Source organism: Camponotus floridanus, unplaced genomic scaffold, assembly GCF_003227725.1.
Source record: "Camponotus floridanus strain SB8 unplaced genomic scaffold, Cflo_v7.5 scaffold6, whole genome shotgun sequence".
NCBI lineage: Eukaryota > Metazoa > Arthropoda > Insecta > Hymenoptera > Formicidae > Camponotus > Camponotus floridanus.
The window spans coordinates 3,577,287-4,055,799 of NW_020229769.1; the positions used below are offsets into that span (position 1 = coordinate 3,577,287).

The following is a 478,513-nucleotide window of genomic DNA, read 5'->3' on the forward strand; positions in this document are numbered from 1 at the left end:
ACAATCTACAATCTACAATTTATATATACATCCACATCTACAATCTCTACGAATCTGTTACTTTAAAGTAAAAAGTTTTTGTTCACTCACCGGCACTGATGCGCAACAGCGGAGTTGTTATCGAAGCTCGTTGTCTGTAACATACAAATTTATAATTCATTTATAACAATACTCAAAATCGATATTTCAAAAAAATATTATTATGTGGAATTTCATATCCGGTGTAAAATAATAAGCAGTTGTAAACATGTATGGAAAAATTTTATAAATTCTGAAACATCTTTTAAATATATAGAAACATTTATATAATTTTTATAAAAATCTTTCTAATTTTCCTTTAATTCATTTAAATAATAAAACCGTATTATTGTGTGTACGATTTTTAACAATAGATATATAAATAATTAATATTCACCATCAGGTTGTTCCGCTGGTGCAGGATGCCTCTCCTAGGCCTGCTCCTCCTCTCAAATCATCAGGGTTGTTGCATCGATCTAGAACATACAAAAGAAGGCTCTAATATAGCAGCGTTCAAAATAATTAATATTTCAAAAATTATTGTATATATTGAATTTTGTATCCGATGCATATAATAATAGTAGATTAATAAAATAATTCTATAAATTTTAAAAAACATTACTAATAATTCTCTTATAACTTTATAAAAGCTTACACCTTTACAAGATTATAGCTTTAATTTAAAAATCTTTTTCTTTAATTCTCTCTTATTTAAATATAAATAAAAAATATAAATAAAAATATAAAATTAATTATTGCGATTAATTGTTTAATTGTTTAATTTAAATTATACTAAATATATTTAATATTTAATATATAATTACAAGTAAATAAATTGCTTACCAGAAGGTTGCTTTGCCGGAGCCCGATGCCTCTCCTAGGCCTCCTCCTCCTCTTACAATTAGTCTTAAACGCGCGATACTTTTAGCGGCACTCCCGCACTCACGTGCGATATTTTTATATCGCTATTTTCGTTAGTTTACGCGCGATACTGAACGGCACTCCCGCACTATTTCGATACGATTAAAAATTTTACATTTGATCGCGCGATGTATATACTTAATATGTATATACCTTTAACGGCACTCCCTAATATGTATATATAACTAACGCGACGCGTTGACGAAACGCTTGCCATCCGCCATCCGTTGACGGCTCCGACGACGCGAAAGGGTACTTGGCTTCCCATTCAGGCACCTTAAGATTTATCATAAATTGAAAAATTTAAGATAAACCTCAAGGCACCGTCCAGGTACTAAGCCCTCCCACCGCGACAAGGTGTACCCCATGGGAAGGTTATATTATATTATATATAATTTTATATATAATATAATATATAATTAATTTTGTAATATACTATATAAATTTTAATTTGCAAATATAAACGATAAATAAAAATATAAAGAGATAAGAGATAATCTATTATATGAAGCAATGTTCAAAATAATTGTTAGAGAAAGAATTTGATAATATATGGAATGTCTCACATCACTACCTCACTGTTCAAAGGCCACTGAGGGAATGATCGTAGGTCAGAAACATTACCGCGGTACTGTTTATATCGCCAAGATTGACTATGTAGAGAGAGAGAATTTGATAATATAAACGTCACTACTTTATTGTTCAAGGTAACTGTGCGAATGTTCGTAAGTCATAAAACGTCGTTGAAATATTCTGTGAATGATTGTCGATTAAGAAAATTTAAAGCATTGGTCGAAATTTATTCAATTTTAATAAGTATCATTAGAGAAATTATTATAATAAGCATCAATAATCGAAAGATCATAATCAAATTAATTTCTTTATCCCCTTTTATGTTCCCTTTTTCAAGCGAATTATATTTCAATACTAATCGCGATCGCGTTTAGGAAAAGAATTCAATAATACGAAGCGTTTTGTATCACTACTTTGCCGTTGGAATCGTGTGAATAATACAAGATCGTCTATGTATTTATAATTTTTGCCTCTTTTGTTTCAATTTTTATTTAGAATAACGAAGGATCGCGTTTCGATGTATCATCGCCATATAGTTTCATGTTATTCATTAAGAGTTAATTAATTGTTAATTGTAATAGTCGTAGCGAATTATATTTCGATATTAATCGCGATCACACTGTTAGAAAAAGAATTCAATAATACGAAGTGTTCCGTATCACTACTTTACTATTGGAATGTCGCCGTGCGAATGATACAAGGTCTTCGCCTATATAAACAATACACGTCATCGCTACGTCACGCGCTACGTCACGCACTAGGTCAAGGCCGAACGTCGTGTTATTGACTTCGCTGCCGAAATATTTTACGCGTACTATGACGTACATATACGAAAATTGAATTTATATACAAGTATATTTTTAAAGTTACACACACATGTACACACAGATTAATTATTTATTAAACGATTAATATATATCACAAGGCTTTCCATTACGATAATTATTCGATTTTGCCATTCGATCGGTTTACTGCGCGTTCTCAGACGAATTATATATATTTAAATCATCACATAATTATATGATAAAGCATCGGACGAAATATTCTTAATTATAAATATTAAAAAAAGAATAATTATTGTTCCTAAGGATTGCGACAAAATGATAATTTATAATTTTGATTCCGGTCACACACATCGATTCTTAATTGCATTCGATTCTTTTTAATTGCTTAATTAAATGAACGCATCACGCAAAATACGTGTTTCCAAATTATATTCTAATTATATTCCAATCGTATAATCGAGTATTTCGAATAATGGAAAGAGCAATAGTCAAATCAACTATTTATTAATAATAAAATTGTAACTTACGAATGTATTCCGTTTATTCCGTACGTTAACATCGCGGCAATAATGAATAAACATTTAAAATAAATAATCAATATATCGAAACAGTTTTGCCGATTTAAATACTGATATAAAAACCGATCAATTGACCAGTTGGTGAAACGGTTTCAATATACTGGTTATTTTCGTAAAAGAATTGTTATATGACGAATTGATATATTATATTTACGGGCGTCACGCATTCGAACTCAATTTTGACTTCTCGCGGGAAGACTCGAATCGTTCGTCGAGAATCGATCCTTCAAAACGCGATTGTTCTGTATAATTTTTACAATTAATGATTATTAATTTGTACGATTTTTATTTACACAGCGAGTGGCGCGTTTTGATTTTGATTTTAATTAATGTCGAATGAGTCATAACTTTTTGAGATATATTGCATTATCACGTAGCAAAATGACAAAAGGCATGGTGTAAGTCGTGAGTAATTTATAATTTATTTTATTTTATTATATTTATTATTTGTGGAATTAATTATTTGCTTTTATCTTTAATAATAATTTATTTCACCAATGTGAAATATTAAAATATTCTATATGTATATATATTATAAATATATTATATATGTATATATAAACTTTAAATTATATACAATATTAAATGATATTAATATACATAAATATAAATAAATATATATATATATATATATATATATATATATATATATATATATATATATATATATATATGAAAGCGTCCCTTTTGACCACGTCCCGATTGATCACAGCCAGTTATATCGACCTGTGCCTAGGGTAACCAGCAACGATTAACCAATCAGAGAGTCCTATTTTAAATTGGTCATTTGGCGACGTGGTCAAACGAATCTCGTATATGTTACCCTCTGAGAATATTCATGGACATCGGCTTTGTAGTTCATGTTCACGTTTTTAATGTTTATAGAGGGAGTATCGCTTCCAGGGATCACCTAAAAGCGGATCGTGATGTCGCTCATTCTTCTCTGCCATTAGAGAATGAGAGGGTTTTTATCTATCACCATTCTCCGTAGTGACACATGAAATATGTGTTCAAAGTTCATATATATATCTCTCTTTTTTTGCGAATGACAAATTAAACATGAATGATATAACTGTGATGTGTGGTTAAAATATATATAACAATAAACCAACTGTCGTATAGGTGAATGCTCTTTAAAAGCCTAAGCAGTCATTTGGAATAAGAAGAAATAACAATAAATCTTTTAAACATTAATTTTGCAACAGATTAAAGATTTAACTGAATTCGCACATGTATTATTAATTACGCCATTATTCAATTAAAATTTGTTACAAAATGAACATTAAACGACAAGAAGAAACTTTGATGGGTTGGAGCATTATGTGGTGGTTGTTTAAATTATTCGGACTTCCAATAACTATTCCTTGGCTGATATATCACTTTCTTGATATTATGCAGCAAAAACGCAAAAGAGCAGCTCTTAGCAGTAAGGTAATATATATTTTACTTTAAATCTTCTTCCATTTCTTTTTGAAGAGAATAAAAAATATAATTTTATGACGTGACGATATCTCTTGAAATATATGTTCAGCGATTTAAATATTTTTATAATTTTGAATATATAATTTAGGTGATAATGATAACTGGTGCTAGTTCTGGCTTAGGAGAAGCTTTAGCTCATACCTTCTATCGTTGGGGTTGTAGACTCATCTTGGTATCTCGTAGAAAAGAAGAATTGGAGAGAGTAAAAAATGATTTGATGAATACCTATCAAGTGCGTTGTACAATATTTATTTTAACAAATAAATATATAGCATATCAATAATTTCTTGATCTTTTCAGACAATTCCAACTCATCCACCCATTGTTTTGCCATTAGATTTAACTGACATTAATAATATGAAAGATGAAGTGTCAAAGGCTATAATGGTACATGGCAGAATTGATATTTTAATAAATAATGCTGGTATTACATATAGAGGCGAAGTTATTAATACAAGTGTTGATGTAGACTTAAAAGTCATGATGTCAAATTATTTCTCTCAAGTTGCTTTAAGTAAAAGTAAGTGTATCATAAAAAAAATTTAATGTAACAAACTCATTATTCATTATTGATTTGCAGTTGTTCTTCCATTCATGATAGAACAAAAATCTGGCCATATAGTTGGTATAAGTAGTGTACAAGGGAGAATTGCTATTCCATTTAGGTAAGTATTTAATTATTATCAATATATCGATCATCTTAAGATTACCTTTATACAAGATTACTTATATACAATGTTTGCAAATTCTTAGATCTGCATATGCTGCATCTAAGCATGCGTTACAAGCGTGGTATGATACCACTAGAGCAGAATTGTTTGATAAAAATATTAAGATTACAGTTATTAGTCCAGGCTACATTAAAACGTCTCTTTCTCTTAATGCTTTAACGGAAAATGGACAAGTATATGGATGTTAGTAATTTAAATATTTTAAATGCTAGATACTTAATACTTTATATTTTTTATATAATTCTCTGATATTATTTCATTATATAGTAATGGACAAAACCACTGAGAATGGTTATCAACCAGAGTTTGTAGCCGAATGCATCTTAAAGTCTGTATTGAAGCAAGAGAAAGAAGTTACTATTGCACCATTTTCCCCAAAGGTTGCTATAGTGCTTAGAACTTTATTTCCTTCGCTCTTCTTCTGGATTATGCAAAAACGTGCAAAAAATAAGTAATATTAAACTAATTGTGAATACTACTTAATTTAAATAGGATAATTATTTTTTAATTGTAAAGTAGATTTACATATAATATATAATACATATAACATATAACATGTATATGATATACATCTTTTGTATAAAAGAAAAAATTAGAATATTAAAAATTTTAATTTAATTTGGTATATTAATAAAGAATGTATACAATTTTGAATAACAATGAATAAACTATAAAAGGGAATAACAGTTCAGATACACTATTCAAAACTAGATTTTATTTGTCATAGTCATTTTTTCTGGCTAGTAGAATATCTTTACATTATATACACATATTTCATTGTTAGAAAACTAATTTAAATTGACAATGAGATATTTAGACAAATGTGTTATCCATCTTTTGATATCAATTTATAAAAATTTCATTTCAAAATTTTAAGCATTGTATATAAATAAAGAAACAATTTTATAAAGTACTTTAATGATTCTTTGTTTTATAATGTTATTTTTAATATTAAAACTTAGTTTTTTATAGATTATTCAAAAAGAATAGCATATATATTTAATATAAATATTATATATTTTAAATGATGAAGAGTGACAGAGAGAGGGAGATAGCACATCCATATGTATTTAAGAGAGATATATTATCTAATATATTATTAAAATAATTATTTACTTTATTGTTGACACTTCATTAAAAATTTTCTCTATATAAACTTACTTAAAATATAATAATAGATTTAATAATCTCTGAAAAGAATATCAACTATAATAAAATCTAGAATCTATTGTCATGAGGCAAATGTATCCATTTTTATTTGTAAAATCCTGTATATATATTGATCACATGTTTGTATGACTTTTTTCGCTTTAAGTAATTAATGAAATAGAAAAAAAGTACATATAATAAAAATTTATATTAATTCAAAGATAATTAAATTTAATGTTGAAATTAACATGAAATGATTATTATATATACTTCCATTAAAAATTACAATGTTTATATATATGTCGATGGTGATATATAGCTGCATTATATATTATATAAATGTACACATTTGAAAAGTTCTATATATTTTAAAGTGGTTACATTCTCTGTTTTAAATAATAATAGCTTATGCAATGGATTTTCTTTTTTCTAATATTGTAATTTATTAATTTAGTATATGGAGAATGGTTATATGGAGAAATAATATCTTTAAGATAGAAATATAGGTTCCCTATGCTTCGTGTATAAGATAGAACTTTTCAGAACAAAATCTACATGATTTTTGGTTGATCTTGTTTCTCAGATTTTTGTGCTATATTCATTAACATAACAATATTTTAAAATATTGATTTAAAATATTGATAATCATTTTAAAATTAATTTCTAATACTTAATGTTAAAACAATAACTATGTATATTGTTCATACTTCTCCTATCAATACACATATAAATGAGGACAGTTTCTTATTCATATGATAGTGAAGTATTTTATATTATGTGAAAAAAGTTCACATATTATATAATGTACAGGATTTTAGCTTTTATTTTCATTAAACATTTACAGGAATGTTTGTGACATTAACTTCCATTTAATAGGACTAATATAAACGATAAAAAGTTTTATACGCGCGATTGTGATGAAAAAAATATATATCTTACTCTACATATTTATGGTTAATAAAATAATCAAAGCCTAAAAAAATACATTAAGTTTTTATACTTATAGTCAACTTATTCTTTTGATATTTCAATGTAGATCGTTCTGTTGGGTGAGAAAATCTAGGCAACATATCCTTGATATCATACATACTGTGTGTGTTTCTTTTTATTCTCTCTCTACCTATTTTATATTTACAATCTAAAAATACATGCTAAATCCATATGTACTGTTGCAAATTTCATAATTCTAAGAACACTTATGTCAATATCTTTTTTCTCCAGTTTTAGAAATTGCATACATGCGCGCGCGCGCACACACACACACGCCACACACATATATACATATTCATACATACATACATATATATATATATATATATATATATATATATATATAAATGTATGTATGTATGTATATATGGTTTTTGCAACTTTTGTAATACAATTATCTTTTACAATTTTTCCCAGATGGAGATTAAAGAATATAACAATGTAAAATCTTAAGGAAATGACATGCCAATGTAAAAACTTGAATAAAATCTGGCTTTTACTTGCATTTATGTAGTTTAGTCAGATCACATAAGCAGTATTTACCTATGAAGAAATACGGAAGAATATGAGTCAAAATAAGAAATATAAATAGAGTTTCATTCTTATTAGTGTTAAGAAGTTGTGTTCTATTATAAATCTACTATTGCATAAGATATGACAGATATAATATATGATTCACCTTATTGTTTTGTTCTGGCTTAAGACAAAATCAATGCCAGTAATAACTTTCTCATTTAAACGCCTGATACACTCTCCAGGCAGTAATGCTGAGAGCTGCCAATGTAATAGTCGTGTGAAGAATTCGTCTCCTTGTATCATCTTTCCTTACTAGAAATGTGGGAGACGAAGGACCTAGAACAGCTAACAGCTCTACATGTGGTAATTTGCAAGTATCAGTCTCTACTTGATATTGGCAACAAGGATCAAATTGCCAAGAGACTGTATATAATCCACAAGATATGACTGCTATAAAACCTAGTGGCCCACAAATGTATGGCCGATCGCCCCAGAGTATTCCTGAAAAAAATATGTACAAGCATTGTAAGATATATTATTTATTTCACTCATTATATGCAAATAATTCTTACATAAATTAAACAAACCTGTAATGATTGCGGTAAGACCTGACAACGCAGCGGTCTTGTGAAGACAATTTCCCACTGCTATCCATCTAGAGGTTTCGTCACCTAATTTCGATGGTTCGATAACAATTAAACTGCATTCTGATTCTAACGCTCTTTCTAGCTCATATTCAAATGTCTCATGAGCATTTTCACTGTCGTATACTTCTCTGATAATGGCAACACTAAAGGACTCATCTCTAGAAAGGAGGAATATTAATATGCAAATTATTATTTTTACTATTATTTTAATATTTCATAACTATCATATTACACTTTGCAATGCGATTGTGCACGCAAAATTTATGTAATTCTCATGTCGACGTGCCAAAACTATGCATACTTATAGTTATAAAATTTTTTTATAACAAGGTCGAAAAATTCCTGTCGTAATAGAAAGGTTAAGAGGATGCCGGAGTCGGTCCGTTTCGTTTTTCGATTATCACGTACGAATATATATTAAATAAATGCATCATCAAATACTGAATAATAAGCAATATATTAGAAATCGCAATGCTTTCCGGAATTTCTTTCATTTACATGTTATGTAAGACATCGATCAAGTTAATCAATGCTACACTTGTTTTAGTCGCGCAAGATGCGTTTCTGAAACCGGTGAGAGATCGGGGCCAGCGTATTTTCGTTTCGGCATCGTGATTCGATAGCGATTAAATATCACAATAATAAAAAGTAGCATATATATATGTACGTATATATGTATATACGTATAAAGCTTGAGAACGACGGCGAAAGTGACAGCAGTTTACACGAGCCGCTCTAACGATGCGTGGGTTCAAGTCGCGACTAAAGAATGACGTTTCCTGCATTTCATGGTATCATCTCGGCCGTAAATTCATGGATTTAACACTCGCTCAAGTACCTAGGATCGGACACGGCAAGAGATTTATTGTTATGAGAGATAAATCTGCCTTACGCGATACCGCACTGACTTTGAGGTTAATGTGGTTTCGACGGCGATGGATATCGCGTCGCGACGATGCGTCCCGGCGACGTTTCCCTCGCCGAAGAGGCATCGGATCTCGCGAACGGTGCGGAGAATAATTCGGCCTACGAACCTGTCACCAGCTTCATCTACCATCTTCGCCGTCGATCCCGCAGATACTGAAACGGCGGTCTGTTCGGACCGGAAGAAAAAACATGACTCGTCGAACCGGACGCAAAAATCAGCTGATAGAGCGCCCGCGCGCGCGATACTCGCGTGACTCGAGTAGTCGTCGAGGTTTTAAATTTTCTCTTGAAAGCGGTGGTATCTGAAAGCGCCTTCCAAGTTTTGATGCAAATTCGAGTAACGCGAGAAGGTAAGTGGATCGTTTCTTTGTCATTTTTCGGGCGAATGACGCCTTCTGAATGTCTTTTGGATGCATATTGTATGGGATGATATATTTTTAATTTAAGCTAATTGAAATTTATTTTTATATTAAATTGTTAATAACTGTAGCGAAATATAATTATTGTATTATAGATTTCTGAAATTGATTTTAAAGGTTAATATATTCAATTTTAAAGAATATGAGCAGAATCTCAATTCGATGAATGGAGAATAAAGTTGAATCTTGTTTTTCTCGATAGTTTGAATCATAACGTAATAAAAAGTGGTTGTGCCATCATTATAACGATGAATAATGGTGGTATCTCATTTTACGATGGAACATCTTATCTATTTATACGCCATGTTTAACTATCCAAATTTAACGTGATTGTCGAGTGCGCGTCGTCTGTATCTAAAGATCAAATTTGAAAGGTATTTTACGATTTGTTTTACAGAATTACATCAGTAAAGAAGCATGTGAGTCGATTTCTTTCCCTAGACTTTTTGGATTTAGAATTGAATAAATATTTCCGTAAGGAAAGAAAGAAAAAGGCGAAGCGTAGAAAGGGCGAGTAAAGCCAAGAGACATTTCGATAACATCTCGAAAATCGATTTATCTGCTTTAACTGCATCTTTTGCATCATTTGTATCGCTCAAAATGCATATATCATCGAAAATGAAAACAATTTTTAATATATAATCTTTGATACGAGCTTGAACGAGCATCAACAAGCGATATATTCTGATCCTCGTAATTTGCGCGCGAAATTCAAATCATCATCAGCTAGATTTTCCAAATTCTTTTATGTTACATTTACTTAATTAACAATAAATATGAAAGATAATTAAATAATATAAGAGTATTTAGAAAAACGTAGCGGATAATAACTTGAATTGAAGCTTTTTTAAAGACAATTTATACAAATGAAATATTATATAAAATATATATTATACATTATATATTATATATAATATATTATATATATTATATAATATATAATATATATTGCATAATAAAATATATATTATACATTATATATTATATAAAAATGTAGAAATCTTGCAAATTTTCAGGGCTCGGCCGAGGAGGAATGAAGGTGCGCGCGAAATCGCGAGTTCGGGCGGTCGCGTCGCGATGGCGCGCGCGTAGGCGAGGGACTATATTCGCGACGGCGCGTAGTGACGCGAAGTATAGTGCGTTGCGCGGTCGGCCGGGTGAGAGTCAGAGCGGAGCGCAAGTCGGAGCGCGCAGATAGAGTTAAACGGGACCAGATCGCAGATGGACGTCCGCGCGAGCGTACTGTCACTGTGGACGGCAGCGCGACGCGCCGTGCCGTCGTCGTAATAAGTGTGCGTGTCGTGTCGTTTCGCGTTATGTCGCATCGTGCTGCGTCGGGGGTCATCGCGTAATCGTCGCCGCGCGCGCGCGCGCGCGCGTTCCTCTTATCCCGGGATTAGGATTACGCGTTCGGATTCCTCCCTCCTCGCGGTGACATTCGGCCGGGAGTGAACGAACGTTGCGCGAAACCGACTTGTATTCCCTCTTACCGCGATATATTCGGCGGATTCGTGCACGCGTTCGACGAATCGGTCTTTTCGCGAACGCCTTGAAGTGCGCTCCGAAGATCACGTCCGTCAATAACGTGAACATCGCGCACGTGCGTCGAGCGAACACCGTCCCCCGGTGCAGCTGTCGGGTCTCTCCTGACACTCGATAACGCGAAAGCGGGATTCTCTCTCGTTAATCCACGTGCTTTCTCGGGAGTGTCGGAGATATTGCGCCGCATCGATCGAAGTCGGGATACGTACATATGTGCGGAGGAAACGCGCGAGTGTGTGCACGCGCCGAGTGAGACGAAGCGAGTGTTCGGATCGTATTGACAGTTGATGAATAGTGTGTTGTACGAACGGAACGGTCGTGCATACGCATCGCTCGTTGGGCAGTGCCGATTGTAAACACGCGCGATTGTAAACACGTGACGCTCGGAATTCCACGTCAATTGAGATCGAGGAACTGGAATCCGCATCCGCGAATGAAAGATTCCTTCCGTACAGGGATCGGGAACTGTCAAAATAGCGATTTTCTCCGGCGTGTTTTTCGAACGAGGGTTTCCGAGACAAGTTTCCCTCGCTCGAAATTGGACGAAAAACCGATCGAGAGTCGACGTTACCGCGTCGCCGAGAACAGCTGGCGGTGAATCTCGCGGAAGATTCCCGGCGCGATCGACGTCAACGACCTCGGCGTTCGCGATCCCGTAAGAGGGCTTCCGTCAGGAGCGGGGCGTGCGTTATCGCGCTAAACGAGATTTCTACATCGACGGAGGAGAGCTCACCCGAGAGACTCTGTGCGACGTGAAAGTGACATTTTCGTGACAACTTTCGAGTGCGAAAAAGGCAACTTCTTCTCCGAGAGGAACCGGAGCGGCGCTGGAACAGAAGCTGGACGGAAGGACGGATCGAAGGGCGACCAAGAGGACGAAGGAAGGCGATGCTGTGTCTCGGTAACGATCGCGACTAATTCGCACGTGTCGCGATGTCGGGTGGCACGACGGGCGGCGTTCGCGGCACCGGCGCCGAGTGCAGGAAGTTCGCGCCGAACATATTCAACAAGAGCAAGTGCAGCAGCTGCTTCAAGCAGAAGGAGGAGCACAGCGCGGAGGCTCTGGAATGCAACAGGGTGAGTTTTGCTTGATGGACTTCTACCGTCTCCGTCTTCCCTGGAACCCTCTTCCTCGTTCTCTTTTCGGCTCCTCCTCTTTCGCTACCGCGCGCCTTCTGCCTTCTCCCCCTTCCCTCCCCTCCCCTTCTTTCTTCCTTCTCTATTTTCGCTTGCATAAATATATGAGTATATGGAGTGTGGTTATTGAGCATTTAGATTGATACGAAAGATTTACGAAGAGTACGTGGCACGGATAGCACGTTGATAAAATTACTCGCACGAGAAGAAATTTTTATTAAGCAAGTTAATTATGCATTTCATTAGTTGAAACGTTTTCGCATGTGTCTTTTTTTAAATCCTTTTTTTCTTTCTGAAGTGTAGTCTATTATTCTATCTGAAATAAAATTTCGTACAAAGAGAGAAATTTAATAACGAGTTATTATAAATTCGCACATGTTATATGACAATAGCAAAGCGACGTATAATTCAATCTTTTTTCCTATTTTTTTAGTAACGTTATGTAGAATGTCAAAATTGTTCCAAATTATGTCTTTGTAATGACAAATTTTAGAATGAAATTTTTCGACGAAACAAATAAGGCATTAATAATTTTATAAATTAAAATTGATTGTCAACGGTTTTTCTGACGAATCAAAATTTGAGAGAATATAATAAAATTACATTCTTCAGTTAATTTTCAGTAGAGTATTTTTGCAGAAATTTTGACAGTATTTAAAGTTTTATTATGAAGACACATGCGAAAAATTGAAAATTTGCAATAAATAACGGTCTGTCTCAACATTTTTTCTACAAAAAAATCAATTCGATATTCAAATAATATGTTATTAGAAAAAACATTTAATCATTTAGAATCTTATATATCTTATATTTTATTCATATATATTATTTTTTATTTCACATATAATTCGTATGACACGTACTCTTTTTTGGCTTTTAAACAGAGAGGAAGAAAGAAAGAGAGAAAATTTTTTTATTCTAAGATAATATTAAATGGTTCATTTTTGTTCCTCTCTCTTATCTTTCTCGTGATATGATCTCTATCCATCTTCTTTTCTCTCTCTCTCTCTCTCTCTCTCTCTCTCTCTCTCTCTCTCTCTCTCTCTCTCTCTCTCTCTCTCTCTTATACTCGAGCGTCTGACTCAACTCCGTTTCTTCTCACTCATGCTCGAATTCCTTCCCGAGTTGGAGAACGAGCAAAGAGAAGGAACGAAGGACCTGTTACTCGGAACATTGATGTTATGTAAGTTCCGCCGCAGCCGTCGTTTGCAGACCCATCGCCGCGACCTACGTACGACGTTTCGTTTACCCCTCGCGTATGTCCTTCAAGGTGACATCCGATCTTCCGGCTTAGTTACACCACGATAGTCGCGGTTCATTAACTTTAGCCGCGCAACATTCTAGATCGATGTAAGTAAGAATGAGGGTTTATTCGACGGACGTTAATGCTTCGACTGCATCGCGCGGGTCGTTTAAATTATTACATAATTCACACGAGTGTCGCGTATACGTATAAAGTGTGAAACGGGCAGTTCCGGCATACGGAAAATAGGCAGAAATATCGTAGAATAGCGAGATTTTTTTTTTTTCGTAGAATAATAACGATTCGCGAGACGACGCATAAGTTTGCATACAGGATGGATATTACCGCTGTATTATGCTGAGAGTCATGTTGTTGCGCAGTCGCTTGCCACATGGCATACGCTTCTTTTTTTCGCGGCAATTTGACGTTTAGGTTGCTTTCGATCTCGCTGCTTTGTAAGCGCGCATTTTTTTCCTTTTTTTTTGGATAATCATACGCGCAGAATGAGCAACAATTACGCGGCAATTTAAGCATGTCTCAAGAGAGCGTATTATAAAATCTGGCGCGTTAAAAGAAATTGCTTGGTAGTAAAAGAATATTTTGGAAAACCGGCTTGCACCTTAACATCATACATATACTGCATGCACGATTTTAGTACATATATATATGAAAAAAAGTTCCTTTTTTAATCGTGTTGTACGAACAATAAACACAAGTCGATGTTGAATATAATGCAAGTTTGGAAGCAAATCTTGAAATTTGGGAAAATAAGAACTGATATTGTTTATCGTGTATTATTATATTAATTAAACGTAAAATTGCTTCCTATCGATAAGAATAGAATAACGATGCTTAATAAGCTCTTGCTTCTTTAAAGTGCGTGCGAGATATCGCCACGTCACGATCGGGGATATAAATACAGCTTCTGGTGCGCGTATACATCAGAACGAGAAAGGAATCTTTATAGTTCTGCTTTTTTTCGTCTCGTATGATTTTTATTTACGGCCAAGTCTTTTCGCTGATGAGTGAATGGCCTCGTAAAAATCAAGGAGAGAGGAAAGAGAGGGGACAGAAACGTAATAAAAACGTTAAAAATTAATTCATGTTATACGGTACCGAGGACAGAAAAAAGGAAACGTGTAATAGCGGAATCGTTGTCACTTTGTAGATGCGTATTTTTTTTTTGCACGCGAAAAAACCGTCTCTTTAGCCGTCTGTTCGGTTGTCATTTTACCGTTTGTTTTAATACTTCATTAATTGCCGAAATTGATTATGCTATCTTTTAACTCCATCTTCATCCCACTTTACAACGAATTGGTTTTTGCACAAATATCTTCGGTATCTGTGCGAAATATGTAAATAAGATCTTAGATACATCATTTATCTCTCTTTTATTATCTTAAGAATTAATTCTGCATTCATGTACATGCAAAAAAAATATAAATCAGCAAAAATTTAATATAAATGTTAGAGTAAAAGAAGCTTCTTTCAATTTTCAATATTTGAATCTTTTTCCAGCTTTGCGCAAATTTGTATTATCCTTACGATATATTTAAATTGAAAATTGAATAAGTATCAATTACGTTACATATCTGTATTTTTGTCCCTTTATACAGATCAATGTGATATTTTGATATAAAATTAAAGGATAAAGACTCAAGGTATTATTTTCTGTTCGTATTTATTCATATCCCGGAAGCTTTTCGCGTTTCTGTACTGGCAAAAAAATTTTAGTTCAATTTCAACATATAAATGGAAGTTTAATAAAAATTATTATTATATATTAATTCTTTTATATATCGATGGATTATTATTTCGCGTATTTCGAAGAACACTGACGGATTAAAACGGGATGATTGCGAAAGTTGGTTCGCGCGCGTTCAATGTTCGCCAATGTTCGCGGCTGTTTTTTTCCTGGTCCTCGCGCCGTTGCAAATTTCGGAATGTCGGCAGCCTTGCGACCTGTTCTCGGTGCATTCCAGCCATCTCCTCCAGCACCCCTACGAGAGAAGAAGGCCCCCTCCGAGAGTTGTTGGCCTGTCGACTTTCGCATGGATGCGGTATCTCCGTATCGGTTTATTCTCTCCGTCTCGCTTCTTCGCGCGGGATGATCTCCGTCTCTCCCATATGACCGCAAATAACGTATGCATATGTGCGACGCAATGTTTCCTTACCCGTTAGCTGTTGTATCGGTCCTTTCGTAAATTCGGTCGCGCGATAAGATAGCAGGCAAAAAATTTGACGTCAATTCGTCAATCGATTTTGTTGCCTCTCGAGAGAGATCGCGCGTTATTTTTCGAGGAAAGGTGGCCGGTATTATGTTGTTAACTCCCTAGAAATCTGTAAATTATATCTATAAATCGGTCCGTGAGATTTTGTACCTTAGCGGGGGGAAACAAATGGGAAAAGAATTGATTTTCATTTACCTTTCATGGAGGTATTTCCAGACTTACATATCTCATTCGTATATCACAAGATCTAATTTCAGCGGGCGCACCGCGAGAATATACAATCGTACTTGGTACGATAGAAAATACGATTAACAAAAGAAATCGGTCTTATTACGCGCATATGTACGTTCTTGTTCTTGACTAAAGAGACCCTTGGGCCATACTCGCTCGTGACCGGCCATTATCGGCGTGCAGCTTGGTATTTTCAGAGTCCGATTACTTCTTCGTGAGCGCCTTTGTAAGTGCCTTCGAGAAATAATTTCCTGGGGTGAGAGGGCTCAAGACGCTGTCGGGACGTACCTTAAATTTTGATCCGGTGAAACGATTCCGAGATGTCTTACGGTACCTCGGGCTTCCTCCCGGCTTTCGCCAATATATATATATCTTCTTTTCCTATCAATTTCCGGATTTTTCAACGAAAATGCCCGTTTTTTATAATACTGCAATCTTTAATTAAATCTTATATTAATTATAAGGAGAAAATTATGATCTATTCAGAAGGCTCTTGATTTTAAATTCGATGAATCTTTATTAATTTTTGTAATATATATGTGCATATGTCGCAAAATGACTGAGCATCTAGAGATAATTAATTTAATAATATTGTTAGAAATAATTTAATAATCCCTTTATGCAATGAAAATTATACACATATATAATACGCACATACAATTCTTATTTTAGTGGTACCAGTGTTTATAAATTGATCGATGCGTACGATACTTAATTAATAGGAAAATTTCGGATTCGACGGATGATAATTAACGCGCACTATTACACAATTGACGTCGGTGTGTTGGCAATTTTTTCATTCTCGCCTTTATCCGCTTTGTCTCGTTGATGGGATCTCGTGGCAATCGAATAACAATCTATCGCTCAGAATGGAATTTCACTTTCTAATGAAATTGGATGCCTGCTCGTTTTGCGATTAGCGCGCGGAGATAACCCTTGCGTTGGAAACACTGATGAAATGTGGAAAAACCATTAATTACTGTCAATCGAGTCACGGACATTATCGGCATAACGGACACAACGTACATTTTTTTTCCATTGCATCGGTTAATGTATATTGTGAAAAAGCTTGCATCGTGATTAAAAGTAAATGAGTAAATATTATATTCATCAATTATACGAGTAAAGCGAAAAATTTGAAAATGTGATCGAAAAGATAAACACGGGACGTATTTTTAAGACAGTACACAAACATATCCTGTACCGTATCATAGCGGAATGTTGTTTCATATAACATCCTTTTTATCTCGCGTTTATTGCGAAACTTTATTACAAAAACTCCTCTTCTTCGAGCGACGCGAACAAGGTAAAGAAGGTTACGCGAATTAACATTCCAGTAGCGGCCGAGCTAGTTCTTGGTTTATTGTTCGTGTATTTTTACGATAACGCGCCAGATACGCAATCAGGTTTTCATTTCGGTCCGAGAGAGACGTATTTTTTCCTCAGCCGGGGAATAATTTTCGTTGTCAGGGTCGTTTTTTTTTCGCGTGTCCGATGGATAATTAGTAATTAAATGCACACGGAAAAAAACTCTTTACGACATTTTAATTAATATTGTTAGGGGGATATACATTGGTGGTCTTAATTAAAGTAATACTGCACCGGTTATTGCCGATCTTTGCGAAAACCATAAGGTACTAAAGAAAAGGTACGGCAAGGCTATAAAATTGGAGGCTGTTTATTTCAGTTTGTTCACGCGCGAGTTCTGCACGATTATAATAACGGTTACACGAAAACGGCCGTCATTCGATAACAATTTATCCTCCGATGAACGGAGATGATCACTATCAGTTGCATGCGCAGATACACGACCTTCTTGAGATACAGCAATCTACAAATTCTTGAGATACGCAATCTACGAATTGTTAAGGTGATCTACGTCAATTTCGCGCATCATTCCTATAAATATTGTTTTTTCTTAAATTTTTAATTTTTATTTTCATTAATTAACTTGTTGAATTTTTACCTGAAAATTAAGCGCTATATTTATTTACTATGAATATTTTTAAAATAATATATATATATATATATATATATATATATATATGTGTGTGTTTATAAAATTATTGCTTGTGTGGTACAGGTAGAAAATAATAGCTATTGAGAGACGATAAGTTTACAACATACACGATTGTAAATTGAGTAAGCGAGATGTTCAGTGATTCGACATGACTCGAAACATTCCCTCTGATATTTACGATTTCGTGATTATATCTACGTACACACGTATAATATACGCACAATATGAGATAGCGCGGATATCCGCGTGCTTGCGGAATATAAATTTCTGTTCAAACGCATCTGCTGCTTTTGTCACGGCCACCAGAAATTATTAATACAGATGATAAAGATCACTATGTCGTATTTTCTTACAAAAAGTATCGTACAGAGTTGAGAAAAAATGTCGTTAAATAATGAACATATGTCTTGAATATCTAATTATTTTAAGTAATTTCTTTAACATGCACACATAATATGGTATGAAAAATCTTTATTTACACTAGTTAAAAATTTCTGGAATAGGCATAAACTGCCGAATATTTAACAGAAATCTTTGAGTTCGCGACGATCTTTATTTATCGTAGACATGGATCAAAGCTTGCGACGAAAATTTTCTGCGAGGAATTGCTAAAATTTGTAAACGTTGATAACTTGGGTATCACACATACATTCAGAAAAATGTGTCATCGTAATCGAAACGCGTAGTAATATTAAATTACTCGGCGCCATGCGCATATAATAGTCGTCGCCACGAATTTATATGTTAAAATCACATGGCTTTATACTTTGAAGCGCACATCAATATGCAGGAGATCATCATCGTAAAAATGTTGGGCTTGTCATCGACGCATGGAAAACTTTTGACAGAAAATTCACATTTTAGCTCCGAAATTAAGGTAGACTTCAAATAATGATTTTGAATGCGAGATACGAGCTCTCGTACTAAATTTGTTCGTAAAACTGTTTCCCTTCACAGAAACTTGTCCGAAAAATTTTATTTCTATCATTTAATAAACGATTTTTGTACATTTTTTACACGACTTATTAAAGATGACATGATTTATGTTTATTTGAATAATGAAAAATTTCACAGACGAAATATTAAGCGCGTGTTATAGAGAAAAAATTGATAATAATATTACATAAAATTAAAATATAAGAAAAGAAAATAAAATATGTAAAAATCTCTTTATTAGCAGTCCATTTAAAAAATAGGTGCAGAGAATTCTTATTTAATTTAATTTAAATAAGAAAGACGATATTGTTTTTTTTTCTTCATTTTACGGTTAGTACGGTATTTGCAATTTATGGGACCGCGACTAGTTTGTAGTTTATTCCGGTCTTGCGTGCCGGTTGGTCGAAACTTCATCCGTTCCACATGCATAACCTGCCCATTGTTAGTCGCATATTTAGTTGGGATACGACGTCAGCCATAAGCAAAGTACTGTTATGTCCGGTGGTATGTATGTATGTATATATGGTGTATCGTTTGCTCGATCTCGATACGTATTTGTTTCGTGCCTTCGGGAGCGCGAGCTTTGAGGACTGTCACTTCAATTACAAGTTTGAAACACACTGTGATAAAGCGAATATCTCTATGTACGCAAGCTCATTTTACATCGGGATGAAAGGGCATAATAAATCGCTATTAGATGCTAGAGCTGCTCCATCGCTCTCTTCTCTCCGCAAGCTGCGTTTGTGACACGTTTATTCGCTACTTCTCGTGTTCCTTTGACGAATGTATATGTGTAACACACTAACACATTTTCTCAGTGTCGCGTAATAATAAGTTAAATAGCGGATTAGACATATATAAACATATAGATCAATTAATTAAATTAGATTTTGATATATAAACATATAGATGGACCTTTCAAAATTTGCATTTTTGCTGACATAATTACTCAAATTTTTAATTCGATACATTGGTTAGAAATTAGGAGATCGAAATTGAAGATGGCATAAATACATAAATCACGACGAAGAAATTAATTAAATGATCCATTGATATTCCATCGTGATGCGAATGAAGCATCTCGCGATCCGTAATGACGATCGACGACGAGTAGAGAGTGACCATCCCTAATGCGTTGTTACAAAAAGACAGAAAGTTACTGAAAGGCGGGCAGCCAGTCGTAACGGTACGTGTAGGAAAAAGAAGAGAGAGAGAGAAAGAGGGAGGGAGAGAGAGAGATAAAAGCCGGGTTGACGATGACGCTAAATGAAACCGCCTGTAGATTGTTCCTAGTGAATGGAGGTAGCGACGATGAGGTGGGCCGTCGTCTTACGGTGCATTCATCCTCGATCGAATAGCCCCCGGCCGATTAATCGAGCCAGTAGAAAGCAGGAGCGAGAGAGAAAGAGAAAAGACGTATATATATTCTTCTCTTTTCCGTCGAATCGAAGCTTTTTCTTCGCGCAACCTTCGTCCATAGAAGCCGTTGTACGCGCGGCTCTCTACCTTTATAAGGGCTTCATTGAAAACTTGGTCGATTTGCGCGGGATCTCAGGGATCTTTCTTTAGGCCAAAGACTTATTGTTAATGTCTTGTCTGGGTAATTTTTATTTGACTGGAATATATGTGTGTGGGATAAATTTCTTTCCGGAAGTTAAAAAGCCCGTGAAATTTCTTTGGTCTCTTATCTAAAGCTCAATGAATTCAAAAGTAATGAACGGAAAATATTGAAAGATTGAAAATAATTGTCGTCCTCTTATTTTTTTCATTTGTAATTCTTTGTAATCTTTAATGAATCGATACTTGTGATCGATTGGGTGTTTTTTAGACACCGTGTATATTTAATAAGCGTGCTGTAAACAATTACTCCGAGATCTCACCGGCATAATCACCTGTCAGGACGTAAGAAAAATGCGCCACTATCGTCGACGAGACCACGTCGAGTATCATTAATTTCAATGAGCGATAAAGCCTTCGCCGCTCTTATTGAGCTCCGTTCGAGCGTTATCGCGCTTGAAAGCCACCCATATTCGCTCGTAGACCATTTAACCAGGAGTTGATGAATTGAATCCAATTTCATCGGCCGCTTGCGAACTAAATGTGCCTATAAGAGATATAAGAGGCACAATTATAAAACTTTGCGCGCAAAAAATCTTGTATTTTTTTAAATATTTGCGAACATTTTTAACATTGAAAAGCATTCCAGTAAAATAGATTTTTTTTTCTTTTATTCGGCTGTAATTTTCACTTTCTTACAAAATTAAAAAATCTTTCGATTATTTGTCAATGTCAAAAAATTGCCAATTATCAATTTCATTATCATTGCTGAGTAAAAATGTTCGAATAATTTAGCATATATTTATAAAACTTTGCGCGAAAAATCTTGTATTTTTTAAAATATTTGCGAACATTTTTAACATTGAAAAGCATTCCGGTAAAATAGATTTTTTTTTCTTTTATTTGGCTGTAATTTTCACTTTCTTACAAAATTTAAAGATCTTTCGATTATTTGTCAACGTCAAAAAATTGTCAATTATCAATTTTACTATCATTGATTAAAAATGTTGGAATAGTTTAGCATGTATTTTCTACTATCTTTTTCTCGTAACCTTAGGTTCGAAGATTAGAAAAAGATTGAGAAAAAGAGCCACGTTTCTCTCTATGGATTCTCGAGAGTTCCGGGAAAATTCGTGTATCCACTTGAATGAGCGATCTCCTGCGCCGGTCGGACTTTACATTTACGGAGTTTCTCTTAACGAGAAATTCTCGTTCTCGGTAGTGCGCGATTTCCGCGTATTTACGTCTTCGGGGATATAGCGGGGATATTCACCTGAGCATCCCGCGAAGAGATGGCTTTCTTCTCCGCTCCATCCGTGAAATCCCCCTCCCTCTCTCTCTCTTTCTCTGATTTCCGGTCGACCCGGAGTATTCTTCTTTCAAATTACAGATCTTTATGCGGGCGATACTCGATCGTTTTTCCGCAACGGGTCGCCGCTTAAGATTATAGAAAAGATATGCACGTGTCTGCGTTACTAGAAGGAACGAGAAAGCGGCCGAGAGTACTTTTTGCGGACGCCAATGACATCAAATTAGTCTCTAACTTTCTATCTCGCGCCGTCTCGTTGCCGATGTCACGACGATTCCGCGCGACGATGATCTTTCGAGCGGCTTATTTTGAAAAGTGTGCCGCGCTTTCCCGCAATTTGTTTGCGCAAAAAACGCATTTCGACGATTCGCGCTCTTTATACATGAACCGTCCTCCCTGAATTTATTTTTACACAGAGATTGAGAGCGATAATAAATAATTATTCGGGCGTAAACTTATTCGTGATACACTCTAAAAATTGAAAAGAAATTTCGTGCGGAATTAATCTCCTCTTTTTTCGCGGCAACTTCCGCTCACGATTCTTTCTCGCGGCTGCGATACGCATTGCGCAACGCGTAGAAAAAGTATTAGAAGATACAAAAACTTAATACCCTTCGTCATCCATCTTTTCGATGGAGCTTATAAGCGAACGTCCCGCGTTCAGGATCGCGCGCCAAGGCGTCCTTTAAAGAGAGAGAGAGAGAGAAGGAGGGGAGGGAGGGACTTAGGATGATGGATGGTGAAGCCGTGAACAAAATGAAGCGGCCGAGAAGCTGTTTACCGCTCTTCAGGCGACATCCTCCGCGGGATCAGCACGATATTTTGTCTTCTCATTCGCATCGTCGTCACCACTACCATCGCCCCAACATCACCGAACCATTTATCCTTTCCCAACATTCTTTCTCGTGCTGACCACCTCGTGCAATTAGCCTCACGGTCACGACAAGGACATCCACTTCGTGATAGGCTAAACACAAGTCGGCTGCTCTATGAGATATTGCTTACGGATCTGAGAGGGTAATCCGTCGGGATGTATGCTTGCTGGAATCGGGTGGATAATTTGCGATCGTTATAGGACCGACATTAGGTCGCTGTCGCACCGCACCTCGTTTCGACAGGGAACATTAATCTGATTAAAAAAATCTCGATCTCTCGTATAATCAAGTTATCATACTTATTTTTTATTTTGATGTTAGACCGCAACATTTGAATTTATTGTGATTCTTTGAAAATTACAGCCATACATTTTTAGATATAAATGCCAAGATATTTGAATCGAATGGAATATCATTGGATTTATTCCTTAAATCGATATTTTAAAAATATTTTCTATTTAAAGATATTAATATATTTCTTTCTTTCTTTTTCTCTATCCCTCTTAAATAAAAAAAAATGCAACACCATTTTTATTTTATCATTCTTTATCGTTGTCATTACATAATGACATTGTTCAAGACAACGATAAAGAATGATAAAATAAAAATGGTGTTGCATATTTTTTTTTTTATTTAAGAGGGATAGAGAAAAAGAAAGAAAGAAGTATATTAATATCTTTAAATAGAGAATATTTTTAAAATATCGATTCAATCAATGCATTTAAGGAATAAATCAAATGATATTCCATTCGATTAAAATATCTTGGCATTTATATCTCGACTCGAGATGTCGCATAATAGAAAAATATTCTTATTGAATGATAATATTCTGCTTCTGATTTAAAAAAATGCACATCTCTCTCTTTAATTGTAACTTGCATTCTCGACTTTTAATTCTAACTCGAATTATCCATGGTATTTGGCAAATACTCTTTACAGTCGGTGCAATTCCTTGCATTTCTTCAATCGATGTAGCACCCGCGGGCTGCCTCGTATAATCGTATGTTTATGCCTGGTACGATTGGATAACTCATCTCGTCAGGCAAGAGTCGTCGTATGTAAGCGCTGTATACGAACACCGATTTATAAGTCGATCAAGTTCGATGCGGTGCAATGCGCGGAGGATGATTATCTGCAATCGAGTCGGCATAACATACCGCCGCAGAGAAAGAGAAAGAGAGAGAGAGAGAGAGCTTGTTGTCCCGATGCTTCCTCTTTCTCTTTCTTTCTGTCATTCCTCTTCCATGATACTCCATCACGATGATACATCGCCGCCATATTTTACACGTATGCAACGAATGTTTGTAACGTCTAATATAACATATCATTTTTCTAAACTCTTATATATAATGTTTTTAATTATCTGATTGATTTAAAAGTACCTTCGAAGCGTCTCTCGACTCGCGTCCGACTTCTCTTGTACAAATCCCTTCGCGTTTTCGACCTCGTTCCTAAAGCTTTCTCGTTTATCGTCGGCGACCTGGAGAAGGCTCGACTTGACGATAGGTCACTCGGCAAAGATTGTAATACCCTCATAAGAGAGCCCCGCGCATACGTTACACCGAGCGTAACTCTCTTTCTTTCTCTCTTTCGCTCTCGGCAAACCTTAGATCTTATCTGACCTTGCCGTTGGTACATAAGCGATTTATAAATAATGTATGGACCGTATATTTATATGGGCTTGCACACACACGCACACGTGCGATGCGTAGTCCTATCGAAGTGGGCTGTGGAAGGAACGTAGGAATAAAAAGGGAGTGAGCAAAGAGGAAGAAGGAGGAGGCGTGTGTGGCATATAACCGATATTTCTCGTATCGATCCCTCGCCATTCATTCGGACAATCTCTTTCTCTTTCCCCTCCCTCCCCTCTCGATGGTCATTGACGTAATGTACAGCCGATTATCGTTCTCGGCACGACAATATCAGACGGCGCGTCTCGCTGTTCTCCGTGTACCGTAATGCAAGCAAGAAAGCGCACGGAAAGGCTCCGGGATTTGTTACTCTCCGATTTATGATGCGACTAACGCGACTGAAATCGCCAATGAAGCTCTCGACTCAATTCGCTGGTCCTTTTATGTAACTGTGAAAAAAGATACCGGGAAACAGAAGAGTCAGTTCATTCTGACATCTTGAAACAAACCCGAAAAAAACTCGTACACTCATCGTCAATCGATATATTTGATGAACAAAAAAAAGGAGTCGGAAATGTATTCTTTATATCTTATTAGCGATAATGATTTTTGAAAGGTTCCCAAAATTATTCGTTATTTAAACAATTGTTGCGAATATAATTGCAGCAAAGTTTCCTTAAAATCTGTAATTTAGATTTTGTTTTTTTAATTGTTACTTTAAATATATATTGCGTGTGTAAAATAATATATACTTTAATCAAAAATTTTCTATTGATATTTAACATAATGAAAAATTATTTTATTTGAAAGGATAATCTCTTTCATATAATAATTATATGTATATTTTTCGTATAATAGTAATATATAATTATATTGGTGGCTATATATATTTTAACAATAAATGATACATGCTTAAAATAATTAAACTCAGTAGTGCAAGTATTATTAGAAGTACGAATATATAACGCATTTTTAATTCTATAAAATAAGCGTAGAATTCAATTAAAATTGGAATTGAAAATATGGAATGCGAAGTAGATCGAACAGTATTGAAATGAAAGGCTGAATTATATAGATGAGAAGATGGATTTCTAACGGGTATCGATGATAGGATCTTTTTTTGAAAGCTGGACAAAAAGTATCTGTTCGATGGTAAACAGTTTTCGATTCTTTAAAATATCCCGTTTGTTGATGCGCACCGTTTTTAATTATAGTCTACTCATTTATCTTTCTTTGAACGTAGTTTTTGTATTCATAAAAACTTAATAAGTAATACACACTGCATATATACGCGCGCTCTATATCTTTGCTCTATAAAAATGCAGATAAAATATTACTTATTTCTTCTATTAATCAAACTGTTTTATTACAAGTGGCATGAATCAACCCGTTATGGGGTTATATATCGCGTAGAAAATAAAAATATATGTAAATAATCAAATATTTAAATTATTTTTCGCAAAAAATGCATTCTAAAACTAAAAATTCATAAGAGAGATCATTAGAAAATTGTAAAATATCAGATTATATGGAAATATATATGTGTCAAGTTTAATCATGCAAAAATTAATTATTAATTTTAAATTCAAAATTTACATTTTTTTTTAAATTGTATGTACATGAAAATTTTTTTGATCTCTTAAAGAGTTAAAAACATATTTTATTACTACGTGTTTCGAGAAGTCAATGCTACCATTATGATCAGAGACCATTCCCACGTTCTCCTTAACCGTCTTCGACGCTAATGTCCACGAATGTATAACAATATACTAATTTTAATCCTTCGACAGCCAAGCTGAATCTCTGCCATCCTAATCTCTGCTGTTCGAATCTTTCTTTTCAAACATGATCAAACTATCAAACTATCGCGGGTGTTACGTGCGAGCCTTCCACCTGTCCCCGATCTTATCCGACTCGACGGTGATGTCGGCGCATAGCGTACACATGCAAACCTCTCGATGCACGTGCATCGCCTTGAATGATCGTGCGGCGCGTACCTCAAAGCGTACCGACTATCACGAACTGACTTCGAAAGTAGTTCTACATTTTGATACTTTGTGGGACTAGGGCTTCTAAGGATCTTCTTTCGCTGCCTTTGTGCAGAATTGCGATCTTTAAACGCTCTTTCAAGTGCTTTCGAGCTTTGAAATGATCTGTCAAATATACGATTGGCAATTTCAGATGCAAATTGTACGAACATTTATTAAATATAACGTTATTGCGATATAATAATACATCGATTACATACAATTGTTCCTGCCTTAAAATCAGGTACACATGTTATTTTGCCTTTACATGTGTGATTTTAAGTCAGGAACATATATATATATATATATATATATATATTTTTTTTTGTTTTTTTTTTTTGTGTGTGTGTTTTATTGATTCAAATTGATTACTTTGCATGCAAAATATGTGTTCTATTCCGTGTAATATTTCTCGTTCTGCATGCATTTTACATGCTCTCTCATTTGCAAATTACATTCACATCTGTTTATACTACAATTAATGATACCATCTACATGTACATACTTATTTACTCACATTTCACATGTATACAGATACACATATTCATACTTTATGTGTTTGATGCGCTTGAGGAGTTCCAGAGTGCTCTAAATATACGCTTTCTCCCTCTCTCCCTCTCTTTCTTTTTCTCTCCTTCTCTTCTTGTGCCATATCTTTGGTAAGGATTGACAGCAAAATTTCATTTTAAATTTCGGCATAATTAGTGATTTACATTTCATTTATAATTATAATATTAATTTAAAATCTCGCATGTGAAATTTGATATCATAATTTCATTAATATATTAAAACGAGTTTTGTCTTCCGTCAATTGAGAGTCGCTTCTTGACGATGAATCTAATCGGGAAATGCATAAAATTTTCGGGAAACATATGTTTTCACGACATGTATATCCCCAACAAACGCGGGGAAAGATTTATAACAGTCGCGCGGTTAGAGTTGGAGTTTGGCGGGCGCTGCTTTTCGTTCCCGTATGATTTACGGACACGGGGGGGTGCCCTGTGCCGGTTCGGAAACGCGGTCGTAACGCGATTGTGTTTGCGCGAAACTTTCCACCTGTGTTCCCGGCATACGGGTTATCTCACGTGGTGAAACGTGATGCACGTGTGCATCCGATAGCGCGGATGGAGACGCGCACATGTGCGCAAGATTAATTAATATCGCAATATATCGGGCCGGCGTCGTCGCCGCGTCGATGACAAATTGGAGAAAGTGTGCGCGGCCCTGCAGAGAGTACACTGTTGCGGGCCCCGTCATCGTGATAAAGGTAGCGTAAGGAGATTATGCCCCGTCGGGAACCTTGAACGCGTCTCTGTTACGAGGTCGATGTCTTTTCTCCTCGTCCGGTCCCAAAGAACCTGAAAGTCCGCTTCGATCGCCGACCGAGTGAAAAACTTTGACTCTCGTGTGGTCTTCCGCGCGTAAGCCGTTCTTTATAGAAAAAAAATTGGGTTTCTCTTTGTTCGAACCGCTTAATATTAGGGAGAGGAAAGAATGCAGCTTCACGAAACTATATTTTGGGAAAATTCAACAGAAATGTTCTTGTATTCAGGAGTGGGAAGCTTAGCTTGCGAAAAATTTCAAGTAGAATTATAATATAAAATTACTTGTTTATTTTTAAAATTTCATCGAATTCTATTTCCTTTCTAAACAATTTTCATTTTCTTTTTAAAAAATAAGTTCTGCGATATTAGAGACTGAAACTAAACGTCTATGATTTGCATAGTACGGAGTTTTCATAAAACCAATTTGCAGGTAATACTTAGGTATCTCTCTTGTGGCGATTTCCCAAGTCAGATATGATCGGTAAATACGGGTTTACCGTATCTTCTTACCGATGCAGAAGAGACACGCAATGCGTTCGCCTACCTCACGGGTTCCCACGTGATTTGACGCACACGCACATTGTGTAATGCGAGAAGGAGTCTAGTTTCTTCTTTTGTTATACGTGACATCGGGTTGTCATACTCATTGTTTGCACAATCGGAGTCGCGTAGGCACAGTGTCGAATGATGATGTCGAATGAAAACGGATCATGCGATTTTTTTTCTTCTTCTCTTTCCTACGATGCGTAGAAACGCGGCGTATATCTCTCTAACCTTGTGAATTCTTTATCAGCCGATTCATTAGCTCATCATCATATTAACTTTATTAGGGAATTTAAATTGACTCGTTACAAATTTATTTACATTCGGCATAACTGTTACCGTAATTAATTATTGCGATAAAATTACTCAATCTTACTCTTTGTTCCAGCGAAATTTTCGACATGTAAATCGTACGAGAGAGAAAATGATGTAACATCAAAAAATGACTATATTTCTCACGAGAGAATATTCACTTGAAATTGGAGTAAATTTAGCTGAAATTTACGATTTTCACTAAAATCCTTTCACTACTTGTTCGCACAAATTTCAATATTGCAAATTTGAATTTAATCGAAACTTGGTGTGATCGCGAATATTTCTCTTATCGAAATTGCGCGTGGAATAAAGAAAGAAAGCGCGATCAATCGTGTTTCGAGATGGGGTCAGTCTTTTCGCACAGACGAAAGCAATAAGGAGCGAACCGGTAATCTAGACGCACTCTAGACACGATTTTAGCAACGAACAGAAAATTGTAGACCATTGCAGTGCAGGAAACTGTCAGATAAACGGTTCTCAGGCTTCGCGAAGGCACTTCCTGCTCCACTTCATCGCCTCGCGACTTAAATGGAGACAAGAGAAAGGCGTGGAGATTTCTTCGGAAATTATTAAGACCGACTCTCTTGCGAACGATCGATGTAGCCCCCTTATCTCGAATTGCGAAAACGACTTCCGACCGAAAGTAAGAGCGATTGTGTGTCTCCGTTACGATTGTTCGGTGCCGGATAGCGACCTGTAATTATTCGCGATCACTGACCGCGAGAGAGTTTCTTGCAAGTGTCTTTCATTGTTTTAACATGTTATTAATTCTCAATTAAATTGAAATATGTATCTGCAAAATTTAACAATAATTTTAACTTTTTATGTTAATTGTTCATATTGATAGCGCACTCAAAAACTTTAATGAAGAATATCGACTTGGATTTATCTCGCGGAAATGATTTGGCGAATATTTGAGAGCAGAGAGGTCTTATTTAATAAATGGCGCAGAACGCGATGGCATCTTTGTTGCTTTCACGCTACCGTTAATACCGCATAAATTCGCATGGCAATCTTATCGGCCGCTTTACGAAGCAGCGATACTGGAAAAGAAGGCTCTGAATGAAACGGGGTACCGACTCACGTGACCGACATATCCCTTTCACATTTTGACGTTGTAGACCGCTCGCGAAATCATCTTCGGACCGGTATCGTAACGAATGCCTGCAGGCCTGCCACCTGTCGCTGATAAATTAAGAAAGATGAGCGGTTCGCGCTGATAATCGCGACGAGTCACGCGACCGAAATGGTGGCTCGTAAAAAAAAAAAAAAAATACCTTTCGTCTTTCTCTGCTTCTCTTTCTTTTTTCCGCTTCTCTCTTTCCTTCTATCCGTCTCTCTCTTTCTCTCTCTTTTTTTTTCTTTTCAACGACACTCAGTTTACGAGTGCACCTTTACGATGATCATGATACGCGCACGTCGCTTCCTCCTGGCTAGTTGCAGTTACATAATCGTTGCGTTTCGAGTGCTGACGCTGCCGTCGCGGCGAATTAGCTTGTGCAAAAATCATCGCGTAAATTAGCGACCGTCTGACTTTTATTAGCTCCCATAGCTGTCGTCGAGGTGTTCATAGTATTACAAGAGTAAATTGAGACTCTAGAGGTACTCGTTAGATCTATAATGAACGATACTACGATCTAATACTGTCATTAAGACACGTATATCGTTTCTTTGCCGATTGTGAAATTACGCGTGGAATTGCCAAGGAATTGTTCAAGGTTCTATTCGTTTTATTATTTGCGCTTTATGGAAATTCTGCAGTGACATTTCAACGATAACGCGAGACATGTTTTCGTTTGCCTTTAAATTTTAAAGAAATTCTCGATGAAAACGAGGATGTGATGTAACGTGTTTCGCAATTATTGCACATTATAATTAGACGATCTTTCGTGGCTTTACTTTTTTTTTCATTGCTCAATTTACGTGTTTACCGCTTCTCTTTATTATATATGACGCGTGAATCATGCTCGAGCTACTGTTTGTGTGCATGCATTTATTTTCCGTGATACAACGATTCTATTGTAAATATAGTATTTTATCGTCGAAATGCAGGATTCGGCGTGATTTCTACGCGATCGTACCGATTTCGGACGATAGCCTAATCGCTCGTTTGCGGCGATTGCGGCCGTGAAGGGCACGGGCCTCGGCCGCAATCGTTGGAGAATAAACGCCAACAATTGAGGCAGAACCAATCGCGAAACTGGGCATTGTTTCACAAGCGATTGCCTCCGTTTATCTCCGCTCGCCCTCTCTCTTCCGGTATATCCGCTTTCTCGTTCGGGATTACGTCGCGAGACGAACGATGGTCGTTTGACACCGCGATCAACTACCGTTCGCGATCCAGCCGAGTGTGGACGATGATTAACGTTAATTAATTCATTCCCTGCGACATACCGTCGATTGACGCGGCTCTTCAAATCCGGTTTCAGTTCGCGTTTCGTCATCTCGCACGAACATACTTATCTCTTAATTTTTCTAATCCCGCGTAATGCTGAGAAACGGCATAATGACGGGGAGAAAAAAAAACTGTTGAAAAATATTTTACGATTAAACGATATGAAGGATCTTGAAGGATCTTTAATTTTAATTGCGAGGTATCTCGCATGTCATTCACGTATCGGCAAATACCAGATGCTTGAGCGCTTCCGGTGCTTCGCTTTTAATCAGAAATAACGTCGCTCCTTCGAGCGAGAATTATCAGAACGATCGGCGCCGAGGATTAGGTAATAACGCGCAATCGTAACGGACATTAAATCGCGATTCCCGATGGGGAACCATACTAATTGCGTCGTGAATTTTCCAGGTTCCGCGTTTGACGTTATCAAGTCTAAGCTGCCCATCTTCATGAGCGGCAAGGCGTTTTCTATCTTTCCCCTATCTTTGCTGCGTTCGCGGTAGATACGAGTGCGTCCAATGTGCGTCCCGGTAGTTTCCCCTCTTTCTCCCCCCTTTCCCCCCCTCTTTCCCCGATGGCTCACCTGGAATAGTAATAGGAGTTAAGCGACTGTCTTGCTGTATGCCGCTCGCTACCTGCAAAAACGTGCCGCGTGTAACGAATGTAAAATGACAAGTTTGTTTTGCACCTCCTCCTGCGGCTCTCCTCGACGCGTCGTCGTTTCTCTGGCGATGAATCGCGAAAGAGGAACAGCGGAGCGAATATAAAAAATCCAGTAACTTTCTTTTCCTGAAACGATTCGTCAGATTCTAAATGTGTCTTTCACTTTTTAAGCGATTTTAGTTTATGCTGTGTGTTGACCGACGTAAGATACGATTTCTTCTTATGTGACAAAACAGTTAAACAGTTATATACTCTAGATTTGAGAATCAAATTGTGACAACTTGTTATATTTATTGCGCTTTTTTCATCTTTAAAAAATATTTTGATATTTATAAAGATAAGGAATTAAAAAACATTTATATTGTCGAGGATACATATAATGTTTTAATTAATTGATGAATTTTTTTAAATTAATATTGATGAATAATTAATATTAATTATTATTGATGCATTTTTCATATATCATTTAATTATCGTTTATATCAGAGATTTATATCTATAAAAAAAATAATCAAAGTGAGCACAGAATATTTTTTTAGAGGTCACTGATCACGTCAGAGATCACGCAAGAAGGAGCGTTAATGCCCGCAAAAATATTTCTGGCGCCATATTGTCATCGCTTAATAATGTTTACGAAGAAATGTTGCGGCGAAAAATATTTCTGCAATGATTCAGTCAGCTCGCGTAGATTGGAATGTCCAGCACTGAATTTCAAGTGTCGTGACTCGAGAGCGCATCTCGTTGACAATCGCCCGTCGACGGAATACGGAATCCCCGCGTGCATTCGGCATTCTATAAATATATCCGTTATTGCCAAGATGGCAGTCGAAAAACATTAAAATGAACATTACAGCGTGCCGCGCGCGACATTATAATCTTATAATCAAACGTCTATCTCGATCGTGATCTCGACCGTTTTCTCGATGCTAGCGAAAAGTCATCAAGATCGCTGGTTGTTTGACCAGATATTGGAATCGTAATTCATAATTAGATAAGTTGTTTTGATTCCAAGTGTCTTTCGACATATGATTTCCGAATCGCGAATACTAAAGAGCTGAATTTAAGAGAATGATAATGATTTTTGGCACATCGATCTTTCTCAATTAATAAGCAATTAAAAAGCGAAGGATTTTTAAGCTATTACAGATAGATAGTAGATTTTTATTTTCAAATTAAAATTCTTAATTTTAAATGGATTTAATATCATTAGAATTTTAATTAAATGCTGAATTATTGAGATATTAAATGTTGTAAATTTAATTTTTCACAAAAGATTGAATTTGTATCAAAAAATGCAAGGAGGCATATGTAATTTTTGTACGAGATATTTTTTATATCATGCTTTTATCGTCTTAAAAAAAATCATAAATTCGAAAAAGAAGATAAAATAAGTCTCATTAATAATGCTCTCTACCTTCGACTGTCTTCACTTAATTTCCATGTGACGTATTCAAATAGAATCACGACTGACGATCAATCGGTTTCCTTGAATCAACCAAAGCGCAATGAATTATCTGATAGTAGTCGAATAAATTTGTAAAGCTAATCGCGACACCTACCTTTTTCTCATCCTTGGATGAACAAATCTTGTAGGACGAATATTGCTTGCAGAGTTAATCCTCTCTCGCGGTATGGTGTCTTTTCCCTACAAGTAATGTAATATGTACATCGATACCGGATCGAATCCGTAATCGATACGTTGGATCCGCAACGCATCCCTGCTCGAAATACATGATAGCCCGCGATGCGAACAAAAGCGCGATGTGACTCGTACATCTATCATTTTTCATCAAGTACAAATAATGGGATTACCTCGTGTGACGCGTGTCATTTCTCACATCGTCGATTATTACCGTGCAAAGTGCAAGTAGTGATACATTGCATTTAGTCCTTACATCAATAACATAGTTAACACAACCTAACGCGTATCACTTTAATAAATAAATAAATCTTGAGCACTATAAATAAAATATCGAACAAAAAGTCAAGAAATTAATGACTGTATACAATAATATATTTGCACAATATACAATGACATGTACAATTTTGTTAGATGTAAAGTGCAATTTTTTCAAAAAGAGAAACGTCTTGTTTGTTTTAATTTAATTAAATTGAAAAGATGGATGGAGGCATCTACGGAAATATATAATCTCTTTGCATACTTTTTACATTTTTAATGATGGTAAATTTTAGTTAGAGAAACACGCGACGTAGACTAGTCACAGAAACGTCCTCCCGGTTTCTTCATCGCGCATCAAGTAAGGACGTGTGGTGGGAGAAAAATAATCTTTGAGTAATACGAGGTAGTAGATTGTGCTATGACGTGTCCACGCACGGCAGATGAGCAGTAGAAAAGGACGACGAAGGAACGACCGGCAGAAGAGGGAAAGAGTGAAGAAGGCAGATGATCACACGGGGCAGGAAGGGTGGGAGGATACAGAGGGTGGTGAAGGGCCGGGGAGAGGAAGAGCGAGGCACGAGGTGGAGCCAGCGAGATAGAAGGCGTCCTTGATGGACAGGATGCCCCTGCCTGCTGGTTCATACCGTATAATCTTCTCTCTCATCTCATTCGGCTCCTTGTACGGGGTGTCGGGCAACGATTTGCACCCATGGCGCGTCGGGGGCAACAGCGTGGGGCGGCTGCGTGTTACTGAGATCTCGCATCGTGCACGGCAAAACGATACCGAACAATTCGCCGCCGCTGTCTCATCAGCGATTTATCCCGTCTGTCCCGCCAGGCGTTAAAACAGCGCGAGATCTACATATATAGATCATATTATAATTTAAAAATGTGACAGTTTGCATAAAAAATATGCCGAATATTTAGACTGAATTTTTTTCATCGAATCTTCGTTTTCGAGAAAGTTTTAATCTTGAAAATTAGGAGCTCAATAAGATCTCTTCTCTTCTCTGTTTTAATGATTTTATATGAAATTGCATTTTATTTGTCTCATTGCAGACTAGGATTGATTTATGATTGATAGAAAATAAAATATTTTTTAATAAAATATTAAAATAATTTAAATCATGTTTAATATAAACGATCGGAAAATATTTTTTTTACTGGATTCCATAGCTAAATTAAATTTCTTAAATGAAAAACTTGTACCTTCTTTAGAATATTACTCTCTATAATATTTATTACAAATATCTAATCATAAATATATTTCTCGTCGAGTTGGAATTTATTTCTGTTTTATTGTATAAATGTTTTTTCCCGCTTACGGCCAATTTCCAACTTTTAAAGTTCTTTTTCTTTCCTCCGGGTCTCGTCAGCTCTACCTGCCTGCGCTTTTTACGTTTAACGAATGTATTGCGATTACGGCATCGTTACCGTTATTAATGTTGTCGACGAATCACGTATTAAATTCTAGTCGTACATATTCGACGGATGCAAAACCTGTCTCTTTTTCTCTCGCGTTATGTATCGTAGAATAATGAAGTTTTATCAGCTATATGCACGATCGACGATCGCAGTGATTGCCGGGATCTATATCTTCCGTCGAGGTAATCGGAGGTAGAGGAAAATCGGCCGTTATTTACAGTCATATAATGCAAAATAACGTTTGAGATGAATACCATGTGTACATGTGTTATAATGAACAAGCAACCCGAGCGACTGGTTCAATCGATCGAAATTGCATAATCTTTCTAGCCATTTGTAAACATATTCTTCGGTCAGAAATAGAAATCGTGTTACAGATTATGATGACAGAGATAAGGCGCTTTAACTCGATATTCATCTTTCATGGTTATACTTGAACATATCTTTATAGAGTATCATTGCCACAAAAGATACAAGATTCTTAGTATTGCGATTTTTATTTAGCTTGATGCATTTTAGGAATATTATCTGTCTTTTTCTTTTTATTTGAAATAGTTTTACATACATGTTTTACAACATGTTTAGATATAATTTATTGTTATATTATGGAAAATATTTAAATAAAAAGACATGATTTTGCATGCATTAGAAAGCTTTATAACTTTATTTAATGTAAAGTTTATGCATGTTAAATAATTTATATAGGCTATAAAATTTGTAATCTTGAAGCATTGCTAAAAATGATAATATTTAGAACGATATCAGGTATCTAAGAAAAGAAAAAAAAATAGATTCAATATTTAATATCATATACAATTGCACAACTTTCACGCAGGAAATGGAAAAATATGTTGAATAGAGTAGAATTTTATTAAAACGTGAATGTGTGTGGACTGTAATTCACGTAAAAGATTATTTCGCGATAGTCTTATTATACGGATTTGACAAATAGATGTCGAAATGCGCTCTCTCGCGCACTCGACACTGCGCGTTGGTTGACTTTGAGACCACGTATTAATCTAGAACGATGTAAAGAACGGTAGGCAGTAGTAGGTAGATACGTATAGGATCGCATAATCTGGTTCCGGCGATCGCGCTGCCATGGTCGGTGATGGGTGATCGATCGTTACATAGCGTGCATAGGAATGATCTTGCTTCCTTCGGTTTGCGATCTCACTCCCTTCTTCACGTGTTTTTCTATTTAGTCTCTATCTTTCTCTCAGTACTGTAACTAGATTGCAACGTTTGGGTGTGCCTCGGTCGAGAAATCATATTTCTTCTTTACGATATTCCATATTAGCTGTGTTATCGCAAGAATATGATGTAAAATATAGTAAACTGTCTTTCTCATAGATTTAATAAAATGCAATTGTGTAAAATTATTTGGAGAAAAATAACTAATAACGTTAATTAATATTGTAGCATTAAGTGTAAATTTTTTATTGAATCGTAAAAAAATAATTCAATATAAAATTAATGTTTAGAAAATTAGAAGAAAACTGTTCTACTCAGAAGTGAAAGATTTTTTTTTATGAAAACCAAAGTATATTAACTTATATCAATTTTCATATATGAATTACATCAATTATCGAAAATATATGTTTCACGACAAATAAAATAGCAATTTTTTGGAATAACACCGAGGGCGATTTAAAAACGTAACACTCGCAATGTCTACAATCTTGTAAGAGCCATCGATTTTCAATGTACGTGGAAAAATGACGTAGTTATACGAGATTCGCGTGGTTATAATCTGCCAGGTACTCGTACGTAGCAGCGTATATTGCAATCTGAGGCTTCTCGCGGAGCAGAGCATGTCACTCGGATGTTCGCGGCTACCAAGGGCTATAGTTATCCTATCGTTGGCTACCATCCTCTGCTTTCGCGCGCGGGCGCGCATCTGCGGAATACAGTGCCGTGAATCAGCAGCCACCCGATCTCGTAGATCGCGCCGATCGATAGATCCTTCGGCGCTCGGTAGCGCAGATCACTATAATATCGGTCCCGATCGCCGCATTCTGAGTAGGAGGTGAAGGACGGATAGCCGCGCGAAGAGGCGGTTTCTGCCCTTAGGACGTAGCGAGCTCTCTATCTCCGTTCAATCGCTCGATCCTGTCTAGGATTATCCACATATACTTGGCGAATAAAATACTCCAATCATAGTTCTTGGAAAAGGGAGAGAGAGAGAGGGAGAGGCGTTTTGTTAGCGCGAGCAAATGCGCGATTTCGATTCAAATTTTCACGAACTCTAGATTAATTACTGAATTCGTTGAAATATAGTGTGATATATGCGAACTTGTATTTTATGAGGAATATTTTTAAAAATTACTATTTTCCTCAAAAAATGTACAGGGTATTTCTTAAGTGCGAAAATTTTTAGGAGATGATTCTTCGTTGAAAATTAAGGGGGATTTTTCATATAAACATTAAAAAGTTGTAATAAAAAATTAGAATAGAGGTTGCTAATTTCATCCTCTTATAACAATACGGAAGGCTGAAAAATATATTAATAAATAACCTTTTTACTAGTGGAAAATATCCACCTAATTTCATTTTTTTAACTTGTTCCAAATTTGAGAAAAAAATAACCTAATCCTTTCCCCCATTTTTGGAAGAATGTAACTCCACAGGGAGGGATGTAGGAGTATATGTTTATGAAATATGTTAATAAATTTTTCGCATTTATTAAGAAACACCCTGTGTATCACTTTATAATATTTTTTATTGAGTATGAATACACGAGAGCGTTTGAAACTTGAAACGCGAAAGTTGCGTACTTTACTTGGTGGAAATCGTGTAGTCAGTTATCCTATAAATAGCGATTCCGTTCGCGAGGACATCGTCGGTTAATACTCGATCTATAAAACGATCCATTTCGACATGTTTACACTCGGCCATTTTCGCGCTCTAGTACTCTCTCTCTCTCGAGGTTCTCTTCTGCGTTTCTCAATTGGCAGTAAACAGTGGCGAAAAGCCAATCGGGGAACAAAGGGGAACTGCGAAACGATCGAATGGCGAGATATATCTCGAATAGATCGTGCCATTGTCGTGGGAATTTTTCTTTTCTCAATTGCAGGATACGCGGCCGATTATCGCGCCGTTGCATCGAGGAGGCATCGTCTCGTAACGTCACCGAGAAGATTAGAGGTAGGAGGTCGTAGAGACGCTACAACCTCTTAAACGAGATTACATTTCTTAGATGCGTGGTCTCTCTTAGAGCACCCACGCCTCGCGCGGGGGAGATCGATCAAAGACTCTCCAAGTGCCAGATAAGCTAAAGCGTCGTCGGAACTTGTAAGATTGTAAAGAAGCGTTCCTCGTAGGATTGTCTTTAAGAAGCTTACATCCAAAGTCATAGAATATACCTTGTATACAGTCGCATCGAAGCCGCCTCTTTGCAAACAATAATAATAATAGTAATAGACAATGTTATAATTAACGTTAATACCTGTCCATCTAATGACGAAATTATTATGACATTAGAAAGAAAGTTTTCTTCACGTTGCGATTAAGTATGATTATTAATTAACGTAGAATACGACTTTAAATTACAGCAAAAAGAAATTTATTTCTATTTTTTTTTTACAAAAATTAAATATTAGAATCTTTACGTGCTATTTTTTTTAATCACGCATAATCTGTGAAAATTTTTTTCAGCGTTTACTTTGACCGTTCTTAATCAATTAAATGCGTGAAATTTTGATGCGCGTTAATCTTTTTATCGCACGTACATTATATAAACACTAATAAAATATTGGAATACACGTATGCATAATCCATTAGCCATGAGAGCGTTACAGTTATTAATATCGATCTATTCTAGTTAGGATAAGCGTCACGAATGCGACCGGGAAACGCACAGCGGAGACGAGGACGGTTAGTGATCATTGTAGACTGTCGGCGAAGGGGGAGGGGAAGGGGGGGGGGTTTCCAATCGAGTTTCAATGCGGCGAGTCGCATTGTGCGCCGCTTAATCCTACCATCAATCGCAATCAGTCGACCCGAGTCGAACGACGAGCGAAAGCAAAACCGACTCGGTCCTTTCTCTCGTAGCGTCGCTTCTACGATTCACTTTCGTGCGTGTCTCAAAGTGCATTCCTTCGCCTTTGCTCTACGCAGCGGAGAGTCAATAGGCAGATTTCAATTATAGAAATGGCAATAAATTTTCTCCGCTGTCGGGATTACACACGGAATCGCGCTACAATATAACATTCTATTATATACACAAGGCTATTACAATGTGCAATCGCATCACGGCGATGAGTTTAATTGCGTGGCATGAGAATGCACGTCGGCTCGTCAATCTATCGATCGACGAACAATCCATCGTTTCTTTTTCTCTCTCTCTCTCTCTTTCTATCTCTCTCTCTCTCTCTCCCCGAGGCATTTGTTAGATAAGAAAAGACGGATTCCCCTCGAGCAATGCGTTTTATCATCGCACGATGATTGCAATCACTCGATCATATCCACAATACAGTTTTAATATAGTTCGCTCTGGATCGTAATAAAAGCCTTATCTCTCTCGGTCCTTTTTCCGCTGATTTATTCTTCCGGATAAATTCGACGATTATCTTGTTATAATAGTAGACATGTTAATGAAGTCAGTGTTTGTTTACGATTGTTTACGCTAACATTAGTCAAAAAGACGAGCACTAGAAATCTTAACTTTTAACCCTTATGATCGCATTGTGTTTCAATGATCGAAAGTGACAGGACGAATATATGTTTACTATATGAAATCAAGCACTATCGGCTGCTATTAATGTTTGGGGAGTATCGATTTTAATAATATTGAAAAGATTTATTAGCATCGCAGCGACTCCGGGAACTCTTACTCTGAATGCATTTTAGGCAAAAGGTGACCTTAAAATAAAGTTATTTGTTTGTTGTATGAAATTGAACTAAAAAATATACGAGATTATTTTGGCTAATTTAGTGATTATAATATAGTATAATATTATGTGATTAATATTAATGGTTAATTAAAGATTAATCTATTTTAACAAGATTTTATACAAAATTGTACATGTTGCGAATTGAGAAAGGATGCGTTTATTGTTACCGTCGATATCTAATCTCAACCTTTTTAACCGGTGTGACGATGCACTCGCGATTGTCCCATGAAGAACGGTGAAGTATCGCTTATCATGTTCCTTGTAGCCTTCAGATATATCGTCCGACAGTAAAGAGTCATTTTCACGTCGTATTGTGCGGCGTTATTGCTGTCATGACGGCGAACATTGCAGCGCAAGTCACCATGAAAACTGACTATCTCAACAAAATACTAGAAATTGAAATTTATGACGAGAAGGTTATAAGAAATTCTTTGAAAACTTTAGCACAAGTATATATACACATGCCAAGAAGTAAATCAAGTTTAGATAGAAATATAAAAAGTAGAAATCAAATAAATTAATTTGGTGCACTGAGAGAAAAACTTTCTTGAAATAAAAGAATTTTATTTAATTCGAAAAAGCTATTTATTCGATGGGTAATCACATATTTATTTGTATTCAAAGCGTCTGTTTGCTTAAGTACTTATTTACATATATTTAAAAAATGTATATGCTTAAGAAAATATAATTTTTAACTATTTTTATATTTTAATTTTACAAATTACTTATTAAAATGTATTTTTTACTTGGAAAAATTTTGAATTTTTTAGTTTTAAAAAACTATATTTAATTTAATAAATTATAGTATGTATTTTGTGAAAATAGTATTTAAAAAATGTAAATAAAAAATAATGTACTCGATATAATATGCATATGCATATTTAATTAAAATTAAATGCCTTTGCTTAAATGAAATAAATTCTCCCTTTCATTCAAAGCAAAAGTTTTAAAAAAACAACAAATTTACTTGACTTAAAATAATTTTTCCCTCAGTGTGTGAGTCTCGAATTGAATATAAATATCGATAAGTTGAGATCAAATAATTTTATAATCATCATTAATTATTTCTGTCTGCAGCTATGGATATAGCTATAATTATAACAAAAGAATCGGGGATCGTTCAACTCCTAATAAAGAATTGATTTATCAATAAAGATAAATGGAATACACGTCATTTATACTAATGAGTGTAAATGGATCTTGATTTTTAATATCACACACACGATGATGGATCTTTATCGATGACATTTAATCTCAGTTACTTGAATGCCGTATCGTATCCCTTTGACAGTAATGAACGTTTTACGCGATGGATGGAGGCGTAACAATAGCGACGTGCATTGTAAATCGCGTGCTTCCTGCGAATTCACTTTGAGGCCACGGAATGTTAACGGGAATCATATTTCATCGAAAATCGATGCGTATTCGATGGGTTAACCACCGTAAACTGTGATTGATTTATCGCTCTCGGCGGCGGTATTTCTACGACCAGCCATAAAGCACCGCGGGGGATGATCTGTCACACTTCACGCCATATTTTTGAATTGTGTTGTTTGACACTTTTAATCAGATCGAAATTTAGTGCCACATATCTTCATAATAATATACAGTGTATTGTACTGGCTGTAATAAGCATAAGTCAATATATTAAATATTACGGTGTGAATCATGCATCAATCATATTCATTTAAAACAGTCACAAAATTTGACTGATTTAATTTAAAAAGTTTGAAAAATAATTTATAAAAGGATTTATAAAAATAAATGTGAAAGAATAAATTCAATAAGTATGATTCATCAAATTATGCGTTTTTTTATTTTCTTCGAAAATGTTGGCTTGCGTTAACTTTTCCTTTTAAAGTAATCGTTTCGAGTAATTAACTAGAGAAAACATCGTCTCGCACAATAACGCCTTTTAAAGACAATGAGTCGGAATCTTATCTAACGTAATCCGACATAATCTGTACGAGCCGTTTATCAGATTATTTATAAGTTTTGACGATTCAGAAAATCTTCCAACGAGGCCTATCTCCAATTATTAGAAATTATCAGGATAATCCCATATTATTCGTCTGTAATTTCCAAGATAAACATTTTTATATATCTCTCTTATGCCGACACACGCGTGTGTCGCGATGAACCGCGATGAACCGCGGTGAAATTTCTTCGATAAGCGCGATAAATCATGTTAGGTGCGCTTGCAATCACGACACGTGCACCGATCTTTCTCGCGCGTCGACAGGGCGGGGGGGAGGGCGATTTTTTTTCCAAAGAAGCGGTTCGTTACCCGGCTTAGAATCTCATGCGATAAAGAGTGATCGATGTCTTACTTTCGCCGGACAGGACACGCAACTGCTGCCGGCGACGCAATTGCGTTTGCGGTCGCGCGCGCAGATGCGACGAAGCGGCGCAGCGCGTCTAAGCCGATCGCCGGACCGAGCCTTGCTATTCCTGTACCTTCTATACTAGACAGAGCGGCACACGGGGCAATGACACCCGGGCCTCGTCCCGAGAGACTGGCTGCGCCGCAGCCGCTCGCAGGTGCGTCGTTGCGTGCTTGCGTGCGGCGCGGAGCATCTCTAATTTAATCAATCTAGCAAACGAGCGAGAGCTCTCTTCCGAAAGAAAGTCCGACTAGAATTCATTTGGTTTGATTTTTTCGTGCGCCAATTTAGAATTTTGATGTCACTTATCTTTCGTCGTTTATATTTATTTAATCTTCGAGATGTATGTGAAAGTTTATCTCAAGAGTAGATGACATTTGCATAGCTTTTTATAGGTCGTTTTGATATCTCCGATGCGATTTTTGTAAATTCTACAGTAGGGAAATAAAAATAGAAGAAAATAAGGAAATAAATAATAAGAAAAGTATTCTGTTTATTAAAATTGTATGTAAGTAATGTTATCGTATGTTGTAAATTGTCTTCATATACATATGTATTTATTTATTTTACATATAACTTAGTACATATAAAATAAATAATTTAAACAAATGTTTTTAAAAAATCGTTATATATATGTCAAATATAACTTATGATGTAAAGTATTTGATTTATCGCCATATGTCACCTTTTATCTTAATAATCGACTAGTTAAAAAGTCGTATCGTAAACAAATGGAAGATCCATAAGAAAGATTTTCATATATTTTTCAGAAAGAGACACCGAAAGTTACAGAGATAAAGGATAAGCTCAGATTTTTGGCATGTCATAATGACAAATTTTTTGATAAATTTTTCCTCGTACATCGATTTGCCTCGAATACGAATGCAATAACAATTTCGTCATTAATTTTACGCTTTATCTTCGCATTTGCTTGTATTCATCGCATCGGATTCGGGTTATTCGCCGAGCCTAGCAGTAAACGGTTCGTCTCGGACGACTCGTTCTTCCGGTTTCTCTCTTTCTTACTCTCTCGCTCGCGCCTTCGCGAGCTGCGAAAATTAATTCCGCGCGGTGATATGACGGCACGTAGTTGTAGGTACGATCTCTTCCGGCTTATGTGCGCGAGGAGTTATTAACCGTGACAACCTTATGCGTCTAATATACAAAATATTGGATATGGCATAGCCATAATTAAATCTCGTAATACTAGAGACGCGCGTTAACATGTGCATCGCCATGGGAAACCAAATTCATTTTATATTTATTAGACAAAAATTAAAAATGAGATAATTCTAATAATATTTAAGCGCACAAATAATAATTGCGTACAAATTTATATTTTAAAAGGTCAGAAATAAAATAACTTTCGGCAGATTAAATGTGCAAGTTTATTGTATCTAATAATAATAATGTCTGATATTCGATATCTCTGTCTGTCTTATAAGTTGAATATAATAAATATTTTTTATAAAATATTAATTTGCATTTTGATCGATTCTACTTACAGATTTTTAGTACCTTCGTAAACAAAAAAATGTCAAATGGTCAGACTTGTATTTAAACATCTCGGATTTATGAGACGGCGCGGTTTTTAACTCTGCGTCGCAGTTTTCTAAATACATCTCCGACGTAAGTCGAGAGGCAGTCTTCGCCCCGGCATTTTCGTCGGATTGACACGAATTTCTTTTTTTCCGACTGCCGCTCCAAAAATACATTTACAATGAGAGAAAGACAAAGAGAGGAGAAACGGACGAGAAGGAGAGACGGAAAGAACCGTCCGGGAAAACCAACGTGTCAACCAAGCTCTCCCCCTCTTCAGGGACGCGCACGTGGGTGGGTGTCGCTTTAGCCTTAGCGCGCGTTTATACTTAGTTTCGTCATTTAGGTCGTGCTAAATTACGGTGCGACCGAAAAGTGCAACCGCGGCCGCAATTGCGCGCGCGGGCCTTTGCGGGAGACGTGTTTTTTGCATCATTACGCGCCGTGCGCGCTGCGCAATATTGCACGCGCGCCGTCCGCTTCTTTCGCGAAGCGGCCGACCTTTTTTCTCCCTTTCGCCGCATCTTCTCGCTTTTACGACACTTCCTCCGGGTGATCTTAATTTGGGCCACTTGCATTTCAGCCGTCATTCAATCGAATCCTTGACGCATAAATGAGAAATTGTCCCGATCGAGACGCTGTGCAAATGTCATTAAACAAGTAACCGAGTGATATATGGATGTAATTAAACCAGATTGCATATACATCATTAGCCGCGTATTAGTTGAACGCCGCTTTTTTTTTTTGCTATCGCGGTCACTTAATGATAACTCTGTTTATTGCTCTAACAGTATCTAACGAGAAAAGATGAATAGCATTGTGCAGAAAAATATGTTATTACGACAAGAAATCGTGTGAAGTTATTTATAATTCTTGATTACTTCTGTGATTAGTTATGAAATAATGCTATCTATTATTTTTCTATCTTGCGATGCAGAGAGCGACCATACTTCTTTCGTTATTCGCTACAATTTTTCTGTAATTTATCTTATGTTAGTTAATCGCACTTGTATAGCGCGATAAATTATTGTGATATCGTTATATTCTTTATTGTATGACAGTCACTGAATTAGAAGCTAATCTTGTTTTTGCAAAAAATTGGGATAATGAATCGCTTCAGAATCTTTATCAGATTTATTATTGAAAATGAACATTTATAAGTCTGTTTTTTATTCAACACATTTTTAATACGTTGCATTCGGAATCGTTATATCGCGATTAATTAAAGATTAAAGAATCACAAATTTACATACATAAATAGCAAATGGAAATATTTTGGAAAGAGAGGGATAAAAGAAGTGGGAAAAGGATAGAGGAGGAGAGAAAATGATGAGAAGAAGATGAGAGAGAACAATCATATCTATTCATACTTGATACGATATATTGTACATCATATGTTGCAAACGAAATGGAACGAAAAACACTTTATCTCTTTTCTGTTTACATAGGAGTACAAATAGCGCGCGTTACGTCATAATGGAATATTACTGTAAGATAGAATATCTCGCTAAAGTAGCGCGCTATTTTCGCATCGCGTGGCTCCTAGAAACGCCTTTGTCTTGCATCGGATATGAGAAAAAAATATTGATGCGACGTTCTCTTACTTTAAATCCCACGCGACCTTCGATTTCAATGTCAGCCGGTATGAAATCGCTCGCGCGATAACTATCGATACGTGTCGGCACGATAATTTTCGATCACTTTTCTCGTTGCCTCGATAAGTATAACGATACAACGTTAAGAGCGATGGCGAGATATTAGGGGTCAATATTTGAGATTGTACGAGGAGGGATCTATATAATAATTATTAAATTTTGATATAAAGAAAATTAACGTTCTTGTTTTTATGCAATAGATTTCCCTTCTTTTTGCTATTTCTATTTATAATTTAAGCTCCGACAATGCTATTCTATCTTATCTTATGGTGTGTGATATAATTTTAGTCTCTTATCTTATAATGACATCTCTCCAGACGACTTTCTTTAGCGCACACTTAAAGTGAAACCGAAGCAGCGTCTCATAATTTTCACGACTGATAATTTCTATGCGTGACTTATATGAAAGAGTTACTCGGACTTATCTGACTAAAAATGTTAAACAGTTATAATGAATCATAAACCTTGCCGTTTACCGAGAGAAGTGACAAATCATCGCACATGATAAGTACATCTATAAATCCATGTTTCTCTCGCGCGTAAGCTAATTCGGTAACATTATTTAGTGCGACCGTTAATAAGGCTTGTCTCGAGGATTTCGAGGACTTAATCCCCAGGTTAAGTAATCCCGGGAGTTACGCAAGCGAGCACTTGAATCGAGCCCCGACGTAATTCGTCTAAATCTCTCGATGTTGATAGCGCTGCAACCGCGGAAGGTTACTCAACGACGAGGTATTTGTCGCATACGTTTATTTCGTCATGTTTAATATACGTCGTTGCGGAATACACGTTTCATTTTCTTCCTGGTGCGTTTCGTGCAACATCGCGGAATGCTCGCTTCGCGCGAACTCGTTCTCACGTTGCCGCCAAAACGCGGGGTCTTTATTATGTCATTGTATCACGTTGCGACTATCGTAAAATTTGATATTATAATCCGCGAAATAGAAAGGCGAATAGAAAACGACGCACGCGAGAGAGAATTATTGCGCGAGCCTCGCACCTCTAGAGCTCTAATTTATTTCGCGTTTCGAAATTTCGACGAATAATTGTCCTATGATATATCTCTGGTCGATTTCCACGATGGCAGAATTTTCGTTCGCGATCTGGGAAAACGTGTCAATTATTCCGCAAATCGTATTTTCTCGCGGACTAATGTTTCCTCACTCCGGTAATACCCGTAAAGTCGGCGTTTTTCTTTCATCGACGTCTCCAGTATCCGCGGATCGTGAATGGTCGCTGTGTTTAGTGACGAAAGCGGGAGATATGGTATTAGACAAGAATCCGTGTGCGCGTTTCGAGGCCCGCGTCTTTCCCGAGTGAAAGGTCTCGGAGAGAACCGCGGCTCCGAGATCAACGAAGTTGCCCAATGCATGCCGATACTGAAATCGAAATTCGAGAAATCCACGTGAGAAACTAGCGATTCGATCGACACGAAAGTCGCAATATGATTTAACCACTATTTGAACAATCGTTCGAATCAATCTTAATAGATCTTAAGCATTTTACGATCTCTATTATCGTTAAAAGGCAAATAGCCGTAATTAAATTTAGATTGAGAAATTCTTGCCAATTATGCGATATTAATTAGGACGCAATCAGAGAATAATTCTTTAATGCAAAACAATTGAATAAATTTCTGGAGCATTGAATACTTAATGAAATATATATAAAATAGTCATTCGATTAATTAAAATATTATTAGATTAAAAAATACAACAAATATTATTTGTAGAACATTTTTCTCTAAACGTTTTTTTTTTTAATTATTAAACATTATATATGGAATGTTATATTTAATATTATTTTGAAGATATCTTTTGCTGGCGTCGAATATAATAAAACAGTACTATTCTTTTACAAGCGAGCTAACTTTTTATGCTCCAGTTGGGAATTGAAAAATGTGCAATGTCTGCAGGAGCGCCCTTGTCTCACGACAATCGTATCGTTCTGGAAAATTGGATTCGACCCGATTCGTTGACCCGCATGACCCGTCACGACCCGTCGCGACACTGTTAACCGGTTAACGGTCAGCATTAAGTACCGCGGAATTAAAGTTTAAACGATTCTATTGTTGCCTCTTTGGCTACGCGATCGGTCGTGCCTGACGTGCTGACATGCAAGCGTTCCCTCATCACATTCATCGTCACGTCACGTTGTTAACATTAAAAATGTACAGCGTATATAACGCCAAGTACCGTTTCTAATTCCGATCGCGGAGACACAGCGAGAAATCATGTCGTAATGCTTTTAATGCTTTTATCGATAACGTTGCTGGATCTGAAACGGATTAAAATGAGAGCGCGAAAAAAAGAAAGAAAAAATAAAATCTCGCAAATTCAATCGAATACCTTTCATTGACATTTTGATGGCGGGAATTTGATCTTCGCTCGCATAAGATACGCTTTCAGGTCGGGCCGGAAACTTGGATTTATCTCGTCGCTTGAGCAAATCCGACTGCAGTTTTGCTGGAGTTTCGCGAGCCATCTTTGGCGACCGAAATATCTTGGAGAACACGCGCGATTTCTTTTCAGGGTTAACCTAATTTGACGTGTACTTAATTACGAATTTCTGTCTCGTTGGAGAACCCGGTTATCGTTGACACGAGCTTTCCTTTCGGCATCGTCGACGGCCCGCTTAACAACCGCCCACGTGCCGGGTAAGCGTGCCTTTACGTGCCTGCGGCTGCTCGATCGAATAAAGATCGATATTAATTATACATAACGGGTCGCGACGTTTCATTGGCCACGTTGGTGCAAAGCACAATCGGCATTGCGCACATACAATCGTTACTCAAACGCTCGAATGGTATAAATATCGCTTAAACGTATAATTTATGTAAACGTATAATTAATTGATATCGCAACATGTCGTTATAATTAATCTTTTGGTAAATGAAATATCTTATCGCTCAAACAATTGTTAGAAATGCGTGAATCAAGCAACACAATCGAAAGAATAATTACACACGCGCAATTGTGAATATTAATAACTTCATATAATGCAATTGTTTGATCGAAATTATTATACATTACTTTGTTGTAAATTATTATACACTATTTTGTGAATTTATTGCTATGCCGTTTTTAATCTGGACGCTCTTAAAGCAAGGATGATTCATTTGCGCTGTGATGATTTAACAAACGCGAATTTAATGAGAGCCTCGGGATCCGAGAACGAGATTCGCTCCATCGGTCGATTTATCTCCCAGTTTCCTGGAAACTTTTCTATTTATCTAAAAGGGAGATCCCAGTGTCACATTATTCGTAGTCTGCATCGCTAACGAACCGAACGATCCGACATTCTATGCATATGTAACATTTCTAACGGTATATTGTAATTCTCGCGTATGCACTTGTTGGAGATATCGGCTGAATTATTTCCATACCGATTCGTATTTTCTACTACTCTTACATTAATAACAATGTAGCATAAAGCACGTTTGATTGTGTGCAACAATGCATTTGCCTGCGGCGTAGAAAATTAAGAAGTTGGCATCCTAAAATTAAGATCTTGCCATGTATTATCTGCTACATTTACATAAAAAAATCTCTTTTACAAACGAATAAAATTGGCACAACGTTAAATGGGTTAATGAACTTTATTCGCAAATATGTAATTACGAGATGAAACTAAAGAGAAATTTCTCGCTTAGAAATTTCATTACTTATTTTAAATTTAATTGAGAGATTTGTTAAAGTAGTGGGTATTTGGTCCGTAATAAATACGATTGCATTGCAAAATATAAAATAAATTATACGTTTAGAAATTTTGTTAGTTACACTTATTCTTAATTCATGAGAGATGTGTTAAAGCGTTGTTTGACTTGAGATACGATTGCATTTGTTTGCATTGCAAAATGTGAAATACGATTTAATTTAGTTGCATTCGTTGCATTTATAAGTGCAATTGTGCGAATAACTAATGAGGCAAGTGTAGGTCCGGAGTTTACGATGAGTAAATAACTCATTAGCATTCCTTTTCGTGCTTGGCTGTGAAATCCAGATTACTTGGCCGAAAGTCAAAGAAAGTAGCAGGCGTCGCACGGAATTGGCAACACGACGTGAATTATTTTCACCCCATTTTTATTTTGACGGCAAACTATTTACTATTCGGGTTTCGTTGGGCAAAAGAGGAAGAAAACACTTTCTCGATCGTGCAAACTCTCGATTTTCTTGTTTCTTTAAAAGTGTGACTGTCGCATGTTTATTCTCGAGAATAACAGATTGCGGATATATTTAAAAAAAACACTTTTAAAATGCATGACTTCTCGTTAAAAGAAATATTTATATTAATTGTGTTATAAATTATAAACATAATAATTTTTTAATTACGCTATTTGACAAAAATATCTTCTACAGATTATTTATAATGATATGATACAATAGATTTTTATTATTATATTTTTATACATGTATATTTTCACAATAATTTTTCAAACTTCTAAATTTTTTATTTTGTTTTAAGCAATTTTGGGCAATTTTATTTACAAAAGCTCAGTGTAGAAAAAAATTGATATCAATCTATTTTTAATTATCATTCTTTAAAATAAAAAATGATAATTTATATTTATTCATATTTATTTATCACGAAATAAAATATCAAATTTTGTTGCGTAGTATTTAAATTTAAAACCTAAAAATAATAATTATAAAAAATCTGCGAGGTTTAAGCTTATACATGTACCTTGATAACGTTTTAAAATGTGTAACGATATTAGTACATGTATCATTTGAAAGATTTCAATCTGAAAAATATGTATTCTTAATAGAATCATATTTTACCTCTGTGTCGTTCGTTTTCTCTACTCGCATAAGGCGCAAGGACGTCGCTGTTAAGCTGGATTGAGCGGTCAACGATTATGTGTGTGTAACAAAGTGTCTCCTGCTATCGCGGGCGACACGACGCCGACGGATCCGCGAAGGTTTCACTACGAATCGGGCGAGCGAAATCATGCTACACCGGTCGGTGCGGTTGCATATTATACATGTCATTGCCCGGGGCAACCACGAGCTCTCGAGAGGCTTGGCCAGTCATTGCCGACAAGTGTGCATCACGACATTGGTCTACCTTATATCCACCTACGTGCCGCGCATCCACCCACGTTTTCTACCTTATTCACCTTAACCTGCGCCCCCTCCCCCGCTTTCGGGGTCTCCCACAATGGCCTATCGGTTAATCGGAATCGTCTGCGAGACGTGCCGATTATTTATGATAAAGGAAATTTCATCAGTTTTCCATCTCATTCTTGCGCTTTATATTTTTTTAAAAAGCGGAATTATTGTGGGTTAACGCAATAGATGTGCTCTAGGTTTTGAGGATTCGAATTTTTTACGTATAATTTTAGGATAATCTCAGAATTATTTGAAAGAAGGAGAGAGAGAAAGATAAATATATTAACAAATTTTCGTGGGAAAAAGAAAGATATATCCTTCTTTAAAAAGATATATCTTCCTTTACAAAAATTAACTTGCTCCATATGCTTTATACATATTCCGCTCGGCGAGAGAAATTTTTCCTTCTATTTTTCCCAGAGCCGCAACAACGTATTCTCACCTTCTCCGCGCGCCAACAGCTCGTTAATGATTTGCGTGGCAACAATGGCCGATAGTAGGCTGAGTAATTATTCCGTACTCACATACACGTGTCTCAATCTTTTTGTCTCTCTCTCTCTTTTTTTCTCGCCTCTCCCTCGCGTTTCCCCTCCTCGCCGCTCTTTCTCCGTGCGTGTAATTCTCCGTTCTGCTGCTGTGCCGGCAAAACAAGTTGTTCGATCCCACGTCTTCGACCTCCAACGCGCGTCTCTCGGATAATTCTTTCTCCGAGCGGCCCGGGTAATCGAGTAGGCTGTTTGCATGCACCCGTATGCGCAGCTGCATTGTTGTTGCAAAACAACACGTGGCAATCGACACGTACATCCGTAACTAGAGTTGGGCGGGCGAGAGCGGAGGACGGGTTAATCTTGCGTAACGGAACGGGCGAGTCAACGAGAGGACCTTACTTAGCCGTTGCTTATAGTTTGATCATTGGCTGCGCCCAGAAGAAAAAGCTGCTTTGCAACTGTTGTAAAATTCGTGAATCTGATTGGTGCATACTTTTAGATTTTAGCCAAAATTAAGAGTATACACCAGATTCACAAATTTTACAACAGTCGCAAAGCAGCTTTTTCTCCTGAACGCAGTCATCGACTAGTAACAGCGAACCACATAGCGAACACTGCGTGATGATAATAATAATGATACTAATTTTATACATGCCTTAATTGTACTATTATTTCATTTTAATGCATTGATTCGCTAATAATTTGTCACCAGACATTTTCGAGCGCGATAAGAAACTATGGAAGCTAGATAATATTTTGTAACAATTATTTTTAATTTTTTTCTCTCAATAATATGCGTATGATTTATGAAATAATTACATGCAGCTGTAACTGTGTTATTTACGTTTTCTTTGGCGTTAAAAAATATCTCCTCTTATATGTAGCTTGCGGAATAATTTTGTGTTAATTTTATTTGTCTTTGCGATAATAAATTTCGTTCCTTATCTGAACAAAATTAACGCGGATATCACAAAGATTGATGCTTCTCCGTGAAGTAACGCCATTTGTTTGCCTCGACCTTTTGCACTGTAAATGTATAGTCATTATTAACGACTTAACATTCCTCCGTACTCGGTTTAACACCGAGCGAGTAAATCATTTTTCCGTTTACACGACGTTGGAATTCATAACCGCCAGGTTTGGTTAAAATGCGCGGCTGTTTTTCCCGTATAGAAGTTTAATGACCACTTAATTGCAGAACTTGCAATACGTATGCGGTCCGCTAGTTAATTGTAGGTCGCACCAGAATGATAAGCGCTTGACCATGAGAAGTAAAACGTACGGAAAATATAAGATAAGATCATCATACGTGTGTGTTGCATAGTCTATTTTTAAAAAATTAAAATGACATTCGAGATAGAATGAGAAGCTTAATAATTAACATCAGAGAATTATTAACAAAAAAAGGTTCTATATTACATAAAAAAATATGTTTATTACATATTTATTATTTATACATGTGTGCATATCAAATATAATACTTACTATTCTTTTATTATCAATTATAATTTGTTACAATAAAAGAACACAATCATATTTTTCAATCATATTTGATTTATGAGTGATCGATGAAAAATTTCAGAGTACGCGCTTTAAATTTACAAGTCAGTTTTTTCTTCATATAAATCACATATGTATATTCGAAAATAAGTAACTTTATTCACTTATTCAATTAATTTTTCGAGAAGAAAACTAGTTAAAAATTATAATATATTTTATCTGTGTCTTATCTAATTGCACATTTAATAGAGACAAGATAGACTTTCTCTAATATGTACTACATAATTAGTTTCATGATCTGAAAGAGATCGCGTGATGATTATAGTTTTGTTAATTTCAATATTCGGTCTATATACATATAAAAAATATCTACTTATAAATTCAATATATAATCATACACAGTCTCGACTTCAAATTACCGATCGATAAATTGCATTGAATTCATATGAAAGTTGTGCGTGCGCGAAATGATTTCAATTATGCGAGAAAATATACACATAAAGTAACGTATTGATAAATTGAGTGAATAGGATATAACGGTATCTCCTATAATCGCAAATCAATGTAAATAGTTAAAATATGCTTTATTAATATTTAGACGGTTGCAATTAACGCAGAGTGGAATTACACCGGGAAGAAACTTACCGTTAATTTTCGAATCTTTTCTGAGGCTCAATGAATGCTCGCGAGGCATAATGATCTCTAATTTTCAATGATAGCGCTTAATTTTATAAACATACTTATACATAATTATCATGTACTTTCAGATCATGGAAATATATGGTATTAGGCATCATATTTTTTGTTTAAACAATAAGATAAGATGCAAATGATTTTTTTTTTAAATTAATCGAATAAGTAAATTTATGCTTGTTCAAATGTACACACACACACAAACATATGTATATAATAGTACGGAGCTCGTACATGAAAATAACGGTTTCAAATGTAAACATTGTCTATTTACAACGTCACAAGCGTACAAGGTCGCTGAAGTAGGAATTGAATTGTCCTACGTAAAAAAGCTTGTAGTTTTCATTCAGTCTATCGCGAACCTCTGGCTGAGCGAAACGAACATCACACTACGGAAAGGAATGCAAATATTACGAGAAGTGTATCGTAAGTACTTTATAATACGAACACCTGTGCGTCTAACGGCTCATATTTGGTCTTGACATCTTTGCTTAGACAGATAAAATACTTTTATACTCCTACGTTATTGTGTGTCCGCATAATTTAATTCCATCGGGACTTCCTGAATCGTAATTGACGCGGAGTTCAGGGCGTGTCAGTCGGGTATCCTTTAACCGCGACGAGATTTCTAGGCGAGGAATTCGCAGGCGTAATTTCTTGAGGTTTCCCGTGATAGTAACGCGGTTGCAAAGCTAATTGAGTAGAAAGCCACGTGGAAATTTGCCGGCTTCTCTTTGTCGATCGTAAATATTTCCATGTAATATTAGAAAGAAGTCAGAAGGAGCAATTTTATATTTGTCTGAGAAAAGAAACTTTATTGAAAGTATAATTCTTTGAATAAAAATTATTAAAAAAACGTGCATATAATTATAAAGTCGATTTAATTATGAGCAATCGTGTCATGTTTCTCGAAGTTTTCTAGCAATAGCAGTAATTTATATATAAAGAATTACACAGAAAAAAAAGTATCAAATCAAAACTTGTGTACTTGAACTAAGACGTTCGTTGTTTCGTGTATACGTAACAATTTATAATCTTCTTATAGAAGAATTTAATAATTTTAAATTTTAACAATATTATAGTTTTATTTTAATATTGTAATTGTCATCCCAAGAATATATAATTATTTAATTCTATTTTAAGAAAATTATAATCTTTGATTTAAAAATGTCATTTTCTAACATTGTTTCCTTTTCATTCAAGAAAATTAAATCTTAAGTCATAAGAATGTATTTTTCTTGATTGACCTATATAAAATGGCTTCATTCAAGTAAGCAATTATTCAAACAATTATATTTTTCTTTTAATTAACGCAATATAATCTCATTTCAAGATTTTCATGTTAAAACTAAATATATTTTCAAAACAAGAATGTACTTTTTTTTCTGTGTATAGAAAAATATTGCGTACATTGTACGGAGTGTAATATATATTAATTTCCTAATGAAACGAATGACAATATAATTAGAATAATAACGGCGATTCGCATCATTTCACGGCCAGGTATATAATTTATCTTTAAATGGAGAGGAAAGAGAGGATGAAACGATGTATTTCCGATGGAATCGATGTTACATCGTCGCGGTATCGATCGTTTCGCTTGATAAATTTCCTGTACAATAATGCGTAAAGAGAAAGAGGGAGGAAAGAGAAGAGAAACCTTAGAATCATATCCGCCGACTATATAGACCGAGACGCGTGAAACGACGTGATACGAGAAGACACGTTCATCCTGTCAAGTGACGTGCGTGCGTGTTTGTTTGTCCTGTCCTTCAAACAGCGTTTTTCCACAGCGGGGCGCACGTCGTTATCGTGAAAGTGCGTGCAATCGTGCGACGATAATCACGCGACGCCTTGACGTAGAAAACGTGTCGATAATGCCCAATGTCGAGTGGAAATGATCGATGCAGGGGAAACGGAGAAAACTCTGCATCATGTTCAGGAAAAGTAAGCGTTTCGAGAAATCGATGATATCGATTTTTTTTTGCAAGAATGGAACAGGACAGAGAGAGATGTTTACGACGCACACATCGTTTCCTTTAGATAATATCTTGGATATTATAAATAATTAAAATACTTAGAATTTAATGCAATTAAATTAAAAAAGTGGATTAAAAAAAATATATAAAGTAAAAGGAAAAATGTTATATAAAGATACGAAGATGTTGTCTAGAAGAGATAAGGCAAAGTTTAACTAGAACTTTTCTGTGATTATGAATATCAGTTAATTAAGTTCATTCAAAAAGCTCTCTCTTAGAGATGTTTACAACACACACATCATTTCCTTTAGATAATATTTTCGATATTAAATAATTAAAATACTCAGAATTTAATGCAATTAAAGTAGATTAAAAATAAAAATATAAAATAAAAAGAAAAATGTTATATAATGATACGAGAATGTTATCTAGAAGAGATAAGGTAAAGTACAGCTATAGAGCTTTTCTGTGATAAACAACAGTTAATTAATTTATCGAAAAAGTTCCCTCTTTTCTTTATGAGTTTATTAATTGTTTACTTTTATAGCGAATTAGAGAAATAGATTTACACGTTTCTGCTTTATTTTTTCTTCGATTTTATTTTTTTTCGACTTCACGCGAATTTTTTCTCTATCGAGAATTACGCGTACGCAGTATCGCCGACTTGCGTGAATGTTGAACGAATAATTAAGAGAACGGGGATTTGCGTGCGAATGCTGGTAAAAGCGTATTTTTTCGATCGATTTGCGATATCGCGCGTGAGGCAAAAAATAGACTCTCGTTATCGAAGTCGCGTGTATCGCAATTAAAGGTGTTTCGATTGGCGAATAGAGGCAGGATGTTCTTTCGAACTTCTCGAATACCCCCCGCCCCTCACCCCCTCCTCTCTCTCTCTCTTTCTCTCTCTCTCTCTCTCTCTCTCTCCCTCTCTCCCTCTCTCTCTCTCTCTATCCTCCTACGATCGGCAGATCGCATCGTGCGATAACTGTCGAGATGGGGACGGGTTTCCAGTACACACGGGGATTCGTTCGATCCACGGGCACCGGATGTGGGATATGCTGGCGACGAGACGCGTGGGATTCCTCTCCGCCGCGGTAGACGACCGGACGACGAGGGAACTTTCCCACTGAGTGGAGAACGAAGTTTTCGGAAGACTATCGGGTCTGAAAAATTACGGCAATCCCTAACGAGGCTCTCTCTCTTTTTTCAGATGTCGAAAATTATTTAATTAGATTGGTGGAATAAAAAAATGCATGCTTCGAGTCTTCCTTTCAAGATCTACGTACGTTAAATGTTTCATTCTTTTTATTTTAAAATCAATGGGACAAAATTACGCACGTACATTTTTGTAAAAACTTGTAACATTATGTGCCTCATATTTCTGGTTTTATTAGAGAAAACTCGTTTTTATGTCGCAGCGAAATACATACGTATCAATGTAATTTCTATTTTCGAATTTACCGATCTCTTCGTTTTGTTTTATTTTACACGAACGATTATAATTATAGTCGGGGAGAACTAGTTTAGTTTCTAATTAGTGAAGATCACAGGCATAAGTAGAAATTTATTACTTTCTAGTTATATCAATTTATAATCCGTTAAAAGTCTGTGGAAAGAGAGTCTCGGGAAATGGCGGGGGATTTTTCAATTCTATTCGCGTGGCGATTTTAATATTTCCGGGAACGAGGAGGGAGGACAAGTTCTCAAGGGTCGTATTCAAGGAAACATACATTTCCGGCAGAAATCCCATAGCCACTGCCTACGAGCGATGCTTTCCGCATTTCAAGTCCGCGAAAGAATCAAATGCCACGCACGGCGGCGGCGAATTAATGCTCGCAACGGGATCTTCTTATTGGGCAGGCATCGCTCGCGACACGCTCTGTTTGGCTAACGAGGCGGCGGACGTGGCAGCGGACCTTTAATTGCTTTAATAAAGTATAGCTCGGAGCGCCGCTTGCAATTCTCGTCTCGGAGAGGCCGAGGAGAAACACGAGAACGCGGCACCTACGTCGCCGTTAGTAACGCGACGTGGAGGCACGTTTACGTCTCGGCCTTATTAGATATTAGAGGCGTAGCGGGACCCAGGCGGGATCTAGGTCGCGTCGTTTGGAGCTTAAGGACTGGCAAGGACTCCGGTCCGCGAAGCGTGCCAAGGACGACCAGAAGGAAGCGGTCCACCCGAGCCGACTCGCTGTCCAATTATTGTCAATTGTGAGACAAGTGTCTCCGATTGCATAACGTCGCGATAGGCGCATTCGAGTCGAGAAAGAGAGAAGGAGAGAGAACACTCTTGAATTATCCTTAATGAACCGTTTGAAGAAGTACGATGTTTTTACCGAGCGTGAAAAAATCCGATGATTGCCATGACAGATCCGAGTTGTTGAAAACCGCATCGCGAATTAGCGTGATAAATGGTAATGCGGGTACAATTTCCGTATCTTGAAATTAATAGCGTAAACTGTGTTCTCCCTTTTAACTACAGATTTATTGCCTAGATTATACGCTTAGATTGAACAAGTGATTTGAATCGAATTTTATGAAGATATCATTTTCACCCAAATGTAATTTATTAGAATTATCAATATTTTAATTACTACACAGAGAAAAATATCATTCTACTGCCAAGAAAAGCGATTACTTTATTTTTCTTTTTTTAAGTAATAGTTTTCTTCAACAAAGAATATATTCTTGAAAATAGTCTTAAAATATACTCGTCACAAGTGTTAGAAAATCTCATTATTATGTACTCAAAAGAAGAATTTATTTTCTCTTCAAGAATATTGTAAAGTTGTATCAAAGAAAAATCAAACTTACTTTACGTCAACTCTTGTAGCAAGCAAATCAAATTTTTGTTTTAATTTAATATTCTTGATCAAAATACTGCACTTACTAAAATTCAGAATATATAGTATTCAATTAAATTTAATGCTTGTGATGAACTTATGATATATTTGCGGATATACAAACTTATGATATACTTAAAATAAATAATATTTACTTGAATACAGTATACATTTTTCTCTGTGTATATTGAAAAAGCGTGTTTCTTCAATTTTACCTGGTGATTGCGGGAAATTTCATTCATTCATACTTTAAAACTTTATTCGTGAAAAAATTACAAAATTACAAAAAAATTGCGTTAGCTTACTTATATTGAATGGTCTTCGTAGGATATTATTTCATATAATGATATCTTATCGATGTATTTTAATGACTGACGATACGCTATAATAGGATGGTTTATGGTTCGCTACATTCGTGCTGTCAGTACATGACAATCAACACGCCGGAAGTTAATTGTGAATGTGCGACGAGCGACAGGAAATCGTGCAAACCGGACGGAAAGCGGTTAAACAGAGCGTACTCCGGGTTCATCGGGATCGATTCAGTCGACGCGAAAACGTGGAATTTTATCGATGATTCGCAAAATATCTCGCGTTATTAATGTACCAATCATTAGGCGACTTTCGATTAGCCTTGCGCTTTTCAGCAAATATTTTTTCGATATAAGCAACAGTGATCACGGTCGACGAGATAACTGGACCGTGAATCCGGCGTTTGACATTCTTATACATGAAATAGCATAGAAAGTTTCTCTGGCTTTTATTTACTTGTGATATTTGCGAATCGAGAAGATCCGTTTAGTCGCGTTTCACGGACATTTTTTCCAACTTTCTTAGATGAAGTATTTAATCCAAGAATGAAAGATATTTCTGCAATAATTTTTTTTTTTATTTTAATTTAATTTTAATTTAATTTTATTTGAATTTTATTTTATTTTATTTTAAAATCAAATTTATTTCTTATTTTAATTTTAAAATCATGTCTCACGTAAAATCAATATAAAAAATATGCTTCCAGAGTTTTGAATCTTATCAAGCAGAATCGCTTCGTATCTAACCAGCTATTTATTTTACTTTGATATGGAAATCATCTAGATAAGCGATTCGATTTTTTTCAAGAGTTTTATGTACATTGAAAATTAAGTTGTACTCCCTCTTCTCTTCTAATCACACATGTTCTCCTTCATCTATGCGCTTGTTTATCTCGCGTACGATGATCCGGGCTCGCTCGTTCGTTGACTTCGGCATGTGTTTGCTGTTTAGATATCGAGTGTTTTTGTCGCGGATGCCCGACGCTCTCTTTCGTTTCATCCGTACAACGAAGCGCCATAATTTTCCCGAAGGGGAGAGACCGCGGAACGCCTCTCGTAGAGCAGCTTGCCTTTATTTCTCCATAAAGCCGAGCGAATTCTCGTTCTTGCCGCGATCCTTTCGCGAGAGATGATCGCATCGTTTCGAGATTGCCGCGCAATGGGAGACGACGTATTACTTCTTCGCACGAGAGAGCGGCCTTTTTGCCAGTTTGGCCACGCCGGCCATGCCGCTTCATCGCGTAACCGCGGCGCGATGACCATTATCTACGGTATTATCTCCTACGAGGTTATAACGAGTGTCAAATTATTGCGCACTGATTGCCGCACGTAAGCGCGCGAGTGCGACTTCGCACGTCGGATAAGCCTTTGAACGCTCCAGAAAGACGTAGATTTATTTAAGTTGATGTTGCGCTCGTTACACTCTAGTTGCAACTTTACGCAATTGTACGATGGCATTTTATTAGATTAAGCGCATCAGATATGAATTTGATTGCTAGCGGATATATAGTAATTTTTCGAGAACAGAAGCTAATAATTTTTTCCAATGCGGACGCACCTTAGTAAACTGTGAAAAGTTTTAGAACTTTCTGTTTTAATAAGTCATTTTTAATCAAACTGTCTACGAGATTTTCATCTCATATTTATTAGGGTGAAACGTTTTCGGAAAGTTTGCGAATAATGCGGTAATTTTTGTGGTTGATGATCAGTAAACTCATTACACTTGATAAATGTCTAATGCTTTAAGATTCTTTAGAGAGTTTACTGTCGTTTCTTCTTGATTCTTTTTTTATCTCTTTATTTCATTCTATTTCTGGCATAATTTTCAGACATATATCGTACTTTTTTATCTTAGAAAATTGTTATATATATTATTCCCTCCATCAATTTTTTCAATTAGGAAATTTTTGATCAATTTGAAATCAATTATTCTCTCTAAATTATTAACATATATTTTTCCGTTTAAGGATGTTTTGTATCTATTTTCAAAATATTGAGAATTTAATGGAAATTGTACAGAATGTCCTTACGTATGTTTAGAATCTTCAGTACAATTTTTAAATTGATTCACTAAAGCGTTCACGAGTTATAAGGATTTTAATTTGCACCGAATTAACATGTGTTCTTATAGGAAACATATAACCACGTCGATTCAAATGACAAAAACACATGGAAATAATATTCAGAATTTGTTGAAAATTTGCAAAAGTTTAGATACAGAGAAAATATTTGGTCAAATAATATTATACAAGTATTAACTGGTTAAAAAGATATTAAATATAATTCAATGAAGTTAGCTATATATCTGTCACAAGGCGAAATTCTCTGCCAAAAGTTAATCATTTCGATTAACAAAATTTGGAATATTTCAATAAAAATGTAATAAATATTAAGAAATACATCTCAGCTAAGAAAATTGTAATATTCCACACAATTTCTCTTACTCAAAATACTACGTTTTGTACATACAAAACATCCTTAAAAATCAATTTCAAGCTATCTTATAAAACAATAATATATAACCAAATATATTTATAAATCAATTGTTTCTTGTTTCAGGCTACAAGGAAGATTTCCAAATGTGGATACCTGTTCGTCGCGCCTGGATGGGACTTTTCAAACCCCCTGAACCGGACAAAAGTGAGTTTTTCTTCATCCTTTGACTAAGAAAGACTATCTTTTTTCAATTTATAGACGTTCATTGAATTACACGATAGGGGCAGTAGAAAAAATTGTTGATTGCCGGATCGCGCCGCGATCGATTCCATCGATCACTTCCGTTTTGATGCTCAGGGCTACACTATCGGCCGATCGCGTCTATCGATCGCGGGAGATCGCGCCGCGAGATGTAGATCGAGCCGCGCAATTTGCTCATTATCGAGAAAGTGAGGATAAGCGGGATTGCCATTTCTTCTCCTGGTGATATCCTTAGCTCGCCGGAAAGACCCGCGCGATACGTTTTTTTCACGGTCTTGTGATGAGATTCGCGCACGCGGTTCGCACCGCGAAAACGTGACTACGAGAAACACGTATATAAACGAAGTTGTTCCGGCTTTATTTTACATTTATGGCGGCGCGTGCACGCGCGCACGAATGTTGTTCCTTTCTAAACTTTCTCCGACGTGAAACGGTCGTTAACACTTTATATGAATACGCTTTTTTTTTTTTTCATTTCGACCTATCGGTCGCGCTGGTGAATCGCAATTTTTCCGAAGACGTTTTCGACGTTAGTCGCGGTTGGATTCGCCAAGAGATGCAGAAAGACGAATGCCGGCTCGTCAAGGTGTCGGTTGTATGATTTATGCCCGTTTAATGAGACCGCCGATAAACAGTTTCCTTCGGCCGTTGCAATTTTCTCTGTCAAAGATCGTCGCGACATGTGCTATTTGATTGACGTGTCGAGAATCCGGGGACAGTACCGTTAATTGAAAACGTGATGTCGAGGGGAATGATTGACCTTAAGGTAAAAATTATAATAATTCATAGAGTCGCTAACGTTGTTACATACGGTAACCTTTAAAAACAACCGGTGAGGTTCTGATTATAATACGTATAGAAGAGAGATTGCTTATTAATTAAGAAAAAGTGACGGTGCCGCGATATTCTTGAATTATGGAAGGAAATGTCAAGCGAGATATATTGTTGAATCGTTGCTATCAAAGATCAACAATAACCTTTAGTTGTTGCGAAGCTGCGTTTGTTTATCACCGTATTACGAGAGTTTCGTATAATTTTTTTTCTTTAGAAAATATTGCATGTAATTATCATCAATAGTATATATTTATGAATTAAATTATTCGCGGGTAAATGCCAAGGAACGTAATTTCCTCGCGCGTTTGACGTTGATGTCTCGAAAGAGTGAGTGTATTCTTGATTATAGATTAGAGATTCTTACAAGATCGATAATTATCGACATGTATCGAGAGTATTCGTACCGCTTGCGAGACGCGTGAGTAGAAAGCGGTCTTATGGTGACCGTCTCTGGCCTTGATCTTGGTCTCTCGCTCGCTAATCTCACGTGTGATGTTCCATGACAGGCCGACCGCTTCGATTTTTATTACGATTTTTCAATTTATCCCTAATCAAGAGCGCTTTCACGGAGTATCCGATAGCGATTCTCTCCGACGAAAGCAAAGTTTCATTCGCGCGTTGTAACTTTATTTTTTATTATTTTATAATTTTATAATTTCTTTATTTTTCGTTATTTTATAATTTTATAATTTTTTATTATTTTATTATTTTATAATTTTTTATTATTTTATAATTTTATTATTTTTTAATTTTTCATTATTTTATAATTATGGTCATGTTTTTTATTCTGCATATACTGTTAGTTTGACATTTGTTTCCCACGATGCGAGTCTCTTTGCAGTGTAGTATTTGTGCATTCTTAATTCTTAAAAAACTTGAGGGCAGCGATAAACGTTTTCTATCATTAACTGGTACTTCGAGCTTCTGCATAAACCGCGCTTGTCATAAAAAGAGGAAGTTATTCGGTGAATGACTTCTCGGAGACCGTCTCGATTCCCTGCGACTATCTCGGTTAACTGTCGTCTCCGCGGTCGAAGGTATCATCGGGAGATTACGTGGACCGCGACGCGAATCCGTAAATCTCGGTCGTTGTGCTGCGGAGAAAGTGAATAATTAGAAGCCGCTTTAAGAACGTCTTAAAGGTCTGGGAGCCCGAGCAACGCAGCGGTGCGTAACAGTCATTAATGCGTGGTTACCGACTCTTTAATTAAGTGGACCCCGCTAATTCGTAAACGAGGGTTTTCTCTCGTCCTCCCACTCGAGGACACGTTTCATTACCACGTTCAACAGTTTATTAAGCATTTCGACATTGTATCGATTAACATTATTTTATCGTCCGACACTGGTACTCGAGAGACTCGGATTCTTGAAAGATTGTTACTTAATATCTTATCGCATTCCTATCCTATCGGATTCTCTGCTCTTCGATGCACAAATATTCACATCGGTTGGCAAACGTTCTATTTATGATTTTTTGTTTCATAGGTTTAGATCTGTCATTATTTTCATATCAAAGATTTATAATTAACCTCGGCTAACTTTAATATAAAAATCTGAATTTTTTCGGAAATATTAATATCTACCTAAATTTATCTATCTCAAAAATACAAATCTAACAAAAAATACTATGAATTGTGTTAAATATATATATTTTTTATTTATTTATCGTTCATATTTAATTGAAATTTAATAGAATTGTCCATGACGTTTGATCAAAATACTCGCAATTTACGTTTTATTTGATCAACTAGATAAGTTTGCGTTATTTGTCTATTTGATATATCGTTTTTATCGAACCGATCGTGATCGTCACGATAAGAGAATTCCCGGATTTGTTTGCGATTGATGGAAATTGAACGGTGCATAGTCGGTCCGTTTGCTTGGTATTTCGCACGTTTCAAATTTCACGATGGAATCATAATACAACTCATCGCAATATAATAAAGCGACGCCTCTATTTTCACTCCGGTAGTACCTCGAGGCACATCGAAGAGAAGTCGAATAGTGGTAGGAATCTCTCATAGGTCGTGAGATCGAAGAGGATCGATGGATCTCCATTGCAATATTGCGGTTAGAGAAATACTTTCGCGAGCATGCGACTATTTGTGCGGCTGAAAATTACATTTATTCCATTCTCCTCTCGATTTCCCTCCGAAGTTGAAAGTCTTTCCTTGTTTAAAAAAGAAGGGGATACTTAATTTTTATTCAGACGAATTTCACACATACAATCGAAATGTATATAATGATGGGATATTTTATAGATCGGTTAAAGAGCATTTTAGCATCTGTTTCTTTTATCTGTTATCTACCAAAGGAGAGAACTCAATTTGCAATATTAATTCCCAGCAGGCATCGTAAATTCTGTTAAGCTTTTTTTGATGTCATGTACAGTTTATATAATTTCATTTAAAGAGATCTTATACGGAAAAAATTAACAGGATTAAAAAAATTCACAAGAAAATAATTTTTTAATTGTATAATCTTATGAGATTGATATAACTGCATTTTTTAAACAATATTTTTTTATATCGTAATGCTGAGAATTAATATATATGTATACGTGTGAATTCTCAGTACTGGGATTTAACAAACCGTTGCACTTTGAATGCACAGTAAAAGCGCGAAAAAAATGGAAAACAATGAAAATCATTCGAAACTATCGCTAGAGTAAACGCGTCATTGCAAGATGACGTACTTACATGCGACAGTAAAACGCTCCGTTTCACATTCACGATGTGTTTGCGTCGTTTTAACGACACCGTAAAACGATAAAGGTGCAACAACTCTGGCCATAACGCGCGGGCACTTCTTTTATCGCGCAAAAGTATCGGTGAAAATAAACAACCTTCATATTACTCGTAAAAAGGTGAACTCTATCAGCCAACCGTGGTTATTGCTTCTTCGTGGTTCTTGTTACGCAAAGAGATTGCACGGTAACTTTGCCAAAGGAGCGCAAAATAATCCGCGATATGTAAATAATGTAAACAGGCCGAGGCACGTATGTCGTGTTGCTGAAAATGCACACGGATTAATTTTAACGGAACGCGAACATGCGCCAATTGATAACAGCTATAATCAAAGTGACAGCGAAAGATAATACAACGACGGCCAATTCGGTGAATTGCTCCAATAATTAAATCAATCGCGATATTATTTTTCTTACAGAGATATTTTTTTTTATAGACGAGTCCCTCGACTTCGATTAATTTATGGATTCGGTAATAACCGATAGCTTATGAGGCAGAAATTTATTTGCAACGCATCCGTTGTGCACAGTCAGCTAATATTGATGTCGTATTTATGTCGCCACAGCGTTTTACACATGTTTCGTTAGCTTTTACGCAAAACAATACGCGTACGTTACGCAACAATTCGCTTCCGCGACACGATTTATTCGTAATTTTATCGTATAAATATCGTATAATAAGCGCTATTATCGTCGTGAATAAGAAAGCGATGCTTTCTTTCAAGAATATCCTCCCGTTTTTCCTTGTACGTTCTATTGTCCCGATAGATACATATTCATGAAGTGACGACGCTTTGTTGCATAATCCATGTGTATTTTGTTGCGACACACCTATGACACCTGCTCGTTGTCACATTTGGCGCTAATCTGAAAGGTAAACACTCTTATCGCACAGAAAAGGCACGGAGAACTCGTGTCTTTTCGTTCTCGCGTTGACTGACTTCATTCTCGAGTGTTCATTGAAAGCAAAACGTCATATCTATTTTTTTATCGCGCAATTGTAAGAAACATATATCGTCTCAGCGTGTTAAGTCAAATTTATAGGAATTGCCTTGGAATCAATTCCGATTTTCCGTACTTTTCGTATATATATAAAACAAAATGTCAGCGATTTCATAAAAAATATTTGATAATAAATTGCATGACGGATTTCAAGTTAATATGAAATATTGATAAGATGTGTGTGTGTGCGTGTTAAGAGTGGAGAAAAAAAATTTTCTCTGAAATATTTATCGAAGAAAAACGCAACTCGAGATTTGTCAAAGCATTCGTCGCAAAAGTATTTTATGACATCAGCGAGGTATTCTGTATATAAGCGATAAAACGCAATATGACACGCGTCAAAATAATATAACTCGATAAAATATCATTGATAAGAATTGTCAGTCGGAACGTCAAACTAGTCGAGCGATTCTTCGGGACAATAATGATATCTTACCTCGCAAAAAAAAATAAATTCAATTACGAACGATCGAGCCTAATTCCAGCACGTCACACTTACATCGCCCTCCTTTATCTAATTAATGCGGCTCACCTCGATTCATCGCGCTCGCCGCGAACGAGACTATCGGGATCCAGGGAATTCGCGAGATATTTTCCCAACGATGAGCGAGATGCAGATGGGACGATGAAACTAGCGCGCGGCGCATTCTAATGAATGGCAGAGGAAGCGCGAAAAAAGATCGAGGTCGGATGCGCGCGCGAAACATTCCCAGTGTCGCAGATTTACATTGTACGCACGGCGCGTTTCCTTTCAATGTTTTTCTTTTCGGTCCCGCTGCGAAAGTGTGTAAGTTGTTGCTCGCATTATTTCCAACATTCCTGACATGTGTACGTTCCACGGTCTCAAAGATCGGCCGGCGTTAAGGTGCGCCGCGTATCACGTCTCGCACGATGAACGAGCCTCGTAAATCGCGACGTTAATCACAGCCGCACGAAATTGTTTACACGGCGTTTCTAATGGACGTTTAACGACTCCATTCCGCGATTACATTTGTCGGAGCCGAGAATGAGAAATTAATTCTTCACCACGCATCAAAAGCGAAAAAACTCGCGTTTGATAAAAATGTACACTGAGAAAAAAATCTGATTGCATTAATTAGAATTCCGGTAGATTCAATCAGTATGTCTGTTGGAAAATGGACGAATCAGAATTCTTGTAGGAATTACCAGATGAATCTGATTAATTCCTTCCTGTTGAATTTACCAAATTTTCTGGTTAATAATATTAGACTCGCCAGTCGTCTAAAATTTTTTCCATCTAATCTTAAAAAAATTTGTTTAATATTTTGAATTTCAACAAGATTATTGGATAAATTCAATCCAGATTATTGAATAAATTATTTTAAATTCAGTTTGTTAGAAATTAAACTGATAAACACTGATGCAAGAAGAGGATGCAGCTCAAACACACACAATCAGAGAGCTAGCGTCCTCTTTCTGGCACTACTACTCGTAAGAGAAAAAAAATATTCTTTGAATTTAACGTTAATACTGGTTTTTTATATACATCTCATGGCAAATATTTAATACGAGTTAAATTAAGAGGCAAGCAAAGAAATTAATGTAACAAGAAATTTTATAGATGCAACCAGAAAATACTAAGCAAATCCTTATAGTAAAATCTATTAAACGTTCTAGTTATAAAAAATCGAGTTTTATCATGATAACTAGAAATTCTTGTTTGATTTAACCAAAATATCTTCAATCATATACGTCTTGTTGATACAATCAAGCGATTTTTCTCAATGTAGACACACGAAACATATATCAACAATTAAATTTTTATTGATCAGAAACCATTGATAAAAATCGCGAGTTTTAATTGAACTACCTGTAATCTTGTTTTTTCATTATTTTTTGGAGATTATTTGCTCCGAGAGAAAAAATTGAATAGCACTGGAGGAATAATTTACGACTTTAATTAATTAGATTGTTAAAATTTTATCCGCGCGATTTGATACAGTTTTATTATTTCGTTACGACAGAGTAGAATTTATTTCCGATGCGCGTTTCCGCGCGATAAAACAATTTAATCGGGCGCATTCGCGTTTCTATGCGCAGTCTTAATGAGCATGTTCCTGCTTGCAACGATGCAGTCGTCGCGTCGACCTGCACGCGGCTTAAGGCTGCAAAATGCATTTGCTTACAGCTGGCTCACGTACGTTCATATAAAACATCGCATTATTCGCGAGTTATGCCCCGTATGCACGTCGATGCTTCTCTTTTTTCGCTCTTCCCCCTCTTTGCGCTGCCTCTTAAGGCCTTCGAGCAGCCCTTAGCGCACACATGCGCGCCGTCGCCCTTTGCTTTCCTTTTTTCCACCGCGACGAATGCAAATGTATCTTCGATCCATCCAAATCCGACGAAATATATCAGACGCGCGATTTTTGTAAGTGAAAAAAGAAAAAATTGCGACCGATCGGGATTGCAATAAACGGCCCTCAGGAATCCGATGATATATAATAAGCCGAAATATATTTTCGCCTCTGTGAATCGCGCTTACCATCTGCTCCGACTTGCAAAAGTCCGCGACTCACTGTCGTTTCATCGCGCGGTGCTTTGCAACGTTTACGAGCGACGTATATCAGCGGTTTTCAACGCACCGCGCCTGCATCTCGGAAATGTTACTTATAGGAGGATTAGTTGCAGTAGTTATGGCGTTAGCCCCCAGCCTCGGAGCTTTTTCCTACATTCGCGCTGCAACTGGATGACTTTGAATGGGACACCCGGAGAATCTCGGTAACTAGAATTTAGTAAAGCGCAACTGATTCTCGATTCTACGATTACAATTGACGAGAAAGCAAGTGAACGTGATTGCGCGAAATTGCCACGTGAATCTCTCACGTACGAGGTATCTCTCGATCGAGAAAAATTGATGAAACGTTTATGAAATCGAAGATCATCCGCGACGAACTCGCATTCGCCTCGCTTTCCATCAAAGATAGGTGGAAAGAAAAACGTTTGTACGCCACATTTGTTTCTTTGAATGCGTTTTTCAAGTGCGATTTATATACTACATCAATTGTATTATGTTAGCATTGTAAATATGAAACACATATTCAGAATTCGGATCGTAGAAGCAGGAACTTCTGGGAAACGGATAGAGAGAAAGATCGTAACAATATCGATAAGCAAAGGTTACTGGGCGAATCAATAAATCGCCGTACAATTTAGCATTCGTGATTCTTTATAGCCATTTATCATGCACCTGCATAAATCATATGCGCATGATAAAAAGGCGCCCAAAGACTCGCTCGTTCGGTCTCCCGAGGCTCTTTGTGCGCTCCTTACGCGCGTTTCGAAAGTAGCGAGGCGAGGCGAGGTTCGTAGGGATCGGAAAGCGAAACAAAAGGTCCGGCACGCTTGTCGTGCTAAGCTAATTATCGATAAGGCAATCAATCTCTAGAACGCGCCGCGCTCTGGGTCACTAATGCCAACCTTCGGGCCAAGAGAGAAAGCAGTTTTGATTGGAATCATGTACCATCTGTCCCGCGATATTGCCGATATTAGTGTTGTACGATACGTATAATCTCGCCATTTTTCAACACGTACGTATAATCTTGCGCACACGCGGTATCTCTCGTTACTATGGCATTTTGCATACTTTGACAACCTGAACTTTACGCAAAATCGATTCGCGAAGCTTGTAAAGTAGATGGGGAATTTCCAACTAATTTTATATAATCTATGTACATAAGTGAAATATAAAATTCTGAACGTGTCGGATTAATCAAGGAAAGAAGAATCATAATTATGGCGAATTTTATTTCATTGTCTATTTGAAATCTCGTTTTGTGGAAACGAGATGAAATTCCATGCAAATTTTACAGCGACACATATGTATTAGTCGACGCTTTTTAATCGCGACGCCGATCTCATAAATTATATAGACCTCGATGCGCTTAATATGGATGTCGCTGTCACGAGGCGCCTCGAGAAAGACCGTGTTTAATCAAGTCTTTCATCAAGATTGTGTCAACCGCGAGGTCATCGGTGCCGATACGGGACACCGCCTATGTGTTTAAAGTCGACGTTACAATCTTGTGGAACTCGTTAAAACGCCTCAGTTTGGCGTAACCAAAGTACCCGCCGCCGTGTACACGAGTATGTCGTGACTTCATCGTCTAGCACCTCAGAACTGTCTATTGTTCTATGAATAGAGCTCCGTTCCTTCCTAGCATTTTCGCTACACTTCGTCAATCTCTCACCGTTTTATACCGGAATGACTAAAATACATTAAATATGTCCACTGAAATTGGAATATAGAAATTTTAAAGCAGAAATTTTTCTTACATTAGGCTATTAATATATCGAAATGAAATATTCTTTATTCTCGAATAATCTCTTTATCTGGCTTAAAATTATAAAAATAATATAATTATTATAAAAATAATTATATTATAAAAATAATATATTATTATAAAAATATTATTATAAAAATAATTCTAAAAATAATTCAAAATAATCTTATTATAAAAATAATTTCATCTTTTGACAATAAGGAAGAACGATCATATCTTGTCGTTTGTTTAATGCAAACATTTTATGTTTTTTTGTCAATTTTCTTCAAATCAAAATGACACTTTCTTGAATAACAATGAAATTAACATAACAGGAGATGATCGAAAACTTATTGTATACGAAAATCGTATCTTAAGAAAAAAATCTTAAGAAAGATATCATACGTTAATATCATACGTTTACAGCCGAGTATTTTTCATTGTTCGGTATATTTGCGTCATAAGTCTGCGACAGAATGTTTTCTTTCAATCGTTTCTTCCATTTGTCTGCGGATTTCTGTTTGAAACGGAACAATAACAAGAAGGAGAAGAGAAGCGGAAAGAACGCACGCAAAGTTACGCAAGCGGTTGCTCTTCGACTGCCCCGCGCGTTACGCATCGACGAAGAAAAATGAAGCGAGTCAGCTTTGAAGAACCGTTCTGTTTTTTATATCGTACCGCGTCAGCTTGTTGCAAAAAAAGGTACAGTGCATCTGTAGTACAACCGGGAATATTTTCTTTGTCGGGAGACGTGAAATTAGGCATTACGTAACATGACAGCGGGTCTTTTCATTTTTTTCATATAACATTTTTTTAACAAAAATAACATTTTATAATTAATTTACATATAATATTTTTCTTTTAATAGAGGGAAAAATTACAGCAAGAAGCTTAATATTTAGAGAAATATTATTTATTTCTGTCTTTACAAAGTTTCCTGTACAAGCTGTTTGTCTATTATATAAAAATGTTACAATTTCCATTTAATAAGAAAAAGTTTGATATCTGTTAACCATATAAAGAAATCTGATTTCACTGAGAGAATCGAGGAAGTCGATTCCTTCTAAATTGGTGTGGCGAGTTTCTCGCTGTTTAGTTCGATCGGCGATTCGAGTCGAGAGAGAAGGTGGGAAGACGCGGAAGAACACGAAGAAATCTTTGAAACATAGAACAGTGAGTTCATCTCCTCGGTGAATAGTACACTATACTTATTATGCAGCATGCGTGTACATTTAACTTTTACTAACATTTAGCATTTACTTTGTTTAAGGCTTGACCTAAACCGTACGTGAAAATGAAAGCTGACGTTGAAAATTCCAATTAAGTTATTTATTTCTCTAATTTTTTTAAGGAAACAATATTGAATTTTCTTATATCTTGTATATGCATATATATCTTCTTAAATTTGCTAAAAAATTTATGATGGAATTGTTTGAACTTCTTTAAGGATGTTTTGTACGTACAATCCCAGCAAAAAGTAGTTGAAAATCAATATTGACGAATATATCCACTTTTGGTATATTTTGAATATGAGAAATTGTGTGGAATATTGCAATTTGATCTCAGCTACAGTGTAGAGATGTATTTTTTAATTTTTATTGTGTTTTTCCTGAAATATTTCGAATTTTGTTAATCGAAATGATTAACTTTTGGCAGAGAATTTCGCCTTGTGATAGATACATGGCTAACTTCATTGAATTATATTTAATATCTTTTTATCAGTTAGTACTTGTATAATATTATTTGACCAAATATTTCTTCTGTATCTAAACTTTACAAATTTTCAACAAATTCTGAATATTATTTCCATGTGTTTTATCATTTGAATCGTGATTATACGTTTCCCATAAGAACACATGTTAATTCGGTGCGAATTAAAATCCTTATAACTTGTGAACGCTTTAGTGAATCGATTTAAAAATTGTACTGAAGATTCTAAACATACGTAAGGACATTCTGTACAATTTTCATTCAATTCTCAATATTTTGAAAATAGATACAAAACATCCTTAATTAGAAGAAATTGAAATAGTTTCGATCTTCTTTTAATAAATTATAAACATGAAAATATATATATCGTAAATGTATGAACACATTTCGAGCGATTAAGGACGACGAAAGAGGGCAATCACACGGGTTGCCGAGTCTCCCGAGGCATTGCTAGAGAAAAAGGGCGAGAGCTGAGAGCGTGCGAAAGCGATTCCCGCTGCGCGTGGAATTATTGTCCGCGTAGTTTAATCGTCGATAACGAGCGACCGCACGAGACGATACTTATTCTCTCGTCGTATAAGTGTGTGTACGACCGTGGCCGTGGAAAGACAATAAAACGGAATCGACAAGGGAAATGCGGTGTATCTGAGAAAAGAGAGAGACAGAGAGAGAGAAGCCTGGCTTGATAGGCGTAATTGTCCTTCTTCTCGTATTATCAGCGCAGGCCGATCTCACGAGCGGGCGCCGTTTTCCAGCGACGATAATACGTCGTCCTTTTTCGATGCACCGATCGATCGAGGTCTCTCCTGCTCGTTTGCGGATTTACGAACTCAACCGTACGCGAACCGTAAGGAAACCGTTGGAAAGCCTTTCCCGTGAGAGTCGAGAGGATCGAGTCGGACGAGTTCCTCGACCTGCCTCTCGCTCCTCGCGGAATCTCACAGATGCGTAAACGATGCATCGAGAGGAATTTTTTTCTCCGACACGAGGGAAATGGAAACGAAAGCAAACACATAAGCTTTTAGGTACGACTCTGATGCGGTTGCTGCTGCACGTTTCATGATTTAACGTTATAAGAGCTATTATCTCGGTATAATTGGTAAGGTGTGGTTTATATACGTGTCTGTGTGCGTACTTTCTATTAATATAATTGCCCCAAGCTATCCCCATGCAATATAAATTTTGAATTAATATCCTCATCCCGAGGTTAATAATGTACGCATGTAAAACGATTTACTTGTAAGTGTGAAGCTCCGCTATTAGAATAAAATCTCACAGAAAATAATAAACGTGTGTCCTATCAAATATTTCGATAATCCAAAGTTAGCATTCGGCGTTATTTTCCGAATGCTCACCTGTGATTTATAAGCAATTTAATTTTTATTCTCATAAATAAATGCTTTCTTTTTCTTTTTCATTAAGGAAAATATGCTCGTTGCACTTTGTTAAAACTATAGAAAATTTTGCGTGAGATATAAATATTATTTTTAAAGAATCTACATTTTTTTAGGTCGTTTATATGTGAAATAAATTCTTCAATTCTCTCCCCTTGTCTCTTTATCGCTTATCGAGCACTAAGGCAAGGATGAGGACGTCGCCATCGGTGAGAAGAATTGAAACGTGAAATTTCATTTGCTCGCGTTCCTTTCCCCCTCCCCCTTGTTCTGCTAGCCGTGGGACAGCCAGCGTATCCGCGAGGGATCTACGAGAGCAAACACGGTGCGCTAATTAGATTTCCACCTGCCAACCGCGCGGCTCAAGGCGAGCGCACTCGATGTTGCGCAGCGCAAAAAAAAAGCACTGTGCGCGGAAACGGCCGGTTAACCGGCTGTTTGATTTCAGTCGACAGTCACTGATTACGAGCGACGATGAAACCATATGGTGACGATCGAGCGGGTTGCTAGAAACTTGCGGTGGTGGCGACCATCTGCGAGAAGAATTAACGCGTCGATTGGTAACGGCTGATTTTGCTTATGTAATTGGTCGATCCGTTTATTATCGAGAATCACTCAATCAAGTGGAAAGTTCTTCTAATGTAATAATACGGGGGAGAGATTATGAGTGCGAAAGAGGATTGCTTTAATATTAGATAATCACAAATAACAATGCAATATATTTTAACATGAAAAACATTTGAAAATATATAATTTTTTAAGTACTTATTTTCAATTGTTAAATAATATATAGGTTTTTTAAAGAATCTTAATCTTAAATCTTTATCTTGAAAATGGGCGGGGGAGGAGGAAATAGGTGGGAATGATAAAAAAATTTCAAGACTATTTAATGATTATTTAATAAAATATTTATTAATTATTTTAATATTACGATACTACTGATATATATTTGTTTATCATTAATTAAATTATTTATTGATATAATACTTTATACTTGTTAGTATTAAACTTTTTATTATATGACACATTCTGACGAATACTTATAACTTATTTGATTACACAGTTTACAGCTGATATTTAATGCTCGATTGTGAAGATTCCTTTTCTGCGGGAAGGTCTTCAAATAAGAAATGATCAGGTTTTTTCAATACTCACGCCTCGTATACATTATTGAGAATTTATTGCGTGGGATTACACGAGAACGTTTGCTACTTATGACAAAAGCAGGTAGGCAGACAATCGCATGTCATCGAGTGCAAATTAAGATTGGCGGTCTTTACGACATGGAGAACTCGATTTTAAAATTCACTTTCATCACAATCGTTCTCGAGTGATACATCGAGTGTAGCAGTAGAATATTAATGAAGATCAATAGATTAAATTAGAAAAAATATTATGAATAGATTGCACAAAAAATTCTCGTCAGCTTTCATTTGTAATGCCATACATTGAAATAATATATCTCTAATCGTGTGAATCTCACCAAATTAAGCCAGAGATTAATTTCATGTACGTACATCATAACATTTTGGATGAAAGAATATTCAGGAATTATCTTAAAATATTTAATTCATGACGAAAAATCAGGTGCGTGTGTTTTAACGGAGTTAAAACGGTCAAGTCGGACTCGATAAATTGCTCTACTTTTCTAGTTCACGTTGCTCCGCCTCGGAGAGATTTATCTACAGGTATAACTAATCTGCGTCTCAGGTGCTTCCATCGCGCGTCAATGGATTGGCTTCTCGAGACTGCTCGATCGAAGCTCTATTAATGACAAGAGTACATTCGATCGATATTTATCTGATCTAATGCGCCATTCGTGACTGAGTGTATCATGGACAAGTCGATGGCTCGACCAATCCGATTACTCGATCGAACCGAAGATAAAGCGCAGTTATATATCTGTGGCAATGTCATGCAACATGCGCTAATTAGATGTCGATGTTTTATTCCTTAATAACGTAGGGTGTTGCACGGGTATCAATTTTGCAAAATTCCAAATAAAAAGTATACGTTTATTAATAAGATAAATTTCTTACATATATTTATTTCACTTAAGAAAGATTAGAGTTTGATATTAGCGATATAAATAAATATAAATCTTTAAATGCAATTGAGATGCTTCTGGAAAAAAAATGAGACAAATTTTCTGCAAATGAGACACGTCAGAATCATCCATCATCGCCTTCGCATTTAACATGTTGACTGATAAAGAATGATTAAAGTGCCGGACGGTAAAGAAAGCAAACGGCATGTCCGAGGAATCGCGAACAGCGAAATTGAAATATCGAACAAGTACGTGTTGCTGGGCTCGAAATTAATTCGGATCAAGTAACGGTAGAAACTAAGAGGAAGAAGACACTCTTTCCGACAAGCCAATCAATTCACATTTATAACTTCGCGTGCGAGTTTAACGCGATATAGACACGTGTAGGATCCCTAACGAAGCGTAATTAATTTATATCAACTCGTTGCCACGGTTGGGAATATTTATTTCCGTCGCTAACGGATTAAATTCCGGTTGTTACGTAGTGGCGAGGAGAAAACGAACGCGTCGTATACTTGGCACGGAGATTCTTTTCGCTTATTTATCTTTTTTCGCATTTGTTGATCCAGCTGCTCCTAATCCTGTGTGTGTATAGAGTTACTATTCGTGTAACGCGATTACGATCATAATTCATGACTGTCGCGATTGCGTCACCTCTGATACATCATCGGTGAGATGCAGGAAGTTCTCTCGACGCTGCCGTTCTCGTGAATAATTATTCGAATAATGATATTGTGTTTCTTGCAATTTTATAATTTTGCCGTGTACACTGAGAAAAAAATCTGGTTGCATTAATTAGAATTCTGGTAAGAATTACCAGATGAACCTGATTAATTTCTTCCTGTTAAATTTACCAAATTTTCTGGTTAATAATACTAAACTCGCCAGCACCAAGTCGTCTCAAATTTTGTCCATCTAATCTCAAAAGTCTGTTTAATATTTTAAATTTCAACAAGATTATTGGATAAATTCAATCCAGATTATTGAATAAATTATTTTAAATTTAGTTTGTTAGAAATTAAACTGATAAACAGTGATGCAAGAAGAAGATGCAGCTCAAACACACACAATTAGACAGCTAGCGTTCTCTTTCTGGCACTACTGCTCATAAGAGAAAAAAATATACTTTGAATTTAATGTTAATACTAGTACTTTATATACATTTCATAGCAAATATTGAATATGAGTTAAGTTAAGAGTGGCTCACCGCTAGTGGCAAGCAAAAAATTAATGTAACAAGAAATTTTATAGATTCAACCAGAAAATACTAATCAAATCCTTATAGTAAATTCTATTAAACGTTCTAGTTATAAAAAATCGAGTCTTATCACGATAACTAGAAATTCTTGTTTGATTTAACCAAAATGTCTTCAATCATATTCGTCTTGTTGGTACAATCAAACGATTTTTCTTAGTGTACTATTGTGCTTGATAAAATGACCCGCTTGAAAATATAACAGCTCCAATAAAAAATAAATATTACTATGATTTAATTTATAAACCTCTGCGTAAACTTTTTTAGAGAGAAATTTTCGTGTTGGAAAAAAGAAGAGCCTCCTACGGAATATTGTTGAGAACGCTGGCGTGCATAAAAAGATGCGAGCAAAAATAGCTGAAGCGCAAAATTTTCTTTACCTCGACAATCGATGAAATTCGCGATATACATTTTCATGAAGTTAACGAAATCGAATTTCGAGCGCGGCGCTCTTAACCTGGAATGTGAAGGATCGCGAGCGAATCACCGCTCTCCGGGGCTCGTCAAGGTGGTTCGGATGACAGGGACTGAGTCATTCCCTCGATCGGTCGGTCGGTCCAACGACTACATTCCGCTTCGGTGAGATATACGTTTTCGCGAAAAAAAAACGCACTCACCGACGAATATCCTCGGTGAGAGAGCGTGACCGCGAAATTCCGTTGCTCTCGTTTTAATATCGAGCCGCGAAGGACGATGTCGTCTCGTCGTCATCCGTTCTCGAGACATCTTGAATTTTTCAGTCGACCTATAACGCAACGGGAATAACAAGAAGGATCCGGGGTACTATTATCCGCTATTCACCAGGCGTTCCGGGTGCGAGAGGTGATCCTCGAGATCGGTAGGCGAGGTAATCCTCGATATACACCGACTATCAAGTAGTGCTCTCGTTCACGGGCCAAATATGGACTACACCTTGAGTTTGATCGCGTGTCGCCGAGAGGGGGAGAGGGGGAGAGAAGAAGGAAAAAAATCGTAACACGCACGCACACCGCTGTCGCGAATTATGATGTACAGTCGCCTTAGCCGGACGACGTTATTTACTGTGAGTCGTTCTTTTTACCATGCCCCGTGCGCTATAAATAGCGATCTCTCTCGACGACGCTGAATTGCGTAACGCACAAAAAATCACGCCGGAGATTCGCGTGATCGCGCGCGAGGGAGATTAATGCGGAAAAACTTCGATCGTCATTTCGGAGTGAAAATGAGAGGTACCGCGAGTCGAACCTCCTTGAAAAGGTCGCGAGGAGATGCGAGTCGCGACGCTGAGGTTTCACCGGTTTCGCGTAGATGAGGAGAATGATAATGATGAGAGGGGAATAGGAGGAGGGAGGACTTTGCCGAACGGTGAAAGCGATTCTCCACTAATGCTCTTCCTTGCCGAGGACTTTGCTATTCATACGCGTGCTCGAGTCTCGCGGACTTCCGGTCATCTCGGCACCTCGGACGTGTACCTGTCTTTGCGAAAAATTTTAACGGACTTCCATGATCATAAAGAATAGCGTACGTGCTGTGAAACGCGAATCATTACTTGTTTAACAATTGATAATCGTTTTCATTGCGATGAGGGAGGTGAAAATAATGGAATAAATCAATGAGAGAGGAGTAAATTCAGTAATAATTAATAGCGATTTTTTAATGGAAAGTTTATTCGAGAAATCTAACATTTCCAACACTATTTGATAATTTTTCCTTCATCTGTTTAATTGTGTATATGAATACGTAATGCATTTATTCATCGAATTAATCTCGATCAGCCGAGTAATTTCGCGTTCTCTGCAGGACGTTGCATTTCTCGCGCCTTCGTCGCTTATTTGTAAACAGGATCGGAAATTAGGTAGGACAACACAGCCAAGATACATTAGAGAATCCGTTGGAGATTCTGTTGAACGACGAGAGCCGCAGGTTGTAATCGTGATCCTTTGAGGCGGTCTTATCTGTATAACTGTACCTCGTTCACAGCAGTTTACCATCATCGCCGTCGCCGTCATCGCCAACGATGACGGCGACGGCGACGACGATGACGATGATGACCCTATCTGGAGAAATCTCCGCTCCTCGATCGTCGGGTCGATCGTCGGGTGCGCGCCTTTTTTCCGCGGCAACTTTGATTTTTGTTGACTATCCGATTAGTCTTAGCTGGCTTATATAACGAGCGCATACGTAATCCACTTCCGTTACGTCAAGTGATTACGCCAGTCCTTGAGCGTGACATTGGCGATTTCTGAGAGATGTAGTATTAGAAGGAAATTACATACGTCTAAGATATATGCATTCTTTTCTCTTTTAATATTAACTTGTCGGAATCTATTATAATAAGATCGTGGAAAAGATTTTGTAATACTTTATTTGCTGTATGAAACTGTGTTTGATAGAAATGTATTATTAATAGTGTAATATGTGTGGAACATTCGACATATTTCATTACAGCAAAATCGATGGATAAACAATATTTAATTATTAATTAATTAATTAATTATTAATATTAATTAATTAATATTTAATTAAATATACCGAAATAAATAATAACATTTATAATAATGTTTATAATTATATGTCCTCCTACTTTCTTTTGCATATCTTTTGCAGAGATTGAAACTGGATAGATTTTTTTATTTCAGTCTGAAGATTGATGATCAAAGTAATTCCATTTCGCGTCACCTTGTGACAAATCTACGTTACATTTATATTTACGTGATGCGTTTTTACTTCCGTGGAGAATAAGTAAGAGTGAGGAATACGTAAGGAATCTCCAAAAAAAGTGCAGATCGCGCACGTGCTATAAAGACGTGACCGTAATCCTTCGAGGTGGTCTTATCCCCGTAACTGTACCTGCCGACAGCGGTCCACCGACGAGTGCCCATCGCGGCTACTATTAGCGATTCTCCCGTTAGGATAAATACGTGCCAGGCGCCACGCAGGATCTCGGCGATTAACGGCCGATTAACCGTGGCGCGCCAGCCATTTCGAGATTTTATGGAAAGTAGCTGTTGGAATTTATATATATATATATATATATATATATATATATATATTCTTCCCCTCTCCCTTCTCTCTTTCTCTCTCTAACCGCATTGTGTCGTTACTCGTATGCGAACGTGCGAATTGAGAATTGTCAACTTGTAGCATTCGTTCTCATGTTTCTCCCATCGATTCATTTTCTGCTTTTTTTTCTCTAGACCTCTCGATGATTTCTGCAGTAATTTTCATACTATATACATGTACTATTTTTTTTAATGGAGTCTCATATTTGCCAATTATAAATTAAATTTTGTAATTATTGTTATTTGAATTAAATTTATTTGTAAAAATTGAATCGAGGTCACGCGTGCAATTGTTCAGTCAGTTGTAGGAAATTCCTAGTTAATTTTGATTGACTATTAATTGACGTGAGAAAAGAGGTCGGAAGTCGATTGCGAGGAGCGTGATATTAACTCGAGAGGGTCCGCATTTATAACGACTATAATGTGCGCCCGAGCCCTTACTCGGATAATTAAAAACTCTGATCATTAATAAATATGCCCATCCAGGTAACTTCCGCCTAATGAGAAATGTTGATGAGGTAAAATTTAAAGTCCAGTTATAGGGAAAGGAACTTGAGCATTTTTTTACAACAGATAAATTTGTAGAATGGTACAAGTAAAAATACATGACATATATACAGGGTGTTCCAAAATTCATAATCAATTTTTCAAAGACAGATTTCTGGGATCATTTGGAGACGATTTTTTCTCAGCGAAAATGTCGATGAAGGCCATCATTTTTTGCATGTTTCCAATTTTTGTCATCATATATCTTTGTAATTAAGCCTTAAATTAAAACTCAATTAAAGTAAACTCTATTTAAAATCAATCGAAGAATGTGGTTTTGTTAATATTTTATTTCTACAAAGCTTAGTTTACGAAAAACCCCTTTCTTCCAATCACTTATGATTCGAAAATTATTAGTGCCTCGACATTTTCGTTGAGGAAAAATCGTCTCCAGATGATCCCAGGAATTTGTCTTTGAAGATTGATTATGAGTTTTGGGATACCCTGTATATATATTAACAGACGTATAATTTTATAAACATGTAAATTAAAAAATAGTCCGCACATATAATATTGCTTTAAAAACTATTTAAAAAATGTAATCTAAATTTCACCCTTTTGCCGAAGAGTTAATAGAGAATCGATCAATAGTTCTTATCAACTTTAATCAAGATGCGACAATCGCTCTCAAGATTCTAAAGCCTCCCTATAGCTCATCCACTGTGCTAATCCGTAACGACACGCGTTTCACAATTGCCTCGATCGATCGATCCCTCGATCGACGGATCCCTCCCGATCTCAGGCTCGTTATCGCGTCTCGAATCTACGATCCCCGTTGTCGCCGGTGCGGATCGCGACACATCGGGGCGCGACAGCAGGTGACTCAGCGCGAGGCGGTCGCGAGGAGACGGGAGGATGCTGCGCTGAATGCTCAGCTGGCTTTTTTCCCTCCTTCGGGAGGGTTGTGCACGCGGTGCACGCCGCGATGCGATGGCACGGCGCTCTCGCAGGTGCAGGTTACGCTCACGTCGCGCGGCGACTCGGTGCCGTTTGTCGGCGGTGACGTCGTTCCTCGTCGTGATGGTGCCCGGCTCTGATGGTGGTGTTACGGTAGGTTATGCCTCGCATTCCTGCCGAGGTCGACGAACCGAGACGAGACGATCCGCCGCCGCCGCAGCCGCGTTGCTCGCCACTGTCCGGCCTGCCTTGCCCTTTCCTTTCCCTTCCCCTTCCCACCCCGCCTCTTTCTCTCTCTCCCTCTTTCTTTTCCCTTTCTTTTCGTCCTTTCATCCCGCTCTCGCCGACGACGACGGCCACGGTCACGGCGAGTTTCGCGTAGCCGTTTCGCGACAAACACTTCCTCGTGCTACTCCTCCCACACTCTCCGGGACGTTCCCTACGTGCGACGGGACACTTCCGTCTGTTTCTGTCCCGCGACGGCGAAATCAAGGGTCTCGTGCGTTACGCTTAATTATCCGCCGGCGGTCCGCCTTGAGGAACACCGGTGAGAGTCTAATTAAGGAATATGTTGCGTGAGACTAGGACGTATGAAGAAACGTACATGGCTGTACTACTGCCTTCGCTGTAATAAGCAATTCGCGGTGTATGTCTCTTTTAGATCCCCGTCTATTTTCTAGAGACCCCGTGCACGGTATAAATAATTCATGAATTGTGGGTAATTCTGTTCTTATACTTATGCGCCAGTTTAGAATGCATTAAATTTTATTTATTCTTGAGAAAAAAATGTCGCGTAAATGAAAGTTCTTGTCTGCGATTGCGAACGTAATTTTGAATAAAAAAAATCAATTGTTTCAAACGAGCTATTTTCTATTATTTTAATACGTGTATAATATTTAAAAATGAAATTTGATCTCGTTGTTATTTCTTATTCATTTTTTATTGATCAGGATTTTTCGAGAAGATGCAAAACAGAATAAATAACATTTATTTCTTAAGGAGAATGTATGGAGAAATGCCGCAAATACGACATGTACTTTTTCGTGGAGAAAGTACGATTTCCATTACCTTATATGCTTAATAAAGTATCATGACCTCTCTTTATACTTTGACTTCTTTCAAAGAGAATGCTGAGAATACTGAAAATAAACGGCTTCTCATCATCTATTAATTAGTTACCTCAATGTATATGTGTGTAAGATTATCTCTCTCTCCCTCTTTTTTAAAAATATATTTGTACATACATTTGTCTATACATTTTCATATTTTTCTTATATTTACTTGATTTTATTCTGATACGAGAAAGTAACATAAATTATAAAACGTGACATTTTTTGCCTATAGAAATTTTAGAAAAATGTTTATTCTAGATCCCTAGAATCAATCTTTAAAATTCGCTCTTTTCGAAATGTATTGTTCTACGACGCGTGATGATATTATAATTTGCTCTTAATTATTTTAATTAAGTGACAGTTCTATAGCAATCGATGATACGCTGCTTTGTGGCATTCTGCGCTTTCGACAGTTGGATCGCGTCCGTTTGTCGGCTCTCGGCTTCGACTCGGCGCAATTAATTGGACGGCCGAGGGAACGATAAAAGGAAATGCCATTACCTTTTCCGGACGGTCCAACAAAGGGTTATCTAATGGAGCGCGCGCGCGCGCGTCTGCGAGAGAGACAAGAAGAGGGAGAGGGAGATAGAACCCGCTGCAGGCGGAGCGCAATAATTAATTCCGCGCGATCGTTTCTCTCAATTGTTATCGGCGTCGGCCGTGGCCGGGCCTCTCTCGACGGGCGTGCGTATTCTCGTTATTATTTATCGTTTTCGCCGGTGCCCCTCGTACACGGTCTCGCCATTCGCGAATCGCAACCAAGGACGCGGACGCGATAAAACGCGAATTACACGCGTAGAAATCGCCACGGCGATTTGTTTCTACCTATCCGGCGTGTTTGTAGAGTGCGAGCGCGAGCGTACGATGTCGAATTACAGTTGATTGCTATCACTTGTTCGCGGTCGACGCTGACGCCGCCGCCCTGGGGATGTAATGAGGGTTTTATTTATCGTTACGATAATTTATTGTGGAATAAATAAACATATATATATACATAAAAGTATGTACGCGCGTAGATATGCGGCGGCGGCGGGAGATGAAATTCTTTTCGGGACGCGCGCGAGAATAGATCGGCGGGGGAGGGGGCGCGCCGCGGACTTTTCTTTCTTCCCCCCGGGAATAATTTATCGTCAGGTGTGCGGTGTTTACTCGTTAATAAAATCGTGAAAGTTGGAGCGCGGATGAAGATAAACCGCGCGCGAATGCGTACGCGCGACCTTGGTAGTCGCGAGATTTAACTCCTCCTTGGACGTTACGGAATCGGGAGGGGAAACGCGCGGAGTTTGTGAAATATTTCCTCGGCTAAATCACAGTTATCGACGGCGGCGGCGGTGCTTGAGAACATTATTACGCGTCTGTAAAAAGCGTCATTATAATCGGTCTTGATCGCGCATAAGTCAGGGGGGGCTCGGGCGATAAATGTTCACGCTGAGATCGAAAGATTTAATGAGAAAACGAATGTGTACAAATTAATTATCGATGCGAAAGAGAAGGAGAATCTCACTTATTGTTTGGTGAAAAGAGAGAGAGAGAGAGAGAGAAGAAAACAGTCAAGATAACGAAGCGAGAAATATTCGAGGTCCAGCGGACCGTACATTACAATTGTCACGTGGAAAGGACATCTCGCATACGCGTAGAGGCACAAAAGAAATGCAATGTTTATGCGATGCCATGTGCATACGTACGCCGAATATAACAAATACGAGGGTGAGGTAAAGGAATTATCTTTTTTTGCATTTCTATGCAAGCTGATATTCTTTTGTCTATTATTTTTGTCCGCGCGGAAGATAATGAGCGGTCTGGACGTGCGCTCGTTTCGAATCAATGGCACCCTCGCGGCGAGCGACCGACATTCTCTTCTCCGTCGACGCGCTCGCACGTGCCGATGGCAGTAACCTCGGAGACAATGATATGCCGACGACGACGACGAGCTCCACATGTAAATGTAACCTTTTGTAAAAGCCGTGTGTATGTGTGTTTATGGAGGATGCTTGGCCGCTACGAGTGAAAGGTGCGACGCTCGCCTCTTTCGCGATTCCGCCGCAATATATACTCTTCTGCGCGAAGATTAGGAAATGTCAGCAGCCGGCGGCTGTTTGCGAAAAGTGGCGTGTGAGATGCTTCGTAATTGATTCGCGCGCGATGACGTAATCAGGGAAAATCTCAGATTCTCAGGTGACGTTCGCGTTATTACTTCGTAAATAGGTCGATGAAACGTAAATATAGTTATTGTGCGCGATGGAAGATGCCTGGCTCGCAATAAAGGTGTCGATTTATGCTTCCACTTTTACTGGTAAATATAGAGTCTCTGATTTTATGACTGAAAATTGAGGGGTGTGTGCATCAAAAAATATTTGAAAATTCTATTACATATACAGGATAAAGGTGAGCAATTTTTCTACTAATGCATCTTTCTCGAGATATTTATCTTTGAAATTTGCGAAAATTTGCGAAACATTTTTCTTAAATAACTTTTATATCATTCTTTAGATTTTAATCATTTATAATACTCATTTTTATTAAGGTCTTTAGAATAGTGTGACAGATTTTATGATATCATGTTGGAGAGTCGGAAACGAATTACCTATAATTATCTATAATTAACTTATAAAATGTTGAAGTCAGTAAGTTTTTTTTATTTTCATATATATTTTTTTAAATTTTCTACAACTTTTAAAAAAAAGATATTCAATTTTATTTTATTAAAATTAATTATTCTTGAAAAAAAAACGCATTTAATCAACAGAAAGTAAATGATAATAAAATCATGAAGGATGGAGAAAAAAATTTATGGAAACTTATGGGTTATTTTTAGCTGCTCTACATGTCCATCTTTATTGTATTAGCATATCAATATACGTAATGATACATTAAAAAAGAGAATAATATATAATGCGATTTTATAGAACCGACAACACACTCGGAGATCGCTGTATCATCGCGCGAGAGGAAATCTTCCGCGGGGCTTCGCACAGATATAAGGTAGTCATATACACCGTTGCTCGTGAGGAATCGAACAAAACGAGCGTTATATTATGTCGCCATTCACCGCGTTCTCTCGCGAACAGCCGCGTGGTGTGCAAAGAGTATATAACCTTCGATCTTCTCCCGCATCCTTCTCTGCAAAGCATTCTGCGAGGGAGGAGAATCCACTCTCGAGATTCTTCTTTCGAGGCTTATTATGCAATAACGCGATTCTATTCGACGGCGGACCGTTAATTTAATTCGCGCTTTCCGGCTAATTAATCCCAATTACGTGCGTATCAAAGGGGACCCACGTTCCCCTCGTTCGCGAGTCTAGAATCGGGCCTCCCTTTAATCCCGCGTAAACATCTGGGACCTCCGGCGAGGCGCGCATTAACGCGGTAAATTAACGGACGGACGTGGAATCGTGGAGTACACGTCGATTAATGATTGCGGGTTAACGACTACAGTATCGCGAACTACGAAATGTTAACTGCTTAATGCGGTAATTACAACGATAGCGAATACGACTTTGCGGCGCTTCGTCCTATTCGATTGCCGTACGAACGTTAAGGAAGGATGATTATCAGTTAATGTAATACCTCTCGTAAAGTGAGTGAAAAACGCCAACTATTAATGTTATTAATTTTGTCATTAAAATTATCGACACTTATTGTGGTCGTAATCATAATTATTCCGACATTTTGATGTAAAAATAATTGGTGTAAAATAAAATAACGAGATCCAAAGCAAAATTTGATGAAAAAATTCAGAAACTTATTATAGAGAGAAATGAAATGAAAGAGAAATTATATAATTCCTGAAATAATTCTTTTAGTAATTAATTTTAAAATTCTAAAAGAAATTTACAAACGTCATATATTCTTCATATAAATTATGTCTTGCTTAATTTTTATTCATATAATTTATATATGTTTAAAAGAATTTTTAAAATTATAAGCATAACATTTTTTATATCGAACTTACAAATTTTTTTTTTCATAGATAAACATACCTAAAAAAATTCGTTACATAATACATATATAATTGTTATACGCGTTTGAATTAAAAAATATACCCTCTCGAAAAATATATCAGACGAAATCATCGAGAAATGTGATTTGAGAATCTTCCGATGTGCTTGTGGTGGGATTATTTGCGTTACGTCTTGATGCGACTGCACTTGTGTCAGATTTTACGCGGCCCTGGGACAATTTGTTTAAAAGTCGCCTGTCTGGTTTCCGCTACGGCAAGTGTAACGCAATCGTAATTCCCACCTGAGGCAGCATTGGATTTACATTCTGCACGCAAGCGGACGGGACAAGTCCCCGAGATCCGGACAATTAATCGGTCCGCCATGAGCTTAAAGGACTGTTATTTCGCAGCATGTAACCGCATTTAAATGAGGTTACGTGTCAACGTAGCCGCTCAAATCCCTTCTTTTCACGATAAGACCCTCTCTTTTTTTCCTCTTTTCTCTGAACGGCTTTTCTTTCCTCTCCGAGAGCTACGATTCTTTTTTTTTCCTTTTCTCTCTTTATCTCTGAAATTTCTTTGTGAGGTAGTATTATTCCCTCCATCTCTGCAGATTTTCTTTTAGCATTTTATCGAAATTATTTTCGTTCTACCATTGTACGATGTAGAGTGCGTGTTTGAGCAATATTATCATTCTACGATGAAATAATTTTTTATTTCATTTTATTTACTGTTTTCAACGTTGACTAATTAATTTTAATTAATGTACAAGAACGGAAAAGTTAGCAAATATTTTGATATTAATTAATTTTTTACTAACAGAGAGATAAGAAAACTCATTATTCATGGTTTTCTTTCGTTCCTTTTCTTTCTCCGACATTTGTCACGTTCTCCTTTAGCTCTCGCACGCCGTCGAATTTTATCGCATGGCCTTAATTACGGATTTCTGTGTCACGCGCAACTTTTCGTACACGCTTTTCATTACGCGTCGTTGAAAAAAGTAAAGCAAAAAAAAACCACGGTCACGAATATTATTCTTTCAATTTACTTACTTTTCTGATGTTTGCGACATTTTTTTCAATGTTCCTGAAACTGCTTGCAAGACGAAAGAAATATCAAAAACAAGATAAAACTATTAAGGATGTTTTGTACTTATTTTCAAAATATTGAGAGTTTAATGAAAATTGTAAAGAATGGTCCTTACATATGTTTAGAATCTTCAGTATAATTTTTAAATCGATTCACTAAAGCGTTCACAAGTTACAAGGATTTTAATTCATTGAATTAACATGTATTTCTTATGGGAAACGTATAACCACGTCGAATCAAATGACAAAAACAAATGGAAATAATATTCAGAATTTGTTGAAAATTTACAAAAGTTTAGATACAGAGGAAATATTTGGTCAAATAATATTACACAAGTACTAACTGGTTAAAAAGATATTAAATATAATTCAATAAAGTTAGCCATGTATCTCTCACAAAGAAATTCTCCGCCAAAAGTTAATCATTTCGATTAACAAAATTCGGAATATTTCAGTAAAAACACAATAAATATTAAAAAATACATCTCTGCACTGTAGCTAAGATCAAATTATAATATTCCACACAATTTCTCATACTCAAAATACATCAAAAGTGGATATATTCATCAATATTGATTTTACTTTTTGCTGGGATTGTACATACAAAACATCCTTAAGAACACATGTTAATTCGGTGCAAATTAAAATCCTTATAACTTGAACACTTTAGTGAATCGATTTAAAAATTGTACTGAAGATTCTAAACATATGTAAGGGCATTCTGTACAATTTTTATTAAATTCTCAATATTTTGAAAATAGGTACAAAGCATCCTTAAATCTGTATAATTATTATATCTTGCAGAATTTGATTCTGCAAGATTATTTCTGAATAAAAAGATTATGTTGAATCCGCTTATGTGCGAATCGCCAATGGGAGAATCGATATTTTCTATCGGAAATCTCGATGATCTTTCGGACAAGAGCGGTTTTTCCGATTTTCCTCTGCTCCGCGGGATGCCTCCTATTGCGACGTAGCAAACGCGACCTTATTTAGCGCGCCGGGAATTCCAGGCTCCCCTTTTCTCCTCGGGAAGAGTCGCCGGCGCGGCATCGTGGAATTCGTGCGCGCGAATTCCACGGGAATTCATTTGCGGGGAGGAGCCGCCGCCAGCGCGTTGGACACGCAAGCCGCGATGCTTCGCCAGAAGATATGGAATGTTGTTGCGCGATATTAACTTTAACCCCTCATAAACCAGAATAGCTTCCGAGTAACATACCGCGCGTTCGTCCGTATGTCTCGCGAAACGTGATGTATGTCCGTGTTTAACCTTTAACTCTGCTCGCTCGGAAGCTGACAGACGCCACATTTGTTCGATGTACGTATACTTATATATGCTGTCGCTTCTTTTTTTGCATTTTTGATTTATTAAGGATTGCCTGTTGATGATTGCGCGATTATCTGTGCGAAATTAAGACGTAAGTTTCGAGATTTAATAGTGAAATGTAAGAGCGCTTAGGGATATTTATGGTTTAATATTCGCAAAAATGTGAATTTTTTACGTCATAAATTCCGATGCGTGTTGAATTGCAATTGGATAACCGACACCGCTTACGCAACGTGATCTATATCTTGATTTTATTTGCGCGAGCTATATTTTTTAATACCGGTCTCGTAGTAGGAACGCAAGAATTGAGCGATACAGACTCCTAAGAAGCATGAGCAGCGATGATAAAACCTCTCGTAAAGATCCGAGTCTTGTTACGATGAGGTAATGCAAAGTAATGTAGTTTCGCTCCATAAAAACCGCACACATAAGGAATAAATATTGCGCGCTGTTCTTAGATGGTTTGTTGCAAAGCGAAGATATACCGAGATACAGGAATGACGAAGCTACCATGGTTATATATTTTGCGGTGCACGGTTAGTCGGAGAGTTCGAGAGGAGAAAATATTCTTCGTTTAAATGAGCGTTTCGCGAAGTTAGTTGGTACAAAGAGAGACGAGTAGGATTTTAATTTATTTACAATGAAAGCGTATATGTGGCGAATCCCGTTATGACACGGATACAACGTGAGTGTTCTATAGGCATTAGCAGTCTCGAGTACGCTGCTCGTTATCGAATAGTCGCGATGCCATGGTAGAAAATATCGACGTATTATTTACGCATTAATTTCGAAATTCAAATAGAACGCCAAAGTGTTAATTTTGAAATTTTTCGACACACTTGCTGCATGTTTACAACTTTTTTTATTTTGTTTACATTTATCTTGCAATATAAATGAATTTTAAATATTGTTATAAAATATATTTAATATATTAATTTAATATATTATAATTTATTAAATATATTATAATTTAAATTTTAGAAATTATATTGGAAATAAAAAGATTGTTATCTTGGTGCTATTTCATTTCAAGGATCTCGATACCGCGCAAACACAAGGAACAAAGTCTACTTGAATTTTCGTAGCGAAAGGTCATGTCGTATCGCGAATCTTCCGTCGTGCAATAATTCATTGCGTAATCGCGGCTCCTCGTTGTTTCGTCGTCGCCTTTGTCGTGATATTTTCTTACATCCTAGATCTCCGAGAGAGTCCTTCAACACGCGCGAGCGAGATTTGACATAACGATCGAATTCCTCTTTCGTTTCTCGCTATTCGAGATGAGAGGCGTAAATCAGCTGATCGAGCAGATTGAAATCGTAAAGTCGCATGAAATCGGATACTCGTGTATCACTTTTCATGTGATTCCCGGTAACAGATATATATGTTAGATGCGTGTTCTTGCAAACGACGGAATATTCGCTGATATAAAGTGTAGCCGTGTTATAAATATACTGCATCGGCCGTTCACGATATGATATATTATATTATATTATTAATTATTCGGAATCAATTTTTTGGAGCAAAGATTTACACGAGTAGTTATCATTTATAACAAGCTTTTAACACACAGCATTTATTTATTATCAGTAATTATAATTATTTTGGAGAATTTAGTTGCATAAATGTTTATTATCATAATTTTTCTATTTTTATATAGATATTGATATTTTCTTGACACAACAAAATTTTATTAAGAACATGATTATGATATTTAGTAATTCATTTTAAGAACTTTGATATTTCGGAAGGCGTTAAAGTATAATAATTAGAGAGCAGTCTTACGATATTTTTTCGATGCGAATGATTCTCTTTCTCCAATTATATTAGCGTAAAAATATGCAAGAACATGACATTTCTCATCTTATCGGCGACTTCACGGAAGGCTTTCTCTTAACAAACGAGATAACCATTGTGCCTATCGACCTATCGTTGTCGGCGATACATACGTATATCGTCGAAACGATAGTTTAACACGGCTTACATACTTTGCTACTTATTCCGATGTCCTCTCGTGGGACATCCTGCCCGATAAGGATCCCTCGTCTCTTTGGCATGCGCGCCGAGATAAGGCTACTTTTCACCGTCATGGATTGTGGCCGCTAGTTCTAGTACTTGTTCCTAAGAACACGCTTAACGAAGCTTAATGTACTTAGTTTAATGCCTCTTTTATTTTAATACAATAGCGCTGAGCTCTAGTTCTTTTCGATAATAGCGTCTTGTCATTATAATTAAATGATACACTTATTTATTACTTTTATAAATTATCTTAATATCGCTAATCAATTAATCAAAGGTTCGTTGGAAATGATATAATCGACCAAAACGAGCCAAAAAATTTTTAGTTTATTTGTTACGACGTTTCGACCATATCGATCTTATATACTTGAAAAGGACCACAACCATTATTTCCAACGAATCTTATTTATTACTCTTATTCAAAATTATGAATAATTATTATTTTTTTCCATTGTCGATTCGAGAAATTTTTCGACGCGGATCTAGTGCTTTCCCGTTTACCCTCGATCGTAATTTTTACCTCTCGCTCGAGAAAGATCGTGAAAGAAAATACGGTGTCGTTTGGCCCGGCGTTGATTTTTCGTTTAAAGTATCAGTCGTAAAAGACGAACGCGGTAGGCGGATGGTAACCTCGTTGCAAGCTCGTTGCAACGACGAGCAATAATCGTGTCGCATACGACCGAGTCGTTGTCGATCCGCGCGAAACGGTACACCTGACCGCTATCCGGACTTTCTGTCTCTTTCCGTTGCAAACGTGGGACACCAGCATCATATCGCGGCGCCTGTCAGCGGGATAAAGTCACAAGATCGATCCGAAAAAAAATCATCAGGTATCATTAAGCGATGCGGATCTCTGGCACGTTCCTGCTCTCGCGGTATCCTCGATTGCGCGCCCGCGCAATTTATCGATCACGTAAAATCGCGAACTCGATGGGACGAGTCGTTGATTCAGATACGCGTCGATCGATTTTTTTTCTTCACCGACTCGTTACATCGAGAGAAATTTTAGGGAATGGCTCAAAAAGGTGATGATTCTCTTGAAATTTTCTTCTATTTAAAAAAAAATTTGATAATAAGAAGAGTGCAGGTGTGTCTTGTGTCTTTTTTACGGTGTAACACTTTTTTTCGAATAATGTTTATCCAAATTATTGTGATCATTCAAGCAGTAATATTTTATATCGAAAATGTTAAAAAGCCGTGGTATGTGTGTATCCATTTGCTTTGTGGAACGGATCTTACGACTGGTATGACATTGTGTTTGCAGTTCTTTCGAAACGTCGTTGACCGTCACTCGCGTAAAAGCAATCGCGACAGACTGGCGATCTGCATAAACGGTTTTTACCCGCGACATGAGGAAGCGGAGAGAATCTTATTCAATTAACGGTACCTGCTTTCTTCTTTCCTCAACTAAAAAGTTTTTAATTTAACGTTTATACAATTTAACATTTAATATTTAACGTTTCTGCTCGCACTGCTCTATTATAGTAAGCGTGACTAGATTTTCTCACATGCCAATGAAAAAAAAATATGCACATACTTATAAAGAGATAGAGAGAGATTTTTTTTTCAAAAAGCAATATAGAAACGTCAGCAACAAGTCGCGAGTCTGGATTCGCAACGCGTGAAACGAACTGGCCGTAAATCCAAAGATATTAATCTAATTACGATAACCCCAAGACGATCGCCGTACTTGTTCCCAGCAGTGCGATAAATCCGGGATTTCCTCTCCACTCCCAGACATCCGTATTAATTGCAAATATATATGGTACAAGAAACGAAAGATAAAATGTAAAAAAATCGAGACGCACAACTGTGTGAAAACTAAATCGTTCCAGCGTGATACGTCATCTTGATATCTAATCCGGATACAGAGATCTTGTGAAAAGTGTTATATTCTCCTTGTACATAGATTGAAGATGGCATTTCACGCAATATAAATTTTACTGCATCATGTTAGACCATGTCGTATAATTTTATAGCATATTCTATGTCGGATAGACCGATTGTAATTTAATTTTGAGGCGTAGAGCTTAAATTTCATGTATATTGTTATTTTATTTTTAATTTTAATATGTTATTTTTGCACAACATTTCTTATTTTTTTCAAGTCTTTTTATAATCATTGATATACAATTTTTAGTACAAATAAATTTTGCGATAAAAAATTATATTAAGCTTGCATTTAATAATTTGTGTTTGAAATTTTATGTTAAAAATTTTAAATGCAGATTATATTATAAATTTATACTTTGCAATATTTATTTTAATTTTTGTGATTTCGAATTGATATTATATGAACACTGAGAAAAAAATAGTTGCATTAATTAAAAATTTAGTAGATTCAATAAATATGTCTGTTGAAAAATGGACGAATCAGAATTCTTTTAGGAATTACCAGACAAGTATAATTAATTTCTTTCTGTTAAAATTTATCAAATTTTCTTGAGAATAATAAATTTAAAAAAATGACATCACTGTGTCTATGTTTAGTTAATGTAACAAAAAGTTTTATAGATCCAACTAGAAAATACTAATAATATCCTTATAGTAAAGTCTATTAAACGTCTTAATTATAAAAAATCGAGTCTTATCGTGATAACTAGAAATTCTTGTTTGATTTAACCAAAATGTTTTCTATCATATACCTCTTGTTGGTCAAACGATTTTTCTCAGTGTACAGATTTCAGGATAAATTATCCACTTCTTCATGGTTGATATCGCATCGCGATACTCGCGATATCTCTCGCCCATGGCCGCGTTTTGCAGGAAGCAAGCGGCCCGATCGCGAGTAGATGCAAGTTGCGCAAGTCAGCATTAGGAAGCTGTCGACGCCAGCCAGGGCCGTGATAGAGACGGGGATAAATGTGTCTGTGCACGCACGTTTCTCGTTTTCCTCCTCGTATGCTTTGGCCTTGTCCCTAGTCGCCGCACCGGATTCTTTTTGCGTCTTGCTTCTTCATCATTTTTCCCCTCGCAATGAGAGTTCGAAAGAAAGATGAAGAAAGAGAATGAACGACTGCGAGTTCCTAGCAAAGAAAGAGATCGGGGAAGAGAAGCTGAAGTCTAATCCCAGTTTCACTGAAGCACGACCGCATAAATTGCAGGATTATAAGATTGCCTATACGACATGATTAAGACGACAAGATTTCTAGTTGGAATATCCCTATCAGTTGTAAGATTTGGATCGGATTTTATTAAAGACCAGAGATATTTATTACGTTAAATTGGAAACTTTAGAAATCGGAGGGAGGAGAGGGAAAGAGTAGTATTATTTTATAAAATAATAAGTTATATATATACATCAGTTTTTTATTTTATTATTGTAGACTAAATGATATTGATTTAATGCATTTAAATATTTAAATATTATTTAAGTATTATTAATTTTTTTCCATGGGAAAATAGATTTCGAATGAATTAAAAAATTCAATCCCGAAATAAATTCTGTGTAATACATGTTCATCTTAACAGAAATAAAAAAATTGCTTCTTTCCGACCACACATGGGTACATATCTAGTTTTATTCTGCATAGGGGACTAGATTGGAGATGATTTGTTCGTCTATGAGGCTACTTTGGCGAGGGTCGATCCTTTGCGGCGAGATTAGCATTGCCGTTTAAACTTTTTTCAGGGAAAATACAACCGCGCGATAAATAAGCGATTAAGCGATTCGCTCGTCCATCTTGATTCTCGAATGCTATATCTTCGCGCTAGTTTATTTAGATTCTACACGGTGTGAATAGTGCGAAATCTCGCACCGAATCTACGTCGTTCCCACGACCACGGTTATCCAATCCTTTAGCTAGCTAATAATCCTCCCTTGTTTTTCGTGACTAACTTTCGTAAAAAAAATAAAAGCTGAATAAAAAAGAAGGAATATACGATCGCGATATGACAGATTGACACATTGCTATTTGTTTTCCTAAATAACTTTAATTTCTCAGTCGCGTCGATGTATAAACTAATCATTTCTGAAAAAATATTATTAGTAGTTTCTCGTTATATAATACAATTATGTATTCAATACAATAATTTATGATTCGATGATGCTATTTTCAGGACGTGAATTTATTTCTTTCCTCATTTATCACGATGGCGTTTGAAATGAGATTAACTTATACGCGACCGTGGTGTCTTGCCTTTCTCGTTTTACTCTCGTGCAACTCTCGTGCGTGCGTGAGGCACGTAGCGCGTTTAACATTGTAGACCGCGTTATTTATAACGGTACAATATGTCACAAAGTTTATGGCAGAGTGCAAATTACGACGCGGGATCTCTTTTTTTTTTTTTTTTTCCTCTTCTCGTCTCCGATCGCGCTTTCGTTCTGGGCTCGTAAATCTGACGTATCAGGCGCAGATAAATTACGAAGTGACTGGAAGGTTAGTGCCACGTGGGTGGAAAGTCGCCTTGGCGAAATTCCGATTTGCGTTTGCGACGAGGAAGGAGGAAGAGAAAGAGAGAGGAGGGCGGGACGGGGGGGGGGGGGACAACGCGAAGGATGAGGCTCGGGGATTTCTTCCGTACGAGTTATAGAAATATGGGGCACTCGATTTTCTCACGGTCGCCGCGATCTCGCGTTTCAGGGCTGCTCCGTTTCACAAATACACGCGTATTTCTCTCGATGCGCTTTTCTCGATGCAATTTGATTCGCCTTCAAGCGTACCCCTCGACTTCGGTCGAGGTTCGCACGTTAAGCGATTAAAGTTTTGCGCCTCGATTATCTCTTTCCTGGAGCAAAAATTGAATATTCTGAGAAAAATTTACTCAGATACATAATACAGTGTGTGCAATTTTTAAAATTACATTTTATATGAAAGTATGATTGTCTAAGACTGATGACATCATCGATCGATTGAATTAATTGAATTTAAAAAAAAATTAATTCAATTAATTACGAGAAATCAAGCGAAAAATTACATCCTTCTACAATCTATATCATATTTATATTTTACAATTTAAAAACTAAAGTATATCTCACACTGATAATTCAAAAAATAATCGAGGTCAGAAATGACCTCAGCATAATAGTTGGGATTACACAAGACACGTTTGCAGCGTGCCATTTGTCTTTACATTTACTTAAGAACGGGAACTAAATGCCGGCTGTGTGTGATCGTATCGCGTTTTAATCCAGGAATGCGAAACGATAGCGGTAGCACATCGATGGTCGATTCTTCTTGCGGGCGTGGCCGATCGCATGGTCTCTAGTTGGACGAATTACCGCGGCGCATGGTTGGCAGAGCATGAAGGCAAAAATCAACCGGGTTTCGTGTCGAGGCGAAACGTTCATCATCGTTCCCTCGCCTTGGGTGACTTGGCCGAGTGGCTGTTGGTCGCGCGCGCGCGCGAAAAGCGATGACCCGCGACGTGCCTCCTCGTCGTTTCGCTCGACATAAGCAGATTCGTATCGCTCTCTCGTTTACAACGTGACCCTGGAAACACAGTTTGCACCTCGCGGAAACGTTCCCGTCCGTTGTAAAACGTTGATCAATTATAGTATATCGATAGGATCGCGCCGGCCTGAGAACTGTTTCCTTTTGTTTCGTCGAGGAACGTTATCGATCTTTCTGCTATTTGTCGAGTCTAACACGCTTCAACTGTCAGATTACGTCAAGTATCGCGGCATGCGAATTGTTGTATCGGTCGATAACGATTTTTGCGACTCTGTATTTCAGAGTAAAAAGTTTCACTGTGGAATTGTTCCATCGTTATGTAATCGTAGCCCGGAGGATAAGAGGCTCGCTTTTTCGCGAGGCAAAAACACATCATTATTTTAATACGCGCTAGATTTCTTCTCTAAAGTTGTCACTCGCCGAAGCGAGCGATGGTCACTTTCATCAAGGTCGGGATTTCTCTTTTTCTCCCTCTGCAATTGCTGATAACGAGAACGGGCCGCGAGCGACGTCGACCGAAACGATCGAGCGATCGATCGATCGATCGATGGACCGTTTTTGCAGGGGTTTATCGTCGTCGCGCGCGATGTAGCAGAACTGATTTCTCCGGTTGTACCTGATTGGAAGGATCGCGGAACCTTTCTCCAGCATTCGAACATAAGAAAACGACGCAACGTCGATGTAATGTCGCGATTACGCAGAAAATTTAAAATTGATATATACGCGGGGAATTTTTAAGCATTATTAACCCACATTCGCGTAGAATATTTTCGTCCTCGTAAATAATTAGGCGAATTCTTTCACGCTGGACGGTTCGTTTATTTGGGACGTGCCAATTAACCGGACAAACCGCTCGAACAAACGATCGTTCTTCGTGCTATTCGTCGACCGTCGTACGGTGTTACTTCGACTTTCACTCCGTCTGGCTACCATCTCATCGCCATTACATACTTTCCCCGATGCACCTGTGCGTCTAACGTTCGATAATTAAATGAGCTGCGGACTCATCATATCGCGCTGGACATTGTTGACTCGTTTAATTGATAGCAATTGACACGATCTTCGCTCTGTTTAAATAACGATAGAGAGTTTGAGATCGTATCGCAGTAACAAGGCTAATAATTGCACGTTTAGTTAAGCTTGCTGACAATATAATCGCGAGCGACTAATAACTGCGCTCCAATTGTAGTTTCCATCATTTACGCGAGAGAGTTGCATTTAATTAAAACATCAAAAATAAAAAATAGAGAAAAAGCAGTGTAAAAGTTCCGCACGAAAGCAGCCTGAGCAATTTGAGTAATAATCAATTACTTAATGATTTGTCAAAAATAAATTCATGAAAGTCGATTCGACAAAACGTCGAGAGTTGCATTGAATTAAAATGCGTAGCAAAACACAAAAAATAAAAAATGGAGGAAAAGCAATGTAAAAGTTCCGCACGAAAGTAGCCTGAGCAATTTGGATAATAATCGATCACTTAAGGATTTGTGAAATATAAATTGATGAAAGTCGATTCGACAAAACGTGGAGAGTTGCATTTAATTAAAATGCGTAGCAAAATACTAAAAATAAAAAATGGAGAAAAAGCAGTGTAAAAGTTCCGCACGAAAGTAGCCTGAGCAATTTGAGTAATAATCAATTACTTAATGATTTGTCAAAAATAAATTCATGAAAGTCGATTCGATAAAACGTCGAGAGTTACATTGAATTAAAATGCGTAACAAAACACTAAAAATAAAAAATGGAGGAAAAGCAGTGTAAAAGTTCCGCACGAAAGCAGCCTGAGCAATTTGGATAATAATCGATCACTTAATGATTTGTGAAAAATAAATCGATGAAAGTCAATTCGACAAAACGTCGAGAGTTGCATTTAATTAAAATGCATAGCAAAATACTAAAAATAAAAAATGGAGGAAAAGCAATGTAAAAGTTCCGCACGAAAGTAGCCTGAGCAATTTGGATAATAATCGATCACTTAATGATTTGTGAAAAATAAATCGATGAAAGTCGATTCGACAAAACGTCGAGAGTTGCATTTAATCAAAATGCGTAGCAAAATACTAAAAATAAAAAATGGAGGAAAAGCAATGTAAAAGTTCCACACGAAAGCAGCCTGAGCAATTTGAATAATAATCAATTACTTAATAATTTGTGAAAAATAAATTCATGAAAGTCGATTCGACAAAACGTCGAGAGTTGCATTTAATCAAAATGCGTAGCAAAATACTAAAAATAAAAAATGGAGGAAAAGCAATGTAAAAGTTCCACACGAAAGCAGCCTGAGCAATTTGAATAATAATCAATTACTTAATAATTTGTGAAAAATAAATTCATGAAAGTCGATTCGACAAAACGTCGAGAGTTGCATTTAATTAAAATGCGTAGCAAAATACTAAAAATAAAAAATGGAGGAAAAGCAGTGTAAAAGTTCCGCACGAAAGCAGCCCGAGCAATTTGAATATTAATCAATTACTTAATGATTTGTGAAAAATAAATTCATGAAAGTCGATTCGACAAAACGTCGAGAGTTGCATTTAATTAAAATGCGTAGCAAAATACTAAAAATAAAAAATGGAGGAAAAGCAGTGTAAAAGTTCCGCACGAAAGCAGCCCGAGCAATTTGAATATTAATCAATTACTTAATGATTTGTGAAAAATATATTGATGAAAGTCGATTCGACAAAATATCGAGATGACTGGAAATGATTTCCATTTGATTGCGGCCACTTTCGAAACTATGTTGTCCGTGGCCAACACGCGGGATGTGAGCTTATTTCGTGTCAATAAAGCAGACTCAGAATGTCCGCGCGAAAGTATTAGTCACGCTATTGCGAGCGTGACTTTTCATGCTATCCGTGCCGTTACTAGCGTGTCTCTTTTCGTGCGGCGGAGGATTAAACGACGTTACAGGAGAGCGATTTACAATCCGGGTACCACGACTGCATCGTAACTTTGCCGAGCGAGACATGTAGCGAAGTCATTGAAGAGCAATGTGAAACATTTGATCGTTTTATCAAAGCCGTACATTACTTCAAAGAAATAAAGAGAAATCGTGACGTAATAAATTTACAAAAGAATAGTGATTAAGCCTAATTGATTAGAAACGTGAGCCTTTCTAGGCTGGTAATATTCTTCGAGACTGGCCTACATTTCGCAGATATATAATAATTTAATTTATCATTGTCGTGCATATATATTGCTAGTAGTCTACATTTGCTATCGTGATCGCTTTTTTAATTAACGCAAATATTTGGTTACTGTCTGGTATCGTCCTCTTGCTATTCAGCTAGAGAATATAAGAATGTCGACGTTGTACCCGGTACGGTACCAAGACGATACCGCGAATCCTTAAGAAGGATCCGCTATATTTCTTTTCGCCGACCAGGAGATCGGGCGGAGTCGCGGGAAATAGGATCGACGGAATCGGGATTCTGTCGATGGAGGATCGCCGAGGGAATAGCGTCAGGTCACGTTACCGTTGTGGTCGGAGATCGGTGGTCGGTAGGGCCTTCGGCAACCACGGCAACGACGGTATTCGCATAGGTAGCATGCTAGCTAGCACGTTAACAGCCATGCCAACAGACTCGTGAGGCGAAACACAAATAGCGAGCCGATGACGAGGATACCAAGCCCGATCGATGGATGATCGGGAAGTAAGAGAAAATCGAGATACCGAGTTATGAAAATTGTAATGAATATCTCGCAGCGTTTTTCCAAATTCATCTACATGGTAAATCAAAAGAGAATAGAAAAATCGTCCTTTTTATTTGGAGGAAGAAAACTTCGGGGTATTTGACAGATGCGTTTATTATACGGGATGTATATTTTTTTGAATTTTTTTATTTTCCTTGATGAGTACAATTAAAAAAACATAATAGAAACGTAATGGCTTTACACAGAAAATCGAGATATTCGATATACCGAGTTATGAAGATTGTAATGAATATCTCGCAGCGTTTTTCCAAATTCATCTACATGGTAAATCGTAAATCAAAAGAGAATAGAAAATCGTCCTTTTTATTTGGAGAAAAAAAACTTCGGGGTATTTGAGAGAGATTACAGATGCGTTTATTACACGGGATGTATATTTTTTTGAATTTTTTATTTTCCTTGATGAGTATAATTAAAAAACATAATAGAAACGTAATGGTTTTACACAGTTAATTATGTTACACGAGTTGCACGTTTGATCTAAGGATTAACACGCGTGAGAATGAAGATGCAATTCGTCATAATGCACACTCTCGCGATAAAATCAGTCAAAAAACATGAATCTTATGATAGTTACAAAATGTGCATTTATTATATCCGTAGTAATTGCCACTTATATTCGTTGTAAATTAAAAAAAATAAATATGTAATAATAATTTATATACATATATTTAAAAAAAAAACATTTTAATACGTTAACTCTATTATAATTATTTATCTCGTAATCTCTCCTCACGCATATACAAATATTAAGTCGTTAGAGGCAAATAAATCATTTTATGCATTTTAAACAATCCACGTATGTTTTCCAGATTTCATATCTAATTTATATTAGATTTATATTAAATTCTTTATACAAGAAAATATACGTTTTGTATCAATAAACAAAGCAATCTAGTTTAAGCACATGAGTTGTATAAAAACTCATATAAATATATAATATTAAATATTAAAACAATGTATTATATAAAAATTAACAGTATATTATCTCTATATTATATTTATCTTCAAAGAAGTAAATAAACTCAAAGAACTTGACTTATGCTAAGAAACTGTTCTCGCAAATCATAACATATTTTAATTAATTAGTGAAATATCCAGCTATTAATAATATATTTTTATAACGTTAATTAATATGTTTGTCTGAAATGGCTGCGTAAAATTATTTTCTTACATTAAACTTTTCTTATTTTTAATTAATTACTTTTTCATCGATAATCATTAAAATTCTTGGGGAAAATTATTCAGAAAAATTATCTTGTACGTAGATTTCGCAATTATATATTTGCAATATACAATTAATCATGTTGTTCGACTTTAGGAATTTCGATGACTGCTCCGGATGTTCGAAACTGGTCGAACCAGAAAGACCCGAGTCCGTAGGCGGTATTAACGGCCGCCTATAAACCAGAAAGATGCGGTAGGTCAGGATTACGCGAGTCCTTCAAATATGCGAAATTACGACGTGCACTCTAAAGAATGTTTGATCTTTAATGAGCTCTGCAAACATCTCAAAGTCCTTTGATGATTATAAAACGAGACGAAATTTATTTGCATTTATTTTGAAATACGCTTTAATATTGCTCCTGCGTTTACGATGATAATATCTTTGATGATATGATGACACAATGATAAAATTCATTATATATATATACACACATGCTGAACAATAATTAATAATCTTTATATTATAATTAATAATCTTCTTCTCAAATCTAAAAGTCATTAATATAATGCATTTTCTAAATTGAGGATGCCAATAGTTTATTCTGAAATAGCACGAATAAAATGGAAAAATATCGCTTTTATAATCGAGTCTCAAAGTCGAGAGGCTTTCCAAGTCCATCGACACGTTTTAAAATATTCATTGGCTCTTATAGTACGCGTTATATGAGGAAGAGATTACGTGTACCAGCGAGAAGAGTTCCTTGCTTTCTCTCTTTCTCTCGTATGATCTCAATCCTCTCGCGTATTGTTCGGTCCGGCATCGAGAGCCTCGCTTCTTTTTCATCTTCTTCCTCCTCTTCCTTCGTGAGAGATCTTCCCACGCACGTGTCGGAGTGCACGTACGGCACGGATCTTTATCTTCCTCTCTCTCTCTTTCTCTTTTCTCTTTTCCGCAAAGTCTCCCTAGTGAATAATTACCAGATGAAGATACCGCCGCCTTGTGTAGGTTGAAATCTGTTCACCTCGGCCATCTCGTCCCTAGCGATTTTACAACGGTATCCTACGCGCCTATTCTATCTCCCCATTCTTCTTCCCCCCCTTCCCCACATCCTACGACGGGACGATGACATACAACGTGTCCCTTTGCGGATAATAGCAATACAATGCGGGATTCGACCCGACCGCGTCGCGCCATGCTATAAAAATTGGCTCCTTCGACCGCAAACCCGCATTCGTATTATTTAAATAGCACATTTTAATACATTTCCTGTCATGTATATTTCCTGTCACAGCTATATGTAAACGGTACTGATATTTCCATTACAGTCGCATCAAAAGTGTATGAATTCTTTTCCGTCTCTCGCATATGAATGACTATTCATGAAAATTCAATAGGAGTATGCATTATAGCAAAAAATAATTTACGAAAAAATAGAAATAAAAATTCTTACAAATAGAAACTTTATAAGAGATATATCCACTTGATTTCTTTTTTAGAAAGAGTGGCGATTAATATTAACGCTAAAAATTTAGAAAATTTGTGCATCGCGAAAAGAAATTTTACTCGATGGAACTTTAGAAGACTTCTTTCTTAAATATGCCAGAGGAGAGATTTAGTTTTGCGCCTTTTCATATCTTTCTTACGTCAAAAGTTTTTTGGGATGATAAAAATCGAAAGAGGCGCGTTAATTAATTATTTCATTAGCATTTATTAATTTAATTTCCTGCAATTTATAATATTATTTAAACACAGCTCGCCGCATATTTTTCTGCTTACGAGGGCTTGATTGGAATAGCGTTTCGCGTTTTCTGTGTCAACGCGCGTTCAGCCGCGGGACATCGCGCCCACCGCTGCGGTAGACAAGGAGGTTAAGCGATATGGCCGAAGGTATCGCATAACTGCATATAACTGTGCCTGCGGTCGGACACAAACTTTACACTTTGTGTGCATTTGCATACAATCGTAGTGCGTGAAGCTCGCGCGCACGTCTTGTGCAGGCATCGAAGATTCTTTCAATTTGCGTCTATCAAATTCGCGACTGTTACCACGATGCGTAGCGAATCTCGAGATATATCACTGTCGTGATAATACGCGGTGAAAGCGCCTTTTTTAACCGCGAGAAATTTAGAAACAATGCGTGGGATACGACATCACGTGCACAGAGAAAAATGTGTACTGTATTCGAGTAAATATTATTTATTTCAAGTATATTATAAGTTTGTATATCCGCAAATATATCATAAGTTTACCACAAGCATTTAATTTAATTGAATATATTCTGAATTTTAGTAAGTGCAGTATTTTAGTCAAGAATATTATAAGTTTGATTTTTCTTTGATACAACTTTATATTCTTGAATGAAAACTTTATATTCTTGAATATTCTTGAAGAGAAAATAAATTCTTCTTTTGAGTACACGATAATGAGATTTTCCAACACTTGTGACGAGTATATTTGAAGATTATTATCAAGAATATATTCTTTGTTGAAGAAAACTATTACTTAAAAAAAGAAAAATAAAGTAATCGCTTTTCTTGGCAGTAGAATGATATTTTTCTCTGTGTACCTTTATTCATTTGTCCCGCTCATATAATTGGAAAATTGTTTTTCATTATTGAAACAAAATATCTCTTTATGATGAATTTTTTAAGAGCTTTTTAAGCTTTTTAAAGTCGTATGTTGAATTGAACGCGAAAGTGCGAAAGAATTTCTTTAGAAACGCGCGAAAGGTGGTCCGAAGCGACTCGGATAAGTTTTTCGCAATATCGCTCGCAGGTGGCAACGAAAGAGAAATCGTGACGATCCGTTGCTGGCTGCTGCACCCGCTGGCTGCGCTTCTTCTTTCTTGTTCCTCTCCGCCGACTTTGTTTCTAATTAACGGCTGCCGCGTGCTAATTGTCCAGCTGACGTAGAGCGGGAGGCCTTAGAGAGATTCTTTAAGACGAATTGAACAGGTTCAACCTTGAGTCGCGCGAAATTGTTTTCTCTCGGCGTAAGAGAATACGTTTCTGCGAAAATTGCAAAGTGGAAAGTTTTATCCGTGCTTTCCCCATCCGCACTTGTCTCTATTCAGTCTAATAAAAAGCAACGATTTAAAAAACCGCGAATGTTAAAAAAATTTCGTTATTTTATTCTAATGATAAAAATAGCGAATGAATAATTTTTAGAACTATTTAATTATTGCTGCTGCAGAAAAATTTATTATTTATAATAAAATAAAATATTTATTATTTATAATGGAAGAAACATTATCTGTATAAATGATTTTCTTGGCAATTTATTAATGTAAAACTTGCAGTTTTAAATCTCTTCTAACAAAATCGATTTTTATGTTGCAGAGATGGCAAAGGAGATGGTTCGTTCTCTACGACGATGGGGAGCTGACGTACTCGGTGGACGAACACGTGAGTGAGATTATTAATTCGTAATTTGATTGAAATGCGAATTCGTTAAATCAAATCCCTTTAACACACTATGTATGCTTCCATCGCGCGTAAAAAGCAGCTTTATCACCGATAAATTCATTTAGTGTAATGATATGGATTCTCATTTCTTCTATTACTGTTAGAATATGATGTAGTTTACCATAGAAATATTCTATATTTTTTAAACTGTATTATTTTATATAAATCTTTCATTTTCTCGCAATAGGTTTTTTTTTATTTTGGCAACACGAAAAAAATTTTAATTCACTTTCCATTATTTTAAATAAAAAATAATACTTTTAATTGATATTAAAATTTGAAAACTATTTGAAAACTACATTAGAAACTTTAATTAAATAAAATATTTTTCGTGAAATGCCTAGTAATCAATTGCGTCGCATGCTTTACATAACAAATTAATTCTCGTCTACAAAAGATCATAGATAAGAATACGAAAAGAAAAAAGGAAAGAAAAATCAGTAACGATCTAATCGTGAGTAATAGAGCGGCAATGATACGAAAATATGACGCGAGTCGCGTGGTTCGAGTATCGTTCGCTATCAGAAGAATCCAAACATTATGTTAGATGATGAGATGCGAGAAACGGTTTTTTATCGGAGATAACGCGCGCGGCAGGCAGTATGTCGGGAGATCGAAGTCAATTGTACTGTACGATGGCCTGCCGAGCATGCATTAGTTGGCATCAGTCTACCCATCTACCCAGCCACCGACATCGCATTGGCAACATCAGCGTCGCGCGAATACGTAGAATGTTGCTATAAATGACCCTCCCTACCTTTCGATACCGTTACATCTCGAGTTTCCGCTTCCTGGTGTCGATGCATACGCGGAAACTCTTTCGAGCCGTCAGAATTGATTTACGTAGGAACGAACGGTCAGAATAGAATTCATTACTGTCCCTCAGGAACGCCGACAGGATGATGCGTCCTAAAAGTGCGCTTGAATTGACGCAAATAATCCCTCGATCGTGAATATCTCTCAAATTGAAAGCGATTTTTCCCAAGTAAAATTTTCATTATTTTTTCGACGGCGCGAAATTATATTTTGTTAAAAAAAAAAATAAATACAATAGAGCAATAATCTTCTTTTCGCGCCTTAAATTCGCAGCTTAAAAGTGGGCGCGATAGTTGTATGTGTCTTGTTTCGGCCGACTCGGCGTTTGAATCAGCCGGTACAGCGTCCCGAGGAGCAGTTTCCACTTTTGATTAATGCGTAAGTTTATCTCGTTCTTATACACTCGACGGCTTGGCGCGTAAAATGGAGAAAAAAAGGGAAAGGGTTATATATCGGGTCCGCGCGCATAAATTGAACAGAATTGCCGTCAGCCTTGAAGTGTCCTTTACCCTTTATTTAAATCACTCTCGTGAGAGAGGAGCGATTGCGGAGATGGCATACGCGGCCGCGCTAAGGTCTTTGTAGGCGCAGCCTCTGCGCGGCCGCGGCATTATTCCCCGCCCGGCCATCCTCGAACTCAAATTAATGATCCGGTCTGGAGGTTTAAGAGGGTCATTCGTTTCGAGAATAATCTCGGCCGAAAAATGCGAAAAGATAATAACCGGTATACGCGTGCGGTGGACGCGGTGGACGCGACGTCTCTACCCCCGGTGACTGCTGAACAGAACAGAAGTCGTTCTGGTCGTCCTTGGCGCGGAAATGAGAAATTAGGCTAACGGGTCGAAATAAGTCAGTCCGAAAGCAAACCCACGCTGTATTTCCGTTTGATTCGAATCATAATCTTGCGATTTTTTTTCGCTTGGATTTTCGTCCACGTTTCCTCTCTTTCTCAAGAACTAAAGGATGTATTCATATTCATGGAAGAAGTCGATGTAAATTATGGACAATATATAGTTAGCGATAGCTGACTTTAAATAGCTCGAAAATTCTGAATAAACAATCAAAACGCTCAAACAATCATCATGAATTATTTCTTGCTTTGAGTCATCGTAAGCTCGTTCGAATAAAAGTAGAATTAAATTTTTTTTATTTCAATAAATGATAATGTATATATCGATAATTGACAATAACGATCTAGAACAATTTTACTTGTTACTTATTAGTCTATAATTAAGTTTATGTGATTTTTTTAACGTAATTAAAATTTTGAATTGAAAATCGAGAGAAATTATACGTTTGAATTAGATTAGATTATTACTTTGTGCGATACGCCGTATCGGATTTAGACGATGCTTTTTAAGGATGTTTTGTATGTACAATCCCAGCAAAACGTAGTATTTTGAGTATGAGAAATTGTGTAGAATATTAAAATTTGATCTTAGCTACAGTGCAGAGATGTATTTTTTATTGCGTTTTTTACTGAAATATTCCGAATTTTGTTAATCGAAATGATTAACTTTTGGCAGAGAATTTCGCCTTGTGAGAGATACATGGCTTTATTGAATTATATTTAATATCTTTTTAACCAGTTAGTACTTGTATAATATTATTTGACCAAATATTTCCTCTGTATCTAAACTTTGCAAATTTTCAACAAATTCTGAATATTATTTCCATGTGTTTTATCATTTGAATCGACGTGGTTATACGTTTCTCATAAGAACACATGTTAATTCGGTGCGAATTAAAATCCTTATAACTTGTGAACGCTTTAGTGAATCGATTTAAAAATTGTACCGAAGATTCGAAACATATGTAAGGACATTCTATACAATTTTCATTAAATTCTCAATATTTTGAAAATAAATACAAAACATCTTTGAAGCGATCCCTGGTGTCCTTGCGACGATTAAGAGATCGGGCTAACATTCCGTGAATAATCGGCGGCGCGGCGACTCCGCCGTTGCATTTAGCATCGATACATCATCATCGGCCGAAATTATGGCCGCCATTAATTTGCGACTCACGACTCCGTATTGCGCGCGCTGTCCCGGGACAGCCGCGAACGAGCCGCCGTTCGATGGTCTTTTTCTGCCGATCTGTAATTTGTTCTGTCATGAATCGTCGGCGGCGTCAGGCCCGGCGCGGTCGTGGGAGACCCGACGGAAGACCGATTGCTTTCGAAACAAAGCCTACTCTTACCTTCGTCTTCGGTCTACGTAGTGGACTACGAACGGGCTCGCGCGAGCAAAACCGAGACATTATACGCCTCCGCCCTGCGCCTTCCGCCGCGCGGAATTGAATCCGAGATAACCGACCGCCGCGCGTTCGCGAGGTTAAAAAGTAATGGAAAGGGAGACGCGCCGCGGAGTTTCCCTTTGGCAGAGTAACCCCGGCGTAATTGCTTTCGGGATAAGACCCACGGCCGGCGAATCATGTAAATGAAGGAGTCTCGTATCAAAGCCCGGGGTTATCCCGATAGGTGGATTATTGTTGTCTCCCGTTTCCCTCGCGCATTCTTACGGGAATTGAAACATTCCTCGCGGATAAGTCGTTGGGGAACAACAGCGTTTTGATACTCGAGATCAAGCTCTTACGCGCTCGAGAAAATGAAAAACGGATCGTATCTCTCAACCTGTGCGTGACTTTGAGACGAGTCGTTTATCCCGTGAAACATTCCCGACGTGCTCCTCGCGGCCGCTCTTATTTCGCCAGCTCGGCCGTGTAGCTAATTCGTTTAATTACACCGGCGTAAATCAGCTACTCTCTCGCTCGTAATCGGCCGCGGCCATCGGAAATTCTCGAATCATTCGCGAGTCCGGCCCCCGGTCGACTCGCCTCCTCTCGATGCGAAAGTGAAATGGACTTTCGCGGGGTACGATCGACGGGAGGGAAGGGGAGAGGAGAGGAAAGGATTATTAATGGCGTATCTCAGGATCACAGGATCGGAAGATCCAATTTTCTGATCGCCGGCCCCGTCCTTGAAGGTCGATTATACGCTGGAAATAATTGAAACGATTTATTCCGCGATTCGCGCAAACCCCGCTCTAATCCTGATCTGTTCGATGCGATAGTTCTCTCCCTTCCCCCCCCCCCCCGCCACGTCTCTCCCCATTGCATTTACATAATTGATGTTTGATGAGACGAAAGAGCGGTATCGCTGATGCAGGACTCGGAAATGCTTGGTTCGAGATGTAATTCCAAGATACTCCTCGAGCAATTATCGATTATTACGGTCGCACGAGGATTCCATCTGCGAAACGTCGCAGGAAATTACTATGAGACAGCGTATTTGTCATTACGTTCATCGCATCGTCGTCGTTCATCATGATAATTTGAATTTGTAAACACCAGCGATTTCTTCAATCATCGCTCTCGTATCGAACACGACGCTTTCCACAGTGTCCGACGTAACGATCGTGCCACGTCGCTATCCACCATCATAGTTATGCACCTATCGTAATGATATCCTTCGTGTTCCTGTCACACGACTTTGAATCAATTGACGTATCATTTAACAGATATATGCGTAACTGTTTTAACTTATCTATTAACAGCATCACAACATTGTTAAATTATAAAGATACTTATACTAGTCGTAGGGAATAAAAATATCACAAGTATATTAAGAAAAAAAATATATTTTTCTTATTTTCAATATTCATACAAATTTTGCATTATTTATTAATTATTTCAAGAAAATGTTATTTTGATTGAAATTATCTAACTTTATCTTAACGGTAATCTTATGTTAGAAATTGAAATTCCAACAGTTGAAAAAATTGCAATTGTGTTGGCAAATAAACCGTTATTAATTAAACTGCAAAATTGCCTATTGTTATTGAACATTCTTCTATTGAAGTATTCATCGGAAAAAATGGACTCTGCTTCATTAAGTGTCCGTTTCTCGAATAACCTTATTCAATTGTGTTCTAAGCATTGCGACGTGAGGCGCGGCATATCGCCGACCTACTAATGATCGCGATGACGATGATCGACGATGATCGAAGCGATGATGAAGCGGGTGACCCTCTTTCTGCCGACTATGTATATTCCAAGTTAAACGTAAGTTAATCGGCTGACCCCAATTAAACGATAGTCATCGAACAGACCGAGCGAGACAACAGATGCTTTACCGATAAATGTTAATGAACCGTAATAATGGCGTCGTTATTAGCGAGCAAACCCTCATTAATTAGGGAATCCTTTGTTCCACCTACATTTTCGCGATTTTTACGTGTTGACTGTTTCCATTTAGAAGAACCTCTCTTGTTGTCTATGTTCATAATTGACTATAAATTTCTTTAAAAGACAAAGAGACTAAATAGAAGGCAATAATGAGGTTCTATATACACTAGGAAGAAGAATATATTTGCATCGCATATAATTATGGTTTTTATAAGAATGATTATTACTGACAAGAGATTCAATGGGGTTGTTATATTTGAGAAATCAAGCTTTAATCAAAGTTGTCTATTCAACGATAAATTCGATGGTAATTGATACCATTTAATACTTTTTTATAATAGCATGAATTTTCACAATTTTTTGTCCTTTAATTTTAATCAGAAAATAATAGCACTTTTCGACAGTAATTTTTGTAAAATAGGAATCTGCATTATTTTTAATACATCAAATTTTATTATAGCTTAGTTATTGAAATCGTAGATTTTCGCGATGAAGAATATACAATTCATATATGAAATATATGCATATGCGGAGAGGTCTTCGCACTGAGAAAAAAATCTGGTTGCATTAATTAGAATTCTGGTAGATTCAACTAGTATGTCTGTTAGAAAATGAACGAACCAGAATTCTTGTAGGAATTACCAGATGAATCTGATTAATTTCTTCCTGTTAAATTTATCAAATTTTCTGGTTAATAATACTAAACTTCACTAGCATCAAGTCGTCTAAAATTTTTTCCATTTAATCTCAAAAGTCTGTTTAATGTTTTGAATTTCAACACGATTATTGCATAAATTCAATCCAGATTATTGAATACATTATTATATAAGTTCAGTTTGTTAGAAATTAAACTGATAAACAGTGATGCAAGAAGAGGATGCAGCTCAAACACACACAATCAGAGAGCTAGTGTTCTCTTTCTGGCACTACTGCTCGTAAGAGAAAAAAAATATACTTTGGATTTAATGTTAATACTAGTTCTTTATATACATTTCATGGCAAATATTTAATACGAGTAAAGTTAAGAGTGGCCTAGCGGCAAGCAAAGAAGTTAATGCAACAAGAAATTTTATATATTCAACCAGAAAATACTAAGCAAATCCTTATAGTAAAATCTATTAAACGTTCTAGTTATAAAAAATCGAGTCTTATCATGATAACTAAAAATTCTTATTTGATTTAACCAAAATGCCTTCAATCATATACGTCTTGTTGATACAATCAAACGATTTTTCTCAGTGCGCTCTTATTAGTTAATTTATTAAATCGCTACCGAACCGTTCCGTTGTTCCATTTCGCCGGAATGCAGTTTCATTAATTCCCATTAATCGAAAGGATCCATAAAGGAAATCGAAACCCATATGGAGTGTATCAAGAGCGATCACGTATACACGACGTTTTAACGAAACAAATTACGGTACGGGAGATCCGTCTCGCTGCGACTACATCACCATAGCAAGAGAGAGAGAGAGAGAAGAGAGAGAGAGAGAGAGAGAGAGAGAGAGAGAGAGAGAGAAGAGAGAGAGAGAGAGAGAGAGAGCTCCCCGGCAATCACGATCCGGCATCATCGGTCAGATCCGTTTGTTCATCTCGCGCTATGTCAAGCATGCACACATGCGCACACAAACACAAATATATACACATAGTCTGATTATCGTTTTCGTCCCCTTGTTCCTTTTGCACGATGTTGCTGCTGCCGCTGCTGCCTACATTCGATATTAATACCGATACGCGTGTACGGATTTGCATGCTCGCAGGCCTGAATGCACACATCGGGGCGCCGCGTGGATGCACATTTGAATGCATACACAGGCACACATACACACGTCTACGTATGCGCGCGCGCGCGGACGCTCGATCCGTGCAGGTCGTGTACGTCTTACGTAATGCTCGTCCCGTGTCAACCGTGGCTTAGCGATAACGATGCAGAGGACGAGGAAGAGGAAGCCGATGGGAGCAATGTACATTAAGGAAAGGGGTGGGGGAGGGGGAAAAGAGCGAAACGAAAGGGGTCCCGTACCGCGATGTTTTATCTCACGAGGAAGTCACCGTTTAGGTCTCGCGAGGACATATGCGTGTACATCGTGCGTTTAGGAGATATATATATATATATATATAATATATATATATATATATATATATATAAGATGATGTAACGCTTCATCGTAGATTATGACCGTCACGCGATCTCCAAGTTTTTCGCAGAAAATCTTCGTGCATGCTACCGACGAAGAGAAAACGTTATTCTTTTAGCTATGCTTGCGAGCGTCGAAAGTATCATGAAGTGAATTTCGATAAAGCAACTCTCACTCGCCACGCAAATTTCTCTCATGACGTGCTATTAAGTAAATATTTCATTTATTTAAATTTTATCAATTTTGTCACTCGCAGCTGCAGTGAATTAATCAAGCAGCTCTTGGATAGAAATACATTCTTAAATATTTAACTATGTATTTCTATCGAGTGTTATATCAGTTATCTTGAGTATACTTTGAAAAATGTTTGACTACGACCTCCTTGCTAATAAAAATCACGCAGCATTTCAGGGTTAATGCGAATGGTTCGCATCTTCACAATATGGGAAGAAGCTGCGCTTGGGATTAATGATACCGTCAAAGATGAATGCGGGATTTCTATGGTTGAAATATACTTCTTGTACACTCTGTCGTTTACCGTGTGACACGTATAAATTTTTAGCGCGCGGAATTGCCTTTGCAAGAATCCCAAGTGCTGTCCGGTGTATGAAATTTTGCATTATTGCGCTTCTTGATAACAGTCATTTTCGCATCCGTGTAATTTTATTATATAATTTTTACACGAATCCTTCACCCCTAACAGTCTATTCTCGAGACGAAATATACGGTTTGTATAATTTCATTATTAGAAATTAAAATTAAAATCTCTCTCGCCGAGGGTGAGTTTTCTCGTGTTTTTAAAATATTTTACAAATAAATTACGCGACGTATTTAATACAAATATGGCATGAAAGTTATTTAATTATTTAATACTGAGATTTTCACGCGTTGCATTGTAATCGATTATTCTACGTTGACCTTATGTAACGGATACATGTAGTTGAATACTCCGAGCTTAATCTGTCGACGGATACTTAAGACGTTGAATTCTTTATTAATGATGGTATTAATCAAAATCAGCTGGAAACTACGCGGGCACACAATACGCCATATTAATCCCTTTAAATTAATGACATTGGTAGCTCACTGACGTCTGCTCCAAAAACACTGAGCATACATCTACCTGCATACTTGCATCGAGCGTGGCGCTTGGCAGCCACGCAAGAAAAAAAGTGAACATGAAAAAGGACGAGGCGCCTCGTAGGATCCTAATGGCGTTTCTTCGCATGTCAGCGACGTAAATCAATCACGGAGAAAGAAGAAAGAGAGAGATAGGGGTCGGCAATAAAATATTACGAAAGGAGTTTTGGTCTGAAAATGGCATAATGCACTGCGAGCAGCAAATTTAAATTTTATTGCGACATTTCTTTCTGAAGAATATTACTGTCAATTTTACCATAATTTCGTGGTATCTACGTGAAATGCAATCAACACGACGATTATTATAAATGTCCTCGTTTAAAATTTTACAGAGAAATCGGCGAACGTTCAAAAACCATGCCACATTGTTGCAAATCGCTGGCATAGCGCGCTACATGTTTCCTATTTCGCCGCGTGCTAATAGTCAGAAAGCAAACGACGAGATACTATATTCGTGAGGTAATATTTGCTTAATTAGCTCGGAGGAATGCTTAGGGCTTAGCTGAATAACTCTCGCAGAGACACTCACCTGAGAAAGGCTTAGGGTTCGTTCACATCGCAGCGGAAGAGCGCCGACCGAATGAGGGAGTGATCGACCCCGATAATCGATCCGCCCAGCCAATAAATCCCGTCGCGTTGGTTTTAATTTTACCTCGCGCAATCGTAATCTCACATCTGATCACTTAGTTAGGGAGTCAATAGTAATTCGTATAATTGTCAATTTCTGCCTCTCCTGCAACCGGAGAATATTATACATGTTCTGATTTATTTCTCTCTCGTCACGTCGAGAGTGCGTAAATTGAAAAATATAAATCGATAAAACAAATAAAAATAGATGTATAAATTGAACGCCAGGGTGAAGGATGTTTTGTACTTATTTTTAAAATATTGAGAATTTAATGAAAATTGTACAGAATGTCCTTACATATGTTTCGAATCTTCGGTACAATTTTTAAATCGATTCTCTAAAGCGTTTCAAGTTATAAGGACTTTAATTCATCGAATTAACATGTTCTTATGGGAAACGTATAACCACGTCGATTCAAATGACAAAGCACATGGAAATAATATTCAGAATTTGTTGAAAATTTGCAAAAGTTTAGATACAGAGGAAATATTTGGTCAAATAATATTATGCAAGTATTAACTAAAAAGATATTAAATATAATTTAATGAAATTAGCCATGTATCTGTCACAAGGCGAAATTCTCAGCCAAAAGTTAATCATTTCGATTAACAAAATTCGGAATATTTCAGCAAAAACATAATAAATATTAAAAAATACATCTCTGCACTGTAGCTAAAATCAAATTATAATATTCCACACAATTTCTCATGCTTAAAATACACCAAAAGTGGATATATTCGTCAATATTGATTTTCAGCTACTTTTTACTGGGATTGTACATACAAAACATCCTTAATGTAACTCGTCATGTAAAAAGGAATTCTGCCTTCCGCAATTTTCCTCAGATCAGACTGCATCTTGCCGCGCCGAAAGCGATGAGGAACAGAAGCATGCTCTTGATCAGCCGCGCTTGACGGTATCAGGGAACTCTAACGATCGTGTCTCGGCGTGTTTACACCTGGCACCTGGCATGGTACGTTCCAGCAATCTAATTCCTGGATCGCCATTCCGGCTGCCCTTCTAAGGCACGGCGGTGCTCGTCCTTTATAGCTATCTTCATCGCGCGAGCAAACCGAATCCATGAAAATGCGTCGGAATCTGAAGACAGCACGTGGTCGCCGGGGAACTGACCTTGTTGAATTCTCTCTTCTCTCTTTCTCTCGCTCTTTCCGCATCGTTTGACGGCAAGTCCCGAGGCGTGGCGCGTTCGGAATCGTCATCGTATTGCACGATCCAGATTATAAAAGTCCTAACGGTTGATAATGGCGCGGAATTCCTTTCCTGATTTTCACAGATCTCGTTGCAAACGATATTATCTAGAATACGGAGATCATCGCATTGCACTGTAAGAAACGTTACGGAATTATACAAATAATATGGAATAATTATGTATAATAAAAAGTGTAACTTTTCTATTATTTATTATATAATTTTACACTTATTATTCGCGTAATTTTTCTCTTTTTTATTGCTCCACTACATCGCGACGCAACTTCCGCAAAATTTTATATGAAACTCTCTCTAAAATATTTGATATAGAAACTTTGAAAATGTGTTACAATAAACAAACAAAAATATCAATATTCGCAGATACTTAGCTTCTAGAATGTGTACGCAGATGTGAATGTTATCCGAGTGTTGCAATCTGTTCTATTTCGATCGATCTCACGCAAGACCGCGTTACAGGCCTCAAGATTCGATTAAATTAACGATAGACTATATTTTATCCTTTGAAAATCCGGTAGTGTGTTACCCCACACAATATCCTGAGGATTTTCTAAGAAAGAAGTCTGCTAAGCCATTTTTCAATCTACGGGTTCTTTGATTTGAAAGATTAGATTTTTTTCCGAAAAAGATGCAATGCGTTAATCCCAAGTTATACTTTGAACGAAATGAATTGAAGGATTTTCACGAGAATTAAATCTTAGCAGTTTTAAAAATTATATAAAATTTTATTTCTCTCTCTTTGTAAAATTTAATTTTCAATGAATTTTATTTTATACAAAAGTTCTAAGCCTTAAACTACATCAGATGACTATGCTTAATCGGCGCAGACATAAAGAGGAGATACGCTATTATATATATTATATTTCTTAAATTGCGAGATTGGCAGATCGAATAGTTGTCAACCTGTCAAGCTTCGTGAAATGGGTCACTCGTTTCTTGCTACTTCTAAGGTCTCCCCGTCTCCGCCCATCTGTCTATCGTACATTACCGCTATGCTTAACGGTTAGCCGGAACACGGAAGCTTGGCTTTTACGGTTCAATGAAACATAATCTGGAACGGATCGCGCCATGCGATCGCGACGCGATTCTGCTGAAATCGAGTTTGAGACCGCGACCTGTTCGCGAGTTGCATCGCGATAAGCGGTTGCATTTGCAATTAGGCGCGAATACAGAAAGAAGATAACGTTAAGTAGGTTGATAGAGATCCTTATTATGCATTTTTTCGAGAATAGTTGCCCGATGGTCATCGAGATTAGACGCAGGCAGACGCATGAGAAGCAAAAATCGTTTCTCCTCGGCGCGATAAGCGGAAATTACAGGTTGACAACTACTAAAAGATCCACGTAAAATGCAAAATAGGGAGTGGCCGAAATATATTACGGCCTCATAAAAGGTACGCTAAAAGCATTCTCTGCTGCTGCTGCGCGACGATCTCTCTATTCGCGCTAATTAATCCTTCTTAGAATAACATGAAAAGAATCTATAAAATAACATGAAAAGAATCTATAAAATTTTGCAAAGCTTGTTAAAATTGCAAACAATATTCTCGTACGTCATTTCTTTTAAGGATATTTTGTACAATCCCAGCAAAAAGTAGCTGAAAATCAATATTGACGAATATATTCACTTTTGGTGTATTTTGAATATGAGAAATTGTGTGGAATATTACAATTTGATTTCAGCTACAGTGCAGAGATGTATTTTTTAATATTTATTACGTTTTTACTCAAATATTCCGAATTTTGTTAATCGAAATGATTAACTTTTGGCAGAGAATTTCGCCTTGTGACAGATACATGGCTAATTTCATTGAATTATATTTAATATCTTTTTAACCAGTTAGTTACTTGTGTAATATTTGGTCAATATTATTTGACCAAATATTTCTTCTGTATCTAAACTTTTGCAAATTTTCAACAAATTCTGAATATTATTTCCATGTGTTTTTGTCATTTGAATCGACGTGGTTATACGTTTCCCATAAGAACACATGTTAATTCGGTGCAAATTAAAATCCTTATAACTTGTAAACGCTTTAGTGAATTAAAAATTGTAAATTTAAAAATTGTACTGAAGATTCTAAACACATGTAAGGACATTCTGTACAATTTTCATTAAATTCTCATTATTTTGAAAATAGATACAAAACATCCTTAAATGACATGCTTATAATGATTTCATAACGAAATATAGCGTGCCTAATGCCGTTTTTAGACATTTTACAGATAATACTGGAATTTCGAAACTCGGTCTATTATAGTTTTCTTTTCTCGGACGATGGTCGGCCCGATTTTTTTCATCAATCTACCTTTTGAGAGGAAGAGAGAAAAATGCGATTATTTCCTTTTACAACGCGTGCTTTACCGGGGATAGAAAAACTTATCGGCGCCAATGCCATGGGCAGACCATCGTCTGGACCAATCCTGCGGCGGCGGAGCGGGGCTGAAACTCATTTCGAAAATTCCTGAGGGAGAAGTATGTAATTATCTGGGAATAATGGACACCCTAGGCGGCCCGGGTAACTTTCGTCCGCACTTAGACGCGCGTCTCGGTCCAGTCGAGAATGTTGGCCGGCGGATTTATCGTTCGTGCCGACAGCGGCGACGTATAAATTATAATTTCTTTTCCTGCGGAGCCCCCCCCTCGCACTCTGGCCGATCACCATCGTTAGGTATGAATTCGAAATGCACGAAACTCTGACGATTGTACGTGATAATGCACGACTTTGCGCCCTCGAAAAACCGCATCCTCGTATCTTTTTACTCGTCGAGTCGCTCCGACGTGTTTATAATTTCGGGTTTATTAATTAAGCTGTGTACGGAGCTGTGGAAGGCGTAGTTGAGGATACAATGGAAAGAGTTGAGGATAAATTATAGGTTGGAGAATATAGCGCGAGATTTCGCCGACGATACTGCGTTATTAATTGTTCGGTTAATTTCTCAATGGTATAGGGAACCTGCTATTACAACAGAATTTTTCGTAGGCGCTAAAGACATACTTTACCACGCGCGTGAAATATACAAGTACTCGCTATAGGCTTATACAGGATTGTTACTTTATATCATAATCAAGATCTTATTCTTGCACGTATGTACAATGCTATATTAAAAATTCTATATGAAATTATATACTGTTTTATTCTTTCGATCGTTATAAGACTAGAAGACACATAAATTTTGCTAAAAAAAAATAATTGTAAGTAGTAGTAAAAGAAAAATAATTGAAATAATTTATAAGACATTTCTAAGAAAAAATAGATATTACATAACTCCAGATATTTTTTATTTACCTAAAAAAACTTGGGAAACTTGGAATTTTTGTCGAGGTGTGAATAAACACTTTGTAATTTTATTTATTATTTGTTACATTTTTAAGTCGGAATCCTTGCAAGGAATTAGATTTCAAAATTATAAACAGCCTTTGCTGTAAGTGTTTCATGTGTGAATTTCTCACCTTATAAAGATATACTCAAGGACCCCACGATGCTTAACCGAATAGCATCTCTCAGAAACTTCGATCTGGGACCCACGATTAGACGATTTATCGCAAGCAAGAGATTGAGAAATAAATTATGATTACTTTTTTTTTCGGATGGCCAGTAGAAGTTTGTTAAGTGGAATCTAACGAAACGAATGCGCAGCATGAGATTATTACGTCGGTATCGTTTGTTCTTTCGTTCTTTCTTCCTTCTACAGAAAGAGAAGAATGAGAGTATTATTGACGTATGTTGATTAGATTGTCAGAGTTTCGCTCAATTATCTCATCGATGGATGTAAGGTAGCAAAAAGAGAATTAATAAAAGAACGGTACCACATAGATCCTTTTCTTTCAATTATTTTATACATCCGTTCGTAATTTTAGACTTCAAGGATATAACATTTTTTAAAAAGATCTCTTTCGAATTTTTTCTCATCGGAAAAAACTTTGGTCGCTCTTTCCTACTTATTTCTTCTTCTCCCGCAGATATCCTGTTGTCGCATCGCTCTCTATGTCTAGTTGCGGCATACGATATAAGGATGAGAGCACAGGACACGCGAGGATGAGATCCGATTCTCTCGGATAGAACAAGGTGTTAGTCGGCCGCAATTATCAGTAATGATAGCTTCGCCGGGGCCTGTCCGCAACATTCTAGCAATGACAGTTATTCGCTAGCTATATCGATAGCCAGTCGCGCATGAACGGATGTACGTGACCCTTCAGGATCATTGAATAGCTGCAGGATTCTAGAATTCCGTTACCTCTATCTTTCTCTTTCTGTCTTTTTTTTCTATGTTGCTTTCGGATATAGCGATGATGGTTGGGAATTTTGAGCTTAGCGTGAATTATCGCCATTTTTTAAGTACTCTGTTTTTTTTAAGTCACTGCTATCATTTTGATGCGATTATTTTTTATATTTTTTTATTTTATACTTTTCAAATTTGTTACTCTTTTTCACAAAAATTATTTTCTATATAATTCTTATTTTGAAAAGATTATTTTTATTCAACGTTAATTATTTTAATGAACAGTATCTTTATCCGAAGAAAAATTGAAGAATAGATAAAAGTTGATTTATATATAAGAATCTTTTAAATTGCAATTTATTAGCATTTCACTTACAAAATTACGAATATAAAATTTTTGAGATACATATAGTACACACCCAGTAATTTATATTATATTCAAATTCACGAATCTTTTCTACTCGTTTGAAAAGAAATATTCTGTGAAGAGATAAGGTATATTTATTATTTTTTTTTCTTCTTGCGATTCATCTTTTATTTGATGGTCCAGCTTTTCTCTCGACTGTTTGGGTGTTTCTTTCTATCTCTCCTTTTAACTTCTTGTCTGGACCAGATGCACGAAATCGTTTCGTATTGGCGAAAGGTTCCCTCTTGGTGTCCAAACGAGTTTTAAATTGCTTTGCCGAGGGTATTTGAATGCGAAAGCACGCGACGATGTAAAACTGACTGCCTAAACGCACCTGTTCGTCGATTCTAAACTCTCTGCCTTGTCCTTGAGGTTTAATGCGTTGTACCAGATCATTATTACTGCGCTATTGGGCTTTAAGTATCAGAATCAATGTATTTTGACAAGTAAAATATTAATAAAAAACTAAACTGTAGATTAAAAAGAATTGAATTCTGCTTTCAGTTTTACAAAGATGAGTCGATCCTTGAATGATCAGATTCACTATTATATTTAAATATTTATTTTAGTCAATATAAAAACGGAATAGCATTAAAAATACAAAATTCATAGAATTTTAAGCATTATAAATTTATAAATTTATAATGCAACTATGAGAAGAAAAATAATTGTACACAACTAGTACTATTTAAAATTTTATATACATGTATAAAATTTTTATGTACATTTTAAACTATGTAATAATGTATAATAATACAATAATAGGTTATAAATAGAAAATTGTTACGAATGTTTTTAGAATATAATACAATTATTCAAAAAAATTGATATTGAAATTTAATAGTCTCGAGTTTCATTTGGTTTATCGTCGTGAAGGAAGAATCTTGTAAAAAAGTTTCGTAAACTCTGCAAGTTCTTTTTAAACTCATACATTCCATGAGAAAAGACAAGACTTAGCTCAGAAATTATGCGACAGGTGGTTGAGTGATGTGCTTACGTATAGTTTTATAATCTGAGTTATGATCTTACATAAATTCCGAATCTGAAAACATTCATTTTAAATGTCTCGATGAACTTTTATTTATTCTGTTTTATTTTTTCCCGTAAACTAAAGTCGTAGTTGGAAACACCAACATTTTGATTCTTTATATTTGTCATATTTATACGTTAAATCGAGATAACGTCAAAAACATATGGTGCTTTATAAATTGTGTATGTAAACTGTACATTACAAACATTTATAAAGTAGAATAATTGTTTATATTGAATTACGTACTGAGTATTAAAAATAATTTCTCCAAATTTGTGTTTATATATAATTTTTCATCTTGTTTGACTTAAAAGATTCCATATTTTCGATAAAATGTAGTTTTCTTTTATTGATATATTATCTTGTACAAATTAAAAATCATTTCGTTCTTACTTACAAGTGTGTCGCATTAAATAATATATCCAATTATTTAAAATCTAAAAATATGCAGATCGAGGAAAACAGATTTATGCGATATATATTTATGTACATAAAATTTTTATGTATTACGTTTGCATTATGCGAACACTCACAAGTTTATAGACTTATACAAAAAGAAGCATTATAAATATAAAAGCGCTTCTGACGATAAAGAAGCCCGCATCCATTTCATATCCGACCGTGATCTCGCGTATCATGTGGAAACAGTCCTTCTATGATCCGACCAATCGAATCGAGCGCGGCTTGCCGTCTGAAAAAAAGATTCAATTTAGCGGCTGTCCAGGTTGACGAGGATAAGCCGAGTGCGGAGAAAATCTCGCGATCGAGAGGCTTGGATTCGCTACCGTGGCCAGATCATCCTAGATAAGGGAGAGGTACATTCTTCAGGATAATGTTAGGTCTTTCATTCGCGAAAGCGGGATACATTCAAGGTGCTTTGTGTATGTCAGACACGGCTTGTCAGACATAGCGTCGCAAAACGACTAATGTTCCCGACGATTGCTTCGTATTTCGTAATTCATGTTCCGTCATGGAATTGTAGGGGAACGTGCGCAAAGATTTGTCTACTTATTTATCTCGAAGTTAAAAAAAAAGTTAGCGATATTCTTCACATAGTATTTTACAGATAAAATTACAAAAAATCACTTATTTTGCAGAGATTATTTTAGTCATTTTTAATTTATTTTTGTTGTCATTTTTTTATTTTCTTATTATTATAATATTGATATATATAAAATATTAATATTTCAATACATTAAATATAAATATACAAATAACTTACCTCTCTTCTTCTAAAACAAAATTATTTAAATTTTTCTTTCGATATTTATAATTAAAGAAAAGATGAAAAAAACTTAAATTTATTTTTCGAATATACGGAACAAATTCTACAAGCGCGTGATATGGAGGAGATAATTGGAGTTATGTATTCTAGAACTATTCTTCAAAAAAAATATATGTATATGCTAATGATAGTGTGCAATTGCAATAATTCAGCCTGCATACTCAGAGGCCGAACTGTCGAGCTAACCTGCCATCAAGTAGCTCAATGGGCAATCAAAGGTACAAATTGCATATCGGCGCGCACTGGAAGAGAGCTCTCTTTGTGGAAGACTTAGTTTTTGTGCATCGGCCTACGGTCGATTTTTCATCGGGGCGAAGCGCTCGTAGAGAGAATAACCTCTTACCCTCGAATCTTTTGATCCTCGTTACTACCACCATCATCATCGGTGCGCTCAAAGGACGACAGTGGGGAAGGATTCAGCATCCTCGGTTTCGCGAGGCACCGCGCCAAATTAGCAGCTCCTTTGTGCTGCCATTCGCTCGCTGTCAGCTGATGAATTCAGTTTGCCTTGGCCGCCGCGCAGACAAGTATACAGATACACGTTACAGATACACGTGCATCTCAGAACTCTCCTCTCCACAAGTCGCATATTTCGATCCTGGGATCCGCTCGTTGTTTCCTTCCCGGAAGGCGTCCTTCGGGTGATGTTGGAGCAGCTGAGAAGGGACGGAAAAATGAGGAGCACGCTGAAGAGCAAAGTAATTCGGGCCAATGTTCGCGACGTCAAACCGACCTCACTGACGAGGCTAGGCTATCTCGACCTTTCTCGCGGATCGTTATTAACCTTTAACGGTCCGATTTTATGCCGTCCGGGTGGCGTTGAGCTCGACACTTTAAATTAATTGCCTTTTGTCACGTAGCGGTAAAAACTGTAGCGATATTACGCTTGTCGTTTTCAAATGCGAGACGACTCGACTGAAGAAACGTGGCGAGATTTCTTTTTTTTTCTTTGCCGGGATGTCATAAATCTATGCATACTGATATCACGTAGATCAGCGTCGTAATTTTGATGGACTTTCTTCATTTATGCTAATAATTCAGCAGCGCATGGAAATAATTGGAAATAAATTTAGCGGAATTTCGGAGAATTAGCTTTCTATTAATAAATGTAGAAGACTCGAAAGTTTAGTGGTTAATAATCACGCATATATCTTTTAATCTTGAGAGGAGAAAAATTTAAATCATTTAAATTCTCACTTTACGACATCGAGAGAGTTAAAGTTGCTAAACGCGTTGAAATATTGAGGAAATATTGTGAGATTTAAAAGAGCCGAGTCTTCCACAAATCTTTGATGCTGAAGATAGCGCAGACTAAACACGACAAGATGTTTACTGAAAGTTGTATATTTCGGAATATACAACTTTCGTGTTTCGCACAAGATGCAGAAAATAAGATCCGATCTACACATCTAATCAAGGTCATTCATTTTTGCCGTTTTTGTACTCGATTGATCTCCCTCGATCATACGTCTGATGCTGTGATTTACAGCCGCCTATTCATCACCTACGAAGATCTGACAGGAATCTTCCTGAAGATTGTATAGAAGCTTCTAATTTTAATACAGAAGCGTTTTTTCGCCTGGATCCGCAGAAGTCGGAGAATTTAATAGATTCTTATCCCGAAAAACTTAATTTTTTATTTTCTCATTCTTGTTGAATCAATTAATTTTAAGCGAAATATGTTATAAATGAAAGCATCCACCTTATGATTAAACTATTACCTTTTCGTGATTTAACTTTTAAAATAGATTAGATGCTCGTTTTCTTAGAAAGGGTTCTTATGAATTTAGGGCTGAACATAATTTCTTTTGCAAAAAAGTTGATTGAATTACAAGAGCGGAGGAGATAGACGTTAATTGATTTACATTGGTACATAATCGACTGTCTAATGAACCGGCCTAAGGGCTGCAAATGAAGGGTATAGAGGGAACATTTGAAACGAGTTGGAACGGCCGTGACTTCGCGAGGGAACAAGCCTGTCTGTATGTTAATATCGGCTTTAATCAACACTACCGTGAGCTTTAAATTACCGTTCGTCCCAGATTTATTCCGACTCGCGGCGCGATCGTTCGGTTTACCTCGCCCTTCGAGATTCCTCGTAATTTGTGCCAGGAGCTGATCAGTCGCCGTTCGATTAATTGCCACGACTAGGCCGCGCTAAGAATTCCGGGGATTATTAAAACCCCCGCGCGTCCTTTCGCATTATGACTTCTGTCGGTCGTTAAAATCGAACCGCGGCCGATTGACTGTAATTATCGGCTCTCTAATCGAAATTGGCTCTATGCTCAAATTATCGTTCGCGCAGACAACATTATTCAGCAGGTATATTCTTCTCCCTCTCCCTTTAAATACGACGCGAGCTGATCGTATCTATCGACGGGGAACGATGATCGTTAGCATTTACATTATATGATTATCGAATTGGAGGGGGGGGCTTAATGTATTCTCACGATTTCTTCGATTATAACGGCGAGACTCGTTCGTTGAGTTATCGTTATTACCGTGACTCTAAAAATGTTCGCATGTTTAAAAGAACAGTTCGGCTTCCATTTCTTCCTGTTTTTTTTTTTTTTTTTACGCGGACCTTTTATTAAATCATATTCGACGGATTTTTCGCGCGATAAGCGTTCGTAGAATACATCCGTGTTTAATGGATTTAATTGGCGATGCCGAGCATTTACGACTCGCGCGATTATTACGCGAGAGGAGAGACCTGATAACGCGCCGCGGCTTGGTAATTGCGGATATTGAAAATACCTCCGTGGCACTTAATCCTCACACATACGAGCGAAACCGTTATAGTCGGATTAGCAGCCCGGTTACGCCATTTTCTCACATCCTCCATTTATACGAGGTATAAATTCTCTATTCATGCGCATCCTCTCTTTCTCTCTCTCTTTCTGTCTCTTCGTTTACACGACGTCAAGAGTTAAGTGCGCAACGAAGTATGCAGAGTCGGCTGGTGATTATGTAATTACGTAATTACGTAACGGACGAGAAGCCCAGAAGAATTTCTCATCGCGCGTCCGCGATTTTAATTACGTTTTCATAACAAAAATAGTACCCTTAAAAAATATTATCTCTCTTTTTATCAGTATATTATGCACAGAAAAAAAGTAAGTGTCAAATCAAAACTTATATACTTGAACTAACGCGTTCATTGTTTCGTATATGCGCAACAATTTATAATCTTCTTAGAAGAATTTAATAATTTTAAATTTCAATGATATTATAGTTTTATTTTATAATATAATATTGTAATTGTCACCTCAAGAATATATAATTATTTAATTCTACTTTAAGAAAATTATAATCTTTGATTTAAAAATGTTATTTTCTATCTAACATTGTTTCTTTTCCATTCAAGAAAATTAAATCTTAAATCGTAAGAATATATTTTTCTTGATTAAACTATATAAAATGGCTTCATTCAAGTGAGCAATTATTCAATCAATTATATTTTTCTTTAATTAACGCAATATAATCTCATTTCAAGATTTCCATGTTAAAATTAAATATATTTTCAAAACAAGAATGTCCTTTTTTTCTGTGTACGTGATAAAAAGTATACAAGATTTTTTTGTTAATATATATTTATGTTGTTAATATATATTAATGTGCTGTGTGCAATGGTATAATAATTATTACTGCTTCATTATAACAATCAAATTTTAATAACGCATTGATTTGTATCGTGTGCGATATATTGTGCTGTTACATGCGACGTTAGCTCATCGAAGATTAGAATAAAAAACACATCGTGTGCCAATCAGATGAACAATTGGCACCAATGTGACTCTTGTTCTCCTTGTATTCTCCTCTAATTAGATTAGAAGTCGACTGCATGTCGTTGTCACTTTGACGACTAATCTGCACGACTACTGTTAATCATGTTAACAAACAGATCTCTTGATCTTCATATTAGAATATCGCATGATCATGACGCGTGTATTTTTTAATCTTTTCGCTTGTAATTATTCTTTAAATATATAAAAACAAATTGTTCATATTTAGACTTGAAACGCGAAAATTCCTTTTAAATGCGTACACAAGATTAAGAAAATTATTATCCAAAATGAGAATTTTAATTAAATATAATTAAATGTAATGAAATATAATTTCGTATAAAATTCTTTTGACAAAAAAAAGAATTATTCGCATGGAACGATTGTTTCATACGAAGCAATCCGAGATTACGATAGAAGCCAGTAATGTCTATTCTTAGCGTGAGGTTTGAGCTCGCGAGAGGTGCGATATTTCCACACTTCACTTGTGTTACGTCTCTGTGCCGTCTGCGACCTTTTTGATCATAGAGTGTATTCTATAATCTCCACGCATGCGGCCAGCACTATGGTCCAGCGGCTTCGCACGCATTCGCCTCGCTATGTTGTCGGACTTCATTAAGAGGATCGTATAGCACTCCATCCGAAGAAGGTCGAAAAAGAGAGAACGACGAGGCGGCGCTCGCACGTTTCGTACGTGCAAACGCGCGCGAGGGCTAGAAGAGGGAACGGCAGAGGCTGCAGGAAGTTTACCGGGTGTTGTATATCTTGTCATTCAATATTTTAGCACGTCGGAGGTATTACGCGCAATATTATGTTAACCGGAAAGCTGGCTCGCTCTTCGCGAGTTCCTATTACGCGAAATTATTGCTGCACCAAGCGAACAGAATTTATGGCTTTTTTTATTATTAAAATTTATTTAATTTAGAAATCGGCGGTTCTCGCCTGGAATTTCGATGAATATACGTGGATTATTTTATACCTTAACGTATAGAGTCTGGAGTATCGTTTCTTTCTCATTTACCACGTGTCGATGAAGTTTACAGTAAATTTTCGGTGAATAATGGATCGCGCATTGTGTACGTTATACATCTATTGTTCTCGGATTCTGGGTGGTCAGAATTCTTCGGCGAGCTTGAGAAAAATTCTCGCGGACGCGTTACAGGCTTTTTCGTTCGAGCGACGATCGAACGAAACAACAGACCCGAGGTTGAAGTATTTACGGTCTCTTTGAAACAATGCTTACGCGCCGCGTACCATGTTCCTGACGTCGCTCCCTCAACTTTTTCTCGCTACGAGAAGGTGTACGACAGGAAGGGAAAAAAAAGGATGGTTTCCGGTTACCATTTGTGGAAAAATATCAACTTTCAACAAGCTTTACCAGCGATATTCGTCGCATTAGCATTATTATAATCGCACACTGAGAAAAAAATCTGGTTGCATTAATTAGAATTCTGGTAGATTCAACCAGTATGTCTGTTGGAAAATGGACGAACCAGAATTCTTGTAGGAATTACCAGATGAATCGGATTAATTTCTTCCTGTTAAATTTACTGGTTAATAATAATAAACTCACCAGCATCAAGTCGTCTAAAATTTTTTCCATCTAATCTCAAAAGTCTGTTTAATATTCTGAATTCCAACACGATTATTGCATAAATTCAATCCAGATTATTGAATAAATTATTTTAAGTTCAGTTTGTTAGAAATTAAACTGATAAACAGTGACGCAAGAAGAGAATGCAGCTCAAACACACAAAATCAGAGACTTAGCGTCCTTTTTCTGGCACTACTGCTAAGAGAAAAAAAAATACTTTGGATTTAATGTTAATACTAGTTCTTTATATACATTTCATGGCAAATATTGAATAGGAATTAAGTTAAGAAGCAAGGAAAGAAATTAATGTAACAAGAAATTTTATAGGAAATACTAATCAAATCCTTATAGTAAAATCTATTAAATGTTCTAGTTATAAAAAATTGAGTCTTATCATGATAACTAGAAATTCTTGTTTGATTTAACCAAAATGCCTTCAATCATATACGTCTTGTTGGTGCAATCAAACGATTTTTCTCAGTGCAATATATATCTGGCACTTGGAATAGATCCCACGCGAATAGTTAAGAATGTCGTCATCGAGAAAATTATTGACGTATTTTTTCAAATGAATATTCAATGCACTCGTTGCGAAAGTAACGAGGTTTTTCGGTATCGTTCCATTTCTACGCGTAAGGATGTGGAAAATGCCGGCGAAGCGGCAATAAGGTAAGGCCGCTGGCGGATGGAGCGCCTGGGGAAGAACCAGAAGGCCATTACCTGGTGTACCAACCATTCAACCGACCAAGCCCATTACCATTTATCCTGGCAGCCGCGTGCCGGAATCGGAATTCGTACTTTTGCGGGTCGAGCGTATCACGAGCGAATTTATAATAACAAGGATCTCCTTGTTGCGTAGCCCGTAATCGGCATCCTAGATTGCGGAGGATGCCGATCGTTCGTTGACTGGTTTGGAGATGAATCCTCTCCGGTGAAAGCTGACGGACGGATGGAGTCGGAAATGTCTGTCCGTCTTAATTAACCTCGGAGTCGCGAACCGCAAAAGAGAGAGAGTTCGAGAGTTCTAGCCAAACGACGGCGCGCGATTTGATCGGAAATTTCGAAACTAAATGTCACACGATCTTTTCGTGTAAAATTCAGAATAACATTATGCATACATATTTATATAAACTTTCAAAGAGGTGAAATGCAAGAAATCTCTACGCGAGAATTTTATTTGAAATTCATCAATAATATACTTCCCGATCCGTGGACTGCGATAATTAATCATTAGCTTTTTTCAAGCCCGTAACGTTTTATCTCGAGATCGAGAGAAACGGCACGATCGACCGTGACGATCGTCGAGCGTAGCGCTTCCATTTCCAGGACAGGGGCTTCGAATCGCGTCTAATCATTCCGTAAAATTGATAAACGGTACACCGTGATCTATGGTCGCGCGCGATAGCAGGTCACGTCTGGCCGGCAAAGAGCACGATGGCGACCGAGGCGGATCGGCGCTAGATAATTAGCAATGGGATCCGTTGCTGGGCGGCGATTTCTTACCGCGCTTTTTCCTCCTAGCGGAATTATTCGGCTTGCGATGCGGATAATCGCTGCTCTCCCTCCGATCGTTCGATCTTCGAGAGCGGGCAATATTATCGGCAGACACGCCATGAGAAGTAAGAAGGGAAAGGAGAAAGAGAGAGAGAGAGGGAGAAAGGTAGAGAGACTGGGAAGAAAGGATCGGCGAAGAAAGCCGACGAGCGGAATTTATTATGGGGATCGTATGTCCCGCAAGAGCAGCCGTGAAAGTGCACCGCGCCTGCAACCGAGAAAACTGCATCGCGCGGTTCTCTCCTTTACGATTCCACCGCCACTCGACATTCCGGCTCTCTGCTACGCGCATATGATTAGTTAGCGGTAGATCATAGCCGCGTATGAATTATCGGCTAATCGCGCGCCACCACCGGCGAATATCTCTCTTTCTTTCTCGAACGACTTTTACGAGACAAGTCTTGGCGAGTGAAACGGCAATGCGCGAAAGAACGCGGGATTCTCTCTCTCTCTCTCTCTCCCCCTCTGTCACTGTCTCTGTCTCTCTCTTCGTAAGATTCGCGTTCCCGCAATGCAATTACGAAATTACAACCTCGCCGCGAAATGCTTTTGGCCTCTCGAATCGCTCCTGCTCCGCGAAATATTCTATTCGTTTGAAGAGCGAATAACTAATTTGCGGCATTAATTAGTTTGAACTCGAGCGATCGCGACAAAAATGCTTTGATAGAAAGCAGGAAAGAATAAAAAGTCTCTTGGGTTTTTTCAAGCTATGTTGAATATTCGAAAAAAGAAGACCGATACCGTTATATTAAAACGGCGATCTTACGTAATATCCAAGTTCGAACGTCATTCCGCGATTTACTCCGACATCACGAACGACACGCTTCTTGCAACTTCTTTCCTATCCGTCGATACGCCTTTACTTATCCTTGCATAGCTATTGCCGCTCATCAACGACGTTTCCGCGAGTGCATCCGCAAAAAATTCAGGCGCGATAGATCAGGTGGAATTTACTATCGCAATTATCGTTTGATCATTTCGCGTTGGATTGTCAACGTTCAACTGCATATCGAAGGTTTTTTTTCATTTATCTCGAAATATTCTCTATCCTTCAAAAATGGAATTCTAAAATCTTTGGACATTCCTTCAACATATTTTTTTATAACATGAATTTTATGTACGACAAATCAATTTCGAGCCAAAGAATCTTAATGAAGATACAGTTGTAATAAAAACAACATATTTAATTTTAATTAAATTTTGCATACAACTCTCTCAGTGATTCATTATTAAATATTGCACGATATGCCTTTTTGCCTTTATCGTTTGCGTTTATTGCTCAAAAGATAATAGTTACTTGTGCTCTGTCACTAATTATAATATTTTTCTGTTTTAGGTAAGTTTCTACATACTTGGGTATTTTTGCTTGGCTTAATAAACGTTGTGCACTCTCGAGAATGAGGTAAGTGCAGTTGCAAATGCGAGATTCAATTAAAGCGCGCGCGGTTGCAAAAGTACGCGAAATAATTTGTGTCAAGGCTTAGTTTATTTCGGATTATGCATGATGTAAGGTGACCGACTTTTGAAAGAAGAAAAACATTTCAAAAAAAAGTCTGTTATGTTTAACATATATCAAAATTATAGGATACGCAGAAATAAATTGATGAAAAAAGAAATGAGACAAAACTCAAGATATTCAAGATATTTAAGGCGAGACATATCTCAAGTAACGTTAATACCTTTACGAAAGTAAATAATAATACGATAAACAACAGCGGACCATGCACATGTATCAATGCGATGATCTAATCGACGTAATTAGAACACGCGCTGAGACTCGAGCCTAACGGACTCTAGCGAATTTATAAATAGGCTTTGTCAGTGACATTTAAGATTAAGAATGTTTGTCGAATGCGCCACTGTGTGGTTGCTAGGAATCATGAATTATGCATATTTTTGTAAATTACAATCAGGGCCGCACTCATTATGCGACACCTGCCTCAACCGCAGAAGCGATTTTCTAGCGCGCGCGATCGATTCCTGAAACGTCATTAAACGCGGCATTCCTTTCGAGCTCTAGTCACGTGCTCTGACACGAGGAAGCAGGTACACAATAGATAGAGAGGATCGATTCGACTGCTTTCGTTAGTTCCTTGGCCCACCGCTATGCGGCGTTTAAACTAATCCTCAACTCGTATTTAAGTTTATCCAAACAGTGTATATAAGGCGTGCGAAAGGAGCCAGGGGTATCGCTTCTCGGCTCTTTGAGCTAAGATCAAAAGTGTAGTATCTGTTCTTATCAGCTTAATATCTGATACAATCCCCATAGGGGATTCAGAATATTAAACTGCTTTTTGAAACCAGGCAGATTTGTGGAGCTTGCTCCGATTCTGCCACGGGTCGACCCGGCATTGCAGTAAAGCTGGGACCGGCCTAATAAATTATTCTAAAAATAAAAAATTTCTTTTCCAGAAAAATTACGCGAAGAAAAATTATTTTTCTCTAAGGTAACTTGTATTAGGCTATACATGTGTTTCTCGAGAGAAATTATTTTCTAAAATAATTTGTGTCGTATATGTAGTTCTCGAGAAAAATTATTTTCTAAAACCATTTGTATTAGGCTTATATATATGTTTTTCGAGAGAAATTATTTTCTAAAGTAATTTGTGCTAGCTTATATATTTCTCGAGAAAAATTACTTATTTTCTAAAACAGCTTGTGTTAGACTTATATATGTTTTTCGAGAAAAATTACGCGTTTTCTCTAGACCGACTTGGATTAAGCTATACATATGTTTTTCGAGAGAAATTATTTTCTAAAGAAACTTGTGTTAGTTTATATATTTCTCGGGAAAAATTATTTATTCTTTAAAACAACTTGTGTTAGACTTGTATGTTTTTCGAGAATAATTACGCGTTTCCTCTAGACCGACTTTTATTAGGCTACACATGTGTTTTTCGAGAGAAATTATTTTCTAAAATAACTTGTGTTATGTTATATATTTCTCGAGAAAAATTATTTATTCTTTAAAACAATTTGTGTTAAGATTTATATATATGTTTTTCGAAAAAATTATTTATTCTCTAAAACAACTTCTGTTACATATGCATATATCCCAATACAAGTTGTTTCAAGAGAATAAATAATTTCTCTGGAAAAAATATATATTTAAGTCTAACACAAATTGTTTTAGAGAAAAAGTAGAAATAATTAAAGATATAATTTTTATTTTTATAATAATTTATTAAACTAGTTTTAAATTTTACTGCAACGTCAAGTCGATTCATGACAGAGACGAAACAAGTTCCACAAATCCTTTTCAAAAATCAGTTTAATATTCTAAATATATACGTAGGTTTATTATATGTATCTCTGTCGAGTGCAGAAAAGATGCCCATCGTCTTCGATACTTTTCGGCACGTCGCCTTGCGGTCGCCATTGTACATCAATCAGGCATGCTTTTTCTCTGCATCTTTATTTTTGCAATCTCAACGGATCCGAAGTACATGATCGACACGAGCGCAAAAAGCGTCCCTTATATATACCGCAATCTCACTAAAAAAGAGACGTTTTCAACCGCTAAAACACACTTCCGAGCGATAAAACATTTTTATAGTTCAGCCTAGTTATTTTCACTCGCGAAAAATCGCAGAGTATATAAATTGGAAGATCTCAATGCCAAGCGATAAACTAAAAATTTTTTATTATAATTGTTTTATCTTTTTTGATCTCTAAATGTTATAAAATAATGCTAAATGTTTACAACTTGTACATTTCAAACAATTTAATAGCACAGAAATTTAATTTTTCTTTTTATTATTAATCAAGATGTAAATGCATTTTAAAAATATCTTCAATTATTTTCATCATCTATTAATTTTCTTAATATCTAATGATTGTAAAGGTGCATTTGCATGATCATAAATTTGCACTTTTATTTTTCCGATTTGATTTTTGAAAATAATGTTTACTAATATAATTATAATCGAGGTGTAGTAAGGAACATCTGTAAGTATTTAAACTTCATCACGCGCGTTATTATCATTGTAATCTCGACTCGACACGTGAATGCGCGTCGTCGTGATTGTCTCGCGAGCGGAACGAATTCAATATCGAGACCCTGTCCTTAATGATAATCGGTAACTATGAGGAATGATCCCCCGGGTACGACTCCATTACGGAAATTAATCGCTCCGCCGGAGCGAACGGTGCAAATCGTTTCAGTAATCAGTAATCACGGAGATGTGCAGCCGCTGCTCGTCCTCTCTTTACGAGGCCTTCGTTCCCTCTTCCCTCTTTCGTTTCTTCCCCTCGCCCCTCCTTTCCCGGCCCTCCTCCCTCCGGATACGAAGCGATTCTTCGCTCTCCCTTTCGTTCTCCCTTCGAGAGAGAATACGTGTAGATCAGTGCCTCCCAACCTTTTTGCACGCGAGATTTTCTTACGGGTGGTCTCCCTCGCGGAAGCGCATCTTGACACGTGACCCGCCACGTCGGATCATGTGCAAGCGCGATTTTTATCGTTGCTGACTTTTGACTTGTATAAATCTGAAATATGCTCCTCGGATCTGCTTAAATTTGCCCGTAATATTCCGCTGCTGTTGCTAATATAGGACAAGCAGCAACTGCTCCGATCGGAATAAATTTTTTTGAACATTGTTAAATTATTTAATTTAAAGCCGCAATGTTCTCTTCTCGAATTTCAATATTTGCAAATAATTTATTATATATTCAGTAATGAAACCGAAATAAAAACGGGGACAGAAAATTCATTAATGTCGTCGTGCAAAATAATTCGTTGGAGAAACGCTGCTAAATTTGTTCTCTGTTTGATTCGCGTTCTAACATTACAATCGTCGGCGATGCTTTAACGACACTCTAACGATGTTTTAACGCACCGTATTTCCGACCGTTCTCAGGGGAGGGAAATATCTATTACTCACGTTAATAGTCGGCTTCTCTTGAAATATTATGAGCGCGATTATTATGATGTATTCTATTCGCATATCGTTTTATCGGAACGCGGCACGCACGCCTGATGCATACAAGTGGGAATTTTACAGGTGATACGGAAATTAATTGGTTGGTTAATGAGTCGATAGTTCGTTACGAGGGGACATAATCGCGCGGCGCGACATAAAATTAATCGAACGGCGGTAAAAACGCGATCCAGCTGCGATGCACACCGAGACGGTAAATATGAAAAACGGGAGGTCGGGAGGGAAGGGAGAAAACGGGCGGGAAAAACGCGCGGAATGAGATTAACGAAGACCGCGAGAAGAAGGACGGGAAAAACATAACTAAGTTAAATCAAGTCGCAGGTTTAATTTAACGTTATATGACTCGCTATTCATTCCGTCTCCTATCCCGTCCCATCGATCGTCCATATTATGAGTCAAATGCTCGACTATCCTTTTTATAGATGATAAAGTTAAAATTATCCAGCGCTCATACATATATACAAGAATCCTCATAAACGTTATAGAATGCTTCATGACGTTCAACGATCATACGCGAGTATAATTTCTTTAGCTCTGTATCTTTCTTAATATTTTTAGCGAACTGCAATGTCAGGAAGCATACTTAATATTCAATGAAAACGCTAGTTGAGCGTAGATATTAATTAATTAATTATTATTTCTCATATAATCCCACTTAATTTATTCACAGTCAAGGTCGCGTATTCGAGGTTCGCGAACGCTAACGATTATTAGCACGCAAGATGAAATTTCTTGTCGTTTTATATCATACAACTTTTTGTTCCTGCTCTGTTTTTTTTTCATTTTCAAGCGTGATTGACCTCGTCCAGCTCAATGTACACTAATTAGTGCGTTCGCTGCGTCGCGATATTTTACTGTCCGGTACTTAATATCTCGTTTGCTAGTCATTCAGCAACGGCGGTGTATCTGGATCGCTCGTATCATCTTGAAAACATATTTTTGTGCATTGCACTTCCAGCAATTATGATGAAAAATTACATTATAATAACTTTTAATACGAGCTTATTAATCTCCTCTTGTAATATCTTTTCCCTTTTTATATGAGTACTTTCATACACACATACACATCTATGAATTGTGTTTAAAATTATCTTAAATATATTAAAAAAAATTATTTTACATTAATTAATTACAATAAAAAACTATTTAAAATAAAATGTACATTATTAAATATTGAAAACAAGTTTTCTGATACAATTTTGATAAACAAGACTTTAATGTATAATTTTTATTTATTTTTTTAAACAGAGCTGTGTGTTTTTCTCTCTAAATAATATCTATTTTAACAATGTACAAATTTATATCTCATTAAATTTCATTCTTGGTATTTACAAAAGTCGTCGTTTATTATATTTTTCGCGATTTCGTTCGCGCGCATCGATCTTGGCACGCAATCTTTTCTTTATTATTTAATTTACCGCTAATCAAATGTTCTTCAAGCGGAAAATAGAAGGCGCTGCCTGAAAACGAGAACGTTTATCCATCGCGTGGAAGGGCACTCTCTCGCGTGTTCGTGTTAACCCTTTAATTGATCGCCCGAGGCGAGCCCTGTCTGCCTGGCGGCTGCGAAAAGCCTCGATTCATTCTTGTTTTCTTTTACGATGCAAGTAGTAATTTCTGATTAAATAAAATTGTTTTTTTACGTAATACATATCACGTATGTTTGTATTTCAAAAAATATTCTCATATTATTGTCATACAATATTTTCACGATGACTTAAGAATTTAATTAATTTAATTAAGGTAATCGTAAAAATATAATTACCGATACTTGTGAGGTTTTTGCAAAATTCAGTAATATTCGCGATTTTTATCACGAAGCGGTTCTATCGTGCATTTGTCATCTTTAAATGTCGCTTTACGTCTTCGCTTGATGATACATTCCGTCAGTTTTCCTTGCGAAACTCAGCATGATACCGGCTTCAGGTTTTGCACGAGATATTCGTGATTTTCAAGCCAACTTTCTCGCGCGAAAATGGAGATGCGATTTCGCTTAAAGAGAAGTGCGTGAGTAAATTGTTCGTTCGGACAGCTATCGTCGACTGAAAGAGAAGAAAGTTTCCGATTGACTAAGTACGGCTATACGATTGAAGTCGGCCACCGAGATTGCGCGTTCTATGATCGGTGGTGAAGTCGCTTAGCGAGAGGTAAAAGAGTCGACAAGCCGACGAGTCTTCGCGCGAAGTGACAGGGTCCGCTGGACCGGAAAATTCTTCAACAACGAAGAATGTAGAATAGAGAACTTCAACATGCCGTGAACATTCCGCTTAATCTTTCGCGCGAATTGTCTCTCTTGTAATCGCTGACAAGCTGGCAAGATTGAGCAGACACTGCAAAGTCGATCGAGATTATTTGATAAAATTTAAAAATTTTTTATCGTAGAAAATTTAATTCATCTTCCTTTTTTCTCCTTTTATAAAAGCAAAAAGTGAAACAATTTTGTTTCCTAAAAAAATCGAAGAAATAATAATTAAAATATATATCGCATACATTTATAAGATGCTACTTTCTTCTGTTATTTTAACAATAATATTCGCTGATGCAAAGTATGTATCTTCTTTGGATCATCCTTCGCTTTCCTGGCGGCGTGCGTTTTATCGTTCGCGATCATGTCTCACTTATGAAAGCCAAGCCGCAGAATCGGTGCAGTCAATTCTTTAGATACGCATCTCGCGAATCTCACCCGTAGAAGAAGATTCGACCGATTGAAAGGAATTGTTTCTTGACAAATGAGAATAAAATCGCGAACGAAGCGGTCGATTTCTCTCTCTTTCTCTCTTGACGATCTGGAAGGAAGGAAGAGTTCCTTCGCTTCCAGACTCGCGTTCGCGAGAAATCCTTTCCTTCCTTCGGCTTCTTCTGGCCGTCGTTGCTCGCTCTTGCAGCGACAGGATAAGTAAGGGTAACTACGTCTCAATAGCCTCCATCGTGGTAAACCGAGGAGCACGACTCCTAATATGGAATTGCTTCCAACAACCACCACCACCATCATCACTATCAGCAACAGCACCCAAGCGAACGAAGAAGAACGGCAATAGGGGTGAGGATCGGGAGGAGAGGGCAAAGCGAAGGGAGAGATGCTAGAGAGAGAAGGGCAAAGAGTACTGTAAATTATTATTGCCGCTAGTTTTCTTGCTCGGGAAGAGCAAGGTAGTCGCTGGATAGTCTGCCTACTGCCACGTCGTACGCGTTACTGCGCTACTTATTCTCGTATCTACCTACCCGCGGCAAGAGTCTTCCTCTTTCTCGTCCTCTCCATCTTTTTCTCTTCGTATTCTCTCTTCTCGCCGTCCTCGACAAAGTTCCGCAGCAAACCTCGTTGCTGTTCGCGACCGGCGATCGCTCTTCTTTCTGCCTACGATTGTTCCGGTTTGTCGGAGAAGTTGTTGAGAAGTACGTTCGATAAGAAACGAGAGTCTCTTGGATGGTCATTGCGCTCGCGGGACCAAGTCTTTTTTATTCAATTTCGCAACTCACTCTCTTGCACGGCTGTCTTCACCTGTCAATAGTTATGGAAGTTTATTAGGACTAACATCGCTACACGAATTGATTTATTCGTCATCTCGATCAAATCGAAAACTGACTCGCTTGCTTTTATTCTTTCGTTGGACAGACGTCGAACAAGTGTTTTTCAAATGTCCGTTTAGCAAAATATTAAATATTTAAATATTAAATATTAAATATTTAAATATTTAATATTTAATATTTTCAAAGAAAGAACATTAGACATTACTTTGTCAATTTTAATTTAATGACACATGTGTGAAAAACAATAACATGCATGTAAAATAATACTATAAAGCTAAGTATTTTATTTTTACGTCATATTTGCATTTATTAAAGAAAGCGCATTTATTAAAGAATGGCTTTTTTCTATTTGAAGAGAACTGCTTTTATATACTCTTTGTCTTTTGTAGAACTATGTCACGATTTCAATACTTACACAATAACGTAACAATGTCAAGAACATTCTTACGATAGGACAAGTCCGCGACCTGTCTTCGTATTTGCTCTCGAGGCAAATATTTTACCGCTCCCTCTCGCGATTCGTCAAACCATTGTTCTCGGTGTTTGCGAGGAGAAAGTTTGGTGCGCGAGATGACGAGGAATCTCTTACATTCGGTACTGTAGTCATTAATCTTCAGCCAAAGGAACGTTCTTGCCGACTTGTCGTCTAATCGAAACTTCACAGTGTCTGACGTTGCCGTCAATACACGAAAGATAGCAGAATTTATCGGCCAATCATCGAAAGTTGCTAGGCGTCGCTGTAGCTATCGAAAAGCGGAGATCATGACAGAGTAAAAGGCACGATTACAACACCTCCACGACGATCGTTATCTTTAAGTGGCGAGGGAGCCCATTCATGAGAGTGTGGATTTGCCGTAAACCGACGTGAAACCCAAGTTTCATTCTCCAGTGAATGACAACATAGAGAGAATGCCCATTATAGAAAAGAAAATTCATTCAATATACGAGAGAGGAGATGAAAAATGTTACCTGGATACACAGAAAAAAGGACATTCTTGTTTTGAAAATATATTTAGTTTTAACATGGAAATCTTGAAATGAGATTATATTGCGTTAATTAAAGTAAAATATAATTGCTTGAATAATTACTTACTTGAATGAAGCCATTTTATATAGTTCAATCAAGAAAAATATATTCTTACGATTTAAGATTTAATTTTTTTGAATGGAAAAGAAATAATGTTTATAAAAAGATTATAACTTTCTTAGAGTAGAATTAAATAATTATATATTCTTGAGGTGACAATTACAATATTAAAATAAGACTATAATATTGTTAAAATTTAAAATTCTTCTATAAAAAGATTAGAAATTGTTGCGTATATACGAAACAATGAACGCGTTTAATTTAAGTATATAAGCTTTGATTTGACACTTGTTTCTTTTCTGTGTATACAGGGTGTCCCATTTTAATGCCCCACCCCAAATAACTTTCTTATTTTTAATTTTAGAAAAAGATGTTTCAGACAAAAGTTGTATGGTTTCGAGGGGGACATAAGATGGTACCATTAATTTGATCTTGAAGAGTCACATGAAGGTTACGTGAAGATCATTTTCAATTTCTTAAATGGAACACCCTATATATTTTTGCATATTCTTGTAGCTTATCTCGAGAGCTTTCCAAAACACTATAAATAAACATTTTTTCATCAAGTACGTTTCGAGTAATGAGGCTTGAAATCATTTCTTAATTTTATATAAACCATAAAATATCTTGTAAAATATTCATTTTTTGATTATCTTACCTTAATACTTTTATGTACAAAATAATGAGAGAAATCCATTGGTGCAAAGAAAACATACAGTTGTTTTTAAGAAAAAATATGGAATTGTTAATTGCAAATTACATATTTTTTTCTTAAAAACAACTGTATGTTTTCTTTGCACCAATGGATTTCTCTCATTATTTTGTACATAAAAGTATTAAGGTAAGATAATCAAAAAATGAATATTTTACAAGATATTTTATGGTTTATATAAAATTAAGAAATGATTTTAAGCCTCATTACTCGAAACGTACTTGATGAAAAAATGTTTATTTATAGTGTTTTGGAAAGCTCTCGAGATAAGCTACAAGAATATGCAAAAATATATAGGGTGTTCCATTTAAGAAATTGAAAATGATCTTCACGTAACCTTCATGTGACTCTTCAAGATCAAATTAATGGTACCATCTTATGTCCCCCTCGAAACCATACAACTTTTGTCTGAAACATCTTTTTCTAAAATTAAAAATAAGAAAGTTATTTGGGGTGGGGCATTAAAATGGGACACCCTGTATAGGAACATTCTTCGCGTTCTTTTCTATTTAATTTTAGGTGAATCAATCTGAAATTCTAATTCAAAAGATTAAGAAATTATTTTTGACAATTTTAGAAAAATATAAATTTTTTGTCTGAGTGGAAAATATAATTTTTTACTCAAACCTATAATTATATATTGCTACGAAACTGACCGGTTTGCAGTTTCACTTGTATCTCGCAGGAATTTCAGTGCATACGACACCCACTTACAACCAGAGGCGTTTTCGCGAACCGCGGCATGCGAGATAAGATTAGTCATGCGGTCTAGAAATAATACCTGGAACGATAATTACTTTAATTGATGATAGATTCGTGTTGCTTTGGTTGGTCTACGAGCTGGTGTGGCAGTTGTAGCATTTTTTCGCCTCTATAGCGCACTCGCGGCGACAAAAATAAAATTGCGGAATTCCGCGTGTTACGGTAGCGATTATGAAGAATGTCGTTCACTTCAGGTATCTCATGCGAGATATCAAAGCGGTGATTGTTTGCACCTGCACCGCGGAGAAAGGTGATTGCGACTGGTATCTATTAATGATACGACAAGTCGTATACTTAGCCAAAATTACCTTACGAGATTTTTTTACGCATTTTGATTTCTCTCCTGCAACGTTATTGTAAGGACGCGCATTTGCTTGGAATAATTATTTTTAAGTATACCCTTTTCATCCTTCTATCCGCTCGACATACTTTGATTATTAATGTGAATTTCAGAGAACTAAAGTGTGCGTAACATGCATGTAGGCGTATAAGTTCGCGAACATTATTAATTTCGATGGTCATATTTAGCTAATCTTCATTACGACGCTTACGTAACTCCAACTACCTTTTATTGTGCCTTACCATTGGTATCTGCTCTCACTGATATGTGCCTTACGCCCACTTATCTGCTCATTTTGCCGTTATCGCCTTTCACCTTCTCTCCTTTACGCAGTCGTCGCCGCACGCTTCATCAATCCCCGCTCGTTTTCGCGCCGCAGCGCGAATCGGTTAAATAGCAGTCCATTTATATTTCATTCGCTTTTTTTATATTCTCGTATCGCTGACAGCCGTTTCAGGCGATATCGTAATCATGAAGATGTTATTCAAGTCACTTAACGTTTTGCTAGGCGTACTTCATGCCTGTTTGTAATTTCACCTTCGAGATTGGTCGGAGAATGAGAAATAATATCTTATTAAAATTATATAACTGAAAAAAAAAATAATTATTATACGTGCAAAAAAAAGACAGAAGTTGTATTCCGCGTAACGTGTCACGTTTCATAACATTTCAAGTAAATGATTTGCCTGCTTAATTGAATTAAATCACACGCAGTTATACGTCTAATCGTATAGATATAAAGTATCCATTAGTCTAGCTAATCAGAATATTATTTAAACAAAGATATGTACACATTTCGACATAAGCGATCTCGTAAGAAGGGAACTTAGGATAATTGCAGAGATTTCCTTTCATAATTATATAATTACGAAAAAGTATAAATGATTATAACTCTAGAGTCAATTTTTTAATTTATGGTTTAATTGGTTTTTGACAAAACCAATCATCTTATCTCGTGTATCGCTCAGATTTACTAGATATTCAAAGACCCTAACAAGGATCACTCACAGAATAAGTGTCAGTCGACTCGTAAATTCGCCGAGCGACGCGAATCGTGTAATTGACAATCGGTCAGTAAATAGCGTCTTTTTGTACCGAGAGGAATTGCCTCGTCGACGTTCGAGGACGATTTATCCGAACCCCGGCGACGAGAGCACCTGCAGCAAGGACTTTCCTCTCTCCATCGCTAGATCGTGACACGCGGGGAGTCCTCCGTTTTCACCATTACGCAATCAAAGATGATCGTTACCGACCTCCTCGAGGTAGCTCCGACTAAAGCGGCGTCTTCTCTTCCTGGCCGACCCGGCCGATCAGCATCGGAGCAAATGTCGTGCGAATCGCGCCGCGCGTGTTTTCATCCTCCTCTTACGTAGCCCGCCGCGTTGCGTCACCTCACGCTCGTAATCGTCGGCTGGGAAATCAGATCGGAAATATTGAATCGGTCGTTATTAGCGCTAATGACCGCCGCGATCATTATACAATCGCGTTTCCCGGGAAACGACGGTGCGCGTGGGGACGATTAAAAAAATCTCACTTTGTCCCGCGCATTTTATTCGCATTATCGTTCAGTTTAGCAACGGCACAACCGGTTTGTATAACGCAAGCGGGAGGGAATTAAAAATTTTCTTCAAACAACTCGACACATTTCCTCGGACAGTCCGCCGTCGTGATGAGATTAAACTCAGATTGCAGCGCCTGGAGGTAATATTCGTTGATTAACCCGGCCACAATGAAGCGTCTCGTTGCGAAACTCCGATATTAGCTCGCGATAAAAATTACGGCCTAATACGTGCGCGCACTTTCTAATAGCGGGGCCTTTGTAAACCGGCACGTTGGGCCGATCGCGCGAGTGACAAGTGAGGATAGGGTTAAATGTGAACGGCATTATATCCCCCTCGGCCTTGGTGTATCCGCGATTAGGAAGAGCGCGAGCCGCGTAAGGTGAAGATCGCTTGTCATTAAGATTGATGATGTTTCGCGCGTAATTTGAGAGATTAAAAAAAAAACAGTTACGTTCGCTCGCGCGCGACGTAACTGTTCGTAACGTCTAAATGTTCTCTCGCGCGTAGCAATTACAGAAAACTCGTTACCGTAAATTGCGTGAAAATTGAAATTAATGAATTTTTATTCGAAACGAGGTGAGCGCGTTTTTGCAAAATTATTTGCATAACGGTGTCGTCAATTTTCATCGTCTTTGGCATAAGTAAAGGATCCTTATCTATCGAGAACGCCTTTCGTCCTTATATCCTAACGCATTTTCCAATTGACGCGGCGTGAAATTCAATCCGGGCGTGAAATTATCGAAAGGTGAAATCTCGAATCGCTCCGCTTTTATCATTATTCTCTCTCAATGCCCGACCTTTCGAGCGGAATCTCCATCGCGTTGGACAAATGTGGCGTTTTTTTTTATCGCCCTCGGAAATCGCTCGGGGTGTGTCTGCGAGATCTCGCGAGTGCTTTTGATTCGCGTCGCGTTATTGTACATAAATCGTGAGGGGAATAACTTGGCGAGAGAGAAGCACGGCCGAGTCGACGACCGCGTCTGGTTTTGCGCGATGCTTTTCTCGAGCGTGCGAGAATGGGAATGCGAAGAGCACGAGAGCTTCTCCTCTCCGGGCGAGAGGAAAGAAAGCGAGAAAGAAAGGTACATAGAGGTGGCGCGGGAAAGAAAAAAAAAATGCGAGAAGGAAGAAGAGGAGCCCCGGAGCGGAGAGGGAAGGCGTGACAACGGCTGCACTTAGCATAACAATATTTACTACTAGAAGAAACTTAAGAGAGACTTGAATATTCTATGCAGTGGCCTCGCCCAGGCCTTGCACAACCGCTCTCTCGCTCACGCTCGGCTCCTCGGCTGTATAATTATGCACGGGGATGGGACAGCACGTGAGTGTCCTGCGTGTACGTATCTGCGTGCTGCGCAGACTTCAGCTCGTCGGAAAGAATGCGCTGGATTGAAGCTAATACATGTTCTCGAGACAACGTGATTTTCACCTTCAACTTGCGCCATAATACCCAAGAGCCGTTGATCTCCCAGCGCCAGCGTCAACTCTGGATTTAAGTAATTACACGAGCACACGTCACATTTCCCGACTGCCGGTGAATCAGGCGTCCCTTTATGCGAATTTTTGCACGGGATCTCGACGTGACGTTTCAAATGAATTATTATTGAATTATTCGAAAAATTCTTCAATTGTTTATCAAAGTTGGACTGTTTGTTTGACAAGCGAGTGCTTTTATCTAAGGGCACCGGAAAAAAATAAGCGTCAAATCAAAACTTATATACTTAAACTAACGCGTTCATTGTTTCTTATATATACGCAACAATTTATAATCTTCTTAGAAGAATAATAATTAAATAGTAATAATAATAATAATTGAATAATTTTAAATTTCAACAATATTATAGTCTTATTTTAATATTGTAATTATCACCTCATGAATATATAATTATTTAATTCTATTTTAAGAAAATTATAATCTTTGATTTAAAAATGTGATTTTCTATCTAACATTGTTTCTTTTCCATTCAAGAAAATTAAATCTTAAATCGTAAGAAAGATTTTCTTGATTGAACTGTACAAAATGGCTTCATTCAAGTAAGCAATTATTCAAGGAAGTATATTTTTCTTTAATTAACGCAATATAATCTCATTTCAAGATTTCCATGTTAAAACTAAATATATTTTCAAAACAAGAATGTCCTTTTTTTCTGCGGGTGTTTTTAGAAAACGTAATTAAGAAAAAAAATTAAAATGCAATATTTTATAAAACAAAATATGTTCTTCTCTATCTTTTTTTGTAGAAAATTGAGCAGTTTCATCGCGCTAAAATGCAATTCAAAAAAGGGAGCAGTGAAACTAGAAAATTATCCTAGAAACGTCTGTAAACTATCGCGACGATAGAACAAGAGATACGCGGCTTCGACAAAGCGGCAAAATTTCGCATCTCGAGCCGCATCCCGCGAATACGGGACAATTGAGTGAAAGGCGAATTGTGGTCGCGGTATCATCAGCGTGTTTGCGCTTGTCGTGCGCGATATCGCGCTAAGAACATCGTCGACGAGGCAACGGAGAGAATAGGAAATTGAAAAGCGTTATCTAGGAAAGCGGCGACGATCGAGTTATAGTCGGAATGAGAAGAGAGAGGAGAGGACATTTGCACGTTTAGTCGCACGGCAGTTCGCGCTCGGTACTTATCTAGATATTTGGTGAGTGAAAGTTTCGCGGCTACGATCCCGAGGCGACCGCTACTGCGTCGTAATCACCATTGAAAAAGTTGTACTCGTGCAAAAACACGCCGCAAACGTAAAAAAGCGTTTTGTGTGCGTGCTCGAGTGAGCAAACTTTTTCTCTCTTTTTTTTTGGGGGATTTTATAATAATTATTTTTGAATTTATATATCTCGTCCCGAGCATCTCTTTTAGAGATCTTCGAATTATCGTAATTAAAAAAAAAAATCTCAACTTATCTCTGATAATAATAAACTGACGTGAAATAACATGCGAATAATGACAACATGATTGACGATTTCTCGAAACTTTCCTCGCGGAGGTCTCAATCCCGAGTTGGACAAACATACACTTTCATTAAGCGAAAGTAGCGAAGGGGTTAAGTATCGACTTGCCGTGCACCATCATACAACCGGTGATTGACCTCTCTATTCTCTCCAGACGAGCGGAATACGCGGTTAAAGGATGATCGTCGTTACGTCATGTTACATGTTATGCGGTTTGCCTTAACGCGTTTCTCTGGCATTTATTTTATTCGCGTTTAAAACGCGCAATTGCGATCCGCTAATCGCGGTATCTGTCCAAGCAAACGCTGGGATTTATAGCGGAAAGCAGCTGAGAGAGCGAATAGACTAATCTTCGCGGTCGTAACGTTCACACCACTTCTCCCTCTTTTTCGCTCTTGTCGAGTTCATTGACGGGAATTGAAATGAATTTCAGAGCGATAAAGCGACAGACCGTTAATTATCAAGGCGTATAATCGTAATTTACATCGTCAACATCGTAAATCGACCCGCGCACTTTACTTTCCTCTTAGAAACTTCACTTTCGATCCATCACGCTGTTGGCGTTTCGATCACACCCAGACTATCTCAGGAATTTTTCAATAATTCCCTCAATTTTGATGAATGATTATTATTGCGTGCTTTTACCTGTATAATTTAGCGCGAGGCAATCCTCGCATCTATTACAGATTTGTAAAACGTGGGAGAGATTAGATTATTAGTACGATCATTAGCAATAAATAAGGCAAATAATCGGAGCTGATCATAAGCGGAACGTTTCGATAGCGAGACTTTATGTATGAGATTGCACGGCCGTGTAATAAACTCGTTTACATATCGCACGTGAAATATCGCATTTTCGCAAGTGACGTCTAACGTATACTGTTTATTATCAGTGTCGTCGATATACATACTACCATTTGTTATCTATCATCATTTATTATCATTACAAAGAAACGACAACTTCCACCATTTATATTCCTAGCGTTCGAGTTGCATAAGCAACAAGGAGCAGACATTATCAATCGTTATCACGCGGAGGTATTTGCATATCGAGTTTACATTTCGATTACCGAGATATTCGCCCGTGGCTATCGTCCGACGCTATCGCGCGATCGCGTCAGCGAACGTGCGTCCGGGAGCGTTAATTATACCTTGTACGGGGGGGGGGGGGGGATCGCGACGGCAGGTTCTTGCCGAAACCCGGAAAATCGGGTCGCCGGGTCTAACGCTCGGCTTCCGGCCCGATCAAGCGTACAATCAGGCTCGCGACGACGCGAATTCCAGCGGGACTCGATTGCTAGCCGCGGGCCACGAGTCGCTTTCTCTCGCCGCCGCCGTCTCGTTTGCCGGCTCTCGTCTTATCTAACGCGCGACGCTTTACGATCCTTCATTATCGGAGCACAAATTTTAATCCGCAAATAACGTTTGGCGTTTATAGTACCGGTACGCACGCACACGAGCCGAGACGATCGTCTCCTCGTGAACGCGAACACAATGCACGCCGTCCCACGCTGGCGTGCGCGCTCTTTAAACATGTGTCCGCAGAAACGATCGTGTATAACGTGTCTAAGGAATCTAATTTATTGGCACGACGCTCGCGCTCTTACCCGGTGTGCGAGAGAGAGAGAGAGAGACGGAGCGGGAGAGAGGAACGAAAGCGATGGCGAGAGAGAAAAAGAGCGAGAGGGAAAAGGGGGTTGCGCGGAAAGAAAGAGAGAGAACGCCTAGACAATCGACGAGAAATTTAAGTACCGGCCGCGGTTTCGTGGGCGTAATTGCCGCGACATGCACCGGGCACGATTGCGAATCGACAGGCCGTTCCTCGAGAATGCGCCCGCGGGTTTGTTTCTGCGGGACCGAGAATTCTTTATTAACACGTTACGCGAATTTCTCTCGATTAACCCCGCGAAAGTTCAGATAAAGATCATGTAATAGATTTATTCGTTCGCGGCGAGAAGGGAGCGGTGGAAATTTCGCGTTTAAGGAGGTTTTGTATGTACGCACAGAAAAAAAAGAAGTGTCAAATTAAAACTTATATACTTAAACTAACGTGTTCATTATGCTTCGTATATACGTAACAATTTATAATCTTCTTAGAAGAATTGAATAATTTCAAATTTCAATAATATTATAGTCTTATGTTAATAATGTAATTGTCACCTTAAGAATATATAATTATTTCATTCTACTTTAAGAAAATTATAATCTTTGATTTAAAAATGTTATTTTCTGTCTAACATTGTTTCTTTTCCATTCAAGAAAATTAAATCTTAAATCGTAAGAATATATTTTCTTGATTGAACTGTACAAAATGGCTTCATTCAAGTAAGCAATTATACAAGCAACTATATTTTTCTTTAATTAACGCAATATAATCTCATTTCAAGATTTCCATGTTAAAACTAAATATATTTTTAAAACAAGAATGTCTTTTTTTCTGTGCAATCCCAGCAAAAAGTAGCTGAAAATCAATATTGACGAATATCCACTTTTCGTGTATTTTGAATAAGAAATTGTGTGGAATACTAAAATTGTATTACAATTTGATCTTAGCTACAGTGCAGAGATGTATTTTTTATTTATTGCGTTTTTACTGAAATATTCTGAATTTTTTAATCGAAATGATTAACTTTTGGCAGAGAATTTCGCCTTGTGACAGATACATGGATAATTTCATTGAATTATATTTAATATCTTTTTAATCAGTTAGTACTTGTATAATATTATTTGACCAAATATTTCCACTGTATCTAAACTTTTGCAAATTTTCAACAAATTCTGAATATTATTTCCATGTGTTTTTATCATTTGAATCGACGTGGTTATACGTTTCCCATAAGTACACATGTTAATTCGGTGCAAATTAAAATCCTTATAACTTGTGAACGCTTTAGGGAATCGATTTAAAAATTGTACTGAAGATTCTAAATATATGTAAGGACATTCTGTACAATTTTCATTAAATTCTCAATATTTTGAAAATGGATACAAAACATCCTTAAGGTATCTCCGCATACGAACAGTATTTCCAATCTTATTAACGTGCGCATTTAAAATACACACTGATATTTTATGTGATTAAATACACGGAGAAGATTAAATATCATTCATATACGTATAAAATAATTTATACGTTGCCCGATGCGAAAAATATAAGGAAAGAAGGAAGTCACGTCGCACTCGGCGACGTTTATATATTGTCCCTTCGACGATAATTCGTGACAATTTAGCCGGAAAAAAAACGCATGTCCCCGCCGACGCATTTGCAATTCAGATGCAGCGCGAATCCGAATATGCTAAGGACGTCACAGCGGTGGGTATTATGTCTCCCCCGATGAAAATTATAGATAGCGAAATTCATTAGGCACAATGATCAACCGGTCCTGACGCGATCTTCCGGCCAGTCAGTTGGATCGTGAAATTTTAATTGACCTGCTTTAAACGTCGCACGATTATATCGCTGATAGTGTGTCATTTTTCTGATCGCGAAGGCCTCTTATGATTATCGACATTGGAAATGAAATATCAGTGCCTGACACGATTCAAAAATATGACATGTACTTTAATATCTTTTAATATCGTGTCATGTACAATTTTATTATGCGTTGAGAAAGACCACCGGTTCGTAAATAATTTATGAAGTATTAATGATCGAAACACTCGCTGAAATTTATTCACGTTCCCATCCTTCCACGTTGCTCGGAGATAAATATCCGAGTGAAAGACGCTAATGGGATTCGAAATATTCATCAATTAAATATTCTATTTTAGATGAAAGCTTGTCGAATTTTGCAAATTATACGTCACGGGAATTATACTTTGGAATTTCTAGCATACTATTTTCGATTCGATGACACGTCGTGCGTTTTACAAATTAGATTTTACGTGTACTCTTCATGAGAGAGCAGCTTGAAGGAACAATGCACGGCCCACGCTGTTTCTGACACGCGATCTCTAAACATGTCGTTGCTCTCGTAAAAGTCCTCGATGAATTCAAGTATATATGACATCGGATAATTCTCCGTGTGTTTAGAATTTAACTTCATCCTACGGACCATCCATATATCGCATCTCGTTTCTATTGTGTTTTGTGATCGTATAAAATCGTTAGCTAAAAATCTAAACAATTTATTTTTAGATATAAAATGAAATTATATAATATTATATGAGATATATTGTATATGAAAGATATATATATATATATTTTTTTTTTTTAATTTGTTGATATTTTTGTTAGATACAATATATTTGAGATTAACCTCTCTAGTAAATTAATGAGAGAAGCTTTATCTTATATTTATAACATACAATTATAAGAAATATTAAAAAATGAGTAGTGTGCAATAATAGAACTCAATTTTTTATCACTAAATCATTTGAAAATTGTATGTACGTACCTGTATATTGTGCAAAATAATTATAAATGTTAAAAGTTTTGATAAACAAATTACTCATTCTAATATTTTATTACTAAAAACATATATAATCGCCAACTCATTTTTTTCTCGCGTTACCTGAGAGGAAATTATAAGGTCCGACGATTTCTATCTCGAAGGGGAAGACGATCGCGGTGGGAAACGGCTCTTACGTAATCGCAGTTTGTTTGCGGAAACATCGCACATTATCGCGGATGTAATTAGCGCCAACAGTGTAATTAAATCTGCTGTCGTTGAGGCGCCAGCGTGATACCGCATTCGCTTAAAGCGCGTTTGAACTTCCCGACGATTAGTAATTTAAGTAACATTGCATCGAATGTCTCGGAGAGTGACGTCTCTTTCCTGTCGTAAAACGAGCAGCAGGGTTCCGTCTCGGATTTTCACCGTAATCGCTTTTCCGCCGTTAATACAACATTAGAATCTGCCGTAAAAGTCGGGAAACGTCGTTTAATTTTATCGAACAAGATATCAACGATGAAAGATAAACCATACAATCTTTAGATGAAGTCTTTTCTACTCCTGTTATTTATTTCTTGTCTAATTCCTCTAATTTTCTTTCATATATTTATTTTATGCAATATTTTATATTATTAAATATTTATTAAATATTTATATTTAATAAATATTTAATAATATATTTTTCTTGCAATAATATTTTTTTTTCAAGATAACATTTATCCTTCAAAAAATTAGCGACAATTATATAGTAATGTCCATTATCTCATTCCATTATATAGTAATGCCATTATCTAATTCTACGAGATTCGAATATTAATTATAAAGAGATCGGCGGATCTAATCTCGATCGGAGATCAGGACGGATTTCCGAATAAGCGGCGGATAACCACATTGTTTATCGTTTCTGAAAGAATTTAAAATGCGATCGATAAGTATCGGGCATTTATTCGACTCGTTCGGGCGTGAAATCAACTTCTGCACCGCACTCGGTTAAACATAAAGTGTGTTTGTATTTATACGCGCTTTCTGGGATTTATAGAGAGAAACGCCATAGTGACGTAGTGTCGCAATTAACTGCTTCTACGGAAGCCTCGCGTATATAAGGGAAAGACCTTTTAGTTTCCTATTAAAATATCATTTGGCCGAGCGCGCGCAAGGTGAAGCATTAATTCGCTGACACATTGATAACCGAGGATATTTAATGGCAGGTAGCTATTCTCTTTCTCTTCTTTTGAATGGAATATTAAGCGATACGTCTCTCAGTTTGCGTACGAAACATATAATTTATCTATTAATAAATAACATAGTAGATATAATATATATGAAACGTGATAATAGTTGTGGACGAAACGCGCGATTAATTATAAGTGTTATGAAAATATTTGAAAATCTCTCAGTCTTACATTAGTATTTATGGAATTTTAATTATATGTTTATAAATTTTTTTAGATATTTCAGATATTTCGATTTTTTAATATTCAAATTGAAAATTATTTACATACATGTTGAATACATGTGTTAAAGATAAATTATCATAATTTGTCGAATATCTATTTATACGTTAATTACACGTTTTTTAAATCACAGTCGTTAACGGAATAGAATGAATTAAAAATAGTCCGTTCGGATTAAGAGAGCCTTTTGCAGCGGACACGATCGATTCCAGCTTTGGTTGCCGCAATTCTCCGATCGCTTGGCGATCGATCATCGATAAATATCGCCTTGCTTCATCATGTCGGTTCATTGGTCATGTAACGGCGTACAAATATTGAAATTTACGATTCGTGCATGCAGACACGTGGTGCTCGCATATTCCGGACACGTGTATGTGTCGGCGCGTGATCGTGCAGCGATATATGGTGCCCCATTAATTTATATATGTGCTTTACGAAAACATTTGGTGCGTGCAATTATTTATAAAATTGCTTTGTTTCAATGTAACATGATTAGAACGAGAAATTAACACTTTTATTTTTTACTAGGATATGTTTGAGAGAGAGAAAAAAATTATAATTTCGTATAAATTTTATCATATATTGGTATATTAATTATGATAATGTGTATATTAATATTAATTGGTGTATTAATTAATTGTGATATATTGGCATATTAAGCATATATTATGACTCTTTATGAATTTTACAAGCAATTTATCTTAAGAATGCTTAATGAGAGTAACTTCATTATGTGAATATGCAAAGAACTGAATAATGAAAGCATTTGCAAAATATTCAAACTACTTAGACGCATCGTGATCTTAGAAATTATTAATAAGTATGCACATATTAATTTCAATTTTAATAAATATAATGTTAATATCGCAATACTCAAACTATTTAGATTACAGTTTTAGAAATTATTAATAAGTATTAATTTTAATCTTGATAGACATACTATTTGCTGCAATCGAAACTGTTGCTTTCATATCTGAACATGAACGTTAACATGACCTATTAAGAATCATTTGCGCTTTGCACTTTGCGGTATTTATGCTATTGTAATTGCATGTGCGACTTATACGTGAGAAAATTAAGTTTGAGAAATGTTTGTAATTTTGAAATTATGATTATACGTTATACGATATTTCTGACAACTCTCCTCTATTGCTGAGCGATACTTTGATATGTACGTCATCAAACTTAAGCAAGTGATCTTTGCGCATTTAACAGGATATATCTATCGCAAGTTTAATGAGTCTCTTATAATTTATACCGCCTCTTTGCTGTACCAACGTAATCATTTCGCAGCATGATGCATACGCAAGCAATTAGAAAAATTGGCGTGAAAGGGAAAAGCGTAATAGCGTTGTGTCTCGCGTGCATTGTGCATTATAGTTGCATTTTAACGGATGTTACTTGTGTGTCGACGACCTCGTGTTATTATTCGGCTATATAACGTTCCCGACTATTATAGCAAGGCTCTAATGCCATACGTCAATTCAAAAGTGGATTTTATCATCTTGGGATGTTTCTAATAAACGTTTAACTGATTGCGTAACCTCACGATATACATATAAAAAAATTTATTTTTGTCTCATTATTATTATTACTTATTATCTATTATTTTAAATTAACCGATGTTTTTTTCTAACGAGTCACGACTCTCGTAGGCATTAAACTTTACGAAGTTTATTTGCTTTTCATAAACTTCTTTTACCGTAACGTAAGAGTTTCTGCAAGTGACAAGCAATTCTCCTCTACTTAACATTTTTTTTTCACGTTGGATCGTGGGTTTCAGAATTATCGTCTTTCTCGCATCATGTACTTCGCGTCATCCTTCACACTGTCTCGAAGTTTAACAACGGTCGTTACGTATTATGTATCGACGCAATCATACATTCGCATAAAACATGAGATGTCGTTTGTCCGGAACACGATCGTACTCGTAATGGCATGCCGACATACCGATATACAGTTATACAAGATATTGTACGAGAGAGAGACAGAAAGAGACAGAAAAAGAAAGAGAGAGAAAGAAGACGCGACATATGCTTACGTTCACCGTTTGCCCAAAAGAAGCATGCTTAACGAACGACTCGAGGGAAAAATCACGCTACGTGTAAGGTATTAATTAAACGACATAACGGCATGAATTACAATGATCCTCCGACGAGTGTGGTTCCCAAAAATCACGATTATTACGTCTGGTTTTATCCGGACGTTGAAGAAAAAACCAGTCGACATTTATCGCAGGGAATAAACATATTCCAAAATATATATCTTTATAGTTTGAGATTTTCTCTGAAATCTCTTCTTTTACATCACTTCAACTTGCTTTTGCATTCCTTTTTTTTTAAATTTATTTATTTTTATATATTTATATATTTTTATATATATTTTTTTTTTATTTTTTTTTAGTGAAAGACGAGATTTTTGCGATAGCCTGCGTTCGAATGACGGAATCTTTTCTATAGATTTTTTCTTGCCGCGCACAGAATCTGGTCTCAGGTGCAACGATCCCGCAATGTTGTTTAGAAATACGATTCAAGCAAGTCATACATCGGTATACATACATATATGTATAGACCAGACCGTGCGGCTCGTTAAAATACACCTGATTACCGAACATTACTGTGCCGAGAGGATAATGATTGTTGCACTTGCACGTAATAGAAATCGTTTCTCGACCGGTCGCGAGAGCGAGAAGAGAGTGGCTCGCGTGTCGAAGATCGCCCGCATCTTAACAGCTGATCCGCGCGCTCGCGCGCATCGTCGCGTCAAAATTTTTATCTCTCGCGCTATCAGATGGTCACACGCGAATACTACAGACTAGAAACATCGCGTGAAAGCTGCGAAAATATTTTCAAGTTCGTCCGTGTATGTATCAAGTATGATCGATAACTTTCTTGTTTCTTTCAATAAGTAGCATTGAAAGAAGAAAAATATGTGTGTTGAGTTAAATGTCAACCTGAAAATTGCCATTATAAGTCTCTCTATTGAATTTTTAATTTGGAATTATATATAATTCTATTAATTCGTAATGTATTAAATATGAAAATGCGTGACTTAAAAATTGCGAATAATTTTTTGGAGAAATTGACGCGAGAATGTTGTTAAATTGGAATTATCTAAAGTATTTAGTTTTTTTCACATGCGTAATGTATAAGAATAGGAGCTCGGTTGAACGAGAGAATCATGTGTTAGTGCTTTGCATGGCGAGCGGTTAAGATAATTTCAACTCTTTCTTATTACCGTACTATCGATCGCTTCATCGCAATTGGATTCGCTTGACTTTCGTGTACGATCTCGTGTTACCCGTTACCCGTGCGGCTAAAGTAGTCATTAAAACACGTCTTATTACCGAGCATTACCCCGCCAAGAGAGTAACGATCGCTAAGCTCGCGTATAATACAAATGGCCTGAACTATGTGAGAAATGCGTGATTTTCTCGCATGTCAGAAGATCATGGTTTCGTGCCAGTTTGCTCTTTTATTTCGACCGTGGCTTTCACGCGAATCGACGCGAATCGCGAGGAATTACTTGAAACAACATTAATGGCAGCCAAAGTATAATCAATCCGATATTATTACACGTACCAAGGATTCCCTTTGCAATTATCTCTCGACTTGGAAGAGTTTAAGCGAAACGCACATTATATTTTACTAACAAAATTTATTTTTACGCGATTGTACCTCTTCTCTGTTTTATACATTATGTTAAAATATATGCTGTAAATAAGGAAGCCACTCAACTATAGTGATTGAGAATAATTGGTTTCTTTTCCTCTCCAGACTAAATCATTGCACGAGCGAGATTGCATATGTGGTGCAATTAGTCTAACATCGAACGGCAAATAGTTATTGCCGGTATAATTATTGACCGTTTCTTTAGGCATGTTGATTAGAGGCAAGTACGTAAATCTGATTTGAAAAAATTTTCATCGAACTGCGGATATCATCATTTTGGGGGGGGGGGGGGTTCCATTCCGGAACGCTTTAACCGCGCTCTGCTCGTGCGTTAATTTCGCGATCGAGATTATGGCGCGTCCCTCATCCCCCCTGGCCAACCCCCAACTAGAATAGAGAAGTTATAACCGATGTCAAAATTAAATGCCTCGCCTGCGATATCGATGTGCGTTGTATGCTCGCGATTACGACACGCCCAGCCCACGAAGAGTAACCAGGAAACGAACATACGTATCATACATATATATGAGCGCACGTATCATACATATACATATATGAGCACGTGTACCACATACGGGTACCTATCATATACGTAACGTATTTATGTAGCCCCGCGTACTACGTGTGTATGTACTACTTGAGCAACGAGCCTGCATTTGGCTCTCGTGCATCGTGCACTATCCGGTATATCGCATATTGGACATTGTTGGCATTCCATCACATAATTATACTCCTGTGTACATGTGTATGTGTGTATATCTTTAATGAGCCCGTAATATTTTAATCATCTATTATAAGTAAGTGTAAAAATTTTTGTATAAAATGTTTTTCTTTCTCTTTAGTAGAATAATTTTTAATTGATAATTTTCTCACAGTTGTGCCTTCTAAGTTAACATTTTCAAAAAGAGAAGAATTTTAATGTGATAGGGAAGATAGAGTTTCGTTATTTCGATATCGTAATTGTAAATGCGTGGATGAAACACACGAGATGTGCACGTGCGCTATCTTCGGGCTTTCGTCAGTTTCCATTCGGGCGAGGCAATGAAAATCTTTAACAGTCAACGTTTATCGGCCGCGCGGACGGAAAGGCCAGAAGAGAGCCTCTCTGGAGATCGTTAGCTCGTTAAAACCGCAACGAAACGGTTGGAATCCCTCGTAGTCGTGCATCTCTTGCGGTGCATACCGTTTGGAATTACGTATGTCGCACGTGCGCGTCTTTCTTCCGGGATTCGTGGGCACGCATGCAGGCGCGCCTATAATTGCAAACGTTGCACATGCCACATTAATCTTACGGTCATTTTTCACAATCCATTTTTTTCTTATAACGAAACAATAAGAGAGGAAGGAGATATATACAAAAAGATGTCCGCATCGTATAAGTGACATGATATTGAATGTTAATAATAATTTTTTTCAAATTGAAAGTGATGTTTTCTCGAGGAAGAGAGAGAGAGAGGGAACTGCGGATTCCTCAGTCGTTTAATAATTCCCTTTCAAATTAAGAAAATAAGTGAAATTGTAAAAGAGTAATAGAAATCTAAAATTAAGAGAAATTTAATTAGAAATGTAAAAGAGAGAAATTTTTTCCTTTAATATAAATTAACATTTTCTTGCAATAGAATTTTCAATTAATTTAAAAAAGAGACAGCAATAATGTTAACGTATTTTGAAATGTTTATTAAGTGCAGACAAATTTTCTTCGATTTGTAGAATTAAATAAAAAATAGATTATGGATTTATAATTATATATTTTTTTATTTTAAAAATATATTTACTGTAATATTTCATAAAACAATTTATTTATATCGCACTACCGTGATAAAATATCACGAATTGAAAGAAGAAGGTATGTGAATAATTTATTTCGCCAAGTGGTTTCACATTAATTTGGATGGTTCAATTGCATTGATGAATGGATGGTTCGATTATCGAGCGGAAATAACTTCTACCATGGGATGCAAACGATTAGTTGATATTACCGCGATATTATTGCGATAGAGTACCTTGTATATTGCAGTAATGTACGTTATGTAACAAGATTGTAAGTCCGTGCTGGGACTCGCGAGCAATTCCGGACGTCAACTGATGACCAATCCGCGACGTAATTGAGACTCGCATGCGTCATATCTATTGCTGAATCCGTGATCTCTTATTCTTATTATCATTACCAGTTTCGAGTCGCGTCGCGGCTACACGGCTCATCAACTACGACTGCGTAGCAAAGAGAATGCGGGACATATGATAATATCACGAGATATATTGATTACATGCATTAACATCACGGAGAGAAAGCTAGTTACATGGTATTATATCTCGGCTCCGATAGATTTTATACCGAAGTATATCCGAGTGTTTTCGAAAGGCTTGGTTTTTGTATCAAATATACATACAAAATTGCGTGATTTATAAGCCATCATGTGCGTGATACAAGATATATTTTAACGGAAGAGATTATCTTAAACTATATGAAAAGTATAAAAATTGAGAAATGACCGTGATTAATAATATCTATCTGTTTACTACACGAATATTATTCATTTAAACATTCATTTAAATAATTTAATCTACTAGAAACTTTTGGTATAGAACTTCTGTAAAATTAAAGAGTGGAAACATTGTTTCACGTGTTGTGATAGCTTCGGACATTCATAATTTTGAAAAGTACAGCGAAATATATAATGAAATAACGAAGAGGGTGGGAAAAAGAAGGCGAGCCGCAATATTTGCAGGCTCGGCGGCACGCAACACGTACACATGGTACAAATGTATGAAATCAATTTCCTTGGATCCATTGGAACACGGCACTGCGCCGCAGCCGCAGGCACCGGATGTTACGTTACGAGCGACCAATAAGGAAAGCAATTACGGACATCTGTTACCGAGGTATGATTGTTTATCATCTAGATCCGGATTTAGATCTATCTCTATTTTATTTGCACGCGCCGAGCACGCCAAGAATCGCTGTTGCACAAAGATTCCGATGTTTCTTGCAGCACGAATACGCATCATCAAGGAAGATGCAGTCGCAGTATAAGGCATAACTTTTCCCTTTCATGCGACTAATAAGAAAATTGAAAATAAAAGTCTTGGCACACGACAGTTAAAAGTACTCATCAATATTATATTATATTATTTTAATTTTAAATTACAATATAATGATAAAATTTAATTTTGCAATTTAAGAAGGATTTTTTGAGAATATTTAGCGTCGAAAGGACGAGCCGAAATAAATGAGAAAATGCAATTGTTAAAAAAATGTTAAGTAATATAAAAATGTTTATTTTTCATAACAGGAAGTACATATGCAAGAGAATTGGAATGTATACAAGATTGTAATGCGTTACGTACGTTTTCGCTCGACGATTTGCCAGATCGAAGAGTATCTCCCAGCTGTCGTAATCACTTGATTCAGAGTCGTCGTGCCGATGGCGGTGCCACGCGATAATTCATAAGGCCCTTTCCTCTCGCGGCGACCTTCGCCGTTCCGCGAGATCGAATCGAATCTCTCGAAGGACCTTCGATCTTCTCAGCGAGATCGATTCTTCGATCCCGTTACTCCTTTCGTACCCCTAAGGGGAAGTCATCCGCGCGGAATGCATCGAGCGAACGCGCGAGGAGGCGACATTATATATGTTGCACGTGCGTATGTGTGTGTGTTTTCGCGATACAAGCGAGTGTATGTGTGTGTGTTTTCGCGCGTCGCGTGCACTACGCTCTACCTGGAAGATGATCTCAAAGGTTAACGATGTTCCACGCTTCGAACGGACCTCTCCCTGGAAAAGGTGACTGGCCGATCTTACCGTGATGATCGACCTCCTTCCATCATCGTCCGCGGATCTGAAGGAAATGAATCGATAAACGGGATTGGGACGGGGGGGGATAGTCTCTGAATTTAAGCGGATATTTTTATACCTCGGATGTTAACATTTTTATTTCTGGCAATCACTAACCGTGATTCTCTTGATATTTTGAAGGTATTTCCTACATGAGCTTTAATACATTTTGTGAATTATGTTGTGGCTGTTACATCTTATACATGTTGAAATATTTTACTTCAAGATTTCCTCCGATTTAATTTACTAACAATTGAAAAATAGTACAAAACTTGAGAATTTTATATTTAAATAGTTTAATTCAAACTTAGTTATGTTATATAATTTATGAACAGCGATAATTATTATACAATACATTGTTGATACTTTGTTTGTTATTTTATCTTCTCAATATACCATTGATTCTTCCTCTATTATTTTCGCGATGCATGAGAATAAATGGCCAGTCAAGAAGAGTAATTATTAGTGTTTAGACATCGTTGTAACGGCATTAATCATAATCGCAAATTAGTTGCCAACATAATCGACAAATCAATCCGGGTTCCTGAAATTCTGGAAGGCTTCGGGAAAGAACCCGATTTTTCCACCGTTATCATTACTTACTTAATTACGTCCGTTTAATTAACTTAAGCACTGACATTTCGACGGTGCGTTCTGTTCGAGCATGCGACTAATAGTCGCGAGATTATTTCATAATCCTCTGGCGGTGGCACGCTATTATTGCTAGCGAACGTTATTAACTTAAGCGTCTACGGCACCTACGGCACCTCTACTCTCGAGTCGTGCATTAATCTCCCCGCTGCGGAGATAAGCGAATGTTCGTGTCACTTTGAACGATTATCGTCATGCTATTTGCGTTCCGAGTAAATCTTCAGATGTAACATTAGCGCGACATTCGTGATAGAATCGTCAGACGCGATATGTCAGCTTACGCTTGCGCTTTCGGAGGTAGCTTATCATAGATCCATTTATCCCCGTCCTGAAATGTGTGTATACTCGTTAGATATAATATATAGAATTATTTAAAGATGTTTTGTATTTATTTTCAAAATATTGAGAATTTAATGAAAATTGTATACAGAATGTCCTTACATATGTTTAGAATCTTCAATACAATTTTTAAATCGATTCACTAAAGCGTTCACAAGTTTTAATTTGCACCGAATTAACATGTGTTCTTATGGAAAACGTATACTGGAAACGTAACCACGTCGATTCAAATGACAAAAACACACGGATATAATATTCAGAATTTGTTGAAAATTTGCAAAAGTTTAGATACAGAGGAAATATTTGGTCAAATAATATTATACAAGTACTAGCTGGTTAAAAAGATATTAAATATAATTCAATAAAGTTAGCCATGTATCTGTCACAAGGCGAAATTCTCTGCCAAAAGTTAATCATTTCGATTAACAAAATTTGGAATATTTCAATAAAAATGCAATAAATATTAAGAAATACATCTTAGCTAAGATCAAATTGTAATATTCCGTACAATTTCTTACTCAAAAATACACGAAAAGTGGATATATTCGTCAATATTGATTTTCAGCTACTTTTTGCTGGGATTGTACACACAAAACATCCTTAAAGTATTCAAATAATTATTTGAACAATGGACAAGATATATGATAAAATGAGAAACTAATGCGATATTAGAATAAATTTAATTAGTGACACAAATAAAAAAGATTGAGAATTATTCGGACGTTGATGTTCTGACGTCCATTATTCACGACTTTTGAATTTATATTAAAATTTATTTTGCTTCGTCTTATTTGACACTGTTGATAACAAGTGTTTTACTATCAGTTTATCTGTACACCAGAGAGATAATTGCGGATTATAATGGAGTATAAGCGTGGATGTTGCAACGAGTAGAACAGAAAGGCTGCAATTCAAGGACAATGTTACGCGTTTCATTCAGTCCATAGAGCGGAAAGAGCGGCAGCACCAATCTGACATTCCAAGTGAGATTATTCGAAGCGATGCGAGTTTACGGTTATCCATAATGGTTACTCGTTTTAATTAAACACAGCGATCGAGAAGAGGAGCAGGAAAACGCGAAATTGCTACTCGTGACGCAATCACGACCAACCGACGAGACATTTATAGGTAGGAAGCGAACTTTCGAGCCCCGATTCTCATGTATTACTCGGCTCTTTCAATCGCGTCCCCCATGGTCCCCATCACCGCGTTCCCTCGTCGTCCCAGATTAGTCAAAGGGGTACTTAATCGAGGCGGTGATGGTTAATGCCGACCTTTCGCAGCCTCCGCGCCGTCCGGTAATGAAAGCAGCCACCGCGCGACCGGCCACGATAATGGCCGCAATCTGTAACCGGGGCGAGGTCAATTAATAAAGACATCAGGCCATTAATTTAATTGCGAACGCTGCGTCGCGCTGCGCGAGTGTCGCCGCAAAGCTCGTCGTCGTCGAGAGAATCTCTCGCGCATCTCTCTCTTTGCCTTCTCCCGCCGTCCTTTACCTCCCGGACGCCTCGATTTATTAATCCGCGCCATAATTTATTAATTGCGAAATCCTCGTCGTCGCGCAAGTCAATAAGAAAGGTCGCGGCCATTAAAGATCCACGCGAGGTCGACAAGGTGCCGATCACCGCGATGCGAATTATCGCTCCATCTCGGCGATGAAAACACGCGCGCGCGATGCTAAGTAATCGATCGATCTATCGAGGATGATGAGAGCTGGCGCTCGCTCCTCCGTGAAAATTATGGTGCAAGTTACAGCAGACTTGAAAAATCATGCGAGCGTCGACTTTTCAATCACAGGGCTTACTTCGATCACACGGCAATATTTTTAAACCGAGCCTGTGCGTATGAATACTTGGAGAAATGGGTATCTCAGACAAGAGAAGGTACCGTGGATTATCTCCGACGAACGAAGCTGGGGATAAATTGATGGATAGATGTTAATGCGATCCGGGACACGTCGCCTGAAGCGATCAGCAGGGAATAATGACAGATACATATAACTCAGGGAACATACGAAAGAATATTGCAGCAATGGCTTACCGAGGCGAACCTAATAGTCGCATAAAATCAATAAACATACCATCATTAAATAATTCATTGCGCAGGTTAAGTGTTTGTTGCGTTTCTGCAGCGGTTAGTTACGCAAGTAATTTTTTCCTTGAACGGAATAAAATGTAAATACGTGTAATATGTACGTACTATCGTATAACTGAACTCGATTGGATCTTTCTATGGTTTAGATATATATATTTTTTCAATACAATTCTATATTTTATATAATAATATTCTATACGTGTATATATTTCATCTTATTATGTATAAAAAATGATTTTATTTAAAATACACATGCAATTATTTTCGAAAACATCGTATTGTTTCGGAAGAAATACAAACTAATGTGTATCTCCCTCTTTGTACGACGAAAAAAAAAGTTCTTCATTTAAACTTTAATTACTTGACACGCGAGACGCTATCGCGTTTCTTGATAATTGCCGCATTTAATTCTACACAAGAGTTAGAGTCTCTGCATCAATTACAGTTCGAGCGTAGCGGCACTTTCAAATAAATAAACTATTGATATCCAATCAATGCCGCTCAAGAGGATATCAAGGCGACCTCAATCTACGAAACATAATAAATCGGTCGTTAAGGATAGAAAGCCGCCACTCTTCTTTTTACCCGGAATAGCCGACGTACCCCCTCGAGAACGGCATTCGAGGCACTGTGGCGGCTTTGTTATCGGCGTCCGCGAGTTTCAATTGCGAATCATGGTAGGTAATCAACTCGCCGAGTTATTAGCTAAGGTGCCTTTCACGGCGCGGCGCGTCCGACCACGCTCCTCGTCTCTTGTATAATTCAGCCCGGATATCAACGAGCGGAAGAGAAACAATGAGACAGAGAGTTATTGTGAGAGGTCCGCGGATCGTGCGTTATCGAGATATTTCGCGTCGGGAGCCAACTAACGGCCGCGATTGCCTTCTTTCATCTTCCCTATTTCTTTTCCCCTTCATCATCCTCGTCTCCCCTTCGTTTTCTCCGTCGTCGCATTTTTCTTTCTCTCTCTCTCTCTCTCAGTCGCCTCGCGATTTCTTCGGATGCTCTTTCCTCTCCTCTTCCGATCCCGCTGCGCGTCCCTCGCTGCTCGCGTTGTCGGTAATCATCGAGAAATCGTATTCCCGGTTGATGACTGGCGGGTGATTACACGGCGGTCGACCGCTCGCGCGCGCGAGTTTGCGGATCACCCATACGACAGCTAATTGAAAGCGGACGTTGAATCGGTACAGACGGACGAGCCTCACCGCCAACTGATCGTAGATAGTCTTGCTCCGCTGGTACTCCGCCTTTAGGATGTTCCCTTAAACGACCGCTGTTTCTAAACGATGTTCTTATTTCTCCCGACAACGAATTAATCGTCATTCTCTCTTTTTTTTTTTCGTGAGTCTTTATTTTTTCCAGACGGGAGAAATGACGAGTTTTCAGCGCGATAATTGTATAAAGGATGTCGTAAGATAATTGAAGTTATCTTTATTACGGTTTATTGTATCAGAAGCTATGATTGATATAGTTTGATCGAATTGGTGAAAGAATGTTTTAAGAATGTTTTGTACCTATTTTCAAAATATTGAGAATTTAATGAAAATTGTACAGAATGTCCTTACATGTTTAGAATCTTCAGTACAATTTTTAAATCGATTCATTAAAGCGTTCACAAGTTATAAGGATTTTAATTTGCACCGAATTAACATGTGTTCTTATGGGAAACGTATAACCACGTCGATTCAAATGACAAGAACACATGGAAATAATATTCAGAATTTGTTGAAAATTTGCAAAAGTTTAGATACAGAGAAAATATTTGGTCAAATAATATTAATAATTCCATACAATTTCTCATACTCAAAATACACCAAAAGTGGATATTCGTCAATATTGATTTTCAACTACTTTTTGCTGAGATTGTACATATAAAACATCCTTAAGAAGAGATGTTTCGATTTCTCTGTTATATATTAAAAAAAAATTATTTCCACATCGTATTTAGAGAAACATGCATATTTCGATATAAATTTTTCTTTCTTTCGACCGCTACCAATCGTAGATTGGAAAAAAGTGGAAAGATTATGGCATTTTTTTAATATTATATAAATATATATATTATTTATATTATATTTATATAATATATATTATTTAAAACGTTTAGAAATAATTTTTTATTTAATTTGTTAAAATGTCTCTCAATCTCACTTGATGCTTACATTAAGTAAACGAATTTAAAATCACACGGCTACGTTAAATATTTTACAAAAAGAAAAAAAATTTAATTTTCTCTTATACGCGTATACATTCTGCCATGCGAGCTTCAATTTGAAGATTCCTTCAAAAAGGGAGAAATGAATCGCCTTCTCTCTCGTCTACATATGATACCCAACACATCGTGCGTTGATATGCAGAGAATATAAGATCCACCTCATACGCATTCTCATGCATTCCATCACGTCGTCGTTGGCAGAAGAATCATCATGCAAGGAAAGAGAGTCCGATGATATTTCTAATCATTCTTCTAGCCTCCACTCTTCACTCGATTCTTCGAGAAAAAAATTGCAACAACCATTTTTCTTTTTAAAGCAATTTAAAGATGTCAATTCGCTGATGTTGATTTATAATTGTTCTTATGCGCTCGAATTTAGTCGCCATAATTTTAAAGATTGATGAGCCTTTAGTAACGCATAAATATTGCGACACATATAATGATCGTCATTATATTATTTTAGCAACAATAGTAGGACCATGTTGAACATTTAGCTCCTTTAAATACCCGTCAGGCGGTAACTTCCCATGCAGTCTGACGGCTTTCAGTTTTATCGATCTTTTCCGTTTGTAATACGAGCACTGTCAAGATACATAGGTGCACTAGTAGGACCTGTTTCCCGCCGTTGAAAAGTTACCGGATCGTTCCGTGTCTCCTGACGACGAGACTCCTGTTGATTTTCCAGACTAGTCTAGTCTCGAGAGAAAGAGAAGAGGGAAGAGGATGGCGGATAAGATCAAGGGCCGAGAATAACCACGCGAACATCGACGGTCGACAAATTAATGCCTCAAGGTATACACTTTGCGGATGGAGCAATTAACGAGGCTTCGGCAATTATACACATATAAATATGTACCTCCTTACGCGGATTAAACACGCACGCGGGTATCGCTGGTCGATATTCCAATAAACACTTTTGCCTTTCGACCAGTTTTCGATCGAGAGTTTTGGAGCGGAATGTGCAAAGTCATATCAAGTTCAAAGTTTTTATCTATTTTACGAAAAATTGATATAATATTCGACTAAAACGAAGAAGAATTATTCCCTTAGTTATCACTCTTTACATAATATTTCAATATAATAATATAATAATTGTGTGACGTAAGCACGAATTAATTTTGATTGTAACAAATCTCGTGCCAAATAAAAAACTTTATTTAAAATTCTTATTTTCCGCGATATTTCTAAAAATAGATATCTCGGATAAATTTTTTTCGAACTCACCCTATTTTAATCGTACCACATTCCAATCACATTGTCAATATTTTGACGTTGCACCTGGCAGGTGTCTCGTCCATTCTTGGGACGATAGGAGGAATCAAAAACGGCAAAAACGAGGAACGAGCTGCCGTTAATGCCACTTGGAGGATTATTAATGACAAAGCTTAACGCTCAGCTGATACTGTCAGGCGGATTCGAAATTTCCATCCTGTCTTTAACGACGGCTGCGTCGAGATTTACACCGATGTCGTCGAAGAGAGTGAGCGGGCGCAATCATCGTCCTCGAGAAATTCTCACGTTGGTCCCACGACGTCGACGTGAATTCGGCATCGATGATGAAAAAAATCATGAGCTAGTCGAAGGTCTCAAGGTGAAAGCTTGGCTTGTCTCCCTTAATGAGCGATGGACGTAGATAGTAATAGTCATGTTCATGTTTAATTAATATGAATTATAATCGCGTTTGCAGACGATTCTATTTATATTCTGCGGTTGTCGTACGTTCAATTATCCCAATGTCATACGAGGATACATTCGATATAATCTGATAAGCAAACGTCTCTTATTAAATTGCTGAAGCCAGATTTTCTCGAGTGGCACTTGACGTTTTTATACCATTTTTTATATAATTGTTTTATTCCAAAAAAAGATTATTCACAGAATTTACATATATATAAAGAGAAAGAATTTTATAAGCATGTATTAAAATAGAAGAAAAATAAGATAAAGAATTGAACAATTTTTTTCAATGACCAATCATTCAATGTTTAACACATTTCATGTACGATTTTTTAATTTGTTACATTTATCCTAGTCAGATTGAAAAAATTGCATTGAGAAATTATAAAATTTTCCCGGATTATGAATGTGTAAATCGATCAATAACGTTGTTAAGAATTACTATAAATATATCATGATTTGATCATATCGCATAAAATGCATAAAGTTAATAAAGAAGCGAAGCACACAGGAGTCTGGGAAATGCTTATGTCATCCCGAGCGATCCAGACGCCCATCAGAAACGACCTTGAAGAGATTGTACGGTACTGAAGACGAGGTCTTCTCAGTTTGGCAAAGTCCTGCGGCTATGTTTGCATGGCACGTCGCAAAGAAGAAGATCAAAGGCGAAGATTTACTCTTGCACAGAGAAATAAAAGGAGATGAGAAAGATTACGGTGCGAAAAAGACGAATGTGTAGACAGGAAAGGAAGCTTGAAAAGAAAAAGCGTCGTGAAAGACGAAAGGATCTCCGCGACAACCAGATCACGAAGGACCCATGTAACCGATGAGGACCAGATTTCGCGAATCACAAGCTACCTCCTTTATTTTCTTGTCTCCTCCGTTTCTTTCCTAGACTTTTCTTCACTTGCGTTGCTACCAATCGATACCGTGTTTTATATTCATTTTTTGTTTTCGACTATCATGCGTTTTTCTGAAAATATAGGAAAAGATTAGATGGAGAATTTAATTAATGTTATATAATAAAAAATAAGTGAAAAACCATCTCATTTACTTTAAAACCAATTTTAAATCAAGCGATAAACATGAACGAATATCATAGTGAGCGAGTGAAAAAATATTAATTATTAATATTTATTTGTTTTAATTATTAATTAAATAATGCTTCTTCAATCTAATATTTATTCATTTAGTTTGTGCATCTGATTTATTGTTATCTTATAATTAAGTTATTATAAAATAACAATAATAACAATAATAATTCATTATAATATAATAACAACAACATAACATAATAATTATAACATAATAACAACATTAATAATTTTCGCAATATTGCTTTTTAAAAAAATTTTAAGAAAATTTACCACAGCTCGTACTAATGTTAAGAATTAGCTCGACACGTATGCAAAATTGTAGAAGTAATTTCATGTGATACAATCCATTCTCTCTTTAATAAACAGACGGAAAGCCGACCAAAAGAACCGACCCACTTCTTGCCAATAAACACGTCCGGCGAACAAAAACCATGAGTAGGGCGGTCTTGTGTATGTAACGGCCGACATCGGCCGTGATGTATCGCCCCGTTGGACGCATCCCTTCGTCTGTTCCCAGCATAATCCGAGGGCATATGTGGTAGCGGCGCTGCCTTAATAGAGGCTCGTGCCGCGCTGCGGACTTAATGCGTCACGGATTTTCTTTCACACTTGTCCATTCTACGCGAGCATAACCGCCTTACGCATACCTTGGTCTTAACGCGAAATGCGTAACCCAAAGAAAAGAATTACCTAATTTTTTTTCGCGTCGAATGATGGGCATACAAATCATCGCGAATCGGAGTAATCGTGATTTTAATTCCATAATTTGTAATATTAATAAACGTTGTTTCGAAAAATGTATATTAATCTGATAGATATGGTATCTATCAAAGTCTTTCATATTTCGTTGACAGACAAGTACGTGAAAGCAGTGAACATTCTTTTTCGAGCGTTTGTTCTTCGCACGTCTTTTCTGCGATAATCCAGTTCTTTGATCTTTGAAATGCAGATGACAGATGCATCACGAGGGGTGTATAATGAAGGGTTCATTCGCTTATGCGATGCAGAAAAATTGATTTTTTAAGGAAGAAGAAGAAGAGTTTAGTTAAATAAAAAATTAATTATTTATCGTCGTTCTATTGCGAACTTTTCGCGTTTATAAATTTTTTCTCAACGTTCCCAAGCTTTTACCCTCTCTCATCCTTCGCGATTAATTAAGCGGGTTTCAAGCGGAGGAATTTTTCGTATGCAAATTTTTGTATTATTCCGACACGAGGGGCGATCAGTGGGGGCAAGAGAACGGCAAAGGGAGAATATATGTAGGCGCGGCAAAACGCCAAGCGTAAGATGTGCTGCTGCAAATGAACCTCTCGCGTTTCAAGAATAATGTCGCTGCTCGAGCCTAAGAAAAATTGCAGCGGAACGCGTTTTTTTTATTATTATTATGCGCTGTTTCGCGTGCATACTGCGTACACAACTGACGTTATGAATATCCTTTCTTTTTTTAGACAGGCATGATATGGTTGAATTTATTATTCTGAGAGATTATTCTAATCGTTAAATAAATACATCTAAGTCTCTTAAAAAACAACATTCAAGAACTATTTAAATAATATGCATTATTATATTTTTTAGCATTAACATTTTTAAAGCAGTATTTTCAAAAATATGTTTTTGTGATACATAAATAATTTTGTATTCAAATTACAATGGCGACTATTATGCATAACAAAAGCAAAATGACTCATTTCCTTTCTTTATTGTACAATTTATTACTAAAAACTTAATCATTAGTCTTTATTGCTTGTTTTATAGCTCGAGTATTACTCAATCTCCGGCGCGAGAGCGATCTGTCCGCAGGTAAATAGGCTCGTTCCCGTAAAGTACCGACGATTGCATTGCGGTGACATTCCCGCGGTACATTTTGCGCGGTAAAATGCCCGCAGCAGTCACACAGAACGGTTGTGCTTTGATCAGCGTGCAACTCATCTCTCGTTCCCTTCGCGATATCCCTTTCGCCCGCTAGTGTCCCGTGCTCCCCTCCCCTCAAATTGGCAGCAATTGCGCGATCACACCGATGGGACTCACTTTCGTTTTACGAGGAGCGAAGTGGAATAGCAATAAGGCGTCATTCCTGCCGTCCGCGGACTGCCGCTTTTACGGCCTGGGTAAAATACGCGGTTGGCTGCTGCGACCGGTTGCTCTCACACCTATCGTGCTGAAATGATACGTTTCCGGTACAGCGAGCCCCGTGTAACCCAATCAACCAAATGCGAGTGTAATGCACGTGCAATTTCGCGAAATGACCGATGAAAGAAAAAAGAGAGAGGGAGACCAAGTGTGATAAAAATGTCGTCGCGATGCACCGCTGTCGATGATTGCCACCACCGTCCCCTCTCGTTACGGAGCTTAATAAGCGCGAGGACACACAGATGACACGTAATCGCTTCCAGCATGTACACTTTCGCTCATAGACTTCTGTTTCGTGTTTACAATGTGCGCGATGTCGGGTATCTTATTACGTCGATTTGTTTAATTTGACAGTTAATTACGTCAGTTCGCCGTAATCTTCACTGTGCGAGGTAGAAAGCTTCTCTCCTGTAATAAATTGCCCAACATTACACTTCTTTTCTCTTATCGTTGCAGCCCGAGACGGTGCCACAGGCGAGGATCGATATGACCCGCGTCCTGGAGGTGGCCGCCGCCGAGGACGTCACCGGGCATCCTTACAGCCTTGCCGTGACATCGCCGGAGGGTGTGACCTTCGTCAAAGGAACATGCCGCGAGGAAACCAGGTGGTGGACGGACGTTCTCCAGGTGTATTCGCGAAACAAGGTTGGTCCAGCTCAACGTATAATAACTTTTTTCATTTCCGGTTTTTTTGAAAGATATTGCGTTATTATTTATTAAAATAATTCCAAATTAGTACATCAGAAAATTTCGATATAATAAATATAAAGACCGTACATTTCTCTCCTTCTTAAATTGCAGTATTTCTCGTGTTTAATGAAATGCAGCCGGAAACCGTTATGAAATGTGAGAGGCGCGATCCAATTCCTGCATTAAATTATGATATATCGATTGGAGAAGATGACTCGATAGCCGGTCGAAGGAACCCGTGCGTCTTACCTAATGTACACTTGCGATATAGAATGGCATCTTACGTGTATCATTAGGGAATTTAATTTTCCGTCGATTACGGAGGATACGCAGCGGCGAAGCTGCATCGATACCGTATTATACGTCTCTTTGAAAGGGGCATCGCGCGAGAAGAACGGAGTCACGCGAATGGTAGAAACGCGCAGAATGTTGCCTGATTGCGCGTGCTCTCGCATAATCATTACGTGCCATAATACATCCTTTCCTGCGTCATGCTCGTTACGCGCACAAGAATGATTCTTCGCTTGTGACGTCTTTTCGCGTCCACAGGATTAGCTCTAATAGGGCTTCAGCATGCTAGCAGAAACCTATTCGATGTAACAAGAGAGTTATGAGAGAGCTCCGAAGAATATCGCGATTATTTCAACGCTTTTAAGTTCTAATGTCTACGTCAAATGTGTCGAAATTATAATATTAATCTTCTATTGATTGTTTTGTTTTTTTTTCATATGGAATATTATCTAAAATTTAAATCTGAATAGTTTTAAAAAATATTTATTTTCTGATATAATTTTTTCTTTTATTTTAATACGGAATAAATTTTATAACAAACATGTGGTTAAAAAATTATTATATAATTATATAATTAATTTTAAATATATATATATTCTTCATTTCTTTTCACAATCACAATTGGAGACAGAGTTTAGGAGAGAAAAAATTAAAAACTAGAATTAAAATTACACATATTTTCTTGTTATTTCTTAAACAATGGCTAAGCAAAAATATTACCGATGTCTCCTGTTATATAAAAGTGACCATTGTATGTCGCAGAATCGAGGATTAGCGGCGATGTAGGACAGAACGCGACGTAAAAATGCGTCGAGTTCATAAACGGGGCGGGCAAACGCTTTCGCGTGATGAAGCGGTTATTGAGTGTGATTGTGCCTGTCGCTTGTGCTTGAAAGGCCTTGAAAAAAATAGCGTAAGCTACAGTGAAACTGCCGACGTTGCCTCGCATAATCGCCGATGCATACCGCGGCGCTCATTACGTCGACAATAACGCCAGTAGACTTGCGCCGCGACTTGTCACTTGGACTTGCGCGTCTCGGGGGTTGTCAGTCGAGCCGATTGGCCGCTTCCTGCGATTCATTCGTCTTTTCGCGATCTCTAAAGGCCTCTCTGTTTTCTCTTTTCACCGTCGGTTAACTTCTTTGCCGGGGCGTCATTATTCAGCTGACGACGAAAAGCGTTTGGTGACAAATGGAGCATCGTTTCACTCGTCGCTAAGCGATTGGAAATCTGGCGAACCAAGGTTGAGGACGAACTCTCCTCCATTTCGTAAAAGTTACCTTAACTCTGTTAATTAATGGCACGTCAATATGGTAACATTATGTTATAATAATTAAACAATTGAATACGCTGAATTCATATAAATCATCTTTTACATTAATATCTCATCGAGATTATAATTGAGATCTTATAGCAATATTTATTTATATTTTATTTATTAATAATTACAAGAACTTGACTTATTAAAATACATGAAAGATAAACGATATTTGCAATTTTAAACATTCCATGCAGCGGCACGACAAAGCAATTATAAATTTGCAACGTTTCGTGCACGTCATGAATTGTAAAGCAGTTGTTAGAGTGCTCTGCGTGTCGATGATTTAAGGCTTACAGCGTCAAACACAAGTGTTTATGTCACGTGTATATGTGCGTGTATTTGTTGCGTAACGTAGAGTCGCGGACGACTTGTCGAGATGAAATTTGGACCGTATCAACGTTTCGCGCTATAATTATTTAGCCTTCGATTGTCGACTAAATAGGTGTCCGTTCGCGCGAACCTTCCAATCAATCAGACACCATAAATCGAACCGCTCAAAAGCTGTTCGTTACGCTGCTCGGAACTTTGTACCAATATCGCGAATTGCTCGGCCGCGAAATTACCTAAGACATGATCGATCGGCAAGCGGAGAAATATCTCTTCATTCGGTGCTTCTGGTACAAAATGCGAAACATTTATTGCATCGTGACACGTGCGATATAACACACTATTGTATCGACGTCCTTCAAGAATAGATCTCATGGAAGGTATTTTATTTGTGAGATACATATGACATTTAAAAATCTATCCTCGAAATTCCATATACGTTACGACGTATCCCAATTTCCTTTCTTTTGTTTTTTCGTTGCAATATTTTTATTTGAATTAAATTTTTATTTAAATTACTTGTCGAAAATGTAGGAAAAATATTCTTCGAATTATTACAATCGAATTTTCTCAAGAAAATTAAAAGACATTAAAAAATATATATATATATATATATGATTTTGTAAAGTCATGTGTTGTGAATTATAATAAATTGTTACAACGCTCGTGCGTGTTAAAGATCATGTAATTCTCTTGCAAAAAGCATTCTTCTTCGTACTCAATCCTTTTTGCGCACATCCAAGAGGCAATAGCTCGATAATTATCTCTTCAGAGAACAGAATGGAGTGTTTTCTGCGCTTACGGGTTTCGCGTCGGCCACAATCGATCAATCGTCCTCGCGCGAATCGTTTAGGATCCCATCGCAGTCTCGCATTGTCCGTACGAGATTACATGGCTACGCGCTCACGTTAATTCCGTTACGCAAGCAATGATCGATCGGCAAACAGCTACACCTCGTCGTCGTCGTCGTGGACCTGCTGGTGTAAACGAACGATTACATTACGAGGCCAAGGCAAGATGCATACGTGCATACGCGCGACATTTAACGCGGTGAACGTGGAGGAAACGTTGCTCCCGCGTTATTTTCCACATTTTTTTGCAATTACTTCCCCTCCCTCTCCAACCCCATTCTCTCCACTATCCTTGGAATCGCCACGTTGTTTGCGTAAAGAGGGCTCGATTGCTTTGCACTTCGAGATGGCTTCGCGAAGTCGTACAGTCGTCGCAACTTCTTTTAATTGAAGATACGAGACGGTGCATAAAAACAATATTGTAATGCTAATTAAATAAATAAAAGGTATAACATTTATTTTATACGTATAATTGATTATAATTGATTAACACTGAGTATCTCTTGATTAAATTTGATTAAATATTTTTCACGAGATACATTCGTTTGCGAATCGTGATGTTTTTACGATTATGAAAGATAAGCGTAATTATTCGCGCGATCGCTTTCCAGATCGATTATCCAATCAGCTGAGATCGTTACCGGCGAAAAGGAACGCTCGAGGATTTTAATAATAGAATCTGTGGAAATATTCCCAATTTCTCTCTTGACGATTTGCGTTCTGTGGTTTTCAGGGTCGGCATAAGCGAAATGCAACCTTCCCCGGCGGACAGACGACGATTCTGCAAGTTACGCCGACGATTCGAAGTGAGTATGTCTACTGCTCATGTTATGCAAATTTTACAGTAATATGCATGTATACGTAGATATGTCCACGCCAGTAGTTAACGATGGCGTAATTACTACCTCGCTTAGTCATTTCGCTCCGTGGAAAAGTAATATTGCACAGACAAGGGTCTTTTACGCAAGCAATTTGATGTAACGAGATGCGAAATGTGCAACAATTTAGCCAGGCGTAGTAAACATGAGATGCGTGTGACAGAAGTGGATATAAATAATAAGCAGATAACGTTGGCGCGCGAAGGAGAAAGCAAATATCTTTTCATAATATATGTACTGTCTTTTACCGTCTACTTATTATCACCATCATCTTGTTATCTTTCAACAATGAAGTTTTCATTCCCTCTAATTACCTAATTAAGTCTATCTCAATTATATATTTTTTTCTGAGAAATTACAACAATTTAACTCGAGTCGAGTCACATGCAATCCACAGTCATATTACTTCAGTATGAATATTTTTATATGAATTTTATATGAATATTTTTTATGTGTATTATATATTAAATTTTTTTTCAAGTTTAGTGAAAAACTTTTTTAGAAAGAAAAATTGCTTAAGGATGTTTTGTACCTATTTTCAAAATATTGAGAATTTAATTAAAATTGTACAGAATGTCCTTATATATGTTTAGAATCTTCGGTACAATTTTTAAATCGATTCATTAAAGCCTTCACAAGTTATAAGGATTTTAATTTGCACCGAATTAACATGTGTTCTTATGGAAAACGTATAATCACGTCGATTCAAATGACAAAAACACATGGAAATAATATTCAGAATTTGTTGAAAATTTGCAAAAGTTTAGATACAGAGGAAACATTTGGTCAAATAATATTATGCAAGTACTAACTTGTTAAAAAGATATTAAATATAATTCGATAAAGTTAGCCATGTATCTGTCACAAGGCGAAATTCTCTGCCAAAAGTCAATCATTTCGATTAACAAAATTCGGAATATTTCAGTAAAAACGCAATAAATATTAAAAAATACATGTCTGCACTGTAGCTAAGATCAAATTATAATATTCCACACAATTTCTCATACACAAAATACACCAAAAGTGGATATTCAATATTGATTTTCAGCTACTTTTTGCTGGGATTGTACATACAAAACATCCTTAATTTTTTTCATTCGGAGATTTTACTCGCATTGCATTTGATCATATAAATTCTTACAGAAAATCAAATTCTTAAAAAATTGAACTTGATGATCGCAGGTAACACGCCAAATCCACCGCGACCGCGCTTCAATAGCTGTCAATCAGAGCCGCGCAGCAGCGGGTGGATCCCGGAGACCGGTAACGGAACGTCAGATCTGTGCTCTTCCGTCTTCTCGTCGACGCCGTCCTTGGTAACAACCAGCGTCTGCACCACTACTAGCAATAGCGTGCTGACCAACGGTAACACGGAGAGCGTCCCCGAGGTCAGGAGCAACTTGTCCTGCAGCAACTCGCCCTTGCATACTGTGGCGTCCCTCGAGAATGGCACCAGCGGAAGCTATCTGACAACCGCGACAACGACGACAACGGCATCGTTGAACGGCAGCATTTGCAGCACCGTTTATTCGACCACTTCGACAACCATCTCGAGCAGTGTCGCCTCGTTGGCCGACAAGCCGCCGATGATTCCCAACGACGGCGCGAGATCAACGAGCTATCGGGATCAACCTGCCAGCAGCGCGTCACCACCGACCCGAGACAAGCTCCGTGCTGAGGACAAGGCCAGGCGCAGGATGAATCAGCAGGGCGAACGAACCGCCGACACGACCGGCACGGCCTCCGGTGAGAAACTAGGTCGGTAGTATTCGACGAGACACAATTTCTTCGTGTATCCGGTGCCTTTGACAGATAAAACTGTCATTTGTACTTTGACATTTCATTCACTCCGATTACACACGACGTACACTAAGAAAAAAATAATGTTGAACCGACAACATCAGTAATTGGAATTTATTTTATTAATTCAATAACATTTTTAATCAAATTGATACACCGTGTATTGATTTGATTAGTAATGATATTGAATTAATAAAATAAATTCCAATTACACTGATGTTGTTAATTCAATATTACTTTTTTTCAGTGTATATACTCGATATTCTTGTGGTTTTTGTTACGCGAAAGATTTTTGTTTACATTTCTCTGAATTTATTTATAAAATTATTTTTCGATTCGCACTTCTAGAATTTAAATTGTGAAATTAACATTTGATAAAATCTTAATAAGGTTAAACTGTTAATGACAATCATTTTCAATCGTTCGTGATTTACTTTTCCGATTATATTGCTTTGTCAATTAAACTGGATATTCTTTAATGACATTATAATTAGAAATCTGATGATGTAAAAAGGTATATTACTGTGTTTGATCGTCCCATTTGGACTGATTTGCTTTGTGCTGTCGAGATTATTGAAATTGGAACATGGATGATTGATGATAAATAATTTATAAATAATATTAGGTATATATATCTATTTCTCGTTTCTGTTTCAAGATAACATGAAAGTTACATTAGAAGTAATAACTTTCAAGACGTTCGTCTCGCTTTGTCACGATTTACGTCAAAAGTTTTTCTGATTCTTAATAGTCGGATAAAACTAGTTTAGATACGGATGGAAACTAGGACGCTGCATTTTGCATTCTCAATGACGATGATTTGTAATCCGTAAAGAAGCAGCTGACGTATTAAATATGGCTGACCTATTTTTTTTTATTCTATATAATTGATTATAAACGCAATAATTTAAATAAATGTTAATTCTTATATAAAAAAACTATATTAATGAAATTAGATACTTTCTAGGAAAATTAATGATACAGCAAATTTCGAGATACATATCATTTAAGGAAGAGTAATTTATTTGCGTATATATCATTTAAAAAAAATAATATACTCGCAACACATGACAATCATGCAAAGTGGTTTTTTGTCGAGGAAAACCAGTTCCGCAACTACGCCTTTTCCCACGATTTTTAGACTCGAACCTTCGACTATCGTTTTTTTCTCGATAAAATATCGGAAGTCCCAGGATATCGAGGCCCGATAGTATCCGGCGTAGTTGCGTAATTGCGTGCGCGTAATCGCGTAGGAAATCTGCGGTCGTTCGGCCGCGGTGCATTGCACCGCGATTCATAGATTTCATTTAGATTGACGCCGACCGAACGACGGGATACTTTAGAAACTGCGTCGCGAAAAATCCGATCCAGGCATGCGAAATCCGCGGAATAGTCTCGCTAACGATTTACAGCGAACGCGGATTATTGAAACGCGTGTGTCTTATCGGAACGTCGGAATCACCAGGAGATTTCAACCGCAGATCGTCGATTAAAGCCTTAGTCGGCTTTAATCGCATTCGATGAAAAATTTTAATGTAGAATTTATCTACGCGATTTATTAGCCACATCATTTTCTCATGAAAGTTCTCAAAAGAAAAATCCTCTTATTTTACTAATTTTAATTATTTAATTATAATTAAATATTTAATTATACTTAATTTAGTATAATTAACATTGCTAATGCAGTTTTATATTTTCTTAAACTTTGATATAATTTAATGGTTAATTGATTTGAGTTACATACTTTATTTCTCTTAATTTTTTAGTAATTTAATATATCTCTTTCATAGAGATAAATTGTGATAATTTTTATACTCACAGCCATTAATATAACGATGACGTGTTTGATTTTGATATATTGCTAAGGTAAACAAAGAAGAAAGCGCGCAAGATAGTCTTTCACTTCTCTGATGCTTCCTGCAGCAAGAAGCAACCAGGTTATTAATTAGTCGGCAGTCAATTAATGTGGAGTGGTCGTTTGTCCGTGCCGGCGTCAGCGTGTTGGACGAAGGGCGCTCTTATAAGCGGAAAAGAAATTAATTAGTTAACTCGCCGACGTACCGAGGCGAATGTTTTGATAACGACAAACACAGGAAGACGGCATAATAATTTCATGTGCGATGCTTGTTCTGTCCATGGAGAATTCTAAGTATTATAATTATAATTCATTCTGAACTACCGATATTAGATACGTGAGAAACGATGGAATAAATAAATAAATAATTAGGTAAATTACGTTTTTAATATATTTTTTATATATTATACAGACGATGATGCGTGCCGGAGGATACTTTTGGAGCACGAGCGGGAAAGAGAAGGGAAGCTGCGAGATATAGCAGCGTCGTTAACTCAACCACGAGTGAGGAGAATCAAACCAAGAACTTCGGAGCCAACTAGAGACGTCGTGGACGCGGTCAATGCGGCTCATCAAGATAAGCTTGTATGTAATGAAAAGAGATTTGGAAAATATTCATTAATCGTTATACATCTTTTATTTTAACAGCCAATTAATCATTGCATTATTTACAATATATTTATTTTCGGTTTTATAAGAATGCTTTATTTGATTTGCACTTTTTAATCTAACATCTTAAAAATGTTAATTAAAATAATAATAAATAATATTAATATAATAATAATTAAAATTTGATAAGAATAAAAACGCGACATTTCTATGGATAATCATTAACAATTGTACTAGTTTAAAATAAAAATATGATAATTGTGTTATGTTATGCGTTTCATAGATCAGAGGTGATCCCGATGGTTGCGGCCTAGATATTTCTGGCATCAGATACTCTCCCACTTTCGAGCTGAGAGTTGATCTGCCGGCAGAGGACTTGTTGAACATCAAAAAGGGTTGGCTGATGAAGCAGGGATTGAATAAGGTGTGTCTCGTGTCTTCGCGAACGTAATCTCTCCTGTGCATTTCTTAAGAAATTTATTCTTCTGTCTAGGAATGGAACAAGCACTGGTTTGTTCTAAGAGGCTGCGGACTAATGTATTATAGAGATCCCTGTGCAGAAGACAAAGGCATCATGGATGGTGTTATAGACCTCAACACTGTCACCGCGGTTACACCTTTACAGGTCGCGCGAAATTATGGATTTCAAACTGTCGTGAGTAATCATATTATAATTAAAATACAATAATCGTGTTTGCGAAAATATCAACATTTTCCAAAAATAACCGTGCTTGTAATCTGCTTTACAATATTATATAATTTTATATTAAATTATTTATATTATTATATATATTATTATAATCTAATGTACTAACTTTCTTTTTGAAAAATTGAGAAAATTAATCTCAAAACAGAAAGAATATTTTGAAATTAAATTTATATAATCTTTTTTTTAAATTAAAAAATTAATTAAACGTGTTCTTTACTCAAAATAAAATTACATATTTATTGCTTTGGTTTTCGATAGGCTTGGGATGATAGGGGCAATACAGTGTTATCAGCAGTGACTGCCGGTATCAGGTCCAGTTGGATGTCGGCTATCAAAAGAGCGGCCAATCTACCTGATCCTGATAGTAACATGGATTCTCTTACCGTTTGTTCAGATACTCAGCAAGAAACAAATCCGCAATCGCCTACTACGTGAGTACTATTACAGAATTTTTTAATATCTAACTTATATAGCAATATCAATCGAATGAAATGCCTTAGATCAATAAAATTAAAAATTAAAAATATTAAAAATAGAATCACATTTTAGGGTATGATTATAAAATAAAGGTCTTCTATTAACAATTTTTTTTTAAATAACACTCATATACATACAATATATTGTATCTGTCTTATATTGTAGATCCATCGTGGATCGTGAAAGAGACTCTGTCGTTCCTTCGACATCCATCACGCCTAGATCGGTTCTGTTTTCATCTGACGAGGAATATAGAACTGCTTCCGAGGGTGGACGAAGAGAATCTGGAGATTGGTCGGAGATGCCAGTATCGCCACCACTCATGAGGAACGGCGATTGGCCTATTGCGCTCAAAGGTTCTAGTTGGTCGGATTCGGCAAACCATGAATGGTCGGAACTGCCACCATCGCCACCGTTAACGAGAACCGCGTTATCCAGGGTGAAAGCTCGATCTAGGTCGAGTTCTAGATCGAGAGTCTACAAGAGAAGTCGAAGTTCGCCTCCAAGTTCGCGGAGAAGCACTCTAGATAGTGTGAGGTCGGAAGATTTAATGATGGCTTGTTGCGAACTTGGCGAAGATGAGGAACAAAATAATGGTCACTTGCAGAGTAACAGTTGCCTTTCAAGTGCTAACGACAGTCCTTTGATTGTCGAGCTTCTGGAGAATCAGGTATCGCTTCTGCGTGATCAGCTGGATCAGAATCAGTCCCATCCGAATACGTTACTAGTCATTGTCGAACGTCAAGAAAATGAAATCGAGAGTTTGAAGTCGCAATTAAACGCGGCGCGAACAGATATCGCAAACGCAGAAAAAGAACTATCTAGACTAAGACAGCAAAAGGCCGAGGCGTCCATTAGAGAGAAACAAGTAGAAGAACTGTTGAATACGATACAGAGGACCGAGCAGCAAAGAAATAAGGATTTGGACGACTTGGAAAAGATGAAAAAAATGTATAATAGGGACAAGGAAGTTTTAGAATGCAAACTATTGGAGACAGAAGCTATCTTGAGGGAGACGACAGAGAGATGCGAAATGCTTACGAACGAATTGACATCGAGTCATAGAACTGTCGAGCATTTGCAGGCCGAAATAACATCTCTCAGCGATAGATTATCTCAAGGTAAATATATATTTACAAGATTCACAATGAATCTACAATATATTTACTTTTTTTAAAATAAATTTAATTTCATTTACTTCAAGAATTTAAATAATTATTGATTGATACATTATTTTATAAATATTTATTACTCTCTAGGTATTGAAGAAAATGAACGGCTTTACAATAGAGTAAGGGAAATGGAAGAAAAAAATGGATTTTCCGTTTCGAGAGAACGTGGGAGAAGCTTTGACTCGCTTAGCGATTTAACCAATATCGAGTTGGATTTAGATTTGACTGCATTGGATAAAGAAAGGTAAATACATGTAGTAAAATAGTAATGTATTATAATTAACCATATTTATGATTATATATTTTTGTGATAGGGTTATGGAAGAGTATGACGAGTTACGAAGCCGTTTTGAGAAGGCTGTCATGGAAATTCGAGCTATGAGAAAAGAGCTGCGAGAAGCTCACGCTACGCAGGATGATTTGGAATTAGAAATCTTTGCTCATAAACAAGATGCAATTAGCGTCAGTGAGAGCAATCAGGCGCAGATTCAGCTAATGGCAGCGAGAATTCAGGATCTGACTAACAAGTTAGCCGCTAGTGAAAAGCAAGTTAGAACATTAAGGCAGAAGCTGACAAAAGCTGAAAGTAGAGACAAGAGAAGATCGCTCTCTCTCAAAGGAAGAGAATCTTTCCAGATTTCTCAGGAGGTAGAGGATAAATTATTGGATCTAGAAAATAAGATCTGTGCTATAGAGAAGGGTAAGAGTATCAGCGCTCCCGTTTCGGTAAGCAATAGCTCGAAGGAATCGAGTCCTAATCTGAAAAAGGAAAAGAAACGAGAAAGCAAGAATTTGGATCGTACTAAACTGCGAAGAAAATCTTTAGATAGCGCGACAAGCTCTGAACCAATGAAAGTATTGATTAGATTGAGTACTTTAGAAACAAAAATAGCAAACGTCGCTGAGACTATGGTCAGCGATGCGGAAAAAGATTCCAGTGAATGCAGCGAGGTCAGCGGATCTTCCGAGATATCTTTGGAGGTGCTGGCAAGGTTGAAGAAACTGGAGAGAGTAGTATCGAAATCAAAGCGACGATTAGAAAAATGTCTCGGTTCAACACAAGCGGAAGATAAAGCCGAGAAATGTTTACGCGATGTGAATGAAATATTGGACTCGTGCTTAGAATGTAAGAAGAACCAAGCTAGCGCTCAAGTCATCGAGTCAGTAGGAGTAGTGGTATCTAGGCTAGAAATTATACTTAAGGATAAACTGAGCGAACTCACGAAGAGACGGCAGTCGCTGGCGCAGGAAGGTCGATTGGACGAGAGAGAAAAAATGAAACTCTTTGCCGAGAGAATAGCATTCGAGTCCGTCATCCTGCGACAGATAAAGTGCGCGTTGAGTCGCACAACAGATAAAAGCGCCGTTCTGAGTGAATTGGTCGAAACTAGTCAGCTTGCCTCAAGCTTAAAGCGTAAGATTCAAGGAACTAAGCCCAAAACGTACCAAAATACGAATTATATTCAGTATCTTACTAAGGTGTTAGCTAATAAGTTAGTATTGGTAGGACATGTTTCTACATTGACGGAAACATCGAAGGAGATTAATGCGGCTCGTAGCGAAAGTTTGAATTTTTTACTGCAGAAGCAGCGGGAAATCAACGAGATTATGCGAAAATACAAAGACACAAAGCTACAACAACTTGCGGAAGTTCTTGCTATTGAAACGTTGAGTCTGTCTGAACAAGAGGATCTCGCGGGCAAACAAATTAGCGGGTCAAATAAAAAATTGCTCGAGGATAGACGTATTCGCGAAGCATGGGCTTTAGCGCAAGAGACGGTGAGTAAGGAGCTTGTGCAAGCCGAAGTATCTCATGTTATTATGCGTTACGGTCAATTGTACGAGCAAAATATTACTTCGATCACAGATACTTGTCTTAGCTTTGACAGCACGGACAATATCAGATTAGAATCGTGGGTAGACGCGGCGCAAGCGCGACTGCGTCAAGAAATGGAAGTTTCTATCCACGAGTTATCGGAAGCTTATGAAGAATGTTTACGTACGTTGAAGAAGAACAAGTTGACGGTGATTGATTCTAAACATGAATCCCGTCAACTGCTAACAGACTACGCTGACGTGATTGCGCACAAAGCTTTAATAGACTCCAGAATCGCCCTTCTCCAGGAAACTACGCGGCAATCAATCACGACATTACCTGGAGAGACTTTCGTATCTAGTCTTATTCGAAATGAAGAGGTCATTTCCTGTTTAACGAATGACGAAGGATGCGACTTCCAAAGTAATCCGATCCTTGATGCGGAGTATAGTTACCTTTATCAGCGATTGACTAAGGAATGTGAGGAAAAAATATCCGGGAAAAAAGAGTCGAAGGATCAGCTCAAGAATATCAGTCAGTCGTTGTTTTATTTGGAAGAGGATCTAGCCGAACTCAGCAAATGCGTAAGAGACAAAGCGGGAGTGAATATTGACAATATTGTTTGGCCCAGATCGGCAAGCAACACCACGGATTGGTCTAGCGTTTGCGAGAAGTGCTTGCATTTACGGGAACAAATAAGGAAGCTGGGTGATTACATAAATAACATGTCGTGTCAGACATGTAATCAACTGCAGGAAACTCTTCAAAAAATAACTACTGAGCACAATAAAGAACTGGAGATGCTCAAGCGCAATCAGGAAAAAGATTTAATGGATATCAAGGGCGAATTAGATAGTCAACGACAATCTTTGACGACCCAATATGAACATGAGGCAGCTAGTTTACGCGAGAGAGCCAGAAAACTGGAGCATCGTCTCAATGCGATGGATTCGGAACATTCGGCTCATGTAAACGAATTAAGAGCCGCCTATCAACGATCGATAAGCGCCGAATTGGACACCGACGCCGAGACGCGAAAGCGGTACAAGGAGGAGATCAAGCAATTACGGGCGTTATGCGAGAAGGGTTTATTAGCTATGGAGAATTCGCATAGACGTATCATCGCCGAGATGGAGGAAAAGCATCGACAAGAGTTGGAGAGTCTGAGAATCGAGAAAGAACAAGCTCTCTCCGAAGAGACGCAAGCGACTCTGGCTGCATTGGACGCCATGAGAAAAGCGCACGAACACGAAGTGCAAAAGGAAATCGCCAAATTCAAGCAGGAATTTATCAAGCAAGTGCAAGCGCGTGAAGATATCGGAGTGCTACACAAGGAACACGAGTATGGAAAAATATCAATTCAACGCTAATCACTGCAAATAAATTTATGGTAAAGATAATTTATTGTTTATTTTTTACAGGGAAGAAATGGAAGAGATAAAACAAGAAATTCTTTCCTTGTCGGCCAAGTATTCGTCAAAGTGCGTGGAATCTGCCGCATTGGAGGAGAAAGTGGGCAATCTATCCAAACAACTCGCCCAGGCCCAACAACACATTATGCAACTGGATGCGAGAAATAAACAATTAAGAGCACATCTAGTACTGGAGACAAATGACAGCGGTATCAATGATACCATACAAATTCTGAGAGGTAGGGACAAGGAGATCACTGAACCGAGGGAAGAGATACATCGATTGCAACAACAATTTAAGGTACGACGGTTCCGTGGCTAGAAAAAGTTTATCATTTAGGAAAAGTATATGTGATTAACACACTTATGTATACTACTTAATTGATTAACTCTTTGCTGCAATTACATATTATGGTGTTTTGCCTGACGAGCTTGTCGCGCTTTGACGAAATTTTTGTATCAGTATCTTAATCGATCAAATAAAATCCCTGCGCTTCTCATTAATCTTACCCCTGATTGTTTCTATTTGTTCGAATTTATTTAGTTTGCACATAATATCAGATCGTGTTTGATAAATATCCGATTTGAATCCGACTATCATAAATACCATAACTGATGTAATTGTAATTCAGTAAGATACAATTTAAGCGATTTGACTTAGTATTTAACCACATTCCCCCTCCCCCCACGCTCACCCATTAGCCGCATTGACGCATATTTTCGATATTTCACTAACAGCATGGGGACACCCCTCGTGAATCGTCCGGCGTGCCATCGAAAGCCGCTCTATCGCTAGATTACTCGCCCGCCTACTCGCCGCAACGCCTCAGAGATAGTCAAAGTGGCGATGAACAGAAATTAATGAGCGAACGAAATCTAAAAGGGGCGAACACCTTATCCAACGTGTTACAAAAACGATCCGTGTCGATGGATCGGCCTCAGAGTGCATTCTCATACAAACTCGAGCGCGTAAAGTCGGTTTCGTTGCCGTATTCGAGTAGTTTGATAACCAGGCCGGCGAGTAGTGCCAGCGTTTCCGGCTCACATTTTGATGGAAAAGAGCCGGTGAGCTTAGAGCAAAAGGGTCAGGAACGTAACGTTCGTCTGGGTTCGCCATTATGGGACAGCTTGAGACCGAGGAGCGGCCTGCCTCATCAATATCAAGGTACAGGAGAGAGATGAATACTAACAAGAGAAAGAGAGAGAAGGAAAGAGGGCGAAATCTGCGGTGATGGAATGCGTTATCGGTCGAGTGGGAAATATGGCTTTTGTAAAATATTATATATTGATGGAATCGTAATGTTATTGTCGATGATGTCATTATTATTTTATAACGCATTTTACACAGCACTCGATTCGGAGATTTTTACTTGAAACAATTTTCAGTATATAACTAAAAAAGCCACATTATTTTTTGATATAATAACAAAATAGAGCGCAAGAATCAAACAAGGCTTTTTCCACGTTCGATTGTTACTAGCTTGCGGAGGCAAAATATGAGATTAACATGTGCTTTATGCAAATTAACCGCGCTTTTAAGATATTAACATAATTAGGATCTTATTAACTGACGTAAAGACTGCGAATATATCTCCTCCTTAGTAACATAAATATATAGCTGTGCAATATTTATCAAAAAATGCGATAATTGTTAATTTGTAACTTAGATTGTTAATTTGAGAGCTTATTCGTATATGGCATGTATTTATATATAAATTTAAGTCCTTTTATTGCGACAATATTGTTATTTATTATACTAATTTCTTTGAGAGAAAGATAGACAAAATTAGCGATTAATTAACCTTAATTCGTCATTTATAATTTATACTGACGTCAAAAATGTGCCTATACTAATTAACTGGTATGAATTGTATACGATTATGCTATGCTTATCTAACACTAGTTATTTGCTAACACAAACTATGTCTATGTGCAATAATCTGCGATATAAACTTGTCTTACCATGGTAACGCTATATGCTATAAATGTCTACTTTATTATATAGAAATAATAATTAGCTATGTATCGTATATATAACATGCTAAAGATATACAGGTGTTGTGCAAGTTATATGTGATGTGAAAATTGTCATGTTTGCATATCATAATTTTTACGAAGTTCAACGATCTTAATAATTAAAATATGTAATTAATTGCTACTTTCAATTACAAATTTAATTATTAACGCATCTTCAACTAAAAATATTATGATGTACATTGGTCTAATTATAACATAATTATTTGAATGATGAAGTTAAACAGCGAATTTAATTAATAATTTGAAATTTTTTTATAATCTTAACATTCGGGAAGAAAAATATATATACATATATTTTTTTCAAAATAATATATATATATATATATATATATATATATATATTTGGGAAAACGCAGACATCTAAATTAAGTTCAAAAAAAGATCTAGTAAATCTGAAGAAGGTATTAGTAAGAATTATAATAAATCCTTTACACACGGTTCCAGAAATAATCAAAAATATTAGACACAAAAGTATTACACGATATATTTTGTAGCGATTGAGAACTCGCAGTTTTAATGCTTCTCACTATATTTTCGTAACAATATGATACTCGATATTGTCTATGCGAAAGACACGGATACATACAACGACGATATACGACAATATACATAAACTGTAACAATATCTCGACAATTATTTGGAATGCAAGGTGGCACAACAACAGAGATGCGAGTCGGCAGTGGCTCCTGGCAGGAGAGTAAACAGAATGAAAAGCAACAACACCAACCGGAGACATACACCCTCCGTGCCGACGCTCGTAACACATCCCGCCTCACCCCGGAACCCGCAGCTCTCTCCGTTGCAGGTCCGTTTTGCGTTCTTTGTTGCTTTGTTACCCTAATCGTATCGTTTTGTTCGCTCTTTGCTTTTGCGTTTATCGCATCTTTACATTTTGTACGAATCGCATTTTGTCTGCTAGTTCGTATGCGACACTTATTAATTTTTGTGTTTACATACGCTTTATATCCTTGAAAGATCATTATAATTATGAATAATATATAGCGCAAATCATTGTCATATATGTATATGTTATAGAGTTGATGAGGTCTCCAGCAATGAGGTGGTCCAGCAGAAGTTGTCGCAGTCTGCCTCCGACACCCACACCGAGTTACCATCATCCACTTCACCCTCCTCTACCCGCCGTAGGCATGGTTGCCGAGAGAAAGAAGCGTTTCGAGCTTTAATTCTGATTTCTTCGTTTTTTGTATACTTTGAAAGTAACAAAATTAGAAACGATTGACTTTTCCCGAATATTGCACATACAGAAATAATCAAAATGATTATTCTTGATATATCTAGAGGAAACAAAATTGAAGCAAACCGAACAATAAAATATATTGCCACTATTTATAATATTAAAAAAGAAGAAAATTTTGTGCAGTATGCACTTTTTGGCTTTGAAATTGCAAGAGTGAGTATTTTGATATCACTCCATTCATGGACCAATAAAAATAATATCTTTAAAATCGTTCCACACGAAAGACCATTTGGACAATACCATATCTATGATCCACGAAGCGTGTGAATCGTAGTTCCACCACTGCCATAGAATCATGTAAAGCTCAAAAGATTTTTGATGGACCAAAGTCGAAATGCCGGTCGTGCTCGTCGTGTTAATATTGAGCATGTTTATCAGGTAAACATGATTCAATAGCCGAAACGAGTTCCGATTATTAGGAGAGGGTAGATTCTATTCCCCCTCTTTCCCTTTCACAATATGAAAAGGCGTAATGTTGAGAGTTCATCACGGACCTATCGATCGCGATAGGTCGTTTTTGACAGAATTTTTCCCGAGAAAAAATTTTGCTAAACGTGTTTACTCACGCCGCGCCGTTTTGCGAGCGGCTGTTCTTTGATATGCATTTAGATTTTGATAAAGGATTTTTTTTACCGTAGGTTGCGAGTAGTCCTTTTGCTACGATTGACTTTTCACGAATATCGACTTTAAAATGCATATTTTGGGGCATTATTTATCGCAAAACGCTTTACGCGCGAAACTTTCCGCATATATACCCTTTGGTGCTAAAAATAAACGTATGAATTACGAGAAAAAAACGTGTATTACGAATCATGTATACAATCATTATAATAGCCTATTATAATATAGCGTAGAAAATCATCACGTAAAACTGTGTAAGATTAAGAGTAAATTTATCAGGTTCTCTCGATTTTCGTGAAATTTGCAAAATTGATCAAGCACTTTATAATATAACGTCAAATTAATCCTACTTTGCACTTATTATTAAAGAAGATTAAATGTTAAGAGTATTAATATTTAAATGTTTAAATATTGCATATTATTACATTCTCGTAATTCTGAAAGTAATTTGTTGAATATGTTTGCTAAGTTAAACAAAAATATTCGATTTTATACTGGTTAAATTTGACTCTATTTATGTACGCCTGTTTCCAAAAGAAATCCCGTTGAATTTGTTATCTTTTGAGACGTAAATAGTTTATGTTATACAATTCTGATTATTAAGGAAAAGATATTTTTCAAATACATCTCAGTTGAAACAATATAAAAGAAAGGGGAAAGATTTTTTGTTTGTTATTCGAGAACACACACACACAAAGAGATCGTTTCTTGTTTCTCACTCTTGTTATGTATAGATTTTGCACATAATACGGCGTTATGGCATTGCACTGTGTATTATCGCATTTTCTCATTATGTAAATGTTTTCAGATTGTAATCATTTGATGTTAATATTGTATAGTTTATGATGTTTTATTATGGATTAAGAAAATATAAATAGAAAATAATTCCTCTCTTCCCCTCTTCCCTATATTATATATATATATATATATATATATATATATATATATATATGAATTGTTTATATATATATATATTATTATTGTATTCTATTATATTATATATTATTGCGATTCGTTCCAGTGATTCGCTTGATATTAAGATGAATATTAAAAACTTCGATTTTCTCTTATGTAGAGTAATTACTCAGGATTGTTTAACATTTATAATATATTATGCTATTGTATTTGTATGATAATTTATAACACGTTTGAAATAAAACACAATAACCATGAACATTCATTAGACAATGTGAATTATTTTATTTCTTAAATTCTATATCTACAAACATCAATTAAATATATTGATTTGATATTTTGCTTCTTTTGATTTAAAAATTCACATTATATTGAATTTGATCTTCTTTCACTAGAAAATTTCTAAGAAAGTACCTATAAAAATTAGTATAAGATTTTAGATTTTGATAAGCTTTGTCATATTGTTATAATTCTTATATTTTTTTAAATATGTCTAAATTTTAAAAAAATATACTTTAAAAAGCGATGCATTTAAAATCTTTGTAGATTTTGTACACAATTTATAATATATATAGATTATTACATATAATATATTAATAATCGATAAATTTCTTTGTGATACATCAATAACTTTACAATACATGTATACATGTCTTTATTATCAACTACATAAAATATAGAATAAATATGAGAAGCGAAAATTTTCATGTATCTATGTGTAATTCTTATTAATGATATTTATTTTTACATTATCTAATTCACTCTCATAGAAAAGAATATGCTTATATGATGGATGGATTGCTATCTTGTCAGAAATTTGCTGCTCAGATGATATTATTATAGCATCAAAAATATTGATTTTATATATTATATTTTTATATATCGAAAGAAAAGTAATTCATAATCGTTTTCAATTAATTTTAGTGATGAGAAACATTTCTTTGTATCGCTTTTATATTGCTAAATATTTATTAGTTAGAAATGTTTTTAGAAATGTTTTATTTAGATAGTGTAAGAACAGACAGAAATCTCTCTAAAAATACATTTGTCTCTAATTCTGGTCCTGATTTTCTGTAGGATAGTACAGATTCATTCTAGTATATTATAAAGCTCATTGAGCCAGACAACTCATTCATTCATATACAAGCTGAATAATAAAAATCGTTGGTTTCGGTATAATTCTATAATTTATGCAATTTATGCATAAGTATAAATATGAAATATATAAAATATATAATAATATATAAACATTATGTCTGTAAATTAAAAATTTAAATTTACATGTCTAGGGATATACGTGATGAATATTCGAATACAATAAAAATTGATGCAACTTCATTGCATTCTTGGCATCTAGCTCATCTCACTTGCAATTATCTATTTCGTCACTTGTATAACGAATAATTAATTAAATATAATGGAATCATTGTTTAACTTACACACCCTATTGCCGCAAATGAAGACCAAGTTAATGTCGGGAACGAAAAGTGCACAGGTATTGTAATAATATTCATCTTTATATTGTAAATTAACTTGATTCTCATGTTTCACATTTACGTCGAACGCTATTTTTATATCAATCAGATTGCATGAAGATAAGTACGTAATTAAAATAATTAAAATAAATATATAATTAAAAATAAATAAAGAGAAATATGTATGTATGCAAAATCATCACACAAAACAAATAGGACAGATTTGTATAATATACAAAGGCAAACAATTTTGATCTTATTTGTAATTATCATAATTTTGCAATTATAATTTTATTATTCTTTGCTGCCATGGAAATAGATATGGGTTGCGGAGCAAATGTTAAAGTACTTGCAAGAAACAATCGAATCAAAGAAAGAAACCCTTATAAAGGAATTCGTTAAATGTGATATAATCTCTACCATGTGTGATACAATGCAAACGATTTATTCTTCAGATGAAAATTTCATAAAGTATGTATACATCTGTTTTTTATATTATAATCTCAATGTTTATTTGTGTGTTAAATTTATTTTCTTACATCGTCATTTAAATTACAAATAAAAAATGTTTATGGTGATTCTTTTTGTATGCAGAATCCTTCTCGAGTGTCTTGATATTATGAGTGTTTATAAAGAGTTCTACAAAAATCATACGGCCATGAGTGCTATAACATCAATGTTAAGAATTAGTTACTGTGTGTACACACCACTTAAAGACACGATATTGCTTGAGCAGATTGTGCAAGGCGTCTGTAATATTCTTGTTAGGTATATTTTTCGTTACAAAATGTATAAACATACATAAAGCAAAACTTATTACATATATATTCTATATACGAGTATATTTGATTATTTATTTATTATTTACATTGCATACAATTATATCTATATTATATATGCAAACATCAATAATATGATTAATTATTACGTAATCTTTACCCCAACAATAGCAACATCACGCGTAATTGACGTTACGCATAGCATTGTATATTTAGGAAGCCATTAATTATATTCAACTTTTATAGATCATTAAAATTAGCTATAGATTTCGACACTGTCTGTGTTCCACAACAGATTATATTTTTCATAAAGCACCTGGATATTCAAAATTCGCGCAATGATAAAATGAAATTTATAATTATCGCGATATTAAGTGTTGTTCTGCAACAAGTAATTATCGATGAAATCGACGATGTAGAAGTAATGATTGACGTCTCTTGCGAAGCATTAAAATCAATGATAGAAATTGTCAAGTACGGCGACGATGATAACACGATCTTAGGCGGTACTGTTTTATTATGCAGTACTTGTGCCGGTGGTTCTCGGTAAAGAAAAGATATTCATATAAAGTTATTTTTTTCTTAACATTAATATTCAGTCTATTTTATACTACTAATAAACTCTTTGCTTGGTAGGCTTTGTTTTGAACAAAAAAATCAAAAGTCTGATATTGCCCAAAAGAAGAAGAATTTGTTAATTTGCATTTATGATACTATAATGAATATAATTATACCATATGTCAAAGTACGTATATATTAAAAGTGATGCTTTCTATTGATACATATATTAGAAATGAATTATATGAGTATTATTATTTTGAATTGTATTACTTGATTTATACTATTATATTTTTTTCGGCAGGATACAGACTTGTCTCGCGTAGATTCAAACGAGTTTCACAAGAACTTCATCTTCTGTTTAAACAATCTGTATCAATTAGAAAAGTGTCATCATGATAATCTGTCGAATCATTTGGTTGCTAATGGTTATCTGAAATACTTCTTGCTTTTGACTCTTGAGTTTCCGTAAGTTGCGTCGGTTTTTAATGTTGCATGATTGATAAGACTAAAAATTTATAAAGAAACGCAATTGTGTACATGAGCATAAATTAAATGCAATTATTATAAATATATTTAATTTAAAAAATATTTGAAATTAATTTGATGTTTTTATTTTTTTATAAATTATATTTTATTTTTTTATAAATTATATTTTCTCTTGTGCATCGCATTATTGAAAATTTTCTAAGTGAAAAATATACATAAAGAAAGTTATTTTATTTTTGCATTTTTATATAACGTTTTAATACAAAATTTTGTACTTATCAAATTCTGCAATAGAAGAGATACAATGTAATACTATGAGATCTGTTGTATGTGTTGTATATTATTGTGAAAATTGAATTTTATGTGTGTATATATATGAATTATTGTGCAATAAATATGCAGGAAGCAATGTTCTACATTATAGGAAAAATTTGCAAAGAAACATTTGCGTATTACTATCGCAGATCTTGAGTATTCTTAGTAAAAAAGGATTTTCAATCAAAGACAAGAATGAGTTTGCATATAGTTTACGCAAAGATTTTCTTGACTTAATATCGAAAGATTTGACGAAAGAGCAATGGAACGATGCTGTAGCATCGTATCGTAGAAATGATGGAACAGCTTTGCTGATTTTATTATATTACCATTTTCTAGGCACTGGAAAGTACGAGACTTTATTTTATATATTATAAATTGTTATTTATACTTTACTCACGAATATTATACATTCCATATTGCTTTTAGAAACGATATGATATCTTTGGAATCATTAATTGCCAGAATCATGCATTTTTCAATAGTTAAGCATGTCTCAATTTTGGTTTTAAAACCTTTATGGTTCCTATTTGCTGTAAGTATATTTATCTTTTGCATCATTCGCTAAATATTAATCGCGCTCGAATTTGCAGGTGACAGCTATGTCTCACCAGACCCTTAATTCGATATGTAATTATGAAAATGCAGTTATTAAATTAGCAAATATCCTGCAAAAATTAGAGATCAGCAAGTTTTATACCCATCACATCGATCTTTTACATTATTGTCTTAAATGCCCAAACATTTCGCAGAGTTTATTGAGTGAAGTTTTAAATTTATGGTTGATAGAATCTGATGGTGATATCATGCCATTATTATCAATCAATTGTGACATAGTGGTTCGCCATTTATTGGTGAGCACAAGATTTATTTCCTACAATATCAGAGAGAACAGGAAATTAATATCCTCGATTATATATATTGCTTTTTTGATTATATATTAATATAAAATGAACAATTTGAAGCATTATGTTTTAGTTAAATCATATGTTTTTACTGGTTTTATTAAAAGACCTTTTTTTATATATATAAGAGATTTTCAATCTTCAATGTTTGCGAATAGGTTGTGATACGAAATGGTTATCCCAAACATGTTGTTAATGTAGCTATGAAAGGACTCCGTCATCTAATTCAAATTGATAAAAAAGACAAACATATTGTAGAACAAATTGCGGAAACTGTGTGGCATGTGCTACCCAACATACTTTCATCATATCATTCAGATACTGGTTTGTCAAAACAATTCCATAAACTTCTCAATACATAAATATTAGATTTTAAAAAAGATATATTTCAAGGCAATATTGAACTTAAAAATATATTTATTTTGTTATTTGAAGAGAATCAATATTATGACTGTTTTAGATATCGCAATTAATATTTTATCAATTTATATTTGCAGTTGCACATATAGAGGCAGCTTTGGAATTAGCCAATATTACTCAACCATACATAATACCGATTGATGTTATAATGCGCAGCGCTTATAATATTGTTGATATTATATTAAAGAAGAATACAAATTCAAAATTTATGACTTTAGTTATAACGCAAGCACATGTTTTGCTGGTTTCCGCTATATCACACAAGTCATTTAAAGGTAAAAATAAATATTTGTAAAAATAAATAATTATTAATAATAACAGCAATAAAAACATATAAATATATATATTTACCACGAAAATATATTTCAAAATAATATTTGTTCAAAAATTCGATTGCAGTGCTTCAAATATATATACAAGAAGCGATGTTATTAAAAGAATTGTACGATTATGGATTTTCAGAAGAAAGATCGGAATTGTCCATGATTACTATAAAATTGCTCACGTTTATTATTCATTGCCAAGAAAAATCATCGATAGAGGTATACATAATAATTATCTAAATTACATATGTAAACAAAATATCTAAACAAAATTCTTTAATACTTTCAAATATATTTATTTATCAGTGCGAACAGCCACTCAAGATTCACATAAAAAGTTTAGTTGATCTCCTATCATATGCGAGAAAATCGTCAAATTATATAATATATGAAATGCTATTTATATGCGAACTTTTAAAACAAAATATTGATAAAGCGGCTATTGTTTTGCAAAAAATTTCTGATAATGATATAAATATGGTTATTTATCTCTACGAACTTTTCCATATCATTCATGCAATGGTCAGTATATTTAAAATTATAAAAAGAAATACTCGAAAATATCCTTTATTGTATTACATTATAATTTTTCTATAATAAAGTGTATTAATGATTATTAAAATTAGATAGGAAACAACGAGAGTTTATATCATAATTAATTATTATCTTTTTATAGAAACATGAGCCACAACGAAACACGACATATCAAAGTTTAGTGGTTTTATTACATTTTTGTAAAACTAAAGTAACCACTAATAAACCGCTACTACCTCATATTTGTAACGTAATGAGTAATTATAATCTCATTCTTAATGTCACAAGGATGCAATATGCATCGTGTCAGTTTGTCGAATTCGTTACTACATGGCTTCATTATCGCAAAGCAACTTGCAACGATGTATTGTGGAATTCTAGATCGCTGTGTAAAACACCTTTTGATCATGTTTTGGATCATCTTAAGGAATATTCTGTGATGTTATATAACAAAGGATTCAAAGATGCTCATCAGAGTCTTCAATGTGTAGTAAGAGGGTTTTAAAACTTCTAAAATAAACTACATATTATAAGAATTATCAATATTTTGTCACTTTTATATATTTTTTGTTCTTACATTTTATATTTTTGTCTTAGCTGTCACAGTTCCAATGAATAATATACAATTATATCACAGTACAATTAATTCATAAGGAAGAAGTTATAAAGAGTTTATACATATTTTATAAGAGATTTTGTGAATTTCCTATCTTAAAGTAATTACATTTTATTTTATTAAAGATTTTATAACTATATCCTATATTTTGAGAGAATAATGTCAAATATAGAATAAAATTAAAAGTTTCATATTTTTCGAATTAAGAATAGAAGGTTCTATATTTTAAGAATTTCTGTATTTTAATAATATAACATGTAATAGTATATATGTAGAATATATGTAGAATATACAAGATTTTAAAATATGCAATTTTCTTTATACTCCCTTATACAAAATTGCATTATCGTGTATAAGAATCGAGTATACATTATTTCAAGAATAGAAGTAACATATATAAAGATAGTAACTGGAATCGTGCTATATTGGTGCAGCCAACAGTTTGTTCAATTATATTGTGCAATATCGTTATCATCTTTACGATAACGTCATAAGTAACACGTATGTATAAAAAGTAGAAAAAGATTGTACTTGAATAATAATCTAATTCTTCGATGTACATTTCTCTCCTTCTTCTGGTGCAAAACTTCATGTTATACATGTTTGCTATTTTCGATGCATGATATGCATTTAAATCCATTTCATGTGCTTTTCCAAATATCCAAGCATGCACATCATGCAGGAATCATGTTATCGATTTAATCCTTTCGAGATAGCAAGTTCTAAACAAGAGAGAAGCATTACTGTTACACAACTATAATATAATCGCCGCACAGAAGACGCGTTGCTCTCTCTTTCTCTTTTTCTTTGTTGCACGATATATAATTAATTCCGGAGGGATTAAACGGTATATCGACAGTTCTCCGCGTTAATCGTTCATTTTCAGATTAAAAGTTTTTTTCTACTTGCGTCTCTTTTCATGAGTTTCTTCTTCTTACTTTCGCGGTCGACCGTTTCGCTGCATGAAACAACCTTTGAAGGAATTTAATCTCACGTCAATCTCACCTTCCTCCAACTGAAAATTATTTATCGTTCGTATATTACGTCGCATATTATGTAGTCTGCGTATAGTGAAGGAAATAGTACATCGGATAGAATAGTATATCGGATATGTACTAATAGATATATACGACGCATAGCGATATATAGCAACCGAACGCAATTAATGGAATTGGTATTCCGCGTATATACGTACTTGATCGAATAAATAAATCTCCTTGTAACAAGACGGCGACACGCATTCCCGGATGCATCGTGTTTTCGCAACATCACCGCTCCTATGCTGCGATTGCATTTTGCAGGCTCCGCTCTCCTCGCAAGTCTGCTCAAATTGTCTAAAGAGAAGCTCCTACGGCAGTATATATTTATCAATCATAAATACAATACATCGGTTTGATATTATTTCTTCAATATTAATTTTGTCGTTTATTTAATGACAATAAACTGGATGCGTTTTCAAATATTTCACTTTATTTTTGCTACATATGAATTATTAATTATTTTGTCATAAAACATCTCTAAACAGTTGTCGCAATCAAATATGTCCCGGGATATGAATATTTATTGTAATAATAATCTGGAGAAAATTATTCTGTTACAATTTATATGCGGTATTAATAAAACAAACGCTTGCAGATATTCTGCCCGGGATAAAGTGGAATGCAACAATTGATTCGCGCATGTCGAAAGATTAACCCCAATTAAAATCAATGTGACTTCCTGCACGATATATACACGCCTCTAATTTTCGTCGCAAATAGCTCTGTAGTCTGTCTTTCACCGCGTAAATATAAGCATTATCGCGATAGATCTTTGAAAGAATATTTGTCGAGCATCATTTCGGGAAGCTGTACGTAGTTTTCTCTTATCTTGTTTAATGCCGGAAAATACGTATATGTTCTATGTTTCTGATAAACTTCACATCTAAAACTTCGGATGAAAGATCATCATCCGTAAAATCCCTGATGATACTTTAATACGATTTTCGTTTTTTTTTTTATTGAGAACGTCGCGGGAATATCGCAAACATGAATTATTTTTAATTTTTAAAGGTAACATCCCCTCTGTACTTCTCTACGACGCATAATCGCGTTATATATACTTCTTCGTACTTCTCTGATCACAAAGAAACTCACCATCGCGACTTGTTACGATCTAAATTTAATTTTCACGATCTACTTTTCGCCGAACAAGTTCGATGAAAGAGAATTCTTTCTTATCGCTACACGAATCGCAATGAATTTGAATCAAAACTTTCGAACACAAATATTCGCACGTTATTTTCGAGCAGTTCGTGTACACTTTGACCTTTAGTCGAATATTCTTGAATTAATGGCAAATCGATCGCGGTTCCTTTATTAAATTGTTATCTCAATTTGATCCTATTTTCTTGATTATAAGCGACAATCATTTCTGATACAAGTATAGTCTTAATAATGATTCCGAACTTTTTCACTAATATTTTTTTTCTTCTCAAACAAAAAATATTTTTTAATCATTTTTAATTTTTTAATAACTTATTATTTTTTTATAAATTTCGATTTTTTTCATCAAACCGTACGGATCTTTGATTTACGCAAACATTAAAATAAAGATATTTTATAATTAGTGTTTATACATATAAGAATGACTTGAGATTTATATATATATATATATATATATATATATATATATATATATATATATATATATATATATATACACGCCGTTTAAAAGTCGGAGTCGGATTAGCGTCAACGTTGCCGTCCCCGCTGTCGTAAAAGCGCCACCCCCTCGAATGAGGGTTGCTCGCCATAACCTGTACCAGCGTTCAAGCACGTACCACTCGTCAAAGATAAATCCGACGAATTGTATGACCGACTTACATTCTTGGTGGTTTCCTTGTATTGATACTCGGGAAATGTGAAGGTCTTGGCGAGGGATCCTGGTCCTTCCTGGAGGTGGCCGATGACGAGGATCAAGCTGAGCACGAACGCCACCCCTAGTGCCATGTTGAGCGGAGCCAGTGACCGATCAATAGATGGGGATGGCGCTCCGTCTGCTTCCTCCACCATGTTTCTACTGGTGGAAAATAGGAAACTTTTAGGCTTAATGAATTATGATCGTTGACTTGTTGTCAATATTTCTTTATCAAACCGTGTAATTTTCAAATGCGCAAGTAAATTCAAGTTAACGTTGAACATGCTTTATTTTTATCCGCACATTATTACTCTTATAGTGGATTATTCAATTTTTTATTTTCTTTTTAATTCTAACACGACTTTGCATTTGTATCACAAAAAGTAATTAAATTTCCTTATACATAATTCGAATTATGTAAAATTATTTCAATATTTACTATATTTAATCATGCTGAAACTTAATTTCAACGATATTGACAAAATATAAATATATATATATATATATATATATATATATATATAAGAATTTGCAGTCATTAAAATCCATGACTCATTTTTATTTAAATAATATTATCCTATTTTACAAAATTGTATGTAATATTAAGCTTTATATTTTAATATCTGCATACATCTATTATTAAATAGATATATTCAGTATATAAAATAATGATCTTTTTACATAAGCTGTGAAATGATATTAGATATTATTATTTAAAAATTCAATCGACTCTTAATATATTGAAATAATTTTATCTAATTTTCATATACAATTATTCAATCGTAAAGTTATGATTTCCTCTTTCATCGTCTTCTTTCTTTAAATAGTCATTTATTTATATAATCATTTGAATATATTTAAATATTAATAATAAAATCAAATTTTGTCGTGTTTGTAGTGACGCTATAAGAATAATTAAGAAAACCACGAAAAATTGAAAAAAAAACGCAAAGAACGCCGACGAGTGAAACTTTCTTCGTAATTTAGAATTTCATAAAATTCTCTCCAGAAAACTTTTCTTAAGAAGAACAGCTAGAAAACAAGAGCCTCTAATGCAAGTAGCGCGACCGAAATTCGCGAGGATTAATGGCTGTAATATCTTACTTTTCGAGAGAAAGGAAATAACGCGTGAATCTTAATCCTCTGAATTATTAATCTGCTGGATCTTCGCTTGCTTAAAAATTTCATTCCTCCTGCTTTAATTAAAGTACTGAGCTTCTTTTATTTATATTACATATTCGGGAAGAGAGATAACTCAGGTAACTCAGATCTTTGTTCGCCTTTGTGTATGACTCTAAATCAGACAATGAAAATTTATATTTGAATAAAAATGTTATGCACATAATTACTATGTATGATACAGACTTACAAAATTGTATGCCAATTATGTATTTTCCTACACTTTCATTTATGTTAAAAATACGTTCATTCTTAGCTCTTTAAATATTACTGAATGTTATATATTCATTTATATAATACAAGTATACGTGCAATGTCTTTAATGCAAGATACATTACGTCTCATAAAGTCTTTTTGTGAAATTGTAACATCATAATTCTATAGTCTAAATAATATTTGATTCTTCAACTATTTCTTTCTCTTTTTCTAACATAGATCATTATTCATTCTTTAATCTAACGATACTTTTAAGCGGTAGACTTTTAAATGCTAATATGTTTATATTTTAACAAGCGTTAACAATTCTTGTTTTATGAAACGCATGTCGACTTACGCGTTTATAACAGTGACTCTCACAAACTTTGCACCTTCGACGCCACTGTGACAGTGACATGCGTGAATTCACCGATAACTCCATATAGTCGACGCAGCTGCGATATTTGCATAAAACGTATCGAGGCACATGCACCAGAGCGCACTAGCATTTATCGTTTCGGTGTGTATGCGAGCGGCAGACGAGACACGAGGAACGTTTTTGCCGAGTTAGGCGTTGCGCACCACCAATCCCGAATTCCGCGCGCGGCTTTCGTGCCATTAATTCGAGATTTCGGCGGCGATTAGCAGCAGTTCCGACCCGCCCGATATGTTTCTCTTCTGTCCCTCGCGTGATGCAACATTCTGCCGGTCGCGCAGACAACCCCCTGTGCAACAACGCGAAGAAGTATCGCATTCACATATAAATAAACTCGTTCTTCGTTCCAAGTATAAAATTCGTCCAGTTGCTCCTGTAGTTCTGCAATTCTATCCATATTACATATAATTATCATCTGTAACTTATTAATTCTTCTTGATAATTCAAGTCAATTTTGTAACGAGATACAACTGAATCGATCAATGTTGACGAAAACGATTTCACAAATTTTCAAACTCTAAAAATTTTTCTAGGAAAAATTTTCTAATAAAATATATAATCTTTAAAAATTCTTTAAATATTTTCATCCCGTTAACAATAACCGATTCAATTGTGATATAATTGTGATAAAATTGAAAATTGAAATACACTCCTCTCATCAATTTTCTAAAATTACGTCACCGGAGTGCTGTAATATACAATTAACCGAATGGGTTTCTAAATATAATGTGAAATATATTTAGATGAAATAATGGAGAGAAAAGCAGAACTAATTTGGAACATATAAACCATTTCATCTCTGATATAAAAGTTATCCAATTTGGGAGAAATGAAAATTCCCGTTTAGTTGAATTTAACTAAACGACTGAATTAAACAAAATTTCACTACATTTTATAAAATCTATTTCCAGTGACATTATTCGTAAAAAATGCATGTTACTGAAAATAAGGCGAATATGTTAATGGAAAAAAAGGAAAATATAAAACGTTTTAATTGTGCAAATTTAAACATAATAAAGCGCACATTATTATTTTACATAAATTTATTTAAATCTGAGAATATTAACCTGTCATATTTTCAAAATTTATACCTCCGTTATTATTAATAATAATATAATAATTTTTGTTTGTATTATAATGTAATACAATCTACTTGACTGATATTCGCCTGTTTGTTCGCGATCTAATTACCGTATTGATTGTTTCAGAGGATTATAATTACGCAGATGTTGAGCTCGGATACAGGCTATTTTTTTGTCTCGTCATAATTATCTTCTCACGCTCGATTGAAATTCATAATTAAACTGTTGGATATACACTTGACATAACTTGTTGCCCACTGCTTCGCGTCGAAGATTAATTGAAGATCTTGATAGATTAATCACTTTCCTATTTACTTTTATGTAATGTAAAAGATGTAAAAAATTTCAATTTCATTAGAAACCTATTTTCCACTTTTAAATAGTTTTATATTTTAATAATCTACAATAGTTATATATTATATTTGCGATACTTTTATTTACAATCTATCACTCACATATACTTTCTTTAAGAGAATTAAAAATTATTTATTATTTCGTCGTTATAATAAATCTTTTAGAATATCTATAATCAGGAAAACTTGTGTTTAACAAAATAATGAATTGAGTCTTTGCACAATGAATTATGCTTTGTTGGTACAAACATAATTAACGTCGTTGCATAGCTATATAATCCTCTCCGAAGAGACAGAATAAGCGTAGTTCTCTCGGGTGACGTATTTCATAGTTAGTATGTCACGATAAGAAACAATGAAATACGGCGGATGATCACAAAATACGAGAATCCTTTGTCGCATATCTTGCGAAGATTCATGATTGTAATACACGATAGGTCCAAGTTATTCCCAGGAGGTAGAGAGCTAAATAAATACGCAATTAGTGGATGATCAATATATTAATTGTAAAATAAGAGATACAAATATTCTCAAAATAACGACAAATTATGCAATTATTTTAAGTGCTCCAGAAACCTACATATTAAATGCCATAAATAGGACGACTTATAACTCGCTTATGTCATATTAAATTTTGATACACATAAATTGCAGAGTGAATAATGTCTTATTAAAATTATGCCGCTCAAAACTTGTATGCAGCGGTACATTTAAATTTCTTGTAAAGCCATGCCGTAACATATAAACGAGGAAAGTAAAACAAAATTGTTACAAATATAATTCATCAAATAATAATATATAATAATAATATTCAATGTATATAATATAATAATAATATTCAATGTATATAAATTTTAGCCGTAAATATTCATAAGATATGTAAAAAAATAAATCATTTAATTATATTCTGTCAAATAGCGCAAATATCTTGTAAGCCTGAAGCTTCTTTCACTTTTAAATCTAATGCTAAATGTACTTCCATACATATCTACTACAGAGAAATTTATTTTCAAACAATTGATATTTTACGCGACGTTATATTTATCTCAATATTTTTAAAAGCAACAATGCAAAAGTAATCTCAAAAACAGGGCACAGTAATAAAAGCTGATTTAATTGCAGTGTAATTAAGTTCAGATAGCAGTGTGGTTAATCTAATTACTACGATTAAGATGCTTGTACCAGCGAGATAAATATTCGCAGTCGAATTACTTAGGAAATTTTAATTCCTTCTGTTCGTGCGCGCGTACATAATTAACATTCTGAAACAATATTAATACAAGAAAAAGAAATAAGATTCGATAGAAAATAATTACGTTTATTTTTTATATTAAAATAACAAACATTCAATTAGCAATAAATTGTTTGATCACAAATCGAATTTAAATAACATTAACATTATTATAGTAATAATGGTATTGTAATAGTTTTATATATATAAATAATTAATTAATTAATCGAACGATTGCATTCCGATTCATCTTTTCGTTCGGTATATATAAGTATTTAATCAATTAATCGAACGATTACATTCGGCATGCCATTTTACTCGCCGCGTTACAGTGAATATCGCGCGAGAGAGGCAGGCAACATGGCGCGGCGTCGTGCACGATTTCGACCGTCCGCGCGCAGACGAAAAACGGCCAATTTATATCTCGACTTCCGGATGCGATAGCGATTTCATTCTTTTTGCATAAAATTCTACACCATTTCGCGGCACTACCGTTTAAATCTCGTCCCGATCGCCCGAGGAGCGGCTGACTTACAGTGAATATCCGAAATCTGCTTCTTGGACTCACGCTTAAGTGTAATATTTATATATATCGAATAAAAAAGCGAGTCGGAACGCAATCAGTCGAATAGTGAATTAAATATTTATATATACCAAACGAACGCGGTTAAATATTTGTATAATAGTACATTCTATTTGCAATTTATTTCCATTATAATTATATATATATATATATATATTTCATTAGATTAGAAGACATACATTAATCGCGTCTTCTGTCATCCTAGAACAAATATTTATCGTAGCACAATACGCGTAATTGCGCTCATATTGGCGCGGCCGCCATAATTGTTAACTCAAACTCAATTTACCGAAGCTCTTGACCGTGTTATCGCGTTTCACGCGGACCATCATACGAAGGAGGAAATGAAAGCCGCGAGAATTGCATTCCACTGTTAACGGAATTGCATGCCGCGAAATTTTGTATCGGATCGTTTTCTATCTCTCTCTCTGTTTCTCTCTCTCTCTCTCTCTCTCCCCCTTGGAAGGTAGATTCGCGTACTATTGCGAACTGGAACGGCAATACACATTCGTGTCGTCAGTGCCTCTGATTTATCGGTGTACCTCGAACGAGCCCCCTTGCTACAACGAGAGATGGTCCCCTTGGCATCGAATATAACGCAAATCCTCTCCGATTCCCAATAGCAGGGAAAAGGGACGACAGTAGATTTCCTCACGTTTGTCCGTTATTGACCATGCAAATAAGGATCGACTATAATAGGTATCGTTGATACGCGGGTAAACAGATCTATCCCATTCCTCGAATGCGTGCTCGCGACGCGAGGTTGTATATATGTGTTCGCGAATCAATTGTCGACGTGAATTTCCAGAGTATTGAGTATTATATACCTAGCGAATATAGCGTATGGGAACGTGGCAGTGGTTAATAATAGGAGACATATCGAATGACCGAGACTTGACATGCTTGATTAAATCTCGCGAATTTCCGAGAGTTGTCGGAGAACGTTTTTCTTATATTCGACGAGATGACATTTTGCATGAGATATATTCAATCATCATTTGATAATTAAATATTTTTTATTATTAAATTCGTTTCAAATCGTTCTTCAAATATATTTTTCATCAAGTTCGTTTCAAATCGCTTTTCATTATCTTCAGTTTTTATGAAAGACATCTGTGACATGTGCCTATGTATATCTATTAAAACAATTTACCATATGTGCCCCTATTAAAAACAATTTACCACGTTGCAGAGGATCAATTATAAATGTAAACCTTTCTTAATTAGCGTTTGTGCGTAACCGCGATTTGTGTAATGGTAGCTTCCACTGTTGTGTTTAAGGATCGTTAATTACGGAGCTTCGAGTTGGAGCTTAATGACGCTTAAACGTCAGTACGAGCATGCTCACGCGTAAACTTCGCAACCCTATTCTAATTCGCATTGTCACGCGAGACCACTAGGTCGATCGTTAATTTAGCTTTTAATTAAACGCGTTACTTATTTATGCATCGCTATGCGTCATATATTTCGAATGCTAATGATGCATAACTCGATGCGTTCGATCTGTTATTCGATTAAGCAAAACGCATAATCTGTTATTCGATTAAGCAAAAAGTATAATTAGTTCATAGATTAAAATTTGACAAATTTTTGAAAAGCAAAACGCGATCACAATATTACATAATTTGTTTCTATATTTTGTTTCCTCTATAACTGCTTCGTATGCTTGAATCAACAAAAATATGTAGTTTATAAACATAGAATTAAATATGCTGCACATATATATATTTTTTTCGATGGACTTAGAACTGGGTTTGCGATGAAAACTTTTATGACGAAGAAATCGATGCGGCAATTCCGGTAGATTCCACGTGGAATTAGAGAGAGATGACGTATGCCGTATTACGGCGTCATTTGTCAAGGGTTTGGCAAGACGCCAAAACCAGAACCGTGTGCATCTGACCCCCAAGTGCAACAAGTATAATTAGGGAAAGCAGAACTTACGTGAACTGACCTGCGCACAGTCCAATCCGTGTAATCGATATACGACGAACGACGCGCGTACCAAAATTCCGCTGACCAGAATCAAAGGAACCGCTTGTTTCCGTCCAACCAGATCTTGTCGAAGCGAACTTGTAAGTTGAAATCGGATTATCCGAGTACGCTATTATTTGAGTACGATTTAATTTAATTTAATTACCTTGTTAATCGCAATCTGTGAACATAACAATTGAAATATGAAATTTGCAAAATAAAAAATGTACTACGATTTTATTAAATTTATTTATTCATTTAATTAATTTTTTGAACTCGAGATTAACAAAAATTTTATTAAATATATAACGCGTATATATTATAATTATTTAATATGATTCAATATATTAGAGATTTAATATATTATATAATTATTTAATATGATTTAATATATTTATACGCAAATTAATTATAATTATTTAATTTATTATTTATACGCTAACATTATTTATTTATACAATTATTATTTAATTCGGATATAAATTGTAATTTTAGTGTAAGTTTTGGTGTAAGAAAAACCGCTTATCGGAAGAATATTCCAAGTTTGCGATATAAAAATTTAGTATTGTGAGTAGTATTGAGTATAGACTAGTAATAATATACAGACTGTAGCCGGAAAGCGGTTTAATATTTATCGGATCAAGGGAATGAATAAAATAATATATCGTAGTCTGCATATTAACGTCGGATGCGAGCGAGCATTAATAAATATAATAATTACTGAATTCGAAATAGATGCCTTCCAGGACATGCGTGCGCGACACGATGAATAGGCAAGAGTTCTCTCCCGTACTATATTTATTTTCCATATAACCCCATATGGTAACGTTATGCGTGCGCGCACGTACATATTGCGGCATAAATTACGCAGACGTTACGCACGATTTTACCGCGCTACCGTGTAACCTGCATATTGTGACTTGTTCGTGATTCACGCTTGTATAGCATCAGAGCGAAATGGCAAAAGGGCGAAAAAAAAGAAACACACTGCGAAGAAAAATATGCGCAGAAAAATATGATAAATAATTCATTTTTTCAGCAACTTCCGGCAACACCTTAGTACCACCATCAATTTTATCTGATTAATAAATTATATATATATATATATATATATATATATATCGCAATCCCCTGTTATTGTTACAAATATATCACTCGTGTCCCAGAATTATAATAATTGTATATTATTATAGGACTAGGATATATCGGGAAAAAGACAAGAGCGAAATTATTAGACGGTATTTTATGTCATACGCAATATGTCTCGTTATACAGGATATTCAATTATACTAGCAATATTTCGTCACGATCGGGAGGCATTAATTGGAAATGAAATACACGTGTCGCGCGCGAAGAGTTGCATGGATTTATCGTCGGCCAAGTTTCTAGACCTGTATTTATCACGGGAACGTCGCCGCCGCCCACGCGTCAATTGTACCTCCTGCACCATCCTCTCTTAGTGAATCTCATTACCTAAACGCGTCGACCAATGGCGGGCGAGTGTCATATAAATTTGCAACACAATATCACTTTATCATTGCATGACATCCGCGATATGAATTATGGAATGAGGCGCACGTCAGACTTTGTAGCGTAAGCCACCGCGCCGGTGGCTACAACACATCCGAGCAGAAAGTGATATCAACGAGAATGATGCTCGTTCAGGTAGCAGCTTACGGAATTATAATGCGCCGCAATACGCGCGCAGCAATCCGCCTCGAAGCGTATTCCGGTATATTAAATTACTCCGCTAACAATAAGGATAACAGAGACGCTAACAGGGTGTAAGTGTATAGGAATGTTTACGGTACATAATAATCAATCACGAAATAACAGGTGCTTTCTAAGACGCATTCTTCGAAACAACAGACGAACAACAAGGGAGAACTTTCGCAAAGCTACCTGTACTATTTTTAGAATTTCGCCGTAAGCTTGTGATATAGAGTTCTGCGTCTCTTCCGAAGAGTTTTGGAGTTCTTAATGCGTTTCAAAAAGCTCGAACTCTTCGTTCCGAATATAATATAGAAAATGGTAAAGTTTCCTCGCAAATTTCTGTATTTTTGCGAGAAAAAAATTTGCCATTTGTATAAAGTTTATTATAATATTATCGCAATATCTTCTCTCCTTATTTATTTTCTCGCATAGGCTCAGCAAACTAGGATACAATGTAACGAATAAGCGGATCTTTTAAGCATTTTTTAATTATACGATCATTAATATGTCAAGCGCCTGTCGGATAAAAATACCGGCGCAAAACAATCCTACTGTGAAATTGGCCGGACAAGCCGACTTTTTTTGTTATTTCGCGACTAACATTAGGCATATTATTGCGGTTGTTTGGACAAAATTACGTCCGCCAGTTTTAAGTTAATTCGCGATATACATTTTCATTCGGCATCGTATATTGCCTCGGATGGTAGACGAGACTTCGTTAACCGATGGCATTTTGCAATTGTGATGACCGGAAAGGGTAAACGATTTTATACCCGTAGTTCGTGCCGCGTAATAATAAAAAGCGGAATTATTTTGCAATTCACCGCGTTCGTCGAGTTAATTAATGTATCGTCCCGTTCCCCGCGGAGAGAGGCCGTTTCTACCTCTCTCCCTTCTTCCCCCTTCCTCGACGTTGCAACACCGTTGGGGCCGTTGGGTGAATTCGAAACTCGAAATAAAAAATTCAAGTCGCGTCGATTACTATCGGAGTGTAGAATCGCGGCCTGTGCAAAAATAATTCCGGACCGCGCGCTTCCCACTTTTACGAGGTAATTTATAAACCGTACGCCAACACTGTACATCATGTACCTGTTATAATTGCCCTCGCTTCGTGTGTACGTATTACATTAATATCGCATGTATGCTTTCCTTAAACAGACATATTTAAAGTAAATTCAATTTGCGTCTAAATTTTTTTAATTGGATATTTAATTGTTATTATATATTCTTTAGATAATTTTACTTTTAATTGGATATTTAATTGTTATTATATATTCTTTAGATAATTTTACTGAAAGAAAGCGAGAGTATATTAATAGAATTAGTAGAGTATCAAAATAGAATTCGATAACACTCGTACTCGCATAATATCAATAAAAGATAATATCGATTATTAATTCATATTGTTAATTATTATAATGTGTATACTGATTTAATTAATAAAGTGTATATAAATAAATATACAAATTTACTACAATATGGAGTTATATTATAATCCTATTAAAGAATTAAATTATGTAAACGCGTTAAAGGAATTAATTGGGAACGATATTTTCAGAGATATTTAGAATACAATTGTTATTTCTTGTGTTAGAGACGTCAATTTCCAAGCTGTCAAACATCTCTCTGTCAAAGGCCTGTTGATATTTTCTTTGATTATATAGCATCTGCGATGCGTCCATCCCGAAAACGCGTGTGTGGAAAAGCAGGAGGCATTCATGATTCACGTCAAGTGTATATGTATACAGGTGTATGTGTGCGCGCAACACAATGAGGCTCCACGGTGGTGCGTATATCGATTTTGACGTAGGTATCCTGGTCAGGCCAATTTCATTTACGGACCATACGTCCACGCGGCAGCGGTTTTCCGTGACACCGCGAATATGATTATGCGCGCGCGGACATTACCGAAAACAATATATCGGCGCGCATACACACACATTTGCCGCGCAATCTATGCGATTTCGGTAACAATAATCGTAAACGAATGCCTATACGAATGCGAATGAGACGGCGCGATCGGTAATCATATAAAACCTGACAATTGGCACGAATATACGGGATCGCGTACAAGCGGTAATTAAAGGGACGCTAAAACACGAGAGAGAGGCATTCAAATTCGAAGCGAAAAAAAGAATCGACTCGCTGAGAGATGGACGCTTATCGACACCGTCGTGATAAAAGCCTAGGAGATCGTGCGCGCTCGAACGCGCAAACTGCATAACTGGGTAAGGCCGATCCGATAGCTTTTGTACAAGCGAGCTTTGATTGATGATAAAAGAGTTTATTGACTTGCGCCGAGCGCAGATGCAATATTTTTTTTGTCTGAATACGAAGTTTGATTGATAGCACGCGCGCACTTCGCTGATATCAGCCGCGATGATAAGAGCTTTTTCGGCGAACAGTAGAATTGTGTAAAGCTATATAAATTGTTTCTCTCTCTTTTTACATATATTTCCTCATATTTTATATTAAACATGTGTTCTATTACAATATGTAGATTGCAATGTATGTACATTTATTATTAGAGATTATATTTTGTGAATATTTATTATATATTACTGTTATTAAAATTGTGAATATTAATATTGTATAGTTAGTTACGAGTTTTCGAGTTTTAATCTCTATTCAACACATTTCAGCAAAAAAAAATATAAGTATATTAAAAATATTAAAAAGTATATTTTAAAAATTTCATATTTTGCACGCCAGATTATATATATTACATTTGATATTCTTGATGCATATCCTCCGGATTTAATTTTGTCCGATCGCGCATCATTAAAAGTACTGCAAAAACATTTGCGCTTTGCATCTCATAAACAAATATTCAAATAATACACCTACGCATGCGCGTATATTAAGCAAATTTTCACTCGTCGTAATTAAAGCCAACATTTACACTTCTCTGTCAAATTTAAAATTAACATAGTCAGAAATTCGAGTAAGCTTTATACGATACTATTGAATATAACAACTAATAATTGTACAATAATATTTATTAAATAAAAAACATGTTTGGAATAATGTATAAAATTTGTTTGACATCTTTTGACGATACATTTTAAAAATAGACAAATTTTGAGGAAAAATATATACGTATTAATAATAAATCATAATCTGTCTGAGGATTTTAATTTATAAATTTATAAGATTATCTCTGTATTAATTTGTTGCATCAACTTGGAAAAGTTATTTATTTTGTATTTAATAATATTAATTATTTAATATTATTTATCAATTATTATTTAACAATATTTAGAGTTACGGTCGCGTGGAATTTACTTGACGAAATTATCGTACATTTTTATTAATAAAGCGATATACTATATTTACGCATAATTCAATACTCACTTGTGTGATATTGTTTTCAATTATTCTGATATAGTTATTCATGATATTTAACTTCTTGATCATTTTTATTGACACTTTAATTAGAACTAGTTATATGAATTCACAATGCTATGTATTTATGCCACGCGATATGCCGTATTTATCGTAATATGACGATCGATATTTGATGCTTTTCTTCGGCATAGCTCGACAGTATATGTTCACTTGTACGCAATATTTATTCTGAAAAACTTAAAATCGTCTCACGATGCTCGCGATTGAATTTGCACCACGAACATCTCGACGTGACCGCGCGCGCTATACATTATTAAACCCCTCAACTTGCAATTCTGTTAGAACACTGTGGTCCGATTCCGGGATTCCGAGTTTGTACACACGGGGGTTAGAAATACCTTAACGCGTGAATTTGCATGCGTCAAGGCATATTTGGCGTATTTCGTCTCTAAATATTCCTATATTCATGACTGTTTAGTTATTCAAGAAGTCATAACTTTATCTCAAAGTAGAATAAAATTATTATTTAGAAGATTTAGTTTTTTATTAATTTTATTATTATATTATTTCTTTATTAATTCTTATTTATTAATATATTATTGTTATTAATAAAAATATTATTTATTTGTCGAATAATCAACAATAATACACATAATGCGCGAATATTTAGAGACAAATTTGAATATTCAGACACGCGTTATTCTATAGATTCCATAATAAATGTAATGTTATATTTAATTTACTACATATAGTAATTTTTATACATATACTAATTATTAACATATATCCTATATGTACGTATTATAGAGAATTTTATAAAAGTATGTGTCAAATTTTATCAAATAATATATTTGCATATTAATTTGTATATTTATAATAAGAAAATAAAGTCTTTTGTTTCTCAAGCATATATATGTGATACAATAATAAATTTAATAACTTTAATAACCAAATATAATTTTTGATCGCAGGAACATAAATCTGAGACACGCCGTAAATATAATATACCGCTCTCTCTCTTTATATTATATATTTCTCGAAACTGTACGCTTGTTTCAATTTCCGTAGAAATGTTCGTGCTCGATGTAATATTATATTATGTCGACGTGCGTCTAAACAGATTAGGTGGCTGCACTTGCTCTGCCGCGTATCGTAAACAAAACACGACCGGACTCGCTTCCGAGAATCCCTTCCCCCACTCAACATGGTTTTTGACATAGCTTCTCTCGATGTTAGTACCGTTTTAACCTTCGCGAGAGTTGGGTGAAATTTGTCGTGATTCTCGCTCATGTATTCGGACTACGCGTTACTCAATTTACGCATTTAAGAATGAAAAACTACTAATGAATGTTGTCTCAATATAGTGCGTTAATAATTAGTGATAAAAATTACATAGCATTCATCTCGATACTTCATTACATAGCATTAATCTCGATACTTCATGCTCGATATGCAAGTGTTTAACAGAAACTAAAAATCGAAAAGATTTGCGAGCCATATTTGATTGCAACGTAAACTCGGACTGTCGGAATCGGACCGCAACATCCTGCCTCGGAATTGCGAGAATTTAGTCGTCAGTCGCGGTCACTCGCAATGTGACGATGCGTGTGACACAAGTGTAATACGTGATGGGAGGCATCGTGAATATCGAAAGGACGCGAAATCAGGCAATCGCCGTAATTGATATTGTGATCGGAATACATTATCACATCTTTTCCAATTGTAATACATCCTCGGAGACATAGGTACAAAATATATATCACGTGGGGCGTCTTATCTGAAGGTAAGAAGGCTCTCCGAGCGAAGAAGACGGAACGAAGAGGGGAAGGGGACGCGGCGGGCGGAGGGGGGCGCTGATTCGCCGGCTCGAGTACCGACACCGGCGCGAAGTTGCGCGCGCCACAGGGTCGACGCGCGCTGATCGCGGCCGCGTCGTGAGCGGCAGAATCGCGCGAGCTACCGCATCAGTTGGACGGTCCCGCGTCGCGTTCACTTTACGCGTCATTGAAAATCGGCAGCGAATCGCGTCTGCATCGGTCGCGCGTGTTGGCAGAGTGTGTGTTTCGCCGTCAATTCCACGGCAGCGTCCGTCGTTCGTTCGTTACGTCACGTGTACATCGGTCACGTATCTGTGCCGTTGTTCGATAAACTGTAATTCGCGAGTGCGTTGCCCGCCTTGGTCTCTCCTGTTGCTGTTATTCGGTGGTGACATTCGCGCAGAGAAGGAAAGGACCTCTTCTCCCCGAGTGATTGGTGATTTAGTGTGTTATCGCGCGAGTGTTCGACCTGAACTCGACGTCAACGACGTGAAGGGAGCAGAGGAGTGAACGTTGTCGCAGAGCTCAGGACACGCAACCGGACTTCCGTCAACCGTTCTAAACGACTTCTGTCAACGAAAACGGTGAGTGTATGTTATACGTTTATTATATACGTTTGTTTACATTCGCAATTTGGCAATGAAATTGTGACGTATTACGTAGACGCGTGATGTACGATGTATTATTTTTTTTTTACTTTTATTATTTTTTTTTTGCGATTTGGAATAAAACTAAATTGTAATTTCGATCATCGATAAATGATTTATGCGTTTCGATATCATGATTGATTGTGCATCTCTGCGTACTTTTTCTACACGTTTAATAGTAAATTACTATAATGAATATACGTTTGATTGATTTTCATCATGGCGGTTAAGTCGGATCGCTTTTATTAGATTTTCATAAATTGAGACTTGGATTGATCGTTAATAATTCGATATTTGTGATTTCGCGCGATTATCGTACTAAATTTAAATTATACAAAAATGCACATTATTAAATAAATATAATTTAAAATCGAATTTTAACATTAGCAATATATTTCTTGTGTTCATACAAGAAAATCATTTTATATTATTGAATTATACTATTGAATTATGATTGTGCAAGTCGCGCGCGAGTTATAATCATGATATTAAGTAAGGTTTAGAATTGACCTTTACTTTTAATAATGTATACCTGTCAGATTTATGTTTTTAATACGATGTTAGTGACAGAGATTAAACGTTCGTATTTTTTCGCACAGAAAAGCTATATATTTCTAACATCTACATTTGCTTATGTCAGCTGATTCTTTTCGTATCTCTTAAATAATCAATTTAATTATTTATACTCGATTATTTGGCGTGGAATTGAATATACATGAGTATTTAAAATGCAAAGAATAATTTGAAAATCATTATGGTCGATTGAAAAGTGAATAGAGTTTAAATGTTAGAGTTTCCATAAATATTTAGTGCTAATGTTTCTTTAAAATTTCTTTAAAGTCAACGGTTTGATATTCGACGATTCGTGCAAAGGCAAAATAACGGTAAATACTTTATTATTTTCTATCGAAATTGTTATTCGATTAGTCGATAATCAAAAAAATTGATCGATTACCAGCAACAGTTTTCAATGAATTACAAAAAACAGCTATTTTTTATCTCTTCATTTCAATCCATTTTTAAAGGGAATATGTTTTATATTGTCGAATTTTTTTTCAATATATATTTTGACTTTGTTGTCATTGCATAATCATCGCGTTGAGATTAGTCATAATGTTTCAAATAATCCGATTTTACCGCATATCAGATTAATCGAAAATCAAGTAAATTGTAATCCGATAATTTGGTTTTGATATGCTGCCATTATTACGCTTATTATTATTGCGCTTAGAATGTATGAATGCAATTTTAAAAATAAACCCGAGCATAATAAATAAATCATTTCCCGTATTTTGAAAATCATAAATCCAGGGAGAGATTTATTTATGATCCATATATCTCTAATCATAAAGATAAACGTTCATGAAAAATTTTATTAAAATAAACGATTATTACATCTTTCGGACAATGCGCATGATGAATTATTATTACTGTATATTACAACTTGTCGAATCTTTCAACTGTCAATTACAATTCCGTGAAAGTAACGCAAAACGCGACAGTCCTATTCTATTTCGGTCTCCGTGTCTCACATATCCATGCATCGACAGCAATTGACATCCGATGTACCCGATCTCTGTTGATCCGAACAGTGGATTGAGACCATTTCGCGTTTTCGTGGTTTGCGAAAGTCGGCGCAAAATTTATTTTCCGCTCGAAAATACACTTTGGAGCGGCGCCGCGCATATTTCACGACATAGACGTTTAGGAGCGCGAAATAAATGGCGAGAGCGCGAGCAAAGATCCATTTGCATACAAACGCAAGTGCCCTGAGTTACCTCGATTATGTGCGGAGTGGTTACGTATGTAAATAAAAAACGGTCGCCGAGCGTGATTCTTTCGCGAGTCGTCGCGACGTTTTTCAGTCGCGACGTTTTTCAGTCGTGGCGGCGCGCGACACGTGCGTGCGCTAACGTCAACTCTTTCCGTTATCGAAGTGCGTACGCTGGAAACTGAACGCCTCGAAATAACGAGCAGCACGAAAGAATAGAAAGCGGAAGACCAATAGAAGCGATAACGCGAATCTCTCCGCGTACGCAGGCGTCCCCCGGTTTGTTCCCTGTCCCGGGTTTCATCGAGTGTATTATTTCTGCTACGCACGAGTGAGCATCGGGATCAAGTGAAATATATGAGGAAAGTATATATCACGGTGAAATATAGGAGAGAGAAGAGTATCGAGTATAAAAATGTTGGCTCATAAATAAAAATTTTGATATGCATCTGTAGATGTAAGAAATACCCTTTACCTTGTTTATAACTAATGACAATTTCGCGACATACCTTTTGACATAACTCTGTGCTACCTTTTTGTGCTTTTTAATATATGCATGAAGCACTCGAGCTTTGTTTTATTCTGTCTTTTGATTAGTTGCTTCTTATCTCAGGAAATATCAGTAATATTATGCGCTCGCTTATATGTGACCTTTTATTCTCGTATTTCCTTGCGACTTGAATCTTATTCAATGTTTATCACGTATCGTATTTACGGTGGTTAATTCGACGAAAACGTGATTGCGGCAAAACATTTCGCAAGATACCAATAGCGCGCATATAATATCATCGGAACACACGCTGTGATTTGCCTGGCAATATTAATATTAATAATTTTAAATTGGACGAGCATGTTGAAGTAATAGATAAAAATGCTGAACGATTTCACGCGTTATTCGTCGCAAAAATTAATTATCGAATTCATTAATTATAAAATCACAATTAACTCGTGTAACTGTATTACATTTTAATGAATACATTCGTAACGCGTTATTGCTATTTATACATTTTTATTTTTCATAGGAAGCGAAGAATCTTGTTTATCTATCCTATTAGATTTTTATTTTCCACATATTCTATCTAAATATTTGAAAAATGTTTTTATTGGTCGATAAAATTTTATCGCCAGCGGCGTCCTGAAATCATGTTAGAAAATCACAGTGGCAGAATCGATTGAAGGACAATTCGCATGACGATTCCGATCGATTCGGGCAAGTTGATTGACTGGCACGATCGTTTCTTTTGTTGTCGCGCGGATCACGTTTGACCGGATTTCTGAAGGACTGTTCGTTAATGCCGCCTGGCCATCGGACCGATATAGTGTATTATCTAGTTGTTTGCACGTTATTTGCATTCTCTAATTTCAGTCCTCTGACTGACGTCAACTTGTGCTTACGAATGGGAAAGCGACTGCATTTTGCCGCGACGTTCAATATCTCATTGTCAGTCGCAGCCAAAGTTCGGAAAGTACCGACAATTTATTTTGAAAGTTAAATTTCCGCGGCTCTCTAGGTAAGATTGCTATGGGTGATAAGTAATCGCGTTTCGCGTGAATAAAATTGTGTTTACGGTAGTATAACACAAGTTGAATACAATATTGGCAAATTTTTTCGAGCTTTATTTTTCGAGCTTGCTGACGCATCAAACGCAAAAATATTTCTCTTCTCGCATTCCCACATGTATCTCTTTCTCTCGTTCTCCCTTTCTCTCTTTCTGTTTGCTGCAATAAACGAACAGAAAATTATTCAGCATTAGCAGAGTACGATAAATTAAACTTTGGAAAATTACGAATCACGCTTTAGCGGTCATATCGCTGTAATATCATTTGGTATCCGGTTAAAGGAACGCACAAACACGTATATCGCGGCACGCATATCGCTGAAGATTCGTTTGCCATCGATCCAATAATGTTTTCAATATCATCGAGCAGCGATATCCCGTTTTCGTTCCGTCACATGATGTATAATAATCGCAGTTGCGCTCTACTAATCACGTGGATATGTAATCAGTATTCGAGCCATATTTTTCGTTGGAAAACGCGCAATAAGCTAGAGCGGATGGGGGGGACGGAAGGGAGAGGGAAATGCACAGTCTGCATCGGATTCGCATCGCGTTAATCGCGTTATTAATGAATTGCCAATAATACAATTTTTGTGCCCACGCGCATCCGGATTACGGAAAGATTGAAATCTGGTAGCGATCGTACATCACGATGTTCGTGCATTCCTACGTTTTTTTCGGGGGCTTTGACGCGGATGAATTTTTTGACCTCGGGTTCGGGAAAATAGTTGAGGGAGAAATCCATCGTAAATCCATCTCTTTCGCGAAAAACTTAGTTCCAGAGCGTCGAGCTGAAAGTCAGCTTAAGGCATGAAGGAAGAGAGAAAGCTCGATTCGTTCGTTTCTCATTCGCGTACACGGAATGTTTCCGAAAAATGCAGAGAGCGATTGGAAATGATGCGTATCTTTCGAGCGCGATTTTAAAGTTGATTCTTGCTCAACAATTTCATTGCCATTTTAATTAATTAGATAGCTATATATTGAAAAGTAAAGATTTGTGGAATTATGTAAACACAGTTTAACGAGCCCTTTAATTTACTCGAATTGAAGTTTAATTCAATCAAAATGTAATTAATGAGACATATTGAAATATTTTTAATGAGACATATTGAAAGATTTTAAAAATAATGGAATCAAATTCTTTAAATTTTCTCTGGGAAAGGAGAATTTGCCACGTTCGTTAAAACGAACCGCAATCCAACTGTCATTTTTGCTAAACATAGGTAAAGCCCCTTGTAAAGCCAATAAATCTTTGCTTTAGTAAAGGAGCTTAATTCATTAATTCCAACAGCGCAATTGTCGATTTTACGGCTCCCAATAACTCGTATATCTCATTTGTATATCTCTCTGTTAATCATCTCATTCTCTTTGTTCCATCCGTACAGTGTGTTTTACACATATTGCATTTACGAAAATCTAATTATAATTATTTCTGTAATCTAGAATAAAGGGAAAATCTATTATTCAGATGTAAAAAGTAGAATGGTAATTAATTTTGTGCTGTATATGAATTATTTCGAGCAACTTTGCGCTTCCCCACGAGACGCAACATGACGTTTGGTTTGATTTAATCGAATAAATATATACGTGCTCCGACATATGCGTCATCGCGGCTTCGTACGATCGGCATATCGAGCATACGTGCACGTGGGCATCCGATTGTCGAGAAGCAGCGTCTATAAGAAACGATGTGTACACACATCGATACCTTTTGAGACTCGAGCTGAGTCGTAGAGGCATCTGGAATTTAGCTCTCTCATTCGCGCGCGAATCTTATTAACGTCGATGGAGAAGTCCCTGCGCGAGCAATTTTCATCTCGAATGTCGCTTTCTCTCCATAACGATATCTATCTGCTCGCGTCAATCATTTAAGTACGATGAAGACTAGTAATCTCGAAAACTTGGGAAGATAAGGGCTATTTTCAAAGGGAGAATTGGGGTAAATAAACATCGCGTAACTAAAATGTATGTAGGAGGTATAAAGGAGGCGAAAGCTCTCTATTACCTTGTACATGGTATTTATAATCGATTTGATTAATATTCATGAGAGGAGCATATCGAGAGAAGTGATTTATGCTCAAACAAAACTTGCTATGTACACGTACTTAATTCTGAAGAGTATAAAGCTGCACGTACATGTATCTTATAATTTTATAGATTTAATTAGCATTAATCATTTAGAATATAAAAGATGAACGACCTGTTAAATTTAATATACACAATATACAGAATTCAAATACTTATGAACAGGAATGGTAATAACATTTCCGGGGGATACTAGATGTTGCAAACTTCTTGTTACCTCTAGCATCTATTGCTCGTATGTACTCGAAATCCTGAAGGTATAAATTCTGTTTAACTCTGAGATTATCGTAAATACATTGCGGCATCCATGTAAATTTATAGTTTTCGAGTAATACATACCAGCAGCAATTTATTAGTTTCGATTCTAAGGTGTAATTTTTCAATTTTAAAGGAATGATTAATCGTTTTTAATAGATCGTTCAAATAGATTATTTGCTTTACGATATAAAATTCACACATTATTATTATTACTTATTATTATTTAATAATAATTTTTTAGCCAAAAAAAATTAACGTAATAATTTATGTTAATTTTTTTGGCTTATATAAAAAAAAAAAGAAAGAGACAAGAGGCTGTAAAGAAATTTGATGCACGTTTCCGCTCAAATTTATCGCAAGCGGCAAAAAGAGCTGTCAAGTTTTTGAAAATTCACGCAAAACGTTCTGTTTTTCCAGACGATTCATGTGAACACACGTTACGAATTATTCGTTTGTAGCAGCGGTTTTGAAGTAGAACTCTGAATATTCATGGTAAATAGTCGCGACTTCTTTCAAAACGAATGTATTTCGCGTTTTAACAGCTCCCGAGAGCGTTCTTTTCGATCCATTTATTTATACGTCGTCTCTATCCGCACTTAACAATTGATAGTATTTGGCACCATCGTCCATCGCGTTCGTGGCGATTGTAACGTGCTCATCGGTGTGTCTGTGCTTTGTAACCTGTCGCCTAGTAATTTCCACCTCGAATTTACTTGATCGATTTCTCGATTTCTCCCTTATTTACTCTTGCCTGACCTATTTTGCCATTCGCTATTTACGTCATTTATTTCATCGTTTATTTCATCGTGCACCGCTCCTACCTTTCCCCCTCTCCCTTTCCCTTCTCTCTCAGTTCCACCTCGTAAAAGCGATCGGGTAATTCGAGAATGCAAGCGACGCCAATAACTATACCGATCCGGCCATCTCGCTGCAACGTACGGCGGAATGTCACCAGAATGGAGTTTCGAAATTGCCTCCGAACTTGTCGGAAGCAGAAGTGCCAGTCCCAGGTGATCGGTAACCGAAGGATACGTGACCTTACGACGAACGCTCTATTGCATTAATGTTTCGGGATTGTGAAGGAATATAATGTTTTTTTTAATAGAGAAAATTGCTCTCTGAATATAAAATCTCTGATAAAAACATTTTACACAATTGGAGAATTCTCTCCATTTATAATTTTACATGTGTAATGCGAAAGACATTTCAGAAAAAAATCAGAATACACACACATGATTCGTAAACAAATGACAAATAAAATGGTTTATTCCGAGTTTCATTTTAAATAATAAATTGTCGAAAATTTATTAATATCGAATTTATTAATATCGAATTTATAAATAACGAAATAGGTATTTCTCAAAACACAGACTACGCTGTTTCGAAAAGCCAGATATTATTCATGACAAAATAATATTTTATACATTTATTTGAAATGTTTGTAAAAAATATTATGATAGAACTGTATTTAAAACATTCCTCGATTTCTGTCATGAGCAGGTACTATGTAGATCGCTGCAGCTGCGACATCGAATTTCATTTGAACTTTGAAATATGTGCGTCGGCAAAAGGTAGTCGTCGTGTCAGGAAAACGCTGTCAGACTTTTCTCATTTCGAACAGCGTAACGATCGATGATCAAAGCAAGAAACGTGCAAACCGTTCGAGGCGTCGTCTCAAACTGTCGAAGAAACTCCTTCGTGGCATCGAGAAGGCTTCGGGAAGAAACGGCGGGGAAAACTTTAGAGTAAGGGTTTCGTGGAAATAATTAATCGAACGTCGCAAGTTGTGAAAGCGATAGGTCGGAGGTTGTCGTCCTCACCGCCATTGTTACGCGATTTTCTTCTTTCTTGTTCAACGTTGTAAGAATTCTCACCGCGTGTTCTATTTCGCGTAAAAGCCCGACGACCGCCGCTGTTTTGCAGTTTTCATTCTGGAGAAACTGGATATACTCTCGGTTGGGAAGTGTCGGATGTAAGAAATGGAAAAGTGCGTTGTCTCGTTCGCTACAGTTCGCAAGAGAGAGAGAGAGAGAAAGAGAGAGAGAGAGAGAGAGAGAGAGAGAGAAAAAGAGAGAGAGAGAGAGAGAGAGAGAGAGAGAGAGAGAGAGAGAGAGACATGGTATATCGAAAGTGTATTAAAACAGTAGTATCTATTGAGTCTTATTATTAGTTTAATTAATTCATAGTTTCTGTTAATTAATTATTTAATGAAGGATTAAGCAGTTATGCATGCATTATATATTTTTATATTTTTGTGTTTAGTCTTTTTTCTATTTTATATCCTTCTCTCTTTCTCTTTACATATGTGTATAATATACATATATATTTAACAAGATTCTAAATCATAAACTTGTTTGTTCGAATAATATTTCGGTAAACCACATTATTGCCATCGTGCATTCAAAGCTCATCTTTTATGCATCTTGCATAATAAGTAATATACGTGTTTTAAGGAAGTTATAATACATGTATATAATAATGTAAGTTTACATCCATTTATATTTTTCTTAGTCACATGTTATATAAATTTTACTGTAATATAATCTCTATTCTTTTATAATCCACGATTTTTTAACGAAAGATATTCAAACTTTCGAAAACATATTCATCCAATATTTGCAATTTGTGATTGTGTAATATCGCGAGTATATTCTTTGTCCGCTTTTACATCCCCATTAGCGCGGATTTCGACCGTTTTGGAGAGATTACAAATATTTAAAGGCATTTGCATACTAATCGACGGTGCCCAGCCAAAATGTCGACGTGCCCGGGTATTTTCTCTGAAAAATATTCATCTTTCGCATTATAAATTTTCAAATCACGCAATAATATCGTCTTTGATTTATTACGCGGATTTCGGATTTTCGTATATAAAATGCATGCTTTATTTCACGTCGATTCATACGTGTCTGCACGTGCGTATTTGTCGAGAAATCGGGTTTCGAGCTATTGAGAGCCTTAGTTTGTTAGTCTTCGGCCTTCCATCATGTTCCAAGTTTCCTATCTCGTTGACGCAGTCAAGCCAAGTTTTCTCGTAAATATATCGATCATCTCGCGAGACGAGGATCAGAGTTGCTCGAGAAATTTAATTCAAAGACCACAGGTTTCGCTTACGCATCGAAATGGAATGACGTAGAACACCATTAAAATTATCACGTATATTTTACTTTTATCTGCCTTCCTGAAAATATTTGCTATTCAAAAAGCACCCGTTAAAAATTGGCTTAGTTGTCGACATTTAAATTGTTTCAATTGGAATTATTTGCATTGTGAATTGCAAAATAGTTTGTTGGTCGTTCATTGATTTAAAAAAATATGTATATACGTATATACATACATATAGATGAAGAGAGAGAGGGAGAAAATATTCCGCAATATAAAGGTAAAAAATTCTCGCGTGCAACGTCAAGTAGAAAGAATGAAAATAAATGACACGGTAGATTGTCAATCCATCGACGAGAAGTCGCTTTTTATGGCTTGCTACATAAAGTGATATCGTTGGTACTCTCGATTCTTCCGTGCGCTTCGTGTCATTTGCATGACGATATTGCATAAAAATCTGATGAAAAATGCATGAAATATGCAACATTGCAGACGCCGGTGTCAACATTTGAAAGGCGTAAACGCTAAGATGGGCTGTTATGCAAACTTATCGTTCTTTTCGGTGCCTTTCGGACAAATTTGAGCGGAAGAATTGTAACAAAAAATAAAAATCAGAAGCATATTCAGTAGAGCATTCAATTGTTGCAATTTGTACAGATATGCATTTTATCGCTCGATTATTTCTATTTAAAAAATATGTTTAACATTATTTAATTTGAATTTTGTATAAGTTATATATCATTATTTGTAGTAAGAGACACACTTTATTGATATAGATTTTATTTTAAAAATGTGTGAATAAAAAATATGGAATAAGTGGATTAGAAACGAGAAAAAAAGATTTATTTTAGAAAAATTTAAACACATGATTCCCCTAGAAAATGCAGATAAATCTTGCAAAGATATTGTAATACATCATGGATTTCTGCAGGATAGATTTTTTTCTATTTTATATCTCGAACGCGCGCGATATTCAATGTGAGAACTTAAGAAACTAGGTTTACTTTTCAAGAAGTTTTATCGAAAGTTACTGAAGCAGGATTATCGCGCTCTAAAGTATTGCAGATAAATGACCGAAAAGGAGAGATAGGATTTTACACTGAATTACCATAACTTCGATCACAATAGAAAACTATCGGAAAACAGCTGGCTGCTCCTCTCGCGCGTGTTTTTAAATGCAACGACTGCCTACATCGATCATCCTTGGCGTTTACGCAATAAAAGATACGTTAAATAGTTACGCATAGCTACGTTACTGGCATTGTTATACAAAACATCGAAATTACATGCCAATCATGCACATCGTCCGTTGGCACGTCGAATTGTAATTCTTTGCCTTGTCAGAAACTAGATAGCGGATCCTTTCTGTGTTACCGGTATTAGTTCAATTATCGTAAAGTTACGAGGGAGATAGCGTTGTGCGTGCGATTTATGCGCGAATCAAACTTATCGGTAATTGAATATAAATTCACGTTAAAATAAACTGTCGGTAAATTTATCGTAATTATTCGAACGCTTGCAATGTACCATCGTCAATAAAATCTGGTACGGTAATTGAAAATTCGTTTAAAAGCTTTTGCTTTGCATGATCCACAAAATTATGCTATCTGTAATACTGATATGAAATACAGTAGAATCGTACTTTGATTATTATGGACATAATGATAATATTATATGGTAACATATTCTATTTAATGTATAATATCGGAACAAATATTCTATTTATATGTATATATATATTATAGTAACAAATATTCCATTTAATATATATAAATCGGAAACTTGAAGCAGAAATCATATTTGAATATTTATGCTAATCAATGCAAAATTTATACTAATCTATTGCTTCATAAACTAGAACATATTTAATATATATTAATAATAATATATTACTAATAATATATTAATATATATAATATCAGAAATTTTTGACTGAGAAATCATATTTGAATATTGCAAGATTTATATTAATCCATTGCTGCATAAAACTAGAACGAATTTTAGATATTCATATTTTTTGAAAGTATATGCATCACGCGATATACAAAAGAGGATGTTTTTTATCGTAAAAAAAAATTATAGATCACTGTAAAACGGATTTAAACGAGAAGGAATAGCATGTATAATTTCATACAGTGCAAACGGTAGAAATGAACAAGCTACATTTATATTATTAATCCAGATATAAAATTCAATATTGCTGTGCCATTTTCAGCCGCGAATACTGGACACTGTTGGTTATCGGATGAAAATAGATTTATTTAAGCATTAAGTGTACATATGCGACATCCTACGAACGCAAAATCGCGCGTGCGTGCGCCGACATGCGATTATATTCACGCGGATGATAATCGTGAGCGTGTTACGTCTCGAGTGCTGCAACCCTTATCGGCGTCATGCACACATGTGCGCACATACATGCGCGCTGCGTTGATGATAAGCGCAACAAAACATGTCCCTCTCTTTCTCTCTCATTCTCCCTTTGTCCGTGTCTCTGTGTCTCTCTCATGAAACGAGTACACCACGATCCGAGAGCTTCGTTCGCCTAATCACCGCTCGTACTGAAAGCTACGTCATTGCTGTTGACAGCGGCATGCACTTGACACTCGCAGCAGGTTAAGTGTGTAATGCGTATAAATGGACGACGTTACATCTTGGCACACTCTCGCAAATTATAAACTAAAAGCAGACAATATGCAATCATTGTGATAGATTATTTAGGAATCATACAGTTGGAGAAAAAGAGTATTTTTTTACAATTTATTAAAATCAAAATCAAAATTTTTTAGCTTCACTTGAAGACTAAGAGATAATTATATATCAAATATATCCAGGAAGGAAAATTAATACTGCGAAAAAATTAATTTTTAATGTTGTTTGTAATGAGTTTGAGAATTTTAGTATATTTATGGATAGTTTGAGCGTGTTTGCGCAATGTTTACAAACGTGACAGTGCTCGGAAGCAAAGACGATAGTTTTAACAGGATGGGAAATTTAATTAAATCTAACGCGAAATGCGTACGTGAAGAGAGCACGTCATTATTCACATTGCAAACCATTTCGCTCGCTTAATTCTACAGGTGCTTTATCACTGCCACGTGCAAAATACCAGAAGCGATGCTGTATGGAGAATGGCTGGCTATTAAAATGATTTTTTAATCTTGCTCTGACTGTATATATTTATTTTACTAGGATATAGAGCGCGATGCTCAGTAACTGCGCGATGTCGGAAATTTTTTAAATAAATATTGCAATATAAGAATAGCTTTTTTTCTATTTAAGGCTAATTCTTTCTCTTTCTTTTGTTGTTTTCTAAAAATATTAAAAGATTTGATTAATAAAATTCTTTTTATTTATTATAAATATTAAAAAACATGTCGTATATTACAATAAAAATAAATATTAAGCTCAGAGAAATATACATGTTTTCAAAAAATATGAAGAATTATGCGAAAACAATGTAACTGCAGAATTGATTAAAAATATCAGTTTGCGAGGAATATATAGTTTCACAAGATTAACGCGAAAAACTGCTGTAACTGTGGCGAATCGTTTATATGAACCTAACGAATCGTATCCGCTAATAGAGAGGGAAATATTGACAATTGACCTCATCGACTTCGATGTGCGCCATTTAGAGAATAAAGAGAAAAATAGAGATATAGAAAGAGATTGCATTCTCGCGATGTAGCATTGTGCAGTTGTGTATTGCGTCTTTTAAATTTGCTTAAATTATTGTCACAGAATTTTTTTTTAGTTTTTATGACTACATTTTATAGATGCTACTTTTATATTGTATATTGTCAAGTTACGTTATTACATTTTTCTATTTCAATGGTTTTTTGTTAGATTATTGAGCATCTCTTTTGAAAAATTGAAATAAATAATAATAAATTAATCGCAATATAATAAATTAGTAATAAATCAATCCGCCGATGGATACTGTATCTTTCACGAACATTTTAAAAAACTCATGCATCGAAATAAATATTTTATACGTGTATTAAACAGAAATATCACTAATTTTTATTTTAACAGTATTTTTCTTATTCTATTGATTATTACTAGTATTTTTCAAAAGAATAATATATTTGTAAGAAAATATTAAATATTAAATATATATACATATATATATATATATATATATATATATATATATATAATTCTATTATACAATTTTATTCTGCGATATAAGAAATTTTATAATGGATAACTGCATATCATATTATATTATAATTGATTCAGCTGCCATGCGAGGATTAAAATATGATTATATCTTTTTTTTTCGGGACATTTCTTAGAAAAACAGAATTTACCACATGAAGTTTTTATATTTTAAATTATAAATTTAATACGCTTTCTACTTTTTAAATTAAAAAAGACTCTCTTGTTCTTAATTAGAAATTAAATTTTTTTTCTGTGTAATTATTGCTTGCGATGTGTTTGAACTTTCCTCCCGATCAATTTGCAAGCGCAGCGCGCAAAATATCACGGTATCGCGCAATGCAGGATTACGCACGAAACAAACGTCGGGCAGTTTGACTTGTTACACCTGCGCCTAATCTAGGGACTCGTGCGGCGAAACACTCTGCGGCGACTAATTCGCAGGGTGGCTTCCGCTGTTGTTACTCATTGCGAGCCAGCGTTAACAATGCACTTGTCTCTTCCGACGGGGCCTGTATTGGTACACCATGGTTTAATGCTGATGCACGAGCTGTACATTAACGATCAAGTCGAAACTGCACGCTGCAACCGCTCGTAAATGCACGTAAAATATCATGCTGTGCTAGTTTCGAAAGGACAATGCAACGTAAATTTTGAGCGAATCCTTTTCTTTCTCTCCTACATGAGAGAATACAAAACAAATGCATGAATAACTTCGTGCAATTTTTTTCGCTTATCGTCGTAACAAGTACATATATTCCATACATTTTATATATTATTATTTTTCTTTTCTAAAATCTATCTTAAATTATTCGGAACTGATTTTTTTATCATTTTAATTATACATATAATTTTAATTACATGTCAAATATGGTTATGGATTTTTTGTACAAGTTAAAAATTGCTAATTAGAAAGAACTCTTATTTCTCTTCAATTCGTTATTTTACGGTTCGTAATTTACGTTATACCAAGTGAATTATGCGGCAATTAAATTGCAAGCAGGAGAGTAAATAATATAATATTAACGATATAAATGTACGTAAAGGAGCTCTTATATTTTATTAAATCACAATGGTTTCCCATTATTAGAAATAAATTTGTTACATCTCGCGTTTATGAGAGGATTGATTGCGAATTGAATCGCCTTGCAATCTCTTTCTCTGCTTCCATAAACGCAGATACATATCGACAAGTTTATAAATTGATAGAAAAGTCTTACAAGAAATGTTTAATGATATCGAATAATATAAAAGATGATATAAAAGATAATTTGCGTCTTTTAAACAAACGTTTTAGAGATGTACATTAAGAAGAGAAATGTCTTTTAGTTGAAAAATAAAAGAAAACCGCGTTCGAGGGTAGTTTATGTAAGAACTTACGATATCGACTTGTCTCAGAGTCACAATCACTTTCGCTCTTTCTAGGAGAAACTTTCTACCTATGTATTTACAACGTATGTACCATTGCGGGTCGGATGATGCATTATGGCTGTAATTTCTTTTCTTGAACCGCAAATATTTCATTTTAACGCTTTCGTCAACTCCATTCTTCCCTCCAGACCCGAACCTTGCGGTCTCCTCGTAGAATCGAAAGGAGTTGCGGAGAGCGAGATGCGAATTACTAAACATCTGTATAACTTTGACAACTATTGTGAGTAAATTTCACTCAAATACACATTGTGTGGTGAAATTGTATATTCATAACGAAGATAGTTAATGCTAACAATTAGGATTAAATTTAGTAATAAATGTATTGCATTGTATTGTATATATAACATCACATTTTATTTATTATATAGTTCTTAGATGTCATATGACATCAGAGAAAAGAGTAGCGGAAAATAAATTATCGCTTGTAAATGATCCACATTATATCAAACAACTTTTTTTATAAATATATATTATTATTTAATGAATATTAGTATTAGATTATATTTAGTAATATAATACTTAATTGAAATTTGTTTATTAAAATATATTCACACAAAATAGATAGTATATGTTTATAGATAATTTTTTTTACAAGAAAACTATAAAAAGATTCGATAAAAAATAAAAGAAAAATAGTTGAAAATTCTGAAAAATACACGTGAAACTACATTTCTTTAATCATTTTTCTAAAAAATGTAATAAATCACGAAGATTCGACAATTATTTATCGCAGTGTCATATTAGTACCTGTTTCCGTCTAAAGTTAGTGTGAAACACTATTACAGTATCTGTATGGACCAATCGCATTTAAAATCAGATATTCCATTCACAGGTGCGCCATATTCACATATGCTATACATATACGTACCATTCGCTGCATTTACCGAACACTTGCGTCTGATAGTTCATTCACATGTATTGCATAAACAGGCGCGAATGTAACTCTTGTATCGGTTTGCCATAATAGGTGTTGCATTGCTATAGCATATATTGAAAAATGCATTCTCACTTAAGAAGAGATTAAATAATTAATAAATTTGAAATATATATATTTTTATCTTTCCAGCTTACAACCAAAATTACGTCATCTTAAATATCCTTCTTTTCGTTTAAAACGCTTTTTATTATTATTAAAAATAAAAGAACTAGAGAAAATTTAGGCGGCTTGTTTTAATTGCTTCATATCCTTTGCTCTATAGAGCAAAGTATATTGATTTAGATATGACAATGAAGCATTCAATTATCGTGATTAATTCAGTCCATTAAATATTACTTGTAATGTAATAGAGTTTGAATTAAACAATAATTATTTTTTATTTTCTCAAGATATTAGATTAATACTACTATAATTATCATAGTTTATCTGCATTACTTTGTAAATTAATATAATCTGGGACTTCACAAAAAAATGCATACATTCTTTTTTATAAATAATTATATTTTTTTCAAATATGAATGGATTAAATTATGTATCAAATCATAGTATTGTTTAATTCATAAACATCGATAACTGTCTTATTTCATTTCGAAATTTATGATATTTAAATCTATTTCATTCTGTTTTATTGGATTTCCACGTTTTATTACGATATATTTTTTTATGTTTATTTTTGTCATGTTTAATAGGCAACTTTTCATCGTGGTCACATATTGTTTGCGTTTTATTAGTAACAAAAATTATCTGGTGTGAATATATAAATAGTTAGTTAAATATATCGGTAGACAGTTGCATTCTGCGGCGTAAAGGTAACAATAGCAAGAGTAAATAAAGCTCAGCTGGCTAAAGGTACCACACTGTACACAACGAACTTTTTGTTAACAGTTTTCGCGAAGAGTTGTATTTCGCGTACGCGTACGAAATGTGTATTCTGCGTCGATTGTGGTTTGCCAAAAATACGTTCAAATGGAAATTCGAAGCGGTACACAGCATGCAATCTGGACGGATGCAAAATATCCCGCAGTTGATTACTATACGTCACATTGTTATTTCATTTACAATGGAAAAACTTAATTTTATAAATTAATCATATTGACCTCTTTCTTTGTTACATCAGAAAATAATTACAATATACGTAAAGTTATTACAATATGCGGAAATATATATATTAATATATATCTTTAACGTTTTGCATTGAATTAAATATAAAAAAATTATTACTATACGTACGTATATAATTATATATATATATATATATATATATATATATATATATGTATGTATGTATGTATGTATATGTATGTATGTATGTATGTATAAAATTATTGTCCTACAAAATTCTATGTATGTGTAGTGATGAATTTTTTGTATTTTATTCGATGAAAAAAATTCAGAAAATTTATTATACATGCGCAAAATTTTCTAGGACAATAACTTTGTACACGTACATATTGTTTTTTTACATGCTACGCTCTCGTATAAAGACAATCGCGGGTATTATTAGCGGTTAGGTAATTTCTCATCGCGATCGGCAGCGACTCTACGCGACATGCAGTCGTAAAATTGCCCCGTATTTCGTGGTTTAGACCGCAATCGGACAGCAGTTTGGCAGATTAATAAATCTCGCCGGTTATTAGAGCTCCATTCAATTAATTTAAAGCAGTAACGAGGAGGAGAAACCGAACGACCGACTACGATATGCGAGATGTTGGCGGGATCGATGGCCGCCGCCCACACGTGTCGTCGCCGCGCAACTATACGAATGCGCGACGTGGAATTGCATGCGGATGATTTCATTTCGTTTTACGTGAGTTTGCATACGTCCAAGGCCGTCGAGCGTATCTACTGGCACGTATCGGTCCGCTGATGTGTTGTCCGCAGCTCTGACCAAGGCGTGGTAAACGCAAACGGCGGGCCTTGCGCCCGCAAAGCGAAACTTCGATGCGGGTTTTTGTGTCGAGGAATGCATATACTGTGTACAAGAGGCTATGGGGTATCGGGAATTGCGATTAACTCTATCGACCACGTCCAAATGTAAAAGTCTGCACATGTCTGAGAATGTTAAGACGTATTTTTGAATTCGAAAAACAGGTTGTCTCTGAGAATTCATGTATTTATTCGTCGAGTTTATCTGTGACAGGAATATATTTGATTGAAAAATCTAAAATCTAAATTTTTTTATACGCAGATACTGTCGTATAACAGAACTTTGCTGTATGTAATAGCGGAAATAAAACAGGAAAAAAATTGAATATTTCTATTTGATTTTTTTTTTAACATAGTCACGACAGTGATTTTTTTAAAGCGCGCATATGTAGACGCCATTTATTCGTCCCGAATTAACGGGAAGCATTTTGCGGCGATCGATCGTTGTATAACGATCGAAATTGCCGTGCGCGCATTTATTTCTTCCGCGATACATCGGCTCGTGCACTATTGTGTTGCACGATCACGTGAAACGGAATTAATCGCGATGCATCGCTATCACGCGAGTTTTTCCGCTATCGCGCCCATCAGCGTCGCGTCGAAAATGTAATAGAGGTTTGTAGAGTGGGTACAAAATGAAAAATTAGGCCGTATTTTACAATCGAGGTCCAATAAAAAAAAAACGTATAATTTTATATTTAGCTGTAAGTTAAGAAATGTACAAGTAATTATAAAAAAAATTAAAAAAAAAGATCAAAGTAACACGATGATCAAACTTGATTCAGGAATTTACTTCTTAAGATAGTTACGCACAAGTTATTATAAATTTTTTTTATATTAGAGAATTAGAAGAGAATTATCTTAATAAAAACTAAAAAAATTTTTGCTAATTTTTCCAGCTGCTTTGAAGGGAAAGTTACTTTAATATAATTTTAATTATTTTCATAATTATTATATAATGATTAAAGTTTTCCCATTTTTGTCCCAGTAAAAAGAGAATATATTTATCTATATCTATAATTAATAACTATACATTGCATTTATTATTCACTGTACTTAATAACTCATTTGATTAATATATCATCATCAAATACGACATTATTGAATGCACAAAAAACGGATTTAACCGATCTCAGTATTATTCTGTGTTCTTCCCCCGTTGTGTATGCAAGAATCATCGCCAACAAGAAGATCATTAAATAACAGTGGAAAGAATCCAATGGGCGGGCGATCGTTAATCTCGATAGATCATGTCGAACGCATCGATAGCGATGAATCATCCCTCCGGAGCACAGTCGAGGCAATCCATCATCGGTCGGTAGTAACGAACTGGGTTAATAATGGCGTAACCGTTGCCGGGATGAATGTGTAAAAGGGAACGAATCGTCCTATGCTCGCGGACCATTAGCGAATTGAACGCAATATGCAATTATATCCCTTGCACAACATTGTACGCAGTTATTGATATCGTTTCCGTTCGTTGCTTCTCTCGCTCGGGTTCGTCGATTTTTCACGATTTTTTATTCTTCCGCTGTGGTGTGAGAACATCCGATGATATGACGCGAAAGAGAAACGCGATGATGCGGCGAGATGTAAGGGTCGCTTTTATTAAGAATATAAAAGCCACTTTGGGCGCGTGTAGCCTCGTTTACGCGATATTCCTCAAAGCCATCTCTCAGGATGAGATACGTCTCGAATATCCTTCCTAGAGAATTCATGGCGATATCGCGGAAAAAATAAGGAAAAAGTTTTAGTCCAGATATTTTATGAGAATCATACTTTGTCATATATGTGATGTAATGATTTTGAATAAATTGCGTTACGGTATTTTTCCATAGCGTGAATTTTTGATCTAAATAAATCGGCCCTTGTAATTATTGACAGAAGACTAATGCAGTTATAAGTTGCTTCATATTTGTATCATATATACGACAACGATTGATTTGTGAAAAAAGTTTTAGTCGAGATATTTTATGAGAATCATACTTTGTCATATATGTAATGTAATAATTTTGAACAAATTGCGTTACGGTATTTTCCAAAGCGTGAATTTTTGATTTAAATAAATCGATCCTTGTAATTATTGACGGACTAATACAGTTATAAGTTGCTTCATATTTGTATCATATATAATACGACAACGATTGATTTGTGAAAAAAATTTTAGTCGAGATATTTTATGAGAATCATACTTCGTCATATATGTAATGTAATAATTTTGAACAAATTGCATTACGGTATTTTCCATAGCGTGAATTTTTGATTTAAATAAATCGGCCCTTGTAATTATTGACGGACTAATACAGTTATAAGTTGCTTCATATTTGTATCATATATAATACGACAACGATTGATTTGTGAAAAAAGTTTTAGTCGAGATATTTTATGAGAATCATACTTCGTCATATATGTAATGTAATAATTTTGAACAAATTGCGTTACGGTACTTTCCATAGCGTGAATTTTTGATCTAAATAAATCGATCCTTGTAATTATTGACAGACTAATGCAGTTATAAGTTGCTTCATATTTGTATCATTTGCTTCATATTTGTATCATATACGACAACGATTGATTTGTGAAAAAAGGGAGATTTGTAAATGTTAACGCACACACACGAATGCACGTATATACATGTATATGTATATGACCGGAGGCGTATACAGGAGTTAACAATTAACCATCTCGAAATGAATTATCTCATGGACGAGAGCAAAAACGCGAACGATAATGAACCTGTTTCGCAACTCCGCGTTTTCTGAAAATAATAACTCTGGGAATTGATATTCCCGTCGTGTTAACAATCAATAAATAGACAGTTTATTATCGGGAGTGCGTTGCGCGCGCGCGCACGAAATTCTGTTAAAATAGTTGGTGTGTGTTACGTTGAGTTGACACGGGAGAATTCAGAGCGGCTATTCTCACGGGACAAAACTGTGTTAATGCATCGAGAGTTCGCCCACGTGTTTATCATGTGTCGTATTGCCCGCGGCAGATTGCGTACAATGCAGTTAGAATGCATATTGCATTGGCTTCGAGGTACCAATATTCTGACGAGAGTGCACCCGACGAAAGTTACGGCAAAATCTAATAACGAATAATGAACAAGAAACATTTAATTTCGATCCGGAAAAATTTGACGAATGCTCGGAAAAAATGCTGATATCCTTTTAATATAAATGCTTCTTTAATCAAATCTGGGATCCCGGCAAACGCAGCATTTATTAATTCGGCCGTCTTTTAATAATCTTAATTTATTTCTCGCGGATCTTTATTAATATCAATTTCATTAACGCGCGTATTTCTAACAAAGTAATATACATAAATTATCCATGATTTAATTAAACTTGAATCTTCTTGTGTACGTGAGTAAAAATAGCAATACGGTTTTCTATATCACGTTTTTCATGTGTATATCCCTCTTTTTTTCTTTTTTATATTATGTTATAATATTTTATTGCGCGTAGAAATCGATTCTCGAGTCACGTTTTCATTTCCAAACCGAGATATTGTTTGCCTAAATATTTGAGTGGGATATTTTAAATAAACCCTTGAATGTTTTATGTTTATTTTCAAACCGAGACAGCAACCAAATATATCGGATACTCGATAATGTTTGAAAATATAAAGTCATATGAAAAAAAAGTAGCGCGATGAACAGCGCGTTCATTTGGAAACGCGGAATACTCTCGCCACGGATTGAAAAATTAAAAGCACGTTCTCACGGGATTGTGGAGCTAACGAATCGCGAATATCGAACGAGTGCAACATGTATAGCCGAGAAACTATTTTGTAAGTAAATTATCGATTTTTATCCGAATATACAAATGGAAAGTATTAATAACATTAATGAAACTTTAATGATAATTATTATGAAAATAAATGAAAATTTACCGATAATTATTGTTAAAATATTATTATTAATTAATATTATTAAAATTATTAATTAATATTATTAAAATTATTAATAAATATTATCAAGGCTTTAATAATAATCATTAAAATTTTGACGAAAAACTTTTCTACTTTGGAGTGAAAATGAGAAAATTTATGTATACAATGTATTATAATATTTTTTATTATTATATTTGAATTATTTTGAAATTGTAAAGTAATTAAACGAATAAATTAATAATTAAATTAAATGAAAAATATTTAAGAACTCTCGTATTAAGTGTGTCTCGATATCGCGATTTTAATCGTGATTCGCGATTAGCTAACTGAACTCTGTGCAATTGTTTACTACCCAGAGTGGAGGGCTGGAATTTGTGGTTCATCCCCGCTGGGCAAAACTGTGTTAACGCATCGTATTCGCTATCATATTAGCCGCGCATATTACCCACAATGCAGTTAGAATCTATGCGTCTAGCTACCACAATGGGACAGTGACGTGCCCCGGGAACAGTCAGGGAAACGAGCAATTACCATTCGGCCTGGAGGGGGCTGCTGGAATTTATGGATAGATCCCCCTTAAGCAACCTTTTCAGCGCAAGATCCTTGCTGGAATTTCCCGAAAGACGAAGAGATTCCTTGTCCTTATGGGGCTACGGACACGAGAAGCATCCTTCTCGATGCACTTTATTGTACTCGGCGGACTCATCCGCGTATTAATTTAATTAATGATTTTCGAATTAGAGGGAGCTTGAGAGACCTTAATTACTTGAAATTTGAATAATATTTTCTACTGAATTATAATATTCTAGAAAGACTCTCTGAAAGTTTTGTTGAAATGCAAAATATTAATGTTTTGTTTCATATTCTTTAACTTTCAAGAGACGTAATTATACAATTTGATACATTTACATAATTCATATAATAAATATAAATAAATATATATTCTCTCGATTATATTTATATCCTTAAATTAAATGAGAAACTTTTAAAATTGCAATATATTTACCTCAATTAATTTATTAAAATCCTTGAGCGTAATGTCTTATTTAAAATATTAACTACGCACGATGGTTATTTTGGTAAAACGTTTTAAACAGATCTTCTATCTCTGTTTCGCGCGACACGCGACAGGTAACAGTCAGTCAGGTAGGTGTCTGAAAAACTATATAGTTTTTACTGCGTTGGCGGATCTGCCAGCGGCAACAAGATGTATGCAATCACAAAGTTTCACGACGCTTTTTTTCCCGCATCCGACGTCGGCATCGCTACTTGTCGCAATTTATTTCTGCTTTTTTTCGCGACTGCGTGCAAATATTTTACACATTTCCGTCGTGCGCGCATCTGACCCGAATGCATATTCGCCCTAGATGCATGACGCAGTCCTCATTCGATGCAGAATGCTCTAAAGCGACGGGTTATGATTCTACGGGAGTTATGACGATACTATCGAGCGCTATTTGCTTGCGAATGCGCAATATTCTATCTTCGAATGCGGATTAAGATTTCGTGCTGGAATCGGATACGGAATTTGCTTTGTGTACCGCTGTACCTTATGAAATGCAATCTATTATTAATTACGACGCGCAAGTAAATGTTCATCTCTAGCAGAGCGTTGATAGAGTCGGTATTTCAATTGAGATACCCCCATCTGTAAATAACGTTGACTGGTAATATATTGTTTATTACTAGTTACAGTTTATTTACCTCAAAAAATAAAAGGGAAAGAGAAAAGAAAGAGATGATATCGATAGTTTAGATATTTACCTCAAAAAATAAAAGGGAAAGCGAAAAGAAAGAGATGATATTGATTTTTAATGTTATATTAAATAATTGTAAAAATTATAATTAAATAAAATTATAATTTTTTTCTCATATGCGTAAATTAGATTTAATACTTTGATTTGATACTTTATTATTATTTATTTTATTTGATATATTATTATTTTCATTTGTCGGGTAAAAAAATAATTAAATTTGCGATTAATTATTGGAAATATTTATAAAAATTAAATACATTTAAATTAACTAAATTCGATTGCCTTCGATTCGATATACTCAGTTTCATCTGAGATCGTAAACTTTTTGCGAGTATTTTGATGGTTTGTGGATACTCTCTTGTGGCTTTCTTCGGTTTACGGATCAATCGTATCAGTCATCTTGTTTCGTGTCTGTAATTCTCGTAGAGTTCTGTCTCGCTAGAACATGAACTTGAGTTTTGATAAGGAAGAATATGCTATTTGATTGCATGTTGTCTTATACTTAATATTGCTATTATCTTAATATGTATATATACCTGCTGTTTTATAATGTCTTATATTTAATATGCACGCGTGCAACATGTGCTTAATTGAAATGCTTTGTATATATAACGCATATTTGCATGTATCGTACATTAATCCGTATCTCTTCTGCATTAAGTATTGTCGACAGATATATAAATCGAGCATCGTGAGACGTCTTAACCGGGGACAATTTAAGTCAACGACTGACATTTTTCAACAGAAAAATCTTTGAGTTGTAGTTATACATTAAGTAGAAACTGTCATCTGTTGGCTCGCAGAAATCTACCTTCTCTAAAAGACATTATACATTTAACATCCCGCAAGAAAAAAATGTAGAAGTTACTGGTTGAACATTTATAAAAGCAATTCGAGAAAAAAAATTAAAAAAGCTTTTGAAATAATAACTTTTTTCTGTATATTATAGTAATAATTTATTATAATTATTACAATGTGAAGCTTAAGAGACTAATTAACAGATCAACTATTGTGTTTGAAGAAAAATATTACTATTATATTAATAATATTTTAATGCAAAAGGTAAATCATACATTTTGTAATACATGCAATCCGCATATCATAATCTTTCTCCTGCATTAAAATACTATTGCGTGTATCTAACAATAATTTCTACATAGGAGAAAAACAAGAATGTGCAAAAATCGACTTCTATCTCGACGATCGCAGTATCGCGTGATGCGAGAGCTCGAAAAGAACTTTAAGAAGATTGCTGGACGACTGTTGGTGGAGCGGACTACTTATCTTAAATCGCTCGGTATAGATCACATTGAAGATACAGATCTCCTAAAAGGGGGACACATGTCCCTCCGGGAACTCGGTAGAAAGCTGTTCGTGATGTAGTGTTCCGTAATTGGAAAGGCGAGTGACGATTTTTCCTCTAGACGCTGATACGTTTGTCCTCTTTTCTTGCTTGCCACCTCGGCGCTGAACGGCTCTCCTCGACGGATCGACTGCAATATTGCAGACGTTGCAGTCGAAATATTGCGGGATTCTACCGGTTTTATGTCACTTAAAGTTTATATAGCGAAAAAGGCAAAACGTTTCGAACGAATACAATTCTACATGCATACAATGTCCAATCTTGAGCAATTTTTACGAACACGAGTGTACAAATGTCAAATGCAGCAAATACAAATCTGTGAAAGTTGCAATATTATATAAATTTAAATATCAGTTTTTTGTTATTTAATTTAAATTGAATGTTTCTTTTATTTTAGTTGGAAATAAGAAATATTTTTATGCAATTGTTTATCAGTAGATAACGTATTGAGATAATTTATAGTTAGTTCGCGATGGATAATAAAAAATTATGCTCATATAACTAGTTGATTTCAGAGCTGATATTTTTTCATGTGATGTATAAGAACGTACACGCGTTGAAGAGATTACGGATATATTTAAATGCCAAATATAATAAAATTTAATTGAGAACATAAATCATTACTCGGAAATATGTTATGATTCAAAATAATTTTCATCGTTCAAATAATAAATTGTTCGCACTAATATTGAGAATTGAAAAATTTCACGTTCATGACAGAATATTCTGAAATTAAAAAAAAAGAAATATATACATATATAAATATTTATCATTCTCTTTTTAATAAAAACCTTAAAAGTATAAGTATAAGCTTAATTACTAACGATTAAATAATCATCCTTTCAAAATCGATAAGGAGAAATATATATATGTAATCTCGAAATTAAATATGTATAATCGATAATATTTAAATCAAGGGCATAAAATATGTATATATAGACGCAGAGACATTGGCATATTTTATTTAAATAACTAAATGCGTCTCTTTTAGAAATTATAGTATAATTATGTACACATCTCGCGAATTTCACGTTAAAGCGAAACGGATTTCCGATTGATTATCGACCACCCGTGTAATATCACTGAACAGTAAGAAGGGTAGATGAAGTCAAGTACCGCGTTATATGTTCTCTTTCGTATCTTTCTTAGCTTCTTCTTCTCTTTCTTGCCACTATTCTACTTTCTTGTTGACTCTCTTTTTGTTGTGTCTCGTGATTACAAACTCCAGTTCTACCTTACTGTCAGTGCTCTTACAAGCACTTTGTCCGGGTGTTTGACGAGAAAGGAGAGGTTCTCTCTAATAAGTGCAGATTGAACAGACTTTATCCAATCTCTAAAGTTTTCTGTCTCGCGGAGCAGCCACTCGAGATTGCGTTGATTCGTTTGCTTCTTCTTCGCAAACTTAGATTCTCGATGTACCTCTTTATTTTCGGCATCTAATTCGCCGCCCGTTTATCTGTTTTGAACGATTATCATCAATTTTGTTATCCATAACGTAACTTTATTAAATTGTTAATAAAAAATTTTATTTATAACAACTTCAATTATAAATTTGATTCATTTAGAGAAGAAGATTTTCTCTAAGAAATTTTTGGTATTGTCTGAAATGATTTTTTTTTTTTAAATTTAAAGGAATTTTTAATAAGAATTATTCATTGTCGCATTATTAGTTCATTTAAATTCAATAATTTTTATATCTTTGATGTATTGCATTTGGTTTATAATTTTTTATTAAAATTATTGTACACATCGCATGAAAATGTAAGGGGATATTTATATAAATTATCAGATTCTAAGCTTTAAAAATAATATGACATTTGTAAGATTTTCTCTCTTCCAATTGTCCTTCTTCACTTCGGTTTATCGGTTCCTACTCACACTACGAAAATACTTGGAAGTCTCTTTTCAAAGTATGCGGGTCAATACGATCAACAAAAGTATATAGCGAGCCTCCAGAGTGAAGATGGAACGAACTCCCCTTGACGTGCAACTTTTTCATCCTGCAGACGAGATCCTTTTGCAAGCAGTTAGGGCAGAAAACTATCGACTGGCTTTCCTTGTCGATAGTTGGCGATCCGTAATTCTCGGACGCTCTTACATCACGGAACTCACGATAGATACATAGATGGATTCGTATATTTGAGTGCACTTTGTCGTATATCTTCGCTATAAGATCAATATTGTCCGTATCGGCCCAACGGAAATGAGAAAGTTATTATGACTTTAATTTAAGTTACTTTTTATTTCTTGCGTGTACTTGACGTAACAAACTCCTTTGATAGTTGAAAGATTTGTCATTTAGATATGTATATTAAAATTTTGACATACATAATTTTCAGATACATAATTCTCGGGTAACACTAATACTTGAATGGCGACAAGGATACATTAGCTGTCGCGAATATCGTTCGAGAACCGATGATTCTTCAGACTGTCCCTCGGGCGAGATTCATTTCCATTAAAAAGGGGAACAACCGCGCGTCATCCCTCGCTATCGCAGATATTAATGGTGTGTGAGATAATGAGATTTTCGTAATAATTGACACGCGCGCGAGGAGGGCCGACGAACTTGGAAATTAAATTTCTCTGGCGATCAGGAAAGGGCTGCCGCAATCGAGCGTCGCGTCGATGTGAATGATAAGGGCCGACGGTTTCACGCCCTTGCAGCACTTACGTTATTACGGTAAAATCGGTTTTGGTAGTTTCACCTAACCGGCTTATCATTTTCCTTAATTTTCCACCGGTTGAGAAGTTAAAGTATCTCTGTGAAGTTGGCTCCCTAATTTTTAAATATGAAGAAAAATACTAGAGCTCTGAGCGCTCCCTCCGAAGAATCCATTTTGAAAAGTGTTCTGACATTTAAAGTAATGAAAATATTATTTGAAAAATCGAGGGACACTCGGAACTTTAATAATTTTTTTCATATGAAAAAAAATGGAAGCTAATTTCACAAAAATAGTTAATGTGATAAATGGAGAAGGATATGAATATATATTATCTCATCAGCGCGAATGTCAAACTAATTCTTTTATGCTTGAAAGTGAATATAAAATAAATCAGTTTGTAACTATACGTATGCAATGTTACTCTAAAAACAACTAATTATTAAAGCATTAATAAAACTGATATGCATGCAATTTGCCCATTATTTTTGTTAACAAAAATTAGCAATTTTTAGCGTAAATATTTAGAATTGAAAAATGTATCGAGAATATCATATATGAAGTTTTATTCTCGTTGAATAAAAAAAATATCATCAGTATCATATCTCAATTATTCGATATCGCGTAATCTCTTTCTCTTTTGTATATATAAGATGGTAGCATAATACGAGTGTTTTTTATGATTAATACTCTATATGTGATCAGTAGTTTTGTGCAGTTTTTCGCAAAACGTTCATTATTACGTGCCAAGTAATGTAAATCGTGAATGTCATTTCACGAATCGTTTATAGATATGTCGTTAGACACTTCGACAAGCTTTTATCGTTCGATCCGGTTTTATCGCTGACATTTCCTTGGCTGCTGCCGCCGGTTAATGAAAGTGCAATTTAATGATTATAGTCCCATTAACAGAGAGATAAAGAAAGAGAGAGAGCCAGACAGACAGACGGAGAAAGAATCGTTAGACGTTGCAGAAAAGTCTGCATCTTCTGGTCCGGTATCGTTGAACGGAGCAAAGCGGATAGAAGATTCCTCGCTCGGAAATTTATTGCTCGCATACGACCGATACTCACCGGCCGGTGAGAGGAATTATACAGACTTCGATAAAATGGCATCTTCCCGATTGTGGTGATAATCGAACTGCAGCTGCACCAATGATATTAGTTGTCAGAACGTAAACTCGGTGAGTTAATGAGATTTGAGTTATTGAGATTCTTGATATTCTTGATATGGAATTATTAAATATACCGTACGTGTGCTTGGCAAAATATTCGAAATAATGAAAATACAGATATATATATCTTGGATGAAATAAGAGAAGAAGAAAATTCTTTTATTACACAAAACTTTTATTACGATATTATGCAACTATCTAGTATATTAATGTATTTGCCTCTGCGACTAATTTTTTATATGTTGTAAATTATTACTTCATTTATAATGCATTATTAGATTTCTGCAATTAATTTCATTATAACTTATAATCAAAGTTAATAAAAGCACGAATGTTATTGTATTTTTCTCGGTGAGAAATTTATATAAATCGGAGATATTTTGCTTTCTTTTTTTCTAACGTAAAAAATTACCTTTTCAGCGAAACTTATATCTGCGAATTATAAAAAATAAATTAAATTTTTGTACGTAAGCGCTATTTTTTCATGTTTTACTTTTTACAATTATTTAGAGTAACCATCATTTATTTCATAGGGGTGTTTAAGATGTGTAATGGGGTGTATGTTACACAGTGTAATAGATCCTTAAAACAAAGTGCTTTTTTCCTCTTCGTGTTAACTGGTTTGTGCAGGTATAGACAAGTGAAAATAAATCCTTTGAGTTCTTCCTCACGTAGCTCCTTCTTTTTTCTCTCTCTCTCTTTTCCTCTCTCAAACGAGATTAATTGAACTCTCATGAATTGGTTCAATTTCCTGTTCAGAACATATCGATAAAATAAGTCGCGAGTTGTCAGTTATATTGTATAGTCATTCATTTCTTCGTTTATTCGTTTCGTGATGCATTGACAATTTTTCAAATTTTACTCGTCACTCGAGAGGAATATTTATACCAAATATTTAAGCCAAAATATAACGTTGTCAATGTAATGATAAATCAAAATGAAATGGAATTTTTCATATCGCGCATTTCCATTTTTATTTTCTCACTTATTAGCCAATAGCCATGTGTGATCCTATTATCTTGAGTTGAATGTGTTCGGAAGATTAAAATAACTCACATTTTACATAATATTTTTTATTCTCATATATTTTCGTTATTAAGAGCAATATTATTATCATTGGGAATAAGCGGCAATTTGCGAGATATTTTCCTCAGAAAAAAAACTGACTTTAGAAAAATCTTGACGTTTCATATGTCATATTATTGCAAACGAGAAACGATAGATCGACACGAATCTCGGCAAAATATGACGAAACTGAGGCTGTCGAGGCGAACTTATTCTGAATTTAACATTTTCGTGAATCCAACATCGACAGTGTAATGGTACATACGCGAGTCATCCTTAATACAGGAGCAAGCTCGCTCATCTTTAATAAACGACGCGAACGGAAATCCTGCGCTGAAAGGTGTACTTTTTCCGTCCAAGCGATTGCAAGCGCGGTGCAGCTCCAATACGATGCGAAGAGACTACTCTCGTAAATCTTTCCCTCTGACGGATTCGAAATAATATTCTCAGGATCGGGGGGAGGGGGGGGGGGTTCGTTCAGACCCGCCGACAAGCGAGACCGACGGATGGAAGGAAACCTCATCTCGGGGCCCGAGCCTCCGCACGGCCCTGCTCGACGATCTGTCGGTCTGTCGGTCTGTCGTGAGCGCGATGCATAATACCACGATGTCTGAAAGCACAGAGAACGCCTCTATTCCCACTCGACAGAGGCGGCTTTGTGCATTCCCTTAACTCACCCCCGCGCCTGTATGTTTCTCTCTTGACGACTACTCTCGCCGTCTCGGCCTCCGTATTGTACGTAAGCAAGGCTTCGTGCTTCGCATAAATCGCGATTCGCGAATGGTCGACTCGATAAAAATAATCTGACGTTATCGGTCGAGGAGCTCGTCCAGGTGCAAGACATCCAGCGATTTATCCGCGCCCACGCATTCCGTCGAGATTCCGCTATTCTTTCCCTTTTAAGCGGACGGTTGGAATTTACAGGCATCCGAATGATTCCTAGAAGTATCGGATAAAGTGATGACTTGGATTTAAAGCTAAACGTTCCGTCAGTTGGAGAGATCTCTGTGTTTTCCGTTCTCGTGTATGATTCAAGAAATAACTTTTTATTTAAAGAGCGCTTTCCTCTCCTTCGCACGCGACTCGATTTAAGGATGTTTTGCATCTATTTTCAAAATATTGAGAATTTAAAATTGTACAGAATGTTCTTACATGTGTTTAGAATCTTCGGTACAATTTTTAAATCGATTCACTAAAGTGTTCACAAGTTGTAAGGATTTTAATTCGCACCGAATTAACATGTGTTCTTATGGGAAATGTATAACCACGTCGAAATAATATTCAGAATTTGTTGAAAATTTGCACAAAGTTTAGATACGGAGGAAATATTTGATCAAATAATATTATACAAGTACTAACTGATTAAAAAGATATTAAATATAATTTAATTCTGTCACAAGGCGAAATTCTCTGCCAAAAGTTAATCATTTCGATTAACAAAATTCGGAATAATTCAGTAAAAACGCAATAAATATTAAAAAATACATCTCTGCGCTGTAACTAAGATCAAATTGTAATATTCCACACAATTTTTCATATTCAAAATACACCAAAAGTGGATATATTCGTGAATATTGATTTTCAGCTACTTTTTGCTGTACATACATCTTTAAATCGCCGTATCAATTCTTTAAGTCATAAATTCTTTATATCAGCGAGCGACGAATTATGATTCGATATTTTTCTAAAAGAGGCACAATTATTTCTAGCTTTGATTGATAAAAATTTGTTGATTCCGCTTGATTCTACTTCTCGTGAAAATTGCCGACAAATAGAGTGGTTTACATTCCTGCAACGATCAGATCTAAGGTTTTTTTCCGCGGTAACATACGAATTGAAAAATCACATTATAAGCTTATTTGCGCTAATCGAAAGGATTGCCCGGCGCGGTTATACTTTTTTCGAGTACAATGCAGATAAGCGTTCGTTAATTCGAACAAAGAGTCGGACGTTGTTAACGATACTCGGGTTTTGCAGGTAGGAATTTAATATGCGTACGCGACGGACATTTCCGCCACGAGTTGTTTTATCCGCCCGCATAACGCCAGCACATGAATTTTGCAGCAACGTAATTATTTTTGCTTCTCTTCCAAATTACCGTCGATCTAGACGAGCGTGCGTGTCGACAAAAATATTTTTAAAAGCGAGACGAGAATGCAATTGGCTTTTTCGAATTCCGTGTTTTGTGTGATAAACATGATATTCCGTAGAGATATTCCGTATCGTTCAACAGATTTTGACGTGCAGTATCACTCATACGAGACAAAGCTTTTGTTAGCCATATCAATATCACAATTATTGCGAACAAATGTATTGTGAACAAAACATTGATCCATTTAGTAAATCTTAGTTATTTCCTTTGTTGATCTAATCAATTTGCATGAGAGATATCTGCCACAATCGCTGATAATATTTGTAAACTGTCAAATCGAGCAACATCTCTAATTAATCAGCGTAGAAATTATGTTTGAAAAAAAAGTATATCATTATTACGTGAAATGTTAAATATAAAAAAAATATTATTCGGTGATGTATAATGAATATCGTGCAAGCAGGTAATTAAAGAACGCATTTCATCTAGCAAAATACTAAAAAAGTACTAAAAATGAATTGGATTTAATGTTAAAATATTTGAAAACATGGTGCATGCGATAATGGTATTTTACGATGCAAAAGAATTAACGCTTGAATAAAATAGTATTAGTTAAATAAAGTATATTTTGGAGCGTATAATGTGAATTCAAATTTTATATATATATATATATATATATATATATATAAAATTTGAATTAGGTAATATATATAGAGAGAGTAATTGGAAATTTTAATTGATCGTATGACATTAATCAGTTGGTGATATTTCATCTCTTTCAGACCGGATGTGATATGATAATTAGCATTCAACCGCATCAATCTCGAATTGTAGTTTAATTCGCCGATCAGATTGGTGTACATTCGTATATGCAAAATGTATCGTGCAATCTAACGTTCCGCTGTATACTTGCAATATCTTGTTTCAAGAGCATAATTGGAAATGAATACTTGATCGTTTAGATCGCGAAGTTTGGAACCGCGCCGTATTTCGACGAGAAGATTGAATTTCCGCCAAACTTGACGCTTTCCCTTCCTTGGAGATCTTTCGAGCTCGCGAAGATTATGAAGTCGCGATCGACTTCTCAAGATTTTCATCGGAGCTTACATTTATACATTTTGAAGTCTGTCAAGAATGAGAATTTTCGTTAATGTCATCGGTAATATAACCATTATCGCTCAAGCATAACTGTACTTTTTCCAGTATTCCTCGTCATGACAACATTATGAATCATTCGATATTATGTTTTATCGCGATTATCATTGTCGAGACATTATCCTCGTAGTAATCTTTTACGTTCCACATCAGTCTTACTGTATTTTTATTATTATCAGATCCATTATGTGCGCCTTCCGTGTTTCATTTTTCCGGAAATTAACGATACGATGTGTTATAGCCAACGGGAAAGAGTAGTTTTATCGCCGGACCTAAATAATGTGATTTTTGTGAGATAACATATAGAAGAGAATACATGATTTTATCATATGCGCATTTTTTCCTTGTGTCATTTTGGAAAAAAACCTAATATAACGTACAACGCGAACGTACAACAAAAAGCGATTAATTTTCCTGATTGTTTTTACACTGAAAGAAAGCCAAATATAATTACAAAAAATTATAGTTGAGATTTCTATTTCTATAGTTATTTTACTATAATGTTGATAATAATAACTTTGTACGTAATAATGATAACTTTAAATGTAATTGCCGCAAAAAATAATTATATATTTACCATAATTGCAACTATTCTTCTTTATCAGTTTATAAAATAATGTTAATATAATGGAATTCGTGAAAGATATACTCGTAAAATTCACATCAATAATACAAATTTTAGTATTTAACTAAGAATTTTATTATTATTTATTTTTTTGATGTTAATTTATAGAGAAATAAATATAGATTTATTTTTCTTCAAATATAATTTGCTACGTGCAATTTATTTTAATTAAAAATAATGTTAACCTCGTTATTAAACAAGTATCAGTATAAATTTTCGATAATTCCTAGCTTGGATCGAATGAGGAGAAAATGGTGCATCCCCTCATTGTTCCGGCCCAAATCGATTGCAGGGCAATTCACAATGCAGTTGGTTAAATTCAATTTACAGAGTACTTGGAGTTTGAAAGAGGCAGGTGCTATTATCCGCTTCGCCCTTGACTTCCTTTGTTTCCTCTTCTTCTTGTATTGTGCCCAGGATAGTTTATGACGTTGTAAAAATTCGATGATTACTTTCGGGTCAAAAATGCAATTACTCATGGCTATTTTGACATAAAATAATGTAGATTATACTCACAACGACATTTATTAAGATGCATATACATTAATTGCAATGCAATGTCAAAACGAATCTAGAAACTAGAAACGCAAATAGCATATTTTTGTAGGTGTGGTATAATGGAATTTAATTGCATCGTACTTAACATGAAAAGAAAGAAGAAAGAAATTAAAAGAGACTCTACATTACCGATTAAATTAATCAATGACAAACAGTAATTCTGCGCGAAGAGTAGAAACTAACAAATTACTTTCTTAAATGTGAGAGAGAGAGAGAGAGAGAGAGAGAGAGAGAGAGAGAGAGAGAGAAATTGTACATCGAAATTAATTTAATATTGCAAATTTATTTCATCCGTAGTAATAATATCACTCATTTTCCTAATAGCATGTGTTAATTATCTTCATTCATTATTTGCATATTAATTATAAGTGCTTTTTGTTAGTCATATCACGCTCCCTTGCGTGCCAAGTTAATCGTCGCTTCGCGGAAAAGGTTGTTCGAATTCTCGCGTATTGTTCCGTCAAACGCAGCTTCATTACGTTCCCTTAACATGATCGCGGAAGCAAAAGGACGCTTCGCTGCAGTTGGCGGAAGGAAAAATCTGGCCTTCGCGAGTGGCGAATCCGTTCGCATCGCAAAAGACATCTCAGAGGGTCCATTAACCCTCCTGTCGGCGGAGTAAACGGCAGAAGGGAAAAATAAACAGACGAGAGTCTCCAGGATGAAAGGGAAGGGAAAGAAAGGTAGGGGGTAGGAGGGAGAGGGTGGAGGGAGGAGAGGGAAACGGAGGGAGGAGGGGGAATCGAGGGTGGTGATGGCGTGTCTGGATATCGATCCCGGCTTCCGGGACGTTACCACCGTGCCCCAGCTTTCTACCCCATATACACTCGCTCTGTGCACGTATCTATAAACACTCGGCGCACACATATGCGCGCATCAGCACAGGTATGTTAGGAGGTAGGTGGAAAAGCCGCGCACGCACACATCCCCGCGTTGAAAGACGCGCGGAGAACGTCTACGTGCAACGTATGTGTCTGTGGTCTACGAACGTGCGGCATTACCGGAGAGCTTCTGGGAAAAGTCATTCCCTTTTTTAGGCATCCTAGACATCCTCCTATCGCGTCCGTGAATTTTGCCGGAGCGTTGCGATCGAGTGAACTTTTCGATTATCGCGTGTTCTCGCGCGTCATAAATCGCTTAATCGATTTTTGCAAGGCCGTAATTCGTTCTTTATTGCCGCAATTTTTTTTCGCAACACATATAAATGCAAATTGCAATAATATTTAAATAGCAGCATCATGAATATCGTGCGCACGCATAATCGATAATGGCGAAAGCGTATCTACGTTGAAATTTTTTATTTTATTTTTATTACGTTTTGATGTCGGTTCTTTAATTATAATAAATCACGCGTGTGTGTATATAATTATTAAGAAATTCAAACACTTGTGCATGTTGCTCGCTATCATCGCTGGTCACGTGGTGCACCTCGTAAAGTAACATGTCACTTTGACTATTTCGTACTCGTCTCAAAAACAGACTTTGAACATTCGCTACCACGTTTAACAAGTTGTACATACCGGTGACAGGCGGTAGAGTCTTGTCATCCTACCAACGTTAGTTACTGCTCGACTGTTTCCTGACTGGAACTTCTATCGGGTTACTCGTCCGTGACACGGTTAAACGAAGTTTAACTCTGAAGATGCTTTTCCGTGAATGCTTAATGCTAATTGCCCTCTGAGAAATTCTAGTCGAGTCGAACAACGAAGATCAGGTACCGGTCTCTCGCGATATTGTTTTCTTAATCGTATGCCCCAACTGTCTTGTCCGATCCTTGACAAGCGATAATTTGAAATTCAAGGATCCCTGTGTCGCATCCGTAAGCAGGGGACTCCCCTGTGCGATGGAAAGAAAACTTGATACGTTCGACAAATATACAAATTACGACTAACTTTGTCAGAAGTGCGCGAGCTTGGCAGTTTCGCAGTTATAATTATTTTTATAAAATAAAATACTTTGCGAGTCTCTGGAAAAAAAATTAATAACGACCACGCTTATAAAATATTTATATATTTGATATATCTGATATAAACGATCCTTTCTCCAAATGCAATTAGTTTTATATTTCACCATTTGTGTAAAGAGAATATTTTTATCAAGGCAGGTGTTTCGTACATTTTATTTTTATAGAAAATATCGGACTGTATCGACACTTTCAGGAAATGTAATATCGGCAAATACTTATCATAGATTTGAGAGAATCGTTCAGAATGATAGGAAAACTTCATGTGTTCGACGCTCTGATTCGCTAGAAGAAATCGTTTTCTGACAGAAACAAAGAGAGAGAGAGAGAGGGAGAGAGAGAAAGAGAGAATGAGCGAGAGAGAGAGAGAGAGAGGGAGAGAGAGAGAAAGAGAAACGGTAGCATCGATTTGGCACTTCGCCAAAGGAGTGTACTTTAATATCGCGTGACACTGAACGCAGATCTATATGTGAGCCAGGAAGAGGGAGGAGAATATCAGAGGAATACGTTGTCGCCGCGACGAGAGAACTTCTCATAGGCACAGACCGCGAGCATATCCCGTTCAAATATTACGTTTGCTATCGGCGATGCGCATTGACACTTGTTCGATCAATCGATGAAGCTGTCGTCGACGAATCACGGTTACTCGTAGAATATATTACTCGAAACGCGAGGATGTTGAAAACTGCAAGTGCCAGATGCATCGATACGCGAGCGTTTGCTTAAAGCGACTCTCTATGACGTGTTTTATAGAAAGGTGTCAACAACAGAAATAGCATGTTTGCGAAAAACAATATCTGGAAAAGAAAGAAAAAGATTAATATCGATCGCATTCCATGCGAAGAAATTTCTAGTATTTTTTTAATCATTTTTTTATTAAAAAAGCTTGATATTGATTTTTTGAAGCATGGCATATTGATTTTATTATACTCTATATTAATTCTGGCACCGTACAAATTTATATTTCGTGTCGAATCTTCGCGGACTGGTGTGATTGGATAATTTATTTAATTAATTCTAACTATTATTCGAAAACACGGCGAGAATTGCTGCAAGTAATCAAGTCACGTTGACGTGCACGCGACGTTATTGCGAACAACAACAAGACAGAGAATTAGGTTACGATATATTAGCGTAGAATAATAACGCGTAGTAACTAATTTCGAATAATTTCTATCTTTCTGTTCTCCAGTTTTGGTTCCTCGATTCGACAAGGTGCGCGCTATCGCACGTTTCTCGTGGGACGATACACTAATAGAGAGAAGTAATCAATATTTTATGCACATTTGCGAACGAGCGAGCGAGTTTGTCTGCCGAACTTGCCAAGTCATTTAAAAATAAATGGAAATATAATTGGCGCGTTCTCTCTCGCTGTAACAATTTAGATAACGTCCTTATGTCCGCGTAGCAAACACATTTCCATGTTTCTATGAAATCGGGTTATGTAAAGTGTGTTAGGTCGATGGTGGAATATGTTATCTCGCGGAGAGAACGTATTAAAGGTTTAATCTATTATAACGGTAATTGCGAGTTGTGTGAATCGAGAAATAATATTAGAATTAATCTTCAAAACTAAAGTGCTTAATCAGTCGTATACAATATACTTGAAATCGGAAGAAATGCAGATAAACTAGATTTGTTTTTTTTTTTTCACGCGCGAAAATTTATAAGTTTTCGTTTAGTAAAATTATGTGGAAGGAAAATATGAAAAAATATGAAATACAGTTTTATAAACACATGTTGAAGTTTTTCTTCGGAAACTAATTACTGATTGGTTCTTTTTCCGAATTTATATTTATGTTCGTGACTATAATTTGAAAACAAAAAAATTATTTTTCATCCTCTTTACATGGAGCTATTAATTTTTTATATTTAATATTTTGACAATTAAATTACGTTTGAATAAATAATAAATATTTGGATGAGTGAAATAACTCGGAAATTATTACGCTTGTAATACCCGCGTTTACCAAAGGGGAAATTTACAATTGACAATGCGCATTTATCGCTCGAATTGTACTAATTACTTACTACGTTAGTTCTATCTTCTTAACTAGAAGTTTGCGTGCCACGTCTCTTCACTCGCGTAGTTCGGTTCGCAACTTGTATTCGTGTACGGCAAAAGTTGCGAGTTTCATACGAAGTTTCGCCCTCCTACCCCCTGCAGGATATGCAACTTATATCCGCTAAATTTGCAACAATGTTCGTAAATTTCTACATAGGCCTATATACCGTTTTCGCCGCAAGAGTTACGACGTGCTCGAAGGACGTCAGATTTATGGCAGGTCGAAGGAAGATTGTCGAGCTCTTCGTGCCAAGACCGCTCTTGGAGTTGCATTGATCTTAACTTCCCCGTGTATGTACATTCTATGTAAATACAAGCACTCTCGAGAGAGCTACTTGTCAAATGTTATCTACATAAGATAGACGGAGATGTATCACGATAAAGAAAACGCTTTAAAAGCCCCGTTTATACTGGAGATTTAAATGTAAATCTATATCTCTTAAATATCTTTTTAGACCTCCTCAAAGATGTGCATAAATGTCATATCTGCATTAAGTGTACTTCATCTAATTTTTTTCGAGTAATAGATAGAGATAATGCGCCATATTTCATTTTATCTTACTATCTTTTCATTACAGAATATATATTCTTATAGTTGAATGATTTATATTTCAATACGTTGTAGTTTCTTATTTTATATACCAGATACTTTATTTAGCTCCCTTAATCTCCATAAAGCTTGAATTATGATTCTCGGTGCTTCTCGTCGGATCTTGGAAAATATCTCGCGTTTCATATATATTTCGCAACGTGCTTACTTAGACAATTGTAGAAGCAGAAACGTACCTATCAACGCGACAAATAAACTTCGTGAGCGTTAAATACGCAATCTCTCGTCTTCTTTACCGTTAACAGGCTATCATCTTCGATTCTCCGATCTTGGCGTTCTTCACTTCTCGAGCGCTTTCCAATTTTCCTTCTCTCGTGCTTGATTGAAGACTGCTTTCTCACCTGCGTTCGGCGTCTCTTCGTTCGCGTTGCGATCGATTAATCGAAGGAGCAATGATAAGAGAGAGAAAGAGAAAGAAAGAGAGAGAGAGAGAGAGAGAGAGAGAGAGAGAGAGACAGGCGCGGCAGGTCTCTCTTGGCTCGTGGCCAAAAACGAAAGTTTTGCGGTCACGATGCACCGCCGCGGAAATTTTCGAGACGCGAATCGTACCGCAACATCCAAACTTTTCGCATACCTTTGAGTGTCGTTAATTTCGAGCATTTCGTGACCGTGCGCGCCCGTGTATCTCCGCAATTACGTATTGCCGGTTTAATGGCGACCGGGACGAACGGGACATACGGTTGCGGAAGCACAATTGAAAATTATTACAATGTAAATTCCCCTCGAAACATATATATATTATTATGAACTAGCTCTAACCGCAGTTCTCGAGGCGCATTTTCGACTACATGAGCGTAACACATTATCGCAGATGCGTAAATACATGACGCATGTCGATGTTTAAATGTATTCTGTCAAAGTCACTTCTGTAATGAATAAGCTTCTGAGGATTGTTTGTTTCGAGAATTATCTTGAATCATGCACGATTGTGATTCGCAGCTATGATTGTCTAAACAAAGCGAAATGTTCGTTAATAACGTTCGTTATATAACTATATATTCATATCAACGCATCGTCATCTATGAATAATTAGGCAATTTTATGTAATATATATATATATATATATATATATATATATATATATATCTTTTAGATTTTAGAAAAATATACATATTTTTTTTTAGTCGTTTGCATTATACCGCATATATTTAATATGCACATGACGTATTAATAATTAGGAAATGGAAATTTGAAGAATTAAATATTATAGAGAATTAAATATTATAAGAATTAAATACTAATTATACATCTATTTTAAATTTTATAATTACAAGAAAATTAATTATGAAAATTATTTAAATTAATTAAATTAAAATAAAATATAAAGTTAATTAAATTATAGGGGTTGGCATCAATTTTATCATTTATATCTGTAGTTTAAAAAGAAAATAGATAAAATAAAGAAAAGATATATTCTTATTAACATTATTTATTTATACTAAGTTAATAAGTATTATGCATTATATATAATATATAAGACATATTATAAACATTATATTTGATAATAAAAAAATAGTGATAAATTGCATTCTTTGTGCTACATTAATGTAATATATAATCAAGCGCAATATGTATGTTTTGACGTAACTTAAGCGTTTGAAATATTCATAAGTCGAGTTCAAGAAAAAAAAAACATTTATTGAGCAGGAAAATCGATATTTATATTTTTCAAGTTTTTTATTATTATATAATTAAGCCAATAGATAAATAAAATTAAGATAGAAAGCATACGATTATAAATCTCGGTGAAGTTAATATCCCACTTTCAGAATTTTAATGATAATTGGACTCTCTTTCTCAAAGATTTTTAGAGGTATGTTAAAAAAAGAATTCTAGCGATTCAATATAAAAAGAGGACGTATAAAGTGTTCGACTTCATCACAACTTCTCAAACTAAAAAGGTAATAACTTTTTCATTTCTTATGAGAATCAATTTGAGTTATTAATAGAACACGTTCCGATAGAAACTCCCGAACTTTAATTCGCAAGAAAATCCGATTTTCCGAAGGGAGAAATTTGAAACTTCCCTATCTACGTCGACATTTTAAACGAATCAAACACAGCTCGCCGAGGAACTATCATCACCCTGTCCGGGTTTGCGTTTCGGGCCGCGAATTTCGCGCAACTGCCGCCGAAATTTGCAGGCTCCATTATAAAGTTCCGCCTGTCGTGTGACAACCAACACGGCGACTTAATTCGCTCGCTCGTCCACTTTCGCGGGTACTGTTGCGCGCCGAGCTCAATTTCACGGCGCGGCGAGCCATCGTCGCGTCGCAGGGCGAAGCGAAACGTGACCCAGTTAAATTTCCCGTCCTCGTGTTACCCCGGAGTCACGTGAGTGATGGCGCGCGCAGTGTGCGGTTATCTTTCAGATAAAATCTGAGTGATGTTGAAGCTCGAAAAAAAAGATATTTAATCCATAACAGGAGATAATTAAAAACATGTCATCTTGATATAAATTCAAGAGAAGCATCAAATTTAATTCGCTGGGAAATAAATCCCTACCAAGTTGCATTATATATAATATATAATTATTTTATATATCTATAATATTTAATTAACTTTGTGAAATTAAAAAATTGCGAAGCTTTGTCCGTAAAGTCCCTCTTCAGACATCATTGTGGTGGGTGCGCGATTATTAAAGGTTGCCTGGTGGAAGGGTTAGTAGGAAGTGACTAAAGAGTGCTCGCCCTTGTGCCGGGAGGGGTAGAACCTTAATTAAGTTGTCCCGCTGCGGAACCGACTCGTCCTTGCCATTTCTTCGTGGCCTTGATGCAAAATCGATGACATCGCAAACGGCTTTTCCCTCGAAAGCTCGGGATCATGAAGAACCACTATCATTGACGTGACATTGGTTCGATAAAAAGTTTGTCGGAGCAGATATTGAGGGAGCAGATTGACACGTCCGAACGAAAATATTCGGAATTCATATATTCAGGATGGTGCTGCAATATACAGGATTCCTAGTTCGTGCTTCTTGCTGTCTGTAGAGTCTTTGGCTGGCTTCTACTTTTCCTCGGCTAAAATTTCATCGGGAAAAATAATCTTCTCGCAATTTTTTAACATTCCACTTCAAATAATGTAATAAACCTTTGTAATAAACCTTGGAAATAAAATATTATCTTAAAATAAATTATTAAAAATAAATTTATATAAAATATGAATCAATTTATAAAAAATTAATAACTTTAAAACAGTGTTTGCGCCGTGAGATTATCATATACTACACATTATTAATACATAGTATATCTAATATTAATCATATAATTATTAATATGCAATAAATGTGATGTGAAATATCTAAAAATATTTCTCCATAAATTCGCTTCAAGTATATACAATATTTATTAAATATAAAATTAAATTACGTTACTGATATATCAATGTTTGCATTGATATATTAATAACGTAATTTGCAATGACACGGTCCGTTTGATTGGATAACAAAAATTGAGATATGTGACTGTTATCAAAATTTAATTTTGTACCGTAACATTTTAATTTAAACTTCGTGGCGGAAACTAGTCTTTGCTCTCGTGGAAGATTTTTTTTTGCTTTTCAACATAAAAGTGTCGGGATCCTCCGGTAATAAAATTTTCAATAATAATGGAACTCTTGTGGCATTCGTAATCCTTTGACGATCGATCTTTTCACCGGCAAAGATAATACAGTTTTCTTAATTCTGCCAAGATTACTAGCCGGTGAGAAGGAGTCGAGAGGGATAAAATTAAGCAAATCGTGAAATGGAAATTATTCGAACGGAGAAGACGAGCGGCAGAGCAGCATCTGCTTCCAGTAGGTTAGACTAGGATGAAAATTCCGCAGTGGCAATAATTCGTGTCCGCGCGACATCGGATGGCTTTCGCCGTTGGATCCTTCGATAAAAATTCCAGAAAAGCCAGCATCGAGCGGTGGCAATTTCATTCCTGACACGGCAGTATATGTCGCACGTTTGACCCGTTAAATCGGCCGTCGACCGGTGGATCGCGGAAAAATGAAATTATTTCCTCAATCTTTGCTGCCAGTATAAAATACAGATAAAAAAAACATAACCGGACAATGCTCACGTACTTTTTTAGAAATTGCTAAATTGACGTAGTCTTGTGAAACGAAAAAATTACTCGCGTTGGATGAGCTCGGGAAGACGTCTTTCTTAGCGTCTGGATGATGGCCGTGTTTCTTCGAGTTGTTTAGAGAGAAACATGTTTCCGCGAACGTTGAAACGGGAAAAAGAGATAAATCGATGTTTAATTTTCTATGAGAAACACGATAGAAACATCGGCGAAGAAGCGTTTCGCTCGACAAGTTCGAAGCCCGTGTCCAGATTCTTAATTCGTTCTCTATCGGTCTTTTTTTTTTTTTTCATCAATTACCGTTTGATTCAATTCGTATTTTTTCAAGCTTTGTTATTACCCGCGAAATAAAAAAGTAGTCTTTATTTCGCCGAAAAATCGCGCCAATAAATTCCGGCAACTCGTTCCGAAGCGGCGTCGTTATTCAAGCCCGGCGCCGCGTCGGTTTTCGCCTGCAAATATATCGCATTGTCCCGGACGCCGCTTATATACTCGGCCATTTTTTTTCAGCAGCCAGTTTTCAGCTTCGGACCCCTCGTCTGACACTTTTAAGCCTAACAGGTGGCAGATTATCGAACCTTTCCGACAGAGGAAAAAATATGCTCGCTTCCCGCGGATTCGTCGTGTTTTTCTTTTTTTTTTCTTTTCCTTTTTTTTATTTTCGTTTCTCAATCCGCGTGTTCGGAATTTTCGTCCACTCGCATAGGTCACATGCGTCGTTTGCATACGAATGCTGGTATCCCGCATACCAAGTGGCACCGGCAATTAGGACCGCATCGATGACTAACCGTGACTTGGGTAAAAACTTTCGATCAATTACGAGCCGTGTGTACCCTTTTTCATTTCTCTGGGATCATCTCAGGTTTTTCCGTTAAAAAATATAATGCGGGTCATGTCACACACACACACACACACACATGAGCATCTCGTTATAGTGATCACATTGATATATATTTTATTTCTTATCGATATACTAATATCTTATTCCGCACAATAGCACATTTTGCGATATACGTATATATTTAAATTGCTTAATAGAAAGACTTGTTGCGCGCATCTTTTACGAGATAGCGGACATTCTCGGTAAAAAATTTTTTTTAGACATTACTCGTGTAAATTTAATAATATTTAATCTAAAAAAACCGACTATTGTATATATATATTCTTGTTTGCATAGTATCCAAAAATGGCAATATGAAATTACGAGCGATCGTCGCATTCGTCCCGGTGTGTGTAAAGGCGTATGCATGCGGGTATTTTCGAGCTTTACACGGAAATGGAAATGCCTGTGCGATGCCACGCGGCTGTTTCGCATGCGAAATATCCGAATTGAACGTGGACAACCTCTCTGGTCCCCATCCTCCGTACCTAGCCGCGAAAAATCAATTTATTTTGTTGCAGTTCGATCTGCGCGTTTTTCTCTTATGAAATTCTGCCCGTCGTCGATGGAAGATTTATACGATGGCACGAATCATCGGACGGTTTTGTCATACAAATTGAGAGCCGATGCGTGACTAAGTCCGAATGTAATCTGACGAATGGCGTTATTGCGCTAACGAGGACACCGATTGTCTTCGGAGATTTATTAATATGTCGTTTAGTTGGAAATTTGGCAGATTAAAATACGACACGGGATATCCCAGGATTATTCGATTATATGTCGAAATTTATTCAATCGAAATCAAAAATATTTTCTCTAGATTAACTTCGAAATCTCTTAAGCTTTTTATATAGTTTTATAATCTTTTTATAGAAAGTATTTTTCATATATTGCAGAAGAATGAAAATACTTAAAATTATATATTTTTTAGAATTGAAATTCTAGGTTAATATTGAATAATTTGGGAAAAAATACAAAATATTTATAAATTAATAAAATATGAAATATATTTTTTTGCCTCCTACATTCTTTATGCATCGCTTGAAAGTGGTACCTTCAAAACTGATGAAAATTTGTTGTCACTTGCAACGGCATGTATCTGCATTTTCCATTTTACGGTGTTTTACCACCAAACTTTCGCGCGCGTATGCGAGGCGCTTCCGGCTCTCTGGATTTAATAAATGATGTCACGTGGGGAACCAACAGGAATTAACTGAAACGAAATACGACGAAAAAGGATTAACGATGGAACAAACCCGTGGTAATCCTGCATCCTCTAGCGCGTTACCGGATTGGTCATAGAAATTTATTTTCACGTTTCCTCCGGGCTCCTTTCTCTTTCTCTCGCGGTGAAATTTTTAGCACCGTTTCAGAAAAATGTTGCGCGCTTTACTGCCTTCGTTGCCGGCCAGAACTCGATAAACAAGATTTTATTCATACAAATAGTATACGTATCTCCGTGCTTGCAAAATATTCATCTTCAGGTGCGACGTTGCAACCTTATTTATTTGAAGAACGTTAGATGACTGCTTTTTAAAAGATATATTCTTTATTTAATAAACCACAACATTTAAATAATGCAGTTAATGTAGTAATAATATAATTATTAAAATTATAATAATTATAATTTAAGAATAACATTAATATATCTCATTTTGATCTTACGTTTTAATTTACGTCTTTAATTTAGTAGCTTTTATTAATTATCGCAGTATGACTTGCGATAATTAATAAGAGGTGCGATATTAAAGTCGCTAGCTTTGAATGACTTGTTTTAGTTCTAATTTCCAGGCATATCATATACTTGAAATAAAACGGAAACGTGCCCTTCCAATAGCTTAAAGGTAACGGGAATTTAATTTTAGCACTGGTTAGTTGCACGAGAAGCATGTCCTTCACATTCTAGTACTCAATTAAATTGTTGCAACGTGTCTGTGGAAACTTTTCGTTTCGCGGATACATCGAATTTCGTTTCTCGTACTCATCCGCCATGAGACACGAAGATGTCCTCTAATGTACGTTCGTTGTCACGAGAACCGGCTTAGACGATATATAGTAATCTATAGTGTGTACAACACGAATTTGTACTGTCATTCTTCATTATTTTACAACTTTGTTATCTCTTTTAATTCGTAAATTTATAAATTTGTTAAAAATAAAGTGCATTCGTGAAACTGGTCGGTGATAAATTTGGATTCGATAATTGGCACATGTTCAGGAAATAAATTGTAATGTGTGACAACGTAAATAAACAAAATAAAATAAATTTGAAAAAATAGGTAAAAATAATACCTCTCCATTTATAATAAATTCTTTTTTTTTTGTAATTGGAAATATATTTTATCTTCGGTTCTTTTTTTAAAAGTTCTTTTTAATTGCAAAACATATATAATTTGTCATTTATGGATCTATTTAGTGTTTGAATACAAAGCTTTATTACATTCCACGGTACAGTGTTTCGTTATATTGCAGCTTTTAGGAAACAGTAGCTAATTATTCGCTCAGCTAAAGTCGAAGTTAGTTACAATTACGCTGCTAACTCTGACGGTACTAATAATAACAGCATACATCTGTATTGTGTTTCAGATTCGTGCCAACCTCGTCCAGTTTGACTTTCGTCCCCTCGTTAGGTGAGTGATGTTAACGTCGTTGGTGGAAACGGATTTGAGCGAAACATATCTCGTAGTTTATAGGATAGATCAAGGTACCGTACATAATTACATTTATTGTTGAAGTTTCCAGGATTTTCGCGCAATCGTCGCTCGACAAACTTAATCTCACTTTATCGAAAAGATTTCGGAACTTGTTGAGAATTCATTTCAGAATGTTATTTTAGGGGAGTCCCATTAAACGAGTAAATTTTCGCGCGAAAATCCTTGAAACAGATTTTAGCGACACAAAGAAAATGCATTCGGTGCAGAGGCAATGAGAATTTGACGCGCGTTACGCAGGAAACAGCGAGAACGAAGTCGTTAAAGGGAAATGTACAGCCGTCACTTCTTTTCATAGTGGGAAAACATGGCCCTCGTATACAAATGTACGCGGTTAGTGAGAAAAAAAAACAGAAAAGAAGAAATACGAATTCAATTCGAATGAGGGAACTATTTATGATTGTGTATTTTGCATGTACAAAATTGGCAGCATGAATTAATCGTTACGTATACAGCATTAACGAAAACATATTCTAATCGTGAAAAATTGATTCCGTATTTTTTAATTTTTATGTTAATTTATTTTGAATTTTCTTCATTTAACGTAATCACACAAACAAATTTTTAAGAATTATATTTTCATGAAATGATAAAAATCACGAATCATATTCGGTAAATGTAAGATATATTTTTAACTTTTTCGAAAAAAAAACGCGTTTATTAATATCAAATCTGTCGGTTTAATTTGTTTCGTACATTTAATTCTAAATGTTATTTTCGCTTCGTGTTTACTTTGAATAATAAGATTAGAAATTGAAATCTACATTTTGGCATAAAAATATAATGTTGTACTATTATTCGTTGGGAGGCAGATTTTTTTTTTCTCGCGCGATGTTGAAGCCAAGTACAACGAACACGCAGAATTGTTTCGCGAAGAAGGAAGCGCGGAAAGAGAAGCGTCGACGGGCGGCTTCAACGAGACGGAGAAATCGCAAGTGCGTCGTTCAAACTCTGTCGTATCAACGCGACGTGCGCGAGTTTTGAGCAAAACCGCGGAGGGAAGGGTGTAACAGCTCGGGGAAGAAGGGGCAGCGCGGAAAACCGAGGGATGGTAGCTCGGTGGTGACGAATGGAAAATGCATTCAACCCTCCCGATTCAGCCGGCCACGGTGGTAACATAGCACTTTTCATCCCGCGATCAATGCATGGTTGCTGCCGCCGCGAAAGCTCGCGAAGGAGCAAGACCGAAGCCGAGAGCGAAGAGAGAGGGCGAAGAAAGGATGGGGTGGACGTGCACCATCTTGCACTCCATTCCGCGGCACTTCTGCGTCGTCGCCTTCGCGTCGTGCTCGACGCCTTTTCTTTCTTCACTTTAACTCTCGTCCCTCGTTTTCTTTCTTTTCGCCATCGCGCGCGTCTCCTCTCCACGCTTGCTCTCTCTTTGTCTCTCTCTTTCTCTCTCCCTCGCTCGGTGAGCCCTCGACGATGAATCCGAAAGTGTTGGGAGAGCCCGGACTCGAAATGTTGCGACTGCGAGCTTACACGCATCGCCGGTTACGAAGGCAAAATGAGATTCATCTCGCCTTGTAAAGAGAGTACAGTCTGTACAGCTGTTTCCTCGGAATGTCAACGCTTCGTCTCGCCTTCGCTGCGAAAGCGTTCGCGCGATCTCGCGAACCGGCCTTTGCATCCTCATTTATGGTCTAACGAATAAAATTACTCTTTGCATTTTACACGCGTCCGTTTCGTGACCCTTTGATGCGGAAGCGCACGATCGTAATAAGCGATGTACGAGGGAGATATGGTTTGGTGGCGCGTATCTGGGACGTAATTTTTATTTATTGCTTCTCAAACTATCCGCTAGCAGAATGAAGCTGACTTTAAGTTAGCTTCTTTAGAACCTTCTTAATATGAGCCTCAGGCTTTTATTACGGTCATTGACACGGAGAGCGGTGTCTTACCTTATGAAATGTTTCGTTGTAATTACGTGGAAATGCTCGAAGCGATATTATTCTCTTTAAATGGAACAGCTTCTCCTATTTAATCTAAGTGCTGGCCTGCCTTGCCTTGATGTCGCGATTATTAATACAAAAGACAATTCTATAGCGTTTCTTATTACTCGACAATTCCATATTTCTGTGATAAATTATAACAGCTAGATTAAAATTTTATACCACGGAAAATGTACGATTGCGTTTTACTTTTCGTAAAAAAAACATCGAAGTGTCTAGCACATGTTTATTAATTCAGGCGCATTTTACACCTTAGTTCGCGAATACGAGTCACGAACGGTGGGTTTGACCTGGAATAGCGCCATAAAGCGAAGTATGACATTTCCGCTGAATCGAGAATACGTTATCGAGTCGCGTCTATTACTCGCGTTACTTGCAAACTTCGCGCGCTCCCTCGGGCGGTGTAAAGCTCCAGTTTAAGCGACGGGTGTTCACGGAAACAAACCGTAACCGAGCCCTTTATATGGGGATAGGAGCGGAGATCCTCTCATCGATCCGTTCCCAATGCATGAAATTAAGACGCCCGTGACGTTATAGACACGTGACTTCGCTGTGCGTTGCATTGTCAGAGTATTATAGTCGAAAGATCCGCAATGCAGACTTCGCGCCGCTTGGCTTAAGGGCCCCTTTTACACGGATAATAGAGAAAATAAATTACGATTGCAATTCGTTTTATTCCTTTCGCGTGAAATTTAAATTTGAAAGACCGAAAAAAACGTCATATTTTTCCATATTTTTCCATACTTTCAGTCATATCGATAACGAAAGCAAAATTGAAGAATCTATTTTGTGACATGAATATCTCAGGAAACTGTACATTTCTTGCATTCGCGTGTCTTATATTCTGTTTTTTTTTCTTTTTTTTCTTTTTACAAGAAATTTCTTTTTAAATTTGAATCAATATTTAAACAAGAATGCATAAGAAATATCCTTCTAAAAAGCATTGTTAAATTTTAGCTGGATGATAAACTTAAATAATAAAAAGAGAATTAAATACTGCGTTGAATTCTCAGAATTCTATCATTATTTGATTAAAATTATTAATTACTTTTCATTGATTTTTACATTTATTGACACATTTTTACCACGCGCTGTAAAAAAATTTCATCGAATATGATTATAAAAAATATGCGCTTCGAATATATCAGTGAAAAAAAATACATTCAAACAAAATACATTAAAACTGGTCCAAAAAACAGCTGATCGATACTTTGACGTAGAAGAAGACGCGGCTTTATCATTGAAAGTTTCTCGCGTTGAGGAGGAAGGAATCGATGAGTCGCGAATGGGGAATAGCGTGTCCAATTCTATCGAGACTTCTTTCGCATCTAGATGCGTGCTGGTCGACGCTAATCATTATTCTCGTGGAATAAACGAGCCTCTGTCGTTACAGCGGCTCATTGAACCGACAAAATGTCTCTCACGTTGCGCGGCGAATTTAGTCCGTTACCTGTTATCGTCATTTTCGGAAATTATATCGCACGCTATACAACGTATAAACAACGGTCAATTTGCGCTAATTGCTTCGCGAAAATGCGACGAAAAATTCAGGAGAGGCAAATGCTAATTAGACGTGACTCCGATTAGCATTTCAAACGCATGCGCGATCGAAGAATGTCTCAACATTAAAAAGATAACCGCGCTATATATTTCTTTACGAACGCGATATAGAGCGTCGTAAAAACGTATTCCGTTGACGTTTTCTCTCCTGCACTTTTATTACATACGTTATCAGGATAAACGGGCGAGGCGGGGAAAATAGATCTCTTAAAAAAAAAAAAAAAAAAGAATAAAAGCTCGCGCGGCGAATGTGCAAGGGAAATAATATATATGTCGCGGTAGTTATAGACTATCTATCTCGTATTATTTCATCCACAGTCATTTCACCGGCAAAATACTTAGCGTGACGAATTCATTGGTATGCAAGCGCAAGTACGTGGCGTGTCCGGGGTGGGAAAGGGGGTGGCGAGAGGGGGTGGGTGTCGCGCGAAGCTCGGCGAAAAGTTTGAGCGAGATCGCGCCGGCGACTCGCGCGAGAAACTTTACGAGAGAACGAACTCGTTTAAGGGTTTTTCATCTCCGGGGAGAGATAGATGTCCGCTACCTGCTACGGGTTGGCGTAGAATCGAGTTTTTGCTCTTAAACTTTAAGCGAAACAATTTCGTTCGGCCGTTTAATTCGCGACGTTTGCGTTGCGTCAGCGTCTCTACCGGGGAGAATACATATTTTCCGCCTCGGAGCCCGTGCGCCGGTTTAAGAAAAACCGTGGGAAACTTTTTGACGTTGCAAAACGATGTACGCGGTGCGCGATATCAGTGATGAATTACTTCTTCGAAACATTGCAGTCAGATGGGAGTTTATGTAGGGATCACACATTGAAACTTGGAGATTGATGTACTCGAGATATTCCGCGGATTCATCTTATTGGATCGATATACATGTATAGAGATATCTATTATATTTGTTTTTAATTTTATATATAATATTTATTTTTAATATTAATATTTATTTTAGTAATATAGAGAAATATTTATTTTGAGATTTATTCGTAGAATAAAAGCACACAAATTTTTTTTATGCTTCTCATTTATCAATTATTTACTAAATTTTTGCCAATAAGTTCAACAATTATTTTTTGGAGGCTTTGATTTTACGAACAATAGTGCAAAATTATGCGAAACTTTCTTTAGTTATGTTGGATCACTGTTATTTACGTTCAATTTACACATGGCAGATAACAAGTTGCAATATGAATATTTGATTTCTTAACAAGTAGCGTTCCTCAGCTTTCTATCTCGCGTTTGTTTTTTAAAAGAAAATTCCCCCATAGAGTTGCATCGAACATGTTATCGAAGGTAACGGCTTGCTTCAAAAGGCAATGCAACGTGCTTTATTCTTTTCAGTGAGAAATTTCCGTCTTGCTTTTTCGAAGCAGAATTTTTAACGAAGTATTTAAGATACCGTTTTTCTTTTAAAGCAAGTTACATCGCAAGAGCAACATCTCATGATGAAAGCATTATCTGATCCATTATTCTATATAATAATAGATAATCAGCTTCTCATTCTTATAGAATAATTGAAGAGTTCCCTCGATGAATGAAATAAGTATAGCAACAGAAAAATTTCCATTTTATGGAAGGTAAAATGTAAAAGAAAGGATAAAGTAAAAAAGAAACGCGCTAATGTTCGTTATAATGTGCATTCATGTTGCAAGATAAACAAACAATTTTCACGTAAACTAAAGGTAAATCAAAAATAAACACGTAATCTTTCAAAAGGATAAAGAGAAAGAGAAAAATGCTGGTCAAATTGGTTAAAGAATTCGCATATACAATAAACATGCGCACTTCATGTTAATGCTTTTTGAAAGAAATTAACTTCGCTATATTTAATTTTTTAAAACTCCAGTAAGGGAGAACGATAATCGTATACTAACGTTGTTAATCTAATATCGCAATTGCTACCTCGTACGTGCTTGCAACTGTGTTTACGTGACGTATAATTTCGGAAAACGGTATTGTCGCATGTCGCTAATCAACTTGGTAAATTACCGAGACTCGTCACGTACCTCTGCGCGCTTTCGCGAAATTTTCTACTTCACCATTTGACACGCTAACTTTCATCATCAACCTAATCATCTAAGGGAGTTCGCGCTCGAAATCACTCTTCGGATTTAATGACGCATTCGCGCAACTATCGAATTAACATTTTTTACGACACATTTTGTGTTAATAGCGAACAATTTATTTCTTCCATTCGTCACTTGTTGCTCCTCTGGAAGCAATAAATTCGAAAAGGTAAATAAAGGAGGTAAATACGTTTCTTCTTAAATTGGAATCTGTAATTTAATTTCTTCAACGCATTGCATTTGTCATAATTAATTTTCACATGATTATATAGGTAGACATTTTGGAAATGTGCAGAAAAATTTTGAACAGTCACTTTCAAAAGTTTATCATAAGATGAACGTATCGATTTTCAGATTCTTAATTGTTTTTTATTTATTCCATAAATAATACAGCATTCGCAAGTTGTTGATGTGAGTGCTCTGACACATTCAAAATTGTGTCATTTCCGGACAAAGTTTTATAGTGGCTTCGTTGCCCTTTACTGCAGCGCAGATTGCATGTTGCAAAATAATCAATTATTACTATCAACAATAGCAATCTTTTCTTATATACATTTCGCACGTGCAATTTTCAAATTAAATTTAAAATCCCCGTAAATCTACTCTCTATGATCCAATTTCGCAACGGATGAAAGCAAGTAATTCGATCAATCTTCTCTGGATCTGCAGCAATCTCTGTTAGCCGCAGGACAATAATAATCGTCCTACACCGACAGCATAGCTAATTACATGATTACTAATTGGTATGGCATCCTATGAGCGATCCTTGTCAGTCGGACAAATACGTTAATTCGCGTAAATACATCTTACAATGCGCATTTATTACACAACATACACACACATTTACGCGCGCTTTTACGAGCACAAACACATCCATATACAATGTATATATCGATTATGCGCGCATACATTTCGCGTAGAATTAATGCGCGGATATACGGGTGCGCGCTATCGGGACTTATTAATTTCGCGAGGCCGCGGGTGACAAATTTCGCTCGTTTTCTCTGATTTGAGCGCCATTTGCGCCGATTATGCGGCGGATTTGAATTAATGAACGCGACCGCCGCGCAATCCGGTGTTACGATATCGATGTATGTTTGTCCCGTGTTTTTCGCGGACGTGGGAAAAGCGAGTGGGAAGCGATCCTTCTATTTTTGCGTAAAAATGTAAAGCGACGCGTGCGGGAGCTTTCTATTTTTGCGTAAATGTAAAGCGACGCGTGCAGTTTTAATACTGTTTTTAATATCCTCATCGAGCGCGTCCGATATATTTTAATAATGCAAAGGCGATTATAGGCGATGTATTGTTCAATATTAATGAAATATGAATAACTATTATTAGACTTGCATTCGGAAGATACGAGTTGTTTTTTTCTTCATGATTGCTCTGTGTATATTTTTTTATTATGCAACAGATCAAGTATGTATATATGTGCGTATATTAAAAACAAAATATATAAAATATAATATAATTTTTTAATTGTGAATAATATAGAGTTTTTCTATACATCTCATATATTATGCAGAAAATGAAAATCACACTAAGAATATAGTGATATTATTGATGTAATTTATCGCTATTTGTAGAGTCTTGTATCGAGATGTAGCCTTTGAAAAGCACATAAATATGCACGCGACAACTCTTTACAATTGTCTACGATATTACTGCCAATTACACGATACTGAATTAATGATATTTTCGCTGCTCATTCGACGCGGTATCAACCTTCAAACGACACTTTTACAAATGCACGTGATCGATTATACCTTCCAACAGTCGGCATATCAATGACGCATTACAGAGACACTGCACTTTGCAATCTGTTGACGTGAATTATCGTGGAAACAATCGTGACGTTTGTACAAATACTAACGTGTATGCGTTAACTATTGATTTATCAAGCTCTACGTTACATTTTACGCGGAAACGAATATTTGATATCAGTTGCATATTAATGCGAATAAATAGGGTTGAAATATAGCGGGAAATGTATCAGCTTTCGAAAATAATCCTCAATAAATTTTTCCGCGATGTTTTAAGGAGAAAGAAGCAGGAAACAAAATGTACTACATCCATCTATCTAGATGGTAAGAGTTGCACGATAATGGAAACTTAAAAGGCCGAAAGTAGACCATATATTTACTTGTTTCTCGATACTATTCGCAAGCATATTGCTTCAACCGTTAAAAAGTTTTATGAGTATGAAAAGTTTGACGTTAATGTAACATGTACATTAAAATTTTCTTATTTATAAATTATATTTACTTGATGAATTAATGATTGACAATTTAAAATATAAAATAATTTTTTTTTTTTTTTAAAGCAAGATCCGACTTCCATAGTTGCGTAAAATTATATTTAATTTATTTTTTATTAATAATTCAATACACAATTATTTTTAATATATTAAATGTTTTGTGGCGGAATAGAAAAGATTTACTTTGATTTTTCGTAATCTTTTATTCAATCACAAGATAATTTTAATTTACAGAAAATCACAATTTTTAATTTTGGACATCTCGACGTGGATAACTCGTTCATTCTAGCATTATTTGTGGCCATAATTTCATAACGCGTGATGAGATTTTCTCGCAGATACACGACACATGGTATCGACGCATCTCGTTGGAATATTAATTGTTGCGTCCGAATGCTGAGCTAATATCTAGGATTTTTGAAGAATTGCGAATGTAATATCCGAATAATTTACGTCCCCGAAAGCGCGGCTCTTTGTCAGCGCTCGGTACACACATACACACATACACGCGTTCACCCACATACTCGAATTGTGCTATCTTGCGCGCATAGTACACGAGGCGGATAAGCTTTGGCCGCAAACTCCTTTGATCTGTCCCATTATATGCGCCAGCTTTCTGCAGCAGCCTCGCGCGGGCGAGTGTACAACTGTACTGTTAAAGCCGCAGAAAGCAATTTCGCTCGATAACTTCTTCGATTAGACGAAACGTCGACGGCCACCCGCGTGGCATGTGGAATACAGAGATCCAGAATTATGGCCGCGCGCGGATGCGCATTACACGAGACGACGAGGCGATTTGACGTGCTGTTTTGGACGCGTCCCTGTTCCATCTGCCTGAAATAATACCGTCTTGGTAAACGTCCGTCAGTGCGGCGTAATAATACATGATGTTAAATCAACGTCCGTGATTCATGCCTGATTTAATGAATTCTGTGAGTTTTGTCGAAAGGAAGGCGTTAACGTATCTCTCCAATTAAATTGCAAATTGAGCAGCAACTTTGAATATTTTTCATTCTTTCTGTCTGATTTTTCCATCAATATTGAAATATAATTTATAATCAAAATTTAAAAAAATGAACAAAATTTATTTTTTTTTTCTTCAAGATGTCGAGTCTTGTGATTTTAACGAATTCCGAAATCACTATCTCTTTATAATCGTTAGAAAATAAAAGTTTTGTATCTTTTTCAATTTTATTGGATTAACATTATCCAAGAATAATCTTACGTAATATAATCCCGAGTATAATTTTAAACTTCTTAAGTTTGGTTTTGTGGCGAAATCCACTTTGTCGGATAACTTTTTCCATTATGCGAGATGTGGAAAATACGGTCCACGAGATGTAAAATTGAAATTATATCCCACGGGAGCGGGCGAATCTGACTTCAACGAAGCGAAAGAGAAAATAGACGAAACGTTTTTGGGTTTTGCTTTGCTTTGACTGTAACTGAACGTATGATTGAATTAGTTGTACTCTTAGTAAACAAGATATGGTACAGTAGTAACTTTGTTAACTAGCAATAATTCAATTAGGAATACAGGTATTTCGTTCGACATAGTTACTGCAATATGATCTTAATTAATTTATCACTCCTAATTGATAATCGTTAGTATGATACAGAGTATCCTAAATATACATTATTATCAAATTATGACAGAAATATAACTACAATTGTAGTGCAAAATCATTAGTATCAGATTTGTAGGCAAGTAACAATTGTGTGCATGGAAAAAAAGAATTAAAATACCTGATATATATTAGAATATAAATTTATTATTAAAATTATCATTAGGTAAAATTATTATTAGATTATTAAATTATTATATAAAACAGATTATTTACTTTTTTCTCTTCCGATAGAGAGAGAGAGAGAGGAGAGAGAAGAGCGCTTTAAAGTTCATATAATAGTTTTCACTTAGTCTATTTTTGATATCTTGTGTTTCGTATTTTTTGCGAAAAGATAGAGAACAAGTCAAATGCTAGATCGAAAGGTCGCTTTTATTTATCTTCCTTTTTCTTCTTCTGCCGCCTACACAGAACGAGATTGACATTAAATTGCGAGTGTCACGCGCAGGCATTTACGCGGCCGAGGCTATCATAGAACATTCTCAATCTCATTCACTCGGTCGGAAATCTCGGAAAAATCATGATAAATCGCAACAGGCGACTTCCTTCAATTTTCGTTAGTAAATCTGCTCCACCTCATGATTCGGGATAAATTTCACGGCGCACCACGCGACACGACACGACACCTAAATAGAGTTTCATCCCAGCAAAGTCTTCCGCATTTTAGCGACGTAAAAGAGGAAGGAGTGAAAGAATTTATCTGAGCAAGGAATTTCTTCTCTCGCGACGCGATTGTAGAAAATATATTTTTCGACAAAATCTTAATGCGCTGTATTCTTTATCATTCTTTGATTCAAAAGTAACGGCATTGAATCGCTGACAAAATTTACTCATATTTGACACTCGTCACGCAAGGCAAAATGTTTTATGAATATAAACTGACAGTCTTATTCGCGGTTTAGTTTAATAATTTTCCGTTATTTTATAAATATCAATAAAAAATACCGCGATATATTTACTTGAAGAAATGAGATTACGCAAAGTTCGTTTTGTAGCGGAAAACGGATACATCAAAGATATAGCTTTATAAAGCGCTGTTATTTTTTTTTTATTAATCGAGAAAAAAAATTGGACGATATTTTACGAATCTGTTGTTAATTGAAAGAAGCGAAAGCGCAATGATGGACAACAACCGCATCGAATCGCACGCTTCTCCGGCAGATTTATCCCGTGCGTTTTCTCACGCGTGTTCGCGGCTGGGCTACACATGACACACGAACACATTCGCGTCCCGTCCTTCTCTTTCGCATCCAATTAGTCGATGCAACAATGTAATCCGCGTCCTCACGTCGCGTCCCCATGTCGCCATTATTCGCGCGAGCTGAAGTGGCAAGTTCGCGCGGGACGTCGGCGTTGGATGGTTGACGGAAATGTCGTTAGGGATCTCCACGAAGGCGGAATTTGCGAGCAATAATTGGCTTGCAGCAAACGCGCGACGACGATTCGTCGCAGACATGATTCATTAATGGATCACCAATTGATCGGCGTCGTTCTGTGATCGCGACATTTCACCGAGTCTTCGTTATCGCGTTTGCGGGAAAAAAAATGAGACCTTTAACGAAATATCGCGAATTTCGATATCGCGACGAAACTTGAAGATATTTTGTTAAGTATACTTAGCAATTTTTTTATTTAAAAAATATTGATCTGTAAAATATAATTTAAAAAAGATAAATATATGTGTAACGCGAGAGGAAAATATCTGAGTTTAATATTGATTTAATAAGGTTGTTTTCTAAATGAAGCTTTGCACTCTTTAGACTGCTCCGTTTTCGTCTCTGTTTTCGCTATTGATTTAATCCGCAGAGCTATTTTTTTTTATTCGAATGTAATAATTTATTTATCGCAGTGCGCGAATCTCGTATATTTTATATTTTCGCGTGTTTACTTCGAATCGTAATATTTTTCAATCGCAGCGTTTGCCTCACATTCGCTCGAATTGGCACGATATTTAAGTCCGTGTTTATGGAGCTTTCGAAAAAGCACGTCGGACCCGGTGTGGCGATAGAGTCAACAACTAGAGGCAACGAAAAAGAAACGAAACCTCGGTGCCTCTCGAAGTTGGTTACGTCGCTCGTCTACCGGTAATGGAGTCGAAGAGCACAGCTCGATAAAAAAAAAGAAGAAAATACACATTACGTTCTCGGAAGCAATCGTCAAGTTGCATTCGAGGATACTCCATCGACTTTGTACCGTAGAAGCTGACGAGTTTGTTGCCAATGGCTTTCATTTTTCCATCTTTTTCGCATCGACCAAAATATTTTTTTCCATGCCAATCGTTAAAAATATCTCTTAGGCATCAATTCTAATAGCAGAAAATATATATCGAATTGTAAAGTATATGTTCTGATAATTTTATTTTATATGAAATATAAAAAATCCAAAATTACGATATTTATATATATGAAGATATTTTTTGTTGCATAGTGTCTTCATTTATAATGAATATTTTTATCTCTATATTTCTATATTTTTATAGAGATATCAAGTCGTAATGATAAACTAAAAAATCATAGCTATTTTTATTAATGCCGAGTTATGTTGGCGATAGAACGCATATTTCGATATGTCGATTTTGATATTCAAAATAGACAACCTCGTTAGCGAAATCGAGAATTTATTATGGCGCGTTTAATATCACAAATATTTCTCCATTATCATTCGCTCCAACGAGATTCAACCGCTAATACATCATATGCTACGAAGAGGGGGAAGAAAATTATTAATCCCCGAATAAAAAATAACATTTAATCGGATATACGCTCAGAGAATTTTTGAATTTTTAGACTATGGATCTCTTGTTATTGAGAAGTGGCGATAATAGAATTTCGATCGCTCAAAGGCGGTGGATCGCTTGGAAATTTAACGGGAACAAACTTCGTTCTATTTACTTCCAGTCTCTCTCTTTTCGTCTTTTCTCTCGCGTTCTCATTAATCTTCTTCGATTCGATGTCACGATGGCGATTGATGATGAACGAAGTGGTCATGTCGGACAAATAGCGCTCGAGCAGAAATTCGTTGTGCCGGCTGGAAAATAAACCGGGACGCTGTCCCGGGATTCGGGATCGAAAGCGGAAAGTTTTCAATGGAGCGCCCGATTGCGTACACATAGAGATCTGCCTGACAATGGGTCGCTAATTGGAGCCAACGGACGCGCCGCGCAAAATTTCTTACTTGTTTGTGCGGAAAACACGGTCGAGAGTCAACATTTCCTATCGAGCAACCGGTAGCGATACACGAAAATCCGCGGAAAAAGTTCGTCGACTTTAACGAAGAAACTTTTCGACGACCAGCGAGCGTCGCGAGGTTCTCTGACGATTTGAATTGCGTCTGTTATTCGCGCTTTGCATCGAAATTGCGATCGAAAAGCACGATATTCCGCGCCAATAAGTATCAATTAAAATGTATAATTGAAATAATAAAAGCGTCGCGAATTTAATCATCATTCCCGACAGTTTTATTTATGGTGGTGTTAATTGGCTTGCTAAACTTTTTCGGTTGTTTCTTTTTATCGTAATTTTTTTCGCATCACAATTTTTTGTACGGTAAATCAATGACATCTCCGATATATACGATGAATGAAATATTTTAATTTTAATTCTATTCGAATAATGTGGTTAATCATGCGAAAGTAATTTGAATAATGGGGAACCATTTTATTTTAAAAGACTAGTTGCTGAAAACATTAAATATTGCAAAACGTTAGGGAAAAATTGCGAGCAAATCTAAGAATATTTTCTTAAAATTAAGATCCAGGATACTAAAAAAAGCAGCGCTCTGAAATGCTCTGGAATTTTATATGGCGAGGGAAATAAAATCTTTAGGAATTAAGCGAATTTATAATGATTTACTTAAAAATAATATTGCTCAACACAAACAAGCTTTTCTTAGTATTTATTAGTAGTTTATTTATTCATCATTATTAGTATTTATCATTCATTATTTATATTTTTCTAAATTATATGATATTCGGCGTTAACACGACAATAAGCGTTAGCAAACTTTCATCCTCGCATTTTTTCCTCTTTATATTTTCTCAATTCATCAAGCGATGTAATAGAATTACATTCACAAATGAAATTGTTGAAATAAAATTGTCTCTCGTATTATCGAGTTTTAATATCGTTTTTGGCGGCGAAACTCGCGGTCGGTACAGATTTGTCGGGGCCGTTGTAATTAACAAGGAATCGCAATTTGCATCACACAGCAGCCGATACGCCATTCGCATATGATCTAATGCGCGCGCGAATACCTAGTTCGCGTAATACGTGTTCCCGTATATATCCGATACGATACGCGATCACTGGTGTAGGACAATTTGTAAGGTGTTCACATTGTTGCGCGTTAATACCGTCGACACATCCCTGTTCATTCGATTCTGAATTATTGCAGATACTTCCTGGAGCGAGTAGAGACGCGCACGGTCGGATTTAGAGAGATATAATCGCGCAGAGATATATTTCTCAATGGTCGATGTGATATATATAACGCAGCATACGCGATATGAATCCGTAGCTGAATTTTTAATTTCAGCTTATGAAATATGTAATGACGCAAATTTAACGTTTAACATTTCATGAAAAGCACTTTTATATTAACTTTTACTTATACATGTAATATAAGAAGAGATTTTTTTATGTCATATTATGCACTTTTTGAGATAATAAAAGAGTAATAAGATAAGAAGAAATAAATGCCATTTTTAAAAAGAATGTCAAATCATATTTTGCGACTACGTGTCATTTTTTTCTTTCGAAGGAATTCAAAAATGTCTCTATAAATATACATTTATAAAATATATAAATAACCGTGTTGCACATCACTTATATCATATACATTTTCCTCCGGTGTTAGAAAAATTTTTTTTTATCCTAACTATTTAAACATGTCTATTAACAATATCAAAATCCACAAGGTCTACTGACATTTCGTTATTTTTTTAATACGATATTATGTCGCGGGAGATTTAATATTTTGCTGTTCGTAGCTAATTTTCTCGTTCGTTTTAAATTGCTATTTGACGTAAACAATTTCGAGCGAATGCGAAATGTCGCGTGATGGAAAACATTCGCGGGGATGCGATAACCGGGCCGTTTCCACGCCATTGGCCGTGGCACTTATGCACGTGGCTGCCAATGCTACGTAGTATCGACGGCAATCCGTTTAACGACGTTCGCTATTAATGGTCCATGCGTACACGGATTAACATCCCCGACGATTTCCGCTCGTGCATACGACCTGGCACACGCGACCATTTTCGCTCCTTCGTGTTCGTGTGTGTATGTGTACATGCATTGTTCGCCGTTACGCGGAGTTTTCGACCAGATCTAACGAGCTGGACCGCGTTAAACTCGGTTAAACTGGTCGGAAGAATGAGCGTCGTTGCGACGTAAAATATCGATGCAGCTTACGATCGATAAGTATGACGTATTAAATTATATATCGCGAGACTTATTTTTCTGTAAAAAATAATAATTAAAACAATGTCAAAAAATTAACAATTATATTCTACGATGCATGTTGAAAATTATTTTTCAACAATTGTTTTATTCATATTTTTTAATACAGTTTTCTCAATACAGTTGAGAACACCATTAATTTTTTTATCAATTTAAATAAAGAGAAATATCCATTTTTTTAGATTATAATTTATGCATGTGCTTTCTGTTATTGTAATATTTTTGAAAATTTTACAAATTAATTTGTGCTTTCTGTTATTGTAATATTTTTAAAAATTTTACAAATTAATTTGTTTCAATTTTACATATTTTAATAAAATATATAAAGCTTTTTTGCAGAAATACATCTATCTCGGTTTGTTTGAAATATTTCTAATCAAGTACATTTTTTATTTTTCGGATTAAAAGTTAACAGTCAATTTATAACGTAATAGATTACGGTCTCAGCTTATGAAATTGTGCTGTGAGATATTTCTTTTCGTTATTATAACTGTCCGGAAGGTGAAACTGCGGAGATGGTGTAGTCAGTATCACGGCAACAGGGGCAAATATAGCACGCTTAAAACTTGCCGAATCCCTTCACATGAAATCGCTCGTGCGCGAAAGTGTTAATTAACACGTCTCTTGACGACTTCGCAGCTTCCGGCAATATTTGACATACAGTTATAAAATAAAGGACAGTCGGGCTCTCCCAAGCTACATCAATTCACTATCACAGAAACTACACTGCACACGTTATCTCCGATAAATAAATCGAAGTCGTTTATCTATCTTTGACGGCTCGTTTAAGCAGCTAATAGATTCTCGCGGGAGCCTCTTTTTTCAATCGCGAGGTATCGTCAAACGAATTCGCGTACTCTTAATTGTCGTGAGTTATCGGAACGATTGTCCAAACAATAAGAGCGATCTCCAGTTTAATATGCTACGCCGGCAAATTGGGAGAAACCGAGCGAGACAAGAAATTAACATGAAAGGTCACGTGCATGCAAATCGCGCGATAGAAAATGAAATACGACCCGGTCTCCCCTGGACGTAATTAGTATCCGTTATTTTATTATGACCCGGCTTCCAATTGTATGTATATGATATTCACGGAGTATTCGAAGAAATGTAACGTCGAGATGATGAATATCATCGAAGATTTTTGCCAGGGATATTTTCTGTTGTACAAGGTATATGGACAACAAAAAAGCAAAACAATGAGAGACGGGATAAAATTATGAAAAGATGGCGAAGAAAATCCACCCGTAAATGGATAGAAGATTACTATAAATATTTTGATTACATCAAAGTTGTTATCGAGTTTTTTCCGGAAATCAACATAAATTCGTAAACAAAATGTCGGACGAGAGGAAATACGTAGTAATGTTAAGAAAGAAAAGATCGTTGGGGATACAAATTTGACAATGGAAATAATATTTCGCTAAAATTAAATTACATGTATAAAATATGTACGACGTTATGTATCAACAGTTCTTTTTAGCGTGGCATTTTAATGCTTATTCTACTACGAGAGATCGATAGCTTGTAAAAACCGACATTTGAACGTTCAGTAGTAATGCCATCGTGTAATTTCAGCGACGGGAAAACGTCGGAGCGTGTCTCCGCTTACAGAAAATCCCTCGCGTGCCCGCCCATCGGCCATTGTACAACATTTTCTTCGGGGAGCGGTTACCTTATTCACGGTGCTTCGCGATCAACGAAGCATAGGACGGAACAAAAGGTTCTCCACTTCTCTTCCTCCGCCCGATAAGTCGGCAGCGGCGACTTAATAATCACGAGTTGTCCCTTTTGAGCGCAAGGGGCTCCTTCAAGTTTGATTTTTTTTCGCCTTCAACGAGATGCGCGCGGCACTTTATTATTATCCGGGTCGTCGCTTATCGGATCGCGCCGGTATCAAAGTGATAGAGAGGAAATGAGGGACGGAGGGGCTCGCGGAATGAGCGTAGCTGGAGAAGAAAGTGAAGGAGGGTTCTCTTTGTGAAAGAGGGAAGGGTGTTAAAGCGAGGAAGGTGGAAGCATTGTCCACAAACGTACTGTTCATTTGCTTTCGACGGGGATTAAAGAAGTTCCCATGTTGCGCGAGATATGTACCACTCTATCTTCTCTCTCTCTCTCTTTCTCTCTTTTTCTTTCTTTTCTTTCTCGAGTGTGCTTTACCTTCCGCTTCCGAATTGTTTGCGACCATTGGATACACCGAATGGGGAACCTTCTACGTGCCGAGGACGCATAGCATAGGGAGCTGGCAAATGGAACGGGCTTTTATGCCGGCGATACGTGCTTTACTTCCGGACGTTCACCTCTGCCGATTTTTCTCTTCCTTCCTTGCTTTTTTATTGACGCTTGAAAGGTGTCTACATAGGTCATACGTTATTCAGGATGCTCAATCGCTCGGTAATTAATCTCTGTATGTTAATTAAAGGTCCATCGTTTTGAATGCTAGACCGCGAAAGATCACGTGCGATTTCGATCGATGATTCTTATACGGAAAAAAAGAGATGGATATTTTTAACGTCTATTAAGCTGGCACAGCACCACTTCAGCACAATCGAATAAAACTTATATATAAATTTAGTATTCTATTGTTGCTAATTTGTTGCTGCAGTCGATTCGGAGAAAATAGTGGCTGAGCTAACTTTAATCTAAAATTATCTCACAACCACTTAAGAAAATTTAAAAAACAAAAAACCAATATAATTTGTTGCTAATTAATTGTTCTATTCCCGATTTTTTTGCTCCACTTTTCTAATATAATAAAGCCACATCCAAAGTTACCTCATATTAAAAAAGTACCATGAAATTAAGAATTAATCAAATATCTCGATCAATAGAATTTCAATGATTTCGTTGCTCGTCATATTTAATGAATCCAATTTTATTATTATTTTTTATTTATTTTATTTTATTTATTTTATTTATTTTTTATTTTTTATTTTTTATCTTAAAAAGATCAACCCGAACGAGTGGCTGCTTAATAGACGTTTCTTTACTAGATTCTATATTTTTACTCATCTTTATTTTTTTTTGCCTGCTTCAGTAGTTACATTCATCTTCTCTATTTTTTTTTGCTTCTGTATTTTTACTTATATCTTTCCTTTCTTCGTCTGCTGTTATATTTTTTCCAGCTGAAATGGAAAAAAAGAAAAACTACCTATAAAACTTATTTTAACAAAATAGATATACAAATATATTTAATATTAGTTTTTATGTTAATGCATGTTAATTTCATAATATAATATAATAATGTACATTTCGTTCTTTATAATTGCACAGACAAATTGAGTACTTTGCACATTTGTAGAAAAAAAGATATTAGGAAAAAAAGTTGGGGAACTAGGCTTCACATATAAGAAATTTGAAATTTCGCAAAATTTTTTTTTGTAACAGGCTTAATCCATAGATTTTCGTTTGCACATTTACAGAAAAATTGAGTTTTCGTTTGCACATAGTAGGAAAATAGATATTAAGAAAAAAGCTTAGGGAGATTACTTTACACAAAGAAATTCAAATTTTTTAAAATCTTTTTCCAAAACAAAGAAAAGAAAGAATTATGTATAAAGCAAAATTCAAATTGTATATAAATGTCCAAGCAAAAATTTATTAAGCCTATTATAAGTTCACTTCTAAAGTTAGCGTAGCCAATATTTTCTCCGAATCGGCTGCAGCAACAAAATTGGACATTATAGCAACAAATTAACAACAAAAGAGCACTAAATTTATATATAAGTTTTATTCGATTGTGAAGTGGTTGTGTCAGCTTAATAGACATAAATTTTTAGAAATTTTTAATCGAAACTACTTTCGATTAAAAGGAAAGATATGATTTTGATAGAATTTTATAAATTATTTGTGTGTATTACAAATATTCTCTCTCCTTTTATATATGCATTTTATTCTTCACTTTCATATTACTATTGTGTATTCTTTACTATAGAAAAATAGAAAAAAAGAAATGGTAAAATCTGCATTTTGAATTTTTAGAAGAAAAAGAACTTGTATACTCACTTGTAAGATATGCAATTAAGGATTGTAATAGGCTAATTATCTGTAACTGCAATCGATTAAATGAGAAAAGGAAAATAGCTCTGATTATATCTTCGATTATCTTATATGCATTATATTATATGCATATATTAAATAAATAATATTTCTTGCGAAATTGAAAATAATGTTTTTATAAAACTATAAACAATTCTCTTTTATACAAAGTGTGAACTTTTAATAGTGAATGCTTTTACATTATTCGTAAATAACATTTTTTGAACTACATAAACAACAAATATTTACAATAGAATTGGAAAAATGACAAATTTTTTTTACTAGCACAATTCCAATAGATCGCACAATTGTATATCAAAATATTCAATCTCGGTTTGAACGGTGAATTTGAATGGTGATATTTTGAAAAAGGAGCTTTTCTTCGGAATTCACGACTGTTTTTTTTTTCAGTCTCTTCGATTCCGTTGGTTTTTATCATTTTTCTATCGGCGACTTTTAAAAGCCACATTTTCACCAGATGCTTACGAACGTTCAATCATTGGGGAATTAACCTCGTTAAACAAGAAGCGGAATATTTGAGCGTCATGGTCTTTCATCACGAAAACGATCGGACTCTAATGATGCAAATGCCATCGATCGAATTGATACAATCCGATTGATCGTTTCTGTTCCATTTTATCCGCTTTTATTCCGTCTGTGAAAAGTCGCAGTCAATTAATACATTGAACGTTTACACATAGAGGAATATTCCTTGTTACGCTCGCAACTCGAAGTAACTGTTACAAAAGTTTAATGGTCTCGCTATTTAATACAAACGTCATTACTGCATGATTTAGCGATTGTTACGTATTCACTGTGACTCCTGACATTTCGCTTTGCGTAACTCTTGTATAGTAGGAAGAAGATAATTACTTATTAGTCCACAGTGTAGAAGAAAGAGAGAAAATATCTATTTAATTGTATTAAATTTTAATTATTCCGGATATTATACAAAATTAATTACGTAATCTGACGCATGACGACAATATTACGAGAATATTACAGATTATATAGATTTACGCAGATTATTACACGGAATATATAGATTCTTTCGGTTCAATTTTTTTCAGTTTCAATTAATTGAAGTTTAACGGAATATAAAAAAATTCGTCTCCGATATTTTATCCGTCTGACGTTTATCCTACCGTACGGAAAATTGTTTCGGGCATAACGCGCGGACGACTTGCTTTAATCGGACCGTACGGTTTACGGGATTACATCGTTTGGAAAAGCGATCACGGAGATCAAAGGAAAAGTTTTTCTCTGACGCGGTTTTCACGATCGACACGTCGCGTCACGTGCCGCGTCGCGGCGGAGATAAAAAGCGCGCGATATCATCGCTCCGCGAGGAGGGGAGCCGGCAGAACGTTTCGCAGTCGACGAAAGCTGCAATTCAGACAACAATGTTGCGATAGTGCGGTGCTACGGCGTCGTTTCGCAGTGCACGGCTGTGTAATTTTTCACTCGGTCCGATTTCATTTCCCCGATGGCGACGTTGACGTTTTGTTCCCCTCGCGATGGCCAAACAATGCGCTTCGCGGCGCGATTAATTTTCGTCTCTTTCTTTCTATCTATCTCTCTCTCTCTCTCTTTCTTCTTCCCCTCGCTATTTGCTTCTTTCGCAATTACCGCTTGTTGCGGCAAGAATTAATCGCTAATTCTCCCGCGTATCTCGCCATCTCGTAGACCGCGAAACGACGAAAAAGTGTGTCATCGCAAGAGGAGAAGAGGATCCGAGACGAGGAGTATCGCACGCGGCTTAGAATCTAATTATAACTAATTATCCGCCATCGCATCGCCGGGTTTAAAGGAATTAATTACAACTTAGAACGCAAATTGGATTATGCGTTATCTCGCAGTTCACCGACTGAAGTACTTGTGTTTAAACAATTATAGTGTGTTGAGTAATGCATCTCTAGTAGTGTCTCAACATTCTCAACGAGAGACAAATGCAGTATTATTTTACATAACATGCTTTAGTAGAATTACAATTATAACTGAGAAATGTATAAATGAAGTGTAAACAATAACCCTGTCTTCTTAAAAAATATCTAATTTATGTCTTATAGAAAGCGAAAGGTTAAAATTGACGTGATTTAATTTAATAGAAAGCGATCGGATTTCGTGCATTAATTGCGTTTATTATGAAAATTTGGACAAAAGACATAACTATTTAATAATTATTGATCGACAAGCAGCTTGTGGATTGAATTCAATTACACTTTCATGCTATTTATCATACATTCTACGTATGTAGGCGATACTATACAGATATCGATTATACATGATCTGTACATGATCGTTACATCGAAGTAACTAGCACATATTGCTTGTGGGATAATTTTCAATCACACCGACCATTTCATTCGCTTTCATTTCGCTAAGCTTCGAGCGAATGAATACAAGACAACAACGTTTATATAGATGCTAATCTCCTTTGCCCGTGTAACAGTATATGCTTCGAGGTTATTCGTACAGATCACAGTATAATTAACGCTTGTACCTTTATTATCGAACTGTCCTCGTTTATCAAATATCGAATTTAATAATCGAATTTAATAATCGAATTTAATAATTGCAGTGTACAGATTATTATCATCATTTAAACACGACTTATTTTAATGAATACTTTTCCCAAAATGTGTAGATACAATTGGATTATCATATAAGAGGGATATAATAAACATTCGATATAAAATGATTTATGATATGTACTGCAAATAATCAGAAAAGATCTGTTGAACGAAACGGAGGGAAATAATCTTGTCTTGTCATTCAAGAATAGGAAGCCGGTTATCGACGAACTATGCATGAAATATGAAAGATTTGAAATGTCAAGCAATTATCGAGCTACAGGCGACAAGTGGTAAAAGGAATACATAGCGACTATTTCGAATTTGCATTTAGATAATTAAGTTTTAATTTTAATTAAAAGAGATGACAAGCACACATGCATACGCAGTTTATAAGTGATTTTGAAAGGTAACAAATATATATTAATATTTTCAATGATAGATAATTTTTTGCTATGGAAATGATTTTCATGAAACTTATTCATTCTCTGATAAGACTTTTTTCTTTAAAAAAATCAGTATTTTATTTTAACGAGATAGAAAGAAAGAAAGAAAGAAAGAAGAAGAAAGATGGAGAGAGGAGAAAATTTTTAATATTTAAATAAATATATCTCAGATGCTTCTAGAGAGTCGTGATAAAACTTCTCGCAACGTTTCTCGGCAAAAGCATCCTTTGCGTCATCAAAAGTCGATATGACATGGTGAGGTGAGGTTGTCTCGATAGTTTCGCGGTTGCTACGTGACACTTTCATTTCCACGTCTTCCCTGCGAGCCAATCTAATCCCTAGTTGCTAAGACCTTAGACTTAGGTAACTCTTACCGACTGCACTTTCGAAAAAGATCGCTTCTGAACCGAACTTCCTGTGAATGAATTGAAATTGGATCTTTGGATTTAACCAACGAAGAGGGCAAATGGCATCTTCGAAAGGTTACGAGAGAACTCGGAAGAGTACATATATTCATATCAGTCTCGTGAAAAACTTCTTTCCCTCCTCTTTTTCGTCCTTATTGTTAGCTTTGTCTCTTCACGGGCCGCTTAACGTACTTCTTTCGTGCATTCCGAGTCTTGAGATATCTGAAAAAAGGTTTATGAGTTTCTATCTGTAGACAGAATGCGCTTAACGTTCGTTATTAAATTCCTCGCGTTTCATGTTTTTAATATAGAGGCGAGGCACATTCCTTTTTTGTATCCCGATAATAACATTCATTACGACGTTGTCGTAATGACAGTCTTGAGTAATCTATTGCTTATGAGCGTAAAAAATTTAACCCTATTATCTATTATATTTAACCCTATTATCTATTATAAAGGTATATATTTAAATTATATTTAAGGATGTTTTGTACGTACAATCCCAGCAAAAAATAGCTGAAAATTAATATTGAAATATTACAATTTGATCTTAGCTACAGTGCAGAGATGTATTTTTTAAGATTTATTACGTTTTTACTGAAATATTCTGAATTTTGTTAATCGAAATGATTAACTTTTGGCAGAGAATTTCGTCTTGTGACAGATACATGGCTAACTTCATTAAATTATTTAATATCTTTTTAACCAGTTAGTACCTACCTGTATAATATTATTTGACCAAATATTTCCTCTGTATCTAAACTTTTGCAAATTTTCAACAAATTCTGAATATTATTTCCATGTGTTTTTGTCATTTGAATCGATGTGGTTATACGTTTTCCATAAAAATACATGTTAATTCGGTGCAAATTAAAATCCTTATAATCTGTAAACGCTTTAGTGAATCGATTTAAAAATTGTACTGAAGATTCTAAATATATGTAAGGATATTCTGTACAATTTTCATTAAATTCTCAATATTTTGAAAATAGGTACAAAACATCCTTAAATCATTTTATATAAAAATTAAGAGGTGTTTTAATATAACAATTAAAAGATTAAGGTTTTCGTCACTATATATAATGATTTTTAAATATTTATATAATCAGCGCATCTTTTTGTTGAATATATTCAACATTTGAAATGGAAAGGAGATTAAGTTCCTCTCCTCTATCATTCCACATATATATCTAGACGCTCCTATATTTCATTTAATGTCTCTTTGGAACGCTTTGGGCATTGGATTATCGAGAACAATTGCGGTAACGAAAGTTTCGTAGTAGCATGCGAATGCGTTGTAGACATTAGAGTTCGGTCGAATAAACGCGGATCGCCATGAGTTACTGTTTGTAGCCGTATCTCCTCGAGGGTCTCTAACTATACATCTCTTCCTTTCCGCAACTAATCCCCCAATACAAGCGATCAAGAACGGACTTAACAATTAGGCATCAGTTAAGAACATGGCGCACATTCGACTGCGATTCTCCTTTTGATAGAATTTCCGGCCACAATGGTCTCTCAATTGGCGTCCAAGTCGAATCCTCGGATTTGTCCGATATGACCACGTGGGGGAGGGAGGGGACGGGAGGAAGTGTGCGAAATACAGTCTGCGAGAACAGTAATATAACGTTCCTGGTAAAACGTCGTTCTTGTACGAGAGATCATCTTCTCATCTCATTTTTCTCCAACGAGTTTCGCAACAGCTCGCCGGAGAAGATATTTCAACAGCGCCGCTGTAGAAACGGCACTTTAATTCGCGTACATTTCGCGTCTTGAGACTTCTCCCTGAGAAAGGACAGTTTATTATTTTTTATTTCCTCTCTCTCTCTTTCTCTCTTTCTCGCTTACATTTCTTAGCAGAAGCATATGTTTCGATTGTCCGCTACATTACATCTATATGTTGTCTTTCAATGAATCTTCCGGTTTATATTTGTGTGTTAGGCATATTTTTATACATCAATGTATGTTTTTAATTAAACATCAATGAAATGGATATTCGTTAAAGTAAATTGGTAATATTTAAAATACAAAAATGAATATGTATTTTTTTCTCAATTATAAAATATATTAGTCTGAAATTCGAATTGATTTAAAATACTCGTGTTGCAGCGTTTAAAATTTTTATTAATTTTATTTAAACATATGAAAGTATCCTTTTCAAGTATCAGGTGAGCAAAACAATTAAGCGCGTCTAAAATTACATACGAAACGTGATATAAAAATATGATCTTTTACAAATTATATGTGATCCATAAAATCATTTTTTTTGAATATATATCATTTTAGCAGTACATATCTTGTATACAAGAATCATACTCAAGTAATAAGTACTCAAGAATATGATATATAGCGCGATGTACCATATGGATCTACAGAATCGCTCGATATGTTTTCAACAGAATTTCTTTCTCGCGGAATATATTACACTTGCCATGTAAAGCGAAGAATACGCAATGTACGAGCGAAACTTTTTGCCTTTTCTCACTTTAAAATAAAATTCTGATTGTCGTTGTTTCGCGTTATAACGCGAGATATTTCCAGTTTTTTTCCGGACTCACGGTCACATTAACCCTTCCGCTATCGTGTAACTTTTAAAAATAGAGAAGCGAAGAGAGAGAATGTGTGTGTGCGTGCGCGTGTTTCCGTGTCCACCGAGAATTATATTTTAGAAAAGATCAGAATTTTTATAGAAATTTTCAACGCAAAAATTCAGAGTACCATTTTCCTCCAAGTTATCGCATTTTCACGGCGAATTCTCGCGACCAAACCGGCTAGCACTATCTTATATGGAGGAGATATTCTTTTCAGGAGATATTCTTCCGAGGGAAGTGTGTTTTAGCGTCGCGACGACGATACGTCGTCGCGCAATAAGCGGGTTAAGCATGACAAAGACGTGTATCTGGTTTGACATCGCATTCTTTCGACATAATACATACGTACGTTACGGCACAATTCAAATTTCAAACGGAATCTCGTACGACGTGCATTCTTTATTCACACCCGATGCTGAGATCATGCCCGGGATGCTACGCGTCCTATCGTATCCGCGCCGGAAACGCAGAGTTATCTTTATTTTCCTGGCAAAAAGAGCATATACCTGTAAAGGAAGAGAACCTTTCCCGGATTCCTCTCGGGAATGCGTATATATATATCCTTGGCTTACTTTGGCCCGGCCCTCCTTGAAACTGGTCCAAGAAAATTTTCACAGAAATATTCGCCGATTAGGAGTTATATGAACGCGACGTCGTAAATTTTTGTGTTTCCTCGCGCATCGTAAAACTTGACCGATTTTGAAGGAAAAGCATCTACTTGCTCTTTTAAAAGAAAATATCCCGTGTATTTGAGGGAAAAGTATCCTCTTGGTTTTAAAAGCAAATATTTCATGTTTATATCTACGAAGCATATTCGATCTAGGTAATTTGAAATTTAGATTGCGAGATTCTTTAAAAGCAGAAAATAGAAATAATGTAAATTATGTTCTTAATAAACATATATAATTTTATTAAGCTGATGGTAGAATTTTACATTAATCGCAATTAAAATTTGTGTTCTGTATACGCTGTAAAATTTGACTTATTAATATTTTAATATAAGCGTATTTTGCAGGACTTTATCTTCAAATTTATTCTTATTTCTTAAACATTACAATTTTAATTGTGAAATAAATCACGTAAACATGATTAATTACGTTTACGTACAATGTAATTCAGAAATGCAGAATGCAGAAAAGTACTTTTTGTCTAATGATAATGCAATTTTAACGTATCTTGAGCAAATTTCAAAAGAAGTGAATACGTTATTTTACATAATTAGCGCTCTCCGCACAACTTTTAATTTTTGAAATATTGAATAAGACTTAAGAAAATATTGACAGTCATAAAACGATAATAATATATTATCGAGACAAACAAATCGAGAGTCTAAATAAATCTCACTTGACTATAATTAAATTCGAACATCCAATTTAGAGCAATTTTTCTGGAAATACGATAAACAATACAATGAAGAAGAATCCTCCAAATTACGACAATAAATCCAATCATTTATCGATGGTAAAATTCCAACCGTAAACAACCGCGATAAATAAAACGGTCGGTTGGTTAGCGAACGCGTCGTGAATCAAAGTACGAAGAATCGTCTTCCCTGGAATTGGGTGGCGCCTACCTATCGATCTGAAGATTCGGGCTGAGAAATATGTATCGTAGAGCCAGAAACAAGCTCTCTTGCATCGTCCGAGAATGGCGAAGCGCCGTCTCTCTTTCTTACGAAACACGGAAGGAAACGTCTCTTTGTCGCCGCCTGCTTTTTCTCGGCTCTTTCTCGTCGCCTCGAACATGCAGACAAGTCTTTTCTGGCGAGCGGGAGGACCTGGGGGAAAAACGAACGCGGGGACAAAGGCCGTAGCAGAGCCGGAGGAAAAGGAGTCGCGTCGAAGGAGGACCCGGCTCAGTCGGCTATTCTCGCTGGTGCACAAGTTTCCCAGAGCAATGAATTGAGCTACGCGCATCCTCCAACGTAAGCTCGACCTCGGAAAATAAAAATGCCTTTGGGAAAGCTCCTACGAATTACGATCGATACGGTTTAGCCCCTATAGAAAAATATTGTAACGGAAAATATTGAAGGGAATATACGAGAAACAGTCTATTTTTCGGATAGAAAAATTGTGTACAATTACACGAAATCGGACGTTCCGACGAGTTTGCGCATATTTTACGGCCACTCAGGCAAACATACGCGAATTGTATGCGACCGGCAAACAAAAACACTATAGAAAATTTGTATTTACACGTTCTGTTTATGAATTTGGAGAACTTACAATCCAGCGATGTCATTTCATTCTCAGTCATTACATTCGTCGTCATCATCGTTATCTTTTGCAGAATAATTGTTGCACGTTGCTTTATTGAAATAACGCGCGATAAGAAGTGAAGGAGAATTAATTCTGTCGCTAAAGGAAAAGTTATGAGAGAGGAACAATGCATTAAGACACGTACATTCGCGTATACGACCAGCTCTGTAAATACGAGCGCGAGTGAGTCTTTGAGCAAGCTCAACGTCGAGGGATTTGCTTGGATCCTCGGCGTCGGCGAATTCCTAGCGCATGCTTAATTAACGACACGAGCTTGACAATGGAAAGGAAATTTCTTGTAAAGCTCCTAGCCCGCTGAACTTCGCACCCCGATGCACCAACGACTTTTGTGCACGTAAAAAGTGGGACTTATAAAACTTAATAATTTACGAGACGCCACGTTATTTGCGACTGTGTATTTTCATATGGCTGCTTTTAATTATTAATTACTGATTTTGCTTTCTCGTACGAAAGCTACTGTCTTAATAATTTTATTAAATTTTATTAAAGGCGCAATCAATCAGAGAATAATTATGTTGACAAATTTAAAAGGAGAACACGTTACAGTAAATTTTTGAAGACAGAGATTCCTTGTAAAATTTTATGAAAAATTGTTCATGAGGGACTCGGATTTTTTCTTGCCAACTCGCAGTATTAAAAAGGGATATTAAACCCACGCATCTTTGCATAGATCTTTTCTTAAAGCGAGAAGGAGGGAAAAAAAGAAAGAGTTTCCGTATCTCGTTACCTGTCTTGACGAAACCGTTCGTTCGCGCGGAAGGCCGATGATCGTGTGTAATCGCGTGCGCTTTTTTACGACATAACACGCGACTAGAGTACACACGAGAGTGATACTCACTGGAAAAATTGGATCTTCCGCTCAGCTGATGTTTACGGTTCTACTTCGTATCGTGCGACAAGAACTCGACGACGATCGATACTTTGATGTATCTCACTCGTTACATCTCGAATATGACATAAAAAGTACAAGTACTACTTGGTAGTGACATCTCGATCTCTAATATCAGAAAGATTGGATTCGATCCACTAGAGTTACTTCATCTCATAGAAAATGTGTTGTCCTGTTATGAAAAAAAAAAAAAAAATTATCACAATACATTTTTATATTATATTATTACATTTTCTATTATTATATTCTATCATTAGAAAGGTATTATATACATCACATATATCATTATTATTATTATTAGGATATATAATATAATATTTTTATAAATAATATTTTCACGATAATAACACAACAGTTTTAAGAATAAATATTAAATTAAGAAATATCTTAATGAAATTTATGTTGAAATTTTTTTACGAAACATTTTAATCTCGGCAAGAATGAAATAATCATTTTTTATTATGCGAATGATTGATCTTTAATAACCACATAATCGCATAAAGTAATTTATTTGTGACTTGTTGATTGAAATACTGTACAAAGTGTATAAACGCGGAGAGATATTTTCTAGGGAACATGAGTGATTGCACACATATACGTCATCACACGTATAATTCACGGATATTTACGTATCCTCAGGCGTGATATCCCGTTAGAATGAGTTTCAGTTAGTTCGTTTCTGCATCAGAACACATGTATTCGCACTAGGAACATTCTATCTAGGACATTCTAACTAGGGCAGGCAATAGCCTGTTGCTGTCAATAATTAAAAAGCATAAGGAAGAAAAATTTACAACACTCTGTCAGATGGTAATGATCTTAAAGCACTGTGTGGCTCATTCGACAATTTCCTAGCAATTTGTATAAATGGTTATTTACGATTTTTTAGTATACGTGTTATTTCGAGCCATAATTTGCATATCGTTGCTGTACAATCTATAATTTTAAAATTACAGTTTGAATGATGTATATACGTTTAAGCAGAATATAATAAATGTCAGAGATTCTGCTTCAGAAAAAACGCGTTTCTTAAGCTAATATGTAATTAAATAATTTTAGTTTTAAAATTTAATTATATCTACAGACCAATTTAAATTAATATGAATTAAAGTGCACTTTTGGTGTATTTTGTGTATAAGAAATTGTGTGGAATATTACAATTTGTTTTTAGCTACAGTGCAGAGATGTATTTTTTAATTATTGCGTTTTTACTGAAATATTTCAAATTTTGTTAATCGAAATGATTAACTTTTGATAGAGAATTTCGCCTTGTGACAGATACATGGCTAAATTCATTGAATTATATTTAATATCTTTCTAACCAGTTAGTACTTGTATAATATTATTTGACCAAATATTTCCTCTGTATCTAAACTTTTGCAAATTTGACACAAATTCTGAATATTATTTCCATGTGTTTTTGTCATTCGAATCGACGTGGTTATACGTTTCCCATAAGAACACATGTTAATTCGGTGCAAATTAAAATCCTTATAACTTGTGAACGCTTTAGTGAATCGATTTAAAAATTGTACTGAAGATTCTAAACATATACAGGGTTGGGCAAAAGTCCGGAAACGGTCAAATATCTCGAAAAGGATCAACTATAGCAAAAAATTGTAAATAGCAAAGTTGTAGGGCTTAAAAAAATGTACCTAATGATGACTAAAAATTTTACTTTGAGTGGAGGACGAAGATCATATAAAAGTCAAATTGAATTTTTTAAATGGAACCCCCTATTTTTCATTACATATTCTTGTAGCTTATCTCGAGAGCTTTCCAAAACACTATAATTAAGTACCTTTTTATTAAGTACTTTTTGAGTTAGGTTAGGTTTGAAATAATTTCTTAATTTTACATAAACCATAAAATATCTAGTAAACCATTCATTTTTCGATTATCTTACCTTCATACTTTTATGTACAAAATAATGAGAGGAATCAATTGGTGTAAAGAAAACACATAGTTGTTGCATGGAATTGTTAATTGCAAATTACATATTTTTTCTTAGAAACAACTATGTGTTTTCTTTACACCAATTGATTCCTCTCATTATTTTGTACATAAAAGTATGAAGGTAAGATAATCGAAAAATGAATGGTTTACTAGATATTTTATGGTTTATGTAAAATTAAGAAATTATTTCAAACCTAACCTAACTCAAAAAGTACTTAATAAAAAGGTACTTAATTATAGTGTTTTGGAAAGCTCTCGAGATAAGCTACAAGAATATGTAATGAAAAATAGGGGGTTCCATTTAAAAAATTCAATTTGACTTTTATATGATCTTCGTCCTCCACTCAAAGTAAAATTTTTAGTCATCATTAGGTACATTTTTTTAAGCCCTACAACTTTGCTATTTACAATTTTTTGCTATAGTTGATCCTTTTCGAGATATTTGACCGTTTCCGGACTTTTGCCCAACCCTGTATAAGGACATTCTGTACAATTTTCATTAAATTCTCAATATTTTGAAAATAGGTACAAAACATCCTTAAAGATCTCTCGCATTTGAATATTATAACGTGAGATTGTTGATCGGCACAATCTAGTTTTATTAATTACGCGTCGATATCTTGCGCTATTATCTCATTAAAATTTAACATCCGTCCCATCTGTAGCTCTGCCGAAAATTCGCTACGCGAGTATCTCGTTCGGGCGGGCGAATGAATTTTCAACGATTAGCATCGCAGTCGGGCATCGCGTGCCGCGCACGTTTGCGCAATTCCGCGTGTTTTACTACATCGTTCTGCCGCTTAAATCAGGATGATATCACGAGAATAGTAGATCGAGCCACGGTCATTACATCGAGCGTAAAAACGTTTACAGTCGAAGCTCGCCCAGCATCGCTAATGACGATCACCGTAATTCCGATCGCTTTTATCGCGAGATCGTAACGGGACTGTATTTTACGAGAAGCAAATTTCTTGCGACATGGACATTTCCGTCATGCTGGCGGTAATGTTGCCAGCGACGACGTAAAAGTCCTCCTTTTTCTCTTCCTTGTGGCTACGTGCGCGGTAGTAATACGTGTAGAGCTCATGATCGTCGTCTAATTTCCGCATCGTTGCCGATAATCCGGTTTACGCGGCAGCTTTCGTGCGAGTCGTCATTACAACCCACGTTAAACTAATTTCTCCGCTTATTCCGCCAAGTTTCGATGCAGTTCGGAGATGTAATACAGTTTTACAACGCGAATCCACCTTCGTCTTCTCTGCTCTTCAGCCATGCAAACAAGCTCGTAAACGAGTCGTTTATCACGGAAGTTGAAATCTCGCAACGCGAGTTTGTCAAGTGAAATTGTGAGAAGTTAAATCAAACACGGCAAACAAATTTATGCAAACGTTTTTATTTTTACAACTTCTTTGGTTATATCTTTTTCAATTTTTTTATAGAATTTATTTCGCTGTTTGTCGACATTAATCTAAATATCTTTGACACGCAGAGTTTAGATCATTTGTTCCATCAGCTGAAGCTAGCTACTCAGATATAACTCTACTCTTAATGTATGCAAACTGGTATAAACATATCTTTAACATACATTTTCTCATCTTGCTTATGATTCTAGAGAAACGTTTACAGTCAATTAAACAGATATATTTAAAAATGCGAATTTATATCATATCGCATGTTGATAAATTAAATAATGTAAAAATGTTAAATCGCTCTTTGTAAAATAAATTAAATTTTGATATTTAATTGAAGACTGTATTCGCCTTTTTTTAGCAAGAATAGAATAAATTAATTTTATGTTACATGTTGTGACATAAGCTTAATTTAATTTCACTTGGATATTTTCAGTTATATTATATAATATTATTATTATTATATTATATTATCATTATTTTTTAATCAAGATACAATTTTACATTTGACCGCATATCTACAAAATTATTAGAATTGAAAACGCGATTGTAACACACGCATTTATTTCTCATTACATCGGACAAAATACGTAAAATACATTCTCCATTGTGCAACTACTTCGTATAACAGTGAGTTAATTTTAATTTTAATTTTTATCATGTTAACGATCCCAGTTACGCGCAATGAAAAGAACCATTGTGAGTAAGAATGGAAGAAAGGACAAGAGATTGCGGAGCAGTCCGTTGTGCAGCGTATGGCACAGTAGTAAAATGCATTGTTCCTGTTTCGTATAATAACGCGGTGCGTCTCGTAACATTATATAAAGTTGTGCGCGTTAGTGTAGGTGTATGTGCCGGGGGTAATAAAATTTTGCAATAAACATTCCTGGAGCGCGCGCGCGGCAGCGCATTTTGGAAATGCCAAAACCGGCGAATCAGGCCCGGAAGCCTGCGGAAACGCGAAATTCTCGTCGAAATGCTAAATTTCGAGTTTGGCCGCGAAACGAGCTTTTGTCGTGCTCTCGCACACCGAGATCCCCTCTCGCTATCCATGAATATTTATACGTCCCATTTGATCGCTTTCGTAGATTTTCGTTCGATTTTTCGATCGATCGCTTCGAAATATTCACGTGCGTCCGTTCATCGAAAAAGCCGCGGCATTTATATTATATTATAATATTCTTCCAGCTTATTCGCGACGAGAGACCTCTCGCAAAACGATCGATAAGCACGTGAGGAGCATCGCAAAACGGATGCATTTCAAATATCTAATAGTTTGGAGAATTTCAAAATTTTTTACTAGAACTGATGATACGGAGGGGTCAACTTTTTGCTATAAATTTCTAAACATTTTATGGCTTTCTGTTTTAAGATATTTCTGTCAAACTTTTTCTACATATTTTTATTTAAAAAAGGCACGGAAAATACTAGTAGAGCTGATAGTTTTACGATCCGCTAGATCGCAGTGCTTCGTGGTTGTATCAGAAAGTATGAGTCTCTTGGATTAAGTGAGTTTCACCAACGTCAGCTAACTTTAATTCCGATTCTTTGTCTCTCTGCCAAGAATCCCAAGTATAAAAGAATAAAGAATCCCCCTTTAAAACTGAAGTACACACGCAGAAACTAACAAAGGTTGAACTTAAAAAAAAAAAAAAAAAAAAAAAAAAATCCAAGTTATTATTTCAAAATGTCAGGAAGGTTTTCATTCTCATTTTCTTCAGATTGAACTTCTACATACATTTTATGAGAAATAAGGTTATTCTTTTGACAGAACGCAATTATCATACGACGATATTTTCAAATTTATCCACGTGCATAATGCAGAGTTACTGCTTTGATAGCACAATTGAAAAGGGGGTGAAAAGATGGAGGCCAGTTCATAAATCCTAGAGAAATCTCAGTTTTATTTCGCGAGTATAAACGAATCTTTATGAAAGCGCCAAGCAAAAGACTCGCGATTTTTTCTTAATTAATCGGAGATATGGAAATATTAGAGAGAGAAAGAGCGAAACGTTTGAATCATCTGTACACCTAATATCCTATTCCGCACTCTTCATACTTCCATTTTACGCGCGTGGAGACATAAAAAAACGATATATTGATAATCCCGAGCGGCGTTAAAGAGGCTCGTATAACGTGCCATCGCGCACACTTTGGGGTGTGCTTTTCTTCCTCTTTTTTTTTATCGCGCGCGCACGCTTATCTCTCCGGGGCATCGGTGATTTTCCGGGCATTAAGTGCGCCCCGTGTATATCTGAATATCTCTTTTTCTCGTGCCTCGTAGCGCTCAAAAAGTCGTTAAACCGTTGCACGCTCGCCACGAAACGCAATCCTGTAGGATACAGGACTACAGGTTGTTGCGATGATCTAACGACGAGCGCACTTTTCGCGCAACAACCCTTGACCTCGCGATCAAGCCGCACAGCAGGAGCTTTTGCTGCGCACGAGAGACGCGCTTCGCGATAAAATATTTTTCAACGACCGTCGTCTCGTGATGCACCGACGACAATGACAAATATCGCGACGATAAATAGCGCTTCGGGTGAAGATTAGCGGTATTTTTGCAGCGAGCGTAATGTTTATTTATAATTCGCGAGATAATTTAGCTAGAAAAATTCATTGAAGAAAAAACTATTTCCGGTTTCTATTGTTTCGGACTTTAATGAAATCGGACTTCAATGAAATCAATTAAAAACTAAAGTAAATCTACAAAAATAATTAACATCAACGCTAAAATATATTTATATAACTTTATACAAAAAAATACCTTTGCTTTAAATAATAAATCATAATCTCACTAATGAATAATTAAAAAAAATGAAATTATTATAATAATCTTTTTTAATTTATGTATGAAATTTTTAAAACAGAAACTGAAAATAAATGTTACTAAATTTTATATTAATTTTTTATTTAATGAGGAAAATGTAATATAGTAATAGAATTAAAATTTTTTATCGACATAAATCTCGTTCGCGTTTACTAACATCTCCTAATAGAAAACTAATTTAATTGCTACATATTTAATCTCTTATGAATTTTATTTTGGATAAAGCTTATAAATTATAAAATAATCTCTCAATTGATGAATATCGATTAAACGTTTTTTATTTATTTTAATATTTTAATAGAAAAAATTAATTTTTGTCGATTTTTCTCGAAAAATGCTGATTTTTATCACTAGATTTTATCCAAAAAATATGGAATTTTGCTAACCTTGGTAATTCATTATAACTGGGAAGTTTTTTTATTCATTACCATTATATTATACCTTTTTTTTATTTATTAATGATTCCATATATCTTAAGATTCCATACATCTTGTTTTCAGAATAATGATATCGAAAGAGCGACTCAAAAATAATGAAAAAATAAAAAAAGAAGAGACGATAAACGTGGCAGTTTTCGTTGAGCGAAGAAAAGTGTCGAGTATATTTATGAGCGGACGGCCAGCGGGGAGCTTTTCATAAATTATTAATGACCGTAAATTTATGTCATTGCGCCTAATGTCCGGGGTTGTTTTCCACCATCCGTGACAATTTTTTGCGCGCGAAGGAGAGAGACCGCGGTTGGGGAGGAATTAATTTATCAGACTTAACGACTAGAAGAGAAGCGGCCATACTTTAATCCATGGGGAGCACTCGGAGGAGAGTTTCAGGCGGTTGCGCTGGAAGATATCATCTTTTGTCATTTCACTTCTCTACGGGCTTCTATTCTGAATCACGAAAATCTCGATCGTTGCAGTTTTGAAGAAAATGTTCTTATTCTGGAAATTTTTCTCTTATCTTCGCGTCGCGATTCGATGTAATCGTATTTCAACCAATTCAATTTTAAGCACGATTTATCATTGAAGAAAGTATACTTGAGACATGTAAGTCGTCAGGTGTCTGATAATTCAAGATAAGTCAAGCGCGAGATGGAATATATTACATCTGTCAAACAACTATATTATTGATTCGTTCGCTTTCACATCTGACTCGCAATAAAAATTCCATTCATTATACAGCAGCTGCATTATGATCGTGTAACCTCGAAAATAATTTATCGCCACGATCGAACAAGGTATATTTGAGCATAGAAAATATTACACGATTGGATGAAATGAGATATTCTCTTTTTTAACCTAATGATGAAGCATTTTTACGAGGCAATTAACAGCATATAAACATTTCCGGTTGGTCAGCTTTCTCTTTCTCTCTCGTTGGGCTAATTGTAAATGGAATGGGAAAATGAGCAGATCTCCTGACCGCAATGGAGGGGCCTTACGGATGATGCGGCACTACACAGCCTCCGCAGACATATTCACGCTAATTAACGTCAAAAGGGCAGCTGAGTAAATCCATGCTAAATGCCGCCGGGCATTTGCATACTTACGCGGTTTAATGCGAACCTCGATACTCCAGGTAACTCGACCCGAAGATTTCCTGGTTCATTATGTTTCCTGATATTATGCCCGCCCGCGCGCGCATCTCCCTTTCTTTTTTTTGAAAATTACCGTGGGAGTCGTTGAACCGATAAATAAATCGAGAGGTCGCTCTCTTAGAGAATTAACAATGCGGTGCTGGTGCAGTTGCGAGAGAGATCGCGCAAATATATTACCGGATTACAGCGAGTATGTTATAACGCGATCCGCTTCTCTCTGCTCCTCCTTCGCTTTGCAATTAAATTAGGATATAGAGCACTTTAGGTTCAAGATTAATGGAGGAAGAGATGAGATTCGGTGATACGGAATGAATATTTCTGCCAAGTAGATCGTAGAAAACATGGGAATGATTTTGTAATGTTTGTTTGGATTAGAATATGAAGCTCGTCATAATGCGACGATTTTATGAATATTGACACTGTAGTTTGTATGAAATTTTTACAAAATTTCGAAAGAAATTGAGATGTTTTTAATAATTAAGAAATGAAGGAATAAAGAAATAAGAAATTAAGGATGCAAAAATACAATATTTTGATATTGATTACTAATATTGCGATAATAAATTTAATTGAAACGAATATTTATCATTACACAGTTTATTGAAAATTAAGGATGTTTTGTACCTATTTTCAAAATTGAGAATTTAATGAAAATTGTACAGTGTCCTTACATATGTTTAGAATCTTTAGTACAATTTTTAAATCGATTCACTAAAGCGTTCATAAGTTATAAGGATTTTATTTGCACTGAATTAACATGTGTTTTTATGGGAAACATATAACCACGTCGATTCAAATGACAAAAACACATGGAAATAATACTCAGAATTTGTTGAAAATTTGCAAAAGTTCAGATACAGAGAAAATATTTGGTCAAATAATATTATACAAGTACTAACTGGTTAAAAAGATATTAAATATAATTTAATGAAGTTAGCCATGTATCTGTCACAAGGCAAATTTTCTACCAAAAGTTAATCATTTCGATTAACAAAATTTGAAATATTTCAGCAAAAACGCAATAATTAAAAAATACATCTCTGCACTGTAGCTAAAATCAAATTGTAATCCATTCCACACAATTTTTTACTCAAAATACACTAATTGTAAGAGTGGATATATTGATTTTCAGTTACTTTTGCTGGGATTGTATTATACATACAAAACATCCTTAAGTAAAATATATATTAATATTCTTCTGTTTACAATTATACGCTTAATATATCCTTATCGGATTTTATGAAAATCCGATTATTTCATCCTTCTTTCTTTTTTTATCACAGACATATCAATCTTGCAATGATTTCTTAAACTTTGTATATACATTGATATCGAAAAGTTAATACACATCAGTAGTAAATAATATTAAAAATGACAGAATTGCACCAAATATTTTAATCTTTTGATAATTGAATGACTACAATTAACCCGATAATAAGGGTTGTGTTTGCGCGAGACGAAGAGGTTTTTTGTGTTTAACGCGTACGTTTCATTATTGGCTATTGTCGCGGCGAGCAAATTAGAGGCGAGTGTATCTCGGCGGGGTAAAAGCGAACTCTATGGTAGAGGAAAACTGGAAAAGCCGGCGAAAGAGGAGAGAAAACGCGGCCGCAATTGCGCCCTCGCGCTGTTTTCCGTGGACCGTGTCTCGGCTTTTATTGCCCCTCTCGCCGTAAACGTGTTTTCACCGAAGGAGAAGCGAATACACGTTTTCCTTTTACCGAGTGCGATCCGAACTCTTCTCCCCGACAAAGCGAGAGAACAGAACGAGAGACTCGCGAGCCGGAATTCAGTCCAGAATCGAGACGCAATATCGCGTTTCCCCGTAAAACTGCGCCCGAGAAATACGCCAGCACGGAACTTTACTACCGTCCGAAAGTTTGTTTATGCATATTGCAACGCCCCCGCTGCTCGTACCGGATACTCTCTTCCTCTCGATCTGTATAAACTGGAAATGAGAGAACAGAGCGTCGTATTATAACTTGTTATCCCGACGTATATTCGACTAACGCAATCGATATCGCCGGCTGTCAACGTTACGCGATATAAAAAAAAAATATATATCGATGCATAACAATGAGGCTTTAAATATTGCACGTTGGCGCAATTTCAACGGCAATTACCGCGGGAAATCTTTTTAAGATTCTCGTTCAGTTTATGGTTCTCGAAGCGAAGCTTTTTGCGCGGATATAATTGAAGTCTGCTATAATAGCTCGATAATATCGAAACGATAATGTGAAGGTATTACTTATATAGAGAGATATATCGATTTCAAGAGAGGACGGGTGTATTGTTAAAGCGTATCGAAAGATTCAATCTCAGTCCTTGCAAAATTGAATTTTTTCCGTCGTGATTATTTATATCTTATTTTCCCTTTTGCGAATTATCCTTACGGAATGTGTGCTACTACACTTTTTCTTCTCCGGAAAATTTTAAAAGCTTACTTTTCAGTTTGGCGAATGGAAATTTGTATTCATATTACATGAAAGCCAGATGTGCTGATGCAAATGGATTAGGGATTTTTTCCGATGCAGAAAAAAAGGACTCGAAAACATTCTCCGTAATATATGATTTGAAAAATTGCGCGATTTTAAGCCGATTCCAAAGTTCAGATTTTTTTTCGTTGCATTGGAGATAGAAATAAATCACTTCAACAGGGGAGACAAACATCTCTCTTTTAGAAATAGATTTTCGACATTTATATATAGCTTACGGTGTTATACAACTTCGAATAGAATCATTTTGCCGATGAAAAAATTGCAGTGGGAAAAGTACCACATATGCGTGGTCGTTTCGAACGCTTTCATTTCGAAAGGGACGAAATTGTCTGAACAAACAATTTTTTTATGTCACATGAGCGGTTCGAGTTGTCTAAAATGATTATTCCGGTGATGAAAATAGACGAACGTGTGCAAGAAAAAATTCCCTTCACTCTTGTTTAATAGGAAATAACAATTTACTTGTGTAATGATAAAATAATTTACATACTTGCAATAGAAAAAAATACGTGTGTTTATTTTTCTTTGATAGATGAATAAAGCGCGATTCATAATCTTTAGCGCGCCTCATATTTATTTCGCGAGATATTTATTAACTTTTTCGCTTTAATATCCCCCGTAAATTCGGATGATTCCCGAAAGTCGACAAGTGTTTCGTTAAAAGAGCTTAAATCTCGTATTTTCGCCTACGCGGGTGTAACCACGGATATATTTACATGTAAATCCCGCGGCTCGCTTTGAACCTCGCACTTTGAGGGCGTTTATGATCCTCCGCCGTGAATGAATGACGTTGCCGTGAAATATTTTCTCTCTTTCTTCGCGGTTCTTTCATTTCTTACCGCTACTACATCTTGGTATTCTTCGTCTTTCATTTTCTTTCTCACCGCGAATGTGGTCGCCAAGTTTCACCGTCGAACCTACCGCATCACTCATGCATTTATTCGCTCTAATTACCGAGGAAAAAACGGCGATCACAAATTCTATCGTCTTTCCCTTTACATTTTTTCCATCGAGGGAAATCGGTTATTTGCTCCTTTTCGATAGATAAAGGAAAATATACGGACGTCTCGAAAGAATTTATGCAACGAGGTACTTCTGCAATACTCGCGGGATGAATAAACTTTTTCCTCCTGTGGTTTGCCCGAGAGGATAGTGTGCACATAATCAGCGAGAAGAAGTAAGTTACGATGACGTTGTTATGATGGAGAGAATAAGTCGCCAAGTGCGTCCTTGCGAATGGTCGTGATGTTACAACGTTGGCATGCAGGGTTTATTATTTAAAAAATGAATTCGCGTCCTTCTCGTTTTAAATGAAACGATATATATCGTCGCACCTCATAAAAAAGCAATTTCACTGAATGTATAATATTCCGACTGTTAAAGATGCGCATAATAATTTTTATTGTACGTAACAAAAACGTAATAAGATGTAAATGTAAATAAATATTTTTATAAATATAAATTACATTTTAATCTGAATTTCAAATATTATTAAAATGGACATATTTTGTATACTTTCATATATAATTTAAAAACTTTGAGAGAACATTTGTATAATTTAGGAAAAAAGGGGAGAAAAGTATATTGGAGATACAAATATAAGTACTTTCCTTTATTATTTTTCTCATCGCGATTAGTTAGATGAAATAGTTGAGTAGAAAGTTATACAAATCTATTTCAACTTTCATTCGCATGAGAACTCGTATCGATTTTAATTGTATACTTTCCCTGGTTAGCGATAATCGAGGCATGTAATATGTTTGGATTTTTTATCAAAACGAGATCTGTAGAACGTATGATATCTGTAGAAACAGATCCTTTTTGCATGATTTGAGTTGCTTCTGTTAACGAATTGCATTAGCAAAATTGCATTTCCGTAAGATTGCGCGAATTCATGCTTTAATATGTCATTGCACCTCGCTGTAATTTCGTTGTAATTCGATTGATTTTTATCTTTTATATCTTTTATATCCTACGGCAGTAGTTTTTTTCGTTGCGTCGTGTGATAAGAGAAGATACGCTCATCTCAGTGAAACTGCTAGGAAAATTGTCGCGAGTAAAATACTAGTTGGACGAGCTTTTTCAACAAACTAGCTAAGTCTCGCTTTAAGTTTCGCGACGAACATTGCAGCCAGTTCTCAGAATATGTGCAAAACGCTTATTGCCGCGGATATATAGGGTGTTCGAAGCTTAAAGAAGGCTTAAGAAGCTTAAGAGTATCTTACACTATAAACTCTTCAATCAATTATAACATTTAAATTACAAATATATGTATTTGACAAAGTTCATTTGTAGGGATTAAATGTATAGGATAAAGTTTCGCGAATTATTTGCATTTCTAAAATTTAATTTCCGAGCATTTTATTATTCTTTCAGTTATTCAAGTTGTTGACACTATCGCTCTTCCTTGATGAGTCTTAGGTAAAAGCAAATTAATCGTGATATATTAGAAAGATTCTAGGTAGATTCGGGACACCCAGTGTATTTGAGCAACAACTTGCGAAAATAAAATTTAATATATGCGTGCGTAAAAAAAGTTTGCTGGCTTGGAATTCTTTCTCCATATTATACGAACGCCTCGTAACAAATACACGTTTCTATTATGCGTCACGCGTAACAAATCCTTCCTTCAACATACGCCCAGGATAACCCAGTTGCCCGTTTAATTTCGCAAAGCTGTTTTAAACATTCGTTATTTCGGGACGCCCCTTTTATGCTTCGTTATTGCGTCGTGGCTTCCACGAGTCTACAACTCGTTGATAATGACTATTTTAAATCGCGTCTCCGCATACTATTTACCGTACACACAGCAGATCCTGTTTGCGAAGCGCTCTATCCGCATAATCTACGTGAGTCATTGACGATTATTGAGGGATTCGAATCAATTTGAATAGAAAATCCAAGATTTTTATTTGTCGAGGTGTAATTTATAAAAATAAAAATAATCAATTACAAATAAATAAATAATTAATTAAAAACAAGTAAATAATTAATTAAATTTATAAAAATAAAAATAATCAATTACAAATAAATAAATAATTAATTAAAAATAAGTAAATAATTAATTAAAAATAAGGAGCGAATCTCGGAGATTCTGACATTTTTTCAAAAAAGAATTTTAATTTTAATTTTTCAAAAAGAAAGTTATTAGGGAACCAAATGTGTTTCGAGATATGTGATTTTACACGTGTAATATGAAAAGGCTTATATTCCTTTCGCTTGGCATTTTGCGCAGCTAAGTTTTTTAATATTCTGCGCACGTCAGTCCTTTTGTCACCGGGACGAGAGCAGATACGCGCAGCGCGCGACAAATATTTACGCTACTCCGTGTGCGCGAGAATCCCGCTTGTAAAGGAAAATGGGACGAAATGCGCGAATGCACGCGGCGGTTTTCGTCGCGTTGCACGGGGAGAAAGGAAATTGGAATCCCGCAAAAATGCAAAATCCGCGGCAGGCAACTCGGGCAGGTGAAATCGCGATAGAAAGCGGCAACGAGTCGCGGCGCAAACAGGACCAAAGGAGAGACCCGGTTCTCGAGGATCGGCAAACTGCTGGCTGCTGCCGTAATAAGATTCTTTTTCGCGCGCACGCTCGTTTATCACGCGAGCGAGCGGCCTTTTTCGTCGCATGATATCGCGTCGATCGTCTCGCTTTCCAGCGTGTCGCGTGTTAGTGTCGTGTAGATTACAGGATCGGCAATCCTGACTTGCGGGAATGTCACGCTAAATAAAAGTCGACGACAAAGATCTCCGGTAATTTACGGCGGTCCCATCCTCCTCGGCATCAGTGTGCGAACAATGCTAAATGAATTCAGGGCGTGGGCGACGTAACTTTAACTTTCAACGCGATTCGATCGTGATAAAGCTCGCTCGTGCGTTATCTTAATTTATTTGCAATTAATTATTGCGGTAATTAAAATTGAATCATAATTACGGTTTCACGTTTGAGTAACTTTACGTCGTTTTGAAAATTTGCAATAATTTGTTTCTATGAACTAACGTCATCGCGTTGAAAGTTAATTTAAAATGAATTTAAATCAATCTTAATCAAGATCTAATATAACGTGAAATGTACGGAAATTAGATTTCAATGAATAATATTTGATAAGGGACAAATATTTATATTTACAATTGATACAAAAAGGTCATATTTACAATTGTTACAAAAAGGTTATATTTACAATTGATACAAAAAGAAATCACATATTTTGAGTTTACATTTTCGATTGACAAATTAATCTTTCGCACACAAACATTTCATCAATGCATTGTAAATGATTCGATTATATTGCAACGGTAGTTTTTTTATTCTCGTATCTCGCTAAATCGTATTTACCAAATCAGTCATGCGGATGCAGTGATATAAGTGAAAATAATTCAGCGTTTAATTTTAGCATTTTACGATTTCTATATTTGACTGTTTCGCGCAATTTGTTTAACTTCCATTTAAAACGGAAGTAACGTTTAAATGAGAGAAAGCTCGCGCTAATTGTAAGTAAATAATTCTCGACAACGAGTGCCTTGAAAATCGATCGTCTCATCCTCGCGAAAACTTTCGAAGCAGCGAGTTTTAAGGCATAGAGAAAAGAAATAATTCTTTGTAGAATATCTTAACTCGATCCTTTAAAAGAGAGTTGCTCGTAAAGTAACAACAGAAGATGAAAGATTTTCCCTTCTTGTATTAAATTTTATCGAGAGCAAGTGCAGCCGATAGTTTTTTAAACTTTGTATGTGTGCAAGATATAGACGTACATTTAAATTACATCGCGATCCATCGACGACAATTTCTTTGCTTTTTTTTTTTGTTTAGCATTTGGATAAAGTTGACTCTTGCGTTATTTATTTCGTTTTGTTGACACTTAAACGATGATTTATTCGCGAACGCATCGCTAGTATTTATCGTTCTTCTCTTAATTCCTTCAATATTTGAACATGACAGAGAGAAAGCTTATTTGTGTGCTTGTCTGTCTTTTAAAATTGATATAGGGAGACTGCATTGTCGTTTTTCGTCTGTTCTCATATTTTATCCGATATTTGTTCTACTTATTTTACGACATAAAATCTGTGCTTTTAGTATCCGTAGCTTACGCATCCTTTCCGTGCAATTTGAAATATGTTATGAAAAATGTATAACTTTATGGAAAGTCTATCTTTGTCAAGGATTAAGGATAAAAGTAAATCACATCTATTTCGATGTAAATAATATGATAAATGGAAAATAGATGCAGAATTAGAGATGCGGCGATTAATAACGTACAGCGTTGAACTTTTTTTTTTGCAACTGTTCATTTCCACAAATTACGATGCGATAAAGCGTAACGACGACGTTTGCTCTTCTTTGAGGCCGATCGTAGATCGCGATGGTCCCTGCTCCAATCTCAGCATCTCTCCGTTTTCCAATCTTTCGAGAGAAGCGCGGCAATAACAATGAAGCTTGCCGATTACGGGAAAGCACAGGTGCATTCCGTTATCACTTCCGGTCGATCGAGTGGTCTATTGAGACGCCGCCGCGAACCTTGATCGGAACTCGAATAAAGTGGACCCGCAGAAAGAAAGCTGGATTTTTCGATCTTCGCGTTCTCGTGATCCTTTGTCGTGAGATGGACACGATTTTTTATATAATTTTTTTCTTCTTCATACCATTTTTTTATATCGTAATACATTACCGAGATATTATGAGGAAGATATTTGCAGACTTTTCTTGTTAAAAAATACATCTCGATATATAATAATAATGGAATACTCGTTATATATAATAATGGAATACTGCATATTTCACAGAAAAACAATGACAGAGAGAGAGAGAGAGAGCATTGGAAAAGCAAATTTTATAATTTTATCATTCTACTCTTTTTTTTCTGTCTCGGAAATCTCTTCCATTATTACGTTCAAAACAATCTGGATTATTTGTTAAAATTTATTACGGTTTCTTTTAATTTTTTCCTCCACTATTTGTTTGAAGTATGAGATATATGTGTGTGATGGAACAAAACAAATTTCCTTTTATTTTTACAACATGGAATTGATCTTAAACGACATTGGACGCGGACCGTTGCTGTTTCATGTTCGCGACGTTATTAACTCGGACAATTGTAGTATGGATATTCCATTACATATAGAACATGTGTGCGCATCCTGTCATTGCTACTTTTTTTCTTCGATTGTATCATCGATTCGGTGAAATGATTTTTCTTTTTTATACAAGAGCGCCAGAACGTGTAACTGATCGTAAACCTGTCCGAAACTAAAGACAATATTGGCATCTTTCCAACGAATGTTATTTGCTGTATTTTATTATATTTTTTTATACATTATTACACACATGCAATGGTAAATATTTACTTTAATATCAATATCAATTTAATTTATAATATTATTACAATTTAATTTATAATACACAATTCTAAAAAAGCATAATTTAATTCATTTTTTCGTCAGAAATGTTATTTTAAAAATATAGAAAAACTTTTAAAATTTAAAAAAAATATAAAAAAATAGCAGAATTTTATATAAATTAACACAGTTTGATTTCTAGGAAAATATTTTCCATTTCTCTAAAATAGTCTCTATTTTTCTAACAATTTGATTTTATGTAACGCAATCTTTCTGCATATGTAATAATTATCAACCAGACTTTTATTTGAATTACAATTGCGGATTTAAATCAAATAAAAATATAACCGTGTGAATGTATGACTAAAACAACCAAGGATTCTTCGATATTTCCTTCTTGTAACGACAAGACTTTATCTTCCTTGTCGAACGTATTACCGTTTTGCGAGGCTTATCCGTGATACCATTATCCGGAACAACTCGCAGTTCACGTATCCATTACCACGTACATGGTTATCCGCGCGTATCTCAGGAACGTAACTTTTTATCGTAGTCAGTGGGACATGCTATTACGACAATTATTGCGGATTTCAAGTTTTATCCGTTGTCCATCCAGTTTTCTGCAATTGCGTGGATAGTAAACTTGTTTCTTCAAATTTATTCCAAATTTAAAATTGTTGAAGTTTCAATTAAATAATTTCTGTAATTCTGTTTTTATTTTCTTATTTATATAAAGTAAATTTTATTTAATAGCACAGAGATATTGCGCGAAATTTCTCTGAGATATTCTCGTGTTTATATTTACTTGTAATAAATTGTATCAACTTAGAATAAATTGATTACATCGAGAATTATATCGAGAGAAATGTTGTTACGACGAATATTTTGAATGAAAAAATAACACGAATCCTTTGGAAATTTTATTACATTACGGGAGTACCGGATACACATATCAATTCTAGATTTATGTTTTTTTTTTCTACTTTCGTGGGACACAGCGAAAATACATATTACACGGAAATATGGTACACGTATACGATTTTATAGGCGAGTATTTGTACGTAGCTGGCTTGTATATAATGCGATTTTGTTGTGCGCGCGTGGACCCTGTCGCGGATATTATTAGTTTCGTATTTTATTGTCGGTCTTACAACCCACTTTTTCTAGCAGCACTGAGAATTCGATAAGATGAAAGGCATCTAAGTGATACGATAGAAATACGACGGAAACGTGATGCTGGGCGGAAATATTGGACGCGTGAGCGGAATTTTAAGACAACTGTATCGCAATATACAGTTATTACCGTATGCGCACGAGTAATTGATTGCCAAAAGTGCTACGAAAGACAGAGCATATATTAAACTAAAATTGGGAGACTCGACGAGAAAGTGCTTTAAAAAGTGCGCGAGTCGATATATATATAAATCGAACAAAATATACAAAAATATTTTTTCCTCAAAAATCAGCACACGCGTCTTTCTATAAATAGATCAGACAACAGTACAATTAATTTTCGAAAAAAATTAATATATTTGACTTTTGACTTCTTTATGTCTTCATCTTTTTCTTCTTATCTTTTTGACAAACACGTTTTACAAATAAGATGGCCATTTTTATATAGTCGTTCTGAGGAAAAAAAAGTACGAGAGGAGTTTATGATGCTCTAGTCTGAAAAGGACCTTGTCGAATGATTTATTATTCGGCTGACCTCGATTCGGCCAGTGCTTTTCATTTGGCTCTTTTTTTATCTTTTCTCTAACCACCATCGCCTTGCCCAACCCATTGCTACTCGCGTACCTTCCGGTTTTATTCCTCTTCTCATTTAAATTTTTCAGCCGTTCTCTAGTGACGAGTTGTAGCCAGCTTAGTTTTTTGGACCGATACATTAAACCTTCGCGAGTTTGTTTAGCGCCTTATGTTTGACGAATATCACTGGTGATTGTAAGATTCCAAAATATCGAAGAAATTAGTACAACACATCATTTCCCTGATAATTTCTCTGAAGATATTACATTTTTGCATATATTTTGACATGAATTTTAAGAATGTCTACTAACAAATTATTATTGCTAAAATTGACGACATTTTTTAAGGATTTATTTGATTTTAAGTGAAGTATGCTTTAGCAAGAGATTTCAGAATTATTTTTAAAGATATTTGTAGGATTGAATAAGAGATAGAATTATGAAGAACTGCAACAATTTATTAAATCTTTGTAAGAAAAAATCTGCAATTGAGAAAACATGTGCGAGGCGTTTATAATATGCACTATCTGTGTATGTTTTATGAAAAGAAAAAAAATATATACAGTTTGTTTCTAAAGTTTCAGGTTAAAGTTTCTGGTTAAAATTATGATGAAATTGCAAAGAAGGTCTCTTCTATTTATGATACTTTAAAATTGAGTTTATTAATCCTGATAACGAGCAAGTGGAAAGGCTTTAGCATTTAAGCACATTTTCATTATATCATACTACAAATTTAGTGGCAGATGTTACGATTTATCAAGGCCGCATTTATTATCATAGCGCAAAGCGATTCATTATTTCCGCCATGGGATTCTCGACCAAAACTTCCGGAAGTTGAGCGGAGAATTCACGAACGAAACTCGGTAAATGCTCGTCAAACTCTCAGGACTTTCTCGCCTGTTTGAAAAATAAAGAAAGGGAGTAAGCGGAGGCCGGAAAGAGAGAGAAGGAGAGAGAGAGAGAGAGAGAGAGGGAGAGAGAAGGAGAGAGAGAGAGAGAAAGCGCTCTTCACTAGATCAAGCGTAATTTAGAAATTTAATTTGAAAAGTTTCTAGGATTACGGCACACTCGGAAATGAAATCTGCGAACTCACCGTAAAGTCGTTAGCAAAAATCGCACATAACGTGATTTGATAAACAAAAGTTTTTTTAAATCGAAAGTTTTCTTTTGAGAAAATGATACGTTTTAAGCGACATGTTTAATTTTTACTACAATATTTTGTATTTCATTTCTGAGTATCAATATTGTCGAGTTGTACTTTTGTTTTATAAGTGAGAATTTTAAAGAGAAAAAGTATAAGGTATCGAGATTAAATTTAAGCAAGATAAATTGCTCTCGACTTACATTAACTTTCAACTTATATGTGTATTACATATTATATTCAAATAGACTTATACTTATATCTTATTCGAATATAAATGATTTATGAATATAAATGATTTATTAAATTAGATAATTAAGGTCTTATCGCAAAGTTCTGCAGGTATTTTATTTTTTTATACGATTAAAATGTTCATTTATTATAAAAATTAATTTTAGCTGTAAATATGTTTAAAAATTGTTACAAATTAAATTACTTTATCGCGTAATTTTAATTATTTAATTGTGTAATTATTAGGTTTTTAATTTTTGGCAAATTCATTATTGACAACTGTTGAATTTTCATTTCACATTACGTTTATATGTGCAATTCATACTGTTAATACAATCGAGATATTTTGTGTATTAATTTCGTATATTAATTTTAATTTTAATTGTCCACAAATAGGTGCAGAACTGAAATTATCCATAAAATTTACAATTACACTTTACTCGATACCTAATCATGAAATGCCATAACTCATTCAATTTGCAATTGATAAAAATCTATCAAATTACAATATATTACGCGTTAATATAAAATTACAATTGTAGAATCCCAAATTAGCTACTATTATTACGGAATTGTAATTTTATTATATAACGCATGGTCATTGCAGTTGATGCGTGGGAAGAAATATCGGAATTATCAATGACTTGCGGCAAAAGCGTTTCGATTTTATGAGAGCCAATTTATGCATGATTAAAAGTTTCTAACGCAGTAGTAAGTGTGGCAATTCGATTGGAGTGTCCATGTCGACGCGCCTAATTCGACAGCGCCCCGAGGTTTCCGATTTCGATCACTGGTCCTTCTCATACGCGATAACTTCAATATATATATATATATATATATATATATATATATATATAAAACGTGTGTGTGTGTATTTACACCCATATATATAAAGCGCACGCCCTACAGCTCTTCCAATTACAGTAGGTTTGCAGTTGCAGTTCCGCCTGCAGTTGCACCCGATTGCGCACACGTAACCCCGAAATTCGAGAGATGAAATTTATGGCGCTATACATTCAACGTCGAACGATTGATTGATCCGACCTCTTCCCGCGCGTTTGCCGTTCTTTCGGCTATTGACTTGATCCTGTAATTATAGAACTCGCGCAAATTTCACAATCGGACGAATCGAAGAAAAGAGAAACGCGTGGTTTTTCAGAGTGCATTTTCTCCAGCGACAAGTGAAGCGACCTTGCAATTTTTATCAGTATCCAAATCGCATCCATCTGGGATCGATAAATATATATATCTTTTTTTTTTAAATTTTACTTTTATTAAAAAAAATGTCACACACGTGTATCAAGTGGGTGTAACGTAATTCTCACCTCCGTTCTGCCGTTCATGCGGAATGTAATTACCGTTACGTAAGTTTGCGCAACACCGTCGTCGTCGTCGAGAGCGAAAAAACGCGTCGCGCGAAACGCAAAAGTGACATTTACCTAGCACGGCGGACATTCGCTCGTACACCGCGCGTTTAGAAAATAATAATTTTGATTCCAACACGGACGCGGCGTTACGTTACCGTAAACACAAGCCGCAAAATTTTCCTCCGGCGAAAACCGCCCGTCGGTTATTTTCGTTGCGGCGTTATATCCGCGGACGGAGGAGGGAGGAACGGAGGGGGGGGGAGGCCGTAATTAACTCGCGCAAACGCGACCGAACGGACGCGCGGAAAATCGCGCGGCACGTACGACACAGCTCTAACTGCATTTCGCCTCGATTCACAGCTGCAACGAAAACTGCATTCTCACGTGGCACGTGAGAGTCGAGGCGGCGGATAAAAGCGGCGCTTTAATTACTTTCTCTCCGCGGTTTCGCGGGAGAATGGACGTCGTGGAACGAGAACGTGGTTGGTGGGCGATAACGAAGGAGAGCGCCAGAAAGTGCAATGAAAATTCTTACGCAGCAATTTTCGAGTCAATCCGCGTATTCGCGATTTCCATTTTGAGACCGTACTCTTGCAGATTAGCCTCGTAAAATCCCTCGGCTCTCGTTGGGCCTTCTCGAGCGCTTTATTATTGAATGGGGGAGGTCTTTCATCCGTCGGTGAATCGATCAACCGTCAAAAAGACGATATGCGACGTATCTTTCTGTTGCCAATGATGTTAACTCCAGCTGGATGAAGTTATAAGCGTGTTCTCCGAATTTAATCTAAATTCTCCGCGTGGGAAAATTGGCGTACGGCGCTATTATTCCGGAAGCTGGTATGAAGTCGGACGTCTCAGTTATGCAAATTAAAGCGAATGTCATGCTTCAAGAATGCGTAATACAATATTTAAAGTGAATTTGAAGTACATTTTATCGTTTCTCCTTTATTTTATACATGCGATTATCCTATCAGGCGAGAAACAACGTCCCTTTAAATATATAGACGTCTAATTAAATATTTATAAAGGTAAATTTGATCAATAAGTAAGGACTGTTTTTAAATCATTTTATTCATATAATAGAAACTACATTTAAGATTTTTTTGTGTGTTGCAGGTCAAACTATCGCGCCAAAACGCCCCACCGAATAGCACATATTGTAAGTAGTCAACGATTTTTCATAAAATATTATTTTAGGATTAAGATTATTATCATAGAATGTACTAAAAATTAGGACGTAATATTGTGAACATGGAGATATATTGTATTAAAAATTATTTAATGCATCTTAAGTGGAATATCAATTTTGCCGTAAATGTGAAGAATAGTTTTCGTGAAAAGTTATCGTAGACAATAATATTTATTTTATATAGCAATTGTATAATTTTAAAATTATTAAAATTCATGCATACAAGTTTCTATTGTGAAACTAGAAACTACGGCAAAATTTAAAAATTATGCAATTTAATATTACATTTAATGTGAACATCTTTCAGTGATTTTTAAAAGAGATAAAGTAGTTTATAAAAGGTGATTTCTTCTGAGCGTCGATGTAAGAGTACTTGAGAGTACTTGAGTATAATTTTTAATCTCTTGCGCGTTTAATCCGACTTGATTCTGAGATGAGTTTAGAGAACATTTTCTCATTACAGAGTTTGTATATCGATTTTTCCGTGGATCGCCACGCGAGAACTTTAATCTGATTTTATCCTTTATGTTCAGAATGATATAAGAAGATGGTATAGTACGGTATAGTACGGTAGACTAAGATTGAACACGTATAAAAAATCGATGGGTTATATATATATATATATATATATATATATCCTATAAATATTTAATTAGGTCGCGAACGTGCCGCAAGACTAATGTCTGAGATTCAACGCAGGATAGGTTCTTACGTGTAAAACGGATAATGAGAGATTTACCATTTGAGAAATGTACTCGTAGCTTTTAGCAATTAACGTTAATTAAATCAGAGCATCGAAAGCTCTTCTATTTTTATTTTACAGCACCAAAATTACTATTTATATTATAATTAAAAAAAATTAATTTTAAATAAAAAAATTTGTGATTGTAAAATGAAAAATCAATCAATCTGAAACACGCATTGTGCACATGTAAGGATTTCGTTTTTGTATAAATGAATCAACTATTTGGAAATAATATCTGATTGGTATTGTTAAAAGTAAACCGAACAAAAGACTATTTTTTTTAAATTGTAAAAATAATGCATCAATGCAGCAGAAACATTATTCGAGATAACAGTTGCCCGAATATCAAAGCTAAAATATATTTTTCTGGTTTTAAAATATTCGTCGTAATGTTTTTATATGAACAAAAATTTAAATGAAAACTGTTCATTTTGTCGATTTTTCGAAATTTGATTTTCTGTCCTAAAATGAAGCGCGTTTCTAAAGCCGTAATGACAAGTGAATAAAAATTTGGGCTACAATTGTATTAACAATCACATAAAAGGAAACGGAATAAATGGAAAATGGTCGAGGAAAAAGCAGCTGATGCGCCAAATCCGGCGGGAAGAAAACAGACTTAATCCTCTTATGTTCGTCGCAGGACCGCTGTCGGAAAATGGCGTTCTTTGCTTGACCTTAAACTTGACAGTAACATAAGCAGCACGCGCGTTGAAATACACTAACAGTTGGCAATTTTTCTCTCGTGATTTTTCTTTCGACGGAGCAGGAAAAAAATGAAGTTTCTCAAAGTGCAAATTGAAAGCAAAATTGCGAGGAAAACAAGTATTACGTAAATCTTTACTCGATTGAATATTACTCACTGGAATCGGTTGTTTTGTGCTATCATATTATTTTAATCTTTATAACAATGTATTATTACTTTACGTCATCTTATCTTTCTTGACGATGTAAATAAATTTTATGCAAACCGTACGAAAGTTATAATTAATTATTTTGTTTTGCATTAGATTAATTAAATATTGATACACAAAATCGTCGAATTAAATGCGGCAAAATATAAGAAACGGAAATTTATGAAGAAAGATGAAGGAAAGTTTTTGCACGTTTCTCCGTTTTTATCATAAAGAATTTGTAATTAGGCGGCACTTTTATGGAAAAGAATTTTAATTTTCTCGTGTTGAATTTGAGGTCAGAAATTAAGCGAACATTTCGAAGTGAAGTTTTTGTCGGGCGAATTGTCGTTGAAGTTGTTTCAGTTTTACGTACTTCTGGCGGGCACATAGTACAAACTTTGTAAAATAAAGAAAGGAACGCATGTAAAAGTTTCAGCAATATTACATGGCGAAAGGTCCCTCTCTTTTGTTTGAATATAAAAGCGACACTAATTATATGACTTTCATACATTCTAATGTGGTATAAAAATCTCTTGGGCTAAATAGAAAAAATATATACTAAGGAGAAATTTATGTGTTTTCTAAATTTTTAATTAATTTGGGAAAATAATAATTTTTATTAAAAATAATTAATGAAAGATTTATTTATATCATTTTTATGATTACTAAAATACAATTTTTATTATGCGAATATGTAGAATTATGAAGAAATTTGAAATTTGAAAAATTCTACAAATCTCGTATTGTAGACATAGAGAATATACGGAGTAGGCACTCACGGAAATAACTTTCAAAGTTACGTGGCAGCGCAAACGTAAGTACTTCTCTCGGATGAGACCCAGATCCTACTGGATTTTCGCGATTTTTAATGCGAGTAGGATTAAAAAAGTTGACACTTTTTTTATGCGAAAAATATATATCACTCATATATGATTTTCATTTTACAACTATTGTAATATATAATTCGACCAATTTATTATTATGTGGTATAATTACATTCACAAAAATGTAATATGAAATATTATTACATCTTGAAAACATGACGAACTCTTTTCTTATAATTTATGAAATGGGTATGTTATAGTCAGGTAACAACGTTGTAATGAAAGCAGAAGTTTTTGTAGTAAGAAAGTATAATTGCGAGGTTGAAAAATAAATTCTGCGTTTCCGGCAGCTCCGACGACCGTGTTGCATTAAGTTTGTGCTTTTACTCAACTCTTTTATATCTCATTTTATACGAATTTCTAAATTCTCGCGAAACCAGGGACCCCAACTCACAGCTCCCGCAGTTCGTTTCCTTTCTCGTTGAAACGCCCTAAATCTTATCGCCCAGCAGCAGTCCGGCGAATACAGCCCTGAGGTTGGAATTGAAAACGCACCCGAGGCACGAGAGGGCAAATACGAGAAAGAAAGAGAGAGAAAGAGAGATTCGCGAGATCGTGAGGCGAGGAGGTGATATTGGGCAAAGCCATTTCGAGAGGAGGATTTCCTGGGAAAATCGTGCGATTGAATTAGAATCGAGGATATCCGAAGTATTCCTCCCGCGGACGCAAGAGAGAGAAAAAGAAAGAGAGGGAGAAAAAGAAAAAAAAAAAAAGATACAGAGTAGAGTATGTGTGAGCGTACATGTGTCGGAAAGAAAAGAGGACAAGTCGCGTGAAAAGCCAGTCACGGGAAAAGCGCAAAGTGCTCGACGAAAATCCCACATACGCATCCTAGAAATGTGGAAGGGATTACATCAACGGAAAATGCTTTAATAATTTTACGGAGGGAAATTTTCCTTTTAATGGTAAATGTTTTAATAATCTTGCAGATGTAGAATATTGGACGGAAAATGGAGTAAAGATAAGAATGGAATAAAGATGAGAAATACAAGAACAAATACGTATCTCAAAAAGCGCGAGAAGAAATCGCAAAGGAAATGTTTTGTTATAATTGCGAATTATATTTACTTCAGTTAAATCCGCGATGAATAATATTTCGTCGAGAAAAATAAAAATAAAAAATCGATATTTCATAAATAATATATTTTTTCATACATTTGCGTATTTCACACGCTTGCTTATTTAATATCATTGTAATTAAGATTCCGTTTATATCGTTCCATTGCATGATAATGTCGCTTATGCAAAGCCGCGATGCGTTACGTTAATTATGAACGTGAATCAATCCTCGTAGAATTTATTGCATAACGGTATCATCAATGTAAATTATACGTACACAATGAAACCTCAAAAACGAATCGTGAGTGCACAATCGCATCTCTCGAAGGTGAAACTGATTATCTAAAGGTGTCGTATTATTCCGCGAAGTAGATGGAAAATCTTTTTAAATCCAAAAGTGTTTAGATGTAGGAGAAAAAAGTCTTTTATGGATACAAGAAATAAGTAATTAAATCAAATGCCGTACACTAAATTAAACAGGCGATTAAAAAGGGCCATATTACATAATATTAGGCTTGGAGTAGCCGTCTTTGCGCTCACGCTAATTAAATCTCTTGCCTTGCAAATTAGCCCTTTGGCGAAAGGAGACGGAATGTCAGTTACAGGAGGCGCGCACAGGAACGTCGTCTCTCTATTCTATATATTTGTCGTCGGTGCGGCTTCCTTTTCATATACGAAAATTGAAATTTTCGCACAAAGCAATATGCACGAGTATCGTGGACGTCGTGCGTAATATACGTCAGTTATATGCAACAATAATTAATGTTCTTTATTAATTGAACGTAACATCATCACGAAGAAGTGGCGCCGCATCCTTGGGAAAATTATAATAATTTTAAATTATACCACTCACACAAAATAATTATATACTATTTAGAAGTGGGGGGACTAGATAATATTAATATTCTCTCTTTCGTATACGCTTTATAATAATTTACTTTTCATATTTCATAAAAGAATCACTTATATTCTCAAAAGTCGAGAGGATAATAAAATTATTTATAACGTATATCCACGTATCTTTCTTTGATGATGGAAATAAAAGCATGTGTTTTATAAGTAATCTATATCATTAAAATTATATCTCATCATATTTAATCTATATCATTAAAACGTAGGAAAATCTGAATCGTATTGTGTAAGATTATCACGATTGTAAAAATAGCAATGTAAGTAGCATTCGGTTCGGAAATAGAACGGGTAATTGCATACGGGACCGTGTCTGTCGTACGTTACAGATTCCGGAAATCTCCGTAATGGAGAAATTCCGAGGTTGCATTTGCGCGTCGGCAATGATTCCGGTCTCTCTCTCTCGCATGATTTTAATTTGCAGCAAGCACTCGCAGGTGTTCCGATGGTGAATCAACGGGATCGTAAGAGCTTTTATTCACCGGGATCCATTACGCGATTCTCGCGGCTGCTGCGGGGATTATGAATAATTCGAAAGTATTTGCTTTTCTGGTACAACCGGGCTGCTGAATTAATAACGGACGGATAGCGAAGAGCGGTCTTCGTTATTGGCTAAAGAGCGCGGGCCGCTCGATTTTCACACTCTGTTTATAATTGGAGATTGAACCGACGATGTGACGATACAAATTCTGGCTTTTAATAGATTCCCCGGTAAACGAGTTCCTAATTTCGTATCGGAAAAAATGTGGCGATCTCTTTTCGATTCAATCGATGAATTTTTAAAGAGGGATGTTTAAAGTTGAGGCAACTGAATTTTATCATGATTATGGGATAAGTTTATAGGAGAAAATAATTTTTATTATTTTTATATAAAACTCGAGGTGATACAAATATTCAGTTTTTTTAGTTACCATGATTTTTTGAACCCCCTATGCTTGCTTTTACTGCACAAAGCTTGTCTCGTTTCAGTATCGCGTTACATGAAAGCTTCGGGCGGAAAATGGATAAATACAACGAACGTATTTCGTACACCGTACACAGGGATCCCACTATCGAAAATATAAAGGTGTACTAGTCAAACGTAATTAAGAAGGTAATTACAGAGCTCGGTGATGGTATTAATAGAACTTTATCGGAAATAATAACAGGATATCGTGTTACGCTGCACACACGAATGTAAGAGAATAAATATTTATTTAAACTTTCTTTCTTCTCTTCGTTGTCGAATGTGTATCGATTTACACTCAAATGCAACGGGGCCTTTACGTAGTTTCTAAATTAAGCGGAGGAAAAAAAGAAAATATGCAAAAATACTCGACACAAAAATCAATAATCTATATTAAATTATAAACCATGTAACATATTTATTTATAGATGACGCTTGTATATTCTTTTTCCATCCGTGTTTTTCAAATCAAAGCTGTAATCAATAGTGCAGCATGTTTTTCATCTAATTAATAATATAATAATCTTACTTATCTTAATTATCTTTCTTCTTTCAATTTACTTTAAACATTTATTTATCATTTTAATTCAATACTTGGCAATATTTGCGGTGTAAATATTTTTTTTTGTCAATTTGAAGAAATAAGGCCAGGTTGTATCAACATTATTTTAGATATAACCGAGTCTTAAATATGTATTTATCTCCATCTTTCTTTCTAAATAAATAAAGACATATATATTTAAATCTCATTAAAGCCAAAATAACATGGTGCAATTGGACCTAAGAAACATCGACCTAGATTTTATCTGTCATTTAACGCTCTCTGTAATACCGATCACGCTTCGCTAGTTTCTCTCGCGGTTACCAGACGGCCCCGTCAGATGGCATCGGTCACGTCGTTTCAAAATTCGCGCGAAAATTTATCTCGAAAGTTTATTTAACAGTTTGGCAAGATGCAAAGAGCGCGACGTCGTTTCGGTCCGTTGAGTCGAAAATTATTCGATTTAGAGATGTCCAGGAGTATCTTTCGGCGTAATATCAGGATCAGATACGAAATGAATATCGAATGGGAGCAACTGAATCGAGAGATTTGGGTATGTGCGGCATAAATCTTCTTTTATCGCGTACTTGTTCCTCTCGACGACTTGCAGCTACGTGACGTTCGCGCGAAAATGAACCTTATGCGAACTTTACGTGAAGTATAGAATCGCGTACAACTAATTAAGTTAATTAAAATTATGGCGAGCGATAGCTCTCCAGAAGACTGATGATCAATCTTTTATACAGATTTTTGAAGCACATCGATGTTTATCGTACACGCTATTTATTTCGAATGAGGCAAAATAATTGTATAAATTTTAACTAAATAATACGTCTGATTTCGAAAGAATCCTTTTAATTATATATAATGTTCTAAAAATCGTCTCACGCTTTTTTCCAAGTAAATAGTTGATATTTTGCGATAATAAATATCGTATAGACATAAAAATATATAAATCGATATAGAGCACATTAATTAATCTGGTCTATCTGGTCTGTAAAAAATTTATTGGAAAATTTTGTTGAATTATCATCTCATCGTTATCTAAAGTTATTTTCGAAAGATATATGAGTAATATTTAGGTACGATATTGGCTCGACGATATTGGCTTAATATCGATTTTTATTATCAATTTGAATTAGATCTAAATTTGATATTTCATCGAAATTTAATATTCTACTTTGGATGATTTCAAAGTTAACTGGCAAAAATAGTCATATCTGTCTAATATTTTCTAAAATGGCCAGAGTAAAAATTCGAACATGGTCTTGAATCGAAACCGAGTTAATAGACATCTGATGCCATCCGACGTTTATTTCGAAAATGCAACTCGACTCGACCGATGTACGGCTTTGTCGGTAAATGCTATCTCGATAACACGAATCCCTGTAACTTGGCACAAATACAGCAACATGCTTCCTTCATCTCTGTCGGTGACACTTTTCCAAAATGCATACGACGCAATTAATTAAATAAAATAATTGGCATTATGAATAAATATTCTCGTATAACGTCAACTCTGATTCAACGCTTTGATTTTATTGAAATTTTGGACGGCGAACAATTATATGTAGCGAGGTAACTGTGCTGGAAATCGTGGCCCTTTGGAAACAACGCAGCCGTTTATTTGTTTGAGATTATTCAGTCGCGTGGAAGCTGCGAGTGCTAACAAATGGAAATTGCACGGTGGAACGATCGCTTGTTGTTGTAACTCCGCGCTTGCGAGATGATACGCTCGAAAACACGACCGCGTTATCGACTGAAGTTGAGAGAGCAATGTCCGGGAGAGAGAGAGAGATGTCAGGTTGATCCTGACTGAAATAATCCCGTAAATATGGCGACGCCAAAGCTTTTTTCTTTTTATCAATTATTAAAAAAAAATCGCGTAAATTTTTCGAAAAAAACATTTTGGGATGTTGCATAATTTATGTATTATCTCAAAAAATTGATCTAAAAGCTACTTTTCAATTTTATAGATAGAAATTATATTTTCTATTTAAAATGATATTATCTCTTATCAGAGATGTATTTTTACATTCATAGCTACACATGTATATGTGTCAATGTTTTATTAATGAGCTTGGAGAACTCACTTTTTATTTCTCACTTTTAATAATTGAAATATTTATCGCTATATGTTTTAGATTTATTAGATTTTTATTGCGCAAATTTTTCATGAATAGATTTACATAAATATAGCACTCATTGAATATAGGATTGATTGGTATTTGACGAAATAATTTATGTGATTATATTTTATATGGAATTTTATATGGAATTTTATATGGATTTTATATGGAATATTTGTGAAAGCGTAATGGAAAGTTCCATTATGTAATTAAAGAAAATAGTTTCAGATGATTCAACAAGAAAAATATCTATTTTGTTATATCGGAATATTTTTAAAGCGCGTTTAGAATATTATGATTATCGCAGTTGAAATTTCTCTTTTCCGAAGAATCCTATTTTTCAAATATATTGGACAATATTGCAAAAATCACAAAATTATATCATTTATTTTCAAATGATAAATAATTTTAATGTGTACAATATTTTTAAAAATCTCGTAATGACCAATTTTTATATTTCTGCAATCATTTTATATGCGAATTATTTTTTCTATCATCTTGCTATGAATATATTTAACAATCGAGTGAATTTTTATTTGCCTGTAATCATTGTATATAATTTATTAGTTTTCATCACCTCGAAATTCTCTTGTAAATACATTACGTGTTGATATTTTCAAAGTTCATTTTATCGGAAAGCGATTCTCATTTTATTTACTCGATTTTCTGGGCGGTCGATGATAAATTTTTCAAACAAAAGCGCGAGCTTTCCAATCGATTTATTTACGCGTGCAAGACGAAGATTCCCATCGAGATTGTCGTCGTCTATTTTCGGTTAGACCCGCGATTGTCCTCTCTTCCTGGCGCGCGCAATTGATTTTAGCTCCCGGGACTCTCCATAGCGTTGCCGAGGCGTGGTAAAGCTCAGATTGAAACAACCGACCGATTCGCCAAATATACGCGGCGCGTATATTTAGCTGGAAAATTGAATCCGTGCCAGGATACAGCCCTGTAATCCGATCCTCTCTCCGCCGCCGAAGGGGGATGTTTTCGCGTTTCCCGCAGGATCCGCTCGCTCGCGTCGTCCGCCTGAAAATAATTACTCTTATCAAAGAACCGCGAGAGAGCGAAAGAATCGAATTCGCTTGTTCAGCGAAAGCAGGATTACAGGACAATCTCTGGCTCGCAACGCGCGCACATTTTCCCACCTCACCACGTTCAATAATAACACCATTGAATTATGCAATGCGATAGCGTGCGACATTTAGCTTTATAATTATAACGTGCGTCAATAACAGATTAATATTGGCAAAATGTGTCAATTAAACATTCCGTCGCGTTTCATTTTCATTATGAACTTTTCACATCTTTCAATATTGCAATTTTTCAATTGATATCGGCCATCTTGATAACACGGCGCGATATGAAATTTCCGTTCAAAAGTAAAGTCCGCTTTAAATTTAATAAAAAATGAAATTTTATCTGTCTGCGAAATCTTTAAATTTCAACAGTATGTCGCCGTAATTAAATCCGATTAAAAATATATTCCGTCGAATCAATTTGTTACAGGAAAACTAAATTAAAATTTGCAGTATGAATAATATCAACGTTGCGAAATTACGACACAAATAATGTATCGAGATTAGATTATTTTTGTATGCTTGTAAATCGAATTAGACGTGTACTATCCGTGCCGGGGAAAGAGATTCATATCTATCGAGAAAAATGTTTAGGAAGCACACGATTTGCTTTGATATATGATAGGCCGCACGTGGGGATAATTAGTATCATGCTAATTATGCGCTTATCGAAACTCGAGACCTGTCACACACCTTCATGAAATCACTCTTTATGTAAATATCCTCCGCGTTTCTCGCCTCGTTTCTAACTTGAGACTTGAAAGAACATCCTCTTCACGTGATTTCTTGGACTTTATCTTTCCGTCGTTTATGCGAGAGAAATCCAATGCGCGCAGATGTGTTTAAATATGACGCTGTGTTTAGCTCTCTTCCTAATCTGGACTATCGGAAATAGAAGCACGAGAAGCTTTCATGAACTCTGATCGATTTTTGACTTTCATACAAAATTGAGAGATTTATCCGGAAAACATATATATCTCGAAATATGAGAGATAAATATTCTTCCTCAGACGAATTTATAATTTATTAATTTTTAACATTCCCTATATTTTTTAACGCAATAGATGCGTTAATCAAACGAATTCGATATAAAAGACTTAAGATCTGTAATCAAATATCTTTAACATAATTTTCTTTTTTCCTAAGGAAAATAATTGAAGAAAATAAAAAAAATGGAGATAAAGTAACATGGAAAAATGTGCTATATTGCGTCTAAAAAAAAATAAAGATTCGTATTAAAGAAGAATTTGTGTCATTCTTAATTAAGTTTAAGCATTGCCACACAATTAATGGCATCGGTCTCGCGATCGGTTAATGCGGGTCCCGGATAAGTTTGTCATTGTTAAAAATTTGTCAAATTTTGGCTTGTTCTATCCACGGTTTATTATCGTAAATGTAAAAAAATGTGACTTGTATAAATTGGGAAATATTTTAACTCTCTTAATAGCATAGATGTATTTTGGGGTAGCAGATAATAACTTAAGATTAGAAAGATTTACGTTCAGCTTATCGAGTTGATTCAGTATTAGATGTAGTCTATTTGTATTTCATTAACTCTATGTGTCTGCTTCTAAAAGGGACAAATAAACTTGATTACCAAGAAATTTAAAATTAATTCTGGATCAAAGCTTTTTTAGTATGAACATGAAATTTGAATAAAAAATTGCAAAAATTAATTATAATTTAAAAATAAAGTAAAATGAAAAAATATATATACATGAAATATTTCTTGTAATATATTCTTTAAGTTCAATGATAATTATTTCTTTCGACAAAAAGACTTAGGAACTCTCGATTTGTAGCTGGTTGAGATAATTTGTTACTTTTCTTATTTCTCGCTTTTCGAAAGTAGACCGGCTCGGAATTCCCGCTCTGTTCTTTTTATCGTAGCTTTCATGGATTTTATTTTGTAACTGCGTCTAAGAAACATTTGACCTGAGCAGAATCAATTCGTCAAAGAGTCATTGGACTTGCCTCGCTATTTACAAAAAGTTAAACTCGCATTACTCGCTATTTTTAATCGAGCAAATAATTAGCATATTTTAGGTAGTATGTCTCTTATATTATTTGAAAAGTATAATAAAAATAAGTAGAAAAAAAATTTATTCGACAAAATTAACTTCATTTTAATACCAATAATTTCTCTTTATTTTCGTCAGTTTATTCTTTATCAAATAGCTTTCTTAAGAGGATTAAAGCATATATAATTAGCGGTGAGCTGAGGGGAACTTTATGGTTTGTTGGTACTTTTAAGCATGACAAACGTGCCATATGCCCGATTTCTACCATCTTACCGTGCTATAATTATACACTTTGTTACCTAATCTAATTTAATCCGATTAAAATCATTTAAAATATTACATACGCGAAGAGAAATATTTTCTGCATTCGATATGTTTTTTTTTCCAACGCGCTCTATCACAACTTGTTTTACCCGCGAAATTATCATTATATTTTGAATTCTGGAGTACGGGTAAAAGCTGCACGCTTTCGCGAACGCGCACTACCATATTTTACCGCACAATATGTGTTTTAAGAGGAAAAAGAACGCGAGCGTGTCCGCCCCTTGCGAGATAAAACGTTCGTGGCGTGCATCGCGTGTTCGCTACCGTCGAGCTGTCCTCGTTAATCCAGCCGCTGTATGCAGCCCTAAGGTCGTCATGATATATCGGAAACAGTTGTAAAATCACGTAAACTAACTTTGAAAAAACTTCAGAAGGCTTAGGTAGATATTTAAGCGCGTTTCGTGCGTATTTCGCTGACAAGATCGAGCGTACATTATCTTTGCGGAAAATTCAGCGTAGTTTATCGAAACAGCTGCTCGAATAGCAAAGTGTGAATAGATTCTTTCGTATGACACGTATATAAATGTTATCTTTTTTTATTATATATTTAAAGAAACTTGAGATTTAAAAAAATTATTTTTTTTTTCACAACGTCGTGTAATTTATTCGATTTATATATATATAAATATCGTAGTGAACGTTGCGTGCTGCATTGGAAATATTAACACACATATTATAGTGCATTTTGCCCTTTGAGTCGCATGGGAATTCGAATTAAATAAAGAGCTGTATCTCATCGGATTTAGACCTCTTACACGAAAATTAATTATTCGCACTGTCGCAACCTTGGCACTCTTCGCTCACAGACACGCGGATAACATATTACAGGTGTGAAACATGGTATCCGCGTGACACTACTTTTCAACGAATCTAACTTTAGATTCTCCGAAATATATTTCCGAGAATCTTAAATATATTTATAGTATTTTTGAAGGAAGGAGACAGAAGGAACACAAAATCTTGCGAGATTTTCTTCGGAAATATTTCACTGAACGATTTCGTTTCGATTAAATTGCCTCAGTTATCGGCGATTAATGAACGGTATTCCTTGGCTGATATACCTGCCATCGACGATCGCGGATTGAATTCTCAAGACGTTTACGAGTTTTCAAGGAGCTTTTAAAGTCGTAATACCGCGCATCTATTAAACTAACGGGCCATTAAGGAAGAAAAACTATCTCGCCACAATTACGTGACCAATCTTGTAAAAAAACACACGCGTTGCGCGTGGACGATGACAGCTAAATCGTTAACGGGCGAGATTTTGTTGAGTGAGCGTAATTTTGCTGAGAGCCTCTAAAAAAGATTTTGCGACGCTCGGAGTTTGGAATTTTACGCCTCGTAAAATCTTGTACTTGGACGCAAATATAGGAAATAAAGATCGTATTCTCTAAAGGTGAATCAGTGAAAAAAACACTAATTTAAACAGTAAAATAAGATTTCACTGAGAATATATCTTTTGTTATTTTATCTCACTGATTATGGTCAATTAAAGTAAAATTTACTGTAAAACCAGTAAATTCTACTGTAAAATCAGTATCGCTAGTTCGTTCGTTTATCGCTATCTCTCTCGTATTGAAGTTTTAGTCATAATAATTATATAAAGTTTGCAAAGAGCGACAGATAAAATTAGAAATATTCGATTTAATTCTGATACAATCTCCATAGAGAGACTTCAGATATTAAATCATCATTTCATAAATCGGACAAATAAATGTCTGGCGACTTAATAAAAATTATTCATTCGTTATTTATTGAAAAACAAGCTCAATATGTAATATAAATAATTTTTAATTTTATATAAAACAGATAGAGAGATGAATTGTTTAATATTGCTAATTGAAACAAAATTATTAACTAATTCTTTCAATAAAATATTACTGATTTACAGTGCTGCATATCTGCTGTATATCTGCTGTAACTATTTTTCAGGGATAATACATTGATTCACTTTTAGAGAGTACTCTTTCAGTTGTCTAAATTCGTCGAATTATTTCGCAAATCAATTTTGCAATTCTTTCGCGCGGCACATGAGAGCGCGACAGGGTACACGTCGATTAGTGATAGTTCGTTATCGTTGTTGATCAATATCGATTAGGGGCTAACCAACAGTTTGTCGGTCGGCTGCGTTATTGATCGGCTGAGCAAATTCGCGTACAGTGCGGCAGCATCGGTTGAATCATGTTACGCAATACGGCAGTGACATTTCTCATTATAGAAGCTTTGAACTTGTTTATTTTAGTTTATGATAAATGTCACTTGCATGTTGCGTAACACGCTTCTATTATAATGGGACGAGACACAATGTAGGAAATTAAATTTCACGAGATAGCTGACGTAAAAGTGGAGAGAGATGGTTTTTTTCTTGCTCTCCGATGATTTTTTTCTTGCTCTCCGATGATTTTTTTCTTGCTCTCCGATGTTTTTTTTTTCTTGCTTTCCGATTCGCATCGCACAATCGTAATGGGATGGAAGTTTTAAATCCGCTTTCCACGTGTCAAGCGAGATTATCGCGATGTTAGCAGGAGTCGCTATACTCGCCGGTAGATTCTCAACATCGTTCGCTCTCGTAGTCGTCATGGAAACGCCTCTTTGAGATTCTCCCTCGACTCGAGTGTAGGTGGTTACTAAAGAAGGTAACATAGGATGTAAGGTCCTTAGGAAAACGACACTGCTCTCTCTATCGTAATATCGAATAACATAAATTAGCCGATAAATCTAAACTATTTATAGCTAGCGTGCTCATACATTAGTCGGCAATTTGTCTTTGCATTTTCAATTTGCTTCGGAGATGTTTCTTTAAACCATATCGCTGATACAAGAATGTATCGCGCGACCATCTCGATTTATTCGATTAACTCGCGTGACCTTTTTTTTTTTGTTTAATTTTAGTAACAGATTTATCTATTTGCGAACATTGAATCTGGATTCTTCGAAATCGATAATGACTCGGATAGAAGGGTATTTTCTCTCTCTATAAACGGCAAAGTGTTCTTTTATTTTCCTCCATTAGAACGGTGATATCGATGCTTAAAGGAATCGTCCTTCGTTGGAATTAAGGGATATAGAAAGGATAAATCCGGACGAAGAGTTGGAACGATCCTCGCGAAATCCCGAGCGACGAGCGATTCATCGTATCTTTTTACCTGATCGGATCCTCTTCGTGTCACCCTTCTGTCGCTTGACAGTGGCTTACGGGACTCCGTTCCTCTCCACCGCCTTCGAAATCCGCAGGCCGATATATCGTAAAAAAGAAACAAGAGAAAAGCATTCGGAAATCGAAGATGACCTATAAATCGAGATGTCATCGCGATATAACGATTGATATACGACAAATCTTTTGTTTCTTCTTTATAATCAAATCGAATAAGCTGATTTTCTTAAGAAATAGCTTAGCTTTTTTACGGCGCTTTTTTATCGTTCTTTTTTCTTTTGAAATATTTTATTTCATTTTATTTCATTTTATTTTATTTTATTTTATCGATTTATTTCATTTATTTCGCATAGCTATGCTATAGCTTGATTGCATTTTTTTCGTGTAAATATTATTTTGAATTTTAATTCAGAAAACTCCCTCCCCTTACATTCTTTATTGACATCAAAATCTGATGTAATTGTTATAGATACCTGTGTGTAACCTAGAAATATAACTTATATTCATGCGAAAGATTTCTTTCTCACATATGAAATAAATCGTAATATTAATAATGAAATATTATCGTAAAATCGGAGTAAAATTATTATTAACAGTTAATAACAGATATAACATCCGGATACCAATAATACATTATCGATACTTCTAAGCTGTAGATCGTGTAATCAGGCCGATAATCAAATATTCATTAGACCACCTAGATGCAGCGTCATTTAATTATTAGATTTATCCTGTGATTCGCGCGCGACCCCGCTGCCCCAAAATTTCTATTATGTTAATCGTTAGATGCGACATTGTGCGTCGTCGATATTATATTATCATCGCGCGGATAATTATCTCCGGCGACTAATGCCGCGTTTTGCCCTCCGATATAACGAGCGAGAGCGTGAATCCCTCGGCCCATATATCCATAATGCTTCGCTCCTGCATCCCGCACGATACTTTGTCGCTCGCCCCTTTCGCTCCCGCCCCTCAAGACCCGATAAATTTATCTTTCTCGATCTCTCCCGCCCGCCCTCATTCTTCCCCCTCGGGACCCCTCCCTCGCGTCGCCCCGCATTTTCGTCCGTGAGGTCGGGCGTAAAACATTTATAGTGTCAGGACCGTGTAAACCGCCGACGAGAGAGAAGGTGCCGGCATACCAGGACTCTGAATGGCGTCGTCGGGAGCGCGCGCATGTGCGTTCCAGCTGCAACGCACGTCCGCGCGTTAGAGGGTTCTAAAAATACGCGCGCGCGCGGCCACCCCGAGTGCACTTGAAACTGCAGCGGCAGCCGAGTTCGCGGGAAGGAAAAAGTGCATTTTACGACGGTACCGTTTCCACGATTCGATATCGCGTGCGCCGCCTCCTCGGGGAAACTAAACACGAAAAGTGCATGCGTGTAACGAGGATTCCCCGATTGATTGACTGACGATCAGACCCTTGGGTCATTATTATACATGTCTAAATATTTGTCCTCCTGTAGACGAAAGGTTAATGATACTCGTTCGAATGGCGAATTAATCAGAGGATAATTTGCTATATCGATTCAGGACCAGGTTGTGTAAAGAGAGAGAGAGATTTTTTGTTTATAGTTGTCTTCTGAAATATTGAGGCTAACAATATTTGCAAAGTTTTCTGTAATTTTTTTCTCTCGTAACATTTGCAAACTTTTCCATCGATCTCGTTTTCTATGTCTCTTTCCTGAGATAGCACGAACTCCGATCGACATTGGCTCATCACTCGACGTTATGGTGAACTGCATTTATTTGATATTTCCTTCGATATCGCGCGCGCGATATGCTTTATAGTCATCGATGGTAAATGCACCGTGAATATATTCTGTGGATGAGGATATATCTCTATATTTCCAGCGTCGACGACGAGAATACAACGAGAATCCCTTTCCATCTGGAGGGTGTTCTGGCGCGTTATTCTAAGCACTATAGCTTTTGCACCCTCCCGTCCCATCTCTTGGTTTCTATGGTGATCCGAAGAGGGGTTGCGTCCCCTGTGGATCGCCCCGCAGGTTGATTGTCGGTGTATGTATGTGTGTATATATATATATATATATATATATATATATATATAATGTGCTATATATATAATATATAGCCCTAGTTATATATATATACATATATGCGAAGCGATCCATAAGCGAAACACTTCCTACTTCTTGCGTACGCACTTACTCGGCAGACGGTTCGTTTGCGATTTACTTTTATACTTTCCCTTATTCCTTCGTCCTCGCTCGTTATCGGGAAAGGTGTTAACGCAAAATAACGAGGCAGCGCGACGATGGATTCGCGATAAACTATAACGAAGCGGGGGAGACCCTTTAAACAAGTTTCGACAGCGGGCCGTCTATTTGTCAGTATTACGAGATTTTGCGGATTTGCGTTGATAACAACGGATGCGCGCATTTCGGCGAGAAAAATCCCGGCATCCCTTCCCCCTCCCTCCCCCTCCCGCCGGCTCCGCGTCCCATCCCCCCAGGGTTATAAATTGTAATTGCCAGCGACTGGACCATCGCGATATCACGCCTTTCACATTATTTCTCTCTCCCATCCCTGGACCATCCCCGGCCGTCCCTGGCCGGGTTCCAGAGGGATAAATTGAACGGGATTTCGTTGTGTCTCCCGCAACTTCCTCTCCGACAGCTCTTCCGTCCAACTTTTGCCGCGCGTCCTCTCGTCAGTCTGGTCCCACTTGCGCGAACTTTCGTTGACTTTATTGACCCGGACGAATGCGGCGAACGCGCGACGGCACCGAAATAATAGTCTACCGTCTCGAGACGACGATGTAACCCCGGGCTTGTCAGCGCCGTCATAATTACAGACCGCGATCGATAACTTATCACTCGGAAGCTCGAAGCATGTACAGCCAGCCTACCTAAAGAGGCTTAATGGCTTTTCGATAAATACGATACAATATTTCATGAATTTTGCTGTTTTTTTTTACGCATACACGGTAAAAAATAAAATGTTAATTATAACATTTTTCACGTGTCCCAAAAAGTTCACTGTAAATTTTAAATTAAAATAACTCATTCATCGTATGTTACTTATTGACGAACTAAAAATGTTGAATAATTGACACGATACTTTACATTTATTTTTGTTATGGTGACTTTAAGTGTAATGTAAAAATAACATACAAATTGATTCAAAATTACATGAAAAAATAATTACAATAACTCGTGAGAAATGTTGAGGATATTAACATATAATAGTAATTATTTTAACTTTAATTATTTGTAATAGAAACATTTGATTTTAGTAAATTTGATTATTTTTGTATGTGAAAGTTCAAAATTATTTGAAGATTCACTTTAACTTTTCTTAGAAATTGACTTTGAGATGTGTTGGTTGTTTAAAATGATTGTTAAAAATACTTCAAATAATATTCCATTTCTAAGAGACATATACAAAGTGTTATAAGTTATGAAGATGATATAAATGTAACACATGAAAATATTATAAAAATAATAACATACAGGTTGTGTATGTTATTTTTACATCAAAGTACTAATCAAAACGTGGTAAGAAAAGAAAATTTTAATATTTTTTACTGTGTACTTGTCTTTTGATATGATTTATTATATAAAAGAAGAATATATTGTGATTTTCAAAAATTATCGAAAGATCAAGAGAATCTTCAAGTAGTAATTTATAAATGTATAAAAGCAAAATTTTCTCAAAAGTATATCACGTGATACAGGTAAACATACATATGTCGGATAACTAATTATCTTTGACAGTCTTGTGGGAAGCAAAGATAAATATCTCTTCTACAAAGTTTAAATCGCTGGGGAGAAGAATTGATAAGATTTTGAAATTCCATTAGGTAGATAATCCACAGAGATTATACAAGGAGAGTCTTGTGTTATAAGGGAATGTACTCATCGCGCGAGCGAAATATGGATTAAACAATCGATGCGCTATTTTTTTCTTTTTTTTTTTCACGTTGAAATGTATTTCGGAGCGCGTTGATTAAGATCACGGGTGAGCGAAAAGGACATGTTGCAAGCGTGCTTATCGAGAAAGACGGTGGGAAAGAGTATCGTTCATACGAATGGCAATAAAAAAGCAATAATGAGCACGCGATACAAGGTACGAGACGCGAATAAAGAGCGATGAACGATTTCGTAATCCTGTGTAATTGCTTCGCTTCAAGAAAATTGTGAAAGTAAACGAGCAACCGATTATCCCTTCTCGTATCGACGAATGTCTTTCCTTCAAACGATTTTAGATTGATTGCGTGCATTAAAAAAAAGACTTAAACACTCTTGTTTTTTGCTGCAAAGAAATATTAAGCAAAGTTAACGAGCTATACAATCATAAAGTCACATAAATTATAATATATTAAGGATGTTTTGTATGTACAATCCCAGCAAAAGTAGCTGAAAATCAATATTGACGAATATATCCACTTTTTTTGATGTATTTTGAGTAAGAAATTGTGTGGAATATTACAATTTGATTTTAGCTACAGTGCAGAGATGTATTTTTAAATATTTATTGCGTTTTTACTGAAATATTCCACATTTTGTTAATCGAAATGATTAATTTTTGGTAGAGAATTTCGCCTTGTGACAGGTACATGGCTAACTTCATTAAATTATATTTAATATCTTTTTAACCAGTTAATACTTGTATAATATTATTTGACCAAATATTTCCTCTGTATCTAAACTTTTGCAAATTTTCAACAAATTTTGAATATTATTTCCATGTGTTTTTGTCATTTAAATCGACGTGGTTGTACGTTTCATAAGAACACATGTTAATTCGGTGCAAATTAAAATCCTTATAACTTGTGAACGCTTTAGTGAATCGATTTAAAAATTGTACTAAAGATTCTAAACACATGTAAGGATATTCTGTACAATTTTCATTAAATTCTCAATATTTTGAAAATAGATACAAAACATCCTTAATATATAAATTATAATAAATAATAATATAAATAAATATAATAAATTATAATACATAAGAATATCCGTGAAAAAAATTCTAACATATCTTACATAAACGAAAAAGAGGATATTTGAGGAAGCGACTAATTTTATTTTTCGAGTAAGATTATGAGAAAAACTCATAAATACAGAAGGGTGTATGCATGGATGGTATCGAATATAACGACAAAATGCTCTTTGCAAGACGATAGCCGTATCTCAGCGAATAAAGACGTTGGTATACGCGCGCATGTATAAATAAGAGGATGTGTTTGCCGAAACGTCAAGTGTAAATCCCGAGTCAATCGCGTCGCACAGTCTCACGGGCTTTGATTAACCGCGCGTACGTATACATGTACACGCACACATGCGTCCAAATACGTGCGCTCTGATCGAGCTCGGTCCGCGATAGTACGCGGGGGCGACCGCGAGGCGGCGCTGGCGGCGGCGTGCCTGGTGGCGTCGCTAGTGGTCAATGGCGCCGGTTGATAGCGGGATCGTTGTTAGTCACGTCGGGACCACGTACAGTGACGGTCGTGGAGAGATCGAGAGTCGTAAAGTCGGCAGACAGAGACAAAAACGCGGAGCGATCGCGAGGGGAGCGATATCGTGAACAGAAAGCGTCGCGCGAGAAAGCTAGATAGATAGATAGAGAGAGAGAGAGAGAGAGAGAGAGAGAGAGAGAGAGAGAGAGAGGGTGACGGAAAAACAGCGGGCGGGCGTACCAGTACAACGTCGTCGCTTCGTTCTCGATTCGGCCGCGAATCCGTCGATTCCTGCTGCTTAATCCGGTGCGTGGGTCCATTCGTACGTGCGCGTGCGTGTGTATAATCGCGTGTGTGTCTACCTCGTTTCGGTGAGTGCGAAAGTCGAGGAGTCGAGGGGACGTGCGTCGTTTGTGCCTCAACATCTCGGGCGACGCAGGGACGAGACGCCGCGACGGGCACCGCGTCATAGTAGTGTGCCTAAAACGCAGGAAAGAAGGAGAGATAGGAGCGCCCGCAGAGAGGAAGAGCACAAACAGGCGGCGTAGAAGAGAGGCGGCGGTGGAGGCGGAGGTGGGGGAGGCGGCGGTACGGAGTGACGGATTTGTTTTCTTGCACAACGGTGGAGCAAAACGGCCTCAAACTGTGGGGCTCTGGGGCGTTTTTCCTTCCTCCCCAAGGGATGTACTACCCTGTAAGTTTCTTTACGTTTTTCTTTACGTTTATTCCGGATGAGGAAACGGACGAAATAACCCGATGTCCGCCCGCGTCTCCCTTTCTCGCGTTTCGAGAAGCCGCTCCGAAAATGAGCCGCGCGTTCTTACGCCCCTGTTCTCGTTCGGCGAGGAAAAGCTCCCGAGAGCGTCGGTTCGATAGGAGGCGCCGGGTCGACGGACCACGCTATCCGTCGGCGCGAGCTCGCGTCGCGATTCGTCGCGAAACAATCGGACCGAGTGGCGGGAAGAGTGCCCTTTCCCGCTGCTCCTTTCTCCCGGTGATCGCCGGACGGTATTCTCGAGTAACGCTCGAGCCCGCTCGCCTTCGCGCGCGTTAATCATCCTACTTTAATCCTGTTCCTTACTTCATTCCGTTCCCCCCCTCGTTTTCCCCCGCGAGGAATCGGCAGGCATGTTCTTCAACTTGTTTCTTACGCAGATTTAAACATGTGACTCTTGTTTGAATCGCACGACTTTCATCGATCCGCCGTTCGTGTCTAGTCTGCCGGAGAGCCTCCTCTTCCTTTTTTCCCTTTTCCTTTCGATTCTCTGCTTCTTTGTCGCGCCAACGAAATCGCCGAAAGCGGTCCGACAATAAATGTCCTTGAGCGTATCGCTGGCTCCGTTCGTTGTCTCTCTCTTCCAGGGCATCCTTGTCCTCCCATAACCGAAATTACAGTATTGTAGGTTATGTTCGCCTTGGTGCCGTAACGAACGATAGAGATAAATCGATGAAAGAAAGAGAGAGAGAGAGAGATAAAGATAGGGAGTGTATATATAAAGAGAAAGGGAAAGGATGAGAGGGAGCGTGAGAAAGAGCGAGACGGCGTTATTCTTTGGCTAGCTCGTTTTCGGAGGGACACCTTGATCATCGACGGCGCATGGCTCGAGTATTAACGAAAACGAACGTGAAACTAGGGAAATGCTCGTCGATTTAACGGCGAGAGAGACGCGTTGTCGTTTGACAGACGCTGCGCGTCACGTTGGCCGGTGAAAGTTAAACAGCCGCTGTCCTGGCTGCTACTAATCGCATACGATAATTAAATATGAATAATGTTTCACGATAAGTAACGTTTCCGAGATTACACAGAGAAAAATATCATTCCACTGCCAGGAAAAGCGATTATTTATTTTTCTCAATTTATTTTTCTTTTTTAAGTAACAGTTCTCTTCAACAAAGAATATATTCTTGATAATCTTAAAATATACTCGTCACAATTGTTAGAAAATCTCATTATCATGTACTCAAAAGAAGAATTTATTTTCTCTTCAAGAATATTGTAAAGTTGTATCAAAGAAAAATCAGACTTACTTTACGTCAACTCTTGTAGTAAGCAAAAAAAAATTTTGTTTTAATTTAATATACTGCACTTACTAAAATTTAGAATATATTCAATTAAATTTAATTCTTGTAGTAAATTTATGATATATTTGTGGATATACAAACTTATGATATACTTAGAATAAATAATATTTATAAATAATACTTGAATACGGGATACATTTTTTCTCTGTGTATTATCTGGGATTAGCCTAGGGCCTAGGTATAAATGATAATCTTGGAATGTTTTTTTTTTCCTTAGAAAAAATGAACGACGGTTGCAACAATAGCTGAAAATTCGATTTGTTCGACAGGTAGCATGAAATTACTTTATTGTTAAAGACATGTTTTTATCGTGGAAAAACATTCCAGTGTCATTTGCTTTGAAGTTAAAGTAGCCTTTATTCGGAATTTCAAGCATGCTTTGTCGACTCGTTTAGATATTATGTGTGGAATTTCGAAGAATAGAAGTAGATAAAAATGAAGAAATTTATTATCGTATTTTGAAACGTGTTTATATTTAGATATATTCACATACATAGATGCATTAATTAACATTCATCGCATACCAAGAATTGTGTATCGGCAATAATATAATAAAAATTTAAAATGAATTTTATTCTTTTCTCAAGGAAAGAAAATTAAGAAATATAATAAATATTTAAAATGAATTTTATTCTTTCCCTAAGAAAAGAAAATTAAAAAATATAATAAATATTTAAAATCAATTTTATTATTTTCCTAAGAAAAAAAAATTAAAAAACAAATTAAATTGCTACACATTTATTTGAGTGACTAATATACAAAATGTACGTAGAAAATAGGAGAGAGGAGAATGTGTAGTTTATGCATATATAAAATGAAATAAACGAGAGATTAATATTCCACTTTCTCTTCCAATATATATTTCCAACGAAAGTTTCCGCAATATTTTTCGTAGGTCCATCTCTCTATCTTTTTCTCTATTATCGTTATATTTGAAATAACGTAGAGCCGCAGGCGTCCTGAATTTTTATTTGAGCGCAGGTAACGCAGAACGCGCGCGCACAAATATACCTTTTGAAACCTTCGGCTACGTGTATTATTTTTGTACACGACATTCCGTATACATGTGTGTTTTCTCCTTCTCGAGAGTACGCAGGTAGACGGTCTAAAACGGAGCAGGGAATACCGGCTTTTCCGGACCTCGAAGCCGACGAACGGTCCCCCGCGTCGCTTGCTTGAAAGGCAGACCTCTCCTTTGTTCGCGCAGCCGTCGGTAGAGGATTGAATTTCGCTCACAATGTGATGCTGACCTTTTTCTTTCTCGTTCTCGATAGACCGTATACACCGTTTGGTCGCGCTGTTGGTTTTACCGGGCGAAGGACTGCTCGAAACTGTAATTTACCGACTGTCCTTGGCTCGAGGATCGAGGGAAAGAATGTGGTATTTTCGATCGTCCGGGTATCCCTGTCTTGTCTAACGGTCGAATCGTTAGGGAAACGCAACCGCCGATCGATATCGCCCGCGATAACCCGGCATCTCGGAGATCGCGAATTTCTTTACAACCTTAGAAAAGTAAACAAGGTCGCGCGCGCTAAAGAGAAATATTTGCGTTGTACGATATACAACGGCGGGTTCTGTTTACGCTTTTATTTCGTCTTTAATGTCTCTCGAGTGACTTGATTTTACATCGCTTGGAAAATAATTTAACATAATTTTCGCTCTATTTTTTCATTAAAAATACCGTCAGCAATTTTTATTTATTTATTTTTAATTTGGCTTTTCATTTTGACGCCAATGAAATAATTCTCTTTCGCTTTATACTCGCTGACAGACAACAGTCGGTTAATTTTATTTTCGCCGCGATAAATGTTACACCTTATTTAGCGTAAAGCACAATAATTTGGATGCGCGTCTCTCGTCGCTTCCACAGTGCCTTTCTATTTCGCCGATAGAATCGACCACGTGCTTGCCTTTCGCGTCACTCTCGAGGTGCGTGTGTGTTGGTTTCGCGCTTTCTCACATTTCGTTGCGTCACGCAGCGTGGCCGGTAGCCGATATATATCTCTCACTTTTTTGCACACTGGTGTAGGTACGGGTTTGTTGCGTTTTTACGCAACCGCGAAATCAGGTGGCGTACCGAGCAGCGACTTGATTTATTCTCACGTTACCTGCGACCGATTTGAACATAACTCGACTGAAATTGTCCGTAGTATTAAACCGGATTAAAGTCAAGATGATATATTATCATACCACCGGATAGTAGACTCTGCATCGACTTGCCTATGAAAATAAATCATCGTATCTTGATGTATGTTTGCAATAAGGGGAATTAGATTCTACATCGAGAAAAATGGAGGGATTTTACCGTTGACAAGTTTATAAAAATTTATCGCATTCTTCTATTACAAAGATGCAAAATGCGTTTATTCCTGATGTAGTAAAAATCAGCTGATTTTCAACAGCTCTTTTTCCCTAATGATTCGATTGTCCAATTCGAAACGTTATATATTTTGTAAAACTCAAATTGATAGTTCACCCGATGACATGAAGAGGGTTGTCGCGAGTTAATATAACTAGGTGCGTAATTTAATTGTACCTGTATTGTGAGTAGAGAGAGAGAGAGTATACAGTACAGCATCGTTATTGCCTGAAAAATTGTTTTGTGGGTCAAGTGTCAATTGTTCTCCGATGTGGTATGTATGTTCGAATGTTAGCTTTCGTGTTGGTGATGCTACACGTTTGATCAATTTTCATACGACTCACTGTATTGCTTTCGTATAGAAATGCCGACATGCAGTTTTTGCGAAAGATATATGCGTCGCGTTGGAATTGCCGCGTATATTCCCTCGCACAATGTTTCATGTGGTTGTTTTTTTTTGTCAGTGCGTATTTCAGAATATAGGTCAGATCTAGTTATTTCGAGCCTGTCTATCGATACTTTACTTTGAACGATATCTTCTCTCTCTCGTTTAACCTTTCTTCAGTGCTCCTTATAAAAGCACAGATTCAAAGGGGTTATTTCTTTACGGAGCAGCAATATTTTCTGTATACGTTGCATTTTTCTGAAAGAAATATGTAAATTATATATGATAAAGTTATTTTTAAAATAATAACGTTACACGACAATCTCAGGACGCATATCATAAAATCACCTTTCTAGAGAATGACGTAATATTTCTCGATACATTCTGAATCTAAATGTGCTTAAATATCATTGTCATGATTTAAAAAAAATAAATATTAAGCGAACGAGTATCGACGAGTATTAACGTATCTATTACATTTGTTTTTGGATATTTTCCAAATTTAATTATATAGAATTACATATAAATAGCATATCTCTCTTTCTCTCCTTTTTTCACTCTGTTTTTAAATTTTATTAATGTATTATTAATAATCCTTGTGCATAATATTATTTATTATCAAATTGAAAAATATTTGTAAGGACTTTTTATTTAATATACATGTTTTGGCAGCGCGAATGTCGCCGTGAACAATATTCATATCACGTACTTATGCATTAGGAGTATTTTTTTGTTTGAGTATCTAAGATCTCATATTATATTTGATATTCGCTTGCGGTGCACGTATGAAATGTTGTGTGACGCACTTTATCCACGTTTCTATTTGATTTTCTTGACAATGAAAAGTAGATTCGCCCTTTATCATTATTTCTCCGTCAAAATTTTAAATCGATTTGTGTTTTGTGCCATTTTTATCATTTTTAAATATATAAATATATATTTTTTTTTCGAAAAAATTCTTTAATTTAGACATTGTCCTTAATTTAAAGACAGTTTAATACTTGAGTATTATTTTTCATTTTAACTTGTTTTCCGAGATATTTAATATTCTAATTTTTGCGTTGCTTATGCATATAATGTCTTTTCTACTTTTTTTTCATCGCAATACTATTCGTTTCACATGTACTCAAGTCAAATGTGTTTAATAGGATCTTATTCCACGAAGGCATGCGAAATATTTTGCATGCATCGAGTGTCGCGTGTGCGAGAAGTCTTGAAATTTTTTTTTATGCATTCTGTATTTTACATATCTTTTTATAATAATTGATTTGAATATCGCAAGGCAGCACTATTGCCAAAATAAAATATGTATACACTGTCTCGTAAATTCTTATAATTATAATCTTCGCAATTAGTATACTCATTTTATATTGTTGATTGAAAATGTTTTAGATTATCGAAATATTTTTCTCAATATATATGCATAATATACATTTGCACCGGGAAATTTTACACGATTAAAGTTTCGCAACGTAAGATTTTGCGAATAACGGCTAATTTTTGCTTGCAAGATACCGTTGAAGAGACGCTCTCGACCTCTCTGCAAAGACTAACATTCTCGCTCGAAGCTATAATAAGCATATGCGGTCGATTCAATTCAAACAATGTCAAGATATTCCAGTTTATTATTAGTATTTTCGAAAAATTTACAACGGTTTTGTTTAAATAAAAGTTATATAGAGACAAATATTCAGTATTGCAACTTGCGACAAAGTTCCAAATTTGTTCTCAAACAATGTATGACGCCCAAAATTCTTCAATTATTATATTTTCAATAAGTTGTGTAACTATTTTCAAAATAACAATAACCGCACGGTGTATTCGATATGCGTCACGCAAGATTTAATTGCCCAGCATAAACAATATTTCATGCATGCCCTGCTGCTTTCTTGTGTTCTTGCAATATTGCATTGATATTTTTTGCCTTGAATGAAAATGAAAATAATTTCTATCCGCGCTAAACAGCGGATTGCGAAATTTGCGATTTTTTGGTTTCATTTTGCTGGTTTTTTTTAGTCGTTGTTCGAAACCAGATCCGCCGGCCAGAAGGATATTTCGGGAGGAATTTCGTTGTTCGAATTTCTCCCAATAATGTAATATCAATGCTCATCTGAACTGGAAGCATATAAAATGGAAGGAAGTTTCACTTTAGGCTCAAACTACGTTTTAGATTATCGTTAACCTCCGCGATAAGTACGTGTCAAGGTTTTTTTGCGTGTCTCCCATTGTTTTTTCCGCGCGAATATACGCGTTGAAAATTAACACTTGCAGATGGAGCGTGAGAAAATCGAAGACTCGTAATTATGAGAACATGTTACTTTTTTTGCAGATTTAATCGGTTTAAATAATTTTCTTTTTTCAAAATCAATGTAATTGGTAAATGGATAATGTAGATTATTTTCAGTGTAATAATCAATTAGGCATTTTGTATATACTTAATTTTTCTGTGCGATTAAAATTGTATCTGTAGATACTGTACAAAGTTTTCATGTAGATATGTATTTAGATATTAAATTGAATTAGTTTAATTATGTTAAACTTGTAACAAATTTCTTTTTTTAACAATTTTTTTCAATACTACATTATTTTTTAAATCGAATTTAATTCTTTCTACCGATTTTATATTTATTTTTGCGGGATTAAAAATGTTGTACTCACGCGTAAATTTTATTTGCAATTAACGTTGTAGTGTTTAATGTGAAATGTAAACCGGTAAATATTAAATGTTTGAAATTAATTTCTGCGCGTTGCAGAACTAAAATAGAATCATTAGCGAGTATTGTTCGAAGAACTTCTATCGGAAACAAGCGAGGTAGAGAACTTGGTTGGACGTTATGTAGAGTATGACATTTGACATCTACAGTTAAATTTGGACACGTGAAACAACGCGTGTGATATTTACGACTAATAATAAATTAATAGAAATAGACCATTTAGTCTACTTTCTAGACACGCTACCGATATTATTGTACAGCAATGTAAAATCAATCATTTGATTAACCGAGTTAATTGAAATAATTTATTTACATAGTACAGTTTGAGTCAATTAAAATAACTTATTTATACAGTATAATTTGCAATTTTTATAATAAAAAATTGAAAAATGGAAAATTCTGATTAAATAAATTATAAATTTAAGAGACTAGAGCGCGTTATAATGAAAATAAAATTGATAGAGAAAGAAATCAATTTTTTTATAATAAATTTTATAATAAATTTTTAATCAGACATTTAAATTACAAGATGCACATAAAAATATCTATAAGACGATATGTTATATAACAGTATATGTAAATTTTTACCGATATGTCATAAACGCGCTTGTATCGTAAATCCGTCATTTCTCTTCTCGTGCTTTACGTCCGGTAAACTTGCTACGCAAAGATTGTGTTGTAAGTCGTATTATTTACTCGTCATAATTCGCATCGTCGCGTTTCCCATAATCTCGAAGATAAAGTGGATGCGTTGTGCCGGTACATTTATTGTTGTCGTGTATAATCGGCTGTATCTCGGTGCAACGGCATATTCAATATCGTGTTTCTCGCGGTGACCCGACGAGGAAACTTGGCGGAACTCGGGAAGATAAATCGTCGCGACACTCCGGCGGTAGCGAAGATTTTGGGAAGCTGGTATTTGCCGTGTGTCTAACCGTAATTTCGAAAGCGCGAACCGGTTAATCGAGAATCGGTGACAAGGTCGAGACTTGAGATCGGAAAGGAAACGAGGTTGCTAGCCTCGCGCGCTGAGAGATTTCCTTCTCTAATGATATTCATCGACTCGGGATTATCCGAAGGGCAAAAATGCGGAACTCGCATAACCGGCAATCTTATCGAATGATTTACCGCGGATTATTCGTAATTTATGGCTTCGCACGTGCGTGGGCAAGAAATGCACAATCGTCGCATTTTTAATTCATCTCAGTTCGTATCGAACTGTCCGTGATGTAATCGGAGGTGAATTGTTAAATTTAGTCGTGAATAATTTCAGCTTCCAATTTCATGATTAATTTTAGCGCCTTTAAATAATTGAATTTATATATATATTATATATATATTTATATATATATTTATATATATATTTTATATATATATTTTTTTAAACAATTTACAATTAATCGCGATAAATTAGATTAGATTAAATAGAAAATTAGTAATAAAATTATTTATATTATAATTATATTATAATGACATTTATATATATTGTGTCTATATATATATATATATATATATATATATATTGTATATATTAACAATGTAATGCTATATTTGGCAACTCTTTCAGTTTGATCGCATTCAATATTTTGGCTACAAAATTGTTTGAAAAAAGAGCATCTTCATCATTTTTAACTACTTTTTATTGTCAAAAAAATACGGGCTGAAATAAAATTCTTTTGATTGGTTCTTTCGATGATATTTTACGCGTATCGTTACTTTTTTGCTGAAGAATGATGAGAGGACAAAGCTGAAATTCAGAGTCGATTTATCATTTAAATTCTAATTCTGTATGGAATATCATTGCTTGAAAATCACGCGTGGACTGTTTTATTCTTCTCGTTCGCGAATTTATCTTTGAAATATATTTTATAATTGTTGTTTTGCGTAAAACTTCAGCTTTCTTTCCTTTATTTTCATTAACTTATAGCGAGAGCGTATACGTTGACTCATATTGGTTAAGATGCTCAATAATTTTTGAAATTCTTGTATTCTTTTCCCAGATTCTTTAGTGAATTTCAAATTAACATATTCGCGGTTTTTGCGGTTTTAATATCTTTGCAATAAATAAAGAGAATTTTATCGTTATTATAAATTAAAAAAAAAAAAATATATATATATATATATATATATATATATATAAATGTAAATATATACAGCATAAATTATTATAACATAAAGTTAATTGCGATTGAAAAATATCGAGATTATATCCAGAAATTTCAATCTTGAATTTTTCATATTAAGAAAGAGAAATATTTGTATAAAACTTGTAATCTTTAATTTTTGATGTTTTTCTTTGTGATTAGATTTTACATTAAATGGTTTTATCAAAGATTTCTATTTTTTATATTTATTAAAATATTTTTGTAGTCACACAAAATAAAATATAAAATAATATCAAAACATCTGATAGATATATTTATATCTTTAAAGAGCATACATACCGAATTTTTCTGTTCTCGAGAAATTCTTACAATCCTCCACCTGGATATTTAAAGCAGATTCGCAGAAACGCCTGGCAACGTTCCAATGAAATTTTCTATATCACGATGACTTCAAATTCTTTCGTCTTTTTCCAATAATAGCTTAATCTCCAAATTAAATGCGTCATTGGATAAAAGTTTGAAATTGATTACAATTATTTGTGATTTTATATAGAAATTTTGATGGTTCTGTTGATCCTTGTTTTTAAAGATATTTACAATATTTTATAGAATTTCCTATATATATGTATACACGATTCTGATTCTACATAATAAATAGTTTTAATATTCGTCAACTTATATTTAAATTGCTATTATGGATAAATGGACCGAGAGAGATCGTATGCACGATATTAAAAATTTCATAATGTCGATTTGATTCGGAATGTAAAAGAGTTTTAACTTTTACTTTAAAATACATATATGTTTATTTCATTTTAAAATATGTCGTTTTTAGAATACGAATAATTTTCGCTAATTTTGTAATCTCGGTATACATAATAAATAGGTGTTTAATAATACACATCAATCTTTTGTATTTGACTCGTTGCTACGGATAAACGAATCGGAAAGTGCGTGGTATGCTAGATATTAGGAATTTCTTAATGTCGATTCGATCCGGAATGAATAATGGAAGGCGTTCTGCAGGGAGAGAGAAATCAGGAATTTTTTAATATACTGTGAAGGGACTGCAAAAGTTCTCATCGTATTTTACCGTGAAGAGGATAACGCCGGAAGGCGTCTCCGAGAAAGATTCTCTAGCTTTAACTACACGGATAATCATTACAATAGATCGGCTGTAAAGTATTAAATATGCTTCAATTTTTTAATATAAATCAATATTTTTTATTCTCTGTCATTGTATTTAATCTTTATAAATGTTAAATAAAGCTGCGCACAAAATGATAATTTATTTAACATTGCGTAAGATATATATTCGGTAAAATATGAAAAAATATATTAGCTCTCATCTGCAGAAATTTATCTTTTTATAATGAAAAAGATTTTTTGAAATAAAATCGTGACATTTGTAAGAATTTCTCACGCAATTTTTCAATTCCATTGATATCATTCGCGTTATATATATAAATATTTTATTATCAAGACAAGATAATTCATATTTCTATACTCTTCAATTTTTCTTTATTTTATTTATGCGAACAAATACAATATGTTTATGTGACAAATTTATCTCCGTTAATAAGGACGGCAGACTATGTTTTTTAATGTGATTATTAATGTGATCTTTGCACTGGCGATTTAAATGGTCAATAATCACGTAATTACTGTTTCGTGATAATTTTATTGCATCCGATCTTTGCTCGGGAACAACAATCTCGTGAGTTATGATATGAATTCTCAGTAATATCGCGTAAACAATAACATCGTAAAAGCGCACGCGTATCTTTCTCTTTAACGTACATTTTCCGACACTCTTTAGACATCCTGACGAATGAGAATTTAGCGCAATATCAACACAAATCAGTAGTACGTAAATTTTTTTATTACCGACTTAATAAATTTAAGTAAATTTATTTCAAAGAGAGTAAAAAATATATCGAGTGAATTTATTTTCTACAATTTTTCGAGATCTGCAAATGTTGAAATTAGCTTTAAATTTATGTCAGTCTTTTTTGTAAAATTTATGAAGATTTTAAAAGGTTTTTAGCTTTCATATTTTTTTCTATAGGATTTTGAAAATTTAAGTAAGTTTTTCTGAAACGTGCTAGTGCATCCTTGTAAATATCCGTAGATACCGCGCATCATCCGTAAGTATTTATAGCTTACGTTTATTGCAGCTTTCCTCTCAGCTGATCACAAAGGACATAGTCGGGGACCTGCATAATCGTCCCGCGAGTGCAGTCGAACGAGATTTTCGCGCGTTGCACACGCTTCTCGCGTCTTGTTCGTGCGTTGGAAATCTTACGGAGTTTCTCGTACCGTAAGTGCAAGTTTAACTTGCACTTTGCGCATGAAGTAATTCGCGAAACTCGCCTAAGTTGCACAATAGGATGCAGTAAGCGATGCTTGCGACGTATCTGCAAAGAGTATTCACGTTTCGATTGTTTTGCATCCCCTGTATCACCTTTCTCTCTCTCTTCCTCTACAAATCCCTCGCTATCTTTCTCCATGTGTTTTGCATTTTACATTTCGACAGCAATGCTTTGTCGGATCGTAACGTGTAAACGTTACGAATTCCAGCTGCGAATTTGCCGGTCTCTTGCTCACTCGCTCAATATCGTGACAATTGCGAGCTTGTAAAATCGTGATCTTCCAAAATTCCGAAATTCTCGCTCGCGCCGATGCGTTCAATTTTACTACAGCGTGACTTTAGTAAGGGGCGACCGTAAAATTTTTAAGCGCTTGATATCGTGCCAGATATTTCAATGCATAATTTTATTATATGAGCATATAACACATGGGAATTGCGTTCCAGGAACGAATAATAGAAAATTCTAATATAATACGCGCGCAACACATTGTTTATTTACGATAGAATTGACGTCAATTAATTCCATTTTAATAATGGATACATTGCTGCGGGTGGTATATTGCATTTGGCAAGATTAAAAATGAATTTTGTAAAAGATATTTTTTTGTTTTCTGGAAACACGCTGATGAGAATATTTTTGCAACGAAAAAAAATATTAAAATAAAATTTATTAAAATTTAATATCTATTAGCTCAGTTTTTTTTTTGCTCTCATATGTCAATTTTTCCGAAAATGTGTCGCAGCAAAGTTTGAATTGAGTTCTCAAACCTGGAATTGGATGACGATTAAGTCGGTTGACTTCCGAGTTGCAAACGAGGAGAAACCTGGGTCTTCGCGGTAGTGTAAAACAATTCCCCAAGTAAAGAAGCAAAGCGACGCCGTTAGCGCGATTTACAATTCTCTCGCGTTTCCTACGGAATAATTGCAGCGGAGTTTCATTTTCCTTCCGCGTCCAAGTAACGTCTTTTAACCCGTCATTTCCCCCCTCCCCCTTCCCACACGATATCGCAAACATATTTCACCCTAAAAGTAAACATGTCGTCTGATCATTTCGTAGCTTCGGTTTTATCCTTTCGTTCGTCATTCCTGAGCAATCGATAGACTAGTCCTATGCAATTCCAGAACGAAACTTCAAAAATGCAGTTGACATTTGTGCGGAGTACTCGGTGATTAAATTGAGAGACAAAACGCTTCTTAAATTTTCATCGTTGCAGAAAGTGCACCGTTGAGGCACGTCGATGTAATCCCTCTTTTCTCCTCTCACGATGTTCGGCTGAATAGAAATTCTCTCGCGCTGATCTGAATCGATGGAATAAGGCGACTCGTACTGATCGTCTCGAGAAATCCTGTGTTCTCTGTTCGTACTCTGCAAATAAATCCAATAAAATCTGAATTTCTATTTCTTACTATGATTAATTCACTCTGCTCTGTCCTTCGCGTTTAAATTAAACGTTTAAAGTAATATCTATTGCTCTCTTTTTCGAACTTTGTTCTCCTTTATATGATAAGCCCAATAGATAGCTTTTAATATCAAAAGTCGCTTTGATAATGTCAAAAATCAATATGGATGGCGGAAGACGGTAAATTTAAGATTAATTTTTAGATTTACGCGTACATATTTCAGCGTGTTAAGCCAGCTAATGCTTTAATAAAATTGATAGAAATTTTATCAAAGTTTATAATTGCATTTATCTTAAGTATTTATTGTCACATTTTGCTGGTTTTGCTAGCGTTGATTTTCACATTTAGCGTTGATTTTCACATTTTGAAAATCGATGATGCAATTTCGGAGAAGTATTACGTATCCATTATTTCATGCGTGATATTGGATTGGATCGTGATATTATTCATGCGGAGCCGGTTGCTTGTCCGTTGATATTATCGCAAAATATTTTTTAAGGGGATGTAATCTTCCCAAGAAGACGCGATATGATATAAAAACTTCAAAATCTTCACCTCACCTTGGAATGTCACACAATTTCATTCCTATCTAATCTACATAAGGGAAATTCCTTATCTACATGAACCGATTTTATTTAACGTTCCTCGATGATATTCTAAAAGAATTTCGACATCAGGAGAAAGATATTTTTATAAAAAACCAATTTAAAAAGAAAACCGAGTAAGGAATAACATTTTTCTTGCGAATAAAAAGTAATATTTTATTCTAATAAAAACGTATTATTAAAATACCACGAATAAATATTACATCGTAATGAAATTTCACCCGAATGCTCTATTAAAACCTTTTTAATTTGCGAAAAATGTGTATATGTCCTGTATTTTTTCTATCAAAAGTTTTAATCAAAAGTTTTGCAGGACGTGCTGTTCAGAACCGCAAATGACGTAGGAAAAACAAAAATCGTGAAAATAAAAATGGCTGACAAAATTGTTAAAAATCATGGATGGCAAACGAAAAGAAAGAAAAAAGAAATAAATGATGCGAAATGGCGAATTAAATTTTGCGAGGGGTGGAAATTTATCCGAGCAAAATGTTTCCATCTCCGATTGCCGAAGGAAAATTCCGGGAAATGCCCGCGTTGACGACGCGACGCGTCGCGTAGCCGTGGCTGGCTGCTGCGGATATCGATCGGTCCGGGATAGTCGCAGCGTCTCTTTAAGTCATCCGCCGGGGGGGACCCCGCTCCGGGACTCACCCACGCGCCCCGTCCCCCTTTCGTCAGACCACCCTTTCCCCTCGTCTCCATCGTTACCGCCCACGCACGCTGCGCGTCCTCCTCCCCCGCGCGAATATTTTTCCCTTCTGCCCTCTGCAGAAACATCCCGCCGTTCCTAGTCTTTACATCCTTCCCCTTCCGAGTATTAGGCGCTCGAATTTTTCGATGCGCGTTTGCATTTTTCTTTTCTTTTTCTTTTTTTTTTCTTTTTGAAAAAATACTCTTTATTCGCAACTTACGATTATCTGATTTTCGAATCGAACTTTTGTCGGAATGGTTTTCGTTCGGTGCACTTTCTATTAAATGTAACTCCGAAACTTTTAAGTTTTCAGCAAGCTGAGCCATCGGGTTGTGTATCTTTACACTTACTCGAGACTCTTTGCATAAACAAAGCGGCTTTCTCTCTCTTTGAACTTCGGAGTGCTTTGTAGAAGCTCGCGTTCTTTTCGCGTTTCTGTCTTTCTGAAACTCGGTTTACGTGATCTCTCTTTGCCCGAAACGAAAATGATTTTTATATCATCTCCGTATTATCCCTCTAGACTCGAAATTTTTATCGAAAAGTATCTTGCACCGAGATATCACGTTCACTCAAATTACTTTCCACGTTGACAGTAGATCAAAGATAACAGCGTTGTTTGCATTATGACTGCGTCCTATCATGACGATGACAATACTTTTCGATACTCCGACTTCGTCGCCGAAGTTTCCTCGCGCCTAATGGGTTTATCTGGTGATCGTCGGAGTTCCGCAAAACTCATTAAACTCGATATTTGTTTGGCCGGAGCGCGATTCGAATGATGAGATGCCGCGGCAGAGACAGACAATTCCCTTTCTTTCCCTCGTGCATCTCGCGACGTGCAAAATGAACGGCAGATCGGCGATGCTTGATTATTTTCCCATCTTAATTCTCATATTCTCATTTATTCGCGCGTTTTTCTCGCGAGGGGCTTCCCAGCACCGAGGACGACGATGCCCGCGAGCTTGTGCGAGTATCGATCTCTCGGAGCAGAGGAGCCTCCTTCGCACAGCTTCTCCAGCTGTTATTTTTCTTGTTGTGGCGGCGGCGCGACGTCACGTCTGTCGGCAGAGATACGAAGAAAAGAGCACTCGAGAATATTTCAGAGAAGTAGCCTGTACATTCGTCAGTTAAATGCTCTCCGAGATAGATAATGAGCGGGGTCATTCGCGAGGCTATCTTTCATGTTCCCGATATTTCATGCGCCTGGCTAATATACAGAACTTGGACGATTTTTCTTCAAGTTTCCTCGCTTGGAGTAATTCCGAATCTCCGAAGCACGTTTCTTATTTTTCTCTTAGTGCTCCACTTTCCATTCGGCAACAATTTTTAAAACCGGGATTAAATTTAGTAACTTTTAGAGAGATATGTATTAAGATTTCTTACAGGAATACTTTGATAAAATTGTCGAGAATTTATCATTGTCGTAATGATCTTTTCATGAATTCGAAAAATGCAGTTTTTTACGGTGACATTTATTATATAAGATATAATAAGATTATTTTTTTGAAAGCTTTATTATAAGTAGCGATTCTTGTACTTTGACTCATCAATTCTTGCTGTATTCTTTGGGCAAGAACTAAGCACATATTTTTTTTTCCGCTGAGTTATTGTACGGCACGGCCTTAACTTGCGAAACTTAAGAAATCCGAAGAAGAGACGTTCTTCACCATTATTCTGCTGGGAATACGTCGTGTACTGTTACGAAGATTTATAGGTATCCCGATATTAAATCGCAAATGTAATTTACGAGATTTCCTATTCCTTTCGTCTGCAGCTGCTACCTATGGAAAAGCAGGAGCGCCAATGCGAATCGCGTCCTGTATAAAAATGTAGCGTTTAATATCTTTCTACCTGTATTTGTGACATGCCGTGAATAAAAATTCGAAGCGCTTCGGTGTAACGCGCCTTAACTTATTACGACTTTAATGAAATATTTCCGGGCAAATAAGTGACATTTCATAACACCGTGACATGTTCAATATATTGAAATATTGAAAAAAAAAAGAAAGAGGTATGTGCCGCTTCTTGAACTAAAATATGATAAATTATTACTGATTTCCTTGTCGTTCTTGCTACGTAAAATATTTTCAATAGTTAGTCTCGCGTTCTTTCGAAAATGTGTTATTGTTTTAAGATATAGAGACAAGTAAAATATATTAAAGATATACAATTCCTAGAGATATGTAATTTTGTATCTGATAACGAATGTTATTAAGCAATTTAACGACCCGATGGATGATCTGTTATAAAAGGTACCATTTTAATATGAGGAAATATTCGAAATCAGTCTTACATATTTTCACGATCTATGAGAATTGCTGCATCATGAGTTACACATAACGAGATACTCGATATCAATTGTATGCACCCGCTGAAAACAGAGAGAAAGAGGGGGGGAGGGGAGAGAAAGAGAGAAAGGGAGAGAAAGGACGAATGTGCAAATGAATCTAATTTCCATTTCATAGACGCGGCATGAATTATTTTTAATATTCTAACTAAAAGTTTAAGAACTGGAAACAAATTATATCATAACATATGATTAATAAGTATAATAAAAATAAAATAATTAAAAAATAATAGAATGTAAATCTATAATATCTTTAAAATTATATACCTATAAAAATTTCGTTGTATTTAAAATTATATAAAAAAAAGATATGTAAAATTTGATAAGATTTCTGTAATCCACAAAAATTTAATATTTTACAGTAACTTTCTCTTTTAAAAAACTTGTAACTAATAAAATATTTTTCTTTCTGTTTTAGGTAAGTACCTTGTCTCCTACTCTACTTGTGGACAGCACTGTGAGTTAAATATATTGATATATTCATATATATATATTTCATTTTAATATGTTTGGGTTAAGAAATGAAGATTTTTTTTAATGCAATTGTTCAAGTTTTATGCCATTTAAAAAATTTGCTTAATATATTAATATATTAATATTGAAAATTATATAATATATATAGCAGATTATATGTTGTGTATCTGATATCCCGATCGTGTGTTTCGAAAGATAGATATTAGATAAGAAAAATACATATGCTGTTTGCTCAACAAAGTAAATATCAGAGACGGATTCATTATCAATACTGCTGATCGTTTGACGAAATATGTGTGAGTCAATTGTAGAATCTTTTTTCTTTTCATGATTTTAAATAAATCTTGAATATTCAATCAACTTATGATTCAATTTGTAAAAACATTATTATGTTAGAACGAAAAAAGAGACGGGAATATCACATACGCATATAAAAGACATCAAACTCGACTTTTCAATCAATTTAATCTGCATTAGAAACGAGAGAGAAGTAAGCAGAGAATAAAGTACATTCATCTTTATAAAGCTCATTATAAGTGCATTATAACTGGCATCCATCTTCTATCATGCTGTTTTGCCAGAAACATCTGCTTGGTATTAATCTCCGAGCACAATTTGTCTACGAGCGTTTCCTCTCGAGTCTTCTTTGAACTCGAACGAAAGGTTAAACAAGTATTTATATTTTCGTTACAATAGCGCAGCGCGATTTTAGACAGGAATTCAAGAGTCGAGTTACTGACACTGCAATTCGAGTTTGGTTCACGCGATGTTCGGTGCATGTCTTTTAACCGGGCGTTTCTAGGTTTGCAGAAATGGCACGCGAATTTCACGCACGTCGCGAAATATCAAACGGAAACTCAAAGCCCTTGCCTGTATTAATCCGGTAATGAGAATGCCAATTGCTCGCGCGCGCGCGCGAGCCTGCGTCATTTCTCTTTTGACACGTATCTCTGCACGTGTTTTCTTTCATCCAGTCGTCCTCGTGTATCATGGATCGCATCCTCGGAAATAGAAGCCCGGGTGGCGGAATTTAGAGCCGTTCTAAATCCCACATGGGCGTTAATGTCACGCCCTGCGTAATATCGTTTGCCTTTTAGGTTTAATTGGCACGATTATTCCGACTCGATAATAATATGGTTTGCGCTCGGGATTAAATAATACAGATATTAAAATTAAAATTTAAATTAAAATTTCAATCGAAACTGTAAAAATGTGAGATATAAAATTTTATGAAAGGTTATAATGTCACGTTAATAAATTTAAAGGGAGAAAAAAAAATATGCGAGTGAAAATCACAGAAATCGAACATGTTATATTAATTATATGTCGAGTGCACATAAATGATTAATTGTAAGACTTCGTTATTTTCAATGTGAGATTAAAGATTATAAAGAACTGGGTCATCCTGCTGTTGTCAATTAAGAATTAAAGTCAGCGAAGAGAGATGAGAGAGATATGCTATAATAACGACGAATTGGACGAGGAATAAGAATAAAAATCATGCAAACGAGTCTTTGAATAATCTGCGAGGGGTCATGATTAAATTTTTAAAGACATTCTCTCTCCAAGATAGATGTCTTATCTATTTTCGGCGCTTCTTTAATATAATTTGACCCAATTAGATATTCGAATCTGAGAATTACGAGATGCGATAAATAAGAAATCTCCAGAGATTCGAAGATATTCTTTCCTTTCTCCGCCATCAAAGTTACACGTGGCAGCCTTAATTATGAATCGGATTTGATTGAATATTTAGAGCACAGCTAATGAATAATTTCACACGTGACATGCTTATACGCGATTAGGGATAAGTGTATCTTATGCACGGTAAACACGATTTCACATCATATCACACGCGATCATAAGACCGTGATATTGAAGTTTTAATTGGAATGTCAATTATTTAGTGATGAAATGTTTCGCATTTGACGGAAAATCCGCGTTAATTCCTCTCTTTATTTACATATCTGCATGATATCACCAGAGAAAATTTCTGTCAATTTTCGTTGAATCAGAAACAGAATTAAAATTTCTTAATTTTAATCACGAGTAATCAAGATTGACAGAATTAAAATTTCTTATTTCTGTCAATCTTGATTACTCGTTGCTGGAAAAGAAGGAAGTAATTTTTTACATTTTGATACATCGTTATTATAGAATTGATTTTAGATTTAATTTTTTCCACATTAGTCGTATTAAATAATTAACTTCATTGTTTAATCAATTTTTATCCGAAGCTGCGAGATAAATCGACACTTTTTCTTTTCAATATTTTGTAATGTGTATATTCCTGCAGCATCAATCAATATCACAATGGTTAAAGAACTAATACTGTCAAGGGGCAGAGCATAATTGGTATATTCCACGTGGGCTTGAGCGCAAAATCACAATTAAATTAAATAAACCTGCGTAGCTGCAAAATTAAATTTAGTAATCTTATTATCTTAGATACATGAATATTTCATTGAATCTGCTGAATATTACTTCAACAGCGCGGGCAAACTGTTGTACATACACCAAACTTAATTTATTGATCATTTATTAACGAGATGCGTTATATGCATATCGGATTGAGTTCGATTGACCTCATTGTGCGCGATGAGATATATCGTACATTTGAAATATAAATTAAATGTCTTGATATTTCACGTAGGACGATCAAAACAGTAACGTTATTTCATGATTTATATACGTTTAATTTAAAGCTCTTTTATTAAACACGGACATAATTCACATATAATAACAATATTAAACAATATTGTGTATATTGAATAATAAAGTAACGTTAAATTAGACGCTAACTATCAATAATCGAATAATATCGGAATAATTTCGTCCCGTGAATTTTTTCAATAACTCGTCCCGATAAATGATGCTATTTTGCAATAATCTGGGTTTATTTCTTAGCGGAAATAACGAACGTCGGCGCCGTGTTTATTTCAGGATTTTAATTATAATAGTATATACGCCGCAATTACTTTATCCCGCTCGCCGTTTTCCGTACTGACGCGATAGCTCGCTTTCGGAATTGCAATTAGAGTCTTGCGCTGGCCGCCGATTAAGGTCGATTTGTATTCAAGTGGCGATAATGAAACAATAATGCCGTTTCGCGAGATAACCGCGCGCCATCCACATTCCTTTGGCCGCCGTGTCATTATCATCTATTGTCATTACCCCGCCGTCCTTCCTTGTCGTCTGTGCCAGTTCGTGATCTCACGTGAGATTCATTATCCAATCGGTCGACCCAACTTGCACTCGGATCCGTAATTTTTCACTTCTACACCGCATTATACGTCGTACAATTTAACGCTCTCTTTCTAATCGAGATAATGCATAAACGCGGGATGAACCGCCTACAGATGGCCATTATTTATCATTAGTCCTATTAAAAATGTGCTACGCTCTTGAGAGGAAAGTTAAAAATTGTGACGAATATTTATGACGAAAAATTTCGCTTTCAAATTGTCTCCCTCGAAAGAAAAATGTTGATGTATCGTATCTCGGTTTTCGGAATAAAATTTTTAAAATTTTTGCTTGCTTTTAAACTTGTAAGGATATACAAGCAGTTATTAGAAATTTGAATTTCGGTTTTGGAATAGCCCTTTGAATGCAGTCTGTTGAGTAAGAGTTCTTTGTTCGCCGCTTTGAGCGCAGTGCGCGAAATCTGACCTGCGATCCCTGAATAGTATCTCAGGTAGTATCGTGACCCTAGAATTAAGTTGTTCTTCACGAAGAAACTCGTTCATCAGGGCAACCCCTTCGGCTCGGATTGTTAGGAAACGTGAGAGCTTGCGTGCCGGTAAAATCGGCCCAGAAATTCCTGCGTGAATTCAACGAATATATTACGATCATGAGGATACGTTAATCGCCATTTTATCATGTTAAAAATGTTATGTATTAATCTTCTTTAATCTTCTTAAAATCTGATCTTCCAACGTGAATATATTTCTTTTAAAAGCGAAAAAAAAAATATTCTTTTTTTATTTTCCTTTTCTTATATCTTATGCCTGAAAGAAGTATTTGTTGCATCGAATCGCAACAAGCATTTCTTTCAAGTATAAAATATTGAGAGGAAGATAAAAAAAGAACTGTTTTTTTGCTTCTGAAAGAAACATTTCCATGCCAGATAATCAAATTTTAAGAGCGAAATTTATTGAATCATAAAATTTTAACTACAATATTATTGCTGGTTATTTATCGCGATGTGATTTCATCGGTATGATATCACTAGCCAAGATCGTTAAATAGAACATGAGAAAGATGGAAGACGGAGGACGCATATATCATAATGAGTCCAAGAAAATTAGATGACAACAACCGAAGGCTGCAGAGCAAAGATTTCATTACATAAACGATTCGAAGATTTTTCTCGTATACAGGTATAAAATTTATCGAAATTTATCGTAATTGGAAAGAATGAGTGATTCGAAAGACCGATTAACTTCCTTCTCTGTTGTAATTGTTCGATAGAAATGCAAAAAATGAATTGTCAGAAAATTAATTAAAGTGATATGTAATATTAAAAATTCGTTTCATAATAATTTTATAAAGAGAGAAATAGATATTTTTTTTTATTTATATTTTTTTTATTTATATTTTTTTTTATTTTTTTTTTAATTTTTTTTAGAATTTATAAAGTCCTTTATAGGAAATATAAATATAATCTTGAAAAAATAACAAATTGATATTTTTGATCAACAAAAAATTAATTATCTTAAATTAATTATAATTTGAAGCAAAAATATACTTATTTAAAAATATTATAATAAAAATATAATTAATTGGCTGAACAAAAATATTTTAATATCATCTTTCGATTGAATTATTGGTATCATTAAATAAACAATTTGAATGGAAACTTATCAATAATCGGATTTTAGGCGTTGTAACAGAATATTTTATTCGCAACATTAATCAGATAAAGAGTTAACTCGCAGCATGTAAATGAAGTCTAAGATTATGCATATCAAGTGTATCTATTATATTTATTAACCAACTTTTTTCTTATTTTACGTACTGCAGAATATTTTTTGCTTTGACGGATGACGCAAAACTCGTGCAACTCGCGTCACGTTTTCGAAGCGAAGGAACCTGAGATGAGACCGGAAACAAGCTCTCTCGTCTTTTCAGGAACATTTTATTTTAACTTGGCATTCCATTTATTTCTCGCCAGTCCAGTCGGAAAGTAGCCGGACAAAAATAAGTCACTCCTTTAAGGCTCTGAAGAAGTCTCGGAACGATAAACCCAGATCTTTCTCGGGATTATTCCGTCGTACAACGTGCAATCATAAATTTCTATAAGCCTAGTTAAAGACGCGGTTTAAAGAAGCGTCTTTTTCTGCGTACTATAGATTTCTTCGCGCAACGAATGAATAATAAGGTTCTTAATATTTCAACATTTTATTTAACACTATGATGACTATAACTAGTTTAATTAATATAAAAACACTCAAAAAATTGCATCTGCATTTTCTTGCAAATCATAGTGTTAAATATAGATTTTTTTTTGTCTTTGTTACTTTTTTCCCTTTTTTTTCCTTTTCTTTTGACATTATTTATTTTCTATATCTCGTATGATATAAGAACTTGACGTATCGGAGTCCATGGTTTTCTAATATATGTATCTACCAGGAGGTGGAGCTATAAAAGATTAAGAATGTAAAATACGCGATGGTGATTTCAATGAAAGTATGTTGACAAACGAAAGAACCTGCACGGTTACCGTTGCGTTTGAGAAAGAAAGTCGCTCGGTCACTCATACGGTACTTCACGTAAATACGCGCTTTCTTATTTTTCTTTTCATTCCTCCTCTCGCGCGGACAGCTCCGTGTTTCTTACGACGTAGTATCACATCTGCCGCGATGGGAACCACGCGAGCCTGCGAAACCAGTCGGTCGAGATCGCACAAGAGAGAGAGAGAGAGAGAGAGAAAGAACGATGAAAAGGGAGATAGACGGAAGAGATCGAGTGGCGGAGAAGGGAAATCGAAGTGTAGGAGAGCCTTCGTTCTACTCGATTCTTCCACTCGATTCTGCCCGTTTGACAATGGAAGGTGGGAGGAAACACGTCTGTCCGCGTTTAAATTGTGTTTCTGACAATGATTGAAAAGATAGATTTTCGACACAATCGAGACGCGAGTGTAACGCATTACGGATCTCTCCAAAATAAATATCCTCGTGTGTGTGGGTGTCGTATGTATTGATATTTTCTCACGTGTAACGTTCATTCCTTTAACATCTCTATCAGAGAAACAAATAACATATTAACCTAATTTTTTATTTCTCACAAGAGTAAAATTTTTTTTGCACACAAATTTGTGTGTCACGGTATATTTAATATTTTTTTAAATAATATTAAATTTTTTTGTAATATTAAATATTTAATACTTCTTATAATACTTCTTATAATATTTAAAAACGTATGTCTAATGTTAAATTGAGGTAAATAATAAAAATAAGAATCGCGAAGGAACTAGCTTGCTTGATCGATTCAGTGTTTTATTGATAAAATTATATCGGTTTTTTTTTTCGAACTTTCCATGAGCCCTTCTTACCTACACTATAGATATAACATCATACATTGAACAAATAAAGATGAAATTGAAAATCTGCCGTCGTGTTAGAATGATAAAATTATGGCCGAAAGCCAAGAACTGCAGTAGCAATGCTGCAGCTTCTATCGTTAACATCTGAAAATGCGGATACGTTTGTTCTTTGATAATAATTAGATGTTTATATAATTTTATTAATTTTATTAGTATAAGTAATAATTTTATTATTGATTATATGTGATTATCAATTGATTTTTATTTACTTTATCATACATTAATAGAAAAAACTCGAACATCTTTTTTATCAAAGATGTTCGAGCGCTAACTTTTCGAGGGAATAAAAAGTATCTGAATCAACACGATCAAATTTAAGTGCATTCGAAAATTAATTTTACAAGTTGTTTTTATTGTCGGAACCGATTACGTCACGTAGATTTTCTGAAAATACAGGAAGAAGAAAATAGAGGAATCAAAACTTAGCGGATGCCAAAGAAAAATATACCGAGTGCATACACGAGGTAGAGAGAAAGAGAAACTTATTCGAAGTACGTGCAGATGTATTTCTTTTTCGACCTTTCGACAACTCGACCCGCGGCTCGGCGTTGCAAATAATCGGAGTGGAAAGACGATAAACGAGCTCGGGGAAAAATATATTTTTCGCTGGAACGACTTCCACACGGACAATCTCTCTCTCTCTTTCTCTCTCTCTCTCTCTCTCTCTCTCTCTCTCTCTCTCTCTCCAGGATAGGTCGAAAATAGCTCGCCCCTCGGCGAGGCACGAAGCTGCTGCTCTCTCTCCCCGAAGGACAGACAAGCTCCGCTTGTTCTTCAAGTAGATCCGTACGTTCGACGGCTTTGGAAGTTCGCCAAATTAGGTTTCCTATGCGAGCTCCGGACGAGATGGAAGGCGTCACCGACCGACTGATGAACGCGTGATACTCCGTTCATGGATCATTGAGATCGCGATAATCAAGGTTATCGTTAACGTCGACTCCCAACTCTTTCGCTCTTCGTCTACTTGATTTTTCTTTCGGCCGCGCAATAAATATCGCAATTAAAGCAACATTCCGGACATTGACAATTAAGACGAATGTGAAAGCGGGGATTAATTGTATCTTACGATCTCGTCGATTTTAAATCGAGTTTAAGAATGTTTTGTATTTATTTTCAAAATATTGAGAATTTAATGAAAATTGTACAGAATGTCCTTACATATGTTTAGAATCTTCCGTATAATTGTTAAATCGATTCACTAAAGCGTTCACAAGTTATAAGGATTTTAATTTGCATCGAATTAACATGTGTTCTTATGAGAAACGTATAATCGTCGATTCAAATGACAAAAATACATGGAAATAATATTCAGAATTTGTTTAAAATTTGCAAAAGTTTAGATACAGAGGAAATATTTCGTCAAATAATAGTATACAAGTACTAACTGGTTAAAAAGATATTAAATATAATTCAATAAAGTTAGCCATGTATTCTGTCACAAGGCGAAATTTTCTGCCAAAAATTAATCATTTCGATTAACAAAATTCGGAATATTTCAGTTAAAAACACAATAAATATTAAAAAATATATCTCTGCACAATTTCTTACTCAAAATACCAAAAATGGATATATTCGTCAATATTGATTTTCAGCTACTTTTCGCTGGGATTGACAAAACATTCTTAATCTTGCGCGAGAAGAAATTTATTCTGAGAATAATTCTAATACATCCTCCTCCCATTCATCCATGATCCAGATAATGTTATTCGAGATTGCTTTCTGAATCCAATTATGCGAAAGCGATTTTCCACGGATGGGAGAGAATTAATTTCGGCGCGCGCTCATCAAACCGACGAATCGATCCAAGTTTGAGCGCGCAAACGGGACTTTAATCCGATCCGCACGCGATTGTGTGGAGATCGGGTGGAAACATGTGGCTCGTGTAGCTTAAGCCTCGGACTGAAATCGGCAGCTGCGCGCGTTTGTCTTTTCAAAGACTGTCTCACGAAGAGCGCGGGGACGTGTTGACTCGTTTTTGTCCCCCTCATTGACGTCGCTACGTAACATCTGGCAGCGACGTGTACCAATTTCAAACTTTCCCTCGTCCACCCTTGCTCTTGCTCTCGAAACGATAGTTTTCAAACGACACGAGCTGCCTATTGCACGACGCGTATCAAATATTATAGAGCAACAGTTTGGAAAGACAATAAGTGCAACTTGTTTTTTATCTTATTTTATTTTTTATTTTATTTTATTTTATGTCGCGCGCGTAAAAGAATTGATCTCGTATCATGAAAGAAAAGGATTCAATAGTATTTACTAGTTGGATAGCTATTACTCTTTCAAATTCATTTATTAGAAATTAGAATGTAATAATTTAATTATAGTTTTTAAAATATTTGCTCCTTATTCATTCAAGTAAATATTATGTGAATATTTTCAATATAAATTAAATTCTCATAAATTTCCAAATTTCTAAATCATTACGAAAAAATTAAAATTAATAGTCTAAATTAAATTCTCACAAGTTTCCAAGTTTCCAAATTATTGCGAAAAAATTAAAATTAATAGGCCATTCTAAAGATTACTATGCGCACTTTGGTAATTTGTAAAAATCTATTCAATCATCCGAGTAAATAATCGGGGGTGGAGTTTGAGTTAGGGAGAAAGTAAAATTAATCGACGAAACAACGGTGGACAGAGATTGTTGTTTTATTGATTTTACAGCAAGCGCCAATTAAGAATCATGCAAGGCAGCTATTATTTAAAGAAAGGAAATTTTATCGCCACCCTAGACCATCAATTTATATAGCCAACGGCCGAGAGTAACACGCCCTTTTTTCCCTATATATGCACACTTGTGTCTCTCGATACACCACGTGTATGCCATAAACGTGCCTTATTAAGACAAGCGCGCGAAGCTCATGCGCGATCCTCGGAATCGAGATGACCGATCGGAAGCTTCTATCGATGAATTATTCATACTGTCAAAGAAGCTACGCGATACTTAAATAAGAATGAGACGATAAGACACAGGCTGACAAACTACGTATTTTTAGACTCGCTGAAAAAAGCAGGAAAGGAACAATCACATCTCTTTGTATTCGAGTATCGATATCGATACACTTGAGTAAAATGGTATAATTTGTTAAAAACACATGGATAATATTCGTTACGTGTATAGTGCTTTCCAAAATGCAGGTGTAAGTGTCATACGATTAATCAAAGTAAATTTCTGATGTTATTTTGGATCAAAGTTTTGCCAGTCACGGAGTTTCGTCGCGTTCATATTTACTCAAATTTGTTCTTCTGCATTGATTGTGGTTGGGACAGGTTCATTCAAGTTGGCGAATATGCAAGGAGTCCATTATCCCTCCCTTCACCGCAAGTCCTTTCCACTTTGTCGCGTCTATTGTTGACCGCATGCAAATGGGCGAAACTTCAGTCAGTCTCACTCTCCCGCTGTTTCCGTTTCGTTCGACTAACAAGCAAAAGAGTAGGTTTACGTAGCTCGCCAAAAACTTTGACAGATGTGATTATGTGACAGGCGGTAAATCATAAACTATAGGCAAATCAGCGTTAACGAAAAATAACATATTTATCTATCGTATTAACGTAAAGACATATTATTTAAATGCGAAGAATAATAGGGTCAAATTTTTATATTGTATTTTATTATTTTATTATAATTTTATCATAATTTTCATTGTATATTTATCATAAAATTAGTATAATTTTGGCTTGCTGCGTTTTAAATTTTGCAAATTTCTTTCAAATATGTGCACGCTATTAAAATGCAAGTGGCATTAACCATGACGCATTTGAAATTTTTATGCCTTCTTGAGAAGGAGCCAAGTCACACATTTCGGTGTCTCTTTCTATTCTCTTTCTATTCTACCTCACGTTTCTACTTTCTTCTCTACGATATGTATGCAAATGTGAAACATTCGATACGCGTAATAATGAATGTTACATGGATTAAATAAACGGTACGTACTTTGCCGCGCGAATATTTTTCATTGAGAAAATATATTTCATGAATCGTGAGCTGTATTATATCGTGCGTTTCAGCGTGCGATGAATGAACGGCATAGCATCTATTTACAACGATGACATAATCGAAGTCTATTTTAATTAAATTTCTGAGCCCGACGAACTTTGCCGCATCTTTGGCTACGCGTCTCTTCTTATGACTGCTTAGCTTTTCTAGGCTATTGCTAAGTTTGCTTCTAGGCTTTCGAGAAACACATAAGTTTAATTCATGCATGTCTGCTGGTACTTGGCCTGCGGACTAAGTCTAAGAGAAACTCGTCCGGAACTTCTAGTTAAGTCTATGCATAGGATAAACGAGAATCTTCTCGATGAACGCACACTTATTTTCATGCATAGTGCATCCTTCATGAATGGAGGAATACAAGATCAAAGAAATTATTTAAAATTTAATTAATAAACAAAATTGCTGCCTTGAGTGGCCACTATTAAAAACATAGAAATGTTATACAATTCAAATTTTTTACGCCCACGAAATCAAAACATTATTCTATGATTATGAAAGAAAAAATATACATGCCATACATTTTTATGTTTCTTTTTATAATTACGTATTTTTACAATTATATTTTCTTTTCATTTAAAAATTACAAAATACATCTAGAGATATATTTATGCAAGAAATAAATATAATTGAATTACGCTAGAATAACTTTCTTTCATATCGAATTTTTTCTCAAGAATAAAATTAAAATATTATAATAATCTATCATCTCTATCGTGTCGTATCGATTACTTCGCTATATTAAATATGGAGAGTGGTTAAATGTAAAAGGCATTAGGTCAGTCTAATGCAGAAACAGAGGGAAAGGAGGAGAGGTAACACTCTCGCTCATCTTTGTAACCGAATCGTAAATCGGTGTTGCATGGCAGCTTCTCAAGGCCATCAGTGAAGCTAATTGAGTGTAACGACACTGTCATAAAGTCGGGTTAGGCTCGTAGCCTTTCAATGGGATCATTCCGTCATTCTTCCATGCGAGAAACTCTATAATGCCATCCATTTAATCTCCAAACTTGCATATTTAGAATGCACATTCAGTCCTATCTCATAATTTTTTTATTATTATATTCGCAGAATAGATTTCAAACGCACATATAAATTAAGGATGTTTTGTATGTACACTCCCAGCAAAAAATAGCTGAAAATCAATATTGACGAATATATCCACTTTTGGTGTATTTTGTGTGGAATATTACAATTTTTTTTCTTAGCTACAGCGCAGAGATGTATTTTTTAATATTTATTGCGTGTTTGCTGAAATATTTCGAATTTTGTTAATCGAAATTCATTGAATTATATTTAATATCCTTTTAACTAGTTAGTACTTGTATAATATTATTTGACCAAATATTTTCTCTGTATCTAAACTTTTGCAAATTTTCAACAAATTCTGAATATTATTTCCATTTGTGTTTTTGTCATTTGAGTCGACATTATACGTTTCCCATAAGAACACATGTTAATTCGGTGCAAATTAAAATCCTTAAAACTTGTGAACGCTTTAGTGAATCGATTTAAAAATTGTACTAAAAATTCTAAACATATATAAGGACATTCCGTACAATTTTCATTAAATTCTCAATATTTTCAAAACATCCTTAAACTATCGGTTACAATTTTCTCTGAAAATTTATTTTATTTTTATTTATTTTTACCTGCATGTTATTCATCATCCATCCATTAAACATCCTTAAGATATTGAATTTTTAAATATATGTTTGAATATCGAACTAATCCGCTTAGTGTGTTTGGACTCTTTCAGCTTTTATAACTTTTTAAAAATTTGCTCCACATCTAACGAATACCGAACTGCCCGGCGTTTCAATGAGGTGGACTCATTTATCATCGACCGAGGTCGTATCGCGAAATTATCTTCAATTAAACGCGATTCCGACGTCGTTTCGTTCTTTACCGTCGAAAGCGAGCGCGTACAAAGAGAGGAGTCTCACGCCTGAACGCGGCCGCGTCGGAGCGTTGATGGTTTTTGATTGGCCGGAAGTGACGTCACGACACGCGTCGCAACTCGCCGCATTAATTCCGACGTTGTATCTCCGTCGATGACCACCGTCGCTCCTCCACGTCGCGCTCGTCGTCGATGGGCATTCGAGAATTGCGCCCGAGCTTTATTTATTCATCGCGAGTGTCGATGACGCCCGCGAACGATAAAACCGCTCGCGGTATCATCGCTTGTTTTTCCAGAGCCGATTAAACTAATTGCGTCTTACAAGCGACCCTGCTCCGAATTGCTCCGAAATCATAAATTTTCTTACGAGATGTAAAATAATAAATCTTCCGAGAACTCTGATAATTGATATTATTTGGAAAAATTGAAAAATGAAAAGAGATAGTACGTATCACGTAATTATTATTATCAGGAAACGTACACGTGACATTATCTTTATCCTAAATATGTAAAAATATAACCAGAAGCCATGTGCGTGATTATTGTGCGTCTCGCGTTTATCGTCTGAATTATTTATACTACACTTCGAGCATCGAATAACGGTTGATATTACAAGTGCTAAAATCCACACTCGCAATATTTCTTTCATTCATTCGAAATATATAGTTGTCCAACAATTTATCAACTTCTTCGAAAACTTTCTAATAGCGTACTTTAAAGGATTTCCATAAAATATGCTTCAGAAATATAAGTGGCTAGTAAAATCTCAGTTAATGCTTTTTACAAAGGAATTTTCCTTTAGGAAGCTTTAACATCAGAATTTATTACCAGTATATTTAGCGTGAAATACGTTTGCGCTCTCTCTCTTTCCTTTATTTAAGTGTTTTTAAATGTTCCTCAAGAAAATTTCAGTCTAGTTTTCTTAGAAAATATTTCTATATATAATGCACGAAAAAGCGCGTGTAATGATCATGGCACAATTTATAAATTACAGGCAGGAAGTTGGAAATTGACTGATTTTGTGTCTTTTTTCATTGTGCGTTTTATGGCCATATACAACAATCATTACGCGAGGCCACATTACTTACGCATTTTCGTGCTCTATAAATACATGTACGATCGATTTCCCTTAACAGCAGACTCCTTCGAGCATTTTTGCGACATATTTTTGGATCATTTTTTTGGATCATTTTTTTCAACGAAATATACACATTCGCCTTAAAATTCGATGAAACAGGCAGGCGATAAATCTCATTTCGCGAACGATATGCGGTTCACGCTCGTGCGCGAAAGAAACACGATCTGGACCGACGTAGCCGATGATTTTCGGAGATGAGGGTCGGCGATACGGAGGTAAGGTTAGTAGGAATCGACCGGCAGCAGCAGCAGCACCGGTCGCGGAGCCCCAGGCCTTCGGTTACCCCCTTTCCCTCCCCCCTTCCTTCCCCCTCTGTCGGCTGCGATCTCTCGAGCGTGGGCCTTTGTGCCGGGGATGGATGGCACGGTGCCAAAATCCGTCCGCGATCCCCTCGTTCCGGTAGCGTCTATACTAACGGTCCTGCGAAAACGAGCCCGAGTACCGCTCGTCGGTCTGGTCTGGTCTGGCCTGGCCTGGCCTGGCTTCTCCTCTGGCCTGGCACGTACCATTTATCGTTCGCCTAGAAAATACGCCGAGTGCCTCCTTCCCTGCGGCAAAAGCGCCGAAAGGCGCCGTCGAAATTTTTTGTAGAAAGCCATACGTGTAAGCGAGATCTTTTTGTATCCTGGGTGCTACGGAGAAGGCAAGCGAAATCTTTGTCATCACTGAAATTGAGATATTTTATCGTTGCTGCTGTCACTTATAATAATCCTTGAAAACTTATCTTTTTTTTTTTTAAAAAAAAAGGTTAAAAAGGGCGCCAAGTTCATTAATTGTATTAATTGTATCTAACTGTTTTCTTGTCTATAGAAATAATGATATATAAAAATTGCTCCAATTAAAGATAAAAATTTGTACAAGATAAATACAAGTACGAGAAAGAAAACTTGTTAACTTGTACAAATCAATATAAAATAAAAAAGTAAACAAAATTTTAATTTAAAAAACTTTGCGCCATTTTATTAGTATATTGTTCAGCTTAAGGATGTTTTGTATGTACAATCCCAGCAAAAAAGTAGCTGAAAATCAATATTGAAATATTACAATTTGATCTTAGCTTCAGCGTAGAGATATATTTTTTAATATTTATTGCGTGTTTGCTGAAATATTTCGAATTTTCTTAATCGAAATTCATTGAATTATATTTAATATCTTTTTAACCAGTTAATACTTGTATAATATTATTTGACCAAATATTTCCTCTGTATCTAAACTTTTGCAAATTTTAAACAAATTCTGAATATTATTTCCATGTGTTTTTGTCATTCGAATCGACGTGGTTATACGTTTTTCATAAGAACATATGTTAATTCGGTGCAAATTAAAATCCTTATAACTTGTGAACGCTTTAATGATTCGATTTAAAAATTATACTGAGGATTCTAAACACATGTAAAGACATTCTGTACAATTTAAATTCCCAATATTTTAAAAATAGATACAATACAAAACATCCTTAAACGTCTAAATAATGTCACTTATAATATATAATGAGGAGGAGTCGCATGGATAATTATTCAGCTTGAAGCCTATCATAATACGTCATCGATTATGCGTCGTGAGACTCACATTTGACATTTCCATTCGACAAGCATTTTGTAAAATTTTTAATCCCGTTTGTATTTGATAAATCAGAAGGAAAGGTGTTATAATGGAACTGATAATAGGGCAGATGGTAGTTTAGGAATTTTCTTTGGAATCACACAAATGGCTTATTCTTCTGAATTGTATCCATTTTCTCTACAGAACAATCGTACGAGGGTATTGAAATTTCTCTATGTGGAGAGAACGCCATATCGGAGGTTATTGAAACTTCTCTCCAACATTCCGTAGGATCTCGATATCGTTATCAGTCCCGTGCCGGAACAGCAAGGAGCGAATAGTCCTCGTTGTCGCGACGTAATTTAGATTCCGCCATGCAAACCAGTAAGATTTTATTGTTTCACCCATCGTTTAACGGAAACGACGGTATCAGATTTTAGAAATGTCGGTCGTTGCTGAGCGAAGAGCCTCTCTCCTACAAGATGTCACATATCATGCGTGTCTCTAGATAAGGAAGAAACTCGCTATTTCTAGTTACCTTGAGGAATGTCGTGCAATTCGTCCATTATGGCAGCACATCAGTTTTTCATAAGGGAGACCAATATTTCCTCTCACGATTTTAGAGGAGATGAACGTGACATCGTGAAAATGATCTATATATGTGATCGAATTTAGCTGCCTCGGGAATACACGCTAGTGTCACTCACGCGAAGACTCACACATGGCTCATCGTGTCCAAAATTAGATCAGAATCATCAGGGGAATGGAATTCTTTTCCCGGCTAAATTTTCTCGGCTTTCTTCTCGCTTTGCCGATGTAACGTCTGACAAAAAAAATTATGCGCTCCAAATTTCTTTAATAATTTATATTATAATATTATATAATGTAGAATATTGTTAGTAGAATATTGTTAATTAGAATATTGTTGGAGAAATATTTAGGAGGATTTAGGAAATAATAGGAGAATATTTTGACAGCGCATGGTTTTTTCTTAAACCAGTGGATGAAATATAATATTTTTGTTAATTAATTATATTTAATAATATTGTTTAATCTTTTTTCTAAAATTCTTAATATAATAAAATAGTAAAATAACTTGTTCAACTTTAGAAATATGTAACTGTTTAACTGTGAGAGAGAAAAATATTTACATTTAAAGAATAATTTAATTAAAAACGTGCGCAATTTTTCTATATTCTAGTTCACACATATATGCGTGCACGAAAAGAATTCGAAATAAGTGGTAACTTGAAATTACGTCGAGTTCTTTTTGAAAATAATTGCGTAACATTTTTTTTTATTTATTTGTTTATTTGTCGTAAAGCTTAATGTAAATTTAAATTATAAATACAATAAGATATTCTTTCAGAAACCAGAGAGATTCCCCTCTTTCCTACAGCTTAACTTAACTTTATAATCGTAAAATTATTTTTACGATGACGTCATTGGTTACCGCCAGATAAATTTTGGCAGCGGCCTTTCCAGAAGTGCGGTGTCTTCCGGGGAAACTCGCCGTTAGAATCGATAACCCAGCTGGTGGAACGATATAACGAGCGGAGCGTGTAATACGGTCCACCGAGTTTCATCCTTGTGTTTTAACAATCTCCTAATTTATACGCCTGAGTTCTCCGTTATGAGCTTAACAGCATAAAGACTCTTACACGAGAAATCATCTTCCTCGATTTCTTTTCGCTAATTTATCATTTATGCAATCGATATTTCGTTATGATAGTTTCGCACACACTCATATACAAGGTAATATAATAAAATATATACACTATATAATATACATTTTTATTATATTTTTGAGAGAGTACATCAAAATATAAATCTAATTGTCTACAAAAATTAAATTTTGTTACGTAAAATATATTTGTGTGGACATTTTTACGTAAATAAATGATTTTATTTGTTTAAAAATTCAACGAAAAGTTTACAAATGAGTTTGACACAATAAAAAAAAAACAAAAAAAGGTAATTTATGGAAATTTTGTTTTTTCGTTATTTTTCTCGCTTATAAAATTAACTATTTAAAATTACCTAACAATACAGAAAAAGAGTTCTCTCTCTCTCCCTCTCTACTTTTCAAATATAACAATTATTTATTATGTAATATAATTTCTTTTCAAGTTTTTAATTCTAAAGATATCTTTTCCGCGAGTGATTTTCTTTATTTCTAGATTTCTAGATCATGAGTGTACATTGCAAGAATATTTTCTGACACAATCAATAGTCACATAGAACAATATGAGTTTCGAATATAAAATCATTACATCTTCTTAACCATTAAGTTCACGAATTCTCGATGAATCACGCTTTCCTTTCCTTAATAGAGAGTTTGCATTAACGCTTTGCATCCGATAAACGTTCGGATCACGTGACTAGCTTGACAATCAAAATTTGCAAATGCAAATTTCCATAATAATATTTAAGTATCTTATGGAATTATATAATAATTATATAATAATATTATTAGAATTATATAAGAATTCTAATAATGTTATTCAAATATACGCTAAGACTTTTGCAAATTTAATAGCTAATTTATATTAGAATTTCGTTATTTTATTTTGTGATAGTTCTCTTTTATTTCAGGATTTTTACGTTATTTTGAGAACTCTTATGTCCTCGAACAATAAATATCTACGTTATTCAATTCACCCTCTTTATTTCTCTTTTTCTCGGTCTCTCTCTCTCTTTCTCTCTTTTCGATGTCAAGCTCCCTCATGTATTATCCTTTGTAGATGCACAATGTGCAGAAGGGGAAGAGTGAGCGGATAATTCCGGAAAGGGTTCATCTTTTGAGGGGTAATGCCATGTTCGCTCGAATAAACAATGCCTTCATTGGTTATCAGTGGTTCTCAATTGTGTATCGCGAGACATTTATATGTCTTACATATAAAAGAGAATGGGAAATGTAGTCATTAACAATTAGCAGCAAGTTATTTATTTAAAATTAAATAGTTATTATATCGAATAACGAACAGAGTATTATCAATTTATAACGCACTTAAATATGCTTTTTCGTATTTTTCTTCATCAAAGATTATTACATTTTATTAAAATAATAAAATGTAATAATTTTATTTTATTAAAATAATAAAATGTAATAAAAATTTATAATAATTTTATATTAATTAATTTTATAATAATTAAATGTAATAAAAATTTTACATTTTATTAAAAATATTTAAAAATTTTACATTTCATTAAAAATACTTAATATTTATATCTTCAAAAAAATTTCAAGTACTATTATTGCACAATGCGGTTACATTACATTCCCTAGTTTCGTTATACAGTATTTCTTTTTATTTGCGGTAATATGCATAAGAAATACATTTTCATGAACATTTTCACAAAATATTCTGTTGACCTTTTTTTACAAATTTGAATAGAATTTCATCTAGCAATGCTTGCAAAACTTCCCTTTTAAATGCAGCGCTTTAATTCCTAAAATCTACAATATTCTGCACCTCGAAAATTCTACATATTGAATACAATAGATAAGCGCACATGAGTATTATTTGCGGCTAAAATGTAATTTCGTTGAGTCCGGTGAAAATCGATAGGACGAAATTTCGCATAAATTTGCCATATACATACATACATACATACATACATATATATATATATATATATATATATATATATATATTTCTCATAAGCAGCTCATTGTTGTTTCGACAATAAACTCCCATTTTCGCAGATAAGCCTCTTGTTATGCTAAGAGGGTCAAAGCTATTTGCTATCATACTGGCATGGAAGAGGGAAAGAGTTGACAATATCCAGCCTTTTTGCATAATAAACGTCTAGAGTTCTTCATTATGAAATGCTAAAATCTTAATTATAAAATAGCAGGAACCGATTATAAAATTAGCAAAGTGAGCTTCATCGCGCGAGGAGAAACGTTTCTGATCCGTTAATTACTTTGCCTGGTCGTTGAATCATTTTTATTCGGATTTATAACACTTTGGTGAAGTCATCGCCGAAAGCCCGACTGTAATTACTAAGTTTTGGGATTGAAAGAGTTGAACTAGAAAGGCACACGCGCACAAACGAGCAATATCGTTGAAAGAACCTTTCTTCTTTCGAGAAGATGTAACTTGAATGGACCCTCTGTTCTCGTTAAAGTGTTTCAAGCTTTTCGTGGAAATGAAATAGTCTTGATAATAAAATAATTATTTTAAAATATTTTTATAAAACAAAATCATTGATGTGTTAATCCTGTCTGGCTTTCAATAACAGAGACTGAATTAAATATACAACTACATATGGCTCATATGGTAATATTCGGCTATATAAAAGTGTATATAAATTAATTTATATAAATTATATAAATTATATAAATTATATAAATTATATAAATTATATAAAGTATATAAATTAATTTATATAAATTAGACTATAAAAATTAATTAATTAAATTCTTCAAGCTTCGAACAGACTGTTTTCATTTAGCGCACTTGTTAAACTCATCATTTTCTGGCAAGTTCAAGAGAAAACATTAACAGCACGCTCCTGTCTCCTCGAGCTGCATATCTCAAATTGTCCACGTTAAAGAGTGGCATTAATGTTTGATGCTTAATGTTTCGATCTGTCGGCAATTTGATTTCGTCGAGATGCAATCCGGAAATTAACAAAAAGTACACAAGTTGAGTCAGCCTCCCTCGTCAAGCTCGTCGAACGACGAAATTTCGTTACGGTAGCTCGTTGCTTTGGCGTCTCTCGGGGACGCGGAATTTTTCAATTTCCTGTCGCGATCTCTCGACGCTCGTATTTCGCCCGGTCTCGAGATACTGGACTCATTTCCGTGAGACGCGTGCGGGCGTTTTCACTGATAAAAGTTGCTCGAGGTTTAGACGATTTATGAAACTTTCGTTTCCTGACAACAGCGATATCAATTCACACGGCCGGTTAGTTTTCGCGAAATCTCATTAGAAAGAAGTTGTCTCTCGGTTGCAAACGATGCACGGAAAAAAGGACGTTCTTGAAAATATCTTTAATTTTAACATGGAAATCTTGAAATGAGAGTAATATTGCGTTAATTAAAGAAAAATATAATTGCTTGCTTGAATGAAGCCATTTTATTTAGTACAATCGAGAAAAATATATTCTTATGATTTAAGATTTAACTTTCTTGAATGGAAAGGAAACAATGTTAGGTAGAAAATAACATTTTTAAATCAAAGATTATAATTTTCCTCAAGTAGAATTAAATAATTATATATCCTTGAGACAATTAAAATAAGATGATAATATTGTTGAAATTTTAAATTCTTCTAAGAAGATTATAAATTATTGGGTATATATGAAACAATGAATGATTTTTTTCTGTGTGCGAACGTTAATTTTACAACTCATTTGCGTATATTTATGTTGTAAATATGCAAATTATCGACGAAACAGCGATGCAGATGACAATGAAAACGTATTTAGATGTCCAACTTTGGACTACACGGGACTTCATCAGAATTGTGTCGGAATATGACTTTACTCGCTGAATCAATCGAATAATTTGACCACTTTGTGGAAACTCACGTTCTGCGGTGAAAACCACGTGACATTTATCGCGTTAATTTATATCAGCAAATGAAAACGGACGGTTTATAATAGGCGCCTGTTTATAATAAAATAACTTACATTCAAGTTAAATTGCCGATATTTTGCAAATTTTGCCATTTAGAGTGCAAATTTCTTTTTCAGTTTAAATTTAACTTCTTTTACAAATATTCTACGAGCATTCAAATTAAATACAAGTTGTCGATATTTTGCGAATTTTGCTTTTTAGAGCGCAAATTTCTTTTTCAGTTTAAATTTAATTTCTTTTACAAATATTCCGTGAGCATTCAAATTAAATACAAGTTGTCGATATTTTGCGAATTTTGCTTTTTAGAGCACAAATTTCTTTTTCAATTTAAATTTAATTTCTTTTACAAATATTCCGTGAGCATTCAAGTTAAGTACAAGTCGTCGATATTTTACGAATTTTGCGTTTTAGAGCACAAATTTCTTTTTCAGTTTAAATTTAATTTCTGTTACAAATATTCTGCTAGAAAGTACTGGGCATTGAAATATTCAGACGTTGATTTTTAAAATACTTGCCGCTTCGCAAACAGCTTTCAGGCACTAGATAATTTTAGATTTTCTTCCATGAATTCTGAGATTAACGTGTCTCAGCATGAGACTCTTAGGGCTCTCCCGTCAAAATCAAAAATATCTCGTTCGTCGCGTGGGAGTTTGAAATCTAAACATGATAGCATCGTGCAACATATATGTATATACAGAACGTATATACAAGAAAATATGAACGGAAAAGATATCATGTGACGTATAAGGGAAGAGGTATATTTTTTAGCTTCGAATAAATATTCTAGAATTTATATTTTAGCATTAAAATATCATGATCGTTTCCAGAATGTTACAGTAAATATATTTGGATAAAATTACAGACTAAGTAAAATATGATAGAAATTAAACTGGAGAACTGAAACATTAAAAATAAAACGCCGAAACGACGTTGCAATTTAGAACCAATGTTTACGGTCAGCTGAAAGGTCGGGTGGCGTATAAAGTTTTTCTATTCAATATATTCCTAGACAAATAAATATAATTGAATTTAGCGTAAACATAATTTAGCAATCGTAAAACATTACAAGCGTCTATCGCGGACGTAGATTTTTGTACGTCTCTAATATAACGTATTTTTTTCGTCGGCGAATATAAAATCCTTTCGTGCGATAAAAACAAATTCTAGCGAGCTTTAATTTCTCCGGCGTGTATTTTCCGACGAAAATAGCGGCGCTTTGCGGAAAGGATGCGCGGTCGAAATGGATGAGAGGTCGCTACCGAGCTTCGCGTGCGTGTGAAATTTATTTTTGAGGGAGAAGAACCGAAAGTCGGACGCGCGTCTGACAAAACAGACTGAATTCCCTTTGAAATCATTCCGCGCCGAGGATGGCAAACACACGAATACCACTCCGTGATCATTCGACCGCGATGTTGCATCGAGGGAGAGGGGTCTGCCGTTATCGAATAACGTGGATCGATTCGTTCCGAGTCGCGGACGTTCCTTATCGTTGTTAATGTTACTGTCGTGCGAGATACGAATCGCACGAGACGAACACACTACGGCAGGACGTACGTTTGCGAAACGCGGTCTAACGTGAGAAACGGTGTACAATTTTTCGGTCGACGATTTACATCTCATTACGAGCAACTGGCTCACTTGCGCGCTTGTATTTATCCGACGTAAGAATTAATATAATAATGAAAATCGGACGATGAGATGTTTATCGAACGATGGTGGACGGTTGTCGGATATCCGTACCGGTTTTCGAGGGTAATCGCATCGGGACATGTAAATTTAGACGGATGGATTTGCCGCGGAATACGAAGGAGACACACGCGAAGCTATTTACGTAACGTCTCGTTACGTGATAAAGGAGCTATCGATCGATGTTGGCGATCGATGGCGGATGTAATTACACGTAGACTTTAGCTAGATGCTTTAGCTAGTTTCATGCATCGCCGTACGTGTACGTGTGTCCGAGCGTAATGCATATCTTTTATGCGTGTGTGTGCATATATAATATGTATATTGACTACTGTGTATGAGATCGTAATGCGCCAGAGGCACTCCCATCAAATGGGCGATTTCCTTTGTATGGCGAGACGAGACGACGAGATCTCACGAGGACGGGGACCCTCGTGTAAGGCCCAAAGTGATGGCCCGAGCGATGCGAACGCGTTCCCTGCCTCGCGGGAAGAGGCTCTTTAGAAACCTTCCACTGGCAGCGGGCCATCCATTAACGCGAATTAGAGTATTTAACTCGGCGTGCGAGGAGAACGAGGAAGAGAAGAGGATGATCGAAGGAGGGGCGGAGGAATGAGAATGGAGGCGATCGGGCTTCTCTATCTCTCTCGCTCTCGCGCGCGCAGCCAATTGGCCGGATCGTCACGTTTTTCGTCATCGAATGCTCGGCGCGAATAAATATATCACCAGTAATGCATGCAGACAGACGATAAGTTCCGTCTGGAAACTTTGGACGCGAAGATAGTGGCGCTTTTTCGGTTTTCGAAACATTTTTGATGAAAAGTTATTAATAAGCTAGCCAGAAATTTGTTTATTAATACGACGTTTCGACCATATGGTTGTGCAAAAATCAGGAGACAGGCATAGAGGATAATCTTGCAAAACTGCACAAGTCACATTAACAAAAAACGTTATTTTTTACTCGAAAAAAATAACGTTTTTGACAGAAAGTTTGTTGACAGTTTTGCAAGATTATCCTCTATGTCTGTCTCCTGATTTTTATTGCATCGTATATACTTGATAAGGACCACAACCATATAGTCGAAACGTCGTATTAATAAACAAATTTCTGGCTAGTTTGGTCGACTACATTTTTTTCAACGATCCTTGTGATTTTCTGACTAGCGACATTATTTATTTTATTAATTATTAATAAGCATTCCTGATTTTTCGTATTAGCTTTTAAGTTTTGATTCGGAATATCTGCTCGAAAGCAAATATATATCGAGTGAAATAAAAGCTTTGGAAAATTGAATTTAATTGCTCTCGGACCAATCAAAAATTTTTTATACACGTTTCTCTCTGCTATTTTACAACGAAATGTTGTTATTGGAATAAATCGCGGGACAAAATCGAGCGTTGAATGAGAAAGATAAAAATTATTGATGTTCTTGTATCGAATATTATCGAGATATATAAACTTCTGCGTTAAAATGCTAGATAATCAACTTGCGCGCTGCAAATCAACAATAAAAGATATTAATAAAGAAATTAATTTGGTGATAATATTGGACACAGATCGACGCAGATAACTTTACATCATTGAAAATAACGATACCTCCCTCGCATCTCGAGGTAGCATAGAAAGTGACATCGCCAAAATCAAATAAAATGCATCATGAAACGTTTTACGTCCATGCTCTTTAATCCTTTGCGCTCTGACAGTTCTGATGCATACTACATATGTTGTCATAGCGGCGCCAGCCGAGTGCAAAGGGTTCAAGTCTGCTTGTCGCTTTGAGAAACACGTAATGAGAGAGGAATAAATCCCTAAGAGAGAAAGAGAGAGAGGGAGAGAATAATAATTCCTAAGACCCCTATCTTTTGTGCCCGTATCCTCATCAAACGGTGAATTGAAACGATTCCGTAACAATCATAAAACGAGAATAAACTCCACCAACGAATAATAAAGCGCATAGAAAAGGATATACCGGATGTGCTTTAAGCCCGGCCGGTCGGAAAACCTCCCGCCATTATCTGTTCTCTCTCTCTCTCTCTCCCTCTCTCTCTATTTCGCCTTTCTCTCTCTCTCTCTCTCTCTCTCTCTCTCTCTCTCGAGCCGCGCGTTCACTATTGATTTCAGGTTTATTCTTGGCGGCTCGCGTTCGCTTTGCTGGCGTCAAAACATCGAAAGGACGAGGAAGGGTACACTGCACCGCGCGTTTGAAATCCTAATATTCAAGGGCAGACCGCTGTCGCGGAAGCTTAACATGCTGTCCTATGTCGAAACACTCGTGAGAACATTCAGAAACGAAAGTCCGATGGTTAAATTACGAGCGCTTCGCTCGCGTGTCCCATATGTGACGCGTGTATGTTTGTGTGTGTGTATATATATGTGAAATTATTATTGCTTGCTTTCTGGATACGACGTAATGACGGTTGGGCTGCTCCGCGGGAGAGCGCCATGAAACGGCAACATCTGAGCAACATCTCTCTATAAAGATCGAAATTAATTCAAATATATCGTTATGAATATAGTATATATTATGCTATATATTTATTTAGAATTATTCATATTAATTAATTATATATATATATATATATATATATATATATATATATATGCATATTATATTTAGAAAATCATTAATTATAATTTTATTCTCCTCTTATCTCTTTATTTGGCTTCTATTTTTTCGATGACGCAAGAAAATATAATTGATACAATGAGACTCGATGTCAATTGATATATTACTCTTTCTCTTTCATTTATATTTTAATATTTCTTAATTTATTTTTCTCTTATATTATTAATTTTTAGTAAAGTAATATGATGCTTAAAGAGAAAAAGATAACTGCTTTCAGAAAATCGCATTGCTTTTTTCTCTTCGAACGATACATTTTTCTCAATTCTTCTCATAAAAGGCATTCTTGATAAATAATATTGCAACGTACATTTCAAGCGATGCAATGCAGTTTCTATCAGCGGGTATAAATAAAAGGTTTTTCGAATTACGCCTCTAATATGATTATAAGCGTATCTATATATTTTGCAATATTGCAAGTGTCATTTTCATATTTGGATATTTATATTATGCAGAAATGAAAATTAATATTTAATTAATATTAAATTAACCAACAATATAGTAGGTCTGCGTGAATTAGATTTAAAATGCAGAGTTTCACGTTGCTCCGACCTAATTATGTGTTTTTTAATCTAGTTAGTTAATTTATTCTTGCATAATAACGTATAGTCCGTTTATTATCCTCTTGTTAAATTAAAATTGAGGAGCTTCTGTGGTGTGTGGAAAATACTTTGTGAAATTTACTCGCGTAATCCAGACAATGAGACAATTATACAACTCGCCTTAATTTGCACAATTCGTATAAAATAGCCTTTAATTCGCTATTGTGTGTTCGCCTTTTCTACTGCCAATTCCGATAACGTTGATCCTCGCAGATCGACAAGCCAGTTTCCTGATTTGCCGGTTATCCGTCTCTCAACTCCACCTTTTCTCCCCCAATTTTAGTCGATAAGATAGATATTGTATACGCGAAAAGTGCCATCTTGTTTGGTCGATGGCACTCTCAAAATAGGTCATTTGTTTGATATATATGATATTTGCATGAAATAATAATCTAAAGGGGAGGAGGAAAAAGAGGGGAAAAGAGAGACTCATTTTAAATAACTCTGATTTCAATTATAATATTGAGCAAACATGAATATAGAATGTAAACTAACATGTTTGACAATCTTTTATTAGGATTCTGAAAATTTAAAGACGTTTAATCGAGAATAATATAATCATATTTTCTTGGAATCCAATTATTCGTATTTAAGATAATAATACCTCACATTCTACATTTATTTTTAACATTGCTTCAACATCTTTCAAAAAATTAGGAACAAAAATAATCAATATTTAAAATTTCATAAATTGTAACATATAACCGACTCGAAATAATTTTATCGCTTCTAAGTTTTTTTATAAAAAAAATTATAATCTCAAGAAATCAATGAAATTAATTAATAATTCAATAATTTTACCACTTTGAAATAAAGCTCAAATTGAACAATACATAGCTCAAATTGAACAATACGTAGCTCAATGAAGATTATAAATGACCGTTAAATTAGCGTGGCAACGACTGAGAGGATGAATTGGCAGTTCGCATAACTGTTCGAATAACCATCCTGCTGCGAATGTTTAATTGAGTGCAGCGAGTGCAGCGTCCCCGTGCACCGTCATTCAGAAAACGTTTCGTCATTTATTCTCTACGCCCGAGGAAGCTGATCGAATTAGCGTGGCGTCATTAAAATTTTTTTCATTATGCCATACCCGGTCTCGCGCACGCGATCACCGGCGTAAGGCCCGGCTACACGAGGCGGCGGCGACACGCTTCGCTGATGCCGAGGGGGAGGCATGCTCTGAATGGTCCCTTGTACGCGAGGAAAGCCTCGCTCTGTTCACGAGCGCAAATAAGAAAAAAGAAGCAGACGACAAAGAACTGTTAGACTGTCGTTGAACGAGCGAGAACGAGCCATTTGCTAAAGTGGAATTGAGAATTTTATCTCAAGAAAGGTATGCGCGAGTAACGGTCCTTGATATCAAAGGACGATGAAAATATGTGATTACATTTTCCGATCTCTTTATAATATTTAGAGAGACTAATTTAGTTTTTTTTTTAAATTATCAAATTATGTTGAATTTATTTCAACGTAAATATAATTGATGCTCCAAACGCGTGTAACTCGAATGCGAATTTTATTCAAATATGCCACGGAAGGGAACTTTTGTCTAGTTTCTCGCATATAAATGTGATTTAAATTTCATTCGATTTGTCTCGAGTTTTTCAACGCGGTACAATTATTCGAGCGTACATTCGGACTTTCTACGGCTATCGCTATGAATAAAAAAGTACATTTGATTATAACGAAGCGGATATTCGCGCTGGCGGGATAGCGCGTTTATCGCGCGACGTCGTTCGTCCCGCATAAATTAGATCGAACAATTAGCGGGACGCATAATTAAAACGGTCGGAATTTAAATACGTATTTCCTCGGAGCCGACTGTCGGGATATCGATGCGTTTTTGCTCCGGGTCTTTCTGAACGGAACGGAAAGTCGCGCATAAACGTAATTCCGCTAACCGATCCCGGGACATATTTCCCGCGTCAGCGGGAAGGAAAATTAGGTCGACCTGGGGGTCACGTTTTCCACCCCGTGCGCGCGCTCTTCATTCCTTATCCGTCCTGTCCCTTTCGTTGATTAAGCTACGCTCGCGGAATAGAAAGCAGTCGAAGATGGGAAGAAGCGTGTGGAGCCGGAGGCGACTTCTCTCGGCCTCGTTCAAACTTAGTTTCGGCTCATTCGCCGCGAGGGTTTTCCGCGAAGAAATCCACTCCTTTACCTCCTTTACCTTTTCCCTCCCACACGCGAGATATATTCTTTATCATTGATCGTCTCGTCGAGCAACATATGTTTCCGAATTTTTTTAACCCTTCTCTCTCTCTCTCTCTCTCGTCGTGAAATCTCTCCTGTCGCCGTGATTAGATTTATGAAATTTCATTGTATCAGCTTTTATTGCGGTTTTATTGTGTCTGCACATACGTAAATTTCAGGAAAATTAATTGATTTTGCACGTTATAGAGTTTAAAAGGACGTTATAAATGGACGTTTTTGTGCACATATTTTAAATTGTAAATGGAATTGCAAACCGTGCGAGATTCATTTTCGGAAAAAAACCTTTAAGAGTAATAAAAATAAATATATTTTCACAATACCAATAAATGTGAATTATAAATATTAGGATATCAATTACACACATACAACTGGAATATCGAAGAGAAAGAGAGAGAAAGAAAGAATCGTACACTGAGACAAAAATCTGGTTGCATTAATTAGAAATCTGGTAGATACCAGTATGTCTGTTGGAAAATGGACGAATCAGAATTCCTTTAGGAATTATCAGATCAGTATGATTAATTTCTTTCTTTTAAATTATCAAATTTTCTGAGTAATAATACTAAATTTACAAAAAAAAAAAAAATGATCACTGTATTATATTGTTAAATAATAACATTATTATATTATTATATTATTATATTATATTATATTATTATATTATTATATTATTATTATATTATTATATTATATTATATTATTATATTATTATATTATTATTATATTATTCTTATTATATTAACTAAACATGGACACAGTGTTTCATGTTTAATTAATATAATAAGAAATTTTATAGATCCAGAAAATATTATCCAAATCCTTGTAGTAAATTTTATTAAACGTTCTAGTTAAAAAAATGGAGTCTTATCGTGATAACTAGAAATTCGATTTGGTTTAACCAAAATACCTTTTATTAGATACGTCTTGTTAGTACAATCAAACAATTTTTCTCGGTGTACTACTTTTATTCTGATTTCATCGCTTTTGATACAAATACCGATTGCTTTAGTCGATCGGGGCTGTCGCAATCAAGCACGAGAAATCATCTGGGTCACGGCACTTTGTTGCTGTCGGATCTTGCGTAATTGCCGAGACCAAGACCCCCATTTCTCAGACTTAACAAAGAACACGCGGAGCTCTTCCTCGTGAAGCTTCATCTCCGTTCGGGCGCGACCGGTTCGTATCGGCGAAATCCGGTCTAAATCGAGTTTTCAGAAAAATGTTCAAGGTAGAAATAACAAATGATCCTTTCCTCTCCCGCGGTGGAGCGTGATCGTGGAGGGGGGAAGGGGAGGGAAGGGAGGCGCGGGGGAAGACAGGGGTCGCGTTCAAAAATAATCTAGAAAGAAGGGAGAACTGGACAAACCATCTGTAACCTGCCACGCGCGAGATTGTGGATGGCACGACCTGGGGGCGAACCATAAATTATAGTTACCCTCCGTTGTCTATGGTAAATCGTTCGCCGCCCCGCGAATCCCTCTTTGCCCTTTCCGTTCTATAAAACTGTCCTTTGCTTAAACTCTCCTCGGCGAGAGCAGAAAATCTCATCGAGCATCGATGAGTTTTTGTACATGTTTAAATGTCAAAAGGAATTTTTATCTCGTAATTTGTTCAAAAAAAAAAAAAAAAAAAGATAGAGGTATTTTTAATATAATAATACAGAGAGCTTGGTAACTTTTATTATGAACGAAAAGAGATAACTTTTCTTCTTTTAAAGAAAAATAAGAATTTTAAATCAATAAGAAATTTATATTTTGTAATTACTTTGTAACTGTGTTAGAGTGAGATAGATCTATTTTATAGAATTTATTTTCAACACAGAATTACCCAGTGATGAACAACAATCGATTCATATCCAATTTACATCTTTATTACCTGATATCGAGTCGCAGTTGACAGTGGCGTAATACGCATTATTCAAATGCCTAGGGATATCTAACTTTGTTGATTAATATTCCATCCGTGAATACCATAGAGGGGAAGGAAATCGTGAGCCATGGAGTTTCGCTCGGTTGTGGACGAAATGACTTACATTTTTTTCACGTATAAAATGTCATCTTTAGCGAGAGTTTCTCCGTGTCTAAGATCGCTCGAGGTATTATTCGACCAATCGCAACCTGCCGCGATGGAACATTGCCAGAAATCTTTTCTACTCTGATACGATTGCGTCCGTGGTCACGATGAATAGTGCGCCACCGCACGAAAAATTGGCAACGCCATTTTCGCTTCCATTATCCTTCATCTCTAACGACCTCGGAGAGATTTGAAAAAGCGAGCTGAATACCGGTGCGATAATAAAAATGTTTGTCTCTCTCTCTCTTGTCGTGAATGAAAAACGAAAGAATGCTCGAATGTTAATGGAACTTAATGGACAAAATATGTTTAATATATTTCTTGTATCCATCTGTCTTCGTATTCGACTGTGCTCCAAATCGTAAATAACATGCTAATCCGGTCGAGAATCGCACGATCAATCGAGATCAAACTAGTGATTTAAACTTTGCTAATTTATTAATTAAAGTTTGTAATAATCTAAAGTAATTATGGAGATTTAATTGAAAATTCGTTATCAATTCTCTCTTGTTATTCACGACTTTATCAATATTAATTTATTTAATATTAAATTGGAGAATTACTAATAAAAGTAATAATGATAAAAATATAAGTAAATATAAGTAAAAGTAATAATAAAAAATATAAATCGATTAAAACGATTGCGTATATTATTGTAAGCCTATAAAAAGAAGCTTTTATACAGAATATTTCTAACTTCTTATCGAAATATTTAACTCGCATTTTATATTTATCGATATTAATCTTTAAAAATCAGAAATTCGATTTTCCCCAGCTTCTTCCTAGAAAATTATAGCATATATTTACAAGTCGAAAATTGAAAAATTCGAAAGGATCAAACCTACCTGGTCTTTTAAAGATTAATATCTTAGAGTTAGATCTTAAGGACATCTGCAGAGCAACGAAATTCACGAGAGATGATATTGTTTTGCAGCACATGGTGCAGACAGGGATGGCTGCGCCCTATGGTGGGGGTGTCTTTCCCCCTCCGGTGAACGGGGTCGCGGGTGTCGTGGGGGCGGCCGGTGCAGCCGGTGACGTTAAACCACCACCGCCAGTGCCGGTGAAGGAGGAGAGCGCCGGTGCACCCCAGCAACCACCCCCGGCCGGCGGGCCCCAGGTGCCACCCGCAGCGGGTGCGCCCCATCCTGCCGCTCCTGGTGCGCCGACTGCGGCCAGCTTCAGTCCGCCTCCGCCTCCGAACGGGGTCGATCAACAGGCCATCGTAAGTTTCTCATTCTCAATTGAATATGATCAGGTCGATCGACGACCGGTCACTTCCATTATCACTTGCAGTACAAAATTATGATTAGGAGATTTTATACGTAAGGGGGATCGATCAATAGGCCGTCGTAAGTTTCTCATTCTCAATTGAATATGATCAGGTCGATCGATGACTAGTCACTTCGAGTATAACTTGCAGGACAAAATTATGATTAGGATGAGATTTTATACGTTATGGGAGAAAATTAGGATAATAAATTTAATCATATGTGCAATGAAGTTAAGTTCTTTAGCATTTATTCGTTTAAAGAAAGACAAAATAGTTGTCAGAAAATTTTAATCAGCTTTAGCATCAAAATATAAATATTTTTCTGAGCAATTTCCATATCGTATATATTTTGCATAAAAACAAGAAAAGAAGGAATCTTTATGGAACTGCTATCTTACCTTTCTTCGTGAACACGTAATAAAGTAAGTTCTGCGACACCGAGATTATACTATTGGCCATTTTCAGTCAGTGTATAATGAGATCGCAAGCAAGACACTGTTAGAGCAAGCTTGTTAATCATTTCCAGCTTATTAAATTATGCGAAATGAGCTCTCGCGAGCACGTGTCTTTTCGAGATGCTCATGATGAATTCCTGCGCCACCGGAGACGCAAACTTCTCTTCAAAACGCGTCTCTCGTCCTTTCTTCATCCTGTTTTCCAACACGAAGAGAAGACGCGGTCGTTGTCCCGTCACGTAGTTGCGGTTGCCGTCAATGATTCCGAACACGTATGAATGAGAGAGGATCGTTGCATTGACGACGAGTGAATTCCACGTGAGGACCTTTGTAATTCATAACAGAATGCGATGGACGGCGAGAAGTTACTCACTCGTTGAATAAAAGAATTTTCCCCCTAAATATTCTCACAAAGTTGATAAGATGATAGATTTTGACTCCGATATATTTCAACAAGATCGAAACTTTTATTTTAATTCTATCCGACTCGAGCAAAGAAAAATAACTTGTCGAAAATAATATAATTGACGTTAATATTCATTAATTTAAAAGCAATAAAAGAATTTTATTCGCATATTTGCATGGTGATTCAAAAATAAGATTGTGTCATATATAACTTAACTAATTGGATCTATCCAAAATCAGCTGATTTTCAAATACACATGTTAATTTTAAAAACGATAATTCCAGTTTGTTTAAGATAATTTATCGCGTAATCGAATTAATAAGATCTGTTAAATCCAAATGATTTTCAAACAAAGTAATATTTCAGAAGCAATAATCTCATCTCAATGGGCGGTTTTGCAAAGCTATATTGCACTTTAAATTTAATCTCTCGTTAGCGAATGTAATTGATGTCGCACGATTTAATTGGAAATATGCAGGAGTCTCATACATCCCGAATAAAAAGACACAGACTTTATCTTAAACACGAGACTTTTAACGATCTCTTTTTATGTTTTGTCTGTTATAACAACTAGACGCAAATACAGTTTATTGCATTATTTGCCAGATGATTGTAGCGCGTCGAGTATAACTCCTCTCATTCTATTACAAATTATTAATTACATTTTCTTGCGTCAGCTCGTATCCAATTCTGTGCTTGCAATTTGCTGCTACGTGATTCGCATTTGAAACGAAGGTGTCTTTCGAAAACATTCATGGATTTGCATTCTTCAGTTGTTCCTCGAATTCACGAACAACATTTTTATTCGCTACGTTTATTGTGAACTTTAAATCTAAATGAATCCATCGTGCGCGAAAATGTTGATTTCTTCGCGTAAAACTCTTATCTCTTTTATTTTTCACGAATATATGTATCAGATTAAATGAATTGCAATCAAGAGAATTTATTCGAAACGAACATAATAATATGAGATATATTAATAATACCATTTTATTTGTTGCTTTTTTCGTTTCAACTAATTTTAAATAAAATCTCTCCATCGTCATATTTTTTTCACATTTTTCGCGATGTGTTTTAAAATAAAAAAAAAAGTAGTATAATATTAAGCTTTCAGATTTATTTTTCTCAAATTGCTGTTTATTAACGCAGTTGTTTTTGAAGCGAGTCCATTCGGCGACGATCGATTTTACGCTTATAGCAAGTGCTAAATGATTAATCGGTAATTGTGTTTTAATAGTCGAACGCGGGTGAATCTCTTTGTTTGGAATTGGTTGGCGGTCCACGGGGAAACGACGTCGTTCGCGTGATAGATACGCGATTACGAGATATAATCCGGTGCCATTAATTCACTTGAAATTCATACGCCGCATCGGCGATGCGTAGAGGCTCGTCGAAAGGCTACAATGCGTTTTCGTCCCCACGACCACCGTCCCTCTCCATTCATTACCATCGGAGACCCCGCGACCAGGTTTCCATCTCTGATTTACGATCATTCTGAGTTACAAACGCGAGGATAACGACGATCGTTTAATGCTAAATAAATATAGGAGACACGCGAGACGCAACGATAATTGATTTCGTGATGCTCGACTCGAAATGCAAAGCGCTTTCGCTTCTGAGATGTCCTGTGTAAAACGAAAATAACAGCTGTAAATTCCGTATGAACATAAATTTATTATCGACAATGATGTTAATATAAATCTCGTTAGTTTGGCGCGATTTCTCTCTGTATTTTACTTTTTTTGACAGCGCGATGTTGCTATTTTCCTTTATTGTCCGTAAATTTGAGAGTATGTCTCTGGAGAAAGAAGTAAATTGCCTGTTGTGGTGAATTGAAAATTGGAGCTTTATATTTAACGCGAATCTTTTAATAATTTTTATCCTATATTATTATTTATGACATCTGCCATTTTATTTTTATTGATTTTCTACTGCGATAATAACGTTAGCCGACAACTCATTATTATTCACACAGTACTGTAAATTGGAGTAAAACTGTCACAGACTGTTTATTGTAGATATTTTTATATAATTTCTATTATTTTTATCATTTTTATTATTTTTTATTATTTTTATTATTTTTATTTTTATATTTCTATTATTTTTTGTATATCAGCTGTGTGAAAATAATCTAAGAAATTACATTTTTCATTTATAAACGAGATACAAGTGTTGCGTTCAATCCATTTTACTATAAAAATAATAATATTCTCCAAGTTGATTATTTTCGGTGTTTTATCAGCAACGTTTTTACGCTACTATAAAACTCGCATTCATTTTCCTATCGCGAAATACAAACTCGAGCGTGTAATGTTGCTTCATCAAGGTTTAACGACACCGTTTCTCTCTTTTCTTTCCCTCGTCAGAGACAAGTTTGCGATACTCGTGTCCGAAACGCAATTTGATAACAATCTCGCGCGCAATTAGACGCGAAAGGCGAATAATTCGCGGAGGGCGTCGCGGTTCCGCTCGCGGTCGCTTTGTTCAGCGTTAAATGTCTGCTTAATTAACCGGAGCTGGTTAGTCATCGAGTCGTAAAACGTGCGCGCGGTTGGGTCGTCAGAAATATTGTTCGGCCGCGCTGAGCTTTGGACGCGCGCAAGAGATCAGCTGGGACCTGTCGCGCGGATTCTCCGCCTCCGTCGCTTCCTCCCCTCCCCCTTCTCTCCGCGCGTTTCTACCTTTCCCCGTAGTTCCATTCCGAACGGATGGCCGCGCAATTGTATTGTGTTCGCACCGTTGCGACAACACGTATATTATATTATCGCGGAACTATGGAACGTTATGCCCGAGAGTCGCGCATACGTGTACGCTCCAGCAATTCGCTGCACATAAATTTTTGACTCGAAAATATATATAAATAACCGCCATTCAAAGGATAGATAGATTGCTGTCCCGAAACGCGACATTTTCAAGATGAAAATGAATTATTAGGAAATTATCTTTGAAATATGTTCTGAAAAAATTACAGTTAATATCTTCAATATCTCGAAAGAGCCTCGATAAAATAAGAACAGGAAGTAAATTAAAATTTAATGCAATATTATGCAATATTGTGTATTATAAGAATGACGTGATTTGATTAGTAATAAAAATTGTGAATTAAATTTTTAATATTAAATATTAATGATATGACTTTATTAATAATAGTAAATTAAATATTTCCAGTTGCGTATTATTGTGACTGAAAACAGGAAGAGGGCTTTGTTTATAAATTTATTAGATTTCCTTAACTCTTAGGGAATATTACAATACAAGTCATAATCCTAGTTTCCCTAACAATATAACATTGCATACCGTAATAACGCACGTAGTATCCATATCTTTTGTGCACGGTGCGTGCATTTCTAGTTATCTAGATGCATGAGAACTCGCAGTGGCGCACTCGAGTTTCCCACCATTAAATGAGATGCCGTTGGAGTCTCTTTCGAGTTAACTTGCACGAGACGGTCCTCGTTTTAGCGATCCGCCGTCTGAATAGTTCCGTGCGAAAATTTCAACCATGCGCCAAGATATATTACTGCTAAAGTAACTCGGTTCAGGATTGTTTTATATGCCATGGCTTATATTTTGAATGGCTTGGAGGAATATGTGAAAGTGCTCTTCAAAACGTAGACACGAGAAAAGTTCCCTTTAGCAATTATTTTTAAAATTCATAGAGAGACGCTCTTCATTAAAATAAATTCTGCTTCTTTTAATTGTGTTACATCTTAAGGATGTTTTGTACCTATTTTCAGAATATTGAGAATTTAATGAAAATTGTAAAGAATGTCCTTACGTTTAGAATCTTCAGTACAATTTTTAAATCGATTCAAGATATAAGGATTTTAATTTGCACCGAATTAATATGTGTTTTTATGGGAAACGTATAACCACGTCGATTCAAATGACAAAAAAACACGGAAATAATATTCAGAATTTGTTGAAAATTTGCAAAAGTTTAGATACAGAGGAAATATTTGGTCAAATAATATTATACAAGTGCTAGCTGGTTAAAAAGATATTGAATATAATTTAATGAAGTTAGCTATGTATCTGTCAGAAGGCGAAATTCTCTGCCAAAAGTTAATCATTTCGATTAAAAAAATTTGGAATATTTCAGTAAAAACGCAATAAATATTAAAAAATACATCTCTGCACTGTAGCTAAGATTAAATTGTAATATTTAAATTAAATTGTAATTGTAATATTCCACACAATTTCTTACTCAAAATACACTAACAGTGGATATATTCGTCAATATTGATTTTCAGCTATTTTTTGTTGGGCTTGACATACAAAACATCCTTAAATATTTTTTTTTTAAATAAACGTAACGTTATATTCCTCGGTCAACATTAAATTCAAATAGAGACATTACTATGCGGATGAAATATTATTTATTTCTGCAACCATTATTCTGATTATTCTTAGTCTATTGTAAAAATCACCTCAAAACATCCACTTCCTTTTTCATACTTTGTATTAAGTAAACAGAAATCGGTCGAGGGATCAGCAGATTGAAAGAGACATGAGAATCTCGAGTTATTATGAATATATATTTTCGAAAAATAAAGTCGTAAAGGGCAGAAATTTCTTTGGCTTTATGTTTTTTCCACTCACTGAAAGCGTTCTGCAGCATTCAGCTGTGTTCGTTAGTCGCAAAAAGTCGAGGCTGCTTTGCCGGTGTGCTCGAATACGCTCGTGAAGAGCTCCGCTATTCGTCGAGTTTATCGGCGCGAAACTTCGCAATATGCAACGGGTTTTGAAAATTTTCCTACTTCTCTTCCTCTCTCTCTTCCTCGTTCTCCCTCTCTTTTCTCTTTTCTTCCACAACAACCTGCCGCTAATGAATATAAAGTTGCGGCCGTCGTCTGGAACTTTCTGAAATTGCCAAGTAGTGGCGAATTACCGCCATGCTGCTATTCAACGAGGGAAAATGTCCGTACTACCCGTTACGCATTGTTTTATTGTTTTCTCTCGCATTGCGCTAAGACCATTTGACGGAGCAAGAGGCAATAAAAGACGCTTTTCTTGATCATTCTTTGATTATTCAAGTTTCTTTGCTTACAAAGGATCGGGGAACTTCCAGAAACTCGGCAAAATTACTTAGACATTACTGCGAATTGTCACACTTTAGATGACAAAAATGATACATTTACATTTTACACTGATGTTTCTTAATGTTATATTTCCATGAGAAACTGGCATTTTGCAGAAATTCACAAATTACGAGTTTTAGATTTATGTTTAAGATGGTTTAAGCAAATTACAAGATTTAATAAAAAAAGTTTTACAACAAACTGACATTGATAGTTGAGTGTTTTGTACAGTATTTTATTTTATTCTGCGGGGTTTTTCTTATCATCATTTTGTCCGATTTTTAAAGAGTTTTAAATAATGAGAGAATTTAAGAAAAAGATTTTTAAATAATGAGAAAAAACGATACAAGAAGAAAGCATTGTATGCGCTCGGTTTTTTTTTTTATAGAAAAGTCGAGTAATTAAGAGATGTTCGATTTTTCGTTTTATAAACAAGTAAAATAAACACGTTGACCGTACAAAAATAAAAACAAAAGACAGTTTCAAAGTTGAGAATTGTTTTTTTTTTCTTTTTTCTTTAGACAAACATGTCTACCTATTTTTCTATGAATTTTTTTGTTGTATCTTTAAAATAAACCGGGCAGGGAGGGGGACAAACAAATGGCTCGGAGTTTTGGGGCGAACGGCTATAAATCCTTGCCTTGGAAACGACACGTCTCTATTATTCATGCTGGACTAAAAGCTTCTCGAACTGTACAGAATTCGCGAGCGTTTCCTCGCTTGATGACATTATCCGTCTTCCGCGGTTTGCATAATTTGTCGGGTTTATCTCGTCTAACTTCTCGCGCGTTCCTTCATGCAGTGATTTGTGTGCGTCTAATCTAATCTGCGCTAACAGTCTATTTCACAATATAAATATATATGATATAATGAAAATAAATCGCAATAAAGATTTATGCCCAAGTTTCTATTCTTCTCGACGTGGCAACGAAAAAATAATACGAAAATAGAATTTTCCGTTATTTCCTAAATTAAGTTTCGCTGCAAAAGCCATATTTTAAATGGATTTATCATTATCGATGCCCTTATAAATGTATAAATATTTTTTTACTCGTGTTTAATATGTTTCATGGAAATAATTATGATAATGTTTCGTCAAGTTTGTGGAAGATAATTTAAAATCTGATTAGGGCGCTAGCCTTTCCCCCCCTCCCTTCCCCCATGAATGCGAAAATGGCGTAAAATTTTTAAAGCCTTCTCTTGCACTCTTCTTGATTGCTACAATAAAATATGAATGTTGTTACCACGTGGCAATTATACTAACAACCGTCTTCCTACACTTTCATTTACATAATATTTCATCACACTACGCATTTGCATTTTCGCTTCGCAGATAAATCTTTTACTACTAACAAGCTGCAATTATATTAAAGCGGGGACGAAGTTACGACTGGAAAGTATACTTTTGGCAACGCGAAATTCACATAAAGCACGTCTTGCTTGAATTTGTCCAACGATTATCGTTGTTGCAAACTTGTCAGCCATTCGCTCGAGGCGACGAGCAATGCTGTACCGAAAGTTGCAGGAATAAATGTTCGTATCAATTGACGTCCGGGTATATCCTTGGCGCATTTCCGTCGTGAACGAAGCACGCTGCCGGAATATCAAACAGTTCGTTTGAATGCCGATTTCTATCGACAGAGATAGAAGCGTAGCTAACGAGGATGGATCGGGGAATTCCTCGATGAAACGCGGACGAAGCTGCAAGAAAATTCAATTTGTCAGCTTCGGTGTAAAATTTGTACAATCTGGAATAAAGATATCTTATGTGATTAGCGTGTACATTTCAAATTCATATGTCTTGGAAGAAAAGTGAGAATGTAAATAATTTAGATAAATAAGACTAAATTTCTTTTTTTAGTGTTAGAAAATATTTATGCATTTCTATTATTTTCACATTTTAGCAAATGTTACGTGCACGAGAGAAATGTTCAGAGATTATTACAAAAGCTCCTCTCGAAGAATAATAATTCTTTGCAATTTGCTTCTCTCCGTCTCTCTTTTCCTTTTGTTCTCGTAATAAATCTTGCGACTCGCAATCTTCCGATTAAGTACTTAAATGCGAATAAGCATAAACAAACTTTCTTATAAATATAACGAGTATAAAAAATACAATACCTACACTGAAAAAAAATTCTTGCTAAATCTGCGAGATGCATTTAATAATGCATTCTTTGAAAACATATTTAGTTTTTTTATCATCATGTATAATAATAATAATAATAAAATATTTAATAATAATTATAAACATTTTTAAAACACCATATTTTAGTTTAGTTGTGTCTACTAAATGTTAAGATTAACTAAATTATTTCGTCTTAATCATCTATAAGTTTCGTTGAAACTATTTTACCGCAGCAGTGGGTAGCATTTATCAAGTTCAGATTATTATAACCAATTTTTTCAGTAGATCAAGATTAAGTACAAACACTTTCTTCAAGCATGCACTTTTTTATTAATCTTTTTCCCGTTTTAAACACCATGGATCTTTTTGATTACGATTGAATGAAATAAATTAACGGAGAATTAATCAAGTTTTTTACGAATATGTGCGAATACGTCTTGAGAAGAATACGAATGGACGTCAATATCTGCAGTTCAGAGAGACAATATGTCAACGCGGTTCCAATTTTTTGCGAACGTCGTTCAAATTGGAATAATTTCGTCAAATTGGAATAGTCAGTTCTCAATCGCGAAACGACAAAGAGCAAAGGGACACTCTCGTTTCGTTTGTGTCGTCACGTTATATCCTTTGTTAGAAAGGAACTGGAACCTTTTTCAATGATTCAAATTATTTGATTGTACGTTTGCTTAATGAATTTCCATTTCTACAGCCGTTGTAAAAATTATGTATTAATTAATGAAATAATGAATAAGAATTTCTTGAAATGGATACTGGATAAAATATATGAAAGAAAAAGATACCCTTTGCGACATAGTTTTTCTGTAAAAAATCATGGCCTTATAATACATTTTAACATTATAAACATTTATCTTTCCTCGAGATTTTTTATTTTATCACACTAGGGGAATATATAAATAACACATTAAATAATTTTTAAAAAATGTCGACATATTTTTGCGTTATATCTTGTATTGAATAAACATAAAAATGCAAAATAAAAACATGAAAATGTTCAGCAGCGAATGAAACGGGTCGGTAGAGAGAAAGAGACAGATTATCGAAATTTTTCCGTGAATGATCACTGTTCTCATGGCACGCATTAAAGGAGGGATCGGGGGATTTATACCAGGATGGACGAGGACTGGTGGTACGTTCTGCGTTTCCACTTTGTTAAATTTCTGCTCGTCGTCGCGTCAGAAAAGCTATGCTTGCCTCTTTTGTACGCGTGGATGGGGGGGTGGGGAAAAAAAGTTTCAATCTCCTGCGAAACAAGCTTTCGCCAACGTCATAAAAGCCTGCCCGGCAGCGTATTGATGCACTCTCGTCGTAGCTTGTAATCCGACGATGATACGTCAGTGGTGCGTAATGAGTAGTTCATTGAGCAGTAATAATATCTGATCCGGAGAGCTAAAAGCATCAGTGTAGAGAGAAAGAGAAAATTAGTTGTGCGTATAAATATTTCATAAAATATTACAGCTGTGAAATTTTGACAAATATAAGTGAATATTTCAACATGAATATTTTTGTTTGGCGCGATTCAGGATTTCCTGAATTAATAGAGATCGATCTTTAAAGTCTTTAAATTTGTCTGTGCGAGAAAATAATAGTAATTTCATCGAAATTTACGCGCTTTCAAAAACTTTTATCACGCTTTCCTCTATATTTTCTCCTTTAACGGCGCGAGTTTACATGCTAAAGGGAAGCGGCTGACCGCGATAAATTAATGGCTTCATATTTCCCGATATTTCGCAAGTTTCGCGCGCAAAGCAGAAGCGGCAGCTGCGTCTGACCGCGCGCGGCGCGCATTCACTTGGCGGCCGTTAGTAGTGCAGGCGTGATAAGGTCGGCCATTTGGCTGACCACTTTCAGATATTACCACTTGCAGTTTCCGCCGAGCTTCCCGACTTAACATGAACGATCATATTTCTGGTTTATGTGTACAGCGGCCGCTTACACGTACATTGTAAATCATTGTTTATAACCCGTGCGAGATTGGATGGACTCTGGTGATAATCCTATATCTTAGGGCGCTTGATTGTACATAATGCGAGGTAAACGGCGCAGCAAAATGTTACAACGAATATACATTTCTTGCTGTTGATAAATCTTCCAGTTTCGCGTTTATTTATGTTTTACCTCAACAACGAGAGCGATTTCTATTTTTTATAAAAGTTCCACAGGTTTAGCGAGGAAATCTCCGCGTTGCTACGTGATTTATTGTTATGTCACAGCGAAGGAGAATTATTAACACGAAACAGAACAAAGGGAGTGATTTACCATCTCATCGATGCAATCGGTTATTGCGACATGCAATGGTATCGCTATGCATTATGCATTTGTCGGTTCAAATAAGGAGATAGAGTTTCTTTATTGCCTAGTTACATGTAATAAAGATATCGTGTATACGTACGATGCATAATGTAACTTTGGAAGTATTTTGATACAATAATTATTGCATGACGTCAAGTTTGCCTTTCCATTTTTGGGTCACGAAATGATCGTTCGGGTCTATTTGTTCCATATCGATCGACTGTTTCACATTAATATCTTATTAATAATCGCGGGAATACACTGAAAAACAAATTTTGTTGAATACTGCCACAAAAATATGCTGTTGTAGCAACTGTACATCGTTGTACTGAACTCTCTGTTTTGATGATTCGAATAAGCTTTTTTCACATTAACAAATTATTTCGGAATATTTTAGTTATATTTATTTGAACGTGTCGGACAATATATTTAGCTGGGCAAAACAAATTTTGCCCTTTTCAACCAAGTTTTTGTTTTTCAGGGTATATTTCAGAGGAAATATCTCAAATGTTTGACCAATCTTTCCGTCTCGCTAATTGCGCCGTGTTGTTTATCACAGACGAAGCAATGCTTCGCACCGCGAGCACAGCCATTATTACGCTCCGCGTCAAGTCTGCGTCGCCTTGTGTATTATGTCAACGTACATTACGGTAACTCCGACGCCAAAGTATCGCGAACTAAAGTTTGCAGCCGCATCGCCGAGTTGTTGTTTGCGCCATTTATTACTCACGACAGTCTCCTATGCGTCTCCTTTTTTATTGATTTACTTGCCGTCGCGCGCGGCAATTACTTCACACGCCTATCACTCATTCATCTTGCGATGAATGCACCGATGTCGATCCCTCCTTTCATTTCATAACGAGCCGCTAGCTTTTCTGACAAGGGTTGAAAATATGAATAAAAATTATAGATACTAATGCAGGCTTATATATTGAAATATAAACATAGCGATATATGAGATATAATAATGTTACATATAAATATTATTATTAGATTAATGTAATTATTGCGTATAATGTACAAATAATGGATATACATTATTAATTAGATATAAATTTTATTTGCTCTTCGGATGTAATTCTTCCTGCTTTAATTGCGTTGAAATGACTTTTTAAACGTACGGTTTTTCTTTTTCCGACGACAGTCGGAGGTGTTTCAAGCTGCGGTTGCAGCGGCCGCAGCTGCAGCTGCGGGAGGCGGTGGCCAGCAGCCCGCACCTACACCAGGCGGTAACGAGACCAACCCCGAAGGCGGAGTGGAGGCCACTGCGTTGGTACCTGTCACCTCAGGCGCAACGACACCTGCGACAGCGACACAGGGTACCGACCTCAAAGGTCAACCAAAACGCCTGCACGTCAGCAACATACCCTTCCGCTTTCGAGATCCCGATCTTAGAGCAATGTTTGGGGTAAGTATGATTTTCTTCCTCCTCGCTTGTTTATCTTGACATCTTTGTTGTCAAAACCGCTTGCTTTCCGCCTATTTGATTATCTATCATGTATCACATAAAATAAAAGCATTTTCTATATTTTTTCTCATTACAGGTTTTTTAATAAAATTTTTAACTTTTATGAAAGCTGAAGTTTCTTTATAAAGCTAGTTATCTATAAGATAGTGTTTTATAGATGAATTCAAACTTTTTATAAGAAAATTCAGTTTATAAATTTCTATTATCTATTATTTTTTTTTGTTTTATATATAATTTGAGATAAAGTATTTTTAATAGAAGATTATTTTTATTTATTCGACATATAGAGGCTTTAATAATTTACACAGTATTAATTTCTAGGCATTTCGTAATACTTTAGAGCATACGTCAATTTTGTTCAGGTTAAATAATGTCAATTAGATTTTTAGCAATTTCTAGATTATTTTATTTTTTTTTTTGACTGTTTTGTCAAGCATGAATAATAAACTGCGTGAAGAGTTAATATTTATATTCGTAAATTCAATATTTATGAATGGAAATTCGAGGAAAAGCTTGCGGTGTAATCAACTGATATAATTATACAGTTATTAACGCATGGCAGTTTAATTAAAGGATTAATAAAATCAGAAAAGCTTTGTGTCAGATTTCCTTTGATACCATGATTGAAAATTTCATTATAATTCGTATCAGCATATTAATATTACAATATTTAATATTATATATTTGCATTATATATTTAAATTTCTCTAAAGACCGAGTTTTTAAGATTTTTTATTTTATTTATATTTATTGCATTTATTGATAACATATTTACAATATTATTTTACAATATTAATATCATACTGTCATATTTGAAACTTGATAAATATATTCTCTTTTCAGCAATTTGGGCCAATCCTGGACGTCGAAATCATATTTAACGAAAGGGGCAGTAAGGTAAGCTCAAATCGAGCCCTTAGGCTGCGAGCCACCCCTGTCAACCTGCCCCTGATAATACCGTTAATTTTAAGCTAATATTATGCTGAACGAAATTCTCGCATCCAGACGAAATAATCATTTTTTTGAAGTCCCTTTTTTTTAAACCGTGCTAAATATAATCTCAAGATTTATTCATGTAGAGAGCATATGAAATATGTGCTTAGAAATATATATTCTAAGACTCTATAATAAAATTTATACATATTTTTATAATCGATAATTTGTGATAAATTGAAATACTTTTGGAAATTGTGTTATACAATTTTTATTTTCAAAATATTCATTATATAAATTTCATCTTTTTTGCTAGCAAGTGAAAACTGGCGCTGTAAACGTGGCTCGATTTTTTTTACTTCGTATCTCGTGTGAGCTTTTTTTGTTTATTTATTGAAATAGTTTTCTGAGAGTTCTGGAAGCGAGGATGTCGCGGAGGCCATAATGATCATATTAAGGGCTGCAGCATCACGAACACTTGTGTGTGTATGTGTATATATATATAAAATATTGGATATGAGAGTAGAAGACTGAAGAACTAATATTAAATCCCGGAAAAACAGCAATATTCCTTGATGAGAATACGAAAACGTGATGCTGCAACCGCTATACACGTTTTTTTCCAGCGCGATGGCGACATTTTGTTAGTGTGTTTACTTATTAACCTTGTTACAATCTTATTATAAAATTGCGAAGTGCCATTGTCAGTTATCGCTTTTTCGTCTTTATCGATATTACGCAATTTTAAATAGTGCCTCCGATATTCTTAGATAATATTCTCCGAAATTTTTCATGCACGAACAATCGTCGAACTTTAGTCTGTGCTTAATTGTATCGCATTATGACATTTTGCGTTACAAAAGATTTCTCGACTGTCTTTAAAATAGTCATGAAAAATTGACATTTTGTCCAGATATATAAAAGATCAATCAAGGAAACATCAAAATGATATTTGTAGATCTAAAACTAATAAATTTTAGATGTAAAAATAGCTTAAATAGCTGAAATAAGCATCAAGATATGAAAACTTGACAGATGACGACATTAAAATCGAAACACATATATATATGATCCTTTTTCGTATTTTTCTATTTTCATAAAATTATATTATTTTTTTTGTCGATAATTTTCATCATTTTCACCGAGTTTTTTCTATTATTTTTCTCGTTTATTCTCTTTCGAAAACACATCGAGTCTCGATAGAAGCCAGAAAGCGTTGGAGATCATGGTCGTAATTATCTGTTTACGCTAATGACATCGCGCAAATGTAGAATTTGAAAAGAAAATGTTTCTACATGTAAACGAGTTTAAAATGCAAATTGTTTTCAATATGGATGACAATGAGGGGAGAGGTCGGAATAAGATCCGCAGTAATACATCGTGTCGACAGTCGGCATCCGGGCGGGTGTGCATATTCAGCATCTTGGCGTCAAGTACACCTAAATGCACTTCATCAAGTCGTACTGGTAACCCAGTATCCCACCGACGTCTGCGGACGTCATGCGTGGCGACCTGTCGCTGATTATACGTGGATGGGATTATATCTCTATATTTGCTACGACATTGATGTGTAATGTCGTCCTTAATCTGTCAAATTTTCGAAGCATCTCGACGCTTATTTCGAAAAATATCGTTTTGATTTACTCTTGATCGGTCTCATAAATCTAGACGATCTAGTAGACGGTCTCATAAATCTAGACGAAATTTTTCGTGATTATTTTAAAAACAGTCGAAAAAGCTTTTTTTGTATTTTCATTTTTAAGTCTTCGATATTAATTCTTGAAAAAAAGATATTCTTTATATTCGATTACATGGAAAAATTGAAATTTATAATTCAGAAATATTTTGAAGAGAGATTGCAAAACTTATTGTGCTATTCTTCTAAAACAAGACGTGGATATATATTTATCCAAAGTTATTTCACGAAAAGGGATTGCGTGGAAACAGGTAGCTTATAAATAATGCTTTTCAAGCATAGATTTACACACGATATTTCCGGCTAGTTAAAGTACAAAGTTCAAGGAACTTCGTACAAGAATATCGCGGAGAGATACGTCTCGCAGGAGTTTGCTCATTTCAGTCTCTCAAGTTTATATCGAGAATTCCTTTAGCTTCATGTTATCTCATTGGCAATATTTTCGATTTCATCGATGCCATTTTGCAAACAAGTTCTTCGTCCAATAGGTGCATCAAAGTCACGCAAACTAGTATTACACTCTTCAGCAGTTGTATCATGCTTTTTCTTTCGCGTTGAATCTTGCAATCGGCTGTGCTAAGCGAAATTTTACCGGCATTATATTACTATTTTAAGATTTACAAGATCGATGTTTCAATTACCATGCTCGGCAACCAATTAGTGCGCAGACAAAAGCTCGACGACGTTTCGTGCTGGAAATGGAAATAATATTCCAATATCCATAATTATTCGTTAGTAAATGTATTTATTCGAAATTAAATTAATTTCATATAATTTGCAATTAATCTGATATTACTACTGTGTACCGCTGTAATTTATCGATGTAAATTTTCGAGGGAGAAAAAAATATACAACGTCAATCGAGGGAGTAAGAATCAAATACGTATTTGTCGTCGATTACATCATTATGGCTGAATCCGGTTCGTCTGACGGGTTCTACGGACAGGAAGTCGATGTCGCGGCGCATCCGTACTTCGTAACGACCAATCACGGGACGTGATATAGAATGCGAAATAGGATGCTCCCAGCTTCCGGAGGGCGAAACGCGTCGAGGGAACTCTAATTAAACTCTTGCGCGACTCGTTAATTAGCATGACCAATCAACGACTGCGAACAGGTTTCGAGCGATACGCGCTTTTTACTTCTATTCGCGCATTGCGGCTTAATCGGTGCGGATCGGGTTGCGTGAAAGCGGCTTAATCGAGAAAGCAATCCCGCGATAAGGGCACTCACAACTCGACATTGCTAATATTTCGTTGCCGTAATACGGTCAATTTGTTACTTATTCCCGGTGCTCACGTAACTTACTTATCAACGCTGATAATAATACAGTTCGTATGCGGCTTAATTCGTCATTGTTTTTATCAGTCTTTTTCTTTATTTTGCTTCAGTTTTTTCTCGCGTATAATTTGACACTCGCATAAGAATAAGATATTTATAAATGTGACATACTTCTTAACGGTTGCTTGTCGGTTGCTCTACTTCATAAGGTGAACGGTCGTGTAACCTCGCGATGAAATTGACGATATTTGACATTACTGTATAATCTCCCCGTAACTGTATCCGCCGTTATATATGCGGGCCATTCCGACGAACGAGCAATTAGAAACCCTGCGAAAATCGAGTCGACAATGGCACTATCGTCTTGTCCTTTGCAATGCAAATATCTTCCGCGATGCCGCCGCCGGCACGCACTAAAGCACACGCAGAATTTACTTGGAATGGTATAAGTGTCGTCATCGCTTTTAGTGCTTAAGTGATTCCGAGGGCGTGACGGGATCTGATGCTTCATGCGACACGCTTTAAGAGACGAGCGAATAATTATTAATCTAAGGCCTAAGTCGTCGACAGTATATTGTGGATTATTATAAGCCGGGCCTTTAAACGTTGTAATGAAATTTACATCGTTTTAAAAGATTTTTAATGTTTCAATAAAATTGATAAAATCATTTTAAAAGATTTCCTCGTGTTGGAGAGAAAGAAATGTGAAAAATAAAATCATGTACATTTATACAACACAGTAATTATGTGAAAGAGGAATTGATTAAAGAGAGAAATTTGTTTATTAGAGCTACGAAGAGAGGGATTTATTAAAGACAAAGTAATAGTCGACGATTTAATTGAAATATAATAAAGGAAAAAAATATAACTTCCGCGAATCGCTATAGATCTCGATATTTTCAATTTTTGAAGCGACAAGATCCCGTTACGAGCTTTGGTAGAAATTTTTCAATCGTCACACATTGCTTTTGTAGAATGCACGTGAAACGACGATTTCACGCGTCAGATTTGATAGCCGATTCAACGCTGATACCTTTTGCCATCGATAGAGTTTTGGAGCAGAAAAAAATTAAAACGTCACTTGCATGCTGCAAAAGCAACGTGCCATTAGTTATAAAACAAACGAGTGAGTGATCGTATGTGATTCTGTGAGAGAGACCTTTTCTCGAAAGCTTCGTCAATGTAAATGGAATGTGGCATCCCTAATGAAGTGCAGCATTTTGGAAAAAGAGATATTTGAAACTAAGGTGGGAAAAGAGCGCAAACCGAGAATATCCATCCTAAATAAGTCTTTTTTTTTTTTTTTTTTTTTAATTTTTCTTCATCATATATAATACATATTTATACACATGTACATGTATATGTATATTTGTATACATTTGTACACCTATTTTGGCAAAAATATGGCGATAAGTAAGCAGCTATTGTTTTATTATGAATTAAAGATTAAAGTGAAAAATAAAATATGCATCTTTCTTACACCGGATGCGATTAATATTTTGAGGTACTCGGTGCGCGCGCTTTTCCAACACCGCGTATGTGCTAATGACACGTACATACATATACCGATATAACCAATGGTGTTAGTTCTCGTAGTTGTTAGACGAGCTGTTGCATTTTTACTAGCTAGCCTTCCGCATTTTATCATTATTTAGCTCCCATTGGTTATAAGACCGGTCGTTGCATCTCGCATACCGGGTGTCCGCAACTGCCCACGATAAACAGCATTGCACGTGCAAGAAATTCCAGAAAATATAAACAACCATTCTGTTAGTCTAGTTTACGGCTCATTTAGTTTTTCATGGTACGATGAATGCGTTTTTCTTAAACGTCTTAACAACTTAATCGCAAAATATAACAGTTAACTTTATTTATTTCAGCTTACATTAACACGGTGATAATTTGAAAAATAATGAATTGAAATTTACAGTACAAAATAAATAAAGACGTAAGATTACGCGAAAAATGTTCTTGTTGAAGAAATGATCGAGAATCAGAAATGTTGACGTTTATTTCGCGTCTTTTGCATCCCAATAGAGTTTAACGAAGTAAAAGCATCTTTGTTCGGCGGCAGCGGCGGACATCGCGATATACCGGGTGACCCGACCGTCGTCACTTCCGGTCGCGGAGGAGACCCTCGGGAGATGCTGCCCATTTGATTTGATGAAACTTTGTCGCGTCTCTTTCCCGAAGCTGTTTCTAACCGATCCCGTCATCATTCCCACGTCCACCACGAGGTAGTCCCAGGGAGTTTCGAGGTGTGTTTAGTGCCAGACGCAAGAGTCACGCGACCGCAAGAACGATAAAGAGAAGCGGACAAAGTAAGCTTATATTTAAGAGGAGAGACTCTTCTTTCGTTGCTTTCTTTTCGGGATCAGACCAACGTCCATTAAAAAAATTAGCCGCCGTTCACACGAATGGTCTACTACACCGCGCGGCGAGTTTCTATTTTTTCTTTTTTTTTTTTTTTACTAATCCACCTGCAATATAAACAGCATGATACGTATATATTATACTATTGCATCTTCCGAAGTTTATCGAGCATACGCATGCATGACGACGATCGCGATCGTCGTCCCATGGGATGCGTATGCGCGTTATACGTACATACTATACCTCTATCTGATTGTTATCATTATTATATATGTAAATAGTAGCCGCACGCTTTTGTCTAGGCGAGTCGAAGGTATATAATAAACGGCCCATGCTTCTACCTCTTTTATTAATCACGTATGTGTCTTAGGATAGAGAAACGCTGCTTAAACGATTCCGTCGTTTCTTTCTTTTTTTTTTTTTCTTTTTCTCTTCAAACGACGAGTCGTCTCACACCGTTAGCTCCTCGTTGCAACGAGTATATACTACCGTTCTTACATCCATCCGCCAAAATGATCCGAAACTATCCACGATATCTTCCAGTCCCAGGTGCAATCCGGACGTCCGGTCTGATCTCGCGAAAGATTGCAATTCTAATCTCGCCTTTAGAATATAATTGCGGACGATAATTATCAATTATGTATAATTATGCCATTGTTGATAATTATACTATTGTCTCAGTCGTAATTATTTTGTTAATTAGCAGTTAATTTGAAGCTGTATAAAATAACGAGGTGGCAGTATAAATTATATAATGTTAATTTAAATTGAATTAAATTTTCTTTGGAAAAAGTAATATATTACAATTTTCGATTCTAGAATAAAAGGTCAGTATATACACATGATATACATTTGAATCTAGTCTAGAAGATAGACGAGATTTTTTAGCAGAATAAAAGATATTTGCCGTAGGGGAGCCTATATCTTTTACATGAAAATCATGAAAAAGTGTTTGCGAGGGGAAACATTGCCTCGATAAAATACCTTGAAACTCTCTGGTTCCTCTGATTTGTAAACATATTTACTAACATTCCATGTTCCACGATCTCTTAAAGATAAAAAGAGAGAAAGAGAGAGAGAGAGAGAAAGAGAGCGAAAATAAGAGTTTTACGTACGAAGAGAGAAAGAAGAGAGAGAAGAAAAAGATCTCTCGTATCACTTCCATTATCACAAACACACACGCCTATCCACCTTATCTCTCTTAACTCACCCTCTATATATATATATATATAATCTTGAATCTCGTATTGTTTTGTGCGCTTTATATCGCTGTTTGCCAGCTTCGGTCACAACTTCAAATATTCTTCAAATTCCGGTCTTTCCGTCCCCGTCCGAGAGATTTCCATCCCTTATCCTTTAAGTTTCCCCATATTCGTCTTCGTTATCTTTCGACCATCGTGATACACACACGCGTTGACCCACAAGATTCGTGACGCATGACGAGACTTCAATTTCGGATCGATTTTATCGGGATAAATTATTTTTGCTTTTTGTTGTGACAAATTATTTTTTTTCCGGCTTTCCAACTATTCGCGAGCCAGTATCGAACAAATCCGTGTGTTTCTGCGCTTAATATTTTGTATTTTTTTACGACGAAAAACTCCCCATTATTGACGGCACGGATGTCTATTAAAACCTTACCGGCCAATAAAAACGGCATCGCGCTCGTAAAAAGCGTACTTTTGCGTCGTAAGAAATGTCGGTTACGTTAGTCTCGCGAGGGGCGAGAAGGATGTAATAAAAACCGTACTCGGCGCGGAGGAGGACCGTCTTTTCGCACGTTAGTTTATTAATCTGACAACGAAACGATGTCGTTGAAAAAATTAAAAAAAAAAAGGCGCGGAAAAATTCGTCCACACACACGTTTATCCGTTCGAAAGAGCGAGGGAGAGAAATAAAAATGAAAAGAGAGAGAAGGAGAGAGGGGGGGGAGGGGGGAGAGGGAGAAGTCGAATTTCTCTCTATCCTCTCTCGCGAGGGAAATATGCACACGAAATATTTACAGGCCTTTCCGTATTTCTGATCCCGACACCTTATTCAGCACTCACGCATTATAATGACATAACATATTGATTAATTAATTGTTTGACTTGGTTGTTTATTGAAATATAGCTGTCTTTTTCTGGAACACACGCACACGCTCACAACCCGGTCGGCGCGCGAAGTAGTGTTAATATCTTTTCATTCTGTCTTGCTATGTTTCGCACCTCACTGTTAATTAATTGGGTAATTATTATTATTATTATTGTTATTCTCGTTATATGCTATCACTAATTCGCTCATACATCTGTATTGACACAGGCATGCGCGCGTGAACGCGCACAGCCCCCCACATACACACACAAACACACACACACACACACACACGCAGTATATGCGTATATACGTTTTTGTCCCGAATGATTCGGTGTGTCGTCTTCTAGGCGTCGTCACTTCTTATTTGCATAATATCAGTAGATGATTATCAATTTGATAGTGCAACGTGTACACCAGGATTGGTCGAGTTTCATCGTAGATCAGTGAAATCTTCGAGAGAAGCGTCTTCAAAAGGTCTTCGGGATCGATCCAAGTTTAATTCGCCCTCGAAAAAATTACAAGAATCTCAAACGCGATTTTCTTTCTAACTAATTATTTGCAACGAGATTTCTGTAAAATATCCCTCTTTTTTTTATCGCAAACCTAATCGCACACTTTATTTCGTTCGCGATCAAATCCATTGCATCTATCGCATGCAAAATATCCGTAAATATTAGCACTAATTAATTCTTCTCGTTATCGTTAGTGTATATCGTTGTTAATTATACGGCTACTAATAATCTCCTCGACTCTCGTGGCCTTTTCAAAGACTCTCTCGTTCGCAGTTAACGATCCGTAGAGTTATATACGTAGACAGATTGAGCTCCTCGTGTTGCGTACTAACCTCATCTCGAGGGCAAGGAATGATCATTAACACAACTACTTTTTAACGCGAATCGGAAGTATACTGTTCTCTTCGGGGCACGATCGCAAGCGCTGCTGCTACAAGTGTGTATGCGGAATTACTCTCAATAAGTAGGTTTCTTTTTTTTTTCCACGAGTAACTGGAGTTCGTGCACGTGTCAGAGATGTTACTATATCTCTTCCCTTCATTTTCTTTCTTTCTATTTTATCTTTTTTTTTATTATTTCACACCCAAGCTTGCATGGGCAGTCACATTTGTCAGGAGCGTGCGATGTAATCGCCATCTTAACGGAATGATCACACCTTGTAAGTAGAAATAACGTGCGCCGTGGTGTAACAGGAACCGGCTAAATATGAGCCTTTTACTTACTGCGGATCAGCACGCACTTTTTTTTCGTAGCCGCGACGATTGCAGCACTGCGCCGAAAGACAGAGATGTGCGCCTGGCCGATATTTCGCGGGTAACTTGCGAGACTCGTCACGATTTCCGGTTACATGCCTTTTTTTATTACGACCCCCCAAATAATGAAAATAATTTATTATTAAAAATATTTATATTATTAAAATATTTATTATTAATTAATATAAATTTATTATTAATTAATATAAATTTATTATTAATTAATATAACATATGCTTAAGGATGTTTTGTATGTACAATCCCAGCAAAAAGTAGTTGAAAATCAATATCGAATCCACTTTTGGTGTATTTTGAGTATGAGAAATTGTGTGGAATATTACAATTTTGATCTTAGCTACAGCGCAGAGATGTATTTTTTAATATTTATTCCGTTTTTACTGAAATATTCCGAATTTTGTTAATCGAAATGATTAACTTTTGGCAGAGAATTTCGCCTTGTGACAGAATTAAATTATATTTAATATCTTTTTAACTAGTTAGTACTTGTATAATATTATTTGACCAAATATTTCCTCTATCTAAACTTTTGCAAATTTTCAACAAATTCTGAATATTATTTCCATGTGTTCTTGTCATTTGAATCGACGTGATTATACGTTTCCCATAAGAACACATGTTAATTCGGTGCAAATTAAAATCCTCAAAACTTGTGAACGCTTTAAAAATCGTACCGAAGATTCTAAACATACGTAAGGACATTCTGTACAATTTTCATTAAATTCTCAATATTTTCAAAATAGATACAAAACATCCTTAAACTATCGGTTACAATTTTCTCTGAAAATTTATTTTATTTTTATTTATTTTTACCTGCATATTATTCATGTTTTTCGTTGATGTTTGAGTCGATGGGTCGAGTGTACAATGAATTTCGAGAGTATCAAAATTTTTCGCGAATCCCCCCTGTTTGTTTACGTGTCGCTTCACTGAACGATGGATGAGGGAGAGAAACGGCGCGGGTGCGCGCGCTATCGCTTCACAGAAATTGTTACTTCACGTCCGTCGCAATTAAACCTCACTACTATATTACGGCAAGTGCGGTAATTAATCACAGCCGCGGAGAAGCAATTAGTCATCCTGGGAATTGCATCCGCCTCGTCTAGCGTCTTCTTTACCGCGTTCGGGCCCGGGTATATCTATCGGCGCCCCGCGTCACTCGCAGTTCGAGGCGTGTAATTTAGATCCAATTACGAACCGGAGTCCCTTAATACTAATAGATACGTAAATCTACATAACGTAAATCTTCCTTTATCGATGTTCTCTTCCTCTTTTTCGCGCGTCGCGTTGTACCTTCGTTCTAAATGCATCAGCCGTCACTTTTAACGTCGATTTTGTCATTAACGAACGTCGCGCAGGGGTGTGACACCGTAAAGCGTTGATATACGAGCGAAAAGCGTATTGAGAGAGGTAATTAGCCCGAGTCGGCCGCTTAGGATATCGCGATCCTTGTAGCCCAGCCTTGAGAACGGGATTTCATCGCGCGAATTTATCCTGATTTTAATCTCCCAAGCGTGATATCGAAATACTCGGCACGTATTCGACTCGCTACTAATCGCGTTATCGGATTTGCCTTGTGTGCCGAGAATACAGTCATTCGCGAGAACGCGAATATTCAAACCGCAAGCTACTTAACTTAAAGATATTCAAATTGTTATCGTCCTGTGCAAGCTTCCTTTATTCAATATCTCTCTGGAAAAAATTTTCCTGTCGGTTAAATGATTATATAATCAATTTAGTGTTTATTATATTTCAACAATTATTTCATAATTCGAGCCTGATAAATAAAGTCTCGATATTTATTAATAATAATTAATAAATATTATTAATAATTTAATGACGTTTTTTGGTAAAAACAAATGTAAATTTTGCTTCATATGGAGAAAGAGAAAGGTCGAATCATTTTACTTTCTAAAAGCAAAGTTAGATCGGAAAGTATTGAGAAATTTCTTCGCGCGCATTTCCTCTCCGATGCATTTCGCAGGAAATACATTTTCACTATTAGCGATTTCGACCGTGAAAATATTCACGTATAACGATACACGCATCATTAGTCATCTGAAAGTCGATAAGAGCTTCAGGGCAACCTTATTGTTATGGGTGCGGGCGATAAAAGCGGAACGAATGCGCGCGGCTCTTTTCTCCTCGAGAGAATTTTCGCGGAGGAGGGAACAGCAAGAAGCAGGGAAGGGGGGAGAAGGGGTGGAGAAAAATGTTCCTAAATCAAAAGGGTGCAAATTACGCTCAAGTACTCTGTTAGTCATCTCTGCTCGGTACTGAAACTTTTTACAACGACGACAGATAATGGCGCGCGATAGGAAAAGAAGGGAAATAATTCTGGACCAAGCGCGCTTCCAGCGATATCCGATTTCCATTAATGACATTTGTCATCTAATGACAAACGTTCGACTGTGATCAAGCCGGAATATGTGTGCTCGATCAGCTGTACCGTATTAATGGCGCAGGCGGATACATACTTGTCATAATCCTTCCATACGCCATCGGCGTATCCCGTCATCCGTCTGTTCGGTCGGTTATGTTCATGCTATAATCTTCTAAATCATTATAAATGCGTGGGGTTTTCTTTGGACGTGAAGCTAATTTTCTTGCTTGCGAATATTATTAAATATTGCAAGATACCTGAATGATTTATCGGCGTATACGAATAAAGTTTGATTAAAATTTCCATCTGCTTCTGTGTGGAATTTTGTAATTTATGTAATGTATTAATTAGAAATTTTTTTTATTCATAATAAGATTATTTTATTTATTTTCAATTTTTGCGCGAGGATACGAAGATTTTACTTTCCGCAAAGATTTAATTTGCACAATGTAAAAAAAGTTCTTATTTTTTATCTGCTTATACTTTCAATCAAGAAGATTAATTTCCTTTATATTTACATAAGATTAATTATTTTCATTACGTAATTCTGCTAGGCAATGAAACATGTAGGAAAATTAAATCTGGGTTGAAAAGCAATTAAAATTTCCTTAATTTTTTATTATTAAACATTTCTATGAAATTATACAAAAAACTACGTATGCACCGGAAATACTGGAAATGGAAGATTTGATAGCTTAACACAATTTTAGACCGAACAAATGGCCGACGGTGGCGATTTATATATGGAGATGGAATGCCGAGTATATAGTATACTCGGGATGACGTCACATTAGCGCATTGCATTGTACCTCATATTCTCGGCAAGAGCGCGACACAAGTCATTAAACAGACGCGACCGCAAGAACTGAACCGAGGTGGCCCTTTAACACCACATCCGGGGCTTTCCACACAATGTTCTCGATTTCGCGGAATTTCGGTCCTCGTCTTATTGCGCCTGGTTTTCAGCGGCACGACAGTCCGCGTAATTAATCGATCGTGTTTCGCATCGTGCTGTCGGATGTATTTGCGACTACGATGTATATACACACATTTTATCGCGTCTACCGGGAAAATTCCCGTTGTTGTCTCGGCTGATTAATGAGTATTTTCTCGCACTCGATGCTCAATTAATGCATCGCTTCCTGTTTTCGCAAGACAAACGAATGTCCATTCATATCTCGCGGGTTTAATAATCGGATGCAGCTTCCGCGGCTCGTTAATTTGGCTAATTGTAAGTCGTAAGTTATGACAGATTGTATATTAAAAATATATAGACATGTAGACAAGGTAAAGAGGATAGATGAACGGAAATTTAATATCGAAAGTAATCCAATTTAATTATAATGTGCAATTTCCTATATTTGTTATTTTTTTACTCGTTATTTCTGTCGCGAAATATTCTATATGAGATGTTTAGTCGATAGTTTATTTTATAGAGTGAATATAAAACAGCTGATCCTGCAATAAATGCTCGAGCTGCGACGAGATAAAAATTAGCGCGCTAGATTTTACGGTTATATTATTTTCAATTCTTAACGTAGCGTGCAAGATGACGATCTACGAGGTATACTAATTATGGCCAAGCGTATCGGTTCATTTCACGAATGTTCGTGGTTAATTGTCGGTTTTGAAGAACGATGTAAGAAAGCCGTGGCCTCTTTGATACAGACCTTGATTAATTGCGCGGCTTCGTTAAACAGGCCATCCTGAAACGAATGGCTGCGAATAACTGATCGCTGAAACTCGAAACATTCGCGTGAAATTCGCGGTTTTCAGTGAAATTCAAACTAATTAATTATAGCTAATGATATCACGGTATTAATGATTGAGAAGACACAGCGCATTATTATTCGTCTCGATAATCTTGAAGCTCGAATAGTTGTTACTTTTAGTTGTTACTTTTACTCAAAGTTTATTTCGATGATTGCAGTTGTCTCTTAGAGTCTCATCGATTGTATCAGTTATTACAACGTTCGTTACTTTCCTAAGTGATATAAAACTTTGTACTTCATCGTCTTAAAAGCTCGCTTTATTTAATAATTATTTTTCGCTTTAATAAGGATGTTAAGAGGACTAATGTTGGAACTTACGCAACTACGACACTGTTATGAGAGATTTATTTATGACGTTGAGCGAGAACTTAAGTACTTAGCCGTGTATGAAGTTGCGGAGAATTGACAAACGCTTACATCGTTTCAGGTCACAATTTCTCTTGTAGCTTTGCGCCAGCGAAAACAGGGCGATACGTACGCTTCGCTAAAGGAGACCCGCGATAGAACTCGCGGAGGATTAATTTTCTGGTGCTTGTGTGTGCCTCTCGAATACCCGCAGCGTGCACGCCAGCTGCAATTTTCCGAAGCTCGATAAGAGAGCTTAAGGTTTTCGCCCGGGATCACGATCTCGTCACGAGAGCGCGAGAGCTTGACGTAAGAAATACGAGCGGGCGCCGCGATCTGCTGGTTTTAGTTCGCGTTTATGCTCGTGGAAATTACTGAAAAGAAAAAGAAGCTCCGCCGAGAGATCTCCACGATACACCCACGTACGATCTTCCTCTCGCGGTCGAGATTGCGGACGAATCCGCAGTTTTTTCCGTGAATTATGACACGGACGTTGATTGTTTCGCGAAATATCGCCGGTTCTTACTTCTGGATCGAGATAATCATTTGTTTAAGGCCTTCGCATTATCTTGATTTTATTATTTCGTTTTCTGTTCCGATGCGGTGTGGTTCTGATTATAATTTAGATAAATTATAACAAAGGCCAGGCATGTTTAAAAACTATTTTATGCGAGATTTTACTTGTCGATATTACCGCTTTCAGACGAGCGCAATAAGGTGCACATATAGATTCTAGTTTGATCGCGCAAAAATATAAAAAAGTAAAGTTTTATTAAAAAAGTAATCTCTGCAAGAATTGTCTTATAATTTTCGAGCATGTGATATCGACATAAATTGAGAATTTTTAATCGAATACTTATCGTATCTAGATCACATTTTCATCGTTTAAATCCAGCTTTTAGATCTATTTTCGGCAAAAATCACAGAATCTCATGGCCCGGCAATCTCGTGCACAGCTGGATTACGGATTTCGATAGATTTTCTCATATCAAACAGATATTACGGTAATGATATTCTCATAATGACAAAGTGATTTGAATATTACACCCCTCTTTTCCTCCGCGTGCCTCGACGCCGCGATTATACCAAAGTATTAAACGAGAAGCAACCGAATTCATCGCACTCTCCTTCGAAAACTGTTAACGATCCGAAATAAATTCATGGTTATGCGATGGAAAAGTCGTTGCGTATGCATTGGATATGCAAATAAATCCTATCGCGGTTCGAACGGGATCGTATTTTTGCTCTAGAGTCCTGAAAATCGGCGCGCACGCGCGGTAATTGACATTATTCGACGATAATTCCCATGCAAATCATCATCCGCGCACGAATAATCAAACATCAACAATGAAAGTTACATATATTTGAAATTTTATCGTCCGAAATTATCATCCGAACGCAGACGTTTTATTAACAAATATTAACTAAGCAACTTGCGCAGAGAAGAAAAATTCTATAAATTTAAAAAGTTTCTTTTAAATGAGAAAGATACAGATATGAAAATATAGTTAAAATTTGAGATACTATAAATTTGAAGTACAAAAATTTGCAGTTTTAGTAAATTATGCACAAGCCAGATATCACCTCTTATTTACGTATTCCTTAATTAATTTCAGAGAACGACTGGCTTGCTAAGTCTAAGATAAATCAAGATATATTAAAATCCATTTACATCGTGAATATGCTTGCTTTGCGCGCTATCTTTTCTGAAATACAAAAAAAAATATTTCGACAAGAAGTATAAATTCTTAATTACAGGCGGCCATTAAATACACTTTAGTTAGAGCGACGGTTGAAAAACCCGGCCGTGTCAACATTCTACGATACCTGTGCAAAGAGCCCGACCGCGTTGTTAATTATTCGCCCCGGTCTCGGTTGTCCCGGGACGTCGTTCTCCATTTCCGGTTACAAAGGAATCTACCGTGTACATCTTCTCTGTTTGGATCTAGTTAACTTTGCGAGACGCGTCCTCGGTACCTTTCGCGACAATAATTGATACTGTTATACGTTGAATCGCGCGTTATGCTCGAACGAGACCTCAACTGTAATTTAACTGCCTGTTTGACGATTGTTAACAGAATGTTTGCTTTCATTGATCCACGTACAATTCTCGGGATGCCATTGGCAAGCGTTCGCTCGCGTTTTCCTTTGAGATCTAAACCTATCTTCGTCGCTCTTCTTAACCGTATTTATTATTTAATAACGAGTGCCGGCTATCGTTTAAGAGAATTATTGGGTTATCATGGAAGGCTCGATTGCGGATTATTAAAGAACGCTGGAGGTTGACTCGGCGGTCTAAAAATAGCCGCGGACAGGACTTTCTCGTGCTCGCACGTAGCTTCAGTTCTCTCACGTTCGACTCATAAATCGCATTTTCCGCGGTATTCCGAGGAGCCAAGAGGTCCTCCTCGTCGTTTCTCGTCGCTGATTAGAAAACTTGACCGTCGTCGGCCGGGCAGACGCCGTACTTGATTTGGCTTTAATGCGATCTTCCGCGGCAACAGCCGTAACCGCTTCTAACAACAGCTTCATCGCTCGAAGAGAATGGAAACGGATGGCGCGAGCGAAGGACAGGGAAGAAACTCGATTATCCCGCCGTTCTTTTTCCCCCGCTAACGAAGAAGCTGCCATTCCGTTAATTCGATTTCGCCCCAACTTCGATTAAATCCTTTTAACGGTAAAAGCACTCGCGATTTCGATCTCGCACTTACGACATAAAGCTCGTATATTACGGAATTTACGCGAATTTAGAACACAGTATTATCCAGATTAGGTAATAATTTCTTCGTTTAGGAGAATTAGCCTGTGATTTAATTCTTCTGATTCTTGAACTCTTCATGAATAAAATTCATGCCTTACGTGTAGAACGATGACAGTATGATTGATAGTATTTTCTTTTAATATACGTAATGCCGTTATTCAAGCATGCTTTCGATAAAGTCGTGTTCAAGGGACAGTAAGTCATATTTCAGGGATGATACGAGTCACCTGGATAATATCGACAAGGCGTTATCATAGTGAAATACCTGGCTGAAATTGATATCCTGCGACAGCGCAATCGATCACGATCGGTTACGCGTAAAAATGTTCTAGATATACCACTATTTACTTTAATCATAGAATTACATCGTAGGAGTCTTGCGAAAACATGAATAACGAGCATCGGGATCCTTCGATAATATTCAGTAATGCGAATGCGAAAACAAGTGAGAACTTATGGCGCGATAAGGAACAAAATCGACGGTGTTATCGTAGGGCGATATCTTACGGTAGCCACATTTCAGAGAAACTTGACTGTTCTCGAGCAGGCGGCGCAATCGATCGTGCCCTTCCTTGACAGGAATCATGTTCTTCCGCGACGCGATAGCGTGATACGTGCTACATCAATACCTCTCTTTCTCTCTCTCTCCCCCTCTTCCTCTCTCTCTCTCTCTTTCTCTTTCTTCCTCTTTCTAGGAAGTTCGCTTTTCAGTGCACCATTCAGTTCACCGCGATATCGCCGCGTATATTCCAGAGTCGAACCGAAGTCTCCTTCTCGACGACACCCTCGATTCTAATCTTTTTATGCCTCCCACGCAATTCCCCGTCTTTCGTAACGACGATGAAAATTCATAGCGCATAGACGGGAACACACGTGACACACGGTACACAGTACACCTTGCTCGCCTTGTCCCTCACACTTTCCTTCACGCGTGTCTAACTTGTCCCCTTCCGATTAAATTCTTTTTTTTTTTCCCCCCCCTCGTACACGCACCTCTTGATACAAGCAAGCGTCTTTAATGATATGACGATGACCGTGGTATGACATGATACGATATGATATGATAATGAGATGATTAATGTGATCATGACCATGATTTTCTTACCATGATTTTTATATCTACTTATTTGTTGCACGTTGTTTGGTGCGTCTCCGTAAGCAGTATGAGGCGCTCGCAGACCCCCTGGTCGTCGACATTTCGAAAAAGTATCCCCTATCCTGTTAAAGAAAAAGAAATAGTTTAATAAAGGAGGAACTTTACGCGACCCCGAATACATCCCCGCGATTTTGACACTCTGAAGACTCTCAACCCTTCCAAACCCTTGGCTCGAAAAAAAAAAAAATCAAACGTTTTGCGTGAATTTTTATTTCGCAGATTCCTTAGATTGACAGAATACATCAAGCAGAATATTAAGGATAATTAAATTAAATTAAGCAAATTTCTCTATGTGCTATTATGTGATTAAATATATATATTTTAAAGACTCTCTTTATGACATTTAACGTATTTTAATAATTATATGTTTCTAAACTCGATTATTTTACATTAATGATGCAGTTTTTATTTCCGGGCGTTAGTAAACATGCAATTTTAATTTTATTCCAAAAGTATGAAATAATAAAACGTAAATTATAGAAGAGCAATAGTTGCTATTATAGCAATGGATGTCTATTTTTGTGATAGTGAAATAAAAGGAATACAAAATAAATGGGACAAAATTTGACTCTGTCTTTTCACGTCTTAAGGAAGCCTCGGAAATTAATTCAATATATATATGTACGTATATATTGAGAAACATGAATTAATTAATTTCCGAGGCTTATATTATATATATATATATATATATATATATATATATATATATCGGTTGATCTAAAGAGAGAGATGTAGTGCATCAAAGAAATAAATAAGACCGCCGTCGAAGGGTTGAGGGTGACGGAAGGGTTCAAAGAAAGAAAGAGAAAGAGAGAGAGAAAAGTACAAGAAGCCGGTCACCCGCGACGAGGCGGAAGAATCGAGCTCTCTGCATCTTCCATCTCTCGATGGAAGATCGATCTCCGTCCGAAACCCCAGTTATACGATATTCTTCTCGAAAATCTGTCGAAAAATTAAAGGTATAAAGAGCTAAACGTCACAAACACGAAGCACATCTTTATAATTCGAAGCTAAGTAAATCGAGAATAAATATTCCTACAATTATATCTCTTGAATCTTGAACGATTTCACGCGAATCTAACATTCTTTGTCCAAATTCTTACATTTCGAAAAAAATACAATACAACGAAATATAACAACATCGACGGGGACGCGCTCTCTTTTCCGTTTTATCGAAATGAATGAGATCGTCGTGGAACGAAAGAGTGGGAAATAATTTCTCTCTTCCCCCGATATCGCGCCCCGGCAATCTCCTTCGGAGATTCCCTACATATGTGCACTCCCACCTTCCCATATAACGTGTACATATATCATATGTATACGTGATATAACGCATAATAGCGCGCGCGCGTATTATATGTGTGCGCGCGCGCGCAAAGACGAAATGTCGGCCCAGCCAGTCGGCTTTTTGCGAAGCGCTGGCAGTCTGTAAGTTGAGTTTAATGCATGTTGTTTTGTCTGTCCTTGCATGCAGGGATTCGGTTTTGTAACATTCGCAAATAGTGCTGACGCGGACCGGGCACGTGAGAGGCTACACGGCACCGTGGTTGAGGGCAGAAAGATTGAGGTGTGCATGAATTTTCTTATACTTATATATATATATATATATATATATATATATACATACATATATATATACATCGCCATTAATCCATTTCGTATAGATGTGTTTTCTTTCAGGGAAGTCGAGTGAGCGCATCGGAAGATGCGCGCCCTCGTCGTGACGTAAACCGGCGACCACGATAGCTCTCGACTCGTTCGATCTTACGGATAAATTTCGAATAAATTCATTCTCAAGACGCGAATTTCTTCTCGACGAAATATCGTGATCGCCCGATAATTTTAAGTCAGCTTCGAGCCGACGAATGTCCATCTATCGCGATTCTAAAGTTTCTTGAATATTTATTGGCTCACAATTAGTGATATGATATGTACAAGGAGCTGTTGTTAATTCATCGCCGTTGATATCTCATTTATTGCGCTATTTGCATATTTGATGTAAAAAGAGAAGATGGATGCGCGGCTGACTCGAAGGTAATAGAAGTAATAAATTAGAGTAAGAAACTAGAGTTAAATCGCGGGATGCGATCGAGATATCGGACTGGAGTAAATCGTAACGTAATCGTAGATCACGTTTTGCGCGAAACGGCTACGGATTCGAGATATCGACAGTCCGTCTCTCGCGATTCGACGGAGCTTTTTATCCGGGAAAGAGAGGGAGACGGCTGGATCGCGGTAATTAACCAAACGCGAGGTAATTTCGTGGGCTCTAGAATAGAGAATCGAATTGCGAAGAGGTGGAGAGGAGGGGAGTCAAGAGTAAGAGATTTCTCTCGTGGCCTGGATCAAGCTGATTGATGGCCACTCGATTGGATCAACGAGTGGCGAGCCATCGATTGCGAGGCTCGATCTCCGCTCGAGGGCCTCGAATGATCATCAAATTCTCTTTTCGATTGACCGGCCACTTGATCGGTGAAAATCGCTACAGGAGAAAGTCCTTCCCAGCGAACGATCCACCTGCGAGTCACTTTGTACGCTTTTTTGTTCTATAATATCCTAATAGAATCTTGAAACGTGCGCGTTTATATAAAAATTTGTAACAAACGATTATTTTATTAGAATAGTTCGAGCTCGGAATTACCTTCGCGTAATCGTCCAACTAACTTCATTTCGTTCAATAATTACGTATGAATTTGACAAAGCTCTGTCGGATCGATCGGAGGATAAACGAGGCGATCAAATACGGCAAAGTAATAGTAACATAATATTAATAATGAAATAATTGATAAATTTAATCGGATAAATTAATCAAGTAATTTATTTATCTTGTCTCGTGATTATTTAGATTGGGATTAAAAATCACTATCTGCATAACGTGTAATAATTCGATTCTTGCTGCACTCAAAAATCTTGACATTTTCGTCTGCGGTACAGACAGGCTCTCAGCTTTGATCATACATATGGCTTTCATAGCTCTCAGCTACCACCGCGATAACCGCAGCATCTGCTGCGTCGATGCTGATACCAAACAACAACGGTTTAGCCTAATTGAACAACTCGATTAGTTATCTTCTCGTGGCCGCCGAAGCTGCTTGTCGGTCTCGTGCGCGTCGCCATCGCTTTAGTTTCATTTAACTGACAATCCCGCTTTTGAATACCATTCGATATTACGTAAATGCGCGAGTCGGGGCTTTTTCAAACGTCTCTATATCTATTTCAATTAAAATTTAATATCTCGGTGGAGCTAATGAAGAGATTTGTCGTCGTCGATTTCTCTCTTTTCTTCGTGCTTTGAAAGGATTGTCGAAAGAACGACGCGAGGGAAATTGCTTCCGAAGATCCGGCGCGTCTTCTCTCTGTCGTCATTATATAGCTTTTCGGACGTAATAGGATTATATTCTTAAATCACGGTCAGTGATTACTTCTTCGGATTTTTTCCGGTCCGACGGTGACGTTTCTGTTTGATCAGGGGCTTCTTTTTACGGCGGCTTTAATAGTTCAATTAAAGCTCTCGGAAATTCAATCTTTTTCAATATACGATTTTGTAAGATTGTACGAATTTTCGAAGCGAGAATTTCAAACGGATTATTCTAAACGCATTCTCCCTTAAATCGGTAAACAAAATTTCTCGTGACAGATTTGGAAAATAACGTTGCCAATTTCCTCGCCTCGAGAATCCTCGAATAATGCCCAAAGCGAATAGAAAGAGACGCATCGGGATTGCTTGCCAACGTGGATTCTCGACGTCACATTCAAGTGTGTCGAACGTTTTAAAGTCTCGTTTGCATTATTGTTATCCTACGTCTGAGAATGGCCTTGTTAAACGAGAAACGGAAAAAAGATCCACGTTGGCGGTACCTCGGATGCGCAAAGTGAACGAAGTTGAAGGGGTGGACGCGCTCGAAACAATGCGATCGTCGAACGACAAGTAAACGAATTGCATACAAAGGAGCTGGAAAATCCGCTAATCGGACAATCCGGCCCGTTGTGCGGCTGATTCGGCTACTGCGAGAAACAAAGTAACCAAGAAAATGCGAAACAAAGCAAAATAACGGACAATCGCAAAATACGGTCGTGTCTCACGCAGATCTCCTGTTGTCCTATAGAGAGCTTCTGCGCGAGAGAAAGAGAGCGAGTAAAGAAATAGAAAAGAGCAAGCGAAAGAGACTCGTACTGAGAATAGTTGATTGAAAAATCTGAGAGAGCGAGCGCTAGAGAGAAAAATGAACAGATGATCGATCGATCGGTCGGTCAGTCGGGAGAAAGAGCGAGAGAGATAAACAAACGGGCATACGCTGATCATGTGGGACACTGAGGGGGCCACTCAAAGAGGACCTCGCAAAGTGTCCGAAAAAAGGTAAGGAAACCAGCGGGAATCGTTTACCGGCGAGCAAAAAAGACCGGAGTCATATGTATATAATGAGAAATGCAACTCGCACTGCCCGCTCTCTCACGCGATACACGAGAACCGTGCCACGGTCGATTTTTCACTTGTAGATTAAGTCCTTTTATATTTCTTTTCCTTTTTTTTTTTTTTCATGTTTCTCCCCTTTGTTCGATTATTTTTCTCACCCCCGTTCCGTATTTCTAGCGTAAATGAAATTTCCGACAGCTTTTTGTCGGGAGATTATACTTTCATATGTGTTTCTGACGAGGTATTCGTTCGGAGTAAGAGTGAAAAAAAAATCGCTTTCCTCAACAACTCGCAGATTTATTTTCTCAAAAAGCAAATATTATTATTTTTCTTTTATATAAAAGAATTTGTACGAAAATTATGTTTTTATATCACAAAGAAATATTTTTAAATTTGTGAAATAACAAATATATATGTAATATAATTACAAACACACAACTGCTGCATGAATACTTCGTCACCGGCGAGTTTATTTTAGTTTTATTTTTTATGATTTTTATGATCTGTATATATATATATATATATTTTTTTTTATTTAACAATATGTTTTCAATCTCTCTTTTCATTTGTTTTTTCGACCGGCACACGCGTAGCGCTTACTTTCTCCTCAAATAAAATTACTCACAATTTCTGGTATAACCAACGGAAAAAATAATAGATTTAAGATAACAATTATGTAAGTTATATAGATGTAAGATAGCGAGACGCACGGAAACTCAAGTACTTTCGCAAATGGCAACCGAAACAATCCAAAAGCAGTTAATTACGCGTGATAATGAGCTTTTCTTCCACGAGCAATTTGCATTTTATTCGCGTACACTTGCGATCGAATTTTAACAAAGAGAAAAGCATGTGTAAGACCTTTACATATCCACACAGCGTCGTCAATTACAATGCGTGAGCAATTTTAGAACGATTATATCTCATACGTCATCACTCTTACGCGACGACATTTGACCTGTTTTACTCAAGTACTAAGTACCCAGGTTCTTTTGTTGAATTTTCTAAGAGTCGGCGTAAAGAGTGAGAGGTTAAAAGGGCGCGCAGACTAGAACGCCAGTCGGGAATAACGAGATGACAAAGAAATGGTAAAAAAGAAGGGACTCTAACGAGAATTCTTTTACGCGTAATTTTCTCACAAACGTGACGTAGCATTTTAATTGCGGAAAAGATTAGGGAGGGTCCTTAAATTAGAGACCGCGCCTTTTTCCCTCCCTTCTTTCTCGCCGTTAATTTCCAGCCGATGGAGTCCCGAAGAGGATGCGGAATAAAAATTCGCGTCGAATTCCCGTGAGAAATTTCCCGAAATTCGCGTAAACCGATATGTTCATTGTAGCGATTATGAGGAGAGAGAGTGGAAGATTTGAAGAGAAACGCAATTAGCCGTTGCGAACTTCTCGCAAAGTTCCCCGTGGGAGAAGGGTACTTTATTAGCTAATCTCTCCCGAGAGACTTTTTAATTGCCGCTGTGACTTTTTATTGTCTGGTTCTTTTTTCGGCTTTAAGTAATTCTGGACATTAATCCGACTCAGTGACTTTAGAAATTGGATCTTTGAATATAGCGGGAGTTCCCTCGAAATCGATCGTTGATTTTATATATCGATTAAAAATGTGACATGATATATATATATTTTTTTTTCGCGTTATTTTCGTCTTCGAAGAAACGACAACATAATTCGGCGGAGATTATTTTTTTTCCGGGATAACAAGAGGGATAGCAAGCTGCGCGTATTCACATTTCACGCGCAATTTAGCGCACAATCTGCACCCTTCGATGGGAAACGAACTCGCTCGTTCGTGAAATTTGAGGTCGCTCATTACGACATGTTCATGTCCCCGATATATCCTTTCAAAACTAAGGAAATCGATGGGCAAAACTGAGGAATGGAGATTTAGATAAAAATTTAAAATATCGAGAAATTGAGGAAAAATATTTCAAATTCGAAAGCTTCAAATATATAAAATTAATTTAAATTACAATATACTGAATAAATTAAATTATACCGATTATATTATTTATTAAAAATTAATTACATTATTTATAAATCGATAGCAAAGAGATATATCTACTAATGGCAGTAAATATCATCATCAAACGTAAATGCAAATATGAGTATTGATTCTCATGTCTATAAGTTTTTCCCAAGCATAAATTTTCTCGAAGCATAATTCATATGAAAAATACACGATACACGTGGAAGTGTACACGATTTGATTCGAATCGACGAGTATATCAGGAAAAAAGAGGAATATTATATCTCTCTCCTCGATCGAGGGGCAGACTTTCACTCGCCATTATTAATCTCTGACACATGACTGAACTTTTCATCGAATGCGCGTTTCGTATCGTATCGACGAATTCATTTATCGATTCCAGGGCTCTTTTCATTTCGTCTTGTTAGCTATTTATGTTTCTTGCAACGAGAAAGATGGAGATGCGAATTTCGGAAGGAAACGAAGGCGGAGGTAACTTTCGATAATCGAAGAATATCAAACTGAGAGACATTCGCGCAGAAATCATCACATATTTAAAGATTCGCATGTTTAAAGCTCACCAACAGAAGGCAAGATGCGAGCAGATATCGCATTCGATGTCCCATTATTTTAACGAAATATCTTTTGTAATCATCGTATTGTCCCGAGCGTTGATATTTCTAAAGGCTCGATCGCATCTTTATTCTAGTCTTGCATCGACTTCCTCTTTCTTTTTATTTTCTTTCCAATTTCCGCAGATTTTTCATAAACGACTTGTGATCCTTAATCCTTATAATCGAGTTAGAGCCAGGATATATCGCGATCTTTCATCGTAACTGCGTTCCGAAGAATTAAAGTGTTTCGGAAAATTAAGCACGTGCAATTCTCTGAGATCAACTGTGATGAAATTTTCGCTGCTGATCCACTTTTTCTTTCTCCCGAATAAGATATATTCCTATGTCTTTTGAATTTTCCGGATGATGACGAATTGAGATTACGAAGAAGATGATCTTTTTTCTATCGACGTAGCTATTTGTCGAGATATTATCAAGATGTTACTCCTGCCAAACATTTGTCTCTGATAAGAGGCAGGATAGATCCGTCGGTGCGCAAAAAGCGTCGCGTGTCGCAGAAAATCCACAGAGAAGGTTCGAACGGGTCGATCGAACGCAATGATAAGCGCTTATGGCAATTCAGCTGGTAGGATCTAAGGAACAACCTCGCGAATACGTAATCCAGCGCGATTCATTGCTCGCCATGACAAATGACATAAAGGCTGCGGGAGACTGGAATTACACCAACCTCCTGGTCGACGAAGAATGCGGATTAACGAGCAAGAACTGCTGGAGAAAACGACAAGAAATCCCGTCGAAAGAAAAGCTCTTATACACTTTTAGCATAAAACTGACATTCCGAGTCGTTCCGTCGAAGACGCGGAAAAGGATAATGGCAATGCTAATGCCGTCGTAAGATGATTTAAAATAGACAGGAGATCAAGAGAAACATGGGAAAAGCGAGGACGAATAAATAAATACTTCGCGAGTTCTACGATGTACTACAAGTGCGCGAGGAATTTCTCAAGATGCTTTTGACGCATGTCTCGAGAAATGCAATAAACTCGAATACATAAGTAATGAGATGAAGAAAGAATATCATTATTATTCTGACATGTTGTTATCGAATAATGACTCTAACGTGCACGTACGTTATATATGCACTGCAATTTATGTAGGGGAAGAAAAATTAAAATGCAGTTTACTTGCATGCGGAGTATTTATCTATTTTTATGCGTAAATTTTATTGCATATTTTAATTAAATTTTATTACATATTATATTTTATTATATATTATGTACATATAATTTGTAAGAAAAATATTTTATCGCGCGACGCGTGAAGAAATGAAGATCTTGAAGGATGTATTGGAGATATATTACAATCAATGAGATCGCCGTGAATTTTTAATTTAACATTCTTAATAACATTCTAAATCGTCATGAATTATTTCAAATTTTTTTACTTGCTCCTTTAAAAGTTATTAATTTTTGAATTTTGCGGTTTTAACATAGGATCTTAGGTAAACGTTCAAGAGACAGGTAATAAATTATTCGCAAACTATAAAGAAACACAATGATAAAAATTTCATTTTGTAATATTATATTCTTCATACATGTAAAAATATTCCCACAAAGTTTTCAAACGATTTACTTGCTCGTTTTGAAATTATTATTAAAAAATAACTATGATTATCGGTTTGACGCAATATCGATGATAAAACGTGGCAACATTTTCTTGGAAATTAAGACTTATTTATATTAAAGAATACTTTGAAATATAATTTCGTGGATTTTAAAAAATTTTTGATCAATTAGAATTCATATTCTGCCCAACTTTAATTTTTTGGTACTTTGGATTAACTTTTGAGACAGACGGTCCAATACATCCTTAAAAATCGAAAAACTTATATATATATATACATCAACGCGAGAGAAAGTTATAGTTGCCGCACGTGAATGCAACTTAACGAGCTCAGCCTTGACGGAACGACTATGGTCGGCTACTAGAGTCGGAAAAAGCTCTTCCTGAAGATGCAAAGGAGTAGTCGACATTCTGGGTCAGCGACGACGACATCGCCTGAGGGAGAAAGGTGGGCGACAATGCTTTTCGCGGTAACGTACAAACGTAACGCTAGAGGCGAATCGGTGATTAAATCGTGCATGAAAAATTCATACAGTCCCCCAAGCGGAATTGGGGAAAGAGCAAGCACTTCCATGGCCACTATTCTGTAACTCCGAGTATTCAACCGCGGTCAAGAAAATTCTCCCAAAAGAGAATATATGAACAAGAGGAAACATTTTTTTCAGGAAACATTTTTTTTTTTTCATATCTTGCATCTCATGTGTTTGAGAAATATGTACAAACAGAACTTGTTCCCGTTATTTTTTCGGATTTTCATTTAATTGACAATTAAAGTCTATCAGTGAATTATATGAATTTAATCTTTTACTATATTTTTGTAATGAAATTTTTACAACGAAAATTTAAAAATTAAATCAGTTTTTAAAATAAAAAAAAAATATATCTTATGCTTATCCGCTTATACCAATATAATTCATCAAAGAATCGAAGAAGTCACATAAATAAGAAGCTATAGATGTGCAAATAATTGGAGAAATATTTAAAAAAAACAGCATGACGCGTGATTTATGCACAAGCGGATTAAAAATGAAAATATTTAGCTGATCAAGCACAGTGAGGCGAAGCAGCTACTACCATTAAGGTCACCGTGTAGCACGGACATGGGTTAGTAAGCAAGCAAGATAGACGGAGGAGAGAGGGCAGGATTTCGATTACCTCATACATTTCGCCGCACGATCCTAACATGACCTAGTAGAAGCGAACGGCAGGTGGTCATAGGTTACGTACATCGCTTCCGGTATTAACGACAGGTACTACCCTATCACCATCCACGAACGGTCAGCCCCCGCAACTGGTCGGTGGTCGAGTTTTCGACCTTAGCAAGTCAAATTTATGTAGATATCCGCTCGTCGAAGGCGAGCGAGGTTACGTGAAATTTCCAAAGTGCCATTTCGCTCATTCGATCGCAAGCGGCTCCCTAAGCCTGGTCGAGCCTGCTCCGGACGAGCCCTGTTACTCCCGAGGAATGACATAAGTGCTCGGGAAATTTGCGGATTCCCTCCAGGCGGGAGTTGCCGGGGAGAATCGCGTCGATTGTTAGATCCTTCGAATGCCGATCCCTCTTGATTAATGCAATCATTTTGCCTGCGTCGATCCGATGCTCTCAGTCAATTGCATTATGTATGTACTACTCAGTTTACGAGGAATCCTATTTAAAATGTTAAATTCTTTGTAGGTTTACTATTTATTACATTATTAAATTTTTATATTATTAAATTTTTACATTATTAAATTTTTTAATCATTTCGAAAGATAATGCAAATATAGTTTCATATCGCAAGAGTTTAATCTGCATTATAATTATTCTATTTCGAGATAAAATATATTGTAATTTCTTGTAGATTATTACTTATATACATATGTTGCAGTCGTCTAAAAATTGTACATAATACAAAGCATCATTTAGAGTCAAATACGTGATGACATTGATCAATGCATTTTGTGGAGGAGTTTGCAATATTGATTTATACATAATTTTAGACGGTACATTATTCCATATTATAGATAGTCTCGTAACAAGACCGAAACGAATTTTTTCGTCGCAACCCTGTTGTTTGCATATTATTTAGCGGCCTACATTCATAACTTTTTTCTTGCCGAATTAATAAAGTCACAGATAAGATCGTCTCTTTAAAATCTCTCTCGCGCATTCAAATGAGACGATTAAAAAAAAGCGAGAATGATATGAGATATATCTCGATATTTTTATTTTGAGAGTTAAAATCTGCTTAATATATTTATATATTTATGTATTCATTATAACACTGTATTGCGGTCAACACTTAATATGCTAATATTAGTTACGATACTCTCTATAACAAAAATTGGCAGCTCGATAAAAATAGTGATCTACTTTATATGATTGCAACATTTTTTTTCAAGATCTCGTCATCTCTATATTTAAGAAAATATTGCAATATTTTTTAATATATATTATAATATTTTTCAATATATATTTTTTATATTAATGATTTTTTATCGCAATATATATATATATATACACACTATCTTTTCGTTTTATCTTGTTATTGCAATTGGTACAATTTTGGATCAACGATTATTATACATGACATTTGATCGAAACGTGTACATCACATCTATTTATTTAAGAATGCGAGAGGGATAACATTCAATCGAAATTGAAATTGCCTGTCGGTTTCAGCTTGATGTCATTAATATCCGCTGGTATAATTTGCAAAACAATCGCTGGATGCGCGATGCTTTCCGTCGGTTGAATCCAGTGAATGCGATACGCTGATTCTGGGACGCGGCAAACAAAAATTCGCCCATCGTGCCGCAATTGTTTGCCAGAGCAAGGTAGCTCACGCACGGACACGCTTGTTTATTATCGACCGGGATTGATTCTCAAACGTCGGCTCGCGTTTCGCTCGTTTGTTTATTCGTTAAAGTGCAACTCCCGCATAGTTTTTGCATCCGCTGCATCTCGCAGCATTGCGCATAACGATATCCAACGCATCATCCGATAGGAATCCAATTTTTTTTTTTGAAAAAAAATTTATGAAAAACACTCAAATCTATTTTGCTCAACAATATTTCTAAATCGGAACCGAAAATTTTGCAGTTTATCTCGTTGTATCGGAACAATGCTCGTATGCATACATATGTATGCACACAGACGCTTAATTATTATGTAAAACATGTATGGTTTAATGTGCGACGTGCATTTAAAAATAATTGCTACGATGGGATTGCATATTATTTAATAGCATTAAAAAAAGCTTAGATAATTAAAAAATTATCTTAATGGTTTTGTGAAATATATATAATAATTATTCAAATAATTTATTATTTTTAGAAAAAATGAGATGAACAGATTTTATTACGTGAACTTTCGTATTCTTTGGCAACCCTCTCTTTTTATCGACAGTTTTCTTTACTAACAATGTTCATTTAACTCTATGCTACTTGTGCCGTGAGATGTACGATAGCGGCAAATCCTCGTTGCTGGAAACAAGATCGTAAAATGCAAATTGCTCGACAATGCGCTGCACTAGTCGGTGTGATTGGCCCTGGATAAAGCCCGTAATTCACAATCCTCGTGAGAGTCGATACGCTGTTCAAGATCCGTTTCCTGTGAATTCGAGGCACGTCAATCTCTTATTTATCAATCACAGTTGCGAAAAACGCTTCCTGACGTTTGAAAAATTCCGTAACGCGCGAAATTCTGTTTTCAGTCATTTAAATAATAATAGAAAAATTGAAATAATAAATAGAGATAAATTATATAATTGAGATTATACGACAGAGATAAATTAAATGATAAAAACGATTCGCGTAAATAATATATACATGACTTAGTTAATATATCAACGAGAATTGAACGAGTAACAGAATTACAGAATTTTTGCTGCTCTGATTTATTTCGCAGACTGATTTGCTTATCTTAATTTAATTATTAAAATTATATACAAAGAGAAAGAAAGATATTTTAAGCAGCCTCGGGAAACATTTGTGCTGAATCGATATCCATTTTCGTGCTGTTTCAAGTGTAGAAATGTACGCGATACGATACTCTACGATGTAGCAAATTTTTTTGTATCTCGACGGAACCCTTCTTTATCCTTTGAAGGGCTGAAGTGGACGCAAAGTGGGGCAGGAAAACGAAAAGGCGGGTAGATCGGTAGGTAGGCAGGTAGGTAGAATAAAAAGCGAAACGGAAGAGCCCGTGGTAAGCGAAAAAAGCGTTCGATAAAGAACGAAACAAGTCGCGATCCACCCGCGGAAACTCGTCCTTTTTCGCCAGACGCGAAAGTACTTGAGGGAAATTGAAATAATCGGAAATCTACCGGAAGACTTGCCATTGTTTTCTCGGTCATGAAGGAGAAAGGAGAGAAAGGGGGAGAGGAATGAGCAGCTGACTGACGCGACGGGGCAAATCGGTTTTCTTTCTTTTTTCCTCCTTTTTATTGCTTTCATTTAACTGTCTCGCGTAATTGATATCCGTAAGGCGCGTAATAAAAGAAATTAGTTGCGCCCTTCGACACGTCGGGTTGACTTTTATTTAACCGCGTTGTCGCGCTCGCCCTCTCCCTCGACAATTGACGCGCATGCAAAGCTCTCTTTGCAGGTCGACGAGATTAAATGCGAGAATTGTTCGCGCGTTATTTATACATGTATTGTCGGCGCATTTGTCGGCGCGCGATTCACTGACTAAAACCGTTTTTACTGTCGATATTTAATTCACAGATAATACGCCATAATGTACAATATTGTGACATTTATTAAAAAGCGATAGATATAAGGTGAATAATGAAGACATTACTGAACAACAAATGATTGATTATCGAAGCGTTAAATTCGTCGACCGTCAAAGTTTTTGCAGTTTCCAACTTGTAAAATAACGGTAACGCTAAATTTAATAAATCATTTTCTTGTACGTATCTGTTTTGCTCGAAAATATAAATTTCAATCTTGCATAAAATATTTTAAATACATATATCGAGAATGTATTTATCGTTATGATTTTTGTTTCTGACAATCATTTTATTTTGTTTAAGCTTTTAGAATTTATCTTATACTGATAAATGTATTATTTTGCAAGTTGGAAGCTAATAAAAGACAAAAATCTCCTTTTCCTTGAAGAGAGATTTTTACATATTGTTATATATTTATACTAACGCTTATAGAATAATGTTCCTTGAATTTGGACGCAAGGTATATTGATACGTTAATTTGTGATGCGATACACATTTTACAGATATTAGAATTGATACAAGAATTGAATTAATCCTGAATTATTTTCTAAATTGATAAATTGATTAATTTATAATTACAAATTTGCGTATCAGAAGCCAAATTCTAGCGGTAAAAGACAATATCTAAATTCAAGTGAAAACTTGTTGCGTTTGCACGTTCAAAACTTATTGAGCGGATGATATATCGATATAAAGCGATCACAAAGAAGTTGATACGTAGGCAATTTATTCGAAAAAACTTGTCGAAAAAAATGTTGAAAAATCGAAAAGAACGTGCAATTGCATACAATTTTTAATCGTTTGTTAAATATTGCTCATAATAGTTCGTGTACGATGCAGAATAATTCGCATTTTGAGGCAATTTAAAAATTTCACATAATAAACACATTTAGAACCGCAATACAAATTGCGTCCAATTGTGCAAATGCAATTCTGCATCGAACAACGCATATTTGATTACAGGACTCGCGCGTGGTCCCGTAAAATTGTCAAAGTTTCCCAGATTTCATTCGATTCAGATGTATACCTCCATCGTGATTGCGCCTCTTTCATACAATCGCAATTTGCCTCATTATTATTTTGGTTAATAATTATAATCACGTTCGTATTAAAGTTTAATATTAAACTGTTTCATCTACATAAATATTTCATTGTGAAAAATTATCTCTTATCAAATCGCGAAAATATTTTTACACTTTTTTACTTTAATTGCTCGTTGATAGTACCAAGTTTCGAAAGTTTTCCTTTCGTATATTTCACATATAATGGTTTTTCTTAACGCGATAAAGAAAATACGACCTAGAAATGTGACCACGCGCGACTCTCCCAAGTTGGACGATATTAGATAGAAATCTCTCGCGAATTGGAGAGAAGTTTCGGGTGTTCTAATAAATGCTTCTTCTTACAATTCGACAGGTGAACAACGCAACAGCGAGGGTACAGACGAAAAAGCCGCCGACGGTTCCGAACGGTATGTCGAAACTTTCTTATCACTTTTATCTCTCGCTAACTTTCACTCTCTACGCAGTTTCCTCTCGGGCCGTTTAATACTTGAACGCCCCGAGCACTGCGACAGAGTTCCATTAGAGCTTAAACATCGTACATACAACGCGTTGCGCAGATTTACCGGATTATACGCGTACAATGCAAGGAGATATTACGAAAAAAGCCGGGAACATAATTAAAATGAATTTTGCTCGCGCTTTTAATTATTTTGAAAATATTGCACAACCGAGACATTTTGAGGAGAACTGGACCTTCTTCTCTTTTAACGTAAGATTATATTCGGGGATTATAAATGTATATAATATGCATTGTGCGCGCGCAAAAAAAAATTATGCTCGCGGATATTTGATGCGTGAAATTGAAGTTTCATGAAACGCAGCGGAAACTCGCGATAGAAAAATACGACCGTGCTTTCGAAAGTGGTTCGCGAAATGGTCGATCGCGCGGTGTAGTCCATCGTATGAAATAATAAAAAAAATATAGCCCGTATATCATTTCTATCACATACGATTTATGCTGTACAAACGCCGAGCGCCGAGTATTTTCCCGGGGATTATTTCCGCGGGAAATAATGTACATTTTCTGCGTTCGCGGCTGCTCGTTCCCGACTTTACCAACGTAAAGATGTGAAAGAGTCTTCCCTTATATTGCGAAATATAGACGAAAGAAATCTCGCGCGCGTGGCCTTCTGAATTCCGCGATTTTCCTTTCCGCTTCTCTTTTGCCACGCACCGGAGTGTGAAATTTGTTCGGTAAAGGCGGACAAAAATATATTACGTGTAATTTTATGCGTGTACGTGTATGCGTACACATACGCGCGAATATTCTACTTATTTTCTATTTCAAGAATAGATTTTATTTATAGGCATGTGAATCTGAAATTCAAATTCGAAGAATATCGGAAAAAAATATATGCATACATTTACATATGGAATCTTAAGCATTATTTCCTATGGTGTGGGAAAGGAATAAAGTTCTATATTGTTTTAAGAATCAATATAACGGAATTTGAAAGTTGAAGTTACATTTTTATGGGAGAGCTATAAGTTTTCCTTTGCTTTAATTCTTTAACAAATATGTACGTATAAAATATTTTTATTGTATTAAATTTTACATTGTGCGTACATCTATTACGAACTCGGCGGAGCGTTTTAAACTAAATTTAACCCCGTTCCGGTCATACGGCCCGATTTAAATTGCGGCTTAATCCGGATTACTTGACGGACCACCAGCTGCGAAGAGAACACATTGCAAATATGTGGTATTACGTAACCAAGTGACTGCTCAAATAGGCTCTTCGCTGATTACACTATAAAGTCCTTCAGTCCAGCGAATGTTTTTAGGTCACAATTAATAAGCTTTGCAAAGATCTTTGTTTAACAAATTATCGCATTTAATAATAACGTGTAATTAAAGGATATTATGGCGTAAAAAAATTAGAAAATACATCCAAACGCAAGAGTTTAGTATATCAATAAAATTACAAAGAATAATAAGAATTTTAGGACCTAGTTTGCGGCAATTTTTGTCGTCACGATTCAGCTAAATGCATCGTATTCAAATTTCGAACGGAATCTCCTTCGAGCGAGAAGATTAGCCAAGATTCATGTCGATCTCTGCAGGTCAAAATGGCCAAGCTACTCGCACGCGCGCATGTGGTTATAAATAATCGATACTTGAAACAGTAATAACGATCGAACGTGCGTTGCCAAGTGTTTCCTAACGTGAACACAATTTCTTGTCAGCAGTTTCGAACCCGCAAAGGACGAATAACGGCATCGACGTCTCTAATTATAACCGCATCCATGATTCCAATCAAACTTGCGTGAAAGGCTATGACATTATACAAACTGATCTGCATTCCTATTATGTATTCTTTCAATTTTATTCGTACTATTTCTGACACATTAGCATCGATAATTATCTTATTATTTAAAGTACACAGAAAAAAAACAAGTGTCAAATCAAAACTTATATACTTAAATTAACGCGTTCATTATTTCGTATATACGCAACAATTTGTAATCTTCTTAGAAGAATTTAATAATTTTAAATTTCAATAATGTTATAGTCTTATGTTAATATTATAATTGTCATCTCAAGAATAATTATTTAATTCTACTTTAAGAAAATTATTTTATAATCTTTGATTTAAAAATATTATTTTCTATCTAACATTGTTTTTTTTCTATTCAAGAAAATTAAATCTTAAATCATAAGAACATATTTTTCTCGATTGAACTATATAAAAATGGCTTCATTCGAGTAAGCAATTATTCAAGCAATTATATTTTTCTTTAATTAACGTAATCTCATTTCAAGATTTCCATGTTAAAACTAAATATATTTTCAAAACAAGAATGTCCTTTTTTTCTGTGTATCACTATCAAATTTTTCTCTCTTTTAAATTTCGTAAAATATTTCAAGGACATACACCAAAATATCGTAGTTATTTGTGGAACTCAAACTGCTTTCCGTAATAAACACAATTATCTCTTAATTAAGATTGTAAGAGTATAATCCACTACATATCGGATTATTAGTATATCCGTTCGGTTTGCAGTCGCTTGTGCATTTGCATTCTGTATTCACGGTTTAATCGCAAATCAAACGGGACTTCGCGGCTGGATTGATTCTCGCCAACATCGATAGATGAACGTTCTCTATCGAGTGCTCGGTCTACGCGCGCGAGGTTTAATCTGCACCCACGCACGCGACATGCAATTATCGGAATGCTAAGGCTTGCGCTCTCAACGCGCACCCAGAGAGACGTTAAGATCAATTTGGTCCATTTGGCGCGTATACAGGTACACACTCTGCCCACGACGCCTCTAATAACCAATTCGACAACTGTCGATGGAGTGTCGAATGGCGAGACACCTCTCGCTTCTCTCTCTCTCTCTCTCTCTCTCTCTCTCTCTCTCTCTCTCTCTCCTCCCTCCCCTTCTCTCTCCCTTCTCTTTCTCTCTCTCCTCTCCCTTCTCTCTCTCTCTCCCTCTCTCTCTCTCTCTCTCTCTCTCTCTCTCTCTCTCTCTCTCTCTCTTCGATAGTATCGCAATAGCTGCGAGACGATAGAACGTTAGCGACTGGTGTTTTAGAATTTTTTTTTGTTGAGAATTCAGATCCAATTTTAAATTGACGAAGAAGAAATTTAACGACAAATCTTTTTCATTTTTTACGCAAAGTAATATTGCGGTTGAATTCAAGGAGACTCGAAAAGAATTGCTGTACATAATGGAGACATTAATCGACGTAAAAGGTGCTTTGCACGAATTTTTCTTGCGTCTTAGGTTTCACAAGTGGAAAGCCTTTGCACGAGACGCGAGATAAATGATAAAAACGACATTTAAGTTTTATTCCACGAACTTCAACCGCGCGCTTTCAGATGCTAATAATACCGAAAGGGAAATGTATGCACGCTTAGATTCGGAGTCGATATGGATGAATTAAGTGCGTGTGCGATTAGATTTCTCATTATGCCATTTTTTCTATAAGAAGAGAGAATTGATACATGCAAATGGCCTTTATTCGTCTATATAGCCTATAATTCGATATATCAAGTACACATATAATTTAATGTAATTTACACGTTGTATAATTCACATCTTTTTAATTTTCTGTTTATGACCAACGTTAGAAAATAATTGACACGTTACGATATTATTACATATATAGGACCAGTAAAATATATGCATTACAATCCTATTGCAAAAGTGGGACATGTCTAATTATAGGGGAATTTGTTCGGCGGCAAATATAGTTGTAATTCGCCTTATTATAGAGCTATTAATCTTTACTCGGAAACCATGTATCTTTGAGAATAAGTCATTATTTCTGTCTTGCTCGAATGTAGAAAGGCAGTCGAGTATTTAAGCACTGATTAATGACTCTAATAAAATCAGGACGATTCGAATTCTCGAAATAAAATGCACATAGTCGCGCCGAGTCATCTACGAAGATATTTTTATCTCTTTACAATACGCAAAGTAATAGTTTGAATGGTATTGCGCTCTCTCTGGAATTTCTCGTTATCGAATCTGTGCAATATACCGAGGGTGTTGCCTCCGTCCGCAAATTTATTTCGTTCCGACCATGTGGGCTCTTTCTTTCTCCTTTACTTCCATGTAAGTGCTCTATCTGTATAAATAACGTTGAAAGGAAACCGAACCAGAAAGAGCTACGCGGCGCGCAACCCCCTCCCCCCGCTTCGTTTTTCACCGCTAGTATATGTTTTTCCACCCTTGTACATACATGTCCCGGATCGACAGGATTTACAGAGCCGAGTCATAAAAATTGCACACTCGCCCTCGCCCGTTCTACTTTCTCTTAAGCGGCGATGCACGCTCTCTGAAGTCTTAACCGATACGTAAAAAATTCACGCGCTCGACAATTTTAACGGCTCTGCCTGAACACATCTCTTACGTGGCTAAAATAATTTTTCCAAAAATTTAAGTAAATTCAATTTCAAAAAAGAAAAATTAATTCGAGGTCTCTATTGCAATTTTTAATTTAAAAATCTTTATTTAAAAATCATCTTCGATAAAATATTTTTTTTATGTATAAATTCTAGCATATTGTATATTTATGATTGTGTGGTACACCGCGTTTTGAGAATATTTTTTGCCGCGTCAAAAATTAACATATTTATTTATTTATTATACCGCGAAAATATATAACGGGGGCGGCTGAATTTTACGATTCTGTTTTTTACATCTGAAACGCAGGCTGTCGCGAACCTTTGCCCCGATTACACCTGACGTTTTTCGTGCTTTATCTTCTCTTCTGTCGCTTAGCAAGCGGGGTCGTTTCTTCGCGGGACCGGTCGCGTTTTACGGATACGCTTCCGCTCGCCGTCTTCTTCATTCGCTGATTCCGTGAGAAATACGGGTACGTGTGCTACGTGATGCTCATAATTTACGTAGTCTTGCTGCGCTCATTAATTGTCGCGTAAATAACGCCCCGTAGCACGATATGCATATATTTCCTCCGCGTCTCACCCCTTCGCCTTCCCCCTCTCGTTTCTCTCACGAGTTGTTGCACGAGTTCTCTATTTATTTTTTTTTTCGAAGCGAGCTACATTCTTATGCCTCCAAGAAAAAGCGCACTGCGACGATTGCAACGCATATCGAGATATCGCACGTAATATCTTACTTTCGCGAAGAGAAAAATTGCTCTCGCTAACTCTGCTCTTTGCCAACTTTATTCGCTCTTGCGAAATTGTCCGTCTTGAAATGAAAGCAACTCTCTACCCTTCTTTGCAGTTTTCATTGTTATCGCTGATGAGCACTTGATATAACATCGCGTTATTTTTAATATTCTCTTTTACATATTTTTTTATCAGTCTCTTTTTTTCAATAAGATACACGCGGGGCTGGAAGAGATTTTTATTCTGGGCGAAAATTTGCGGGGATTTCTTTCCTCGCTGGATATAATAACCTCGTTCATTATTTCTCATTGACTTACTGCGCGTTTTAGACTCCAAGGGCACTTTCAACGAGAAAAAAATCAATCTCGCATTTATTTTTGTGACTGGGTCACGCGCTCTTTTCCGAACTTTTCGCGAGAACTTCCTCGCAGCGTTGCAAAGTCGGCCGATGTCGATGCAGGAGGAATGGAATGATAACGCGAGAAAATAAGAACGATAAAGTTTTGCCATCTCGAGCTTCGTTTTATTAAAAAATTTTATTTTTCTTCCTATCGCGCGGGAGATCTCTCGGTAGCCATCGTCGTGCTGGCAGTTAATACCGGAAGCGGGGTTTAATGGAATTACAGCGTGTTTTATATGCGCCCCAGCATTTTCGCGCGAGAAATTCGCGGGACAACGAAAAGCGCACAAAAGGGAGAGGAAGGGGAGGCGAGAACGAAATTTCACGCGCCACCGCGCGACGTGTTTGCGTAATATTTGCATGATATATTTACGATGCGCGCGCTCGTCGCGAGATCCGATAAGTTTTATGCAAATCGGACATTATTGTCGGTTGTGCTCGATAAATAAATCGGACGAGAAGGAGTCTTATAAGGAGGGTTTTAGAAAAATGGAACCAGGCCACGTTTATTTTCGCGGATTTCGCGTTCCGTCTAAAGATATGCTGACCGGTATATCGAAATATCGCGCGAAAATCGGGGCGAAGATAAGACGAAAATATGTAGGAGATTATTTCTTCGTCGACGAGCATTTCGCGCAAAAGCGCGATTACAATTTTGCCCGAAGTAACTTAATTATGTATATTTCCGCAAATGAGTAAGCGTTCGACGGTGCTAAGCATACAAATGTGGGTATAAATTTGGCGCAAGAAATTCCTGCATAAAACACCGGCCAAGTAATAATGCATATCGAGTAATTCATAAAATTATAATGATCGAGAAAGAAACAATTCTCCGACATTTGTGTTATTCTTACACGTATTCCACATCCGTGAACCTTGCGGAGAACAAAACCAAGGGAGAATTTAACGGGAAAACCCAGAGGATCGGAATTTCCGCCGGTGAAGTTACACGTAATAATAAGATTTGTATTCTTAAAAAAACAACGTAGTTAGTCCATCGACCATTTCTCTTCGTTCTATAGATACCGATTACTTTCTCTTCTATTTGAACGATAGAAATATGTTACATCGATTGCACACAATAATGTTTTCAAGAAAATATTAAGTTTAAACTTGTTATTGGATTAATCGCGTTTTCTCGCGGATCATTTATTTATTTTCGAAATTGTGCGAACTGAAGATACGTATTGTAATTTTTAAATCTACTGAGAACATTATTATGATTGTAAACGCGATTGAATAAACAGAAAAATTTATTTGTTTCCGAATTATATAGTAAATAAATATATATATATATAAGATTTTATATTTTGATTAAATACATTTTATTACACGGTATACACGTTAAATTTAATGTCAAAAATAAGTTAATTCATGAAATTTTAATTAAAAACAGCGTGTTTTTAATTAAAAATAGACAACGCGCGCTTGTATTTACAATGCTCGCGATTGTAATCTAAACGAGAAAGCTTCGTAAAATATAGCTTAGGTATGAATATTTACACAAATATTTTTGTCGCTCTGCGGAATCTAAATTTGTACGCAAATTGAGATTTTTCGACGATTTCTCTTCATCGAGGGAGACGATCTCGATATCGTTACATCCTCCCAGTTATCCAATCCTGCTAAAGAGAAACTCGTTATTAAGAGCCCCGCCATCCGATCGTCCGTTTCCGTTTCAATCGTCATTTATATCACGCTGGCTTCGCGAATCTGGCGAAAATCGGGGTTAATACCGACCATTAGACGTGGACGTCCGCGAGGGGACAACAGGGGACGTCGCATCCGGCGCATCATATCGCTTATGGGTCATCCTCGGCGCGATACCGAGCTGTGCTTGGTCGTTGGGACGTGATAGGAACGATGGGCAAGCGACAGGGGGAGGGGGGGCCGAGGACGAAGGGCGAGTAATTCGCCACCTTCCGTTTCATTACGGCTGCTTTGCCGGAGAAACAGCCGCACGGCACGCAATCGCGCGATCAATCCTGCCGGTATTCGTCAGAGCCACGGACGAACTTGGCAAAATCGCATCCCATTACGCGCACGTAGATCATGCGTCATTAAAGCATCGCCGCGCTTAAACACGTTCGGTGGACCGAGGGATTCTGGCCGGTATCCTGGAAATAAAGAGGACAGCAAAAGAAAATTGCGCGCGAAATTACATGTTCGATTTCTCTCGTATATGCGTATATTATATTATGCCGCTCGTATATTTGCTCGAATGTTTTTATATTCATATTAATATTACGTAATCCGCATTTATGGAAAACATTGTTTTCTCTGTTTATTCAAATAATAATGAGTGTATCGATGATTCTCGATACACTCGCGCGGATTGATAATATTGATCCGCTTTACAATTAATTATTTGAAGATATTAAATTACTAATTAATTAGAACAGATTTAATGAAAGTACTTTATAATTGATGCGAGCGAATGTTAATAAAAGTTTGTAAATTTTCGCGTAAATTTTCTCATCTCTCGTCTAAGATTGGCGAAAGTGTCGCCGACATTTATATGAAGAGAAAAGTTTGTGACTCGTACAAACGTATATTTCTGAATTCTTGAAATGTGATTTGATTTTAAAGCACATCTTTATGCGCATAATCTTGTAAAAAAGTGCGCCATAAATCACGTCCTAAGTATCAAACTTTGCTCGTCTTATTCATCTCCCGGCGGTAACAAAATGGAAGAGTATCGAAAGCACGTATCAAAAGAAAATTGCAATCTCTGGATTTTATACAAGACGATAGAAAATGCGCTGTCGATATTTTGCATCCGTCCAAAGTCAAAATCTCCTTGTTACATAATTCCCGCGGCCCAATTAGGGAGAGATTAATCATTTCTTCGAACGTAAAATCTACTTTTCATCCGCATTATATATCCTTCATTTGTCTTGTGAAAGAATTGACTGGTTTTAAACATGCTTTGTGAGAGAATTGATTGATTTTAAATATATCGCTCAAACAACAACGATCGCTATAATAACAATATATTTACGGTATTATTCGATATAATCAATATTTCGGATAAGAAATATTTTATAATACTTACACAAATACAAATATTATATATAATATAAGAAATTATTGATACTTTAATTTATAAATTTAACATTAAATTATTGTTCACGATATTAATATTTCTGTTAATGATTGGATGCATTTGAAAATGTATCGATTTTTTGTGTTAAAATTTATAAATTTTTTTACATCTTTTTTACATATTTATATGTGTAAGCATTGTATGTGGGAGTATAATTATCTCAGTTTAATATGCGGATAATTACCAGAAGCGGAGAAATCTTTTTTTCCAAGAAAGAATTTCACAACAAAGTTTTAGCTCGCGATAAGAATGAGTTTGTGGTATATACCTCTTTGGAAAATTTCTTTGAGCCTTAAAAACTTATAAGTAGCAATCAGTCAACCGTCTAGCGATTATTACTGCAACTTTTGTTGTTATAGGTAATAAAAACAAGCATTTTAATTATACAACTGTGCGATAACTGTTTATTAAATTGTTTGATTTAATTTAAATTGATATTAATATTTTTACAGTCTTCACGTGCTATATTATCAATATTGAATTATAGAATTTTCTCTGAAAAATATAAATAAAATTCACAATTTATATACATTTACGACACGTACATACACGTACATCATATGTGACATAAAATATAATCGATAAAATATATCGAGCGCGCTATTTCTCTTTATGATGAAGTATGGTCTCTATAATTGCGTTCCTAACTATTAACGGTGACACGGTATATTTTCGGTTTAATTCAAATAACCGTATGTCCGATACATGTGTATATATATACGCTCCGTTAACGTGTTATGCCAGATAATTGCGAACGTCGCTAAATATCCTATTAATTATCTTCGTCAGTCGTGCGGCGAAAATGCGGTGATTTGATTGCTGGGAGCTTCTCACGCCGGTAATTAAACGAAGAACTCCTCGCTAGTTGCAAAATAAAATGTCGCGCGCATGTTTTTGTTATCATTAAGATAAAATACGAAATACAATGTAACGTATGTTTTTTTTTCGTTTGTTGCAGTGTGCGTACAATGGCCCGAGGGTAGGTGCTTCCATGACGTGCCGGAGCCGGCATTGCTGAATCTCTACTTCGAGTTCCGTGAAAACTGTCACGGCTTCTCCTGAAGGCAACGACCGATCAGGCGACGACAATGAGACACGCCACATGAGACACCTCGCGCTCCTCGTCGAGCGTGCGGATCATCAGTACACTTGACTATCGCGAGAAAAACACTTTCGAGAGATAACGTATTTATTTAAAAGTCTTTCCAACAGCCGCCACACACCACGACCAAGCCAAAACGAATAGCCACGTATAGCCACACAAAGATGGGACCAAGGTCCCCTGTTTTTTCGTTTACATTGATACATTCTATCTCGCGCGAATTTTAGAGACGCGTCGAATGGACCGAGTCAACGGAAGAAAAATGATTCCTCACGCAAAAGTAACAGTGTGAAGATAAATCTTGCGTATTTGCTTCTATACAAAATTAATTGAATTTTTGACAAAATTAATTCCGTACATAAATCACGTATGATAGCTTGATAGATGATACAGTAATCTTTTCTTTTCTTCTTTTCTTGTAGAGACCTCAATTGATCAAATTTTTTTCTGAGATAAATTAATAACGAGAGATAAATTATATCAATTAATGACAATTATGTCATGTAAGAGAGAAATATTCGTACGATTTTTTTTTTTCGAAAATTCTATATAAATGAAAAAATTATTGAGCCTCTCCCGCCGTCTCGATTCATTCGAATCGCGTCTCCGCGTCTCCGCGTTAAAGCGACACGAAGCAAAGCGTGGTGCTCGTGTATCGTTTCTGGTCATCGTGATGGATCTCGGATGATACAGGTTTAACACTGACTCTAAATGAGTGCTCGGCAGAATTCTCGCTGAGCACGTGAAAACGGGATCTTTCGCGTTCCTTCTTTATAGGGTTCTCGATGATCCCAGCAGAAGCAAGGTGGGTGATCCAGAATATTTATTTACCTACAACTAATTGCTCGTCGTTCAGCCAGCTCGGGATTAAAGACTGTCTCTCCTGTTACGTACACATTTTTATATAACTTTTTTTTTTATTGTACTTGTCTTTCTTTATCACATCTGGGAGAGAAATACCATGCTCAGTCCTTCCTAAGTTTCTCTCGCACAACCAATTATTTTTGTTGTTCCTGTCGAGCCGAAGTGAAATCGTTCCCCTTGTCTTATCATCGTCTTGTGGTAAGAAAGCTACGAGGGGTAAAATAGTAGCTTTTGCACTCACGCGGAGAAAAGTGCGTTCAACAAAACGGTTGGACCGAAATAAGTTATGAGAGTGGGAAAAGGCACGTTTTATAAAAAGAATAAACAGCAGAGTAAAATATCATTGTCATTTTGTAGAAAAATATTTTGATACGATTATATTTATCATAAAATTCGGGATTATTGAAAAATACGTATACAATTTTATATATTAAATTATTTACATATATGATCGAATTGCATTGAATTACGTTTTGTGCCACGCGTTGTTCTCCACGTGAAACAACGTTTAGAGCAGAAGCACTTAATTAAATCTTGAAATCGGCCATGAAGCGCGTGAATTTTAGATTAACGATGCGATAATTTAGGAATTGATAATTAGAATCCAGAGGAAAACTGATTGCGAAGAGCGTTGCGTTGTTTTGAAATTATAATTCAAATAATAATTTAATTCGCGAGTTATATAATACTTTTAATAGCGTCATAATATTTCTATTCCATTCATTTCTACACTTTCAAGAGTAAAAATCGAGTAAATAGTTTTATTTGGCTTCAGAAACACTTTTATATTTTTTTTTTATAACAAAATTTAGCGAAACACTGCTTTTTCAACATGGAATATGCACTTCTCGTTTTGAAAAATATATTTTTATCGATCCGAATATACGCGGGAACTCTTATTTAAAAATATACTACTATTTTTAGTCTATTAAAATGATAGCAACGTAACATATCGCAAAATGTTTTTTCTCTTTTTTTTTTATAAATATTAGTTTGATAGTTCGCTATATTTTTTTCAATATAGATATTACGTATACAAACGTAAAGTCTAATGACAAGTAAATCATTCGATAATATCGTAATAATTTATAAATTTAGATTTAACGAAACGAACGATTACAGGGTATAAAGTATTAATAGATAATTAATATAAGCTTTTTTATACATCTGCAAATTTTTGATCGAGTTTGCGAGAGAGCAAATACCGATTTATCGACATCATTTATCTCGTTCATTTATAAATTTCGCAAAGTTTGATATGATATTCGTAAATATCGACTATTTTATTGTCGATTATTAACGCGGGTAATAAGAGGATATAGATAAGTTAAACATGCCAAAATAAATACAGGGTATTGATTTAGTGATCATGTGAGCGTTATGTTAGAGATATATATTTCGTATATAATTAGCGTACGCGTAGAGACACTATTTACTTAAGACAAAGGAGACACGGCTGCACTTTAAATGCCGTTTAGTAGACTTAAATTTACACGGTTCTGCAAGTGTAACGCATCAATTATCCTTCTTTCCACTATCTATTTTTATACTCACGTGATTTTTATATATTCTGCGAAACCGTCTTTTTGCCGTGCTTGGCGTTAAAAACGTATACTTGCAGGATCCACGTAGGAGGACGTAGAATAGTATTACGCAACCGCATGACTGTACTCTATTGCAGGGTTAAACCGACATTCCAAAGATCGTTGACATCGATTATTCGCCAAACGAGTAAACTGGGGTAATTCGCTATAAAATAGCCATAGTAGATATGTGGAATGGCGTGATTTATTTCGCTTCTGTTGAGCCATTGATCAATGGTGTGCCATAATGCCCCACTTTACAAACGTAGAAAGTAGATTTTTACTTCAGACAGATTGATAGATTAAGACACACGACACATTAGTGCGTAGCGATTAGCCTGTATAGTTAATTGTCAAGTGAAAATATTTGTGTTTGGGCGATTAAACGTTTTATGAAAATCGCGTAGAAACGCATAGAAGTATATATTTGTGGAAGCAAGAAATATATATTAGAATTTATAAAAGTAAGACGAGAATAGAGACGGACGACAGAAAAACGGACAGATTAATTAAATAGTATTAATATGAAACGAGGACAAAAAACAAAAACTTGACGAGTACGTATTAAGTAGAAAGAAAATCGTCTGTTTTTCGCAAAACAAATATGACGGGTAAATTTTATACACGAATATATATATATAAATATAAATGTAATTTTTCCTATATATTAATGAAATCGATAGTAGTTTCAATTTTGCATCAAGCTCTCGATGATACTCTCTTGTAGAAAATTATAAGATCTCTTTAAAAATATTATAAAATATTTTTTTATAAATTTTAATTTACAAATTTTAATAGACAAAAATATGACAAAGTATTTGCATTTTTTACATCAATTTAATATGTAGTATTTTATGAATACTGTTTTATTTTTCAAATAATTGAAATTAGTTTGAGATCGAACACGTGCACATATATATTTCGATCATTCATTTTTCGATATTAATGCCTCGAGAGAAATTGTATCATCGAGGTTTGAAGCGAAACGAATAGCAACAAAGCAAATCGTTAATCGATACAGGAGCAACTTGCTCTTGTTACTGTTCGCCGAAACAAATCTGCGCGACGCACAAGCGGACCGATTTGTCACATCTCAGTCAATAAAGAGGAATCTTTACTTTCCGTACATCGTCGACGAATTAATCGAAAACCGATTCTCACGATTGCACGATCATGCATGTGTCTGTCATTCGTCGGAGAAAATTAGAGAATAAGCAGATACGAATTATTTCAGAGATTTTATTTAATGTTTAATATATATTCATAATATATATATAAAATTATAAAGGAAATAGTTACTTCGTTTGTTTCAAACAGAAAAGACTTGTCAAATAATGTTTATTTAATTAATTTTTATTTAATTAGATTATCTAATATTGCGTAGATAAATAGAGTCTCAAGAATAATTTGAAGAATACATGAAAAAAACGTGGACGCGATTTGACAATTTTATCTGCCTTTCTCTCTAGTTCTCTCCTCTTTAACTACGCGATCATTCCGTCGACGTGTTCATTCCGCGCACTTTCCGATCTTCTCGCAAAAGCATCTCGCCTCTGAACTTTCCGTTGCGAATAGTCGGGATATTTCCGTCGACGCGCTCTGTTCTCCATTTATTCATCGAAACGTCGTCGTTCGGTACTCCCCACGAATCCGCTCTCGAAATCATGCTCGCGGAAATATTGAAATCGTCCTTTACCTCGTCCTTTCTCGAGCAGTCCACGCGTCGGCCATGTTAAGAGGGGGATTTCTCGTTTTTATTTTCCTCGAAATTCGCTCGAGTGCGCACAATTGCGGACGTCAATTTAGCAATGGGATAACGAAAAAAAAAAAGCACACGGGAAAGAGAGAAGGAATCCGAAGAAAAGCCGGAAGCCGAGGTATCCTTCCTCCCTTCCTAGATCGCCTCCGTTCCTCCGTCTCTTTATCTATCCCAATCTCGCACTTCTCGCGATGATATTACTACTCTGCCCCGCAGTTCCCGGAACATTCCGCGTCCTCTAACAATTTTCATTCCATTTCATACCGCTTTTCCTACATCCTCCTGTCTTTTTCCTCCCTGTTGCAGCCAACCGGTCCGGTTCTTTCCTCCAATTTTACGCCGTGTCAGAATTCTTTTACTTGACTCGCGCTGTCGCAGTCGGAAACGTGCGAAGAAAATTGATATTGCCGCCGGGAAAAAGTTTGCTTCTCTCGATGTAGTGGATTTTATTGCCTCCGCGATGTTTATTACGCGTGAGTTTCGCGGAAATCGAGTAAATTTTGACCGCTCTTAACGAATCTAACGGGCAACAACATTCTCGAAACTGCGCGAATTGTGACAATCGTAAAATACGAATGGATATAAAGTCTCAAATTTTATTTCGTATTATTTTCACGATAAATTTTCCACGGAATGTCTAGACCCGGCAAACATTAAGAGTTTATCTTCCCGCGAGCCCATTACGTATCGATAAAGCTAAAACTATCGATAGAGGGAAGAAAGTACGGGAAATTTGATTTGTCATTTCCGATTCGTGAAATGTTATGTTGCTCTAATATTTTGGAGTGTCGAAATTTTTTGTCAAATATAATTCGACTCCGGAAATCGTGCTCGTTTACCAATGACGACGATTTTGATGATGCATGCTGTAGGCTTTTTACTCTTAATTAGCGTCGTGCCGCTTACAATTAACTTTATCGTGAATATGTCATCCATTTGTAATTAGATACCGTGTAACAAGAAAATCTAGCATCGAGCGATGAAGAAAGGTGCACAAAATTTATACAAAATTGAAAATAAACATTAATATAATAATGACATAAAAAAATATTAATCTAACAATCAGAAGGTTTTGGAAAATTGGAAGAACATTTTTAAAAATGTTGATTAAACATAGCTGCAATTTTTTTTTATAGATGCATTCAAAATTCATCGCGCGATGCTAACATTTTCCGTGAAGTCGAATTTTTTAAACTTTTCGATTGTAATATCTGCATGCCACGTACATTATCTTCTTCATCACTCGTTTATGATCGAAGCAAATGTCGACGCGCTGTTGTCTCTCTCTTCAGTTCCCTGTGTTCCTGTTCTCTCGATTTTTATCGTCTTTTCACACGATCATTTATGTTATTCTAATCTACAACGACAATCCGGAGCATGAAAAATGAATACAACGTCACGCAGGGCTTTTCGTTTGAAGAAGCGAGAATGAAAACGAGTCTAAACAGGAAGTCTTCTTCATTAAGCTCGTCGAGTCTAGATTTCTGAGATACGCAAAATTATTCCGTAACATAAAATATTGATTATACTGGAAATCAAATGGTCCAAATTCGAGCGAAATGGGATCCATCTTCCATAAATACGCTATAACATAGAGCAAGACCGAACGCTTCTGCGATTGAAACGCCCTGTGACACTTCAACGGCATGAAAGAAACCAGGAACAGCAGCAGGACTTCAGGAAGAAAGGAGCCGAAACAGCCAACCGCTTTCTCGCAACGCAAGAGACCGAAGTGGATCCTTACAGAAGAATCCGAAAAGAAGGATATCTCGAGACACACCGAAGACATGAGCGATAATCGAATAAGAAGCCATGAAAGCGGGGGTTTTCGAAAGGTACGGCCTGCTTCCTACAAAAACCAAAAAAAAAAAAAGAACGAAAAAAGAAAAGAGCAAATTAAAAAGAGCGAAACTTGAGCGAGTAGCAGTGATGAAATAACACGAAATATGCAAGAATTACGCGAGAATTCGTCTAGAGTATGCGTCACGCTCGAACGAATGGACCGAGAATTCGCTTGGACGTGCCTCTTTTTTCGATTTTGCGACTCTTCCATTTTTTCTAAGAAATCTTCGATCTCAATTAAACTACTTTTATATTATATAAAAAATGAGGACTTGGTTCATTAAAAAAGGTGAAATTAAGGTGTATTATTAGCTTAATTATCTCTAAAATGCATCGCGTATCCTGGATACCTAAACTTGACCTTTGGATGGAAATGTTGAGGAAAAAGGGGCGCGTCGCACGAGATCTCGGAATCATCCCCAGACGAATCCCTAAGAATTTCCGAGAAAAGATCCGCAAGTCTCGCCTGGTAGCTTTTAATCTTAGGGCTCTATATATATATATATCTGTCCAGTGATATAAAAGCATGAAGTACAATATTTACGTTACGTACAATAATTCCGTAATGAATGACCTGCGAGAGTTCTCTGTCGTATATAATGATCATTAACCTTTTCTTGGCACACACTTTGGTCGCTTCATAGTCTCGGCGCCGGGTCGGACCGTATTTGAAAAGAAAGAAAAAGCAAAAGAAACGGTCCTCCCCGGTTACGTTCGATTAAAACGTAGATTAATCGATTAATCCAATCCCGACCCCGATGTCGCGTCGCGCGCTTGTTCTGCGTGTATGTTCTATCTATACGTATTTGTACTGATCACTTACGTCAGTCTCGATTAATCGGGGTTCCATCGAGATTACCTACGTCTCTCTACTTTAATATAATCCCGCCTCCCGTTCCTCCTGCGCGAGTTCTCTCGAGTTCTACCACCGTCGTCGTCGCCGGATGCATCCGACGTCGTTAACCTCGGTTAACTACCAATACGACTACGCGACTCCCCTTCGTGTCCACGATTATGACTACATCGCGGACGGAAGTTGGCGAATCGCTTAGCCGAGAATCGGTTAATCGAATTATCCGATCGGATTATCCGGCGTGCAACCGGTTTTACATGTTCCCTCTCCTCTCCCCTCTTTTTATATATTCGCCTCCCCGTTCGTCGATTAACCCGCCTTTCGTATATTACCTCATACGTATATATATATACATACATTTTATATATATAGATATTCTTTTTTTTTTTTAAATTGTTACTATTACATATAATAATCACGGTAATGCGCCACATTCACTGGTTGATGACTGTCTCGTTGACATAAAGGCCCGTATCTTGCCTGTGGTTGTGCTTGGTTGTGGTTGGAGCGGTTTTGGGAGAGAATTTTTTACTTGCTTCTTTTTTAATATTATTACCTTTTTTAATTTGCACGTCTCATGTCGTGGCCTTGGCTTGCCTTCATATGAGATTCACCTGTGAATATATCTATATATACATTACATATATATATTGATATATATATATATATCTATATTACCGATACGCATATATAATATGCGTCTGCATGTATTATTATTATACGTCCGCGGAAAAACGTTCGGCGTATGTACATGTGTGTACACGCAGACGCATATTTATTATATTGTAATTTCACACGTATGATAATCCGTCCTGGCAGTATCGTACGATTAACAAACATATGTGCACTCATAACGTATACATTACAAGCTGCGAAGTAGTTTGTGGAAGCGACTTTCAGTATCGTGTTTTCTTCCTTTTTTTTTTCTTCTTCTTGTTCATCTTTGTCTCTGTCTCTTCTTTTCTCTATCTCTATCTCTTTCTCTTTGTGTCTTTCTCGTGCGTTGTTTCGTCCCTCTTTCACACGTATCGTTCAATGCAGAATACATATTGCACAAGCTAACTGACGCGAGTATCATCGCTAAACGATAAAAAAAAGTAACAAGAAGAGATGCGATAGGCACGAGAAAGCATGTTCTCAATTATTCCGTTTTCTCTCTCTCTCTCTCTCTCTCTCTCTCTTTCTTTCTCTCTTTTTCGAGATACAATTTCTTTCAATATTTTCTTCTCTCTTATTTTACGTTAATTCTCTGTCACTACTTCACGTACGGGCTGCCATGGCGGCACAGTCTGTAATACTTATTACTCTTCTTACTATTATTATTATTATAATTTTTTTTTGGAACTGTTTATTAATTGTCATTGATTAATGTTAATGGATCGTGGCACGGTGTGTTAGTTGGCGAGAGACATGACAAATAATTTTTTGAACGGGCGAAGGTTGCTGCATGCTCGAACAAATGCCGCCTTTGACTTAGTGGTAACTAATTAATTCTGGTATATATACACCGTCCTTTGTTTAATTAATCGTCAATCGTATCGGCAACGTCGCTCGCCATTTCTTTCCCTCGCGAGCAAATCTCGATAATCGCGCGCATCGATATTCGTCCGCGAAAATCTTTTTTTCGGCAAAGCAACGTCTCTCCAATTACGTTTCGAATTACCCGCGAATAATCGCACACGATACGAAAGAATCGTGCGAGTGTCGTCGTCGTCGTCGTCGATATTTCAGCAAGTACACAAGTATTATATATATATATATATATATATATATATATATATATATATATAATATACAGAATGTATCTGAACAACCGCACTTCCTTAAAATTTTTTATTTATTACAATTAAGGGCTGTATAATAATTGAATTTAAATTTTTACATATTAGAGAGAGAGATTAAATTAATGATATGAGCACGATTACAAATATCAATCGATGATGAAAATAATCATTTTTTTATCATGTAAAAGCTATATTGGCAAGAAGCAAATGTAAATTCTTTAAATTTTGAATTTAATTGGAAATAGCTTTATTTTTAATAATGTTTTTAGAACAATTGAGTTTTAATTTTTCAATTTAATATTCAATTGAAAATATAAATTAAATTTTAATTTTGTAAACCTGCTGGAAAATTATTGTACCCATAATATCTTTAAAGCGGTTCTTTTTAACATCGTAATTGTTGCTAAAAGAGGAGGGGGGCGTTGTTCAGAAATAGTCTGATTGTATACACATAACGTCCATCTTTCTTAATGATTGTTTAGCCTGGCATCCACTAATTAGTCGTCAGTGCGTAGCCTTAATTAGTTACCGCTGAGCGTGCAAGCACCGCCAGAAGTTTTAGTAGTGGGCCGCAAGCGGGAGTGCGCTTTGTTTTGTGGAGAAAGAGATATGGCGAGGAGATGTACGACACCGTCGTCATCATCGCTCTCGGGAAAAAAGTAAAAAAATAAAAAAAAAATAAAAATTGTTTCGATTCGCTCGATCGCACATTTTCGGCTCTTATGAAGAGAAGGGCGGGAGTATTTTATCAATTGACTAAAATTATTGCTATTATACATAGCCATCTGGAAATGGCAAAATTTTCCCAAGCTTTCGTGGATGTCAATCAATGCCGAAATGTTTCTTGCACCGAAATGCAATAACGCATGCGTTATTAACGTTTTTTTGACGCGCAGTTCAAGTGGTTCTCATACTTTGAGCTTTTATCTGCTGCTCGAAATGTAACGAGACTACTCGTTAAGTAGTTTAAATTTATCTACTCGTTGTCTCGGACAATCTCCAGCGAATCGTTGAAACTTTACGATCTGCAGTCATCCATTTCTGAGTCTGCGATAAGAGAACCGCGTTGTATGATTACGATATCAGAGTATCTGAAAATATAGTAGTAAAATAGAAAGACAAGTGAAATATCCTAATAGAGTAAGATAAACAATTTTATCGCATGCAAAACAGTCGAGTCGTTTGATAAAAAAATAAATATATATTCTATGAAATATATTTCAGATAATCTTGTTTATTGATTCCAAGATATCTCTTTGTCAAACAGATTCTGAATTTATAGATTTATATATTTATATATTTATATATTTATATATAATATTATATAATTTTTCAAAATTAAATTTCATTTATCGCGAATTATTAATACATAAGCGCAGTTTGAGAACCACTGACGTATGATTTCTCGAATAAAGAGCATCGCTTTAATTCCGAAAACGAAATAGCCGTCTCGTCGCGACTAGAAATTTCCCGATAATAATTGAAAGTAAAAGTCTTGAGCGTTGTTGAGAGCAATTTTGCAGAGACGGAATAATTCGCACAACATCTCGCGTCACGCATCGAGTCCATCGTTGTCGATCTCAGAATCGCGAGAGCACGTCACGCGAACACGTAGCATCGGTAGTATCGGTATTGGAAACAATGTTGAATTGTATAATCGCGTGTCCCGTAGATAGTGATTTTTGCGAGATGTGAAAGTAGAAGAGAGCTCACACATGTTTTACATATATATATCATATATATATATTTATTTATTTATTTATTTATTTATTTATTTATTATATGATATATATATATGATATATACACTAATCTCTGCATCTCCTTTTTTGGCGTATTATTACTCACTCACACCATTTGCTCGGAAGTATCTTTGAATGGCTTTCGTTCGGAGACCGTTATTGTTATACTTCTGGAACGAATAATATCTCTTAGTGCATGGAATCATATATCAAGCGAGTCGGCACACGAGTCGAGGCCGATTGATACCTTTTGCGATCGAGTCTATCTGTGTAGCAAGAAACACGTATATATTGTACCTGTATTATTACCTTCGATGCGAGAGAGAATGCGCCTTTATTCACCGCTTCAGGAACTTTGGTTGCCCCGGCCGTTTCGCGCGGAGCAACAGTTTTCATTGCAACCCTGGGATATGGCGAAGGAACTTTTTGACCCTCGGGAGAGAGAGACCCTTCGCCTGTGTATCGCCGAGTGCGGGCTCGGATCGATAACGCGAGTGAGAGAGCGCACGGAAGATTTCCGCGCTCGAGGAATCGGAGCGAGCTTTCTTCTTATTCGATCAAAAAAAAAAAATCGAAATTGCCGATCGAGCTTCTCGAGTCGCGTTGCCCAGCGGGATCGTTAATATTAATAATTAAACTTGGATGTCATAGTACAATAGTAATCGTGTTACGCAATAATAGTCGATATCTTAATGTACCCTCGGCACGCGGAATGCATCTATCGTAATGGCATCCTTTTGCTTCATTTTACCTTTCATAACATTTATTGTTTTTTCTTTACAAACCGAATATTATGTAAAATTTGGCTCGAGGCTAATTTTGCACATTTTCCTTCATCTCGCGCGAGGCGAAAGCTCCTTATTTAGACTCGGCGTTTTTAGCAAATGCTCGTTCATATTCGGGACACCCCGTGTATCTCGGAGTCTGCCGTCCTTGTACGAGAGGGGCGGATGTAACGGGTGTCTCGGACACACCGGAGATTTATCGCTCGCTCTCGTTGGTCGGTCGCGATGGCGCATAGTAGTATCCTTGTTTGCTGACGTCATTAGTCCTGTGAGCGTTGATTTGAATTCCAAGTAATTTGCCAAGAGAAGTACGTTATGTAAACGTCACACCTTAATCACTGTTGCTTTACTCGTTGGGTTATGCGACTGTGGTTCTAGTGCATTTGACTGACTTTTCAGCCTGTCACGGGCTGCATTTCACACCTGTTTCCGTGTATGTTTTTACTTCTGTTTCTTTCACTCTCTATTGTTCACTTAGCCCATTTTATGTCCCGCCTCTTCTTCCTCTCCCATTCGACGTCAGCACCCGCATTTATTCGCATTTTTTTCTTTTTAACGTCGACGTTCCCGAAGAAGACGTAAAGTCGGTTCTGCAACTCGGGATTTGCGATAACTTATTGGCAGAGTTATTTACTAAATGCTCAACGCGGTATATACACTTTAATTTCCGCCGCTATTCTTCTTTCCAAGTTTAATAAACTTGGCGACAAAAGTTATCAGGCCGACGATATTTCTCATTTTTAACTCGGTAATAATACTCATTATTCGCGAGAAAGACAATTGTTACGTGTATATTACGGTTATATTGGCTCAGTGATTTATTTAACGAGAATTCTTTATCGATTATCAAACTTTGTTTATTGAAATTTCGTAAAAAAAAGTTACAAACTGAAATTGCGATATAACTTCGATACTTTAACGTCTGTTTCCGTTTTAATATCAGATTTATTCGATTGGATTTAAACCTACTGCAATTATTGTTTCCACAATTTTACAAAGTCTATTATTTATAATAAAAGTGATAGGTTGTTTTAAAGGCAATAAAAGCAAATTTATGTAATTTCGCAGGTAAAACGAGCAAGCGAATCATCGCCCGGACAAACTCGGACGTTTTAATCTTGGCGAAACGATCTTCGATCTCGATTCTCGCTCGCTTTGTAAAGTTAATGCGACTTAATTACTCCTTAAGTACTCGTGATTTACGACTTGAACGCGCGACGTGGAAGAGGCGAGCGAGCCGATTCAATTGTTCGCCGCGCACGCGAGCGAGCTGTCATTTTCAGGAACGTCGAATAATCTCAAACACCGAATCCTCGAGCCGTTCCTCGCTTAATTCTATCCAAAATCCAACATTCTGCTCCCTCGCATAATTTATACGTCGTCTAAGATTAAGATTGGATCAAGATTTCGCCCTTCATTTTCCACCTTCTCTCTCGCTCTCTCTTTCTCTCTTTTGAACCGCGTCAGAATTGCAGAATTCAGCGTAAGACCGGAGTAAGCCCGTATAATTTGTATAAGGTACATTTAAATACGACTTGGTGTTTAAAACGGATCTTACAAGCGACGAAATTTCCCCCTCGGTCTCTCACGTTGCGCGAACCCTTCAATTTCTCACGTGCCAACGCAAAAGTGGAATCCCTCTCGTCGCCTCTCAATGGAGGGAAAATCAATCGAGCATCGCGCGGCTCACGGCGACATTGTAAACGACCTTAAACGCGAATTAGAACAAATATTTTCGGCCATCGCATAATCATTTCTGAGCCACTGTCATCGGTTGTCCCCCCCGCAAGAAGCGATTGTACAAGCTCGCTTGGGAAATACATAGGTAAGCCCTCTTTTTCCCTTTCATTCTATCGACTAGCATGTACCCCGAGCGAGAGAAAGAGACGCCATATGAAAATGTACATACGAGAGAGAGGGAGAGAGAAAGAAAGGAAGAGGGGAAGGGAAAAAGACGAGAGAAAAGGAGATAGAAAGAGAGAGGAAGAGAGAGAGAGAGAAAGAGAGACGATACGTGGGAGAGACGTGGGTCCAGGGGTGGATGTTGGCAGCGGCATTTATTGATCGCTCGTAGCAACCCTGCCAGCAACCCCCTCACCGCACCCCCCACCGTCGTCGCCGCCCTCGCGCGCTGCGAGTCCGACCCTCTCCTATTCTCCGCGCGCGCGTCACCGGCCGCGAAACGAAAGCCTCAAAGCTGCACGAGCCCCCCCGTCTCCCCTCTCTCTCTCTCTCTCCTTCCTCCGTTCCCACGAGGATTCAATCATATTAATTACTCACAGCACACCGCCGACGATTCTCGGCGTATGCACGCAAATGCGCCCGTTGATCCCCCGCGTAAGCCGAATCTCCGCGGATCGTTTTTCTCTTAACGCGTTTGCCTCTCTCGCGAATTTGGGATAAAACGTCGTCGTTCGGGACACGCTCAATTTGCGATACTAGACCGGAAAAACGACGGGAGGCACGTTGATGTGTAATCGGGATGATAAGAAAGATATTGTCAAAGGGCATTTTATTATTTTTTTTTTTTTTAATGAAAAAGAATTGAAAAAAAAAATAACGAGTTGTGGAATGAGATAAAATTCGAAATATTCAAAGTAAATGTAGATTTTGCGCGGGACAGCTCGGTGATCTTTCGAAAAACGTTTTCTCTCAATTTTCCCTCGGGATTAGGTTAGGATTACATCGACGGTACGATAAAATTCCATGCATAAATAACATACATGTAAATTCATCGAATACTTGGCAGCTAGAGGCATCGTCTGAAGTCTCGGACACAGTGACTCACATTCTATTGAACATGTCAAGAACATTTTTATACACAGTAAATGTTTTACAAATACATAAATAATAATATATACATCTAATAAAGAATGATATCTACGAATCTAGATAGAAGCGGCGTTGTTGAGATACCAGAAATAATTTCGATAAGGAAAGGTGGCCCAGATGCGCGATAACAAAGTTTCCCGACGCGATAAAAGTTACCTTTTCTCCAATATTCTCATTACTGAGTAATTGCGTTGAAAATAGTGCGCGACGAGAAGTTACAGCAATAATTGATAAGCGTACATTACGAAATGACAAAAATATTACTCCCGTATTTATCTCGCGCGAAATTGAAGGATATACTAATCGATTCGATCGTGTTCGTTCTTCCGATCAACTTGTTCATTTAATTGCCTAATTATATATTTTCGCCAAAAGCGATTATTGTTGCACGGTTAGTAATCTAGATTATTATATTGCGCGTTTCTGCAATAATTATCTTAATATTAATTTTTCCGGTCGAATTAAGTTTTTAATTAAAAATTTTTAATGAGAGAATTAATCCTCTCCGCGAAGTCGTTCCTTACGTTCGTTTAATTAAAGAAACGCTTTATTCAGAATTTATTCGTTTTATTCATTCAATCTTAAGTTATTCGACTCATCATACCTTGAACGGAATTAATTAATGGAGAAAAAGAGAGGGTGCAATTAATTTATACGCAAATCTATAAAGTTCGGTTTTGCTTTTAATTTTTGCTATTTTTCATAACATATAGGCACATATAAATTTTCGCGAGAATTTACACGCGATACACGTACCAATTATGGAAACACGAAAAACTTTGCGTAGAAATATTTCTCGTTTCGTAACATTTATTATCCGCGCGATCGAAATTATGTATGAAATATTCGACGGTCATAAATTTATATTTTTGCAAATTTTGGAATTTAAAATCGATTGCGACAAATATCGCAACTCGGGAAATTACAAAGTCGTGTGCCGGTGGTCTTCGCGAGTAATTACTCTAGAAATTATTTAACATTCCAAGGGATCTCGCGCAATTTAACGGACGTACAATTTAGGAATTATAAAGTCTCGACGATAATTTTTTGATTCATTTTCATCTCGACGTGTTCTCTCGTTTACAAGTTTAGTGCTCCGCATTAGTCGGTCTTTTCGTTTTAATTATATAAAATCCAGTCTAGTATGATGCCCTTTATTGTGCCTCTCAAGGCACAATAATATAAAAGCCTCTTCGGGAATTTATTCAACTATCCTTTTGAGAAGAGTTTAGAGCTTTATACATTATATAGATATTACGTATTCTGCGAACGAGTAATCGAAATAAAAATAAATATTTCTTTGTCGATTATTAATAGCAACATTTAGCGAATAATTTTTACGGTGTTATACTTTTTTATGCTACGAGAGAAATAAAAGGGATTAGCACATTTTAATATTTTGTGATTGTACGTTTTTAAATATTCTTGGTAACGACAATGGTACATTGCAAATCGGTATCACTGTACACGGTTGTCAGGCTTTTAGTTGACATTTGCCGAGAAAAAAAAGAGTGCATGTATATACACGCAATGCAAGAGTAGTGTATAAAATTATATATCGGAAATCAAATATGCAATTACGCATGAATGGCATCGCGTTGATTGGCAATAAATCAGTGAGCAAATATCGTAATTAATATTTCGTTCGTACACATTGGAAACTAAACATACAAAATTGTGGTCGTTTAGTAAATAAACTAGCATGAAAAATGAACAGTGATTAACAATATGTTAGCCGCGTGTACCAAACTGCTCTGCGTTAACAACTCGAGCATTCGCGATAATTCATTTTTGACTTCTCTTTCTACGATATCGAGTATATGTCATAAATTTCTGTTTATTAAATATCGAGAGCTGATCTCATTTTTTTTTAATTTGTATTATTATATGAAAAATTATATAATATTTTATGTGTAATATTAAAATAATTGAAATATACGATAGTATGAGAGATGTATAACAATACTTTATCGCAATATTATAAAATATTTCGAATTAATTTTCGATATTTTGATAATTTTGATTAGATTAATTTTTAATCAGGCGATAATTCATTTTTGACTTCTCTTTCTACGATATCGAGTATATGTCATAAATTTCTGTTTATTAAATATCGAGAGCTGATCTCATTTTTTTTAATTTGTATTATTATATGAAAAATTATATAATATTTTATGTGTAATATTAAAATAATTGAAATATACGATAGTATGAGAGATGTATAACAATACTTTATCGCAATATTATAAAATATTTCGAATTAATTTTCGATATTTTGATAATTTTGATTAGATTAATTTTTAATCAGGCGATAATTCATTTTTGACTTCTCTTTCTACGATATCGAGTATATGTCATAAATTTCTGTTTATTAAATATCGAGAGCTGATCTCATTTTTTTTTAATTTGTATTATTATATGAAAAATTATATAATATTTTATGTGTAATATTAAAATAATTGAAATATACGATAGTATGAGAGATGTACAATATAACAATACTTTATCGCAATATTATAAAATATTTCGAATTAATTTTCGATATTTTGATAATTTTGATTAGATTAATTTTTAATCAGGCGATGCATATTTGATAACGAGAAAATTATACACTTTTACAATGTACCAATTATATAATCGATATTATTTTTATAAATCGATCAAAGAGAATAATATTGCAAAATCGAGCAGAGTAGCTAAAGAGCTTTCATCTTACAATCATAAGTCTCTTTCAGCAACACGTAAGCTTTCATATATGAATTCTGAATAGGATCGATTGCTCGATTCGTCGAATTAATTTAGAAACATATATATAATAAACGAAATCTAAAATATCCATATTTGGAAACATCAAATTTTAACAAGATGCTCTTGAGAATTGACCTTATGTAAGGTCTCTACGATATTAATCCATTTTCGATTTTCCGCACCAGTATAATCCGCCGACTTGCAACCATAATCAAATCTCGCAGTTTTTTCTCTCTTTTTCTTTTCTTACTCGCTCGCTGGTACATCGTACAATTTAACGCTTTGGAAAAGTTCAAAACTTTTGAGAACGCAATAAATCTACCCAGAAGCCTTAACGAGCTAGTCCGCGGATCTTGCATAAAATTTTATCTTTCTCGTCACAACGTAATTGATCTTTTTCTTTTGCCTGATCGTATCTGTTACATATCAATTTGCCTTTACAGCGTCTTCTAGAATTGACATTAGGATCGCATTAACTAACATCAAAAGTTAAAATTGACGAATGTTAACAAAACATGCCATTAATATTTTTTTTGCGCGCGATTTTTGCTCGTCGAAATAGTATTTATCGCGCGCAATATCTTTTTCATTACATTCGCATTATTTTAATAACGCGGCGAAGCAGCAAGTAAATGTCCACGAACATTTTCCGATTGCCTAGTTCGCGCAATTGAGGCAATTTCGATAATGATGTTACTATTATACGATCTGCTAATAATTACATTTAAAGAGGCCAATATCACATTGAATTATGTTCCGAACGGTACTTGGAGGGCACATAACTGCATAATATTCGATTTGCGATGAGCGCGCGCGCATATAACTCTCACATTAATTATCATTTTTATATCCATTTGTCCAGAATTTCCAATAATATCGAATGGTTTTATCCCGAGTCTAGCAAATGCGGCAGAATTTGGACTCGAATTCAATTATTTGAATCACACAAAAATTGTACAATCATACGTTGATCGCTTACATGCGTGTATTCAACTTAGATTCAAATATGAATTATATAATAATTTTTAAATAATATAGGAATTATAAAAATCCAAATCTTATTCGCAAATATTTGTGAATAAGACATACAATATTATAATGTACAATTAATTGCATTTTTAATTTTCTATATCATTTTGATACATTGAAAAGTGGGTCGATAGCAGATTTTCGATAGGAGTATATATTACTTGTGTGATTATTAAAATGATAGCTGCGGCAAAATAGACTATTTATATCGTCCGATAGAAAAAGAACTCGCTAACTGACACCAAGAATGCCATTATCCGCTCATAAATTATCCAATAGGATAAGATACTTAATTTGCAATTATCTTTTATTGCGCAGAAGAGCGTTTTAATTCGTGAAATTAACAAGATTATCAGCGAAATAATCTGTTTGACTGAATCGTCTCTTTGCGCAGCATAGTTTTTTAATTGACAATATTTCGCGACCGTCTGTACGAACCGCATCGAAATAATTCACGCTAATTATTCACGGATCGTGGAAACTAGAAACAATGGTTCTGGACTGGTTCTCGAAATATCGTCGTAATGAAAACTAGCTTCCATAATTTATGAAAAGACGTTCTCCACGAGAGCTTGAGAATTTCGCGGTTTTAATCCACTCCGTCAAAAGGACGGCAGCTGCAACACGTCGCAAACGAATATTAACAATCGAATTTAAATTATCGAGTAATTCCCTTTCTTTCATATACCACGCGAAATTATCTCGAGAGCATTTAGCGGTATTCGCGTTGTCATTGATCAACGTTATTAACTCGATTATTAACTCAATCGAGTAACTCAATTGCTGACCGACGCGTGAGGCAGCTTCCCGAAGTTCCTTGAACGGAGAGTGGATTAAGACCCGGTCGCACCCGCCATTGCGATTACGGGAGCGACACGATGCACTAACGGTCTGTGACAAAAACAGGATACAGGTTGCCGGCCATGCCGTGGAGCTGGCTAGGAGCGGCGGCGCCATCGGCAGCTGCAGCTGCAGCGGTCGCCGCGGCCGCGGTGACCCCATCCCCTGCAGCTGCACCGCTCGTCCTCGCACCCAGGGCGGCAGCGAGACGGAGGTACTGATTAAACAAAGATCCTACCACGCGACGTTATACGTTTACATCGTACATATGCATAAACGATACCACAAACACCTTCCATCCTTATTCCCTCCCCTCCAATCAGCTCCTTCCTCCCCGTTTTTGCTCGCGTTTTTCCGCGAGAGAAGCACGCTTCTGGACAAAAAATCGAGACTCGAGGAATTGCAAGTATCTCGTATAGTTAAAACGGTTTTGTGTTTTCTCGAAAACTCGCTCTTGGTAAAAGCAACTCCGGAAAAAGACGCTGAAAGCTTTTTGTTGCCGCTTGTCGTTGGTATAACTCGCTTAAAAATCTGCTCTAAGTGCGTACATTCTCCCTTTCTATTATCGGAGATCGTGCGAGATCTTCCCGCCTCGTGTAATTAGCTCGATTGCATCGAGTTGAGCGAAAATTCTTGACCCGAGATAATCCTTGTGAGATGTAGTTCACGTTTGACTTTGCGTTGCGCGGTTTGTGCGGAAAGAAAGTCCTCTTTTTCCCGGCCGATGCCAGACGAGGAATAATCCGCGAAGTATAGTTGAGATTTTTCGCTAGTAAAAACGTTTTCGCTACGTTTTGACGTGTATCCCTTGCTCTCGTTTATTTTGTCTAAAAATTCTATTCGCTGTAGATTCCAAAGTATTATTAGCGGTATTACATTAATATTTGGGATTAAATATCGATAACAAAACGATAATTTAATTGCAGTTAAATTGTACGTTGATATTATTACGCTTATATTAATTCGCTATCTTTTAGAGTATTGCATCTGAATGTGCGAAGAAAATTTGTATATATATCGATTGATTGTCCCTTTGAAAGTGCATCAGCGAGTTAATCGGTGGATTCATTTTTAATCGGAATATTCTTCTCCGGAGAGAGATGGCTCCCATTATATGCGATTCTATTACGGGACTGCAAGTCGCGAAATATTCGCAATTTATTTAAGCAAGATCCGGAGCAATCTCGATGTACAGTTATAATATGCGATTTCAATTCGCGCCGGTTAATTCATTACGCGCGAATTCACCGCGCATTTCGCGCGTGTTATTCTTATTCGTATCGCGCATGATATTATCGCTAAAGTATTATATTATTTTGCTTTTAGCGCTCTCCGGAATTTGCGTCTCTCCCTCCCTCCCTCGCCCTCTCTTTCCCTCCGCAAAACCGCGGCGTAAATTTAATATCGTACGATGATCGCGTGTAACAAACGACTATCCTGCACACCTTCCCTCTTCGATCCTTTATCCTCCTCTCGTATATTCACTCTCTTCTACTCAATAATTGATGTTGCCACCTATCTCTTCTCGATGTACTCGTGATTGGCAGTGTAGCGTACAGAGTGGAAAGAAACTCCTTGAATATTCACTTGTGCACGAACCACAATTACCATCACCCCGAATGCTCTGCCATGGTTGTTGCATTGATGCTAGTCGGACGAACGCGATATGTTCCTTTCTCTTCCCTTGTTCTTTTTATATAATTCATATATATATTGTTTCTGCTCTTAGAGCACGCATATATGTCGGCATTTTTCGCCTGTTAGTCAAATCCGATCGACTACTAGGGAGGAACTTTCGTTTCGGGCGATGCTCGATCTGTGGCCGGAAGTAACCGCGTAGACTTCATTCAATTATTTATCACTAAACTTGAGAGAATTTAATAAAATACGTATGATACGTAAGATTGACAGATCATTAATTCTCGATTACGTAAATAATACTGCCATAAGTCGCGAAAATATTTTAGCGTCAAATTATTTTTAGAAACATTATTCGTAAATTCATATTTCCTCCTTTTTTTCTATTGTATAAAAATCAGTATTTACGACCGCGCGTGAAACAAAACAGCAATATACGAGATGAGAACGAATTAGAATTGGAACAAAGTGAATGGATGAAGGGTTAATATTTAATTCGTAGGCTCATTGGTTTCCGATTAAACTTGCACATCGGTGACACGTTCATTTATATGTGCGGTGATCGCGCACCGGAATTAATAACGCGCGTATTCAACGGCGAATTTTTTTATTCGCGGCGAAAATTTTGCAACCGACTGGCGAACGTACGATCGCGAGTAAGTGGCAGACGGGGCCCGCCGGATTAAACCGGACGACAATGTTTTCATTGTTCGCGGGTGTAATATCACTGTTCTTTGCCGGGCGCGCTATCGTCGGACCGTATTTCCATAAATTTGAATTTCCTCCGGGCCGGGGCGGCGTGTCGGGCAATCTGCCACCGCGTGCGCAGTCGATTAATTAATGGCCGTTAATTGGCGTGTCACGCGCACTCGTAAAATTCGGCCGAAGACAGCGGTCATTCAGCATGGTTGGCTTTTAAATTCGTATCCGGGATGAATCCAGTCGTTTGCGCGTGTCGCGTTCGCGAAATATGTCAGAGTAAACGAACTATAATTTTTCCGGCGATGTATTATAATTTTGAGCTCATTTTAATTTTGAGTAAAACGTACATTTCAGAAACAAATTTGTTTACGGTTTTAATTGACGCCAAGAGTAAAATGTAAAAAGTAAAAACAATGTTCTATCGGTAAAAAAAAATATAAAAATTAAATACTTCAATTTTTTTCTTAAATTCTATTTAGAAAATTAGAAAATTTTGCCAAATGAGATAATAAGCGCGATCTCTCTTAATAACCTGTCTGAAATTTCGAGAAAAAAATAGACGCAAAAATAACCAGCGAAAATGCAGAGAATGAGATTGTTACTAATACAAGTATATGTATATGTTAGCAAGTGATTACGCTTTTGTGCCACAGATCACGCGAGCCTGGTAACAAAGTATTTATGATGCGGTTATAACACCGCCTCTCCCCCTGCTCCTCACACAAATTCCTCACACTCTTCTTTTTGGAATGCGCCTGCTATTTATGCATCACGCTCTTATTCTTGACCCGCCTTTAGATAACCGGCAATCGAACCGACCATTAACCTTTCGTCGTTGATCGTTAACTTTCGTTTGGTTTGCGCTAACATCACGCGCGTTACTTGCACAGTTGTTGGTAGTTGTCTATTAAAGATGCTGTTGATGTTATGCTCGTTTAATTGAATCTATTAGTCTAACAACAGTGCATATATTCATTATACCTTGTTCAACATAAGTCTTTCTATAATCAGCGCTTTGAAGAGATATACATTTATAATTATCTTATATTATTAGAAAAGCGAGAAAAATAATCATAGTAAAGTAATGGTTTTATATAAAAGTAAAATTAAATATATACTTATACATTTTAAACGAAAAATTTCTTATTGCTTATTTGATATACTTAAATACATTTACATTTAAAAAAGTATATACAAGTTAATACAATGAGTAATATAAAATCTCTCTTTCTCTCTGAATCGAAAGAAATTGCAAGTAAAAATGTCGCGTGTTATTCTCTTCAAAGTGAAAATTATTTAAGGTCAATTATCTGTATAAATGATAAAGCACTTGTGTTAAATCGCTCTATCGGCAGCTGATCCGAAAGACGAGATGACTTCGTGCCGATGAAAAGGTAGGCAGAATCGACAGTTTTTATTACTCCATCTTGGACTAGTCGAGGATAAAAGGAATTCTTCCCGTCGCTGAGTTTGTTGTGCCAATATTTTTTTTTCTATTGAATCTGTCGATAACTCAACGTCATTTGTCGTTTTCGTCAGTACAGGCGGCTATTCATTAAAGTCACTATCCATCAAGGTTAGGTACCTATATGGCTCTTCCAGTCATATCATCTATCAACGTTAAATAAATTAAGAAATATTTCACAAGTATAATCTGTCATGATAGCTCAATGTAATTTATTTGTTGCGCTTTCTGGAAAATTAAAATTGTTATCCAGAGATATTAACAATGGCGGTGTAATTCTTGTTCCAACTTGTCTTGCTAATTTATTAGAGAAATATTAATGACTATAAATAACGGCCAGATTTTCATTCCATTAAATTATTTCAATCAGTCTAATCAAGGAACGCTCCCCTTTCTCCGTCATCTCCGAATATAATTGCTCACCGTTTCGCAATTTACATGATTAATAGAGACCCAAATTGTTTTCCGTCTCGCTCTAGAAATACAGAGAGCTACTAATATTTCATAATCTCGTCGAAATTCACCGAGCGAAGCTCGCTGCCGTGAATCTAAAATGCATCATCCGAGTAAGAGAACCCAGCAGCCCACGTTGTGCATTGTCAGCTTTCGGAAGTGCGCATTCGTCCACGATCTTTCCTCCCCTTTCGGAGGAAAGGTTCTCCCGATCATGCAAGCTGCTTCGCAATCATGGATGACTCGCGACATGTTCGCGTCATCATCCCGTTCAATTTTGTTGAAAAAAAAGTGTTCTCTTGAAAAATTCAGATACAGATCAGCTGGAAAAAGAAGCGATTGCTTTGAAAAAATATCTCGTGTATATCCGCATTGCGCTTTTCTCCTTTTTGATCTCGTCAGATTCAATCGTCGCGGATATCTCGATTTCCATTTGACAGCCTTTGAAATACTGCTTTTTGCGATTTTGAAGGTTTTTAATTGACGGGGCCCTTCAAAGTCTAAAAGTTGAAATTACCGCAGAAAATTGTCTTCCTACTCTGTGCTATTTGCTACAAAAATTTATCGCGAGCGAATCGAGTGATAAAATTATCGAAAAATTGTAAAGGGGTGTATTTTTACCGGGATAAATGTCTCGTTCCCTCAAAGTTCGAGTTATCTCTTTCGTTTCACGAGTGTCAACTGCAAATGGAATAAGAAGGGAAGGCGACTTTTCTATTTTTCGATTTTTCGAAATTGATCGTTCTATCGCCCTCATTTTCTTTTACCGTCAAGTCTTCCGGTGTTTTCCGTGCTCGTGTTTATTTCTCGAGCACAATTCCCCAAAGCCAATTTTTGATAGGAAAAGCAAAATTTCCTGCTCGTGCCATATCGAAGGTCTCTCCTCTGCATAAACAGGGTCAGATGTTTGTCGATGGATTCTGCTTGTTTTTTTATATCGTCAGTGCGGTCGATATGCGCATAAAATGAAGAGTCTGTTATATTCCAACTGTGATCACAAGTTCTTTCCTTCTCATATAGCTGCCTTTATTATATATATTTCATCTTTGCGACGTATGAGATTTTCTACGTAAATTCTTTCAGAACGTTATTCAAATTTTCAATAATAAAAATTAAAATAATTCAGTATTATTTGAAATCTTCAACAAGCTAAGCTTTTCAAACGAAATTTCATTCTTCAGATATTCAAATTTTATTTAAAAAATATTTAGTATATTAAATATGATACATTATTAATGAACAGTGAATTATATAATTTACAAGCTTTTCAAGAAAAATAGTTCTTGATTTTCTACGTAAATTCTTTCAGAATGTTATTCAAATTTTCAATAACAAAAATTAAAATAATTTAGTATTATTCGAAATCCTCAACAAACTAAGTTTTTCAAACGAAATTTCATTCTTCAGATATTCAACTTTTATTTAAAAAATTTAGTATATTAAATATGATACATTATTAATGAACAGTGAATTATATAATTTACAAGCTTTTCAAGAAAAATAGTTCTTGATTTTCTACGTAAATTCTTTCAGAATGTTATTCAAATTTTCAATAACAAAAATTAAAATAATTTAGTATTATTCGAAATCCTCAACAAACTAAGTTTTTCAAACGAAATTTCATTCTTCAGATATTCAACTTTTATTTAAAAAATTTAGTATATTAAATATGATACATTATTAATGAACAGTAAATTATAATTATATAATTTACAAGCTTTTCAAGAAAAATGGTTCTTGATTTTCTACGTAAATTCTTTCAGAATATTATTCAAATTTTCAATAACAAAAATTAAAATAATTTAGTATTATTCGAAATCCTCAACAAACTAAGTTTTTCAAACGAAATTTCATTCTTCAGATATTCAAATTTTATTAAAAAAATTTAGTATATTAAATATGATACATTATTAATGAACAGTAAATTATATAATTACAAGCTTTTCAAGAAAAATGGTTCTGAAACTTATCAAAGAATTCGTTATCAAAATTATCTCATAGTTGAAGAAACTGAACTTCAATCAAGCAGCGACCTATAAATACGCTAACACAAGTATATCGAACGCTGAGAACGAATAATTTTCTAGGAGTTTCGGAAAGATAGATTCTGAAATTGTTCGAACAATTGAAATACTCGGCAAGCTAATTCTCGAGCGAAACATCGATATCGAATCTTTTCTAACTATCAAATCAAGCCGCAAACTCCCCCTCGTCTCGCTGGCTGTCGACGTGCGCCGCAGTTCCTCAAGGAGCAACCTGGAAGCACCCTGATCGATAGCAACGTAAGTCTCCCCAAGGTAGGCAACCTCGTGTAATTAGCATGTGCGCGCGTGTTGCGTGTGTTGTTGCAGCCGCGGCCCTTAGAGGAGTCGCCATTCAACGCGGCAGAGCTGGAACGCCAAGGACCACCTTCCCCACCGGCGCGGCCGCGCTAGCACTGGTTAGGAATACAGGGCCACTTGCGGCCGCAGCTGCGGCCACGAGTCTACATCCCTTCGCGCCCACGTAAGTATTGGTTTGGCCCGATCACGGTCAGGTCACGTCTAATCTCGGCCGATGCGAAGCTATTCTCCGATACTCCATCAACGGTATTTCTCATCGGTGTCTGCAATATAATTCACTTCAATTCAATTATAACGTTATGGACCACTGACAAATGATAATAATAACTCGATTGAGTGCAGACAAAATTACGAATATCGTGAAAAATATTACAAGAAGATATTAAGAGACATATAAAGTAGTTTTGTGTAATAATAGTCAGACGTGATATGCTTTAGATCAGAGTTTCCCAAAATGGGCGCTGGAGGGGCGTTGAAACATTTTTTAAGCAAACTTATCCACTTGACTATACATAGTCTAGACATAGTCGTGTATAAAATTAATGATTAATATATTACGAATTTATTTAATATTTGATTTACTAATAATAGTGAGCAATTTTATGTTTATGTGCAATTTCTTTATTTTATTTTAATAAATAGCATTAAAGTTTCGGTTCCAAGTTGCTTTATTTCCAAACTAGCTTTTTGAAATTCAAAAATTACAGACATAGTTATGTTTACAATTTTATTATTAGTTGAAATAGAGATAGAGATTTCCCGAGGGGGACGCTGAAAAAAATTATCTTTGAAAAGGGAGCGGTGAGCTAAAAAAGTTTGGGAAACTCTGCTTTAGATTATCAGAAATTATGGTGTTCCATCGAGATTTGCTATTATAATTAATCTATATATATCATATCTTTTACTAAGCACCGACGAATATCGTTAAGAAAGGTGTATGGGAATATTCTTACATGATCGAGGCCATCTGAAAAGTTTTATCTGTGTTGTACCGCTTGTTCCGTATTCTCTTTGTATGTATCCCTCTTCTCTTCGTAAAGTCACGCTTGCAGTGAGTAATCAGGGATAAAAATTCTATTTTATGAAACTTTTACGTGGATTCATCGGGCGATGATATGTATATAACGATGATAATTAATTTATGCGAGCGGAGCGCGAAAGAGAAAAGTGCGTTCAACGTTAAAGTTTCGAAAGACTTTTTCGCGCGAGAGCCTTTTTTTTTTTTTTAACGATCGGTAATTATGTAGTTAGCGTGATTTATATACTATCGCGATTTTTTCCACGCGATAAAGTTTCGCCTGAAAACCTGTGCTTTAAAACATCAAACCATTTTCTCTACTAATTCCGTTGTTTATTTTTCGATACGATATCTGATGTGTTTTGCTTGGATTTAATCTGCTCGAGAGAGAAAAGTTTTTATTTCTTCAAACATAAATTACATTTTTTTAATTAAATTAAGTCGAGCGAAATGAAACACCAATTACATTTCCAATAAACAACGCTTATTACTAGCAAACCAATTTATTATATAATCTCCCTATTTTTTAAATGCATATTTAGAATTTAATTTTCCACATTGATGACATTAATTATTTGCACAGATAATTCTAATGATTCGTAATTCGATCAGTTATAAATGAATGAGAGAATATCGAGTATTTGTATCCACACTTCATCGCACGATGAAAATCATCGAGTGATATCAAAATCGATCGAGAATTATTACTCACTGCAATGAATTGCACGCGTCGCTTGTTAAGGCTTTACCTGTCAGTCTCGCTGCATCTGCACGACGTCTAATTCCGTCCCTCCTCCCTCAAATACCAATCTAACTCTATGCAATTCATGCGGATTATAATTTGCGAAAAAATATCTGCTCATCTCCCGTCAAATAAAAAACTTAGTCTAAGCTGGAAAATAAAGGGTAGAAGAAAAATTCGATTCAACACTGCCGAATTGCATTTAACTGACTGGAGATTAAAATGCGACTGTTGGATCAGCGCGAATTATTACGTCGCGATAATCACGTGTATTCTTCTATAGAATTCAAAAATCATTGTAGAGTACTTTTTTTTTTTTCAGATTTTTTGTCATGTCGGATTTTTAGGAGCAAGCATGCGCGTCGAACCGTCAATCGTTCATTCATTTTAACGTTACGGAATTGGACGTGGCATTGGCAGGAATGAAAAATTTGAATATGGACGAAAATCAATCTTTGAAGCCTGTTACACGTTCCAGCCGCGAAATCGGATTTGTCAAATCCAATATCTGCATACGTGTGTACGCTATGCATTTTAATTTAACGCTCGTGTCGTTTAATTTGTAAATGTAAATTATTGTCGTGAAACGAAGGAATCGCACGAGAGAGAAAAAGTAATGTGACATAATACTTTATCTTTAATTCACATAAATTGGCGATAATGTACTTTCTCATATTCAATATAAAATGTATCTTGCGTAAAATATGAGCGCAATATTTCAAGAATAAATTCATAATGCAGAAAAATAATGAAAAAAGCTTGGAAATAAGTTCAAACGTATCTATTCTATTTGATTTTTTTATTTGTCTGTACTTTCTATGTTTCAATAATTCTCGGTATAAAACTCGATATAAACTAAAGCTAGCGTGATATCCAGCTGTTTATTTCATATATTACTTTTATTGACCTCATATATCTACTATTAATTCTTTAGAAACGATTTTGTGATATTTTAAAAATTATTTCAATTTGTTCTCTTAACAAAAGCAGTACTTAAAAAAATTTTCAATACAATTCTGTAATCTGGTTTGAATTTGAAATCATATTGAAAAATGATTTACACATTATGTGCTTATAAAAATAGGGGAAATAACTATTGTATATTGAATTGCTTGATAGACTCGATTACGCGAGACTTTTTTCTGATAAACTTTTACCAGAGACGCATACATTGAATATAATATATGATTATAGATTAGAACACATATTTCTAATTAAAATAGTAAAGAATAATTTTAAATAAAATCTGGCAGGATAATTGTATAGTTTTTTTTTATCTTTTTCGGAATCTTGAAATTGTGCTCACATTTTACAAAACACTCCGTATCGCGCGAGCGATAACACTTTGTCTTTCTCAACTTTTTCCACTTCTGGCAATGTGTAATCAAAATAGAGCGCGAATTCACATCCCATAGAGTCAACAAGCTTTTTTCTCCAGTCTTTTAAAACAAGATTATTACTTACCCAAGTTAAATAGACTTTTAACAACGATCTCTTCAACATGGACGAGGGTAATAATGGGAGTGAGCTACTCATAAAACTAATTCCATTGCGAATACTTCTGAGCAGATGCAATATAAAGCAATCAACTTTTTCCTCGACATAATTTATGATCTTCGCGCATAAAACAAACTTCGTTCCAGATAGTCGCGGGGAACAAAGTTTATCGCCCCTATCGTCCCCCCTATTATTCTGCGAGGCGAGATTATCGTATTCCAGAAATGAATTTTCAATTTTATCGTCGGCTGAGCTCAATGTTTATTACGCCATGTCCATTAAACAAGCGTTGTGCATTATTGAATCGAAAGATTAAAAGTTCTCTGAATCTTTTAACCCGTCCAAATATCTCTCTATCGTAGTAAATATTAAATTCTTATAAAATATTTTGCGCGAAACACACGTTACAAAGTACGCGTTATTTTTTTTTTTTTTTACAAGAGAATATTTCATGCGCAAGTGTTGAATTTTTAAACGGAAATAATTGGACGCACGCGCATAAAATGTTAATCTCACAAAGAGAATCGCGAAATTAAAAATCCGATAATCCTGTAGGTGTTCCCATAGCGGATAAGCCGTTCGTACTCATTGGTGATTTTTATATTTTGCAGTGTTTATTACGACCCCTTCCTCGCGGCGCACGCAGCGACACAGGACCCCAACTACAGGTTGCAGGTGAGACATTTCTCGATTTCTACCGACAATTGTTCTCCGCTTCCGGTGCACGCGACCGCAAGCTACCGAGACGCGGGCTACACAAATGGGTTTTTAATTAAATCGAAGAACGGAGCGTGTGCCGCTCCGAGTGAAAATCGCGATAATCAATCAACGCCGCGATCGTCACCGTGATAACCAACTATTAATCGGAAAACAAATCTTTACGAGCGCGTTGATGCGTTTTCATTATGTTACATTACGTGAATGGAACATCGCGCGGACATAATTAATCGGACAATCAGCACACTATTGATTTATGATCGATACGCGAATAGAATTGCATTTTGTCACGAGTAATGATGAAACTTTATTAATAGATCCTTGATGAATTTTTTGTATTTTTCAAAAATATTAGAAGCGCTTGTTTGGCATTTTTCGATTCTAAATTAACATAATTAATTTAATTTCTCCAAAACGGAATTTTCTCGAAATTAAATAAAATTTTATTATTTATTTATATTGAAAAATTTATGTTCAAGAATTTAATATTAAAAATCTTTTACATTTTATTGTAAAGAGAGATCAAAATTGAAATCCATCAAAGAAAAACATTAAAATTAAATTTGATGATGGCAATACGCTTTTCTATAACTCGAAAAAGTAGAGAGCGATAAAATAATCTCTAAAAAATTCATGCATCATGCCAATCATTTTGTGCGCAAACTTGCAAAAGCGTTCTCGATACGTTCGCTCGGAAAAATAAAAAACAGGAAACAATTACTCGCGCGTGCACCGGAAGCGGAATACGGCGTAGTATCTGTAAGACGAGACAAATGAACGCAGAGATTTTGACTAAAGTCCGTAACACCTTTGTGGTGGACCCGTTTAGCTGGAATGGCCTCAAGCAACAGCTGACGTTAGTTGACACACATTTTGCCACAGGCTTGCACACACGAGAGAGAAACCGATAACAATTATCGCCACCACTATCTCGCGTTCTACATTGTTCCGACCGTTCGCCATTCTCATTGTGTCTCATTTTTTCGCCTGCCGTTTTTTGTTTTTTCTTTCTCTCCATTTCTCTCCCTTTCGTTTCATTCGCGCAAAAATCCCGATGCATCCGACAGCACCATTGATCGGAAAAAAGCACGCTCGACGCGCTACTAACCGTCGAGATGATTATTTCTGTCCCGATAAAGCATCTTTGTCTCGGGCACTATTCGCGCGTGAATTTCACATTCGCCCGTTTCCATTAATATTTCCCTCGCAGCTAATTTGTCAAAAAACAATATCGAGAAAGAATCTTGACAACTACAGTTACAACGAATTGCTAATGAATAATGAAGAGCGATAATTTCAAATTTTTTTCAATTTTATCTAATCGCTCAGAAATCATATTTATTGATAGAAAATGTCGCAATCGATAAAATCGAGAATAAAGAAATTTAAAACGAATTGTTCAATGTAGAGAAAAAGAAGAGATTTAATTTAAATTTTAAACATGAACGTTCCAATTTTGAAATTGAATTCATATTTTTATTTACACAAAAAACTCCGCTCAAAATCAAAATTGCGGCATCTTGTTGCATCTTGTTGCCTAAATGCATCATTCCACTCATCTTTTCGTATCGTTTCCCCGCTTTATTTCACAAATATCTAAAGAGATGGTCATTAATTACACAACGATACATATGTTCGGGGGCAAGAAAAAGTGTCATTGAAAGGTAGATAACGCTGACACGCGCCGATCGTGCGGACTTTTGCGTTTGCATCGGGAAACGAAGTTTTAATTCGCTTAACGAGGGCTTAACTCCCTCACATAAAAACTCGAGCTCGTGTTTTCGCCGTCCGGAACTCTTCCGGAATTTCTTTTCAGGTTTGCCGTTTGTGTTTCAGGCTAAAGCGCCCGCCCTGGAGGTAGGAATTAAGAGTTCGCCTGTTCGTCTCTCCGTCTGTTTTATCTATATACACCCCGTTTTTCTTCTTGTTCTTCTGTTTTGTTTGGTCTGTTCTCTTTATTTTTTTCCATATGTTTCTCGCAAGATTGAAGTGCTCATCGATTTTCGGAGTTTATTTAGTTACATGTGTCCCTCAATCCATTTTTGCTAAAAAAAATCCTTCTATAAATAAAATTATTGTAATTTTTTTCCACAAGGAAAGATCGTTTAGGGGAACTGTAGAAAAGAGTTTCAGCTGGCCGTGATGAGGTTTTCCCTCTCCGACCATGTTACGCTTTTTTTTTCATTGTCTGCGATTGGTATTAGCGTGAGAGAGCATGTAATGTCGCCTTTTTCAATCAGTAGAGCATGCGTCGCACAGACCTAGAATCCGTCATAAGAGGCGAGTGGAGTAAGCGTTGTAATAAATGCACGCAAATTTAAATGTGTCGTTTGAAGTTCCTCAATTTCGAGGGAGCTTTGTATTATGCGGGCAGTAAATGGCGTAGGCAGGTTTCGTGCGAATAGAAAGCTATATGCAAGGTAGATAGCAACCGTATGGTAATCTCTTTAATTAAATAATATCATAGTCGCGAATCTCGAATGAACTACGGCAGAAATAATTCTAAACGGTTAATTAATCATTTTTAATCACCTTTGTAGCTTTGAGCTTTAAAAATGGGAACAGAGATTTATTATATATATTTTTTTAAATTTACAGAACAAGCGCTATTTAGATACACAATAATTTTTAAAATACATATAAATAACTTTTATTTTTCAAACATTGGTATTTTTTAAATAATATGTGTTGTATATTAAGAAGAGAATTGTGTTATAAAAATAAGCCTTTAAATCTCGGGCAAATTATTTGTACAATCACAGGCTGATGAAAGTGAAAGTAAAAGTCGTTTTGCGATTATAAATCACTGAGCATTGACCATTTCGGTTGCATTATGAATAGCTACTTTACAAGAATACTGCTAGTATATTAATCTCAAGAATCTTTGGAGATACAAAATTAGTGTACAAGAGGTGTCTTATTATGAGACATTAAAATTACATCAAGAATTTTTGTGACATTTAAAGAAAATTATTATATATAAATTATTATGTCGAAACGTTATATCGCTCAAAGATATTTCAAAGTTCGAGAAAAGATAATTAGTCTTACAGAAAGTAGTCTTACTGAAGTAGTACAGAATTGAAGTAATTAATGTGTCGAAATTAAAATTATTATTATTAACGCGGATTTTTCAATGATTTTTCTCCGATTTTTAATTTTAGTCTTTTCCTTAATTATTTATTTCTAGTCTTCACTTCTTTAGGATAGTTCCGAGTTTATTAAAATAAAATAATAAATAAATTAACATTAAAAATTTATTTAATTACTTGATATGCATTAAGAAAAATGATTATCTTGTGTACATAACTAGTGACAGTTTTTAATGAAAAATTTTAATGCTATCCGTGTTTGGAATCTGTTTATCTGTTCCTGTTACTAACTCATGAAATTTAAATTTGTGTTTCCCCCATGAGAGCCTTATTAATATTATTACTAGCATTATACAAAGTAATTAAAAATAAATTTTTAAATTTTATCTATGAATGTTAAAATTGAAGAAAATAAATAGTTCTTTTAATAAAATACACAAGCGTAAAAACGAAATTAAATACGAATCCAACGAATAAATAATATTTAAGAGTAATTAGCGAGACACTAATTATCGTCAGATACTAAAAGAGGATACGGGAACAGAAAATTTTTGCGTCCGATGAAAATTCGCGATTTTAAAACGTGAAGAGTGTCTAAACGTGGCAGGTCGTAAATTGTCTAAACATGCTGAGAAACTCGGAGGATTTTCGTGGCTAATTTGGATGGACTCAATATGTCAAGTTCGATGGTCGCCAGCCACGATGACAGAGAAGCCCCTGATTCGAGCGAGAATTTATGGCCGAATTGCCGATCTCTTCCTCGACTTTGTGAGAAGCTACCGTAAATCAATGTCGGTGAGGAATGCTCGTCATTTAGCGGTTGACGGGTTTATCCCGGTTGTTTCTACGCGAAATGTCTTCGCGGCACTTCGCGAAATTGGCCCGATATAAAAATATTCCAGCTATTTATATGGATCTTCTGCGCCTTTGCAGAAGTTCGGGCTCGGCTCGGAAAGTACGCGAAAGGATTAAAATGCACGGCTTGTTTAACTTTCGCCGGTTCGCGATAATTACTTCGTCCGGTTGCATCGGTTGAATCCGCGTTCCTTTTTCAGACGGACCGAATGCCGTGTCTGCGAAATACTTGGAAAGTCTTTTCGTTAGCTTTAATTGAGGACTCGGACTTACAACCAAGTTTCAGTCAGCTAATAATATATATAGATCGCGTGTTTGTGTTCGGTAATGGAAAAAGGATGTTTTTCGCCTTTTCAGTATCTGTCGAATGTTTTCATAGATGCGATAGAAATGAAGATTTTTATCTTGTGCTTAATAAGTGAAAGATATATGAATGAAATCGGAGGTAATTCCAAAACCAGTCGTTTCAACACTTGCTCCTTTTATTATTAATTTATTCATTTATTATTAATTATTCTGATAGTGATAATTAAAATGGATCACTTTGTTATGCGTCAATTTTAATATTTTAATATTTTCTTTACATTAGTAGACTTGACTATTTTTTAAAGCGCCACGGATTGTTCGACAACCTTCACAGAGTTGAGCGACTAATCGTTCAATGTTTTATTCGAGCCGCAATATAAACAGGGGTTTTGAGTCTGCGGTTTCGCGGTGCACCATTAACTGGCCGACTCGAAAACGCGAATGAGAAGAAAGAGCAAAGAAAGCAAGGGAGATTGGCCAACGAGAAAAAGGTCTGTCCGGGCGTGACCTTAGCGGGATGCTGAATCGGACGTAACTCCGGTATCCTCGATCGCGAGATAAAAAGCTAATCACTGGTCTCGCACGCGAAGAGAGACCCGTTTTTTGTCACGATCTCGACATTTCCGGCTGGCTGCTCCCGGAAATTGGATTCTCGCAAGCAGCCACCAGGAATTATTGTTCCATTTGTTTCCGACGATATTTCGTCGAAGGCGAATCGTCGTTGTCTCATCGTCAGTTACAGTGTCTTCCTCTAAAAGGATTGCATAATTCTTGTCGCGGTGGGAGAATTGTATCGAACGATTCTTCGCGTGTTTTGAAAACTTCGGCCTGGAAACGAGGTTTCCGTCCAAGAAAATCCGCAGTCGCGAAGCGACCTGGCGCCTCTCGTTCCGCTCGCAATACGTCGTCCTGTTTTCTTCCCGAGGGCAAAACAGCTCACTTCCCGCCCGCTACCCCGTCGCTTTTTTCGCGACGAAACGCGTCGAATAACAACCCGTTCCTGACCGCCGAAAGTTTCTGGCGCCGACCGAATCGTGTTTTCGTCGCGATACGTGAGCTGGTCAGCCAATTCGCGCGCGGAATTGTGCTGCTTGCAGCCCGTTAGTTGTTACGACGTCAAAAATTATTGGACGCTTTTGCACTTCCGATAATACACACGGTTGTCTTTCTTCCGGAATTCCAAATGATTTATATGTAGAAATCTTACGTCGTGTTAATTTGCAGGATATTCCTATCAGCTCTTTGATTCGATCTTTTTGCATGTCTTGTTAATAAAATCACATTTTTTAACATCATTTAAGCATTACCTAAAAAAATTGATATATACATAATCGAAATTTTGAATTAATATTTATATAACTTTATATTAATTAATTTATTAAGAACTTTATATTAATATTTTAGAAAATAAAATCAGTTTAAAAGATTCTATTTTTTTATTTGTCAGTTCGGTAACTATTCTCTTAAATATTCTGTCGTCCGGTAGAAATTAATTCTACATTTGTCAGGAACTTTATAATTGTTGGACATTTTTTCATAATTCTTTGTTAATTTTCCGATAACAAATCTTACTAATTAGTACGAGTGATGGATAATACTCGGATTACGACATTCGTTCCTAATTACGAACGAGCAGGTCTCGAGTTCAGAAAATTCCTGGAAAATATTTTGTTATATCTTTTATCTTTTTTACGAAATAACGAACTTCACTGATTAATGCAAACGAGATGATTCTTGCCGTTTTATCACATTTTTTTGCATCGTTTTTTGTTAATTTAGTAGTCGATGATAATTAATTTACATAAATAAAATTTCAACTAATATGGCAATCAACAACATCAATAGTATTAACTATTATTTCTTCTGAGTTATAAAATATTTGATTTTTCTTCACACAATTTAACAATTTTTAATTAGCCTGTATCTTTTTTTTTTCAATCAAAAATTAACATTAATGACATGTATGATATTTAAAAGCTTATTGAACTGAAGGAAAATCTTGCAAAGAGACAAAAAATTCTATTAAGTGTTTTGATTAATATTCGCTATTATTCTGCTACAGTTCCGCATAAATTTTATTGTGGCGTATTACGTATTAAAGAAGTACGAGCTTAAACGTTGCATATAATTGTGTGCTCATAACATGCATACAACAGCAAACGATAAGACCCTTTCTTCCTCGATAATTAGACTTAAAGCGGTTTTCAGGGAGCGTTCTTAACGATGATGAGCAAACTGCATTCAGGTGTATGTCGCCAGACGCGCGAATGGAAATGTCATGGAAATCGTGAGCGTCTAAGTGCGCCCGTATTATGTCATCGCAAAATGGATACATTTACATCGGTATATCAGATTACACGTTCTAAATGCATGCGCGTACATCTTCCGCCATCATCCCTTGGCGCCAATAAGTGGCGTGTTCAAGAGCCCCCATCTTCAACGGGCATAAATCCCCTCGTGTGGGATATCGAGATGCTGTATAAGGGTGAGCTCGAAGCTTCGTCGCGTTAAACACATTTGGGAAATTTGTGAGATATACACGTTGTTAGAGATTGAAATTCCATAGGTATTCATAACTCATAAATACAAATAGTACTTTTGTCGACAAACACCCGAGAGACTTTACTTATTCTGTGCGATGTAATAATTATAGCACTTTAATCGATCGCTTATCGGGTCAGAGATTAATTGATTTTTATATCAGGAATTTTTTCAAACGCTTTATCCAAGTCAATTTTGCTAACTAAACTCTATCTCATTCTGTTTTGCTTATTCAAGTGAAGTAAGGATATATTTTTTCGAGATTATGAGCTTTGGATAGTTTCTTCTTGATCGACTCAACTTGCGTCGAAAATTTAAGAAAAATTATCAATAATCCATCTCTTCGCTCCAATTTTTCACTAGATTTCGTATATTTGTCGTTTCGCTCCGTTTCCTAATAATAATAAATATTTTTTACCTTGCACCATGGCTTTTTCACGAGTCTTCATGTTGCATGACTTTCTTTCATTCGTTTTATTATTCCGTGGATTATTTAGAAGACATATAGAACACTTAAAAAAATCCACGCGTTGCAAAAAAATTTCCTTACATAATTTTTTTACACGTTCGACATATTTAATGTATATACAAGAGATATGATTTTAAGCGATAAGAAACTTAATTTTTGATTTACGTTTCTGTAGTTAGAATTTGATTGAAAATTGGAATGTTCGTATTATCGCAAAACTACTCGACATATAGTCGCTTCGTAATTAAATTGGATATCATCAATTTTGATCGGGATCATGTTCCTTGTAAATAAAACATTCCCCTCGGAGCTTGTTTTACAAACTACAACTTCGAGTGTCACGGTTAGTTATGTGCTCGAAATATTTGAATATCCATATACTGACATTTTTAAAACAGCGAGCGAAATACGATGTAAAGGTGACCGATAGCTTTTTTTGTGCATTCAAACCCAAAAATGTCACTCCTATTACATCTCGCTGTTCTATCGATGTCGTAGTGGATAACGCCGATGCGTTTTATGCAATGGTTGCACATAGAAAACGTTAACAACTCAAATAGCAATAAATTCCATTCGTTTCGAAAAACTTGTATATTCAAATAAAAAATTTAAAATGCATTAAGAATATTCAAATATAATATAACAAGATATACAAGTAATAATAAGATTATAATCAGATTTGATGGAGTTTAAAAAATTAATAATGTGATATTTTGCATAGTAATATAACAATATATTATAATATAATTATAATATAATTTCTTGATTTTAAAAAATATGTGATAAAGAAGTACGATGATTATGATAGCGATTGTAAACATGAAAATTAAAGCTGATATAATCTAGAATTATTAAATAGCCTTGAAAGCTTTTCTTTCTGCACAACAAAGTTGCATATACTGATATAATCTTTTACTTAATCTTCTTTTGATATGCATATACCTAGTATGCAAACTGTTTTAATTAGCGCACTCATTTCTTATGCTGGATAGACGACCAGTTGAGGCTGCGATTGAGAAAAACAAAATACGTTTCGCATTAAAAATTTTTAATTCGAGTTTATAAAATACTCGTAAAGTAATTGCAGTTTTATTAATCGCTTCTCTTAATAATAGTTTTCATGACAGAATAGAAACTTCAAATACATTTTTCTTTAAATTCAATGTCGCATTTTCTCAACATGTATCTCTTTTTCACTCTCTGCCTCAATCGCTATCATTTTCAGAGTCAGAGAATCCCTTTCCCTCACGTTTTCTGTGTGCAACAACGCGAGCCTCTAGGAACGACCGTACTCTAGTATCGTTTCTCGCTCTCAGATCATCCTCTCTGTCTGTCTTTGAGCTTGCTTGAGCCTTGCATGGCGGGTCATGGTTGTTGTTTCAGGCCGCGGCAGCAGCGGCCGCAGCGTCACCCTTGTTGAAGACACCCCTATCAACGGCACAGCAGGCCACGTACGCAGCTGCAGCGACCTACACGGCGGTGGCTGCGCGCGCATACGGCGCAGCTGCAGCTGCGGCACAGCCGGTCGCAGGATATGCCGCAGTCGCGGGGTAAGTGCACCGCGTTCTCGCCCGAGAAACTCCCTCTCATGTGTGTGTATTACTCTCCTCACCGAGTCCTCTCTCCGAGACCTCTCACCCTCTCTCTCTCTCTCTCTCTATTTCTCTCTCTTTCTCTCTCCTTCCCTTCCACTCAACTCACACAGGATGTCCTACATTTAGCATTGTCCTAGCTTCTTGTCTATGGATTTTGTGGGTTTTAACTTTTATAAATATATACACTTGCACTTTTTAATTTTTGAAATTAAAATTCCTATACAGAGAATGTTTAAAGTTAGAGAAATAAGATTGTAAATCGATGAGAGAGGAGCCGCTTAGTCTAAATCTAGGACAAATTATTTATCCTTTGGAGAAATGGAAAAGTCCGCGAGGAGAAAGAAAAATTGTCGCTCTCCTCATCGTTCTCGAGAAAGGAAGCTTTGCGAATATTTTTCGCAAAAATGCGCGCTTGTCTCATAAGATTCCTAGATCTTCCTTTGAAACCATGCTTAATTTATTTCGTATGAATTATTTATAACGCGTTATATAGGCGCTTGTTGCATCACTGTAATATATTTGGCACATTATGCAACGTTCGTTGCATTGCTGTAATATTTCCTTGCCACTTGGAAACATCCTTAAATTGTTATATTATCATGAAATGAAATTGTATAATGCATTTTAAGAGAGAGACATTTATACTGCGAATATAAGATGTAAGATATAACAGCTATTAAATTGAGAACATTTTGAAAAAAATTTAACTTTGAATTTTTTGTTACTAATACACTTATGTAAAAAGCTGGTTTTTTATAACATCAAATTTAATGTTTTCGTTAACAACATGAAGGGCCATGATTCTCGAGCCATCTGTGGTTTACATGCAGGCTCATTTGCATTGATATGCATACACATATGTATAGATTGATGGTCATTTCGAAGTCATCGGTTTGACCCCATTACGAGAGTGTATATTGCATATTGAACATTGTGATAAATTGCCCTCTCTCATCTCACAATTCTTGATAATATTTACTATCGCTATCACTAATCTCCTTGATCTGCTTACTAATCTCCTCTGTCTTTCTCTCAATCCATTCTGTCTAACAAAATATTAATTCTTTAAAAATAGAGATACCAATTATCACAAAGCTTAATGCACTTAGTCCATTCCTTGCAGAACTTCCGCACGTCGTGGACGAGCTCTGAGGAGTCGCAGATACGTTCGTGAAATCCAGACCCGTCCCAATAGTCCTGAAAGTCCAGACACAACTACTCCTGAGAAATCTTAAAATAAGCAATTCGTTTTACGTTGGTATACCTTGCATTAAATATAAAAATATAATACTATACCTAACGCATTTTTTTATTATATTGTTTTCATTCCTCATTTATACTTTTATATTTCGTAAAAAAAAAATCGAATAAACAACAAAGTACAAAGTCGTCCGATTTTTAACGGGTCGTAAAACATTTCACGCTATTAATCGTCAACTTTTTTATGCCCTTCTAGTTACGGGCGTGAATACGCCGATCCTTACCTTGGACACGGCATTGGACCTGTGGCGGGTTACGGGGTAAGAAACAACTTTGATTATGTAGTGTACGCTTTTACAGTTTTTCACTTAACAAGAGTGCCCTTAAGTCGTGCGCGTAGCCGATCCGTACTTTATCTATCTAAGGGAGAGAATAGGGCACTCCGTTATTACGCTATAAATAACGGGCATTGGAAAAACCCTTTTCGGTCTCAGCACGTTTCATTCACATATGAATTATTAATGCCCAGCATCTTCAACTTACGGAAACTGTGTCACGGCGAAAGTTAATGACTCGTGCTTCCATTGCGCACATAGATCCTTAAATATAACTATCTACTTCATCGCTGTCTCACGTTTACAATGTAAATGGCAACTATATATCCTATAAACAATGACGAAACAAATTATATCATATGCATGTGAAAGTTTAATCATCGCCACCAATAAATTCAATTTAATGATAGGATGAATAAATAATTTCTCAACTTGTTAGTTTACAAAAATCTTGCGCAATTAAATTGTAATATCGCAAGCTTTAAATTTATAAATTTATAATATTCACAATGTGCTTTTGATATTTTTAATAACTCCATGCAATAAATATTTCAGCTGTTGAAGATTGATTATATTTAATGCTGAGTGCATCGCGATGGTTTATACGCTAGAATTTGCTCTGTATTATAATAAATTGTAACTTATAAATTTCTAAATTTTATTCTTGCAGGCGACAGTGTACAGAAGCGGTTACAACAGGTTCGCACCATATTAAATGGCTCATTAACAACGGAGCGCGAGAGCCTTCCAAGTTATACACCATGTTATACTCAACAAAACATGACCAGACACAAGTCGACACAATCATCACCGTCATTTTGCCATCATCGAGATCACCCTCGAGGCGACGAGCCTGGACCCTCCATGCATAACGACTCGTCGATTTTATCTCTTCCCCTTTTCCAACTTTGCGACGCAAGATTGTAAGAGATAAACGGAGACTATCATTGACTTTTGAAGCCGAAATCGTTCGATCAAAGCGAAACTGCTGTCAATGATATACTGCATGTTTATGCTAAATCTTGAAATTGTATTGTATTTTAAAAACTTATAAGCGATAGCTGAAACGAATAGACGAGGAAGATCAATCTGTAAATGCAACGTGGTGGTGTCGAGGCCGGCGCATCGAAATGTCGTGTCGTGTTCGGCAAAAAGTCGCTCCTAATCAATCCCCTGCCAGCAGCCATTCACACGAAATCAATGGAACCTGTTCGATCTTGTTTCTATTTAATCAATTGAATAAATCGATGTAATACAAAATTGGAATAAGATCAATACAATATACTTGTTGTATTTTCAAATTTATGAATTTATTTTCGATAATAACATCATGAACATTTTTGCTATATGCATATCTCTTAATAACTAATATTTAGTATCATCTTAGTGTTTTAATCGATAAAAAAAAAATGCGAGAAAATTTTCGAGTTATTAAACGAAATATAAAATGAAAATAATCTTTCTATCTCTGTTTATAGTTTCTGTAAAGTACATTAATAATATGATGTTGTCACATACCAATATGCATCATTTTCGTATATTTGCTCATTTACTGAACTAGTTGTAATATAGTTGCGCACATATGTTGTAATTATTTCTATTTAAGTCAATGTTGTTTGATATGGTCGATATGGTTTGTATTTATAGTCTAAATTAATGTTGAAGGAAAAGCGCTAAATATTTCGCACAAATATTGTTGAACAATATAAGCCTGCACATGATTCATTTAAATGAGATAAACAATAATTTTATAAATAAATTTTTTTCATATATAGATTATACGCGGATGTTATAGTAAATATATATTAATTGATAACAGTTATGAAATTAAAATGAGCAAATGCGTGCAATTCGAAATGAATAATTATCATGAAATGAGTGCACAATGTAATTTTCTACGACATAGATACGCGCATAAATGGCTGCCGTGCGACATTTTCTGCTAAATGGCAGCGAAACATTGACGACTTTAGTCGACGCGAACCGGCACAAGGTGATCCGAAAAAAAGCGAGATCCTTAGGTAGCTAGTTAAAAAGAAAAAAGAAAAAAAACGACCTCTAGGAAGAAACAAAGGCATTCATGTGACCGGTAGGGTTTCTATGCCAAATATGTGTGTATGCGCTTTTGCGCGCGTGTGTATGTGCGTAGATTTGTGAAATAAACTCTGTTCTCAGTAAATTTAGGGAATAGCGGACAGAGACGAAATAAGACAGAGAGAAGAACCGCTTAGACCTCTAAAACAAAATGCCGAATTTTAATTGCACAGGGTCTAGTCAAATCAATTTCATTTAAATTCACGCAAAGCTTTGATTCTTATTTTCTAAAATGTTAACATGCCGATCTTGAATCTTTGTTTCGCGCATTCGCTCGCTCCATTTGCCGATACTCGAGTTAAATTAAGGATATGAAATGAAACTCATAAGATTTAAAAATATTTACGCCTAAACTATATCGTTTTTTAATTTTCAAATATAATAATTTAATGCATTCTCTTAGTAAACAATTATTAAAGGATTAAAGTATCTATATCGAAAGGAAAAACTGGAAGGATTTCTTTCAATTTTCTAATTTTAGTTCTTTCGGAAAACTTAAAACTTTCAGACACTTAAGAAACCGCATATTTAGTTTTATATATATTCCTACTTGTTTAAGAAAAACTGTGTAATTTCACTGTATCTTTTCTCGCACGTTGGATTACAACCTAAGCGACGAATTATGCATTGGAGTGGCGAATGCAATTGTATTATTTTTTGTTCTCTTTTCCATGAGAAATTTGATTGCGATATAAATTCATATGCGACAACCAAATTGAATCGTGTGTTATACTAATTTATTCCTTAGTTAACCGACTGAATGAACATGACAACTTTTTTTTAAACATTAAGCAAAGCCCACGTCATAACCGGTAAATATAGAATCTTAACGCCTATGAACAAGAGCACAGTAATAATACGTAGATAGAGCTAGGATTCGTAGAATGCGTCTTACGAAGTAATCGATCATATAAAGCTGGGATCGTATAAAGATCAAACAAACAATCATAATGAATAATATAAAGAAACGTTAATTATTATTTTATTAATTTTTATATAATTTTTTTATATAAAATATTAATTTTATACGAAATTATATACTTTTACATATATATAATTGAATTACACTTCATATATAAATAATTTTATACATTATATTATTTAATAATTATATAAATTATAAATTATAAAATTACATATTAAAATTATATAATTATATTGATAATTACTTAAATAATATTTTTAGTGATGTATTTGTTTATGATTGTATATATATTTGGTCTTTAAACGAAAAAAAATCAATCCATGAAGATCCGCGATGCTAAGTCGGACTTCCTTCACCGGTAATAAACAAATATTATGCGAACACTCTTCAACGTGACATTGTATACTCAGCATGTTATTTCGGTTTCTCGATGTCAAAGAAATGCGCGCGCACGTGTCTATAAAATAAAACAAACTCGTCTTCTCTCGTCACGAAAAATGATTAGAAACAGCTAAATGCCGATCCAGTTGTAGCGAAATGCGTTGAATGATCGAAAATGCCGATACGAATAGATATTAATATTTCGTATTAAATGTTTTTCTCTTTTAATCTTTTAATTTCGCGACCTGTGGTCAACATCATACATCTTGATACTAAATATTAGATGTAATACTGTGTCTATTTTTTTACCTTCGAACTACTTATCTTATAGAAATTATTTTGCTGAAACGCGCACATAATTTTTATATAATCTTTTTATATATTCATTTTTCGTTTCCTCAGTATTGTTAATTTATTTGTAAATGGGTATCTCCTCTTTATGACTATTAATTTTGTTCTCTATTCAGATCGGTGTTTTCAACTATCAACTTTCTTTTTCTTTTCGTGACACTCAATATCTGCTTCCTGATAAAGTAGATATGTCGGTACGCTATACAGAAAGTAAAAGATACTCTATTTAGGAGTAACGCGAAAGGGAAAATGGTACGCACACTGAGTCGAATGAGTGATATCTCTGTTAAATTAATAGTTAAGCGAAGATTTATCGTATATTATACGTAAGAATAAGATATGTTACGCTATAATATGTTGCGTACGAAAAGAATGGAGGACGTGAATGAGAACCAATGTGACTGAAGAGTAAAAAATAAAGAGTAAAGAAAGACGAAAAAAGGGGGGAGAACGAGGATATAAGAAATAGCCAAATATGACAAAGATGTTTTAGAAAGTACGGAATGTAGTGTGGCCGTCGTTACGTTTTATTCTAATCTTCAATTAGAGTTAGGCTAAGCTCGAACACTCGGGAAATACTCGAGTCATGATGACAATTCTTTTTTTTCTCTCGCGAGCGTCGTGTACGTGTACATAGATCAACTAGATTTGTCGAGCACAAAGACGGTGGAGAAAAATCGTGCCGAGAACCGTGCACTTTTAGGAACTTGTTAAGCAGGCAAACAAAAGAAACTACCACACTCGAACATACTCATGATTCTTGTAACGTTAAATTAATAAACGTAGATTATAATTAATTACGCAGTAAATACGTAAAACGCGGATCAGTCGAATGAAAATGAAACGTGTGATTATTTTACGTGGACGATGTAACGGCTGATGTTCGAAGGAAAGAATCTCATCTATTGAGAATTACAAAGCGTCAGTTTCTCGTATGTACACACTCTTCCGCGTGAAGGACAGCACAAGGAACTATACCGAATCGGAGAAAGATCGAAGAGAATACGTTTTTCCGAAAAAAGAAATTTTCGCACGAGTAAAAAGTACGATACGAGCATGAAAGAGATTCTGCGAGATTTATCTCCCTGTGTATATTGTACACTGTAATTACAATTTATACTTATTCGTAATCGATACCTTTATCGGTAGGCTATTACTACTAGTGGCTAGCGTAATAAGTCAAGCTCAAATTAGCGAGACGGGAGAACCATGCGAGACACTTTCTTTTCGCGGGTTCGTCGCGTATCCTCATTACAGGTGCATAATTTACTTTCTTCGATTTTCCTCTCTTCTTTATACGCGTTACTGTTGCGACAGGCCTATCGTACAAGATGTTCATAGAATCATAGAGGTTCATAGAGACTAAATCAGCTCTCTTCTTCCCCTTCCTTCTCACGTCTCTCTATTTTCGTTTCTCCCTTTATTATTAGAACGAGAGAATCCCCCATTAGTGTAATTCTGAAGCGACAATGAAATTTCTTTTATCGTTTTCTATCGGAAGAAAAAGAAAAATAAAATTTACGAGAATTATTACGGGAGAAATTTTTTTTCGACCGTCGAAGGCACCGTTGTCCACTAAAGAACGCGACACACATATCTAGATAATAATATAATTTATGAAAAAGTTTAATGGCTTCTGTCGAGTTTCTGCACGTTTACATATTTTCGTGTCTCACAAACAACACACTTTATCCTGTCATTTCGGTCTCTCAGACTTTCGCCAAGCGTACGTCTCCTCCGGATTGAAGAACTCGTTTCCAAATAATCTCAGATCCATATGTCGAACCGTAATATCTGAAACGTTTTAATATATGAATCGCAAAATGATTTAGAGGTCGATTCTTCGATCTTGGTGAGCTTGCAACGGACGCAAGCGAGAGCTTGTGAATTCATCACCGACAATTGATTTATCCTTGTCGAGATAACGACGAGATTCAAAGCTAGTGATAGATCTTTCGCGCAATGTAAAATAATTCAATGATACGCACCGTACGTTATACGTATAATTATTAATTAACGATAAATACTGTAAAAGAATTTTTAAATGAATTTAGATGAATACATGACTACGTAATGACACATCTTACAAGCAACATATCCTAGGTATTTGAGCAGGGTGCTGTCGAAGGATCTTTCTGGCGATTGTTATGTGATCGTCCGGCACGAGAAAGAATATATATAATATCCGCGACTGATGCCCCAAAGCGAAACTGTGTGTCTCGAACCGGTCCGCATCATCGGCAGCGCCGTGCTATTCTTTTCGAATTACTGCAAATGAAAAAAAAAAAAGAAAAATAAATGAGAGATGTTCCATGACATTAGGGCGTTATTATTAATGATATTTCTAGAAACGCGTGTGCGTGTGTAAAGTTCAATGTATCTGTACGTGTGATGTGAAATTATGTGTATGCCTGCGTTGATGTGCGATGAATGAGCGAGAAACTCGTACCCTTCTCCACGGATTGGTGAAATCAAGAACACGAATTAATTATCGTTAGTAAGGTAGCACAAAGACAATGTAACAAATGAGGAAAAATGCCCAGTGATATTCGACTCACTGAAAAAAACTAAAACAGCTAATCGCCATCTGTTTTTCCGCTTCTCTCGCAAATGTAAAAAGAAATCCGCAAAGAGAGGGAAACGTCATTTAGGTATGCCTCTGTATCTCTTTGCGAACTTCCCCCTCATAAGCGATTTTATGCTACCGAGAGTTCGTTACATAATAATGAACTCTTGCAGGAAATGAATGAAAATCAGTAAAAGAGTAAAAAAGAAAAAGGTAAGAGTAAGAGAGAAAGAGAGAGAGAGAGATAGAGAGAAAGAATATCTGATCAACTCGATGAACTTTATTTGCGAAATATTGATAGGAATATAAGGTGTGACTCGTGACACCTTTATCATTGTCTGATTTGATGATATTTTGTAAGTCTGGACCAGTTGTTAGGTTCTATTAATCCCATAGCGACTTCTTATGGCGTATTTTCTCTGTATATTGTCAATGTTTATTATTAAATATTTTTCAAATAAATCATCGTGTTTTTTCGTGTGTTGATTTCGTACCCATGTACCTACGCATTTCGGGAGAGAGAAAGAGAGATAAAATTTGATATTATATATTTCAGAATCTAATTAAATAAAAGCTACCGTTTAACGGTGCAAGAAATAATTTATCGTGTACACGTGCTTCGAATACGCGCAAAGTGCAATTTTATGTCTTAAACATTTATGATGTCGAGTATATCTAACGTAACGCGAGATGAGATAGAATAGTAACGCGTTAAAAATAAGATAAAATAAACATCGCGGACAGGATCCTCGCGCGCGGTTAATACACAATATTTTTTGAGGTAGAATAAATTTATGGTATAAACGACAAGGAATATATGAATAACAAACTAGTCAACGAGGGAATGATGCTGTTCTCTCGCGGAAACCTCATGGAATGTTATAAAGATAAAAATTAAAGAAAGAAAGCTTTAATAAACAATATACATAACAGACAGTAAAATAGATTGATGACAGTCAAGCCCAAAAAAGGGAGTGTGAATAAAAATGCTTATAAAAAATCTAAAGATTTCACCTCCTTTTCGGAATAAAGATAAATGATACAAAAATGGATAGTATATACATATAATGAAAAATATAAAAATAAAAAAAATATAAAATTATACAAATCGCATGCTCTGTTTTCCATACAATCTATAACGCCTCAGATAGCAAGTAAATGACAAGAAAAGAATGTATTATTTCATAATTTTGATATGTGTTTATATTTCATTTTTGTACGATTTCTAAAAATAATTGTTGTTAACACTTACTAAGAATATTCCGAAAAAAAGTCCAAATTTAACTTTAATTGCAGGATTTTTATTTACGCTCTATTTTCTGCTTGGTTCTCATTAGTTTATTTTTCTCTGCTCTATAAAGATATGTATACAAGCAAAACTGGTTATTGCCTTGAGTAATATATTTTTTGGAGAACACGATAGAGGCGGCCGATAATTCTTATTACATCCGATAAATTTACGGAAAAACGTGATTTATTACGTTGGAACGGAAAATTACCTTCGATAATTAATTGCTTGATACACAAATAAAATAAAGTTAACGTGTTTCTCAAAATAGCATAGAGGCCGAAAATGATATTAAGACAAATTCCTTCAAATCTGTGAATTCCTCTTAAAATCATTAAAAAATCGTATTTTGTCCAATTAATCGTGAATTATTAATTTTGAAATTTTTTAAATAACGAAATTTTGATATTGTCTGTAAAGAGTATGTAACTTACTACTAATTAATTAAATGCTTTTTTAGCCTCACATCTCTTTAAATTAAAATTTTTATATCCATAAAATTTAACATTGCATAGATTTTTATCAATTTTTAATACAGAATAATTAAATAATAATTACTTTCTTTTAGAATACCATCTGTTATTAAAATACTATATATGAAAAGTCTATAAGTATTTTTTCGAAAATATCAGAATATGAAAAGTTCGAGCTTTTTCTAGGTAACCGTCAAAAGAGATGTGAATAAAAGCCTCGCCGGTAAAATTAAGCTGTGACTAACGCGATTTATAGAAGCAATAGTTACTGGTGTCCATTAATAGGACACAGCTATCGATTCTTCCTGACTGATCTTATTGTACATAGAAAAACTAAACAAGTACAAGTCAGTTGGCTTTCTCAAACGCCAGCAATCTACGAAGATTTACAATTGTTACATTTGTTTCCCGTCGGGAAATCAAGGACTGAAACTCAATATAATTTCCACAAATTCAATTTATGCTACAGCTAAAAAAGGATCTGTAGCAAATAACACTATGAAATTATTTCAGAATTTTTTTTACTCCTTTGATTTTTTACTATTTTACTATTTATTTTCAAATATTTTACATTCCTTTTTTAAATACATATAATGGCATTGACATGATGGATAAAATGCAAGTTTTTATGTTAAATTCTTTATAGAATCCAAATAATTATTCTTATATCAATCTTATAGTT

General features: G+C 35.9%; 6 protein-coding genes and 1 non-coding gene across 21 annotated transcripts; 5 read left to right on the plus strand and 2 right to left on the minus strand.

The window, feature by feature from the left end:
- Nucleotides 1-3,812: 3,812 nt before the first annotated feature.
- On the plus strand, nt 3,813-5,610 carry LOC105247788 (dehydrogenase/reductase SDR family protein 7-like). The gene is made up of 6 exons (XM_011252163.3): nt 3,813-4,306; nt 4,446-4,589; nt 4,658-4,877; nt 4,938-5,022; nt 5,111-5,271; nt 5,356-5,610. Exons 1-6 carry the CDS (start codon nt 4,151-4,153, stop codon nt 5,541-5,543), a joined length of 954 nt encoding a protein of 317 aa, XP_011250465.1. The 5' UTR covers nt 3,813-4,150; the 3' UTR covers nt 5,544-5,610.
- Nucleotides 5,611-7,308: 1,698 nt separating this feature from the next.
- On the minus strand, nt 7,309-9,528 carry LOC105247787 (transmembrane protein 11 homolog, mitochondrial). 2 transcript variants are annotated; one of them, XM_025413072.1, is made up of 4 exons: nt 9,425-9,528; nt 8,331-8,548; nt 7,907-8,244; nt 7,309-7,770 (listed from the first exon to the last, which is right to left on the minus strand). In XM_025413072.1, the coding sequence occupies exons 1-3, from the start codon at nt 9,445-9,447 to the stop codon at nt 7,958-7,960; spliced, it is 528 nt and encodes a 175-aa protein (XP_025268857.1). In that variant the 5' UTR covers nt 9,448-9,528; the 3' UTR covers nt 7,309-7,770; nt 7,907-7,957. The 2 variants fall into 2 exon arrangements, with proteins under 2 accessions (XP_025268857.1, XP_025268856.1); XM_025413071.1 differs by having other exon boundaries at nt 9,299-9,515.
- A 1,333-nt stretch (nt 9,529-10,861) lies between these two features.
- LOC105247786 (protein outspread) lies at nt 10,862-186,043 on the plus strand. Of its 5 annotated transcripts, none has more exons than XM_011252157.3 (17): nt 10,863-12,355; nt 60,999-61,079; nt 103,981-104,046; nt 168,012-168,200; nt 171,769-171,841; nt 173,096-173,659; nt 175,981-176,153; nt 176,461-176,601; nt 176,671-176,832; nt 177,145-177,317; nt 177,529-178,484; nt 178,623-178,779; nt 178,850-181,693; nt 181,773-182,064; nt 182,502-182,928; nt 184,451-184,606; nt 184,837-186,043. In XM_011252157.3, the coding sequence occupies exons 1-17, from the start codon at nt 12,212-12,214 to the stop codon at nt 184,983-184,985; spliced, it is 6,747 nt and encodes a 2,248-aa protein (XP_011250459.1). In that variant the 5' UTR covers nt 10,863-12,211; the 3' UTR covers nt 184,986-186,043. The 5 variants fall into 5 exon arrangements, with proteins under 5 accessions (XP_011250463.1, XP_011250459.1, XP_011250462.1 ...); XM_011252156.3 differs by having other exon boundaries at nt 12,212-12,355; nt 173,096-173,671; XM_011252160.3 differs by lacking the exon at nt 182,502-182,928 and having other exon boundaries at nt 173,096-173,671; nt 184,837-185,021.
- On the plus strand, nt 130,306-130,499 carry LOC112639373. The gene has a single exon (XR_003123481.1). It is a non-coding gene; the product is annotated as a U2 spliceosomal RNA (small nuclear RNA).
- A 1,969-nt stretch (nt 186,044-188,012) lies between the features above and the next one.
- On the plus strand, nt 188,013-192,915 carry LOC112639364. The gene is made up of 14 exons (XM_025413074.1): nt 188,013-188,090; nt 188,390-188,541; nt 188,665-188,838; nt 189,096-189,395; nt 189,486-189,594; nt 189,712-189,875; nt 190,321-190,560; nt 190,641-190,746; nt 190,805-191,065; nt 191,275-191,440; nt 191,614-191,811; nt 191,936-192,078; nt 192,166-192,381; nt 192,536-192,915. The coding sequence occupies exons 1-14, from the start codon at nt 188,013-188,015 to the stop codon at nt 192,896-192,898; spliced, it is 2,670 nt and encodes an 889-aa protein (XP_025268859.1). The 3' UTR covers nt 192,899-192,915.
- A 392-nt stretch (nt 192,916-193,307) lies between these two features.
- LOC105247784 lies at nt 193,308-196,034 on the minus strand. Its single transcript, XM_011252155.3, has 3 exons — nt 195,874-196,034; nt 194,205-194,357; nt 193,308-194,024 (listed from the first exon to the last, which is right to left on the minus strand). Exons 1-3 carry the CDS (start codon nt 195,997-195,999, stop codon nt 193,944-193,946), a joined length of 360 nt encoding a protein of 119 aa, XP_011250457.1. The 5' UTR covers nt 196,000-196,034; the 3' UTR covers nt 193,308-193,943.
- A 13,906-nt stretch (nt 196,035-209,940) lies between these two features.
- LOC105251079 (RNA binding protein fox-1 homolog 2) lies at nt 209,941-472,812 on the plus strand. 10 transcript variants are annotated; one of them, XM_025412972.1, is made up of 15 exons: nt 209,941-210,402; nt 256,222-256,265; nt 306,707-306,749; nt 375,324-375,614; nt 387,184-387,447; nt 388,351-388,404; nt 407,040-407,132; nt 420,283-420,337; nt 429,983-430,003; nt 455,396-455,549; nt 459,255-459,318; nt 460,190-460,216; nt 468,007-468,173; nt 469,675-469,738; nt 470,424-472,812. In XM_025412972.1, exons 4-15 carry the CDS (start codon nt 375,327-375,329, stop codon nt 470,466-470,468), a joined length of 1,296 nt encoding a protein of 431 aa, XP_025268757.1. In that variant the 5' UTR covers nt 209,941-210,402; nt 256,222-256,265; nt 306,707-306,749; nt 375,324-375,326; the 3' UTR covers nt 470,469-472,812. The 10 variants fall into 10 exon arrangements, with proteins under 10 accessions (XP_025268757.1, XP_025268758.1, XP_025268760.1 ...); XM_025412973.1 differs by lacking the exons at nt 209,941-210,402; nt 256,222-256,265 and adding an exon at nt 256,322-256,339; XM_011257601.3 differs by lacking the exons at nt 209,941-210,402; nt 256,222-256,265; nt 306,707-306,749; nt 455,396-455,549 and adding exons at nt 326,870-327,579; nt 448,853-449,000.
- Nucleotides 472,813-478,513: the final 5,701 nt, after the last annotated feature.

Coding starts and splice junctions, on each gene's coding strand:
- LOC105247788 (XM_011252163.3), top strand. CDS start 4,151: ATGAACATTAAACGACAAGAAGAAACTTTGATGGGTTGGAGCATTATG. Junction 4,590..4,657: donor ATTTGATGAATACCTATCAA/GTGCGTTGTACA, acceptor TGATCTTTTCAG/ACAATTCCAACTCATCCACC. Junction 4,878..4,937: donor TCAAGTTGCTTTAAGTAAAA/GTAAGTGTATCA, acceptor ATTGATTTGCAG/TTGTTCTTCCATTCATGATA.
- LOC105247787 (XM_025413071.1), bottom strand. CDS start 9,447: ATGGTAGATGAAGCTGGTGACAGGTTCGTAGGCCGAATTATTCTCCGC. Junction 8,549..9,298: donor GAAACCACATTAACCTCAAA/GTCAGTGCGGTA, acceptor CCTCCTTTCTAG/AGATGAGTCCTTTAGTGTTG. Junction 8,245..8,330: donor TCTTACCGCAATCATTACAG/GTTTGTTTAATT, acceptor TATTTTTTTCAG/GAATACTCTGGGGCGATCGG.
- LOC105247786 (XM_011252156.3), top strand. CDS start 12,212: ATGTCGGGTGGCACGACGGGCGGCGTTCGCGGCACCGGCGCCGAGTGC. Junction 12,356..60,998: donor AGGCTCTGGAATGCAACAGG/GTGAGTTTTGCT, acceptor TTCTTGTTTCAG/GCTACAAGGAAGATTTCCAA. Junction 178,780..178,849: donor ACTGCATTGGATAAAGAAAG/GTAAATACATGT, acceptor TTTTTGTGATAG/GGTTATGGAAGAGTATGACG.
- LOC112639364 (XM_025413074.1), top strand. CDS start 188,013: ATGGAATCATTGTTTAACTTACACACCCTATTGCCGCAAATGAAGACC. Junction 189,396..189,485: donor ACTTGTGCCGGTGGTTCTCG/GTAAAGAAAAGA, acceptor TTTGCTTGGTAG/GCTTTGTTTTGAACAAAAAA. Junction 189,876..190,320: donor CTTTTGACTCTTGAGTTTCC/GTAAGTTGCGTC, acceptor TCTACATTATAG/GAAAAATTTGCAAAGAAACA.
- LOC105247784 (XM_011252155.3), bottom strand. CDS start 195,999: ATGGCACTAGGGGTGGCGTTCGTGCTCAGCTTGATCCTCGTCATCGGC. Junction 194,358..195,873: donor ACAAGGAAACCACCAAGAAT/GTAAGTCGGTCA, acceptor ATACTGCCGTAG/GAGCTTCTCTTTAGACAATT. Junction 194,025..194,204: donor AGATTTATTTATTCGATCAA/GTACGTATATAC, acceptor AATAATTTTCAG/TTGGAGGAAGGTGAGATTGA.
- LOC105251079 (XM_011257599.3), top strand. Junction 388,405..407,039: donor TTAACGAAAGGGGCAGTAAG/GTAAGCTCAAAT, acceptor CCTTGCATGCAG/GGATTCGGTTTTGTAACATT. Junction 430,004..455,395: donor GTGCGTACAATGGCCCGAGG/GTAGGTGCTTCC, acceptor GTGTTGTTGCAG/CCGCGGCCCTTAGAGGAGTC.